The sequence below is a fragment of the Python bivittatus genome, unplaced genomic scaffold (assembly GCF_059951505.1).
Source record: "Python bivittatus isolate LINGU-HERP-01145 unplaced genomic scaffold, Pbiv_v1 ctg000700_np1212, whole genome shotgun sequence".
NCBI lineage: Eukaryota > Metazoa > Chordata > Lepidosauria > Squamata > Pythonidae > Python > Python bivittatus.
Window position 1 is genome coordinate 21,486,079 of NW_028277098.1, and position 576,716 is coordinate 22,062,794.

Here is a 576,716-nt window from a genome sequence, read left to right on the forward strand (position 1 = left end):
CAGAACACAAACAATTTAAACAGTAATTTATTGATGCAAACTGCACATTGTTCCTTAAGGTCATTCTCCTCCCACACCTGATTGGGCTTCAATCTTTGGAAATGTTTGTAATTAATTCGTAAAAAAAAAACTTAATTGTTTTTTTTAACGCAGTTTGACTGAGAAACCCTCATCTTTTCAGTTTTCAGATAACATTAAAAAAAAAAAAGCACTAATGAGGCATAGGGTTGGTTAACCCATAAGAAAAACTGACTTACACATCCGTCAAAATTGCACAACATTTTTCTAGTTCTATTATATATAATTGGAGAAGTTACATCTGCCATTTGGAATACATTTGACAATTCTTTGCCATTGTAAACATTTTATTTCTTTTTTAACACCACTATTTGAATAATAAATTACTTACACCACTAACCATTACCAGTGGAGATACTGCAAGAATATTTCATTTTTAAATTTGTTCATCATTTGTTTTAGACATCAGTAGTGCTACACTTACCACAACACTTTTCCTATATTTGATAAAAAAAAAAACACCACTGTCTGTTAGCAGATATCTGCTAGCAGAATGGTACTTTTTCCTCTGACTCTCCTACAGCTATTCTGTCTGACCTCAGACTCCACTTTGGAACTTAAAACTTTTTAAGTTCCAGAGGATTTTAAGGATGCAGCTTGGGTTATGGAGTGAGGAAAGTGAATCCACCCTCTTCCATTCCATTAGCAGAAACTGCTTCCGTTCATAGAAGTATAGTGTTGAATTGCCCCCTTACATACATACATACATACATACATACATACATACATAATTATATATATGCACACACACATGCACACACGCGCGCACATATATATACACACACACATATACACTCACTCAATTATCATCAAATAAACTCTCAGGGACTGCATGTAGTTGCTATGGGTATCTACACAGCCACAAACACACACCAGATACCTTGCCTCATCTTTAAATTTTTTAAACTTTAAAATATTGGAATCATTTTGTGAAAGGGCAAGCCTCTCTCCTATGGAAGCCCCTTTCCCATGATCCTCCTCCTACAGGAAACCAATCATGACATAAATTCATAAACCCAAATGTAACTAATGCAAAAGGGTTAGGAACCTTTAGCTGAATTCATTGTCGTTCACTAAAAAAAACCCCTCTAGTACTGTATAACTCTGAGATTTCCAGGAAAAATCTAAAATTCTTAGTCTTATCAAACAACTAAGTTTTCTATGAGTTTTAAATTTCAGAAGAACTATAGTTATTAAAAGATGCATATGGGTTAGAGGGAGATGCAGCGTAGACATTACTTTATTGTGATATATTTTATAAGCATTTAGGACAGACTGGCCTACAGTGTGTTAGAAATAAAGAGTTCCACTTTCAGTGCAGCTCAGCTGTTACAGACATCTGCATGGAGAATCATGAAATGCCAGAATGACTTCCATGATTACAGTCATAATTTCTCAGCAGCAATTTCCATGAGGATTTCAATGATGTACTACCATTATCCAAGCAAACGTATATAAGCAGCTTTCACAGAGCATGCCACTATCTTAATTTCTCTGGATATATTTAAACATTTGAACCTTCCAAAATAGTCTGGGTATAATCCCTATTGGTGTGACTATAGCCCTTTGGGCTCATAAAGGCTTGCCACTTTGCCAGTGAAGCTCTTCTGCACTGAAAGCAATTACCTGGAATGGGACCTCATGCAACCTGGACCCGAGCTTAGAAGTTATTTCAAGTTTTATATTCAGTGAAGAGCAAAGAGGGTTCCACTGGGCTTTAAGGCAATTCCTGCACACACACCTGAACAATTCATGCCTAATATTTATTGCACAGTAACATTCTTCAAATCTTGGTTAATACAATTAGCATGTATTCTAACAATGGGATTTCAAGACTGGACAGAGCCACTTTCGTTACATAATTTTTCCAGATTTTTTTTAAAGCTCTATATTATAGTACAGTATATACATATTAATATACTACTGTGGCTCCAAAAGGAACTATAATACTTTTATATAGTTATATGGCTACTTTTAAAAAATACATTTTAAAAATATTTTCAAATTAAGATTTTAAGCAATGAAATGTATTGTCAGTAAATTACAAGAATGTTCTTATCAAGTAAAGGAATTGTTCTCTGAACAAATAAACACATATTCAGTATCAGTTATGGCAACGTACAATGGCCATTCACCTAATATGGAACAAGTACCAGATACTATAGCTATGCTGCTTCTAATTGGTGAGGGTCTCATTTGAAAAAATGAGAATGATGCAGCAGCAGAGTTTGTGACATTCATACATACAAAGCTTCTAAATGAATTAAAATATTAAATTCTTCCTCTTGCAGAATTTATCAAGAATTATTATAAGACATTTACATCAGTACATTTTACAACATCAATTTCAGTGAATTAACTGTTTTCTATATAAAATATTATAAATCTACAAACGACAATGATTCAACGGTACTTCATTGGTTTTGAACAGGAATACTTATCTGAAACATCATCATCAAACCTTCTTCACAAAACAAATGCCCTCCAGATGTATTACCCTTTGACTCCATAATCTTCTACCCAACCTGGTGAGTGGCTATACTGTTTGGTGGGTTACAGAATGTAAACTCCAACACTTCTGGAGGACATCAGTTCGGGAAAGGCTACTGTAGAACACAATCTTATTTCCCTTTGATACTTGTGTCTGTGTGTGTGTGTGTATACATACACATACATATACACACACCCGCATTCATATAAAATTAGAAAAGATGAAATAGCTTGCAAAAACAGATATGATTTAACAAATGTCACGTGCTCTTGCAAGGAGAATGCATAGGACATTTCTGCAGCTGTTGAAAATAGTAAATTGTTCTGATTTAACTTCAGAGTTCAAGCTGAAAGCACTTCTAGTTCCAGGTTCTAGAAGCAACAAATTCCTTTCACGTTTTGCTCTGGGCTTTCCTTCTTTTCCAGAGATTGTTTTGCAAATTTAACTGTTATTTAACATCATTCTTCTGATACAGTATAAACTCTTTCAGTGCTTGATAATCATCCAAACAGTATTTAGAAGTCCTTTTTGCACAATCTTGGCAAAATAGTATGACATGGAAGACTCTGTTATGCTTTAATAGGATTTCCTGTTGGCTTTGGATCATAACTATATAAGAATGTAGCAACTATTACCAGAACAGCTCCAAGAAAAAAAACACTAAAGACAAAAGAAAGAGAATACATGTTTAGAATATATATGTTTTGTATGTTCGTAAAATAGGTATTATCCCATTTATTTATTTATCACATTCATTCATATAGCTGTCCATCTCACATAGTGATTCTGGGTGACGTACACAATAAAACAATCCAAATAGATAAAAACCAATTAAAATACAATCAGAATAAATTAAAAAGATAAAAACAAATTGGCAAAAAACCCAGAGTGCATTCAGTCAACCATCATGTAACCATCTAGCAGGCTCCACTCTATCATGGGCCCCCAGGCCAGTTGACAAAATCATGTTTTGAGGGCCTTCCAGAAGACCAGGAGGGTTGGAGCCAGCCTCACTTCAGGGGGAAGGATGTTCTACAAGGTGGGAGGCATGGTAGAAAAGGCTTTCCTCCTAGGTCCTGCCTGACAAAACTCCCTAGCTGAAGGGGACCCATAACATGCCTCTTCTGCCAGACCTTGTGGGATGGATAGATGTGACCAGGGAGAGGCAGTCCCTCAAATAACTTTGTCCCATGTCATGTAGAGCTTTAAAGGTCATAACCAGCACCTTGAATTGGACCCAAAGCAAACTGGCAACCAATTCAGCTCACGTGTGCAGTTCTTAGACTGCCCATAACTGTCTGTGCCACTGCATCTTCCACCAGCTGAAGCTTCCAGATACTCTTCAATGGCAGCCCCATGTAGAGTGCACTACAGTAATCCATTTGGGAGGTAACTAGGGCATGAGTGACTGAGAGTAGAGCCTCCTGATCTGGGAATGGATGCAACTGGTGCACAACATGAAGCTGTGCAAAGGCCCTCCTGGCCATGACTGCCACCTGCTCTTTGAGCAGGAGTCATGAATCCAGAAAGACCCCAGACCGGACACCGGGTTTATCTGGGGCAATGCAATTCCACCCAGCACCAAAGATGGTGAATACAGAAGGCCCTCAAATCTCAGCCACTCAGTCTTGCCAGGATTCAGCTGAAGCCTGTTGTTCCCCATCCAGATCCCCACAGCCTCCAGGCACCGAGAAAGGGAATCAACAATTAAAAAAACATTTATATTATTTTCCTGAAAAAAAAAAAAATTTAAGACAATTCCACAGAAGAGGAAGAGTAGAATTATAAACATAGAGAAAAACCTTATGCAATATTAAACTTTTTTACTTTGTCAATCTAGGGTTTCCAACTTCAACTGAAACCAGTCCTGGAAAATTTTGCTTCCCAAATTCTATGTGCCACGCCTTTGGGTCTGTCTATGTATATGCAATTGCCAGAATCCTAACTACTAATTAAAAATAATTGTCTGTAAAATAAGGTACCCTATCTATAATGTTGGTCTTCATCTGTATATATCAACCACTGTCTCTCAGACACAAGACACAAAACAAAGTATATACCCAAAGATGCTCTTTTCTTTCAGTGAAAACAAAGGAAAAAAGAAACAGGTGGAAATTATGTAAGGGGAAAGATAAAGGAGAAATGGATGGAAATGAGGAAAGGGAAAGAAGTAACTCAATAGACATATTCACCTCTATTAGAAGTAACTCAATAGAGAAGAAAGGGAGAGAGAAAATTCTGCATTATAACCCATTGCAAAAAGGGTTAAATTCACCAGGGAAACAGCACATCCCAGGCTAATTTAAAAGACATCCATAGTTACTGCTAATTCTTTTGTTTCCAACAGCTTCTTCTATTCTTATCAATGAATGTAAGGTACCCACTCAATGCACAAGTTGTTGTTTTGGGGAAAAACTCATGTTTTTATATATGGTATTTTACAATCAAATGTTCATTAACATTTTTTCCTCTTTTACAATTTTTTTAAAAGTACATTTCTAACTTTTCTACACTGAAGCCTGGCTACTTAAAGGATTTGCAAAGGAATAAGAATAAGAATGAAGAAGAACTAAAATATTTTCTCGAGTTATATAGATAGTGTCAGTCCAGTCTTTTTTTCTGAGATAAAATTGACCCAAAACAACTTTAATTTAGACTTTTGCTGTGAAGCACGTTCTGTGTAATGGCAGAAACCAAGGGGCAAATTAAAAAGAATATATTTTTATATTTGGTCTATCTTCTATATTTTATATAGAAGATCAGGCTGAAGAGAATGGCTGATACTGCTTGTAGATTCAAAACTCTGACAGCATTAGAACTAACTTCAAAATGCAAGTAATTTCATAGATAGTATTGGAGGAAAACATTTTCTTTTTGTTTCCCTTTGAATGCAAATGCACTGTAGATATTTTATTTATATATTCTGTTTTCAGGCTATGAAAGAAATATATTAATCATAATATCAATAATATTGATAAACATAAAAATTAATTTACATTCAGCCATAATTACATAAAAAGCTGCCTTATTCTGAAACAACTGATCTATTTAGCTTAATATTTTGTAGACCAAAAGCAGGCAACCCACACATTGTATGTTTCTTTCAAGACATTTCCAGACCACCATCCTACCCCCACATTGTACCATCAAAATCTGGTAAGCAAAACGCAGTTAATAAGTTGTGGATGAAAGTAGCAAGAAAAATATGTGTGTTAAACCTCCTTCCTTATATACAGTTATTCAGAGTAAATCCACCCCACTGAACTGAACTGGATGTATGTTTGAGTTGACATGTGCAGTATTGCTCCACAAAAGGTAGTTCCTCTATTACACTGTAAAATGTTTAGTTGATAAACTCATCAAAGCATTTAAATTCAGTTTAAATTATGTTTTATTTATACTTGCACAAGGCATTTGTGTTTTTAAAGACAAAGTTAAAAATACAACTTACCTAGTAGGGACAAAATCTTGAAGCCAAAAGTATGAGATTAATGTTGACAATATAATAGATAAAGATGTAGCAAATCCTTTTAAAATATTGTCTGCATATTTTATAACAGCTGCTATAACAAGGCCACCAAGCGCCTGACAAAACATTGAAAATTTGGTGGTCACTTTATGAATCTCAATGGTTAAACAGATGAAACTTGCTATGCACATTTTTCATATAGCAAAGAAATCCTGAAGAAAAAATGATTACGTTATTTCTAAGTGATATGCATCTATTATTCATCATTCTGCATGAGTCCTGAGAGTCATGATTTTTATAAGTATTGTATTATAGCTAGTCCTCGCTTAACAACTATAATTGAGATCAGTACCTCCACTGCTAAGTGAAGGGGTTGCTAAGTGGGAAATACATAACTGCGACTGTGCTTTCCAGCTGGAAAGAGATAAGACTACTCAGTTTCACACCTTTGGCTTTTGTTTGCCTCCTAACCCCACCCTTTGGAATGCTTACTGACCTGTATACATTGAGAGCAATGCAATTGTGCCGCAGCCTGGGGCTGGGAGCCACAGGCATGCTACGCAAACAGCTTACTCTCTTGAAATCCCTTTGTCTCCAATTTCTCTACTCTGGGGGGGAGGGGTCTGGCAAAGGAGAGACAGCCTATAGAAATTGCTTGCTTTTTTTCTCTCCCCCCCCCCCCCCCCCGCCACAGGGGAGAGATAGGAGAGAGAGCAATTTCAAGAGAGGAAGCTGTTTGCTCTTCTACACATCAAGGGCAATGCAATCACACTGGCAGCCCAGGACAGGGAGCTGCAGGTGCATTATGCAAACAACTTACAGTACTCTCTTGAAATCTCTTCCTCTTAATTGTAAGTCACAAATGGTTGTAATGGGCCATAAAATTATTTTTTCAGCATCGTGGTAACTTTTTCTAACGTACATAGGTTGTAAATATGTTCGTAAATGGGCCATAAACTTATTTTTTTCAGCACTGTCGTAACTTTGAACAGGCGCTGAACAAGTAAGGACTACCTATACATATGTTTAATATAAAAGAATTTCCCAACTTATCAGTATTTTTAATTAATTCAGATATTTAACTGATTCTGGCTGATTTATCAGCTAAGCACTTTTTACTAAAGTAATATATAATATTAAGATGTATTATATTGTATCACAAAATAAAAACCAGTTTTGCACGTTTTAAAGTCTCTATCAGACCTATAATTTTTATTCTCTTCTGCTTTTGCTTCCAAGTTGGAGCAGTAGCTAGCTACATATGGATAGATTAACACTCCTAATGTTAATTAAGAATTAACAAAATGTAAAATATGAGCTAAGTACTTGTCCATTGTCCCAGTAATCTACTTTTAGAGTCACTGGCCTGCATATTGGCAGCAGGTATACTTCTTAAGCATAGCAATTATATACTGTAAAATAGTACCTGAATACCTTTTTTTAAAAATCCAGAGGAAGTATTATATGTATTAAAGAAAAAAATTAAAATTGAAAACAGACCCCAGAATATCTCTGACAGCATCCAAATTTTATAGCTTCTCCTAAATACACAATGTGTGTGTATTTAGATAATCTACATACACTGTGCCAACATTATTTTTTGTATATGAGGAAACATTAGTTGGACATACCAGGAAGTACCTTTTTGGGCCCACAGAAAAGGTTTAATTCTGCCATTTCTGTCTAAAAGGCAGGGTTTGCAACTTCTTCCTATATGATGGAGGAAACCCCCTCCCTTCAGTGAGATGCAGTGATTACAGCTGAGTATGGTTCAACTCCTTTTTTTGAATAATTTGCATCTTGACCCTTGATTGATTTCTTTCTTTCTTCATTTTCTCCCCATCTTAAATAGGATTGGATTGCAGGGTTCATCTTATGCTGACCAGAAAAGTATTTCACAGTAAGTTCAACAACCATTCTGGTTACTGCAAATGGAGCCAACTGGAAAGGATAATACTATATGTGGGTCACTGTAACAGTTTATAAGTACTCTTTGTAACATGGTGTGGCCTATAGACAAATGTATTTATTTTATATTGTTTTATAAAGATAAATGAGTCCACCAGGTAGTTGCTCCACTAATGTTTATTAGTGGTACTCCTGGTGTTAAGGCTGTTGGTGGAGCTGCCCAGTTACCAAGTGATTGATGATAGCCAAAAGCATTCCATTCCTTGCCTAATTTTAAAATCCTGAAGTTTTACTTTCCTAATTAGGAACAGCCTGATTTCTCATTTTCTAATTGGCGGGTCTTATCTCTGTATGGTTTCTTCTCATTCCTTCCTTATCTGTGTTATGTGACCTCTCGCTTTTGTATAATGGCAAAGCACTAACTTCCTTTCTAAAATGATGTTAGTTTCCCTTTTTAAAAACTTCTTTCCAACCCTCCCTCTTCTTGGCTCTCAAAATGGAGCCAGCAGGAAAGCTAGCCACTGCCTCTTCCTAGAAGGCAGAGTGTAGAACTGAAGGGAGAAGCTTTCCTCCACTGACAGGAAATCTTAAGTCCTACTTCTAACTAGAAGAGACAAAGTTAAACCCTCTCCTATCAGCTCAATTTCTGGTTACCAAGAAAGAGAAGGTCATTTTTCAGATAACTGGCATCCATAATTTGTGCTGAGGGACAGTGGACTTACCTTGTAAGTATTTATATTAAAACAATTCATTAAAAATTAATGTGCCAGATTAACTGGGACAGCTTTTGATTCTTTCCAACCCAATGGAATATTGGAACTTTGTCTTTGGGATAACCTTCCAAAACCTGAACAGAACAAGTTCAATTTTGGTATGGTGGGAGAAACTGGCAAAAAAAAAAGACTCGGCTTAAAAATGGAGAAAAACATTCCAGAAAAAAATATCTCAGGTATCACAGGACAGGCAGTTGGACGGTTACTCAGAATGCTGTTGACTGCTCTATTCTAAGCCCCCACCTCTGGTCACATGACTCAGAGTGGAGCATGTGAGGCCTGCTCTCTGCTTCCCAATGCATACATACATACATATAAACCCAATCACGAGGAGAAAGACAAAACACAGAGAGACACACAATAGGTTACTTCATTACACTGAAGAAAACACAGACACATCCTACAGCCAGTGCTGGTAAAGGGGCTGGAGAGAACTTCAGAAACCATTCTCTGCATGCTCTCTTCTTTAAGACCCCTCTGCCTTGTCATGGGACCTAGAGTGGAACTGCTGTTAAGGGGTTGGAAAGAATTCCCAAAGCCATGCCCAGCATGCTTTCCCTACCTTGTTAAACAGATCAAAAGATTTTAAAGTATTAGTTGAACAAATCAATCATATGTCCCAGAGCATAACTCACAATGGTAATTTCAGTATTGGTATCTCGTAGGAACACAAGCCCAGTTGATAAAATGTAATACTGGATGCATTACCTGCAGAACTACAACTATCCAAGTAAGCTTGTTATAACCTTGAAAAAATCCATTCTTTGATACAAGTTCTCCATCATAAATGTACACGCCCATCAATCCAAATATACTACCAAAAAATCCTGAAAGACAAGACAGATATTGAGCCATGGTGAGTTGGAGAGAAAAGAAGAAATTTTGATTGTCCTTTTATGCTACCCATTAACAATTTGGATTATGTACTCCAATAATTCAGATGCAAGTGGAAACCTATCCTAGTATCTTTCTGTATTAGTTACTGTTGTGTGCTACATATAGGAAGAGATCTAAGAATGGTGATGACACCCTAGTTATTGATAGTAAAAGTTGATGACAGTTTCAATGCAGTACCTCACAAATGCTATTTGTTGCTACAATAAGTCAGTTGAAGGCATCTGTTACACATATAAAGGCCCTAAACATTTTGTATTAAGCATGTGTGAGAAAGAGACATGCTTTAGATTTTGAATACTTACTTATTCAAATATGTCAATGATTATTTCCTGGATTTTGAAGCTGTTTCTTTAAAGAAGTATTTCAAGTTTTAAAACTATGTTTTATATTTTATTGCAGTATTTTACAATTTTAAATGGTTCTCTTAATTACTTTGGAAGCAGTTTTAGGTACAATTTATAACAGCAAAAATGTGCATGAACTATTACTTGCAGTTGCATCTGTTAACCACTATGGGGCAGACAAAGGCTGCTTATAATTTTTAAATCAATACTGTAGAGTAGTAATATTAACTTCCACATTTTTAAGGTCTACAGAGAAGTCTTAATTTTGATTTCCCATCTACATGAAATGAAATTTTATAGGAACCAAATTAACACATTCTGATTAGTGAGTTAGCTTTTTTTCTGGAAGTTCTACCAGCCCATCTTACTATTACGGGTAGTCCTCGGTTAACGACCACTAGCGACCGTTCAAAGTTATGATGGTACTGAGTGAGGGTGGTTACCTGTCCTTGAAGTTCCAGCCGTCCCAGGACCCCCATGGTGCTTGGCAACGAGCTTGCACTTAGGACAGTTGCAGCATCCCATGGTCACATGATCACAATTTACAACCTTCCCTGCCAGCTTCCCACAAGCAAAGTCAATGGAGAAGCTGGCAGGAAAGGTCACAAGTTGCTTGGGTACGTCTCCCCCACCCATGCATCCTCCCCCAGCCCCTCTGCACTTGTGCTGTGCCTCGCCCACCATACGCACACCCTCACGCACCCTCCCGAGCCCTGCTAATCTTGCACTGCACTTCCTCTGCCACTTGTGTACCCTCCCCCAGCTGGCAGCAGCCACCCCAAGCCCTGCCACACTCGTGCTGCACCTCCCTCACCACTCACACACGTTCCCCAAGCCTTGCTGAGTTCACACCATGTCTCCCCCCCACCAGCACATCCCCTCACACCCTCTCCTAACTGGCAACAACCACTTACCTGCCTGTCAGCCTGCTTGCAAGCCTCCTGCAACTTCCTGCTGGCTTCCCCACTGACTTTGGTTGTTGGAAGGTGGCAGGAAGTTGCAAGAAGGTGCTTGCTTAATGACCCACAATCCTTGCTTAACAACAGCAACAGGACTGCAGGGATTGCCATCACTAAGTGATGTTTTCACATGATGTTGCGCTTTACAACTGCAACACTTAGTGATGGAAATTCTGGTCCCAATTGCCATCATAACTTGAGGACTACCTATCAACAAAGTTCTCTACTTTTCTGTGCTTTTTAAATAGTATCACTTTTTGCTGTTACTTTTTACTGTTTCTGTTTGTGGAATGATCCATATTAGAATTTTGAATTATGTATTAAAATACTGAATGCTGTCTGGTATACAGGTAGTCCCCAGGTTAAGAACACCCGGGTTACAGACAACTCATAGTTAAGAATGGAGCCTATTGTAGCAAAATTCAAGTTAAATAGACAATGATTCGATTTAAGTACACAATACTACTTATACAGTATTATACAACAATACTGTTCTGGCTTACATACAAATTCGACTTGAGGAGAGACCTTGGGAATGGAATACATTCTTAAACTGGGGACTACCTGTATTTTAGCCCACAGGCAATTAGCAAATTTAATAAAGATAGATACAATTAATGTAAGACTTTTAACCACAATTTAAAGACATTCAACTGCAATTTTAAATTCGCGTTACAACTTACAAGGAGTTATGAGAGGAACTTTTTTTTATAGACACTCTCATGATTGTAATATTTTTTATATAGGCACACAGTACATAAAATGAAGATGTAGTAATAGTACTTATTTTTGCTTTTTCTCTTTAAAAACAGCAATCTGTATTCCTATATCCAAATGAGAAAATATTCATTTGTTTTCATCTTTAAAAATAATTCTATGATTTTTTTTTTATCCTAGTCTTCGAGACACACAGGAAAATGTCTTTAAATTAAAGCATTCTTAAACAAAGCATTTGTAGAGACTCATAATATTTCCAATTTTTTGGTTCTTAAAAAGAAGGGTATAAGATATATAATTGCTACTGGGGTCTGCAATGTGGGCAAGTAATAAAACATGCATCATGACACAAAAACTGACTTATATAAGTGTATCAAATGGTAGGACACAAGTACGTAAAGGTGGGTTTTGCATCACAACATCACCACATGCTTGTAATTCTGATGTAATTTTGGTTTGTTGCAGATGCCTGTGATAATGGCTATAGAAAGATGGCGACATTTAGTTTAATTTAATCTGGTTCTCATGTAACACATGAGCTATAAGCTGTCTGAAGTGAGACATACAATATTTTTTCTTTGATAACAGAAACCCCACCATACCAAATTCATGAAATATACTCAAAGTTGTCATGTAGCAAGAACAAGACCACTTTTTTTAAAAAAGCACATTCTTTGTCTCACAGTACTAACTGCACTGTAATTTGGATCCTGGCCATTGCCTTTATCATCCATTAAATATTAGCAAAAATCAAACAGAAACTGACTCAAACAATAAATATTCTGAACAGGATGTAAGTGATAGAGTTCCTTTTAGCAAAGTTAATATCAAACAGAGCATAGCCTCTATAACAATTTTTCTACACTTAGCATGTTGAGGTACTCTAATTATAGTCTGATTCATATTTGAATCTCTCTTCTAGATTTTCCTTTAAGCAAGACTTACCTAGCTGAATATTTCTAATCCATACTGATTGTTTTGTTTCTTTCAAAATTTTTTCAAAATATACTCCAGCAAATCCACTAGAAAAGCAGGCTATAAGTACTGCTACCAAGCCCACAAGTTGTGATCCTGCTGAAAGTTCTTTAGCTGTTGTTGCCTGTGAATCTGATGGCCACTAAAAGAAATAAAGTATGTGTATTAAAATATATTCAAAATGCTGAATAAAATTAACAATGAAAGAAGTGCAAAAAATGCAGTAACACCAGAAACGTTTCTTATAATGGTCTGCTTTACCGCCAGTTCACATACAAATTTCACAGATACAGTCAATGGATGGATATTCATTCAAGCATATGATTAATCTATGAAAGCAGCTAGTCACTACATACTGAAAGAAACTGTACTGACAAAAGAAGATAGTTGAATTTTGAATACAAAACCAAGCTGAGGCAATACTCTTCTTAGGTCCACTCAAAATAGCATGCAATAGAATTTTAAGAACTACTAAGGTGTTTTCTAAACTTATTCAACTGGCAGTTATGATAAGTTTATATATCATTCACATACTTACTAAATAAACATTTTATTACTAGTTCTAAAGTAGTGCTAGGTAATGAGGAGGAGGAAATTCTCTTAACACTTCAAGTATAGGTGGTACAACATTAACAAACAGAATTAAATTTAACATGTAAAGTCCTACATCTTGGAAGAAAAAAAATGAAAGGCACAAGCACAGGATGGGGTAAACTGGCTTGGCAGTAGTACATGTGAAAAAGATCTGGGTGTTCAAGTTGAACATGAGCCAACAGCATGATGCAACTGCTAAAAAGCAAATGCTATTTGGGGGTTTGCTAACAGAAGCATTGAGTAGATCATGGAACATAACTGTCCTACTCTACATTTGGAATACTATGCTCAGTTCTGGGCACCACAGTCTAAAAGGGACATTGACAAACTGGAGTGATTTCAGAGGAAAGCTACCGAGATAGTAAAGGGACTAGAAACGTACTATCTATAAGTTTAGCCTGCAAAAGAGACACAATTGAAAGAAGATATGACAGCAGTCTTCAGATATCTGACTTTGTGATAATACCTCTTTACATTATTGGTGGTATGCTAAAGGGGAGCCAAATCCTATTTGAATGCAGCATAAAAGAGTTATGAGGCATCAACCAAGTTTCCATTAACAAAACAAATTAAGAGAGATTTTCCCTGTCAATATTCAGAAGTATATTCATAATAATATTCACCTGTACAAATGCAACACCAGCCATCAGAATCACTAACGAAAGCCACTGATATACACCTAATTTCTTACTGAGCATTGACACAGAAAATAAGGCAGTAGTGAGGATTTTCAGCTGATACGTGACCTAAAAAGATAAAAGGGGAAAAAAATTAAAGTAGCCGGTATTTGTTTCCCAAATTTTAACAATAAGACACTATCAAAAGTAAGTACCTGGTAAGTTGCTGCATCTAGATTTGACAAAGCAACATAGAGCAGGTTGTTCTGTAGAGTGTAAATCCCAGAAGGAATAGCAAGTTTAAGTGTCTCCATTGGCTTGTTAAGAATTTCATCATGTAACACTCTGTTCAGAGCTCGTAAACTGCACTCTGTGCAAAGAGAGAGAATAATACATTATTTACATATTTTTTTGGTTAGAAGGAAGCCTAACAGTTTTAATCACTTTGTAGCTAAACATTTTAATGCTTTTGTATGGAACATGCCATTTCTAAGAGAAAAATCACATAATTATGCAAGGCAAATGCTTTTGTTTAAGGAAAAATGTTGACATTCACATTGCATTCATTTTAAAAGCAGGCACTGAACATGGTCATGTTTTAAAGATGTGAAGGATCTAGATTCCCCTCCTTCTTGTTATACCAGTTTATTTTCTTAAATAATGAACATGGCAGACACAGCTAGACCAAATTCTAGTAAGCAGACTTGAGTCCCTATAGCTATACCCTACCTACACAGTATAACCTATACAGTATAGTAAGAATCCCCAGAAGACAGCTGATTATATCATTCATGGCACTGATGCATCAGTTTGAATTTCCCTTCCTGGTAACTCTCTCTCTGCCCCCATCCACCCCACACCCTAAAAACCCCATTTGATGAAGCTTGCTTTGTCTTCAAGCAGCTGGCATAAAGTAAAACCCCGTCAAGCTGTGAGGTCCTCCTGTAAGTATCCTCAAAGCTTAATGCTTCTGTTAAGTTTAGGTAGCTAACTTTCTGCAAGCCATAATTTCCGAATCCTCTCTGTATGCTTCTTTAATAAATATACTTATTTGGAAACTACATTTGATTTAATCCTGGGGAGGGGTCTTATTAACACCTTACAATACCTATAGACAATAAATGAGATACCTACTGCTGTCTTTGTAAACCAACAAAATGCAAGCCATAATTTTTAAAAGTTCAGCAATGACCACTGCAGTTGAAGACAAATAGCGAGGTCCTTCTTCTTTCAATGTCCGAGAGTAACGCATAGTCAAAACCAAACTAGTTGTCTGGAAGACTAATATACCCAAAGAAAGGTATTTTAAGTTGGTAGACATAGCTTGATTATCACCTTCCTGAAAAGGAAAGACAGAGACAGAGACAGAGAGATTAATTGTAAGGATTACTTTGTCACATGATATACTCCCTTGTGGGAGCAGAGTCTGCATATAACATGGGGGGAGGCTGAAGGGCCACAATTGGAAGGGCAGTAAGGCAATATGGCATTCTTACTGATGGGCATGGCTGTGACTTTCTTCTTTTTTTTCTTATAGCATGTGGGATTTAGAGGGCTGGGAATTTTTCTGTTTTATTTTTAAAAATAGTTATTAGGACTTACACTATTTTATAGATTAATTTATTTGATTTATTTGAATTACATTAATTTATTTGAATTACAGATAGTCCCCGGGTTAAGAACGCCCGGGTTACAGATGACCCATAGTTAAGAACAGAGCCTACTGTAGCAAAATTAGAGTTAAATACACAGTGACTTGAGTTAAATACACAATGATTCGAGTTCATTACTCAGTACTACTTATACAGTATTATACAATAATACTGTTCCGGCTTACATATAAATTTGACTTAAGAACAGACCTTGGGAACGGAACTTGCTCTTATACTGGGAATTACCTCTATATTACGTCTTTATACTTAATAAGAATCAGTTCTGGGATGTCTGGCACACTAACTAGGTTTCCTTCATTATCAGCCAGTTGGTTATTTCTTGGTAGACCTGTAGAATTAAGTGCTCTAAGAAATCAACTTCTAAAGGAAAGTTCTTTGTCTAACAAGACTAACAGCCAATTTAGACTAATGCTCTGATCTTGGATATTACACACACACACACATATAGGATATATAATTCTCGATATAATTTTTACATGAACCCACCACGTCTGTCATTTCTCAAAGGTAAAAAGGAGGTTTGTCATTTTGAAAATGGTTCCCAGGAAAGAAAGACAAGTATGAATATCGCTCTCTCGTGTATTGCTCATAACGTAAGAAAAATATTGTGTGAACAGAGTAGACTGACATTTTGTACAATCTACAAAACCTTGAGAACGCCCATATGATGGGAGACTGAAAAGTATCTGTCATATATTGAGATGATGTCACAGACTGAAATCATAGTACTGCTACTATCATTTTAGAATGGAAAATTCCACATTTATGTCTGTCTGCCTGTCTGTGTGCACAGTTACTGAGATATTTCAGGATTTAATGGTTTGAGTTATGCCATTCTTTACAGACTAATTTAACTGGCTATTGAATGCTTCCTCCTTGCCTTAAATGTCAGATCACTGAAATATGGGCTAGTCCAGTCCAAGTTCTTCAGGCAGACCCAATGGCTACATCTAACTTCAGCTTACTTTTCCTGTTCCCCACCCCCAATTTTTCAATATTCATTATCTTGTTGAAAAGTTCCAGAACATTCAATGTCTTCACAGTTTTGTGATGTTTCTGTTGGCCTTAATAAAAGTATTGCCTATCTGCGGGCTTTTTACATGATTTGTGCATTATCTGGGATTAAGTCACTGAAAAAGGTGCTGAAAAATATTTCATGTTGAAGTCAGGATTGAACTATGTTATTTTCATTTTGTTTATTTATTTATTTGTGAAGCTAACCTGCTAAAACTTTGACCAACTTTGTTGCAATGGGAAAAGGCCTCTGTTACTAGTTTCCGTGTGGAAATTATCTCTCTATAATTTAGCTCTAAAAACATTGACAATACATCCAAATTTATAGTATTACAAAGTTTAGATTATTATTATGATAACAAAATTAGCAAAATATCATAATGTTTCTGAGATTGCCTCACAAATTAGGAGAGCCACACAGTAAAATGATTTTCTAAAAGTTGCTATTAAAGTACTTGATTCAGGATGATTGACAGAAACTTGAAAATTTTCTCAGATTCTGACAAGTCCTAAGTTCTTAATTGTTTTTGCATCATCCTGCCAAACTTTCTCCTCAGAAACGTTTTGACTTGACAATGTCTGGATTCATGCACCATGTTAAATGGTTTATTTAACCATGGTGTATTGAACTTAATAACCCTAAACCAAATAAACACATTATGACATAATATGATGTACTTTTGCTCTCTAGGTGTCAGTGAAGAACTTTTCTTTCTTGATCTATAAAATGCCTGAACTAATGTAGATGTTTTGTAGGCTCCTGATTTATGATCTTTAAAGAAAAAGTGAGGGAGATAATTCAGACCTCTTTGGGAGTTTATTCATAAGCTAATCTCCCCATATTTATTAAGATTCCTCTATATCAGTGTTTCTCACCCTTGGCAACTTGGAGATGTGTGGCCTTCAACTCCCAGAATTCCCCAGCCAGCATGGGAGTTGAAGGCTACACATCTTCAAGTTCCCAAGGTTGAGAAACACTGCTCTATGTAGAGGGAAGCTTTTGCATATCGTTTTAAGAATCATAGCTTTAAAGTTACTGGGGCATTTTCCAACATGTGCCCTATTTCTAATATAATTCAAGAGCTATTGCTTGTCTTTCAGGGATGGAAACAGGCAACTGTTCAGAAGAGAATGCCAACCCTACCCATATTGTTTGTTCCTAAACTTCAAGGCCATTTGATTTTTGCCACACTCTAGCCCTGCCACTTGTAGAGGAAAATAAAAGCTGCTCACTCTGAAGGAGTTAGGGTGCTACTCGTCCTCTCGGCGCTATTTGCTTAGGAAAAGAAGTAAAGACCTATAATCCTTGCCTAAAATGTTGCCTCTCCCTCTGACCAATTAAGCCGGGAAAGCAAGCGGGAAGAAAAGTTCTGCTGGTGACAGGTGCTGAGGTTAAAAAAAAAAAAAAACCAGAAAGAGGAAAAATTCATCCTTCAGGGAAATTACAAGCAATATCACCTGTGCTCTCTGGATATTTGTTTACTCTTACTAAGTGTATCTTATGGCTGCTAAATAGCACAAAAACTAAACTAACCAGTTTCACGTCAGGAGAAAAGGAACAAACTTTTGAAGGTGGCTCTGGTGCTGAGTGAAACAACTGAAGATTAAAATGCATATGTTTGTTTTTCCCACACCCTTTCAGCACTAGGGTAAGTTATTACGGCTTCCAGTTTGGATCAGGCCCCAAGCACTAAGATCCAAATGGAAACTCCATAAATATAAAGTAAAAGATAGGTAGTCACATAGGTTCAGGAAAATACACATTTAAATAAAGAGGAACAAAAAGATGGCAACACATGGTCACACCCTCTCCCTGAATACCTCCCTAATTCAAACACATATTTTTTTGAGCCACTGTGTGAGCCCTGCAAAAGATGTAGCTTCTTTAAACAGCAGGCAACAATAGAGAGAGGTGCCTATGCAGATCTTAAACACGTTGCCCATACTGGTTCTGAATATACATACCTCTAATGCTGGCAGATCACTGTTCAAGCCTAAGCCAGTGGTATCCCACACCCTTCCATCTTGTTCCAAATATTGCTGCAAATCTACATGACCCTGCTGGAAAAAATCTTGAGATTCAAGAGTAGCAAGTCTATTGCATCTTACCATCTATCTCCAAGAAAGTAAGTTCCCTGGACTACTGTCTATGTTCAGTAATGGGCTGGATGAAAGGGAACAAACTAAGCCAAAAGTGTTGTTGCTCAGTAGGAAGCTGAGCTCTAGACTGATTCAGTCTGTTATGGATGGGGTTGCACTTCCCCTGAAAGAGAAAGTTCACAGTGCTCCCTGATCTCCATCTCTTTATGGATTCCCAGGTAATGTCAGAGTCAAGGAATGAATGCACTTGCTTCATCATGTTTAGTGCATCCCTGCAACCATTCTCAAGCCAGTGAGACCTGATAACAGTTATCCCCTTGCTTGGTTACAGGGCAACAATGACCAATCTGTGCAGGGCAAACTTTGAGAGATGTCCAGAACTTTCAGTTGCTGTAAAATGCTGTATTCAGACTGCTAATGGATGCATGCTATTAGGAACATACTGTTGATAGACCCATTGACACCCAATTTTTTAAAAGCACAATTTAAGGAGTCGTTCTGATCTTTAAAATCCTAAATTGCTGGGCCCTATCTCAATATGAACCAGTCCAAAAAGGACAGCAGGAGACACTCTCTTAAAGATGTAGGCACTTTCCAAACACCGTTTATTAGAGCATGAGAAAAGGCCCTTCCTTGTGCTAGCCTTAAGCTATGCAGTACTTTCCTCAGGAATTCTAATAAGGTTTTTTTTTTTTTCTGTTTTCAGAAAAGGAATCAAGACTTTCTTCTTTAGCCAGGGCTTTTTAGTCTCAATGGGCTGAGGGTGACTCTATTTTTATCGGATGTTAATTGTTTGTTTGTTCTATTTTTATTGTTTTAAACACAGTTTTATTGGGGCAGAACGGAGAAATATAAATTGCAATAAATAAGCCTAAACTAAAACCAAGTTCTTTTAAAACAATTCACAAAGGACCCTTTTACTTGATGAAAGGTTCTTAGTTAACCTGAATGAAGAGTCAAACAATTTTAATTAAATGTGCTTGAGAAAAGTCTAATTGTAGTTGTAACATTCTGAAAATCAGTATTTGGATTGGGCAGATTGAGAGCTATAGCATAAATTGTTATCAGTTAAGGAAAGGATACAACTATATAGCTTTTGATTGTATCTGTGATCAAAGTCTCACAGTTTTTGTATCCAGGAATAATTTAGAATCTACTGTCATCTTGTACTTTGAGAGATTTGATGAGAGGATTTCCATTTCTTTATTTTCTTTACTCTCTTTTAGAAAAGGGCAATTTCAGAGTGGGTGAAAACTTGCATTGACTCAGCCTAGATTAAACATCAGCTGAAAAAGTATGGGCTTGGTAGAATAATATTCAATATTATAAAGTTGAATTCTCAATATTCTAATGAGGTAAACTGTTCATCTGAATAAAACTAAACAAAATAGGAATGGGAATCATTTACAGGAAACTTGTTTGCATGTGCCATATTTTAAATTAACAAAGTACTAAAACGATAGCAAGCATATTCTTAGAGTGGATTAAGAATGTGGGAGAACACAGGAACTACAAAAATTACATAAGACATTGTGAATTTGGGGCATAAGGCAAATTTAACATGTTTTGGGGACTTTCCTATTATCTCAATTTAGATTTTTACCCAAATGTAAATAAATCCATACACACACACATATACATACATACATACATACTGTACTCTATATTTTTAGAATTCTGCATGTTTTTCATGTTTCCAGTGCGTTTTTAGTTTAATTTGGAGATAATTAAAATAAATAAAATATAAGTCAGTAAGAATTACATATTTAAGTTAATTATTTAATGTGTTAACTTCTTATGCCCTATTGGCTATAACATAGTCAACCTATCTGGTGCAACAAGATGAATGGTTGTTTACCCTGAATACAAGTTTTACAATTTTTGTCTCAAGTTATCAAATAGCTTCTCTGTTCATTGAAAATAAACCTTAACGAGTCTATCCACAAACTCCAAACCAAAGACATTTTTACATAGATTTAAATTCTGAACCTAAATCTATCTAATTAATATATATTCAAAGCAATACAGCTGATGCTACAGTAAGGTAGACATACAGGGGATAAACCCAAGATTAGTATTTGCAATGATGAAAGGCAACCTACAATACAATACAAAACCTACAACTGTTTGTGCTGTTTTTCCTGCCTGACTTACCGCATGTAGGCTATCAATTCTATCCTAAATGAATGCAAGCCAAGCTTGTAAAATGTATTGCATATCCAGTGCTAAGGTTTCTAATCCACCTTACTGTGCTGTTCCCATACCTCCTCTTCACACTTAGTTTTTAAAACTAAGATTTCTAAAAGCAACATATAACACAGCACTGAGATCTACTAATCAATGAAAAAGGGCAAAAAAGTCTGACAAATCTCAAACTCTTTTGGCATATTAAAGAGCACATCTCTGGATCCCAACCATTTTACATTTTACCAATATTCAGCATAACTATGAAACTTTTCTTAATAATAATAATAGTAATAATAATAATTGTAATGTTTTCTTAGTAAAATACAGACTATTAGAAAATGTTTTTTAAAATGCATATAGATACACCAACTTCAAAAACAATCTTCTCTTTCTGAATTGCCATGATTCCCAAACAGAAATGTTAAAGAGAACACCATTCATTCAATCTTGTCGTTCAGGTATATGGAGTGTATCACCTGGTACGCTGCTGCTGTACAATTTCAGAACAAAAAGAAAACCTCAAATTTTCTGTAGTAAAACTTGTCAAATCCAATTTTTCAAGCCCACAGTCCTCTTCAGTAAACATCGAACTTGAAGTTTATGAAAAATGTTCATTTTTCAGTAGAAGTAGTTGTTCCACAGTTAAGTAATTGTAAATGACAGATTTCACACAGCTCATATGGACAGAAAGTAATGTACAAAAAACCCCCATGCTTTCAGTGCAATGTAGTCTCTAGTACTGTATTAAAGCCAAATGACGTGTCAGCACTTATGCAACAATAATCTACATTTTCTACAGCAACAATAAATCACCCATTATTCCACCTGATACAATGATAACAGGGCTTTGACTCTGTTCCCTCTAGCTAAGCAACCTAAGATTGATGATCTTGAGCATGAGATCTCATTGCACAAAGCACTTAATATTAAATATTAAATACAGAACCAGTGTCATTTCAGTAGCCTCAAGTAGTTACTGGAACCTTAGCGTTCTAGCATAAATGACTCTTGTTCTAGCTCCCCACTCCTTTCCAATGCTTTAATGTCTCTAAAGACTTTCAAATATACTTTGCAACAAACATGGTACTTGACATCATTTCAGAAACACATTAAATATACTCTGCTCCGAACTTCCTATGAGAGGAAGAGCTGTATATGAATAAAAATAATCCAGTTGCGGAAAAAACAAAGCCTTGTGACACCTTAATCTGACTACATTTGTGTCAGATTGTGCTGTAAATGTTTTGAAGGGTTCACTAATAGAATTAATATACTTCAGTTTGTTGGAATGACAAGTATATACTGCTGCTTCCTTGTTATTGTGCTTGTCCAAAAGGTGGTGGAGGGTCACAGCACAGTACCTCTATGAGCATGAGAGGATAAGCTGTTGTGCACATAATGCCCCAGAACCATCCTTTATTCCATACAGATAGACACATCTGCATCCCAAGATGCTGTACAGTGTCACATTGTGTGATTCTGCTTCAATGTTCCTTTAGTTCTGCTTATTCAAATTCCTCTTTGTTGCAGTATTTTGGATGACATTCTCTACCTCAAGGACTTGCCAGAGAAATATAATGCAAATGTTACTAAAAATGTAGAGAAGCAGGCTATGAAACATAATTTTCTAATAATCTGCATCTTTGAAAAGAAACCATTAGATTCCTATCGCTCTTTCACAGATTTACAATCAGATTTTAGCTGTCAAATTAAATTTGAGATTCTTCTTAAAGCATACCCATAATTCTGTAAGAGGTTCAGTTCAGCCTCGGCAACCCAGATTATAAGAAAACAGAATACAGTAATCAGGAATGATCCTACCTGTCCTTTGAGGTCAGGGGAGGTTTGTGTCTTCATATCTCCCTCTTTGGCAAGAACCCAAAAGCCTCTGTAATAACGGCAACTATGTTATGAAACTCCTTGCCCTTGGAAATCTTATTTTTTGGTATATTTCTTTACTACCTCCTGGTCAGCACCTGGATTTGTTTTTCTTTTACTTTTTTAAAAAAATCTTCTTTGCATTAAAGATCAGCTAATAACAAGTTCTACTACTGAAAGATGTTCTTTCAATAATGATTCAGCAAAGAACAATGATATCTGAGTAGTGTTTTACCTTTCAAAATATTTGAAAAGACTGAAGCATTCCAATGAGGGCAACTTTGCCAGTTAACCAGGTTCACCATAAAGAATAGTGATACTGTTCAAAGATTTCCCAGTTGAGGCATATAACCACATGTGATTAAGCTATTTTCATAGCGTATTATGATTGAAAGGGTATCAAAAAGGACAATATTAATAATTTGTGCTAATAACTCCAAGTTCTTTAAATACAGTACATACTCAGTTTTCCTTGTGGTTCCCTACAAAAGTGAGTTCCTGTTTTATCTGTGTGATTAGGCCATGACAAGTCTCTTATCTGACAAGATCACATTTTTCTCCTGTATTTTTTCATGGGGAAGTAGGGAAAGCTCCAGTTTAAAAAATGTAGTTTTTCCTGAATAATTTTTTAAAAGTAAATGAATTGAAAAATATTTTAAATGGAAAAATAAAATATGTTGTAGGCTAGTACATCAAAAGATGTAATATCAGAGTATTCCTTCAAATAGTTATATGTACATCTCCTAGCACTATTAATCAAAAGGAGCTATTCTATCTTTCTTCACTGAAATATTTGTTTTTCTAATAAGAAAAAAATTAGATTTTTTTAGATTAAATAAAATTAATTTTTTTCTTATTAGAAAAAAAGATGTAGGAGAAAAATGACACAATTACAAATGAAAGATTATGTCCTCTAAATAAGGCGCAGGCAGTTATGGGCATCTCTAGGACTACACATGTAACACCTCTGCTGTGTGAGCTGCACTGGGTGCCAGTCTGCTTCCGGGTCCAATTCAAGGGTTATGACCTTTAAAGCCCTTAATGGCATGGGCCCAGGTTACCTGAGGAACCATCTCGTCTCCATTACATCGACTTGTCCCTCCTGTTCCAGCAGGAAGGGTATGTTACAGACCCCGTCGCCTAGAGAGTTTCAGCTGGTGGGGTCCAGGAGGAAAGCCTTTTCTGTGGTGACTCCTGCCCTCTGAAATATCTTGCCCCCTGAGGTGAGATTGGCCCCCACTCTGCTGGCCTTTCAAAAGGGCATTAAGACCTGGCTCTGGCAACTTGCATGGGGACCCAATGGGGGTTCGCAGCACTGGGGGTGGCTGGTAGCCTGAGGATGCTCTCTCCACTTTTTAGTTTGCATTGTAGTTTTAACTTTTTAGTTTAATTTTAGCTTTTTGTAGTTTTTACCTTTTTTTTAATGAGTTTATAGTTTTTTACCAGTAATGCCACCTAGAGACACTTGTATAGTGAGATGGGCAGCATATATAAATTTGAAAAATTAATTAATTAATTAATTCCCAAGCTTTTAGAAGAACAATTACACAATGAATGCCATGTCTGTTAGCATCCATCATAAGATGTCTGCCATAACAGGATCATATAAGGGAAGGGTAAAGGAATGAGAATCCAGGAATTATGGAAATTCTGGGATTCACTGAGTTTTGTATTATTAATGGTCAGATGATTAATAGTTATTAGGTACACACAGGATGTAGTATTTTTATACTGATTTAGACATTTCTGTACCAAACTTGTTTTGTATTATAATATATAAGGACTATTAGTGATGTTTAAACAAATACAACTGTGTATGCAGCATTTCTAAATATTTATAAATAAATATTTGTGATGTTTTTATGTTAAAATAACTTTTTATCTTTTTTATCTGCCTGTTTTTATTCACTTATTTTAATTGTTGTACCTCACCCAGAGTCCCTCTGTGTGAGATGGGCGACTATATAAATGTTGAATATCTTAATAAATAAATTCATTAATACTTTGATTATTGCACGTGTGCTATTCTCAGTTAGCAGAAAAGTTTTGGTAGTAGGCCCCTCTTAGTACAGTACACACAGTAACCTATAAGTTTGGTCCAAGATAGGAATTAATTCAAAGGACATATAGGAACTGTCAACAGTCATATATAATTTTAAAATATAAATATGCCTCTATACAGTATATTTGAATAAATAATAGTGTGGTAATTTTTAGGAACATTTGCTATTTATGTATGCGTTTGATGCTATTTTCGATACCTGGTATGACAATCTTTCTTTGCATTATTCTGTGTCTCTTGCTCCAAACTGTTCAATAATAACCAGTACTATTTCCTTTCTATTTCTTACTGCATGCTTTGATCATCATTCATTTATACAAGAAAGCCACTGGATTTTTATATATATACATAAGGCTAAGCTACCTTTTTATTTTTCTGTTCCTTTGCCAATACATTGAAAATCTTGCCTTTTATTCCCATTTTATTCTAAGATATCTATACCACAAAAACTGTTTTTGTATGTAAACAAGCAGATGAATGAATATGTATGGCAGGAGTGGATAGATGTATACATTTGGTCAGATGTTCCTTGTTTCATCATTGATCTATACTGCCTCGTATTTTTACACACATTGATTTACCATGCTCACTGCACTGTAACTCACCTTTTGGAATAGTTGTTCATTCTGCTGCTTGTCCCCCAAAGCTATTGTTTCTTAATCCCCGGCTCATGTCTGAGCCACTTCCTGACAATAGTATATGTTGACTCCCTAGTTCTGCAAGGTTTTCACGTTCAATTTCTATAGTTAGAGGTTAGGAGTTAAAACTCCCCTCCAGGCTTTGTGAAGCTTCATTCCTCAATTATTACCCACAATCCGCTCCAGTTAGTGAAGCAAGGCAATCAGCACTCTGTGCATGCTCCGAGAATAGACACTTTCTTTCATTATTTTATCACATAATCGACAGCAAACCTTTGCTACCAAAACCGAGTTCAAGATGAAGCAAGCTTTCCTTAAACCAGCAAATTCCATCCCAATCCCAAAGGAAAAGGAGCTCTAGCTGCCTTAATTCGAAGGAACGGCACTCCACATATGCTCAGGGACGTTCTTCCTCAGGAAGATTTCAGATACAGTGGTGTCAGCCTCGATTTTAAAAAGCAGCCTTTAGCTCTGACGAGGCGAGGGCGAGCACTAGCTTAGTCCTACCCTGCACCTCCCCACTTTTGCCCGCCATCGGATTGCCCTGCATCCCATCCCTCTCTCCGCTTCTTCAGTTTCTGGGTTACTTCAATCTCAGCTGCATCCTTCCGACCATATCCTCCCAGCCACCTCCTTCCTGTCCGCTCGCGCCTAGTTCCTAGCTGCGGACCTGCCCTCCTTGCTTAGTAATCCCCCTGTTTCCGCTTAGCCCTCCCGGGTCTTCTCTCCCGACTCTCACCTGCCGCGCTGGGAGCCTGGCACGCTTCCCTTCCGGGTGCTTCTTCTCCGGTGCCGCCCCGTCAATACTCCGGCTGCAGCCGCGGCTCCGCCCGCTCGGTTCCCGGCCCCGCGGCCCTTCTCACGCGTTGCCGCCTTCTAGGAGGCGCTGGAAAGGACGCTCCGGGGCGGGAGAGGCAACAGACGGAGCGTCCTCGAAGAGAAGAGGCCGAAGGGGCTGGAAGAAGGGGGAATGGCAGCATCCGAAGAGAAAAGACTGGCTCTATGATTGATGCAATCTCTCTTCCCACCCTGCTCTCTCTCTCCATTTGCCAATAGCTAAAACACATTCCAGTCCGTGGGAGCCTGTACTTCAGACAGCCTTTAAAGATGCCCACTAACTCCTAAAACCGTTCCAGCAGGGCCATTGTCAACTGACCTGTGCCTTTTGCAGCTGTCCGCAGAAGGGCAAATGAATGCATATAAAGAAAGAACTATTCACTATTTCCTGCTTTTTTTTCCTGAGGAAAAACTTGGAGACCTGAAGATTGGAAGCGAGAATCTGTGAATGGCAAATCTCTATCTAAGCAAAATTATCTGTTGTCACTGTAAAAAATTATTATGTTGTCAACTGTAACATATTTCTTTTTCTTATTGTACGTGTTCAGTTGGATTGTGGCTAGTGGCACAATCCTACAGGGATTAATTCAGAATTAAATTTCTAAAGCTGTAATTGTTGGACATGAATTAGTCTTGAAGTATCATCCTTCAAGTCATTCAACCATCCCCTAACCATGAAGTCAGCCTCTCTTACTCCACTTCAAAAAATTGTCAGTTTAATGTTTTGTATATAATTAGCCTAGGGAAATTTCAGAATTGTCATTGAAACCAAATTCTGTATGATGCTGTGGTTTTATTGTGGCTCTCACTTGGTAGCATATCAGTTTAGGAATTCTACAAGAAAATAGTTTAAGGTGCCACCTTTGTTGAGAAATTAGCATCTAAAAACACTGCAATCCAGGAAAAAGAGAAAGATCACCTACCTTTTGTCTCATGCAATTGTTTGAAACTGTGAACAAGAAAAACTAGTTTGACAAGTAAGACAATGCAAACCTGTTCTCAGACTTCATTTTGTTTTATAAGTAAGAACAACATTAGACAATAATCTACACAAGTGCTATTGGCATTATACTTTATTATTTCAAATGCCCAGAATATTATCAATCATGTAATGAAATTTTTTACATATGAAGAGTTGGTTTGCACAACCTTTGACCTATTAACCCACTTATAAATAGGAGGCAGGAGCATTAGTATGCTATAAAGGTGAGATGAGGAGGAGGAGAAGAGGGAGGAGGAGGGGGAGAGGGAGAAGGAGTAGGAGGGGGAGGGAGGGGGAGGAGAAGAAACAACAACAACAACTAAAGACATTCCTGGGGTAGCTGGCAGTTGTTTCTAAATACCACTTAGGATTTCAATATTAAACATCCACTGAACTTCTATGTCATTTAAGCTCAACCTGAACCTTCAAGACTGCACTTTTAAACTGCCATGGCAATTCCTGCTTATACAGTAAGAATTTTAGGAGCCGTTTAGCAGTTTACTGTTTCTTGATTATGTGTGGTGTGAATAACACTGATACTATATGACACTTTGTTATGGTTTTATAGTCTAACAGTCAATGCTTAGAGTGGGGAAAAAAAGAGTTAGATGGTTAGCCCAAACTTAATTATGGCCATCTGAAAAGGAATAGCATGACAAATCTGCCTGAAAAGATGAGGGATTGAATCCCATCCCATCCCACCTCACTTAGAGCATTCACAAATTGCTAGATCATGTGATATCCCTATAAAATATCCTTATACAAACACAAAGTGTGCTATATTATTGAAGAAAACTATATTACTGGGTTTATGTAAAAGGCAACACAGGTTATTTACTTTCGATCATCGTCATTAAGACAAGATGATGGTTATGGCCCACACAATTGAAACCATGCCTCCTTTTAACATGCATCACAACTTTGTGGTTGCACCTGCCATCTTGATTTTTTTTGACACCACCTCCCTGTGGACTGCTCTGTAAATAAATATATAATTTTATTGTTGCCTTGAATTTATATTAATTAATATGAATGAAAGAAAGAAAACAGTTGCAGAAGGTTCCTGCTATTTAAGTTCATGTATTTATTTAGAATGGAAAATAGTTGGTTTTTATTCCTATAGAATTATCATAGGCTTTCCCATAATTCTCCTTTTCATGATGAAGGAACTTCTGAATAGTGTTGCAAGAGTGTATCTTCTGAAGTCTCAGTATTCAGTTCTAATCTAGTTACACATGAATGTACTGAGAATAATAATTTCTGATTGGGTCAATACCATACTACATAATAGTAGGCGTTAATAAACTATCTCAATCCACACAATTTTAAATGTAGTTATTTCCAAATATATCAACAATCTTAAGTAAACTGTAGCCTTGGATCAAAGTTAGTTGATCAGTTAATTACATCTCATAAACAAAATGTCATTTTTGCAATGAAATAAAGTATTGTACACACATACAAAAAAAAATAACAATAAAGCATAATATAAAGGTAGTCGTTGTTTAATAACTGCCTCATTTAGTGACCATTCGCAGTTACACCTGATGAAAAAGTAACTTTGCAACCAGTCCTTGCATTTACAGCCTTCACAGGTCTGTAAAGCAAAGGAAAGTTGAAGTAAGATCATAAGCAGAGTTGTGGTTTCACTTAGTGACCACTTTGCTTAACAAACAAGTTGCCAGTCCCAATTGTGGTCATTAAATGAGGACTACCTATATATTAAAAGAAGGAGATAAAACCAGTAATTTACAACAAGGCATATTGTAGTGTTAAAAGTACTCGTGTATGTAGAGGTCAGGGACAGGAGAAATATATGGTTTATCAATCTAAAAATTTGACTCCAATGTTTTGAATAGAAAATCATATTATGTTGAGGAAAATAGGTAACCTCCTTGATACAATTTCAAAAGTTCATGTAATCCATTTAGATGTAATTGAAGAAGAGACAACGAAGGCGCTCAGAATACTGAAAAGCACCAAGACCAAGATGGGCTGCTTCCCAACAGCATTCTATAAAGGAAAAAAAAAGTAATATCACATTCTAGGACTGAAAAAAAGTACAACACTTCTCTGTTTTCTGTAAACCTTGTTGATTCTTATATTCCCCTCCACAGCCTAAACCCAGCCATCTCTAACTAAAACACCCACAAAAGGATGTACTGTTGGTCTAGCCCTAAGTACAGAATTTGGAATGATTCCTAGATATTGGAGTAGATATTAGGGGTGTGGATGTTTCAAAAATGATTCAAAAAGAGGTATTTTGGAATATGTGGGAGGGCAAGTAGAACACCTCTGTACAATAGCCACATCTTTTTTTCAGACTTCTGCATGAACCTGAAAATTGATGTGGCTGCTTTAATGAGTTGACTGTTCTAACATCAGAAGCAAGGTGGGAATGCAAGTGTGTTTGGAGCAATGGATAAACGGGTGAGGGATTGAGGAGGCTGGATTTCTCTTTCCTGTACCCATGTCTTTAATTATACTTCCTCCATTCTGATTTTATACATGAATAGGCTCACTGGACCCATTGAAAAATATCCATCCACTGTCCTAGTCTTCAAGCACATTTATTCAAAGTATGGTTATATATAGGAGAATGCCTTTACACCAAATACATGTACATTCTAATCTGTATCACTAATCCATTCTCAGGTATAAAATTCTAACAGAATTCAAAATATGACATTTTTAGTTTTAGTAATATGACAGTTTTAGTCATTTAGGGCTCATCCATACAGCCTCCTTGCTCTGGCTCTGAGATGGCTAACAAATGATGAGGACACATATCCACAATAGAGCTTCCATCTCGGTGCCATTCCTGAGGCAGCCTAAAGCTGGATCAAGCTGATCCAGCAGGAAAGTGGTGCATTCTATGGAAAAACAAAAAGGGCCTTTTAGGCAAACATTCTGGATCAAATGGAGGAGGAAGCTTCAGAGGATAAACAACCTGCTGGGCTCCACTTGGCCCACTGCAGGATTGCCCTCTTATTGCAGTCACAGGGCTCTGTGCATCCACAGCTATTTCTGCTTTGGCTCCTGGAGGGAGCAAAATCTTGTCTGACAATTATTAGTGAGGGTGGGGGCAATCAGGGGATTATCGATCTCCCAGAAGACCTTACATTAGATTGATATCCCTGCTAGAGAGGCTGCTGAGAGCAGATGGAAGCAGAGTCTACAAGGGGCCAAAAGAAAGAGAGTTGATTTAGCGTCTCATTCACAGCTCTAATTAGAAAGCAATACCTAATTAGTGCTCAATTAGAAAGGCCACACGAGCTGTGGGGGAGCAGGGAAAGGAAGCAGCAGCAGTAGTAGTGATTCAGCTTTTAAGAGTACCGACTCCTCAGGACTCCCAGTTCCTTTCTCTGTGCCTCCCACCCAGTTCCTCCCTCCCTCTTTGCTGAAGACCACTACCAATGCTCTTCAATGCAGCAGCAGATCATTCCTTCACTGAAGACATTAAGAAAGGACATCAACAGGGCTGCATGGACAAACCCTTAGTAAATAGAAGTAGGAAGTGCTTTGGGAATATGATACTTACAGAGTTATGAAACTGATGGCTCTGAAAACCCTGTGGATAAAACAGATACCGGTTGATTATGTCAGCAGCCCAGTCTCTTTGCATTCAAGGCAAGGCCTTATATGGCCTCGAGGATCTTGCCATAGGGAGATCTTACATTAGCAAACAAAGACTGAAACTCCTGGAACTCAGTATTTCTCTATTCTTGCTCTAATCAGAATTCCAAAATGTGACTTAGTTTCTTTGGGGAAAGAATGTGGCAACATTTCTACACCAGTGATAGGGCATTTACTTCCAGTTACTACTGAACTGCAACAATGCCATTTATTCAAGGCCATTGAAGTAAGTCTGCATAAGAATGGAGATCTGCACTGTAATCTATTATATGCGTATTGGGGAGTAAGCCCTCAGTTCAATGGGACCAACTCCTCTAAACAGCAAAACCTAAGTATACTTAACTGGGGAAGAAACCCTACTGAATTCAGTAGAACTTGCTTCTGAATAGACATTAGTTTCAGTTGTAAACGCAGCTTACCCTAAGATTATAAATTAGTTTTACAGCAAATACATCAATGCAAGAACTCTATGGTTGGTAATAACAGATACAAATATTTAGAAATTATGATATTTCAGCATGCACTGGGTCTGCTGGCTCATATACATTTTTATAGTATTAACATTTAGCCAATACAAAAATTAATCATTAATTGAGAAAGCCAAATTACCTTTGCCCACTGCTTAGTGCATGACTCACAAATAGCTTACTCAATAGCAATAGAATATAATCTGGTATACTTTATATATATATCGCAAATTTTTGTATGCACAGTACCTGTCTTTTTATTCTCATTGCAGTAGATTTCTTTTGTATTTTCTATATTTTTTTCTTTTTCTCTCTCTCTTATATGTATCTTGGATTTATGTAAATGTAGTTACTTGATATTGTTTGTTAAAATCTAATAAAAATATATTTTAAAAAAAATAGCTGCGTGGCACTGCCTGAACACATCCAGTGAAGGAGAACCCACCACATATTTATGGAACGCTGTGAATTCATGTGGTTCTACCACTGAATTCCTCTTACTCTTAGAAAATGTATTTAATTGAACTCTGGGTCCCTGTAACTTAAATCCACTATTCCATGTCCTGCACTCAGAACAATGAAAATAGGTACAGAGCTTTTTCAGGTATTTGAAGTGTCCTCTCATATCCTTCCTTAGCCTTCTTTTCTCAAATCTAAACATTCTCAGTTCAGTCCCTCCTTGTAGGACTTACTTTAATTTATTCTCTTAATTTTATTCTGTGATCAGAAGGCTGGATATTACAGTAAAATGTAAAATCCTTTTTAAAAAATTCTCCTTACTTGTCCACTGTATTTGCTCCCTCGTCTACTACCATATTGGCTGCTCCCACCATATTGGCTTCCTTGTCCGCCACCATATTGGCTTCCTTGTCCACCATATTGGTTGCTGCCAACATATGAGCTTCCTTGTCCACCAGTATATTGGCTTCCTTGTCCACCAGCATATTGGCTTCCTTGTCCACCACCATATTGGCTGCCTCGTCCACCACCATATTGGCTGCCTCGTCCACCACCATATTGGCTTCCTTGTCCACCAGCATATTGGCTTCCTTGTCCACCAGCATATTGGCTTCCTTGCCCACCACCATATTGGCTTCCTCGTCCACCATATTGGTTGCTGCCAACATATGAGCTTCCTTGTCCACCAGCATATTGGCTTCCTTGTCCACCAGCATATTGGCTTCCTTGTCTACCACCGTATTGGCTTCCTTGTCCACCATATTGGTTGCTGCCAACATATGAGCTTCCTTGTCCACCAGCATATTGGCTTCCTTGTCCACCAGCATATTGGCTTCCTTGTCCACCAGCATATTGGCTTCCTTGTCCACCAGCATATTGGCTTCCTTGTCCACCTCCATATTGGCTTCCTTGTCCACCACCATATTGGCTTCCTTGTCCACCACCATATTGGCTTCCTCGTCCACCAGGATATTGGCTTCCTTGTCCACCACTATATTGACTTCCTTGTCCACCAGCATATTGGCTTCCTTGTCCACCAGCATATTGGCTTCCTTGTCCACCAGCATATTGGCTGCCTCGTCCACCAGCATATTGGCTTCCTTGTCCACCACCATATTGGCTGCCTCGTCCACCACCATATTGGCTTCCTTGTCCACCACCATATTGGCTTCCTTGTCCACCACCATATTGGCTTCCTTGTCCACCACCATATTGGCTTCCTTGTCCACCACCATATTGGCTTCCTTGTCCACCACCATATTGGCTTCCTTGTCCACCACCATATTGGCTTCCTTGTCCACCACCATATTGGCTTCCTTGTCCACCACCATATTGGCTTCCTTGTCCACCATATTGGTTGCTGCCAACATATGAGCTTCCTTGTCCACCACCATATTGGGTTCCTTGTCCACCATGTTTGTTGCTGTCACCGTACAAGCTTCCTTTTCCACCACCATATTGGCCACTAGCTGAATGGGAACTCTGTAAAAAATAGAAGTCAGGTTTTTTTCATGATCATTCTTATTGTGGTCTCTCAAATCAATTTGTGTCAAATCTTCAATGCTATGGAAAAATATTCCTTACTTGTCCACCACCATATTGGCTGCTTTGTCCACCATAAGAGGAATCCTATTGAAGAAAAATACATCTGTATTTTTTAATCTGGTCAGAAGGAAAAATCCCTAAGAAAATTGTATTTACCAATATATCTTATGAACACCTTGTATATTTGAATGTGAACATCTCTAGTGTGTAAGTTACTGTGATGGGATCATCATCTCAAAAAATTTGAGCATCCTCAGTTTTATCTTTGTTCATATGTCTTCCTATAAGAAGATGAATATAATATAATTATACTCGCAGATCTATTTAAAGAAATATTTCTGACTCAGTGGCTAGAATGAGAATAGAGGAAGTACAAAGGCAGGATTAATCATATTTAATTTTGTTTTAAAGCACAATAGTTGCTTTCTCAAACAGAACAATGAATAAAACAGGATTATACCAAGGAAATAGAATTATGAAGGAACATACCATTGCAATAATAGCCAAATTATCCCTGTGCCAGTGGTGTGCTACCCATTGCTGAAGAAATTGTGTTTTTAAACAAGAATTGCTGCTGTTGCTGCTGCAGCAGCAGCAGCAGAAGCAGGAAAATATCTCTGCCTTGGGTTTCAAGGCATGAACTACTGCCATGTGTAAATTACCTGCCAGTAATACTTAGTTCATGGTTCTTGGTAGGCCATGGTTTGTTTAGTCACAATAGTTGGTTAATGCATTGCATTAAAACAGTGGTCTCCAAACTCTTCAGCTCATCAACCCCTTCATGAAGTTTAGGACTGTTATTCAACCCCTGAACATTTATTATATGAAAATGATTTGCTAAATACTACTTTAACTAATAGTACTATGAATAATAATAATAGTAATAGTAATAATACAGACAAAGGCCACAAAACAAAGTAATAGAAAATGAAGAAGCTAAAGTGCTCTGGGGCTTTAGAATTCAAAGAGGCAAGCACCTGCCACACAACACCCCAGACTTAACAATTGTTGATACGAAAGACAAAAAGGTCTGGATAGTGGGCATTGCTGTACCTGGAGACAGCAGAATAGAAAAGAAAGAACTGGAGAAAATCACAAAATATAAAGACCTGCAAATAGAAGTAGAATGACTATGGCAAAAGAAAGCAAAGATATGACCAATGGCTATAGGCGCCTTAGGTGCAATCCCAAAACATCTGGGGTGCCACCTGAACACCATTGGCACTGACAAAATCACCATCAGTCAATTGCAATAGGCAGGTTTACTTGGAACAGCTTATATCCTGCAACGATACCTTTAACACCATCAAACAACATCTGCCTATCCCAGATCCTTGGGAAGGACTTGATAGGTGGATAAAAATGCCAAATCCATCTAAACATCTGGCTGACTGTGCAACCAACCATAATAAAGACAACTCAAGGCTGTTCTCACTGGTGGCTGACCATCCAACCTTGGGTCACACTGTCTTGCCACTAGCAACCCCAGCTTCAGCGCCAGGGACTGATGTGGAACTCTACAGAGATCCTCCAAAATCAATTGACCCCAATCGACCTTCCATCATTTATCGACTACCTACTGACCCCTAGACATTTACTGACCCTCTTTTGACCCCCAGACATTTATCGACCCCTTGAATGGTCTGATCAACCCTTGGGGGTCAATATTGACCACTCTGGGGAACCCTGCATTAAAACAAGATCATGCTTTAGAAACTGTAATGTCCAGATTTACATATGATGCTAAAGTAAACCCAAAGAAACCCATTTCTGTTTCAATGTAATTTAAGGACAAATTTGTACAGAATAAGTACTTACAAAACGCCCATCTGGACAATAACATCCAATCTGTTAAGAAAACAGAAAAGAGATATGGTAATTCTTTAATAAAAGGTGTTCTGACTCATTCCTAGAATATCATTTTTAGTCAATAATTTGTTTGGCTGAAGATGAATCAAATCTTCTTTACGGATTAAGAATGATGAAATATATTCTTAAACATAGTTCTTATTTTTTCCAGAGATTATTTTGTTAACTTTGCTAATGTTTCAGTTTAACATTCTTCTTTTCTTTCTTCAATGTTTACTTCTTTTTTATGTTTATATTCAATTGCAACATGCTCACCTGGATATGGCCCAAGTATGATCTGTATAGTACCTAAGTACTGTAATCTAATTACTATTACTCATTATCAATTTATTATCAACTAGTATTGTCAATGTTGTGCAAAAAAATAGCTTGAGCCTGAATACCTCGAATTAATTATTGGATAGCTAGGCTATTTATAAAAATAGATAACCCAAATAAAATATCATAAGGAGCTCAGCAGGAAAGCTGCTGCTCCATCACCATCTTAGCTCTGCATCATGTATTGGATAGAGAAAAAATAGACTAAGAGGGTTGTGTTTCAGTGGTCCATTTTTAATCAGCTTCAAAAGACACCCTGTCTTACTTGCAAGCCTCAGAAAAACTAGCATATACTGTATACACAGCCCACGTTATCACACTTTGAGTAATACTGTGAGTATATTTAATTGTGAACTACTGATTGACTCTGCTGCAATAGTAATGTAGCACTGACCAAAAATTGACTCTAAGCTGCTTATCTCTCTTCCAAATAATTGGGCTGTTCCATCAGTCATTGAGCTGCTGTCCTCCATATATATCATGGACTCAATTCCCAGAATCCAAAGGGTGGGAATTTGGGGAATGGTTAGCAGCATCTATCGGGGTTAGGTATCAAGACAGGCAAGATGGTGATCATAGCAGCCCAATCAAAGCTTTGTCCATTTGTGTATGTGTGCGATGGTGATACACATACAAAAGGGGTAGGGCTTGGCTCATGTTCCTGCAACTATCATCTTCTCTGTTTTGACCTCCCCTTGCAGACACCACTGGAAACTATTGTCCCAAAACATCTGGAAGGCATCTGATTGGAAAAGACTGCTTCATTCCATTGCCTGTCTGATATTCAGTTCTGCCCTAACAATACCATGAGTAGTTAGGCATTCTCTTTGCTGATTCTAGAATATTGGGAGAGTCAGAGAATACACCTGTGATAATGATGTGATGCTATTGTATGCCATTCATTGCCCTCTTCCATGTGCAAGGGCTGTGCGGGTTGAAATGAGCAAACCCCAGTATGTCTTCTGTGCTGTAGGCCTTATATAAGTCTTCAGAACAGAAGAAACATCACAAAGACAGTTTGCAGCAATTTTTGCAGAGCTGCATGACACCGTCCGTCCTGAAATCAAGAAACATTGGGACCTTACCACCACTGTTGCTCCTTATGTACAATTAGAGGAGCAGTTTTGCCACTTTCCTCATACAGTTAGTGGTAGGGTTTTCCTTCAGGGTGAAAGCAAACACAGTGATGGGGATGCAGAGTTAGGGGGCTGCCTAGACATTATTTTCTTACTTGTCCACCAGTCTGGATGCCTCCTGAAGAAGCTGAGTTCTACAAAGGAAAAGAAATCATTTCTGCTGCTGATGTTCTTTATCAAGCAACAGTTTTATGTGTTAGATTTTGCTTTTGAAAATTACAAGAAAGTTACACCTCAACCCAGCCAAGGGAGATACTCGTACCTGTCGTCCTGGCTGACTGGTTCCAGAAGAAAAGGAGTTCTGTAAAATATGAGCAATCCAGTATTTCTCTTTCACATACTTTATTATAAAGTATAATAAAGATGCTCCTGTATGTTAATATCTTTTCCATCACCAGCACCTTGGAAGATATTATTATTTATGTATGTATTTGGTTTTATTGAATTTTTATACTATTTTTATTGTATTTTAACTAATATTTATTTGTTGTTTTTATTGTAAACCGCCCAGAGTCACTTCGTCGTGAGATGAGCAGTGTCCAAATTTGTCAGGACATGTGAAGGAGTGACTTCATCTCATATCTTTCTAGACAGAAGGGGATGTGTATATATAGCAGTGTCTTGGTGGGGAGGGGGGTCACACTGATGAAAATGTTTGATCAGCCCTTTTTCTACTTGCATCTGATAACTGCATGCATGCCCAAAAGGCAACACCATGACACTGTTTTTGTCATTCTGATGAAAGCTGCAGGATCTTGTGGACATTGCTAGATATCCTAGCATGCTAGATATTGCTAAGTTGATTCAACCCAGCTCCTAAACCAGATTCTAAAGTATGGTGGCCAAAAAAAAATCAACAATCAGACCATTATGTTTGGAGGGGAGCTCCATCCATCTTCCCCACTCTAGTACTGATTTTTTCTGATAGCACTCATTACAACAAAAGAGAAAGGAAAAAGATTTTCAACCAATTATATCATTTGGGATGAGTAGGGGAAGAGCTGTTCTAGTTACGTGATTTTCCAGGCTTTTTTTGGTTAAAAAACACTTTGGTTTTTAATATAATATTTTCTGTTTGTTAACCTGATAGAATAAATAATTTCAAAAATTACTAACATCTGAAATGAAATGCATTTCAGAGCATTTCACCATAAAATAAACCTGTGGCATATTTGCTTTACATTCCTATTTGCCAAATGTTTCTAAAATTCCTAATCAATCTCTCTTATTCTTCAAACAAACCAAAAAAGGATGAATATGAGATGATGAACACAGAAGCACAGGTCATCCTTGTACAAGCTAAAATTTCTCTGTATAAAAAATGTGAGTGGAAAAAATGTGTTTTTTTCCCAAGTTGTTCCATTAGGAAGATCCCATTAGTTGAATTCTCTACAAATGACGGGAATGAAGAGATGCCTTTAAGGATATGTATATCATGTTGGCATATGCCCGTTTGTCCACGTTTTAGTTTGAGTTCTCCCAGTGTTAGTATTGCTCATTGTCTAGTCTGAATTCCCTTTTGCTCTTCCTCTTTTTTCCAGCCCGCATAGTTCCAGAGATAAGCAGCAAATTAAATTATTTTAAATAATGATTGTTTAATTATAATGAGCAACTCTCTTGTTATAAAATGTCTGTATCATGATTTATTTGATCACTTAGGGGGATCCTTTCAGTAGTCCTGAGAGGGGGAAATTCATACCCTCAAAGCCTTGGCAGCAGGCTGTGCCCCACACTGGAAGTTGAAATTGGGAAGAGGTAAAATGAGGCGTGGCAGGGGTTGAACAGAAAACATGCCAAGAAGATCTATGGATCCACAAGAGGCAAATGTTCCTCAGCATTCCACAAGGGTTTCTTATTTTTAGTGTTGTTTAATATGCATATTACACTGACCAGATTTCAGGAAATGGTATCTAATTTTAATCATATCTAAATTGTTGTTAATTTGTGAGAACAACCACATTTAAAAACTGTTCATTTGTCTCTAGATATAATATTAATATTAACTAGTTTTTTCCATGGGTTTTAGCACTATAATGGTTCTGTACTTTAGATTGGTAATTTTAGTATTCTATTACTGTAAGTAATCATTTAATTGCCTTATTCAAATTGCATAATGCCTTACTATATTATTTTTTATGCCCAAAATTCTTAAACTTACCATTTTAGTTATAGTGCTCTATGATTTTATAGCTTGTTTTATTCTAGTCAATTTCTGTGCTGTATAAACTGCATTGATATTCAGCAAGTTAAATGTGACTCTTTTTTTCAAAGATCTGTTTTGCTGGTCAATGACCAAAATAAAATGACTAACTGTTAATTTAAACTGAATGATAAAAGGAAGGTGCAGATTTTCAGGATCAACAGCAGACTTCTGTACTCCAGTATGATCTTAGATTTATAGCTGTAATAAATTTCAAGGACTAAGGAAGAAAAGAGAAAGAAAGGGGTGGCATTTGAATTTTGAATATAAATATGGTGCTGGGGGAGAGACCAGTATTCCAAATGATAGCACAATCCCCTTTAATGGTAAAAATATTCCAGAAGTTTTTACCTTTCCATATTGGCTGCTGCTACCGTAAGATCCACCCTGTTACAAAAATAGTTATTACAAAATATAGTTTATTGTTGAAATCTCATATTGCTTGTTTAATGCATTAGTGTGGAAAAAGCAGTCTTGATCTGCTGGGTGAATGGAGTATGTCTGGAAGGGAGAGGGGAGGGCAAAGTAAACCTGCTCTATTAAGAAAGGTTTTGCTGGCAGCTGAGGCACCCAGAGGGGTATGTGTCAAAAGTCAAAATGGTGAGTACAACAGCATGGATGAAGCCCTGTCCTTTTTAGCCAGTTGTGCTTGCCATCTTTGCTTTTAATAAGTATTTTCTGAACGAGGAAGATCATATAGTGGTGATAGCAGCCACAAGAGCAGCCAACTAAAAAATTTTGGGGGTTATGTGTGTGTATGTGCACTGGTCTCTGGCTGGCAGAGAGGTCAGACCATCTGAGAATCCTTTGTCCGCCTAAAGAAAGCCCTATGATGAGTATGAGTAGAAAGTTACCCCTGCTGCTGTTGTGCCCATCGAGAGTGGCAAACATAAGCAACAAAACAGTGGATTTTAGGTATCAGGCTGGATGAGGCTTTTACCAATGTGAATTGCCACAGTTAATCTCCCTCCCATTTTCTTTCACAGAATTATAGAATTAAAAGGGCCCTTTTGGTCATCAAAGTATCTGAAAGAAATGGCTTTCTAGCCCCCGCTGGAACACATCCAAGTGAAGGAGAATACAGGGGTGTCAACAAGAAAACAACTTGCTCTGCCAATAATTCATTGCATCATTTCTCATCAAAAGAGAAATATCGAAGTAGTTAATAATTGGGACATACCAATACCCCTTAAGAAAATCAGTTCTATTTCAACAAAGATAAAAGAATCAACGCCAGTAAGACAGGGATCCTCGAGCATTGCAGTGGTCCCCTAAAATTTAAAATAGGATAGCCATTTTTCATTACTTTGATCACAAATTCAGGAATCTATTTTAATTAATGATGTTTTACAGTTTATCTTACTCCAATTAAGATTTTAGTGTAAGCTTCATTTTATATTTAGGAGCAAAACTAAACAGAAAAAAAGTTTTAATTTTCTTCCCTATGTATCTGCCTGTAATAACTTTATTAAATGTTACATATGTAGTATAAATAATGATAATTACCTGGCCTCCATATTGGCTGCTACTGCCACCTCCCTGTACAGAAAGTACTTATTAATTACAAAATATTTACCTTAATAAAGCACAAAGATACTTTCTTTACTCAGGAAGAGAAATAAGATAAACTTTTGAATTTTATTTTATTTTCAATATCCTAAATTGTACCCTAGAGAGCCACTGGCAAATATTACATACACATATAGACAAGTGTGCAAAGCAGAAACACTACAAAATAAACCCCATGTTTTTACCCAGCTGCTGTATTGGCTGCTGTCACCATTACGTCTTAATTATAAAATAATTACCTCAATAAAGTGCAAAGCTGCTTGCTATATTCAGAAGCAGAAATAATATCCATGGCAAACATTTTAGATACTTATGTTTATGTCTGTGTCTATAGACTAAAAACATTACAAAAACAGATATAGTATATCTCTATCTACATATACTATATATGTATATGTATATCTATCCCTATATTTATATCATTATAAACAGACAATGTTATAAAGTAATTTTTACCTGGCTGCCATACTGACTGCTGCTGCTGCTATACGGTCCTCCCTTTTAAAAAATGCTTATTAATTATAAAATAATCACCTTAAATAAAGCACAAAACTAGTTACATTCAGGAGTAGAAGTAACGTGAAGAAAAATTATCTTCTTTTCTATATTCTAAGTGTATTAGGGTTACAGTGACCATGTTTTCTTGGGGGAAAAAGGACAAACCTGAAAAAGGGGCAAATCTGAAAGAGGTTCATAAGGACAAAAAAAAAAAAAAAGTAGTGTTTCATGTTTATATAACTTTGCTTCACAAAGGAAAATTCAATAGCGAAACCAAGAAAATAAATAATTAAATTAAATTAATCTAAAGGACAGCCTTCTGAAATAAAGGGCCGTCCTTTATAATAAAGGACGTGTGGTCACTATAATTATTTATGTTATTTATTTAAGCAATTTATATGGCCGCCCAACTCACTCACAGTGACTCTGGGCGGCCTACAGAAATAAAAACCCCAAATACAAAACCCACTATGCCCCCCCGCCCCCTTGGCGCCAACATTTACACTAGTCCTTTGATGGATTAATTATTCTGCACACACGCACAGACACACCCATGCATGTGCTACATTATAATATAATTTTTACCTGACTGCTATATTGGCTGCCGCCACTCCCATAGGATCTCCCCTGCAAGGAAATACTTATTAATGATAAAATTAATAAAGCACAAAGTTTAATAAAGCACAAAGCTCCTTGCTGTATTCAGAAGCAGAAATAAGCCAAACTAGTCCGTTTTTTTATAGGCTATATACAGTATAGATATCCATGGCAAATATTTTATATGCTTATCTATATGTCTATATTGATAAACAAAAAAAATCACAAATATTCTATACTTCTACCTATATCATTATAGAAACACTACGGAATAAAGCAGTGTTTCTCAAACTCAGCAACCTTAAGATGTGTGGACTTCAACTCCCAGAGTTCCCCAGCCAGCATGGCTGACTGGGGAATTCTGGAAGTTGAAGTCCACATGCCTTAAAGTTTCTGAGGATGAGAAACAGCGGTATAAAGTAATTTTTACCTGGTTGCCATAATGGCTGCTGCTGCTGTTGCTATATGATCCTCCCTGTAAAAAAATGCTTGTCATAAAATAATTAAATTAACGAAGTACAAAACTACTGCCTATATTCAGGAGCCAAAGATCTTCATTTTATTTTGTATATAGGAAGCGTATTATAAATAACCATGGCAAATATTATAATATGCCCTAATTATAATTTTTACCTGACTGCTATATTGGCTGCCATCACTGCCACCATAGGATCCTCCCTGCAAGCACATACTTATTAATTACAAAATAATTACTTTAATAAAATGCAAGGCTACCTTCTTTAGGAGGAAAGATAGGGTGAACAAAAATATTTGATTTTATGTTCTATAATGCTGAGGATATTACAGATTACTATGACAAATACACTGCATTACACAATATTTTTTACCTGGCTGCTCTGTTGGCTGCTGCCCCCACCATATGATCCTTTCTCTTCAGAAAATATTTATTAATTATAACATATTTACCATAATAGAGCACAATGCTCCTTGCTATATTCAGAAGCAGAAATGAACCCCCAAAACTTTATATTCTGTAAGCTAAATATACATCCATATAGTATATTTATAGTATTTTTATTATATACTATATAATATACTATATATAGTGCATTTACTGCATGCTATATAATATACCATATACAGTATATTTACTGCATATTATATAATATATAATATAAATAGTATAATATAAATAGTAAATATACTACATACTATATACAGGTAGTCCTCAATTTACAACCATTTGTTTGATGACTGTTTGAAGTTAAGATGGTGCTGAAAAAAATGACTTATGACTGGTCCTCACACTTACAACTGTTGCAGCACTCCTGCAGTCATGTGATCAAAATTTAGGTGCTTGGCAACCAGCATGTATTTACAACAGTTGCAGCATCCCAGGTCATGTAATCACCCTTAGCAACCTTCCTAGGGCTTCTGACAAGCAAGGTCAATGGGGGAAGCTGGACTTGCTTGAAGACCACGCAATTTGATTAATGACCATGGCAAAAAAGGTTGTAAAATAAGTGCAACTCACTTAATGACCACATTGCTTAGTGAGGGAAGTTCTGGTTCCAATTGTGGTCGTAAGTCAAGGACTACCTGTATACATAGACATATTATTTTATGTCTATGGCGATATATATACATGTAGCCCTCGCTTACCAACTGTCTTGTTTAGCAACCATTCAAAGTTATGACGATTGAAAAAAAAAAAACACTTTGTGACCAATCCTTGCATTTATGGCCATCACAGCATCCTGCGGTATGAAGTTGCCATTCAGGCGCTTTGCAACTGGTGCACATTTACGACCATCACAGAGTCCTGCAGTTATGTGATCGCCATTTGCGAGCTCCACAACTGGCTTCCAACAAGCAGAATTAATAGAGAATGCAGTAGTGAAGTTGCAAGTCACAGTCATGTGATATCTTGCTTAGCAACCACGGTGATTCATACAATAATGGAAGTGGGTCATAAGTCTGTTTGTGACAGAGTTGCTGGTCCCAATTGCAAGGATTACCCCCCTCCATATATATAACATGTACATATAGTAGACTATATCTATCGTTATAAAAACATGATTTTATAAAGTATTTTTTACCTGGCTGCCATAACGGTCGCTGGTGCTGCTGCTGTATGATCCTCCCTGTCAGAAAATGCTTATTAATTATAAAATAATCTCCTTAACGAGGCACAAAACTACTGCCTGTATTCAGAAGCAGAAATGAGCCAAATCTTTTATTTTATTTTATATACAGCAAGTGTATCATAAATAACCATGGGAAATATTATGTATATACATTATGTTATTTTATAGTTTTTATATGGCTGTTACGTTGGTGGCCGCTGTCACCACCATCATATGATTCTGCTTGTAAAGAAACACTTGCTAATTACAAAATAGTCACCTGAATAAAGCACAACACTATTTTTTATATTCAGGAGTGGAAGTAAGTTGAAAAAACATATTTTATTTTATGTTCCATATGGTAACTGTACTATAGATAACCCTGGCAAATATTAGATACATACACTATGTTATACAACAGTTTTTAGCTGTCATATTGGTTCTCTGATCAATCCTTGTAGAAATATTATTAATTACAAAATAATTATCTTAATTAAGCATATAGCTCCTTGCTACATTCCAGAGCAGAAATAAGGTGAAAATGCTTATTTTCTTTTCCGTATGATTATATTAATAGTTATAAATAACTATAGCAAATATTCTGTAGAATATTAAGGAGCAGAAATAAGCTATTTATTTTATTTTATTTTATATTATTTTATTTTATTTTTACAAGTGTATGATAAATAACCATAGTAAATATTATGCACATACACTATATCATTATACAGGTGCCACCAGATGATCCTCCTCCCTGTAAGAAAATACTCATTAATTATAAATAATAAACTTAATAAAAATACTCATTAATTATAAATAATAACCTTAATAAAATTAAAAACTACTTGCTACATTCAGAAGTGGAACTATGCAGAAAAACTTATTTTCATTTAAATTTCTATATCTTAGATATACTGTTTATAACTATGGTAATTTTTACAGATATACTACATTATAAACAGATTTTGCTTAACTCTGATTGGCTGCTATTGTTATTTTTAAACACTCCATTCTGTACAGAAAAGTTTTCTCAGTTATGAGGAGTATTGATAAAATACAAAGCTATTTTCTATATTTCTGAACAGAAATCTGTCAAGTTATTTTTATTTAATCTTTATATCTCCATGTGTATTAATGCATACCATATATAGTCACTGATAAGCTGAGAATTTTAGGTGCCAAAATACACCCAAAACATTGGGTTCAGCTTATCCGTGGATGGGCTTATCCGTGAGTATATATGGTAATACCTTTTAAAAGGTTCCTGCATATAAACTCACAGATAAGCCCATCCGTGGATAATCCAACCACTGAATTTTTAACCAAAATAACATGAAAAATGTGGGTTGGCTTACCCACAGTGGCACATTTTTCATGGTATTTTGATTAAAAATTTTAGGGTCGGATTATCCACAGATGGGCTTATCCATGAGTATATACAGTATATTTTCTACATTGTATCCCTGTCCATATGGATAAATACCACAACGTCTACTTTAACAAACATATTAAGAAATGTTTATATCTATATGTGTATGTCAAGATTTCTTAAGGTTTTTTAATATTGTATATATAGATACATATATGTGTGCATGTGTTGTGAAACTCAATGCAGGTGCAATATATTTAAGAATAGAAATAAGCTGAAAGATTTTTACCTCTCCAAATTGGTTGTTGCTCCAATATTGCCCACTCTGAACAGAAAACGGTAAATTTATTGTTCGTTTCAATTGTAAAATTCAACAGTCATTATTGTTGAAATTCATTACTCCCTTACTATAGCTGCATTAAAACACTGTCTGTACTATATTAAGCTTATTTTTGTTACATATTATATTATGACATCCTTAACCCATTTTTTAAGATTATTTACATAGATTTTAAAATGTTTCCTTGACCTGCCCATTTGGTTTCTAACTGCATATGAACTATACTGTCCACTCTAATAGAAAGCAGTTATTTGAACAACCAAACATTTCTTGCTGAAACACCATCGTACTGGCCAACATTATAGATGCTTAATAATAGCAATATTCTATTGCTATTATAGACAAGATAGGTAGTGTTGCGTGAAGCAGAACCCTGTGGTCACCACTGAACAAACAAACGTATTATGACTTCTAAATTAAGGTGGCTTAGATCACTTTTTATTTTCCTCATTGTCTCTGGATCTGTTTCAGTCTTGATTTATGCTTGATACTGAGGGCCTGTGCATTCTTTCTCCAAAGATGTTTTCAATGGAGCCTTCTCTGTGATGCTTTCGCTATGTGGAAGGCCAATTCCAAGAGCAAAGCCAGAAGATTTTTGCTTAGCCAGGTGGCATGTTATACCCTGATGTTCTGCAAAGGTTCTCCCCCCACCCATAATTATTTTCTTTACCATTTATCTGAAACTGCTGGTTAAGGAAATCTAGGGGCTTGGAATGAGATTTTTTTGGTAATGGAGATGACATACCACCCGATAGCCCTGTCCATGCATTGCTTCTCATAATTATCCAACATGCGAGCCCTAGCATCCAGCCTCTCCGTTGCCTTTGCTTTGTTGGCAATGTAAGCGAAAAGTTTTCATGCTTACAACTGTATTATCTGCAGCAGGCAGGAACCTAGCTTTGTATGCGATCAGCCCCATAGAATCTATCCAGGCAACCATACTGTAAGTAACAAAACCTTCTATTTATTTCCAAAAGGGGTAAAACATGCAGCATGATGCTGCAAAGTAGCAGAATCCTGTGGTTGCCACTGAACAAACATATCGTGACTTTTAAATTAAAGTGGTTTAGGTAGCTTTTTATTTTACTCATTGTATTTATTCATTCAATTGCTCTACACGTGGAAAATAGTCATACTAACAGACAAGATAAAAATTTTGAAGCAAATCAAGGAACTGAATAAGCCTAATGCTTATTGTATTTATATTATCTAGAACCATAGAGGATGCGTTTTACCTGTCCATATGGGTTGCTACCATGTGATCCATCATATCCACCCTGTGGAAGAAAATCCAGTTATTATTTTAAAATACATCATTGCTGAAATATCATACTCACTTAATAGACCTTTATAGATTTTTCTCTATGTTAGTTTCCTTAGGCCAGAAAGAAACTTGGAATGGAGTTTTGTATTTTTATTTAAATTATAAACAAATGAAAATCTGCAGGATGCATTGAGAGATAGAAAACTGTTGGCCTTTTAAGACACCTTATCTTCTATACTGAAATGAGATAAATTAAGGCTGGAGATTCATAAACTTTGCCTTTACTAAGACTACTACACCTTGGCTAAATAAATCTATAGAACCACTAGGTGGAAGCAAAGAGTTTCTGTGTCTCTTTGCTGCCACCTATTGGTTGTCAAGATGGTTGCAGCACAGAAGTAGCTCTCCAGAAACTCACCTGCTAGCAATATGTCAAAGCATACACGTTCAGGACTGGCAGCCACCCTGAGCCCTTTTGTAATACTACAAAAAGATATTACAGAAAGAGAAAATTTCTGGAGGCTACAAAAGAAGTAAAATTATTTTAATCTTATTTTTGACATATCTATATTATCATGGTATATATCACATACTGTATATTATCTAATAACTCCATGGTGCCCTTCAAATATGTTGGACTTCATTTCCCATAACTTCCTGATACTTGTTTAAGGATTATGGACACTGAAGCCCAATACATCTGGACAGCTGGGATCCAAGTTGAGAAAAACTGCATTATGAAATAGTTCCTAGCTATCCACATTGATTGCTGCTGCCATAGGAGCCATTCTGTAGAGAAAACCATCATTACTTATAAAATGAATACTTTAATGTATCTATAGCAAACTACTTTCTATATTCAAAAGCACAACCAGGGGCATCCCCAGGGGGTAAAAAAAGTAAAGATGGCATTGGGACCACATGACTGAAGCCCCACCTCTTTTTTATATCCACCATATGGAGCTTTGATCACATGGTCATGACTGCCATCTTCGCCTTTTTGACATTCCCCCGGCAGATGTCCCTGAGCACAGCTGATACTCAAATTTATTTACTTGCTATATTTATATCTCACCTTTCAGTCAGAGCTCAAGGTGACTTGGCAGCATTCTCTCCTTCTGTTTTTCCCCACAACAGCAACCCAGTGTGTCTGGTTGCCTTGAGCAAGAGTGACTGGCCCAAAGTTATCCAGTCAGCTTCCGTGGCTGCAGGTGAGCTAGAACCTGGGTTACCTCAGTGCCAGTGCAACAGCTCAACCATTACAGTCCACTAACTGACTTATCTTTGTGGTTCAAAGGTTAAGTCATTAAAACTTTACTATAATATGTATATCCAGGAATCTAGGAATACTGTAACATCTGTTTGCTAAAAATACACAGATATGTCCATAAAGTCACGGCCCTAAGAGAATGTTTATCTTTTTTTACCATTCATATGATATTATCCCCGTTCATATTGGTTGAACTGTATTACATTTTTGTCAAGATTATATTAGCGAAGATCATATTTTTAGTTAATAAATATGCCTTTAGCAACATTTCATATTTAAAGCAAGTTAACTGAACATATGTCAACTTTATTTCCTATGTCTCAATAATTAATTAGGTATATATTATTTATTTATTAATCAATCCTATTTATATGGCTGCCCATATTACCAGCCAATCTGTATCTTCCCATCATCTGTAAATCCTCTTCAAAGAGTGCCTTCTTCTGCAGATAGGTTGATTCACAAAGAAGAGGATCTTTTTAGTCATGAGGACCCTACTCTGTGCTTCCCAAGATCGTTCAGCTTCCCAAGTAGACATCGCTACCCTTTTAGAATGAATATTTCTATTTGTTTTTATTTTGTTAATTGGTTCCTATATTTTGCAATAGTTTCAATACTGTTTTACTCTGTTTCTTTCAGTAGTTTTATTCATACTTCCATTCTTTGGCCTAGGATCCTTTTGATGAAGAGTAGTAAAGATATATTTTGAGGTAAATAATAAACAAATGGTTCCCTCTATTTAAAGTGTTTTTACCTGTCGGTATTGGCTGCTGCTGCCATATGACCCGCTGCTGCTATACCATCCTCTGCTGCCAAATGATCCACTCTGTTCACCCTATAGAGTTATGACTCGCTTTAGAAAAGTTTTACCATGTTGCTTTAATAGATGTGGAGTAAATGATTTTCCAGATTTAGAAAAGAAATAATCAGAACCTCTTATATCATCATCATCATCCTAGTAATAATATGCCCATATTGGTTGTCATTATCATGATACCTACTCAGTACAGAAAATGTATCCCTTCAGAAAAGTTGTTGCTTACTGAAATAGTATTTAATCTGGAGACAGGCATCTTTGGAGCACCTATCTTATGCCCATCTATTAAAGAGAATGTCCTTTTGCATTAAGTAAAGCTTTGCCTCTGCTAAATATGTATAGGATTGCAGTGGAAACCATATTTTTTCTATCTATGACCAAATTTAGCATCCTACTTTTTAAAATTCAATATAGAATATATATTTTATTTAGAAAGTTGCCATCAAATGATCCACACTGAACTCATTTTTAAATGTTTTACTTTAGGGCAAATGTAGCAATGCAGTTTTTTAATCTATTAAACATATACTACTATCATTAAACTTATACCACTATGGTAAATATTGAGTATGTATTATGTAATGTTTTTACCTGTCCGGATTGGCTGCTGCCACCATATGATCCAACTTGCCCACCCTGTAGAGAAAATAACAATTCCTTCAAAAAGATTTTGTTAAAATAATATACTACTTTAAGACATTTAGGATAACTTAATATTTGTTTGATAAAAATCTCTATTTTAAGATATCTTCATGATGGCTCTTTTTAAATCTAGGAACAGAGGTAGTTATGGAGTTCTTTTTATAATATTCTCTATACAATATATTAATATCTTATTTATTTATTTACTTAATTTATTAGCCGTCCATCTTCCTTTATCCAAGCGACTCTAGGCAGCGGGCGACAAGGTTAAAACACAATAAATACATTAAAAAGTATTAAAAAATATAATATATAATTTATATCTTGCTTACTTTCTTAGTCGAGTTTATTTCCTTCTCCAGTCTCAAAAGATTCTATAGATACACTGCAGGGATTCTAGTTTTGTTTCCCCAGAAACTCTTGAACTCTCCTGAGCCATAGGTTTTAAAGCAATAGCGGGAAGTGAAATTCTAACAAAGGTTTCCCACAGTAGTGAATAAAGAGCGACCCATAACCACTGCCTTCTATAGGGTGTCGTTAATACTTGTAGTTGCCATTTTGCAGAGGAAAGTCTAGTTTCATTACTTCCTGCTCAGTGGAGCTAGGGAGTTCAGTGATTAATCGCTCCTTAATTCATCATCTGTCTCCTTCCCTTTCTTTTATTACCAAAAGAGTGCTACTTTGCTATTAAAAGAAAAAAAGGTGGGGGGGGGAATAGGAATTATCCAGTACATTAACCTCTATCCATTTGGAAGATATATTTGACTAATTCAGACTAAAGTCACCTTATCATCACTACGAACAATAGTAAACACTTTTTAACTGAGCTCCTATTTAGTTATTGGATAGTAGTTAGGTTCTACAAAGAATCAGAATTTGTGTATCAATATTTTTTAAAAACTGCTGCACAGCATTTATTATCAGATTAGTTTTATCCAAGTCTGTTGGTGAAATGTCTACCAGGCTCTGTTGGCAGGCAGACTTTGGACTGCTGGAAATTAATCAGTGTGAGACTGAACTGAAACATGCTGTTTAAATAAAGATGTGCATGAAGCAGCCATTACTTGCCAATTATTCCTGTATGTATTGGGAGTAATTTCTTTTATCCTAGGCTGGCAATTCAATCTCCTTTTATTCAGAAGGAGCATCAAGTTTTCTCTTTCTTTTGCACAAAGCTCTCTCAATCTAGGTAGAGGTAAAATCTCCCTCAAGATGGACTCCATGTGGACAGATGTGTTGTTTTCTTGGCAACCATCCAAAAGTGCTTTTGTGGGATTTGAAAAAAACCCCAAAAAACTCCTAGTCTAGTTTTCAGCCCTGGGATTTGCTGTTTTGCATCCAACCTGTGACTTCTATCTGCCAACAATTAGGTGCCGATACTCCCCACTGTAGGGGTTATTTAATTTCTTAACATTCTGTCCCAATAAAATGGCAAGCAGATGAAAAGGGGTAGAACTTGAAAATTTCTATACAGTATGATATTTGGCTTGCTTTACACTTTTGTAATCTTTCTTACAAATTTCACGCTTTAAAAACTTTTTTTTTTAACTTTTAAAAATTTAAAATACAAAAACAGTTTAGCCATCGCCTTTTTTCTCATTATAGACGATGAAAAAATGAAACTTTACTTTTGTAAGTCTCACTTTGGATGTGAACGTGCCACATCAAGTTGGATTATTTTGGGAGTAACATGGTTGAGACTGGGTCATTTCCAAGTTTCTGAATCACCCCTCAGAACGGATTTGGGTGACTGTTTAGCTTCTACTACTGCTGGCTACCCCTTGTCAGAAATTGCTCAGATGAGAGTATCAAAAGATCCTGATCTATCTTCTCTGATTTACAATTAGGTAACAAAAAACGTTGAGAATACTAAGAATAAAAAAAAATATTAATAGAGTGTCTCATGCAAACAAACTCTGTATAAAATTGCCTCTTGTGAAAGGCTCCATGATTAGTCCCAAGTCATTTTCTAAAGAGCATGGCTGATTTTTATAGGTCTGTTAGGTAGTGGATTGGATGTCCATTGAAAATGTGTTGTTTGCTTGCGTGCAGGTACATTGGCTTGCATTGGGATCTTGTTAAAAGATAAAGCAAACAATTAACACCTAGTAGACAAAAGTGATCACATGACCGAAAACATTTTGTTATCAGTGACAATAATGCAACTGAGACAGTAAGGAGCAGCATGAAAATAAATAAGTTACCTGCGCACTAGGGCAAATACATTGTCTCTGTAAAAATACAAACAATTTGTTTCACCTTTGCTATAAGAATTCAGACACTGTGTAATGTTTTATTATAAAATGTCTATTCTTAAACGTTGACTTATGCTAAAAGAAAATTATATATCTGTTTATATATCTAAGACAGACAGAGGGAAATAGGACCTGATTTATTGCACAGCAATAATCCATCAACTGTTTTTCTCCAATGCTGGCTTGACTCAACTGAAAACTATAAAAAAGACAAGAAGCTATTCCTTCTATAGGAGGAAACCTCTGATTAAAACTACAACAGATCTAAAATGTGCTTTGACAGCCTGTAATTGGCAGGCTGCTTCAGCAATTAAATTTTATACAAAGGATCTGCAGTCTAATTTTTATGGCTTTCAGAGTCTCCTTCTAAGATCCTATTGTCGATATTCAGGAATGCATTTCTAGCATTGCAGATGTTCATGGTTTTATTAAAATAAAAGCTAGAAAAGATGTAGTTCACCTCTTCTCTATTTAATGTACTTTTTTGCTTTTAATACCCAACTCCATTCCCAAAAATGAACACATCAAAAGTTTTAGCCCCCATCCACAAAAATATTTTCCTACCCTAACTGTATTTATTGATAAAATTACTACAGTTGGGTCTCAAAATGTTAGAAAGTCCATGAGAAAAAAAAACAAATGCAATAGTTGGCAAGAATATTGTTATTTCCCTCAAAAGTGAGGAACCAAATAATGAGAATTTCAGATAAAACTTCTTTCACACTATTTCAAGTGTGTTAAAAAAATGATGTGGCTAATAAGAACTTTAGTGAGGAATTAGCATTGCACAGCTGTAACATTTTTTTTTCCAGAATAGCTAGAGAAAGCTTGAAGCTTGATTCCTATGTGTCAATACATTCAAAAAACCATTTAAATTTCCACATACAATGAAACCTTCTTTCAGGGACTAATTGCAGGGAGTGGGTGTCCATTATTCCTGATTGTTAAATTGGAAAGAATGTTATCTGCAGTAACATCATTACGTAAGTGATCCAAATTATGTCACTCGCGCCAGTCTTGTCATTTGGGTAAATCATTACCCAAATGACATAAAATGATGTAAATACAATGGTAGCCCAAATCTATTGTTCATCCAGTTCCCCTAAATTGAAGGGTGGCATCAAAAACAACTATAGCCACATGATTAAACCCCTTCCAATGCCAAATGTATCAAGTATTTGAGAGAGAGATTCTCTGCATTAAACTCTTAAGTTCACTCCTAGTGATATCAAATAAAAGACATTGTGTAGCTATTCTTTATTTCTTTAGGCAACAGAGGTTTTTCTTTTTTTTTCTTTTTTTCCTATTAAGGAAGGTATGGGAAAGCATGGGAGAATTACACTGGGAGGACAACATTGTCTGGAATCCCTATAAAATTCTATAAATGAGGTAGGAAAACATCACAATAAAAGGTTGCCCTGAGTGAGCCCATAGACAATTGAACAAATAGGCTGATCTTTTGAAAGAAGGAATAGAAACTGAAGCATAGAAATTCCTGTTCATGCTCAATTTATATAAGCAGATGAAAGGAAAATCCTTACCTGTGGATGATTGTTTCTGTCATCTGAAAAGGTTCTACCCTGTAAAAGGTCAATATAAATTACTTCACTACAAATAGGGAAATCTGAAAGAAAATAAACATAATCCCTACATCACAGAAAGGCCACCTTCTACTACAGAAATGTATATGATATACATTTACATACAAATTAGATCCTTTTCATTTCTTTTTAATGACAGGGCTGGGTGGCCCTGACAACACCATAATATCAGAATAATAGGGGAGAGGGAACAACCAACCTCTGTTGGTTCATACAAAACCCCTTTTTTTGGCTTCCCAGAATGTCTGCTGTATTTCAGTCTTTTTGGGGATGGGAAGTGTGATTGTTGCTGCTTTTATTAAACCATTACTTTCTCTCCCATAACATTTCACTGTCCAAGGGCAAAGAAGGAGCAGCAAAGTATATTCAGCAGCTGGACCTAGTGAACAACAGTAGTTGGAATTTCTGCTTCACTGGTGCTCCATTGCTTTTTTCCTTCCTTCCCAAGAACTTTTAATACTTTCCAAAGAGATTTGGACTGTAATCTCTTGTGTTAAGAAGTTTTAGCCACAGGTAAATAGGTACCATCTTAAGATAGGAAGAAGGTTCTCAAATGGGATAGAGTGTTCCAGTTTCCCATCCCACAGTTCACTAGATCTTCACCACAACAGCAGATAGGCACACATAAGACTCATCCTCTCATCTCTCTAACCATTGCATAAACATGCCCAATCTTTTTTTATTATTCCACACCCTTACAATCTTATCTTCATCTTATCCCCTACATATAGCAGAGGCAGCTAAACATCATCTTTAGCTATACAGGTAGTCCCTGACTTACAACCATTCATTTAATGACCATTTGAAGTTACGACGGCACTGAAAAAGTGACTTACAACCAGTCCTCGCATTTACAACCATTGCTGCATCCCCACAATCATGTGATCAAAGTTTGGGTGCTTGGCAACCAGCATGTATTTACAATGGTTGCAGGGTCCTGGGGTCATGTGATTGCCATTTGTGACCTTCCCAGGGGCTTCCAACAAGCAAAGTCAGTGGGGGGAGCTGGATTTGCTTAATGACCGCAGCAAAAAAGGTCATAAAAGTGGGCATGACTCATTTATGACCACATCACTTAGTGATGGGAGTTCCGATCCCAATTGTAGTCATATGTCGAAGACTACCTGTATCAGTTTTCCCTCTTCTCCCAAAACAATTTTGGCCATGGACACAATCTAGCATGATTCATTGAGGATATAGTTGCTGATACAGTTAAGGGGCACTATTTGCCCAGCTCCTATTGGCCACTCTAGGCTGGGCAAATAGTGTCCCTTAACTGTATCAGCAACTACACCCTCAATGAATCATGCTAGATTGTGTCCACGGCCAAAACTGTTTTGGGAGAAGAGAGAAAACTGATACAGGTAGTCTTCGACATACAACTACAATTGGGACCGGAACTCCAAATTGCTGGGAACCATTATCCATGGCCACTTTGGCCAGATTGCAGGAGAGACCAGACATCTGGCTTCTGCAGAGGCACAAACTCAAACACTGAGCAATGCTTTCTAAAGGGCTTCTCAAATCTAATGTGGGCTCCTTATAAACATGGGTTTAATGCTCTTTTAAAAGAGTGCTAGCCTTGCTTTTACACATCAGTTTAGTGCTCTTTTGAAAGACCTCTCTTTAAAGGTCTTAAATCCACCTTCTGCTGCATAGAATGTAGATTTAAGCTAGGAAACTGTTTTGCCAACTGCATTTTGCTGGTTTGTCACCACAGGGAACAGTATAGTTTTCCACAGCTTTTCCAAACAAGGGTTTCATATGACCATACTTTTCACATAAACATACTGCTTACTTTGGTTGGGCAGCACCATTTCTCTTACCCTATATATTGCTCTTTAATGGCCATTCACAGGCTACTTCTGGGCATTCCTGTCTACAAGGAGTGGCTGACTTGCTGCCTGCTTCCGTTCCCTTGCATCACTAAGCAAGGTCAGAGTTCACTGCCAGAGCTTCACCAGGATCCAGAAATAAATCTCCCTGGGAACTCAAACCTGTACTCCTGAGCTAGTAACAAATAATCAAGGACAAACTTGAATAAATTGCTTTTATTGAAGACACCAAAATAGCTCTAACAACAAAGATCAATTACAGCAGGGTCTAAAAATCAAATCATATTTGTAACAAAATCAGAGCTTAAATATTATGTCTCTTTCTCCCACACTTATGTGGTAACAGACTTCTTGCCATTCATTTCTCAGCCTTGGATGTGAAAAGCACATGCACTTTGCTTCTGCCCTTGTCAATTTCAGCCCTCACACCATTTCCCTCTCTGTTTTCCCCTTTCTTTCTTCCCTGGGATCTGGAGTTGCTAGCCATTTCTCTCTCCCTTTCTGTGCTGGATGGGCTAGTTTTCCTCCCTCTGCTTCCATCTGTTTATCATCTGGAGCAAAGTTCCCCCACCTTAAGATGTGTCTACCCCTCCTTCCTCTTGCCTAGGGATCTTCTTGGCAAACATTGGAGTAGTAGGGAAACTTCCAATCTCAATATCTTTGTCATAAACTCCCCCTCATCCAGAACTGTCCCCCAAAAACTTTGGGTGGTGTGTCTGTCTCCCTCTTGTTACTGATACAATTGCCTCCCTGCCTTCCCCAAGCCAGTCCCATTTTCAGAGAGGGTGGGGTAATAGAGCTGAGGTGCACAAGGAGCAAAGAGGACACTGTTGACTCAGGAAGGAATGGTAGAAGACTAGATGTATTTTCGGTGTAGATGGAAATTTCACACAAAAGATGGGACTCATCTATGTAAGTACTGCAAACAGTCCAATAAAATATATAGCTTCTTAGACAGTTGAACTGAAGACTGAAACCTAGTAGAAAATCAGATGTAGTATCCTAAGCAATGGAGTGGGCTTCCTGTTGATGATGGTCAGCAGGGCACTTGCAGGAAGTTGGTTCCTGAAGACGCGCAGAATATCTTGCAGTTTATGGTAAAAATGGAATGAGTGAGAGTCAGGAATTATCAAGCAGCAGGTGCAAGAAGTATCATAAACAGCCTGAAATGGAGACATGTGCATGGAGGCATGAATTAATTCAACCATAAGTAAACCTCAGACCAAGTTTTGAGTTAGTCATTTATGTAGCAAAGAAGGTGGTGTTCCAGTGTGACATTTGTCCTTTCCATCTCTCAGTCAGATTGTGGATGATGGACAGAAGATAGGTGGAACTTTACATTTAATTGTTGAAAAAGTGCCTTCCAAAAATGTTCTGTGAATTGAGGAGCCTCTGTCCAAAATAAGATGATCAGTCAATCTGTGGTTCTGGAAAACATAGTGAATAAACAGACAGGCACTCTCAGGAGTATATGGAAGGCCACAACAGGGGATGAAAAGAGCCATTTTAGAGAAAAGATCTAGTAGTACTAGAATGGCATCCAAGCAATCAACATGTGATAGGTGAGTAATAAAGTCCAAACAAACTGTATTTGTTGGTCCTTGTAGTAATGCGGAGAGTGCAGTACAATTGTAAGCTTTGATATCTGCTGTAATAGGAGGCCACCGAAAGCCAGGAAATAAGAAGTGAAATCCAGTTTGGTAAAAAAAATATATTTCCTGCAGCCCTTCTAAAAGTTTAGAAATGAGGGGAATTGGGTAATGATCTCTAACAGTTACATTGCTCAGGAGCCTACAATAATGGACTACGAGGAGGGATCCCCTTTGTAACAAAAAAGAGAGCAGCACCTGCAGGGAAGGAAGATGTTTCTGTCTGTAAGTTCTCATCCATTAGATAGGTGAAATTTGAACCACAGAAATAAGTTTTATATTATATTATAGATGTGAGGAGGCAGAGACTGTACTCCCCTTTCCCAAATACATCAGCATACTTGGTAGTTATGATAGGAAGAAGTTGAGGGGGACGGTCTTGAGGCACTGTGGGTGATGAGTCTTGCACCCCTGGAAGCCAAATGTAATGCTGTCTTGATCCCAATGAATGTGGGGCTTGTGAGCCTGAAGCCAATCCATTTCTAAGACAACTGGAAAATGTAATGGAGAAGCCAAATATAGTTGCTGTAATTTTTTTTAATGGTTCTGGATAATAAGAGAGGATCCATTTAGTCTAAGATGAGCCCAGAGCATAAAAGCCTGCTATTTATGGTTCTATCCTCTCAGAGAGGTTGACAAGCTGAGTGGGCAAAGGGTATTTGTGTGTAATTGAAGATTTTATGAATTTGCCTGTAGTGCCAAAATGCACAAAGGCCTGCAGTTATATTGCATAGCCAGTCTGAGTCTGAAGAATGACAGGAATGACTAGATGTTGATCCATAGCACCACATATCTGTGCTCCACTTCATTTCTGGATGTCCCTGGCCCCAAGACCTTTGAGGTCCAGTAAGACTCATTTCCCAAAAAACCAGATCTAGAGACTTTAGGGCAACTTTTTGTAAAGCTCCTCCTTTCCCCATAAGAACAATATTTTGTTGATGTTTTAGAAAGGAGAGTCGAGGATCTGTGAAGGGCACTTCCATCTGAGAAGGGTACTCCCACAGTATAAACATAGACTTATGTGCATGAGCACATCTTTTCTCAGGCAGTGTGAGTGCTGTAGAACCCAGCTGCAGGGGTTCAACATCCAAAGTGCCTGATGAGCTGACAGAGAGGAAGAGGATAGAACAAAAGAGAACAGTGGTGACCTATCCATTCTCTGCCACAGTTCCTCAAACCTTCCATCAATCCCCAAGCAGAGTTGGGTCAATCCAGACAAAGTCTCTGTAGTCCTCTCTTTCACCTGATAGCCCCTCTTTCAATTGGATCATTTAAGCCTCTTTTATTCCAACTGGCATTCTCAGCTGCTAACTGGAAATCAACATATTTTCACATGGAATGGTTTCCTTGTAAATTATGGACCTCATGTTAGTAGTCATGTATTTGACTGGACTGTTGAAATTAGCTCTCAGGAGTATCACAAAATTAGCATAGTTGCAGCTGAAGAGGGGTCCCCCATTTTGATTCTCCCTCCAATTATAAATTCTGAGATTAGTCTGTGGAAAAATATTCAGGTCTTAGAGAGGTGTATTAATCACACTGAACAAGGAAGGCAGAAAGTTTGCCAGGATTCTTGTTGTATGTGTCAGAGTCATTTTTGACTTGTTTTTACTGTTGCTAGATCCTGGACAGAGGCGCATGAGGGCCCAGCGGGAATAGTTCTGCCTGCTTAATCTGAGTCAACGCGTAGTTCTGATACAGGAATAAGGTGCTGGCAACTGATCCACCATCCGCAGATTTGCAAGAAGGTTGATAGCCATGGTTTTAATCCTGGAGTCTTAAAAGAATTTTCTTCTTCCATGGGAGTGGGAGTAGGAATAGCTTGTCTTGCTGTCAGAGCTTCACCTCATGCACATAAATAAATCTCTTTCTAGGAACTCAAACCTGCACTCTGGAGCTAGCAGCGAGGAATCAAGGACAAGGTCAGATAGATAAGTTGCTTTAATTGTAGATTCAAAGAAGGTCTGATAACAAAGAAGATCAGCTACTGCTGGACCTAGGAATCAAGCCATATTTATATCAAACCAGGGTTTAAATCCTACATCTCTTTCTCCCACCCTTATGTGATAACAAACCTTGTTGTGCACTTCTCAGCCGTGGGTGTGGAAAGCTGCCTAAATAGGGTTTTGATAATGGACCTGTCTGGTCTCAGGTTCCTTTCTTCTAGCATTGCTAGGCTCAGTCCTCATAGACGTGGAGCACCATAACATCTCAGCCTGTTGGTCAAGCTATTTAACTGGTAGCTATCATGCCATTCCAAGCACTTGCCTGTATTCATCCAACCCTGCTCACATTAGAGGAAGGGTTACTGGTCATTCTCCTACTAGCAGCAGGTAAGGCTTTGTGGGAGTGGGAACAAAGTTGGGGGAATCCATAATCACTTCCTTAACAGTTGCTGGTGTTGCCATTAAGGCAGAATAGAAGTCAGCAATGGGGCAAACTTTGGAGTCCTTGGGGTTCTCTGAGCTTGATTGTTTTCTTGCAAATGTTTCATTACCCAGCTAGGTAATGAAATGTTTGCAAGAAAACAACCAAGCTCAGAGAACCCCAAGGACTTCATAGTTCAACCCTGAGCTACACATATTCTCTTCTATTGGGGCAAACTTTTTTGTTGGCTCGAGGACTGATAAATAGCACTTTAACATGGCAGTCTGATTATGCCTTTAAGTACCCCAATTCTAGCAACTATTTCACAGCATGGACTTTAAACAGAATGAAGCTGAAATTCTTACCTGGCCATAGGTATTCATTCGTTCTGAATTAAAGGGTTCATTCTGAAATAAAGATATTAAAGATGTTTGTTTATTTTGTTGCAAGTTATGGGACAAGTTGGTATTTTGTTCCAGTGACTAGACTTCAAAATAACAAAGAGACTAAGAATTTGATTGCTCAAGAAATGGAAGAGTGATATTGCAATTCAGCTGAAATAAATATATTTAGCCAAAAGTTTGCTCTATTCTTCCTGCTACTGCAACAATTCAATTGCATAGGCAGATATATATTTTGATATATTCCTCATTTTCCCCAGCTGTAGCATGGACATGTCCAATAAGTGTTTTTTCTGTTATGCCGTCATTATATTGTCTTCATCTTATCCCCAGCTCATAGATGAGGCATCTTATAATTCCAAAATGCTTCTCAGATCTTACATAAACTCCTAAAAACATGAATTTAGCACTCTCTTGAAAAAGGGTTAGACCTGTTTCTTAAATGTGAATTTTATGCTCTTTTGAAAAAGTGCTAAACTTGTTTCTTTTATTTATTTATCAAATTTATATGGCCACCCATTTCACACAAGGTAACTCTGGGCGATGTACAACAAAACCAACTATTATAACCAAATATAAAAACTAGTTAAAACAATTAAATAATTAACATAAGTAAGAACAAGATCATGAGAGTGTTAATTAAGATGTTATACATGGTGCAATCAACGCACAGGCTTTCTGCTGCCAGGGGATCTCCAGGCTTGATGACAAAAAACAAATTTTGAGGGCTTTCCAAAAGGCCATAAGGGTTGGGGCTAACCTCACTTCAGGAGGGATGATGTTCCAGAAGGCGAGCACCACAGCAGAAAAGGCTTGTCTTCTGAGTCCCATCAGATGGAATTCCTTAGCAGATGGGACCCGCAACACGCCTCTCCTGCTGGCCCTCCTTGAAATCCACATTAAAAAAACAACTCTAATGCTCTCTTGAAACAGTATTAGTCCTGCACTGCATGGAAGATCTATATAAACCAGGAAAGAGATCCAGATTCTTCCAGCTGCATGTTGGTAGTTCAATCCCAGCTGGAAGTTTTCTGTTGCTTCTGCTGGCAAGGAATTTTGGATGGCCATATTTTTCACATTTTTACTACTTTGGTGGGAAGGGGCAGCACAATGTTGCTTTGGGTGATACTAGGTGCCATAATGGTGATTATTATGTATAAAATTATGTTATTATGTATGAGCCATTGCAATTGCAGGTGCTTCCTGGCTGCCCACCAGCTCCATCCAAGTGCTGTTGGCCACACTGTTGGCTTCTTCTGGATACTGCTGGATTCCTTAGACCAGTGTTTCTCAACCTTAGCAACTTTAAGATGTATGGAGTTCATTTCCCAGAATTCCCCAGCCAGCCATGCTGGCTGGGAAATTCTGGGAGTTGAAGCCCAGATATCTTAAAGTTGCCAAGGTTGAGAAACACTGCCTTAGACGCTCATGCACTTGCAGCACTAGTATAGGATGGAACTCACTTATTTTAATTATCATTTGCTTCCTCCTGCTCTTTCAGAAGAATGCTAGATCCATGCTGAAAAATAGCTACATTGACAGGTCACATATGCAGAGGAGGAATTGCATTGATCAGAAGCTTTGGTATGCTCCCTCCCACTTCACTCTGTAGCCCTCTTTCATACCTACAATCTGCCAGCTGGGCTATTTTTGGACCCAGGTTTATGGCTCTTTGCAAAGCACATTAGAGTCATGCTCAGAAATAGCTGTAAGGACAGCACTACTTGCTGGCCTTTTACTGTGGCAGAACAGAGCTGAGTAGTAAGGGCAGCACATTTTATGCTGGCCTTCCTTCCTGCCAGCTGAATAACTGGTAGATAGCATTAATGTGGGCAAGGCTGTCGGGAAAAGCCCTTTGATGCCATTTGCAGTGTATTCCTAATTTATTTATTCATTCATGTTTTTATAAAATGACCTCCTATATGTTCCTTAAAACATGGTGAGAGTTATAATAGCACACTTATATATTTAATACCGTATTTCTTAGATCTGAAAGTTCATGATATTTAGCGACTCACAAGGCACAAATAGTGTTGAACATTTGCAGAAAACTTCTATTTCAAGCAATGCCAAGTTTAAGTGACAGAAATAGTCAAGTCTTTTGAAGTCAGAACATTTTGAGACTATAAAGATTTATAAATCCTGAATATACAGGAGTGGTTATTTTGGTTGGAAAAATTATAATTCAGACTGTGCCTTATTTTTATTGTCTTCTTTCTGTTAATATCACAGGGCATGCATGGTTTCCCCATATAGAAAACAGTTGCAGGGTCTACTGGATTTTGGGCACTTCTGTGATGCCGGAAAGGAACCTGAAGTTCAGATCAAAAGTGAGAAAATAATTTTGGGCAGTGCTTACTTTTTCACTTCTGGTTGCTCTTATAAGAGCTTGAACCTGCAGAAAAGCAAAGGTACATGTTGTTCTTCCTTTCATTTAATGCCTTGGGAAAGTAAATAAATAAACTCATTAATGACAACTATACCAAGAGATGATCACTGGGAGCTCAAATACCAGTTATTGAGATACAGCAACAAATTGTGCAAATACAGTTTCTGTTGTGACATTATTAACTGAGCCTTCTTTGGAGGATAAAGCATGTGCCAACATAACTTTTATCCCAGCACGGAAGTCAGTCAGCAGGTTAAGATGCCCTCAAGGGGAGCTCCTCTTCTAGTAACTTCATGGTATTACCTATGCAGGTTTCTTTGCAATACTAAACATGTAGTTTACTATTATATTTTCTGGATTTTTTTTGACTTTCCAGTTTAGCTTACAACTCTGGCATTCCTCAGTGGTTTACCACTGAAGTACATACCAGACCTGATGCTACTTCGTTTCTGAGCCCAGACAAGAATCAATTAGATGCTATTAATTGAAAACATAGGTAGCAACCAGAACTGGGATATTTAATAAATGTGTTTGCTTATTGTCAGAAATAATAATGCCTTTTTCTCTTAAGGGATGACAAAGAGACCTTTAACCCTTCGTTTGCAAAGGGATACAATTGAAAGCAGAAGAAATTAAAAAACAAACCAACCTCACTTCAGCCACAGAGTGAGTCTGAGTTTATAGAGGTGAGAAGCACATACCTTTTTTTCCCGAATTTTATTGATGAAAGTGTTAAATATATCCTGTTGGAGAGGAAACACAAACCAAACACCAAATTAGGCTGATGTATGAATCCTCCCTGCCTTTATCTGTATAAATATGCTCTTAGAAGCATACAGTCAGGTCCAGAAATATTGGGACATCGACACAATTCTAACATTTTTGGCTCTATACACCACCACAATGGATTTGGAGTGAAACAAACACAATGTGCGTTAACTGCAGACTGTCAGCTTTAATTTGAGGGTATGTACATCCAACTCAGGTGAACGGTGTAGGAATTACAACAGTTTGCATATGTGCCTCCCACTTGGTAAGGGACCAAAAGTAATGGGACAGAATAATAATCATACATCAAACTTTCCCTTTTTAATACTTGGTTGCAAATCCGTTGCAGTCAATCACAGCCTGAAGTCTGGAATGCATAGACATCACCAGATGCTGGGTTTCATCCCTGGTGATGCTCTGCCAGGCCTCTACTGCAACTGTCTTCAGTTCCTGCTTGTTCTTGGGGAATTTTCCCTTCAGTTTTGTCTTCAGCAAGTGAAATGCATGCTCAATGGGATTCAGGGTGATTGACTTGGCCATTGCATAACATTCCACTTCTGTCCCTTCAAAAACTCTTTGGTTGCTTTTGCAGTATGCTTTGGATCATTGTCCATCTGTACTGTGAAGCGCTGTCCAATGAATTCTGCAGCATTTGGCTGAATGTGAGCAGATAATATTGCCCGAAACACTGCAGAATTCATCCTGCTGCTTTTGTCAGCAGTCACATCATCAATAAATACAAGAGAACCAGTTCCATTGGCAGCCATACATGCCCACGCCATGACACTACCACCACCATGCTTCACTGATGAGGTGGTATGCTTAGGATCATGAGCAGTTCCTTTCCTTCTCCATACTCTTCTCTTCCCATCACTCTAGTACAAGTTGATCTTGGTCTCATCTGTCCATAGGATGTTGTTCCAGAACTGTGAAGGCTTTTTTAGATGTCGTTTGGCAAACTCTAATCTGGCCTTCCTATTTTTGAGGCTCACCAATGGTTTACATCTTGTGGTGAACCCTCTGTATTCACTCTGGTGAAGTCTTCTTTTGATTGTTGACTTTGACACACATACACCTACCTCCTGGAGAGTGTTCTTGATCTGGCCAACTGTTGTGAAGGGTGTTTTCTTCACCAGGGAACGAATTCTTTGGTCATCCACCACAGTTGTTTTCCGTTGTCTCCCGGGTCTTTTGGTGTTGCTGAGCTCACTGGTGCGTTCCTTCTTTTTGAGAATGTTCCAAACAGTTGTTTTGGCCATGCCTAATGTTCTTGCTATCTCTCTGATGGGTTTGTTTTGTTTCTTCAGCCTAATGATGGCTTGCTTCACTGATAGTGACAGTTCTTTGGATCTCATCTTGAGAGTTGACAGCAACAGATTCCACATGCAAATAGCACACTTGAAATGAACTCTGGGCCTTTTATCTGCACATTGTAATTGGGGTACTGAGGGAATATCACACACCTGGCCATGGAACAGCTGAGAAGCCAATTGTCCCATTACTTTTGGTCCCTTAACAAGTGGGAGGCACATATGCAAACTGTTGTAATTCCTACACCGTTCACCTGAGTTGGATGTACATACCCTCAAATTAAAGCTGACAGTCTGCAGTTAACGCACATTGTGTTTGTTTCATTCCAAATCCATTGTGGTGGTGTATAGAGCCAAAGATGTTAGAATTGTGTCGATGTCCCAATATTTCTGGACCTGACTGTATTTGAAGAAAATCTCCCATATGGGTAGACAGTGTACTTACTGGAGCTGATGCAGCCCTTCTGCGTCTACAGTTTCTTGTGTTCTGTTAAAGTAAAAATATTATAAAAATGAAATGAAAACAACAATTTTATGTGTTTTAAATCATGCCTGTGCAACGTCAGATGGATCTATACAGCTGGGTTTCCCCACTTCTGCCGTGCAGTCCCAAAAAAGCAAAATGGAGACTTCTGAAGTTCCAATCACACACTGCACATAGTAGATGGAATATATTTCTTAATGGCTCATATACTTGCTGCAAATCCATTCATATTAATTTTAAAGAAATTATAGAAAGGTGAGGGGTTCAAATGCAACATGACATTGTGGAACAATGAGTCATCAGCAATTTGATAACAGTGAGCAATTATATGACAGTTTTGTGCTATAACAAGGCATTCCTGTTCAATTGACCACAAATGACTCTGTTGCTTTTTACTTCAATAACAGTGACTATTCCCCAAAACAGAACATCCTAACTTTCCCTTCAACTTGGCTTATTTTATCAGGAAGTGATACAGAAAAATGCTGGTAGAAGGTTCTTTTAAGCAGCACAGACTCTGTCAAAATAGGCCCTACTGTAGCATTCTGCAACTTGGTGAGTTCACAATGTCTTGTATTACAGTTCCTGGAATTTCAAACAGCAAACCAATAATCCATTCAGAATATTGTAATCTGATGAAGAATACTAGAAAATCCACACAGCCACAAGATGGCAGCAAAGAGGTACAGGAAACACTAACTCTAATAGGTATACACAGTTTTGCAGCCCTAATTTGATAGCCCTATAATTCAATCCATCTGGAAGTCTTGCCTACTCATTCATTACAAAAGCCTGAACACTCTGAGTAGTGGCATTCATAGGGTTAGAAAACCATGGGTTCAAAATAAGTAAAAGCTATTGCGGGAAAAGCCAAGACAGTTGAAGTGTTCTTTCCTGAGTTTTGGAAAAATCCTTCCTCAAAGAAATTTAAAAACACACAAAAAGGACACTATTTTAACAAAAAATCGTTAAATATTTTGTAATTGTTGGTTTTTCTTGAGAAAGGATTTTTCCCAAATGCATAGAAATAAATACAAACTCATAATGGAACGTAGAATTTTTTTTTCCCCTTGCAGGGCTTTCTTACGTTAGCCGAGTTTTGATCTGCTAAGGAGTAAATGTAAACTTCAGAGATCAGCAAGGGAAAGCACAATAAATTAATTCATATTTTAAATGATTAATTCTTTTGATGGAACACAATTACCCCATAGTTAGCACACAGTTTAAGGTTCAGACAAATGAGGTTAAAATGTAATTAATCTAGAACGAAGTTCCTGATCTCATCCAGGCTGTGCCAGAGTAGGAAAAAAACAGGGCTACACTCATTCTCATCACTATGAAAACTGTTTTATCACAGGGATAGGCAACTTCATTATGGCTAGTGACGGAAATTGCAGATTCATAACATCATGATGTTTAAATATAGTAAGCATTGACTGGTGTGGGTCTTCTGGGTTGTGTGGCCGTGTTCTGGAAGTTTTGTTTCCTCATGTTTCGCCAGCACCTGTGACCGGCATCTTCAGAGTGCAGGAGCACAGACAGGAGCTGGGCACAGAGAGAACTGCTCCTGTCTGTGCTCCTGCACTCTGAAGATGCCGGTCACAGGTGCTGGCGAAATGTTAGGAAACAAAACTTCCAGAACACGGCCACACAGCCCAGAAGACCCACACCAGCCATCGTATGCCGGCCGTGAAAGCCTTCGACAATACATAGTAAGCATTTCTGAGGGATATTGCATTACACCTTTGTTTTATTTGAGTACTGTAATAAGTAAAAAGTTAGCATTTCAAAGGCAAAATGCTACTTCTTTTGTATCCGTTGTCCTGTACTTACTTCACCACAGCCTTTGCTGTTGTAGCCTCCACTAGTGTGGGAGACCTGCCAAGGAAATAAAGGAATAGATACAATTATTTCTTATAATGAGACAGCCACTTAAATATTATAGGCTAAGGAGCCTGGAATTAAAGAACTATGCAAGTGTGTCTTATCCAAGATGATCAGCCGTATTGACCAAGAATAAAAGAAAAGAGTTACTCTGGGACTTAGGATATATATTTTAGAAAAGTTTGTACCTGTCTAGATAGATAGATAGATAGATAGATAGATAGATAGATAGATAGATAGATAGATAGATAGATAGATAGATAGAGGGTACTTTTTACATTCAGAACAGAAATAAACATTAGTGCTATTTTTTAAGAAATAGTTTAAATCCCTCCATATGTACCATGAAATATATTATCTATGCATTGCTCCCATAGAATCCGCCCCATCCACCCTGTACAGAAAATACATTATAAAACTATTAATATAATTTCACAAAGCTTTTTATATTCAGAAGTTGCAATAAATAGAAATCCTCATTTTTATTTCTATTATCTATTACTGTAGCACATTTTCTACACACATTATACAGTAACACCGTTTTACCTGTCCGTATTGGCTGCTGCTGCTGCCGTAGGATCCGCTCTGTGCACCCTGTGCAGAAAATACATTATAAAACAATTAATATAACTGCGCAAGGCTGCTTTTTATATTCCGAAATTGCAATAAACAGAAGCGCTCCTTTTATTATATTCAGAAGCTGCAGTAAATAGAAGGGCTCGTTTTTATCTATTACTACAGCATTTTTTCTACACACATTGTACCAGAACACACCCTTACCTGTCCATATTGGCTGCTGCTACTGCCATAGGATCCGCTCTGTATAGAAAATACATTATAAAACAATTAATATAACTGCACAAGACTGCTTTTTATATTCAGAAGCCGCAAAAAATAGAAACGCTCATTTCTAGTTCTATGCTTATATTTCAGAAGCTGCAAAACACTCATTTTTATCTACTATTCTAGCCCTTTTTCTACACACGTTATATGATAACACAGCCTTACCTGTCCGTATTGGCTGCTGCTCCCATAGGATCCGCTCTGTGTACCCTGTGCAGAAACCATACAAAATGAGAAATTAATATTAATATATCTATTCAAAATGCTAGCACTGCACCTCTCTATATCTTAAAATAAAAAAGGACTTAAAATACAATCATGTAAATCCCAAGCTATATTTTAATATAAAGTATAAATATAAAAATATGAATATATTTTCAATATAAAATCAATTTTATTTTAAATAAATCCCCTTCTTCCTGCTAGGGATCTAAGTTGTATCATCTGCTTCCCAAGGAGCCAACTTCTGAAGGCTGCTTCTGCCAGTAAGTTTGCCTGTGGCTTTTCTTGTGGCAGGGTCTGGTCCGTCCCCTTGGAAACTTGGCCAAGGAGTCTTTTCCCCTTCTAGGGTGGTCTGCTGCCCAGAAAGATACATTGGTGCTGCACCTTGTGCAGATGGTATTCCCCAAACAAGCTTTGAGAGGAACATCACAGGATTCCTCCTAGGACAGATACCTGAGGACTGGCAGGAACAAGATTATGATCAGTTGAATCTGTGGGGCTGATAGAGTAGGGAAACTTATGGTATTGTCCTCTGGGCAATACAGGAATATGGGCTTCAGCACGTCCTCATTTGTCTCTGGGAGTTTATTGGCTGCCCTCGTGTGTGCACCCCAAGGGCCTCACCTCTAGAATCTGTGATGTCCAGGGGAGGGGGTATCCAAAAAGTCAAGATGGTGGTCATCACTGTGCAAATGAAGACTTCACACTTTTCTATATAAAAAGACGCCGGGCTTCAAACTCCCATCTTGACCTTTTTCATCCCTCTGGTGGAGGCTCCTGCCCCTTATTAGTAGACACTGGTGTGTTTTCAAGACTCCCGTGAACAAATCTAAGCCTTTCAAACCAGCTTTGCATTTTCTAGCTGAGGACTTTCTTCTCTCCCCTCCTGGACTGTTTAGGCATTGGATTCAACATCTGGCCTCCCTTCCACAGCAATGACATAACTCCTGCTTTGGCTTGATCTATGTATAGAATTGCTCTGCTCATCTCTGGCTAAGCCACATGTTGCCATATTAGATATTAGAAATATACTCTATTTTAAAATATAGTTGTACCTGTCCATACTGGCTGCTGCTGCCATAGGATCCACTCTGTACAGGAAATGTTTAAAAATAGGACTTTTATTTTATTTTATGATAGTCAACATCCAAAAGGGAATTTACAACAAAATTACTTTAAAAATAATTGCATACAGATAGTGTGTGTGTGTGTGTGTGTGTGTGTGTGTGTGTGTGCATTAGAGCTAAGGATGCTTTGAGATGATTTGGAAGAGAAGTTTCAGACCTCTAGCAAACAGAGAACTTTTCTGCTATTCATTAAAGTAGGCCCTCATTTTTTTCCGTGTGAGTCTGAAAGAAGCTGTGTCTGCATTAAGAATCACCTTAGTTTTAATGAATCACTTGATGGAGGTGCAGAACACGTCTGAAGTATTTTAGAACCTTATATCCTTATCTATTATGTATTACTGAGGCATATACTGTATTAAATGTATTAGCAATACCAAAAGAGTTTTTACCTGCCCGTATTGGCTGCTGCTGCCATATGATCCACTCTGTAAAGAAATTATTTATTTGCGTGCTTATTGGTTGCTTACAATATTTTTATAGACTACCCAGCTCCCAAGAGATTTGGTAATTTAAAAATTATGAAAGAATTATCTTCAATGTACACAGATATATTTATATGTTTTCTATTATGTAGTGTGTGTGAGTGAGTGAGTGTGTGTATAAAATTATAATCACCCTAAATTATGGCTCTGTTAAACTATGTCCATATCTTGGGGATGCTCAGTCTGGAGAAAAAAAGACAGGCAGATAGCCTAAGATAGGCAGATAGCTATGTTCAGATACATACAAAGAACCTGGTTAAGAACTATTTTTCATAGCACAGAAATTAGGACCAGGAATAATGGTTATAAGCCACAGATATTTAGATTTCATTTAAATATAAAGAAAAATTTCCTGATGGTAAGATCTGTAAAACAGTGGCTTGGTCTACCTAGAGAGAGACTGTGGGTTCTCAGTCTCTAGAGGTTTTTGAGACAAGGCCAGACAGCTCCTTCTCAAGGATGGTTTAATTAGTTTTCCTGCACCTTGCAAAGGGTTGGATCTAGATTATTCTAGGTTCCAACTCCACAATTCTAAATTCTGTGATTTTCGTTTATTTATTTATTTATTTATTCATTCATTCATTCATTAATTCATTCATTCATTCATTCATTCATTCCATTTATATGGCTGCCAGTCTCAAACAGGTGACTCTGGGCAGCTAACATCAATTTAAAAAAAACAGCAAAAAACAACCAAAATAATGTTATTAATTATATTTTCTATAACAAAAGAATGTGTACCTGTCCATGTTGACTGCTGCTGCCATAGGATCCACTCTGACCACGCTGTACAGAAAGTAATTAAAAATTACCCAAGAATGATAATAAATATAATTGTAGAAAGCTGCTGTATCCTCTCTTTCTACAGTATTTTTATATTTACATCTCTTTCCTAATTATTGTATCTTTTTCCTTTCCTTACTAAGTCATACAATTGGTGAAAAAGTATTCATTCCCTTTGTATATCAGGAGGATCCACACAAAGCTCTAATACCATTCACAAAATCCAAAAAGGTGCATGTATTTTTTTCTCAGAAAATTTATAATTATATATATAATATCTACACCAAAAAATTTTTTTTACCTGTCCATATTGGCTGCTGCCGCTGTAGGATCCACTTGATACACCCTGTGTAGAAAACGTATGAAGTTATGTTAATATATGCAGTTAATTTTTTTCTTTAAGAAATTCATTAATCAAAACTACAACTTCAATACCCATGTATGTCATGTGTGCTCTATATATACCAGTGTTTTTTAACCTTAGCAACTTCAAGATATGTGGACTTCAATTCCCAGAATTCCCCAGCCAGCCATGCTGGCTGAGGAATTCTGGAAGTTGAAGTCCACATATCTTGAAGTTGCCAAGTTTGAGAAACACAGTGGTACCTCGGGATACGAACACCTCTACTAACGAACTTTTTGGGTTACGACCAGCTCCGGCCGCAAAAATTTACCTCAATGTGCGAACTCCGCCTTGGGGTACAGTCATTTTTCCGCCCTGACACATGGTCCATGGCCATTTTTCCGCCCCTGACATGTGGTCCGCGGCCGTTCTCCCGCTGCGCCGTGTGGCGCCCGGCCGTTCTCCCGCCGCACCGTGCGGCGCCCGGCCGTTCTCCCGCCCCTGATGCGTGGTCCGCGGACGCCAGAATGGATTAACGGTAATTACATTGAACCTTATGGGAAAATTTGCTTCGGGGTGCGACCAAATTTGGAGGGCGGAACGGATTAACCGGACTTACATTGAACCCTATGGGGAAATTTGCGTCAGGTTACGACCAACTCGGGATACGCCCAGAGTCACGGAACGCATTAAGTTCATATCCCGAGGTACCACTGTACTGATATATACAGAGGCTCATCATTTGTGTATAGTGCCAGTTAACAGCAGAGGGCAACATTGGCTAAGATTTGAAGTCCCTCAAAGGAAAATTATTAAAGACACAAGTGCCCTTATCCCACATAGCCTATTTTCATACTGAAACTATTTTACTATGAGCTGTCTAGAACATCCCAGCCATGGATAGAATGCTTCACATTTCTGTTGATATCTTTCTCCTGCCAGAGTTGTACAATTAGGGGCAAAAAAGAAACATGTTTACCTGGGGACAGTTGCTGCCGCTGAGTATTTTACCAGAAGTAGTGCTCTGGAAGGGAAAACACATGCTGAAATGTGATATAAATGCATTGTTTTTTGGTTTTGGATTATTTTTCATTGAGAACTGCAAAACCTTCCCAAGACAAAGATTAGTCTCCTAGTGACTAGATGGACACAGCTATGTCCTCAACATTATGGAAGTAATTTGCCATTTTTTTCTGGGAAGTTTTTCAGTTTAACTTTCAGTCCTGGGATTCTCTGGTGGTCTCCCATCCATGTATGAGTCAGCCTGAGCCTGCTCAAGTTACATATTTAAGTTTGTCATTCCTTATCTTTCTTCCTTGTTAGAATCCAGATTTCCAATCATTTCAAAATAAAATATAACTTTGTAAACTGATTCAGTGTACTTCGTTGATCAGCCCCTTCCACATACATTTAGTGAAAGCTTTAAATTAAGTTTGATTAGTTATATTAAGTGAAAAGATGGGCAATTCATTTTTAATTACTTCATAAAAGATTTCCACCATTATTTGAACATTAACATGTTCATTAACATGTTAACAACATTAACTAGAAGGTATCTAGTTTAACTTAATCTCTGAAGCAATATGTTAACGTATTGCAAAGAATATATTTCCTTAGTGACTTACAGTGTCAAATATCTGATGCGTAGTTATTCTGAGATGACCAAGTATTAGTTTAAAATAGCACGTCATAGCTGAGAATGCATAGAAGGCAAATAATAGAAAGTCTTCTTTGACTAACGCTACTGTATTTTATTAAAACAAAAAGTGACTTATCACACTATTACTTAACATTCCACAATGTTGTCAAATTAATCTAAGTGCCATTTAAACCAAGTTTGGAAAAAGGGACCTACCCCATCACAAGGATTTCTGTTCCCCTGAGAATGTGAACCACTCTGTAGTAAAGCAAAAAGAAGCAAAGTCATATAGCTATTTTTAAGGGCATATCTGAATTATTGGTATTGCTATATACTGATCACATAAGTCCTTCCCTTGTGAGTCAGCATCCTGGCCTCTGTGTGGCATGAACATGCTGGAGATTGTTACCAATTGCTAGAAAAATAATGGGTCCCTGTGCTCTGTAGGTGAAGTGGCACCTATCCCCTCGGGGTGCCTTCACTGCCCCTACAGTAAAGAGTACAACTGAAGACAAAGTTCAGTTTGTTGTTCCTCCAGTTGTCCTGGTTTAAGCAGGACAGTCAAGATTGTGGAATGTTGGAGAGTATGTAAAAGTGTTCTGTAGGATTAATTGGTCTCATTACGTGATGTTGCTAGCCTCCTCCTAATACCAAGTCCTGGAACTCAACAAATATCTCTTGCAAAGTGGTGAATTCTTGCAAAATCTTGCAAAAGGATTTTGAAATCAGGCTGAGAACCCATGGTATAGAGGATGCCCTGATGAATGTAATAACAAAAAAAGAACTTAAAAAAAAAACAGTTCAAGAAGCTGAACTTTTGCTGTTTTTAAGCAGTAGAAGAATCCTTCTAATAAACAGATAATTGCTCAAGCACTGTGGTAGCACATGAAGGAACAGAAAGTATTGAAAAATAATTCACAAATTTGTGGGGATGTTAGGAGAGGAGAAAAGTTCTGTGGCAGGCACTGATGACTTCCCAACCAGTATTCAATAGCTGCCAATGACCAGTGGTAACTGGGCCAAACATCACATTAAATTTAGCATACTCATGCTAAAAGAATTGTGTGTGTGTGTGTGTGTGTGTAATCTACAACAGAAGAGGCCATTTTTCTTGTTGAAAAGATGTCTATTCTGAGTACAAAATAGGCAGAAACTGCACAGGTAAACGAAACTTAGTTGTCTGAAAACAGGTAATGGTATATAAAGGAAAGCCTACTTCATCCATTGCTACTAACAAAAAGGCTGTTGTTTCAAGGCAGTTGGTCATGAGAGTACGTGCTAGACTTCCAAGAGGAAGGGGTGGGATACTTTGACTTGTTCCCATGCTTATGTAGGCCCAAACCAGTGGCTATGAATGTATGGAGCTGCCAAAGCTCTTTAGATTAAGTCACATTGTTGGGGAAAAGAAACAAGGAAACAGAATACTTATTTACTTGTTTACTTTCTATTTGCTGACAAGAGCAATAGAAAGTAAACCCTCTCTTCCTACAAAGGAACAACTTCAGTCAGTCGTTCGTTCAGTGCAAGCTGGGACTTCGTCAAATGGCCCATCTTTTTAAGCAAGAGTAATAATTGAATATTAAAAATAGCTCATCCTGATTATTTCCAAAGACAACTGTGATAAGCCATCCAGAAAGATGAGTAGTTTTTAACAGTATACTGTTATTGTTGGCCACACAGTCAGCCAGATGTTTAGACTGGATTTGGCATTTTTATCCACCTATTGAGTCCTTCCCTAGGACCTGGGATAGGCAGATGTTGTTGTTTGATGGTGTTAAAGGTATTGTCGCAGGATGTAAGCTGTTCCAAGTAAAGTTGCCTTTTGCAATTGACTGATGGTGATTTTGTCAATGCTGATGGTCTTCAAGTGGTACTCCAGTTGTTTTGGGATGATGATGATTATCATTATTCAGACAGAACAACAAACTAAAGAGCAGCTTTTAGATGCTCTGAAACAGATTAACTGAAAGACTGATTTTACCTGGTAACCATAACCTTGCTGGGATGAACCACTCTGCAAAGAAACAAGAAACAAACACTTTCCTTTAAATACACAAAATTCTTAGTAGAAATAAAACAAGACAGTATGTTCTCTCTGGTTGCCTCCTTATAATGGCAAGCCAAGTATGGAACAAAACATTATTTAATCTTAATCAGAAAGATCAAATATTCTGATTTATACCAGCAAGCATTTTTTTTTTAACAGGAAACCCTTACCTGGCTACTTCCAAAACTTTGCTGAGATGATGATCCACCCTGAAGGAGAAACAATGAGTGGAAACGTTGTAAATGTGGATCTGTATATGAGCACCAAGGTTTATATATATATTTTTAAATGGAGACCCATGTCTATGGTTTGGGCAAGAGGACTTAAAACAGAATTAATTTCATCTAACAAAAACACTTTATAGTGACAGGCCCCAGCTGAACTTAGCCAACTGAGGATAGACTGCCTTTTGTTAACACAGTAAGAAAAGGATTCAAAATTTTGGATTTTGTATCCAAAATATTCAAAATAGAAGTGCAAATCCTAAATGGGTTTGTTTAATTTCTTCCACTTGAACAAGGCAGTTATATCATAATATTCAAGCAGAGCATGATTGTTATCTGATTTGGTGATTTATCCCACCAAATAATTTTTACACTCTCAACTTTAAAGAACTTACTTCTTGATATTTCAAAAACACATTTTGCCATTTAAGTGACCTGCATTAAATAAATGTCTCTAACTCTTTCATGACTGCATTTGGATCACATGAAAAGCCAGACTGATGGCTTAGCTGCTAGTGTATGGTCACTGACTTCCAAGTTCTCCTTGTGAGCATGGCTTCTGAACACGAAGCTGTGGCTTCTCCCAGTCCAGAGTGAGGCACAGTAACAAACCAAATATTGTTTTAAATTTTCTGGAATTGCCCTGCACACAGGAGAGTTCCAATGGAGATGACCCAGAATGTTTCTGTGTAAATTATAAACCAGTCTTGTTGTTTTGTTCAAATTATGTACAACATAACAACCTAAAATGGCAGCTTGGAAAAAAGAACTTTGGGGGATATAGGAACTTTATTCCAAAATTTATATTATGCCATTACCTTTATTAGGATTTTGTGATTTTTCTTATGGTCCCAAAGGATACCTTTGCTTTTTCTGGGCTTAGGTTATTTATTGAACATGCATTAACTATATGGATTTAGCTGTCCACATATGGCTGACTGGGGCACTATTACAATGAAAATGTATGCATGTAGATGATTTATATCTACTTCAGAGCATCCAAAGGTTTTGAAACATATTTACTGTGGAACAGGTCCAAAGAAGGGGTGTTTCTGGCTGAGTTTTTTTTTTTATCGTGCAATCAGTCTTATCTCATTCATAAAGCTTTACATAAATCCAGATATTGCTGGCTTCTGCTGGAAATTTCCCATGTTTTCCTACTGGGTTTCTTTGTATTTTTTTTCTTACCACACAAAATCTATTCAGTAGGAACAGTACACCATTCCTTTGGACTATATTAAAGGCTAAAGGTACTGAAGTGTACTGAATGCAAGAGACCCTTTACAAGCTGCGTATAGTTTTCTAATCAGTTTAACCATCCATGATGTTTTATGGGAAAATCCTGTCAAACAAGAAATAGTTTTGGAGGAAGTAAAGACAAACTGGGGAACATAGAGTGGCAGTCTGCAGCCAGGGCTCTTCTTTTTTTCCTTAACATATTTTGTTGTATAATTTCATATGAGAAAAAATCCAAATCAACGCACTTCTCAAATATTAGTGTATATCAAACTAGAATTTTAGACCAGCCTGTAATGTGGCCTATGCAAATTTTCCCAGAGAATCCTCAAGCTCAGAAGAAAATATTGCCTTTACTTTGTGTTTGGCATTCTCCCTTGCCAAAAAAGAAAGAAAGAAAGAAAGAAAGAAAGAGAGAGAGAGAGAGAGAGAGAGAGAAAGACAGACAGACAGACAGACAGACAGACAAGGGAATGCCATGGCGGTGCTGATCAGTTAAAATGTTGGGAAGATTTGACCTCAAGCAGTTTCTCCAGCACACAGCAATGCCACCCCCTGTTCAGTAATGGACTGGCATTGCTTTTTGGTTGTTTAAGCACTGGATGTCAGTTTTCTCATTGTGACATCCTTTTAATTATATGAAAGAAAACCCAGTAGTGCAAAAATGAACAGCTGCTAAATCTATGCACAGCTTGTCACTGCTTTCTCAGGGCAAAAGAATTTGGCAATTAAGGAAATTAGAAGCACGTCTTCAGAGAGTTTTGAGCAGGAATGGGCAATCTGTGCCTTTCTGACATCAAAATACAGCAGCTCCAGCCAGCCAGGGGCAAAAGATGGTGACTTTTAGTTCACCAGTATCTGAAGAACCGCAATTTCCCCTCACTGATTTAGAGAAATAAAACTCACCGGTTTACATGGATTCCTGTCATGGGTATATCCCTGAGGAAAAAAATTAAATAAACAGCTTGTTGATTGAACAGCGTGCATCAATTAATTAAAATATTGCTATCTGCACATTACAGGTTAAGTTGAGAAAAAAATGCCTCAACTGAAGACAAGATGTAGCAGTCATAATCAGAATTAAGAGTTCTTCAGCCAACAGGTTGATTCATGACTCAGAATTGATTATACAACTTTCAGTTTGAATATGAAGAATTTCCCCACATTACAATAATAGCTGGCTCACATGTAACTCTAAACTATAGTTTAACATAATGAAAACGAGCCATAGTAAGTTTCTCTTTTCTTCTTCTAATGTGGCTGAGAAGAATTTGAAAACTTTGTTTCTATTTTTTAATTAATTGTTGCTTGTCATATCATTCAAACCTAACAATAGTGTATGTAGCTAACTATGATATGTTAAAACAGGCCATTTTTATTAGTCTAGCTTAATTTAAATAAAACATGAAAGAATTTGCTGTCCTCCTTGCAGCCATGTTGGAAGAGTAAGGCAAGAGCTCAAGATTTATTCTCTTTTTCATATTATAACACCATGGTTTAAGGTTATATGCAAACTTTCCCTCTGTCAAATTGAACTACAACTATTATATTAAAACATCATTTGCATAAAGTACGGTAGAAAGCTCTCTCTTCACAAGTAGAACTTAAGAAACACTTTAGCAAGTTGTATTTGTAAAAGATTCTAACCTGACCACAAGGACTACTGCCAGTTGATATAGTAGATCCGCTGCTGCCAAATGTAGTTGATGATCCACTGCCACTAACAGAAGTAGAGGGTCTACTGCCACCAACTATAATCGAAGTTCCACTGCTACCAACTGAAGTAGAAGGTCTACCACCATCAAATGTAACTGAAGTTCCAGTGCTACTAGCGGAAGTAGAGGGTCTACCACCATCAATTATAATCGAAGTTCCACTGCCACTAGCTGAAGAAGGTCTACCACCATCAAATGTAACCGAAGTTCCACTGCCACTAACAGAAGTAGAGGGTCTACCACCAACAACTATAATCGAAGATCCACTGCCACCAACTGAAGTAGAAGGTCTACCACCATCAAATGTAACTGAAGTTCCACCCTGATGGAAGAAAAAAGATAGCACAACTAAATCATTTTTTATATGAAATGGAACATTTTTCTTTAAAAAAAAGTTATCTACAAATCCTGGTGTGAAAAAGGCATTGTCACAGAATATACAAAGACAAAGGAGGAGAAAATTAGCTTTCCGATTGCTAAAAAAAAATTTAAATTTAAGACAACAAGAAATATTTTAGACAAATGCCATATCATAAAATTGTTGAGTTCAAGAAGCACTTTATATTATATGCTTTGGGGGGGGGGGGAGAAAGAGAGAGAGGGAGAGAGAGAGAGAATCCAAAATATAGTTGTTTCGAACAAAAATCTGAACTGAGATGGACACTGGCAGACTCCAGATATCATTATTATCTGCATTGCAATGGGATCTGCACTGGTAAATAATACCATTTCTGTTGAAATACCTCCCATGATGAATGTTTTCCATAACTTCAGGGGTCATTTAGACAATTAACTTCTGCATACTTATCTGTAGCTAAACAAGGGATCACAAACAAAATTGGTCCCATATACACGAATCCTCTTGTGGATCCTACTGCTGGTTTGCATTTGACAAGTTCTCTAAAGAAACCAATTTTTCTTAGCTTAGGAGTGAGTAAAGGATTTAAAATGTCCTTCTCTGCATTTATTCTTCCAAATGAAAATTTGACAGGTATAAATTGTGATTTTTAAACATGTGGGTAGAATCCTAGCAGCCATGCATACATACATGGCTGAAAGTCTGTGGTGGAAAAGATTGCTTCTGTGAAGAAATAATGCATGGGAGGGTTTCACAAAGAATTCCTTTCCACACCTATTTTGGCCCTCCCAGAAAAAGGAGTAATTTTTTATGGGAAGGAACTGCACCACAGGTTCCTCCCATGTGCTTTAAGTTTCTTTCAGAGATTTTCAGAAGTACATAGGGAGGAATAATCCTCCAGCTTTTCCCACATTGATATGTAACATCAGAAACAGCCCTAAAAAATTCTAGTGAAGCCAACAGGATTCACGTATGACAAAAGAAATTTTACCTGAGGAACAGAAGAACCACTGCTCTGAGATGAGGAAGACTGTATAGTCTGTCAAGAAAGTAGAAATATATTTTTGAATTATAGACCCCAAACTTGGGACTTTACTGTATAAATTATTATGGATGTATTGAACGTGGAGAGCAGCAAAAACTATCATTCCTCACTTCTGAAAACACAGTGCAACTCCAGATTTTCAGTCTTGGGGTCCCTATATATATATATTGCTTTCTGTTTATGAGCTACCTCTGAATCAGCATAATGGAAAGACGGATTTTGCATGGTCAATGTTTTGCGATGTGTTAAAAATGAGGCCAAATTTGCTGTTTCTCTTTCTGCATTTTTTCTTTTTCATACTTTTTTTATATTAAAGCAATGCATTTTTTTTAAAAGGTGCACAAAAGGTACACATTTCATAGTGTGTATCAAATGCCATATCGCTCCATAGGAGTAAAAACAGAGCTTCAGTCTTGAGAATATATTTACCAATTTACAGGCTTGGCTGTTGTAGGAAGAGGAGGTCTGTTTAAAAAAAAAAAAAAAGGAAACCATTATTTGGAAACGAAATGATGGAATAATTAGAAGCCAGAGAGTACCTCTAAAGCATATTACAGGTTATATGCATGTCTTTATATTTCATATTTTCATGGAATGCTTTTGGTATTATTTTATAGTTGCAGAAATCCAACATTTGAGTGTTGTTACAGAGATGCTCTGATGACAAGTCAATTCTTGAGTGACCTATCCAGTAGTTGCTGTTTAGCACATCTTCCCTGCTGTCTTGGCTTTTAGATGACAAGACCAGTCATCCTTGGTTTAGTATCCTTTGGCAAATGGCAGGATGCTAATGCTCAGTAATCTCCATATGCCTTGCTGCTGTCACCACCTTCGCCACCAGCTGTGATTCAGCAAGGAACAGCAAACAGTATTGCCTGTAATCATGTTTTCTTCATCTTCTAGAACAAGGAAAAGCAGCTGCTTGTCCCTGCTCACCCACATACTGATGTTATGCTAGAGAGAATACCCCCTGCTCATGGATCCAGACCACAGTCCCTGAGGAAAGAGGTCTTCTCTTTTTATTCAAAGCTGAGATTAAATGCTCATTGTCATTTGTTGCCCACTGTAGGATAGTGAAACATCAGCTTCACGTATGCCCAGATAAACCATCTAGTCAAGCCTAAAAGCAAGAATTAAGGTGGAAGATTGGAAAGTTAAGTCTAGCCCATAGTTACCTGGTGCACTTTTATTAGTGAGAGTAGACTTGAACCTGGTTTTAGTCCAACACTTTAACCCCGTGTTTCTCAACCTCAGCCACTTTAAGATGTGTGTACTTCAACTCCCAGAATGCATGCTGGTTGGGGAATTCTGGGAGTTGAAGTCCATACATCTTAAAGTGGCTGAAGTTGAGAAACACTGCTTTAACCATTATACTACACTGGCTCTCTAGTCACAGCTATTTAGACCTTTGATTCTAGACTTAGCTATCAAGCCTAGCAGCCAAGGACAGATTTATCCTCCCTTAATTTGCCTATTCATCCATCAAAAACTATCTAACAGGTAACTATCAAACTATATTGATTCAGTGATGTTAATGGTGAGACAGAGTTTACCTTATCACAAACTTGCATAGGTTGCCCACTCTAGGGAAAAATAATAGAAGCCATTTTAAAAACAAGAAGCATTTCAATAGCTATGTTACAAATAATATGTTAGAAGAATATGTTGGAAGAAAATCTGATGCCGCATACAATTATGTTTGCTTTTCCTGTTAAAATAACTTAATCTCTTGAACATAAATCTTAATTGGTTCTATTCTGCTAAGTGGAATTAGGAAGCTCATAATATAGAAGCAAGCTGATCATTATAGTGAAGTAAAAACAAAACCTCAGGAAATACAGAGAGAATACCAAAAACATTCTCTGAGAAAAATGAATGGGTATCAAGAAGAGTAATGCTTTTTAAAATATTAAAGTGTGAGCAAAATGTAGAACTAAGAGGGAACTGTAGATGCTCCAGGCCAGCTTTCCCTAACCTGGTATGAGCCTGAAGTACTAGGATTACAATTATTATAATTTCCAATGATCAGATTGATCAAGAATTTAGGCATTGTAATTTCTGTTCATCTAGAGCAGGCTAGGGAATTCTGAGAGTTGAAGTCCACCCATCTTAAAGTTGCTAAGGTTGAGGAACCCTGATCTAGAGGGTACTAGGTTGGGGAAAATTAAGAAAATTAAACTCTTAACTGAATCAAGGTTTCACTTCTTATCCTTAATTATCTGTCTTCAACATCTGGGAACTGGTGGCTAAATCAGATCTGCATATGGAAGAAGCCGGGACTAAATTCTTAGGATTTTCCACCAATTATTTTAGGATTGCCTGTCCTACTCTCAAAATTCTTAATTAAAGTGCTCCTCCAGTACAATTAACTGCAGCTGCTCTTCTTTCTGTAAGTTAAAATTAGTTAACACAGCTTCACATGCTAGGCAGATCCAAATCTGGATTAAAACTCCTAAATGTTTTCATAGAGTTAGAAAGAGCTATAGATTAGAAAGTCATCTCAAAGTTGCCCACCAAGTGTCCAGTATCAGATTCGGGATTCTGAACACTGGTGTTGCCCTAAACTATGTTTTGTGTTAATAATGGCTTAAACAAGTCATGGTAGCCTGAACCACATTCTGGAAGCCCAAGCCAAGCAACTTTATGTCTTAGGATGTGAATGTAGTTATTGTATAACATTCGTGGAAACAAAAAGGTCAAGATATGTTTTTGAACGTTGCAGGGTAGTGATCCAAGGCACATTAGCAAGGAACATAACCTTGATGAATTTATCAATTCCAGGGTTGAATGCAACTAAACAATAGTTACCTGGATTGTAATACGGATATCACTTTGAGGACTTGAACCCTGCAGAAGAAAGCAACAATTTTACAAAACATTAGTTGTAGAATACCCTACAACTCCTTTTACAGAGATTTACTCTACATTTAATCATCTCTTTGCAGCCCTCAGTTCCCATAGCTATCCATCAGCATATCTAAGGATTATGGGATCCTGGGGCACTGACAAACCACTGAACCACTGTTTATCCACAAAATTTTTCATTCTTCCTAAATGTAAACAGTATATTTTCCTAAATGCAGATATTAATTCTAGAATATTGCTTACTGATGCTGTTCCATTCTCACACATCCAAAAGGTGACTAGTAATTTTTAACTCTGACCTGCCCAGTTTACAACCCAATCAACCAAACACAGCCACCATATAGGGTGTGAGGTATCACTTAAGAAAAAGGTTTGCCATATGTTGTGATCTGTTGTGTTGTTATTTATCTCTATCCCAGCAGCCCATTTTTGCAGCTTTATCAAAAATTCCAGTAGTTTGGACAAACAATCGGTAGCTAATATTCATTTGGGGAATTACAGATCGTGAAGACCTGCATTCATATGTGCACAAAATTAAGGTCATGACAAAAACTGATCCAAATTTAGAGTCCACCAATTGATTGGTTTGCAACCAGTATTTGAACTGTGAGAACACCAGCCAATCAGAACTTCTCTCCACTTAGAATTTAGAACTTGTCAGGGGCTGAGTTTATTCCAAGAGTCAGTATCCAGGATATAATAGATCCTCTCTCTTCCTTCACAATGAGAAAATCAAAAAACCTCCTTTGCTTTGCCCGGTGCTATTGTGTAATCCCTGTGAAATATGTTATCTTGGTAATTACTGATAGGAGAGCAAGCCAGCAGAGATCCACTGTAAGGGTTTTCCAGAGTTTGTCTGAATAAAACAGCTGGGAAGGCAGAAGAGGATGGGGAATCATAGCAGGCAATCTGCCCGTGAGAAGGTAAATGTCCATAAACAAAAGATGATCCTAAATTTCATAGGTAATTGAAGTAAGGGAGAAAAAAGCATCTTCAAAGGGTGATTAAGAACTGTTTTTAGGTCATGCAGAGCATGTATAACAGCAGCACCAGAGAAAATCATTGTGTGGTAAGGCTCAAAGAAAACTTACTTGACAAAAACAATTCATGCAGTAACTATTTCTCAACTCAAAAAGAAAGAAACATTTCTTTTATTGGGTTGAAAATACTATTTATATTGTCATATGCTGAAATAATCTGTGAGGCAAAAAGTGTTCATTGCCTACCATTTGGGGGTGACATATCAAAGGGGCTTTGTTTTCAGTCATTTAACCACATGTTAATAATTAAATACAGATAAAGAAAATAAAAATCACCTTCCTTTTAAAGGGCAAGTGTGCACTCCAACCATCAAGAGGAACAGTTCATAACCAAGTTTAATCTGAGGTCTTGTGAATGAGATCAGTGGGAGTGGCAAAGCCTAATTAGGTTTCTCAGCAGATGGCACTGTTGCCATTAGAATGAGACAATTCCCGCTTTTTTTTCTGTGGTCTCCCACATCCCTTCAAAATCTCTTCCATAAGATCCCCTGTTACAGATGCTGAAGGTTAACAGGAGGTCACAAGGATGAAGGAGAAGAAGAGAAGTCCACACTCATGTCATCTCAGATTTCATTCAAAGTTACACGCTGGTATTGGTTCAGTACTGAAATTTCTAACTTGATATACCTGCTCTCCTTCAAAAACAAAACACAACCACTGCAGATGGAACCCTGCAAGATCATGGCTTGTTTTCATAGCACCAGCAAGTTATATTGTAGCCAGATAGCTTACTCCATACCCCTACAGTGATATGTGCAAGTCCCTCAATTCAGTATAGTAATTTGCCACAAAATCGAACAATGGAATCTAGATATCAATTGCTTCTTTGAAACACTGAAAGGTGTAACTGAGAAAAGAAATCATACCTGGCTCTGGATCTTGTCACTGTATTTAGTGCTCTGCAAAGGAACAGACATTAATTACTGTATTTCTTTGTAGATTAATCTTTGTGGTATGGAAATATATACTGTATGCATCTTACCCCAGTTATTTTAAGTTTACAATAATTTCTCTTCTACATATGAATCACCCTTTTCATATCTGGATATGAATTTATTTATTTATTAATTTAAAAAATTGTATAGCCGCCCATTTTATGCACCCATAATCCTAGATGACTTGCAAACAAGAATAAAAACAGTTAAAAGCATAAAAACCAGCACAAAAACTCCTGGCAACACCCCCTCCCAAACAACTACTGGGGCTCCAGTCTCATACTATCTCAGTGCCTGTGGAACAAGCCAGGTCTTCCAGGCTTTTCAGAAGATTAGGAGGAGAGGGGCCTGCCGGATCTTGGGGAAGGATGTTCCAAGGGGTGGGGGCTGCTACCGTAAAGGTGCCCTCACTAGGTCCCGCTAGATGGCAACATTTAAGGCAAGGGACCTGGAGTGTGTCCACCCTATCTGACCTGGTAGAATGGGCAGCCACTCTCAGGGAGAGGTGGTCCCACAAATAGATGCATTTGAATGTACAGTATACAGGTAGTCCCTGGATTAAGAACGCTTGGTTTAAGGATGACCATAGTTAAGAACAGAACTTATTGTAGCAAAATTCAAGTTAAATACATAGTGATTCAAGTTAAATACACAATGGTTCAAGTTAATGACACAATACTACTTATACAGCATTATACAATAATACTGTACTGGCTTACATACAAATTTGACTGAAGGACAGACCCTGGGAATGGAACTCGTTCTTAAACTGGGGACTACCTGTAATCTATGGACAGACTGTATAACACATATAACAATAATATGTGAAATCAAAACAACTGTACAAAATGCTCCAAGAATCACAAGACACACTGCCAGCATTTGTTCATAAAGATTGTATGACAGTGGCAAATTGGAGCAATTAGCATATAAGCCAGCTGGCTTTATGTAAATCTTAAAGTGTTTGTATCATCTGGATGATATTACTCACATGCTCTTGTTCCTCCTGAACATTTCACCATTATACCGAAGCTGGTGTTCTGAACAAGTGATTACAAACTAACCATGCAGAATATTAAATCCTGGCTTATTCCTCATTTTCACATCTGATAGAGAACTCCTGCATCAACAATTGATAGTATGTTTCAAATAAAGCAAAGAAAAAAAAATGTTTACCTGAATATGCTTGTAGGGGGAATTGGCAAGTTGCTATAAAAAAAATGAAAAAAAAAAATTTGAACTCTCTATACCACTCTAATAATGTGTCCATGTGTATTGGCAGCATGGAAGGTCAGCAATATATTTTAAATGGAGTACTAGCAACAAACTGACTTGCGCCCAATCAAGGAAACAGAAGCACTCTTACCGATGTATATGTTGTACGCTGTGAAGAAAGAAAGGAAAAAAAAAGAATAATTAAGAACAATACTTGCGAGAAAAGACTCTCTGTTCAACTAGCCAGCAAAAAGACCTTCACATGATCAGCAATTTCCAATTAGACATTCACTTTGCATTCTTTTACATTAATAAAAATTCAAATACCACACATTTGAAAAAGTTAAAGAATTAAAAAATAGGGCTTACTTCAGGTGGGAAGGGCTTTGTAGGAGGATAAACTACAACCTGTCAAAAATCAACATAGTTAAAAGTTAGATTCTGTTTAACTTAAAGGACAGAAGTCCTTTAGTATTTATTTGTTCACTATTATAAATTTGTTTAAAAATGGAATGAATGGGAAAATATATTTGGGAAAACCTGTCTTGTAAAACCTTTTAATTTTTTATACTAGAAAAAAGAAAACTAGGAAATGGCAGGGGGGTTCAGAGCTATTCTTCCCAAATAACTAAAACTGTATCTTGAAAATAAGAAGGAAAAGCATATAATTATTTCAATTTTTCTATAATGTAAGTATATTTTATTGTTAGGGTCATTTTACATAGAAACAGTGCCATGCTGCCTTATGAAAATCGATGGGTACCTTGTCACTGATTTCAATGAGAAAGAAGAATTGTAACTATAGTTATAGCTATGCCTATCAGATATTAGCGTCAATAGTGCCTGAATGAACATCAAATGTGCATCTGTATTCACCTTAGCTATGTGCCTAGGTACTACACAGAGCAGGGAAGACTAATTTGCATCTAGACTATGACAATAAAAATCTCAGAGAGCTAAGTATAATAGATTCAGATCAGTAGCATAGGGGAAACAGGCTTATAGCATAGACTTTTGCTTGACATCCCAGGGCTGAATTTGTGAAGGCTGTGAGTTCTTCACAAAACTGCACTTGTGTAGCATTGCCCCAAATCCCATCATATTAATGTACATAAATGGATACTATAGAGTTTACTAATACTATAATGAGTTTATGCATTGATTGGAGGCCTCAAGAAGTTTTGGATTTCATCTCCACTAGACCCAGATATAGTGGCCAACAACAAGGGATTGTGGGAGGGCACTGAGTTCCTAACTCTGGGTTAGACGTAGAAGCTGAGAGGGCACTCTCTTTTGACAAATTAGGACCAACACCCTGAAGTTCTGGAGAGCACCTGTCTAAAAGAGAGAAATAATCTGAACTAATGTTCTTTCTGTGCCAGATCTGAACTAAAAGTAGAGGAATAAGGAGCTTCTACTATATATTGTAACATCTTATGGGGGAGGGGGAAGGGAAAGGGGAGGGGGAGAGAATGGCTAGCATTTCACTGTTCCACTACTAATTGTCCCCATCCCTCCAATAAGGGGGCAGCCTTTACAAAATGGCCAAGGCAGACTGGAAACTGGTGGCAGGAAGAGATGCCCCCCAAAGCACACCCGAGTCAGTTGGAACAGTATAAGATGGAGCGAAGAACAACAGGCAAACCAGATTGCCTGCATAGCTTGCCCCAGTGGTTTTGATGTGGAGCAAGAGAACCTGGGTAGAAATTGCCACCCAGAAGGCTAAGGATGGGCTGAAGATGACATCATCTGTTCTTGTCCTCCTGAAATAGAAGGTGGGGATCAACCTCAGATAACTAATTTTGGGTGCCACAAAAGGGCAGCAAGTTATTGGCAATGATACCTATTTTCATGTTTTTTTGTTTGCTTTACTGATGGGGGCAGGGGGAGAGTTTTTTTCTGCTTCATTTGTCAGGGCTTAGGTTTGATGCAATTTGGTGTGGGGGGGTGGGGGGGTTTACTGATTCACCATAGGCAACCAAATGTCTTGGCCCATCTTTTCATGAGGCTAATATAATCAATCTACTCCTAGCTTTAGCTATACTTAGGCAGGATAATGATGCAGATTGAAGACCAGAAGAGAAGTTGGTTGCAAGGAATGTTTGCATTTTTAATAGAAGATCCTACATAAGGATATTTCAATGTTATTTCAATGTTTTAGTTCACAAGAAGAACCTACCTTCCCTTTATCTGAAATAGTTGAAACAGACTGTAAGAAAAACAAAACGCAAGTATTATATTTTGTTGATTGTTCCATCACCAGGGGTCATCAAGGAGCAGTTTACGCCTCCCCTTGGACAACTGTTCCATACAGGGGCACCTCCAGGAGTGAGGGGTATCAGAAAGTCAAGATGGTAGCCAAAACTGTACAGTCAATGCCCCACCTCTTTATAATTTCCCCCTGTAGAAACCCCTGGTTTCATATATGTAGGGGATACAGAGTTAACCTTGAAGAAGATACGCAGCAGTTGTTAGGAAAACATGAACGTAGCCCGGAAAAGCAGGAAGAGATGAGAAAGAATTTCAATATAGCCCTGCCTTGACTGTTTTTAATTTAAGAGGGAGGAAGGAAGGGAAACAGAAACACCGTCCGGCTTTCCAGATTCTGTTATTATAGTCTATATCAATAGAGTTCTAATATTTCTTGTAGTGTCTGTTTCCTGAACTAGTCTACCCTGAAAGGCTAGCAATATACCAGTCTAGGAAACCCCACCACCACATATTTTGGAAACCTTTAACACAGCAGTTGATTTCTAAACCCTTACCTGTCCATATGTGCTGCCGCTGCTGCTGCTAGTGTCTATGCCTCCCTGCAAATAGAATAAAGTCAAGTGTAAATAGAACTGGCAAGAATTTAGATTTGCATTTATTACAGGATGTTTTTGTTCATTAGTATTTAACTTAAATCTCAGCTTAAGGCTAGGATCCTATGGGTCTTTAGACGTTTTTGGACTACAATTCCCATAGTACTGATCTTTGGCTAAGCGTATTGGGATCAAGGAGAGTGGGAGTCCATTAACAACTAAAGAGCCACAGGTTTCCAATTTCTGAACCCTGAGTGAGACCTTTGGGAAATCCGTGGGAGAACTTATAATTATTTTCTACATTTAAGCAAATCTAAATGGAATGATGCTGAAAATACAGCATCAAGATTATGACAGGGTACTTCCCATTCAATATTTTTCACTCTTTAGGATTGGATCTGGACCTGACTGGTCCACGATGACATTTGGGGGGGTGGGGGAGTTGATTCATTTCTGACTCTGCCCCTGTTCATTGGAAACTGCAGCATAGCTACTATTTTTCTTTGAAGTGTTTCAGTTCTGCACCCCTTCTGGGTGGCCCATTTTCCAACTCTTATCTTGCCTTCTGGCTTTTAGACTCAGGTTAGCGATAACTTTCTCAAACTCACAGGGATTACAAACACATGAACTGTAAAAGTGGGTGCCAAGGGCTACTAGCAACTTCTTTTCTTTTGGGGAATGTAGGTGAGGGGATTTCTGTTACTCCAGGACCATCCTCCAGTTGGAGGTAGGAGGTAGGAGACTGGATGCTATTGGTCAACTGGAAGGAGCGTGAGCACCGATGGTATTCCCTGTATTTCAAGACCATCAGAAATTATTACAGATGTGCTTCAAATTTCTTTGTGAAAGATTTGGGAAAGGAAATATTGGTGTGCATGTGCTCACAGTGTGTACGTGTGTATGTTTAGTTTTATGGCTCTTATATTTATCTATTAATTGCAACACAAATAATTAAGCATATGTATAACTTTAAAATTATTAATTTCTCACTGTACATTTGGAAGAGGATTCTATTAAATTTAATGACTTATTTTCAGGAAAACAGGAGGAGAATTATAGTTTGAGTATCATTTGCTGATTAGACCTAGTGTTTTGGATTCCAAAGGATCTAAACATCTCACACTTTCTATTGACTTTCTTTAATCTATAATACCATATTACATTCATGAGGACCCACAACCTTTCAGATCAAATTTGGGTGGATATGGGGAGCTGTAGTGAAAGAGAAAGAAAAAACATATTTTGGCAGCAGAACCGCCTCACAGTTCTTAGGAACCAATATGAAGTTACTTGATCAAAATATAGATTATTGGTTCACTTCTGTGAAGTCTTTTGCATCTTGATATCTGTCTGATAGTTTCTAATTCCATCATAAGAAATGCAGATACAGTCCACACTGAAAAACACAGGACTGTTAAACAAAATAAATGCCATCAAACAACAGAAGAAGGCTTACATCACCACAGCCATACTTGCTGTAGACACTAGCAGTTCCACCCTGTATGAAAAATAGAGAATTAAATGAAGACAAATTACAAAGTAAAAATATTTTGTATCCAGGTTGAGGCTTTCAGTGTTTCCATATGACGCTTGTACTATGAAAATACCTGCTTTAGTCTCAGAATTGTATGCATCATCTTGGAATGCTGCCTTTATTTTTTAACTATATCCTATTTGCCACAACTTCTGTTGTCCTTTGTTTCTGAAGGGCTTATTTTTTTAAGGAGCAAACAGAAAAAGTGGCGCTATGCCTTGCCTGCTAGAACTGGGAGCCATCTTTCTGAAAACATTGTCTGTGGAAATCTTTTGAGAGATGGAGTTTCTGGAAACGCACTTGGTATAATCATTACTGTTTCTGGAACATTGGACAAGGCACCTTCCAAACTCTATCATGTCCATAGGTCAAAGACAGCATCTTCAATTACATTGAGAAGGTAGAGAATGGGAAGTCTGCTGAAGCTATGCAGGTTCTCAAGGGAGGATACGCTGCATCCCGCCTGTCTATTTTTTCCCAAAACAGCCACCTAAATTGGTCTGAGAGCGCAAGTGACTGGCCAAAGTCACCCGTTCAGCTTTCATGACTGAGGGCGGATTAGAATTTGGGCCTTCCTGTTGCTAGTTTAATAATTTAACCACTATTCCACACTGGCAGTGATGTTATCAAAACAGGTAAGGCTAGAAAATATTCATCTTTTTTTTTTCTTGGGAGTTGGGAGGTTGAACGGTTATTTTAGGACTTATTTGGTGGAAAGAAAATGTGTGACTTGGCAATATAATCTTGGGATTCAGGGGTCACAAAAAAGTGGCTAAGGAGTTTTATGAAGCTTATGAGCTGTGGGTGGCCCATCTTTGATCTAAATAGAGATGGGAGAAGTATATACTTACGCCAATGCATCCAACCTTTTTAATGCCCCCTCCTTGGAAGATTAGGCCTCCCTAGAAGAAAGCAGGAACAGGTTATTCCTTTGCCAATGGTTTCATTTACTATGTCAGAAGAAAGTACAAGGTGTAGCAGTAAGAGTTTTACTACTGTTCGTCTACTCTAAAGAAAAAAGGCTTCCCTGAGAATAACTCTTGTGTCCTTGGGAGCACTGTGTATAATTTGCAAAGAAACCAAAAGGTATTGATTTTGGTGTAGAAAGAGAATGAAACTGAGTTATTGCTTTGGTTAATCGCTTTGCTTTGCAGGTAAAGGAAAACCAGGAAGAGGATACAATTTCCTTTAATCTATCTTCCACTATCTTAGCACCCTAAAACTAGGGATTCACAAATGGGGAATTCTAGTGATCCATAGGAGCTTGAATGCCAAAGGGATGGCACTATCTGTTGGCAATATGATGGCAGCAAGGATTCATAGTAACCATGGTTTCCGTATCAGAGAGGGACTGACAGATAGATCATGGAGGGATCTATCAATCCATTGTGTGCACAAACATTTTATTGAATGAATCATATGCAGAGACAACATAATGTTTAAAAAGCCACCCTTTTCAGATGAGTCTATTGAACACAATGGCTTAATGTTCCTCCTTGTACCCCAGTTATGCTGATTTAGTACTGTGCCCCTGTAGTTCTCTCCATTAGGCAGCCAAGCCAATTTTCTTCAGGTCTGGCTCCAAGCAGTTCAAATCCAATGCTGGAACTCTACAAAGTATGAGTAATGATTCATTCCTGGACTGGTAATGATTCAGGAGACTGTTATATAAACAGTCAAAGTGTGGGTGGGTGGGAGGAACAATTTTTTCCCCCTTCATAGAATGGGGGAGTGAAGGTTTTTGTTAATATAAGAGTTACTGTAGCTCAATGGACAAGATGCTGACTGAATGACAATTTTGCACTCTCCTACAGTATTTGCTAACTAGAGGGAGCACAGATGGGTTCACAATTTCTGAAACTAACAGGAGTGAAGTTGGTTGAATGGTTAAATTCAAATTACTTTGGAGAAATTGGGAAATGCCCTCAGAATGGCTCTTTCATTGTTAACCTTTTTAAAAATTTATTTATTTCACTTTGTTTTTCAGAAAGTTTTTGGAAGCAGGTTGGGTTTTCCTCTTGATTCTATACACTGTATTGTTCTGCTTTTAAATCAATGTGCTATTTTTGTTTTATCAGTGTTTTAAAATACTTTATATCATACATTTTCTTGACAGTACATTAATTAAAAGCCTGTATAGAAATAGTTCAATAAATAGCATGAAAGTCATTGGATGATGCAGAACAGCCATATGTCTGGGTCTACTGAATTTCTCAAGGATATCCTGGGTAAAGAAAACAAAAAGACCACATCCTCTCCAGCAGCCAACACCCAGATAAGCAGGGATTAACACCAGACAAACAGGCAGGAAACAATACCCTAATCAAGGAACTACCAACGAGAAAGCCACACCCCCACCAACACTGGCAGGGCAAGCTACTGTCTATAAATAGGGAGCAAACCCCATACTCACTCACACTGATGATGTTACCTAGCTGGGTAATGAAACATCCACAAGCAAACAACCAAGCTCAGAGACCACCAAGGACTCCACAGTTCAACCCTGAGATACATATATTCTCTTCTATGGGAATTAAAGGATCATTAAGAAGTGTGATACAAGATACAAGAATACAATCACTGTATTCTTCTCAACAATGCTTCCTTATATTGAAGATATGGAATATTAGGGTTTTACCTAAATATTAATGGAATTACATATCTAACATTTTGGGGGAAGGAAAAGCTTACCTGTGATTGACTGCTACTACTCTGGGAGGAAAATGTTGAACTCTGCAAAGAATAAAATCAATAGTTTGTTCATAAAAAGCCAATGTATTGATAATATCGTTGTCTATATTTCCATGTCCTATCCTATCCTTTCCTATGAAGGTCAAACAATATTCAAGATGAGTAAGCTATATGATTTTTTTCATTCTCATAGAGCTCATCCTGAATATTGTTTCACTTGAAAACCAGAAATTTGTTTTTAATATTAATTTAGATATAGCCATTCTGGTTTTTAAAAGGAAGGTACAATAAGGTCATAGTGAGGCCCATGAAGGGTCCTTACCAATTTTCTCTTGTTATCTAGTAGCTTGCAATCCAAAAATATATTTTTAGCATGTCAAATGGCACAGAGGGTTGTGCAGAATAGCATTTTCTGGCTTGACACCCCCCAGTTGTTCTGGACTACAGCTCTGGGAATTGCCTGCCAATCCAAGTACCCCCCAATCTAACTGGGAACCATAAGGTTCCTAAATACACCAAGTTGGCCATTGTAAAAGCATGGTGGACTAGTTGGCCTCTCCACCAAGGCTTTTCTTACGTTCTTAAAGGATTAAATAAATTATCCAGTGAAAATATGCCAAGGTTTGGGGTGAGATATATTTAAAGAAAAAAATGCTTACCTGGGCACATTCACTGCTGCTTCCATAAGATCCAGTACCACCCTAAAGTAATAAAATATTATTAAAATTGTAGAGAATTTGATCAACATAATGTAAGTTCAGGTTCAGGTTCAATAAAGTATCAAGAGAGCATGAACAGGCAACTGCTTGGAAAATGTAGCCTAATTTCTCATCAAAGCAGCTCCAGGCATTTGAAAATGCAAATACAGTATATTTTTTTCCTTATTGCCCATCTTTTTTTTTTTTATGTTCTTTTGTGAATTAGAGGATTTCACTCTTTACCACGGGCTGTTATAGGCATTTTACAATACAGATTGCAAAGAAGTACAGAAACAGGAAATGAGTTTCATCCATACTTTTTGCTTCACCCTATACATCTGTTAAGGAGTCTTGACTCTCTTCTTGTGCCATGTTGAAAAAATGCAATATACTTAATGTATCTGGCAGAGGAGAGATAAACTGTTATATAGATAGGTTTGGAGCACCTTTTCATGCAATATTTGCACTGCTTCTGGATTGGCTCTGCACCTGTGTGAACCCGTGCCACTGCCTGTTTGGCAGCCAGACCTATTTATTTCTGGCTTAACTGTGATTCACTAGAAATCATACTGAAGACAATTTCCAATGGAAACTTTGATGTTCTACAGAGCTTTAAGATGGACTATTTTCCCACTGGCAATAATTTAGCTCAACTGGCCTTACAGTGGCTTCCCAATTCTCTCTCTCCCTTAGAGATTAAGCTGCAGAAAATAATTTCTCAGGTGTCTTAGATTAAGCAGAGGGATGGCCTCCTGGTGATGTGGCAGTCCATCTCTTTGCAAATGTTCAGAATGTTTGCAAACACAGCATGAACTAAGTCTGATGATAGGAACCAGGAAAGACTTTAATTGGATGCTGTTTTTTGCACTGTCCCGATGGTCAGCTGGAGAATGCACTTTTCACCTCCTATAATGTGCTGTGTATTTTGAGGCTGATGTGAAGAGGACAAGCACAAATCTCCTTGAGCCTGTTTCAGATTGAAAACAGTGATGATGCTGAAGAGTCCTGTGAGCTCAGATTTAAATGTATTTACCATCCAAATCAAAGATTCAATGAATAGAAGGTGATTGTATGAATAAGGGTTAACCTGAGAATTGTCCAAGAATTCTTACCTGGCCACAGTTTACTCTTACAATAATACCAGAAGACTGTAAAGACAAAATTAAAAAGATCATTTTTAAAATGAAAAGGTTTATGCCAAAATTTTATATGGAGCCCTATCATTTCTTGATTTTTAGTTCACTTTCTTGATTTTTTTCATTTGACTATGTATCTGGGTTGGAAACTCTTTGGGGAAAAAAATGGTTATGTGCAGAGAGTTGGCCAGAATGGGTATGCCTGGAAATATTATGATTGCATCGTTCTGTAAACAATATTACTCGTAATCATCTTTCACCAAATCACTTTGTATATGTGAATATATATATATATATATATATATATATATATATATATATATATAGTTTTTTTCATGTACCTAAATACAAGGGGACTTCAAGCATAGGCTCAGAATGATGTACAGTACAGTATATGAACTTAGGCAATAATTCAGCCAAAACTGAGCATGATTAATTTCAACTAAATTAATCATGTTTAAATTATGGGAGACTTAACATAAGTAAGTCATTGTAATGGGACTTAAAAGTGCTTAACCACCATATTTCAAAACAAATGCAGTTACTATATGCATAACATGTGAATTCTGAGTTATTTCCACAAACCTTCTTCCTACTTCTTGATGATACATTGGTTGGTTTGGCCACATCAACCACTTTGACATCATTTTCTGTTACATTGGAATCTCTAGGGAAAAGGATTTTGCTGGATATAACAACCCAGTATTTTTCCGGTTCTTGAAAAACAGTTGCTCTGCAAAGAGAATGCAATTGTCATTAGATCATATTTTGGATTATAACGATTTTCTGAACTATGTTTTGCTCAACAAAACATAACAATTTTCAGAATTATCAAATCATACAGTATCAATTATGCCATATAATAATAGTCACAAATATCTTAAAATCTTTCTTTCTAAAGTTATTTCCTATAAATAGTTATTCCAGTATCTTAAAATTATTACAGAATACTAATATTATTTTATAATAGATTATTCTAGAAAACACCTCTTTCTCTGATAATTTTTGCAAGCTATTCTTTCTTATAATCAAGATTTCCTCTTATGATGTCAGTGTTGGTAGACCTTAAAGCTATTGTTTTCTTTTAAGTGGCCAGACAGCATTTATATCTTTTCCACAACATATATTCTGTCTTTAAGATTTAGTTTCATCATATAGCAGTATAAGGTTTTGGTGCAGATTAACTGTAATGAAAAATGACATCTATGTATCTTTGCTCTGTTTGCCTTTTTTTACATCATTCTGGTAATACCACACTCCTTTCAAGCATTTCTCCAGTCCTCTTTCAGCTGAAGATTTCAAGTTAGCAGAACAGTTTTGCTCAGTGATGTAGGAAATGTATAGAAGCTTGAGGAGAGCACTTTAATAAAGCGATCAGGTTGATTCACTCCAATTCAGATCATTGTATCCACTAGCCAAATATTGTCTATGCTGATTGCATCTGGACCTCTAGATGTTGTTGTTATTAAAATTACTATGCTACCTGACTCCCAAAGACTCTTAGTCAAAAGCATTTCCCATTCCTGCTTCCTGAAGCAAGCTAGCCTGGACTAGGATCTCCAAATTTTACAAACGCAACATTTCTAAGTTATCCCTGTACTGGCAACACAGGGGCCACAAACACACAAAAAAAGAGAATATATGGTTTCTTAAAGCAACTAATAGCACATAAATAAGGGCTATGTAATATGCCACTAGAGACTCCTCTGCTGGTCATCTGGTGTCTGCCCCACCAAACTTTTTTTAACCGCACAAGGTTTCTACTGGAATGGCAGGGAATGTCTTACAAGGGAGGGGGATTGATATTGGTAAATAGGTGGCAAGCAGTTTGCGAACAGACAAGCTTCACATGGCAGCTGTTTTGTTATTATACCTAATTTAAAATTCCAAATGTGCCCCAGATAAAAATGAGTGACTACCTCTGACATGTATAATGAATAATCTCACCAGGGATGACTGCAGAAGGAGATCAAAAAAGTCAAAATAGCAGCCGGGACTGCATGATTGTGGCTGCCACTTTGGCTTATTTGATACACACACACACACACACACACACACACACACACACAACAGATGCCCCTGCATTTCTCTCTCAGAAACAAATGCTGTATGCTATTAAGGTAATGTAAATGCTTGGCTACAAGTATATATTAATTAGAGAATCATGTATATGTGTGGGTCTGTATTGGTGTGGGTGTGTGTATGCACGTGCACTTATGTCTCTATACACAAACACTTTACATACAGATGTAAATGCTGACACAGAATCCTTAGGGAACAGGAATTCTACATAGATATAAAGCTTTTTAAATATGCACTTACACAAACTGAACCTTCTTAGCCTCTGGTGAAATCCAAACAGATGTAACATTATATTTCTCATCCGAGTTCTTGTGAATTAAAGTTGAATTCTAAAAAAAAATTAAAGATAGAACTGATGTATTATTTAGATTGGTCTTTCTGAAATGGATGTACTACAGATATTTTGGACTACTAACACAATATGCAGCCAATATCCTAGTGGCTATAGTAGCTGGGGATGAGGGAACTGTAATCCAACACATTTAGAGTTATTGCAATTTGGTTTGTTCCTTTAAATCAAGGAATGCTGGAAACAGATGATATGATGATGACATAGGGAAGAGGGAAAAGAAGCATTCAAGACCACTGCAAAGTGTTTACATCCCAGTGTTGTGACTCAAACATAGTTTTCTGCCTCACTAGCTTTTATGAAAAATATTCATGTTCTGTTTTCTGTAATATTCTTCTGCATTTTAACAAAATAGACATTTCCTCAGTCAGAAGTGTCCATGCCATCTTAAAATAAAAGTCTTCATGCAGAACCTGTAGTTACATAGCAGATAATTCTAGGCTACATTCCAGATTCACTTGAGTTGTTGGCCTCCCTTTGTCAGAAAGAGCCAGCTGCTTAACTTTTTGGGACATTTCTGCTTATTTAAACTGATAACTTTTGAACACTCCACTTCAGGTAGAATCTCATGTAGAGTCCTTGGGGTTCTCTGAGCTTGGTTGTTTTCATGCAGACATTTTGTGTAATTCAGAATCTTGTGTAATTGCAATTCAGTAGAATTTGGAATCTTGTGTAAGTCAGAATCTTGTGTAAGTCAGCAGATTCTGTTAGTAGACACACTAATTCTGACAGAAACCCTCTATTAGGAGCCTAAGGCCCAGAGCCTGACATGGTGAAATAGCTAATCAATTATCTCATTACAAAGCTTTTTTTAATATATATATACACAAGCAGTACAAATTCTGATTTGCTAATAATGTAGCAAGAGTAAGTCTATCATATAGGATTCCTTCAACATTCTGCAGAATTCTCCCATGACCTAAGAGCCAAAGTTAGCATGCAATGTGAGAGAAAAATGGAGAAGGGAGGGAAAACCCTTTCTGAATTTCCCCAAGGCAAGAAGTTACCATTATTCTTTAAACATCTGTACTAGTGTACAAAATCATAATTTCTAGTCCTAAAAGAGATTCTGTCCTATCAGTATATAAAAATACTTTCATCATTCAGTGCTAATGGATGGCACAAATTTATTCTAGAAGGGACCAGTTCATTCAATCACATCACACAGATAAACTGAAGAAATAAAGACATACCAGTAAATTGTAACAGTCATAGTCCTGTGTATTTGGATCTATGATTAGAAATGAGCCAATGGGGATATTTCTTTCAATGTCTCGAGCTTGTAGCATGAACCATTTAAATCCAGCATCTGATGTTCCTTCTATATTCACTAAATAAGAAAAAGACCCCAAAATACTCATAAATGTTATACATTATGCATTCTGTTCCAGTAATGCTAAAGGTAATATGTTCCCTGAAAGTTTGGTTATGTTTATTTCTAGTTGCTATATTTTCAATAATAAGAGTGTATTATTTAGTTGTGGCTGTTAAATAATACTTCTTTTAAATATAGGGATAGCAGATTATCTGATGTTTGTTTTATGGTTTGGAAATTAGGAAGGCCATGCACAGCTAATTTACCTGTTTGCATTTCATTCATGAATAAAGGCTCATAATCATGACTCTAAAACAGTACTGTGCTATATGGAAGGGGGAACCGTTTAAAGCATAGGAGAATCAATTTATACTCTCCAGTTACAACAACCTGGTGTAGTGCCAGTTTGATGGAGTGGTTAAGGCACCAGGTTAGAAACCATGAGACTCTGAGTTCTAGTCTTGCTGTAGGCACAAAGCCAGCTGGGTGACCTGGGCCCAGTCATTCTCTCTCAGCCCTAGGAAGGAGGCAAGGGCAAACCGCTTCTGTAAAATTTTGCCAAGAAAACTGCAGGGACTAGTTTGGGCAGTTGCCAGGAGTCAACACTGACTCAAAGTCACACACCCCCCACCAAAAAAAATACAACAGTAGCAGAATGGACCCTTGCAATAAATTAGTGGAGGAGTTGAAGCCCATTTGGCCTTTTGTTTGCAGAAAACACGGGGGTCCAGGAAAGCCTCTTGCTAGAGGTAGTGAGTAAGGAGGCAATCTTTGATGTCTGCCATTCTGCTGGAAACTTTACTGTATTCATGGTGATCCAAAGGGTTTCCTCAAACCCTCTAGAGCTGCTTTTCGAAGGCACAGCAGGCTGGAGGACAAGGAAAATGCTTTTAAATCCTATTCTCTAGTCAACTGTTGTTAAATCCTAGGCATTTTGTATTTCTTCCATCAGGTTGATCTAATCAAATGTCATGTTAACCTATTCTATCTCCCACCCCCACCTCCCAAGGCTGGAAAAAGAAGGGTGAAGAATGCAGAAATCAAGAGATAAAATATATGCGATGTACCTTCGACTTCACTTCCTGGGTCATATTCCTCGGATGATACCAAAATGTGATAGGGTGATGCAGATTCCTCTGGTTCAACTAGGTCTGTTGCCATAGTTTCACAATCTATTGAAAAATTTGTAGATGGAAGGCTGAGGACTCCAGAGATTAAGACTCCGCTCAGCAGAAATGTGAAGAAGTGGAATCTCTCCATCTTAAGGGAAAGCAAAGGACATCAAAATAGGTGAATAGTATTCAGAGATAAAACTGTTGATATCATAGCAAATAACAGCAATGCTTGGCCCAAAGTATGAGATTACGCTACTCTGACAGTCTATTACAATATATGATTGTGGGTGTGTGGATGAGGGTGTGTCTTAGTCGGTGACAGTCCATCACCAACATTGTTTGGCTGAAACACTACACAGGATCACTTTGAGTACTTGGTTGCAAAACTACTGGGGAATACCAGGGTGATAGGCTACTCTGTAAGGTTAAAAAAAATATTCTGGAAAACATCAGTGGCAAAGCATTTCTGCATTGTTGCCAAGAAAATGATACGGATGTGTCCATACAGTCACCAGGAATCAAAGTTCACTTGGAGACTTTAATACACACATACACACACACAAGCTATAGTAAAGGGTTCACGAGTCAAGTGAAAGATTCTTAGTAAACTAAAAAAATAGCCAGCAAAGATAATGTTTAAATCAATGTATTTTTTAAAAAAATTCCAACAGTGTTGATATCAAGCAGTTCTTCAACTGAGGCCTATCACAAGAATGTTTCACCACAGCCTGGCTCACAAGCCCTTCTTCTCCTTCTGAGGAGTGTCTCAAACTCTCTCTGCATGTATCAGATATACAGTAGCACCTGTCCTACAAGTTGGTACCCACATAATGGTGTCAACAAAACACTCTGTTTCTGCATCTTTTTCAGTTAGCTCACCGATATATAGCATCTGGGTCATATGCCCATCCAGCTGAACTGGCTTGATTTAAGGAGGCATCTTTCCATTTGTCTTTTTAAAAATCTGCCTATTATGTGAATGATAATGAATAGGACGGACAGTTGATTTCTCTTCTATTTTCTAACCTGTATTCAAAATATTGTTGAGTGACACAAATGGAATGCCAGGGCCTCCGTGCACTTTTTAACTGCATGTGTGAAAATGATGTTAGATCCTTTGGGTGAAATCCAGTGCTGCAGGAATAGACTCTTACTTATGTGGTGGGTTTTTCCTGTCTTCTCTTCTCCTACTTCCTCCATTCTCCAAATCTAGAGCATACTAAAAAGCTGCATGAAGAGAAGGAATGGCTTCCTCCTTAGTTCTGCTACAAAGTATTTGAAATGTTGGATATGATCTATTGACTCAATGACACTCGCATCTTCACTTCAACAAAAAAGCTGGGGATTGGATCCAACTTGGTCTTTCCTCAGTGGAAACTCTCCTTCCATTAATAGAATTCATTCACATACAACAGGGATTCCTTGCTAGGGGGTGGGGAATTCCCCACAATTTTTCCCCCATCTTTTTTCCTGATCACAAAACTTAAAAGATGATTAAGAAGAGTCAGATGAAATTGACTCACAGCACCTTTGAAGGGAAGTATTACTAATCCATTACATCTTCAAGTCTTCATTTAATATGCTTTGAAGCATGGAAGGAAAAGGGAGGGACACTTGAAGTTCATATGAAAATACACTGCATAGAGATGACTGTAACAGAGCACAAGCTATGCAAGGCAGAAATCAGTGAAGAAAAAGGTGTCCTAGTTCTCATACAATCTAGATCAGTGTTTCTCAACCTTGGCAACTTTAAGATGTGTGGACTTCAATTCCCAGAATTCCCCAGCCAGCCATGAGAATTCTGGGAGTTGAAGTCCTCACATCTTAAAATTACCAAGGTTGAGAAACACTGATTCCCATGGTGATATTTATAATGTCTTAGCTTTCAGGAAAGAAACTTGGCCTTTTTCTTTTTTCTACAAAAATAAGGAAACTTTTTGTTATTGTCAACATTTTAAAAAATGCTGACACATATCATCATGGGTTTAACCCCCTCCCCAACACACACAAAAGGTCCTCCATTCTATATACTGCTTCAGTACTAGATGCAATTTTGCAAAAGTTCCTATGGAAACATCAATAGCATTTTAGAGCATTGTTGCACTCCGTAAATGCATTCAGTCATTACATCTCCATTAGACTTCTATTTTCTCCTCAATGAAGTCTGTCAATACACCAGACTACCTTCATGGCATAAAAAAAATGACACAGACCTATACTGGAAGTACTGTCTGCTAAAGCCCAGATTTTATTCTTCCAAAACACTTTCAATAGTGAGAAGCTTTTTGATGTGGAACGGGAGAAATGCACATACAGTTGGCTTCAATGAAATCAGAAAGCAGAACTTTTGTTCCCTTGATTTTAGTAATCCTGTGGAACCACCCCAAGTGTGAAATGTAATGGGTAATTTACTGTGACTTTCCATGGGTGTTGATGGAATTGTTGTTTTCTTGTGATATAAAAATGTATAATATTCTTATATTTGTTAGAATTTTAACATATAGACCATCCAACAAAGAACAATAATGGCCGTGCACATTTCAAAAGCAATTACAGATACAGACTGTCCCACCTTCTCAAAGGACGCAAGCCTCCTCTTCTTTGAACCAAAAAAGCATAACAAAGCAGGCCACCTTACTGCCTATATATAGGTTTTTGATCTGAAAGTGGAATACTCACTAGAATTCTTGGGCTGCAAGCTTAACTTTTGTGTTATTAAACATTACTAATCAGAGCCTGATAATACAGTAGCACCTTAAAATCTTGAAGATCAACCAATAGATTGCATCATGAATTGCAAAACACAACAGTCTTTGCCATCAGATGTGCATTCCATGCAGTGGTCTTATTAGTTGGGTGATGGGGAAAAGTTTTTGGATTAAATTTACACTGAAAGAAGAAATCTTGTTTGTGAGCCCATCAATACAGTAGAAACCAAAGAGACCTGGACACAAAGAGTTAACAAACCAATCAATCTATGTGAGACCAGATTCCTGTTTTACCTATTGTATCTGCAAGGGACCATGAGAAACCTATCCTTTGCTTCTGCCCCACCCCCACCCCCAGCATCATCACGGCTAAGTAGAAACACATGGCTTACATGTATAAGGTCCCAGAGTCAATCTCTGACCACTCCAAGAAAATCTGGAAAAACTGCACAAGCAGTGTCAAAAATAATGACTAAATAGATCAATGGATTGATTTAGTGTCAGTTCAAATTCTCAATTTTCTATCTCAAATTCAAAGCCCTTAGCACACAAGATCAATGGATTAATGAAAATTTGCAGAAGAGATTCCAATACTCTTTAGGTATGTGAACAGAAACCAAGGACACAACCAATCAGAGTGTCAGTAATTAGAAGCAGAGATTGTGAAAGTGCTGATGAAAGAATTAAATTATACCATGGGTAGAGCCCAGGAAAAGCTGCTTAGGCTTTGCCAACTGTACAATCAATACAAGGGAGTGAACAATCAGATGGCTGTAGAAATAAACAGTCATTCCTATCGGGAGTGGGAAGGTCAGAGACTGTTTCACCTGAAGTTGCCAGGAGAAATGGCAGTCACATGGGATTTCTGCCTGTGTTTTATTCAAGTATCAGTGCAGTAGGTGTGGTTGCTCGCTTTCCTGCAGAGATATTGACTTGGCCTGCCTCTAATTAAAATTTAAGTACAGCATGTGGGTGCTGATCTATTACATGTTGTGATAAACAATGATTTCATATGAGCTTGTCTCTGTGTTATTCAGACCTTTCTTTCTGACTCATAAGGTAAGTATTGTAATATGCTCCTCTCTTCTTTTCTAAAATGTAGCATGACACTAAAGTGACTTGAGAAATAAGAGTTTAAAAATTATTCCACACCTGAAAAATGTTACTTTCCTTCTTTCTGATCCAGAGAGAAAAGAGATGAAATAAGAACAATCCCAACCCCATTCAAAGAAGAAGCATCCTCCTCCTCCTCCTCCTCCTCCAAGATGTTTATATATACAAGTAAAATATGTGTGCTTTTACACAATGTGAAAGGAAGGTTATGTGTACCTTCTATGTAGAATTTATTTGGAAGTTGTAATTACCTCCCTGTTGAATATTCATATGGGAGTCAATCTGACTGCCAAGGCACTATGTGAGAAAGGAGCCTGTGGTAGGTCAGATTAGATGACCCTATTCTTCTGCATTGCAGAAAAGAAAAAAGAATGCATTGTTTCTCTTGACCTCCCCCAGTGTCCTAACCTACTTCTAAATGGGCATGAGATGACTAGATGCTGCTTAAATGTATCAAACCCAGCATGTTAAGATGGCATGCCCAATTTCCTCAGTAAAATCAGCATCCCAACTTCAGCTTCTGCGTGTTGAATTCTACACAAGAAGTGGCATTTGCAAATCTCTGCGTAGATCTGTAGGGACAGGAAACTTGGGAACGCCAGGGCATTAAGCAGGGACAAGCTCCACGAACTTGTTCTTGCACGTGGCATGATGGACTGGTTTAAGGAAGCAGTAATTGTCTGATCTGGCTAGATAACGCAAAACAATGGAAGGAAAAGTCAGTTAAGGAGAATATGCATTGACATAACTGTATGGAATCCTATATGGCAAGAACGTAAGACTATTATAGTCTAAATCAAAAACAGAACAACTATCTCTACAACATGTAGTTGTAGATATTCAAGATTTGAATGTTGTACAAACCAATACACTTATCAAAAGACTAATTGTAGGAAGTGAATGAAGATGGTTGCAGCAGGCCTTCAAAAGATTTTACATTGGAAGTGCCTACCACAGGCCACATATAACTTACACCAAAACAAAGAAAGGTTCTTGTGGCACCTTCCAGACTCAGACTGATAATTACAGAGCTTCAAAATCTTACTTTTTCTGAGAACTCCAGAGGAGAGTGGCTTCTTGTCCGTTTCTCCTCACAGCAGATCAAGTCAGTCTCTGTAAAAAAAAAAAAAAAAAAAGCCTAGAAATGAAAGCGTTGCCATGTTTTTCATTGATTTCAACTTTTCATCTCAGGGAAGTTTATCACCACACATGTATAGTTGCCCCAAACTATACCTCTTTATTTAATCTACATGGTTATTCCTCTTTTTTCTTTTCATTTGCTTCATTGCAGACAAGCACATACACACATAATTACACACACAAGAACACCTTTCATCTTTTTTTTTTTTTGCTATTTCTCCAGCAGCAACCCCCGCTGAAGTGTTTCCCCATCTCCATGCATCTAGATCGAACCACCCCACTGATGCCATCCAAGTGTGTTGTGACTCTATTCCCAATAGGCGTGCTGGTGGAAAATCTTGGAGAAATATGCCCCACACATCTGGAAGCCACTAAATTGATGATGGCTAAAAAGAAGGAAGAAAGGAAGACCATCAGGGAATTTAGATGCTGCAAGCAAAGAGAATGCAACAGTCTGATAATAAAAAAAAGCTGAGGTCTCTTTTGAACATCAGGGAAACCTGAATGGAGCATTAACAGCAATAAAGGTTACTGAAACATCTAGCCATCCAGAATATTCTCTCACCCATATATTCATCAAAATCTCTGCCTACAGTACTAAGACTAAAATAGCTAAATTAGCTAAGTTTGCTAAAGTTAACTGCAATGGCTGTCGCAACTAGGAACTCTGAATTCTCATTTATTTGCACATACAACAGGGATTGTGTAAAGGTTCTGTCTTATATGAGAAGTTTCACATAGCTACTGGCGATGGTTCACATAAACATAAGCAGATGAAATTATAAAGCCATTTCTAGATTGCAGAGAGGAGAATCTTAGGACAGTAAGTTCCTGTGAAAAGAAGAATTTATACAAAGTAGAATTTTTGCACAGAATTGCACAGTAGGCTTGCAAGCTACAATATTATTGAATTCTTGATTTAGGCCTGGAAAGAAAAATTTACCAATCAGAAATGTGAGACATTCATGTAGAAATACTTTTTCCCGTTAACTCATTAAGAGGATGGGGCTGGGGACAGAATACAGGCATTAATTCTGAACACTTGAAAGAAACAACCAATAGGAATGAAAAACGTGCCACGTGTTTACCTCTCATTTTAAAACTTTTAGAACTATGTATCCTCTTGCCCCTATCTTTTCTGCTATCAAACATCTATTCTAAACATGCACCCATTTGCAATTTAGCATGACCTTGCACAATACAAAATAATCAGTGCATCAGCTCTTCTAATTCAGGAGGCTCAGCTATGAATATTTTCACCTCTATGAAGAAACCCCCAAAATAACCATCTTCAGGAAAGAAGCCACTCAAATGTCACCATGATTTAATCCAAGATCCTTCACATTTTTTACATTGGTCCAAATGTAGAGTTTAGGCCTCAGAAAACTGTCCGATTCTCCATTCACTTTCAAATTTTCTGAACACTTTGCAAACCTTCTGGATTAAAATCACTGCAGACATCCAATAAGCAAAGTGCCATTTTGGGAAACTAAAGCCAACAAATGAAATTGGATCTCTTTCCCCTCTTATCCCATTGCTTCCACCCAACACACCTTGTTTCTGGAATCTCGATCAGCAGGCAGCAAGCCTTGTGGTCAGTGTGCAACCTGTGCAGCCCTGGAGTGCCACAGCCTGTGAAAAGAATGGCAAAAAAAGCAACAAAGGAGTGGGAGGATCCACCAATCACAACAAGGGTGGGGAAAGGCAGCCAGCCAACCAGTGTTGGCAACTCCTGGAAAATTAGGGTGGAACATCCTTCATCCCCATGTGGCAACAGCCACTCAAATTGTTTGTGAGTCATGGTTTTTCTGAACCTGAACCTCCTGAGTTGAAACTTATTGGATTTAAAATGAATGAAACAAAGGATTTGGGTTGCTTGTGGAAACCAATATAAAGCAAAGTATCTCAGATAGTTAACTATTGTATTGGGACATCAAATGGAAAAAATTATTTCAGACTTGCATCCATGTTGCACATTTATTTTATTTTATTTTACCTCATTTTATTTATTTTCAATTTATATGCTGCCCATCTCAACCTCATGACTCTGGGCAGCAAAAAACAGTTAAAAAACCATAACAGTAGCATAATAATAAATGGATAATTTAACTACAGCCAAGATAAAAACCACAAGCAACCATTAGTAGAACCATCTCACTGGCTCTCCCATATGTTCCAATACCCTATGCTGGGTGACACAGAACCCTTTACAAATGGCTAACAGGATTGGGACTAATCTAATCCCCCAGGCAGAGAAGGGGATGATGTTCAAAAGAGCAGGTACCATGGCAGAAAACACTCTTTTCCTGGGTCCTGCCAGATGGCACTCTTTAATAGACAGGACCTGTAGCGTACCCCTCCTGCCAGATCTGATGATGTTTTTGCTGCTAGAATAAAGAATATGGTTAATTTCTATTTCCCACATTTTTGTCCTATTAACATGAACATAAGACTTGTAATGATTTCATGAATCATAGTGCAAAGAGAGAAGAGAAGAGAAATTAAACAGAGAAGGCCCAGAGCAGCTAGAAAGTTATATTTAATACAATGTATAAATCTGGAGATTAGCTAGAGGTTTTTAGGCAATCATACCCTGAAAATGAATGTATTAAATATAGTGATTATATTTTGCATCACCCCAAAACAGCAACTCTGTAGCAAATAATTGTTGTTTTAACCATTGTTATATACTTTTTTACCATTTATTTTAAACCTAAATAAAAACCAAGCTGGAGTACAGCCCAGCAATCAGGTTAAAAAGGAGATTTTATATTCAATATAAAATCACATGATAAAGTAGCAACAAAACACTGTTTCAGTTCTAAATTATTATTTAAATTATTTTTACAATGCCCTCCTCCCAGGAAAGACATTTACCTGTTGCCAAGATTAGAATATAATTGTATGTTACAATTACATGTTTCACTGATCCCAAAGGAAAGTTAGACCTAATCCACACTGATCGATTATGTGCCATCAGACCAGTGTCAACTCGTTTTTTTTCCTAATTAGCTATGGAGGCCTTCATAAAAAAGAGGGAAACCTAATCTGTTCCATGTAATTCAGCACTGATGGTATGAGACGATGCTTTATCCTAACCATAAGCTGCTTGGGAGACGGTACAGCTACAGCAAGTGTGGTCACTTCTTAAGTACCTGAACTGGTACATCAGGAATAGAGCCAGATTCCTCGTTAATTAATTTATTGTTTTGTGGGTTTTTTGCTGCAAAAAGAAATGGGAAGAAGCATTTGTCTGTGTGTGCATGTGTGTATGCGTGCTTGATTTCAGATCCTATGGGCATAGACTTATTATTTAGTTAGTTATTCATCATAGTTATATATCCACCCATCTCAGTACATGACTCTGGATGGCTCACATACAGAATATACTTTTTAAAAATAGCAAAACAATACCACAATTTAACACAAGAAAAACAACATAAAACCACATAAAAACATATCACAAATTTCAAAATTCACATCCCGAATTATGAGGAACAGAAGTGCCCAATATGGTCTATGTCAGGCATCAAAATGTCTCAAGTCAGCCCTGTATAGCATTAATCCATAAAGGAATTTAGCTTCCCACTGTCAATGTAACAAATTTGATTGGATTCTATGTATTATTCAGTATTTTTAAAACATATATCAAGATATCATCTTTTGACATGGTTCGGCAAGTTGTGTTCCAGATATTGTGAACTAAATCAGAATTCCACTGGTCAGAGATTGGCAATAACTCCTGCAGAAAAACCCATTTTCAGAAACAAACAAGGGGTGAAAATAGAACATCGATGCATTTATCACACCAGTTCTCACAAAAAAGCAACTTGTGTTGCTAATACTGCATTCAACTTTCATTTTTTAAAAAAGATTAAAGATAAAAAACATTACATTCAGGACTGCCCCAAGATAGTTTCAGATACAGAAAGAATTGGACTGGATTATCAGATTTATCTTGATTCTAAGAAAATGTAACTCAGGCATCTAAGAAGAGGGGAACGGCCAAGAGTTTAGAAGACAGAGCTTGGAACAGCTGCTGCTGCTGCCCCAACATCTATCACCTGAGGCACTTGCCTCAGAGGTGGGCCAGCCCTGATGAAATTAGAAGTTTTGACATCACTGCCTGCATAAGACCTGGTGTATCACTGGGAGTATCACCAATTTAGGGAGTGATCTATAAAGGTGTTGGAGCTGTGCATTCCTGTGTGCTATGACATTGTGAACAAACTGGGTGAGGCGTAGGGCAGTTAAGTCTGGCTGTGTCAGCAGATCTTAAATACTTGAGTTATATTCCCATCAGTATGGTGACTGAAAACTATATTGGATATTATGGAATTGTCCTCAAGCACACTAAAACAACACTACCAATGAATGAGGGAGGATTCGGTTTTCCGAATCTAGAGTTATATCATCAAGCTTACCTACTGTCAAGTATTGAATACTGGAAGCCAACAACTGGTGTTAATTTTCCAATTTGGGCAACTTTGGGATATATATATGTAGCACCTTTGGTTGCATGGACAGTATTAGGATCTAAATGCACTAGAACTCTAGTATTTCTGGAAACAACTATGTCAGAAAGCTATGGAACGTAATGTGTAATAAAAAAAGATTTGACCCCTTTTCCCATGCTAAATTGACTTTATGGGGAAACCCAACATTACAAATTGGGAAAAAGATGGTGATATGGAAAAATTGGATGGAAGCATGGAAATTGACTTTGGACCAACTGATAGATGATGAAGATTAATTTTTAACATATGCTGTGTTAAGAGATAAAAACTGCAATATTTACAGTTACGACATTTGTTAGCAACATTGTTTGGACCAGCAACATTTTCAACTTCTGAGAAGCCTGAGCTATTAGGTATTATTATAGCAAGAGTGTCAATGGATCTTAAATTATGACTTATACAACAAAAAATAATATTTAGAATTTATTGGACTTCACAATGTTTCTATGGAAAAGGACTAAGACAGCATTTTGTTGGAGATGTAATAAGGATAATGCTTCTCTAAAACACATGTTTTTACAATGTCCTATGCTTACTAAGTTTTGGGAGAAAGTAGTGGACTATATAAATGTGACTGTGCAACAAAAGTTAAAATTTTCAGGGGATAACATTCTCTTGAACTATATACCTATTATATGGAATTTGGCAATTGGACAGTGTAAATGGATCCTCCGTGTCCTTCCTATAGCTAAAAGACTGATATTGCAGCATTGGAAAAATAAATGTATGGCCCCATTCACTCAATGGATCGAAGACCTGACTACACTTGCTACCTATGAATGGATTGCCTATAGACTTAGTCTTTGTATGGACAACTATAATGAAATATGGGACTCATTTATACAAAATACAATAGGTTAAAAAGAAAAAAGCATGATAGTTATATAAGTGGATTAGAAATAAATATATTTATACTTGCATAATATTCATATTAGATAAGCATACATAGAATTGAAACTGTTTACTGTTATGACATATTTTCTTTTTTTTCCTTTTTTCTGTTGTTTTTTTCACTTTTTTTAAAGCACTTGTTACGTGTTTCTTTTCCTTCCTTGACAATATATGTATTTCTATCACAATTATCCTTGTGTTTTGTTCTTTTTTTTCTTTTTCTGTTATTACTTTAAAAACTATAAAAATTAAATTTAAAAAACACACTAGCACAACACTAGTGAAATAAACTTTACGCTACATTCTACAGCCACAGTTTTGTCTATTTAAATGAAAGTAAAATTATATGCAACCATAGGCTTCTACCTAAAATCAATAGTTAGAAGTGCTTTACTATCATCAACGATTATGTAGTGTTTCTGAATGAGTGGATTATAATGCTATGTTAATCCCAAATTTACATTTCAACACATGACTCAGCTAACCCATGATTAAGAAGTCTATCATATTCCTTCCTGTATGTGAAAAAAAGGGGGTTCCTCCCTAAAGTGATCCTTCTGCAGGATTATTCAAAGGATCAAATATCCCCAAACAGTTCCCTCTTTCCTTTTCTTTGCAAATAGTTATCTGTGCAGGGACACATTCCAGGTTGATTAGATATCAAGGAAACTGATATGAAGAAGGAAATCTGGGAGTTCTATGAATTGGTCAGTTTGGGATCAATGAAGCTGTGAGTTTTTCTAGGAGTTACTCAATAGTCTGGTCAGATAAAAGAGATATAGCTCTGGATGTTAACAGTTATACAGCTAGATAATCCTTTCAGCATTTATGGGGTTGTTATATTCAGGCTGGACAGTCATGCAAAAAGAGCCTATTTTAGCCAATAAATCTGGTGATTAAATATATAAATAGGCTAATTCTGTTATTTGTTTCCCTGCTTTCCCTATTCTTCTGTACATAACAATTCTTTTTCTGATTCAAGGAATGTAATGGTCCTCTATTTCCTTGCAGTTTATTTGAATAAAATATCATAAACCTTATCCAAGAAGTTCCTGAGCCACAAAACCTACCTAAATTCACTTCTTTTTGAAAATCACTAGAGAATTATGGCATTTTGTAGTGCGTGTGTATTTGCAAACACATAGGCACAGCTTAAGCAGACAATGAGCAGCCAAATCTATGGCCCCACATCAGATATTCCAAGAAACACCATCCTTCCATAAATCCTGTGAGCCTGTGAAGCTCATATCAGCTAGCTACCCATGTAAGTCTCTTCGTCCCATTCAAAATGAGCTGTCTGTAACCCAAATGGAAGTTCTGTTATTTCTCTTCACATATAGACATTTAGAACTCTACTAGACATAGTTTTATGCGGATGATGAACAATAACTCCCCATCACAATAGGAAACAGCTGGATCTTATGTAATAGAAAATGATTAGGGATGCTGAAGATTGATTGGCTGGGTGCTTGATTCACTTCTCAAGCAGATTTGAACTCATATCTGGTAATGCCCTAAAATCACCCTAAGTAAACTTTAGGGGAGAAAGACCTGTTCTAGCTATTTTGCCAGTAACCTTCTTAACAAAAAGGTACTAGACCATTTTGGCTGAACTGTTAGGAGAATTTGTAGTTTTTCTTCTGGTACTCCTAGAATACTATGATAGTTTCCAAAAATATAGACAAAATAGATGATATAAATCTAACCATTTTTTCTTTTTTCCTACTCTTCTTGTGCTTTCTGCTGCTCTGTACAAGCAGTTAGCCTGGCTGGGGAATTCTGGGAGCTGAAATCCACATATTTTAAAATTGCCAAGGTTGAGAAAAACTGCTCTAGAGTGTGCCAAGGTGGAGAAGGTTGTACACTGTTCCTTTACCCCCAACCCATTTTCTTTCTTTTTGGGTTTGTGTGTGTACGTGGGTGTGAGTGTTCAACATTCCATTGTTACTTAATGTGTTCGTTGTTTTTAGAGATTGCCCTTCCCTGACCTTTTTCCCCCTCCTTTATATTTATATCTGCAAATGGTAACATTCCCCAATATTCAAATATTTTCATCTTGTTTTTCAGTGGTTCCATTTTGGTTCCAGTCATCTCAGCACTCACTGTTGAAAGAGCTCACTCTAAAAAGGAATTGATATCAAAACAAGCCCAGATCGATCTAAACTGAAGTGCTCCTAATACACTAAATGCTACTAAAGAAACAACAGTCAGTATGGTTAATCTAATTGCTAGATCAGATTAACCCTTTTGATTGCCCGTAAATAGAACCTGAATGTGTTCTCAGTAATATTTTCATTGTTAAGGAGTAGACCATCTAGAGGAGTAGATTCATTGTTCAATCGTTCATCTACAAGAGTAGCTTCGTTGTTAAGGAGTAGACCATAAGGAGTAATTATAATCTTTAATAAAATTTCATGTAAAAAAAGACAATCTATGGCACTTCAGTTATTGTAGACTTACCACTGCCAGCATCCAGAGCAAGTATGGCCAACTTGTAATTTAGCAAGCTCTGGAGTGACTTATCCTTTTTTCTAGAAAAATATTTTTTTTCTTACAGTACAATAAAGATGCAATAAAAGAATACTATAATATGGAAAATATAGATGGAAGATACTGGTTTCACACCTTATGCCAAATTGCAATGGGATTTGTTGATTTTTAACTTATTGTGCATAATGTGTAATTTGCACATGCGGGAAAAACGCTAGTAAGAAAAACAAAAGTTTATTGTTTAGGGTACATGAATCCCATTATAAAACAAAGAAAAAAAACAGGATTGCGTTCTTAAACAACTGATCCAATACATTTCAGACTGTAGGAGCAATGATGGTGCAAATGAATCCTTTTGAATTGGAGGTAATGACTTTAAGCTGCACTGATCTGAAGATAGATTGACAGCTACAGAGAAACTAAGTCTGAAACAGATATATTTCGCTTTTACTTAACGTAGGCAATAATGTCCTGCAGGAGAGAAGAATTATATCTAGTGTAGTGGTGAGTTCATTGGCCCTCAGAAATGTTGATTGCAGTTCGGAAAGTCTTGCACTGAACTAAGAAAGGAACATATTCACATTCACAGGTACCGCTGTTTAAACACTGTGCCATCAGCAATAAACTGAAGGATGTCTTTCAGACAGTCACTCACACACTGGTCACCCTTATGACTTGACTACTGCAGCACACTCTACATGAGACTGTCCTTGAAGACCATCCGGAAACTCCAGCTGATCCAGACTGCAGCGGCACATGCCTCAGTATCCCCCTGTAACACCTCTGCTTCAAAAGCTGCACCAGTTGCCAGATTGCTTCCAGGTGAGATTCAAGGTGCTGGTCACGACCTATAAAGTTCCTCAAGTATCCAGGCTTTATGGTATAAAACCTGGATACTTGAGGAACCACCTGTCTCCCATAGAATCTGCCTGGCCAATTTGATCCAGCAGGGTTGGCGCACTCTGGGCTCCTTTGATTAAATAATGTCATCTATTGGACTAGGTGGGTTTGTTTATTTTAGTTTCCCTCTGTTTTATTGCCACCCTTGCAATCTTCACTCTTCACTTTTCTCTGTTGTTGCATTTTTTTCTTCTTTTTAACTTTTTTATTTCCAACTGCTCAGGGTCATTGGGAGTCAGTCAGCATATAAATTTAATTCATCATCATCAACATCATCATCATCATCATCATCATCAATCATTTTTTTAAAAATGGATTTTGGTACACTACCTAAGGGGTGTCAGGAAAGAAACTGCCTGGTGTTCTTTGTTATCTGAACCGTGGCTTTCATAAAACATTTTCTCCAGTTTATTGGTGATGCATAAATATATTCTTCATTGTAGAGATCACAGTAGTGATTCTTGCTTCTTTGTATTTCATGGATTGTAAAATGAGATATAGCATTACATGCCATTTTCTCCACGTACCTCTCAGATGAAGATTTGGGTGTAACTAACACAAACACAAGAATATATAATTGAAGATATACCACAGCACTTAATTATTTATTAGGAATTTCTGATTTATTCATACAAAACCATTTACAGCCTGCCTAGTTTTAATCCTTAAAAGAGCCTCCAGGCAATTTGTAACCATAACAATGACAAAAACAACAGCAACAAAAAAACATTGTAAAGGAAATAAAGAGCTACACAAAGCAGAGCCATCATAACACAACTAAACAGAAGGAACCTGAATGAATTCAGAGCAGGAAAATAAGCTGCATTCTGTATTTAAAAAGACCAAAGGAGTTTAAAAGCACATCAGAATGGAGCTGCAAACAAAAAGACTGTGTCATCTGTATATCTGAAAATGAGAGGCAGAGCAAGGCTGCAAATGAGAAATGCCATAGCAGGCAAGTGTGCACGAGAGAAAGTGGTTCTGCAGGTGCCTTCATCACAGATCTGGTCTCCAAACGCTTTTATGGGCATCACGACCAATCGTGACTTTACAAAAGTTTTTAAAGGCAACGTTTTCAGTATGCAGAAATGTACCTGCCACTTTTACATAAGGATTATTCTAAAGGGTCTGTTTCTCATGAGAACCCAATATCATCCAAATATGTTTGATCCTTCTCGATACTGGAAATTCAGTCAGTTCCTACTAATGGCTTAGCTACTCTACCCAGTTGTCTGTTGTCAGAACGGACTGGCAACTGTTTTTGAAGGACAGAAATGGATGACCTTGCTGTCTATTAATCCCACATTCACCAGTGATCTCCAGGTGTTTTTCTGCTCCCCTTCTAAAATACATTTTGTGTTAGGTTCCCTTGAGCACTTGTGTTTGCCTTGGATAATGCATGGTTGCAGGCTAGGCCCAGCAATTCACTGGGCCTCTAATGGTGTATTATCAATATAATTTTCCTTCCATTACATTACAAACAATAACAAATATGCCCTAGATACTGAAAATTAGGAAAACTGAAACTTCCATTTTCATAAGAAAGTTGAAACTTTGAGAAGGTTGGAGTTTGACCATTCCATTAAAAATTGTCAATTTGTCAAAACAAATTTGTATCAATTCGTTTAAGATATATAAGAATTAATACCTTCTTAAACTCTTGAGGTGGTATGTATTATCACATTTATGTCCCCCCCATAGATTCATAGGTATTTTCAGCCATGTATCAATCTCCCCATTAATCTGAGTTACACAAGCTGAAATATTCAGATCTACCAAAAAGGATATTTTCCTAGGAATAATTATAACCAGAGATTTAATAGAATCTGGACAAATGACAGAACCCAATTTTTACATAATTCCATAGAAACTTGGTGATCAATGGGCAAATATTAGATTTTTTTCCCAATTTATTAAATATTCAGAATATTTACCAAATTGCTGTACAGTCTCCACAAATTTAGGTAGAGAACTTTGATAACCATTAAAAAGACCAAATATAGTAACAGTGTATTTAATTTCTGCCACCTGTGTTCCTTGAACAACATAAAATTGTCTGATAAGTCAAAGATTCCAACACCAAATTCAATGTAAGAGGAGAGAAGGGACATCTTTGACTACAAATGATGGCCCTTAGACTTTGCAATTTATTCAAGATACGTTTGTTTGTGTTTTAATTTATTTGCATAGATTTAAAAAATACCTGACTCCAGGTTGTTTTCTTTGGTCAGACCTGCTTTGCCTAGAAAAAAAGATAGTGCAGTAGATAAAGCTGTACATGCCACCACCTGAATTATGGTTTCAATGTTAATTCAGCTCAACAATTCTCTTTGCATGATGTAAGATATTTTAGGTTACAAATGAATATTTAAAATATGCCGGCTCATATGTGTGCCAGCCCAATCTGCCAGTTCTATTTCTCCTTTCAAATGTAACACTCATATAACATATTGCATTCTTTAGTACAACCTTTGACCACAGGAAAAGAACTGCTAAGCAGATGTGAATTGGCTTTATAAACTGATGTGAAACATATGGAATTATATTCACGTTGTAAAGGCAGAAAAAGTAAGTGTTGTTCATTGACATGGAATCACTATGTAATAAGCCAAACTCTTAAAGGTAATAACTGAGTCAACAAGGATGTGCTGGATTTATAAGCTTTGAAGAGCATCATATCATCCCTAGGTGATATAAGGCAAGTTTCAGGACATGACTAGTGAGGTGTTTCTTTACTTCTAATGGTAATAGTCTTGTACTTCAATAGCCATTGGCTTACTAAGATCTCCAAACCATTTACGGACATTGGTGTTTTAATCTCCATTTCTCACAACACCCTTGAGAAACCAGAAAATTGCTACTAGCTTCGGGTTATAAATGTGGCACAGAGGAACAAAAACAATCTGATGCAGCATGATTGAACATATGAGCATTTATTTCCTAGCCCAGCATCTTAAAGGAACCTTGCCCTCACCTAAATAACAAAAGGATTGGAAGCTATTTTGGATATAATGATAAGCGGAGAAACAGGAAGGAAGGATGAGCTCCGCTTCCTATTCTCTTCATTTGACCATTACACATAAATAACTTTTCATCTCACATTACAAAATCATCTTCCCCCATGGCATTGGCTTGGAGATCTTTCTTTTTAGATGTTATGGAGAATCATACAACATAGGAAACGCAAATCAATTGCACTTCCAATTGGCTTTCCTTATCATACTGCACAATGCTTTTAGCATGCCTTTCCTGCTACATATACCTCCTTCTGTCATATAATAAGCCATAGTTAAAGCATTGCAAACAGTAAAACCAAACCAAACAAACAAACAAAAACCTCTTGTTCTTCACCATCCTTGGAAAACCAGCTCTTCATTCCCCCCGCCCCCCAGCTTCCGAACTGATGGAATCTGTGGTCCAGCATGTTTCTTCTATGGTTTTGTTTTGTTTTTTAATTAGAAACCTCTATCTCCCAGCTCATGCGCCATTCACTCATCCCATCATGGAAGAAGCATTCCAATGGGACTTGGTTTGCTTGCAAGATTGCTACATGGTGTCCCCAGCTGGCTTCAGGAAGGGCAGTCTGCTCTCAATCACATACTTGTTCTTCACCACCTAACACAGAAATATGCACAAAAATTGAACTCTTTTTTATATGTAGCATTTCTAGATTTCAGGTACACCTTTGATTCCATATCCAGAGGAATTTTAGGGGGGAAAGTTCGAAATACATCTATTGACAAATGGCTCCTTCCTCTGTTTCAGAATCTATACTTTAACCATTTTTTGCAAGTAAGATGTTCTCCAACAGGGCTGCTCTCAGATAGAATGCAATATAGAGAGGGGTCTCTCAAGGATGCATCCTGGAACCTTCCTTGTTCAATTTGTATATTAATTCTATGGCCTTATCCCTTAACAACTTGGATTTTCATGCTTCTAAATTGGGAGGCCACAGGATACCTATGTTCTTATATGCAGATGATGCTGTCATTGTATCTCAAAGCCCAACTGGACTTGAAAAAGAAAGGTATTATCATCTACAGCAAGCAAAATAAGCTTACAGTTAACTACAATAAATAAAAAATTAGGGTTTGGGGGTAAAGAACTAAACCAAGAATCTGGATTATAGAGGGTGACAAAATTGAGCAGGTCCATATATTTAAATAGCTAGGAGTGGTTTTTGATACCAAGGATTCATGGAAAGCACATCCTAACTGCATCTGTCAGGCAGGACTACAGTGACTTCTTCAGTCATCAAGCAATTCTTTTTCACCATATGGGGGGAGTTGGTTCTTGCTGCCCTCAAGTTTTTAAAAACTAAAACATTAGCATAGATCTTATATGGAGCAAAGGTGGACATCTATGCCATGAAAAATACAATGGAAATGGTGCAGTTGAAATTCTTATGAGCAATCATAGCTGCCCCAAGATGTATATCTAATACTATCCTAAGTCTTCAGATGAGAATGCCTAAAACTGAGACATTGGCCTGGAACCTGATGACTAGCTATTGGCTAAAAATCTCATTTTCCCTACTGGCCTTTTACCTCTGTATGGGTAGAGGGATATAATTCAAGTTGGGGTAGTTTTATAGAACCCAAACTAGCTTCCTATATTCTTTCAGCTGAGTTCCTCCTTACAAAAGAACAAGGCCAGACATGTGCTCCTTGAGAGGATGAAGGATAATTGAGTATCAATTGGAGGTCAGTAGGATCCCATACAAGAGTAGAACTTGGATTCCAAGTGGTCTTCCCTAAGTTGAAGAAGGACATTTTTCGGGCACAGCAATATACTTTGCCATCTGCTTTCTTGCTGGGTAGATGCTCAACACCCCCCACTCTTACTGGAATGGACTTGTCCATGCAGTTCAAGTTTCATCACTCATGTACTGTTGTACTCTAATTTTTATAAAGATCAAAGGAACTCATTTATTCTCTCTATCTCGCAACAACATCCCAGGCAGACAGATTTTTGGTACATAAAGTTTCTACTTTCTGATGCTAATGACAACATCACTAATGTTGTGGCCAATTTTCCCATGGCAGCAGTCAAGACACATAATGTATCCCTGATGATCATATATTTAATTGTTTTTATAAACAATAAACAAACAGTGTTTTAAATACACAATGATTCAAGTTAATGACACAATACCACTTATACAGCATTATACAATAATACTGTTCTGGCTTACATACACATTCGACTTGAGGACAGACCTTGGGAACGGAACTCGTCCTTAAACTGGGGACTGCCTGTATAAGTGTGAATACAGGTGTGTATATAGCTACATTATATATAGCTAAATTCTGCTACATCATATGCAAAGTGCTCAACCAACTGCCTGAGAAGCCCAGTTAATTTTACGATTTGTTCTTTTTTATAGGTAAGTATTGAGTTTTATTTTGTACTGGTCTTTGACTGCAATAAAGATACGTGACTTGACTAAATAGCTCAGAATTTTCGTTATTACACATCGCAGGGCCTGGCCTGGCAAAAGGAAGTCAACTGAAGCTCCTCTACATTTGGTAACAGCGTCAAATCTCAACTTTCCTTTGAAATAACCCCATATTAGCTTATCAGCAGGAATGTTACTGCAAGACACCAAACATAAATGTGTTGTGTGGCACTGGGGATACTAGCAACATTTTTGATTCCTTTTTTATGAAAGTTCCAGGAAGTGCTTTTTCTTATTTCATGGGATACTGCAAGCTGGGGAGGGGGAGAGAAGCAGAGAATTCTGAAATCCGGCAAATAAGAAGCAGAGAGGGTCATGCTGATTGGCTTATATTCTCTGCGCTCATCTGTTGGCTAGCTGGGCTGAGCATTAATTAGATGTAAGTGTTCTCTGCAAGTGCCAGACTTACAAGAGTACAGAAAGGGTGCTTCACTTTGAGAAAGCTTCAAATGAAGCACCCTTTGAAATGGCGCCCCAAGTTGAAGCAACACTTACATTTCAAAAACCGAGTCAGAGGCGCCATACCACTTCAATCTGAATTTTAAAAGGGGTTTCTAGTCATGCCTTGCATATATAGAGAGGCTGTTTTTCTTAGAATAGAGCCAGAAGGATCAAATCAGCCTGCTTCAATATCCTGATGGGTCATAGCAACTTGATTTTTTGAGACGAGGCACTTCCTTAAATCAGAATCACTGTAATGATTCTGGTCAAACTGTCATATGAAGGTGAAGTAGCGCCACTCTGCACAGGCTTAATGACCGCTATCTCATGCAAACAATGAAGACAAAGTGGTGGAAAGGTGGGCTGGTTTTGGAGTAGAACATTATATTGAAATATCTCTGAGAGCTGAGTCATCAACCAGTTGTTTTGAAGCTGGGGAAGAAAAAGGTCAGACTTACACATTGCAATGAATGGGTGGTGATAGGACTTCTTCAATGGCTGGAACTGTGACTGACCAGGCTATTTATCAGGCCAGTTTGGTGCCTGGTCACATTGTCTTTCCCAAACTGATCAGGTCCTTTCCAATCTGTTCAAAACCTCTTGCTTGCCATCTTCACATGCCTGGTCCACCCACACTTAATTTGTGATATTTGCTATTGCCATCCATCGTACACTTATTGATGGCATGATTGGCTTGTAATTCTTATGGAAAACAGAATCTCCTAAAACAATAAGTCCTTTATGCATTATAAGAAAATATGCACCCAAAGAACCCTTCTTCACCACTAAGGAGGCAATCATTTAAAGAACCTAAATGGGCATAATAAATGCATTCACACTATTAATATCAGATGGAATTTGCCCCTTAAACTCTGCATATGTTGGGTAAATACTACAGGGAATAATGCTATAATGTTCAGCTCTGTTCCCATAGTTGGGCTGCTCCTTCTCTATTTAGTATAACATCTGAAGCATGGAACCTCCAATAATCATGGAGACTTCCCAAGTGATTTAGAACCTGATTATACTGCTCCAATTAAAGTGAGGAACTTCCGGATATAGGACGCTGTCCACTTCAGGTGTGGTGCCCAAAATGACAGCAGCAACAGTAGTGACAGAAAGACCAACACAACTTTGTGGGTAGAATTAATATGGAAGGTCTTCCCCTTTCAACCTGCTTTGTCTTTTCAGATGAGTAATGTGTGAATAAGTAATTGAGGATTGCTGCTGCTGACACACTCAAGACAAGACAAGTTTAATTGCTTTTTAAAATGAATGAACCAAAAGGACAATCACCATCAAGACTCAGATAGGTATATATTAATTATACACACACACACATAAACACACACAGAGACAGACTTATATGCTGACGTATATACAGAGGCATGTACACCACAAACGTACAAACATAGTAACATTCACGTATAATCTTATTTAGTCAAAATTTTAATTCTTGCAACCTCTTGATAGATTTGGAGGAAACTGAGTTAGAAGGTTGATGTTTTATTATTTCATTCAGAAGAGGAGTGTTCCTTAATATACTTAAGATATCATCTTGGTATACTTATTGTGACTAAAATGGTGCTTCCCATCTGTAGGGAAAGACGCTTTTCAAGGTCTGCTGCCAGCTTGGTATCCCATTCAGTGACCTTCTTAGATGTGTAATCATCACTGAATATTTTCTGATGCATAGTATCATGTCTATGTTCTCAGCTGCCAGCCTGGTTCCAATAAAAATTACCCCCTTCTAGAGCAAGACATATTGCTTTGCAGTGTAGCCAGAATTCTGTCTACCTGGATGCATGTGCAATTTAAAAGGGAGTTCATGAGATCAGTAGCTCATAATATTTCAAACAACTGTTATTTCTGCAAACTATATTATGCATCCCGAGATTGATACTCCGGCGTAAACAGAATAGAAAAAGACTAAGTGTCCAGCCTCTCTTGCAGTATCTATTTGTCCTCATCTGGTCTACCCTTCCAGAATTGGTGGTGGTTGTAGCTCTCTTTAGCAAAAAATGTTGGATTGGCCTGATCCACCATTGCCATAAAATCTAAACTGAATTAGACAGAACAGTCTCTGGTCTTTCTTCTCAGTCCAGCATCAAAGTTCCAATGATTAAAGATGAGCTGAAGCTTCATTTTGGGGAGAAGGGGAAAAGATGCACGGCCTTGGGAGAACTCTTTTTGTAAGCAGAAACAGCTGCATGCTGTGAAGGACTAAAAGTGAGCCAGACTCTCCAGTTTGAAAAATGGGTTGACTTTTCTTGACAGTGTTCATTTAACAAATGCAGGCTGCCCTCCATATTGGCTCCTCTTAGGAGGCCACAGTAAGAATCTCCCTTTCTAGGCCCTTCTGAACTTGGCACCAGCAGAAGATGACAGTGGTATCTGTCTGAAAACCATGCTCCACACAAAATGTGGCCTGCACAGACTCTTGTTTGGTAGGAGGGAAGAGATGGGAGTCTGCCAAAGAGACCTGGAGGAGAAATCTAAGCTGGGAAGCAGCAGCACGTACTTTGTTCCTTTGCAGAAATGTGGGAGGAGGCTTTTCCTGGCCAAAGGCCACTATCACCTCCTCCTCTAGCCACTTATCAGTAAACCTGAATATTTTTAGGTGTTTTATTTGTATGTTCAAACGTAAAAATGCCAATCTCCTGGAAGACCCACATTGGTTGTTCCATTATATCAATATTCCCATGTCTGACTACCGCACAGAAAAGAAATTGGCTGCATAAGCCGGGTGTCCAGTCTCTCTCACAGCCAAGGTGAAGTGATCAAGGGGGGCATTGCCAAGTGACTGAATGGTTCAGGGGCTGCCCCCCAGCAGACTTAAGCAGGCAAGATTGGTATCAGGAGAAGTGGGAAAATACAACTTTCGTGCCAGGACAACTAAAGCTGACTCTAGGCTGCCTCAGCATTGGGCTGTGAATAAGATGGAAGTGATACTATGAGATCATGCCCCTCACAAATGGTTAGTAAGGCATCATTGTGCCCCTGCAAGCTGGAAGTGGGGATGAGCTATTTCTGCAACTTCTAGTCTGAAATTATACATACCGCTATTTCTCACAGGCAAGTCCCATAAATTAGTGAGTCCCTGTAAGGATAAGATTCCTCTGGGTTGTGTTGAAATAAAAGTTGCTAACAGATGAAGCTTCTATTGTGCACTCGCCTGCCTCTTTCACAGAATGTTACAATGGCAGCAGATATTTCCACCGACCATTTGTCGCCTTCTCATGTTCATCACTGCATTTTCTGTTATTTTTTTTCCATAGATAATACACCAAAAAGAAAGATAAAATCACTTCAGTATCTTTTCCAGGCGGGTATCTCCACCTGAAAATAACTGGAAGCTTGGGTTATGCTCCAGCTTCTGTTAAGAGGCACAGTTCTTCTAAACAAACTCAAAGTGAGTCTCTTACAATAAAAATACTAAATAAATTTGATTTCCTCTAAACGCAGTTGGATTACAACTCCCAGAATTTCCAGCTATTTGGGAGTTGTATAGTCCAACCTATAGGAAGACATTAGCTTGGGAGTGGCTGGAATGCAGGTTCAACTATATATGAAGTGTATAACACATACACTATATATATGTTTAACATACGTTTTGTCACTATTAAATTATTTAAGGCAGATCGAAGTGTCTGCTTCCTATATAAACATTTCTGTGGCTTCGTATTAGCATATCAAATTGTTTCTATGCATGACAATAGTTATTTCAGTTAATAACAAGAAAGGTATTGACTTCCTGGAACGGCATCAGAAACTGTGAACTGTGCTGTTCTAGAAATGTCCTGCTAAGCTGGAGTGTGAGAGAGTTGTTCACCTGGGGTCAGACTTTTACATCTGTCCAAAAACTACTGTTGAAATACTGCATTTTTGTTTTGTTTTGTTTTAAAGGTAGGTTACCATTTCAATTATTTTTGTTACTGTAAATAAGACAGATTCATTAATTGATGTCAACGATTCTCCTTTATATCTTTTGGGACCAAAATTCCTGACTTCAGACAGTCTAATCTTCTATTATTATTCCTCTGGCTGTCACAATTGTGCTCTTTTTTCCTTTATGATCCCAAATTGCTTCTTCTTTCTTTGCATCTATTTTTCTAAAATAATTCAGGAGAAAGGAGAAATAATAATTTGGACATGATCTTAACTCCAATTGAATTAGTCTTATACAGTAGTGGTTAATTAGCCTTAAATTAACCTTATAGTGGAGTTGAAGGCATTAGGAAGCTGCATGAATGCTCTCTCCTAGAATATTTGTGGCAAATTCTCTCCTAGAATATTTGTGGTATGGAATAAATGACTGATTTGCATTTCTGAAATGAATTCCTGATTTTCCTGTTCAATAAACTCTATATGTGTGTGTGTTTAACACTAGTCTCTCATATTGGCACTTCAGCACAACTGTAAATGTGCAATATATCTGAGTTTTCCTACTGAAACTCCAGCTGTGTTCCTAATGATCAAATTTTCATAAGCAGCAACCTGAGAAACAAGGGTATTTGTGCGGATAGGTAAAAAAAAGTCAATATGGTGGCTGCAACCATGAGATCAAAGCCCTGCTTTGTTTTTATATCCACTGCAACATATGTAATAAAGGGGCAGGGCTTTGATTGTGGACATCCCTGCTGATAAAATCAATTTGCAAAGTAGTTCAGTAAACAGGAAAGATGCCTCATTTTATTTATTAAGTAATATATTGATTGGCATTTATATGCCACCCAGAATATGCTATTCTCTGGGTGGTTCTCAAAAAAATAAATTAAAAAAATACAATAATAGCATAAAAATGAAATCAGGTAAAACAGAGCAGGAAGGCAATGAAACAGATTAGAAACAAAATGGGAAGGAAATAACAATTAGTCAAGTTAAAACATTTTAAAAGCCCTTGTTTGGCACCAAAAATAACTTTAGAGTAGAAGGTCAACAGAAGACCCAGGAAGAAAATTCTAGGGGGTCACCACTAAAATAGCCCTTCACTCTATATATTGTTTCTATATATCCTCTGAAGAGATATGAAAAAAGATTTGAGATGATAGTAATTCAACATCCTATTATTACACAGCTACATCTATGACTCTGTAGTCTTAAGCGACTGCTAAGACTATTAATTCTGGCCCCACAGTACAGTGATAGTAATTCAGTGATTCCAGATACCAACTTTTACAAGCAGCTTTCAACTTGCTACCTTGTAATTGACTGCATAAGCATCAACTGTTGTGGTTTGGGTCATCTGTTAACTAGTCACAAAGAAACTAACATTTCAATTATCAGACAAGTCACACCTTAACAAGAGCCTGACACAGATGTGCTATTGATTGAGACATAACTTTAAAAAAATCCCTTCCAAGGCAATGGATTTCAAACAATGTTCTAAGCAGCATCCACAGGAAGGGTAAAAGGGGAGCAAATAATGAAAACATCATTACATTGGTGTGATACAAGCTCTGCCCCATTTACTGTATACATGCATTGTGAGGTTGCATACATGCATGAAAGGGTCAAAACTTGTGTTAATGATAGTGGTGAATCCTACAGACACCTATGGCTCTTCCACACAACTCTTGAACTTTTCAGAAGTTGATCAAGAACTCATCAGTGAGAAGACTGGTTGTGTTGGATAACTGATCCTCCGCACTGTTGCAATGCACCAAGGTTCCCCAAATTTCACAGGCTGAAAAGGAGTCATTATTTTATGCTTCTGGTTTACCCCAGATTTCATACAAGTTGAGCAAAAGGCATAGTCAGACAATTCAGAGTTAAAATCATCACAAGGTATTTGCAGTACTGTAATCAGTAGCACAAAGTCTGGTCATAGCACAAGTCAGCTAATTCCAGCAGCAGTGAGTTTAATGTTTTGGGCAGTAGCATCAGATCAGCATTTTCCTAAAATCGAACAAAGCATTGTATGAAGGCACGAATGAAGCTGTCCCAGAAGTCTTTTGAACACTACTACTCTCCTATGTTTTTCATAATAATAGCCAAGCAGTTGCCTATTCTCAGTCAGAGTTATTTGCACTGGAAATTCCTGACCATTGGTTCAAACTGATTGCTGAAGATGGGCTACTCAAAAGTGATAGCATACTGCTAAGTAGATGATTATTCCAAAATAGGTAGGTATTCCCAGGATATTTTCCCAAGCAATATGGTACTCCCTTGCCTCTTCGTATTTTGGCTTCTAATGGAACAGCTCTTGAAAAACAGGATGCGTCATTTTATCTCTCACCAGGGCCAGTCCTGCTATTAGGCAGAGCGAGGCAGCAGTTGAAAAGTTCAGCATTTGCTTCTTCCTTCTATACAAATGCAACCAGAAGTGCAAGCAAAGTTTATATCCAATTGTGTAGAATTCAGGCAGATTAAGAATCTACCTAGACTAGGAATTCAGTCTTTTAGTTTTAATCTGAGTCAACACTCATTTATTGAAGTTATGTTTTCTTCCTTCAGTGAACATGGTTTCTGATGTTGTTATAATATGGAAGCAGCCTTTCTATAAGTATTTGAAATGGGACCTATACATTAATGAAAAATAGAACAATTGTATTTTAATGTTATTCTACTTTCCAATAATTTTATTTCAAAAATTAGCCAAAATAACTATATGGAAATTCCCCATTTGGTTGAGCTATACTGTGAACATAAAGTGCTGCAGATTTCAAACAGCCAGGAGTGGGAGCTGTTGCCACCAGGCCTTCCTCATATGTTTCTCAGGGATATTAGATTTAAAAGCACAACACTGAAATACAATCTAGCAAGATTCTATACTCACATCATATTCTCCCATAACGGTATTATCTGACAGACTTAGACACCACTAGAGAAGGCCTTTTTTCAGACTGTAAAATAACATATCTGCAGGATCAACTGAATTCCTACCTCATATAAACTCTGTTTGCTTTAGGCTTAACAAATTGCATAAGCATAGTGCTGTTGCTTGTAAACAATGGCTTAAGGTTTAGCACATATGAACCTATGGTTGTGATAAATAAATCACAACCCATAATGAAGACAAGCCATAAATTTGGTTGATTATGAACCTAGCCACTGTATTTGATCTTCACTTCCCATATGGCCTGGTGGTTTAGAGCAGTGTTGTCCAAACTTGGCCACTTTAAGATGAGTGGACTTCAACTCCCAGAATTCCCCAGCCAACATGGCTGGCTGGGGAATTCTGGGAGTTGAAGCCCACTCATCTTAAAGTGGCCAAGTTTGGACAACACTGGTTTAGAGACTGCCAGCACTCTCCAAGAATGAGTAAAAGGCTAGGAATGCTCCAGCAAATTTGTCTGGTGCTCCTTTCCAACACATGTCCACTCCCTCCTATGCAGTCTCATAGAACAGTTGTAACCTTGTAATTATGCAAAGGAACATACTAGAGGTAATAAAATGTGATTAATTGTGTGGGCAGGCTCTGATTTTTTGCAGTACAAGCCAGATTTCCCAATGGACATCCACAAGGAATAAAACATTAAAAGGTGAGCCTAAAAGGCTCTATATTGGATAGTTTCCTTCCCCCTCTTTCTGGAACAGGGAAAAAACAGACTGGAGCCCCATTTCCAGACCAACAAGGCTATATTTTGGAGACTACACTAACCTTAATTCCTCTAAGAAAAAAACAACTAAAGAACCAACAGAAACCAGATCACAGGGCATGTTCATGAACATAGTCATGTTCATCAGAAAGTGGGTCATAAGCCAGATCTCTAACCCCAATAATTGCCACAAAGGAGATATGATTTGAGAAGGGTAAGGGTTACAGGCCAAATTCAGTGCAGATACTCACTGGATAAATTAGGATTTGCACCTCATTTTCATAGAGATGATATTAGTTCACCAGTATTTCATATTTCCCCAGGCTTTGCTGCTATTGATGATGTGATTTATTTTTTTATTTTTTTGTGATTGGGGTTATTTGTTTTAACCTTGGGCACCATGGACCATGTTGTAGTTGCTCTTTTAATCCTTGTAACCGCCCAGACTATTGTGAGATGGGCAGCCATATGCACCATTTCAATCAACAGATATTGATTCTATTGGCGTGCTTGCAATGATACTGTATTGGCCATCCAAATATTTAAAATGTTGAAATAAGTCAGCAGTTACTTTGCAATTTGCAGCGAAATATGATATGTATGTTAGAATGTGTGTTCTATACTTTTTTTAAAATTGGCCTGAGGTTGGGATGATTGAGAAACTAATAAATGGGAAAAAAGAGTCTGCAAACCTAAAGTACATCTACTACAACATATGACTGATGTAACATAAAGCACTGTAGAAAAGAATTTTAGTTTCCAGGAGAAAGCAGACACTTGGATACAATACAAATAGGACTGAGCTGGTGTGTGTATTTTAGAACTTAAAATGATACATGCCCAGGTCTAACTTTAATGGGGAAATGATGACAGAAAGCACATGGCAAACTCGTCCTTTCCTTGAAACTCGTCCATGTGCAGTTGGAATCACAAAGTTAACCATGAAAGAATCAGATGTGGGCGGAGAAGATACTTAGATAGTTCTCGATACAGAAACCTGGCTGGAGTGCCAAAGGCAGGGAGGGACAGAAGATCAAATTAGGTCATCTGTGTAGGTAGTGCTAGTAGTAAAGTGATACTTAAAAGCATGGAATATCTGTGTCACCAGAAATCTCTCTCTCTCTCTTTAATGTGCAAAATCTCTGTTCGAGTACCTGGCAGCTTCATCTCTTGACTTCTAGTTATACTTCTGTCATTCTTCCTTACCTGTACAAAATCTACATCGAGCTTGTTTGAATCAGCTTCTTTTCTTTTGCATAGTAAAACTTTCCCAAAGTTGTGCCCTCTATATATGCTGAATTTTTATTCTCACAAGCTCCCAGCCAGAATAACAATATTTGAAGTATTGATTGGATAGGAGATGATGCATCTAGCATTCAACACAGGTTGGAAAGGATGATGACTAGAGGTTTATTTGTTTGTTTGCTTGTTTCATAGTTTTAATGGTTTTAAAAAAGGAAAATAGAGAACAGTGATATGTTTCAATGTCTGTAGCTAAAAGTTTCCAGCAAAGAAGAATATGCAAGTTTTGCTGCAGTTTAAAGAGGTGAATCCAGGTAGTACTTGTTTAGCGACTGCCTCGTACAGTAACCATTCAAAGTTATGACAGTGATGAAAAAGTAACTTTGCAACCAATCCTTGTACTGTATTTACAACCTTCACAGGTCTGTAAAGCAAAGGAAAGCTGAAGTAAGATCATAAGCAGAGTCACGATTTCACTTCATTTCACTTCAATTAACAACCAAGTTGCTGGTCCCAATTCTGGTTGCTAAATGAGGATTACCTGTATTTCATCCAAGAGTCTCAAGGGTACACAGTTTGCTTTGTTTCACAGAATGGGAAATGCTATAGATGCAATGTTGCAGGTGGAGGTGGATGCTGTGGCCAGAGGACTCTGCACAACTTTGGATGATGTACCTGTTGCAGACTTATCTGGAGTGGGAGCCCCTGGCATCAGTAACTCATGCCCTTATCACTTATACTATTATAAGTGATTATAATATTATTATAATTATACTAAAGGGAGATGTGATGGCAAAAGTTTAGGAACCCATGACTTAAAACCTGCAGTTAGCTTAGAAGCCTCTATAGCAGTGTTTCTCAACCTTGGCAACTTTAAGATGTGTGGACTTCAACTCCCAGAATTCCCCAGCCAGCATGCTCTATAGCCTTATTATATAGTGTTATGGGCACTGTATTGATTTCCAATAGGTTTCCTGGTCCAATTCTAAGTGATGGCTGTAACCATTAAAACCCTTCCTGGCTTGACTCCATATTTCATTCCTCTGGGTAGAACCAGCCCATCTGGTAGATTTGAGCCAGATAGAGGGGATCATAATTTCCCGTGCATTAGATGAGAAATGTGGGGGCCTCAAGGCAGCGTTTGTTGAACAGCGTCCTCCAGAGATTTGGGTGCCTCTACTCTGATGTCTTTTAGGAACCCCTTTAAATGGAAAATTTCGACTGAGCATTTGAAACTGGATGATTTTATTAATTATTGGGATGGGCACCATGTTTTTTTACAGCTCAATATATTATTTTGCTGTTTTATGCTGATTTTGTTTTCTGCTGTTATTGTAAACTGCAGGGAGCTAATGCTAATTTAATAAATGCAATAAACTAAAACACATATTCCATGTTTGACTCATATATCTGCTTCCTCCTCCTGAGCATCGTCTGCTAGTACTGTAGTACTCAGAGGCCTATTTTGTACAGATGTTGTTTCTAGAAACCATGGATTTTTTAAGCAACCAAAATGGTACATTTTGTAATACTGCATAGGTTTGAACTTACCCAAAGCCTTTTAAATGGTTATGTGGATTCTGAATGTCTCAGTATCATTGTTACATTATGAGCATTTTTTGGCATGATTATTTGTGAAGGAAAGAGATGTAATTCATTTTCCCTGCTCAGCCACATTCCAAGGATATTCTCACATACTCTCTGCCATTTGCTTTTAAAAATTAGTATTAGTATTAACAATAATTAGTATTATTAGTATATTACTATAGTATATTAGGAAGACCCTACTATTATGAAGTTATGTGACACTCTGCCCAGTAATATACATCTTCACCTCCAATTCCTTGCTCTTCTGAACCCAATATCAAATATCAAACATGATCACAAATTATAATCTACTCAAGCTTCTGTATTTCACCCCTTTTGTTCTATTCTCCATCCAGGCATTTGCTGTACTCACATTATGTTATTTCAGATATTTTCTTATGGACTGCAGGGTACAGAATGTGAGTGATATACCTTTTTGATGATAGCTCAAACATGGATTTTGGCTAAGTTGGTTGGCAATTCTGGACATTTCAGCTCCAAAACATTTGGAGGCCCCGGGTTGGGGAGTAGTTGCCACACTGCCAGTCCTACTCCTGACATCAGGACTGTGCTGGTCACCGGATGTTCTTGTGTTAATGTAGTGAAATGTGGAGAAGAAAAAAACCTATACATGAGTAGTTTCCTTTGGCATCATTGTGAAATGATGGACAAAATTGTCAACGCTGTAAGAGCTTAACAGCTTTGCTGGAGTAGGTGAAGCTATTTATTATGACCCTAACCTTTTCCTGATTAATTACAGGTATTTCAGATACTATCAGACTACTGTATATGTGCAATTAGGATTTTTTACCCCAATATGCATCTTTTATATTTACCTAGAATGCATCATATTTGCATTATGATTGACCAAACAGTTTAAAGAGATCCTTCTTGTGGTGCTGTTCATAGTAGCTTTTGTTTTTAAATTTTCTTTATTTTAAAAAAATGTAAACTAAGAAAAATAAAACAATAAAGAGCAAAAAGAGCAAAGCAACATGTGTGTGTACTTTTTATACATACAAATATGTATTTAAAGTTTTATACAAGTTTCAGTAAAGGATGACCACCATATTTCATTGTAATCATCCATACTTTATCTACCTCTGTAAACAACTCATTCATAAGTCACAAGTAGCCTCTGGTCTTCAATCCATTAAATAACTGGGGCCATAAATTTATCTTTCCAATGTTGAAAGAATCTCTTAGCAATAAAAATGGTGGGGAGAAACCATTACCATCGTCTAGCTGTCAGTTTCCATGTAATAGATAAGGTAGTCCTCAACTTACGATCATTTGTTTAATGACCGTTTGAAGTTACGATGGCACTGAAAAAAGTGACTTATGACTGGTCCTCACACCTATGACTGTCAGTGTCCCTGCAGTCATATGATCAAAATTTGGGTGCTTGGCAATTGGCATGTATTTACGATGGTTGCAGCATCCCGGGTCATGTGATTGCCATTTGTGAACTTCCCAGGGGGCTTATGACAAACAAGTCAATGGGGGAAGCCAGAGTCACTTAACAACCGTGGCAAAAAAGGTCACAAAATTGGGCGCGACTCACTTAATGACTGCATCACTTAGTCCCAGTCCCAGTTGTGGTCGTAAGTCAAGAACTACCTACAGTATATGTGGATCAAAAGAATATGGTTGTCTGAAAATATTAAACCCTGTCTCAAATTCAAATTAATATGTGCAATAACTTCTTCCAAGAAAATAACCTTATGACATTGCAAAACATGTACTTTAATGAAGCATTATTGCATATCCAGCAACACAATGATTTACTTATTCCTTTTCTATACAATGGAATGGGGTCCAATAAGTCCAAAATAAATTGTAATCTAAGATCTATTGACTTTTTTATAGTGAAGTTAAAACAGTTCACTGTTGTTTAAATGAAATGGGGTCTCCAATTCCTTGTTCCATTCAGTCTTTAAACTTTGTATATCAAATTGATGTATTGATCACAAGTATTTATAAAAATTAATTCTGGGCTTTTTTGTCTCTCAAGATATAATTATCATGTGTTAATTATTATTCAGAAGTGCCACTAGTCCAAGTCAAGTTGTCGGTAAATGTTGTAGTTGTAAATACCGCCAGTTGGTGGCAACAGACAAGTGATATTTATCTTTTAACATAGGAAATGATGACAATTCATGCTTACCATTGAACTAAAGTAAAAAGTAAAGTAAAAATCATACAAACGTTCCATATAATAGGGGTTTTTTTGGTTAGTTTTTAATCAATTTTAAGGTCTATAGCATACATTTGGTGTGAGAAAAAAATGCCACAATGCAATTTTCCAGAAATAGTATACTGCAATTTTTAATCAACATAATATTGACAGAAGCTAAATCTATATTTTGAACCCAAAACAGCCCAATTAACTAACAGTGCTATGTATGAATATTCAAAGAGACCAGGAAGGAGAATTTAGATTAAGCGAAGCTGTCCAAAATTTGGTACTACTCAGAAAGAATGCGTAATAAGATCTGGGAAATAAAAGCCTCCATCTTTAACTGAAACCTGCACCGTTTTCATATATATATATATTCAGAACTGAGGAAACTCGGACACATTTATAAAACAGTTTTTCAGTGTTTTCCAAATAAATATGGGAATTCTGCACAAAATAGAAAGCATCCTGGAAATTAGATTCATTGTGAGGGTATTTATCACACCCCAAAATTTTAAAGATGCCCATCTACAACATCCAAGGAAACTTCTTTAGATATCTTATTCATATTTAATATATTTATTTGAGAAATATAACATGGGATAAGAATACCTAAGTTAATAAATTCAGTACATAAACTAATCTTTGCCTATTGGCATCAATTCTGATTTAGACCAGTTAACAGAGTATCCTGCAATTAATCAAGCGCATTAGACCTGAATCAGTGAATGAAGTTCCGAAACAAACACAGAATATCATCAACATATAATGTCAATGCATACTCTAATCAATTATACAGTACAACCCAAGGGTAATTATCTTGTTTGATAGCACAAGCTAAGAGTTCTAAACAAATACCAAAAATCAAAGAAAAAAGTAAATATCCTTGTCTTTATACAATAAAAAAGTACATGAAGCTGTCGCTTTAGATCTGGGACTGCATGCAAAATCTGGACCCATTTTATAGATCCTTCTGGAATCCAAATTTAGTTAAGGTAACATACATTTACCATCAATACATTTTATCAAAATCTTTTTCCATTCAACTGATACTGTAGAATTGCAGCTTTGTGTTTTCTGTCTTTGTTCAGATCAATTAAATCCACTGCCAGCCAAATATTATTTGAACTATGTCTAGTTTTGACAAACCCAACTGGATCATTCCTGTCCCAAGAAGAAAACAGTTGAAGTCTATTGACTGTAAGAGCAGTTAAAATGTTAATATCTACGATAATCAAGGAATAGGACAATAGCTCAAAACATATGATTTTTACCACGTTTTACTAAAACTGTGACATACGCTTCATGAATGAAGATAAAATACTGTTCTCAAAAATGTTGTTATATAGTTGACACAGTGTAGGAGCAAGTTTTATACCATTCCATAGGAAAGCCATGCAATTACCATTAGTCATACTCAAAATCATTTTTTAAATCTTATCTGTAGTCAAACGAGTAACTGTTCTTGTAAGGAATCTAAATGTGGAAGATCAGTTGTATCTAAAAATGCCTCTATATCTACATCAGCTAGATTTTCAGGTTCACTATAGAAGACTAGGTGAAATTTAAAACACTGAAAATGTTTATCATTTTTAGTTTATAGCACCCTGTATTGTTTGGTCTCATCTATACATTTGACCAGCTCCTGCTTACCCTAAAGCCAAGATTATTTATGAACAAGTTAAAAAGCACCCACATCTCATTTTTCAGTGCAACTGGGACTATTCCATTGGAACATATAAAATAACCACCGCTGATCCTAGTTCAGCTTTCCAGTTAGAGCGGAAGTTAAAGTGGCTGACTCAGCAGGAAATAAGCTACGCTCAGTGGGGTAAACACAGTGTCAGGAAAACCGAGAAAGCAAGTGTCAAACGGTGGGTTTAATTTATCAGGGCATGCAGGGTTTGTGAGGAGAAAACTTCAGACCACTGTAGAATAAATATTATTTTGATTGTTTTCCTTAACAGCGTTTTGGCTTGCACCGTTAACGTTTTTATTCAATAGCACCATGTCCCAGGAAAACAATATAGAAGGTAATTTTTCAGAGTAATTGTTCAGCAAAATACTTCAGTCTTCCCTCTACACAGAGATCGTTCTTATGGCTTGACTTGTATAATTTCTTCAGCTGCAGGCATGCTTCGTATTTTCAGATCCATAGCTATAACACAGAAATATAACCGTATCATCCAGCAGTTTATTAACCTTCACCCCCAAAATACATCTGAACAACAACTGAAAGCCTTTTCTTAATAACATTTTTTGTTAATGATTCAGGTCAAATGATTTACTCTGGACATCATTTTTGCATCAATGGGGTCCTCAGCTGCTAAATATCACAAGCAGACCAATGGGCCATGAACAATTTGCACATTACTCATAAATCATCCAGTGCGTTTAGATTTGATATCATACATCAAATGTGTGGGGAATTTGGACACTGTCATATTGGGTTAAACCATCTCTAACTGCTACCACTGTGACTGTCTCAGTTGTTGCCCCCATCTTTGCTATGAATCGCCTTAGTTTCCTCAGCAGTGACAAGCTAGGAGAGAAAGGAGAATGTGACTTGTTATGATTATGAGCCATGAACTGATATGTGGCTCAATACGATGTGGGCAGTGAAGATAATGTTATGTACAAAAACGTGCTATGGGATGTGCGAGGGTTCCTATGAGATCTGTATCTGCTGTTATTATAAACCTCAGTGGTTCCATTGGAAGGAAGAATAAACAAAAATAAAGGGAAGATATTGTGATTGATTTGAGAGCAGCATCCTAAGTCTAAGATTTTTACACACAGTGAAATAAATACTTTCTCAAAACTTCTATATGTGTTCCATTATTTTACCATATATTGCATTCATCCATTGTTGTAATTCTATTCTGGAATGCTGATGAGGTTTTGAGGCTGGATGGAGACTGGAGACTACATAATGACCAAGTATAGTTAAGTTACATGCTGTACTGTGTAATTTATTGTGAAAAGCATATGTTTTGCATTTTTCAAATTCACTTAACTGGAAATAACAGTGATGTTTGGTTTTTTGTCTCTCTCTGCCTCTATAAAAATGGCTGCACAGGGAGTCCTTGTTTAACGTCCACTTGTTCAGTCACTGTTCAAAGTTTCGACAGTGCTAAACAAGTGTACTTACAATGGGTGATCATGGTTTCAGCTATTGCAAGGTCCCCATGGCCACATGATCACGATTTGGGTACTCAGCAACTGGATTTCAATTATGATGTCACAGCATCTCACGATCACGTGATCACTATTTGTGACCCTCACTGCTGGCTTCCAATGAATAAAATCAATGGGGAAGCTGGCAGGGGGTCGCAAATGACAATCACATGACTGCAGGACACTATGACCACGTGAGATTCACTTAACAACGGCAACTGGGATTGCCAGAACTGCCACTGTAAGTCACTGCTTAGTGACGGAGTTCCAGGTCCCAATTACTGTTGGTAAGTGAGGACAACCTATAAAGCTATTGCTGATATTATTCATTATCATATAGCATCCAAAGAATAGACATTGCAAAAATAAATACAATCCACAACCCACAACCATTATCACCAGAACTTCCAACTGTGGCAGAAAATTATGGCTCTTCATCACAGAACAGTCCAGGACACTCTGAATCCATAAAGCTACTAGTGTAGATGAATTCTCATTTACAGATTATGCTTTATTTGGTTAAGCTTATAAAACATTAACAGTTGTGGTGGTTATTTAGACAGGCTGGCGCTGCCAACAGGGAAGCTAGATAAATATCCAGGAATCCATGTGATCTAATCAAGTTTTATCTAAGACCCAAGGAAACAGTGGAAGAGAGGGCAAGAACAAATTAGGTGCTTACACTTCGTGCAGAACCATAACTAGTTAACGCTTTTGCCAGCAAAATTTACCATAGATAATCATGAGACGTACAATCTATGACACTGTCCATTTTAAGAAAAATGCTGAGATCTATTCCCAGGCAGTAAGAACTTACATTTGCCACTCAGCACCTCTTGTTGTTGTAAGAAGATGCATCTTTAGCCTGAGTTAACGATAAAATAAAATTAGTAATTACTTTGCTAATGTCTGTGATTATTGCCATCACATTTCTGTTCTCCCCAGAGATAATCAGATAACTGCTTCTCCACAAATGACCACAGTAAACCAAATTGTTACACTCCAGAAGGGTTGTCTGAATTACAAAATTATGCCAGCTGAAAACCTGGTCTTGCCAATTCAAATTAAGAAAAACAGAGTGGATTTGGCTGTAGTATGTATCTAGATGATTTGGTATTCCCTTTTCTCCTGACTTTCTCTGCCACAAGACCAAAGAAAAATCAGTAACTTTTTTCTTTTATTATCAATTAATTGGATAGGAATGGCGCCCTTGTAATCAACAATGCCCTCTGTGTCCCTACAATATTGTGGGGCTTGGAAGCTAAGCCAATAAATAATAACAATTGTTTATTGGCTTAGCTTCCAAGCCCCACAAATAATTATAAATAATTAATTATTTACTGGCTTAGGTCTTGTTCCAGAGGAAAAGCTACAAAAGACTGTTTGCTATATATCATTTCAAGCTGTTTCTTCTTAGCGGGAATTCCCATCTCCAGCTTCCTGTGATTTCCTCCTGCAAGCCAAAATGCCACAGCACTGAGGTAGCTCTGCCTTCCTTCCTGTCACAGTGGCCAATTGGAATTTGGCGTGGTGGTGGACAAATGTGATGCAGGAAGTAGAAGAGAAGGTGCAAGGCGCCATTTGGCTGCTATTTTTTGTACCTTTCATTGACCAGCTAGTAGGAACCTTATCTGGCTTGATGGGACAACTGAGCATAGCAGTGAGAAGGACATTCAGCCAGTACTGAGAAATTGCTGCCAAGGGTCATAGGCACATGGCTGGGTGGAAGTGCCCTAAAATGATGATGAAGCATTCACATTTGATTACCAACTGTGAAAGATCAGCAGAGAAGACACCAGGGAATAATATAACATTATGTTTATGCCTGAAAGCACCCATAGAAATCTTCTGATAAATTCTTCCAGAGAGATTGTCTCAAGAACTGTTCACCAATTAGAAAGAAAAAGTAAAAAAAAAACAAGCTTTCCAACTTGGTAGTTTTAAGATGCTTGGCCCTGTAGAAAAAAATCAGTGAGCCAGTCATTACAAATAATTGCTACTATTTCAAATCAATTCATTTTTTTTTTTTTACTTTTTTGGAGTAGTTACAGCCTTGTCAAGAGAACTCAAGTAAGAAAATCATGGAAGAGCTAAGAGATATTAAGTACACAATGGCTCAAATTTATGATCAGATTTTTAATCTTTGCAATTTCTCTTTTAAAGGGATAATGTCACATTAAAGATTTATATGGGGGGAAAATGGTTTGTACATACTGGCTGCATCTTGACATCCCGTAAAATAGGCTTCCCCAGCCTACTTCATAGTTTAATGCATATGTACCCAGTTTTTAATTCCTAACATGAAATGGAATGTAAGATTTTCATATTTGCACGTTTCTGCAAGTTGTGTTCCAGTTCTTCAATCGAAAAATGTGTATAATATGTATAAATTAAAATAATGTATCCAGAAATATCGTAAGCATTTTTGGCTAAGAACTGTACATTAGAAGAAGAGTATATGACATGTGTATTTGAACTAATGAAAAACAGAGTTGAAGCTGAGCTTGGTAAAATGAGAGGTAATGGAAACTGAAATTGGTGGATTTCTCTATCCTGCTCTGAGATCACTTCAAAGAAGAGGTCAGCCGTGGAATATATGCCAAATTATAGGCAAGAAAAGCGTGACGAAAATGGGTGTCAGGATAAACAGAAGTTACCGTCAAGCTTTTCTATAACATAGATTGAAATATTGCCCCATGCCTTGCTTTCAAAATTGTTGTCATTCCAAGCTTTAAGGGTGATAATCTAGTTAATATAAAATGTTACATTACCAACTGAAAATATAGCTCTTAGATAAATCGAGCGAAAAGAAGCATACCGTATTACAGGCATTCTTGTTGTCCTGAAATTGTGAACCAGCCTAAAAATCAACAGAGAAGAAGAAAAAATGTTAAAATAACTCTTAACGATTTAACTGACTTTCAAAAGTATAAAAATCAGAAACTTGTGTGCAGGCAGGTTGGTCAGTTGTCACAGCAGAGTGTAAAGCAAATTTAGAAAAAATAATGGAGGGGCAAACCATCAAAATAAAAAGGAAGCGGGCAAAAGCTTAGTAGTTCACTGCTTCTGAGAGTTTCTCTTAGCATCATACATAAAAACCAATTAACTTATCCACTGGTAGAACTGCTTCCATCAGCAGAAAGAGATTTTCTATCTCTCTGCTTTGTAGACTTTTCAGATGAACTATTGAACAAAGAAAGTTGTCCTACTGTATGAGCAAATTCTGCTCATATGACTCTGGATTCCAACCTATGTATCTTTGGATGTTCTCTGATCACAATTCCTTAATTACTTGAATATCTATATAATAATCTAACTTGAAAGAAAGAGATATAAAAAGAGTCTCAGTTGGCTTTTGGGAGATCTGTATCATCACTCTAAAAACACACTCACACACATATACACAGGAAAAAGTTGCTATCTGCTTATAGTAAATGCTTTGTGATAGGCTGTGTGGGAAAAACCAAGGAAAAACAAATAATATACACAATTATTATATTTTTCTGAACTCCTCTCTTCTAAAATGACCAAACATTTCCTAATTTCCCAACTCAACTTTAATGACACAAATTCTGATCACGTTTTACAATTGTGGCATTTGTTATGAGCATTTCCTGATTTGCTCTCCTAGAAAGGACGTGTCTGAACTTAGTATTTCATATCATATAACTAGGAAGAAGCTGCTGAAGGAAAAGGATCTCTCTATCTGGTTGTAAGTGCTTGATGATGATGATGATGACGACGACGACTGGCCCTGGGGAGAAGCAAGGAAACAATCACAGTGTAGAATCGGTACCTTCTCTTTTCTTTCTGCATGAAGGAGAATTGCCCTTGCTGCTTCATACTTGGAAGACTGCATCTTCTCTTTACACGGTCTCCTTCAGTCTTTCAAATGGTGGTGAGACTGCAGTTCCTAGAATTCCTGTAAGAGGTTGTCCTTTTTCACAGTCTTTTGCTGAGTACCATTTCAGAATCTCTTGCATCCAACATTTGCTTTGAATTTTTTCTACTTCTATGATTTCATCAGAAAACTATTTTCTCTATAGATGTGTGGACCAAAGCAGTGTTTCCCAACCTGGGCAATTCTGAGATGTTTGGACATCAACTCCCAGAATTTCTCAGCCAGCATGGCCATTGTTAAGAATCCTAGGAGTTGAAGTTCATACAACTTGAAGCTCCTGAGGTTGAGAAATATCCCATCCAAAATGAAAAAAAATAGGCCAGGATTTCTTAAAAGGGTTAGGGGATTGTGTCCATGTATAAGCAGGGGGTGGTGGGCTGTGATTCTGTGTAAAGGAAGAGCAGCTGAATTCTTCCTACTCTGCATTTCTTTGCTGGAACCTCTCTCCCTATTCCCCAATGTTTTGCCCTAGCCGGGCTATGATGGGTCTATCAGAAGTAATACACTTGGAGGAAGTAGCAGAGAGAAAACTAGCTAATATAAGTCAAACAAAAAATTCCATACTTTCCCCACTTGTCAGTTTGCACCTGACTGCCATAAGCTATATTTCAGTCACTGTCATTTTAGACAGATAAAAATCCATAGCTTCTTTTGGAATAAAACTTTATGTATATTGAAAAAGTGCCTTACCTTACTGCAGAGATTGCTGTCGTTTGTAACCCCCTATTTAAAATAGAAGTTTATTTTATTAATGATAAAACTCGCCAAGTACAAATAATTACTACATTTGTGATAATTATCTTTCTATGGTTTGCTATCATCAGAAATAGCAAAAGACAACTTAAGTTGCTCTGGAAGAGTTTCATATTCTTCTCACCAAGTTGTTTTATTACTAGATAAACAGTTCTGCAGCCAAGTTTGTAACTATTGAATAAAAGTACATACCGGACCACAAGAGCTGCTTACACCTGTAGATGATGCCCCCTGATTTCAAAAACAAGAAACAAAAATGTATTGATCTTAGGCAGCACATAATTTTTCAAAATTTATTTATGAAATTTATATAGCTCACTCCTGGGCGGCTTACAAAGTTAAAACTCCAGAAAACGATACAAAATCAACCAAAAGATAACCACAAAAATCATCAAAAACAATAAAACCATTAAAACCATAAAAATATAATCAGCGGGAGAGCACCATTCATTTTCCTAGAAGTACAACCAGTTAGCAGGCTCTTCACCAATGTCAATCAGTTCTCCAGGCCAGATGCCAAGCCATATTTTCAAGGCTCTTCTGGAAGGTCAGTTTTACCTCCAGGGGGATGATGTTCCAAAGGGTGGGCACTGTGGCAGAAAAGGGTCTCCTCCTGAGTCCTGTCAGATGACATCCTAGTCTAAGGCTTTAGAACAAGTCTTTTATTTTGCAACGGACTGCTTTATTCATAAAACTTTATGGTGAATCTTGACATCCTTCATTTGTAAGTGTTATGTATTTTCATCTCATTTTGTAGATCTATAGAATTGGAAAGGGCCATTTAGGCCAAGATCAAGCTCCTGCTCAGGGCAGGAATCCAAATTAAAGTTTCTACAACAGATAGCAGTTTAGTCACTGTATTCAATGAAGGGAAGTCCTCGATCACTCTGGATAACTGGTTCCACTATCAAACAGCTCTTAGTGGTATGATGTTCTTTCTGGCATTCTGCCTTTCTATAATTTCAGTCGATTATTCCATATCCTGCATTCTGGTACAAGAAAAAACAGGACCTGACGTTCTATGTAATAGCCATTCAGGTATTTGAAGAGTGCAATCATACACCACCACCATCACCCCTGTTGTCTTTTCTCAGGACTAAATATACCCAACTCCTTCCATTTTTCTTCTTACAGTTTAGTTTTTATCCCCTGATAATCTTCATTGTCCTTCTCTGAATGTGTTCTAATTTCACTGAATCCTTCTTCAAGTGTGGTGCCCAGAACTGGATAAGGTTCTGAAGATGGGTCTGATCAATGCAGGACACAGTGAAATAGCAGCTGCCTTCTTTTTCTTCTTCTTCCTAGCATTTTTCAGCAGGTGCAGGGTCCACTTTTCAGACCAATGAACACCGTTTCACACGATTGAATGCAGCAACCAGGTCCAACTGGGTAATCTTCATGTCCATGTCAATTATACATTGTATATAGCTGTTGATCCATTGGTTGCAACAGGAATTGGCCAACCAGCTTGTTGCCCGAGTTTGATGTTGGTTGGTCCATGTTCAACTCAGTGCCACCTTTGCGGGAGGGCAGTTTCCAGCTGCTACAACAAGTGGACCTCACTGCCAAAATAGCAACTTTCTGTGATTTTGAAATTATATTTCTATTGAGTCAACCTAAAATTGCCTTTCCCTTATTTGCAGCCACATCATAGCGCTGAATCACATACAGTTTACAGTAAACTACTATTCTAAGATGTTTTTTTGCAAGCACTATTATCAAGCCAGATATCCCTGTGAATTTTTATTTCCTAAGTAAAGAACTGTGCACTTATTTCTGTTAAATTATATTTATCCCTTTCAGCCCATTCCTCCACCCTATCAAGATTATTTGAATTTAATACAGTGGAGGACCCTATCTCATCAGTTGTGCTGAATTAAGATTCAGCTGCCATCTCTACATGGATTAGGGAAGGGTGCCATCTTGTCATCTGCATAAAGCAGCAAAATATGGTGCACCACATCTTCAAGCATTCTGTCAAATGCAAAATATTCAGTAAGACTACTCATGGGATCAAATTAGGAATGCGCCGAACAGCCTTGCCCAACCCTACCAGCTCTGCTATTACTAACCCATTTTTGTTTTCAGAAACTAACCAACATTTGATATAGAACAGTAACATTATATATACCTGCGCGCCAAAGGAACTGCTACTCTGGGAGCCTGATGGCTGACCCTGCCATTAAAAAAAAAAAGTCATAGTGTTGTTATTAACCAAATAACGAGATCTATTCTGTTAAAAGCAGATTTAATTGAAAGTGGAGATGCCAGCCAGGGCATCATTGGTCATGGTGTAGCTCACACAGAAGGGTAAGGGAAGAACCCACCCCTGTTCCCACATAGTTTACCCCACGGTATAGGTATATCTCTTGTTCTAAGACATCAAAGTGAAGGAAGAAATTATTTTAAATTCTAGGATGGCTTATTGCATCACACATTCTTGAGACAGACTATATTTCTCCTTCCAAATTTTCTATGAAACTGAACTGTAATTACCTGTACAGTAATACGGATGCTTTCTGACGAACCAGTTTGTGGTTTTGAACCCTATGGCAAAATTGTAGAGGTAGGGCTAGTTATTTACTTATGCTCCAGAAATATACTTTTAGTATATAAAGAGTATCGAATACCAAACAACAAAGAAATAATCCAAATGATTAAAAGCAAGGTAATTACAACTGAATATAATACAAATCAACCAGGATTCTACTGATTGCATAAATTATGCAATGGTCCTGCTGATTGAGGATTATAGATAAAGCAATTATTCATCCCACAATGAATAATTGCTTTATCTATAAGGCACCACACTGGAGAGAGCCAATTGATACATACTTGCACCTACCATAGGAGTACCATGTGATATTCCATACTTTGTAGGTGCACTTTAGACATTGATCATCCCCATTATTATCGGGATAACATTTATGGCTTACGTTCATTCATCAATACCTAACCATTTAACGAGCACAAATGGCTTAACTGAAAGGCCAGAGTAGGGCAAGCTTTATAAAAAAAAGTTTAGATCAAGGATGGGCAACATGTGGCCCTCCAGAGTTTGCTGGACTACAGTTCCCATCTTCCCTCTTTATCGGCCATGCTACCTAGGATTCATAGGAGTTGTCCACACCTGGGATAGACCTTTGTGAGTGCTTCTGTAATTTTTAGATAATGATAATTTCCACAAACATTCAGCATCTCCTAATTTTTTTCCAGTTTAGTATGGACATTTAAAAACCAAGTAATTGTTTTAGAAAGTTAAAAATACTACTCATAGCTGCAAAAATGGTACTTGATGGGCTTTGCTGAAGTTAGATCCCATAGCACTAATGTAATACTTGAAAGAAGGCGGCATGTGGGGATGGAAAAGTTGTGTCAGTGCCATTAGGAAATGCAGCTCTAAAAGATCTAATCCCACATGACGGCTTCCTCAAATAGTAGTGAAGTGGCAAATAATTCTGTTAAGGGGAAATCAACAGTTGTAAACAAAGTATTATGAGAAAGGTTACATTAATAATGAAGTGAATATTCAGAAATGAGGGATATGCATGTTATTCTTTTTGTTAGAAAAAAAGTAGGAGGCTTTCCTATCCACGAATAGAGTTACTTTGTGGAAAAAAATGGGTTTATGGTTAAATCAACTTCTCCCAGACTAGCTCTGTCCTAATGTCCTGGGACTGCAACTCTCATAAAACTTGTTGCCTATAGTGACCAAGAAATACTAGGAAATGTGGAATGAACATATCTGGATAGTACCAAGTTAAGTCAACAGAATGAGAATTTTTTAATAATAATACTAATAACAATAATTGTTGGGATTGGGAAGGACACAATAGGTGGATAAAAATGCCAAATCCAGTCTAAACATCTGACTGACTGCAATCAATCATAATAATACTGTGAGATCAACCATAATAATACTGAATGTTAAAATCAGCAGGATGGCAGATGGAGCATTGCAATGCAACACCTGCCTCTTTTGTACATGTGTTGATATAACAAGCACATTCAAAAGGGTAGGGCTTGCATTGTGACACTTCATCCGCCATCTTGCCAGTTCTGAACCCCCTGTGGATATTTGCTGATTATGTCACCTGACTAAGGACATAGAACCGGCCTTTCTGTGCAATGGCTTCAGTTCTATGGAACTTTTTCCCTAAAAAAAGCTACCAGAGCTTGATGTTACAAATAATCAGACATAAACATTGCCATTCACCCAGAGATTTGATTTAGCACAGCCTTTCCCAAATTGCTGCCTTTGAAATGTGTTGGACTACAACTATCATTCATTCCAAGACAGCCTGGTGATTGGGCGTGACTGGGATTTTAGGAGATATATTTCCACATATCTGAAGGGCACCAATTGGGGAGTACAGATTTAGAGGTTCCTACAGAAAACAATTACCAGTCCTTTGATATTTGCTGAAATTGTGGCAAATCCTTCTATATTCATTGTGGAATGGTGAAAGTGTATGTACCTGTGTGCCAAAGGAGCTGCTATTCTGTGAACCTGATGACTGGCCCAGCTGCAAAGAAAAACATGTGTCAATCCAGCTGTTACTGAGATATCTTCTGGACTGATTTAAGGAAGCAATCGGTGCAGTCTTAAAGTGATGCTCTTGATAAGAAAAGGTAGCCCAAAATGTACAAAGCTGCCATTTGTTTCTCTGGCCACTCAAGGTGCTTCAGATGGACAGAACCTAACATTTTAACTGTTCACATGGTCCAGCTTCTTCATGGGGTAAAAAAAACAAGGTTACAAATGGAAAAGGACAGTGTCCAATTGCCTGTAGACACAATTCCTTAAGACAGACTTTCCTTAAGACAGTGTTTGCACAATAGCAGCCTTGTCTGCACTCTTAATCTGTCCAAATAGCAAATCACTCCTAACCAATATTTATTTTTGTAATTTCCTGCGATGGACATCACAGCCTTTCTGGATGACTAATCTCATTACTCAACCTCCTTTCTCATCAGAAAAGGCTTTTCAGTATTTACCTTCTACCTCACACTTCTAATTGAAACCCATTTTTAAAAATCTATTATTCAAGCAAGAAATTTAATTCTGAAGACTTCTCTCATTAGCTGTTCCCTTTCAGGTGCTTTGTCTTTCTGATTATGAAGATGGCAATTCTCAAAAGCTACCCTGAGAAGACCTTAATTTACTGTCTACTTGGCATGTGATTATGGGAGGCGAAGCAGAAATCAGTTCAGTGGTTACACAGACACACGACTGTAAACAGAAAAATAAATCACTTCAAACACAATGACACAGAGATGCTTACCTGGTTGCAAACCTGGATGCTATATGAAGATGAACTCTGGAAAAGAGAATTGCACCAATTACTTCATTGAGAAACAGAATATTAAAACAGCATTTGTCCTAAGACATGGAATGCACTTGAACACCAGCAGGCAACTAAAAGCGTTCAGTTAATCTGTGTCTCCCACTTTACAGTTTCATGGAACTGACCCAGGAAAGGCAAAGATGTGTCTGGGGGGTGGGGTGGGGTCTTACATAAAGTAAAAAAAAAAAAGAACATTAATATAAGTATCTAGACATAAATTAAAATAATGTAGGATGGAAAAGAACACTTACTTTATCACAAGCTGGGACACTCTGTCCATTCTGTGAAGAAAAACAAGAAACCAAGCAAGTGATCATTTACTTTTTTAGTGGGCCTGTTGCAACGTCACCTCCCCTCTTCCTCAGCCTGTCATCTAGAATAGCCATTGTCGATGCTGGTAGGAGATGACAAAACTTGGTCCAACTAATCTGGAGGGTCCCAGAATGGGGAAGGCCATTCTAGAGGCAGGGGCGCTGCTGGCATACAAACCACTCTTGTGCAGAATTCCACTTGTACCCACCCAACAATTCTTTAAATATTCCAGCCATGTACGTGTGCATCCGACTATTGTTTTGTTTTTTTACCTTGCAACTAGTGTTCCCCTTCATGCGATGCCCTTGTGTGGTGTACAATTTGCACACTGGATTGTGGCAGCCCTGTCCAGTAGATATGAGAAATGGGACTGTGTAGATGCCTACGCTTTACTTCAAGCAAGATGCTTCATGACACAGAGTGTCACTCAAAGGCCTTAGCTAAGAGTTCTATAGATGGAGGTAAATTTTGTGTAAGCAGTAAACACCTGCAGAAACCTATATTCTGGTGCTTGGGTGGCAGCTTCATTTCGTTTTAGAAATAAGGGAGGGCACACAAAGAAAAGGACTGCTTTGTGCAGCCCTGATAAGGAACTTTGGGTCTCTATTCAAGCCACAGCTTCCTCCTCAACATATTTGCCTCTCTTCTAAAGCACTGAGAACTATACAGATAGTCCTCTGTTAACCACCACTCATTCAGTGATCGAAGTTATGATGGTGCTAAACAAGGGGTACTTATGACCGGTCCTCGAATTTCTGGCCATCCCACCACCCCCCACAGTCACATGATCGCAATCCAGGTGCTTGGCAACTGGCTTGCACTTATGGTTGCAGTGTCCCGTGTCACATGATCACCATTTCCAACCTTCCCTGCTGGCTTCCCACAAGCAAAGTCAATGGGGAAGCTGGCATGGAAGGTTGCAAGTCATTCACATGACTATGGCTTTTTCCCCCAAGAAGCCTGGCTACGGTGCCCACAGCACCTCCCCACCCGCAGCAGCCACCTCTGAACACCCCCCCACCTGGCAGCAGCCACCCCAAGACCCTTGCATACCTCACAGTAGGCACCCCTGGCCCTGCTGCTCACTCTCATGCACCTGGCAGCAGCCACCCCCGGCTCTGCTGTGCTCACACCCTGGCCACTCATGCACCCTCCCCCACCCAGCAGTAGCCACTTGCCTGCCCACTGGCATGCGTACGAGCCACCTAAGACTTGTGGTTTCATGCCGGCTTCCCCACTGACTTTGCTTGTTGGAAGCCAGCAGGAAGTTGCGAGGAGGTCCTCGCTTAACAACCATGATCCTACCTTAATGATGGCAACAGGGAGTGCTGGGATTGCTGTCGCTAAGTAATGACATCGCGAGTTATGACATCACTTAGCAATGGAAATTCCAGTCCCAACTGCCATTGTAACCCGAGGACTACCTGTACTATATTGAACTTATCTAAGCGGTGCCATTTCCCACCAACCCTACTTGCTGTAGTCCTCTTAAGATACATGATCATGTTTGAATCAGGCTAAGCACGTCTGAATTATAGTTACCTGAATTGTGATATCGATGCTTTCTGAAGAACCACTCTGAGGCTTTTTGCCCTGTGGAGAGAGAATCACAGGGATTTAATTGCTTTTCTGTAAAAATGTACCAAAAGGGCATTTTTATGATATTCATTGTTAATTAATGTATTAAACAGCTTTGTAATATGGTAAGGGCTGATACATTTATTATGGCCTAAACCAGATTCTTGATACAAGCAGTGCCAACAGTTCTGGAAAGCACCAGATTGGGGAATGCCAGTGCTCTGTAGGTTTTACGGATTCGGTAGCTGAGGTGTTATCCTAAACTGATGAGCTTATATACCACTTCTCTTTTATTCATCACTTCAGGTTTATTACATGTTAGCTATCTTGTTTTATGTATCTTTACCTCATAGATTGTAATATTTTACATTTATACTTGCACAGGTAATTAACATACCATTATAGAAGTATATGTTGTATTTTTATTATAGAGACTGTTATGCTAGTATTTTATCTCACCCATTTGATTTTACTTTTGTGTGGTCTGTTTTCAAATTTTGCTAGTCATTGACCAAATTAACAGTATTTTATTTCATAAGCTTATACACTTGATCACAATTGTAAGAAGTGAGGGTGCAGAGAAATGAAAGGCAAAAAGTACTGTCTGCGATCACTATGTTAAATCATTATTCTTACTAATTACAAAGCATTCCTGAGAAAGATAGAAATATTCCAGTTTTAAAAAGGAATGAAAAAAGAATTCTTTTACCTGGGAGTAGATGACTCCACTGTATTTGGGACTTGCTATTTTCTAAAAAAAAAAAAAAAAAAAGGGAAAGGAAAAAAGAAACTAATTTAATTTAATTTATAGGAAAAGGATGAAATCCATATGGGAAATTTGATAAAGTAGAGCAGTGATTTTCAGCTATGATCCAGGGAACTCTTAGATTTCAATATGAGTTCCCTGAAAATAATTTCCATACCTATGCCAAAGCGATAATTATAATGCTATAATAGATTGCTTTTAGTACATACAAGTGAATGGGGGTGTCGAATAGGCAGTTTTGTCAACAAACTGCAAGGGTTATGTGAACTTAGAATATTTCCCCCAAAATTCTGCTGCAGTCTACAGAGATGTCTTAAGCAGATACAATAGGTTTGATGCTTATATGTTAATGACTTACTTGATGCTAGGAAATTTTCAAACTAGTCATTTAATTAAGAAATGGGAAACCCATTTCTAGGTATCGTCGGATTGCAACTCCCATCACTATTCAAAGTTTGTTGTATCACCTGGACTGATGAAAGTCACAATCCACCTGATAGGTCACAGATTCCCTCCTCCCAAGACAAAAACCTGTATTATGGGGATTGGTGAATTATTAAGATAAAATGAATGAAAAAGCAAATGCAGAGGAACAGTAGAGGAAGCCTGGAGTGAGCTGGTGGTGGATATGTCTAGGATTTGTCCATATTTTATGGGAAAATTTAAAAATAAAGTACTGAAGATGATATTGTATATATTGGTGAAAAAAAGTCATGCTATTGGAAAAGGGGAAAACAATTATTAACCTACAGAAGAGCTTCTCACAAAGAATATGGATATTAAAACGAAATGGGGAGGGATTGTCTAACTTTTAAAAAATATATTTATTCAATTTTTTATAATCCATAAAATTATAAATCATACTACAGCAGTTGTCAATCATATTTCATGAGATGATCTGAAATTAGCTAGTTTTGCAATTTTATATTTACTCATTGAGCAAAATTTGTCTCTCTGTGCATTTTTCTCCAGATAATGCATTCCAAAAAATGAATTGATTACCAAGAAAAGTTCTTTTTTGCACCCCCACTTATGTCTCATAATAAAGGAAACAGGATTTTTTTTACCATGCAATATTTGTTCTGCCAATGCAACATGACAGGTTTTAAGAAACAGCTGGTTATTACTGTTTTCCAATACTCTATTTTTCTGATAACATAATAATATATGATATTAAAATGGCTATTTTTCTAACAAAGAAACAATTGCTGACAGTAAGCAAAGCTTACATCTTATTTCTGAATCTAAGAATTTTGTAGGAATTGAAATCTAAATATTTTGTATGAAATGTCAAGATTATCAAATTTAACATCAAACATACTCTCCAATAGCTTAAGAACGTTATAGGTAAGTTTGGTTGGCATTAAATAGCTCCTAGGAACATAACCCCCAAATATTGCAGAATTATCTCCAAACTAAATAACTATACATATACAGTGTAAATTAATGGTGAAAAAGGAATTTTAACTCCAGAGTTAATGCAGGTAAAAAACAGACATTACAACCCATTAATGTGATGTCATTTCCATTGCCGCCTTCTTTTATTTCAAAGCTTGTGATATCACTGGTTCATCTTCAAAAACAGGTTGGCTTAGTCCAGCAAAACAGGCCCTGCGAAACTCTCTCTCATCTGTGTCTAATCTCAGTGCAGTTTGTCCTCCAGATGCCCTTTTCCTCAGTTGAGATGAAAGGGAACATCACTGGGAAAAAAGTATTTGCCAGAGGCAACAGACAGAAGATGTATTGGGCTCTATTGCCTCACACCCACTTCTTTGCTCTGAAAATTGCACTTGGAGCCTTGCAAACCCCAGTTTCAAGACGTCACCCAGCCTCCATCATTTCTAATTACTGTACTGTATTTCACTAGACTAGGGTCTGTCAGAATGATATGCACCAGTGTTTCTCAACCTTGGCAACTTTCAGATGCGTGAATTCCCCAGCAAGGCTGGCTGGGGAATTCTGGGAGTTGAAATCCACGCATCTGAAAGTTGCCAAGGTTGAGAAACACTGGTATATACAGTCCGCCTTCTCTTAAGCACAGAGCAGAGAGATACAGATGTTAAATTTTGCTATGACCCCAAATATGAGGTTTTACGTGATTAGGGTAGCAGGGTGGCAGAGAAGAAGGGTTTAGCTTACCTCAGGTGGGAAGGGCTGGCTATTGGGGTAGGTTATCACCTATAACAGAAAAGACAACAACGAACTTACTTTCCAGAACCACCCTACTGTAATGATTTCTGTCCCTTACAGTTTACAATGGGCAGGAAGCTGATTCGGATGTGACTGAAGCTTTTCTTGAGAAAGCAGAAGGTAGTCAGGTCCCTCCTGCAATGTTTTAACATCTTCTCCTAACTCAGGACTAAACCCTGGCAGGAAGTCCACTTCCCCAGAATTCTAGGACTGAAAAAAAATTTTTTTCCAGAATTTGCAGAATTCTAGGACTGGGACAAGGTTTGGGGGCAAGGTGAACAATTCAACAATTCAGGCATTTCCTTCAAAGGAAATGAAACGCACTATGTTTCAGATTCAGAATGTGGTTGTCCACTTAAAACAACTTCAGCTGGCTTTAGATCAGCCTTCCCCAACCTGAGCACTCTTCAAATGTGTGAAGCAAGTTCAATTCCCAGAATTCTTCAGTCAGGATGGTCCACAGGTTGGGTAAGGCAGCTTTAAAGAATTGCTGAGGCAACTTCCAGCTAGGCTCATCCATCATACTAACTCATAGTTCTATTCACCACTGTTTTTAAGCAGGCCACAATTGCTGAGTAAGCCTCAAAACTTATTAGGAGAATAATTATAGAACACTGCCTGTTTGGAAGATTTGTGCTTTTATTTTGGATCTTTTGCCTAAATCAATTGTCCTTGGAAAGAAAAAAAAATGGACAAAAGGAGATAAATCAGAATGCAGTGATTGAAGCCTAGGCATCCACTACAAATCAAGATGATGAAAAAAAGGACAAAACATGCCTGCAGTCAGACCCAACCGTAAAGAGGTGGGGTTTCTGTCACAATGTCACAACACACATTTTGTCACTTGCCTCCCTCAGACCTTTATAGACTGAACAATGACAAAAAAATCATGATATAGCCATAATGAACAACTCCATATTAAAGTTTATCAGGAAGCATTTTGAGATTTAAAGTTAAAACTGTGGGTATCACTGGATGTACTACATCCTAAAGTAATGTCAGTATGGTAATATGCTAATATCCACACAACCAAAGACATATAATATTTGTACTTGCTGAAGTTGATCAACTTTCCAATTTAACCGGAAAAAACATACATACCTTTCCTTTAGAATCTGTACGGGTGGAAACAGACTGTGAAAAATAGGATAGCCACATATATAAATTAGTTAAATTCCTTGATATAAAATGCTTTCAGTATTTTAGCAACATTCTTCTCCTCAGTTTGCTTCTTAGATAGGAATGCTAATTTTTTTGCTTATAAAACTGCTATTTTGCTTTAATTCTGCACAATGTTGAATATATAATTCTAACAGGTTAAACAGTCTTCCTCAACATGATGCCTTCTAGATAAAACTAGTCAGCCTTTCATGTATCTTTCTCTTAGGGTAAAATCACACAATCATTTGGAAACCGTTGAAGTCAATCTAAGCTATTTTGCACATAGGTCTTATAAACATGGCAATTCTACATTACTACTTGTATCTGTTACAAGTCTAATTCAACTATTAAAAAAGTTGATCTGGGATATATATTTAAAGGAGAGGTAATTCTTACCTGGCCATATGATGATTGATCACTAATGTCAGCCCCACTCTGCATTAAAAAGCAACAAAATTCTATTAATCTCAGTGAGAAAGAACAGGCCATTGCACCTCATTAGCTTGCACACAACATACCTTAAGATCAAATGAGTGGTGAAAGTAAGGGCACACATATAATTCCTGTCCCTAGCACTCTTGGTTTGTGAGCTTACCCCTTAGGACACATTTTAAAACATCTGAACCTGACTTTATCAGAGTCCCAAATTGAAGGGAAGTGCCTACATAGATTCAGCTGAAGTCATTTACCACCAACCTACAGATCTGAGTACTCAAGGGAAGCTTTGCAGAGGTGTTTGATCCTTGAGGTGTTGACTTTCATGCCTTGCTCCCACCATTTTCTACCCTTGAACACACAGACTAAACACATTTTTGCTATTTGGAAAATGGAGACAGGAACAACATTTATTCAGAAAGGCTAAAATTCACTATGAACCCTCAGTACTTTGGCCTCCTGAAGTTATTTTAGACAGCAAGATACAGTGGTGAAATAGGGGGAAAATGAAAGGGTTTTTTTAGTGAACTTTCAGCTAAAATGAAAAATGAGAAAGATGATAGAGTCTTGTGTGTTGATTGCTTGATAGTTAATAAACTGAGGTAGATGTTAGAAATATATTTCATATATGGGAAAATGCTGAACAGCTGTCTAATTCTTAAAAACTAAGTTCTGCCTTAGATATGGTACTGTGTACTTTATAACATGCCATTTTGGTTAAAAATTGACCTTCAGAATAGGTAGCTCAACTCTTAACAGCCAGTAACTGTTTTCTGTTGGGAAGTAAATATTAGCGGCTTATACCATGACAGAATCTTTATAACATAATGGTAGGTTGGATGCATTTGATCTGGCTATAGTAGGTTAATCTACTGAAGTTTTAATTGAGGAAATAATACTACTGTCTGGTGATTAATGCATTCCATATTTTGATTCAGGTGTGTTACTGCAGCAGGATGCAAAAACTAAATGAGGTTGGTAAATAAAATCTTCATTAAAGGTATCTCACAAAAATATTTACATGAAGAAATTAATGACATTATTTAAATGTATTAATGAAATACCTTATTATTTAATGTACTGATTGGTCATTAGTGGAAGAGCATATAATCAATAACTTAGAAACAGCATATAGTGGCCAATTTCTCATGTAACAGTAACAAACCATAGTGGCTGGAAGATTTACACAGCATGGTAAGCCAAAGCTAAAGACACCCACGTATAAACATGCAAGGTACCTAAGCTTCTATGTAATTTTGAGCAGGAAAAAAAGATACAATAATAGTACTTACATCTCTGCAACCATACTGATTATACACGCTTGCAACTTCACCCTAGGAATAAAAAGAAAATTGACTTAGATAGTAGAAAATTGGGGGAAAAACTTGGAAACTGAGAAGCCTCAGATCTTCTTTGAGGACCAGTATTTGTTTCTGCATGGTGACATTTCCATTTCATTAGTGGTCTGTCTTGAAACCACGTCCTTTGAAAGGCCCAATGTACATTGTACTGCATGATAAAAATAGGTTTCCAAGCTAGAGTCTTGCAAAAAAAAAAAACACAAAAAAATATGGAACTACCCAGGGTCTCATCTTTCAATGGGCGCAACAGTCCTGACTGGAGGTTTCCATTAATGTGTAGAACTCAACACATCGCACCATTCAGGGAAATATGTAGAGGTGTGTGTGTGAAAAAAATCAAGATGATGGTTCAGTTTCATGGTTGCTACCTCCATCTTGATTTTTTTGTAGTCCATTGAAGATACTCCAACATCATTTGCCCACCCCCCCACCAGCCTTACTGCTTGGATTGCAGTGCACTGATTCAGATTGCTGAAAATGTTCATCTTTATTCACTTAAAAAAATTGTATATCACTTTCCATTAAAAAATCTCAAAGCAGGGACCCTGTGTGATAGAAATTCCTCTTCACTGTTGCAAAATTCCTATCATGTGTTGATTTTGAAAAGTCATCTCTAATGGGGGATGGGAATAAATCATCTTGGGATTAAATTGATAAGATCTCTTTATGTAATTTTGCATTAATTTATATTATTTTGCATTAATAGAGAAACAATCCAAGTTGTTAATAAATTCTATATTTACTCTCAAATAAAGTTCTAAATAAAGACCACAGAATGGACATACCCCAACACAGCCACTGCCTTTGCTGCTTCCTTGTTTAACTACTACAACCTGGAAGGAAAAAAAAACACCTGTATTTTTATTTTATTTATTTAAAGAAGGTACATGGTTACCCAAACATTACAACTCTGTTATTTTGTCACAAAACAAAACAAAATAAACAATTTCAGCTAAAATCCAACACTATAATACGCAACCAGGCTATCATATTCATATCCCTCTCCAGAGGGGAAACTCCCAAAATCAGAGGAAAAAGCCATGTTTTTACTGCCTTTCTGATGGGACCAGCCATATCTTGGGGGTGGGGGTGGGGAGACCATTTCAGAGGGCAAGTGCTACAATGGAAAAAGGATGCTTCCTGAATTCCATTCATGGCACTGTTTCCTGAAAGGGACCCAAAATGGACCTACCATCTTGGAGTGTGTGGGACAGGCAGATATCATTAGGGAGAGGAGGTCCTGCAGATAACCTGGTCTTGTGTCATGTAGGGCTTTGTTGGTGATCACCAGCATCTTAAATTGTACCTAGAGGCTACAGAAAGCCAATGCATCTTGCAAAATAGTGGTGTTCCATAACATTAGCTACATTCTGGACTAATTGTAGCTTCCAAATGGTCTTCAAGGGCCGCCCCATCTAGAGTATGTTGCGGTGGCCCAGCTAGGAGAAGTGACAATGAACAAGGCCTCCTGATCCAGGAACAGGTGCAACTGGCGCACAAGACGCAAACGTGCAAAGGCCCTCCTGGCTACGGCTGCCACTTATATCAGTCATTTTATCATTTTTTTAAAAATAAAGTTATGGTCAGGAAAGGACTTTAGCCCACTCCTCAAGAGAAATGTGAATCATTCTGGGGCATGAGGGGCCTTCTGGCTCACACTCTTCTGTTCTGGGAAGCCCAAGAAATCCTGTGGTCTGAGGCAAAGAACAAAATGGTGTTCCCCAAATGGACAGCTGAATATTATTTCACCTCTGGCATTGTACTAGGGCCCTTTAGGATAGTCTGTGTAGCATACACTGTTCTCTACTCTAAGAGGGGAAATGCCATAGAGCTTGAAAGGAACTTCAGGGGATCATCTGCCATTTTATGCAATTGCTTCATGGCAAGGATAGCTCTGCTTGGTATCCTCTTTTCTGCTTGAATTTTCCCCATCCCTTTCACTTTTCAGGATTAGAATCATAGGTTTGGAAGGAACTTACAGGTCTTTTAGTCCAATTCCCTGACCAGTGCAGGAATCCTTCATACCATTTTGGACAATAGAGGTAAAGACTCCCAAATCTTTCTCCCAAGTACTATTACTAAGCCAGGTACCACCTAACTTGTATCTATGCATCTGGTTTTTCTTGCCGAAGTGAAGAACCTTACATTTCTCAACACTCAACAACATTTTTCTGGATAGGGCTGAATGTTCAAGTTTATCAAGATTCTTTGGAATCTGGAGCTTGTCTTCAGAGGTATTAACAGTCCCCCCAACTACAATCTGCAAATTTTATGAACATGCCTTCTATTCCCTCATGTAAATCATTTATGAAAATGTCCTGGGCCCAGGGCAGAACCCTGAGGTATCCCACTGATTAGTGTCATATTTCCCCCACATTATGAGTCAATCATAGTTTGAAACTATTACTGAACTCTGGATTGACTATAACCATGAGGAGCAGGGAGGTAGGATGAGATGGAGTTCCAGTAGGAAAATACCTGCCCTACAGTTCTAGAAAAACAGACGCATAACTATCTTTGCAGCATTTTCTATGGAACAGAAAATGGGCTTAGCTTATAAAGATCAGTACAACTCCATGGTGTTGTGGGGATACAGGGTGTGACATCACTCTCAGATTCCATCTTGCTTCTGGCTTGCATTTGATTATGTAAAGCAATTTAGCAATGATTCTGTCTCTCTTGAGAGCCCAGGCATTATAGGGATTTCTAGTGAAATTCTGAGGACTCGAGACTTTCCATTATACAGTATTACATGAAAAACCAAGCAATCACATTGCAGCAAGTGCTTCTTATATGAACAGATAATTCTGAAAGGGTGTGACTTGCAATGGAGGGAAAGAGAAACTTATGTTTAATATTTTCATCTCTCCCTTCCCTAAAGTTTTCCCATTTTTCTGATGCAGAACCTGGAATTCCAGGAAGAGTAAACACTTCTGGAAAGCACAAAGTCCCAGGGACAAAACATTAGCTGATTCTCCATTGCAAAATGGTCCTTTCCAAAGGTTCCTGGAAATGTAATAGCTGTTGTGATTAAAATATAATGTGTGAGCAAACCTTAAGAAGGAGAAGAAATTAAATACCACAACAAAAATTAAAACCACATTTACCTTTGATTGGCTGTCACTGCTTTGAGATGATCCTTGTGGACTCTGAAATAGAAAGAGAGAGTGAAAATGAGAGCAAGAGAGAGAGAGAGATTACAGTGAGAAATTTAAGTATGATTGATTGTGGTCTAAGAGTTTTAGAACCTCTGGCAAGTGATTTATTAGCTATACCGTTAAAGGAGTCAGCAGAAACAGAAAATGAAAATATGTGAAACACTAGAAATGTTTTTCTATGGCATTAGTGTAGGAAAATGACAGAAAAAGCAACTGGGTTGTAAATAAGGCTGGAAATTTTTATTCAAAGCAATAATCCTTGCAGATAAAAAAATACTGAATCAAATTGGTACTACCTGACTTGACAGCATTTCATCATGCTAAGTAATTTCAAAACTCATACTGACTTTATGGAGAACAGAAACATTTCAGGAAAAAATACTTACTTTGATACATGCTCCAGTACTTGATTGGGATACTGTTCCCTGATTCCAAAAAGGAAAAAAAAAGGTTATTAAAAATAATATTTCTGTAAATATCCCAACTGAAGAAAATAATCTGAAGGTTTTTGTTTGGAAAAGATAGCTAGTATTTATATTAATTTTATCATCCTAATCTAATTGAAATGTACCCCTTAGCATGCTACCCTTCATCACACAGTTTGTCTAGTCTAGTGTAATAAGTAATAGTGGAATGCTACAAGAGATAGCATCCACATGACTGAAGACATCTATTTTGTTTCTATACACCCCAAATGCCAACATTTTTGGCCCAGGTTTGGGGGGCTACAAAAGTGGTGCTGGGGTAGATGACATGTGCCTGTGGGCTACATTGTTTGCACTCCCGGTTTAGCTCTTCTACTTGGGGGTGGGGAACATCTGGAGACTTTCAGTGTTTCTGAACTATAATTCCCAGCATCCTACAGAGCCACAGGTTTCCCAATATCAGTAAGACTTTGCCTTTTCTTCAGATATTTTTAGTATTGAATTGGTCAGATCAGTTCTGTTCTCCTCACTCCTCTCATTACTACATTTATTCCAATCATCTACAACGGTGTTTCTCAATCTGAACATCTTTAAGATGCGTGGACTTCAACTCCCAGAATTCTCCAGCCTGCTGGCTGGAGAATTCTGGGAGTTGAAGTCCACGCATCTTAAAGATGTTCAGGTTGAGAAACACTGATCTACAATAAAGTCCTTTTGCTAAGCCAATTTCCAGGTCTTTCATTCTAGACCTATGTATTCTGTACTGTCTTTATTTATATTTTTGACTTCATCTTGGCACTTTCTCATTTATAAAGCTGATAGCAAGAGCCTTGCATGAGTTGGGAAGAATACCTGGTGAAAATTAAGTATTGCAAAAAAGAGCCACATCTATAATGTCATTCACTTTGCCTCTGGCTTGCCTGCAGCTGGAATGCAGACTCACAAAGTGCCATTTCCCTGGTCATATAATACAGACCTTGATAAAAGTTTTGTATCTCTATTTTAAAAGAACAAGGCAGATGTCTGCTGTTCTGTTTTTTTTTTAAAGTCCCACAACTTTGAGAAGATGTTTTGACTACTACTCCCATCAAGCCCAGACAATGTAGTCAAGAATGTGGAAGCCCAAAATATTTGGAGAACACCATACAACACCTGAACATGATGTTGGCTATACAGTATTTCTTGGTACAACTAAAAACAAGAGTTAATTGATAGTGTTCTATCAGAATTTTTTTTAGAAAAAAAGTTTCATACCTCACCACAGTTTATATTCAGAGTCAGAACTGACTGAAATGAAGAGCAAAAAGGGTTATTACTTTACATAATAGGAATCATATTACAAATTATTGTAGTGCAAGCTATTATCAAGCTAGGAAAGGATGCCCAATTCTGTAAGGATGGGGTTCTGTATCCTATACTTTCCTTATGATCCTGTTTTCTTCTTTTATACCTGAAGCATTTTATACTGCTGGCAACAACTAAAGAATCCTTGGGCATTTGTTTATACATTTAGACCCAATACAATCAAAGCCAGTAGCTAAAACCGCAATAATTACTTAATTGTCTATTATGAGAGAACTAGTACCTTTTACAATCCCTCAAAACTGCTTGCTGATTTATCTATGTTTTATAAAGCTGCCTAACTTGCATAATTGTGATGCTGGGCAGCGTACATCAAATAAAAGACACACACACCCCAACCTTATTACAAATAAAAAAAGCCCATATCAACAAAAGATGAAATCCATAAACTTACACAACCAACAATGTATAGCTGGAACTCTTTAATTGTATGCTCTGCCTCCCAGAAGATACCAACATCTATTGGCCTGGCCCAATGTCCATTGGAAAAGCCAAGTTTTTAAAGCTATCCTGAAACCTAACAAGGTCAGGGCAATCCAAATCTTGGGGTAGGGAGGAAATAGTTCCAAATGGCAGGTTCTGCAACAGAAAAGGCGCTCTTCCTAGGTCCCCTCAGATGACATTGCCTCAAGGAAGGGAATTGGAACGTGCCCATCCTTTGAAGGCATGTGAGAGAGGCAGAAATAACCTGAGACAGGTGGTCCTGTGCCATGTAGTGCTTTGTAGGCGATAACCAACATCTTGAGTTGCATCTTGAAACCTACTGGAAGCCAGTGCAGCTCTCAAAGTAGTGGTGCTACATGGCTGTACTGTTGTGTGCCTGTAACTATTCACACCCCTACATTCCAGACCGATTGCAGATCTGGATGGTCTTCAATGGAAGGCCCATGTAGAGTGCATAATAATAGTCCAGCTCGGAGGTGTCTAAGACATGAATAGTATAGATAGCCTATCAAGGCAAATCCATATACGTATGTGTGTGGTTTACTTCTATTTACTTCTATATTATTTATAATGCATTTATTTATTTTTATCCCATTTTTTAACCCAAGTTCAGATGCATATGTTGCTGTTACTTTTTGCAGTTCTTATCACATGGAGCCCAGACATACACAGCGCAATGATTTGTTGGCTGTCCTTTACAAGTTAATATAGACATATGTATAGATACTATGCTGTTTTTAGGCATCTCTATGACGACTTAAATAGCTATTACATAACTTCAGATACTTCTTAAGTGGAACATTCGAATTCACCACCAATGAAAGTTCTACATTCTAATTGCTTGTATCTAGAATTCTGAAGGCTTTTTAAAAAATCATAATAATATTTCTATTGTTGTCAGCATCAGCTTAGATTCCCACCTTTGATATGAACTGAAGAAAACAAGTGGCATGGCTATGTGACCTGATTACTGTTCCACTATGACAACATTAAGGGAAAACTTAGTACTGGCTTCATATTCCAAAGTGGTCACATCAAGATTGGATCCATTCATCACATTAAGTTATGATTTAACTGTAGTTTGTCAATTAAGCTACCACCAGCTGGATTCAGATTGTGTAAGCCATATACAATGATTTAAAAACCACAATGACTTTGTGTTACGCCACTGTGGAGATTGTTTGGTTTTGTCTTAGTCTATTGTAGGATACTGTTCCATAAGTCTTCCTATGCTGAGACTATCCTTCCTGAGGCTGGAAGTAATCATGCAGAAGAGCAAGCTGCTATAGTTACTTAATATGCACATGAGAAAGAATATTCTTCATTATTTTTTTAAATGTATTTCTGCTATTCAATTAATCTCCCTCTATTAAATTATATTAAGGTAAAGAGTCATCAATGTTTAATAGATACCTTTCTCCTACTTTTTCCTGTTGTATTTCTTTTTTCAGGATCTTGGGAACCAACAGGTGTATTGGATTCATATTCTCCTTCAGAGTCAGCAATAAGGGCACTGAGATCAATATCTTCGTCACTTTCACTGAATGTGTCAGAATCAGCTGTGATCTCAGAAACCACAGATGTTATGGAATCGTTGGCTAGTACTGAGCTATTCGTTACCATAAACTCATTAGTTTCTACATATCTGGGTGAAAGAGTTTTACTATGAACACCGACCCAGTAGTTATTGTAATCTTGAACAAAGGTTGCCCTGGGAAAGAGGAAAATAGAGATATTATTCATGACAGGACGGTTTTTCTCTAACAAGGTATGTCATATCTTAAACACAGGATCATTTGCATTACAGTTTTGGCTCATAGTCTGGATTAACTTGATCTTTAACAAGGAAAAACCAAGAGCAGGTTAAACAGACTAGTTATTTTTAGCTGGGAGGCAACTGTTACACTCAAACCATAATTCTCTTTTAGGCATATGTAGAAGCATGGAATTATCCCAGCTTTTTGATCTTATTCACCTGAATGTATTTACCCCATTTACTGATTCCCCTCCCTGCCAAAATTCCCCAGCAGGTGAAAAATATTTCTCACAGATCTACTGACCAAAAGCACCAACTTTAATTCATTTGATTTTTTTAAAAGAAGTCTCTTAATAAGCAGAAAAGTCACCACTTACACAAGCCTTATTTTTCTAGTGCCCTGAGGAGCAATCCAAGTAGTTGTAATCCTATGCTTTATAATAGGGTTGATGTGAATTACTGCTGAATTCTGAAAATAGAAAAGAGATGCAGTTAAGAATTGTTGGAAAAAATATATACATGCTTTGCTCATTAACAAAAAGGAACACTGTATAGATAAAAGCCAAATGCTGTATGATTGAGAACAAGTAATGTGGTGATATATGCTGTCTAATCCCTTTTCCTTAGCTTCTTCAACTAAGGGGAGCAGCTAAATAATCAAGAAATATATAATCATATGTTCAAACCAGGTTTCCCAGCTTGTTACTTCCAAAGACGCCAGGAATCAAAAGGTAAGAAATTCTGGGTTCAGATTATGCTTGTTAACAAAGTGACAAGTTAGGGAACCTAGTTTAGTTACCACACGGAACAAACCAGGCCTGATTTGTTAAGTCACTTCTGCTAGCAGAAGCAATTGGGTGCAGCTAGGTAGCAAGTACTCACATGCTGATCATTATTGATTAGGAATGAAGTTGGGACTGGTTCTTCTTCAGCAAAGGGGAAGAAATTATCTTCCAACTGTCTTAGCTACGTTTTATTGAGACTGCCCAATGTGTTTGGGTGCGTAGACTTTACTCAAGGACTCAAACTCTTTCTACTTTCAAAGGGTCTTTGTGATGTCTAACCCCATCCTTAGAGAGCTAGTTATGGTGGAGCGGTTAAGGCCTGGGCTAGAAACTGGGAGACTGTGAGTTCTAATCCTGCCTTAGGCATGAAGACAGCTGGGTGTCCTTGGGCCAGTCACACCCTCTCAGCCCTAGGAAGCAGGCAATGGCAAACCACTTCCGAAATCTTGCCATGAAAACTGCAGGGACTAGTCCAGGCAGCCACCAGGAGTCAACAATGCCTTGAACACACTGAAAAAAACAAAAACCTCCCCTCTCCCTGCTATCCTTAGGTATCTTTATTCAGATAATAATACTAAGAAGAGCTTTTGAACATTAGTTTTTCTATCTAATTGACAGCTTGCTAAAATGTCAATCCTGTCTAAATTGTTTATGGTTGTATAAGCATTTTAAAATACATGCATTTGATCAAAAGTCAACAATATTATTTGAAACAAATACAGTATCATAACTGAAATTAGGATCATGGAGAACCATTACCCCATCTAACTCAGTATTTTTTGTTTACATACATATAAAATTTTATACAATATTAAAAACTACAAAAATATAAAGAGAAAATTAGAAGAAAGAAAAAGATATGGAAAGATAAAAGGCAAAGTGAAAAACAGTAGTAGTCAAAGAGAGGAAAAAAGAGAAAGAAAAAGAAAAATATTTAAAGTAGTGACTTCCAGTCTTCTTTGCAGCAGTTACAAACATGGTTGTTGCTGTTTCTGCCCTACCAAATTATATATCATGGTTCCCTTCTTCCCATAAACAACCCTTTTTAATCAGTAAATCCCAAGATCACCTATTTATTTGTGTCCATTTTCAGCAAAAAATCCATAAAAGGTTTCCAGTCTTTTATAAAAGTAGTTATTGTTTCTTCCCTAATCAGTCAAGTCAATTTAGCCATTTCAGCAAGTTCTACCATCTTCACAGTCCACTCCTCCATTGTGAGTATTTCCGCATTTTTCCATCTTTGTGCATATAGTAGCCTTGTTGCAGTCACCATATATAAAACCAATTAATTCAGTATTCTTTGAACTATTTAGGGCTATCATATCTGAACTGCAGAAATCCAAATCACCACTGAGGGACTGCAGAGTGGTTGTCTGGATTTTTGCAGTCCAGATATGGTAGCTCTGAAAAACTTTCAGTTCTCAATTTTTCAGATAAGGGAATCAAAATAAAATGCTGACAAGGCACTTTGAAAACTATTTCTTCCCTGATTCCATCATTAATCAGCTTAAATTCAGAGCAATATTGGTTTATCAGCATATATGGATTAGCTCTCACACCCATCCTTATATTTCTGGAAAACTATTATAGAAGAGTTAGGTTTGGGCGGCTAGGAAGATGCACTTAATTTAAAAATTTTGCTAATCTACTTTTAATTTTTACATCTGGTTGTAAGGTTTGACATTTAGATTTCAGGCCTGAAATGCAATGTTTTATCCAGCTTTGACTGGGTTTTGTTTTTGCTGACTTCTCTAAATCTTACAACTTAAATAAATTTCCAAATTTGTAGAGTACTAATTATAATGTGCAAGATGCAACTATTGACTGCAGTCACATTTCAGTCTTGTATATTGTCACATTAATAGATATCAAATGCCAACACTGAATATCATTTCCTGAATATCTACATATTCAAAGAATATTTGGTAACAAAATTCACATAAGAACATTTGAGGGGTGAGTTTCGTTTATTTTTTTTCAATGTCCATGATTTTGGATTCCTTTCCAAGGTAAATGCAATATTTTCTATTGCGTTAAACAAGAGCTTGTAATGACAGGCTGATATACAGGTGGAGAATTATCTAGCACACTGCAGAGAACAACAGTGAAAGATGCATGGATGTATTCTGGTGTCAGATGCTGCACGCAGTGTTACATGCCCATCTTAAAAAAGGTATAACTTAAGTGTTACAAACCAGAAATAAATGGAGTGTCAGCCCTTTGAGAGAGGCAAAGTCAAGCAATAGGAGGAGTAGGAATTTCAGGAATGCTCTTTGTTGTAGGGTATTATAACAGAATCTGGAAAATCTGTCAGAGATTTTCTCTACTACATTGTAGACCAAACAAAATCAAAGCGGGATTCTTCTGAGTTTCTTTCTCATGCTTTCTTCTTTCTCAGGACGGAGCAATATTTCTTGAAACTTTTCTTTTAACATTTTGTTCATTTCTTCCCCACTCCCAGGGCTATGTCTACATTCCATCCCATGGAGGGACTTGGCTGAACAAATAACCAAAGGACAGCATAGTATAAATACATTCCCTGAACAAAAGAACACATACCGTCATATCGGCACATGGAAGACCTTGTGTGTTTGGATCCACAATACGAAATGTACCAACAGGAACATTTCCATCAAGTTCTCGGGCCTGCACCATAAATGCTTTAAATCCAGATGGTGTCGTTGCATCTAGTACCACTAGGGAAAACCAATAGATAAATAACTCATAGCATTAGGTTTTTTTTGGTTCGTTAGACTTAGAAAGAAAACCCCTGATGCATATTTTAATTACTTTTTACTTCCATTTTAAAAATGGAAGTAAAATCTGGGACACTCAGTGAGGGATTTTATTTCCTGAAGGTTAAGTGGTAGTCACACAGTGTACTCTTTGCTGGAATAAATAATCCATAGGGCAGTGCATCAAGACTGGTTTTAAACGCGTGTATTCAGATATAAAAGAATGTAAAAGCTGGCTGAAGATTTTCAGGTCAAGTATTGCTAGGATGAGAAAAGCTGCTACCACTTCTGCTCACCTATTTAGTGTCATCTAATTTTCCTCAGCATCAAGTTATCTAGTTCTAAGACAGCATGGTATATATTTTAAAAAAATAATCAAGAAAACTAATTGTGTAACTTGCAACTTCCACCATTATACAAATAAAGCACCTTTTAATAACCTCTCCTAAATTGCATTTAATTGATATTTTGCATTTGCTAATTCTGAGAACAAATAAGAAGACATGCAATCCAAAACACTCTATGCTGGTTTCTGAGACAGCCACAGCAGTCTGAAAACACATCCCTGAATGCATGGTGAGCAATGAGATATATCAGCATGCATTGCTCACATCGTTTCATTTTATTTATTTATTTGGTAATAAGAGCAATACATTTGTTTTAACGGAGAGCTTGCACACTCCTAAGGTACAGTGTTATACTTTGTATTTCATGCTTTTATGCAAATTCCAGCAAATTGTGATGCAGGAGCCAGTAACTAGCCTGACAGGACTGGCTCTCATAAAAATTGTACCATACATCCAGCTAAATCCTGCTAAATATCCTAATTTCTTACAGCTTCAAAACATTAATATTTTAATTTTTTTAAGGAACAAATTATATGGCAAATTTTAACTGCCATTGAAAAAGCTATTGACAGATAAACTTGTTCAGAGTCAGATGGATTTGATCATAACTTACCAATTAACTGTCAATTTCTGAGCTAGATTTTACCCTTGCCCCCTTTTGTTACCTTGTATTTCATTTCCAGGATCATATCTATCAAAGGAGACGGAGATGACATAAGGTGGGCTTGAGGTCTGTGGGGCATGTCCATGATCTGGTAACATGGAGTCACAATCTATCGAAATATCATTGTATGGATATCCAAAGATCTGGGCCACGAAGACAGCACAAAAAAAGATCCCACAGAAGGAATATGTCTCCATCTGAAGAAAGAGAGAGGAAAAAAGGTGGTTTGGGTGAGTGGGGAGTATTTATAGAAAAATGGCCAATTTGTTTTGCCACGGGTAAGAAAATAATTATTACTAAAAATACATAACTTTTCATGAGGATGATCACTTACAATATATTTTTAAAGTATATCTTGTTTGCCAATTTATTGTGGGAAGAAGGTCACAGCATTTGGAAGAAAAGAAGCAGGAACAGAAGTGCAAGTCAGCAGCTAAGCTCACACACTAAAATATAATCTGGCTTGATATTGATTTTTCATAAAATGTGAATCTAGCCATTGTAAACTATGGTTTATGGAAGAGGTAGGAGACACTGTTAAATCTGAGGGAGTCCTGCAATTTTCTTTATTCAATTGTTCAACCTCCAAAGAGATAAAGTGGAAATATGATATCCGTGGAGGTTGTGATAAAATGTTCAGCCTTTCCCCCTCCCTCAATTTTTTATTTTTGAGATTGTTACACTTGATCGGGGAAGAAGGTCTGTGGACCCACAAGAATAGGGCCGCTGTATCTGGACTCTAAAAATGTGGACAACTAGTAAATGTCAGCAAAGAGTTATTTAGTGCCATCTAATAATCTTCTGGATTTTTCCAACTCAGATATGGTGATTCTACACAGCTCACAGAGAGACATCTGGCTTCATCCATGGCAGATACAGTGCAAATGTTCTGAAGTGAAAACAAAAGTCAAGGCAGATTGCTGAGTTGGAAAACTGCTAGTTGGTAGGGAAGGAGATGAGTAACTACCAATTACTGCCCATTTCTTGTTGTTCACTGTATGTTGTTGCCTGGCCGCTATCCTATGTTATTTAGTGGTTTTTGCTTACTCTTTTCATTATGTTTTGAATTGTTAGCCACCCAGAGTCATGCATTTGAGATGGGTGGTCGTACAAATTTAATAAATAAATAAATAGGTAGAGAACAACCTTAAAGGAACAATTGTTCCAGAAGTGGGATAAAGTAACAAGGAGTGGTACCTTGGCTGGTTTCTACAACAAGAGAATGTGTTGCCTTTTCCTGAAAATTCTAACCAAAAGAGTTAACTCGAGTAATTAATCTGAATATAGGAAGAGATAAATATATCTCTTGAGGGAATGGCAGTTCCAAAAACCCGTTCCGTATACTCTTATATTTAGCCACTTCCAATCTAGTTTAAATATAACTTGTAATATAATACCCATTTTTACTTTTTTGACTATACCCTATGAATGTATGTATATATGTATCAATCCTCTGGTGTACATTTTTGTTTGTGAACTAGACATTTAGTTATATAAATATTTAGAGCCTGTAAATTCTATTTGCAACTCCAGCTTCCACTCTCACGGGGGTCAATGTCTCAAGCTTTTATGATGCTTTGTCCTTTCCATCCTTGCTATGGACAGTGGATTTTGAGCCTGCAACTGTTGAAAGAACATATCATACACAAACTAGCAGGACTGGTTTGGAATGAATTTAATTTTGGACAGAAAATGGTTGGTCATGAACATGAGGAATGTTTTGTTAGAGCATTTCATTACTCAAATATACATCTAGAATGCACTAGACATGCTCAGTTTTTTTTTTTAATCCATGCTATAAAATTTAGTAGATAAATATGTTGCAACTTGGCAGCCAAAAAAGATACACAATTGTTTCCCCTTTTTCTCTCTGAAGGAAAAACCAAACAAAAAGCAAAAATCTTGATCTTTCAAAGATTTGAGGTTGGGTGACATTAAACACTAATAGCAGAGGACTGGCTAAGATGCACATAAATTATTTTTGACTGCATGGAAATGGAGGTTAAGTTGTGCTAAACTGGAAGGACCTTGCAAATACTTTTGTTATATTGCAAGTCATATATATATCAAAGGTATTTTATGCCATCCTATATGAGAAGATAAATCAAAAATCAACAGCACTTCAGACTATGAGTAACAGCTTCATGAATCTCTACTATACTCAAGACATCTGCTTTATACCAAGTCAGACCACTGGTTTGTCTAGCTCAGCATGTCATCATTGAGAGTCAGTAGCCCTTCAGGGTATCAGTAGGAGTTTTGGCCAGTCATTGGTGAAATGCCATTATTTGAAGCAAGGTTCTTCTGCAGGCAAAGCATATGCTCACTATTACACAATTATCCTTATTAACTCTATCACAGACTGCAGGACTCTTTCTGACAGCTCTGAGCTCCTTCACGAGCCCTTCCTCCTATGCTCCACTTTGTTGCAACTCAAGTTGGATAATAAATAAATAAATAAAGAAGAGTCACCAACAGGGTGGCATCACAAGTAGCACTTTTATTTATTTAGGATTTCCCTCCACTTTCTTTCCTTATATAGATTATAACTGCTATCTTTGAGACTCCTTCATGTTCTGTTCAGAAGGTAATAGGAAGAGTTGGTCCCATCCTTCTACTATTAAACTACTTCAGCCTCATACAAATCCAGTTAGGACCACAGAGTTCATCACTTGCAGTACTTCCAAGTGAGCAGCTTAATGGTATTGCACAGTTCTGACAGGCTACCCTTAAATTTATCAGCACCAGTTGTTCCCACTGAATACAATAGGGCGACATCCCTGTGCCATTTGGACACATGGTAGACATGGGTTTATGGCAGGCAATTATTTGCATGCAACTAGATTGGGGTTGTTAATGGAATGTAAAGGGAACCCCTATACTGAAAATATAGCTCTACTGTTTTTGCACAAATCTCAAGAACCACCACTACAATGCTGCAGCGTCCAGTTTTTAGAAAGACAAGAACAGAATGATGGCAAGCAAAGTTAAGCAGGAACCAGAGGGGAGAGATGATTGCATCATTCTGAACCTCTATGCCAGTAAGAACCTCTCTGATTCACCACTACTAGTTACCTGACTTCCCTTTTGACATAACGTGTGGCAAAGTGTAAGCAATCATATACTCCTTGCAGTTGTCATTGCATATTGCCGATTTAAGAGAACTGCTAACATGGGGACAGCTAAGGAAGATTTAAGTCTGTCTGGTTCATGGGCTGGGGAAAAGATAAAAGCAGTGCCATGGGGACACAGCAGAAGTGTTGCCAGGATATATTTGTGCCACGATTAGGCACAAGTGGGGAAAAATGTTCAGCATGAATCTTCCTAAGCCAAGTCATCTAGTAGCCCATCTGCCTTTTTGCCCTGAACTGCCTTTGAAGAATAGCAATTGGAATTTCAGGACTAGAATGAAATGTATTTGGGGGACTATCACCTCTTATCCAGGGACAAATGGATTAGGACCCAACTCTCATTTTAATCACAATAACCCACTCATTTCATTTGGGCAAACCAGGTTGTACAATATTATGTAAGGAACCCCAAATCTAAAGCCAGATATAAATATTTGCCAAGCAGGAACTTGTGCAATTATTAGGAAAGATCAACCGAGCACCTGCCCTTTCCAGTTAAAGGGAAATTCTGCTTAACCTGAAGGACTATTCTGAAGAAATCATTCATGTTTGTCTTCCTTGCTCTTGTTTCCTGCTGACAAAATGCGATCACTGCAAACTTTTCACAACCCTCATTGATTTCATGACACAATATACCATTTTTGTGATGTGGTTAATTTTCTGCAGCTGCTAGTGTCCAGTACTCATAGAAAAGTCAATGTGATGCTCAGCATCTTGGCTCATTTCTTAAATTAATGGTTACAAAACATTCTTTAAAATACAAAATAGTTTTATCGCTTTAGAATTCAAAACTATCCTCTCTAATAAGCTAGTCTGGATCCCTAAATATTAAGATCCAATATTTAAGCCATACAGCCCCCTGCCAAGTTTTAAAACCTATAGTTAAAACAGAAGCCATTACATCCAACCCAAACTCCAACTCCTAGATTATTATTTTCAGAATCCCAACAACCTACCTTCGCAATCCCCAATTCTAGCCAGCTGTGGTACCTCTGCAGCCTGTATAGGACTCAGAGGGAGATGCAACAAATAATTATGAGGAACTGGAAGGCTCAGCCAGTCACATGGGCTTGGATGGAAAGCGACCAATCAGAGATACTGGAATCTCCGCCTTAGAAATTAGCACATGCCAGATAAAATGATCTATGGCTAGAGTCATTCTCTTTCCAATCTTTAAGCTACCTTTCTTCCTCTTGTGGTTTACGCAGTTTAAGATAGAAATCTGCTCGAACTGTGTTTGTTGAATTTCTAAGATTTAATCCAATCAGGTGTCACCTTGAGATGCTGTTTTGCAGCTTCATTGGTCACTTTTTCATGGGAATGGTATTTAGGAATAACTTTACACAAGCAGTCTCATACCTTTGTTTTGCATTGGGTCATTTTTTAAAAAAGCAACTTTGCTTGTTTTATAGTCTGGGTGATATGACATGTATAATGTGTGGGATGGGTGCATATGATTCAGTGTCTTTTTTTAAAAAAGTAAAATAAGATCTTTAGAGCATCTATTCTGCCTGACAATTTTACAAACAAACCAAAAAAAAAAACACTATAAAATTATGAAGCTGCTTTTTGCAATTTGTTACAATAGGCTCCACTGCGTGTTCTGCTTGCCTTAATGCAAGGACAACCCACTAGCTCTTTCTCAAGGACAGGAATGCACAGCATTGAACTCAACCTGCCACCAGCCCGCCTCTGCCCATCCTTTCATGTTCTGCGTCCAAAGTAATGTTTTCTGACTTTTGACAGCTTAAATGGCACTATACAGTCCACCTGTTGCTTTTCAGGTTAGCTACCGTGCACTGTGGCTAGAATGTCCCCTCCTTTTCTATCACTGGACTCTGCCTTCCATGACAGTTTCATCCTGGATTGCCTGCCTACTTCTGAAGGAACTATCTCATGAAGGATTGGTGAATCCTCACCTTTTTTTTTTTTTCTGTTTTCATTGGTGGGCCAGTGAAATGGTGAAGTTCTGTTTTTTTTTTTCATGTCACTGGCGGACCAATGAAAATCTAGATTTTTTTTTACATATTCACCAATGGACTGGTGAAAGGATGGATTGATCCTTCCTTCCTTCCTTGTCTTTTAACAGGTGAAATTGGTAAGAGTTCTACCAGTTTTTCCTTCTAGCCCAAGAGACAGGAAGAATACTAAAATGGTGTTGTTTGGACAAATAAGGTGTCAAGTGCCAAGGGGAGTCCATACAAAAGGTATTTCAGTGGAAATCACATAACTTCAAAGACCCACCCATAGAAATGAAAGCAATTGGTGCTTGTTTCCCCAATACAGGTGAGATGGGTAAAGAAGCTAAGGAATTCACTAATCAGGGGCCATGATAACCACAAGCTGGATAGAACACTTGGCCAGAATCATTTGCAAAGCTGAAGAATGGATTGAAATCTGGACAGCGCTATCTTAAACCAGGTTCATTTCCAGCCACTTTCTGCAGAGGAAACAAATAGCTTAAGGTTACTGTAGGGAAGAGCCCTAAATTTCAAAGGCACAATCCAATATACTGTACTATTTGAGTAGTAAAAAGATCCTGTGCAACATATGTGACTGTTGGGGATTGTTCACTGTTACTGTAATGTAAAAGCCTAGAGAACATTTAAGGGCACACAGCTCTGTTTCAGATTTGTCTTTGCCCTTTCTTTTTAATGCCCAGCATTAAAGTGGTTTTAATCCTACATGCTCTTCTCCTAAAGAGTTAGTTGTTGCTACCTCCATTACCTAACCTGGTTTTGTTTCTAGAGCCACGGTTTACTTTGTGAATTTGGATCTTTTTAGAACATATAAGACATGGAATAATAAATATGTTCTACCTAGGGAGTGCCAGGATTCTTTGCTCAAGGAAAAGTTGTAATAGCTCAATTTGTTGCGGCTTGATGCAACTAAAGACTAATCCAGTATTTCTGCTTCAAAATATTCATATGACTTCCAAAGTTGCATCAAGGAGCAGAGACAGCTTATTAACACATGCAGGTGTGAACTGTTGCTACCATGTGATTGTACGTTATAGCACCTGATAGCCACAGGAATCTCCCAAAATATATAAAGCTGAAGTGAATCTCTGGATTATTCTGGACAGATGGGATGGTGGGAGATTTAAAAAGAAATGGAGCTCAGCTTAGATCACTACAGGTAGTCCTCGCTTAACAAGCACAATTGAGATCTGCAACTCCATTGGCAAGCAATGTGGTAGTTAAGCAAGATACACATGACCATGATGGGCTTACAACCTCATTTCCATCACAGTTGTTAAGTGAATCACCCACAGTTGTTAAGCAAAACATCACATGACTGCAACTTGTGATTTTACTACCAGCTTCTCCAATGATTCTGCTTGTCAGAAGCTGGCTGTGAAGCACCCGAATCTCAATCATCTACCATGGGTACAATGCAATGGTTGTACGTATGAGGACTGGTCATAAAGTTACTTTTTCAGTGCCATTGTAACTTTGAAAGGTTGCTAAACAGGGCAGTCATTAAGCAAGAACTACCTGTAAAGTTAAAACTGCAAGCAGGTAGGTCAGGATTTGGGGGGGGCAGGCGGGGGGGGGCCGGCGGGGGGAGAAAATATGCCCCTCTATTTCCCTAATCAAACTCGCCCTCCAAAGTTGATTTTTGTCCTATGGTTGAAACCATAAAATAATTATGTATCCCTCCAGATGTTGCTGAACTACTTCTTTGTTTATCCATTGAAAGTCTGCCTGAAGCTGCTAAGGACTGCTTAGCAATATCTGGTTTCTCTGCTCTGCCCTTACAAGGGGATAAAATAAAGTGTGTACAAGCTTAGTAATCCAATGGACACATTTTGACTCAAGGCCTAAAAAGCATGGCAAATCCACCCATGGTCCGTCTTTGCCATTAATAGCCACCCTCATGCTTAAGGGCCACAATGTATACTCAGTCTTCGAAACTGTAATTCTGATTTGGTTCAAGCAATATTATTTTTTCTGGTAAATATTATTCTGGAAACTCTGCAGGTGCCACTTGCAAAAACTGCTTGTCAGTCTCACATGTATCTTGGGAGCCATATCTTTGAGCCCTATCATTGCTGCTGCACCAGGTCTGTTGGTCATGCTTCAGCAGGATGACTGTTTATTTTACCACATCCTGTTTAGCATTATCCCCACTTACATATTCTTTTACTGATATATTTATAGTAGAGCTTCAATCAAATCCATTTGCTCTTTCCACTAAATTAATCTTCTGGTCCTTCTGGGTGACTCTGAAATGGCAGACTTGTCACCTATTTCTAGTACCTTGGAGGATATCAAGCAAAGTGCTGATTCCTCTGTCCAGCAATTGCTTCCTGAGTAAGACTTTATAATTTACATCAACATGTTACTCAGTAATATCCATATGAAGACAACCAGAAACCAATGGAAAAACTCCAGAAGACTAGAGGGACAAAGCAAAGCAATGGAGAAAGATAGCACAAAGATAAACATGCCAAAACACAAATCAGTAGCAGAATGTTAACAATAGCCACTATGGGCCAAAGGTGAACACTTAATTTAGGAACTCAACAAAACAACTTGCCAATCAAAAAGTGTTTGGTTTGTGCAATGGAAAGCCTATGCTGAGCTAGCTCTTCTCTCCTTCACCACCACTGCCCCTAATTCCCAAGTCAGCTGTATAACTGTCGAGAGGCATTCTTCCAGCCACACATTTGAGAAAACAGTTTGCAACTGCATTTCTTTTTTCCCTTGAGATGCACTTCTTCCTACAAGTCTGGCATGTTGATCTCAGGAAGAAAGCAAGAAGCTGTCAAAACAAGACCATTTAAAGAAACAGACTGGAGTATCTGAAAATGTGAAACCCATTCTTCTAGGGCAGGATACCCATTTTGGATGCAGAAGATCACAGCTCAACCCCTACCATCTGCAGCTGAAAGTGACAGGTTGTAAATAAGGTGGCTGTTCCAGGCAGAGTATTACAACTTGAGTATAATTTCAAATGAAGAAACATTTCTCTAACTGACAACAAAGTCAAGATTTCTTTTCAAAACTCTCTAGATGCTGAATACTGCCAATAAAGGTTTTAGTTTTCATTCGCTCAAATGCAGTTTCTTCATCCCTTACCAGCTGTATTGTAATGGATGGTGATGGGGGTGTGGAAATATTTGCTGCTTAGACTGTTAGATCTCATTTTGTGATACTATCTGGTTTAGTAGATTATCTAACATCTTTAAACATTGTGGTCACAATCCTACATACAGTACAACTATTTATCTTAAAGTATCACTGAACTCTATGGAACTTCTGCGTAGGCATGTATAAGATTGGGTTGTTAAAAGAATCAACTCAAGGACTAACCACCCTTAAGCTTGGTGACCTCCAGATGGACGGGTTTCACCTTCTAGAATCCCCCTACCAGCATGGACATAGCGGAGAATTCTAGGAATTGAAGGACTCACGTGTGGAAGATGCCAGATTGGAAAGGTGACAGTAAAGTAAGTATTTATGCTAGCTGGGAATGTTTAAAGTCCAACTCATCTGGATGGTACAGATTAGTAAACATTTTTTAGTGACAGAATTTAATCCCTGATATTTGGCATAAAAAGAACTAAATATGGAGAGATGGGAAAATGTCTGCTAGAGTTCTTTAAGAGAGCCAGTTTGGTATACTGATTAAGGCACCAGGCTAAAAACTGGGAGGTGGTGAGGTCTGCCTTAGGCACAAATCAGCTGGGTGACTTTGGGCCAGTCACTCTCTCTCAACCCTATGAAGAAGGCAAGGGCAAGCCACTTGCGGAAACCTTGCCAAGAAAACTGCAGGAACTTGTCCAGGCAGTCACTAGGAGTCAACACTGACACACACAAGATCTTTAAGAACTTCCAGAAGGAGAATTCCTAGTTCTGTACTATACCAGTCAAAGGGCATAGCACAACCATTCCATCTTTGCCAACCTGAAGGATTTATTTTATAAGAAAAATATTACTAGAAGCCATTGCAAATATAGAAAGATTACAAATGGAAAATGACAAAGCCTGGTTGCCTTATAGCTGCCATGATGAAGTCAGCCATGAAAAGTTTCTGACCAGCTTCCCATCTAACAACTCTGGTGAAAAGGAAAAGCATCCATGGCCGCAAGATGAAATGTATTTATACAAAAATAAAACTAGTACATTCTGAGTCTTTTCTGCATTCGGGGGGAATATTAAAATATTAAAATTGCTGGTCAAAGGCAAAGCTGTATGTAATCCTCCATGAATAAACTGACCCAAAAACTGATTGTGTTGAAATGAACAGAAGCTCACGTTTCCATGTTTTTAGAAAAGGATGGAATTTGGGAATCAGGAGTATGAACTACATATGACATTGCCTTAATTGACAATAATGACCTTCCATTTTTGAAACTGTATGTCTCACCCTTTAAGTACCGTAGGTGTCCACCCTGGTGAGAAGCAGGTTGCTTGGGTTTTTCCCAAGGAGAAATCTCTGAGAGGTGAGATGACTTATTTACCAGACCTGCCAAATGAGAAGAGCTGGGTGTGTGTGGCTGCTGTACACAAAACCTATTATCTCTCCATCAGCTGTCATCCTCTGCTGCAATCATTCAGGTGATACCAACTCAGTTTCCAGGGGAATGACACAGGGCAAGCATATTGGGGCCCTCCTTTCTCTCTCTCTCTCTCTCTCTTTCTTATCTACATGCTCTGCTGTCTCCACATTGTTTCATTGCAAAAATGCAACAAATAAAAGAGGGCAGGGATTCTGTACCTGAGAAAGGGTGTGGAAGCTGGAGGTTGGGCACACCATTAGAAATACAGTGGTACCTCGGGTTATGAACGCCTTTGCTTACGAACTTTTCGGGTTACGACCAGCTCTGGCCGCAAAAATTTACCTCGGTTTGCGAACTCCGCCTTGGAGTACGAACCGGATCCGTGGCCATTTTCCACCGTGCCACGTGGTCCACGGCCATTTTCCACCGTGCCACGTGGTCTGCGGCCATTTTCCGCCCGTGCCACGTGGTCTGCGGCCATTTTTACGCCCGTGCCACGTGGTCTGCGGCCGTTTTTCCGCCCTTGACGCGTGGTCCACGGACGCCGGAACGGATTAATGGTAATTACATTGAACCTTATGGGAAAATTTGCTTCGGGTTGCGAACAAATCGGGTTGCGACCAGAGTCACGGAACGGATTAAATTCGTAACCCAAGGTACCACTGTATGTCATTCCTGGGGGCATATCAAAGGCATCAGCCAGGACTCATGGATCTTCTCAAGGCTGATTACCCAACTCTGGGGCATTAATGGATGAAATACCAAACCACCCAGCATCTTAAAAAAGCAGCTATATCCCTAAATGTGATGCAGTTGTTTTAATGGCTGTCTTGTACCATTTTTTAAATACTTCTTTGGTCATAGGCTGGGGGACTATATGTGCATGTGCGTGTGAGCATGTACATGTATCTATATCTCAAATACTGCTTCTACTGTGAGAAAGGTTGTCCAGTAATACTTTTTATACCTAATGGCTTCTGAAACCAACAGTTTCCCGTGTGACAGATTTAAGCACAATTTTGTAAGACTATGATTATAATTACTGTTTTGAAAGCTGCTTTTAACAAGTTTTGTTTTTTAGAGGGGAAAGGGCAGGAATATATATTTCTTGAATAAATAGGGACCTAAGAAGAGCCATACTGGAGAAGACCAAAGGCTGAACTAGCCCAGGATACTGTTTGACAAGAGGAACATGAGCACAATAGCAATTTCTTGCTCATTGTCATCAGGAACCAAACCTACTGGTGGCAGAGGAGAACTACTATGACTGGCAGTTATTGGTAGCCATTACCTCCCCTGAATTTCTTTAATGTTCTTCAAGGGACCATCACTGCATCTTATGGTATAAACAGCTGCTATTTAATTATACATCCTGTGAAGGACTTTTGGGGCACCTGCTGTGAACCTCATCTCATTTGGCTTCATTGGATGAACTCTTATGAGAAAAGGAGAAAACATAATTTCTCTGCATCATTCATAATTGTATTCACATCTATCATGTCCTTCCCTATTAAATATTTTATATTTAACACATAAGAGAGGAAAAGATTACCTTTTCCCTTCTAAGAAAACCTGAGCTTCTTCATAAGGTCATCAGAGATTTCTCAGTTAGAATGATACTCACCAAGAGCAGACATGTTTCTGTGAATTGCCCTTCCTCTTCACTGCCATATGTAACTATAAGAACCACCCCAGAACCTCCTCTTGTGGGGTTACACACAGCCATGTAAAAGCTTTACTCGCAAATGAATCAGTATATAAAATGTTCCTCTCAAAAGCAAGCATTTTGGAAATGAATTATTATAGTTTAGTCTTCCCAGAGGATGGCCTCAATATATGCTGGAGTGTAATTTTCCTTGTCCATAGCCAGGAAGTATTTTTCCCCAAGATGCTTTCTCATTGATTACTTTGGGAATAAGCATCCTCCAAGAGAAGAACCACTATGTCCTGGGTTCCCAGGTAAGATTTATCCCACCTCGCCCTCCTCTGGGAATCAGATAAGCTGGCAAGGAGTATACATAAGCAAGAAAGAACAGAAAGGGATTTGGAAGAAGTACTGCAGCCCAGGGGCATCTGTGAAGGGAGGGGAGTCAAAAAAAAAGTCAAAAGTGGTGGGCATGACTGTACAAAGGCCTGCTCTTTTTAATGGGCAGGACTTTAACTGTATGGTCACATCCAACATCTTGACTGTTTGAACTCTCCTGTAGATGCCCCCACTTCAGACCTTGGATGAGCACAGCACCTCTGCTATTCATTATAGCCTTTTTTTTAAAAGGTTTTTATATGAGCCTGAAAAAATAGTCTGGCTGATTTAAGGAGTCAATTCACTAAAATCAATGAAACTCTCAATGCAGCCTCATCTTTTTTTCTGTATAGAAACCTGAAAAAAAAGGCCTGTTTTAATGAATAACCAAGGGATACTGTGCTTACATATTGTCTGAAACGTTTCTTCTAAATTATTTTTGAAGTGTGCACAAGCTTAAATACCTATGAGGACAAGTGGCCTGCACAAGAAAGCCTGTGTTGGGAGCCTTCATTAGAATGAAACAAGGATGGTCTTAAATTCAAATGCTCAGAAGCAGGATCGATGGCTTATATCCAATCTGTATCCATTGGGGGGAGATGGGTGGTTGAAAAAAACAAACAAATAAAGAAATAAATAAATTTTCTTGATATAGACACCCTTCAACTTTCATAAACCCTACCTGCTCCAGCTCTAATAGTAGGTGTTATGCTGGGAGAAACAGGGTGGTTCTTCCAGCGTGTCTAATAATTGGGAGAAGGAAAGAGTAACTATTTGACCACCTGAGATTATTCCACAGCTGCTTAAGGAATGGAGAATGGCAGGAGGAGAGAGATTTCCTAAGTTGTGAGCAAGGCATGCTACATGCAAGGATCTCAGCTCACGCAGATCTGATTCATGTCCAACAAGTGGTGTCATTCTTAAGTTGCACGCATGTTAAGACGTGAGTGCAGAGAGGTGTGGTTTTTTTAAATAAAGAACATAAGCCAAAATGAATCATCTTACATTATACAAGTGTAGATGAAGCACAAAGCTGATAGGTTGCTATTCAGATGCATTTATTTTTACTATAATGAAAAAAGGGCCTCACTGCTGAATTTGTTAAGTTTCTATCTTGCCTTTTTTCCAGGAGAGCAGGGAGCTTACATGAGGATTACCCTTTATTTGATTCTCACAACAATCCTGTGAGGTAGGTTAGGCCAAAAATGAGTGACTGGCCCTAAGTCATCCAGTGAGTTTCTATGGTTAGGGTGGAGCTGAACCTCAAGTCATAGTCCACCACCTTAACCATACAACACTGGGCAGAAAACTGCATTGGAAAAAAATTGTTGTCCCCATTGTTGATCCTGCCTCCATTGCTTTTGGGTCCAGTCCCTGCAGTCACTTGACTTTCCTCCAGCAATGGATGACAAAGTTTAATCAAATTTTCAGCAGTTGAGGAGATCCTTGAATGGGAATTTATTACTTTAACACTGGTACTTTAAAGAGAACTTAAGTGTGTCCTATTCATGGGCTTAGGAAAGTATGAAGGCAACTTCATGGGGACGGGACAGAAAAGGAAGATGTTTGTGCTGTAATTAGGTACACATGGAGAAGGGCTCCAAATTTAAATTATATTCATCCCATCCTTTTTTTTTTTAATTATATGAATGTAGGTAGTCCTTGTTTAGCAACTGATTCATTTAATGACTGATGGTGATTAAAAAAAAACTTTGCAACTAGTCCTCGCATATATGACCTGTGCAGTTTCACTTAATGACTGTGTTGCCATCCCAATTGTGGTTACTAAATGAGGACTGCCTGTACATAATAAATTAGAGATTTGTAAATGTAATGTCTGTAATTTTACATAAGTAAGTGAAAGAACCTGGACTGAGTTATCGATCAGCAGAAGGCAATTGTAAATATCACAAGCATTCCTGCATCTGTCCAACTAATTACATGTGTTTAAAACAAATTTAAAACCTGCTTTTAGCTTGCATACAAAACAGTCTCACAAAGCAGCCTACAAGGTATAAACACCTAGAAATTAAACTTGAAATACGTTCACAACAACTAAAAGAAATGGCAAAGACAAAATACTCCCTTTTTAAAAAATCTGCCTACTTTACAAGCAAAGCAAAAGTAGCTGAAATACATGACAGATACGAATTAATAGGGAAACATCTATAGTGCCTGAGTGGGTTAGTCTGACACAATAGCCAAGGCAAATCCAGGATCACCCCCATCATTTTACACAGAAGCTGGGTTTGGAAGTGCTGCCTTGACGAAATAGTTCCTGCATTATCTATCCCAGTGCTGTAGGAGCCAGCTTCCAAAAACAGAAACAAAACAAAAAACAACCCTCCCCCCCAGCCATCCAGCGGTCTGCAAGGTGGTTTACTGAACTCAGTAGCATTACCTGCCCCTTCCCTTTCACAACTGCTTTGTTACGTTCTCTTAAAACTAGTTCATCTAGTTTGTCTCCTTTACCGTGATTACCCATAATGCTGTTCATAAGATTTGAATGCAAATAGATGCAATGTTTTTACAGCGACCAGTCTGCATACTTGCTGCATTAATGACAGGATCAAAATCATTAATAGGAGCCTACTCAAAGGAAACAGCAAGCTGTTTTATGCATTTATTGTGAGCCATTGTTCTCAGTCAAGATGGGGCCATGGTTAACTAATTGAATGACCTTCTGATTAGTCATCCAATTCATCGAGGGTTTCATTCACCATTGCTAGATTATTATAATGGAATTATTTAAATCAGCAGTGAGAAATCAGTAGCTTTCAGATGCTATTGGTCTAAGAGTCATATCTGTTCCTATCAGCATAGCCAATTATCTGGGATGGTAAATGGTGCTATCCAACATATGTGGAAATCATAAACTCACCTGTTGGTATTCTAAGCTTTGCTGTTCTTGATATAAAAAGAGGGCTAACTGAACTGTTACTCAAATGTTAGCGGTTCCAGAGAAGAATGGGGTGAGGTAGGGAGAAGACCACTTCCTTCCCAATTTGTGGGATTTTATAGTCATTGCCAGAGGATTTTATTTGTTGGCACAATAATACACCAATTGTTCCTTCTTCTCTTCTCGCAGTATTATTGGTAAGATCTGACATTAGCAAGAAGTGCTAAGCTTTAAGATCACAGCTCCTGCTTCACTGGATTACTGTTGAATAGTAATTATCTGTGTTAGCACATGAATGCTAGAAATTGCTAGTATTTCCTCTTCCTACAGGATATGATGTTGGAATAGAGCTATGCAAAGGAATCTGGAGCAAAGAGCAGAGGTATGAAACACTGACAATACCTGTAATAATTATTGTTTGGGCTCTTTAACCACCATGGATAGAAGGCAAAATATAAAGGGGATCCTATCCTCTTAGTGGAAGTGGAAAAGTGATAGACTAGGAATGCTTCTGCACTATTTAAAGGTTTATCTATACAGTGTTTTTTTTAATCCCGCCCAGAAACATGTATTGATTTTTTAAATATAGACATCCTGTATATGTGAAGCTATTTTATTTTACACATATGGTTTTATTTTTTCTACTTTAAAAAAATCTACTTGGAGGGTTTTTTAAGTAAAATACAATTTTTGGAAAAAGTGCAAAAGATAAAAGATGTAATGGCTACAGTGTCAGGCTGTGGATCTATCAGACTCAGCCTTGACTATCTGACTTTCAGAAGTTTGCTGGGGCAGGGTTTCTCAAGCTCTGCAACTTTAAGATGTGCAGACTTCAACTCCCAGAATTCCCCAGCCAGAATGCATTGTACACTGGGGGATATTTCCAAACTTCCTTGCTGAGATCCTGTAATTAAAGTTTCTAGGGACAGAGGGCTGAAACCTATGTTTGCAATCTCTGTTCTGTTGGGTTTAAACATTATACAGACCTTCAGTGCTTCAAACTTAGCAGCTCATACTTGGCATTGTCATATCGGTCTCCCCTTCCGTAGCAAGAGGCACCAAAATGCCTTTGGCTAACTTTGAGCCCCGAAGAGCTAACTTTTCCACTTCTCCCCTCAGCCTTTAGTGCAAGAAACTATGCAAAGAGAAGAAATGTAGCTTGTCATGGTGGAGATGGTCATTTTGTCAGATAAATGCATTCACAAGAGTAAACACTTATTGGGTAGGAAGTCTTTTGTTTCAGCAGAAACAAAAACAATGATATTTTATTGTATAAAATCAGTGCATTATAAAGGAAATAAGAACTTGCTATATAAAGAAGAAAAAAGGCATCATGCCACCACCCAACAAATATTTAAAGGGCAACTTTATTGACATTTCTGTAATTTAATGCTGGTAGTGCCCAATTTAAGAACAAGTTCCATTCCCAAGATCTGTCCTTAAGTTGAATTTATATGTAAGCTGGAACAGTATTATTGCATAATACTGTATTAGTAGTGTTATGCAATGAACTCGAACCATTGTGTATTTAACTCAAATCATTATGTATGATTTTGAATCATGAATTTTGCTACAGTAGGCTCCGTTCGTAACTGTGGGTTGTCCTTAAACCAGGTGTTCTTAACCCGGGGACTACCTGTAGTCAGTTTCATTTAAGGATGCTAACTAACTTGGGAAGAGTGAGAGCATATTGTCTCCTTTTCTGATCATAGCTGCTGAGTGGTGTGGGGAGAAATTACAATCTTCTCCTTTAACTTTTTTTTTTTTTTAAAAATATAAAATATTACACAGTGCTGGGGGTTAATTAGAGCCTAGTCGACAATGACTGTTTTGTGCAGGCTGACCAGCCAAGGAAGACAAGAATAATGTAGGCTGGGATGCTTTATGTTGCCTTGCCTGGCTGACCCAGGGAGGAAGAGGAGGAAGCTGAGAGGTTACTATGGACACAGTGGGCGTCAAGAGAGTTGGAATACAGAGGCAGTGGCTTCCAAGTTCTATCATGTTGCCCAGCCCAAAACAGAGAAACAGTCAGTTCTGCTCCAGGTCAAAGCCAACATCAGTACATTTTGGTCTGAATACATGATACAGCTTAATGGTTAAGATTAGTTAAGATCTAATTCTTTTGCCCATCTTTTTTATCTGTGGTTTAATTCATTTTCTTGAGTAACATGTTCTAAATGGTGGTTATGTCCTGTTTTCAGTTCTAGGAGTCACAGCCTCCTTCGTACTGTGGGTGACCAATATTGTGTGTGAATTGTATGGTTCAGTGGCAGGTGGCTGGTAAGTGTGTGGTGCTAATCTTACAAAACAAACAGCATGATTTCTCTAGGCTTCCTCTTCTAACACATCAGCTTCTGTTTAAGGGTTAGATTTTATTTCAGCAGCTGGCAAATTTGTAATAACTGTCAACCTTGTTAAAAAAAAGTTTCTTCTAAAGAAAAGGTTTTTTTCCATCATGGAAGCTCATAAACAATAGTTGAGAGCAGAAGAACAGACGAAAGCTGTACCAACAAGAGGAAAGAACCTATGGTAGTCAGACTGTGGAGTGTGGGAAGCTATTAGAGGGACAAAGAAGGAGAAGAGATGAAGAGAACAATAAAGGAGGGTGCTGTTGCAGATGAAAGATATGGACTTTAGAGGCAGAAGCAGCACGTGGAAAAAAGTTAAAAGATTTATTTATTTAAAACATTTCTATAGATGGAGATCAAATTTGTTAATGAGGGGAACAAGTATAGGCTGGACAGAAAGCCAGAATGTGGAAGGATGGGGAAGTAACTAAGCTTTATAACACATTTTGGTATTTGATATGTAATTAATTAATTACTTAATAATATCCCACTTTTTTAAAGAAATAGACGGAGAGCATAATGCTCCCTCCTCCTATTTTCCCCACAAGAACAATCCTGAGAGGTGGATTGGGCTGAGAGACAGTGACTGGTCCAAAGTCACCAAGCTGGTTTCTCTGCCTAAGGGAGGAATAAAACTAACTCTCGTTAGCCCTTGTGGTTTCAAAGGAAGCAAATCAAAACCAACCAACCAACCTATGATTTTAGAAGTTCTGCATCCCAGTTCACCATAAAAATAATAAGCAAGTCTTTTGTGAACTGGGATGCAGAATTTTCTGTCAAGACTTGGCACAAGTAATGTTGTTTAGCAACTGACACTAAGTATGTCCCAGCACTTCTGAAGAACTATCAGAGAATATGTTTGGTGTTTGGAACCTTCGAGAAAAAGCAGATAGCTCATAGATCTCAAAATGCAACTGTTCCCTGTTTTCTCATTTTGTAATATACCCCTAGAAGATTTTGTGAACAAAAATCTTCAGTCATCAAATTGGCAGCATATCTCGGTGATCATCAACAGATGCCTGGCGGGCCCACTAGTATAGCTTAAAGGTAATAATTCTCCTCCTCTTTTAACCAGTGTCTCTGGAACTAGCCATGATTTGCCTGAAATAACATCCTTTTGCTAAAACATGACAGTATTCGCAGTTTGAGATAAACCAATATCTTGACAATAACTTGGTTTAGGGACAGCATGACTCTAATACAGCAACAGCAAAATTATGGAAAATTGTATTACTGTGTGATTAATTTGAGAGTTATAATTAAATATGTATAATTCAATGGTTTCTTACTGATTAAACTTAATTAAATAGGAGTTTCTATTATTCATTTAAAAGCCAATAATAAGTCAGTGGGATTTATTACAAAGAAATCTTAATAGCACCAGAATTTGATGGCACTGAAAGAGTAATTGGATTATGTCTTCATTAGGGCAAGGGTTGGCCAGCATGATGAGATCCCTAAATGGTATGACTGACTACCTAGCAACATCTACATCTATATATCATGACTAAAATCTCAGAAGGGACAACTGTCACAAATCTCTGTGTTTGGAAATAAGAATAATTGGGGTCATCAGCAACATTTGTACAACTCCTAGATTCTATTGGGATTGAAGCAATATATCAGCTTCATTAAAAAAAATTGCACAAAATCAGGCTTGATTCCTGCTTGCAGTCTAGATGAGATATAGCAGACTAAAGCTGAATCCAAGTAAGTCTGAGGGTTTGTTGATTAGACATAGCTCTATTCAATTGGAGAGAACCTTCTAGCTCTGGATGGGGTTGCATTTCCTGAAAGAGCAGGTTTGCAGTCAGGGGTATTTATGGATTCTGTGCTATCCTCAAGTGCTCCAATGTGCATGGAAGCAAGGGACACATTTTTTCATCAACTCTTGATTTACCAACTTCATCCCGACCTAACTTACTCCAGACTACGTTACTTTATTTGGGGATACACTTGAAACAAATATGGAAATTGCAACAGGTCCAGAATACGTTGGTTAGACTTTTATTGGGTGTCCCCTGTCAGAGACATATGACGCTTGTCCTACCTCAGCTACAACAGCTACATCTCTTTACAGCTTGGTTCCTGCCTACCTGAAGGAACAACTTCCCTGTTATCTGCTGAGAGCTTCATTTATCTTCTCTGGATTTGTTATGAGTGCCACCAAGAAAGGAGTATCAGCTAGAAACGGGTATGGCCAGGGCCTTTTCAGTGGCAGCACTAAAACTGTGGAATTCCCCCTCACCTGTAGTGCAGACTTCAGACTTCATCCTTTTACATGTTTGTTTTCTCATGTTATTGATATTAATGCTGTTTGATGATCTGTTATAAACTGCTACAGATTTTTGTGTCTCACTTTTATAAGGCTCTTCTGGAGCTCACTCAGTTTGTTTACAGAAATAGTAAATTGTACTTTGGCCTCTCTAGGCAATGCAGAACTAGAATCTTCAATTTTCAAACTTAAAACTTGGATCTTTACAACCTGATTCTGAACATATGCTTTTAAAGCAACTCACTTATGTACATTAATTGCTATAGTGTTTCCAGCTTCTAGCTACAGGAGTTTTTAACATTCCAGAAGAGCTGTTTGGTTGTTTATATGGATGACATCCTATTCTTAGCTCCATCATCATCACTCACAGAAATTTCTAGATTGCCTTGCTCAGTGGAAACAGAGCATTGTGCTTTTAAATCAGAACAGAAATATCCATCCGCTTGCCTACCAAAACTTTGATGACTAATGCACTGAGCACATGAAACCAATTAAAAATAAGCCTGCTGTTGGTACAATGCAAAACACTGTTAGAAATCTTTGGTGTAGCTGGTTGCCTGGGTTGGACACCATGTCTTTTCAACCACACTACCCTTGTCTGGAATATTTATTCATTCAGTTTATACAGCTGTCTTTCACAAATACACAACTCTGGGTGGCTAACAACAATTGAAAACAAGTTAAAAACATAAACCAATAAATAATATAAACTGCAGCGGAGATAAAAGGCCAACCAACGTAACAATGAACACAGCCATAATACAGGCTCAATCACACACCCAGGGACCCAGGCTCAGTAACAAAACCAGGTTTTCAAGACCTTTCAAGTTCTGGGCAGCAGAATCAGGGGAATGATGTTCCAAAGGATGGGTGCCACAATAGAAAAGACTCTGTTCCTGGGACCCGCCAGAACTCTCTAACAAAGGGAACTTAGTCTCTCCTGTCAGACTTTGAGTTGGTGGTAAGATGACTTTTTTTTTTTTACTAAAGCTGATTGAGAATTCCTATTTAGTGAAGACACTTTAGCCTGTATTTTGAAGAAGTAATTTAGGGTCTTTTCCTACTTGCCTCTAGGCATGGCATAAATACAGTGTATGGCCCGCTGACATCTTTTGTCTGTTCCATCCCTGTGACGTTGCCTTCATCTTGAACCTAGCCTGTGAGTGGGGATTTAAGCCATCCTTAACTATACTGCTATTAAAGCAGTTTCCCTCCCCTTATTCAGGTATTTAAGGGCACCCTCCACATATCTAAAATCTTGCTAGGCTTTGTCTCCTATTGCCTTAGGAGAAGGGACTCTTAGGAACAGGAACAAAGATATTAGAACAGGAATCAGCAATGGGGTCAGAAAATTTCATGCTAGTATAGTTTTCTGCCAACTCAGGGATGGGTGAAATTGCAGAAAGTACATCTTAGCTAATGGAATTAGCGTGTAAGAGGAGCAGCAACCAAACTCTCCCCTCTTCACACAAAAGGAACAAAGAAAAAAGGATTGCCTGGTGGTGTTTGGAGCTTCACATGCTGGCAGGTTCCTAACTGAAGGGAACAGAGAAACTGATAGCCCTATTATACTTGATGTTTGTATCCACCTGGCATGAGCACTGCTCCACTGTATTCCTATACTGTCTTTCATAGGCAGCCAAGGTAATTTTCTTCTAGCTTAGTTGTGCCGTAGCTGAACTGGCAAAACTTCCATTTTGTGGTGCTGGCTTTTTTTTTTTCTTTTTCATCCACAGGAATTTTTGTTTCACCCTGCCTCCCATTGCCTGGACTTGGAAGAACAGAATAGTGATGGAATTTTTGTACACTTTTATGGAGTGCAGAAAATACTTTTTAGCTCATGGGGTTTCCTACCTGCTCCCAACCTTGTCAGGTTGCTGGGAGGGAAGGCAATTGCATAGCTGACTTCAAGACACTTTGGAGTGATTGCTGAATAGAAACTCACCAGTGGAAGGACCTGGATAATATTCTTATCAATTTTATCCCTCCTCACTTCCTCTTGGCCACCAAGGAGGAACAGCAAGGCCATCCAGCTAGCACTTTCCTTATTGAACCTCAAGCTCAGACACCAGGGGAAGAGGTGAGGTAGGATTCCTACCACTGGGGAAACAGAGTCACAGCCTCGCAAAACAAAATCTACCTCAACTATACTGAACCAGAAATAAGTCCATTAATATCTTCAGTACCACTGACATCAGAGCTGTTTTCAAGCTGTTGCAGAATCCTTACGTGGAAGTGCCCTGCAATCTCTGAACACAAGTATTTTTTTTTAAGTACAACTGGACAATGATGGGTAATATTTGTCACTGTTGCTGGTGGTCAGAAAATCTGTATTTTTTGCGTATAAGTAAGTCATAGTACTGGTATGTTGGGCAAGGCTGCTTATATAGCAGCCTCAGCTAACTGAAAAACAGTCTGACAACTTTCACTATGGGGCGTGGCCCTAGTTTTGCCTGACTTTCAAGTGTCTTTTAAAGTAGAGCCACAGGAACAATATTAAGGGAAAAGAATATGCAAGGTGTCTGATGTTATCTTTCTTAATCTATATCCATAGAGATGTTAGGAGCTAACCCTTAATAGTTTAGTCACTTTTCACCTAGGTCTCCATAAAAAATTCTTCAGGGGGCCAACACAATTTTTCTGAAAACTCGTGTACTTTACAGTAGGCCAAATACTGCTGTGTAGATTCAGGATCTGACTGCTGCACAGTTCCAAAAGTGCCAAGGTTTAGTTATTGATAGTTTCTGTCCTAAAATCTCTGCTTAATTGCATACTCAAGATCTCAGGCACCTGTCTGAGTTTGCAGCTGAAATATGTACTTGAAAGAATACAATAATTTAAAAAGCCAGTTTTTGAACCCTGGTTATAATAAGAGTTGACTTGCACACTGTACTAGGCTATGGTTTGTTTAACCATTGTTGACTGAATAAACCACAACTGGCTAAATTTGCAAGGAGTAAACTGAGGTTTGCACACCACACTGGCTGGATTTGCAGAATATGCTAAACCCAAACCCAGCAATTTACTTTACAGCTAATGAAGGGGTTTTCACAACTTTTTCATTTTTTAAAAAAAAATTTTTTTTAAAAATGGCAAAATTTCACATTTCACCTATCACTCAAGACTGTGACTTTTTAAATTTTATATTTTTAAATTAAAAATTTTAAATCAGACAGCACCATCTAGGAGTGTGCTTGCAACCCTTGGTTGTGGTAAGTTCCTAGTCAAGTTTGCCTTCCAGTACTCAAAGGATATGAGAACAGTGAATAAAAAATAGGCAAGAAACTGTTGGACTGTTCTGACATGCCTCTTGCAATGCCCAAGGCTCTCACCACCTAATCTCCAGAAAAATGCATGGTCTAAGTACCAAATATTTCTCCAAAATTAGGTGTAATATCCAACCAAAGACCTTCAAAACCAGCAATTATGACTTGCTATCAAAGCCAGCCAAACTAGTGTCAGAGTCCTGGTTATGAAAATAAACTAAAAGCATGTAACTAAATTTGCAAAGAATTTGCCTCCTGCTTCCTTACCTAGCTATAAGAAATTATTTACGTTTGGGCATTCCTGATAGATGTAATTTAGAACTCATTTTACAAATAAATAAAACATTCAGTAGTGAAACTAGCTGAACCAGGAGATGATGCACCTAAAAAAGGACAGGGATTTGATCACATGGTTGTGGCTGCCATCTGACTTTTCTGACTTGTGGACACCCCCAAAGAAAATAGCGTAAACCAGATATTGACACTTGACAGCTTGATGGCTAACTAATTCTGTGGCAAAGTGCAATTCAAACACAACATTCTGACTGGGTATCACATAACGCTGTAAGCCATTACATAGCTAGTTTTTGTCCTAGCCTGAATAAAAGCCACTGCAGTTTGTAAACCATGATTTATGGGTTAATATCTGAACTGGATCATTGTGGTTTATTCTACAAATCATGATTTAAAATCATGGCTTAGTATAAGTTGGAGCTAACATAAAGCTTAAATGGCTTTATGAAAGAGACAAGCCAGAAAGGAACTTTACTCTTTGTCAGGATCTTGGGGGAAAAACATAGTTAAAATCCAGTAAGCGGCAACACAGAATTCATAGGAAGTATGTCTCATCATCTAGCATAGACAACTTCCGTATTCAATAAACAATTCTGGAGTAGTAAATTACACTCACATAGCAAATATAATAAATGTCTAATATCTTTTTCTTAAATAGCGGATGTACAAACCAATTACTTTGAATAGAAGGTAGGAAAAAAGCTACCATGGGTTGAAGAGGCCCACAACAATGTCTCCTAAAATGGCATGAAATTTTTTATCCTGGAGAAGAGACAAATGTATTTATGCTGATCTTTACTAATTTAATTGAAGCCAGTTCATTCAAAAAAAGTTATTTAAAATGAACAAAGGATGCATTCCAGTTCTTTCATATAACACAGTGCAAATATATAACACATATAACATAGTTTATTTGTCTCACAAATAGCAAATAAATGAAACCAGTAAACTTTGAGATAGTTAAGAACATATATGATGCTTAAATTTCATTTCTTTGATGCTGAAATGATCTTAATTACCTAGTAGACATTTACTGGTTTATATGTCAGTAAGCAAAACCAAGGTATAGTATAGAGCATACTATATGAATTGACTTTCACAATTTACCATGAAATTTAATAATCAAAGGTGTAGAAGTGGTGCCACCTTGTGTCTCAAAGCTTGAATATTCATCTTCTAATTAATGATAAAAGGTCTCCTGGGATGCTTAGGAATCTGCCCTTCAGGTTTAAAGACAAGCCAACAACTTACAGAAAGAGTACTGTAGTTTTTCTCTGCTATATAATTAAATAGCATCATCAACAATTACATTCAAATGCTTATATGAAAGAAAGCCCAACTTCAATAAAACTATTACAAGTATAGGAATCCTGTTTCTTTTTCTGCATTATCTCATCATATTCTAAATAAAGCATTGGCATTTCAGATTTCCACTTTCCTTTCCCAGACATGACCATCAAATGGATCCTTAAGGGCAGAGGGGAAATGCAGTAATCTGCTATAGCTGGATTTGCTTGGTGGGGAAGATCCCCAAAGGTTTTTTTTTCCCCCCTTTACAAATAAGTAGCTCTTGTAGGAAGTGCATCTTAAAATGTGGGATATGAATGTGCCTTACCATATTTCCTTTGAATATCCCACCAAGCCTTAGATCCAATTCACAGCCCCTGCCCTCCTTCCTCAGATCGCTTCCTTTGCTAGCTGAACAAGCTGAGAAGTGTCTCCATAACAAACCTATTGCAAAGAAACTCCTTTGAATAAGAAGCGGAAAGTCAGTGAGAAGCTGACCCTGCAAACCAGTGCACCCTCCATAAAATAAAATCAACACAAGACAAGAGTTTTCTTCTTTTGTAAACTTCCACAATCCATCTGTTTGTCTGGTGTATATGTATATGTGTGTATGTATTTGTGTGTGTGTGTGTGTGCGCGTTCTATCTATCTATCTATCTATCTATCTATCTATCTATCTATCTATCCATCCATCCATCCATCCATCCATCCATCCATCCATCCATCCATCCGGTGTATATGCTTGTATGCATAACAACCCCTTTGTAATTTGAGGGCTGTAGGCAAGTGGGCAAAACCGTAACTGAACAGCTCTTCAAACTGAGAACCATTCCCTGTGATGTGATCTGCTACTAAGACACAAATAATTTAAAAAGCAATTTTGGGCTCCCAAGATGCATTATAAATACATCTATGACATGAAAAGACTGGTTTACTCTCCAGGCAAAACATACATCTCTTGATATACTCAAGCCCTGAGGTATACCTGGAACAGATCTTTCTACTTTTGGATCCAAAACTCTACATTGCAAGAGGTGCTTTTTTTTTTTTTTTAATGCAAAGGCTTTTAACTACATTTTGTATAATATATTTTAGAACAACAAAACTATTGCACAAGCTGTATTAATTATATCTAAATATTGTTTCATTCAAGGCCTTGGGTGTTAGGATTTAGGCTTTGAAGACTTTCGATAGCAGTTGAACAGCGGTTTTCCAATTGTCCTGTCCTGCCATAAAAACCTAGGATCTTTGACTGAAGTTAAAAAAACGACGTTGGGAAAAAAATATTTAAAAAAGCTAAATGGCAATGATGTGCAAAGGCTGGCTTTGATTGTATGGGAAACACCACAAAGCCTAAAATGAATATTGTGATTATTATGAACAGTACTTGGAAAAGTGTAAGACTGCACAAATTAACTAACAGCCCTTCAGGCACATTATTAACTTTCCTCTTAAACACTCTGGAGTTTTTAAAATACTTGGGCTGAAGTTTTTTCATGTTATTGTACATGTTAATTGTAGGTACCTTTGGGTTGGGTTTCACCAATTAGCTTGCTAAATTGTTGCCTTCGAGGGAAGTATAATAAGCTACACACATTTATCCTCTCTTTAATAGAAGTCTGTAAGGAGACTGAAATAGGAAACCCCTCCTCTAGACAAAGAATCCTTTTTTCTTTATACTTACACCTATGTGTGATCTTATTGCAAGAACTAACACATTCGCTGTGGTTCTTAGCCAGGATTCAAAGGACCAAGCGATGCATTTCACTAACCCACTGGGCTGATTCAAGTCCTGCATTCAACAAGCCCATCTTGATAGTCAAAGGGTTTTTGAGAGAAAGGCATCTGATGTAGAACAAGGAGAGGGGGCGGCAGCATTTCGGTTCCTGGAACATTATCTCACCTTGAGTTTAAAGTTAGAAACAAAGGAAAGGACACTAATTACAGATAAAGCTTGGGGTCACACATCACACTAATAATTGACTTTGATTTTGGCTTACCATGTTGTGTCCATACAGTATATCTTATTTTGCATTCATCAAATGATTGTGCTTGCTGTGTTTACCTGTGATCTCACCTTTCTTGGCAAATGACATTTTGGAGGTAGGAATGATATCTGGTGGTGAAGAGGGTGTGAAATCGATTTTTTTTTGCCTGAGACCCAGGTAACATAAAATGACAGGCCACGCCAATTTCTCTGTTTGGGTAGTCATGAGGCACTGAAGAATATACTTCTGCAAAAAGAAAGAGATGAGGCAGTGCTTCCATCCCTGAAAAAAAATAAACATTGAAAATTAGTAACTAAAGCAATAGGCTATCGTATTAGCAGTATGTTGGAGGGAAATCTCTGCTTAGCAGTGGAAGCAAATTTAAAGCTTTTGGCAAAAGCGGCCAGCAAAAGAAGGCCTGACACATTTTCCAACTCTTTAGGAATATAATTTATCCCTTTCATACTTTCTGAGCCCTCTCAGACTGTTTAAAACTGACCCACCAGGCATCCTTTCTGCTGCCAATTTCACTCCATCAACCATTCAGTGCACTCTCCACACAATCAATGGGAGAATGTCAAAACTGGCACCCAACCTATGTCCTACTTCTTTCCCTAAACATACTCTTGTGGGAAGTATTTGTAGCCTGGAAAACAATATGAACTTTTGCAACGAGGGGGAGATGCCAAACTTCCAAGATGGTATTCATCAGTTTTCATCAGCTGAAAAGCAGTTATGAGACACTCATCTTGGCATGACAATACCGCTGCTGGGAATGGGAGCAGCACAGGAGGTGATAGGTGGGATGAGGTAAGGGTTACCTCCAATGGGAAAGTAGCCCATCCTGAAGCACCATAAAGCTTTAGTGCTTCTACTTGAAAATTGGACCCAGAGAGATTCCTGTTATAGTGCAACTAAACCAGAAATAAAATAAATTGGCTCAGCTGACCAAGAGATGAAGGCATGGGATTCCATAAAGATCTGATTTGGGAGCAGCAAACATGTCACTCTAGAAACTCTAGAGTATATAAGGCATGGCATAATCCTGCAGAGGCATCCATTGAGGTAGTGGGGATGATGAAAGCAATGTCAGTACCTAAGCCCCATCCCTTCTGTACATATATGTCATGACATCACATGCACATATGAAAGCAGGGGATCTTGCATTTTGACAGTACAACTCTGCTTTGTTATCTGTATGAAAGCCTTCAATCTTGTAGACACCTTTGATTCTAAAACTGATTCGAAGACCAACAAGCACAATAGGAAACAGGTTAATAGATTTTTTTGATATCTTACCTTTCCATGCAGATGAAGTACCAGGACAGTTTTAACATGTACTTCTGGCCCTGTGGAATGATAATGAACTGAAGGCAAAATATATCCAGATGACTCTTCTGGGTTCTGCAAACTCTGCAGAGATTATGACAAATTTCCAGCACTCTGGAGATCAAGCTTCTCTATTTGAACCCAATTCTGTAAGCGGTTCTTCCCAAAACTCTCTTCAAAATCTGGGTTTATGTTAGGACATTATGATTTAACATATTTATAGATTACCTTTAAGGACAAAGTTCTCCCACAGAAATTAACATCATAAAATCCCATACAATCATACAACATCAAACACTGATCACTACAAAGATCAATGTCCATAGTTGTTCTGGCTGAACACAACATAGTGGTGGAGAGCGATCTTGCTGTTAATCCTTATAGTAATCTTGCTGCTGCAAGAGAGGATGACATTCCTATTCCTAAGTAGTGATTCCAGAATGTTGTGGTGCTGGCAATGATTGAGAGCAACTAGGATTTCTGAATGGTGGTGTCATCAAAGCTGGAGTGAGAAGGTTCAGACAAATAAGTGATAAATGAATCTGTGGAATAGTCAAAATTGCATTCCCCCTAACAAATTAAAAATAATAAAAACCATGCCCCCTCACTGACAACAGCAATAGTAAACCTGTACTGCTATAAACATTACCTTTCCTACCGAAGTTGATCTTCTGCGCAGAGAGCTGCTATGGTTTTTAAAGAAATCTTGAGAATGCTTTTTGTTTATAAAGGAAAGGTTTAGCATACTCTCACAAGAAAGCTGAACATGTGCCTTGAAAGAAGTCTAGTGCTGTTTCACAAGGGCGATAAACACATGTCAATATGGGTCTGGCATAAGACCTGATTTATGCTTTGCAAAGTGCCAGGCAGAAGCTAAGTGTCATGTCAGTTCAGCAGCATAATCAGAATGGCCATGTCGGACAGTGCCCATTACTGGAGAGGACAGCAGACATGCCATCAGAAGCAGTCAATAGGGGCCCAACTCCTGATTCTATCATCACTGCTATTGCTGCCAAAGTGCCAAAAATTGTATATACAACAAGATTTACACTGGGAGAAGATAGAAAACTTCACTTATACATTAGATCAACTAAACTGAAGATTAGAGGGCCTCTGCTATGGGCTGGGGATGAGTTGAAGACAGTGTCATCAAGACATGTCTTTGAAGAATGACTTGTGAGGCAACTTTGAATTGCAGTTAGGGGGACATGTGGGTGAGCCCTGAATCACAAACTAAACCACAGGACTTGGGCTCACCCAACACACCCAACTCAAATTCAGATAGCTAGTTTGTGGTTCAGTGTGTGATGCAAGTGTAGCCAGAGCCTCAGAATTTTCCTAAGTTTGGAAAGGATTGAAAATGTGTTGTTCCATTGCCTCCCTCTCATAATGAAATTATTGCCAGATGTAAGTTAATATATTAAGAAAACAATTAAGCTTGTATTTAACAGTACCTGCTTATGTACAGACTATTTATTTATTTTTTCAATTGTACAGCAGACCATGTAAGAAAATTAACCTCAAAGGTAGTATGTACATCCTAGTCATAGTAAAAATTGTATTAAAATTATAAATATGACAACTATGAAGGCAATTATTGTAATTTATTTTTGTAGAGAATATTTACTGTTTAAAATATTAATTTTAGTGGTTGCCCATCAGTGGCTGTATAGAAAATAAGTCTGTCCTTTTTGTGAGAACCCCTCAACTATCATATATTGCCCCCTTTATTTTCTTTCATGTGCTAAATATAATAAGTTCTTGCAATAATTCATACAACCTCTTCTCTATATTGTTAATAGTTTTTAATGAACTATGAACTTTTTCCAATTTCTCTACATCTTCTTGAAAAGATAGTGTCAGGAACTGGATGCAGTATCTCAGATGAGATCTGACTACTGTACTGCAGAATGAAGTGGAATTAATATTTTTCATGATTTGGGCACTATGGCTGTATTAATGCACCATAAAAATTATATTAGTCTTATTTGCAGCTACCTCACACTGCTAACTTATTTTCAGCTGCCAGCTGACTGCAATCCTTGTACCCAGTATTCATCTTACTGTATTTCTTTCTCCATGGCAGAATTATGCTTTGAACTAATCATTTTCCATTCACTATACACAGCAGGTTTAATGTTAGCCTTGCAGATTATGAATATAATTAGGAGCAATACCTCTTTGTTAAGCTTTACTGCACAATATCTAGAAATGCACTATATACATTTTGTATCCTTTATTTTTCTTTTTTCTTTTAAAAGGAACAAGAGCATGACAAAGAGAAGGTTTTCATTACCATTTCTCCACAATTTCCTTGCCAATCCGAACTAAAGAAATCCATACCTAATTACTTGCAAAGTCAGGATATGTATTCAAAGCCAAATGTAAATGTTACAATGGACTAGGAATGTATATTTAGATATAAATCCAAATGTGCATTTCAGTGAAAGCAATGGAATAGGGAAAGATGCAATTGAAATCAATCAATGCAATTGAATTGAATCAGCTGTGCATTTAGACACCCATTACACAATGGTTTGTAAAGTATCATGGTATATTCCACCTCATAGCCTATGTATGTGTAACAATTAAGCCAAAAGGGTAGGTTCATGAACATCTATCACCATCATATCTCCTTCTGTATGCTACATTTCAACAAATGTTTGTGGCTAACTACATACTGGACACCATTTTGAGTTTATGCATGGGTTGCACAGTGGTTACAAAATCTGGTTTGGGGAAACCAAAAATGGAGCCATTTCAGGTTCAAAAGATACAATAAGCATCAAACCAGAAAACTTTTTAGCAGCTTTCTGCACTGCATTATACACTACCCTACAGCAGGGAAGCCATTTTTACTCAGGACCATTACAATATTTGAAAACCAGAAACACAGATAGTAACTGGATATCTTGATGCCTGAAAAATATTCTTGCTTCTCTTTGCCACAGAACTAGCCCAGGAACTCCTTTTTTGGGGTCAGATCAGACCAAAAAAAAAAAAGGATGCTCTCAGACTGGCATTTCTTTTCCATAGTAAATTTGATGCCGTTTCTGGCGTTCTCCTGATCATTACCAGACACCTTGAATTTGAATTTACCTGCTCCTTTTTCCAATCAACCAGGACTATAATAATAATGTCCCATATGTTTATGAAGACTCTCAGTCATCCAGGTGGAATTGTCTGGAGGTTGAGTCATGGCAACTGGACTTCTTTTCTTTTTTGGTAGAGATGTTTCGCTACTTGTCCAAGCAGCTTCTTCAGTCTGAAAAAGTTGGTTAGGGGGACCCCATAAAGTCTTCCAGGGTGGCTGTGTTTCTTACTAGCATGATAGGCTCCTTGAGGGACAATAGGAGATGTGATTAGTAGAGTCTTTGAGATGTAGATGTCTAAGATGAAACCATCACCATCCTGTCGGCAGACAAAGGAAGATGCACAGTGGTCCTGAACTCCACAGACTACCACAATAAAATTAATTCACTCTTGGATGACCACCACACATATGTAAAACTGAAAAGAAACCCCACCAGCAGTTATAAGAAAAAGGTGATAGACTGCTTGAAACAATTGGAGGGCACCATCGATAGGACACCATTGATAGGGGCACCATCGATAGGGCAACCTATCACCATCTGTATCCTGGAGAAGCCATCCCCTGCCTCTATGGACTCCCTAAGATCCACAAAGAAGGAGCACCCCTCAGACCCATTATCAGCAGCATTAATTCAGCAACATATAATATTGCTAAACGCATTGCCACCATATTAGCACCTCTGGTTGGACACACTGACCACCACATTCATAACTCTGAAGAATTTGCTTCCAAAATAAGAGTCCTAAAACTGAATATAGATGAAACCATGGTATCCTTTGATGTCACCTCACTCTTTACCAGCATCCCCACCACCAATGCCCTAAGAGCGGTTAGGAAGAGACTAGAAGATGATAGCACCCTCGATAGGAAAAGCAATCTCAGCCCGGATCAGATCTGCTGCCTCCTGGACCTGTGTCTCAACACCACTTACTTCACTTACAGAGGTGATTTCTACAGGCAGAAACACGGCTGTACCATGGGTTCCCCCGTATCACCCATTGTTGCCAACCTATATGTGGAAGAAGTGGGAAAGAAAGCTCTCAGCTCATTCCAGGGAATAACACCAACCCACTGGTTCAGGTATGTGGATGACACCTAGGTTAAAATCAGAGTCCAGGAGGTACAGGCTTTCACAGACCATATAAACACCATAGACTCAAACATTAAGTTCACCAGGGAGGACACCAAGGACAACAGGCTGGCATTTCTAGACTGTGAGGTTTCAGTTGGGACCTTTGGTAAGTTAGAAACAGGGATTTACAGGAAACCCCCACACACAGACCAATGTGTTTGACTCCCACCATCCACTGCAACACAAACTAGGAGTCCTCAGGACATTACACCACAGGGCAGTAACCATCCCTACCATCATAGATGCAAAAAAGAAAGAAAACAGACACATGAGGACAGCCCTTAAGGCCTGTGGGTATCCAACTTGGGCCATTATTAAATCTACTTCTAGATCCCAAAAACAGCAGACAGAGCTGAGAACCAGAGTCAAAGGAAGAATCTTGTCATTCCTTAAATGGCTGGGGTGTCAGAGAAGATAAAACGGATTTTTGGAAAACATCCCATACCTGTGTTTTTCAAACCCACCAACACACTGAGACAGAGGCTTGTACACACTAAAGATCGAACACCAAAACATAAGAGCAATGTAGTATATGCAATTCAGTGCAGTGAGGAATGCTCAGAGCTCTACAATGGGGAAACCAAACAGCCTTTACACAAGAGGATGGCCCAGCACAGGAGGAATAACAACACAGGACCAGAATCAGCAGTTTATCTTCATCTAAAACAGCGGTCCTCAAACTTTTTAAACAGGGGGCCAGTTCACGGTCCCTCAGAATGTTGGGGGGCCGGACTATAGTTTGAAAAAAACATGAGGGTCCCTCCCATGGAGTATGAGGAGAGGAGGAGAGCCGCCGGACCTGGCATACCTGTCATGTAGAATAGTCTGGCTCTGCGATCTCCCTCCTCGTGCATCGCCTGCAGCTCCCGACACAGCCCCGACACTTCCGCTTCTGACAGACAGCGGCGGCGGCCAATCAGGCGGGCAGGCTGGATAAATGACCCTGGCGGGCCGTATCCGGTCCACGGGCCATAGTTTGAGAATCCCTGATCTAAAAGAAAAAGGACACTCATTTGAGGACAATAATGTTCACATTTTGGACAGAGAAGATAGGTGGTTTGAGAGAGGAGTGAAGGAATCCATTTATGCTGAAGTGGAAAATCCTTCCCTCAATAGAGGTGGAGGCCTCAGACACAACTTGTCCCACATTTTCCAGGCTGTCCTTTCAACAGTCCCCAAGAAAATTAAGAACAGTTCAAAAGTTCACCAGGAAGGCAACAATTAACTGGGGATGAGTGCGGGATTAGGAGTAGACATCTACATCTCAGAGATTCTACTAATCACATCTCCTATTGTCCCTCAAGGAGCCTATCATGCTAGTAAGAAACACAGCCACCCTGGAAGACTTTTATGGGGTCCCTCTAACCAACTTTTTCAGACTGAAGAAGCTGCTTGGACAAGTAGCGAAACGTCTCTACCAAAAGAGAAAAGAAGTCCAGTTGCCATGAGTCAACCTCCAGACAATAATGTCCCATATTTATCACCAGATAATTGCCTGTGAATGGTAGGGAGGGGGTTGTCTTCTATTGGCAAGAAGGAATCTGTTGAAAAAGGGGACGCGGTGGCGCAGCAGCTTAATGACGCTGAAAGTTGCCAGCCAGAAATGGTCAACACTTCAGCAGTTCGAGCCCAGCTCTGCGCAGCAGAGTGAGCTCCTACTTCCTCCCCAACTCCTGTCAACCCAGCAGCTCAAAAACTTACGTGAGTAGATAAATAGGTACTCTCACCCTGGTGGGAGGAAAAATGCTGGCGGCGCTTGCACGGGAGATGGGACCAAGTTGCTGGTAACGTGGAAGCTGCACACGCCCGAAAAAGGTGCGAAGCAATGGAAACCCCACCTCCTGCGCTCGCCAGCTGGGCTCTGCTCTAGGAAGGAGGCAATGCCAAACCCCTTCCGAAACACCTTGCCTTGAAAACTGCAGGGACTCGTCCAGGCAGTCGCCACAGAATCGGTAATGATTGAGTGTGGATAAAAAAAATAAATCTGTTGAAAGCAAACAAATGGGCCCAAGGTGCAAATGCAGACACTGCTGCTGAAAAGCATGAATGTCTTTGAAGATCAGCTTGGAAGAAGTTGTTGGCCTGTTGAATTTTAACTTCTTCTGTGATGCTTTATACACTGTAGTACTCTTCTGTTTTGCTTCCCCCTTACCTCTTCCCCTTGCCCCTTCCTTTCTCACAATAGCTACACTTTCTCCTTACTCTACTCCATCCTGTTTGTTTCCTTGCATTGGAAAGAAGGATGGCAATGTGTGTATTTGTATGTGAGTGGTTTCTGCATATAACAGAGCATAGCTTGTTTATTTATTCCATTTCTATTCTGCTGCAATTCAGAATTATTCTTGAATAGATGGTATACACAGATGTGGGATCATTTTAATTAGCAATTATTAATTCAATATAAATGCATTTTTATCCTGGCTTATCCTTTCATGGAGTGTGGTTTCTAGCATGCATACACACATACACACAGACTCACAAGCACATACAAGTGCTTCATATGCACATTTTTGCTGGGAAGACACACCCGTAGAATTAATTTCAGATCAGGTTGACAATCCTAAATTGACAAGGAGAGAAAGCAAGAGATTGCATAGGATTTTTGTGTGTTTATAATTATTTTCTGCTTAATCTTCTTTTGGGGAGAATGACTTATACAGAGGATTTCTTTCTTTCAGGTAAACACAGTACCCATAAAAACTGTATGAACCGCTGTGGATGATGAATACAACCGTAAACATTCTTATTTCCCAGAGTCTGGCTTACCACATCACATTAAGACTGCAATGTATGCACACATTCCTGGAAATTCTCTGTATAAACACCTGCAGCTGGGTAATAATTTATGAAGCCCCACCAAAACGTTGCAAAGTGTACAGTTCTGCAGAATTCATCAGATGCCTTTGTTTTTTGCATGGCCTCTCTCGCAAGAATCACCTCAAAGTTTGTAGGCATTTATGTCACTGTGGTTGACCCTAATAAAGGTGTTACCCAGTCGTGAATTTGGAATTATTTTTCCTCATGAACCAACACAGCTCCCTTTGCTTTGTTTCTAGGAAGGCTCTTCTATAGATGATTCCCCCACCCCGACCCCCTTCTGGGTGGTTCTAGCCTTTGTTGGTTTGGGTCCCATAGGAGTTACAGGAACTCTAAAAAGTGTGACTAGTATAATCGTTTGACTTGAAGAGCTCAGTGCCCAAGCAAGCAGAACATAAACAAAGAAAAAAAAAAAGGAAATATACATTCAACAGCCAAATGGTTGTGCAAATGACCTTGCACTCTTGAAATCAGCAGACCACTACCCGAGCTGTTCGTTGTTTCAAGGATCCCTTTTTGCTTTCAATTTTATTCCTATCCTTGCCCCAGTGCGCCCCAAGGTGAATAGGAGGGATTAGCTTCTCTTCGAAAATAGTACCCCTTTGTTCACCAACTATCGAGCTTGAGGCGGAGACGGTGTCCTTCCGCGGGCGGGCTGCCTCCTCACCCACCCTCTTTGCCGCGGAGGCAGAAGACGAACGCAGCGCTGATTCGACACGGCCAGAAGATTGCGCCGCTCGGAGGAGGAGGAGGAGGAGGGGCTGCTGCCGCCGACGTCGCCGAAGCAGCTCCTTTGTGTTTCCCACAATGCACCAGCTTCTCCTCCGCGGGAAAGCAAAATGGCGAAGGGTTGTTGTGCAGCCGGGCTGCCCGTGAGGCTGCCTCGGGCTTGAGCCCCTTGCTCGCCTCCCTTCTCCCCTCACCCGCGCGCGTTTGCCCTTTGGAGGGCGGCGAGAAGCCCGGCCGAAGGGCGGCTTCTCGGGCAGAGCGCATCGAGCGCACTGATTTCCCTGTATGAAGCGAGTGGCCCAACTGGAGAGACCGAATGAGGTGAGCGAGGAAGGGTCGAGCGGAGCAGGAGTCGGTCGAGGGAAGTCAGCGATGATGGCAGGGTCGGGGGCGAGAGGAAGGAAAGCCGGCTCCCTCCCGTTTCCCGGCTTTTTTGGACCTCCGCCTCCCGCCATCTATTGATTTTGAAGGGGGGAAAAAAAGAGGATTACAGCATTTCCGTTCTCACAGTCCGTTTATGTTGCGGGAAGGGGACCGAGAGGGTGCAACCGCCTGGACATTTTGCCCCACTAGCCGAGTTTTGTAGGCGGAGGGAGGTGTGGGGTGGGTGTGGGCATCTCCTATGATGCAACATGAACCGTATCTGTGGTTGGCTATATATAGAGGGGCTTCTGGTGTCCTGGGCAAGCCAAACAAAGGCGAGAATCTTTCGCTGGTGATTGTGTTATTGCGCATTAGGTAAATTGAGGAAGTTCTGCGTTGCCATCATTTCGGTCTGCAAATGGGACCCAAAATATCTTTTCGTTTTGTCCCCAGGGTCGATAAAAAGAGGTCGTTCCGAAAGAAGGGGTTTGTAAATTTGTTGCTGTAATAATGCCAGCATACTAGTTCTTATTATTTTATGCATTATTTTATTACCTTGTACTTTTAATTTTAGGGCCTAGGCATAATGATTTTTTAGCACTGTCCTATTAGGCAGTGTTGTGTATTTTTTAATTTCAGCTGGCTTCTCTTTCCCCTTTCTCCTGCTTTGTTTTACAACTACTATATGTACCCCTCTGTGTGTGTTTTCACAGCATGTTTAACCTGATTACTGAATTAACTTACTTTTTAGGTTTATACAATATATTGAACTATGACCTCTAAGATGAATTACATATCATTTTACACAAAATGATAACACATTTAACACAAAATGATAACACATGATAGCTACACAAAAAAATTGACCAAGGTTAAAATGAATCAAGTTTAGCACATCATGCAAAGACAGTTGCTTGCTTTGTAACTGATCTGGTTAAATGTGTTATGGGATCAGGGTTTATGAGTCAGAAGAAAAAATGTTTGGTAGTACTGATAAATGAAAAGGCAACTTTGATCATGTGCACTGGGGAGTGAACAACCTGAGGTTTCAGGGCCACCTGCAACCCCTGAGGCTTTCAGTACAGTCCCCAGCACTTTCTTGAAGTGTATCCAAAAATTCAGAATTCTTAATTTTTAACTACATGGGGAATAACCATATTAATTATATTTTTGAAATGTGAAATTGAATACCATTTTGGTTTTGTCCTGGCCACAGCACTTTGTAGTGTAGACCTCAGCACATCACAAAAAAATCATATGTGGCTTTTGATCCCTCCTCCAAAGCTGAACTTTTCTGATATAATGAGTTGCATATTTTCAACTTGCTGATATGTTAAAGGTAATACTAATTACCTTTCAAATTGTATTTGAATAGTGGTGTACTTCTAATGTCAACATTAACAACTACAATTATGTATTAAGAACCCAAGCCTGCATCATTATCCTTTTAGATAAATCTGTGATGCAGTCACATTTCCAAAGTACTATTATAAAGCTTATAAAAGGTGCAAAAAAGACACAACCTCTCCCCAGACCAACTACTCTGTGAAGGAAGATTACAATATTTGATTATTTTTAGCTTAGCAAAAGTTATTAGGAAAGGGCATGATTTACTTTGGGAGGGGGGTTATAATGTTAACTTTTCCATTTCCTGTTTTTTCTTGTTTCCTGGCAATGCTGTTATACCTTTTAAGTCTGTTCTTGCTCCTTTCAGTGTTTGTGGGGTATTAGCCAAGTGACATCTTTCATGTTAGGAAAGTGGAGTTCTCACCATTCAGAAGTATTTCTAGGCAATCAAAATAAGTCTTGTAATTCCAGTCAAGAAATGTGGATAGAAAGAACTGGAGTTCCACAAATGTAAGCAAACAAATTGCAATAAGCTTTTCCAGAATTTTAATCAACTGTTTGATTGAGACTGAGCTTACGAGGGATGGAAGAAATGGGAAAGAAAAATCTAGCTAAGTAACTGGGATATACTGGTGACATGCTGAAAGTGAATGAAATAATGTGTGGCAGCCAGGTATAACTTTGTCACAGATAACCATCACACTTAGCTAATAGAGACACTGGTTCTGCTGTGTGTGTGTGTTTGCTTGCTCATTAAGATGAGTATGCAGCCTTCAGACTTCTATTACATTGTAAATGAGTTCAAAATGTGATTGACTGGTTTGTAAGTTAGTGTGTTGTGCAAACCCAATAAAGTTCAGTGCTTTGTACGAATCCAGGCAATTAGATTAACTCAGTTAATCAAGAGTTAGCATATTGTGCAAATAGTGGTCTGTCCCTGATAATATTTGTAAAAATATATACAGTATTTAATTATTTCCTTAATAGCCTGTTTCTAGTCTTTGTCTAATTGTTTATGAATTGTTCTGTGGAATTTTAAAGAAAGTTTATGGAGTACATTTCCTGTGTTTCTTCTTTCTGTTGCAAAAGGAATAGAATATTGAATTTGGAAGTAACACTTTTGTTTGAATTCTTGCTTTCTGAACCTTCATCTATGGCAAAATTAAAAAGAATTGGGGCAGTGTTTATTTTTCTTCATATCTTTGCAAATGCCTTAGTTATGATGTATTGCTTCAGTGTTTGTACAAGGGCTCAGTGAACTAAGGGAACACTGTACTTGCATAGTGAGAGAAATGATTATGGGTTGAATACTGTGTTGTGCATGAAAAATGAAAACTACTGTGCTTGCTAATAACCAACTGCTAAATGACTTTTACATAATGTATATTATTACATGGACAGGTTTCAGATGATAGCCAAAAGTGCTTTTTCTTTTAATGTAGTAAGTTTAATGTAGCAAGGTTTTAATAGACTTTGAAGTATACTGAGACAATATCTGAGAGAACCAAGATGTAAGCACATCTTTAGCAGATTAGATAAACAATGTAGAAATAACAAGCCCTCAAATCATAGATTTAATTGTTAATATTTAGGCCTATGGGATTTTTCTTCAATGTATATTAAATTACAATAAATTTTCTGGTTAAAAAAATTACATACAGTACTGGCTTCATCTTCTTGTCTCAGATATGTCTGTAGATTAATTATAATCCCCACTCCCAGTTAAATTTATATTGATTTGAATGTTAGCCTTTAATGTTTTAGAAGTTGCTTATGTTCACTGTATATGTCTATATTTTAGAGACTCTACGGGGGTGGGTAATTCAGTGGTCCACAAGCGGTCTCCTTTGCACCGAAACCAAAAATCACCATCCTTGACCAAACTCTCCTCACGGGATGGACAAAAATCCAAAAAGCCAGTGTGCAAATTTGAAGAAGGTCAAGATGTCCTAGCTAGATGGTCAGATGGCTTATTTTATCTTGGAACTATCAAAAAGGTAATCCATTTTTAATAAACTTACTAGCTCACAAACTCTTATGACAAAACTGCAAATTGGTATTACAGCTGCAAATTTACTTTTATTTCAGATAAACAAACTTAAGCAGAGCTGCTTCATTATATTTGAAGACAGTTCCAAGTCCTGGGTTCTCTGGAAGGACATACAAACAGGCAAGAACCTTACATCATGATGATGATGATTTAATCTTTTCATGATTGATGTAAAACCTGGATCTACTATACATACTGTTTCCAAACTTCTTCCAGTTGAGGTGCTGAATACAGCAGGCACGAGGAAAGGGTTAACCATTCCTCAGCTGCCACTTACCTGAAGTGGTGATTTGCTAGAGAGGGAGGGGAGCCTGAAATGTAATTGCTCTGAGGAGAGATGAGAATTATAAGGGGAAGCAGCAGCTGAATACAAAAACTGTGTGGACAACATATGGCCCAAAGACAGATAAGAGGCTGGGTTTATAGAATCCATAGGTTTCTTTTTTATAACTCTTGATCTCAAATGCACCACAGTCAATACCAGCTGAATTCACACATTGTTCTAAGTCATGGTTTACAGACCAGAGTGGCTGAGTTCACGTATTATGCAAAACAAAACCCAAATCATATTATGTCAGGACTTACAACTAATCTAATCATTTTTGTATATAGCAATCAGCCTTCAAAATATAAAATGTATTCCTTCAATATGAAGCCATGCCTTTTTGTTGTCTTAGGAGCTACTGAAACTGGGGAAATGGTCTGTACAATATGTCAAGAGGAATATTCAGAAGCACCCAATGAAATGGTTATATGTGATAAGTGTGGTCAAGGTAATTTAAAAAAATTAGTGTGTAGAAACTTTTAAAATGTATTAGTATATTGTGTGTAATCTTAAGTGCAAAGGTATTTCTACTGATGTTTGTTACATTTATGCTACTCTCAATCCCTCATGTATTGTACTTTGTAGTATCACATTTAATTTAAAATATTTAAAAATTGGTTGTGGGTTTTAACATATGACAGAAAGACATACAAATACAGAACTCCCTTTATGTCTTCTTAAAGAGTAAAAATTTTTTTTAAAAAAAATTCAGGTTATCATCAGCTGTGTCACACACCAAATATCAGTTCTAATGTGATAGATTCAGATGATAAATGGCTCTGCCGGCAGTGTGTCTTTGCAACAACAACAAAAGTAAGTTGATTACTTAGGAAAGTAATTGCAGTTGAAAATTGATTTTTGTATGGCATTGGGTAGTAACATTTGCTGCTTTAATGCATTTTATTTCAGAGAGGTGGCGCACTTAAGAAAGGACCAAATGCTAAAGCACTGCAAGTTATGAAGCAAACATTGCCTTACAATGTAGCTGACCTTGAATGGGATGCTGGCCATAAAACAAATGCCCAACAGTGTTATTGCTACTGTGGAGGTCCTGGAGAGTAAGCAGTCGACATACTTATGAAAATATACTTTCACTCAATTTTTTCTAAGTTCTCTATTTGTTGAGACTATGCATGAGAGTCACATGTTATGTTTCATAAATATTCCATAAGAACAGCTTTATTGACCATATTCTAACATAGTATCAGGCTTTCAGAATACTTTCTACTCTTGAGTTTTTGATGTTTGTATTAAAGGGAATCAGCTAAACTCTAGTCTTGGACCATGTTTCAGTGAATAAAGTTAGAAGGTGATTGGCTTAAGACATTGTGCTAAAGCATAAACAGTGTTTGATTTTGGCTTAGCTTGTTGTATAAATTCTGCCTTTGTGTTATGTTTAAAAAACATGAAGTTTGCAAAATGCAGAAGTATCAATGAATGCACAGTGACCAAGATAAATCTCCAGGAGCAACTCTCATAAAATTGGTAGTAGTGTAATTTTCATTTTATTTTTCTTAAGGCAGCCAATTTAAGAAATGCTAACTGAGCATAACATGAAATATGATGACACTCCATTTTGCTCTAAGTTCATGGATCAGAAAGCTGCCAACATGGCAACTTTCATGTTTGTATTTTGGGAATTTTATTTTTATATGACATTGTCTACCATATATAAATAAATTACTTTAGCTCATTCTGAAATTCATAATAGCCATATTTAATGCTTTTCTGCTACAATGAGTATTTGCTGCATAACAATCCTTGTTTTTTCTTATCATTAATGAAGCTGGTATTTAAAGATGCTACAATGCTGCAAATGTAAGCAATGGTTCCATGAGGCTTGTGTGCAGTGCCTCCAAAAGCCAATGCTGTATGGTGACAGGTAAGATGTTTTTATTTTATCTTCTGTTGTGTGTTAGGTTTCCCCTTTGGTGGGATGGACTGTACTCAGTCCTGTAATCATACATTTATGCTCTCCATGATTGTAGCTGTGCTATTTACACCGATGTATTAATAAATATGTTACTGTTTTATTGCATTGTTAGGCTTGTCTTTGTATTTATAGTCTGCCCTGAGTTCAGTTTCATCATAGAAAGGATGGTTACAGATGTCCATAATTACCTTAACAAGTTCTAAATATATTAAAGAAATACAGATTAATGGTGGGGTAAAAACATTCAAAAGGCTGATAAGAACACGCGCCCACATTTTTAGCTATTGGTTTCAAAACTTTCTTTTATACATTACTCATTGATGTACTTTAATTGTGTAAGCATAATTTTGTTTTTTGTGGTCTTAAATATCTTGTAAAATGAATTGCTATCAGTACAGATTAGAAACAAACATGTTCACAGCACTGAATATGCCTTTTAAACTTTTTTAAAGGTTTTATACATTCATTTGTTCAGTTTGTAGTTCTGGACCAGAATACCTCAAACGTTTACCCTTGCAATGGTAAGTACAACTTAAGTGGATCTTGGGTAAAAATATTCAATATTTCATTGTACATCTCTGTAAAGATAGTTTTGTGCTTCCACTGTTTGAATGGACATTGGACAAGTGATTAGAATGTGGATATATTACTTTTATTGTCCTCTTCCTTTCTAGTTCCAGTTGAGAAAGTGAAAAACAAAATATCAAAGAAGCAGGATTTTTAACGAAATAGGCCTGCTGATTGCTGGCAGGCAATAGTTCCTGTCATCTAAATAGTTAATGTTTATACATGTAAAATGTTAAAACTTACTAATTGTTATTAAAACTTCTAAATTCTAGGGTAGATATAGCACATCTATGCCTTTACAACCTAAGTGTTATTCATAAAAAGAAATATTTTGATTCAGAACTTGAACTCATGACATACATTAATGAAAATTGGGATCGACTCCATCCTGGTGAAGTAAGTTTTTGAAATATTCATGCTGTTCATACGTTTCTGTAGTTCAGAAGATCAAAATATTAAACTGTATAGATATTTTAACAGTTCAACCTATTGTTTCTGAAATTATTTGTTTTGAGTGTTTTATTGTATATAAAAAAATCTAAGATTTGAAAGTTATGCATAATCCACATACTGTGTCTACTGTATATGGCAATACATAAAACACGGTCTTGTGACTGATAGAAGTTTGAATTTCAGAACAACTTTGTCTTTTTAAAGTAGAGTTTTCAATTAAAATTAAAAAAAAAAAAATTCTACAGGTGACCGGTAATGAAAGGAATCACTTTTTTTTTTTTGGCATACATATATGGAACTTCTGAATCTTCCTCCTTAGATTCTCGTTTGTAAGCCCTAAATTTTGACATTTGGAAAGATATGCTGGCAACTGCTTTTCTGAAGTTGCTGTGGATTAGGAATTTTTTTCTTTTGTAGCCTTGTCACATTTCATTCCATTGTTTATTCCCAATAGAAAGAGTCCTGCTGAATTTTTTCTCTTAATTATTCCTCAGCAAACTCTTGTATTAAAATGTTTGTTATCAGACACAGAATGCAGATTGCTTACATTTTACCAAAGGATATTTTGTTATTAAAACTACACCCATAAACACAAGTGATACTTAGCAGTTCGCACAGATACAGAATATAATTTTATTTCATACCTTATTCCTAGAATAATGAAGATAACTAAACTTCTGTTCCCCCTCTATTTGTTAATATGCTACAGTAAGTATTCTAGAATATAATTTTCGCCTGTTACATGAAGGAATTCTAGAATGCTACTGTATTTGATCTCTCTTTGAACTGTTAAGTATTAGTGCTTATGAGTGTTACCGCACATTTCAGTAGATTAAATCACTTCTTGATACTTTACAGCTGGCAGACACACCAAAATCTGAAAGATATGAATATGTTCTAGAGGCATTAAATGATTACAAGACCATGTAAGTTGATAAGGGTTTTATACAATTTTCTCTTTCATTTCCTTTAGTCCAATCAGATAATATTCTTTAAAGTTTTTTGAAGTGTTATCTAAAAACGTGTAGTTGCAACAGAATGTGTTATTGCAGAATTGTTAAAATGTTTAACTCAGAGTTTTATTTCTGAGGTAAAAGTTAAATGAACGTTTTTAGCTATGTTTTTCCCAATGTTGGCATTTGAACAGGCTATGAGTAGGGCCATACATTTGTTAATAAATGGATCTTGGTTTCTCTGTATATCTAAAGAAATGAATTTTGTCTTCATGTTTTGTATTTAATATCTTGAAATGCAGGTTTATGTCTGGGAAGGAAATAAAGAAGAAAAAACATTTGTTTGGTTTAAGAATTCGTGTTCCTCCTTGCCCACCAAATGCTGCTTTTAAGGCTGAGAAAGAGCCTGAGGGAACTTCACACGAGTTCAAAATTAAAGGCAGAAAATCATCTAAGCCTGTGCCTGATCACAGGTAAATAGACTAGAACTGAATAAAATGACAGAAGCTGGAAGTATTGTATGTACATTCCCAACAAAGACTAACTGGAAATAAGCAGAGTCCTAAAGGCTAGGGATTCAAGAGCGTATAGGTTTGCCCATGTTAAGCCAAGGTGGAGCTTGGGCAATCAGAATACATAGAAGAGATAATTCTAACAGCTATTATGCTTTTGTCCTTACATTCGGTTCCATAAAAAAACTCAATCCAAGTAGGTACTGTTAAGTAGTAATACAAAATATATATACTGATATATCTATCCAGATCAAGTTAGTATTTGGCAAATACAAGCTGTATGTGATCTTGTTAGTACAGAACTGGCCAAGAGTTAGATGAGTTGTCTGTTATTATTTGCAGCAAACTCAAAACCTGTCTTTTGTGTTTTGAGCAAAATGGCTTGCTGTGTTCAGATTGAAGCTTCATCAGGAAACGGAAGGAATATTATATTAATATTATATTAATTACATTATTTATTTACCAATCAATCAAATTTATATAACTGCCCATCTCACAAAAAGTGACTCTGGGCGGCATACAACAATTGAATAAAACCACAGATACATAAAAATCATTATAAAAATATAAAAAATCATTGTTAAAAAGGAAAATATATAAAAAAAGTTTAAAATTCTGTATATAAACCACACAGAGAGCAAAAATATCAACCACAGTGGAGCTGTCTCAGAATGTCTCTGGTTCCCTGGGACTCCCAGGCCTGGTGACATAACCAGGTCTTAAGGGATTTCCGAAACAATAGGGATGTAGCTAACCTGACTTCGGGGTGGGGGGAGAATGTTCCATAAGGCAGGCTCCACTACAGAGAAGGCCTGCCTCCTGGGACCCACATAAGTCCCCAGCAGAAGGTACCTGCAACATGCCTTTTCTGCCAGATTGAATGGGATGGGTTGATGTGATCAGGGAGAGATGGTCCCTCAGATAACCCGTTCCCATGCCATGAAGGTCTTTAAAGGTTAAAATCTGTCAGGCCTAGCCCAAGGAACTCCAGGAGACAATGCCAATTCAGTCCAGCTATGTTTATTAGCTACAACCTCTAGCAAGAATCTTCCCAGACTAAAACCCCAGTTCCCCAAGGTCCTCCAGCCACAACAGTGTGAATTCCTCAGAGAGGTGCCAGTCTCATCCTCTTGTTCCTCCCACGCAGTTCTGGTGAGCTAAGAAAATGTTTATCTCCCTGAGCTTGGCCTTCATAATTCCATTCCATCACAAAATCAGATCTTGAATTGGACTCAGAAGCAGACTGGCAGCCAGTGCAGCTTGCAGACCAGAGGTGTAATATGTGCTCTTCTAGGAGCACACGTTACTTCCCGTGCTGCTGCATTCTGCACCAGTTGAAGCTTCTGGATACTCTTCAGGGGCAGCCCCACGTAGAGTCATTGTGGTAGTCCAATCTGGAGGTGTCTAGGGCACAAGTGACTGTGAGCAGAGCCTCCTGATCCAGGAAGGGTCACAACTGGCACACAACGCAAAGGTGTGCAAAGGCCCTTCCAGCCATGACTGCCACCTGCTCTTCAAGCAGGAGTCATGAGTCTAGGAGGACCCCCAGATAGAGCACTGGGTCTGTCTGCTGCAGTGCCACCCCATCCAGCACCAAAGATAGATATATACTGCATAACTGGCTATAGGAGTATATTGCAGTAGAGTATACTGCATAGCTGGCTATAGGTTATCTTCTTTAAGGTCAGCGGCCTAGAAAAATAAACATATCTTCTTGCTAAAATCTTGAGCTAGGACAGATATGGTAGAGGAAAACTGATACCCTGTATTACTACAATAGAAAAGCCTATCCCAGGGAGAATGAATGGAAATGTCGTGTTTTCTAGTATGCAGGAATATTGTCTAATAAATTATTCTTAAATTTCAGACAGTTGTGATAATCCAATCAATTTTTTAAAAAAGACTTGCACAATTCTTGCAAATATGTGCACAGCACAAAAAGTTTGCCTTGTGGGATATGAAACTTTCAAGGACACAGTTGCAAATTATGTTTGTGTTCCACATATTCCCACATACGAAGTATGTACTGTTTTGTATTAGGCAAAAAGACCACCAGCTTAATAATATAAGAGGAAAACAGAATATTTCATCTCTGTTATCCACACTAAAATTTCTTTTCCTTAGATTATAGTAAGACAGCCTTCTATTATGATCAACATCCTTTTCAGCATTTCTGTGTTACTTTACTTGGGTGATAGTATCTGAATAATATATTGGGTCAAGACATGACACTGAATTGATAGCTCTTTTGGATTATCTGTAGTAGGATCTAGATAAGATTAATACAGTCCTGCTGGTTCTACTTAATCTCTTACCAGCCTTTGATAACCATTGATCATGGTATCTGTCTGAAACATTTCTGGATGTTCAGAGTCAGGGTTACTATGTTGTACTGGTTCTCCTCCTTCCTCTGGGGATGGTTCCAGTTGGTAGTGGTGATGGGAGAAGGTTGAGCATTAAAACTCTCCTTTCTGGGGTGCCATAGGGCTCTGTTTTCTCTCCCCTCCTATTTAACATCTAAATGAAACTTCCGAGGAAGTTTAACTGCCAGTATGGGGTTAGGTATCATCAGTATGTACAGTACCTAGCTGTACAGCTTGACCCTGGGCTGAACAGGAGATGTAGTTGGGGTGCCTAGAAGCTGTGAACATCTGGATGGAGAAAGACAGACTTAGGATCAATCCCAGCAAATAGAGTAGATGTGAACATGCAAAGCATCTGAGACTAGTGAGATTTCATCTTTCATTCTGAAGAGGGTTGTGATCTCCTGAGCTAAATTAGTTCATAATCTGAGGGTTCTTTTGGACTCCCAGTTTCTGCTCAGGCCTTTGTACCACTCCATCTTGTGCAACAATTATGACTGTTCCTGGAACACACATGTTGGTCACCTCTCAGTTGGATTATTGCAACTTGCTGTACTTGGGGCTGTCCTCGAAGACTACCCAGAAACTACAGCTGGTCCAGAATGCAATGACTCTTGTAGTTAAGAGTCTTTTGACATATCCAAGCAACACTACAACTGTAAGAACTGCTCTGTTTGCCACTTGGATTCTGGTACAATTCAAGGTGCTCATAGTTGCCTCTAAACCTTACCTTGCTTGAGACTTAAATATCTTTGGGACTCCCTTCTCTCAGCAGTTGTGCTTGTTCAATAAGATCTAATGAGAGCACCCTTAATCTTCGAAGGATTGTCATCATTAGGGAATACAAGGATGCGCCTTTTCTATTACTTTGTTCCTTCTTGTTTAGAATAGCACTGCAGCCAGTCAGATCAACACTGTTGGCATTTTAGGAAAGTCTCTAAGACCTGGCTGTTTGGTAAAGTCTTTGGAGATTATTGGTAGGGTAGGTCACTTCTTTGCAGTTGGTTGGTATGATTGGTATAATTCTGATTGTTTTTCCTCTCTGTGATGACAGATTGGAAGGTTTTGTGGTTATTATTGACTGATGAACTTTTATAATTATAATTTGTAATCTTCTTAGAGCCCCTTGGGAAGTTGAGTGGCATATTAGTTGCAGAAATGTAAATTGATAGTGGTTTTCCTTTCTGGTTCTAATGGGGTGTAGTTTTATTCATATAGTGCTTTTATATTTCACTTCTTAGAGCTCTAATTTTCATAAACATTCAAAATTCTAATACAATTGATAAAGGAAATTTCAGAAATTAAATTGTAAATAAATACAGACCAATATTATTTTTTAAAAATAAAACTCTTTTCTAGGGAAGTTACTAATGGTGTAGAAAGAAAAGGGAAGAAAAAGTCTGTATGTCGTCCTCCTGGCCCATATACTAGAAAAATGATTCAAAAAATGTCTGAGCCATCTATTTTGGTAAGTGGTGTTCAGGTTTACTTGTTAGTTTAATGAATAAAAATGAACAAGGTAAACTATCTTTTTAATGTTTACAGAAAGAATTGAATATTTACAGAATCTGAAAAAAAAATCTTATGTTTTTCCTTCCTTAGGAAAAGGAACCCGTTATAGTGCAAGAATCCCCTATTTTGGATTCTCCTAGCACTACTGGGTAAGTATGGGGAAATATTTATTTATTTATTTGTTCATTCACCTTTGCATTCAAACAATCAAAGCAGATATTACTATATATCTACTCTGCATATGTGATGAAATGTAAGGTGTTTGCACTCCCCTATGGTAAGTAATTTTTTCTTATAATGAAGTTAATCTGAACAATTTGGAGAGAGATCTGATGAAAGAGACAACAGAGTAAAAAAAGGAAAAGAGACAATCAGTGTGCAGAAAAGAGAAGAGACACTGATGCCCTTGTAAAAAAATAAACTCTCATTCTGTAAATAAGCATGGAGTTTTGTACTTTGGAGCAAAAACAGATGCATATTGTCTGCTTATGCTGTATTATCATTCTACAGGTAGTCCTTGTTTAGGAACTGCCTCATTTAATGACCATTTGCAGTTACGATGGTGGTGAAAAAGTACCTTTATGACCAGTCCTCACATTTATGACCTTTGCAGGTCTGTAAAGCAAAGGAAAGCTGAAGTAAGATCATAAGCACAGTCACGGTTTTGTTTAGTGATGACTTTGCTTAATGACCGTTTTGCTGATCCCAGTTGTCGCTAAATGAGGACTACTTGCATACAACTTTAACTCTTTAAAAACTGGCCCTCTAAATGAGAGATGGGATTGTAATATCCTGCTCCGTGCCTAATAAGACAGGAGATAACTTCAATTTAAGAACTTGTTTTCATTTTGAGGTTTTGGCAGTGGGATTTTAACTTGTATTTATCTCAAACTTAGACAAAAATTATGCCACTTCTGACTGATTAAATCTGGTTTTGCCATAATGTATACTCCTTTATCAATTTGATTGCTAGGTTACATGAAATTGTAATATTTGTTAATTTTTATTGCATAACAACACGACATCATTCAGAAGATCTGATGGAACTGCACAGTCATCCAATACCTCAGATGTGGAGTCCACAGGTGCTGCCAGTACAAAAGAAACTACCTCAAACAGTATTTCCAAGCATTACAGGTACAGCATTATTTCATGTATTACAAGCACACACCTATAATATACAGTGCATTTGGAAAGTATTCAGACCCCCTTCACTTTTTTCAATTTTGTTATGTTGCAGCCTGATACTACAATCGTTCAAATTCATTTTTTTTCTCATTAATCTACACTCAGTATCCCATAATGACAAAGTGAAAACAGAATTTTAGAAATGTCTGTAAATCTATTAAAAAGAAAAAACTGAAATATCACATTGGCATAAGTATTCAGACTCTTTGCAACAACACTTTAAATTTAGCTCAAGTGCCTCCCATTCTTCTTGATCATTGCTGAGCTGTTTCTACACCTTGATTGGAGTCCACCAGTAATCAAATTAAATTGATTGGACATGATTTGGAAAGGCGCACACCTCTCTATAGAAGGCCTCACAGCTGACAATGCCTACTGTACCAGAGCAAAAGCCATGAGGTCAAAGGAACTGCCTGCAGAGCCTACAGAGACAGGATTATTGCAAGGCACAGATCTGAGGAAGGCTACAAAAAAATTTCTGCTGCACTGAAGGTTCCCAAGAGCCTAGTGGCCTCCATAATTCTCAAATGGAAGAAGTTTGGCACAACCAGGACTCTTCCAAGAGCTGGTCACCTGGCCAAACTGAGTAACTGGGGGAGAAGAACCTCAGTAAGAGAAGTGACCAAGAACCCGATGGTCACTCTGACTGAGCTCCAGAGATCCTGTGTGGAGATGGGACAAAGTTCCAGAAGGACAATCATCACTGCAGCCCTCCACCGATTTACGTTTTATGGCAGAGTGGCTAGACGGAAGCCTCTCCTCAGTGCAAAACACATGAATGCCCTCTTGGAGTTTGCAAAAAAGCACCTGAAGGACTCTCAGACTGTGAGGAACAAGATTCTCTGGTCTGATGAAACCAAGACTGAACTGTTTGGCCTCAATTCTAAACATGTCTGGAGGAAACCAGGCACCGCTCATCACCTGCCCAATACCATCCTAACAGTGAAGCATGGTGGTGGTAGCATCATGCAGTGGGGGTGTTTTTCAGCAGCAGGGACTGGGAGACTGGTCAGGGGAGGGAAAGCTGAATGGAGCAAAGGATAGAGATATCCTCAATGAAAACTTGTTCCACAGCGCTCAGGACCTCAGACTGGGCTGAAGGTTCACCTTCCAACATGACAACGATCCTAAGCACACAGCCAAGACAACACAGGAATAGCTTAGGGACAACTCTGTGAATGTCCTAGAGTGGCCCAGCCAGAGCCCTGACTTGAACTGTATTGAACATCTCTGGAGAGACCTGAAAATGGCTGTCCACTGACGGTCCCCATCCAACCTGATTGAGCTTGAGAGGATTTGCAAATAAGAATGGCAGAAAATCCCCCAATCCAGGTGTGCAAAGCTTGTCGCGTCATACCGAAAAAGACTCGAGGCTGTAATTGCTGCTGAAGGTGCTTCAACAAAGTACTGAGTAAAGGGTCTGAATACTTACGCCAATGTGATATTTCAGTTTTTCCTTTTTAATAAATTTACAGACATTTCTAAAATTCTGTTTTCACTTTGTCATTATGGGGTACTGAGTGTAGATTAATGAGAAAAGAAATGAATTTGAACGATTGTAGTATCAGGCTGCAACATAACAAAATTGAAAAACGTGAAGGGGGTCTGAATACTTTCCGAATGCACTGTATGTATGAACTGATAGTGCTGTTTTAATTGAAAGATAATTGATACATTGAAGAAAGTATGTTTAATTTATACAATCTTGAGCTGTTAACATGAGGATGTTTCATTTCAAGTGTGGCTTTTACGTACTTGAATATTTTTTTACATTTCTGCAATGTTATGTTAACTTCTAATAAAAATAAATTTAGTTCTCTGTGTAGTGAGAGTGTACTTCTGAATGATATGTGTGCATGTTTAAGTAAATATAAACAAACTGCAATCATGAGGTTCTTTATGATAAAATTGCCAAATGTTTTTCATTAGCATGTCCTCCAAAAGTAGAACATGGAGTGGGCTATATCCACAACAGCAGATTTGGTTAATTAGCTGGAGCCTCCAGTTTTGAAAGCAGATTTAGACTCCCCTCCCTTTTACTTCCTTCCATAGAATTGCTGTAGTAGCAGTAAATTATGTCATCTTTTGCTGATAGAGAGTTCACAGGCAGTGGCATATATAAGATGCACTGAGAGAAGATCCACGTTCTTTGCAAGCTTACAAGAAACCTGGGGCTTTTTTCCTCTTTTACAAATGCTCGACAAATTTAGGAGCAAAAATTAGTTTAAAAATTGACAAGCTAAAGCAGTAAATTACACATTGGTACACTCTGGCTTTCACTAACATAGCTGAATGTGTCATGTCTTCAGTAATGTTGTTTGATGTTTGCTGTGCAGTAGAATTATCTTAATGCAAAGCAAGAATCAAGTTAGGTCCTATCAGCTGCAGTATAAATGTAAAACAAATGCTGCAGAAAAATTACTCAAGAGTATATTTACTGTTGTAAAAGATAAGCATACATAAAATGTCTATATGAAATGTAGTTCCCCAAATCCTGAGAGTTAAATTGTCTGCACCAATCCATGAATGAAATGTGGCCTCAAATCTTTTCACCAAAATCATGCTGCCAGTTTAAGTTGTGTCTCCATTTGATTCAGTGTTATTCAGCTTTTCTTCCTGTGCTATATCTGACAAAGAAGCCATTAAGAGTACAATAGATTTTGTTGTGGCATTATTATATTGTAAAATTCTAAATTAATATTTTGTGTGCTCTGCAGTTTGTCTGATTCCAGAAAAAGGACACGAACAGGAAGAACTTGGCCATCCACGATACCACACTTGAGGAGAAGAGGACGCCTTCCACGAAAAGCACTCCAGATTCAGAACCCAGAAATTGTAAAAGAAGATGAAGGCAAAGATGACTATCAATATGATGAACTTAATACAGAGATTCTGAATAATTTGGCAGATCAGGAGCTGCAGCTTAATCATCTCAAGAACTCTATTACCAGTTACTTTGGTGCTGCAGGTAGGATAGCTTGTGGTGAAAAGTATCGTGTTTTGGCACGTCGGGTTACACTTGATGGAGAAGTTCAGTATCTTATGGAATGGGAAGGGGCAACTGCTTCATGACTATAGTGCTGAATATTATTTGCTGCACTGCCCTTATCTATTTATAAGCAGAGTTTATACATTGGAGTGCAGAATGGAACTTAAATGGATATTTGTAAAAATGAAAAACCAAGTTAGCCTTAACACTTCTTGAACAGAACAAATTTTACCATAAGAGGCCTACCAACTAAAAAATAAGGCTGGATTCCTATGTGTTTAAGATGAGGATCTAGACTGTTGGGATGGGAATCTGGGATTTCATTTGCTTTAAAATGTTCACAAGTCAAAAAGCCTTGTCTCTAGAGTACATTCCATGGATATGTTTTTTGTGGGTTGGGACTATTTTCTGTAAGTAGGACAAATTTTGAGTAAGATACTTGACCTTTTCTTATCCAGAAGTTTGCAAAAGACTATTTCTACTTTGACAACCCTAGATTTTCATAAGGTGCAGTGTATATACTTCCTGCTGAGGACTGTAAAATATTGAAATCTTTCAAGCAAAGTGTAAAAAATATATATTGAGCTTGTAAATTGCTCTGTGACTAGACTTTGTTGTCTTTTTAATATATTCTTTGCATGTGTATATATACACATACGTGTGCATGTGTATATATGTGTGATTGTGACCTATGCAATATAAATTATGGGATTGGGCAGCTTTTGACTATATATCCCATAATTCTTTTATCAGGAATAGTTGCAGTATTTACACAGCAGCATTTCTTCTCAGGCTATATTGGGTGCTGTTGTTTGCCACATACTATAGAATATGTGTCAAATGAGTGCTGGGTGTTCTTGCAGTGAGTGCAGTCATTAATGTCATAATGCTTTTAGAAAATAATTCAGGCTGCAGTTCTACACATGGGAGCCCAGTGATTTGGAGTGCCTCTCAGGTTCACATTATCCCTCTCCTGTGCAAATTCCCACTCTTTTTGAACAATTTACATAGATTATATCAAACATAAAACCAAGGCTTATAGTTGCCTCTAAATTAGTTCTAAGTGGAGAGAGAGGGATTAAAAATACATGGTCTAGTTTTCTTGTTAAAAATACCTGGAAACAGTGCAGCTATACCAGGCCAGGTTTTTGAGATTGCAGTGCTCAAATCATTTACATTCAACTCAGAAGGATTTCTAAATAAACATGTATAGGATTGCATTGTACATTTCCTCAGTTGAAGCAGTCGGACTGTACACAGCCTTGCAGCATCAGTTTATGTTGGAAAAAAAAACCCCTAGCTGTTTGAGGCACAGACTTGAAAATTTGAGAATGAGCTCTGCTTAAGAGAAGAATTCTAATAATTTGTGACATGTTGATTGTAAAATTGTTTTCTTTCCAGTTAAAAAAAAAAATCAGCAGGACTCATTAAGGTTCCTCTTGTGTGTGATGATAAGTGTAGTTGGAACAAAAGGTTTAATTGCACAGGGTCAACGAACAGTATGTTGCCACTTGAAGTAACAATACTGATTTTATTACAAAATTACCTCTTCTGTTATTATAAATGAATCAAGTTTAAATGGATAACTTTATTTTACTTGTAAAATAATAAGGTTTTTTTTTTACTGGGGTTGGATGAATTTCCTTTACCTGAGTTTTTGTTGTTTTTTTTAACCAAAGAGTAAATATTTTTATTTTGAAGCTTCTCCATTTAATTAGCAAGTGTCTTACTATTAGACATGGGTTTGCCAACAAAATAAATTGTCACACAAAAGTTAAATTACAATTGGGGAAAAAGTTGTCCAATGAAATACTGCTCTGCTACTTATTTATGTGGTTTGAAAAACAAATACTGTTATGATTATCAAGGAAAACATATTTTTATCACCTTTTATATAGCCAAAGGAAGAATAGATAAAATGTGTTGCCCAGTGCTTGTGGTTTTTCAGAAAACCTAGTTTAACAAAAGTGAAAATTTAAATTTACTTCTGCTTGCCTTCACTAAAAATGTGGGTCTCTTCTTCCATTTATTCAATCTCAGCTATTAAGTTAAAGTTGCCTTGCCTATAGCTACAATATTTTCATAAGAACAGGTTACTTTTTAAATGTTGGTCTCTTGAAAGAATGCAAAATGTAGTTTTATTGTAACTCACAACCAGTTTTTAAATTTTCTTTTCTGCAATCTTTGTAATTCACATTGAACACCAGCAGTATTTGCAGTAGGGCTTCCATGCAAAGATCACTATTGGAATCTGGTAGAGGAGAGAATGTGATAAACTATCAATTTAATTGTGAATGTGTGTTTTCATTTTGTCATGGTGGTTGACATGTTTGTATTGCTGGAACTGTTTTCTAGAATTCAAAATCAACATTAAATGTGTGTATTTTTAAGAACCTGTTTCTATTTGCATTTGTTAAGCAAAAGCTCAGCTCTCATTTAATTTTTTTAAAGTAAATTCTATGGATTTTTTCAGTAAATGATGGTAGGGCTAATCTTGTATGCAATTTTTAAAATTTTATTTTATTTATATATCAAATTTGTCACCACCCATCTTGTTAAAAAGCAACTGTGTTTAGGATTGTACCTGCAATATATTTATTCACTCCCAAATTTATTGTATCAGTGCTACTTCTTTTTAGAAGTGATGAAATGACAGCCCAGTGCTAGATTTTTTTAGGCAGGCTAAAAAATTTTTGTAGGGCCAAAAATGCTTGAAAAAAATCTTAATCAGTAAGAGAGAACAGTTTACATTCATTTTAGATTGATAAAAGTTAGTGTGTGTGTCTAGTTATTCTTTAGAAGCATTTTAGCTTATTATTTAAACCTACCCTGCTAAGTCTCTGTAATGGTATTTGGGAATGACCTTGGGAGACATGGTGAAGAGAAGCAGCCAAGGGAATGGTCAGATAAAAGGCAACTTATCCTGCAGCAGGAATGTGGGCAGGGCAAGAGGCCCAGAAGAGACCCTCCCTAGTTTCTTGGGCTGTAAAGGAGATGGGGGGAGAGATATACTTTCAGACTTGCAAGATTCTATTAATGTAATCTTAGTGAAATAGAATTAGTTAATCTGGCCATGTTTCCTGTCTGGTCTACCTTGCAAGGCTGACAGTCTCATTAATTAGGCTTGAATTATATGAGAGCCTTCACAAATCCTCTTCAAGCCATGAGGCAGGGTTTACCCTTGAGGAAAACCCCTCTCCCATTCAGTTAAATATATTGACTTCAACTGAGAAAAAAAATAACCTTTATTAATAAAATGTCATGGATAAGATAATCTTTTTTTTAAAAAGCCTTTTTATTAATAAGGTAACATGCATGTAAAATGCAGATACATAAATACGCCAATTTCCTAATTATCTCTAGGAGCCCTTGAATTAGGTAGGACTGTTGGGCCCACCTTTTGGTATCCAGAATCGTAACTTATGGTTAAGCCCAAGTACAGGTAGTCCTCACTTACCGACCGCAATTGGGACAGGCAACTCTGTCACTAAGTGATACAGTCATAAAGTGAAATGTCACATGACCGTGCCTATTATGATAGCAGTTTTGGCTGTGGTTGTTAAGCACAATATCGCGTGACCATGACTTGCAACTTCCTGTTGGCTTTCCCATTGACTTTGCTTGTCTGAAGCTAGCTGTGAAGATTGCAAATAGCGATCGTGTGACCAAGGGATGCTGCAACCATCATAAATGCATGCTGGTTGCCAAGCACTCAAATTGTGATCACGTGACTGCAGGATGCAGCAATGGCTGCAAGTTCGAGGGGCAGTTTTTTTTCAGTGCCATCATAACTTCGAACAGTCACTGAGTAAACAGTCAGTGAGGACTATCTGTACTGTATTTGTTCATTGAAAATGTTGTTGACAGGAAGGGAATATGTTACAGTAATATCCCAGTGCCAGAAGGCAATAAGGCAGTAAGAGTTAAAGCACCCTCTGTGAAGGCTGCCTCTGCATTGGTGAATTGACTGTTCTTACAATGCTTAGTTAAGATAGTTGACTCCACTCAGGTTGCCACTCTAGAGGTAGACACCTGAGATTCCCCCTGCCAAAGCTATTGAGGTTGCTGTTCTGATAGATTGAGTTGTGATGTTAGTTGAGGATGTTGGTTACTGGCAAAGGAACTCAAACTCATTCCTTGACCCATTTAAGGTGTACTTGTTTCCCTGTGCATCCTGACATATAGGCTCCACTCCCATAGTATGCACTTAAGGTAAATTCTAAATGTTCTAGGCACATCTGATTTATACCAATGTGTTTCCTGGGATGAATGGGATTTGATGGCATTGTCTTGAGTCCTCTGTGAAAATTGGTATTGATCTTAAGTGTGGAGCAGGGGTAAAGTTTCAGAACCATTTTTCCTTGGTGGCGCACACATAAGGCATTTTTGACCAAGGTTCAAGCCACCAGGAAGGCCATCTTCCAAGTAAGGACGTTAGCAGGAATCTTCTGAGCAGGGCAGGAGAGGCATTAGCCAGTGTCTTTAGGTCCAATAATGTAGGTGCCTGTTATGCAGAGTCTACAGAGTATTTGTGGGACAAAACCAGCCAGGCATGGGACTGTCTAGGGACAAGTTTTACTCTGCTTTTTTGGCCTATGACAGTATTGTATATTTTAATAAGTTTAAAAATGTTGCTGTACCTTAAATAATAGCAAAAATACAAAGATCCAAGGTGCAGAGACCTTTGACTTTTTCCTTCTATTCTCTTCCATCATCATGTTCAATATTAGAGATCATTATCTTGTTCTTGTAGGAGAGAACAAAAGAGGAGAAGCATAGGTGGGAGAAAGACGAGAAGAGAGAAAAGGCTGTACAGAGATATCTTACCATACTTTCTTACCATTCACACACAGACTGGGGAGGATGGACCCATACCCCAAGCACATAAATGGGAGAATTACAGAAATAAAATACACAATTGATTTAGTATTCCTTTATTAGTTTTTTTTCCATTTCACAATCACTTTTGCCCATCAATAAAAATCTATATTTTGTTTGCAGAATTTTTATTCCTGAGCACTGTTAAATTGTATCATACAAAACATATGCCAAAGTAAACTTACATAATAACGCAATTAAGCAACATTTATGGATTTTTTGTTGAAACTATAATATAGCTAGGGACAGACAGCAAGTTGTAGCTAAATATTAGAGGTAGAAAGCTACTCACAGCTTTGTTTTGTACAAAATGTTATACAACACCTTTACCAGTGCTATAGATAAACAGCCATTTATTTTCTGAATTCCAATACCCTCATTGGACTAGCATGTTTGTTTCAACTGCAAGATTAATAATACGGAAATAAAACCCAATTCTCCTTACTTGCATATATGTTACTAGATATATAGAATGCTTGCATTTTGTTGCTTAAATAAGAATCAGTTTTAAGATTTATTTGCTGCTGGAAGTAGTAGTCTGTGAATGATAGTATGAAGTTTTCATGAAGATTACTATAGCATCAAGACACTTGTGTGTCAGTGCTCATGCTCACCTAAATTTAATTAATATGTAAACCTGTTATATGAATGAAAGATTAAACAGTGGACACATTCATTAAAACTGTACTAATTCTCATCAGTTGATATGCTTTTATGTTTACACAGAAAAAAATTATGAGAGTACCTCACGGCGTTCTAGAATGTTTCTCAATTCTCATTTAGTCCTCAACTATTTTAGTAAATGCTACATTGTTTCATTTTTAATGGTTGAATTAATGGATTGTTAGTTATCATTAGGAATTAAACAAAGATCTGTGGGTCATATTGACCCTATCAGTTCAAGTATTAACTATGTATATTATTTCGAAAGAAAAGTTGTATGGCCTGTTACTTGATATGAATTATACATTCAAGAATAATTTCGGTATCCAAATTGCTGGGATTACAGGTATGGAGTTTACTCCTTGCATTCAAATTAGCATTGGGGAGAACCGTTTCTTCCCCAAGCAGACCACCGATACACAAAACAATTTGGCGAGCAATAGTTTGACTTGCTTTTGAGTTAGATTTTTTAGGATCATTCTGTCAATTGGTACAATTTAATTCACAAAGTTAGAAATAATTCTGAAGTGTTTTTAAACAATACATCTCACTTTTGGCTTACAACAAGTGTTAGTAAGAAATAATGTTAGTAAAATCAGTTGGACTTCAGTTAAGCTGCAATGTTATTCAAAAATGCAATATTTCATTCCATCGAATGATGTTACTTGGTATTTGCCTTTGCATGTGTACACGTGCACATACGCGCACGCACACACACACACACATATATAAATAACCAGAATAGTGAAATCAAATATTCATTTCCATTCTGCTATACTCAGTCTGAAAGTTGATTAAAATGGCAGTGAATCTCTTTGTCATATTTGATACTAAAAACAGGAGTAGTCTATCCCCTGACTCCTTGGGCAAATTTCTACCAGAAATGGAAACAGAACACTTGTTAATCATTTCCCCATTATCTACAGTAATAATTGTAACTCTATGCATGGACCAATATTTCAGTTCTCACTGTGCTCAAAGAATTCAAGAGTACTGTATGTCTGACAGCATTATAAAGTGAGAACATTGTAATGATAAAGATAGCCATGTTTATGATTTCTCAGTGATTGATTTGTATAGCCAAATAAAAGATATAAGCTTCCAAAGTCAACAGATTAAACTGTAAACAGTGAATCCTGATGTCAAATGTGTACATTAAACCTGTGCTCACTTCAAAAATTATTTTAAAAAGTGCTTCACACCTCACATGAGCTCAATACCATTCTGTTCATTAAAGCAACCTATCTTTTTTCAGGCTTCCATGACTGTATGAAAAAAGTTGTGTCTCTTTAAAGAGTTGTATTAACTTTAATGAGCATGATTCTTAAAGCAGCACCATCTTACTTCAGGGCTGCTAGTAGCAGTCCTAATACACATTAATATCCCCATCAACTCAGCATAGGACTGTTATGTCCAGGCACTCCAGAGTTAAAATTCTACATAAATAATCCAGAGGAAAAGTTTGCTTTCAGTACATAATTAAGTATGGTATTTGAACAAATGTTTCTTTCAGGACTTAGATTATATAATTTCTCTTTTGAACCATTATTGTAAAGATTGATTCACTATATTGATTTCCTAATTTGGACAAAGGTAGCTGATACCACTGAACCAATAACAACTCTGCTTTATAGACTTAGTGACTTGGATTTTATTCCACTCATTGAATATTAATGTCTATGAACTGCTTGGGTTTGGAACCAATGCCTTTCAAATATTCATTAGTTTTGAAAATGTCTTAGTTCGAATAAATCACAAGAACCTTGACTTAAACAGACCAATAGTACTGCTTGTTTTCAGCATATTCTACTTAACTCTGGTCATTAAATCACATAAATACTGAAAACACATCTTTATGTTATGAACCAAATTATTTACTTTTTTTAAAAAGTTAGGCAAAAAGTATAAACATATAATTACAAATATTAAAAATCTGACATTGCTCCAGTATTCTGTGCAAGACAAATGGCCTCAGAGACGAATTATGCACCAAGTCAGAGAAAAGCCATTCTGTTCACAATTTTAAAAATCATATGTGAATGTTATTGTCCATTCCAAACAACTGAGAAGTAACAGCCATCTCTCTTTCTTAATCAATGTATTGCAGTTCCCCTATTTATTGCTCTAAATGAAACTCTTTTATTAAGTTCTAGTTTTCCTTTTATCTTCAAAAAGACTCTTCAGCATGTACACCTGAACAGCTGACACTATAACCATTACTGCCAGGTTGACCACAGACCAGAAGTTTACCCTGTCAAAATTGCTTTCTTGTATGTTTCTATCACGAGCTTCAAATGCTTTGAGCAGGTTCTGAATCTGAATGCTTTTGCCAAGCCTAGCCTTTACACTGTTGACAGATTCCTAGTAAAAAAAAAAAATCAATTTTAAAACAACATATTTTTAAAAAGAAAAAATCAGAACAAAGATAAATCTGCAAGTTATTATTAGTGTTGACACTGAGATTGTGCTCCATCCCTCTCCACAGGCCATCATTCCTAGCTCCAATGTTCTACTCAAGAAGTATTTTATTTGCATAGTCAGGCAGCTGAAATTAGGACTCTTCTGCTTTTCACATACTATATACTACTAAAATATTGGAAGAATTTTAAGAAAAAATGTTCTTTAAGTAGAATCAGAAATCATCCTCTTTCAGCCAGACTTGCTCAGGTAAAAATTCCTTTGATCTCAGTGTTCTCTAAGGTGAATGGAAGTTATTTAATCTTACAGCTTTCACAATATTCCCAATATTCCAGCCAGTTCCCATCTTTATATTCATAGGCATACTATTCTAGTGTTGCTATTCCAACTAGATATACCCTCTTTACCTCATTAAGTTTTCTTCCATCATAAAGAAAAATAGGAGTTTTCAGAACATTCTGAATTTGAACCATTTTGAATCCTAAATAAAAATACAGGTATAAATATCTGAAGTAAATTTTAAGGTAATCACTAGGGATATATGTGCTGTAGCTACTACCTTGCCCTATTTGCAACCATTCTTGATTCAGTGGAAAAGAGGAGAACAAACATTTTAAATACAGGCAGCCATACATTCCACAAAGGTTGGCTATATTACATACCAGAATATCTTCTAACTTCATATCCAGAAGCTCTGTTCCAGTTACATATTTTTTCCAATCTTGTTCTTCATCTCCCATTTTATCTAAGATCAGTTCAAAGAAAATCACCTTCTCTGATAGGGTGCTAAATGTGTTGTCAAAGCAGAACATGTAATCACCTTCCTCTGTCTCCACTCTGTTAATATAAGACATTGCAGTTTAATATATAGACAGTATATTACTTTCAAGTCCCTTAATAACAATACTCTGAAACTTTGAAACTATACAGCTAATGTTATGTCTCCCAAACTATGCGCTGCGGCACCCTGGGTTGCTGCAGCGAATTTGCAGGGATGCTGTGGAATATTTTAAATTGTTGAGGAAAACAGCAATACTTGACATCTGTTAGACACTACACAAATTCAAAAGAGACAATAGAAAGGAAAACAAAAGACCATAACATCTCCTCACCAGCAATCATCACCCAAATAAGCTGAAATTAACACCAAGATTATCACCAGACATACAATCAAGCAGTAAACAATACCCTAATCAAGGAACTGGGGGGGGGGACAAAACAAAACCCCCACCCCCACCAACACTGGCAGGGCATGCCACAGGATATAAACAGAGAGCAAACCCCATTCCATTCTAGCACTGAAGATGTTACCTAGTCGGGTAATGAAACGTTTGCAAGAAAACAGCCAAGCTCAGAGAACCCCAAGGACTCCACAGTCCACCCTGAGCTACACATATTCGCTTCTATTGGTACTGTACAAATTACTGGCCTAGTATTGCTGTGTTCTCCTCAAAAATATAAAATATCTCACAGTACCCTTGTGAATTCACCGTTTCTGTTAAGGTCATGGTTCCCAAACTCTGTGCCATGGCACAGGATGCCATGAAAGAATTACAGAGACACTAAAGACACTATGAAGCAAGAAAGTTTGAGAACCTCCGAGCTAACATATGTCAGATGCATAAAGACAGACTTCAAGTAACTCTCCCTTTCCACTGCAGTTCTCTGTACCTTTTTTCATATCTTTCAGAGAATCTTCCCATCTTCTACAAGATTTTTTGGAGTGTACAGTAAGAATCCCCTTACCCTTCCATGAATTTTCTTTCACAAAACTCAGGATCCAAGCCTTTACTAATAAGCTTTTAGTTGCATAGTTTAAAAAACAATTAGCCAAGTGAAGCTTTTATCATTTTTAAACTTACGTGTGGACACCATCTGATTTTCTCTGTTCAAAAACTATGGTTTCATGTTTTGGTGATACCAGGTGAAAATCCACATCTAAACCTGCTCCATCTAGAACCTGAGAACGCAACAAAGATCAAATAGAAATTACACCTGAGCTCATCAAATTAAGAAACTGAATGGCAGATTGAGTAGTTTTTAAACCTGCTTTAAAAAAGACAAAGTGATATGACTCTGTAAACTGGACATGGAAGCTATTGGGGATACCTAATTTATATAATAAGGGAGAACTGCAGATGTAGTTGGCAATAGTATATCAAAATATTTAATAGATAAACTTGGGCTAAGATTTTTGTAAAAGCAACAACATTTTTTACTCTAGCACTTACTCGTTATCCGTGTTATGAACAACAGTAGCAGCATTCATTGCTTCATCTTTACAAAAATAACTTATCTGTACACAGAGATGCTCATTCCACGGTTGGCAACTATGCCACCTATGGCATTTAGCACAACCTTTTTTCAGTGTTATTATAACCTCTCCTTCCCCCCCACAAGATAAGAATGAAAAGCAAATTTAAAAGAATATTAATATAGTAGAAGTTAACTTCTTAGTAACCTCGGACAGAATTAGTCTACAAATTCATTTGCTTTGTCATTAATAAATCATGCTTCATGAAATACAGAATAGAGTAACAACATACATAAACAATAAGCATGACAGGTGGTTCCATGCCACTGGAGTAGAAACATTGCTCATTTCCAACGCGGTTCAATACTCATTTAAACTATCTGTTCATCTCAGTTCATCTTAGGCTTATGTGGCTCTCACAATCTAAGTACATTCCAGAATTTTGTTATGTAGACTTGTCAGTTTGAACATCTAAAAACCAGCTTGATCAAGCTTTGTTCATTGATATTTCGCCAGTCTGTTTGCTCTGTAAAACAAACATGAACTGCCACATTCCCTCAAGCTAGAGTAGCCATCCCATGTACATGTAGGACTCAAATTCCCACTATTCCCAGCAAGCATGGCCAAGAAATGATGGGATCTGTAACCATCTGGAATGTACCAAGTTGGGGAAGGCTAGAGGGCCAGTGATGTGGATTCTTGATTCTTTAAAGTTTTGGTATTGAGAATAATGAAGGCAAATGGGTTCCAAGTATTTGATTTGCTACTTCTATATTAAAGCCAAAACAAAACAGAGAAGCTGGCAAAATGAGTATCTTCACATAATCCTATTTGTCTCTGCAGTATTAGTGCAAGGTTCTTGCCTTGCCAATCCCCAGTGTGAATCTGGGCACAGTGACCAGTATTGTATGTCATTGCTCTCTACAGCCGAAAATGAAAGTGTGCAGTAAAAATTGGAAACCACACATCTGAACCTTTTCCTGGACAGTGTCTTTGCTGGTGCATTCTTCCTCTTTGGTGGGAATATTTTCCTTTGCGGGTTGAGTCAAAAGTTTTCTCTCTTGGCTTCCTGGATGTGCCCACTGGCTCTTGGAACTCGGGCACTGAACTTGACACTGGGCACTGGGGCGCCTATGAACACACGAGCTGACCCCTCTTGCTGTCACGATTCCAAAGACTTCAGAAAGGCGACGATTCCCGATCTTCCACCTCCCTCCTCACCTGGTACTCGATCTCCAGCATGGCCTCCTTCTTCATAGTCTGGAAGAAGCACTCCTTCCGGCCGGCGGGTAGCGTGAAGGTGAAGTCGCTGTCTAGAGAAGGAACAAACCCCAAAGCTCTAGGCGGTGGTGGAGGCAGCAGCATCAGCAACGAGACGAAGACGAACAAACGCTGCCCAGTCGCCGTCCCCATCCTCGCCGCGTTCTCAACGCTGAGCAAGCGGGAAAGTCTGGAAATCGCGAGCCGTGCAACCACAACGCACGCGCCACCGCAAACGCTCGCTGGTCTCACGCGCTGGGATGTACGGGGTGGAGCGATGTACGGGCTGACGCTGGGGGGCGGGGGAGAAAGGATACCCACAATGCACAGCTCGTGGAGGCGGGTTGTGTTAAGAAAGAGACAGCCTTTTTAAAATGTGGGTCGACCTCTAAGGGTGAAAGGAGGTGCTTTAAGGGGTCTGAGTTTGCAAGGCACTGTGGGAAATGTAGTCAGCCGCGCGTTCAAATAAGAGCGGGGAGCAGAAAGAATGAACCCCACAGAACTACCATTCCCAAGGGTACAAGGAGGGGATATAGCGAACCAGTAGAGGACGACCGCTTCCTTTTAAGCGTCTTCTCTACTGTTCACGGAGTTTTTCTGCGTCCCGCGCGGTGAAAGCTAGTTGTTCCGAGGACCGCGATTTGAAACGCGAAAGCAAAGTGCTACGCTGACTACTTATAAAACATAGAGGGAGGGGGTAAGAGGGATTTTCATGGGATCGCCAATTCTAGCCTATCTAGGAGGGTTGCTGTTGTAACGTTATTCCCAACTGTCCGTCTGAGGGCGTTTGGGGCTCTTTTATATTTGGATCACTGTGGTGCGGCGCTCTCTGAGTTCACTGGGGACACAAAGAGCGCCCACTGTATAGAAGTGGGGGGAGGAGGAAAGCAGCATTGCTAAGCAACGGGAAGCTCTGGCCTGGAACCCGCGTCGCCGAGGCGGTTCAGGAGCTGCGGGAGAAAAGGTGGCGGTGGCCCTCAGGGGGAGCGTTTTGCGGACTCAGAGCACTGAGAGAAAATATGAAATCACATAGAGGTGAGGGACAAATATTAAGAGTCTCAACTGGTTGGTCGTGGCGGAGAACGAACTGAGTTTCAGGCGACGGAGAAGCGCTTCTGTGGAAAAGGCGCCATTCTGATATGATAGGAAGAATCGTTGGATCTGGCTCAGACTGTAATTGTGTACATTGAGCTAGAGCAGTGTTTCTTAAACTTTTTGCTCTCAGGACCTCACTTTGCTCTCACTTAAAAAAATTTTGGAGGACCCCAAAAGAGCTTTTGTTTGTATGGGTTATATTTATTAATGTTTACCATATTAAAAATTAAAATGGATGCACTCATAGAATATTTATTTATTGAATCATGTAAAAGTAATATTAAACCCATTAGATATTAACATAAATAAAACATTTTCTATGAAAAAAATCTATTTTTTAACAAAATAGTGAGAAGAGTGTCATTGTTTTAAATTTTTGCAAATATCTTCAATATGCGGCAAATAATTTGATTTCAGTGACCCGTGAGAGGGACTTGAGGGACTCTCAGGGATACTAGGGCCACACTTTAAGAAACACTGAGCTAGAGGAATTAGTGACAGCTTCAGGCTTTCTTATCTTTGGATGATATGATTGAACTCATTTTTGTCATTTGTTTTTTATAAAGCCCTAATTCTTTGTCTGCCAGAGCATCCTGGGCCTGGGCTCACCAAGTCAGTTAAAAACCACATCGCATGTTAAACTTGATTGATTCTAGTCTTAAAAAAAAACTTCATTGTTTAATATTTCATATGAACCTAGACTGTTGGTTAGGATTGGCTGTCTTGTGCAAATTCAGAAAATGGCTTAATTTAGTATAAGTTGTAAAAAATAAAGTTAAATAATGTTAACATTCACATCAGCTCAATGTATAAGAGGGTGACATCAAAAGTGTAAATACAGATTAAAATGAGTGGTGTCTACCACTCAGAAAACCAGTTAAAACTAGTGTAACTCTAAAAAACTTTAAAAGAAAAAAATGATTTCAGTTACAAAAAAGCTGTTCAATAAACCAGGTAATAGATAATATACTGAAATAATACCTATGTTGTCTTCATAAATAAAGAGATCTTAAATCTGTAAGTATCAAACTATGAGCCTGATTCTTCTAGAGTGCTATTTCATCCAGGCTGAAATTCTGTTCTAGTTTAGTGGTCTAATCAGGAACATCTTGTCTGGATTAAATCACAATTTAGCTTTCATCCAATTCATCACTGCCACTAGACACAGATTTAGTATATCAGCACCTTTCCTGGTAACAGATGGAAAAGGAGAAATAGCAGTGTGCATTAACTTCTCATTAACAACCCCAAGTGCCTTGATGATTTTCCTAATAAAGTTCTAGAGTGAACCCTGAGGAACACCATACATCAGTATCTAAGGAATACTAATGTATTAATATGAAGGAGTACAACATTATAAGCAGCACTATGTTGAAATCAACCTCCATGGATTCAGATTAATACAGTATAGGCCCTGTGTTGGTTGGATTTCTATTATCCATAGTATGTGAATTATGCACCCTTTGTCTATGTAGGACACTTTTTCCTACTTGTTATATTCATAATTGTTTTGCTTTATGGGTATCATTACACAACTTACAGTTTCCTTGTAAATTAAAAATGACCATGAATTGAAGTTTGTTTCCAAACCAGTAATTGCCTGCCAGTTATTAATGTTAAGAATGGTAGTATGAAAATGGCTGAATGTATTTGTGTAGCTAGCGTTAACATCTCATTTCTATTAGCTCTTGCTTTCTTGTAATAATGAGGTTTAAAAAGCCATTTTTCAAACAGGGTAGGAGATTATATTACTATTCTCCTCTTAGTTATTTATTTCAGACAAATGAATATAAATGGAACCTAATTTATGGGCTTCCAGTGACCACCATGAAGATGTGGAAGATTTGCTTGCTAACATTGTAGCAATAAGAAGTCACCTAAAGAAAACAGAAAGAACTTTAGAAGACTTGGGAGAACAGCTTTATAGGTATAACTATGTAGAACTAAATTTTATTTGCTGATAAACTTGATTTACACTGTGTTTATATCCTAACTTTGAGATCTTCTGTAAGAAGAATTGGTGAAAAAAGAATAAAAGGAATGTGTTTATTTTGTTTTTGTTTTTCCAGTAATAATTCACATAATTCTGACCTCAGCGTTCATGACAGTGAGCTTGAAATTTTAACACTGGAAGATCTTGTGGATCCTTCTGAATTACAGAACAGTACTGTGAGCAAAATGTCTTGGCATAACAGTGATTCTCCAAGGAAACCTAGGAACAAAGTAATTATTCAGGAATTTGCTCGTTTCTAGCAGTATGCCTATATAACTTACGGATTTGTTTGTCCCAAATCCTGATATTGTTGGTCATAAAAATTAATGAACAGTATTTGTGTTGATAAATATTACAAGTGCTATTTTTTTTTTTTTTTTGGTAGTCACTAGCTTTTGATAAGAGCATGGAAGAGGAAAATGAACTACTAAGGGACAAATTGAATGTAGTCCGGGAAAATAATGCTTCATTAATTTCCCAGAACCACAAACTAATGAATGAAATTGAAACTATGAAGTTTGAACTGAACCAGACAAGAGCACAAGTAGGTATCTTAAAAAGTACATTTGTTTTAATACATGCTGTATTGTTAATTATATCCTATAATATTCTTCTCCTTTACCTTGATGTGAAATATATAAAGTTCTTAAGTTAGCAGCACTTATGAATACTTAGCTGCAGTTTTTAATATTCCCTTGGTTCAGATTTGGAGGAGTCAATCCTTAAAATGGCATGTATTTTTACTATATTGAAACCATTGCTCCATATTATATAAAGAAAAAGGCTACCTGGTTTTGCGACAGACTGTAAACTTGAGAGATACCTATATTTTTTTCACACATTACATTTTAAGCATCTGCAGAAATCTTAGGCCACCAAAAAATTTTAGTCATGAAGCAGTCCAAACTTGGCAACATTTTTACAGCTTTGTTTTACGCTATAATTGTCAAAGTATATCTTTAAGTGAAAAAAGGCATATGTCCTTGATAGATATTTTTATTTCTACTATGTTATCTACCAACTTAAAGGATTATACTATATGCAGATTAAACATATTGGGAATTAGTAAAGAAATAATCTATTTCTATTGGGAATTATTGGAATTATTAGTCTACTGGGAATTAGCAAAGAAATAGACTGAAAAAGGAAGTTTGTAATTGAATGAGTGTGCGAATGATCATGTTCAGAAAGCAATAATGGATTCTTCCTTTCCCCCTTATTGTTGCAGGTATCTTTCCTGGAATCTGCTTTGGGTACACATTCAGTCAATATTCCAATGTTAGAAGAACAGATAGCAAGCTTGGAAGCAGACATTCAAGCTCAGGATAGTCTTCTAAAGTAATAATTTTTTAAATTAATTTTTCTACTTTGCAAGGTTGGTTCACTCAGTAGTTTCCAGTGGGAGCTTGGTTCTCATTCCATGTTGAGATGAAAGTTTGAACACTGTATCAAATTGGGATTTCCTTTCTGAAAATAAGATATGAACTGATCCATACTCATATTGAAATCAACATTGTCTTGATTGAATTTCTAATTCCTGGATATGATTTCATTGATTTCAATAGAATTTACTTCCCTCCAGTAAAAATAGGATCATGTTAAGGATGCATATTCAGTGAGTCTCAGTTCAAGTATGATGGAAAGCTATGATCTATATTATTTGAAGCTGTCTTGCTTCAAACTTGCACATTCCCCAGTTCTTTGTCTTGTGCTAAACAAGGACATGAGCATCTATTTCTGATTCTGTATTATTTGCAGTTTCTGGAGATATCTGAAGACAGGCTACTAATTTATGGTTTAGGAACACATAACATCTTAAACCACAGTTTAATCATGACTTATTTTTAATAACTACAGTCTAAATATACATTGACAGTTTAAACATCAGTGAATTGATATGGACTGGAACTGGACACTTTCAGGAAGAAGATTATACTATTTACTACTCAGAACATGAAAAACCATGTAAGTCTTTAAAATAAAAGAAGGAAGAGTGTTGTTTTCACAATCAGGAGGATATACATATTGAAAGCTGGATTGGAAGAAAATGAACATGGTTTTTAAATTGGAGGAAAAACATCAGTAACCTGTGCTTTGCTGATGAGGCTTCTCTGATAGATTTGGAAGCTCTAGTAATAAGGAGCACAGTGAACAAAATGGGACTAATATTAAATATAAAAAATACCAAACTAATGATAACAGATTCAACAACAGCCTTAGACTTGACAATGAAGATGTTGAGATTGTGGATACTTCTGCCTTTTAGGATCAACAGTAAAGGAACAAGCAGTCAAGAAATAAGCCATAGACTTGCACTAGGTAAAGCAGCCATAAAAACATTGGAAAAGATATTCAAATGCCATGATGTTTATATACCTACAAAGATCAGAATTGCACAGGGACTTCCGGTGGAGGACAATATGGCGGAAGGTCCTTCCGGCTGAAGTTCCTCTGAAGCTGGAGTGTTAAACATGGTTAATTTGGTGTCTCAGGAATTTTTTCTGAGACACAAAGCATTCTCTGGGCAAGGGGAAGCCATCAAATCGCGCCATGTGTCTTCTGGACAGCTATAGTTTATCGAACGCACGTGGATCGCAAATGAACGGTGAGCGTTCGGCTGGGAAGCGGGCGGATCAGCTTGTCGATGTCGTGTTTAAAGCCTCTGAAAGAGACATTACCACCCCACCGCTAAAATCACTTTTGCTGTAAGTTATTTAAAGAATTTAAAGAGGCTATCTGTCAGAGTCTGCACACTCATTCCCAAAGTTCAGTAAATCCGCTGGAGACTAAATAGTTCCATTAAAGATTTCTTCATTAGGAGAAGTGCACAGCAGCATAGATTGTTGAGTCTAATTCTACAAGCAAAACTGTTCCCTTTTTAAGCCCCAAGCTCCCCCCTTGCTCCTTTCTTTTCCCGCTTGAAATTCTTCGCGCCTTGCTCCGGTTCTCACAACACTTGGCCTTGGAGATGCCTGTGTAGAGATAAAGATAACAGCACCTGACCTCCTCTCCCCCCTTCAATGGCAGGTTCAAGCAAGCGGCCTGCAACTAACATTCTTTCTATTAACTCTTTACTAGGCATAATAAAACTAAATTAAAAGCAATCAAAGGTTATAGCTTGCGTAGATCCTGACACTATCTCCACTACAGAAGTATTTTTTCTCTTGGTTGGACTTTATTTTTTGGGACTTTTAAAGTGCATTGTATTGTATTTGAAGAATTGAAATAAGAGCATGCAATCTGGAAGTTTTAATGTTTTCAAAGAAGTTTTCTACACTTTTAGGAGATTATTTTTATCTATATTTTACTTTTGCTTTTAAAAAGGAAGAATTTTACATTTTTTTTTTTTTTTATGGAATTGAGAGAGATTTATTCTTAAATGCTGGGGGAAAGTTTTGGTTTGGTGATTTTCTCAAGTTATGATTGGCTGCAGATTCGACCCTCTTTTGTTTTGTTGCTAGTTTGTGAGAAAGCAAAATCTGCTGACTTTTCCAAGCTGTGATTGGTTGCTGATTTGCCCCCCCCCCCATCTTGCTGTTTGTTGTGGCTATCCAGTTACATTTGCATTTGGGAAATATCACTTTTGGCCACAAGAGGGAGTGAAAATATTAAATTGGAAACTATCGAAAGAAAGAGCTTTCCTTTTCTCCTTTCTTTAATTTTTAACTAAGGGTGGAAAGAAGAAGAAACAGAAATAATGGCCACCAGAAAGCATATAAGGCATGGATTTGGTGAACTTGATTGGATGAAAGGCATGTTTGAAAAATATACTTTAAAAATCACACAAACCATTATTCAAAGTGTTAACCAAATATTTGATTTAAGATTTGCTGATCTTGACAAAAAGCTTGACCAAAAATTGGACAAAATTGAAAAGGAATTGGAAGAAGGAAATAAAAAAGTTAATGACACAGTCAACTTGCTGGAAAGTGAGAGGGACAAAGAGTTGAATAAAGCTGTACTACTGGAATTGAGAAATAAAGAACTTTAAGGTCCAGGGAAATTTCTGAGATTAAAGAAGAAAATTTAATAAATATGATGGATGAAATAGAGAAAATTCTTTGTATAAATTCTAAGTATGCAACTGTATATGCTAAGCCAAGAGATGTGTTGGTCTTTCAAGTACAGTTTGGTTTTAAACCTAACACTGAAAACATGGTTATAACTATGCCTAAAGAAATATCAGTAAGGATTTCAAGGAAGGGAAAGGATTATGTTGTTCTGACAGATACTTTGAAAAAGAATAAAATCCTCTTTTGTTGGGAAAAATTAGAAGGGATAGGGTGAATCAAATTTTAAAATAAAAGAATAGAGTTAGAAGGCTTTATATCTTATTGATCTACTTATATGCAACTGTTTGAATGTTTTTGTATAAATGATGAATATGTTATTGTTAAAATGTATAAGATGTTGTTATAGATGAATCTGGAAGATGAACAAGCCAAGAAAGATGGAAGGTCCCACAAATACCTACAGCAGAAGAATGGATTATTAAACTAATGGACTTGGCTTAAATGGCAAAATTAATAGTATTAATAAGAGATAATATCATTTTTTAAATTCATCTCCTTATGGCAATCCTTTTTAGATTACATGCTTGCGGGGAAAAATGAAAGTATTGATTGTGGGTTTTAATAATTAGGTGGTTTGTGTTGATAGAAATAATGTGAATTTGGATTAATTAGTGGTAAGAGATTAACTTTCTCCTAATTTGTATTTATATCTGTATGGGAGATAGTCGGAAGTCGTTTTCCATTCTATTTTTCTATCTATCTACACTATTTTAGTTTTTGTCTTTTTTCTTTTAGTTCTATTTTCTATCTTTACTGTATTCTCTTTTTTTGTTTTTAATTGTACTCTTAATATAATATAATATAATAAAGTTCTTAATTAAAAAAAAAGATCAGAATTGCACAAACCATGGTGTTCCCTGTGAAGCTCGATGGAAGCAAAAGTTGGACTTTGAAGAAGGCTAGGAAGAGCATTGATGGCTTTGAACTTTGGTGTTGGAGAAGACTCCTGAGAATACTGTGGACAGCCAAGAAAACAAACCAATGGATCTTCGAACAAATCAACCCAGAGATTTCACTCAAGGCACAAATGACAAGGCTCAAATTATTTTACTTCAGACACATTATGCGAAGACCGAGCTCTCTGGAAAAGGCTCTAATGCAAGGAAGGATGAAAGAAAAGAAAACAAGATGACTATCAGCAAGGTGGACAGACTCAAGTTACATTGGCGATGAGTACACCATTAGGAGACCTGAAATAAAAAGTTAGGGTTAGATCATCATGGAGAAAATCTATGTGATCAAGGACTACCTGTAAATAATATTCTGATCTTTAGTATATTAATCTGGCCATTTATTTCAAATCTTTATACTGGAAATAGGATTGGAGTTGGGGAGGTGAGAGTGCTCTCTAGCTGTTAATATTCATTACCTAATATCTTTGCTATAAGTAAACTTACTATTTTTTACTTACATTTTTTATTTTAAAAAGCTGCATTCTCATTTGTCTTTAGAGATACAGAAGATAAATTAGAGAAAAGCCAGAAAATGCTAATGAAAAAAGAATATGATTTGAACAAATTAAAGGAGGATTATAAAAAAATGAAGTGTGATTTAATTGGATGGGCCAAACAAGGAAAAAGGTAACAAATTATATGCATTTTTTATTTTTAATTCTGAAACCTGACAATATAAATTTTCGCTACAGAGTAATTTTTAAGATGCTGAACAATATTTTTAAGTAGTATGTTTGTGTGCATATTGAATATATAAACAAATCAGCAGGTTGTACTGCTTTTTGAACCAATAAAAATTCCTTGATCTTAAGAGAAATTCATGCTGATAGCAGTGCTTTCTCAGGTATATTACATTTGTTAAACTTAGTTTTTTTATGTTTGATTTTGATAAGTGGGACATAATGGTTTTGTATACGTATATCAAGGCCCTGAGGAAATATATGTGGGTTGTGCTGTCCATCATAAGGAGGAATGAATGAAGAAAACAAGAATTTCCATGTTATTTGGAATTCTTAATGAATTATTTTTAAATCTATTACTATTTTCTTTGTTTCTTTGAGTTTTAAAAAAATATTACAGAATTATTACATTTTAATGCCTTCCTTTTCTTTCTAGACTGAAATGATAATAAGAGATAGGTTAGCCTTAGAAATATTTAAAGAACATCAAACATTATTAGGGAAATATATTATTTACTCTCTCTCAGCCCTAGAGTGGGAAGTCAAAAAACATCCATCTACTATCCTGCACTGGACCAGAATGGTAGATTATAGTCAGTAACCGTCAGTCCTGCAGTGGATTTAATAATGATGATCATGATGATGATAATAATAATAATAATAGCCAAATCCAGTCTAAGCATCTGGCTGACTGTGCAACCAACCATAAGAGATGATGATGATGATGATGATGATGATGATGATGATGATGATAAAGCTGCAAAAGGCAGCTTTATTTGGAACAGCTTACATCCTGTGACGATACCTTTAACACCATCAAACAACATCTGCCTATCCCAGGTCCTTGGGAAGGACTTGATAGGTGGATGAAAATGCCAGATCCAGTCTAAACATCTGGCTGACTTTGCGACCAACAATATAATAATAGGTTTAGATAAGTGGAATCTTTTGGGTTTTTTTATTATTAATAACTTTATTGAGGTGCTATGCAGTGTGAGTCCAAAGGAAATCCTGTACCTTATCTGTCTCATTTCCTTTCTCTTTCACCAAGCACAATTCTTGGAAAAAGATAGATAAAACAAAATATACGTGCACATTTATTAGATATTATTAAATAGTGTTATAATACATATTCATTTAGTAAAACATTTTAAATGGCTGTTTAACAAAAAAATAGCTCCTAAAGAACTTTACACAGTTCAGTAGATTTATATAATTAAGATTATAATGTAAAAGATATAGTAGACAAGGCAAAATTGAATAGGGGAAGAAAGAAAAATACTGGCTCAGTAATCTGCTTAAATTTACAATTATTACGACTGGCAGGATCATTGGGTATTTTGATGAAATGGCTGCTGCTAGGTAACAATTGGGGACGGCCAAAGACAGTGATCATTCTGCAGAAACATCGAAATAGCCCTGCTGTTTTTCTCTCTTTTGTTTATAGTTTCAGGATTGTGATATAAAGAAAGCCATGATGTAAAGCATGTAGAAATAGAGGATTCCCTATCCAAGCCTACCTTTTAATATTATAAGAACTGGTTTGAAGATGCAGAGTGCTAAACAAACAGTGGATTCTTTGTTTTCTGCATCTGACCATTCCATCTGCAAAGCTGTTATTGGCATGGAAATAAATGGTAGTCCCTCACTTGTGCAGTTTTCTAGTGTGTGGGGGGGGAGGAAATAATATTTGACATTTCCAGTTTGCATGCATTTCGGGTTTTGCTTTCAGAGTTGAATTTACTGGTTTGAAAATAGATTTCAATCCACTTATGCTGTTGCTCTGTTTTAGTGAATGAGCATATTCTATAAGTACTCAGGTTGAAGTTTACTGCTGTGCTCCAAGCCATATTCAGAATAGTTCTGCTTATGAAAGAATGTTTGACCAAAGCTAAATTTACTCTTAATTTCTCATGAAAAAAACATGTAATTTGAGTTCTTTGTCATTTTGAAGATCATCATGTAAGTGTCTGTAAAGCTTTTTAAAAATTGAGATACAGTTGCAAGTAATCCAACAGATATGTATTATTCTCTGTTGTTCAATTGTTGTATTAAATTTGTCTTTTTGTTGATGACCCATTATTTTGTTTTATCTGTTCAAACTGAGCTTTTTTCATTTAAAGAACTGAACAGCAAAGAAATGAAGCACTGTATAATGCTGAGGAGTTGACAAGAACATTTAAACAATACAAAGAGAAAATAACTAATAAACTGGAAAAGGTAAGAAAAGACTCCCAAGATATTAGTAATTTTAATAGAATTTTTAATATACCATGCAGCTGTGAACTCAAGTATTAGTGCTAAAACTAAAGTGTCTACTGTTCTCTAATATGCTTTTGCCTCTGCTGTAATTGCAACTTTGACCAACAAAAATCAGATTCATATCAGAAGCATAATTCCTTGCTGTTAAAGGCACAAGAGTAGAAATTTAAGTTTGGAGGGTAGAGAGAGAATATAATTCTAGTTTATAAGAATACATAAGGATACAGATTTACCCAGGAGAAAGCATACGTGTCCTAAATGAACTGATAATTGAATAGACATGCATATGATTCCTTTCTTATTTATTTATTTACTTGCTTCATTTGCATACCACCCATTCACCAAAGCTCTAGGCAGCTAAGTGATGATAAAATAACACCTACAAAGAAAGAAATAAAAAAAAAACCCTCAAATTATATATAAAAATCAAATTCAAAAATGTAAAAAACAGAAAATATAAAAGTCATGTACTTGTAAACCTCAGCTTTAATCACAGCTTACCCTCCTCCTGTACTAGATGGAACAGATAGGTCTTGACAGGAGGGCCAGTACTGACTGAATCTGTGCAAGGAGAGAGAGTGTGTGGGCGTGGGGGGTTGTCTATTGAAAATCTCCACTTTCAGGGTCCTATCAAATGGCAGTCACATAAAGATGGGACCCTATTCAATCTGGTTGGATGGGCAAATAAATATGAGAGGAGACAGTCCCTTAGATAACCAATTCTGGAGTCATGCAGGACCTTAAAGGTGACAACCAGTAGCTGGAATTGCACTTGGAAGTCAACTGGCAACCAGTACAGCTGCTGAAGCAGTGAGATTACCCAAGTGTACTGGGATTCACTCATCATTGCCCAGGCTGCCATGTTCTGTACCAGCTGTAGCTTTCAAATGTTCTTCAAGGGTAGACCCATGTACAGTGCATTATAGTAATCCAGTCAGAAGTAGCTAGGGCATGATTGACTGTGAGCAGGGCCTCCTGATGTAGGAATGGTTATAATCGGCATATCAGTTGTAACTGAGCAAAAGCCCTCCTAGCCACAGCTGCCATCTGTTAACCAAGTAGGAACTGTCAATTTAAGAGGACCCCCAAATTGTGAGCCATCTGTACCATGGGGGAGTATAACTCTGTTCAGAATCAAAGGTAGTATTTCTCTGGAGTCATTAGACCCACAAACTCAAAGCCACGCTGTCTTGGAGGCATTCAATCTGAGTCCAATTAGGATTAAGTGCTTTACAGATATAGTTCAATATACTTTTTATTCCCATGAGGTTTAAGAAAAAAAGCACCAAGGGGACCTGCTTTATTTTTTTTATTTAAGTAAAACTATAATAAGCCTATAATAATTCAAGGCCCCTGAAATTGCAACAAATTTAGACTGGGCCAAAACCGTTTATCCAAATACAAGGAGCGGGATAGCTTTCAGTTTATTAATCTCTGTGGCTCTTTTCTTTTGTTACTTTGTAATTACTACTTTAAACTCCAAAGCTTTGGAGTTTTAGAGCCAGTAAAAAAAAGCTAAGATATTTTTCACATGTGAATGCAGTGAGCAATATTTATCATCTTACCTCTTTTTTAGGCAACTATAGAGAGTGGTAATTTAAGTATGATGCTGACTTTCTGTTCTAGTGTGGTTGGTCCTATAGAACATGAACTAGATCTAGAAATATAATTTCTATATCTTCGTTTAGACAGATAGACTCACCTCAGATCTTTCTACAACTAAGTGATAGAAAGGTACAAATGGAAGCATTGGAACTAAACACTTTCATTTTTATGTTTCCTCCTACAGCAGTCAACCTTTTCCAAAGAATATTGTACTAGACTGTTTAACAGGATTTCTGCCTTACTTTATTATTCTGATGTCACATTGATTAATTCTGAATAACATTTTTCTTTTATTCAGGTCCAAGTTGAAGAACAAATTTTAGAAAAAAAGTTAATGAACTGTGTAAATGAAAAGGAGAAGTTGCTGACACAATGTAATGTCTATAAAACTGAGTTTGAAAACATGAAAGATCAGTTGAGGTAAGTGTCTGTCTATGTAAGACTTTGGTATATAGACAGACATAAAATTGCTTCGATGTTTGGATCATGAACTTCTCTGACATTTGATAATGGTAAATGAAAATATTTGTATGTCCAGCTCAAGCCATATAACGACTCAGTAACAATCTTTTTATGTGTTAATGTTTTATCCAGTATATAAGTGTATTAAGTATATTAAGAGTAAGTATATTAAGTATATTAAGGGTAAGTGGACTGCGGGTGAGTGGTATATTAAGAGCAAGTGGATTCTCCACATTCTTCTGTGTTACTGTTTTGTAGTCCACAGAAGAAATTTTAGATTTTGAAATTTAAATATTAGATTGTAAACAAATAGGTTGCGAGAGCCAGTTTGGTGTGGTAGTTAAGGCATCAGGCTAGAAACTGAGGGACTGTGAGTTCTAGCCCTGCTTTAGGCACAAAGCCAGCTGGGTGACCTTGGGCCAGTCACTCTATCTCAGTCTTAGGAAGCAGGAAATGGCAAGCCACTTCTGAAAAGTGCAGGGACTTGTCCAGCCAGTCACATAATCTACAATTGGTTTATTGTAAGGGTGGGCAAAGTTTGAGGGATTGTTATTTTTTTCTGGATTTCAAGAGTGAGAATTAAATCTTGCTCCATTTCTATTCTAAACTCCATTTTTTACCTCCTGAAAAATGTTACCAATAATAAAATTGCTCCCAAACAGGTATATGGAGCTATTTTTTCAGAGGCATGGGAGAGGGGTATAAGGGGACCTGATGGACTGCCTTTATCATTATAGACCTGATTTATTATTAAGATTAATGCGGGGGGGGGGGACTCTACTATGTGTATCTAGAACCACAGGGTGCTATTTTGTGATTCTTTGTGGGCATGCCTTCTGTGAAGTAACACCTATATTCTGAAATGTTCTCTCCCCTGAAATTTGTGAAGCACCCACTGTTACATCTTCTAGGCAACTGTTGGAGACTAGTCTCTTTAGCCACTAGTCTCTTTTTTGTATGAAAGCTAGATTAATGTTTTTCTACTGTTTTCCTTTTCTTTTCTCCACTCCTTTTTACTGTATATGTTTTTTATATTATTTTAATTCATTCTTTTTATAGTGTATTTTATGTTTTCTCAACCACTTTTGGATGCTTTCGTATAAAAAGTGATATAAAATATATTTATTCATTTTGAAAAGGGAAAAAACTCACACTGTTAAAATTCAGCACTATTTGAAATTGCTGGGGGAGTGCTGGGGATTGCCAACCCTTGATTTATTGTCCACGTCTTACGGTTTATAAATGGATGTTATGTGCAAAACTGAGTCTCTGTTTTTAGCTGCTAGGTTTATTTTCATAAAACTCTACAGGAAACTATATTGTTATTGTTCAAAGAAACCTGCTATAAAAGATAAATCCATTCAAATCTAGCCACCATTTCTTAACCTCTTTCTGGCAGTGGGCAACACTGCACAGTTTTCTCTGATGCTGCAAGTCCCAAAACATAAAACATTTAAAACCGATTAGCTTCTGAGAAGATATGGGCCATTAACTTTTATTTGTTTGTTTGTTTGGATGGACGGGCGGACAGACAGACAGACAGATAGATAGATAGTAATGGTCCACATACACAGGAAAAAAAATCCCTTCTCACCTCTATGGGTGGTATGTGTCTTCCTCAATCTCAGGTCCTCTACCAGAGGCCTGGGAGTTTGAGGGTTCTGCGTAGTATCTTAGCTGTTCCTAGCACTGCTGTTCCTGGGGTCTGTTGGAGCCACTCTCCCAGCTTAGGAGTCACAGCCCCAAGTGCTCTTATTACTGCTGGGACCACTTTGGCCTTTACTTTTCACATCCTCTCAGTTCCTCATTCAGGCCCTGGTACTTCTTCAACTTCTCATACTTCTTCTTCCTGATTTTGCTGTCACTTGGCACCACTACGTCTATCACCGCTGTCTTCTAGTTCTTGTCTACTACCATGATGTCTGGTTGATTGGCCAGTACCTGTCTGTCTGTCTGGATGTGGAAGTCCCACAAGATTTTAGGCCTGTTATTCTCCACAACCTTCTGTGGAATCTCCCATCTAGACTTGGGAGGGTCTAGCCCATACACTGTGCAGATATTCCTGTACGCAATGCCAGCTACTTGGTTGTGCTGTTCAGTGTATGCTGTTCCTGCCTGCATCTTACACCCTGCCGCTATGTGTTGGACTGTCTCTGAGGCCTCTCTGCACAATGTGCACCTTGGGTCCTGTCTAGGGTGGTAGACCCCTGCTTCTTTGGATCTGGTGCTTAGTGCCTGTTCTTAGTGCTATAATCAGTGCCTCAATGCTTTCTTTTAGCCCAGCTCTTTCCAGCCACTGGTAGGATTTCCCAGTGTCAGCCACCTCAGCTATCTGTCAAAGACCCATGCAGGGTCTTGTCTTGCCATGACACTTCCTCTGCTTGAACTTCTTCCCTTGTCTGCTGCTGCCTCAGGCATTCTCTCAGCAGTTCATCTTTGGGTGCCATCTTACTGATGTACTCCTGGATGCTCTGGGTTTTGTTCAGGACAGTGGCTTTGACTGAAGGTTGCCCTCTTTGCGGCTGGTGTACAGTCTCTGGGTGTTGGACTTGGGGTGAAAACTTCCATACATTGTGAGGAGCTTCTGGGTCTTCACATCAGCAGCCTCCATGTCCTCCTTTGGCCAGCTCAATATACCAGCAGGGTATCTGATGACTGGCAGGGCATATGCATTGATGGCATGGATCTTATTCTTCCCATTGAGCTGGCTCTTCAGGACCTGTCTTATCCTTTGGTGGTACTTGGATTTTCCTGTCTTCCTTGCCTCCTCCATTGTGGTTCCCATGTGACTATGGGATACCAAGGTACTTGTAGCTGGTCTGTATGTCTCCTATGTGGCCCACTAGTAGTTCCACCCCATTAACTACTTTCCCTATCTTTACTGCCATCCAGCCACACTTCTCCACTCTGAATGACATCCCAGTGTCTTCACTGTAGATCCGTGTCAGGTGGATCAGCGAGTTGATGTCTCGTTCACTCTTAGCATACAGCTTGATGTTATCCATGTAGAGGAGGTGGCTGATGGTAGTTCCACTCTTGAACTAGCATCTGCATCCAGTCCTTGAGATTATCTGGCTGAAGGGGTTCAAGCCTATGCAGATCAGCAACGGGGACAGCGCATCACCTTGGTATATGCCGCACTTGATGGCCACTTGTGCAAGCTGTCTTGAGTTGACTTTCAGTGTTGTCCTCCACAGTTCCATTGAGTTCTTGAGGAAGGTCCTTAGTGTCCTGTTGACTTTGTATAGTGCCAGGCATTTACAGATCCATGTGGGCATTTACAGATCCATGTGTGTGGCATTGAGTCGTAGGCTTTCCTGTCATCAATCCAGGCTGTGCTCAGATTGGTCTGTCTAGACCTTGAGTCTCGGGCAACTGCTCTATGAGCAACTGGTGTTTTGAGCCTCTGGTGTTGTTCCCAATGCCCTTCTGAGCTGTGCTCATGTACTAGCCCATATGGTCCTGTAGCTTGGTAGCTATGATGCCTGATAGGACTTTCCATGTTGTGGGGAGGCAGGTTATTGGCCAATAGTTGGACGGTGCTATTCCCTTGTGGGGGTCTTTTATGATCAGCACTGTCCTTCCTTGTGTTAGCCAGTGTAGGTGGGAGCTTGCTGCTAGTAGCTGGTTCATCTGTGCTGCTAGGCATTCATGCACTGCTGTTAGTTTCTTTAGCCAGTAGGTGTAGATCATGTCTGTCCAGGTCTTCATGTTCTTGAGCTGCTGTTGGATGTCTGCTACTGTGATGGTGTGGTTCCTGTTCTGGGAGATTGCTGTGGTCTGCTCTCAGGTCCTGCAGCCACTTTGCACTGGTGTTATGTGTCTTTCTCCCATTAAGTTCTTCCAGAACTGTTCAGTTTCTGCTGTTGGTCGCTTTGCTGTTACTGTGTTGTTGCGCTGCAATTGGGAGTACATCTTGGATGGTTCTCTGGAGAATAGGGCATTTATCTTGGCCTCTGCTCCTCTAGTGTGTCTCCTTAGCCTGATAGCCAGTGCTATGAACCTTTGTTTAGCAGTCTCTAGGGCTTCAGATGGAGGCAGCCCTTTGTATTTTTTCAGTACCTAAGTCTTATCCTTAATCTCCACACCATTCTGTAGTTCCACCAGCTGACTAACTTCTCTCCAAGTTGCCTTGATCTTAGCCTCTAGCCTCGTTTTCAAGGGGGGTATGTATTGCTGTTCTTGATCGTGTAGCCAAGCATCTCCAGAATGATAGTGGCTGTAGTGTATACCAGTTCTTTGGTTTGAGTTATGGTGGTAGTAGGGATTGTCGTGAGGGCTCTATTGGCATCTTGTAGCATACTATGTGATGGTACTTCTCCACTGAGCCTTGGTAATTGGTCTTGTGGGTTGACTGTAGCTAGTTTATTCGTGATCTTATTCCTCATATCAGCTGCTGTGCTCTGTAATGGAGGGGGCAGCAGTGACAGCTTCAGGTGTTGGCTGTGCATTCAGTTGTTCTTCCAGGTCTTCTTTAGTCCAGGAAGTGATGTATAGTTGGTCTATCTCAAGTTGTGAGAGCAGCTCCTTGAAATGTTTGATAACTAGCTGTTTCTTAATTAGTGTGGATGTAGGTCTTCTGTCCATCCATAGTTCCCTCATACGTTTCATATATCCCCTTTCATTAGGCCTACTGTTGTAGTAGCATTCCATCAATTCCAGGTTCTCTTATCTTGTCCATGTATGGTTTGTTCCAGTAGCCCACTTATTGTCAGATTGTCCTAGTTCCCAATATCTGGTGCGGACCTTGTTAATCCAGGCGACATATGAGCCAGCACGACTCTCTCATATCCAAGAGAGGACACTCTCATATCCGAGGTAGGCAGGTGAAGCGTTAAAGGGTCTTTGCCCAAGGATCCCTACTGGTAAGGAAGGTACCAGCTGGGATTTGAACCCTGGTCTCCCACGTCAAAGGACAGCACTCTAACCACCACACTATCCAGCTGCTCTCTCTATATATACCCATAAAATACACACACACACACACACATAGATATAGATATTAAAAATGGAGATTGGTATGTGCCAATTTATATAATAGATAAGTTGTATGTTTTTTTGCATCTGTAGGCTCCAAGTTGTCAAGTATAGATTATTGATACTTAATTTTAGTTATTAGTTTTCTGTGACTGAATTCAAAAGAAAATGTTAGGATGGAATGAAGATTTCATATTCAAAAGAGCGTATGTAAGTGCACAGCCTGATTTTTAGAATCCTCCTTCAAAATAAATTGAGAATCAAAAAATTATTGTCAAAGAAGTCATGTTGAGAATAACATAATCTTGAAGAACCTGTTTAATTTTGTTTTATATTTTAGACAATTAACTGAAGAGAACTGTATTGGAACACAAAACCTTAAAAGCATGGAAGCAAAAATGTCTGAAATAGAATTTCTGCTCAAACATTCTCAGCAAAAAAATCAGATGCTTGAAAATAAACTTCAAGAACAAAAAGCACTTCTTGAAGAAAAAAATGCCCTAATAAATGAAAATGAAGATTTAAAAGCACTAATTGCACAACAAAAAGATCACCTTAACTTGTATTGTCAAGAAATTCAAAGTTCAAAAATTGAACTGAAAACTTTAGAAAATGTTATTTCCCAGTTGACCCAAAGCTCATCAAAGAAGGTACAGTGATTTCTCTGATATTTTGGAAGGATTTATTAACTGTGTGCATGTATATGTGTTTTTGTCTATACCTTTGAGTCAGCATTGACTCCTAGCAACTGCCTGGACTAGTCTCTGCAGTTTTCTTGGCAAGATTTTCAGAAGTGGTTTGCTACTGCTTCCTTCCTAGGGCTGAGAGAGAGTGAGTGGCTCAAGGTCATCCAGCTTGTTTTGTTCCTAAGGCAGGACTAGTACTCATGTATTAACTCTAGAGTAGATAAAATGTAAGCTGTTCTCTGTATAAAGGAAAGAGTACTTCTATTCCTGTATAGAAAGGCCAGAAATTTGTGTAACCTTTATAATAGTTATTGTTTTACTTTATGGTGGGATTTACGCATTAACTACCCTGGACTGTAATAGAGGTGAGTAATACATGATTCCAGGTGTTATGGTAACCCAATTATTGTCTTAGCATATTGCATGAACCAGCTGTCACATTAAACTAGTGGTAAATATGTTGTATGAGCTCAGGGTTTATCATGTGGCAGCCTTTGAGATGCCATTTTGAGGATATCCCCAGTCTTAGATAAGATTTATGAGAAGAAATATGGGCTCTTGCTTAAGGAGGTAAGTTTTAAAAGCTCCTCTGAATGAACAGGATAGCTCCATTTATACATGCCTTACTTTGACTAGTACCCCGTCAATTGCTGAGTTGCTAATGAAATATTTAAAATAAACTTTAGATGATTTTTCTAGAATATTATGTCAATAGTATACCATGTAGGTAAAGCATTTACAAACAGGAACTGCTATGTCATTCTTGTTTTTTTCCCCTGATAATGTGCTCTTGGAAGCATAGTGGCTCCTGATAAAGGTAAATATTATAAAGTTTCAACTACAGTCCCTTTTTTGATATACAGTGGAGCAAAAAAGTATTTAGTCAGCCACCAATTGTGCAAGTTCTCCCACTTAAAAAGATGAGAGAGGCCTGTAATTTTCATCATAGGTATACCTCAACTATGAGAGACAAAATGGGGGGAAAAATCCAGAAAATCACATTGTCTGGTTTTTAAAGAATTTATTTGCAAATCATGGTGGAAAATAAGTATTTGGTCAATATCAAAAGTTCATCTCAATACTTTGTTATATATCCTTTGATGGGAATGACAGAGGTCAAACGTTTTCTGTAAGTCTTCACAAGGTTTTCACACACTGTTGCTGGTATTTTGGCCCATTCCTCCATGCAGATCTCCTCTAGAGCAGTGATGTTTTGGGGCTGTCGCTGGGCAACACGGACTTTCAACTCCCTCCAAAGGTTTTCCATGGGGTTTTGATCTGGAGACTGGCTAGGCCACTCCAGGACCTTGAAATGCTTCTTACGAAGCCACTCCTTCGTTGCCCGGGCGGTGTGTTTGGGATCATTGTCATGCTGAAAGACCCAGCCACGTTTCATCTTCAATGCCCTTGCTGATGGAAGGAGGTGTTCACTCAAAATCTCACGATACATGGCCCCATTCATTCTTTCCTTTACACGGATCAGTCGTCCTGGTCCCTTTGCAGAAAAACAGCCCCAAAGCATGATGTTTCCACCCCCATGCTTCACAGTAGGTATGGTGTTCTTTGGATGCAACTCAGCATTCTCTCTCCTCCAAACACAACGAGTTGAGTTTAGACCAAAACATTCTACTTTGGTTTCATCTGACCATATGACACTCTCCCAATCCTCTTCTGGATCATCCAAATGCTCTCTAGCAAACTTCAGACGGGCTCGGACATGTACTGGCTTAAGCAGGGGGACACATCTGGCACTGCAGGATTTGAGTCCCTGGCGGCGTAGTGTGTTACTGATGGTAGCCTTTGTTACTTTGGTCCCAGCTCTCTGCAGGTCATTCACTAGGTCCCCCCTTGTGGTTCTGGGATTTTTGCTCACCATTCCTGTGATCATTTTGACCCCACAGGGTGAGATCTTGCATGGAGCCCAAGATCGAGGGAGATTATCAGTGGTCTTGTATGTCTTCCATTTTCTAATTATTGCTCCCACAGTTGATTTCTTCACACCAAGCTGCTTGCCTATTGCAGATTCAGTCTTCCCAGCCTGGTGCAGGTCTACAATTTTGTTTCTGGTGTCCTTCGACAGCTCTTTAGTCTTGGCCATAGTGGAGTTTGGAGTGTGACTGTTTGAGGTTGTGGACAGGTGTCTTTTATACTGATAACAAGGTCAAATAGGTGCCATTACTACAGGTAACGAGTGGAGGATAGAGGAGCCTCTTAAAGAAGTAGTTACAGGTCTGTGAGAGCCAGACATCTTGCTTGTTCATAGGTGACCAAATACTTATTTTCCACCATGATTTGCAAATAAATTCTTTAAAAATCAGACAATGTGATTTTCTGGATTTTTTTTCTCATTTTGTCTCTCATAGTTGAGGTATACCTATGATGGAAATTACAGGCCTCTCTCATCTTTTTAAGTGGGAGAACTTGCACAATTGGTGGCTGACTAAATACTTTTTTGCCCCACTGTAAAAGAAGAACTAATAATGAGGAAAAGGAAATAAAAAATTGAAATGATGCAGAGGAGACAAAAAATATACAGCATATATTTCTTTTTCCTTTTTTTTACATTTATCTTACATATTCTTTGGAAATATCCTCACAATTTCCCAATATTTAAAATGGCTTACAGTGTTATGGGGATGGAATGAGAGGAAATCCTAGCTAATCTCTATCAGAATTACTTCTAGTTGCTTTTGATTTCTGTGGAAGAGCATACGATTAAATATTTTATTTGAAAAATTAGATTTTCTAGTTTGGGCCAAATGGTGTCCATGAACAATTTCTCAATCAATCAATAATCAATTATAACAAATTTTGTTTTATATTTGTGTCTGTTTTTGCCCATCTTTTTTAGGATAATCGTTGTAATGAAATATCCAGTAATTGTTCTGAAACAGATAGTCTCCTGAAAGAAGAGCTAAGGTATTATTTTAATTGTAAATTGTTAAGGATTAAGTAAATCGATTATGAGTTATAAAAAATAAACCAATTATCCTACACTTATTTCTCTTAGACAAAAAATTAACTTTCAAGAAGCAGGAATTCAGAAACTTCAGGCAGAATATATGGCCTGTAAGCTAGGTCAAGATTTCTCTGAAGACGATGAGGGACAAGAATTGCACGGCCTAGAAACTGAACCAGTAAAACTCAGTGGAAATCAGACAGGTATGTATAATGGTTATATGACCTCAGTAGTAAAGACACTGTATTTCTGCAACATGCAGTTTAATCAGAAAGTAATTTGACTATAGCAAAGGTCTTCAATTTTCAGGTCACACATCTTTTGCTCTGAGAAAAACACTAGGTCTAACATGACTACACACCTGAGTAAGGCTGAGATAATTTGGGACAGGTATGTAGGTGGTTGCCATGGAGGCCATGAATCCCTGAGCTGCACTGAAGTTAAAGATGTGGAGGTTGAAATCTCCCAGTATTCAGTCTAGGAGACCCCATCACCAGCTCAGCAATGAGTTGCTCTAGTTTATCCCTGCAGTTTACATCATGTTCAGGCAGTCACATCCAAATATCAAAAGAGCAGTACAACTGGTCACAGTCAAGGTGTCATGCACAATCATGATTACAATCCCCCCCAGCCCTAGCATCATACCTGCTGATAGACCCAAAATATGGGAAAACGTCTGACAAGGCTACATTGTCACCACCCACCCAACCAGACTTAAGTAAAACATGGATAAGGACTTACTCTGGATGGAGATGGGATTTACCAATAAAGCTTGAGACCAAGGCTACTATGTTAGGCCTTCAGGCTAGGATTGGCCAAATAGCACCAAGTTGATTCTGTAATGACATGACCAGTCCCTACCATAATACTTCCCTCTGCCTATTCCCATGGAAATCTAGCCCCCTGCCAGCATACCCCCAACCACTTCCCAGTTTTCTCCCACAAACTCCTTCCCAGGTGCCACCTTGCCACATCACAGCAATGCCAAATTACTCCAGCCACACCAAGACTGAAAGGAGATTGCTGTCTGTAAGCACTCCAGCAGACCCCCATTGACTACCTTCAACCTCCTGTTTCTTCCTGGCTAACAATAAGAACAGAATACCAAATCCCCCCTCCCCCCGGAGTTCAGGATACTTCTTTTACTACAGTTCCTTCCATTTTTAGACCAAGCCCTGATCCTACTTTAGTCCATACTGAAGCTGGAGGAACTCACAGATTAGCTGTCTTTGTTTCCTGGAATCATAGGGAAATGTAAGCTGGTCAGTTAAGCTAGCCAGAACTATACTGTCTGATACTTATTTTACATTAGATTTACTATTAAAACTACTGTTTGCTGTGGGCCTGTAGTTTGAGGGCATGGAAAGTGTGTGTTAAGCTGTGGTTTACTTAGCCATTATTTATTGAATAAACCACAATTGGTTGGGTGTACACAACATTCGGAGCTATAAACTATGGTTTATAAACAACAGTGGTTGAGTTTACACAATGTGTTATTATCAATCCACTTTGGAGTTCAGCTTGATATATGAACCAACTCTGTACAAAAGAATTCCTTACCATGCTCACAGAACTATTTAATCAAAAGAGAAAATGGCTATTAAATCAGTTTAAATATATATGTATATTTAAACATATCTAAAACAGGATTTGCCCCACTATTAGGCAAGGTAAAATGCTGGCTTCAAGTGGGTTTAGATTATGTAATTTAGCAAACATTTTAGTTCTATGTTACTATATTTTTTACTACCACGTAAGAGGAGATTCTGCACCAAAATATTATGACTAACATATGCATCTAAACTAGCAGTGCAGATCTAAAAATGGGCTGTAACATTAACAATACTTAGATAAAAATGCATGGCTTTATAATATTGTACCTTCTAAATTTTTATAAATGTCAAATTATTGTCTCATTTTTAAAGGGACAAAATGCCAACAATTGGAACTTATTAGTAAACAGTTTGAAAAAGAGAAGCAAATGTTAATTAGACATTTAGAAGAGCTACGTATTAAGCTGGAAAGATCAGAAGAAGAGAGTGCTGCTTTAAAAAGCAACATTGCCCAGAGAACTAATCAGTTTCAAACAATACAGGAAGAGCTATTAGAGAAAGCTGCAAAATCATGTCACATGGAACGAGAAGTAAGTGGAAACAAAGAAGTCTATTCTTGAGAGCTATCTAGTTTAATTTTATTTTTATATGGAGCCTAGGATGTTCCAAGAACATACATTAATTCATATATAATAATATATTCTGGCTAGAATTAGCTTGTTGGTTGTGCTGAGATTTCCTTCATTATGGTTTCTTTCACAGTGATAATTCACATTGGTTTAAGATTATTCTCACAGCTGAACCAATAAACAGTTAAGGCCTTTTTGGATTATTTGTCAGTGTCCAAAGTGTATAATAGCCATTGTGGCATACTTCCACAGGCCTAAATCTAATGCAACAGTATATTCTGTCATCATATAGAACAGTGGATACCTATTTACTTCTTGTCCCAGGCATGACTGATATACTGTATGCTGTTTATTTTAACAAAAAAGCAAATGAGAAGTGACATAAGATTACTACATAGGTAAATGGGGTAAACCGTGAATATGAATGAGTTTATGCTTTGCAATATATGTACATACAGTGGGGCAAAAAAGTATTTAGTCAGCCACCAATTGTGCAAGTTCTCCCACTTAAAAAGATGAGAGAGGCCTGTAATTTTCATCATAGGTATACCTCAACTATGAGAGACAAAATGGGGGGGAAAATCCAGAAAATCACATTGTCTGGTTTTTAAAGAATTTATTTGCAAATCATGGTGGAAAATAAGTATTTGGTCAATATCAAAAGTTCATCTCAATACTTTGTTATATATCCTTTGTTGGCAATGACAGAGGTCAAACGTTTTCTATAAGTCTTCACAAGGTTTTCACACACTGTTGCTGGTATTTTGGCCCATTCCTCCATGCAGATCTCCTCTAGAGCAGTGATGTTTTGGGGCTGTCGCTGGGCAACACGGACTTTCAACTCCCTCCAAAGGTTTTCCATGGGGTTTTGATCTGGAGACTGGCTAGGCCACTCCAGGACCTTGAAATGCTTCTTACGAAGCCACTCCTTCGTTGTCCGGGCGGTGTGTTTGGGATCATTGTCATGCTGAAAGACCCAGCCACGTTTCATCTTCAATGCCCTTGCTGATGGAAGGAGGTGTTCACTCAAAATTTCACGATACATGGCCCCATTCATTCTTTCCTTTACACGGATCAGTCGTCCTGGTCCCTTTGCAGAAAAACAGCCCCAAAGCATGATGTTTCCACCCCCATGCTTCACAGTAGGTATGGTGTTCTTTGGATGCAACTCAGCATTCTCTCTCCTCCAAACACAACGAGTTGAGTTTAGACCAAAACATTCTACTTTGGTTTCATCTGACCATATGACACTCTCCCAATCCTCTTCTGGATCATCCAAATGCTCTCTAGCAAACTTCAGACGGGGCCAGACATGTACTGGCTTAAGCAGGGGGACACGTCTGGCACTGCAGGATTTGAGTCCCTGGTGGCGTAGTGTGTTACTGATGGTAGCCTTTGTTATTTTGGTCCCAGCTCTCTGCAGGTCATTCACTAGGTCCTCCTGTGTGGTTCTGGGATTTTTGCTCACTGTTCTTGTGATCATTTTGACCCCACAGGGTGAGATCTTGCATGGAGCCCCAGATCAAGGGAGATTATCAGTGGTCTTGTATGTCTTCCATTTTCTAATTATTGCTCCCACAGTTGATTTCTTCACACCAAGCTGCTTGCCTATTGCAGATTCAGTCTTCCCAGCCTAGTGCAGGTCTACAATTTTGTTTCTGGTGTCCTTCGACAGCTCTTTAGTCTTGGCCATAGTGGAGTTTGGAGTGTGACTGTTTGAGGTTGTGGACAGGTGTCTTTTATACTGATAACAAGGTCAAATAGGTGCCATTACTACAGGTAACAAGTGGAGGACAGAGGAGCCTCTTAAAGAAGTAGTTACAGGTCTGTGAGAGCCAGACATCTTGCTTGTTTGTAGGTGACCAAATACTTATTTTCCACCATGATTTGCAAATAAATTCTTTAAAAATCAGACAATGTGATTTTCTGGATTTTTTTTCGCATTTTGTCTCTCATAGTTGAGGTATACCTATGATGAAAATTACAGGCCTCTCTCATCTTTTTAAGTGGGAGAACCTGCACAATTGGTGGCTGACTAAATACTTTTTTGCCCCACTGTATGTAATTCTTAAATACAGCTGATGTTGTTTGCCCTCACTGATGCCCTAAACCCTGAAAAATATATATACCGACATTGACATCCATTTTCAGGATGTGGAAGTTACATCCTGTAACTTGTTCATTTTGTTTACATATTCTTTGTAGATAGCAAGAAAATCCTCTCAGCTTTCCATCCTTGAAAAACAGTTGGAAGAAAAAACTTTTGCTTATGTAACTGCAGTTGCAAGAAATACTGAATTGGAACAGGAATTAATGGTAACAGCCCTTTCCTCTGTTTTCAGTATTTTGAAGTAGGAGATACATTAATCTGATGTTAAACAAATTGTGCTAATATGCTTTTTTATTCAGAACATATTTTAATGTAATTTTTAAAATGCAAATTATTTTTTATTAATTTCTGTATGGAAGTGTGTATATGATTTATTATATATATATGCTAATTTTCTAGCTGCACTTGTACAGTGAGATAGTAGCTACCAAGACATCTATATATTTTTTTCCCACTAGCTGTCAAATTGTAAAAAAACAAAAATATGGTTGTTTTTCTAGGCAATGAAGTCTCAGCTTCAAAGCATGGAAAGAAACATCAGTGAAGAACAAGAGCACTTCTCTGTATTGTTAGAAAAAGCAAAGTTAATTAACCATGAGCAACATAAGGAAATGGAAAAACAAATTGATTTAGTAAGACTCAAAATTGTGTAATATGAATTACTGAAGTTAAACTTTCTTCAGTTCCCAAATATTTTGGTGACTCTTGCACTTAGAAAAGGTATATCTCTGCCATGTTCTGTCTGGGCTTCATGACTATATGTAAACAGCTAACAGCACAGCCATCTGAAAAGTATATATTAAAATATTTGCATAGGAGCTACAGTGGGGCAAAAAAGTATTTAGTCAGCCACCAATTGTGCAAGTTCTCCCACTTAAAAAGATGAGAGAGGCCTGTAATTTCCATCATAGGTATACCTCAACTATGAGAGACAAAATGAGAAAAAAAATCCAGAAAATCACATTGTCTGATTTTTAAAGAATTTATTTGCAAATCATGGTGGAAAATAAGTAATTGGTCACCTATGAACAAGCAAGATGTCTGGCTCTCACAGACCTGTAACTACTTCTTTAAGAGGCTCCTCTATCCTCCACTCGTTACCTGTAGTAATGGCACCTATTTGACCTTGTTATCAGTATAAAAGACACCTGTCCACAACCTCAAACAGTCACACTCCAAACTCCACTATGGCCAAGACTAAAGAGCTGTCGAAGGACACCAGAAACAAAATTGTAGACCTGCACCAGGCTGGGAAGACTGAATCTGCAATAGGCAAGCAGCTTGGTGTGAAGAAATCAACTGTGGGAGCAATAATTAGAAAATGGAAGACATACAAGACCACTGATAATCTCCCTCGATCTTGGGCTCCATGCAAGATCTCACCCTGTGGGGTCAAAATGATCACAGGAATGGTGAGCAAAAATCCCAGAACCACAAGGGGGGACCTAGTGAATGACCTGCAGAGAGCTGGGACCAAAGTAACAAAGGCTACCATCAGTAACACACTACGCCGCCAGGGACTCAAATCCTGCAGTGCCAGATGTGTCCCCCTGCTTAAGCCAGTACATGTCCGGGCCCGTCTGAAGTTTGCTAGAGAGCATTTGGATGATCCAGAAGAGGATTGGGAGAGTGTCATATGGTCAGATGAAACCAAAGTAGAATGTTTTGGTCTAAACTCAACTCGTTGTGTTTGGAGGAGAGAGAATGCTGAGTTGCATCCAAAGAACACCATACCTACTGTGAAGCATGGGGGTGGAAACATCATGCTTTGGGGCTGTTTTTCTGCAAAGGGACCAGGACGACTGATCCGTGTAAAGGAAAGAATGAATGGGGCCATGTATCGTGAGATTTTGAGTGAACACCTCCTTCCATCAGCAAGGGCATTGAAGATGAAACGTAGCTGGGTCTTTCAGCATGACAATGATCCCAAACACACCGCCCGGACAACGAAGGAGTGGCTTCGTAAGAAGCATTTCAAGGTCCTGGAGTGGCCTAGCCAGTCTCCAGATCAAAACCCCATGGAAAACCTTTGGAGGGAGTTGAAAGTCCGTGTTGCCCAGCAACAGCCCCAAAACATCACTGCTCTAGAGGAGATCTGCATGGAGGAATGGGCCAAAATACCAGCAACAGTGTGTGAAAACCTTGTGAAGACTTATAGAAAACGTTTGACCTCTGTCATTGCCAACAAAGGATATATAACAAAGTATTGAGATGAACTTTTGATATTGACCAAATACTTATTTTCCACCATGATTTGCAAATAAATTCTTTAAAAACCAGACAATGTGATTTTCTGGATTTTCCCCCCCATTTTGTCTCTCATAGTTGAGGTATACCTATGATGAAAATTACAGGCCTCTCTCATCTTTTTAAGTGGGAGAACTTGCACAATTGGTGGCTGACTAAATACTTTTTTGCCCCACTGTATTTCATGCAATAAGTTCTTTGTGGAGGCAGTACTGCATGGCTTTATCTATTTTTACCTTGCTGCTGCAGACCTCGAGAAATGAATAGGCTAGTATTCCAATTGATAGAATATCATACTGTAGAGTGTTCCCCTCCCCCCCACAAGTGCCTTGCCACAAGGAGCAATTTCCATGCTATTCTCTTTTCAGCAGGCAAACAACAGCTGGCTTCCAAGGAACACATGCTATCTATTAATGATATAAAAAGACTAGAAAGTGTTTGTTCATTCTTCTGGGTTACATTGTTCCCACAGTTCACATGAGAAAGTAGTTGGATGTTACATAAATGTACAATCCGCCTCTGGCACAGGGTAACTTGAGCAGTTGTTGCCACCCAGCAACTACTGTTACCTGCTTTCCTCTTCCTTTTCAATTCTTGCATGTCTCTTAGGTCTCCAAAGTCAGGAAAAATAATTGGAGTAACAATTCTAAGACTTGTTCCGTACATAGATAAAGAGCAACAATACAGTTCATATCTTCATGTATTACTGGCTTTTTAATGCTGCTGTTCCTGTATAATATTCCCTTATATAAGAAATAGCAGTGTTTGGAACGTATAGCTGCAGGCTTTGAAATATCAAAACTTGTGGTCAGTACATCACTACAGTGTTCTTTCCAACTGGGGAAAAACACTGCTGCCACACAAGGTTGGTGATGAAAGGGGGTTGGAGTTCAACAGTGAGTGAGATAATTGTAACCATATTTTTGCAGATTTCTCAAAGTTCATTTAAAACCCACAGTAGTCCAGAAACTATAGCAAATGCTCTGCTTTTTCAGTTCTCAGTCTGTGTATCTCTGGCTATTTCTTTCCCCAGTCTTAATCCTGCTCTATTGCTGTCTATTTATTTGTTTCTGTTAAAATATGATAATCTATCTTCCAGATCACTATAAAATATTGGGGAGGGGGCATTCTTGTAATATTGATGAATAGGGGAGGTATATGTAGATTATTGCATAAGTCAATTAAAAAAATATTTCTTATATAGCTTCAGTCTCAACTAGAAACTAAAAACCAGCAATTTCTGGAACAAGAGAAAACAGTGTCCGTTTTCCAGCAGGATATTTTATATAAACAGCATCAGCTTGAATCATTGGATCAACTACTATTAGAAAGCAAAGAGGTAGCATTTTTTGAACAACAATGGTTCTTGGGATTGGGTTCGACTGCTTGAAAATTATTGCTTACAAATTGTTTCCCGATTTTAGCATCTTAAAAGCAATTTTGATGGGGACAGTGTGAGTCACTGTTAATACTAAGAAGCTTTACATTAACCAAGTCCCAGATGCAACCCTCAGTACCCCTAATTAAAGATTCTAAAACAGCAGTATCACAAAAGACCACATTTCTAGGTTTGAAATAGTCACTTGTTCAATATACAGTGGTACCTCGGGTTACGAACGCCTGTTAATGAACTTTTCGGGTTACGACCAGCTCCGGCTGCAAAAATTTACCTCGGTTTGTGAACTCTGCCTCGGGGTACGAGCAGGATACGCGGCCATTTTCCCTTCCGTGACACGGTCTGCGGCCATTTTTCCGCTCCTGACACGTGGTCCGCGGCCATTTTTCCACCCCTGACATGTGGTCTGCGGCCATTTTTCTGCCCCTGACACGTGGTCTGCGGCCATTTTTCCTCCCCGACACGTGGTCCGCGGCCATTTTTCCGCCCCTGACACGTGGTCCGCGGCCATTTTTCCGCCCCTGACATGTGGTCCGTGGCCATTTTTCCGCCCCTGACACGTGGTCTGCGGCCATTTTCCACCCCTGACACATGGTCGTAGGGAGGGGGACTCTCCCTCCAAGCAATAGCCGCCTCCCTGTCCTCCACGCCGGAACGGATTAACGGTAATTACATTGAACCTTATGGGGAAATTTGATTCGGGTTGCGACCAATTCGGGTTGCGGCCAGAGTCATGGAACGAATTAAGTTCATAAACCGAGGTTCCACTGTACTGATCTAAGCTTTCATGGCAGGTATTTGTTGGGCAGTGTTGAGCTTCAGGGTTTAGTGACTGTGGCCTAGACAGATTTCCTGATATTTTGCCAGCAATTGTGGCTGTTCAGCATTCCAGAAACAACCAATCAGAAGCTGGCATGAATGAAGGACCAATCAGGATCTAACACCACCAAAATGACCAATCAGGATCGGGCAGAAACATACACCAGCTCTCACCAACCTGCATCAGTCAGATACCAGCTCGTCTAAAGATCAATCAGAAGTCAGGTTTGTGCTGGTCTATGACTGTAATAAAGATTTGATTGACTGAAGTCAGGTCACCTGGCTATAAACTTAGGAGCCCAGTCAGGCCCTGCTCAGTTGCCTGTAGTCTGCATAGCAGACTACCTTGTCACTGAAGATGCCAGCCACAGTTGCCAGTGAAACATCAAGAAATCTGTTGTCTAGACCATAGTCACAACCCTGAAGCTCAACACTGCCCAACAGTCACTTGTTCATTGTTGGATCAGCTAAATATATTGTTCATATTTTATTTTATGAATTTGCACATTTCTATGTTTTGGCAAATGGTAGTACTTAGCCAACCTTGACTGGGCTCAGAAGCTAAATGAGATTAGGCCGGGTTAAGATTTGGATAGAAGACCATCAGGAAATGCCAATGTGTAGGCTACTTTGGGATGTTAAAATGCATCCTGGAAGGAGATCATGGCAAATTATGTCCACATAGTGACAAAGAAAACTGCAAAATTGTGTCCTTGTGGCTGAGCTCAACTTATGTGCATATTATCATTTTACATCTTTTTGAAGTATCTTGATATGGCTAGATTTATGATTTCTTACTATCTTCTATCCCATTGCCACTATCAACCAATCTGAGATGCTTTGGTCAAGCAAGCAGTATTTTATAAGATGAGACAGAGCCTTTTCCATTGCTTGAATCTTTCTTGAATTCATGAGCTGTTGGAACTCCCATATCCTACTGGCATAGCTGTTTGGTTGGTGCTGGAGACACAGAGTTAAGAAATAGGAATGTGAAATTAAATAGCAAGATGCCTAAAGGATGAAAACCTGAAAACAGACGCCCTGGAAAAGATAATAATACAATTGTGCAAAATGGGAGGGAAGTCTAGAAAATGAATTTAATCCAAATGCCTTAAGACAGCATTCTATAGAAAAGCAGGCAACAGTCAAATTGCTTGAGAATTTGTCACCCATTATCAGAAATACAATAGAAAAGCCCCAGTTGTTTTTTAATAATATCAAATATTCTGTTGATTCTGAATAAAAACAGGAAATGGAAAAAGAAAAAATAAAAAAAGATGAAGCTTTAAGGAAATTACAAGACCAACTTACTGATCAAACAGTCAAGGTTTGTACAGTTTTGTGGCTTCTCAGAGCTTGCGATAGCTTTCTGTTCTACTGTATTGTTTAAACTTTTTCCTTATCTTTCATTTTCTTTCAAAATGAAAAGTAGCAGAATAGTGGATGAATCCCCTGTAGTGATTTCACTTTTGGCCTAAAGTAATGGGCAACCTGTTTTAGTCTTTAAAGAAAACATCTATGAATCCATTATTTCCTTTAAATTGTTAACATTTGTCAAATAATTCTACCATTATATGAATGTATTATTACAACTACTACTACTGTTTAAATGGCTTAATCATTGAACATAGCAGTTAACTTTTCAGGAATACAAAGGCTTCCAGAGCACCTTAGAGATAAATAAAAAACCTACCCTATCATCAGAGCTTACAAAATAGGCAAGATAAAGGAAAAAAGAAAAGGAGGAAAAAGCAAGTAGTCATCAAGTTAGTGTGATTCAAATAATCATCTGAGATGAAAACCATTCAGGGATAGCAAGAGCCAAATGTAGTTTGTTTTTCAGTGTAGCTAATAGGCTAGCCTTATCTCTAGCAGCTAGTCTTTTTCCATTGTTATATGTTTTCTTCTGTTTAATTAGGTCAAACAATTACAGACAGCATTAGAAATCTGTAAGCAAGATATAGCTTTATATTTAGATCATCTAGAAGAAAATAAAGTGCTGTTTGAAAAGCAATTGGAGAAGAAGTCTGAAGAGGTAAACTTGCTCTTTTTTATCTTGTTTCCCATGTAGTCTTAGTATCTTTCTATGTTAGTTTTGAGTATACAGAAAAAATAGGATTCTACTAGACAATAGAAAAATGTAATTTCATTTTGTTAACTATATTATTGGAAAGAAATGTGAGAGAAGAGGAACTTCATTGATTTCATAATACAACAGGACTTCAGCAGTGGCTAAAGATAGAAAGCATGATATTTGATAATGTGGAAGTGACTCTGAAAATCAGGATTCATTCCTAATTATTTTAAGCTAAAGCATGTTTTTGTATATAGCCCATACTGTAGATTTTTATTTCCATTAATAAAAGACTTTAATGAACCACAACTTGATAGTACCATATAAATTTATTGAGAGAGCAGTTCTGCTAAAGGTGAAATAGTAGCAAGCTGAGAAAACTAATTGCCTCGTCATAGTCTCATCATATTAGTCTTTTTCCAGGTCCAGAGGTTGCAGAAAGAAATAAAGCATAAGAATGACAATCTTCAGTCAACTAGTGAACAAAATCTTGTTCTACAGCAAAGTCTTCAGCAGCAGCAGCAAATGTTACATCAGGAAACGGTTAGGAATAGTGAATTAGAGGACAGCCAAATGAAGCTCCAAAAGCAGGTACATTCGTTATAATAAATATTTTAAAAATACATAAAAAGCATTTATATATTTCATATTCTGTGTTTTCTGTTACCAAGCATATTTGGAACAAAACAATTTCATCTTATTGTGAGTCATTAGCTAGAATTCAGAGAGTTCTTGTAGGTATGCCAGAGTGTATAGCTATAAGCTGGGAAATTTGACTATTTTACCCTCAGAATATATCTTGAAAGAAATTTGGTCTGTGGCTGGGGTTCCCAATATGGTTCTGGCAAATTCTAAGCCTCCAGCACTTTTTCATAGAAAATAAAAATAGCAGGTGATTTTAAGCCAATTATTGTTTGGAAGTGTATCTGCCTACCACAGAAGAAAAACAAAAATAAAGTTGGGCAAGGGAAGAATCTTTATTATTTTGCCTTTTGGTAGATTTCTGTTCTGTTGCTGGTCATTACTAAAACACTTTCCAAATACAGTTGTGCAAAATATTATGAGGTTGAAATGTCTGAACTCTGACATTACTGGAAATCATCCAGTGTTGAAAAGGCCTGGTCTAATTTTACAGAAATATTACAGCCCTGAAACAGACATTTTGATTGCAAAATGAAGGTTAGAATGGATAGTTTCAAGGTCAGAACAAAACATTTTAGGGCTGGGACTTTTTGATATTGAAACATTTTGAGCATCTCTATCTCCAAAATTCAAGTTGCCCATTGGTCCAAAAAATTGGGAACTCAGTTCTACTGTGTAAGAATATTACTGTTTGAAGAACACAGTTTCAAAGTAGTGATGGCTATTGACAAATAGATTGAGAATCCAAAGCATTTCTGTGGACAAAAATATGGGTGCTTTTACAAATATAGGAATGTAATTCAGGCCTATAAATATCTAGTATGCTACAGTTAGATAAGTGAATCTTATAGGCGAGGATCATACAAATAGAACTGCTTTTCTTGGTTTCTGAAAAATGATAAATGTTATATGTGTGTAGTGTCCTGTTTCTGTAGCTATAGCAAAACATTATAATTGATTAATCAGATATAAGAACCTATGGTTTTAATTAAGCATATTGCTTAATAAATTCCAGCACTCCATTGGTCTTTATGAGGTCTGATTTGCTTTGGATTGTGATTATTACATGCAAATTAGTTTAACTTATTCTAATGGCATTCAACTTGTTGGAAATTGGCTTAGACTAGAAATGCTAATTCACAGTCCCCAAAACATAATTCCACAGCAATCTTTTTATTTTTTTATTGCTTTTAAAATAATAACAGAAAAAGAAAAAAGAAAAGGAACAAAACACAAAAATAATTATAATGCAAATACATACAGTACATTCTCAAATAAAAAAACACATAAAAAGTGTGTTAAAAAAGTGAAAAAATACAAAGAAAAAGGAAAAAAGAAACAAGTTAACAGTTATAATTTTATATATACTTATCTAATGTAAATATTCAAGTACATATATATTTATTCCTAATACACTTACATAACTATCATTCTTTTTTGTATAAATGAGGTCCTTATCTCATTGTATTTGCCCATACAAAGTCTATGTCTATAGGCAATCTGCTCATAGGTGGCAAGTGTAATCAGGTCTTCAATCCATTGAGTGAATGGGGCCACACATTTATCTTTCGAATACTGCAATATCAGTCTTTTGGCCATAGTAAGGGCACAGAGAATCCATTTATGTTGTCCAGTTGTTGAATTCCATGTAATTCAAGAGAATATTATCCTCTGAAAGTTTTAGCTTTTGCTGCATAGTTGTGTTTATGTAGTCCACTATTTTCTCCCAAAACTTAGTAAGTATTTGTTGTTGTTTAGTCGTTAAGTCGTGTCCGACTCTTCGTGACCCCATGAACCATATTGTGCCAGGCCTTCCGGTCCTTCACTGCCTCCCTGAGTTTGCTCAGTTTCATGCTCAACATTGTCCATGGGGTTTTCTTGGCAAGGATACTGGAGTGGGTTGCCATTTCCTTCTCCAGTGGATCACATTTTGTCAGAACTCTCCGTCATGACCTGTCCGTCTTGGGTGGCCCTGCACGGTATAGCTCATGGCTTCACTGAGTTACGCAAGCCCCTTCGCCATGACAAGGCAGTGATCCATGAAGGGGTTAGTAAGTATAGGACATTGTAAAAACATGTGTTTTAAAGAAGGTTTACAACTAAAAACTAAAACTTTAAAACTAAAAAACCTACTATTAATTTTGATAGATATTTGTTATCAATAAATCAATTTGATGTGCAGATGCTAAGAAATGAGTGGAATAAAGAATTAGAGATTCCTATATTGCTTAGACAATGGGAGAGTGTCTTAACTTCTATAGCAAGAGTGCCAATGGACCTTAAACTATGACTATACAACAACAAATAATATTTAGAATTTATTGGACTCCATGTTTGTATAGAAAAGGACTGTCTAAGACAGCATTTTGTTGGAGATGTAATAAGGATAATGCTTCTTTAACAAAGCAATATTTTAAAATGCAATAGAAGTTCTCTAGAATAGCTCGTTTCTAGTGTAATTTTTAAAAAATTGTTTTATGAGATCACCATTTTAATGGCAGAATTAAATGTGCAAAGTCTATATATCTGAACTCCAAATTATATTTAAAGCAGAAATATTTATATTTGAATTGTGTTTCTTAAAAACTATTTCAAAAGTGAGAAACCTTATCCGTTAGGAGAGAAGTAATGAAAAGCCTTTCATAAAGATTATTCATGCTGTATTAATTTCTTTAGTATTGTAAACTTAACATTATAAAGTTTTGAGATACCCCAAAACTGTATATATTTATGCTTAATATGAATAAACATGAAAACAATGGATTTCGGTATGAATCCTACTGAACTCATAGTAGAGACTTTTGAGTGTTGGAATGCACCCTGAACATTCCTTTAAGGGCCACTTCAACTCAGTGGATCATCTGACTTTGCGAGCATAAATTGTAATCGTGCATTGGGACTAATCTGCATGACATATTAAGAGCACATTCCTAATTTTGTTTACACAAATTGTATTGGGATATGCTACCAAAAAAGTTTGTTTAGAATTGCATTGTGAATCTCTCTCTTTTTAAAAAAAAAAAAACAGGTATCAAAACTAGAGCAAGAACTTCAAAAGCAGAAGGATATGTTGGAAGAAGAATTGAGAAGAACAAATGAAAGGCTTCATTTAGCCATTGAAGAAAACAATGTGAAACGACAAAAAGTAGCAGAACTTACTGCTACAATCAGGCACAGTCCTAACTTTTTAAGTTTAAAAATAATGCAATTCTTTTCTTGAATGTATTGTCTTTGGGGGGGGGGACAAAGTTTTTCAAAACAAAACTTTTATAGTACAACTCTATGCATATCAGGTTAAGAAGTTCTATAGATTTCAGTGGAATTTATTCCCAGATTAGTATATGAGTGCAGTTTCAAATTTATTTATGAATTTATTTATTTATATTGTTCCTTTTCTCATGACTGTAAATGGCTTATACTTAAAGTTCAGATTTATCTTGTTCTGAGGTGTATTTCTAATTTTTTTAATTATTTAGGATCAAACTGTAAGACCTGTAAACATGCTATAATTTTAGTTATTCATTGAGGCATGGTATATTTGCTTCTTCAGGCATATTAAAAAAGAGATGGATCAGTGTAAAGATGAGTTAATAGACATGGAGAAAGAACTAGTGCACTTAAAGCGAGATGGTCATACTAAAGCAATGCAACTGAGCCAACTGGAAATTACTTTACAGCAGAGGATCTCAGAATTTAATAAAAAGACACACCAAGGTAAGCTCTTATGTTTATTATGTTTTCTTAGTGATACCTTTATGAAGGTACATTGAAATGAATGGGAGAAATTTCTAGAAAATTTTCTTGACAATGGAATAATAAAATTAAATAAGAATACCTTGCACAGGTATGTAGACTTTAAACAACTATAATTTACATATGACTAGAATATATGAGAGAAGCCTATTTGGTATTTTTTAAGCTAGCATTCTTGTATTTCCCTGAAAATGCCTTGTTCAGTTTCTGTCAGTATATAGCTTCTCTACTGAAATCAGTGGCTATTATTGATGAAGTTTTTAGAGTGAGGTGAACCATAACCATTTAATGATTTCTCCCTAAATAATAAAATATGAATTGATTTAAACATGATTTTATTCAGTGGCACATAACTTTCTATTAATCACAACATTGACTCTTGATGCTTCTTTTCATTATTAAGTTGTATGGAATATGGGAAGGTGATCTTGAGTAAGACTGAAAGAGAGAATAGGGATTTAATCTTTTATTTTGCTATGATTCCAAATTAGACTATGTATTTACACAAACATGCAACACCTCTGATTTGCCTGGAAGGACCATGCCTATTTATTCCAATAGTTTTCCTTCAGAGGCAAATAGCCAAGAGGGCAAAGCCTTAAAGGATCCTATCTTTGCATATTTCCAGTGCAAATCTGGGCTCAACGATAGTTGTTATTTAGTCAAATAAAAAATAATAAATCAGATAAAAATGCCATGTCCTACCTGTTTTTACTATATATTAAAATAGTTTATTTGAATCCCTTAATCTTCAACTTTAGTCCAAATCTGGGGCTCATCAATTCCAGCACTGGATATCATATAGGAATGGGTGCATTGTCCCTTGCTCAGGAACAAGAAAAACTCTGTATCCCAGTCTCTTCAGTAATTGACTTTTAATTAGAAGTTTCCTGATGGAAAAGTAGTGTGGATCATGCATATGACTGTATTCTAGTTCATTTTGACATCAGCAAGAGACATGACAGAAAAAGAGGAGATTAAATATAGATTATTCTGTAGCATGCTGTCTTGAGAGCGAGCTCCTAAATTTTATATAGTGAGCTTAAGGAACAGTATGCCAGTACAGTGGTACCTCTAGTTACAAACTTAATCCGTTCCGTGACTCTGGTTGCAACTCGAGTTGGTCTCAAGTCGAGGTAAAGTTTCCCATAAGGTTCAGTGTAAATACGGTTAATCTGTTCCGCCCTCCGAATTTGGTTGCACCACGAGGCAAATTTCCCCCATAAGGTTCAATGTAAATACGGCTAAACAGTTCTGAAACATATGCATTTTATTTTTAAACCTCAAAAATCTTCCAAACGCCACAAAACACACCACAAGCCTCACCGAACATCTCCTTGCTACCGCGATCTCGCCCACAGGAAGCCGCAACCGCGTGGAAGCAGGGAAAATGGCCGCGGATCCAGTTCGTAAGTAGAGGCGGAGTTCGCAAGTAGAGGTAAATTTTTGGGGCCGGAGCTGGTCGTATCTTGAAAAATTCGTAAGGAGGGGCGTTTGTAACTAGAGGTACCACTGTACTATGTATATATCTCCTGGTTGATGGGATACCAGCAGCAGAACACTGGCTTCCAGGATAGTTTCTAGATTAGAGATCCTAAATTGCATAGGATAGTGTAAACAAGCTTGAGGCAAAACTTGGCTTCGGTTATGGCATAATGGCCAAATGCATCAATACTGACCAATACCATCCTTACTGTTAGCCAGAAATTCTGCATGTGGCATAGACATAACTAAGGCTGTTAATCTAATTTACTCTTTCTGTATCCTTCTAAAATACTTTTGTGAATACCCTGATAGATGAAGGCCATGGTGAGCAGCAGAAAGTATTTATGGGCCCATCTGGTAATGACCATGATATATAGAAGATTTTGACTTAGAATGTAAGAAGAGTAAATGATAAAGAGCCTAAATTAACAGATGACATGAAAGAGGGAAACATACATGAACAGATGAGTGGAAATTATACAAGAGAATACAGAAAAAGTGACTGAGCCATTTAGGGACCCAGAAACGAATGAGAATGGTAATATTTGGTGGGGATCTGCTTAGAAATATTTCAGAAATGTGATTTAAGCACATGGCTATTCATATGTATCCATTAATATAAATCGTGATTCATTTGATTCTTTATGATGAAAGCCTAAGCGTTTGTTAAGGATACAAGGGTGATCAGAGATTCTAAATGTGGGATAGACCATTTTGGATAGCGCCAAGGGCGGATCTTTTGAAAAAAATGGACATGGAAGTAATGGGAAAAGAGGAATAAAGGAGAAGGAAAGTAGAATAATTGCAGGAAGTAGGAGTCCTGTATTATAAGATAAAGTAATTTCTCCACAGAATGAATGGGAAGAAAAAAGGATGTGAAGTTGCTTGGAACGGAGTGAAAATAATTGTGTTACAGAGTACCACAGAAGTATATAAGAAATTACACTAACAGGAAGTGTGAAAAAGGATTGTGTATGAAGTGGTAAAGGCTGTGGATGAGAAAAATGCATATAAGAGTATACAAAAATTGATGAAAACAGGATACTGTCTAATGTGTATAGAAAGAAAATGATAGTTCCAAAGACTGTAGGTTAAGAGTGCAATGAATGTTTAAGATTAAAAGAGTCAGAGAAGCACAGAGTAATTTTAATGAAAAAAAAGTTGCTTTGGAAGTAGGTGAAGAGAGCTAAACAGTGACTTTCTCACAGAATGAATTGAATTACTGTATAAATAAATGTGATGAAATGTTTTGAGATGAAACTGAAGTGGTAAAATGCTGGAAGTCTTATTTTAGAGATTGGTATGGGAATGATAGGGATACAGCAAAGAGTAGAACTGAAATTAATGCTATAAATTGTAGTAGGCCAAGGAAAATGGTGAATAGGAAGTCATACATGCTGTGAGAATGTTGAAAAATATAAGGTTACAAGTGTAACTGGAGAAATATTAAAATATGAATCCAGCTTGCTTGTGGAATAGCCGTAAGACTAAACATGTGTGAAGACTGCATTTTTGCCTGCATTGCCTGACCCTTTCCTGTTGCCAGTGTGATTGCATTGCTCTTGGTGTGTAGAAGAGCAAACAGTTTACTCTTGTAATCTCTTTCTCTCCAATCTCTCCTCTCTGCAAAGGGGGTGGGGAGAAAAAAAGCAAGTGATTTCCATAGGCAATCTCTCTTTTGCCTGACCCTCCGCCCCCAGAGTGGAGAGATTGGAGAGGAAGAGATTTCAAGAGAGTAAACTGTTTGTTCTTCTACACATCAAAAGCAGTGCCATCGTGCTGGCAGTGAGGAAGGGTCAGGCAAAGGAGAGATTGCCTACAGAAATTGTTTGCTTTTTCCTCCCCTCCCCCCCATCGCAGAGTGGACAGATTGGAGAGAAAGGGATTTCAAGAGAGTAAGCTCTTTGTGTAGGGCACTTATGGCTCCCAGGCTGTGCTGTGATCACATTGGATTTGATGTGTACAAGACAGTAAGCAGGCACTCAAGCATTCCAAAGGGCTGGGGAGTGGTTAGGAGGCAAACAAGCCGAAGGTGTGAAACTGAATAGTCTTGTTTCTTTCCAGCAAGAAAGCACAGTTGCAGCCATGTGATTTCCCACTTAATGACTGCTTCACTTAGTGGTGGAGTTGCCAGTCCCAATTAGGGTCGTTAAGTGAGGACTACCTGTATATGAAGGAAAAGTGAAAAGGAGAGGAAGGGGAAGACTGGGAAGGTTGTGATTGGATGGAGTTGATGAGATGCTGAACAAGAGAGGTCAGAAATTTAAAGAACAAATAGCGATATATAAAGCTATGTATGGGCATGATGGAAACAAAGATGGTTTGCTAGGATAGAAAGGTATGGGAAGGTATAGTAAATGGTGTTGCTGGAGTTTAGTTTTGGCTATGTTTCCTTTTCTTCTTCTTATCTCATGCCTTTGATTTCTGTGATTATTAGCTCTTAATTCTTTTTCTGTGCTCTACAAAACATTGCTTAGCCAAAACAGAATAACATGATGGGTATGTATGCATGTATGTAACACTAGGAAGAGGATATATCTTCGGTGGATAGCTAAGTGCGTTCAGTTTGAGGCACTATGAATGAATACAATTAGTGGACTTTTGTAAGGGACAGCATGAGAACTACTAAATAGAAACTAAGTCCAAAGAAGAAAAAGGTACTTAGCTTGGATTTGATGGCTTTCAGTGAATTCTTTCCCTTATATCATTAAAGACCAAATTTACATTTTAGGATTGCTGTTAGATTTGATCCTGCTTTGGATATCTAAGTGGAATCTGTGGTACATGCATATTTGTGCACAGGGACATCCTTGAAGACTATATGGGGACTTTTCAGTGCCAACTTGAATACATCATATACATGTGCGCACACATGTACAACATACATGTACATGTGTGCACGCACACACACATATCTTAACTGGCTTCCAGTTTGTTTCTAAGTAGAATTAAACTTTTGATTTTAACCATGAAACTCTACTTCATAGAGAAAATGGAAATACAGTATTTTCAATGGTTATAGTGTGGTCATAGAATATTCATTCCAGAGTCCCTTTATTGGTATCTAGTCTATTAGATTTAGGAATAGGCAAACAGTTCAGTTACTCCTAGGTAATGTACTTTACTTTTTTTTAAAAAAGTATTTTATGGTGATTGTTGATATTTAACTTGTTGTGTTGTCTTTATCTTGGAATAGCCTGAAGGACAGGATAAAAACGTAAAGTTGTATCATGTGTAGAAATGCATACATTTTATGGCTAAACATTCTTGATTTCTTTTTTCTCTATTTGCACAAAAGTGAAAGAATTAGAAGATAAGCTACTTGTAAGTGAGACCCAGCAAAAAGATTCCATACAGAAAATAGAAACTCTAGAAACTGACCTGAAAAATGCCACTGGGGAGTTAAAAACTACTTTGAGACAACTACAAGACCTTCGGGATACATTACAGAATGCACAGATATCTCTAGAGGAAAAGTATACTACTATCCATGATTTAACAGATGAATTAAGGTGTGTTAATGTGCATTACAAACTGGATCAGTGTAACAAACTAGTAGTTTCAGCAGGTGGCAGCACCTATTCAAGCTTGTCTGGGCTTAAAAGCTTAGCATGGCTGGATCTTGTTGGCATTTGGATGGGAGATCTCAAGAGAATTCCAGGGCTATATGCTGAGATGCACAACAAACATCCAGGAAGAAGGCAGTGGCAAACCATTTTTGTATTTCTGCCAAAAAAATCTGCATGGATACTTTACCGCAGCTGCCAGAATTTGATCTCAAATCAAGGGAGTTTTTACCTTTCACCATTACAAATTAATAAATTAAAATTCTTACCTTTTCAAAATGTATTGCTGGCATTTTGTTAATTGAAATTTACCTGAATTTACTTTTATTTATTAACAATGAAATGTGAATGCAGTTAATTGTGTTTTAAATTACTTTGTTGCCCTAAAATCACTGCATCGCTAAATTTTAAAGCAAAATAGCTTAGCTGTCCTCCAAGCTATTTCCAAATATAGAGAAATGCAAAGCTAGATGTTACATTAGGCCAACACAAATACAGTTGTATCTTCCCTCTCATGAAAGGCAATAATATAAAAACTAAAAATAGGATACAGTATCTCAGCTAATCATGTTTTGGTTTATTTCAGCGCAAGGAGAGCAACAAACAAAAGCCTGTGAGATGTGTAACTTTGTTGTTGTTTAGTCGTTAAGTTGTGTCCGACTCTTCATGACCCCATGAACCATATTGCGCCAGGCCTTCCTGTCCTTCACTGCCTCCCTGAGTTTGCTCAGTTTCATGCTCATTGCTTCAGTGATGCTATCTAACCATCTCATCCTCTGCCGTCCTCTTCTCCTTTTGCCTTCAATCTTTCCCAGCATCAGGGTCTTCTCCAAAGAGATCTCTCTTCGCATTAGGTGGCCAAAATATCTGAGCTTGAGCTTCATTATCGATCCTTCCAATGAGCAATCAGGGTTGATTTCCTTTAAGATTGACTGGTTTGACCTCCTAGCAGTCCAAGGGACTCCTAAGAGTCTTCTCCAGCACCACAGTTCAAAGGCATCAATTCTTCGGCGCTCGGCCTTCTTTATGGTCCAGCTCTCACAGCCATACATTACTACTGGAAAAACCATAGCTTTGACTATGCGGATCTTTGTCGGCAAGGTGACGTCTCTGCTTTTTAATATGCTATCTAGGCTTGCCATAGCTTTCCTCCCAAGGAGCAAGCGTCTTTTAATTTCATGGCTGCAGTCTCCGTCTGCGGTGATCTTGGAGCCCAAATAAATGAAGTCTGTTACTGCTTCCATTTCTACCCCTTCTATTTGCCAGGAATTGATGGGTCCAGATGCCATGATCTTAGTTTTTTTAATGTTGAGTTTCAAGCCAGCTTTTGCACTCTCCTCTTTCACCCTCATCAAGAGGCTCTTTAGTTCTTCTTCACTTTCTGCCATTAGGGTGGTATCGTCCGCATATCTGAGGTTGTTGATGATTCTCCCTGCAATCTTAATTCCGGCTTGTGATTCTTCCAGCCTGGCATTTCTCATGATGTACTCTGCATATAGGTTAAATAAGCAGGGTGACAGTATACAGCCTTGTCGTACACCTTTCCCTATTTTGAACCAATCGGTTGTTCCATGACCGGTTCTAACTGTTGCTTCTTGGCCCGCATACAGATTTCTCAGGAGACAGGTAAGGTGGTCTGGTATTCCCATCTTTTTAAGAATTTGCCACAGTTTGTTGTGATCCACACAATCAAAGGCTTTTGCATAGTCAATGAAGCAGAAGTAGATATTTTTCTGGAACTCTCGTGCTTTCTCCATGATCCAGCGAATGTTGGCGATTTGATCTCTAGTTCCTCTGCCTCTTCGAAACCCAGCTTGTACATCCGGTAGTTCTCGGTTCATGTATTGCTGAAGCCTAGCTTGTAGGATTTTGAGCATAACCTTGCTAGCATGTGAAATGAGTGCAATTGTGCGATAGTTTGAGCATTCTTTGGCGTTGCCCTTCTTTGGAATTGGAACGTAAACTGACCTTTTCCAATCCCGTGGCCACTGTTGCGTTTTCCAAACTTGCTGGCATATTGAGTGCAGCACTTTAACACCATCATCTTTTAGTATTTTAAATAACTCAGCTGGAATACTGTCATCTCCACTAGCTTTGTTGTTAGCAATGCTTCCTAAGGCCCACTTGACTTCACTCTCTAGGATGTCTGGCTCAAGGTCAGTGATCACACCAGCGTGGACATCAGGGACATTAAGATCTTTCTTGTATAGTTCTTCTGTGTATTCTTGACACCTCTTCTTAATCTCTTCTGCTTCTGTTAGGTCCCTGCCTTTTTTGTCCTTTATCATGCCCATCTTTGCACTAAACGTTCCTTTCATATCTCCAATTTTCTTGTAGAGATCTCTAGTCTTCCCCATTCTATTGTTTTCCTCAATTTCTTTGCATTGTTCATTTAAGAAGGCCTTCTTATCTCTCCTTGCTATTCTCTGGAAATCTGCATTCAGTTGCTTATATCTTTCCCTTTCACCCTTGCTTTTCGCATTCCTTCTTTCCACAGCTATTTGTAAAGCCTCATCAGACAGCCATTTTGCTTTCTTGCATTTCTTTTTCTTTGGGATGGTTTTAGTTGCTGCCTCCTGTACAATGTTACGGACCTCTGTCCATAGTTCTTCAGGCACTCTGTCTACCAAATCTAATCCTCTAAATCTATTCATCACCTTCACTGTGTACTCACAAGGAATATGATCTAAGTCATACCTGAGTGGTCTAGTGGTTTTCCCTACATTCTTCAATTTAAGCCTAAATTTTGCAGTAAGAAGCTCATGATCTGAGCCACAGTCAGCTCCTGGTCTTGTTTTTGCTGTCTGTATAGAGCTTCTCCATCTTTGGCTGCAAAGTATATAATCAATCTGGTTTCGGTATTGACCATCTGGTGATGTCCATGTGTAGAGTCGTCTCTTGTGTTGTTGGAAAAGAGTGTTTGCTATGACTAGCTTGTTCTCTTGACAGAACTCTATTAGCCTTTGCCCTGCTTCATTTTGTACTCCAAGGCCAAATTTGCCTGTTATTCCGATTACTCCTTGACTTCCTACTTTAGCATTCCAATCCCCTATGATGAAAAGGACATCTTTTTGGTGCTAGTTCTAGAAGGTGTTGTAGGTCTTCATAGAAGCGATCAACTTCAGCTTCTTCAGCATCAGTGGTTGGGGCATAGACTTGGATGACTGTGATATTGAATGGTTTGCCTTGGATACGCACTGAGATCATTCTGTCGTTTTTGAGGTTGTACCCCATTACTGCCTTTCCCACTCTCTTATTCACTATGAGTGCAACTCCATTTCTTCTAAGGGTTTCTTGCCCACAGTAGTAGATATAATGGTCACCCGAATTAAATTCACCCATTCCCGTCCATTTCAGTTCGCTGATTCCCAAGATGTCGACGTTCAATCTTGTCATCTCATGTTTGACCACATCCAGCTTGCCTTGGTTCATAGATCTTACATTCCAGGTACCTATACAATATTGTTCTTTACAGCATCGGACCTTCTTTTCGCTTCCAGATACATCCACAGCTGAACGTCCTTTCGGCTTTGGCCCAGCCGCTTCACTCTTTCTGGAGCTACTTGGAAATGCCCTCCGCTCTTCCCCAGTAGCATATTGGACACCTTCCGACCTGAGGGGCTCATCTTCCGGCATCATATCTTTTAGCCTTTTAACATTGTCCATGGGGTTTTCTTGGCAAGGATACTGGAGTGGGTTGCCATTTCCTTCTCCAGTGGACCACATTTTGTCAGAACTCTCTGTCATGACCTGTCCGTCTTGGGTGGCCCTGCACGGTATAGCTCATGGCTTCACTGAGTTACGCAAGCCCCTTCGCCACGACAAGGCAGTGATCCATGAAGGGGTGTGTAACTTTGCTGAGTCACAAACGCAAAACAAAAGCAAAAATATGTGCTTAATTTTCATTATGTAGAAATAATTCATTTAATTTAGAATGGCTTAATGCTAAATATGGGAGTCCATAAACTCAGTCCATAAGTCTGTGTATGTAGAACTAACTTCATCAAAGTGAGTAGGAATTACTTTGGAGTGAACATGTATAGAATCAGAACACTAGACTCATATCTGATACCTCCTAGCATTTTATTAGTATTAAATAAATATTACATTGTGGAAAATATGCATATGCAAACTTAAATGCATATTTAAAATTCAGTCTGTTTTCTAGCATCTTTAGGAGAAAAAGTCATATTTGTTTTTACCGATCTCTCAGTTAAAATGATGATGAGGCAAAAGCTAAACCCATAATTCATTTGTCAAGAGCTATGCTACAGCTTCTGCCTACAATTTTTGGCTGTGTTTTTTCCTCACCTTTTGTAATACAAATTAAATGAGTTATTTCGAAATAAACATAGAATCAGAAGAATTAGGGGGTGAGGATAATCAGAATTTAACTTCCCTGACAAAGAAAATATTTCTCATTTTTAAATGAAAATTGCAGAGAATGCAAGGATGAACTTGAAGAGAAAAAAGAAGAACTTCTTGACACGGAAAAGGTGCTGAATGAAAGAAATTGGGATTTGAAACAAAGAGCAGCTCAGGTTAGAACATTATCAGAATAATCTGTAAATTTGATATGCTTTCAAGAGTTATTGCGGCCTTATTAATAAAGATATTTGGGTTGCATATTTTCATTAATGCTCCAAATTTTTACTTGTAATATGTGCTTTTGTTTTGATAGTTTGTCTTTTCCCTTTTTTAAAAGGTTACACAGTTGGATATGTCAATTCGTGAGTACAAGGGAGAAATGGAACAACAAATAATTATATTACAAGGTAGCTTGGAAAAAACACAGTTGCAGATAAAGGATTATAAGAAACAGGTACTGTTATTGTTCAAAATGCTCTTTAAAATAGTTGTCACCAGTTGCTCACTTTCAACAAATAAAATGTGTACTGTAAAAGGAGTTTAAACTCCTCAAATAGTTCTTCTCTTTATAACTTACTTGTCTTCACTATTTTGTTATTAGATTGAGAGTTTGGCAAGCCAGGCACAGTGTTCCAAAGAGGAGCTTCAAGAAAAAGAGTATAATATGCTTCAACAAGATCAAGAGATAAATCATCTTAAAAAAGAGAATGAACAAAAGCAGCAAAGAATAACAGATATTGAGAAAGTAAGTTTCTCTTATCTATTCTCTGCCTTTTTGTCAGTACTCCATGTTTGTTATCAGGCCAGTCATTTATTTAATCAATAATATATGATAAGGGAATAACATTGCCTTTTCACAGAAGGGACTATTGTCTATTTCTGAAGTATGTTCCACTGAACTCATTGAAGTTTACTTTGAGTTAAATAGACATAAGATTGTATGTTTCTTTTCATAGTGAAATGCAATTTGTTTGCTTTTCCATGAGAACATGCCAGTATTTTTGTGTTTAATTTTCTGATATTGCTGATTTTTTTCTTTTTCTTTAGACAAGCTTGTATACACATCTGGCAACAAAAAATACTGCTCCGTATGGTTGATAATTTTAACACACTCTAGAACTCTGTTTTTCAGACAATAGATCTGATTTTATGGTAACAAATAGAAGTATTAAAAATGAACAGGAAGACAAAGATTCTTAGTTTTGTTAAAAACACTTCTCTTTTTAGAAGTTGAAAGATCAAGAAAGGTGTATTGCAGAACAGTACAAAGAAATACTTGATTTGGGGCAACAGTTGAGACTGGAACGTGAAGCAGTGAAACAAATTCATGTGGATCTATTAGAGAGTCGCCGCCAACAGGCTCAAGCTCAGAGAGATGTGGATAGGATCTCTCTTGAACTGGAAGAAGTGAACCATATCTCACATGAAAAAGTAACCAATTTTACAAGATTACTTTTATGAGAAATCAACTGGCCCAATGCAAGACTCTTTCTAGGATCAGTTTAATATGTGTTTTGCAATCTGTTGGTAGTATTTCAGAGCAGGGTTTCAAACGGAGAAAGACTAAAGATTAAATCTAACCAATAATGCTAGATCAGTTTGAAAATGATATAAAAGAAGTATTTCAGATCTCAGGTGAATACAAGAAAAATAAAAGATCCTGCTGGTTTAAAGAATCAACTTTTAATGTGACCCTTAAAGTAGCTACACCTTTTCTCAAGCTTGTGGAGAAAACCTGAAAAAAAACCTGGTGGTTTTAATGAATAGCAGAGAAGTGGTGTGCTCATGTGAGTTCCAAAGAATTTCTTCTGAATTACTTTCAAAGCATGCATCTTGCCTGACCCTGATGAATTTTTTTGCCTGGCTCTGCAATTTCTGCCCTTTTGTAATTATTACATAGTACAGTAGGCTTTGGGATAGGTTCTTTTTTACATATTTCCCTTCCCTTCCCTTCCCTTCCCTTCCCTAAGGGGCTGAGACTTGAATGTGTCCTCATTTTCATGAAAACTTCACTCCAGTGTGTTCCTCCTTGTGAATCTCTTTCCACTTTTATAAATCATGATCGTCTTAAGATGATCAACAGCAGTGGGTCTAAGAAATATTTTGATGTCTAAAAAAAAGAAAAACACAGTTGTGAGCATTTTGTTCAGATATCCTATGCTATTTCTCGTAAAATATCTATTTATGAGGCCTGGATATTTAGAGAAATCTAAGTCATTATAGTTAATTGAAACAGGATCTGCCCAGGAAGATGACAGGCCATTATTGTTATTCTCCATAGGTCTTTCCAATACCCAAGTTGGGCACTCTGCGCCACTTTTTAGCAGACAAGCAGTCTGTGTTCCTGGATTTGTATGCCAACTTTCTATATAGTTGTTGATAATGTAGCTAGTTGCTCTATCATGTTGTTTCTCTAACTCCTTTTTTGCTACCCCTAGAAATTGCATCACCAAATTTTGGTGACAAAATAACAAGAAACAACAGTATTTCCCTCTGAAATATATAAGATCCCAAAAGACCTCACCCCTTTCAAAACCTATAGAAATTCCAGGTCCACCACTTTTGTGATATCACTACCTTTCCCTCTGTGGCTGTTGGCCAAACAAAAAATATAGTTTAAAAAAGAAGGTCCATGTCATTTGTACAAAAAGTCTCAAAAATAGCCTTAGAAATATTTTCTTGATTTTAGAAAATTAGTAGTGATTTTCTGTTATAAACAAACTTGAGATACTTTGGTATTGCTTCAAACACTCTTGTTTTTAATAATAGTGATAATTTTAATATATTTATTTTTTAAACACTTTTAATAAGATAATGTGGCAAGATCTGTTGATTTTTTTTTTTTTTTGGTGGCATAATTTTATTTCAGGAAACCCATGCAAATAATTTGGCAGAACAATTGGGGGCAGCTCAGGTGCGAGAAACCCAGTTAGAAGCAAGGACGCAAGCTGAGATTAAGAGGCTCACTGCAGAAATACATTTGCTAAAACAGTCTTTTTTATCAGAGGTGAGAACAAAATTGCTCTTTCCCATTTCTTTTGGATTATGTATGAGAGAATGAGAATCTCTCTTTGTATGGCTCTAAGAACTGTCCCTAACTTTTCCTTTTACTTTCTCAAATAATTTCTGTTGTACCAAGTGTGTATGAAATAATTTTAAAGCATTCAGTCTCTTTTCATGTAAGTTATGAATTTAGCATTGGTAAACTATTTAAGCACCATGGATATGCATAATAACAATAGTACTATCCCATGGCATACCTTAGACCATGGAATAACTTGCTGCTATGGTTGAGGATCACACTCTCTTTGTTAAGGTTTAGGAGGGGATAAAAACCCAAGTTATTACAATTTCTCAGAATGGTTTAATAGTTTATATTTCATCTTACAGTTGCAAGAAAAAGTATGTGAACCTTTTGGAATTTCATGGTGTTCTGCATTAATTTGTCATAAAATGTGATCTGACCGTCATCTAAGTCAAGAGTATTGACAAATATAATGTGCCTAAAATAATAACACAAAAAGAATTCTGATCCTTCATGTCTTTATTGAGAACAGCTATAAAAACCTCATAATGCTAGTGGAAAAAGTATGTGAACCCTTGAGTTGACCTCAAAAAAGCTAATTGGAGTCAGGTGTTAGCATACCTGGAGTCGTGTTAAGAAAATGAGTTTGGAGGTGTGGACTAGAGCTACGTTGACTGATAAAAAACACTCAAACTTTTTGAGTTTGCTCCACACAAGAAGAATATGCTTATGTGAGCAATGCCTCGCCAAAAAGAGCTTTCAGAGGATCTATAATCAAGAATTGTTGATTTACATAAAGCTGGAAAGGGTTACAAAGTGATTTCAAAGATCTTAGAAATTCACCAGTCTACAGTTAGGCAAACAATCTACAAATGGAGACACTTTGGGATTGTGGCTACTCTACCAAGAAGTGGGCGCCCAGTCAAAATGACCCCAAGAGCACAACGAAGACTCATCAATGAGGTAAAGAAACAACCCGAAGTGACAGCCAAAGATTTGAAGGCATCATTGGAACTGGCTAACATCTGTGTTCATGAGTCTACAGTATGTAAAACATTGAACAAGCAGGGTGTCTATGGCAGGACACCACGAAGGAAGCCACTGCTTACTTCAAAGAACATTGCTGCATGCCTGAAGTTTGCGAAAGAGCACATTGACGCTCCACAGCAGTATTGGCAAAACGTTTTGTGGACTGATGAAACAAAGATTGAACTATTTGGAAAGAACACATAGCACTACATCTGGCGTAAAAAGGGCACTGCATATCATCATGAAAACATCATTCCAACCATAAAGTATGGTGGAGGAAGCATCATGATTTGGGCCTGCTTTGCTGCATCAGGGCCTGGCCAGCTTGCGGTCATTGAGGGGAAGATGAATTTCCAAGTGTATCAAAAAATTCTTCAGGATAATGTGAGAATGTCTGTACGTCAGCTGAAACTCTATAGAAGTTGGGTGATGCAACAAGACAATGACCTAAAACACCGGAGCAAGTCCACAACAGAATGGCTTCAGAAAAACAAAATCCGCCTTTTGGAGTGGCCAAGTCAGAGCCCAGACCTCACCCCAATAGAGATGCTATGGAATGACTTGAAGAGAGCCATACACATGAGACATCCAAAGAATATGACAGAGCTAAAGCAGTTCTGCCAGGAAGAATGGGCTAAAATCCCTCCTGAACGATGTGCAGGTCTGAGCCACAACTACAGGAAGCGCCTGGTTGAGGTTATTGCTGCTTGGGGGGGGGGGGGTGTCAACCAGTTATTGATTCCAAGGGTTCACTTACTTTTTCCACTAGCATTTTGAATGTTGAATGTGTTCAATAAAGACATGAAGGATCAGAATTGTTTTTGTGTTATTATTTTAGGGACATTATATTTGTCAATACTCTTGACTTAGATGATGGTCAGATCCCATTTTATGACAAATTAATGCAGAACACCATGAAATTCCAAAAGGTTCACATACTTTTTCTTGCAACTGTATATGGATGTTTGCTAGCTACTTAAAACTATAAAATGGGAGTGGACAGGACATCTATTTTTTAAATTAAATTTGTTTGTTGGAATAATAAAGCCAATACAATGGGGATGTCCATTATCAAGAAGATCTTAGCAACTGTGAATTTAACAGTAGTTAAAGTTATTAGTGCTGTTTTTGAACTGTTAGTTTTTTTATTTATTTATGATTTTAAAAAACTGAAGTAGTGAAATACAAACAACTACACCACCAATAATACAAAATACAGTAGTGGTGATATGATTAAAATTATAGTATAGTGATTAAAGAAATTAAACCTAAGATAGGAAAAACATGTACAAAAAATTCATATATCTATTTAGTATCAGTAGTGAATTAATTATTTCCTTAAGCTTGAAATGTAGAACCATATTGCTCCATCTTCTCATTTTTAGAATATAAAGACTTTTCAAAAATAGATAACAGATTCATATCCTGAATCTATTCCTTAATAGGAGAAGGACAATGTCCTTTCTATTTATGTAAGATTATCCTCTGCTGAATGCCAGGCATGGTAGAGCTAAACCTCTTCATAAAATAAAAATTCCATACTGAACTGCTAGTTGAACTGATAAACTAAGGTTTGTGTTATTTTTGAAATATTAAGTTGAGAAATTGTATTTGAAATACATTTGTATCTTCAGAAACTTTCTCATGAAGAAGAACAGACAAAATGGAAGCAGTCATTCTCTAAATCTCATCATGTTAATGGGCAACTACAGCAGATCAAGCTAGAACTGGATGATGCTCAGGACACTGTTTATAATCTGCAACAACAGCTTCAGTCCAGAGATGATATGATTCAAGCAGCAAATGAAAAGTTGCTTCTTAAAGTGAGTTAAGAACAAAATATTTGCATGGGATATAGGGTTGTCATCTCAATTCATTTTACAGGTACTGTGTAGTACATGTCTATAACATTGAAATCTGTATTCTGGATGGTACTCATTCATAGCTACTGTGAAAACCTTGGATAAAGATAGGGGGTGGAATAAAAAAAAAATAATGTATTGTCGAAGGCAATAAATGTATTGTCGAAGGAATAATAAATAAATAAATAATAAGTTTGCAAAATTGTAAGTTATCGTTGAAGAAGAGGGTTGATACTGTTAATCCTTACAAAGTGTGCTTTGGATGGATATGTTGGGGTGCCAAACTAAGCTAAGAACATAATAGAAATGATAGAGTTACTTTGTGTGAGATGGGCGGCTATAGAAATATGACAGAGGGAGGGAGGGAGGGAGGCTGCCTTTATGGTGTTAGGGAATTTAATGGCAAAGGACAAGTTGCAAGTGCAATATGTGGCTTGCCTCCTTCAGCTTGCTATTTTTACATAAACATCACATACATACATACATACATACATACATACATACATACATACATACATACATACATATGGATTTTGAACCACAAAGGAATTACCTTCTCTCAAATTAAGGGAGAATTGTCATTAAATATTTGCTGAGCCCAATTCCTCTCTTCTGTGTTCTGAGAGCCAATGTCTCTTCATAATGTAAAATTACAGAGTCAGAAATAATTAGACTGGGTTGATATGGTTCATCACAAGCCAGTTCTTTCAGTCTCAGAGAGTTGGCCAGCATGTCCAACCCCTTACTCAGTGTAGGAATCCAAATTAATGCATCCTCAATAGATAGCTGCTTAGGCTCTTCTTGAAGACATCCAGTAAAGATCTACTGAGTAATTGGTTCCAGTATCAAATTGCTCTCCCTGTTTAAAGAACACTTTTTAGAGTACAGTATGGTGCTGAGAATTGTACACAGCACTTGAAGTGGAGTCTGAGTAAGGCAGAATAAAGTCAAACTCTTACTTCCTGTGATTTGAAAACAATAGTTTTGTTGATGCAGCCTAAAACCTAATTTACCCTTTTTTGCAGCAATTTCATTCTGCTGACTCAGGTTTAGTTTGCAATTAACTACTATTCAAAGATCTTTTCTTATGAATACTGTGACCAAACCAGATGCCTCGATCCTATATAAGTGTATTTGATTTTTCTTTCTTATATAATAACTTGCAATTGTTTTGAATTTTCTTTCTTCTAGGATATTAGCTCTCTAACGCAGTTCTTTGTTAATTGCAGATTTGATGAAACTGCAGATACCATCCAAGTTATTAGTAAAAGTACTGAAGAGCAGAGGGCTCAAAACTTAACTTTTCAGTATCCCACTTGATAACTTCTCCAGTGTGATGAGGGACTTTTGATGAGCACTCTTTGAGTATGGTTTTTGAGCTAGCTATGTATCCACCTAATTATCATGCCATTCAAACAACATTTAACTAGCTTGCTAGTAATAGTGTTACAGGATACACTGAAATACACTTTGCTAAAATCAAGATATATTAAATTTATAGCATTTCCACAATCTATTTAAAAAGTTGTTTAAAAGAATGAGATAAAATTACTTTGCAAGACTTGTTCTTGAAAATCCATGCTGATTTCTATTAATTATCACATTATTTTCAAGGTGATAGAGTGATCTCTTTCTGACCTACTTTAGAATCTTCTCAGTTATTAATGATCTTAATTCATTCTGTTCCCTTTTTTTGAACATGGGATCAACATTTGCTTTTTTCTTGTCCTCTTACTTTTCACTAATTCTCCAGGATTCTTGAATACATTGGTTTCAGCCAAACCATCTGCTAATTCCTTAAGATGCAATTCATATAGCCCTAGATATTTAAACTTATTCAAATAGATGTTCCCTAAGTAGGTCTATATCAATCTCAAGTTTCAATCCTACCTTTTTCTCCAGCTCTTCACACTTTTCTGGTGGAATACATACATTCTTATTGGAAATTCTAAACCCCCTTTTCCAAGTTGTTCCATTGTGTTCTTTATTGCTTAACTCACAAATTAAAATCTTGAGTTCAGTGACATCTTTTCCCATTATTTAATAATAACTACTTTCTCTTCCTCCTGCTTCACACAATAGTAGCCTTCAACAGAACAAAATATAATACATTGATCTGTAAAAGATAATCTGCAAACTGTTAGCAGGTAGCCAGTAATGGCCAATACCTTAAGTATATTAGGGAAGAATGATTTTATTCCATGTGAAGGGTTAATCTTAATTATAACAAGAGGCAAAGAAGAAAAGCTGCATAACAACTAAAGAATACTTTTTAGGATCTATCATCAGGACCTACAGCATCCCAATCTAAAGCTTTTAAGATCATATATTGGTTATGTTTGTTCTTTTTCTGAGTGTATTCTCTAAAGAAGCCTTTCTCAACTGGAATCCTAGAGTTATGCAAGAGGTCACTAGGGATTCTTCAAGATAATGTGATTGAAAAAAATAAACATTGTTTTATGAACTTTGTGTGCTGCATAATGCTAGCACTTGCAGTTGTAGGAATTTTTACCTGTCACAATTCAGCTGCTGGCCTGAATTATATTAGATAGTTTTTGTATTTTCTGCTATTTTTATTCAAGGGTTTTCTGAGACTTGAAAATTATTTCAGAGGTTCTTACAGGGTAAAAAGCTTGAGAAAGGCTGCTCTAAATGCTTCCTATATAGTAAGGGCTAACCCTGTTAGCAGTTCCTAATTTATTTGTTGGCTTTTAATCTCAGGCTGTCACAAGTACTGTAAATACTTCTACTTCATCATCATCATTGCCAGGTCCTATCACTATTTTTCTGTCTGATTGACTCAACAATACTTAGAGACTGCATAGATTACTGAAGGCAAACAAGGTCAGGGAGCAGACTTTGAATGCCAAACTCTCTAGTTAAGACAGGTACCTTTCAATATGTTGAGGGTGCAAGGGTAAGATAGATCAAAATAGTTTTAAAATCCTATTTGGAAAATGTGTAAAGTAACACAACTCTTGTGTGTTGCTAGAAAAATAATCTGTTGAAATAAAGGCAGCAGGGACTACTCCCTCAAAAAGAAATAAAAAGGTAAAAAAAAATATTAAATAGCATTGGTAGACATTATGCAGTGTCAAGATCAACACTTAAATAAAGATAGGGATCAGCTTTCTTTCACACTAGCTCCTTCTGTTATTCAAATAATATTGTTTCAGAAATAGATCATTGCTTGGTAACCTGTAAAAATAACATTGGAGATGCTTTGCTTAATAAGAATAATCAAGCCACGTATGCTACTCTGGATGTTTTTTATTAATCATAAGTAGCTCTCATTAAGAAAAACACTGGTGATCCCTGATCACCTAATTTCTGTTAAAGCTTTAAATTTGTTTTGCATTATAGGAATCTGAGCTTACAAGATTACAAACAAGAATTGCAGTTCATGAAAAAACAGCAGGCATCAAGCAATTAACAGGACATTATTGGTTTGATGATCAAGGACTTGACTTTGCCAAGCATTCTACTCACAGAAAACTATGTCGTTCTACAAGCACCAATGATCTAAATATTAAGGACAATGAAAACTTACTCAGTCAAAAACTTGTGACAGTTACACTAGACTCTTCAGTAAGTTCTGGAATGTCAAAATATATATCTCATGCTTCACCAAAGAGTTTGAGTGAGTCTTCCTTTGATCCTCTGACACACAATGTAGATGAAGAGGTGACTTGTGACAGTAATGACTTTCAAACACTCAGTGGCATGCTAAAATATATCAACAAAGAGATAAAGAATTCTGAAAATTCTTCACTATAATTTTTATCTGCTGCAAAGAAAAATCAAGTATGTATTTCTATATGATATAATATTTATTAGGTAAATGGAGTATAATATATCCCAAGTCATTGAAATAACTTTTCACGCATTGTTATCTTTCTTTGGTGTAAACACAGAGTAACTACTAAGATACAGAAATTACTGAAATATTATTGCTGTCATCTTAGATCATCAATTTACTTCACCAAAAAGTCCAGTGCAGTATACAAAAATAAAATACTGAGTTAAAAAAAAATCTAAAATGGAGCTGTCATATTTCTAGAATATTTAGCATACTGATGTCCTTAATGTTTTATTTACTGTGTTCAGTCACATCCAAATTAAAGATGTAAGAAGATCACTATATGCATATTTTCTCAGAATTAAATTCTCTAATGTTTTGGGGAGCTTTTTCCAAGGAAATGTGCAAAGGATTACAGTTTAAATATGAAAAGATGTATATTTTAGCAGCTCAAATATTGGTCTCAGTTCTGTCAAAGCATTCTTCAAATCATTTTACTAGTTGTAGGGCTAGTTTAAGCTGATTGTGATTGAAAATAATGCCTTATTGCAACTATTTAAAATTAATTACATGTTAATCTGTTTACTTGGATGTGTTTCTGATTTGTTCAGGAAATGAATTGGCTTGGGGTTATATACCTGACAAAATACATACATGACAGGGATGATAGTTAACCAATGAAAATGTTTAACTTCTTTGATTTTTATGGCTGGTCTGCAAGGAATTTCATATGCTCCGTGCATCATGTGATAGGAGGACTGCAGATTTTTCCCTTTCCAGCAGTAGCCTGGTACAGGGTTTTTCAAACTGTTTTCCTGGAACCTTAGGGTTCTTTGAAAACTTAACGGGGTTCAGTGAGAGATTAAGAGGGGAAAAGTTCATTAAACCTAGCCAATTTTCTCTCAATTAGTGCTTGGCTTTTTGATCAGGGGATTACTACACACACACACACACACACACTGTGTGTGTGTGTGTGTGTTTAACTAACAGATTCCGCAGACTAAAAAGTTTGAAAACCCCTAGCCAAGTGCATCTTGTTGCAGCCTCAGGAAACTGGAAAACTTCATCTGGTACTCTGGAGTCTGGCCTGTATTTTTAAGCAACTTGATGCTTTTGTTCAGAATAATATCACTATATGGCAGTGGTCTCAAACTCATGGTTTGTGAGCTTCATGTGGCCCTTCAAGTCATTTTCTGCAACCTGCAATGGTGGTTAAATAAGAGTGGACCAAAGTTGTGGAAGGCATATTGCATATACAGAGAAGTGGTCTTATGGATGTCAGTCAGGCATTCTGGGTCCCTCCTTGAGCTGAGAAGACAGTGTGACTCTGCACTTGTACAGAGTGGGCTGGGGTCTGGTCCTTCTTGCCGTGGCTTTGGGGTTGGGTGGTTTGGTTCTTGGGAGGGAATGGATTGTTTTAGGGCGATCTGGAAGGCAACTACACTCCTAGCCTTGTACTGTGGCACCATCACAGCCATGACTGCAGCCTATTGGCCTTCCACCTGGTTGCATGGGGCATTAGCAGAGGGAGTGAGTAGATTATGCACTTGCCAAAATTGAATATATTTGATGAGTGCAACTTTCTGGAGGTTAGAGACCATGGAGATGGTAGGTGAAGGATGGGACCTCTGTGGTTCTATTTTGCAGTGGACTTTTTTATTTATAAAGTTATATTTGGTGATATACTATGATGCTCTTCATATTTGACTCACTGGAGATGTTTCTATCAGTGAGGGATTTGGTATTGTAGCCCTCAGGCTGGTCCTCATGTGGCTCTCATGGCAATTTGAGTTTGAAATCCCTTATATATGGTCCTGTAGATTCCTATACAGATAGACTTATTGTTTATGATGTAATTCATGGCTAGAGGAAGACAGTAATTCCATAAGATCACATATGTGAAAATATTGGATTTCATTTAAACTAATTAGTAAATTGTGAGCTTCTGAGCTCTTTTGATTTTAGAGATAATACTTTTAAATATGTATGAGCAACATCTTCTAAAATCTCAGAAACTAGAAGTGTTCCTGAAGTAAAATTTCCATCCAAGAAGATTGTATATCACACAGTGCTTTCTTTAACAAGAACTTGAGGTCTGAGTGAACTTCATTATAACAAAGACTTTAACTAGAAAATATGTTTATATTAGGAAGAAAGTTTCTGAAGAAATAGTGTGCTGGCATGCAGTTGACCACAGGTGGATTTATTGACATAGCTTTGTGTTCATGAGGACATTTTAGAGAAACCATGAATACAGTTATTTATAGTGATTCATAATTTTGTCTTACTTTTTCAGTATTTTTATTATTTGTTAAAGAAACCAGTATAGTAATAAAGTTCTTTTCTTATGTTTACTGTTAAAGAGAAATCCAGTCTTTTTTTAACAAAACTTTTCATTATACTTTAAAATTTTAGCTAAACACATTATTAATAACCAAAACAGATCATATTGCTTTTCCCCTACATTATAACAAAATGCTACTTTTAATGATAAATGGGACTGTATACTGTATATAGAATGCATGTATTCTGAATGGGGGTTTATAGTCATGTGCATTTGCACATTAAACTTGCACACCATTAACTCATACACTATTGCATGACCACTGTCAAAAGAATGATGCGCCCCCCCCCAGGACTGAAGAGTAACCATTCATATCTATGGGGGAAAATAAACAAGCATGCTTAGCTGTTTTAGTGGGCCACTAAGTCTGTCCCAGTTCATCCAGTCATTATGAAACAACTTGGCCTTTCCTGCATGTATCTGTCTTAGATTCTATCTCTTGATGATGCAAGAATTTGATGCAATGGAGAGAGCCTGGAGAATAATAATGTATGTGGCTCCCATAATTCAAAGAAAATAAAAATGGCATGAATGCCTGTTCAGAAGATTGCAAAGATGAGGTGTTTGTATCTGACAACACTCCACGATTTTTCATGAATAGAATGGCCATTTTGTGAGAACACTTTTGATGTGCTTTCAAAATTCTAAACATGCTCCCCATATCAAAATTTAGGGACTCCTGGAATAATATGTAATTACCATGTGAGATATGATGTCCTGCTTTGTCTGCTATATGTGCAACAACTGCAGCCATAAGGAACCTAAGAGCCAGTGTGGTGTAGTGGTCACGGTGTTGGACTAGAACCATGGAGATCTGGGTTCAAATCTATCCCCAGACACAGTAGCTTAGTACATTAACTTTGAGCCAGCCACTCTTTCCCAGTCCAGCCTATCTCACATATTGTTTTGGGGATTAAATGAGGGAATGTACTTTGACCTGAAGAAAAGGCATGAAATAAACATAGTATTAATTGTGATTATGATGAAATCAAGGCTTTCTGCATCTCTTAGAAAAAAGTTGTACATGATGCAGCGGTATATCTTACAGCTGCAGCTAAGAAAGCTGTTTCCAGTTCTCTTTCCAAAAAGCCTTTTTTCTTCTTTGATGAACAAGTTGCACTTGAAACATGAGGGAAAACTTCAAAACTGGACTTGGTGCATTGAAAGAATACCAGAAACTCTAGTACATTTGCTAGAATTCTTGCCTATCCATGAGAAAGTTAGCTATATTATAGTTCTGAAAATCCTATTTTCTTAATGACTTAACTCTAGATTATTTATATAAGAAACTGCACCAAGTCAGTAAAGAAAATAACATTCAATTGCATTATTATTAATCAAGAGTTGTAACAAAACCATTTTCCTGAAATACTAGGATGTTATGCCACCCTAATTTTATTCTCAGATTCTGTCAAGAAACTGTCAGAAACGTAGACTACCCTACAACAGCATAGTTCATGGAGTTGAATTTAAGCTGCACTTCTGCTAAAATTTACCTGAGACTTCAAAAAAATGTTACCTCTGAGTAGACAGGGATATGATTATCTGGTGCTGATCCCTGCTTCTCTGAATGTGGGCTGCTGGAGAGGATGTACTGTACATTTTTTGCTGGTGTGTAAGTTTGAATGGTGTTAAGGCAATCGGGCAGAAAATAATATTCTAATCAAGGAACCACCAAGGAGGAAACCACACCCCTATCAAAACTGGCAGGGCAAGCTACTGCATATAAACAAGCAGCAAACCCCACACTCACTCGCACTGATGATGTTATCTATTTGGGTAATGAAACATCTGCAAGCGAACAACTAAGCTCAGAGAGCATCAAGAACTCAAAAATTACTATTGTCGAGAAAGACGCTTGGACGCGAGCAATATAACGTCACTGCGCATGCGTAATGTTCCTACCCGGTAGAGCGCACGTCCTTTATCCCATCTGGGAAATTCACCGGCTAAGCGTTACAACAAGACAATGAAGAGGGTGGAATAGAAAATGAGCGTTCCCGAGGAAGACACGCCACGCCTAAGAAAAGACTTGGGCTGAGGTACTGTCTACCTGTCAGAAACGGGGAACACCCTCTTTTCTGTTTTAAACCGGAAGCGGAACTAGGGTGGGCCGCGAGGAAGCGCTTCCTGTGGAAGTGGCGTGCGCGCCGCCTGGGTTGGTCGACCGTCGCAAGTTCTTTCCTTGTTCCCGGCACTCCGTTGCGCGTCTCGTGAAGAAGGAAAAGGAAGCGGCTGCCGGCTCTGCGTAATAGAGGGGTTCGTGCTGTCCCTTCCCCGAGGCGGCAGGGCCAGGAAGGTGTTTTTTTGGGTTCCGGCAGCGGCGGTGGCTGCAGCAGAAGAGCCCGGAGGGATGTGGCGGAGGCAGCGCTGGTGGCTGTCGTTGTTGTGACTCCGGCACTTGAGAAGGAGTGTGGCGGCGCCTTCCGCCTAGGCTCAAGGAATCCTTTCTGGCCGCATAGCGCGGCGCGGAGGGCGACCCTCCTGCATCGTTGCGGCCATTGCGCCCGCCCGGTCTCCTGTGGCTTTACGTTTCCTTTTCTGGCTTCATTTCGCTCGCCTTCCGAGTCTTCTTAAGTCGGTGTTTATTTACCGAGTGCACCCGATCGATCCAGAATGGCTTCTTCTTCCGGCAATGATGACGATTTGACCATCCCGCGGGCGGCGATCAATAAGATGATCAAGGAGACGCTGCCGAACGTGCGGGTGGCTAATGATGCCCGGGAGCTGGTTGTGAACTGCTGCACCGAGTTCATCCACCTCATTTCCTCCGAGGCTAACGAGATCTGCAACAAGTCTGAGAAGAAAACCATCTCTCCCGAGCACGTTATCCAAGGCAAGAACCTTCGCCTGGCCTGCTTGATCACACACCCTGAAACTCCTTCGGTTCTTCCCATTCGATCTCTAAGGATATTTTAGTTCTCCTTTATTATGGTCTTAGACTCTGTTAAGCTACAGTTTTTAATACACTGAAAGTACTCCCTTCCTCCCCCCACCCCTTTTCCAGTTAACCTGGCACTTGAGTTCAAAATACACTGTATACTTGCCTGAGATATTTCTCTGCACTCCAGTGTTTGCCTCTACTGCCTGTTAAAGCTAGCTCGTTGCACATTCCATCCCTTCAGGCAACTTGGTAACAGTAGAAGTCAGACAGGCAGAAGCTGTTTATCTGGAAATTTGCTTACATCTTAATTGACGTATCTTAACACATTTGCTTGAAAGAAGCACTTTGCTGATGTCAGCTTAGTTCTAAAAAAGCATATTTAAAAACTAAAATGCCTATGTAAGATTCTGTAGCAGAAGTAAATTTTATAAATTGAAAAGGGAGGCACTATTGATTTTTATGCAAGGCTGTAATATTTCTTTTATAGCTTTGGGAATGATATGAAAGAAAAAAAATTGGCTACATAATGCTGAGCAAATCTTTATGTTGAAAAACAGGAATGTTTTCTATTTGAGAAGAAGGCTAGTTATCATTGTTTGCTTCTTGTAACTTTCTAAAAACAATTTTGTTCTCTTATTTGTTTGCCTTTTTATGAAGTTGAAGGATCTTAGTCAAGGAATGTTAATCATGGTTCTTGCTTGCTCCTCATAAGATCAATCACAGCTATTGATACACTATTAATTTTTAATTGTGTTATTAACTTTTCTGGAAAAAAAAGAGAATTATTATGGTGGCTTCTACAATGTATTTAGTGAACAGAAGAGCAACAGTGAAAGTAACCAAGTCCTGGTTTCATTCAGCTGGTGTTTGATAATACTGCTTTCAGAATCAAGACATGTTTGCTGCTTTAAAAATAGAAAATGAAAAAGCTATAAAAATGAGAGTAGTTCCTCTGTGCTACATCAACAGACCAGCATTTTCTTCCTCAGAGAGATCAGCTTAATAGTGTGGAAGGCATGCAAGAAGACAGGGCCCCTCCCACAGTTGATTCTTGACTTACTGTATATACTTGTTCTACATCAAGTTATTCTAATATGGCATCAAAACCCTAACATGGGTAGATGACAGCTACCCTCAAGGATGGTTTAGTTGATTTTCCTGCACATTGCAAAGGGTTGGATTAGATGATTCTTGTGGTTTCTTCCAATTCCATAATTCTATGGGATGCATGTTGAAAGTTGTGTGTGAAATATCTTCTCCCTTGCATAATTCACTTTGCTTACAGTTGTCAAGAAGCACAAAGAAATGCAAGACAGAAATTTTGACTGTTAGCATAACTTAGAAAGTTTCTTCCGCTTTGAGAGAAGTCAGGCTAGGACCTCCCCAGTATATAACTTTCTGTGACTGGTGCATATTCCCCAAAATGGAGAATTTGATAAGACATGCACATTTCAGGATCCTTTCTTTGGTGTCACAGAATGATGGGTGTATCTTGGTTATGCTCAGGCATGAAACAAATTGTGAATATTCAATTTCTATCAGAGTTCACGGATTTGCAAATAATTACCCAAGGTTGAAACTAACGTCACATTCAATATGTGCATGCCCAAAACTTAACAGATTTTGCTGGCCTGACTAGCAAGAGAGCAGAATTTTATTCTGATTCATCTGAACATTTTCTACTTGTTCTTTTGCAGTAAGTAATAACCCCTTTGTCCAGTTAATAGTGTGTTATGGTATCTCTATACACAGGCTTTTCTCTATCTCAGATCTAACTTTGTATAGGCCAAGGCCAATGTTAAGCTGGCTGTGTCTCTTTTCTGTTCCCCCCTCCTATATTTAGCTAAAGAATATTTGGTTTTATGAGCATTTGTGATTCAAGGACCCAAGACTACTCCCTGTTGTATTAGACTAAGCCCAAACCCAGGCTTTTATGGTATAGTGGGGAGTTCCATTCTTTTGGCTGTGAGGTACAAGGAAAATAGTATGCCAGGAAATGGTTACCTATAGAGGGGTAGCAAATAAATGATGCAAATAAGTATCTTAAGTAGTTGTTTTGCTGGATTAATCAGTGCTGCTATAAGTTAGCCTTCTGGCTACCAGTAATCCAGTTGACTGAGTAACTTCACACATTTGCAATTTTTTTGTGAGTCACTGAACTTTCAGTTTTTATTTTTAGTTATCTACTGCATTTAGTTTAAAATGATAGCTAGGCATGACATTGCAAGTATGGAAGTTAGTGATATTTTTCCATTCAGCTGCCTGCTGCTGGATGTTGAGTTTTTTTTAGTAGTTTTGCCAAAAGGTAGTCTCTAGCCTAATCAGCCAATTAGTGTATATTTATCATTTCTTAAATCTCTGGAAAACTGAAGTCATGCAAAACTAAGGGAAGTAATTGTGTTTTTTTTTTCCTTTTCCATTAAATTCTACACAGTGTTATATTGTGTTTCAAGTATTTAATGTAAATTTCATGGTACTAAAGGAACAAGTGATTCAACCATTAGCAAGTCATGAACTTTAAATGTTTCTGCATCATTTAAGAAAATATTTATTCAGGACTTACAGAGTAGTTTCGCTCTTTGATCATCTCTGTATCTGGTTTTTGTCAGCAGTGCTGCAGCATCAGAGCAAATCTCTTGAGTAAGCCAAACATTATTCATTTATTACTAGATCTGAAAAGATTATTGTGTGTGAGAAGAGAAATCTTGCTGATATTTAGAACAATTCTAAGATTCTGTATTATTTTTAAAAATCACAAAAATGGGTTGGGAGATTTCACAGAATTAAGTAATCCTTTAATTAAAATATTTCCATTTGTGGAAGTATAGCACATCAAGATTTCTCACTAAGCTCAGTTATGCTAGTTCACATCAAAGAGATGTTTTACTTTGTTAAAGAACATATTAATTACCCCAGAATACCTGATGGTGCAGTATTGAATCTTGACAAATGTGGATTTAACTTGTTGATCAAATGTTACCAAATAAGCGTCAGAACACCTAATATTGCATTAGTATTGAATCTACACATATGTAGATCTAATGAAATACAATGATTGGATGCTCTCAGATAAGCATTTGATTTAATATATATTTTACTAAAATATACAGAAATATACAAAGTGCATACACAAGTAGTTGTATTCCTATTACATTACAGCCTTGGAAATTATATTTTAAAAAATTATGTGAAATAACAATAATGCTTCAGCTGTGTGACATTTAGTTTACCGGAGATTTAAGAGTAGTATAAGAAATGGAGACAGTTGTTTACATTACAGATTAACTTTAGGTGAGATATTTATGATGGGTTGTATTCTGTTGGGGTGCCTTTTTCTTAGTGGAGGTTGGCTCCTTCCTTCTTATTCAGGTGAAATCCTCCATTTATACCAGAAAGGTTTCTACCAATGAAGGGGCTTCACCCCTATGTTCTTTTGTTGTTTCTTAAAAAGACTAGCTTGAGGAAGAATTTTCAATTTACCAACATAATGGGTTTTGCTTTATGACTGATAAATACTGTGTGACCAATATATACTAATCATTTTATATGCAGTAGCAGACTGTTAGTTATGCTAAGTTGCTGTCTTTTTATCTAAAAAGATTTGATTTTAATCAGCCATGATTTTTTTTTTAATTCCTAGCATTAGAAAGTTTGGGATTTGGCTCCTATATCAGTGAGGTAAAAGAAGTCTTACAAGAATGCAAAACTGTAGCATTAAAAAGAAGAAAGGCTAATTCCCGTTTGGAAAACAGTGGCATTCCTGAAGAAGAACTCCTAAGGCAGCAACAAGAGTTATTTGCAAAAGTAAGTGAGGAAAAAATTATGAATACTGTGCATGTAACACTTTTTACTAATTAATTGAAGTAATTAATTACATAAACATCCTGCTTTTCCTCCAGGAGATCAAGGTGGTATACATAGCACTCCCTTCTCCAGTTTTTCCCTGCAACAATCCTGTGACGTAGGTTAGGCTAAAAGAGAGAGTTATTGGCCCAGAGTCACTCAGTGAACTTCAATGGCTGAGGGTGGACTAGAACCTGGATCTCCTCCAATCTTAGTCCACCTCCTTCAGTGCACAGAATACTGGGTCTCATTTTGTCTTTATTTCTGCAAATAAATGTTAACATCAATGAAGATTGATCAGCCTGCCCCAAGCTTGGTAGGTTCCATATGTTTTGTAATTTGAGCTCTATGAATACCAGCCAGATTGGCCAAATTTTGCAACTTGCCATTGCAAAACACCTGGGTTTTTTTGTTTTTGTTTTTCTGGAATCCTAGGTTATATCTTGAAAATTACTTAGGTGTCTTCTGGATAAGATCTGTTTAGTATATAGTAGATGAAAATGGGTATGTTTAAATAGAAATTTAGTAGAATTTGGACTTTCAGTCCAAACAAAAATACATATTTTCATTACAAGTACTCAAAGTAAGACTATTGCATAGCTGAATTTTTGAGATATTGAAGGAAATGTGCTGGCTTGTAATTTAATAAAATGAAACATATCTCTTGTTCTGTCATATTTTTCCACCTTGTTACAATACCATACAGGTAGTCCTAGAGTTACAATGGCAATTGGAACCAGAATTTCTGTTGCTAAGCGATGTGGTCATAAAGCTCAATGTCACGTGACTGCATTGCTTAGTGATGGCAATCCCGACACTTTCTGTTGCCATTGCTAACTGAATCCCACTGGTTGTTAGCTGAGGACTCACCCCAATCCAAGCCATTCCAGACTTGGTTCCTCCCAGCCCCAAGCCTTAGTTCTTCCAAGGTAAGGGACTGTCTCCGCTTCAACACCCCCCAACCACCTTTTACCCCCCCATCTCTGCCCTTTTGGCCACTTTCCACCCTGCCTTGTGGGGTGGCAAGTAGCCCCAGAACTGTGTGGCTCTAGGGTTGCTATGCTGCAGCTCAGGGGCTTCTTGACGCGCCATGGCTCTGGGGCTGCAAGAAGCTCCTGAGCCGCAGCTTGAAGCTGCAGCCACTCCAGGACACCCCAGCCTGTTCTTGCTGTGCAGCACAAAGCTGCAGCCACCCCTGGAAGACCCAGCCCAGCAGCACAGTGCAAAGCCCCAGCTGCCCTCGCTGCCCTGGACTCTGAGGCCTCTTCCACTCTGAGCTCCGCCACCCCAGCTGACCTTCACCATCTTCTTGCTCCCGCTGCTGGTCTCGTGAGGAAACCACAAGCAACCTCGGGAAGAAGGCCTCGCCTACCCAGCAGCTGCCTCACGAAGGGCCAGGCTGCACGTGCTTGGTCAGCAGCAGGAGCTAGAAGATAGCAAAGATCAGCTGTGGGTGGTGGAGTGCAGGGTGGCAAGGGCTGTGGAGTGCAGGGGGCCAAAGGGGCAGAGATGGGGGAGATAGGTGGGGGGGGGTTGAAGAGCCCCTGCAGTTGTAAGTGTCGGCAGGCTGCCAAGTGCCTGAATTTTGTTCACTTGATCGCGGGCTGCTGCAACAGCTGTAACTTCAGGGACCAGGTGTAAGTACCATTCATTCAGTGCCACTGTAACTTCAAACGATCACTGAAGAAATGGTCGTAACTCAAGGACTACCTATTCTCAAAGCAGTCTAGGAATAATTGTGCACTATTAGCTTAGCCTTAGTTTTTAAGTGCAGTCTCAAGTATTTCTTGCTTACATAACTCAGTTTTTTTCCTCTTCATCTCTCTCTCTATATAAAGTTGCTAATCAAGGATAAGCCATGCCAAAGTGAATACTAATTCACAAAAGTTTATGCCATCTTAAACATGTTGGTTATTAAGATGCAACCATATTCTCTGTTATTATCTATAGAGGGTGGATAGGCAGCTTTTTGGAGATGGACCAATGCATTCAGTTGCAGGTTTTAACACTGAGAATTTCACTCAGGAAATGTCCAAGACCTGGGAAAAGGTGGGGCCAAAAGGGGAAGTTGGGCCAGGGGAAGAAAATAAAAAATAATAGAAATCACAATTTAATATATTTCATAAATAAAAGTATGTATGTATGTGCTGAACAACTAGATGCTTTTAAGAAGTTCATAAGAAAAGCATGAAACCCTGAATAGTTAGAGCTTTCATTATATTCTTCTTCCATCATATTTTTTCCTTAAGATATCAGAAAGGCCTATATATATTTAAAATAAACATAGTCCAAATGTGGTGTTTCAAAAGATGTGAAAAATTCAGTTTAAAAGGTAAACAGATCTGTTTTAAAATGCAGGTAGTCCTTGGTTAACTACTGCCTCGTTCAGCGCCTGTTTGAACTTACAATGGCGCTAAAGAAGTAGATTTACGACCCATCCTCATACTTACAGCCATCGCAGCATCCCCGGAGTCACGTGATCGCCATTTGCAACCTTCACAGCCAGCTTCTGACAAGCAAAGTCAATAGTGAAGCCGGCAGTAAGTTGCAAGTCACAGTCATGTGATGTCACGCTTAATGACTGTGGCGGAACTGACATCGTAAGTTGGGTGCAGTCACATTGTGTTTCACTTACCAACAGAGTTGCTGGTCCCAATTGTAGTCATTAAGTGAGGACTACCTGTATGTTGAAGTTTAATGTGAGTTAATTTTTTTTATAGTAATTTTATTAAAAGTTACAATTAAAAAGATAAAAACTAATAAAAACTAAAAAAAAAGAAAAAAATAGTGCAGAAAAGGAAAAAATAGAAAGAAAAATAGAAAAGAAAGAAAAAATAATATAGTAAAGAAAAAGAAAAGAAATATATAAAGAAATGACTTCATCACAAGTATAAACAATTTTAATAATGTATACCTTCTCTTAAAATACAACAAATGATCTTTTCTTTCCATATCCCATCTCTTATCCATAAACAAATCCTTAAAGCCTTGTTTCAGTCCTGATCAGCAAAAGTCCATTAAGGTTACCAGAGATAACAACATATCTATTTTATTGATCAAATAAATCAACTTTATATTCCTTCCTTTTACTTTTTAACAATCTTGATCTTTAATCCCTTCAAATAATGTCCTACAACTTGATTTCTTTTCATTTTTTCTTTGTCCCTTCTCACAAAATACTTCAAAGCTTTAACAAGCCTCTTTTGTAAATCCAAATTGGAAAATTATCCAGGCCACTCTCTTCATTTGTTATTTATATATACCTTTTAATTATTAAGACATCAACTCGTTTCTTTTGTATGTCCGGTGTAACATCTTTTTCCATATCATTCTTGTAGCCTGTCATTTTTAAATCCACTTTCAGATCAATCTCAATCTTGTCAGGTAAAACTTATTCCTCTTTCATAACGTCTTTGAAACATAGTCCGTCTATACAGTCACTCTTAAAATTAACTTCTGGATCCATTGTTCAAAAATATCCTTCAGTAGGTCCAATGTTAAAATATTTTGCTTCATTCTGTATTAGTAAGTCAAACTTAAGAGTTCTTTTCCTTTAATTGTAATCTTTAGTTCCTTCTGGTTCCCCCTAGTGTCCAACCTTCAAAGTCTCATCCTATCTTATTTTTTTTAAAAAGAGAATTCAAAACAAGCATTTCCTCATGGGAAGGATTCTTATAATTAATTCTAAAATCTTATTTCAAATCCATCTGGACCCTTAATCCATTTGTAACTTTCCAAAATCAAAATTCTAATCACCCTTTTGCTGTTTATTCCAAACAAAAAAGAAATGTTTAAGTCCTTAAACTTGTATTTAAAACTTCTTTTGCTAAGGATTAAAGGAAATTCACCCAGTGTTTTCAAACATGTTGATCCAAAGGTTCCTAATAGCTGAAAAGCAGTTAACAAGCAATTTCCAAAAATAATTAGAAAAGGAAGTATTCAAACCCAGTGCCCTTTTGAAGGTGCCAACTGTGGTTTAAGCAAGATGGCTATTATCTCACCTCCCAGAGCTGTAAACCCTTTGGAGACTGCTGTCTTGTGGTCTCCTCATGAAGAGGAATTGTATGGAGCACTTGTGGACTATCTCAAGTCCTCTTCTTGTCTGGAGAGGAATTACGAAGCACCAGTCTACTCGTCAGCTCTTCATTCTGCTTCATTAAGTTTAATGAAGTTTAACTGTATTCATAAGTCTTACATTAATATCATAAATATTTTTCATTCTTTATTTCAGTATTGTAACCTGATATAATCCTTATAGCCCCTCACATTACCACCAATTTTTACTGGAAATGAGGAAGTTTTAGTGGCTGGACTAAAGCCCCAGACAAAGCCATACACGTAGTCCTTGGGGTACAATGACAATTGGGACTAGGATTGTCATCACTAAGTGATGTGGTTGTAAAGTGCAATGTCATGTGACGCTTAGCAATGGCAATCCCAGCAGCCTGGTTGCTGTCATAACCCCAGGACTGTGTGGGTCGTTAAGCAGGAAGAGGTGGGAATCCCAGGCAAGGGGCTGCAGGCGCACTACACAAACAGCTTACAAAACTCTTGAAATCTCTTTCTCTCCAATCTCTCTGCTCTGTGAGGGAGTTAGGGAGAAAAAAAGCAATTTCTCTAGGCAATCTCTTCTTTGCCTGACCCTTTCCCACTGTCAGCAGGTTCACATTGCTCTTGATGTGGAGAAGAGCAAACAGCTTACTCTCTTGAAATCTTTCTCTCCAATCTCTGCTGTGATCATGTGATGGAGGGACACTGCAAAGGTGGTAAATGGGCTGTAAAGTTATTTTTTCAGCACCATCATAACTTTGAACATTCACTGAGCAAATGGTCAGTAAGCAAAGACTACCTGTACTATAGATTAAGTGTGGGAACGAGCCATAGTCTAAGAATTACAACACTGTTTGGAACGAGTATTTTTTTTTCCTTGCTTCTATTAACACTGAGCATTTCTGTTGTTCCTAATGTTCTGTTTCTATGGGAAAGCTTTGCTTTTAAGCAGCCTCACAATATCTCTTTATATCTTTCTATAAGTTGTTTAAAGATCTCTTCTGAAACCTCTCCTTCATTCTCTTTTCAGGATCTCATCAACTCCATTTCTCCATCTAAACATGACTTTCCTGGTCTTTCCCTTATTGTTGATACATTCTCTCTTCCTTCACATATTTGTTTTGCAACTCAGTCCTTATTTATTCTCTTCACATGACCAACCAAACTTCTTTCATAGTGCTCATTCACTTTTGTATTTAGTCCACATTCATTCAGCCCCCATTCATTCTGGTTCATATTATTTTACCACACGCATTTCTTTTGTATCCTACTTGCACTGAAGTAAAATTCAGCTTGCTTTTATGTTTCTGTTGATTTATAGTTCTCACTTCCACATAACAAGCTAGACCAAAAAAAGCTCTTATATGTGTCCCTTGACATATTTATTCAGTCATTCAGTCATTTATCAAATTTGTCACTGCCCATCTCATGAAATAACTCTGGGTGGTTTACAATAAGATAAAAATTCATTAAAATGCAACATAAAAAGAATCCTAAAAGTAAATACATTCCAAGAAGATAGAAAATTGGCAAGTAATTCCAGGGAGCATCATCAGGGGGCTAACCACCCCCAGGTGCGGGTACAGCCCATAACACCACATGCACACAAATACTAATTCCTCATAACTTACCACATTAGCATCTGCACATCTTAACATTTCTCCATTTCCCCATCTTTAGTGAACAAAGAAAGTGCCTTTTTAGCTCTATTTATCCACTTCCAAAACAATCTTTTTATTTCCATCCAAATTTTTCTGTCTCTCTTTATTTGGCTTATATCATGCTCCAATAATAATAGAGTCTGCCTCTTTTAATCTTTACCATCCCTTGCTCTTTCTGGCTATATTCTTTGGAACTATCTTTTTCTCTAAATGTATAACACAGTATCTTTCTGTCATTTTCAACTTTTGCAGAAGTTATTCTATTAAACGCATTTTCCCCTCATCCACAGCCTCTTTCAATGCAACAGCATGCATCCTTTTTTATACTTCCCATTCTTTGTACAATTCTGTAGCACTCTGTAACAAAATTCTTTGCTTATGTTCATATTTCATTCATTCTAATGGGCAATTATTCTATTGTATAAGATTTCTCCATTCAGAACTCATACTATCTTCTTCTGCACTCATTTTATTTTCAAGTCTTATTTCTTTAATTTCATTTTCTTCCAGGTCCATTTTTTCTTAGATCCACTCTTGATGCTATTGAAAAACGGTCTTTCCTGCATTCAGATCACCTTTGTATACTTCACTAATTCTCTCAGTCTCATCATACATAATTAATTGTGCCCTTAGATTTGCATTAATTCCTTTGCCATGTGAGTAAGCTTATGCTTAAACCATGTATTTGAAACAAGCAACCATTTTCTAAGCAGGTACTCATCAAGCAGTCATAAGTGTCATTCATCTTGGATTGGCAAATGGTCAGATCACTTCATCTGTATTTTCTTATCTCATTCCCATCCTTCCATTCATATCATCTAGTAGAATAATTGTTGCCCTGGATTGCATTCATTTAGAAAGTTGCACAATTTCCCTGCAAACTCATATCTGGTTCTTCCATTATTTCCTTCCAATGGAGTATAACATGCAGCTGTTCTCAGCCTCTAGATTCCTGCTTTCATACACATCCATGACAACCTAAATAACACCAAGTTGTACTTTCTGACATACATTTAGCCTATATATTCATAGTTAAATCTACACCTTCATTTCCTTACATATATTCAACTCTGCTCCACAAAATCAGACCATATTTAGATTTATTACATTCTTCTCCTTTCTCTTAATTTCTTTGACACCCAAAATATCTGTTTCCTTCTTTTACTTCATGTGTTAATTCATGCTGTTTGTCATTTTATATTCTAAGTCACAATCGTCTGTATATCATGGTCATTGCCAGAGGGGCCTATAGATACTGACTTACGTCCATCATGAGTTTGGCCTATCAAGGCCTTCACAGAGCTTTTAGTACAGTAGAGAAGGAATACACCACCATCTTTAATTATACCTACGGCCCATGGAACGTTCCCTGCTGACACTAATGGCAGTACTAATCAGTTTTCGTACATTTTGGCCAGCATGCCAACAGTGCAACAAAAGTCTAGTTCTTCCCCAGGTTTGTTCACAGTATTCTGTGAAAGCTAGGGTCCCTACTCTAGAGACTATTTTATAATCCAACATAGTTTCCGACAGCTCAGCAACTTGGAGGTATGTGCAGTGTACTGACACACTCAGGGTGTGTTAATGTCATCTACAGGTAAACCTTGCTTAGCAGCTACCTCAGGCAGCGACTGTTCAAAGTTACAACAGTGATGAAAAAGTAACTTTGTGACCAGTGCCCACATTTACAATCTTTGCAGTGTCTGCTTCTCAGTCATTGCTTGCCATTACAGTCAGTCAGTGCTCATCCTGTGCCTGACCCAATTTTTTTTCCTTTTTCTCCCTTTGCAGAGTGGAGAGATTCCCTAAAGAAGCGATCTCTTCCTGAGCTGCTTTTCTCTGCAGAATGACTCTAAAAAGTGCTAACTGCAAGTTAACAAGCTCAGCTCTGTGACCTTAATTAGCAGCTGGCAGCTACTGCCAGTAACTGACAAGAGTTTAATCACTTTCACACCTTTGGCTTTTGTTTGCCCCCTAAGCGGCTCTGGGCTTGGACCTGCTGTGAGCATGCTAGGCAGAAAGTCAGCACTAGTGCATTTCTTTCAATGTGTATTCTCCATTGTGTGCCTGCTAACTCTCTTGTAATCCCATCCTCTCCAATGAATATAAATACAAACATTAATTCCTTTCTTGTTAATTATCCCAGTGCCAGGGTGAGCATCCCAAAGGGTGGGGGAGTAGGGAAAAGAGGAAGCTGAAGTAAAATTGTAAGCACAGTCATGGTCATGTGATTTTCCACTTAGTGACCATGTCACTTAGCGACCAAGTGTCTGGTCCCATTTGTCGTTGCTAAATGAGGACTACCTCTTAACTAAGTATATCTTGCCTACTCTTTTGTTTTCATTATTTAAAAGAATATCACTGGAAGCAGATGGGAAAAACCCTGAAAATAGCAAATGTACACCCAAGTGGGTTCATTTTGGGTCCCATCAATTAAGCAATGTCATATAGCAAGACCCAGGAAGCATGTTTTCTTGGTTGCAATGCCTCCCCTCTGGAATGATATCCCTCCAGAGATCCAGGGGACTCCTACCCTGATGATGCTCAGGAAGCTATTGAAGACCTGGTTATTCTCCCAGGCCTTGCAGTAGGTTGATGGTAGAACCCCTGATGGATAGGTTTCTGTTTATATGCCTATCTTCAGGCCACATATGAATCTTTTTTATATATATTGTTCTACTTTTTCTTTACTGTAAGCTGCCCAGAGTCACCAGGAGTTGGGCAGCCTCCAAACTGCGATAGGTAGGTAGGTAGATAAGCAAGCAAGCAAGTTTGGTATCCCAAAGTTACTGTTTTAGAGGAAAAGCTTCTGTAGCTGCCTGGCTAAAAGCTATGTAATCTCTGCTCACATGCTCATAGGCATGTATTTATATATATGTACTGCAATTCACTCCGAACTTCTGGTTTTACCTTCCTAGGCTAGACAACAGCAGGCAGAGCTAGCTCAGCAGGAATGGCTACAAATGCAGCAAGCTGCTCAACAAGCACAACTTGCTGCCGCCTCAGCCAGTGCAACCAACCAGGCAGGATCTTCTCAAGATGAAGATGATGAAGATGACATCTGAAATGTTCTAGGCTGAGCTTTCAGTCCTCACAAAGAAATAGTTGTCCTGCACAACAAAACCAGTGAAATGAATGCTTGCCTGTAACTTTGTCTTCATCTTGGACCAGCCATTGGTATTTTAGGGATGTCTGCTGTTGTGTGCTGTACATGTCAAAACTGTCTTTTTGAACTTTTGAGGACTTAAGGTTCAGTATCATATCAACTTTGGATTTTTAATGGTGTTTATGGAAATTTTAGACAGCCGTGCGTCATTTATTTGATCAACAGTGTTACAATAACGTTTATAAAATATAGCAGAATTTATACAGAAACTCTAAATTCACACTTGCATTTCTCTTCCCTTTTAACCATAGAATCTTGTGTAAACATTTTTAATTTGTGTTTTTGAAATAGAGCAGGCATTTAATCTGCTTTGGGGAGAAAAAGCAAAGGGTTCAGTGTACTTTGGATTGAATTCTTTGTCTTTTAAATAAGGAAAGAGATACATGGCAATAAATAACATGTGCTTAATATCACCAATCTGAGAAATAATGCATTTTTGCCAAACTAGGAAAATGTATGTTTAATAGCAGTTGTACAGATACATGATTTTTTTTTTGTATGGGGTAAAAAAAATAAATAAAAATAAAACCCAGAACTTTATTATGATATTGATTCAGTGTTCTGAACAAAACAGGTATTTCATTTCAAATGTTCCCCAGTTTGGAGAATTAAAATGGTTCTTGTTTAAAAGCTGTTTAATTTTAACCGTAGATGGGATTACACACATTGCCTAAGCATGTTCATACACATGCTGTTTGAAGGAAAAGTAAGGTTTGGAAGAACAGATTTGTTTTTAATTCTGTTTGATGAGGAATGTTTAAATAGGACTATGAAAGCAAACATTGGAATTAATGTGCATGCTCACCGTCAAAGGAATCTTTAATTCTGATTACTTAAGTGTCGTCAGCACAACGTTAACAGTTTTTCAGGCTAGTGTAGCAGTAGAGAAGCTTTACCTTGACAAACTGACTGCTCCTACATTCAAGTAGGGGACTAAATAACAGCAATTTAGTTGCAAAGTTTAGTTTGGTGGCTTGAACCTCTAGACTGACCAACAAAACCTGAACGAGAAAAATCTTTTAGGGTGAGATTTTTTAAAAGAGTAGTACTTACATAGCTATTTGTGTTGGAATAAAGAATGCTTTACAGTTTGACAATATACTTGAAAAATGCATATTTTTCTGGTACTCTTTTGTAGAAGAAAGATGCAATCTCACATCTTGCATATTAATACATCAAACATTAGAGTGATAAGATTTTGATGGCTATAGAAATGTGCAATGATTGAAACTGAAAGGCAAAACCATCCTATCTGTAAGCAGAAGACTAAATTAGACATCAAATTAAAGTCCTGATTGCAATTTAAATTTTAAGGGGCTTCATGTGAATTAACTTGCATCATTATTTATACACTGGTTACTGAGAAAAATGTTTGAATGTTAAGCTGAAAAAAAAAAGATGGATTCAGCTTGTTAAGTATTGGGACAAGATCTTATTAAAGATCTAATTGTCATGAAGGTTGATGTACCAAAGGTAGAAACACTAGGCTAATGAAACTATGTTAAGGTGCAGTGTTGGCTTTTCTAATCTGTACTATAACACCCTTACTCTTCCTGTTTTAAATGAAACTTTTTTTTAAGCAAGAACATTTTCTTTTCTGATGCAGAATTCAGGTTAATATTTTACTGCATCTGGCATGTATCATAAGTTTGAATCCCTGCAACTTTTCCTTTGGACATTCTTGTGCTTTTTCATATGCTGTATTCCTCAAGCAATAAAATTCAAATGTGTTTTTATATTTAATGCTTGAATGTTCAACTTTTTATTTGTAATGTCATGGAGAAGCTTAATATTGTTCAAATTTGGACCACTTACGCACATTTCTTACAGCCAAGATGAAGTAACCGAAGAGATGCTCATAAGAGGTCTTTTATTAGGGCCAGTTCTTCAGAGTTTATGGAATTTTCTCTTAATCACTCTTCCCCAAAATATATTCTACCTAGTTGCACCACTTGCATTTTTGTTCATCAGTTTAGGTCTCCAATGAAGAACCTCATTGCTTTAATTTTGGGAGTTTGTGAAAACATTACACACACACACAGACACAATATATTATTTCAGTATTTTAAAAACTGAACTTTCTAGAAGTTACTTGATGTGATCCAATAAATTCACATACTGATACTTCCTCAGCAAGAGCTTCCTATTTTGTGTAATAAAGGACATTCTTTTACAATGGAGGCACTGGAGAAGGTATTTCCCAATGTCTAGGTGATTGTCAGCAATACAGGGATAATTCTTAACACTGAATCTTAACACTGGTGCGTCTTTGAAGATGAAGCTTAGTGCCTCAGGCAAGGATTCTGGGGCTAGATTATAGCCAGGTTTTGAGGATAATTCTACAGGATACTTTTCATAGGGAGAGAGATCCACATAGGATGGAATTGATGGTAGCATATTTTGCTGGTAATGACTGATTCACGCTAAAAAGAGTCAATTGTTTTGCAATCATTGGAAACCTCAAAATAGGTTGAGCAATGACATGCAAAATTGTAGGTTGTGCTGTGGCAAACAAGCCTGACAGCCTATTCATCAAGCACAAGCTATAGCTGTAGCTTAATGGTAAAGTGGTGGAGCAAAGAGGGGGAGGGGAATCACCTATATTTTATTTTATTGATCGGAAACTCTTAAGAGTTCCTATAGCAGCAGATGTTTTAGACATGGAAAGTCCCAGATATAGCCCAAGCATCATCACTGGCTCAAAGATCTTGATCTGGCAGAACCTGAAGACTTCTACCTGAAGCAGGATGGAGAACCTGACCTACTTCCAGAAGCCTCAGCCAGTACAGCCAATGATGATGGACTGCTGGGAGTTAGTTTAGCAATGCCTGCAGGGCCACATGTTCCCCATCTTTGAAGACCTAAACATTTGGAGCATTATTGCCACTAGGAGTAGATTGTGCTAGACTGTAATCCGAACAAGGCTGTTTCTCTTTTATAGCTTCAGAAGGTGCAGAAAAGACAGTAATGCATAAGCTGTTGGCCCACTAGGTAGACCAGACCAGAAAATCACAGGAAGAATAATACTATACAGTCCTGGCCAAAAGTTTTGAGAATGACACAAAGATTAATTCCCACAAAGTCTGCTGCTCCAGTGTTGGAAGATGGCAATGTACATATACTCCAGGATGTTATGAAGAGCGATCAGATCAATTGCAATTAATTAGGAAGTCCCTCTTTGCCATGAAAATGAACTTAATCCCCAAAAAACATTTCCACTGCATTTCAGCCCTGCCATAACAGGAGCAGCTGACATCATGTCAGTGATGCCCTCGTTAACACAGGTGTCAGTGTTGACTAGGACAAGGCTGGAGACCACTCTGTCATGCTGATTGAGTTAGAATAACAGACTGGAAGCTTTAAAAGGAGGGTGGTGCTTGAAATCATTGTTCTTCCTCTGTTCACCATGGTTACCTGCAAGGAAACATGTGCAGTCATCATTGCTTTGCACAAAAAGGGATTCACAGGCAAGGATATTGCTGCTACTAAGATTGCACCTACATCAACCATTTATCGGATCATCAAGAACTTCAAGGAGAGAGGTTCAATTGTTGTGAAGAAGGCTTCAGGGTGCCCAAGGAAGTCCAGCAAGTGCCAGGACTGTCTCCTAAAGGTGATTCAGCTGCGGGATCAGGGCACCACCAGTGTAGAGCTCGCTCAGGAATGGCAGCAGGCAGGTGTGAGTGCATCTGCATGCACAGTGAGGCAAAGACTTTTGGAGGGTGGCCTGATGTCAAGAAGGGCAGCAAAGAAGCCACTTCTCTCCAGGAAAAACATCAGGGACAGACTGACATTCTGCAAAAGGTACAAGAATTGGACTGCTGAGGACTGGGGTAAAGTCATTTCTCTGATAAATCCCCTTTCCAATTGTTTGGGGCATCCAGAACAAACCTTGTCCGTAGAAGAAAAGGTGGGCACTACCATTGGTCCTGTGTCACGCCAACAGTAAAGCATCCTGAGACCATTCATGTGTGGGGTTGCTTCTCAGCCAAGGGAGCGGGCTCACTCACAATTTTGCCTAGGAACACAGCCATGAATAAAGAATGGTACAAAAACATCCTCCAAGAACCCCTTCTCCCAAACATCCAAGAACAGTTTGGTGACGAACAATGCCTTTTCCAGCATGATGGAGCACCTTGCCATAAGGCAAAAGTGATAACTAAGTGGCTTGGGGACCAAAACATCGAGATTTTGGGTCCATGGGCAGGAAACTCCCCAGACCTTAATCCCATTGAGAACTTGTGGTCAATCCTCAAGAGGCAGGTGAACAAAGAAAAGCCCACGAATTCTGACAAACTCCAAGCATTGACTATGCAAGAATGGGCTGCCATCAGTCAGGATGTGGCCCAGAAGTTGATTGACAGCATGCCAGGCCGAACTGCAGAGGTCTTGAAAAAGAAGGGTCAGCACTGCAAATATTGACTCTTTGCATAAACTTAATGTAATTTCAATAAAAGCCTTTGACACTTACACAATGCTTGTCCTTATACTTTAGTATACCATCGTAACATCTGCACGAAGATCTTCCAACACTGGAGCAGCAGACCTTGTGAGAATTAATCTTTGTGTCATTCTCAAAACTTTTGGCCAGGACTGTACTTTATTGAGTTAGGCTGTAATAACAGACTCTGGCAAGTCTGATTGTGCTTTACATCCCCTCCTTTGGATACCCCAGTGAATCAGGGAGGTGTTTGCCTGAGCCACTTTCGGATATTATCTTGCTTCCCAGGACTAAAAGAATGTTTCAGCCCTCTTTACCGAAGTATCAGTTCTTGCATATTTCTATCAAGGCCATCTCCATTACTCTCTACATAAATAGAGAGGTTGTGTACAACAGTTTTTAGAACAGCAAGATTAATCTTTTCCTCTGCTTGTTTTACGTGGATGGTTTCTCAGCATAAAATAACAGTAATATTCTCTGAGTGAGGATGAGAAAATTGCATCTTCTATGTAAAAAATAGTGGTATCAGCAAATTCATGGAAACTATATAATTTGCAAAATTATCCTCTCCCACAAAAAGATCAAAACAAACAATCAAAATCAAACATTCTCGGCAACAAAGAAATGCGGAATGACTGTTCAGAACACAAGAAAACTGAAGGACAGAAGGAGGAAGAATGAATTTGAGTACAGCTGGCTGTTGCTTGTCACTCATCCTGAACTGGGTTATTTCACATGGTAGCATTTTATACTGTTTAAACTATTCATGTTTGAAAGATATTTGTGGGAATACATTTGGCATGAAAGGAGATGAGTTACAAGAAAGACCTTAAGCTGCAAAATGAGTTAACAACACGCTTCTGAAGCACATCTAGCTACAACAACATGTGGAGCGAATTGCACCAACATTTTTAGCATTCTCTTTGTGGCAGGTTCATCCAGTTATTCTGCAGATTGACTGTTATTACTCAAGGCACAGATCTTCATAATCATGTATGATTTGAGATTATGTCATAGCTTTACCCAGTAAATCTTGTGGCTAGTTATTTGGTAAGATGGAAGGGTGCTGAGGATTATTGTTTAATTATTTAATTACCATTTATATCCCATATTTTCTGAAAGATGCTCAATAACAGCACACATAACCCTCCATTTTATTCTACCAACCTATCAGATACTCTAATAAAAAGTAACAGGCTGGTATCATCCAGTCAGCATCATAGTTGATTGAACATTTGAACCTGAGTATTCCAGTTCCACCCAGCATTCTAAATATAGGGTCACACAGGGTCATTTGCTCAATATTGTCATATTGTGGTTGGATTTGTCCTATCATCTGAACCCAGACCATTGTCAAGATTGTAATTATGGTGGAGAGCCTGAACCACAATCTATATTGATAGTCTGTTCCTGGCTACCTTGGCTCTGTATATCATCTGGATTAATGGTTACCTTACAACTGTAAGCAGCTGTCAGCCAGAAAATGAGGCAGCGGTATTTCCATTGTTTTCATTTCTTTTTAAACCTCCCCTCCCCAAAAGGGGGTTGCAGAAAGGATTATACTTTTTTTCTCTAGTACATTGTAACTCTGATCTCCATCATGAGCCTATATTATATATCAGAGAGAGAGAGAGAGATGAAGTCCACCCTTTTCACGTAAAAAGTAATCCAGTTGCAGCTGCCATCTTGACTTTTTACCACCACCAGCCCGTGGATGCCCCTGATAAGAAAAAAGAAACACAGCTAAAAGTAATTTACATCAACACTATTCAATTAATCTGTCCATGCTTATCTACATGTGCAAACCTTCCTTGTTTCCATTATATCCATATACAGCTTCATACATTGCCTTTGGTTCTTTAAACTTCTCACTTGTGGGCAATGTTAAGCTCTGTTCAGGGGCCAGATCAGCCCTTCCCAGGACTCTTTAGATCCTTAACTGTTCTTTGACTATAGCAATGCTCACATGCATGTGTCTTCCTCTATCTCAATTTTTAAACATTTTAAACATTTCTTTCACCCTTCAAATTCAGAAATATTCCCAGGATACCTGGAATACTGAATTCCAACTGAGTCTCATTTATTTATTTATTTTACAAAATTAGGCAGCAATGGAGGATGGAGAATCAGAATACAAAACTTAGTAACAGCTGCTGACGCTGCTCATTTTACAAGATGTCCATATTACAATGACTGCTACCTGATCAAGAGAGTTCCAAAACCCTGTCTGGAGCTATAAACAAACACAGAAATACAGGAACGCATAAGTTACCCAACATAATATTCCATAGAATAAGGATCTGTACAACTGCTAACCATGAATCATCTTTTGGTCACTTCTACCCTTGAAATTTCAGAATCCTTTGGAACAGTCATACAGAGTACATGCAGAAGCTTCTCACTGGTGTTTTATTAGCAAATTTGTTATGGAATAGATTTTTTATAATTGCCATAAAGACTAGTTCATTCACTGAAGACTTTTGACCGTATCACTTTGAGATTTTTTTTAAGGATGAAGGTTCCATTCAATTATTTCTAAAATAAATAATTATTCTCCATAACACTCCAAACACTATTTGGGTGTTGTTGGACTGTTGTTTTTTTTAAATTCTTCATGTTCTTTTCCTTTGTGTAAACTGTAAGACCATTTCAGCCTCAAATCAAAATTTAACAAATTGTAATAACATAGTAAAGGACAATAAACATTCTCCAGATGTAATCCAAAATATTTGTGTTAAACTTTGGGTTGATTAAACTGCATGCAAAATCAATGCAGCATATTTTGTGGTACTGAGGAAGTGTAGTGGCTGGACCACTTCAATTATTACAGTCTCACGGTTTGTAATAAACAAGAAGCTGCTCATTCTCTTTGCACTAATATAATTTACTGTATAGTGAAAACCTGAGTTGACAAATGCAGTATTTTCACATTTTCTTTATTCTGCCAGATTGCTGAGCACAACTAACAGCACATATTCAAAATATCCTGATTCAATTTTTTACCCTGACTTGTTCTGATTTAAATAATTTGTTTGGAGCCATAATAAAGCATTAAAAAAAAAGGTTTCTCTCACTTGCTTCTATAGATCTTCTTAAAAATACCATGCAAAGCAATGCTTAGAGGAACATTTTGACTTACTTGTATGCTTTCTATGTGAGACCCTATGCTTCCATTGTACTTTTACTTTCAGAGATCTTAGATGCTGAATAAAATTGGAGCCTGATCACTGTAACCATGTCTTTTCAGGAATAGCAGCAGTTGCTGCATAAAGGAGACATATTATTAATGACATGAAGGTTTCTTTGTTAGCTGTGGCACAGAAGGGAGGTCACCAGACCTGCAGCAGCCAAGAAGACTGGAGGTTCAAGTCACAGCTATCAAAAAAACCGCTTTCTGTATTTTACCTGTGACACTGATATTACAGCATCAATGATCTTTCAAGCGACTGAAAACACTAAAAATAATTCAGCTGGTTTCAAATCCAATTCTCTCATGCAATTGGATGTTTTTTCTGTTGTACAGTATACGTGTAATTGGTCTGCTTTTTTTTTTTTTTTACAAGAAATGCTCCACCTTTTACCACTAGGTGGCTGTCAAGCTTAATGCAATAATTTACTACATCTACCTTTGAAATATGGAATCATAATATACTGTGTTTTGGAATGTTTAATCATAAAATAATTTCATCTTAATCTTTATTATCATTGATTAACGGCAAAGCCGTAATATCATGGTAGGTAATTACTATTCAAAGACTATTCTAAAATGTTAGGTGCATTAAGCCAGGCAATAATTCTAATGAATTAATGGAGCAATTCTATACCGTATGTTGGATCAAGATGCACACTGTTGCTATGGTAGTGGAATTCATGCCCATTCAGCCTATCATGGGAGAATGAAATTGCATACAAAGAAAACGTAACTTCAAAATGTATTCAGATTTTTTTTCTTTCTGAAACTAAGAAATGGGTGAAATGTTCTGGAAGAGAAAATCTAGTAAGTAATGGACAAATCACCTATACTTGCCTGACCTGCCAAAGTCAGTAGCAGCCAACCCTTCCCATGACTCTTTAAGGAAGTCCTCCATCCCAGTGTTCATCAGATGCTTGGGCCTGGCCCCCAAGCTTATGCTTGGTAGCTAGGGATTCCTTTTCCACATCCTACCATCAGGATGGGGTTAGCATGGGGAGAAAGGGAGTTTGATGACACCACCTTTTACTGATTTGGATTAGAAGTGGGCTTGCCTGTGAGCGAGAAGAGGTGGGACATTTGCTGCTGGCAAGACAGCTGAACAGCCAGTTGTGAGTGAGAGACAGTTAATTCTAATAGGATGATGAGGGGAGGGGAATTAGTCTTGCAGTGATGAGCTTGGCTTATCAGATAAAGCAGAAGTCACATAGGTTGGCAGGCAGTCTTGGCCAAAAGAGTCAACTGCTCCTCTTGATTATGTCGGGGGGGGGGGGCAAGGCTTTTCCTCCTTTCTTTGTTTAGAGTCGTCCAAGTAACTGAACAGGGGCTTATCTGCTAAAATAGGAACAGAATGCACTGAACCATAAACTAATCATGGTGGCTAGTTTTGTGTGAACCACTGGGCACATATCAGACAGTAAATGCCCCTTCATGTACCTGACTGTTATCTGCTGTTGTGATGCAGACATCGGGACGTTCTCTCTGGCGGCTATAACATGAAGGTGAGAGGTGAAGAGTTTAATAAAACTCTGCATTTCAAAGAGAATATTGTACATTTGACTGTATATCCATTTGGCATGTGTTTGGGCTATTTCAACAAAGTTGAATAATATATGAAGTTTTGAGAGTTGTACTGTAGTCCAATATAGAGAAATGGCACTACATTGGGAAAGCTTGGCCTAGCATCAGAAATTGCAACACATGCATTTCAGATTAAGTAATGACCATATTCAAGCCAATAAACAAGGCACTTCCAGTTTCCTGAATTTCAATTATATTTTATCAGCAGGAAGCATCTAGGAACTGTGTGATCAGGAATCTAAGTTTCTCTTTTTATGAGTCATGACTAATCAAGTTTCTATAGGAAGATGAAATGCCATTTTCATTCTGCCCTACCCCCTTCCAGGTAAAACATTCCTTACCCTTTCAAACCCCTTTGATTATTTGTTGTGGTTTATAAAGGAGGAAGGGAAACAAGGGGTATTCTTCTATTTTTCTACCAAGTATGGGGAAGGGATGGGTTTGTGGAGCACTTGTACTATTTCCTTTTCACTGCTTGTACAGCAAATTGGAACCATCAACATCATATGAAACATAAGCATTGTTCCATTATAAACATGAAGTTGCCAAATAATGTCAGCTTACAAAAGAACTAATCAGTATGTATCCTGGTGATAACTGGCCCTTGAAAATTTTGAACAGCGAATTGTTTAGGCTCAGATGAAAACAGATCAAGCAGAAAAGTTAGGCAAACAATGAGTAAGACAGCACTCACAGAAGAAATCAACACCAAGCACAGAGGTACCTGGAGATAACACATGATGTTCTTTCTCTTCAGCAGTAGGAAGAGAGAAATTGTGTGAGCAAAAACCCTTATTTAAGAATGCTTTGAAGAACAGAGAGAGACAGCAAGGAATTAACAATTAAATAAAGAATGAAATTAATGAAATCACCCTGGAGTCTTCTGTTCTGTTTCTTTAACCCATTCAGAGACATGTTTTGGTCCTGAACCTGTTGCAGGAAGTCACACTACAGCTTGTCATACTCTCTGTACCTAACATACTGCCTTCTAGGGAATTTAACTTTTCCCAGTGCATATTTCCTTTAATTGGTCAGCAGAGTGTTGTTTTTCTTAGTAAATCTTCCTCCCAAGTTACCATGTTCTTATTTCACATTCCTTAGTTTATGAGATTTACTCCAACTCAGTATGCAGAAATGCAAATATTTTAAAGGCAAAAACATTCCTCATGGACTCATTTTTTTTCACCATTAGAACTTTTTCATTCTCACTGCGTATTTATTTATTCTCTTGAAACACATAATTTCTCCTGCTTGTTACTGAGTCAGCATTACTTCTATGAGCATATACAGGGCTTCTTACACAGCCACGTTTCTTGCCCTCCAGTACCCTTACAATTTAAAACAGATTATTATTAGTAGTAGATTCTTATCCCACCTTTACATTTGGTCAACTCAAGGTGGCATCCATATGTAATGCTCCCACCTCCTATTTGCCCCACAACAACAGTCTTGTGAGGTGGGCTGGGCTGAGAGACAGTGACTGGGCCAAAGTCACCCAGCTGGCTTTCATGCTTAAGGGAGGACTAGAACGCATAGGCTCCTGGTTTTTAGACTAGCACCTTGGCCACTACACCAATTGGCTTTCAACAGATAATGAAGAAAGAGAGGGAAAGGAAGAAAAATGAAAACAGTGCAGGGAGGACAGATGAATGCAGGTAAACACAGTCACTAAAAACAGTTTAGCTGCACCCTGGGAATATTAAATCCAGTGCTACGTTAGAAAGGTATGTCTGTCCAAAAAAGGCTCCCAGGGCAATTCTAAGTTAACATCTTCAAACATCAGTCACAGCAAAATAAACAAGGCAAAGAAATCAAAAATTGGTATTGGAACAACACATTTAAAACCACCTAAAAGCCATGAATTTAAAAACCATGGTGTTAATATCCTGCCATTCTTTGGAAGCAAGCTCTGCAACCAGGCCACAAAAAAGTCCTGCTTAGTAATGGAACATAATTAAAAGAACTCCCATAGCATGGCGAAATTAAAAGCCAGTTCACATGGGAGGATGCTGAGGTTTTCATATACTTCATCAAGAATAATGGAGATGAAAAAAATGAAGGTTAGATCTCTAGAGACTGAAGTTCAAATGGCAAGATGTCCAGCTCAATGTTTCGGTTGTAAATACTTCACTAACCATACCACGTCAAGTTTGGGCCTACAAATGGACTAGGGATAGAAAATGCTGGAGGAGGGCAGCAGCAGTCTCTTCTCCATTCCACCAAAGTTCTCAGCCAATTTTCCTTGCTCTCCTCACGCTCTGCCTGTTTCCAGGCATTCAGTATATAATTCTCCAGGATCAAAATAAGATTTAATTGCCAGTCCAATTGACTCCTCTAGATGAAATCGTACATCATCCTCTCCTTTGGCAAAACCCCTTTGGCCTTCACCAATGTGTCCATCAGCACTCATCCAAAGAGATTCAAACTACTGTGTCTTACATTAAGGCCTTTTCATCAACAAATTAGCCCTTCAATATACCTTCATTCAAACCAGTAAAGTTACCTTTAAGGCCTCCACAGAAAAAAATGATGACAACAAAGACTGGAATTCACAAGAACTTTCTTCAGAATTACTGCTGCTCCATACCAGAAGAATCTGGTCATGTCTCATGCCCTGCCTTACCTGACATTGTTTTTCAAATATTATTTTAATTTAAAAAATTAAATGGAACACTTGTATGTTTCAAAGCAAAGTTTAAGCCTTCAGCCTTGTCTCTGTTTTCCAGCATGCCTTGGGGCTACATTTATATAGCACACTAAGCCAGATCATTTTAAAAACAAATGTATCATAAACATTTGGAATCACACTTTGTACCCAAGGGTTCTGACCCTGAAATCCTGTTAAAGATAAAAAACTATACCATTCCAAGCATAATTGGTATAGTCTTCATTTTTCTTTCAGTCACCTGACACTAGATAAATCATTTACCTGTCATTTGCACCAGCTAGGATATAAAATGCACAAAATTAAATAAACTAGTTATGGTCATTTCAGGTTACATGACAAAGTCAGCTAGTTTAGTCTTGCTGCAAATGTGAAACAGTTATTTCTCGAGTCAACCCTACCTCTCTTTTATACTGACAATATACTTGAAATGGTACACGTGCTTTATTCAATTTGTCCTTTCGTTTATAACATTTAATCACCAAATACTATAACTAAATGGAAATACCCAATCTTTAAACTGTAACGTTTCTTTCCAGAAGATTTCTTTTTCATTTTTTCCCAAATGTTTATCATAGGCAGGAGGCAAATGCTTGCTTCCCCAATAAGTATTAAGACATTTATCCTCCCTCTGACTGCTGTACTTCTGTCAACATAAAGGAAAAACAGTCACATTACAATGACAGGGCATTAAAAGAAGACTACTTTCCTTATTTAAAGTTAAATATTTCAAAGTCAATGGGAGTTATTCATAGAAAAGATATAGTGGATATCACAACAGGTATCAGCCCCTCCTTCTGCTAAGTAATTGTCCTTATTTTTCCAACTATATATTCTCCTCTCTCCATTCACAGATTTATGCAGAAACCTTATTCCCCTTTCATGATCACTTCCTTTTATATTCTGAATGCACACATATCTGCTCTGGATCCCACCAAATTAGATTATGGTACTTATTTTTATTTACACAGAATATTACACCACTGTTTTTAACTTCTTTCCACTTTTGCTCAGATGTTCGAAATGGACCCAGTTGCATGAATTCAGTGATAATACTGCATTGAGTCAGTGGCTTCATTAGACCAAGAGAAGAAGGTCTGGATATGCCATAGTAAAAATTATATCAACTTGTGAGGAACAGTATCTTATACATGGATTATTCAGACGTGCACAAAGCATTAGCGGCGAGGGGACCGACCTTCCACTGAATAAGCCTTCCTACAATATTCAGTGCTTGATACGCTCCCAGTATGCAAAAAAAAAAAAAAGCATAACGCTTTTCCAAAGTGAAATTTCAGCCAATTTAGATAGGAACCTGTTTATCTTGCCTAAAGCACTTAGGACACTTTTACATGTACTAGGGGTTAATTGAGATAGGCTATAATTTCTATACTTCAAGCATCAATTAGCAGGCAATTATTTATCTTGTTATTTTGTTCCAGCAGCTATAAAACATTCCTGGCCCTCAGATAAGCAGTTTTGCCTGATTTTTGTAAAATGTATATTGGACTGAATTCCTGTTCTTTTTTCTTTTAATTTCTATCTAAAAATATTAATACGGACATTCTGAAATTTGGCCAAGAGGACAAAATATTGGCTGTCTGCCTTCTTCTCTTTTCTTGTGTAAAAAAAAGGCAAAAAAAAGGAAGTAAGAAATTTGAAGAGGTGAGAATGGGCTTAACCACTCAAGGATGCAGATGTGTGAAACGCCTTTTTTTAAAATGCATCCCTCAGTATTAAAATAAAACCAAAAGGCCTCCAAAACCTGCTAACTAGAAAAGGAAGACAAGCGATATGGGGCCATTTAGGCCAACTCTCTGCAGAACTTTAAGCATCCTTGATGCATAGCTCTTGGTCTGCATCTAATGAAAAGGAGACCACGATTTCCCTGGCCAACTGGTCGTACTGTCGAACACGCGACCCTCGATTTCTTGCTTGCATGGAATCAGGAACCTGGAAGCACCGTTTGCAAATCGTTTGGCGCTTGCTTTTCTGAAGCGGAAGGGAGCGTCCAGAAAGGTGGCACCTCACCTGTAGCAATCCAGACGCTTCTGACCCCTCCCCTCCCGCCCCGCTCCCTGCGGAGGATCTTCCCTCTTCTTTCTGCAGTTCGTGTGGCACAAGGCGGCGGAGACAGGAAACGCGCCAGCGGCCTCCAGCGCGCGAGCAGAGAGGAAATCAGCTCTCGGCTCGCGCGTAATCCCCAGGCCTTCCTAAGGAGCGGCTGCGGTGGCCAAGCCAGCCCCTCTCCCAGCCTCCTCCGCGGCTGCCCGCTCGCACGCCCTCCCTCCCCCTCCTTTTCCTTATTCCCATCCTCAAGCGAGGCGGAGTTGGAGCTTCGGTCGCCGCTGCTACCGTCGCCACCTTCTCTCCGGCGCCAAGTGGGGGGACGCTTCCACCGCTCGGGGGCTTCCCGGGAGGACAACGACGGTGTGTGGCGGGGTGCTTGCTGTCGCCACCGCCGTTCCTGCCGGCGCCGAAGCCGCGGGAGGAGTGACCCGAAGAGCCACAAAGGAGCGCCGACGGCGAAGCCTGCGCTGCCAGCGGAGTCGCCATGAGCTGGGGCACGGAGCTCTGGGTGAGTCCCCCCGTTTTCTCTTCATTGTGCCTGGGGTTCACGGTCGCCCCTCTGCGGAGAGGGAGCGGGAGAGCTCGGTCGGGTCCTTTGTGGGGAAGCGCAGCCTCTCGCCCCGCAACGTCCGTGTCGCGGCGGGAGGGGAGAGGGAGGTCGCGCCTGGGCTGCTTTGTTGGGCGAAGTAGTGGAAGCGCCTTGGGGGGAAAAGGATGACTTGGGGAACGTGGGGGTCGGCCTGTTTCCCACGTTGGGGGAGGAGGGGGCGGGGCTCTAAAGATAAATTACACCCCCCCTTTTTTTTCCTTTTCAGTACTAGAATTATACGATAGGATTTATCTTAATTCATAGGCTTGATTTCTTTCCGTGTTGCTTTCTTGCGATGGGTGAAGGACGTTCGTTTCATTGCAGGACCGATGGGTCTTTTGGAAAGGGAGACCACAGCATCAGTGCTCTCTCTCCTTAGGGGAGACGGGGGGGGGGGCTTGAGCTGGATTGCCTGGTCGTGCAGTTTTGCTTTTCCTCCTTAAACAAAGAAAAGGGGCTTGGACAATACAGGGCAAGAAGGGACACATGAATTCCTGTTTGGTGAGGCAAATTGGGCAGAATGGTTTTTATGTGATGGTTTCGTCTTAAGGAAGAAACTGAAGGTGGAAAGTCTTGCAGGTTTGTCGGGCAACCTTTGGGGTGAGTCAGCTGTGCCTGGGATCTGTTTTGGTAGCGGTAGACAAGGTTGGGCTTTCTACCGAAGGTGTAGAGAAGAAGGAAGGTATGTTAAGTAGGCAGCCAAAATGAGCTGTTTGTTTAGGGGCTGCAGTCCTGCAGATGAGCAGTGAGGATTGCTAGCTAACCAGCAATCAAATCTTCGTTTGGATTTAGTTGAGCTCCAGAGCTAAAATGAGAAGAATTCTTCATGGCAACCTTATTGTCAATGCAGGCTAGGCATATGAGATCTAAGTCACTCAGAACCCCATATATTAACATTATAAAATACTGCACCATGGTTTCTTCTATCAAGTGTCCGAGTAATCGAAAAGTAGGCAACTAGCCCATTCTGCTGTTTCTGTGCACTTTTTTTTTTTTTACATGCTGTATGTTATTCACCCTTGCTAATAGAAACCATGATGGGAAGCCAATGTACGCAGAGCACCATGGAGCCAACAACATGACATGGGGCCATAGGTATCACATTCCACTTGGGCACTCTGCATAGAATTGTTCTCTCTATCGATTATGAATGGAAAGTAATAGGCACTGTGTATGAAGGACAACTTTGATGTCTAGTGATTAACTTTAGTGGTTGTATTTGTTAATCAGAGCTGTTCAGTGAGCAAGTCCTGTCATTTAATGGCTCTGCTTATTTTATCTTAATAAATTGTGGCCAGTTGCATCCATTTCTGGATCAGGAAGTGCTCTGCCTGGTCAGCCGTGCCTTCTTCACCTCACACTCGGGCTCCTGCAGTTCACTGTTCATCAGACTGCTGTTGAAACCCTTTTGGAAACCTCAGCTGGTACAGCATGCAGCTGCTCATATAATTATGAGCACATCAACATTTTTCTGTGTTAACGCTGTTGCTTCAGGGGCTGCACTGGGTGCCAGTTAGCTTCCAGGTACAATTCAGCATGTTGGTTGTCACCTTTAAAGACCTTCATTGCTCAGGGCCTGGATATCTACAAAGCCACCTTTTCTGGATTGAATCTGCCTGTCCAGTGAGATTGGGAAGAGGGCTTGCTGGGGTCCCTTTTCTGAGGAAAAGCCATTTACAGGGACCCTGGTTAAGCTGCTTAGAGACTATGGGAATTTAACAGCATAGATTGATTGATTAATAGGAACTTTGACATGGGAGTACATTTGTTTTCATGTGCACAAATATTAACTGATTCCTTAAAAAAAAGTAAGCTAGTGATGATGGCACATAGTTCAGAAACATTGACCAAATTATGTACAGCAGCTTTGATATGATACTGTATTTTTCTTTTGTAGTTTGGTGATTTCTCTAATACTATGATATTGTATCTGATTATTTATTTATTACATTTATATCTCAGCTTTCATTCAGGAGGTCAAGTCTACATATATTGTGTTGTATTCACTCCTCCTATTTTGTGCGTATGACATAGGTTGGCCTGAGAGAGACTAGCTAGGCCAAAGTCACCCATTGAGTTTCCATGACTGAGGATAATCTAGAATCTGGGCCTCCCTGCTCCTAGTCCAACATTTTAAACCACTACACCACACTGACTCTCCTGTCGAGTTGTATTTTAATCTGTCAATTTTAAAGCATACTTTCATTTATATGTATTACTAAATTAACATTTAGTAGTGTGACTTGTAAAGCTATTCTGACATACACAACATTAATTGGAATTGAAAATATGTCAGGAAATGTGGCAAAATGCTTTTTTTTAATGATTGTAAATTAAAGCGTCTATCAAATTAAATTTCTTTAATTAGAATCTTTAATCACTTCAATGAGTTTATCATCTGTGTTTAAAAAAAAAACTTGTTGCTGCTGGAGTTACTGCTTTTCTCTGGGAATGACCTGCCCTTCCTTTAGACATTGACTGTATTTTTAGATGCTGAAATAACTAATGTGTACAAATTTTTGTTTTGGATCAATAGTGATAGTAGTAGAACAGAAAAATACTGAGTCTAAAATACTGGCTTTTATAAAACTAATGTTTTTGTTGAAAGATAACCATGGGATCACTTATCTGATGTAAACCAAAATGTAAATTAAACTTTAACACTAGATACAGTTATTTGTGCAGCTACTTGATTGAGTTAAGCACTTGGATCTAGTGCAGCATTATAGTTATCAAGTCATTTAAATAAAGGACAGAAGTGGTTTGCAAAAGTAACTTAATTATTTAGATTACATCAGTGGAAGGGATACATTTTAGTTTCTATCTATATTCTATCTATATATCTACTATATCTCTTGTAAATATTTTGTAGATAAATACTGATGATATTACAACATATGTGTGAAAATGTATGTGTTGGCCAACATAGTCATACATGGAGAGGGACAAAGTGTTTGTGCCTTAAAACAGTACACGAGCATAAGAATAGCATGTGTGTATACAGGATAGCTTTTTGATAAATCTACAGGTAGTCCTCATTTAGTGACCACAATTGGGACCAGCAACTTGTTCATTAAGTGAAGTTGTTGCTAAGTGAAACTGCAACTGTGCTTATGATCTTACTTCAGCTTTCCTTTGCTTTACAGACCTGTGAAGGTTGTAAATGCAAGGACTAGTCGCAAAGTTACTTTTTCATCACTGTTGTAACTGCAAACAGTCACTAAAGAAGCCAGTCGCTAAATGAGGACTACCTGTACATGTTCTGACAATAGAGATAACACATTTTGCAGTTATATTTTGGAAAGCTATAAAATGTTCTTTCAAGTGTTTTGCTAGTGGAGGCAAAGTAACTTCATGGTCTCTTTTGAGATATGTGTGCTTCAGTAGTATTAGAAACAAGTCAAACAGTTTATAGGGAGGCCCTGAAAAGGTTTATTCTCTGCAGTGTTGTTACCTCTTCTCTTCTCTTCTCTTCTCTTCTCTTCTCTTCTCTTCTCTTCCCTTCCCTTCCCTTCCCTTCCCTTCCCTTCCCTTCCCTTCCCTTCCCTTCCCTTCCCTTCCCTTCCCTTTCTGGACCCTTTCTTCTTGAATATATTTTTCAAAGAATTATGCACATTTCAAAGAATGATGCACATTTATTACTGTATTTGCACTGAAAGCTTTATTTTGTAATTACAATAGAATTTTAAGACAGGGAGGTTCAGCCTATCCTTATTAATTCAGTGCCCATACTTGAAGCAATATGCTAGTACTTACCTTGTGTTTTGGAAACATGATTAACAAATCTATTTCATGGATGCAAACCACCCCGTATTTTATCTTATTAATAAAAACATGTTTTTATCCAAGGACAGAAAATGATCTCTCTTTCTCTTTTATGAAAGCAGCTTGCATCTGCATTGGCCATATTACATAGTAATTCTCCATGTTGGTAGCAGTTGCTAGAAACAGAGAAGAAATACTTATCCATGTGACAATGTTCTTATGACTAAGTTCTCATTGTGCTAAGGCATTTGTTTTGTGTTTTGTTTTACTTTGTCTTATCATGATTTGTGAATGCATTTGTTGTGGTTGAGTTACCTCTTTTATAGATAAATAAAAAAGCTATAACCACAGCTTAATATGATATGAGAATCCAGCCTTCATGTATTTGTCAAACTTCTAGTGGTGTCACTATAATATTTCTTGCCAGACACCATTTTTTTCCATCCTAAATGGCTTAATATTTGAGAAGTTCTTTTAGCCTGCTTTCAGAAATGGAGAGACTATGTACAAAAATGTATGTAAAATTCAAGATTTCATCAGAATGATGAAACATGGATTGTAATTTTGTGACACAAGCTCTCTCCTTATGTATATCTATGTGATGTTGCAGTAGATGAACAAAGGGGGCAGGGCTTGCATTGCAGTGCATGTTTTGTAATTTCTCTTTCTGTGGACCCCCATGACCGTGTAGAATTGCAGTCAGTGATTAAACTGTCTGAATCAACTAACAGTGCTCATAAGATTATGCCTGTAATGTCCTACATCTTCAAAGATGAGTTTATAGTTTCAGATGATAGTCCTCTTCATAGCTGCTTGAATATATAAATACAGATTCTCTCTGAGAGCCATCTGAAATGCTCCTGAAGAAACTAAGCAACTTATTTATATCTTCAAAGCATACTTTAAAGTCCTCTAGCCTTCTAGTTTTTCTAATGGTGTACAGGTAGTCCTTGCTTAACTACCATTCATTCAGCAACCATTCAAATTTACCATGGTGCTGAATGAATGCTAGTTATGGCCAGTCCCCAAAGTTATGGCCGTTGTAGCACCCCTGTGGTCACATGATCAAAATGTGGGTGCTTGGCAGCTTGCCTGCATTTACAACTGCAGTGTGTGCTTCACCTCCCCCCACTCACCTATCTTCCTCCCATCTCTGCCCTTTTGGCTGCCCTGCACTCCTCCACCTACCCCTGCCACTCCCATCCCCCCAGCTGACCTTCGCTGTCGTCTTCCTTCCACTGCTGATGAGATGCACCCAGCTGAGGCAGCTGATGGCCCTTTGCGAGGCCTCACAAGGCCTCCCCGAAATCTCATGAAGGGCCAGCAGTTGCCTCAGCCAGGCATCCCTCATCATCTGGAGGAAGAAGACAGTGAAGATCAACTGGGGGTGGTGGGGGATAGGTGGCAGAGTGCAGGGCAGCCAAAAGGACAGAGTTGGGGAGATAAGGAAGGTGGGGGGAGTTGAAGTGGAGACAAGCACGGCAGGGCAAGAGAAGTGTGAGGTCCTCGCCTAACAAGTGTGCGGTCCTGTCCTAATGATTGCAACTGGGACTACTGGAACTGGTGTCTCCAAGCAGTAAGGTCATGTGATGTTTCACCTAATGACCACTTTGCTTAGCGACAGAAATTCCAGTCCCAATTAGATTCGTTAAGTGAGCACTGCCTGTGTTTGTAAAAGCAAAATACGGCAAATGTAACCATATTACAGGTAGTCCTCATTTAGTGACAGTTTGCAGTTACAGTGGTGATAAAAAACTAACTTTGTAACCAATCCTCGCATTTACAACCTTCACAGGTCTGTAAAGCAAAAGAAAGCTGAAGTAAGATCATAAGCACAGTTGCAATTTCACTTAGCGACTGCTTCACTTAAGGACTGACTTGCCAGTCCCAGTTGTGGTTGCTAAATGAGGACTACCTGTAATTTCTTTAGGCATGGTCTGTCACACTTAGACTAGTGAACTCTAATGGAATGTGGTTGTGGTAGATCAATTTCAGAGCCACATATTGCAAAATGTTACATAGATATATTTGATGCAGAGGTTTTTCTCTAAAGAGTTTGAATGTGATTTCTTTTTAAGAAGTTTTTAAAACTGGGCACTTACTTCAGTGTTGCAGATAAGAACAAATAGCTCAGAAAAATGTTACCAACCTGCCTGTATATATTGCTGGGCAGCTTGAGTGACAGGTTTGGCAAGTTACTTACCTTGAAGGAATTGTTATTCTCTCTCCAAGTGAGTTAGCGATGGCTAGCTGTAAGCTTTCCTTACTCTAGAATAGTAAAGTCTGTCCAACCATGAACATAAGGTTAAAAAAAATCTTAGCAGGCCGATTGTTTTTTCAACTCCGTACAACTTAAGGTAACAGTGTTAATATCTGCCCAGAAATTGTTTGATTGCATTGCTATCTGATGTCCTAGTCTTGTTTCTAGGGAAAATGAATCATTAGTCTTGAGAGGGTTTTTTCCCCTCTATTAGTTAAATTTTCCAGATTGGCAACAATAATCCAGTATTTGTAACTAAGTTATTTAAATCTGCTGAAGTAAACACTGTGCCAATATCTTTTATGAAATTATTTAGGACAATCGTTCCTCAAACTGCTGTGAAATGGGAGACATGCTTTAAAAACAACAACACCTGAGCCTGTTTTCATTTAAAACTAACTGATGTGATTTATTGAGAGAAAGGGGGATAACATTTCCAACAATCAGATTTTTTTCATGTCCAAATAACCTGAACATGATGGAGATGAAAAAATAAGGAAGATAAATTCCAGAAATAGAAGTGAATCATTTTCAGATGTTTATGCTTTTAGACAATTAATTGCTTCTCAGACAATAGTTCAGAAATGGTGTTCCATTTCTGCATTTGAAAGTTAAACTAATACAAAAGCTAAGGTTGGCATACCTTGAAACTAACTGATACCATAATGTGTTTGCAGCTTTTTCATCAGATGATGCATGAAGTTGTTGTTGTTGTTGTTCAGTCATTAAGTCATGTCCGACTCTTTGTGACCCCATGAACCATATCACACCACACCTTCCTGTCCTTCTCTGCCTCCTGGAGTTTGCTCAATTTCATGTTCATTGCTTCAGTGATGCTATCTAACCATCTCATCCTCTGCTGTCCCCTTCTCCTTTTGCCTTCCATCTTCCCCAGCATCAGGCTCTTTTCCAAAGAGTCCTCTCTTCGCATTAGGTGGCCAAAGTATCTGAGCTTGAGCTTGATGCATGAAGAGTTGAATGATATTTCTGTATAGATGGACTGAGATATAAGAGTAGAAAACCAAACTTGAGAGTTTGAGAAGGACTTAAAACATATCCTGCTTATGTTTGGTAGAATTTTAGATGATTTTCAGAATCAATTAAATGTGAAAAATTAAGACAATGATACAGCAGAGAACACTAGAGCAGTAATACAAACATTTAAAGGACAATTTGAAAATTACAACAATAGAATGATATATTAAAGGCTGTCCTAAAAAGGAAGGACTTCAATTTTTGGGAGGCTATTAATGAGGAAAAATTATGGACTACCTCAGAAGGTCATTACAAAGCCTGTGTGGACTTCATCCCAACTAGATGGATATGAGGAGCTGAGAAGAGGCCCTGACAGAAAGTCAGATTTATACAGGAGGAGGAGGAAACCTTCAAATATCTTGTTCATGCAGAGCTTTAAAGATCAACATCAGCACTCTGAATTGTGCTGAAAACCTAAGAGATAATGCATTCATTTCAGTTACTTGCTGCTTCTGTGCAGCTCCTGTTAATGAATGAGCTGCAGCATTCTGGACCAGTTGTAGTTTTTGAATACTTTTAAAAGGCAATCCTGTGTAAAGTGCATTGCAATAATCCAGACATGATGAAATTTAGGCATTTTTCACCTGGCCTGATACACTTTCTCTAGAGTAAAGGCCACTTTCAGCAAAAAAAAAAACAAGCCCTCCAAGCTACATAACTGCTTTCAAGGAGAGTACTACAATCCAGGTTGTATCACAATTAGCCTTCTGTCTTCTTGGAATGAGATATAAGAAAGGAGTAACAGAGTTAGGTTACTTCTTGGAATGAGATATAAGAAAGGAGTAACAGAGTTAGGTGTCATGCACATGTTAGTGACCTAACCTCCCAACTGCAGATATCCCTTCCTAGCAGAATCATGTGTATGCTAAATAGCATAGGGATGCTTAGAGTCCTATATATCTCAACAAGCATCCCCTAGCATCATCTTCTAAGATTGACCACTACAAAATGTATCTTCAAGGCACATTCTTTAAACCATTGTAGAAGGATACTATGACTGATGAAACTGAAAGTCCCCAGAGCCAATAGGGAACTCTTGCCCCTATCCAGTTCCTGACATAATCCATCAAAGTGGCCAAGGCTATGTTAACCCAATAAGGGCTAGAATAAAATTGAGATTGATTTAGAAAATCCACCAGCATATCTGTTGTATAGGATTATACTGTAAATAGTAGAAGAGCATTGTTGGCAGATGAAGGTATCATAGTGAGCTCTGGATTGAGAAATACTATCTATAAGTGCTGCCAGTTTTCCTAATTTTATTTATTTATTAGACATATTTCTATCCTATTGCAGCTCTCAGTGGCTTACATAAAATATAAAAAATATTTTTTAAAAAACAGCATTATATATTGTGTTTATAAAGAAAGGATAGTGTCATACATTCCTAGTGTTTTCTATCTAGGTTTAAGGGATCAGACTATTAAGTAAAAATATAATTGACTGTTATAATAGCTCTGGGAATCAGTAAAGTATGAGGATTTCAATCCCTTAATTTAATTAAAATAAATATTTTGGAGAACTTCACTGAAAGGATCTGTATGAGCTGAGACAGTTATGTTCTGGAAGAAGAAAGTTCCATTGTAGTTTTTAGAGTGACTTGCTATTAGTGAGTTAATTGGTATGTATGTAGTAAGGCTATACTTGATTCTAATTCAATGGTATCTTGGCAAAAAGTTTCTGTACTCAGCCTTTTGGATAATTTTCAGTTCTTCCAGCTGTATAATAGCTGGAAAAGAGGAGGAAATAATAGAAACTGAAGGGTTTCATCAAATATTGATTTTCTGACTGAATTGCCAAATACAGTTGGTTCACTAATGCATAAAATCTTGACTCATATTTGTAGTTTTGTTCTGATCCAGAATATGTGTGAGTTGTTTGCATCATTTTTGTATAATATCTGCTAAACCTGAAAACTCTGTTGAATAGTTCTGGTCCTTAAAATAATGCTACCTTTAAAAAAAATGTAAAGACCCTCATTTTCCATGTAGCTATTTCATAACTCTAAAACAATACTTTTTTTTTCTTTTTGTGCAGAGAAATTAAACTTAAGTAATTATTTCTTTTACAAACATATTCCGAACAATCTACCTACAGTAAGTGTCAACCATTTAAACTGCTACCCATTTCATTAAATTGGTTTACTTGAATACACAGTGTTTGCGCCTTAGTGTTTAAGCATATCAGTTATTTGCTGAACAGGGAGGTGCTGTTAAAATCAATGCAGTATAGGTTGGTATAAAGCAAATTTGCTTAATAGATGTTTCATTCTAGCTTCTAACATGATTTTGAGCATTGCAGGATAAATTGTTGCTAACTGAAGGCCCTCTTAATAACTTAAAATACAGTTAATTTAGAAATCAGTACAGTATTTACAGAATCAGTTATTGCATACATAAATAAGAGCTTACAGGCCAATTCCTAATGTTATTATGTTGAACAGTAGTTTTCCCGGTTCCAGTGGTTGATACAATGCTGTCCTGATCCAATGTTCAATTATTAGTGCATCAGTAGCTACAGAAATGAAAGCTAAGATGGACAGGTACCACAGTATCCTTGGAAACTTTGCCTACCATCTCAATATTGCACTCTAATGACATTTCCATGCACTTATCAATGTATGACATTTTCTGGATGGCCTTATGATTTTTCCCTAGCAAAATCACACAGCTGGAACAATGCAGTAGAATTTATCTCCTATAGAGATCACAGTGCTGTTTTCTGTACTATCTTGCTGTGCAGAAGAGGCCAACATAGAGATTCCAGAAGTGCTACAATGCAAACAAAACCTCTCCATAACTAAATCCAAATTATTATTTTGTTGTATAGGTAGTCCTCGACTTAGGATCATTCGTTCAGTGAGCGTTCAAAGTTACGACAGCACTGAATGAAAGGACTTACAACCAGTCCCCAAAGATACGGCCGTTGCAGCACCCCTGCGGTTACATGATCAAAATTTGGGTGCTTGGCAGCCCACCCACACTTATGAGCGCAGAGGCACTTCACCTCCCCCCACCTGCCTATCTCCCATCCCTATCTATGTCCTTTTGGCCCGCTGCTGATGAAGCATGCCCTGCTTGGCCCTTTGTGAGGTAAGTGCTGGTCATTGAGGCTTTCTTCCCCAGGTTCCGCACAGCGGTTTCCTCGCAAGACCTGGGGAAGATAGCCTCACATGGCCAGCAGCTGCCTTGTGAAGGGCCAGGGCAAACACACCTTGTCAACAGGAGGAGCAAGAAGATGGCGAAGGTCAGCAAAGTGCAGGGTGGTAAGAGCGGCTGGAATTGGGCTGGGGCAGCTGCGGTTTTGTGCTGCCTTGCTGGGCTGGGGCTGGGCTGCATGCTGCGCTGAGGCTCAGGGGCTGCTTATTGCAGCCCCAGAGCTGCAGCATGCCGAGAAGCCCCTTTGTGCCATGCTGCTGGGCCATGCTGAAGCCAGAGTCTTAACTTTAGAAAGAACTGTTTGGTAGAAGGAAGTTGTGTGATGAGTCCTTTGGTAGGTTTTTAGTATTTAAGCCCAGGATAGAAAGATTATTGATGCTTTTGAAGTTTGGTGTTGGAGAAGACTTGAGAATGCCATGGATAGCCAAGAAAAACAAATGGATCATTGAACAAATCATCCCAGAGTTCTCACTTGAAGAACAAATGACCAGGCTCAAATGACCATCAGATCAAATTTTTAATATGGACACAGACCAGCATACAAATGATAATACTTTGAACACAGTATGCAAAGACCTAGGTCTCTACAAAAGACTCCAATACAGGGAAAGTAGGAAGGAGAGAAGAGGACAACCAGCAGTAAGGTGGATGGGGCGATGGGTGCACCATTCGAAGAACTGAAAGACCAGGCTAGGGACAGATCCTCCTGGATAAAAATCTATTTATGTGGTTCCTAAAAATTGATACCAACTTGATGGCACATAATCAGTTAATATTAGTTTGGCCCTAAATAAGCGCACTGATGACAGTAATGACAGGATGGTCTTGCTGAGATGGATAGCCATGTTGGGAGCCAAGCTTCCAGGCAAAGCATCCAGTTAACTCCCTGAAAGGACAGCCTTGGAAGGCTTGTACATAGTCTTAGAGGATTGCCTTGAAGGCTAGTGGTTCTCGAAAGAGACTTTGGAGACATGACTGATATTGAACTCTGGGTAGGTCTTACTCAGTAGCCTAGGAATGACATCTGAGGACAGATTGGAATGGAGGCTCAGTTGCAGCTGTTAGCTATCTTGGATGTTGGAGCTGAATTGCCAAGCCTGGAAAATAATTTGGACAGTGACTGGTGTGATTTTCACCTAGAATTACTGGGTGCAAGCAGGACATTGAAGATCTCTCACTATACAAGAGATAGTGTGCTAAGTAGGGGAAATCAGAAGGCCCTCCTGTTTGAGAGTATGGGTAGGGGACTCCAGCCTGCAAAATGAAAGCTGTAGGAGGAGAAACTCTTGCAGTGTGGAGGAAGCCATATTTACTTTACATTTGGTTTCATGCCTGTGTAGGGAATAAAGGAAGTTGAGATTGTGAGGCGGGGGGTGATGTTTGGAATGTGATTGTGGGGTTTATATCCTGGCTTGAGTGGCCTGTCCAATTAGTGGGATAATTGGCAGATCATACATGGTGCTTGTGGTATTGATAGTGGATAGGCTCTTGTGTGGTTGAGTGGATTAGAAGATTGTAGTTTTGATTAGGGTTATGTGGATGGAATATGACTATAAGCTGGGGGTGAAAGCAGGATAGGTTGAGGGTGATTAAGTGGGAACACCATGGTTGCTGTTCCAGGGCAAAGGTGATCAAAACAATGCCACCAATCTGAACTTCTGGCCTAGCTGCCCCATTCCTGGCTCCTGGTGGTCAGGTAGCTGAAGACTTTGGGGTCAGATTGCTTCTTGTAAATGCCAGATTTGTGATCACATTTGGTTGTTGATGAGCAGGTAGATCTGGAATGCATTACTGAAATCTGATTGGGAAGGGGGCAGTGATCACTGGTAGTCCCAGTTTATGAATAAGTTCTGTTCCCAAGGTCTGTCCTTAAGTCAAATTTGTACATAAACTGGAACAGTATTATTGTATAATAATGTGTAAGTAGTATTGTGTAACAAACTGGAACCATTGTGTATTTAACTCAAATTTTGCTACAATAGGCTCCGTTTTTAACTATGGGTCATCCTTAAACCGGGCGTTCTTAAATTGGGGACTACCTGTATGTCTTTTCTGAGATCTCGCCTTCTAGGTCCAAGGGGGAAAGTTGTCACTCATCTTATGTGATACCTTATTTGTGACTAGGGATCCTACTTTTGTGATGACATAGTATGAATGTCTACATGTTGTGGGTACCAAACAGTACCTACCACTCATTCAGATCTATCTCCAGGCTCCTTGATCTTGTCTCTGGTCTGCTGCTGAAGTCCCTTTACCCTTTGACGAAGTCAGTGTATATGCCGTTGGATCAGAGTTGTGAACAATTCATGGAGTTTATAGCTTCCATTGTAGTAATGGACTTGTCCCAGATAATCACTGCCCCAATATATGTAGATGGACACTCTTCAAACTTTGTGTTTTAGAGCACTTATTCTGTTAACTGGATATGGAGGACATTACAACTGGCCTGTGGGCATGGTTAGATAATTTCCTATTCCAACTAATATTGATACCACCTGGGACATCAGCAGGGCTAAGGGGCCCATTAGGAGGGTCCAGCTCACAACCTGAAGGATCCAGAGGGTTTCAGTTCTGTCAAATGCCTGATTGATCTCTGCCATCTGGAGACAATCTGGGCTCTTGATGAGATTGTTGCCAAACAGCCTCTCTCTGCATCAATCCTGAGGTTCCTTGGTTTTCTAAGGAGCTCCTGATGACGAAACAGAAGCAATGCCTGAAGCCTCAGTGGAGGAAGACTAGAAATGAATCTAATTGAGCATGGATATGAACTCATGTTTGAGCATAAACTGTGGTGATAAAAGAAGTGTTATTATTTCTCCTCCCTGATTGCATCAGCAGCTGTCAGCCAGCAATGTTGTTTAGGGTGAACTCCCTTTTAAGGTCTTCCACCTGGCTGCTGTGACCATTTTGCACAATATGTTGCCAGTAAAGTTGCTCAGGTTTTCCAAGGACTTGACAGTTCATGGACAAAGTCCATGGTGGTAACTAGGACAGTGTCTTGCCATGATATCAGGGACCTCTTTTGGCCTGTGAACTCTGAAGGATTGGATAGGTAACTTTCTAGCATGATCCCTGCCATTGTTGGCTTGGTCTGGGCCCTTTTTGGCTCCTTCAGGAGGCAGGTGGAGTGTGATGAGCTGGATCTGTGACATTGTCAGTGCCTTGTTTTTGGAGGGGCTTATGCCCACAGCCATGAAAGAGGCTATGATACACCTCCTCTCTGGATCTAGCTTTGTTTGATAACTATTGCCATTAGAGGAAGTGGACCTCTTTCAGTCCTGTTCCTATCCTAAACATGGAATCAGGACAGCATTAGTTGCTCAAGTTAATGACCTTTGTCAGATGGGGGTAGTGCACCCTTCCTGGTCCTTTTGGACCTCCCAAGAGCTTTTGATATCATCTGCCACTGGTGTGGTGGTGGGAAGGTCAGAGGGACTGCTTTATAGTACTGTAGTTCCAGTTGTTCCTCAATGGACAGTTCCAGTTAGGGGCAGGGGAGAGATCAGCCCAATCGCCACTGCTGTGTAGGATGCCACATACGTGACAGCAATTCTGTGGACCCTGCATTCATTAACAATAGGTTCCCAAGTGCAGTTCAGAGTGCTGGTTTTAATCTATAAAGCACTATATGGCTTGGCCCCTGGGAGAAGCAAGCTTCAGGACAGCATCTTCCAACCTGATTTAACCCATCTGATGGCTTGGCCTTACTCGAAGCATGACTGACCTTGGATGTTCAATGTTTTCACTAGGAAATACTTAATCCATCTCAGATTTTATATGGGGTTTAAATTAATGTTACTTTCTCAACATTGATTGCTATAGCAATGTTACCACTTGATTTATTATTACTCATTCTAATTAAACTTTTGTTGTAATATTTACTGTTCTTAACATTTTTGTGTATTACTTCATATTTCATATGAGAATCAATGTTCTGTGGTAGACCTTGAACTGAGAAGAGCTTGATGCATGTGTGTTCATCCATGAAGTTTATTAAATGACCTTGGTCTAGTAACTGTTTCCCAGTCAAACCTAATTTATAGAATAATTTTTAGGATAAATGAGACAATCCTGGTGATGCTACTTAGAGCTATACAAATGTGGTTGATGCTCTCAGAGTTTCTAATAATTTTGTGGGTATGAATTTGTTTGGTTTACATATAGGTATGGATTTGTTTAGTGTGCATATAGAAACCACAACCCAGTGTTTTTCAGTAGACATGTTGGCGTCAGTGAGCAGAGAACTGTGAGACAATTATAGTTTCATCTATGTACTATAGATGCAATGGAAGAGTCCTCTTATTTGTATAGAATATTTCCCAAATGACTGAAAAAGGAAAGTAGTTATATTTTATGCTTTAAATCGTGCTATTTAATGCATCCTTGAGCAGAACTTATTTGTGTTATTGCACTGACCAGATAAATTACGTTAACTGCATCAATAGCATTAAACATAAGCAGTTCAAGCTATAGTAGTTGTTGAGTATAATTGGTGGTAGCTAATGTCATCATAGTTGATTAAATATTAAATAGAGTGTCTGGTTTCAACATTATGTATGCTGGCGTAGTTCCACCTGAGAAATAGATCTACTGTTTGAAATACATGATCAATACAAATTTGTGTGACATGGATTAAAGTGCTACTTCTTGAACTAGTCCTTCTCAAGTATGCTGACAATTCCTAAAACAGGCTGGCTGCCAAAAAGATATTTGAGAACTCCCTCTGTGAATTTGGAAGGATTTTGAAGTCTTTAGCATAAAATAGAACTACAGAGCAGCATATTCATGAACATTAGATATTTGGATATGCAATATATGAGTTCTTGAATGTTCAGTGCCAAAATTGGATATGGGAAAGTATTAAAAACAGAGGGAAAGCTTTTTAAATTGGAAGGATGCTTCCAGGCTCTATAGAATAGAGCAGTAAAATATTTTCATGTCTAAGCAGAGATCAGGACTTCCAGTTGGGTAAAAGAACCTGAGCAGTTATTGGCTGAGACTGATTAAAATGCAACTTTCAGCAATTTTTGTCATACTGTATATGTTTTATATGGTGGTGAGAATAACTGTACAAATATGTGAGCTATAATTGTTAACAAGGCTAAAACAAGGTTTCCCTTTGTAGCCACACATTACTTCACCTTCCACTATTACTTTTATTGGGTCTTATTTTGTAAAATTAAATTGTATTCACCTTCTAACATAAAATGGCTGAAATGGCAAATTGAAACTGCCTGCCTGCATTTAGCATATTGAACAGATAGCTATTAAATGTCTTGAATGTTATGATTATAATTGCAATTTTAAAATTCCCTTTCTCTGAAGCATACATTTCAGCTAAATGGAGCTCAAAGGTGATAACAATAAATGCTTTAATCTTTGGCTAGGAGGCTTCTTGCTGCTCAGAGCAAACAATATCTATCTCCAGACTATTTAAAATGGAGATGTACTGTTGTTTAGTTTTCCATTTAATCTGTTTGGATAGAAGAGCATAACTTGATCTTTATTTTGGTGGCAAATCAATAAGAAAAATTTCCATTGTTGGGATCACCTCTTGATGACTACACATGTGTTTTGGCAACAATGCAGAACTGTCTTCTCTCAGACTATTTTTTTTTTTTCAATTTCCCAGTCTAATTTGTCCCATGGATTTTCCTGTTTTTTTCCCTTGCAAGTACTAATCAGATCTGATTTAATTTATTAACTATAACTGTATTTACAAAGTACTGGAAAGAATAACAAACTGCAATCTTTGGCATAGCTGTGATTTTTTCCTTTTCTTTCCCCTTTTGTTTATTTCTGCTTAAGATCTCTTTTTAAAGGATTCAGCAGTAAGAGAAAGTATTTCTCTTTTGCATGCTTATCAGCGAAGACCTGGATTTTCACCCAGGTCTTTGGCAAGGGAGAGCGAGATCCGTCACTTCATCATGCTTGCCTTCTTTTAACTTTACCTTTTATTGATTTTATTGTAATTTCCTTATTTGATTGTTGTGAGCTGCCTGGAGTCATTGAGAGTCAGGAGGGGTACAAGTTTAATAAATTATTATTATTTGTCAACCAGCTTTGCAACAAGTTTGACTGTTGTTGGCTTGGAAGTACAGATAATAACTATAACTATTTTATTATTATTTTTTATTATTTTAGCATTGTTCTTTCATTCCCCTCCTTCATTGGAACGTTTACTGTTTTGGCTATGCTTCCCTCTTTTACTATGTTTCTAGTATTCATAGTTATTTTTTGGGACATGTTTATGTGCAACATGGAATGTTAGGGGGTTGGGGATCCCTTCTAAACATTTGCAACAAATATTGCCTATATTTAAAAAAAGGGAACTGAGACCTAAATTCCTTTTTAGGAGGAGATTCACATTTTTCCAATAGATAACATTTCAATGGAGGAGTCATATGTAAATGGTAGGAATGTGCAGCACTTAGAATCCAAAACAGAATAAGTACTTTGGAGAGAACATGGCCATTCATGCAAACCCTGTCCATGTCTCCTTAAAGAAGCTACAACTTTTCCTGGACTTCCATGGTAATATGATCTCAGGAAAACACATTTTTGAGGTAAGGATGTGCCAAAAAGTTATGGCAAGACACTTCAGAGCAGGCGTGGGCATACAGGTACTCCTTGTTTAGCAATTGCTTTGGACAGTGACTGTTTGCAGTTATGATAGTGGTGAAAAAGTAACTTTGTGACCAATGCCCGCATTTATGACCTTGCAAAGAAAAGCTGAAGTAAAATTGTGATGTTTCCCTTAGCAACCACTTCGCTTAACAACCAAGTTGCCAGTCCCAATTGCAGTAGCTAAACAAGAACTACCTGTACTATCAACAACTCCTTACCTCCAGTACATAGTTTCCTGAGGTTATGTAGCTATTGTGCAAGTTCAGGAAAAGTTGCAGCTTCTTTAAGGAGGTACCAGCAAGTACCTGGTGCATGTTCCCTCCAAAGCATCTTTTCTCCTTCATCTCCAAAGTGGTTCATATTCCTAACAAGTTGTAGTTTTGTCCTTGGGATATTGCATGGGATGTTACAGAATTTTATAAGTTGAAGAAGATATATCAGATGAAGAAAGTCATTTTACTATTAAATTAGATTAATTAATTAATCTAATTAAAATTAATTAAATTAGAAGACTATGCTTAGCATTAATAAGTTAATATTGTTCAACTTCAGACAAAGTTCACAATTATTTTCAACTGAATCAGTGGACCATGTAATTAATTTGATGGTGTATTATGTTTTATTTTTTGATCACTACCCGAAGTTCTGTTGGTAGATGGACAGCTCAATAAATTTGTTAAATAAATAAAATAAATAAATAATACCTGGAGGAGAGTAAAATAATAATTTTGAATGTTGGGCATGTTGGGCTTCAGGGTTTAGTGACCATGGTCTAGAGCAGGGTTCCTCAACCTCAGCAACTTTAAGATGGGTGGACTTCAACTCCCAGAAGTCCACCCATCTTAAAGTTGCTGAAGTTGAGGAACCCTGGTCTAGAGGACAGATTTCCTGATGTTTCATCGGCAATTGTGGCTGGCATCTTCAGAAGCAAAGTGGCCTGCTATGTAGACCACAGGCAATTGAGCAGGGACTCACTGGGTTCCTGTCTTTACAGCCAGATGTCCTGACTTCTGATTGACTTCTGAATCTTTTTCTAGATAATAACAGTCATTCCACCTAAGTTAAATTCTCAGATTTGTATTACTGAGTAAGATTATCAGTGAATTTAATCTGGTGGATTTTATGTAGCCTTTTAATTTTTTTCCAGTGTGAATGCATATTTTTGTTTTGTTCATAGGTCTTGTTTTCTTCTAGTTTATTTTGTGGTATCTCATTCCTTGTTATTTATTTTTATAATGTGTAATGTAGATGCTATAAGTACTTCAGATCATTCTATTGTGAAGCTTTATTTGATCATTTAAATACAACTTTCAAACAGATTCTGAATATATCTCTGTTAAACTACCAAGTATGTATTAATAGAAAATGATAGTAGTTTTTTATTTCATCAGTTCATCAATCAGTTCAATTACACAATTTCTTTTCTATGGGATACAGCAAAAACATTTATCTGAGGTCTTTATGCTGCTTACAGAAAGAAGCAACAGGTATTAAATTGTTATGCCTTTATGCCAGCTAGTCATCTTCTGTGTGATACAGGTCTCTTTTCTCTGTTATAAGCACCTTGTGAAACCTTTTATTGAGGAAAACGTAAGAAATCCAATAAATTATTCACTTTTAGATTTAAATAAATTAAGTAAAGCAGTACTGGTTCTCTTAGCATAAACAAAAACATTTTAGATCCAATAAACAAAAGTGTTTTTTTTTTTTAATCTGAACGTTATAGTCCCAATTCTTTATCAAGAGATGACATAATTGAATTTTTCATTGATTGTAAGATTGGGATCAGGTTACAACTTCAAGAAAAAGTAAATATAATTCAATATACGATGCTGAACAAGACTGTGGGTCCTGATAGATTTAAAGTTGACCGATAAAAAATGTATATATTTTAAAATGTTCTATTTAATGGGAAGCATATGATAATGCCTTCCTAATAGATCTTTACCTTACTTTGAATAAGGCTAAATATTGCAATTTTCCTAAGCAGATAAATATCATATTATGCATTCCAATTATAGACCAATTTCCTTAATAAATTCAGCCCGTCCATCAGAAGGCTAATAATTTTAGATTTCTAAATGATGTAATAGAGTTAAGTCGATATAGTTCAGAGCTAGCTTATTATTTGCTTAGATGCTGAGAAGGTTTTAATATGACTTCCTGGACATTTCTGAAGTGGGGTTTGATTTATAATGGGTTCTAACAAAAATTTAAATCTTGAGTAAACGTGATTTATTCAGCCCTTAGATCATACGTGATTATCAAAAATATTTTTATTTTTTTAATTTACTTTATAGTACGTGTTAAGGATGGTTTCTTTTCTTTTAAATACAGTATGTTCTTAGTATCTTTTGTTTTTGTTATTAGAAATTCTGAAAATATTAATGTTCTAGTAGGTGTGATTAAAAATAAGATGTTTCTATATCTAAATAATGTCTTATGTTTCATAAATATATCAAAATCACTGTCCTAATTTTTTCCCTAATATTTGAGCTTTCTCTCTTTTCTAATTTATTCATAATTGGACTAAATCAGACTTGGGTCTTAATTATAACATTTTAGGGCTTGGAGTTTTAGGTTGTGTTTTGATTCTTTTGTGTATCATGGTATAATGGTTCTTAAAAAGCTTTTTCAGATGATAAATTTAAATCTTCAATTTTGGCAATAACGTAACAAATTCTAGACAGCTTATATAGAACTTCTTGGTGGAAAGACAAATGTAAATAAGATGACTTTGAAGGGTGATATTGTAAGAGGCCTACCTATTGTTATTATTTCCCCTTTCAGAAATTGCAACATTAGCTAACTTGGTTTGGGCTTGTTCTATTGCCATGCTTTGGCCTGAAATTCATAGGATATCAATGTGACTTTAAATGAGCAGTGTTTGTCCAGGCTACATGTATTCTTCTTGCTATATCCCCCATACTGGAGTTTATCAAAGCAAAAATTATGACCCACTTATGCACAAGAACTGGACAAAATAATTATTATACAAAATTAGAGCACTTGCACAGATTTGCAGTGATGAGCTGCTGATAAGTGCTGCACATCAACCTCTGAATTAACTTTTTTATTTCTCACAGAGGGACAAGAAAAGGGATATTTCACAATTTTGACCACATTTTCTAGGATTTTTTTTCCAGGCTATCTTTCCAATCTATCTGTCTTACTGGCCATCTGTCTTTCTTTCCTATTATGTATGATTTATTTATATTGTTGATAGTTAATTCTGATCATGTGGTTTGTTATGTTTGTATAAAATTACAATATGGATTTGATATTAGTATTTTTCTACATATTACCATGTTATTACTATTTATTTATTTATTTATTTATTGTATTTATATGGCCACCCACCTCACACAAAGTGACTTTATTATTGTTAATATTAGTTTAATAGAGAAGCCAGTTCTACTGCTCTGCTTTCAGAATTAGTCTTAACTCTTTTGATCTTGCTATCCATTTTACACACGGAAAGATTCTTCCAATTTAATTAAGTAAATTACATGAAAATACATTTTCTACAAAAGAGTGCATTTGGGGTTTTGTCTGAGTTCAGAAAATCTAAAAAAAATCCCCTTTTGTTGATCAATATCTTTTCTAAAGAGAGAAAAACGAATTGTGAGCTCCTACTACAGCAGAACTGGAGAAAGATTATTGTTATTATTTCATATCCAATGTGCATTCAACTTGAAAAGAGAATGAAAAAATGCATAAGAAAATTTTAAAATTAAGTAAAAATAATAATTTACATAATCGTAGTCCTCCAAATGCTGCCATAGCTCACTAATCAGCGATCCCCTTATTTCCCGTACACGGAGGTGATTGATCACTGGACTCACCACAACCGATACACAATCCTAGCATACATTCTGAATCACTTCACATACGAGAGGCAGTGCCACAATTTAGTTCTTACAGTTTATCTAACAACCTTGCTATTGCCAAAAACTCAGCATCGCTAGAGTCAGGGTTTCGAGTACCATGCTTCTGTGTTTTCTTAAAGTGTCTGGTGGGATTATGTTGGAAGTAGGATGCTAGCTTAATACAGTAGTACTGTTCTTTTGATAGTATTTTTTTTAAAGGCATATTTAATGAATCTTTTAAAAAATTGAGTGTATTTATGTGCAATTATTTATGTTTGTTTTTAGTGTATGGGAAATAGGTCATTTATTGAATCTGAGGGGTTTTTTTTCCTTTGGTATAATGGATATTTCTCTCTTCTCCCTCTCCCATCTTACAGGACCAGTTTGATAATTTAGACAAGCACACACAGTGGGGCATTGATTTCCTGGAAAAATATGCAAAGTTTGTAAAAGAAAGGATAGAGATTGAACAGAATTATGCAAAGCAACTGAGGTAAGTTATTTGTAAAAAACAATGCCCAGACATTGTAATCTTAGAAGAATAAATATATTTTAGCTATGAAGTGAAAACCAGTTTTTCTGTTCTTTTCAAATTAGTTACTACTTACTACAAATATCTAACTTGATTCCTTCCACTTTAATTCCTTCCACTTTGGCACAAGTAAAGACATGTTTTTAGTTCAGTACATATATGCAAACAAAAGCTTGTGTAACAAGTGGCATAACATACTATGTAAAGCGATCAGAGTGGAAATGGGTTCTCTTAATCCAAATGCACCTAAAACAGTAGCTCTTCAACTGTTGATGACTGCTGTTTGTTCTTTTTGAAACACCGTGTATTTTTGCAGTATTTTTTTCCACAGTGAAGGTGTACGGTTGAAGAGTTCTGAATTGCAGTTGCTCAATTTCTGTTTTTTGTTGCTGCTTTTCATGGCTTTTCAGTATGTGGTGGAAAAAGAAACCTCCAGCTTCTCAGAATTTCCTCTGTTATTTTCAGTGGATTGTATATTTCTGGCCTTGTACACTATTGTACATTATTCTATTAAGGGGAATTTGTTACAGTTTTCTACTATGACAGGAAGCTGAATATACTGAGGGTTATAAACCTGTTCATTCGAATTTAGGAACAGAAGTAAGAGTCAATAATGACTGTACTTTACTTTGTTTTAATGTTCACTCTTTTCCTAGCCAAAGAGTATTGTTAAGGGGTATTGTTGCTTTTATATAATAGTAGGAGTCATAATAGAGACCTGAGAACTTAAGCTGGTTGTTGAAACGTTTAGATATTTAATCTGGACAGCACAATATAAGAGCAAAGTCTTTGTTAATACTGATACATTTCCTTCCAGATTCAAGTTTTTTGCATTGATCTTTGAAGCTACTGTTGTTGTGAGCAGTGAATTTTCCCCTAATTATGAGTTTCAGAACAGCCTCTAGTTCTGTTTCCTTTTTTAGATAGCAAACTTTGTTAAGGTCCATTTCAATTTTTTTTTTTTTTTTTGTATTCTCACCCAGCATCCTTTGTATTTCTGCCATATTCTCGTAGTTCCTACTGTTTAGAGAATTACCTTTTAGTTTTTATTTTTCTATGTTTGTTATAATGATAAGTATATCAATTAATACATTTAAAACATTTTCCCCATGTAGAATTGATATTGTACATTCTGTGTTGGGCTATTCACATGTCACAAATCATAGTAAGTGACAAATGTGCCACTCAAATATATGTTCCTCTTGCTTATTCCATTATCTATTAAAATTAAGGATGCTGACTGTTAAAATTGAACTTTCAACTAATTAGGTAGTTATTCTGAGATGTGTAATAGTGGCTTAATTTTCATTTCAGTGTTTTAATTAATAGCTAGCAGGGAAAAAACAACAAAACTTAATACATGTTTGGTTCTAGGTTTTACGACTTCAGTTGCTCTTATGTTGGGTGATAGCTACATTTTATTCTGTACACTTATGGTTGCAAACAGGATCTGACATATTATTTTTTGAGTGATTATCTAATCTTACATAGTAATGGTTAGCGTTAAGTTATGAGCTGTTTATCATAATGAAGAGTTTGTCCTGTTTTATTTCAATCTAAAGCTACTTATTCTAAAAGTAATCTCTTTTCAATTATGTACATTTATTTTCTTCCCTATTGTAATTCAAGTTGTAAATATAGCAAGATTAAGCTGTGTCATAGACATGCATTTCTACATTACTGAAGGATGCATTAAAAAAAAGCCTTGCTTTTTCCAAATGAAGAATTAAAGTTTAATCTTGCTAATTTTCAGTAGGGCACAGCTTTGTTGCAATCTAATATAGGAGTGTCTCTAGAAGAAATTACTTGATTTTGAAGATGAAGAAAGCTATTTAAATAATCCTGTTGAATTGGAAACTATATAATTTGTGCATAGCCAAATGAAGTTTTAGTTACCTAAATTACTATATTTAGAAACTTTGGCAATGTGTCTAGATACTTTACTAGCATGGATTCTAAATTGAAAGCAAATGTGAGCTCTTGTTTCTCAAGTATGTTTTTCTTTAATTGAAACTGAAAACATAAGAGGTTGATTGTGATCCAAATGTAGATGTGGCAGACCTTCATTCAGCAGTTGTACAGATGAACTCATATTCTAAGGAGATTTGTGCTGAAAAACCTCATTCCATTGTTAATTGTTCCCAGAATAAAATTATTTTTCCTTAAAACTTGAAAATTATCAACAATGGTAGTAAGTGCTTTTCTCTGAGTGTTCCAGAGAAAGCAACTTTTTAAAATGGTGTTTGTCTTCAGTTACTTTGTACTACTAGAGGTGTTGCAAAATGTTTCAATTTGAGCCATGTTGAATGCAAAACAATTTAAAACCATTTAAAACATTTTCAGAAATCTTTTGAGTTTGAAACAAAGCTGTTATGAGTGCAAAAGCATTTCCAAAATGCAAAGTTTCATGCTCAAAATGGCATAAAACGAAATGTTTTGTACTCCTATCTGCTTATGGACTATTTTACTTACTTATGCAAAGTGATTAAAATGTAACATAATAATGAAAGTGTGCTGAACTAGGCAGAAAACCAGCACTAAGAGTAATCTTCATTTGCAAAAGTTACAGCAGGGGTTCCTAGACCTTTTGCCATCACACCTCCCTTTAGTGTAATCTTAATATACACACCTACCCTAAAAATCCAAACACCAAACTGAACACAAATGAACATTTTTTAAATGTATTTCTGTTTGTAATTCTGGTCAGCGACCATAATAAAAATTCTATTCTATTCTATTCTATTCTATTCTATTCTATTCTATTCTATTCTATTCTATTCTATGAACAATGAAAACAATACAATAAAACTTTGGGAAAGGTGGATTTATTGTAACAATAAACTTATACACCTCCACTGAACCATCTGTACCTCCCCAAGGAAGGTACACCTCATAGTTTGGGAAACCCTGAGTTACAGTATTCTACTATCCTCCCTGGAACAGTGTTGCCAAAAGCAACACTAGGGAAAAGTTGATGAGAAATGAATGAGATCATGTAGGTACCCTGTAAAATATGGGTGAAATGAACTGAGAGATTCCTCCATTAAAGACTCATGTGAAAGAAGTCCATGAATTCCATATTGCCCTAAGAATATTTTGGCATGTGTTTAATATTATATAAGACTCTCCTAGGCATTACCAAAGCCGTCATATACCAAAGTGTGCTTATCCATCTATTTCTTAAAGGCATAGATGGAAAATCCTAGTATAACAGATTAAATGTTCGTCAACTTTTTCCCATGGCCTTTTACAGTATGTAGAATGTGCTCAACATCTGTTAACTATTTATATCAGGCATAGTTGCCCTTTGTGAGAAGTTTCTTACTGTCATCAGCTATTCTTAATTTTGAATAAGTCATTAATCTCCCTCTTCCAACTTCCCTGGTTTCTTTTGCTACTGATTAGGTGTGAGTATTATAGTGTTTAGGTGCAGGGTAATTTTCTTATATCTAAAAACTAGAGCAGGGTTAAATTTAAATTTAGACCGAGGAAGCATGATTTATTTCATGTTCTTAATGTATCACTTGAGGAAATGAAATAGATTTCCTGCTGCAAAATGTGAAATATGTACCATTATTCCTTTTTGGGGATATTTATGAGCAATTTGCTAACTTGAGGCCACTGGAATCCTTGGAATTTCTGCTCTATTCTTTCAGTGTTAGTCTTCTGCTTCTGCTCCTCTTCACCATCTTCTGCAGGATGGCTTGTTTTGGCTGAAAAAAGCCATGTCTTTACTACTCTAGAAAAAGACAGGTAAAAAGGCTGCTGAATTTATAATTATAAGCAATTTGTCAATTTGTACATAGAAAATCCTGTCTTTTCTTCTGTCTTTATTTTAGCCTTGGTGACCTTGCACAGAAAGAAAACACAATAGATTGATTTTGATCCAGTGCAGGTAGTCATCAGGTAACAACAGCAATTGGAACTGGAATTTTGGTTGCTAAGCAATGCAGTCATAAAGCATGATGTCATTTGACTGCATCGCTTAGTGACAGCGATTGGAGCAGTCCCCATTGTTGTCATTAAGTGAGGACCACGTGGGTCATTAACCGAGGACCTCACATGACTGCAGTGTGGAAAGAAGCAAGAATTCAAAAGCAATTGCTTATGCCGCTGAAACCGCATCCCAGGCAAGCAGGCCAGCAGGCAAGAGCTATAGGTGGGCAAGTGCCACAGGCAGGCGCTATGGAGTAAGAGATCTCCATACTGCCTAGAGGCTCCTTAGGAGAAAAAGCGGCGGGAGTGACTTGCAACCTCCTGCTGGTTTCCCCATTGAATTTGCTTATGGAAAGCCAGCGGGGAAGGTTACAAATGGTGATCATGTGACTGTGGGACGCTGCAATCGTCATAATTGTGAGCTGCTTGCCAAGCACCTGAATCACAATCGTGTGACTGTGGGGATACTGCAACGGTCACAACTTTGTAACTTCAAATGGTTGCTGAATGAGTGATCACTCTGCAAGGACAGCCTATAGTTACTCAACAGTGGAATAATTTTCATTCTTTCTGCATATAAAAAAAAATGAAATTCTGACATCAGTGTTAATATCAAGGCTGCTGTTTAGCCAGTCTAACAAGAAACAGTTATTAAAAACTACAGTACATGTGATGTTCTTTGCAGGTGGTTTCATTTTCATACAGCAACTCTGCAAGTTGTAAATGGGGAAAATAAGGAGTTTCTTTTAAGTTGTTTTGCTGTCTCAGATGTGTTAGAAGTTGTATCTAAGGTTTGTAATTTTGACAGGTTTACTGTCAAGAAAATCAGCATTGCAGTATGATGTATTATCATGTTCAGTGCTGTAGTCATTTGACATTCATATAACACCTTGAAGCTGATTGTCTGAAAATAAGGTTTAGTGTTATCAGAATGCTACTATAAATCCAAAGAAATTGCTAAAGTTCTGAATTTGTGCAATTAATGTGCTAAATAAGAGCAAATATTTCTGTGGAGTCCAAAGACAGGGTAATTAAAGAAGGATCTTTCTGTGCTGAAGTGGATTCTTGACTCCAGTTTGCACATTGATATATGCTGCATTCTGTCTTGAACCAGGATGTCCAAAGTTTAGCAGTAGCTGGGAATTATTTTCTATGGCTAAAGAAGTAACCAATCCTGGAGATTTTTGATCTGGTCAAAATGACATAGAATCACAGGGTTGGAAGGGACCTTGAAGGTCTTCTAGCCAATCCCCTGGCCAGTGCAGGAATCCTCATATCATTCTGGACAAATGGCTGCCTAGTCTTTCAGACCTCCAGTGATGGACCACCCACAACTTTGGGAGGCAAGCTGTTCTATTACTTAATAGCTCTCACAGTTAGAAAATTCTTCCTTAGCTCAAATTTGGATCTCTCGCTGTAAACCTTCCTCTTTCTGTGACAGCCCTTCACATAACAGAAGACTGCTATTATGTCTCCCCTCAGCCTTCCCTTTTTTAAGCTAAACATACCAAGTTTCTTTAACCGCTCTTCGTAGGATTTAGCCTCCAAGCCCCTTACCATCTTTGTTGTTCGTCTCTACACTTTTTCCAGTTGCTCAGCATCCTTTTTGTATTGTGACGACTAGAACTGGACACAGTATTCTAGATTAACTGGATAACAGGATAATTAACACATATGTAAATTGTAAATTGCTATGTAATTTGTAAACTGTAAATTGCTATGCATGGGCTTGCCTTTCAAAAGCATTTGGAAGTTCAGATGGTCTTTAATGCTGCAATTCAGTTATTCAGCAGCAAGGTTGTAGGAAGCGTGGTACAAAGAAGATCACGTTGTCACATTGAGATTAACCATATGGTTTAAGATTTTTGAGAAAATGTGCTCTCATTTTCACAGTCATGAAAGGCACATTTGGTGGAAAAGTGAAAAAAAGCATTTTTATCTGTTTTTAATTTATTTGTCTTTATGTTTTAGATTTGAATAAATATCTTACAGAAAAGTAGGTTAATAAATATAATTAAAAATAATAAATATTTAAATACTTGCATCATGTTCTTTAGCCTAACAATAGTGAATATATGTAAATAGTTATTTTACACAATTGTGTGATTTGTTTATTTTAAAGAACTTAAATTATTTATTTATTTTATTCATTTATTCAGTTTATATAGCCACACATCTCAGACCAGTGACTCTGGGCGGCTAACAACAATAAAAACAGTTAACATTTAAAGCAATACAAAAAATTAAATATAATATAAATGCAGCCAAGAGATCTTTAAAAAAGTCAGTATCAACACAACCATGAAACAGGGCCCTTCACACAATATTTACATACAATAATGTATATAAATATAAATAAACTAATGCTGGGCAAGTAATCGTCTTATTTTTCTGGCCAAGACTGATTCTTAGGCATACCTTGCCCTTTTTTAAAGCTCATCTCTCTTTCTTAACAGAAATCTGGTGAAGAAATATTGTCCTAAACGTTCATCCAAAGATGAAGAGCCCAGGTAAAATGAATATGAAATATATATGGATTTTGGTCTAATCCCAATATCAGTGTTGGTGGGATTTAAGTGTTTAAACCAAGTACATTTCTTGTGGAAGATAATTGTATAAAATAAGTATTATTTTATAATATATGATTATTATTTTATAATATATATATAATATAAAGATATCTGGATTAATTAATGTGGCACATTTGATCCAACCCTTCACATCTGTAGCAGACATGCTCAGTGGATCATTCATAGATGCACATGACTGATATGTTCCATTTTCAGGATGAAGCAAATCATTTCTGCATCAAGCTTAGTTTTCTGAGTCTAGTTTCTTAAGCCTCATAATATAAGTTCATTCCTAAAATCAGTCTTTTTATTTCACATCTTAGCAAATGCTTCTATTCTGCAGGGCCTTTGGGTACTATTCTTTTATTCTTTTCTCCCTCCTGAAATTTGCTTCCATAAATTCCTGCTGATCTTTTAAGTTTCTGCAATGAGAAGTGGTTTTGGCATCTCTGTTTTGCATCTGTCACTGAGGTTCATTTTTTTTAAGGTCTGTACATCATGCTAGATTATGATACATTTCTTTCCCTGTTCTTTTGGGGAAGAAAAGCAGTTATACACCAACATTAATAATGAAATATATATTTTTTGTTTATTTTCTGTATTCTGTCAGGTTTACCTCATGTATAGCCTTTTATAATATTCTTAATGAATTAAATGACTACGCAGGACAGCGTGAAGTAGTAGCAGAAGAACTGGGACATAGGGTATATGGAGAACTGATGAGATATTCCCACGAACTCAAAACAGAAAGGAAACTGGTAAAGGATTGAGGGGGGGCGGTTTCCAAGTTACTGTTTCGCTGAGCTATCTGTGGATGTCAGGGGGATTTAATTATTTGTTTTATCCAAAAACTGAGCAATAATTGTTAGTTATCTCTTCTCCTGGCCAGCTTCTATGCGTAGAATAGTAGAATTATTCTGTTGCAAAAATGCAGCAAAAATATATCTGCCTCTAAGATTCTAAAATATAGTCCATTTAAATGCATTTTGTTTGCTGATTTGTATTTTATTAAAATGTTTGTGTAATCCAATATATGTATAGTCAGCAGGCCCACTGTATTCAGTGGAGTTGATTCCTTGAAACAAGCTTCTGGTCACAGCCTTAATTGTTTTGTAAATCCTCAGCAAGCTTTTTCTAGGTTTAAATATTGTTTAGTGCTTAGTATATTTGAGCACTTTTAGAAATACTACATTTTTAAAATTATGATGGTGCTGTTGCATGTCTAATGCAGCTTGTTTTTTTAGCTATGGGGAATGTAACAATAAAACCTGATGTCAGTGCTCTGCAATCCATCCAATTATATAATTCATATAATTGCATAAGTTATAATTCCTTCCATTGCATCTGTATAAAAGGTAGTATATTTTCCACCTTTGGAAGAAAAAACAATGGGTAAATACGTATTAATAATGTTGTTAAAATAATGATGCTTCTGTCATGATTTACATTCTTGTTTGGCATTCTTTTTTGCCTTTTTATATGTATCATTTTGTGATATTAAGCTGAACAGTTTAACAGCAAGATGGGGTTTATAAAACCTCTTGTTTATTATCTTCCAGCACCTTCAAGAGGGCCGAAAAGCACAACAGTATCTTGACATGTGTTGGAAGCAGATGGATAATGTGAGTTTTCTTTTATTCCTTTTCTGGTTTCCTTAGAGTTGCACAGTTTTATGGATGACTGATGCCAGAGTGAAGAAATAATGAGTTAACTTGGTTATCACTGAGCCATCACAGTGCTTTCATTGTTCAACAGCCAAGATAGATTATTATGTTTGTTAGATCATTACAGTGCTAATTTCTCAGTAACTAGTATCTGCAGGAATATGACTTTGAAAGATTTACAGACTATATTTCAGCTGTATTAAAATGTATTGAAATACTGCCTAGCCTTGTGGTTCTTAAGTAGGAATTTATTTTGGTAGGCCAGAGGCTTACTTTTATTGAAATCTTGGGAATCATATCCTCCCCTGTTAATTTATACTCTTTTGAATTACCTTAGATTATTTTTTATGAATTAGCCTCAAAGTATTGTACAGTATAGTAGTGTAATTAAAGGAAGTTGATGGGGTTACATAATGTTAAATAGAGAACTATTTTAGGCAAAAAAAAAAGACATTTTAAATTAGTAGAACTTAAGTATAACTAAGGCTGCAGTCCTGTATGTTTGCTTCCCTGGAAATAAGAGTAATTGAATTTAGTGGGATTACTTCAGAGTAGTATGCATTGGATTGCAAGAAATGCGAAATATCCAACTATTGTTGAAGTCTCAAAAATGCAATAGAGGAGTTGTCAGTTTCTCTGGCCTATATCTTCATAGGCCAAGTTATATGATCCAAATTTCCTTTTCATTCCATTCCATCAAATCATTTTTACTGGGCTGACCCATGTCTTTCTGGAAGACTATATTCTGTAGGGGCCAAGTAATGATAACGGTAACCCTAATATTTATACAGTGCTGATCTCTAGTATACAAAGTGTTCCATAAAAATTCTATTAATAATCTTTACAGTTGATATGCTATATCTCAGAGGTAGGGGTCATTTCTATGCTGTATATGAGCTTTCCAGAATGTAAACACCACTAGGCTGTTCAGACTAGTTGTTTATCTATTCTTAATCAGTGTGTTTGTGTGTATAAATAAAATACTGTTCTTAGCCTCATACTATTAGTTGTAATAATATGGTTTATGTCATGTACTGAGAGTGAGATATTTTTTTCAGAGAAATGGAGAGACCAAATACTTTCATATATGGGACCAGCCATGATACTGTTCACTTAGAGGAGGGGGCTTATTCAGGGTTAAATGATTGTTCCTAACTATATTTGCACATTAAAGGGATCCTTAATGAATAAAACTTCCCAAAATAGTGGGGCATGCAATAGAGAAGAGTTAGCTTTGCTAATCTTTATGTTCTTTTATTACTAGCATTGGATGAATACACAGTTGTGGGGATAGAGGAAGTGGGGAGTTTTCAAATCTAGGAATTGAACAAGTACAAAATGAAATGGCCACTGGTAAAAGGGAATGTGTGTAGAATAACATCTGCAGAATAGTTTTCTTTTCATCTTAAAATAGTTTGGATCTGAGTTGTGACTGTGAGAATAGTACAAGCACTGTGGTAATTTGAATTGATTTGTAACTATGTCATTGCATTGTAGAGCAAAAAGAAATTTGAAAGAGAGTGCAAAGAAGCAGAAAAGGCACAGCAGTGTTATGAGAGACTGGACAATGATACCAATGCTACTAAAGCAGATGTTGAAAAAGTAAGATATTGTTATTGGAAAATAATAGTTCATATGGCTATATTTGGAAATGTTATTTTCTGAAAAAGCACAATATTTTGATAATCTAATGTTGATATCAGTGTGTTGAATTAGCAGAATTTCAGTCATCACATATTTTGATTTTTCAAATTATGGGTTGAAAGTTTAGGAGTAAATTCTGTGTTTAAACTCCAGCCTAGTAGTGTGTAAAAATTTCATTTTGAAATGTTCTGAATGCCGAATTTCATGAAATGTCCCATTTTGTTGGTAAAACTGCTGTGAATGCTTGAAACAGCCCAATTCACCTTTGAAAGAGCAGTTTCCACACATGTGGCAGGACCTTCTGTGTCGTGTCATACACAAAACATTTTGAAATGCAATTTCAGCTCTAGCCACTCTTGGCATAACAGAACATTTTCTCATTGATCAAGCTACAGACTGTTCTTATAAATCCAAAGCAGTAAATTGTGGCTTGGGCAAATATTTCAGATGAAGATTGAAAGCCACAATTCAGTCTTCTGCGCATTTATCTAAACCAGTTTGCTGATTCAGATTTCACAGCAAGCCAATGCTTAATCATTCCCCTGAAGCTTCCTTACGTAACTATTTTTTTCATCTTTACATTTAAGAGAGAGATTTATTTTAAATACAAAAGAAGTATGGATAACACTCAGTATAAAGGCTTTAATATATTAAATAAAAAATAATGTTAAGAGACTATATCCAGTCTACAGAATACAATATCTACTTGTATTCTCTTCTACATAATATTGTTGTTATGATTATGATAAGAAATGGTATAACATTTTTAATAACAGATCTTATGCATTCTCTACTTTTATCTAAGTTTCAATAACCTCTCATGAGATGATAAAGTTTGTTTTTTATATATTGATGCGTCATGTTCCTAATTAGAGTTACAGTTAGTGATTTTAATACCATTTGTTGCAGAGCTTTATTCTCAAATAAAAACTAATTGTTTTGCCTTATAAAAACTCATCGCTATAGGCATCAGCTTCTGTTGTAGGAATATGCTTTTCTGCTTGTGTTAGTGGGATTTCTCCCATTCTTTGTATCTATCTGTGCCTTATGTATTATCGTTGTGTCTGTTTCCTCTTAAAACTAGTAGATTTGTACAATGTTGTTTCCTTGGTAAGTCAGCATAAGCTTCTGCAGAGGGACAGAGAAGATCAGATAACAAAACATACATCATGGCACTAACTCCGCTCTTTTGGTATTCGTATTACAACGTTGCACGTAAGCACGTAAGGAGCAAAGCTTGTGTCGAGGCACCAGAACATACATTTATGTCATTTTGATGACATTTAGGCTTGCTGCAAATGTCCCGAAAGGTAGCCTCACCTTCTGTTTAATCTCCTTTGTAAATGCATTAGTTGAAAGTAGCCCAGAGATAGTGCCGTAATTTGTGCTGGAATTTGTGCCGAAAAAGACTACCAGTTAAAATCAAAAGCTTTTTTCTAAAGGTTGACTTGCTAGTTGAGAAGTAGTTTCTATAATTTACAAATGTTAATGAAAGGATATGTTGGACGCTAAGACATCAGTGGGAATGAAAGATGATGAGCATGCTGCTAAGTAAGAATTTCTTTTAAAAATGATTTAAAATTTTTATTGATCTGTCTCCTTTTTTTTAGGCAAAGCAGCAGTTAAACCTGCGTACACATATGGCTGATGAAAATAAAAACGAATATGCTGCACAGTTGCAGAATTTCAATGGTGAACAGCACAAGCATTTCTATATTGTCATTCCTCAAATATATAAGGTAAGTTTTTCATCTAAATGAATTTGGTTATTGAAGAGTGTGAAGGTAATTTCTGTAAGTACCTTAACATTTTCAAATGAGAACTTGAGGTAACTGGGTTCTCTCTCTCTAAAATACGTACACACACAGACATATATAATGTTCCTTCTATCAAGCACTCCCTTCTAGATTCTGTCTTGTTATTTAAACATAATATATCATTCTAAAAGTGAAGAATGCCCACCTATTTGTTATTTCTGGGATCTGAAAATGTTTTAGAAACCAGCAGAAGACTAACTAGTTAATTATAGCATAAACCTTTATGGACCCAGAGTGTATTCTGTAATAAATGTGTTAGTCTTTAAGTTATTCTTTCTTCTTTTTATTACAGCAGTCTTAGGTTGCATGTGGAATACAAATTATGACTTTAATTATTGATAACTATAGATAATACTTGCCAACTCTAATTGATTTTAGAAGGACATTAGTTGTGTACTTATGTTCATTTCAGAAATGTAAATATCTTTTTAAGAAATGAACAAAGTTTAGGGAATAGTGAACTAATGACTCACAGATAATACATATTTAGTTCAAATTATCTAATACTTGGTTAAAAGGCTGCAAATTGTAAAATTGATAATTATAAGGAAGACAATGTTCTAGTGTCTTTGGAATATTACTATAAAGATGTTCAGGCTATTCTTTATTACTTAGCACCTTCAAGAAATGGATGAACGACGAACCATCAAACTTAGTGAATGTTATAAAGGATTTGCAGATTCTGAGCGGAAAGTTATTCCAATAATCTCAAAATGTTTAGAAGGAATGATTGCTGCAGCCAAATCAGTTGATGAACGCAGAGTAAGTTAAATTTGTTTTGCATAATTGAATGCAAGTACTAAGCTGTGGAAGGAAATCTAACTTTGTAGATCACAATCACATTCTATTACTAGACTAGAGCCTATGTTGGTCAAGCTTATGCTGCTTAGGTCCCACAAAGCAAAATACAGTCAGCTATATATGTTGCTTTCCATAAAATTAATAGTTTGCTTCTCCCTTTTCCTGGCATTTGTGTTGATCTAAGAAGCAGCAAAAAGTGGAGGTTGATCAAGTTACAGCCAGTCCTCGTTTAGCGACTACCTCAGTTAGCAATAGTTCGTAAATATGACAGTAGCAAACAATAGTAAAAACATCATTTTCTGACCAGTGCATGCACTTATGCCCAAATTGGTGCACTGGACAGCAGTGTACAGAGTGAGAATACCACTGGCGTTGCTGCATAAGAGAGCTTTATCTAAATGAGACGGCAGCAAGCAGCAATCTTTGCAGCGTCTCTCTCTTTCTCAGTCATGTAGTTGGCTTAGTCACCATTTTGCCAGAATGAATTACAGTCGCTAAACGAGGACAAACTGTCCTGTTTGCAGTCCACCTAGCAGATATGGCAGCCAAACTCATTGATGGGGTATCAGGTTTGCACATCTGATACAGATAATTATGGAAAGATACTATGCTTAATTGATATTTTTACCTCTCTAAGCACTGCAGGCTATTTAATATTGCATGTTTGAAAAGGAAACAAGTCTAATATTTTTACATATCCCAAAAGGGAAATGTTAGATCTAGATGACATTCAATGCATAATTTTAAACTTCCAGAACTTAATTTAAATATATGCTTATATTTCTTTAAGAATTTTGTTATCAGTTGGGCCTACTGTAACTGAACCTAACACCGCTCAAACATTGCAAGATACATTTATTCAGTTTATGTTTACATTATTTTTTTTTGCCTTTGTGTATGTAAATGTACTGTACATTACATGTATATTTCTGTAGCTTAGCCTCATGACTAATGTGTGTATGTGCACTGTATCAAAATTAGAGTAGGCTGATATTGAAGAGAAACAAACATCTTATAGTAAACCAGTTAAGAGAATAGTTGCAGTATTTGGCATGCCTGATTCTGTGTTCTGTGTTTCATATAGAGCAGAGATGGCTTCAAATGTAATAAGGTGCTAAGAAGCTGCTTCCTGCTTCTACTTAAATCCGTCTTATTCCAAAGGGGATTTCTTGTGTTCAGTACATGTTTGATTGATTGATTGATTGATTGATTGATTGATTGATTTATCATTTCTATAGCCGCCCATGTCACACAAGGTGACTCTGGGTGGCATACAACAATTAAAAAGAATAAATGCATAAAAACAATTACAAATAAAAAACTGTAATATTTATTTATTTGTCATATTTGTATAGTATATTTATATACTTGATGAAAGTGAAACTGTCTGTATCTTGGGAATTGATGCATTACCTGGGTGGACTATATGTAACAGTTCCAGTTTTGATATAACAATAATGGAATAGGAAGTACAGGATATCTGCAGTTTTTGTTTTCTCTATAATAATGCTTACATTCAAAACAAAACAGACACCCTGAAAAATAATGTTGTAAACTAATTTATATTAATTTCTGGTAGTGTAATGGGCAGAAGGAATAACCTGAGAGACAGGAGGAAGAGCTTTAGCCTAGACAATAGTCTGTTAAACAAAATCTGAGTCCAAACCAGAAATGAGTTTTGAGAAAGAATCTCAAAATTGACCCTCCCTAGTTCTCTGGAACATAAAGGCAGGGAGGGGAGAAATGCTTTCAGACTTGCAAGATTCTGTTGCTGTAACTTTTACAATAAAAGTAGTATTGGTATTTATGATTTTGGTTACCTGGTCTGGACTACCTTGGAGGGCTGACACGTACTCTTTAATTGTTGCATTAGTTAAATGTGATATTTAAGCCATTAATTACATATATCTTGTATTTCTCCTATAAAGGATTCTCAAATAGTAATAGACTCCTTTAAGTCTGGCTTTGAACCTCCCGGAGACTTTCCATTTGAAGATTACAGTCAACACATTTACAGGACTGTTTCTGATGGAACGATCAGTACACCAAAACAGGAAGGGATGAAAATTGATGCAAAAACCACTGTGGGCAAGGCTAAGGGCAAACTCTGGCTTTTTGGAAAGAAACCAAAGGTAAAGAAATTGAAATGTATCACATGATTGCACACTCAAGGTTGTAATTCAGTGATTAAATGTTGCCTTTTGCAACAGAATAATCAGATTTATTCTTGTTGGCAGCTTGTAGGGGCAAAATTGTCCATTTTAGAAACTGGATTCTGGTATGCTCCAGAGGATAACTTTGCTATTATGAACATTTTTGTCTCTCATCCCTACATAATCCAACTGTGGGATTCCAGCAAGCCAAAAGCATATACTGTGACTGATCAGAGCAGTAATGCTGAAATTGCTTTGGAATTGTAAGACTGTCGTGATATATACCAGACAGTGACTTGGCCAGAAACTCCTGCAATCAATCTGAACAGTTGTAGCAGCTTCTGCAGTTGTTGCTGGACTCTTAAGCCATGCAATATCTTGCCATCCATGTGGCACTGTATTTGTTGAGATAGAGGTGCTCTTGTGGACTGGAGGGAGATTAACAAGCACAATCAGTTTAAGGTTTTTAACTTACATGATAAATGTAGTACAATTGGTGGTATAGTTTATTTAAGCTTTTGTGTGTCCTGGTGAAGCTTTATTTAGTATAGTTTTGTGTTTAATAGATAAAACTTGGGAAAAAGTGAATACTATTGAGAAGTGGGTGACCTGAAGGTCAAATGGAAATTAGCATTAATTCCTTTGGAAGCATGAAAAACTAGCAATATTATGTCTGAGTTGACCCTATAAAAATAGATATTGTTAGCATTGGGACCAGCAAAGAGCATAAACGATGTTTTATTTTTATTTTTTTCACTGAATTATGGTGGATTGTACGAGAAACTTGTACAAAAAATTTTAATAGATAAAAGAATGCATTTGTAATTTCCAATTGCATGGTGTATCTCTATTAATATTCAAAGCCATTTTTTAAGTTCTGATTTCATGTATCATTAAAATGGGTATCCTAGATTTGGGATAAAAATAAGGCTTTTAATTTTATTTTCTCATAGCGAGAGACAAATGTAATACACCACAGATATAAATAAAATGTCAATGCCTGTTGTATCTATTTTCTTTCACATCTGTAGTTTTATCAGTGTGTTTTTGAGTTAGTTCAGAAGGGGCAGCTTTTCATGGTGGTTTTGAAATTCTTGTGAGCTCAACTTGGTGTCTTTATCATTCTGATAGCCAAAAACAAAAGTTTTGTGATGTCTTAAACATTAACATTTTTATTATAAGTTATTTTTATTATGATATAAGTTTTATGGTGATACATTTTGTTGCTGATCATTATAATGATGAAAACATAAAACGTTATGGGCTTGGATCCAGACCCAGGGTGCTGAAATGGAAGAATTTTTTCCATTCCCCAAAATGAATGAATCGTTCAATGGAAGCTGCCATAAACTGAAAGATTATTTTCATCTGTTCTGTCTCTACCTCCAGTTCCACCTTTCATATTATTTTTTAAAATCCTCCACTCTTCTGAAGCAGATTTTTGAGAGGAAAGTTACTGTGGGTTTCAGAAAGAGGGGCATTTGGTTGAAATCTCCCCTTCTATCCAGTTGTGGGAGCATTCAGTTTGCAGAATTCTGTTCCTTTGTTACTCTGGATCCAATCCATTATTTATTTCTTATTGAAAGGAAAAGACAGAATTTTCACCACTTTGAATGTTTGCCTTATCTCTTCCTTTCTTTCTATATCAGCCACAGTCCCCACCCCTTACCCCTACTAGTTTATACACGTCCAGTACTTCTAATGGTTCCCAGTATCCCATATTCTCCATTGAACAAATGCATTATTGCATGAATGAAATAAAAACAGGGAAGCCCAGAATGTCTTCTTTCAGAAGCCTCAAAAGAGGGGTAAGTTTTATGAGTTGCAGGTGCATGATGGCGCTATGGTGTGCTTCTGTGTGGCTTTTGTAGTACCCTCCACCATCATAATTTTTCTACTAGCAATGGTACAATCAACAATCATTTTGCTTAATTCCATGTTGTGTAATAGCTATGCTTAGCGTCACAAGTAATGTTAATGTTAAAAATAGCTGTCTCCGATGGTATTACAAAGAAGATGCTGAGTGCATGTTCTCATTGTTTCCTGAGTGTACTTAATATGTAATGTATTAGGAACCAGAAATTACTGGTAAGGAAAGAGAAGTGAGATAATTGTAAGGAACTGGTTGATTATTATTTTGTTTGCTGATTTTTCTAACAAAGGAGTATAGATTTTCTGAGGCATTTTAAAAAGTCATGCTGACAAGCTACCCATACATATCTCGGATGTTTATAATAATTGTGAGGAAAGGCAGGTATTTATTTTATAATTCTTTTATTCCAGCCTTCTCCCAAGAAGCTCTGCATGACACATCTGATTACTTATTTTCCCCTGGCCCACCCTCAAAACAATCTGATGAGGAAGAGTAGGCAAAGACACAGTATCTGTTCCAAGAACTTTGTTCTTTTAATTGATTCTAATAAAAGTATTATTCAGGTATAGAGTTTGCATTTGTTAATCTTGCATCTCAGTAGAGATCAGTTTTTTATGACTTTCTTCATATGTGAATAGGGGATCCAGTATCTCACTCTGAGCTTCCCAAGACATGTAGTCTAGTCAAAAAGTTGTGTTCTATCAAGTGCCTCTCCTCAAATATTTGTTATTTTATGAATTATAAAGTGATCAGGCACAAGTCCAAATTATAGGGTACATTTTCCTTTATATTGACGTCCATGTTACTACCCTTTAGTGTTAATTTTAGTTTAGCCTTGGCTACCCATGAACTGACACTGGCTCATGGTTAGATTATACATTTCTAAATAAATATTTTGTGAATTTTGTATAATTAATGTAAAACTCATTTTAAGTCACCTTGAGTATTAGCAAGCTTTATAGTTTTTCAAATTATTGATTTCAGTGGGATATCTTAAAACATTAGCTTCTGGGAAATGTATTTTCATTTTTAAAAAATCTGCCTCCAGTTTAATAGTTTACACACAAACACAGATCTTTCTTTTTTCATTTTAATGTGTAATATTTTAAATGCAGTGTTCTTCACTCTAGTGATTAATTTACTGTTATTTCCTGAAGGACATTTTTGTTTAGTCATTTATAGATTATTATTAAGAGAGAATATGCTTACTAATTTATAATGACAGATTCTGCAAATGTAGTTTGTTCTAGGGAAGAAATGATCTCCAACCAACATTTATTATTTCATGACACATGGATTAGTATTAGATTGTTTGGCTCTGAAATGCATTGTTTCATATATGTGGGAGTCTAATACTGAGTCTTGATAACCAGAAATTGAATGGATTTTCATCTGTGTGTTTGTGTGTATTCATACGTACACAAAATTCCTGACAATTATAGATATATACACACATCCACACACACATACATCCACATACATGGATACACACACATACATACATATGAACAAACTGGAAACAAAATCGATTATAACCTTATGATATATGCCTATTATAGTTGGGCATGTTGGTCTTGAGAAAAGCAGTTCAGAGTCCAAAGATATAAGCAGTTCTAGTTAATTATTAGATAAGTTATCATTGTAGTGAGTGGTTTGGGTCCCTTTTTCCACCTTTGGCTATAGATTTCTTATAATTTCCTTGTCTCAGATTAGAGCACTATGATATAGTTGCTTTCCCTTTTAGCATCTGGCTTTTAATCTATGATTTTTGCTCTATATCCTAAAATATTTCAAATTTTGCACCCAAAAATCCTGATCCTTCATTTAGAACAAATTGTATAGTTAGACTTAATTAAAAATATATATTTGGGTCATAGGTTTGTTATTCTTTCACACTTAAATTTTCAGATAGTTTAGATTTTATGAGGAGAGAAAAAGCAAATTTGGTAAGGATCCTTGTCTCTTGTTGGAATTAAAGAAGCTAGAAGTGATAAAATCTTTTTTAGGCTTCCTTTATATCTCTGAAACTTAGCTAGATTCTGCATTCATATTACATCTAATTCTTATATAGCATATTTGCAGTCATAGGAATGTACACAGCCCATATCCAGCATTCTGAGAGAAAATGCTGATTCTTAACATAATAATTACTGCAGTAACAGAATCCAATCTTTAATAAGTTTGTAGACCATTAAAAACCATAGTTTGTAGTATCTCTTTTCTCCTAACTGTTAATCATGCTGGCTGTGTTATGAAGATTTATGAATAACTCCTTACTTGGAAAAGTGATAGCTGCCAAAATTTAATTATCCTATCAGAGTTCTCCAGATATAACATTAGTCTTGTACATCTTGAAAGGGACAATCGCACCTTCTTTATTTAGTAGCTTGATTTACCAGTATCTTGCACAGAATTCTCAACTGTGGATTTTATGCAAGAACTACAGGAAAGGATGTTTCTTTGAAAGAAAAAAAAAAACAGTGAAGAGAACTGAGATTTCTCACCTCTAACCTTCCATCCTTGGCATATAGGGGCTAGTGAAAGAAACCGCTAGTAAGAATCTCTTGATTATGCTCAGTAGCCTTTAAAAGATCTTATAAATAAATATATTTTGCAGTATTGACAATTGTATTAAATTGTTTTGATCTGTAAGGACATTGGCTTTCATCATGATCCCACTAACTATGGGTTACACAGAGCTCTATGCTTGTGAGGGCTAGAATCTAATCTCCTCTGGTCATTGGGAAATGATCTGTACATCTGTTAGAGTTTTCGTGCTGTATTAAAAAAAGGGACTATATACAATTCCATATCATGGCTCAACAGAGGTTTGTTCTTGCCAAATAAGCACACTGCTTCTTCTTGTTAATTTATAGCCAACATTCTGACTTGAAGTAGCTTTTCCCATATTGGGCAAAATGGCTAAATTTTTCAAAACCCAACAGTTCATTGTATCATCAGCCTTTGATTATCATTTTTAAAAATGGAAATTAATCAAGAAGTGGTATAACTATTATGAGGAACAGGATAATTCAAATACTCTTTTTTTTCTTGAATAAAAAGATATAGATTTAAACTGCTGTCAGCTTTAGCCATCCAGTGACAGCTGAACGTATCAAAAACAGAGGAAAACACTAACATAATTACATGTGTTGTTGATGTTGCCCCTTTTAATAATAAATACAGCAGTATTAACTTAATGCAAGGGTAGTGCATTTGTTATCTATTCATTTGGTAAAAAGTCCAAATGTTTATTCTGAGGAACTTTTCACGATTGTTCAAGGTGCAAATATTGGTTCAGTATTTTGCCCTGCAGTAAGCTGATGTGTTTGAGACTTGAAATCTTGTACCTATACATCATGATCATACAGCCATAAGCCACTCAAATTATATCTTTTTAGACAAAGGGAATGCTTTATTTCACTAAAGATTCTACCTTTTTTTCTGGAAACCTGGTAAGAATTGCAAATATTACTCAAATAATAATGGATGTATCCACCAATATATGCGGTCAGACCAGATGTTTGAACACTCTTCTAAGCCATTGAATATAGCATAAGTTGAAAGACTGTAAATCATACTGATGACTGTAGAATGGTAGGAGGCTTATTATCCACAGCAGTTCTTTTTTACTTGTTTGATAGAGCCCACATGCATAAGTCAATTTGCTTTAAAATAATTTGTGTTCTTGTAAAATGATTTCTGTACTTTCCTAAATCATGGAAATCACATTTTAGCTAATTTTGCCAAGTTATATTTTTTAATTATCAGTTTAATAATTTTAAGGATAACTTTTAAGATACAGAATAATCCTAATCATGTTTTGAGTTCTTAGGAATTAGTGTATCACAACAGTGTTTATTATTGTAGGCCATCTACATTGTCATAATATGTGATACATACCTGCAGATGTCTATTTGCCCATTCATAAGTATGCCTTTGAAAGAATACCAATTCCAAGATTGATTGATTTATATTTCAAATTTAAATACTGCCCATCTCACGAGGAAGTGACTCTGGGCGGTTCACAATAAAACAACAAATAAATATTAATTAAAATACAATAAAAACAATATAAAAATACAGTAAAACCAAACACATACACAAATAATAATATCTTCCAAGATGCTGGTGATCGATAAGATGTTAACATATCGGATTATTTAAGATTAGTTGCTGTTTTTACTCTCTTAGAGTTGGTTAAGATATATCTAAAAACACTCACTGAATTTTCATCCTTCCTTAACCTCCTTTAATAGCAGGCCTGCAACTATAATATATTCCAAACTGTCTTAAAAATGCCCCAAGATAAAGGAATACTTTAAAAACCTATACACAGATTTTCAGAAGGTATCAAATAGATTTACTTACTTACTTACTTTATTTTTAATATTGTGTAAGGCAAGAGAAAAACAAAAAAATAATATCTCAGAACACTATCTCAATATTCAATCATACATTACATATAACATAAAATGTATCAAAAGAAGAATTTTTGTTAGCACAACTTACATAATGATTCATCCGTCTGAGAGGTCACTATTCGGATTTTATCAGTTTTTCCATAAAAGCAATTGACCATACTATACTTAGCATGCCAATTCTTCAATCATAGGTTATCTAGAAATCTTCCCCTTTTGAGCAATTACTAATCTTGCAGCCAGGAATAAGAATTAGAATACAATAAACTACTTTTTGTTTAGTTTAGAGTTATCTCCCTCAGAAATATGTAATAATTCCAACTCTGAAAGACATTCTGTTTTTCTGTTCAGTTGTTATAGCTTCTTTGAATATTGTCTTTCATTAAGGCATTGTCTTTTTACAAGTCCACCATATATGAAAAATTCTGATTGCAGCCCCTCCAACATATTGATGAATAAGTATGAAATATTTGTGCTAATCTAGTTGGAGTTAAATGCCAATGTTGTTATATATTCTTGTATGGAAGCTGATAGAAAAATACCTGATTTCCAAAGTGTTTTTCTCTTCCATTTGTTTTCCTAAATCAGTACTCCAAGCTTATTTTAAACTTAGAGAAGGGGTCAGTGTATCACATAGTTAATTTTGCTTTTGACCTCGGATTTGTTAACTGCATTGTGCAAAGTTTAGGTCAATATATTGCAAAATCCCATAGCATGGCATTATAAAGTATTTTTTAGTATATTTAATTCTTTCATGTTGATACATTGGCAACCACAAAAGGGGGAAATGACATCACATTAATGACATGAATTATGTAGCATATGTCATTTGTGTCATGATGCCAGGGTGTGACTGACATAAATTACACCATTAATTTAATGGGCAACATGACACCATGATGCATGTGACATCTATTGGGACCACAACCAGATACTTCTATTCTAATATATGGTTGTTAATTAAGAACAGATTGGCTTTTAACATTTTTTTCTACTGTGTTTCAGCAAAGGGAAAAAAAAAATTTTTTTTTTTAAAGAAAGAATATCCCAGGATCCCTTTCTCCACTAATAATAAAGTCTTTTGGAGAAAAACCCTCCAGTTCAGTTGCCACAACATTTTTATAATTTCATTTAAGTGCTTTTGTTTTTTTAAAACAGTAGTGGGAATCCTATGAATGCATGGCTTAATTTATTTAAGTTTCATATTCTTATGTCCACTTGAATGACCTGGTTTCCACTATTTTCCCATAAAGATAAATCTAGCTAAGAAGGACTGGGAGAAGTGCATGAGACTCAGAATTTAGGAGCTTTATTTAAATGTTGCCATTTTGTTCTCAGTTAAATTAGATTTTGACTGTAAACAAAGATCATTGCCATTGTCAAATGCTTCTGCACTGTATAATGTTCCTCTGTGCTTTTTTTTTTTTTAACAGTGTAGAAATAGATAATATTTATTTAAAATTGCAAGTTTATAGTGTACTTCTAAACTGTTAGACTGTTGCTTCTGTTTTAAACCATAGGTGCCTGTAACCTTCATGTATACATATTGAAGTACTTTAGATGATGCCTAACATGATCATAAAAGTATGACACTTCATAATAAGGAATGCAGTACTATGTATGTTTGGTAGCAAAGCCCAGTGAATTCAGTGGGAATTGCTTCTGAGTAATCATTCCAGCTAATCTGAATATATGCCAGAGAAGCTGGAATGGGGTGGATATTTTATATTTAGAAATCTTCCTAAATACTGGTTGGTAGTATGCAAATAATTTCCTGTTTCTTTCTGTTTTCAACTAAACTGGTCAGTGGTCGATGAAGACGGTAAGGCCTGTGTGCTGATCTGTCTGCTGTAGTTCGTAACAACAGCATGATAATAGCTTATCCATTTCATAGTTGCTTTGAGTCAGTTAGTCAGATTGTACATACTTTTGTTTGTCCCTTTGTCTCATAATCCATTTGTGCTTGGTGTAAACAAAACAAATTCCTGCTATTTTATAGATTGTATAGTTAAAGTAGGATGTGTTTATACATTGCCTTTATAAAATGAGAATAATTTTACCTAGAGCTACTTGAGCTCCATTTTCTACACAAAATGTATAAAATTGGGTCCACAGGAAAAATCAGTCTTGTGTGTCATAGAGTTGTTCTGTTTGAATTATTGAATATTTGCAATTATTTGGGGATGAACTCCATTTTCTGCATCCAGTTCCACAATACTGTAAGCAGGGGCCCTTACAGCCCTGGTGCATCCTTCAATGGTGCTCTGAAGATTTTGGAGATAATAGATGAAGCATACAACAGGATTTAGGGAAGAGAAAAATTAGCTTTGCATAAGAGGTCTTCTACTTACATTACATTGGATTTCATCCATTATTTAGAAGTGATGTAAAGCTGGTTCATTGGTGATAAAATAATCCATCATCCTTTTCATTAACATAACATTAGAAAATCTTTGCCAAAGTTGACTTAATCAGAAAAAAATGTCCTTAACATATTTTTCAGCGCAGTTTCATATACTAGTCATATTGTATTCAGGATTGGTAAAAAAAAAAACATACTAAATCTATTACTACCAATTTTGAGTTAATGTTCTATTTACATCATTTGCAAGTTTTAAAAAATGAATTTAAAACAATATCTAAATATATCAAGATAATTCTAAACATTTAATGTTATTATGGAAGTAGTGAAAAATGAAACTTCATTTTTGAGTTTAATTTACTAATATTTAAAGAAATATTAGAGAGTATCACTCTAATAGTAAAACAGTATTAAAACTTAATAATATGCACAATCATAATACTGCATAATGTTTTAGTTTATTTTGTGAATCAGCAGGGAATTCTACCATTTAATATAAAAGAGTTGCTGATAAAAGTGCCTCATAGACTTGGAAAAAAGGAAGGGAGGGTGTGAATATGATTTCGGCTATCTTTGCAACTGATAAAGTATGAAACATAATTTCCATAAATGAATGTTACTGTAAGATCCACAGCCTCCTGCTGCTTTGGTCAAAATGAGGAAACCAACATCCTGCTGCAAATTCTGCCCCCTTTGGACATGTGTACAACATCACAATGTACGCACAAAAGTGGCAGGGCTTGCAACATGATGCTTCTGTCAGACTGCTTTGTCTGACATATCCCTGCATATGCTCCTGACAGTTACTGTATATTAATTCTTTGACAGAAAATTACACAGAATTCAGTAGAAATGATACTGAAAAGGCTAGAAACAAATTTTGCTTATTGTACTGAAGGCAGCTACCTTTATCTGAAATTAGTTTGAAAGGCAGCATTCTTGTAGAAATTTCTGAGTTATTCAGGTCCTAATCCCATTCAATTTCTTAGAAATTTGGGTATCCCTAGCTCTTATGGGATACTCTTTGCACATGATAAATGCTTCCTGTGTTACATTTAAGAATAAAAACATTATATAAGAGTAAAAAATTCCCATCAAAAACTGCTTTTAAGTGGCAAAGAACACCAGTAACATCAGTTAAATTGTAATAATTGAATATAAGATGATATGAAATTGTTATGTTTTAACATTATTATATATCGGAACTTCACTAGACACTCTGTTCTGAAAAAATGCATACAGCAAAACTATTGATCTGGAAAAATTAGTATGAAATTATGTAGGAAGATGGACTTAATAAGCCTGATTGTTTAGCTTCTCTAAGCAGATGGTAAACCATAAAAACACAGACTTGTAAATTCCTGTTTGGATTGTAATTAATCAGTGAGTACTATAGTTAATTTATTAAATTGTTAATCACATGTGTTCAAGTAGGTGGATTTGTGAATCTTTTCTTTGAAACAGATTGTTTATAGCTTGGGATTTTCTAATTATATTCCCAGCCAACTAGTGCTGAATGTGATAGAAATTGCTTGTATTCTCTTCAATATATTAGGACGATTTGGAAAGTAATTTTTTATAGGTAAAAAACCAAGTTTTCTATTTAAATTCAGTCTGAGTTACTGCCAAGTAACTTGATTTAGGGGTATATTGCAACCAATCAAACTTTCCAGAAAATAGAGCAAAATATATCATGATGAAATTAATTTGTTCTCATGTTCTTCAGCTAAACAAATAGAGGCTAAAAGGAAGTGGCTATGGTTTGCAGATTTGGGGTGGTGCTGTTCTTGGTTTTCTGTCAGAGAACTTATTTTGATCTAAACTCTGGCATGAGAGCTTCCCTGTGAGAGAAGTTTCCAACATGTTTCAGTGAGGCATGAGGTTGCCCACTTCCAAGCTCACTGATAGCTCTTCTTCATAAGAAATCTCTTTTGTGCTAAAGAAGGACCTTCACCACTGGTGAATGGGTTTGTGAAGACCTATTATCAGGCCAAGAATTACACAACCAAAATAGGAGTGTCCTTAATGTATGCTGTTGTGGCATTCACTCTTGTGCTCACCGGCTTTACCAATATTAGTTTTATTTACAAATAAAATAATTAAGGGAAAACTTGTTGGCACAAATTTCCCCTACACTATAATCACAGTTAAAAAAGTTCTCAACACATACAAGTATTCTTATATTAAACTAACATTTCAAATCTGGGTAAAACATCTAACTACTTATGGTTGACATTGGCACAAATTTACTGCTTAACAACAATTAAAGGTGAAATATAGCTTTGCTTTGGGAAAGGAGTATGCATTCCTGAGATTGGCTCCCAACTTGCTGTTTGTAGTTATCAGGGTGCTAGGTTTATGTATTTTCAGAGAAATCTTTTTAGAAAATGGCAAAACATTTATATGATCTCAAGAGAAACCAAAGTATGCATTCTGTCTATATTAGCCTTTTTGGATGGTACTGCGAGAAATAGTTTAATGAAACCATATCATTTCTGGATTTATTTATTTTTTTGTACTTCAAATAATTTCCAAAATTGAAAGAAAATGCATTACGATCCTTTTATTGGATCAATTTCCTTTTCTATAACTTAAGCTTATTATCTTTTCTTCTGTTGTTTGTAATAAGGAAGAATATTGTTATACTCTGTTCTAAGCACATTGAGACAGAACATAGTAATCCACTGCATCCATTTGCAAATTGTTTGATTGTCACTTTGAAATAGCAGGTCACAATAGGTCATCAGGGTATCAAATTCAATATTATATATGTATTTTTCTAGAGCCATAGTTTGCAGCATTGTTGAAGTAGATAAACAGTTTCATTCTACTGTATTATTCAGCAAAGAAGTACTATTGGATTTGTCTAAACTATCAGTAGAAGTATCAGTGGGAGAGCTGCCATTTCTAAGTTGTGTTTTCTTTGGTTTTAGGGTCCTTCCCAAGAAGATTTCAGTCACCTGCCACCAGAACAAAGGCGGAAAAAACTGCAGCAGCGGATTGATGAACTTAACAGAGAATTACAGAAAGAGACAGATCAAAAGTATTTATGTTATTCTGACTCTTGATGCTAATTTTATTTTTCTCTACCTACAATTTGAAACTCATTCACTTCTAGCATCAGTTTAATTTGATTTATCATAAACCCTCCTAAGTATTTAGAATTTTGGTTCTTCATTGTGATCTGTGAGATTCACATTTATAGAGTTTGAATGATATCAGTCCACCTTATGTAGCACTAAGGCTCAACTTTTATTTCTAGAAAGATAATGTGAGAAATGGGAGTTTATTGTTTGGGTAGAATGCAAAGAAAGGGTTAACTGATAACTAGCATCTAAGGCTTAGATGCTTAGATTCTAAGCATTTAGGGGAATGTGGCAAGAAAGAAGATAACAGTGGAGAGAGGGAATTGACAATTATAGAGTATAAAAATAGGGAAAGAAAAAAATAATTAGTATATAGAAAATCAAAGAAAAACATGGATAATCTTTGTGGTAATGGTAATAAGTGTCAATGTACCTCTGAACAGGAACAGTTTACAGCCTGTACTATCTGTTGATACAGTGTTATTGTTTGACAGAATTTTAATTGTTCATAATCCAACAATCATCTGAGTAAATGAGAGACAAACTATAATAATCTCATCCATGTGTAAAATAATGTCATTCCAGAAAAGAACTGGTAAGAGAGGAGGTAACCTCTATATAAAATAAAATCTTATTACAATAAAATTCTATGTTTATCATCTTGGGATGATGACTGCAAGATTTTAAAATATATTTACTTGCCCCAAAGCAAACTCAGAAAAAAAAAATGATTCCACTTCTGACCAAATAAACCTAGGCATACCCATATGTACAAATCACAAAAACTGAAGGTAACTGTGGGTCTTCAAATGATCATCTATGAATTCAGAATTTTACTCCATTTTTGTGCTTTGGATTCTGTTAGGATTGGACACATCTTTTGATTTTGAATATTGTTAGAACTGAGGTTAGCAGGTGCCATATGCCACACCAAAGGGCATTTGTGATACGCAAAGGGGACAGGTTCCTGCCAAGATCTGTGAAGCAATAGAAAGTTCCAACCCATTTGTGTGAATTCACAGATTAATAAATTGAAGTATCACAATAACAAATAAGTAGCTAGTTCAGTTATTTTGGCTTTGGTATGCAATCAGTTCTCTTTCTCCACAAATAATGATAAATGGAGGCAGGCTGTTGAGCATAATTTTTTTTCCCTTGTAACTCCTAATGATGAACTCCTAACAATTGCATTTTTCTATAGAGATGCCCTCATCAAAATGAAAGATGTGTATGAGAAAAATCCACAAATGGGTGATCCAGGTAGTCTTCAGCCAAAATTAATGGAAACTATGAACAACATGGACCGTCTCCGAATGGAAATCCACAAGAATGAGGTTAAAATCTGTTCATTGGATAGTGTTTCAGACAAGGATTAGTACAACTTTTCACCGTCTCTTAAGCAAGGCATTCTCCAAGTTCCAAAGAGGCATTCAAATGAAAGTAGGCAAAGCAGTCTTTGCTGCAGCATTGCAGCAGCCTCCATTTCTTAGCCAGCTAGGTGTAATGTTTTAATCCAATTAAATGCAGCAACAATAATTGGTGATAATTGTGTGGATGGTTTTGCCTGCAGGATACCTAAAAATATTCAAGGCCTATACTAAATCAAGGAGTTTGTAAGTTTTCTTACATAATAGAACATTTGGAAGTACTTTGGTTAGAAAAATATTTTGGTGGACTCAGTTTTATTATATTATTAATATAAGTCTGCCCCAATTGTAAAATAACACACTTTGGGGAGTATATTAGGTCAGCTTAATTCTTAAATGAAATTGGAAGTTTGGGAAGCAGACAAGGACAGTCGCAAAGTATAGTTTGACTAGTTTCAAATGGTGATGAATTTAACTGTGTTGGATATTAGTTCATAAGTTGGATATTAGTTGGATAGAGTTCATAAGTGGTGGTTTCATGATAGCTGAACACAGAACTGATTCTGGACTAAACATTTATTTCCCTCGACCATACATGCATGTTTGTGTATCCGCAACACAAGTCAAACGCTCCTTCTCAATTCTCTATCTCCCTTTAGTATTTTTTTAATGTACCTTGGCATTCTTTTCCCTATCACCCCCAAGTTACATTTGTCTGTTTTCTCCTGGATAGAAAGAAATATTTCCAAATTTTTATCTGCCTATGAGTATTCCTGTAAGGCCCATATGGAACCAAATGCATAACTAGATCCCTAAAGATTATGTCGGAGGCTGTCAATTTTCATTGCAGTATGCCAGTCTCCTTTTAAAAAAAAACCTTAAAAACAACCTAAAGCTTCTTAAGAAGTACAGCCTAGAGGTTCCAGAAGTATCCTGGGTGCACGTTGAAGACCCCACAGTTATGGTCTCTGTTCTTTAGGTGAGATGGTGACCCTTCCCTTTGACAAAGTGACTATGGTTGCTTGGCCCTGTCTGCTTTATAAAAGGGAGAACCTTTTGCTAAGATAACTTGAACAGGAGAGCATGATTTTTATTTTTCATGCTGGCACAAGTAACCAGTTTCTCTCTCTCTTCAGGCATGGCTTTCTGAAGTTGAAGGTAAAGTAGCAACAAGAGGAGACCGAAGGCACAGCAGTGACATCAACCATCTTGTAACCCAAGGAAGAGAGAGGTCACTATATTAAACTTTTTTTAATCTGAAGTGCCAGAAGATGGCAAAGTAGATTTCTAAAACAAGTAATCTAGCAACTGTAACTGATATGGCTAAAATATAGAGCAGTGCAAATCCTCTGAAAGAGGTGCTTTGCAACAGCAGGAACGTGTACAGAACATCTCTCTTCTGACTGTCTATGCATCCCCACTAAGACATACTTAGAAGACATAGCTGATTTAATTATTGGAAGAGAGGTGCACCATATATGTTCCTGTGGATTGCAAAGTGCCTTCTTGCATTGTTCTACCAGAAGTGCACCTTCTCTGTAGCAGCACCTGCCCTCTGGAATGAGGTTCCCTTGAGATCTGGATGGCCCCCACTCTGCTGTTGTTGAGAAGAGCCATGAAGATCTGGCTTGTCACCCAGGCCTTTGGCAAAGGAGAATGAGACCCCTATCACTTTACTAAAATATACAAAAGGGGTTGTTAAAGCTGAAAATATATGCGATACGTAAAGCTGTTGTCTTTGGTCATGTTTTGGGTAACTTTCAACCATAGTTGGGACATTTTATCTTTTCACAAGATCTTTTTTGTCTCATCATCTGGGAGAAACTTTGCATTAAATCTTCATGCTACAAGAAGTTTTATTTATGTATCCCCAGTTTTGTTGAACTTTCTGATTGGGGAAGGAAGTACCTGCCACTTCCAATGTTTAGTAGCTTCCCCAACCCTGATTTTTTCTTTTAATATCTTTTCTGTTACATGTTGATACATATCTGGAGATATTAACCTTGAATATTGCTTTGATAATACAATTACATTTTTAGTTGATTGATTTCCTTCATATATTAAAAATTACTGTAATATTTTAAGAAAGAGATATATGCATGTGTCTCGATAGACAGAAAGAATGATTATTTAGAAAGCAATGTTAAATATATGTATCGCAAATCATAACAAGTGTTCACGAAACTAGAAGAATGAAAGGCTCCACTTGTGAAAATGCCTTCAGCATTATACTTCAAATGCTTTTAGCCAACTTCATATAGTTCTCCTTTTCCCAACCCTCTCACCCTCCCCCCCCCACAAAAAAAGCTCTACCATTCTTCAGTTTGATTTGCTTGACTACTGCTAATGAATAAATACGCTTCTCTTCATTATATTGCAGCTGATGGGTATCAAGTTTGAAACTGTGAGCTAAGGATTGCTTATTCAGGCAAAGCACATTGAAAAAGTAAAACACACTCCTACACATTCCACCCTTTTTAAAGCAGGCAATGGAAAAAATAAGCTTTTTAGGAAAGCAAATTGTTTGCTTTTCTATTTTAAGTAAAGCAGGGATTAAAGATTATGGACTCTTTCACTTTGAAAGTTTAAACAAGAATGTGTATGGTTATTTTTGTCTACTATTGTAACCATGTGTGGTGGAGGGAGGCAAAAGAAGAAGTAACAGGAGAGGCATGATTTTATTCCAGTAGACGGAGTGCACTTAAAGTACCATTACTAATGTTCTATATTTTGATATGCTGAACAAGTGCTTTTGCTTTTAAAGGCCAGTTTATTTTCTGTCTGCAGTAAAGTTCAGCCCCTGCCTGTATTTGTCAGTAACATTTAACAAGTGTATGATGGGTTTGTCAAGCATTGTTTACTTCAACAAAGGTACATGATTTGCAATGAAATCTGAAAATGTTCTGAGATTCTTTTTAATTTATGAGAAATCTATGAGACTTTTGGTTAGAGAAATTACAAAGATGTTTTGTGTTATCTATTATATTGTAGTCCTGAAGGGAGCTATACTGATGATGCAAACCAAGAAGTTCGAAGCCCACCCCAGCAGCATGGCCCTCATAATGAATTTGATGATGAGTTTGAAGATGATGATCCTTTGCCGGCTATAGGACATTGTAAAGCTATCTATCCTTTTGATGGTAAGGTTAATTTTATATACTTAAGTCTGTATATAGGATAAATGTGAATGAATAAAACATTTTTTCTTAGCTCCAGAAACATTTTCCTGTAGTTAATGGAAACAAAATACTCATCAGGACGTTTTGTGTTTTCATTGTTCAACAAAAGAAGATGTGTAGTGTTGGAATGTTTACACTATAAGAACAATGGGAACTCAAAGCAAGGCCTTTGATTTGCCACAAAAGTAGGGTTAGTCTCTGCTGAATCCTCCACCTACCCAAGCTACAGAAATACTGGCTTCTTTGGTTATTGGCTGGAGGCTTCTTCTTAATGCATAGTATATTTGGTAAGGTTGTGTTTTTCAACCTACTTGAAAAGCTCAGTGAACATTTTTTTTTGCATTTGGCAACTGGAAAGCTCAACATCATAGCATTACTAGCTGTAATAATATGCATAATGCATACTTAGTCATTTGACAATCCATCTAAGAAAGCATTGCCCAAGATAAATGCTACAGTACAACCCATGACCTTAAACCTCTCCATATCAAAGACAATAGTAAACATATCAGTCAGGCAGATAGGAGTCTTTTCTTAATGTGCAGACAGTTTTCTTAATCCAGCCAGTTATAGGACATTGGAATGCTCAGTCCAATATAGAACACTCAAAACATTTACTCCAGGCTTGGTGTATGTGCACAATCCTCTGTTCATGTGTATACACACACAAACCAAACCACACACAAACACATACACATAACATTGTGTGTGTGTCTTTATGTATAGTTTTTTTTATCATTTCTAAATATAATTGTATATAAATTATTATAATAGCCATCTGGTTTAAGTTCTGGGAAATCATGCCATAAGTCGTTTTTGTTTAATGGCAATAGTACTTCTGCATTATAACAAAATAAATATGTTAGATTAGAAAAGCAGCCATTGGCATGTGTTCAGCTTTGCAACAAGAGACCAGTTTTTTGTCTGTTGGCTTACATTTGAAACATATGTTCCACTGCAGAGAACTGATCCCCACTTCCCCGAATGAAAAATGAGTGCTGAGAAAGAAACCAGCTTTAAATCCTGCAAGGGGAAAAAAAAGAACTAGACATTTTCTTTTTGTTTCCTCCCAGGTCACAATGAAGGTACCCTTGCAATGAAAGAAGGAGAGGTTTTGTATATTATAGAGGAAGATAAAGGGGATGGATGGACAAGAGCTCGGAGGCAGAATGGAGAAGAAGGATACGTGCCAACTTCCTACATAGATGTAACTCTAGAAAAAAACAGTAAAGGTGCAGTAACCTATATATAATCTCCAGTCCATCACCTTATCCATGAACATTCCTTAATGAATACTGAAGCACATAATTGGATGGAAAAGTATAAAACCATTTAGGAGTCTTTGCAATATGTGATTTACCACAGGAGCCCAAACTAAGATCTCAGTTTTGAAACTGGAAAACGTCTGCATATAACTTATATTGTTCTGTGGCTGTGATCAGTGCCATCTTTGTTTAATTTCTCCATGTGCTTTTAACTTCTGGGCTTTGAAGTGTTCTTTTTCAGTACACAGTCAGGTCATATTTTATTGGTTTTCATAGTTTTAATGTTATTCTTGTAAAGTTTATTTCTTCCTTTTAAAAGAACATTATTATTTTAGAATGAATTGTTTCATTGCTTTAGGGTATACCATTTCTGGGCAATCCATTTTTATCCTACACCAGAGCTCGTTCCAGTGTCCAAGTAATAGCTAAACTTAATTAAACGAAAATGAAGGTCAGCTTTAACTTTTATTTTCTGAACAACAGCTCTTCTTCTCATTGCCCTGTGCTAATTTATGCACTGGACACATTTTGTAAGAACAGCCTGCAGTCTAATGCAATGTAAGGTTATGCAGAAATAAAAGAAAACTTTCAGTTACAAGGGTGCGTGCCATTACCTCCATGTAGTGGAACCTAGGGAGTTGCAATGTAGGCTTACAAACATTCCTGTTCTGCAAGTATTTTTTGCAGCTTTTCCTTTCTAAATTAGATCTTAGATTCCTAGAAATAAATGCAGCGAGTTGCAAGAGGTATAGCAGCCCTTCAGCTTGATGATCTACTCCTTTTTGCTCTTTCTCGTATTGGGGATTTTGTATATGTTTTATGTATATACAATTGAAGAGTCCCCGCCTCTCATGCCAACACTTGACATACTTCTCTTGTTAATTGTCTCTTCAAAAAGCACAGAAAAGTTACAACTGCTTCCTACAGATCTCTTATACTTGGTTCCATTCATTCCAATAGAAAGTGCACAAAGGAATAAATGCAGATCAGTTCCTTTTGTTAAAATGAACGGGTAAGGTCTTTGTATGTGGAAACGTTTTCATGCCCAGAACAGAACATTTTATCAGGATGTTAATCTGTGGTATCATATGATTGGAATCGGAATGCTCTAACTTATATTACTTGTGCTTATGCTTGTACATTTTCACTGGGATGCTAGGGAACATTTGGAAGTTAAATTGCACTAATTTGCTACTGAATGAACTTCTATCCAGAAAGTATGAAGTGGGGAACCCTTGCAAAGGATCTGAGCCATTATCTAGTATAACCATAATAATTTGAGGTGGATTTTTTTTTTTTAAATGACTATGCTTCTCTTTTTTGAATGGCCCCTGGTAATTCTGTTCTGTTCTTTTTTTCCTCTCGGATTGCAGGTTCCTGAAGCGGGTTTCTGAGAAAATGGGCGAGATGTTGAAGGAGGTTACATGCAGCTGCTTTTTGGGGGAGGGTGTTAGGCCCAGCAAGATGGGGGGAAAGCCAGTTGCATGAAAGCATGTAGGCATATGTTTCTCACTAACAATGTTAGCATTTCTCTGTGTGTTCAAAATTGTGGTAAGCTAAAACTCCATTCCAACAGAACCAAACAACCCAATCTGAAAACATACCCTTTCCATAGTTTGAAGTTCTGAAACACTATAGCTGTTTACCACTTGCATTTTATATTGGCTGTTTCAGTTGCTTCCTTTCCATATATCCATTTTAAATCAGCATTCAGTCAAACTCATGTCATTGACAGTCTCTGCCTGTGCCACCTCCATGCTCGCCCTAAACCTTTTCCTGCATGTCTAGATACGCGTCAGGCATGTCTGCCTAATGTTTTGTACTTCCGTAGCTCTTCTCCCTCTCCTGCATTTGTAGCAACCTCCAGCACTAAAGTTTTTTATTTCCCTACCCATTTCTGTCGCTGTAATTTTTTTTTTTCCTTCATTGTGACCATTCCAGTTCTTTGGAGTTACACAGGCTGTGAACTTAGCATTCATTCTGCTTTGGGGAATGGAATACATCTCAGCACTAGGCCATTCCAGCCTATCAGCACCTCAATACTTTTTCATGAGCACTGAAATCCTGGGATAATAAGAGCACAGATTTGCCGCTATAAGACAACCAACTCTTTTCAGAAATCAAGTGCTTGTCATTCAGATGCTGCCTTAAACTCTTGAGTGCCTAAATCGTTGATTGCCAACACTACCACTTCAGTATCCCGCTAAGGGCTATTGGGTCTCAGCTCTGTATGACCTCCTGAATCTTTCTACAGTTCTGCAGCTGTTGGTAGCCAATGGTAGATGTTTTCTAGATCTCTACCAGTCTATAACACAAGGTGCATTGTGAATGTGACACATTGAAAACAAAGTACATGAATCAATTTTGTTTTATGTCTAATGAATGTTTTTAATAGGATTTTTATGGAGCCTTTTTTTAATTGTCTATTTTTTTGAGTTGGGGATGGGGGAAGACACCAGTTTTTAATGAACTGCAGTGTTCGTCTGTTTCCAAGTATGCTTCATTGTAAGGACCAGTTAAAAATTGGAGTGATACTTTGTAATGACCTATGTGCACTTTTATTTGTAAACATTGCGATTTGGACATGTTTATACATGTAAATATAGTTGTCTGCAGCACCCCATCATTGCTCATGTTAATTGTCTGCCATTTGTGAATTATGTTAATGAAAACATCAAATCTAAACAAAATAGGGTAATCTTAGTATATGGGAAGGGAAGTGGGAGGGACAAAGAAACAGTTAAATTAAGCTTCATAAAACCAGCTTTTTGCTGTTTGTGGTAATATTTAAAATCCTGCTTTTTCTAAGGGTGGGAATCAAAGCAATATTTGGACACAGCAATGCTGGATTCCTTTAGAACTTTTTTCAGTGTTACTAGCAGTTGTACTATCAGTAAAACTAAATCTGTGTGACTCTTGTGTGGAGATTTCTTCCTTTTACTATTACGTGTGCCACTATTACACAGATGATATAGTGTATTTACATTGAAGGTGATAAAACACTAAAGGTTAGAGTTTTGGGATATTGTAAACAGGGTTATTTATAATAATGCGACCGTATGCCATTACTGACCCAACTACATTGAATAGTTCTTTGTTTAGTGCTGGCTTTTTATTTTAAAATTAAAAATTAAATACAACAATTAGGTTCTCACTCGTTCAGCCAGGAACCCTATGGATTTTGCTAACAGCCAGTTGGAGCTGCTTTTAACACTTCTAGTAAAGGACTAATTGTTCTTTTGTGCTACTGTTTTTCTAGGGCAGGATTTGTTTCCTCAGGAGGATATTTACTTTCTGTGGTATAAAGCATCCTTTATGAGGGTAGTTAAATGTAAGGGGAAGAAAAAATCTTTGTACTTGCACAGTTGGCTAAAATTATTATTTTGAAATGTTGAGAATTAATTGTCTGAGTCATAACTTTTCAGTAATTTTTAATCTTTTGTGCACGTGTTGATTTTTTAAATGTTTAAATGCTTTGTTAAATAATAGTGGTTCTCTTCAAAATATTTTCATGGAATTAAACAATCTTTTCATGGCCCTGATAATTTTCTTGTCTTCTGTTGCAGGCAGATAATAGATGGCGTTTGTTTTGCTTAAATTGTCATAAATATGCTCAGTTGGTGAAGGGGAGCAAAAGTTGTACCAGAAGGATAAATCTCCATGTTTTTCTCACTGTTAGTGCCCCAATCCAGAATTATTCCTTGGGATTACTTAATTTCTTTACAAGGTTTGTCACTTGGACTTTCAATTCACTTTATACTCTAGCTAATTGGGCAAAGATGCAGAGAGATCCAGACTGGGATTACATTAAAGTTTATTAATTACAAGAACCTTTAGAAACAACAGAACTTTTGGCATGTTTAAGTAACCATGTAACAAAGCATTGTATTCTTACGTTTGGTATGTGTAAACAAATTTGGAGTATACAACTTGCACAATGCAAATGCCGGCCACAGAAAAGTTGGGGAAGAGGATGAATCAAAACTCTTCATTGTGGCTTCTGATGGAACTGCACATATGCAAACAGGAGCTTTTGGAAGTATTCCAAAATTCCTAGAGAATTGTTTTTTTTCTGACCTACATAGTTGTAGCATAGTGGGTCTCAAATTTCAGACTACTGTGAAATGGAAATTATTCTTCCCATTTTCTTATTCTTTTTTCTCTTTTTTTTCTCTCGCTTCATAATCCCAGTTGGATCTTTTGTGTTCTACTTATAATTTTAAGTTTTCAAAAAGTGAACATTGTCCTAAGATTTGGGTATTTATTTGAATTCTGAAACTGTAGATTAAGATACCCCTTGCTGATTAAAAGGTCTCTGTTTGCAATTGATAAGGAAAGTATTCGGCCATAGATCGGAAAGCAGTCCTAAAAGGTCTACTATTGTTCTGCCTTACTAGCTTATTAAAATAAAAGCTTCACATTTTCCAGTTGACCGGTCAGGCCACGGTGGATTTAAATGCCCTTTATTAAGTTTGCTTGTTTCCTCTGTCTTCAAATTCATGTCATGCTCACCATGACTTCCAGAGTACGAAGAGGAAGATAGATGTGTTTCTCTTCCTTAGTCATTGTTGAGTATTTGATTGGGAGGGGGGGAAAAACATGATGTATCCTTGTGCTCTCAGTGTACAACCTTAAATGGGAAAGTCAGTAAATTGAGATAGGTTGCTACTTATGTGTTACCAGTTAAAAACAGCAAGTTTCTGCATAGTTAGAATTTAAAAAATCAGATGTTCTATTTCCAGCATGAAATGTATATCCTAAAAAAGCTAATTTAGCTCTCAGTGAACAATAAGATACATGTTTGGTAGCACAGTACTAGGTGAAATTTATACAGGTGTCATAGCCACTTAACCGATTATTGCTTGTGAAAACTCCAGCAGTGAAATCACTCTCATTCTGTAATTCCTACACTAATTGTTGCTTCTAAGAAGCAGGTGGGGTGGGGAAGAGAATTATTTTTAAAAATCTGCAATGGTGGAAGACATGAACATATTAATTTTAAAGCTTTTTGATTTTTTTTTAAATCCACATAAAGTAGTATGGATAGAATCAGTCACTAGAAAACACACCATGCTGCTGACTGTGAAGACATTTGGATTTGAGTCTGTTACATCAAGAGGTACCTGATGACTTTTAAAGTAACTCCATAGAAAACATGATCTACATCCACTACAGATAAGAGCCATCAAGAAGTTTCAATTTTGCAAGTCCGGAATACAAAATTTTGTTGAGGTTGTTGGCAACAATCCTGGACAATGGAAAGCACCAGAAAGACTCAAGTTGTAATGTTAACATAGTAAGTGAGTGAGTGGAATATAAAATAGATCTTTGACCATGTATCCTGGGGACTCTGAAAATGTTGTCCAACAGACTTAGTTGTCTAGGGAAGACTCTGGCCTTCCTGTCATCAGCAAATACATAGTCATTGCTGCCAGCTATCTTACACAGCTAGAAACACCCAGTTATAGGAAAGCTTTCTCCCTTGCCTGATACCATGCTCTCTCTTCTGCAGTTTGGGATGGCAAATACAAAAAAAAGAAGCATTGGCTGAAAAGCTCTGGGCCTGTGATTCTGGAGAGAGGGATACCACGGAACAGCTACTTCTTTGTTGTTCCTTTTATAGAAACATACAAAGCAGATTTATCCTCCTCCTGATCAGCAGATATCCTGATTGCTCAGATTCGGCTTATGCCTAGACGCTACTTATAGATGAACTGCCATTTTATTACAACACACATGGGTAGGTTTTGCACAGCATCTTGTAAGATTCATTGGACCTTGACAGCCCAAGTTCCTGCTACATAGATGCATATAATTTTAGTTACCACATTTATAGATTGCTATATACATAGATTTGCCATGCTTTTTAACCTAATGCTTTTAAGGTTCACAATTGTAGTGTTTAATGTACTATTGTTTTAACTATTTTTAATCACAATTGTTTTTACAATAAGCCACGCTGAGCTGTTATTGGAGTGGGCAAACTTACAATGTTTTAAGTAAATGAGGAGGTAAATTTTAGTAATGATATTCCAAGCAATATTTGGCAGCAGCTTCAGCCAATAAAGAGGAGTACAGAATCCTGCTACTATATCTTAACAGCATGAATATGGACATTGATACAGTTAACATCTTGAATCCCCAAATAAGTTACCATTTTGTGTTTCACTGACATACTAAAATAAGACATAAAATGTTTCACATATATGCTTTAATCCACAGCTATATTTACAATTTTCCATATCTATTTAAGGGATATCATACAACTGATATCTCCTGAAGAGCTATTTCTTTAACTTCTATTCATATTTACATCACAGACTGTTAATAACATTATTGGATATAAGTCCTAAAATGATCATCACTTTTTTTTATAGTGGACAGGAGGGGGTCCATGAAAGGTAACAACCATAACAAATAAATAATCCTTTATAAATCACAAATCATTATTAGGCAATTCATAAATAAATGTACATAAATACAGTTTACAAATTCCAAATTCTGCTTGATGTCAAAGAAAGTGTCTTACAAAAACATTTTGGCAGTATAACCACCGGTCTTCCACACCCCATCTGGGGTATATTTGTCCATTCAGAATAAGAGTGTTAATGATCCGTGAAGCATTGCCCTGATTCTCAGTTGGGTATGGATGCTATATGATTTTTGATTGGCCTGGAACCTGGGTTTTTTTAGGGGGGGTGTAGTTTTTTAAAAAAGGATCACCCTAGCAGCATAAAAGGGAGTGGCCAGGTAGCAGCTATCCCTGAGGAAGTATGTTGTTCAGGAATTATTTTTTGGCTGCCTTTGCTCTTGGGAAAATAAGGAATAAGCAACATTTGCCACAGCTTTCTTTTTTTTAAAAAAATGCTTTCTTGGATAATTATATACCAAATTTTCTTTAGCTGAGAGTCCATCAGACATTTCTATGTTCAGTCTGCTTTGTAAGAGAGGGCTCTAATTTTCGTGAAAGTGCAGTTAAAATTTGATTGAATTTCTCATATCTTTCATTTTGGTTGACCTGTGCTCCTTTGCTGCCCCAGAGCAATCTCATCTGAAATTCTGTTTTGAAGATCTCATTCATTGCATCATCTGGCTGAAAACCTGGTGAAGAAAATGGGAACATACAAACGTTACTATAAAATAGAGTTTTCAGTACCAAATACTGCATGTGTTTAAGCCAACTACATGTCATCTTTGACTGCACCAGATGATTTGGTGATGCTATAGGTACTCTCTGGAGGAAACATGGCAATATAATGGGTGTAGTATTTGATCCAAATTATCCCCCAGTTTCAGATTGGTTTTTTTTTTCTTTTCCACACTGAATAAATATATTTGAAATTCACATGCAGAGAATGCATACAGCAAATAATGGCTATAGAGCCTCACTGGGTCAGATGCTGATTTGTCTAGTGTTACATCTCCACCTCCAAGGAGACAAAATGAATAACCAAACTAGGCCCTGGCCTTACTCTTTTAAAAAGTAAATGTTGCAGCACATTTTATCATCTTAGGAAAAGCTTTTCTCCAAAAGTAGCTAACAATATGTTCTGAACTTGCTAAATGACAAAAGTTTCAATAATAACAAAAATCCAATCTCTATAGCTGCTTTTTTTTCCTTTTTGCATACATATGGTTGGGTGGATGTGACAGAGAAAGGCATCTTTTATATTAATCAAAATGTTATTGCAGACAAATTATAAACATTCAAATCAATTTCAAAAACCAGTAAATTAAACACAACTATATGTGGTCCAAATTTCTCATTAGGACTCCTGGAAATAAAATATTTGTTGAAACATAAAAAGTGACGTTCTTCAGGTCATTCTTTTCTTAGATTTCATGTTTTTCTGTTTTCTAAGTGAGTCACGGCAAGTCCCTAGAAAGGCCACATATTTTTTCATACGCAATGTTACAAGTTAGTCCAGTCCCAGCTCTTCCTGTTTACAGTTCAGAGAATGAAAATGGACATGGGTCAACTCAGGTAAAGCTGTTGCGTTCTATAAATTACAAGATGCATAAACATCTGTCAGGCACACAAATAATAGTGGAGACAACCTTATTTTATAGGACTGCATTTACACACACCTGGGCTTGATTCTGCCTGCATCTCTTTTTATGAGCTTAAACCCTAAAAGCCTTACAGCTATATCAATTGGTTAGATAGCATCACTGAAGCAATGAGCATGAAACTGAGCAAACTCAGGGAGGCAGTGAAGGACAGGAAGGCCTGGCGCGATATGGTTCATGGGGTCACGAAGAGTCAGACACGCCTTAACAACAACCACCTTTCTTCCTACCTGCAAGTATCCTTTCTGCATTTGCGCTGTATTGGTCAGCATTCTGTGCTATCAAACGAGCAGTTGCCAAATGTTTCAGCATGATTTCACAGCTTTGGTCGGTGTTTTCCCACATGTCCATTCCCTCAAAGACCACAGCCTGGCGCTCTAGCAGGGTAACCAGAGGCACCAGCAGTGGCACAGTGACAATGTTTTGCGACACACAAGTGTTTTCTGAAATGAGGAAATAAAAAGCACTTAAGGTTAGCATATGATAAACTGATCTATTGGAATAGAGCCTGCAACTGCAGATACTAAGCAAAGATTCCCTTATGTTTTTCATGGCAATCCAGTATTGGCCAAGCAGTCTACATCTGGGTCTAGTTCTGGTCTATAAAACCCTAGCTGGCTTCAGGTCAAAAATTCTCAGTGTCTCTTCGGTCATCAGAGAACCTCTTCTGAGTGTTCCTACAAAATGAAGTGTAGTTGCTGGAAATAAGGAAGCGAATCATCTCAGTTTCAGTATCCACTTAAGGAATTGCCTATTAATATATCATTGTTTTAAGTGCTTGCATTATATATGTACTTTTATTGCATTTATACCTGAAATTTCTTGTGAGAGTACCTTCAAACACACACAATATTAATTCATTCCTGTGCTTAATGTACTCAAGTGGTTTTTTCCCCTGCTTTTAAAATTTTAAATAATTTTGAAGAAAACATTTGATTATTTGGTGGATTAGAAATACAGTGGTACCTCGGGTTATGAACGCCTCTACTAACGAACATTTCGGGTTACGACCAGCTTCGGCAGGAAAAATTTACCTCGGGTTACAAACTCGCCTCGACTTACGAACCAGATCCGCGGCCATTTTCCCTGCTGCCACGTGGTCGCGGCTTCCTGTGGGTGAGGTCACGGTAGCAAGGAGACGTTCGGTGAGGCTTGTGGTGTGTTTTGTGGTGTTTTGCGAAGGTTTTTGGTGTGTGTGTTAGCATGGCTCCAAAGAAAATGCAGAGCAGGCTTGGCAGGAGTAAGGCTCTGAAGAGAAAATTGCCTCGGGTTGCGACCAAACTCGGGCAGAGGGTGGAACGGATTAACCGGATTTACATTGAACCCTATGGGGAAATTTGCCTCGGGTTGCGACCAAATTCGGAGGGCGGAATGGATTAACCGGATTTACATTGAACCTTATGGGAAACTTTACCTCGACTTGAGACCAACTCGAGTTGCAACCAGAGTCACGGAACGGATTAAGTTCGTATCCCGAGGTACCACTGTATAAATACCATACATACACTATACATACACATCCATATACCCCAATAAGCAGTATGAATCGACAGCTGATGCAGATATAGTTCCCTTTGTTAATTCAACTTTCCATAAAAACCCCTTAAGTTATTTTGGCAAGAACAGAAAGGTAAAATGATCACTGATCACTTCTCACTGGAGCTCCAGGGAAATTTATCCAATCAATTCTTATGACAAAACAGGAGACCTAGGACAATTACTTGGGATTTTTAATAAAAAATCCTGAGAAAGTCCAGCTGTGGTCTTTTTCCTAGGGCTTGCACATGAGCAATTGCACATGTATTCTTTGGTTACACATTATCTCTATTCTTCCCCACACAAGAGAAATTAAACACAAGCAAAGCAGGATGTGATTAAGTCAAACAGATTATGCCCATTACTGTCTCTGATAGTATATGACTTTTTTACACACACTCCATTAAGGAAATAATGTGCCCTGAAAACTCAACTGGAGTCTCTTGGCAACAACAAAAAATGTTATATAACTACCTGCATTTGGTATCCACACACTCACCTCTTCCTTCATGTAAGACTTTGCTGAAAGGTTTCAACTGTTTCTCATACATGATGGCCGTTTGTGTGTAGCAGTGCCTCAAACTGGTCCATGTTTGCTCCAACCGTGCGACCTACAGAGGACAAAAAAGGGAAGCTCTCAAGTGTGCTTACCTGCTGTAAGTTACAATACTATCTCACTGAATGTGGCTCAATGGAGGACTGTTTCCATAAATACCAAGGCATGGCAATGATAAGGGGGAGGGGGTGTGCCACGATTTCTTAGGACCCCACCACTTTGGACTTTCAGTCTAGGATGGTTGGTGCACTTGAGAGTTTCGAAGAGAAATTTAGCCCATGGTTTCAGATCAGCTTTTCCCAGGCAGTTGTTCTACATCCCAGTAAAGGAGTGTGAAAGATCTCATGCTGACTCCTTTAAGTCAGCAGTTCATTTCAGTAAACACTGAGCTACCAGCTGGGGGGTAGAGAACAGGGAGATCCACAGAAGCAGATCTAATGGACCTTGGCAACAGATGATTTTGTTTTGCTGTATACTGTTGGGCCTTTCGAGAAATATTCATTACCCTGAATATGCTAGTATAAGATTTCCATTTTACCTGAGGCATTTCCAGAGCTTTCATTATAGCTGAGAAGGCATAAAGATCCCCCATAGAGTCTTTTAGTTCAACTGCAACCTGGATAATCCTGTTTAATGTTGCAACTCGCTCTTCTAAATTTCCTGTGCAGCCAAGAATATCCACTGCAATTCCTATTGCCATAGTAGTATGTCTAGAGAAAACAAAACAGTTGTAGTCAGGACAACCATAAGTTGTTACACTCCATGTGAATTCAAGCAAAAAAGGATCTGACATCTTGGCATCACTATATTCCCATTATTTACTTTGATAAGAAGAACAAAAACAAATTGGCACAGAGAATTGCACACCTGCCAATTGTAGGATTCTTGGGTGTCAAAAAAAATAAAGGAGTATTTTAAATTGATTAATTGCATTGGCCTATTTTATTTACAGATTTATGAAAAACAGTATTCTTCCTCTGCTTCAGGTATCAGAGCACACAAACAAGGCATCTCTGCGCTTTTGTAAACTATTATATTAAAATAACGAACTTGATCTAAATTCAGTTCTGTTTAAAGATAGAATCATTTTTGAGTTGAGCTCAGGTCCTGCTGACTTCATGATCATGTCCTTGTAGTTTTCTGGGCAACAATGTGGAAGTGATTTACCATTCTCTTCTTCCGAGATGCATTTTCAACTTCCTAGCTGGCAGCCCTTAATTTTCTTCTGATCTCCTATCTGAGTACTAACCAAATCTCACTCTGCTTAGCTTTTTTGAGATCAGCCAAGATTGGGTAGGTGCTGCCATCTAGCTGGACACTTCACTCTATGTGGACCCACAGAAATCAATGGAACTTAAAGTCCTAATTGCTTTAGTTCCAATAAAAATTCCACAGATCTATTGCAGCTATGTCTAACAGTGGATCTAAGCTAATTTTAACATTTTCCTGTGCAATTATCCAGAATATATTTTAGTAAGATTTGAATAAATGAATTTAACCAATTAAATGCTGCAATGCATCAATAGTGCCAGGGAAATTGGAGAGATCAGACCTCAAGGTGAAGTTCGGCATCAGTTCAACCTCTTCCTGGCCATTCCAAAAGCATCCACAACCCTTCCCTTTCCTCACATTAGTGCTTCCACATTGGGAGAAAGAACAAGGGGGGGGGAGGGAATTTTGTGGTTGATATGTACTGTATAGGAAAGGAGAGGCTTTAGATCCAAAGGATCCAAAATCCTTCTGGCCTTCCACCATGTTTAGGTAAATATGAGAACAGTCCTGAAACTGGACTACAATTGTTCCCTCCCACTGTGGGCAGTGAGAGGATTTGTTTTCTTTTTTACTCTTAGACTAAGTGAAGGAGAGAGGTAAACCACCCCTCTGCCATTACTCCCATTCTGTTGGTTGCCTGCTGGCATATAATGGCTTCTTTAGAGTATCTCAGAAAACAGCACTGGATTTTCACAATATGTGATGATTATCATGGTACACTCATATCAACCTGGTGCTGTCCTCCACATTGTATAGCTAGTGCCTTTCTGATGGCCTGGGAAAGATTCAGTGTGTTGCTATCTTGGCATCTATGAAAGTCCTAAGCCAACCATGTATGGAACCCACCCTACATTCCTACTGAACAAGGTCCCCTGATATGCAGACTTCTGTTGTTCCAGGATGAGGAACAACCTTGATGGACACAGCCTTCATCCTAGGGAAGACCTTGTCTTTTAAGCAAGCTCTAGCAAAAACATCTAGAATGTTCAGATACTTAGGTAAGTAATGAACACTTCATTTGACAAGAGTCTCTGCACTGCTGTTCTAAACATGGAGAGGCAGTAATGCATCTGTCCAAGTTTAAAAAATTAAAAAATTTTCAGTTCAACTAGAGGAGAGGAAAGAAATTGCCTGCTTCCATGATGAACTAGCAAAGCTATTTGAAGATGCCTGTCCCAATAATCTATGGGTGGGTCCTCTTATGGCTCAGCAAGCAAAGGGCAACTATTTGCCAATAAGGCTATTCATACAAGGGATTTATCTCAGATTGGGAGTAGGAAACCTTGGCAACTTGGCTAAAATTTCCAAACTACAGCATACACTTTTTTTTTTTCAGAGACTGGGTAAGGTTGGAATCCTTGGGCTTTTCAAAACCAGCAGTTTATGACTTGATCTGCATGATTGTTTATGTAAGAGATCTGTGCAACACAAGCCATTAGATCCTCAAATCTTGTCACACAACCTTTCCCATTTTTACTACTTAACAAGCGTAAAATTTTAAAATGTGCCTTCGAGTGAACGTTGATTCCTGACAACTGCCTGGCCTGCAGTTTTCTTGGCAAGATTTCAGAAGTGGTTTGCCATTGCCTGCTTCCTAGGGCTGAGAGAGAAAGAGACTGGCCCAAAGTCACCCAGCTGGCTTCATGCCTAAGGCAGGACTAGAAGTCACAGTCCCCGTTTCTAGCCTGGCGCCTTAACCACTGCACCAAACTGGCTCTCTTAACAAGTGTATTTATAATGTTTTTCGAAGGAAAGCACTGCTTTTATTTGATCAGGACACAATTTGAAATTCTTACTTAAATACAGGCATCATCAGGCCCTTCATTCCCAAACCTCCAAAGCACTGAAGGGATGCACGGGCAGTTTCTGTGTCCAGCCCTGGTTACTCGGGATCACGTCCAGGCTGCTGGGCATAACGAACCTGCTCTGACTGGATTCAGAAACATGGGAAGCCATCCTGTGCCAGGTCTACCCAATCCAGCACTGCCCGCTTTGACTCTGCAGGGTTGGTGACTGTGGGCCTGAGAGAAAGATCCCTTCCTGGAGAAGCCGCAAAGCCTTCCCGCAGCAGCTCGGCATTGCCGAGAGAAACACAAAGGCAGCACTCACCTTTCAATTAGATCGAGGCGCAGTTGGTGTCCGTAGGGCAAGGTAATCAGCTCCAGGCCTGATTTCACTCCCATGATCCTCCTTGTCTCTTCGGAGACCTCGAGTATCCTAGCAACCTGACAAAGGCAAATGTGCAAACAAAAGAAGGCAGAGTGGAATCAAGGCAGCCCAAACATTAACCCGCCTTGAGGGGAAGGGATCCCAGGCGCTCGCGTGGCTTGGCAAGCCCAGGAAGCCATCTCTCCGAGGGGACACCCCATTGTCCACAGAAAACCTCCAGTGCCATTCCCAAAGGGAATCACTATAGCTGCATCTCTGGTTTTATGCCCTCCGCTGGAGGACTTTTCTTGCCATTTAAAGGCTTCCTTTGCTGCTTTCTGTACAATGAGGTGTTTTTAAAAAGGATGGGGCCTGGCGAGACCAGCTTTTTTCCTAGTCAGCTGACAAACCCAAACGCTTTGCTTCCTGGCTCCTGCCTCCCACTCACCCCCGGCAGTCCACCACTCATTGACAGTAACACCAGCTCGACTCCAGTTCTTACCAATGAAACACCGAAACTTTTAGAAAAGCACATGAACGTTGAACAGAAAAGAGGACAAACGAAGACAACGCATGTATTTCAAGCAGCGTTTCCTTAACAGACAGAAAGGGCATCGTTATCATTCAGTTTGAATTCGTTTCTGTGGGCCAGGGGTGTGTGTGCGTGTGTGTGTGAAAAAGTCAAAGCCCCTCTCTTTTTAATGTTTGTTAACATTACGTGCACATACTGTCATCCCTACAAGGTAGATCACACTACATCTGTGTGAACTAGGGAGAGGCTTGTTTAGACATCTTCTCAAATTAGTTTCTTGGCCCAGGCTCAAGCCCTACTTATCTGACCACTGCCTTGGTAGCAACTCCTCCTCCTGTCTTCAAAGCCACCCCCTCTTCCCTCTGCACGTACGAAGGGGCAGGGCTTCGATCACAGTCATGAGCATCATCTTGACACTTCTAATGTGGGCTGGGATTTATCAACCCAGCACTAGTGGGCATAAATGCACCTTCTAGCCTTTTTTGCTTGCTCCTGCCAGAAGCTGATGATCCAGCTCACCTGTCCATCATGTCTTTTCTGCCCAATGACCTATTGATCCCAGACAGCTGCCTCCTTTTCTCCCCCCACACAAGCTGATAGGTAAAGAGACAGCTTTGCCTTCCATCACTTGGGGGTGAACTTGCCACCCCACCCCTCAAATAAACATTCTGTGATCACTGGTATGCTTAACTAGGTCAATGCTATGGGAAGGGGGAAGAATAGTTTGCTGTAGAAATCCCAAAACATTGTTAAATAGCCTAGTGAATTAATTCCCAGGGGGGTTAAATTTAGTTCCAAACAGACCAAGTCATGCACAAGGGAAACTAATTCCAGGCAATCTCAGTTGTGACATGGGAACATCTACACCCAATCAATTAACCCTTTTCCCTTACCCTAGTCTTCCAAGAAAAAGTGTTGGAGAGAAAGAGTACCAGATAAAGCAAGCCTCACCATTACAAAAGTCACTGCTAAGACTTGAGACCACAGAACATACACCCAAATACTGATGGGCTGCAGGGGCCAAGCCATGTCTACTGTTGCCTGCCTGGACAACAAGAAAGAGGAATGATGTCCCGAAGCCTTGCCAGTACTCTCTTGATGGAAAAACTTAGTAGGCACTTCCTGCAAAAAGGGGATAGTGCCTGTTTTCCCCAAAGGCTGGGGTTTTGACCCAATTGGTGTGCTTGTGTGTTGCTAGAATCACCAGTTCTAATTAGGTTAGTGGCTGACCAAGTTAAGTATATTGTAGAAACAAGGACTCTTGCATGGGGCACATTTCATGCCCACATTTTTAATGGGTGTTATGTATCCATACTGGGATGAGTATGGTGGATGTGAGAGACTGAGAATGGGTCAGCTCTATGCACATGCATGCATGAACACCTAATGTACTCTTAAGCCATAAAAATTTGCCTGTATCTACCATAGCCTTAAACAAAAATATAGTTTGTTAACTAAGTTTTGATTATCTGGTTTAAGCTGAAGTTTTGTTTGAAATACGTTGGTACAACAGAAATTTACAAAATTTGTTTTTTCAGGACAACTATATGACAAGTTCATAGAGAGATGTCAGGCATTTGGGAGAGGAGAGCAGGGAATGATAGGCAGAAGTGGGCTGTGGGTAAGCACAGCAACCAAACCCAGAGCTTCTTGATCTGCAGGTACTCTTATCACCAAGAGAATGCATCCTACTCAGCATAACCCAATGAGCCAGGCAAGGCAAGGAAGGGGGAGAGATTCTTGCTCTGCTGGTTCGCCAATGTTTTAGCCTGAGTGTGTTCCCTGCAGCTCTCCTGAGAAAAGCAAAGAATGATAGGAAATGTGTAGAAAGTAAGGAAGATGAACTTGATGGTGATATGCCAAGGCAACAAGGGCTAAAGCATTTTAAGTTGAGAATATTCACATAACATTTGGAAGTGGCTCAGACAGAAACCTTCCTAATTCACTGAACTATAAGGAGGAGGAAGAGGAAGAGGAGGAGGAGGAGACGACAATACAGGTAGTCCCCAGTTTAAGAACAAGTTCCATTCCCAAGGTCTGTCCTTAAGTCAAATTTGTAGATAAGCCGGAACAGTATTATTGTATAATACTGTATAAGTAGTATTGTGTAATTAACTCAAACCATTGTGTATTTAACTCAAATCATTGTGTATTTAACTTGAATTTTGCTACAATAGGCTCCATTCTTAACTATGGATCATCCATAAACCGGGTGTTCTTAACCTGGGGAATACCTGTGTAGCACAATCAGGCTTGCAAGATTCTGTTACTATGATGATGCTATCCATTCAATTGTGTTTGATTCTCGGCAATTCTATGGACCAGCTCTCTCCACATTTTTGAATCTTGTACAGCTTCTTTCAATTGTTTTGTGCTCTGGTTGGCGTCAGCTTTGACGGTGTCCAGCCACCGTGTTTTCTGGTGGCCTCATTTCCTTCTACCACTGATCACTCCAAGCATAACTGCCTTTTCCAGTGAGTCTGATTGCATAACATGGCTGAAATAGGTAAGGCGGAATTTTGTGATTTTGCCTTCCAGTGAAATATCTGGTTTTATACACTCCAGAACTTGCTTGTTTGTCATCTCTGCTTTCCAAGGAATTCACAGGAGCCTTTTCTAACACCACAGCTCAAATGGGTGTATTTTCCTCCTGTCTAGTTTTCATGGTCCAACTTTTGCAACCGTAGGCAGTTATGGGAAACACAATGGTGTGGACTAATCTGCATTTAGTTGTCAGGCTGATGTCCTTGCTTTTCCATATTCCATATTCAATTCATGCTCATCATTGCTGTACAGCCCAGTGCAATTCAACACTTTATTTCTGGACTGCATTCACTGCATCTGCATTCACAGATCAAGCTGAGATTCTAGGAAAGTGAATTCTTGCACACATGTTATCTTTTCACCGTCAATTACTATTTTGACATTTCCATTCCTCACAGTGGTCATGAGCTTGGTCTTTTTGATGTTCAAGAAGAGGCCAAATTTTTCACTTTCTTCTTTAATCCTTTTGATCAGATGTTTCAGGCCTTCTTTGGTTTCTGAGAGAATTGTGTCATCAGCATATTGAAGATCATTAATGTTACTTCCTCCAGTCTCTACTCTGAATGTTGATTCTTCAGGTTACAGCTTCCTCGTGATCACTTTGGTATACAAGTTCAATAAGAAAGATGAAAGAATGCAACCTTGCTGCACTCCTTTCTCTATCTTGAACCAATCAGTGTCTCCTTATGGGGTTTGCACAGTGGCTTCCTGATTTGTATGCAGTGACTGCACCAACTTGACCAGATGTGTTGGCACCTCCAGGTCTTCTAGGGCTCTCCACAGCTTCCATGATCAACACAATTGAAGGCTTTCTTATAGTCAATAAAGCAGATGCAGATGTTCTTTTGATATTCTTGAGATTTTTCCATGATCCAGCATAGATTTGCAATATGGTCATGACTGCCATGAACCCTTCTGAAGCCAGCCTGAACATCTGGACAATTCCCTTTCGATGGTCGGTGCCAGACATTGTTGTATGATCTTAAGGAGAACCTTGCTAACATGAGGAATGAGGGCAATTATGTGGTAATTGGAGCTGTCCTTGGAGTTGCCCCTTTTGGGTAATGGAATGAACACTGATCATTTCCAATCCTGTAGCCATGCGTCTGTTTCCCAAACTTTCAGGCACAAGGCTGTGATGGTTGTAGGTGGTACAGGCCTCAGCAATTCTGTGGAGATGGTATCAACACCTGGGGCCTTGTTGTTTGGCAGTTGCCTCATTGCCCATGTGACTTCTTCCTGAAGGATGGCTGGTTCTATTTCTGCTTCCCTTTCCTCATCATCCTGAAGAGGCTGGGCCTCTTTGGTGCTGCATACAGCTCTTCTGTATGTTCTCACCATCTGTTCTTGACACCTTGTTAGTCAGACAGTTCTTTCCCTTGCTTGTTTTTGATGCTTTTATGAGCAGTAAATGGTGTTCGAATCCTTTTGACTTCTGCAAATTGCATTCCTGATGTGGCCCTTCATGCAGTCCTCTTCTAGCTGTTTACAACACTGATCCCAATAAACTTTCTTTGCTGCTCTTTGGAAATCCGCATTCAATCTCCTTGCTTCCTCCCGTTTGCCTGCTGCTTTGGCTGCTTTTCTTCGTTTAGTTATTCTGATGGTTTCATCCGAGAGCCACTTTCTCTGGCTTCTTGTATGGTATGTATTCAACTAATGTTTCAATGATGGTCGATTTAATTTCCTGCGACAGTTCGTCGGGCATCTTCTCAGCAGTGTCCTGCAGTACAAACCTATTTTTTACCTCAATTGCATACATGGAAGGGATTTTGTTGATGTCAAACTTCTTTGGTGGTGCTGTCTTTTTGATGTTGCATAATTTGGCTCTGATCTTAGCCACCAACAATTCATGATCTGAACTGCCATCGGCACCCAGATATGTCTTGACATTGAGGACTGAACTGGTCCATCAATGGCTTCATAGGAGCATAAATTGATATCATATATATGATATGCTATATCATAGATATCATATATTATCATAAATAAGCTATCATAGATATATCATAGATATATGACAGATATCATAGATTGATAGGAGCATAGACAGAGCATAGATAACAGCATAGATTGGCTGTTATTATAGCCAATCTCAATAAAAGTAGTTGTAGACATCCTGTGCAGTTGATTTCATGAACTGGTCTACCAAGTGCAGCTGACAAAATCCTGTCTTTGAGATGGGGAAAAAGAGCAAAAACTTAGAACACTCTGGACAATGAAACACCATTTCCCTCGTCTAAAGGCACACTGTGTCAATCATTACAAAATGCTAAATTTAGAGCATGGGATGGAGGGAAAGATACCTTGTTGGGAACAAATGCTTTTAAAATTGTTATATTTAGTTTCTGGCATCAACCTGCTTGGAGGCTGGGAAATGCCTTGTGACTGATAGCTGTAGAAAGAGAGAGGATTCCCCAGGTGCTCAATGTCTGCTTCAGCTCTCCTGATAAATGCCTACACATTTCTGATGCTGCTTTGCAGGTACATGAATTGAATTGTTAGAGGGAGAATTTTTTTCCCAAGTACACTGTGAAAAAGTGAAATGTATGAGAAAAGCGGTAATTACAAGGTGTACTTCCAGATGGATGGGCATCAGAGCTACAAATCAAAGAACATTTTGCAGTGATCTCAACTGTTGCTCCTTAAACTTTTTGTTTCTTTGTGTCCGTGGGGAAAAAAAGAGAGAAGTAGCAATAGTGGAAAAAGAAGGGTTATAAGAGGAAAATGTCATCTAGAGCCCTGTAAAATTCAATTAATGAGGCAGAGTAATTCCAGACTAAAAGTCTCATCTCACATTTGCCCCAAACCAAGTTCTGTGCCAAGAGCAGCTTGTATGCAAGTTCCAGCCCATGATTATCTTATCAGGTCTGCTCTCTTGAGCCACCAACTCTTACAATCTTGTCACTGACCACCTGCTGGCTTCAACTAATCTTCCCCAATCAGTTTTTGGCTTCTTGATCTGAAGTCTTCATTGCCTGCATCTCTAACTTGTTTCATTTATTCAACTGGACTTGTATAGTTATGCGACATTTGAGACTTAAAATAAAAATCTATTACGAATTAATTTTTCATAAGTTTTCTTTTTCTTCTTCTTGTCCCTCAACCTTCTGCTGCTCCCCACTGGTACTTATCAGCTCCAACCCTTTCTCTGCTTATCTTTCCCAATTTATAATTCTCCGATTGTCCTCAGCTAGTCTCTTGACTGCCTTCGACCCCTTCATCTGAATTATACATAATCCAACAATCCAATGCACTATCTTCCTGTTCAAAAATGTCACTCTCTATTATGAAGCATATTCCAGGCCTGTGTGGAATTTTTACACTAAGATACATGTAAATGCATGTAAATGAGGGGATGGCTAAATGACATCACCAACTTGAAGATTCATTTAGAGGGCTTAAAATGCTTGTATCAATCTTGTTGCAGAGGCATGCATGTGTCACTGCTGTCAAAGAAACCTAGCAAACTATTCCAGGGCATAGATAAAACAAGCCCTCTTTTCCTTAGCTATGCTCCCTGGAGATGATAACAATTGCAATTCAATGCTTTTGGAGGGCACCAGTTTGAGAAAGCTGTTCTAAAGGAGCATGTTCCAGTAGTCTTACAAAATTAGGTAGGTCTGGATGGCATCAGTACTTAAATGGGGTACCACTGGGGTGCTTCATTTGTACTGACACTTTCATCACGGAAAGGAGGGATACAAATAGAACAAACAACCAATTGGATGGTTACACAAATTAATTCTATGCCAGAGGAAAAGCAGGAGTCAGAGAAAGCTTATAACAGATCAGATGGAAAGGTTAATTATTCAAGAGAAGAGTATCCATTAACTTTTGTCAGAGTTCACTTAAGAGAAAACAGCAAAACACATTTACTGCACTGCTGAATGCAAGACCAAAGCAGGAATACACATCAACAGATTAAGGTACAATAAATCAGATAACTCCTGCTCAGGGTCAAGCAGACTCATTTCTCCATGACAAAGTAAAATACTGGTTTTAATACTGGCAAAGAATTAAGCACACTGAAACACGTTGAACCTTTGAAAAGCCAGTGCTTTTTAAGCTAGCTTTTTGGATTTCGGTAGTCTGCTGTCACCCAGACTTTCTATATCTTGCCACATGTTTCTACTCCAACTAAAATAAAGGTGGTTGTATTCAGACTGTAATTCTGGATTGGTTTCCAACTTCCCCTCTGCAAACTTAAAGGCCTTTTCTATTCTCAAAGGAAAGGAATCGGGCTCTTATAGAAGCAAGACAGTGATTTTCACTGGTTTAGATCCTTTGGTTTATAGGTCTACCACTGTCTATGGGCTATTCTTGAGAAATGTCAACAGCAGATTTCAGAACTATAGAGAGCTGGAAAGGTGAACCCCACAACAGTTTTCTGCTCACCAAAGTAGGTGGCTGACGCTGTCTCATTCCATAACATTCTGGATCCAAGCCAAAATAACATGCAAATCAGATTCAGTTTAAATAGGAATGTGGCATACAGATATATGATTGATTTCTCACTCATTATACTAATCTCCTCATGCAAGGTACATGGGACTTCACAGATGACAAGTGTTTTCAGTAGTGGCTCCTACTCTACAAGCCCTTAGAAAAGTAGTAAAAGCAGTGCTGTTCCAGTGGGCATTTGGCCCTTAGTTTAGTTCAATTTAATGGTGCCTAGGATGTTTCAGACTGTTCACTGATAATATTTTAATATTTATATTGGGACTTTATATTGTACTTTTGCTGTTGAATGGTTTATGCCTATCTGGATTGGGGAGGTCTATAAATACTGCAAAATGAAATAAAACATTTCAGTAAGTGTGACATTCATCACAAAAGACAAGTTGTTGAAAAAGGCGATGTATGCGCTTTTCTTTGCAAGGTCTATATTTCTCTAAAATTTGTATAAGGATTAGAAGCCATCAATGTATATTGGAGATCCTGGGCAAGATTGCCACCGAGAGACCCACTACCTATAAATGCCTTTGGAGGAAAGAAAGGCATTTAGGCATTCCACCCACAATCCTAATGACAGTCATATATTGCAGTATTAGCCTAATAGGCAGCATCAACCTCATTAGGGACCTAAGCCTCCCTTGGCTGCAGGTGGGTTTCACTAAATGTCATTAGTAATATTATTCCCGCCTTCCTTAATAATGGGTCCAGTAGGCTATTGTGTTTAACTGATCTCATCGAGAGCCCCCCTCCTGAGACCATGGCAAACATGATGTCAGGAAACAGACAGTTCCTCTCTACTCAATTTAAGTGGCCCATATATATAGATTGAATTCTCCAAATGGAGTGCTCTAAGTGATGAGGAGAAGAACTCAGAAGGTCTTTTCAAGCCTGAGTGCACAGGACCACAGCTGATGCCGACATGATTTAGACAATCCAGACAGACTGCTGCTTTTAATACGTTTCTAATACTTTTAGGGAAAGGAGGTTGAAAGAGTGCTATTAAGCCAATGACATCAAGAGGCGTGATCTTGCCATGAAACTGGGCAAAAGTAATGCCATTTGACATTCAGGAGACTATCTGGTAGGGATTCAAAGGAACAAATAATTTGCACAGAAAGGTAGTGTGGGAGACGCACCATAGCAACAAAGACTACTTTTAATTCCCTGCTCCCTTGACTCAATTATTCTAGATACTTTAGGGTAACCTTTCCCAGCCTCCCAGTTGGGTTGGATTACAGTTTCCAAAATTTCCAGTCAGCCTATCCAACTCTCATTGGTTGCATGGAATTCTGAGAGTTGTGGCTAAACAGGTTTGGAGGGCACCAGGTTAGAGAAGGCTGACTTAGCATGTTTCCAAGCAGCCCATTATTTGGGGAATCAGTCTGGATATCCGGGTAGGCATCATGTTGCCATATATTATGAGAACTGAAGTCTAGCACATTTGAAGAACATCAGAGTGGGAAGGACTAGAATCAGCATATCTATGAGGCTTGGTCTAGGCATCTGAAAAAACATTTCCAAATTTGATCCTGGAAATGCCTGGGTCAGCAGTTATTCCCAAATTATGTCCTAGGAAATATCAAGAAGAGATAGCAATCAAACCACAAATCTGAATAGATTTTTAGTTTCCTGCCAAGGATAAAAATTGCTTTTGGTTTGTTGACCTTTCTGTAACTTTCCTATTAATATCGAAGATGAAGAACAAAGATTCCCACAAAAATGTGGTGGCTAAAAAAAGAGTGACTGGGTTCTTACTCCATAGCATGTCCTTTTAGGAAGATACAAGTAGTCCCCAGTTCAAGAATGAGTTCTGTTCCCAAGTTCTGTTCTTAAGCTGAATTTGTATATAAGCTGGAACAGTATTATTGTATAATACTGTATAAGCAGTATTATGTAATGAAATCGAACCATTGTGTATTTAACTGAAATAATTGTGAATTTAACTTGAATTTTAATACAAAAGGCTCCATTCTTAACTATGGATCATCTGTAACCCAGGCGTTCTTAACCCAGGGACGACCTGTATTCTAAACCCAAGGCAGGAAACCCCAAATTTTTCATTCCTCCAAATTTTCATTCCTCCAAAGGCAACCAGTTCCATATATTTCAAAAGCAGGTCCACTAGAGGGCACACTTAGCATTCCAGTGGACCTCTGGAGTTCTTAACTGGCTTTGAACTAACTGCATTCTGGACAAGTTATATCAAGAAACCCCTGGTCAATTAGGTGTTATCAAATTAAGGAAAGATTAGAATTCAGACAAGAATTCTATCCCTCCTGTCAAAGAGTTCTCTTTTATCCTTATGTTCTTTCCTATTGATAGACTGCCTACTTGGCTGATTTGCAAGAGTTTCTTCTTTCTTTACAACTTGTGACTTTTTTTTTTAAATAAAAATAATAGTTTGGGTAAGAGTATCAGCAGCCATCAAATCCAAGCTCTTGTTTTGGATAGGAAGTCTATGATCTGGTTCCCCATCATGCTAAATCTGTTTATTGAATAAATCACAGTTGTTTGGGTTCAGACACAGTACTGTAAACCGCAAAAAATAGTTTCAAACCACTATAGGGGAATTCATACATCTTAAGCCAAAACCAAACAAAACATTTTATGGCTTATTGAGGTATGGGAAGGTTAGTTTCATTAGCCTTCTTGGATAATGCCCAGAATTTTCAACTATTCATCTCATCCCTTTTGTTGAGGAGAGAACTGTTTCTCAAATAACTACCAATATATTTGGGGGTAAATAGTGTACCAGACTTAGTATCCTTGAGCCAACTTTGTCTTTGGGCTTTGTCTTTGCAGTTTAAATCAGCTGCAACAGAACTAATTATCGGCTAAACCCTTAAGAGATAGGTCCAGCTTCAGCACACTGCTGCCCTCTGATGATCATTCAGGATCATCCTTCAGTTTGTAATCTGACCAGCTCTACAACATGCAGCTTCTGCATATAGACTTGGTCCTTCATTCAGCATGCAAAAGCACACACTGGTTGGGACACCACATTCTCAGAATGTCCCTCCCTAGAGATGTTTGCCTGAAGCTCCTATTTCCATCATTTATTCTATAAATAATAAAAACTATTCATCTGGGCCTTTTCTTGCTGATTTTTGTTGTTGTTGTTGTTGTTGGATCTGTTGTTATTTTGTTAGTGCTATTTGTGTATGTTTGGCATTTATTTTATATGACTGTGTGAGTCACACATTGTGCTAAAGTTATTAATACATAAGTAAATATATATTTAGAGCTTGTGATATTCAAAGGCCAGAATATGTTTGCTTCTAGCTGTGCATGAAACAGAACACCAGATCAGCCACGGGTCTGATCTAGTACGGCTGTTTAAAAAAAAAAGTTCATTTTACACACACACACCACGTTTAAATTAAAAACAGATGTTTTACCTTACAGTCCATCTTGACTATATGCTGGGCAATGACCTTTGCATCGTTATTCACGAACAGTTCTTTCACTTTCTTTAACATTGCAGTCTCCAAGGGCTTGTTTTCCAGGGGAAGGAGTTTTGACTCAAAATGGTTTGGCCTGAAAGCAGAGACCATCTCAATGACAGGTGTGACAAAGATGGGGCACTCTTTGCTCATCTCCAACTGAGCTGTTTGTGGATCGACAGAACTCAGCAAAGACTCATTGTCATCCAGGATCAAGGATGAATGTGTCCCATTGTCCTTAGTTGTCAGATGCTCTACAAAGCTGTTCTTCTGACATAAAGGCTGCATTGTTGCCCTGCCCTCTGTGGGAATAGCTGCATTCAGTTCACAATAGAGGGCTTCCAAGCCTTGTATTGGCCTCAGAAATGGCAATTTACTGGGCTTCGGTGGAGGCCTGGAATGGAGTTGGCTGTCAGACCCCCTGAGCACATCACTAATTTGCAACTCTGAGGCAAATCTCCGGAACACTAGGGGGCTCAGAGTAGGTTCACTGCCAGTTCTAAAAGCCGGAGTCTTCGGACAAGGACTAGTTTCAGTTTCAGTTCCTTGGGAGGGATGTCTTGAACCTGGAAATTAAAGGGTTGGAGAAAAGAAGTGTGACACTGCTATCTGAGGTATCAAATTGAAGGTGACCAAAGCTTGATCAGAAAGACAAAGAGGGAGGATTTCTAAGACCCCCTGCCAAAATGCCATGTTATTTGTCCAGAGGGGGACCAGAGCTTCTCCCATCTCTACCATTCTGGCTGATTTCAGAATATGATGCTATTCTTTAACAAGGTCATTTCATTGAAATGAATGGATTTCACATAACAACTGAAGACAGCGGCTGCACTTTGCAGGGGTATTAAAAAAAAAAAAAAAGGAGGGGGAGGAACTCTAGGGGAGAGGAATCCAAACATATCAATAAGGACATAGCAACTGTAGTGAAAGGGGGAATGGAGAGGAAGATCCTGCCATTTTACTTACAATCTGGATTTTAAATAACTTGAACAAATTGGAGAGAAGGTGTGGACTGGGACTTGGAACTCTGCACGGGCCAGTTATTGGAGGGAGGGGGAAGAGGGGAAGAAACAGGATTCTGTTGAGCTTTGGGATATCAGCTGTGTGTACTGCCTTCTTGCATAGGAGCGCCACGTCTATAATGTGTTCTCCTACAGACCTTTTCATATGTGAACATAGTGAGCATGCCAGCCTCATGAGCCTTCTACTTTTTTTTTTTTTTCTGGCCTGTCATTATTTCCAAGGGGAAAATGTTTCAGATCACTTGAATCTGAATGCTACATACTTAAGATGCATAGTTGAGAGACAGTTGAGTGACAAATTCCACCCATCTATATACTCTCCCTGCAGACATCCCAGTTATACAAAGCAGCTGCAGTGGGAAATCACTCTGTGGTAAATGAGATATTACCGGCTGTACAGTCAGCAGTGGAAAATCTCCAGGCCTTGGAAAAGAAGCTGATCTGTAATTGACTCTGATGGGCCAAAGCAGAAATAAGGACTTCGTGACTCACTAAGATGGAAAGAACATTTTCTAGAAAAGGGAAGCTGAGTATACGAGGATTTATGACTGGAATGAATTCCAGAGCCTGGCCCTATATCACCCAGAAAGCCAATGGCCTTTAGAACATAGGACAACACCTATAGTGTTATTAAAGCTCAGGCTTTGCCATCTGGTCCACAAGCAAAGGTCCCCCTGACGTTAAAGTGACTTTGCAATGTCACATGGAGTGAGGTGGGAGAGAATGGCAAAGCTTCTCATCCCTTAAAGTAATATGAGGCAAATTCAGCCACTTCTCCTCCAGTTCTCCTCTGTTCCTCAAAAATGTCTGGGAGAATGAATGAGGAAATGGGGGAACCTTCAAACAAGGGAAGAGGTACCTTTCTCTGTCCCACCTCAATCTTTAAAAAGCAGTACCTATACTACCAGTAATGTTTAGGAGAAAATATACCTTATTTTAACACGACAGATTTATATTTAGATGATAACAATTTTGCACCACACTGAAATTCTCCAGTAGACTTTGCAAAATAAGAATAGATTGGTCTGATTTCTCCCATGCTGCATAATTTATTCTACAATTAGTCTGTTTTGCACCACTTACTCTGTTTTTGCAAGCTTGGGAATTATCAACAGACATTTTAGAGAATCTTGAATCTCTCAGCTACCTCAGAGACTGGAAGAGGATTGGTCAAAAACCATTTTTGAAGTGCAAAATGCTTGCTTGAGAAGAAAGAAACCAGAAGATAAAGAAGGAATGGGAATTGGGAATGAAGTTATTGCTTAATTTAAGTACTGAAGTCCACAATTCCTCTTGCTTTCTCAATTTATCATATTTTGGCCGAAGGGTACTCCTCATGGTGATTCTCTGGATATGTTGGGATACATCTGTGAGACAGCTGTTTTTTGCTACAACAAGCTAACATGGTTATCCTTCTCTGGAGGAAGAGGTGGAGATTGAGTGAAAGACTCGGTTGCCATAGATTTTATTCATTCCTTTTAATGTTCTGGTTTCCTTTTTTCAAAGAAACCAAAACCATACAATCTGAGGCTTCTAGTCCAATACAGTTGGAGGTCACAGTTAAGAGACAGCTTCCTAAAATTCTTGTTGTTCTTTTTTGAATTTTTAGAATTCCTAATACTCAGATTTTGTTGCCTATGTCTACGTGAATCTATATAGCTCTTTATGTTTATTCTCTTTACTTTTATTCTTAAAGCAATACATGTAGTAGCATTGCAGTACATGCAACAACAGTAATAACAGCTAGGAGATAACAAGATCCCCATCCTTGCCATTTATTTAAGGTGAAGAGTCCTTCAAGTTGAGTTTGACTTTTGGTGTTTCTTGCCAGTTTACCACTGCCTTCTTCCACAATGTTTTTTCAACTTCTCAAGCTATCCTGCAGCCCTGGAAGATCCAGGTAGTTTTCTATCCAAGTACTAACCAGAGCCAATCCTGCTTAGCTTCCCAAAACAGCCAAGGTTGGCTAATTGCTGTTATCCATTGAAACATTATTTATTTCACCCTTTTTAAAATGCCTCATTAACTCACTAATCTTTGCAATAGTTAGGATGTTTGCCTCAAATGATATTTGGGGAATAGTGCAATCCTAAGCAAGTTTACCTAAAAGATGAGACTGCAGTCTTAACCAACTTTAGTTTATCTAGATTGCACCATTCCTGAGACACAAATAAGACACAGATAGGTAAGGATTCAGTCCCTATTTATCACAAAATTAAGAAAAGGGAGGCAATCTGGCCAAGACTGAGCTTCTGTTAGGATAAGGCATGGATGAAGAAATCCCTAAAGATGCTTTATTAATTTATAGACAGAAGATAAATAAGAGCAACCTACGGCCCCAATTCTATTTACCTTCATAGCATCGGCCAAACATACCTATTGGCAGATAGCTTTCTGACTGATGAGCCTTCAAGGGGAATCGCTTCTCTGGCATGTGATCCAAGCATGCAGGCTGGCTACCACTTTTTTCTTTGTTCCTGAAAGAAGAAAGCAATTGGCATGATGCAGTTCAACCCTATGGGGACTCCACCGTCACACCTCCACACCTGATCTATTTCCTCCAATGGTCCACTTAGCTTATTGGGTTAGAGGGAAATGCAAAGTTCCAACAGAGAGACATATTGCTTTTCAGGGGCCTGCAGCAACCTGCCGTTCAAAGCATGCACAAATTACTCTGGTGAGAGCATGGCATGTGCGGGAAGTGGAAGTTCCTCTCAAGGCAAATAAGGTCAAATGTAAAAAGAGTTCTTACAGCTTCAAAATTTAGAAAAACTAACAGCATTCTGGAAATCCCTGATCTAAAGTAAATGTTGGTCTTCCAAATGTTGGTTTTTGTCTAGACGAGTGTTTCTCAACCTTGGCAACTTGAAGATGTGTGGACTTCAACTCCCAGAATTCCCCAGGCTGGGGAATTCTGGGAGTTGAAGTCCAGACATCTTCAAGTTGCTAAGGTTGAGAAACACTGGTCTACACTGACAAAGACAAGATAAATCTGTCTTTAATATTTTATTTTTTTATCGAACCAAAATAGCATAACAGTTTTAAAAAAGCAAGCCTATTAAATTTCACTACTTTCTAAGGCTTCTGTTAGAGCTGTCTTCCCTATTCCGGTATTTATCAAATGTCACACAACATACAACAAACTAATCAACCACCTCTGAGCCTAATCTGTGTGGTGAACCCATGCTATTGGCTAGTTTCTGTGTCTCAGAATATTGGGTTAATTGAATAAAGCATTGTTAAGTTAGCTAGGGATCAGCAAGTGTTTGAATGAACCCTACTGTAGTATCACTCTCAAGCTGCAGAAGTTGGGTCAGAATTATGAGTTGGGCTGGTGAGATCAACGCCCCTTCCCAAATAGTGACCACTTGCTTATTCTCGGATTAGCCTACTTCACAGGCTTTACTAAAGAAAATGAGTAGCCACCCACAAAGACTTCCTTGAGCTCTAGAGGGAGCAAAGAATGAGAGATTAGCAATGCCAGTTGGCTAATCTGCTTGCCAGATTATTTAAGGTAACATAACCAAACAACAACAAAATACAGGAAATCTGTGGACTGGGTTTCTGGACATGTTTAAAAAGTTTAAAATGGCTACAGAAGGGAGACACTGGCTTATAAATACAGAGGTAGATTAGGAAGTGCTCACCCTTTTGCACAAATTGCATACAAATCCTCTTTCTTGACAAGGTGCTAATTTGCTTGGTCTGTGTGTGTCTGTGTGTGTGCATGTGTAAGCACTTTAATGGAGAGAAACCAAAACAGTCCCTTGTCTTTTCCTGCCACTTAAGCTAATGCAACTTTGGGATACATTTGGAAGGCACAATGCAGGGAGGAAAAGATTAAAGGGCTTCTCCCAACCATTGGCTCTTCACAGCTTTCTTCCAGCTTTCAGAAAGATGATGCCCACTGGTCCAACTGCAGATCTTCTGCAACAGGTATGAACTACTGAAGGAAAAGTGAGTGATTTTGCAAACAAATCCATAAGGCTAAATAAATGCACCCCAGCTGTTCCACAGGAAAAGGACATGCATTATAACCAACACACAATAACACCCTGTTGTGAAACAAAGTGGTAGTACCTTAAAAGATTTCCTTTGGCTAAACTGGACTCTCGGACCTGTCGATTGCACATATTAAGGCTCAGCCTTTGTGGGGTTTCTACTTGTCCTTCTGGAATGCTATCTTCTCTTGGCAGGACTGGAGAAATCCCATATTTCTCCTCCAGGCATCTCAGAGGAACAGTTCTGTTTATGGGCTGAAATATAATTGCTCCACTCTGCTTTGATATGGGCTTGCGATTTCCTACATAGCATCGCACCAGGCCAGGGATGGTGTCAAAGCCTTCGTCTTCAAAGTGAAATTGCACCCGGCAGTGAGCTTCGCTGAGCCGCAAGGTAGTTTTATTGATCTTGAAATGCTGAGAGATGTTTTTCCACTGACAAGTAAGGACAAAATTGCCAGGGCTGGAGAGAGAATCTCTAATCAAAAAGTCGCCATCTCTCTGAATGAGGCTTTCAGACACCTTTAAGAGAAAAGACATGTCTGTTGTAACAAAAGGAAATTATCCACTACTGGGCCCCTGGGCAGTTACTTTATTTTACCATTGGCTGGCATATTTTTAGTAAAGATCCACATACAACCATCTTCATGGCACAGGACTACGTTATTTGGGGGACCACCTATCTCCAATTCTAACTGCCTCTCCCATGAGATCCAACAGGGTGGGCGTGCATCGGGTTCCCTTTATGAAACAGCGTCATCCAAGGGGACCCAGGATGTGCACCTTCTCTTTTGCAATGCCTGCCCTATAGAACAGCATACCCTCCAAGATCCAGATGGCCCTGATCCTGTTGGCTTTCCATAATGCTTTAAAAAGTTGGCATTTTTTCTTCCCCGAGTTGTGTGGTAAATAGTTTGGGTTGATGAATAAGTTGGATTTAGCCTCCATTTGTGCTGTTTCATGCTGTGCTTTTGCAATCTGTATGCTTATCGCTTGTCTTTTTCATTTTTAATCCTATGTTAGCCACCCAGAGTCACACTTTGCAAGTTGGACTGCCACATAAGTTGCTTAAATAAAAAATAAATAATATTTCAATAATGGAGTGCTAATGTTCCAGAATGATTCATATTTGTTTGACAAATATTCAGCAAAAACAGCTAAGTCATATTTTTATTATTTTCTTTCTGGAGCTGATCTTACCCAGTCCCTCAGCTTTTTGGTATTATGGTCCTGCCAAACTTGAACTCATATGTTCTTTCTTTTCTGGCTTTATTTGCATTTCCTCTGCTTCATGCAGACATTCTTAGCTGTTGTGTTTGAAGCTTGTAAAAAGATTAAGACTAACTCTCACAAGACCAAATTCAGATTGCTTTATAAATATAAGTAGTTCTAAATTCCCCTGCCCAGGGAGAATCATAATTCTGTTTCTGTTACTTCTGAAATCAAGGCCAAGGTTACTTGGCTAGAATGCAAGAATTTCTTGCAGGAACAATCCCCCACTAGCAGGAATCTCCTGATTTCCTTTCCTTTCCTTTCCTTTCCTTTCCTTTCCTTTCCTTTCCTTTCCTTTCCTTTCCTTTCCTTTCCTTTCCTTTCCTTTCCTTTCCTTTCCATTCCATTCCATTCCATTCCATTCCATTCCATACAGGGCAAGTAAAGTGGACAAATTGTTGTAAGAGTCCGTTCCTTGAATAAAAGGTATGGATTGCTCTCTTTCACAGCAGTCAGCTGGGTAATACTTGGTGATATGCTATACACATGACTCTGTAGTTCTCAGAGAGCATTCCATGAGGTTCAATAACCACCTAGATCATTTTGTTTTCAACTGAGATTTCCTGTTGTGTTTTCAATCTCACTCACCTATGTATGGCGGCTATTGCCTGAGAGACTTTACCCTGCAATAAAATGGTTAATCTCTGAGGCTGCATAAGCGCTTTTAACCCTCTGACTGCTATAAAACCAGCATTAATATTCTTCTAGAATTATTCAGGGTACACATATTAATCTATAAACATGCCAATGTTAATAAAATGCAAAGCTTTGACAATGTTAAGCAACCTGGTGCCTTCCAGATAGTTTGGAAATATAATTCCTATAATTCTGGCCAGGGCTGATAGGTGGTATAGTCCATAACATTTTGAGGACAATGGGTTAGTGATGGCTGGTATAGTTTGACAGTACTTACAGTGACCTTTGATAGGTCCCCCAAGTTCCCATCGCGATGCACATCAGGGTCAAACTAGCCCTGATGTTAATTACTCAAACACAATTAACATAGTACATATATTTTAAAACTACAAATTGCAGCTACAGAAGGACAAAGGCAGCTGCCAGGCCACAGGGACTTACAGAAGTGGGTCCAAACCCTCCCTTAATCAAAACTCTCCCTGTGAAACAATCTGTGTTGCGGGCAACCTCAGTCAGTCCAACGTCTAAAGCATATTCCAGAAGACGATGCTCATCAGGACCACAGCAGGGTGAAAGCATTAAATGCTCCCTCCTTCATCCTGGGGTCCCTGGGCTACTTTAGACCACCTACAACTGCTTGTCCGAAATTTTAAAACGTAACATTAACATCACAGATTTTGCCCTGACTGCTACCAATGGACAATCTTTTATTTTGGAAGCTCCAAAAACAGTACTGGGTTGGATCTAGCTGAGTCAAAGCAGATTCACTAAATCAATGGAATTTAAACTAAGAGTAGGTTAGTAGGATTCTAGCCTGTTGTGAACTCTATTCTTTCACTGGTTTCAGTAAAGAAACCAATTCTTTCAGCGGTTTCTTTACCTGTATCTAACACACTTACTTGCAGCTATAAAATACTATTTTAATTGTCTTTCCTTTTTTATCAGACAACCTTTAATTATCAAATATTGAATGGCTGCCAGGTTCTGAATGATTCCCAGATTGATTCAGGAGTACTTATAACTGAGAAGATCTGCATTTTTATTATTAGCTCATGCTGTTTCAGTTGCCTTGGATTAAAACAGTAACAGCTCTTCTCGCTGAGGTATTGAAATGCATATACAGTAGATGTCATGATAAAAACCAGGTTGAGAACTGAGATATGGTTTATTGCTTTTAACTATCTTAACCAAATCCAAATCCTTAGGCATTTGTGTTATTATTTTCAGTCTGAATTTAGTTATTTCCGTAACCGTGTGTATAATGTACTATCAGAAAAGCAAACTGCAATCAGAATAAAATGATGCAAGTTAAATATATGTGGCCTATTTTGATATAATGCTATTCAGTATTTATTAACGTTTTCAAATAATTTGGAAGTCTTTTCTCCAGAAAAAGGTTGGCAGAGAGCAAAAAAAAAAAAGGACTCCCCCATTTATTTATTTATTACTTCAATTTATATGGCCCTCCATCTCAAATTCACAACAAATGCACAGGGGCTAGGAACTTCCTTGTTTCTTTTAAGGGAAGTGGGGATTTTCAGAATAAATTAGCATAACATATGCAAAGCCAGGCAACAAATTCTGTGCTTATGTGACAGTTTCATCAAAACTCTGAACACTCACCATCAGGGAACAGATCATTACAACCTACTCCAGGGCATGTCAAAAGAACCAGGTTTTTGTGGCTTTATGAAAGCCCAAGAGAGTCAGGGCCATGCAGGCCTCAGGAAGCACTCTGGTCCACAGGGCAGGCACAGCCACCAAGAAGGTGCATCTCCTAAACCCCACAAGATACAATGCTTTACAGCTGGGACCTGGAGCAGCCCAACTGGTCCAGATCTTACTGGTCAGGCAGAAACAACAGGAGAAAGACAGTCCCATAGGTAACCATGTCCTAAGACTTGGCTCAACCCAATTATGCTTCACTTTTCCACCAACTACAGCCTTTGTTCCACCTGCAAAAATCTTAAGAGTGATTTCTGTTGTTTTCTCCTTAAAAGCTCCCCCATGGAGTGGGTCAAGGGTTGGCAGGATTTGGCACTGCAAATAAGTAGGAAGGGACAGAAAGGAGCCTCCAGGGTTGCCTGAAAAGGAAACCAAAGGGGACACACCTGTCGTGGAATCCGCCCATGGTACCACGCGTGGCTGCGCAAATCATCACTGCTCATCTGCAGTTCTTCTTCCAGCTCCTTCTTCAGTTTTTCTGGGGAACTCTCCATCACCTGCTTCTCCTTTAAAAACTGTAAAACAGAACAAGAAGGAAGGCTTGATTATGTCAAATTAGGTCTCAAACAAGCAAAAGAAAAGAAAAACCTATCTTGCCAGAAATTTTCATTTTGCCTCACATGTCAGGAGGCCTGCAATAGCCAGCAGAAGTCACCTGCTGCATTTTGCCAGCCCCTGATCTTTAAGCAGCATTTGCTAAAACTACTGCTGGGTGAGCAACTTAGGTAATGATTACTTGCAAAGGGGTGGATCACCCATGTTCCACCTGGATGTTTTGGGATAATCATGAGTGTTCTGTTGAGTTATTTATGTCCCTTCCTGCTCAGAATACAGAAAGTAAAAGAGGAAATGCATTTAGGGGAAAGGGCTGTGCTAATGCAGAAAGTCCAAGTTCAAACTTGTTGACGTAGGGAGGGTGCATTTAAGCTGAGTTCAACATACACATTTTGGTTATGGAATTAATTCATTTTGCAGCTTTGCAGAACCCATCCTAAACCAATAAGCTGGGTTCCCACATTAGACTCAGCCTTCCCAAACACCCCAAGGGGTAACCAAGCATCACATATTATGCAAATGCACCTGTCAAGTCTTAGGTGACCTGGTCAAGCTTGTGTGAACGCAACAGCAAAGGCTGGTCTAAGGAGGAGGGAAGTGGTGGTGGGGGCACCATATATGCTTTGTTAAGTGCAAAGTCTCAGTATTTCTCTGGCCTAGCCAGTATTGTTAAGTTCACTGCACTGGTTATGTGGTTACAGTACTGGACTAGGAGAGAGGAGACCAAAATTCAAATCTGACGAGTGATTATGGGACAATCACTTTCTCTCAGCCCAACCTACCTTACTGGGTTCTTGGGGAGGGGGAGAATGGGAGGAAAGAGTGGTAGGTGCATTGTCCGGTGCTCTACAAGGCTATCTCGTAGTATGAAATGAACTGTCAAAGGCCATTCACTGGGCTCACAGACAAGCCAACAGAGCAAGGATGGGCAAAACAGTGCATGCAACACCCCTAGAGGATGCTTTCAAAATCTCCAAATTAAATGTTATTTTCAAAAATTAAAAGGTAACCAACGTTTCACAAAGTTACTCAATCCTACAAGATTGTAGTGTTCCCACATTAGACCATGCATGATTTTAGACAAGGGTATATGCAATTTCCACGTAAAACTGTGTGGGTACCTGGAATAGGGGAAATGGCTGAAACCTCCCAAGATTTGGTGACCTTGTACGATTCTGGCCATTTAAATAAATAAATTGGTGGTACTAAAAAGTGTTAAAAACGCCGTTCTAAGGGTAGAATTAGGTATAGTTTCATTGGATGCCAGAGCATGGTTTCTCCTTCTTACCTTCTGGCTAAAGTTACTTCTGTTTCCTATAGGTTTAGCCTCATTAGTATTTAGGGATCATTTCAAATCATTGTGGCAAAAACAAGCCTTAGATAGAATTCAATTGCTGGGCTTCTTTATGGGAAGTCTGTGCTTATTAGGATTTGATAATGCGAGAACCGCCCTTAAACAATGTATCTGGGATATAGATCTACAAACAAATTTAAGTAAGGTGCTACACCCCAATATTTGTCATTTTCTACCACAAGGGTTTGTTCCAGCTTCTTATTTATCATCTATTACAATTTTGAAATTTCGTAAAGCTTTCACCTTAGCCAGACTGGACGCAATGCTCTCAGCAGTCCTTTTTGGATGTTTTAAGGGCATTCCTATGTACCTCCGATTATGTCCACGTGGAGATGGCTCAATAGAAACACTAAGTTCCCCATATAAGGACTGTAGACAGATATATACAGTATATATCCAATACTGAAGAGATTTCCTGGTAGGGAGTATGATTTCTATTTAATGTTACTCCTTTTGGACAAGGACCCAAAAATATCCTCCCAAGTTGCCCAGTTTTATGCCACCATCTGCACAATAAGCTCCACTATTATTTAGATTTAAAACATAATTTTTAATTTTAATTCATAACATAGTATTTTACTTTGATATATTTTAGCATTTTTATTTTAATTTTTAGATTAAATACTATTGTTTGTTTTATACATATACATAAATGTAAGATGGTTACTATTGTATATTTTGATTGTATCTGGCCTTAGGGCTGTAATAAACCTGTGTGTGTGTGTAAATAAATAAATAGAAATATATATTTGAGAGGTTGGAAAGCCCAAAATGGGAATCAAACCATGCCATACACAATTAATTCATCCTTTTTTTTGCAAACCAAAACGTTTGTCAAGCTCAGTAATTGTTTTAAAATGGATGGCAACCGGAAGTGATAGCACCTGATCAGAAAAAGGTGTGTGTGTGTGTGTGTGTGTGTGTGTGTGTGTGTGTGATGTTGGATACATCAATTAAGCCCTTGGTCATTCCATGAGATCTGTAATCAATGCATTTGAAACTCTGTGTTCAAGTAGGACTTGAACATCAGCTTCTGGGCTAGCAATAAAAGAACTGTGCACAGTAGAGCACAATTGCTTTATCACTTCACTACTTTTTATCTCTATTTCCAGCACATCAGTACAGTAACTGTGTTACATAATCCTATTTTGCTTCCATATGTCTGTCTGAAGGGACTCTCACTGACATATTCTCAGAAGCTCTCTTGACCTCATGTCCATAATCTCTTAGCAGAAAGATTCTTATTCTTATATCTTTTTTTAAGGATAAGCTACAGCCTATTGCAGAAACACTCGCTAGCAGCAAGGCTGACCTAATCTATCCACCCCAGGTAAAATGACTTTTGATGAAGCAGCAGCAGATGATCAGTGCAGCATGAAATTCCTGGCTACAGTGGGAGCAACCCCATCTTTGCTAATATCCCAGCGTCCTTTGCTACTGAGTTGTGGATTTCTTAAAACTGTAGAAAAATAAAATTAATAATCCAGTAATAACTAAGCTTCCCCACATCCTCTTTCTGTCCTGTTTTACCTCTCTGTGCATCCATATAGGTGGAGATGAACAATAAAAGGAGTGCAAGAGAAATGAAGTGCTAGAGGCCATCTTCCTACAGGTAACCAAAAGGGAGGATGTAAATTAATCCTATCTTTCCTCTTTCAACAATACCATTGACCAGGAGAGGGTGGTTTAAACTTCAAATAATCCTGAAGTGGTTTGATATTAAAGCAGAATAGGTAGTGACAGGGATTTCATAATTACACTAGATGCTAATCCCATCCTTGACACAGTTGTGAGAACCCAGATAATTAGGTTGAATTAAACCAGGGCTGCAATCTGTATTCTCCAGATGATTTGACTGAAAGTTCCATGAGCATTGCCCCAGTGGTATGGGAATTGTAGTCCAAAGTTTCTGGAGGACTCCAAGCTCCTCCATTAAACCATCTATGAATTAAATTAATCCTGTTTTAATTTAATCCCTCTTCTTTAATTTAGTTAAATTGCTTTCTTAGATAACTCACAGGTATTGCAATGGCATTTTAATTAAACCCAGATGTCTCTCCTGCAATTGCAGATTTTGCCTATGATTTTACTCCTTTCAGGACATCTATTTATTCTATTCATGTTATTTGCGTTTTGAAACTGCCTGAGAACACTGAAAGAGCAGCATGTTTTTCATAAAATCTCCAAAGCATTATAAATTGCTGAATCCCAGGAATCATGAAAAAAATCTTCAAAACAAAAAGGTATCTGAAGCCACTGCTGCACTGTGGTTGAAATGGAATTCTGCATTTTTAGGAAGGCAATACATATCTGAAACGGAAACAGGTTTTTCACTCCTGAGTTAAGGAATGTCTTGCCAGGAGTGGATCATCTATAACCCGTAGACAGTATGTATTCTCCCAACCCCTTTTTCCCACCAAGGAGTCATCAGTTTCCCATTAGAAAGTAGAAAAGACCTGTTTAACCTTTCAGATAGGCTTATTATATCCCCAAAAGTAAAAGCATCCCCTCCACAAATCTCCAGAAAATCCTAAAATCCATCATTCCTGCAAGGTCACTATGTCATTGCCTCATCCACTGAAGCTCTTGGCTACAAAAAAACCCAAAACACCAAAAAACTTTCCCAAAGGAGTACTTTCCAACCACTGAGAAGTTGCCCACCACTATAGTAAGGTTGAATTCTGATGTGAACAGGAAACACTGGTTCGGGAAGCCATGTATCAATATTGAATGTTGAGAGTGCTGGTACTCTGAACCGCATCCATGTCCCAGAAACAAAGTTCCTTTTCCCTGCTGAAGGTCTTTGCCCAGCTGGAAATACAGTCTACGATGGCCCAGCTCTCATCAAGATGTCCCCAACCGTCCACTCTCCTATCTGCAGCTAATGCTCACATCTATGAAAAAAGTGGAGAAACTGAGGACACCTGGAATCTGGGGGCCTCCTCATCATCATCATCTCATCGATCCCATAAGCTTTAAAATATTTTGACTCTCCAGAAAAGAGTATAAAACACAAGAAGTTCTACTGTTCAGCCTCTGTTGATTGAAACTATCAATGAAAAAGCCAACAAAAAAACCCTACGTTCTCAAGCATTTGTAGCAGCCTGCTGGTTTCTAAATAAATCTCTGCTTACAACTCCTGAGAAAGAAGCAGAACTAAGTGGCATTAAGTTGGAAACACCATGAATGTACACAGCAAGTTACCATGCAACAATAACCACCGAAACATTTTTTCCCATGACTGCAGGCTTTTTTTTTTTTTAGTAACTTGGATGAATTCCCAGGCTTCTAGTGATGTGAATGAATCTTTATAGTACTTGAAAGACTAAAGGACAAAAGTTCTTATTCTCTAATCTAGCCTTTCTGTGAATAGTCTGAAATCCTGGGAGCTTCTACTTTCCTGGATTCTTCTTATACTATACAGTACTTGGATGCGTGTCATTTTTAATGAACTTCCAACAACTGTCTTTTTTTATGTAGTTAAACTATTGAGAATTAGCATTTAACAAACTGGTTTTTTATTCAAGCATCCCTTAACGTAGGATCAAATGTTATCATTAATTTTAATAAACTTATTTTGATCCTGAAACTAGGAGGAAGAGATAGGAGGAGCAACTGAGCTTAGGGGTATCTGGGCTGCATGTGGCCCACCAAGTCATTTTCTGTGGAGTGTAAATGTTGCATAGTGGCACGGACACCCAGGCTGGGCCACAGGAAGCACTCTAGGAAGAATAATGGCCTGACAGCCTCAATTCAACCAGCCTGGAGGGCGTTCCAGGGACTCTTCCAGACAGGGACAGCAGAGAGGTGAGACTTGACCAGGGAGACGGCCAGGAGGCTGAGGCAGGGCAAGGAGGAGGACTGGGTTTAGCCACCTTTCCACAAAGGTCTGGCCTTACTGAGCAAGATGTGGAAAAGATAGTGAAGAAGTAAGCAAGGTCTTTCTGCTAGGCAAAAGGAAAGGAAAGGAAAGGAAAGGAAAGGAAAGGAAAGGAAAGGAAAGGAAAGGAAAGGAAAGGAAAGGAAAGGAAAGGAAAGGAAAGGAAAGGAAAGGAAAGGAAAGGAAAGGAAAGATCCATCTGCTCCACAAGGAGAGAGAAGAACAAAAGCAGGTCAGCCACACTAAGTAGAGCAGACCAGGAAATCCACTGCACAGGAAAACTAACTGATCATAACATAACATAACATAACATAACATAACATAACATAACATAACATAACATAACATAACATAACATAACATAACATAAAACAGAATCTTATAAGTCTGATTGCGCTGTGCCTCCTCCATCTTCAGTTAATTAGGAGGTTTCTGCCTGAGCCACTTCCAAATGTCATCTCATTCCTCTGGATTTAGAAAACGTTTCATCCCCTTTTACTTAGGTAATAATTCTTGCGTATTTCCATCACGGTCATCTTCCATACAATCTACACTGGATTTGAGCAGGTTTCCTAACTGATTTAATTTCATCCTAGATATGATCTTTGAATGCGCCATCAGAAGACTTTGAAGGACCAGATTGGGAACAGATCCTCCTGGAGAAAATCTAACTATGGGATTGACACCAACCTGATGACACATAATTATCAAAGTAGCCTGTGAAATGGCTGTTGAACAGCTGTTTTGCAATTAATTTTGTTTTGCAATAAGGCTTTTAAAATTATTAGTTATTATTTTATATAATATTTAATGGCAACAACATTTTCTTCACTTTTCACTCACTACAGACTTTTGTTATTTTGAAATGGCTTCAGGGCTGGGTTGTTTGGGCTAATGAACTACAGGTATCCTCGCTTAATGACCACAATTGGAACCAGCAACTCCATTGCTAAGTGATGCGGTTGGTTGTTAAGCAAGACATCATGTGACCATAACTTGTGATTTCACTGCTGGCTTCTCCATTGACTCTGCTTGTTGGCAGCCAGTTGTGAAGCCTTCAAATGGCAATCACATGACCATGGGACACTGTGATGGTTGTAAATGCCCACCGGTTGCAAAGCACCCAAATCTTGATCAAGTGACCACAGGGACGCTGCGATGGTTGTAAGTGCAAGGACAGGTTATAAAGTTACTTTTTCAGCACTGTTGTAACTTCAAACAGTCGCTAAACAGGGCAGTTGTTAAGTGAGGACTACTTGTAGTCCTCATGTAGCAAAAGACCTCACAATGATTTGAGTTTCAGACCTCTGGTTTATGAGTGAGAAAAGGCAATTAAACAGCTGTTCTCTCTCTCTCTCTTTCTCTCTCTCTCTCTCTCACACACACACACACACACACACATATACACACACACACACCTCTTTCCATTTCTGTTCTGCACTTTCCCACATTTCAAAAGGACAGATATGTTTTGCCTCAAGTTAAATCATACGGCAGATGACTTCCAGACAACCAACTTTTCCATCACCCAAACTGTCTGATTCAAAATGAAAATGAAATAGGACTTGAGTAGGCTGCTTATTCATGGACACCATAATGCTACTGAAATCAGGCCATGTTTACTTCTTTGTGACTTGATGGTGCTTCACTAAGAGCCAGTCAGAGCTTGTCTATCCTGGTCAGCTAGCCTGTAAGAAGGGTATCATCCACCACTTCAATTCTGCACCAAAACAAAAAACCATTACCTCCATTTTTTTAAAAAAGGCATTTTAGATGGTCATTAAGGTGCCAAGCTACCAACCACCCTATTCTGTCTATTCAGGCCCCATGGTCCCTTTACTCAGTCCTGGTTGCTTGGTGCCATGTGATGATACCAGGAGTTGGAAGGCATGACAAGCCATGTGTTCTCTACAATCTCTAGCAAGACTGCCCAGTGCAATTCTGCAACACTACACACTGCCTAAGAACAGATTTTCCCCATCTGCAACCAACTCCACAATTGCCAGAGCAAAGAGCCGAGACAAAATGGCAAGATCCCAGGGAAGGTGGGATCAATTCACTTTAATGTTGCAACTGCGTCCCATTCTGGATTTTGCTGAGTGGGTCAATAATCCTTTGCAGACCTGAAACACGAAGAAATTTGAGCCCAGGCTGGTCCCTTGGGGACCAATCTCTGTCATTTGCAGGGAATTGTAGTCATGATGACCCAATAGAATGAAGAACATTAAACGATTCATTTCAAATGCTTCAGCAAACTGGGTTATCTGAAATGTGTTCTGTATGTGTGTGTGTGTGTGTGTGTGTGTGTGTGTGTTTTACTGTTCTTTCAGAAGAGGATTGACACTATGCTTAGAAAACAAATGAGACAAATTTCTTATCCACCTTGGGGTAAATAGGATGGGAGGCTGGATATTACATTTATATTCCTCTTTGTTTTAATTCTCTTTCCTTCCTCCAATATTATTGAGTTTTTCTTAGTTTCCCTAATAGGTACAGTATGTTTTATGCCATCTGTTCCTTAACATTATAGACAGCGATGTTACTTTAAAACAATTTTCTACCTATTTGTAAAATGACCTTATAAACTCTGACTTCTAAATAACACAGATGCCTCTAAAATAACATTATTGTTATTTATGTTTTAAATATATTTTAAAACAGCAGCATCAGTAGGATTAAGTCTGCCTCTCTCTCCTCATTACAAGGATTTAGTGGCTATCTGAGCTTCCTGTTCACAAAATACTATTTGCTCAAAACATTCCTAACAAATGTCAGTGTGCCTTCCCACTTTCTCTAATAAAATGGAAAGATGAAACTGTGATGAGATTTTGAGTAGAGGGTACGACTTCAGCTCTTTGCCAAAATACATTTAAATTAACCTCAGAAACTCAAATCAAAAACTTTTTGTTTATACAAGAAAACTGTCAGTGGACAGTTTGGTGGCCTTTGGTCAAGACTGAACAAGATCATGGACAGTAGTAGGAACCCCCGTCAGCAAGCTCTTAGGCAAAACTTTTGTCCTGGATATCATCAGTCAGGGAAGATCCTCAATTCTATATTTAGCTGCCAGTGCCAATCCAGCAGGATGGAGCCAGGCATGCATTGAACATAACTGGGCCTTGTTGGGTAGAAAAATTAAATTTGATTTTTCCTCTCATGAGAAACTGACACTTTGAACTAATTCTTATTTTAAAAAGGCTGGAAAACATGGGTTCCATGTTCTGGAAAACATGGGTTCATAATGGAGTAATTACCCTCAATCAATGATTAAATGATATTTTTAAAACCTTTGAGATTCTGCAAAAGGAGTATAACTTATCAAAAAAAGGATGAATGGTAATAGTGTTCAGTTAAGATACTTCAGATACTTGATACCTGCACTGTTTGGCCCTGATGCCTCTTTGGCCTCTCAAATACCAGAGATGTTAAGTTTGTTAGAGAAAACCTTTACTGAAACTAAACTGACCATTTATTAAAAATTGTCCAAAAAATCTAAATGATTTCAAAAATTGGACAATAACAAGGAATTTGGACAAGAAAATTTTAATAACTATATTACCCAATCAGCAGCTCTAGATTTTAAAGAATGTTAGGTATTTTTCTTATGACTTGAATACTCAATTAGTATAGCAAAAAATTCTCTTTATGGACCTGTCAAGGATTTTTTTAAAAATGTGGGCCCTCAACAGTTCTGTGCTGGAGATGTAATAAATCTGAAGGAACTTTTATACATATGTTTTGGGCATGTCCTAACCAATTTATTACTGGTTAGATTAAATTGCTACGCTGAACCAAGTTCTTCAAAGGCAGTTAAGAGTTAAAGATTTAACGGTTTGCTAAATTATGCCTCCCAAATTTGGAATCTTTCAATCTATGAAGAACTTTGAATATATTGTGCTTGGACTGTAACTAAAAAAAAATAAAAAATCTGATGATGTAGACATGGAAGAATGTCTGTATTCCAGACTAAATGCTAGCTTATTAAGAGCTGTCAACTCTCACACTTAGTTATGTTAGTATTATTCTCAGTCCAATCATTAAAAAAAAAAAAAAGTAGTTACAAGATAAGCCTGAAGCAATTACTAGTGTGAGGAAGGCATCAAGTGTGCAGAGATACTCTAATTTAGCTTCGGATTGTATACTATTGTATACAATAATATAAGTTCTAGGTTCATTGTTACAAAATTGAATCACAATGTGGAAAAATAGAAGGAAATTATTTAATTTCAGTAGAGTGATATCTATCTCCATCTTTTATGCACTTTTCTATATATCTTTAAAATATAATTTAGGTATAGATTATAATTTAAGTATTTAGGGTTTTGCTTTCTTATCTTGACATCCTAGTTTAGTTTAAGATTTTCTTTTTCATTTTCAAGTTTCTTTGGTTATTTTTTCTCTTTGTTCTTTGCTTTTGTTTTTAGGTAGTTTATTATAGGTTTTTATTTTATTTCTCTTCAGAATAGAGAAACTTTCTTTTTTAAAATATATAGGTCTTTTATTCAGTAGTAATATAGTCACATCGTTACACTGATATTTAGTTTATATATAATGTCACAAATAATAGTGTTTTGAAAAAGAAATGTTAACTGTAATGTTTTTTTTAAGTTTAAATAAAATTAAATTAATGGACTAGATAGGAAACATTGGAGAGTCCATCAACAGCAGAAAGGGCAGTATTGGAATTGGCAAAGATAACCATGGGTGGAAACTTGAAGCTGCTAGAGCTGGAATCAAGTAGGCAACCTTTTTCCCTTTCTCTTTTAGCACTGGTTGGAATCAGGCAGAGGAGGCCCTGAGAAGGCTCTGAAAAATTAGTAGGCATTAATGACGCAACAGAAATCTGAGGACCCTCTGCGAGCAGTGGAAAATTCAGTCAAGTTCTCAAAGAGACAAAGGGAGCTGTCAGACAGCTTTTGGGTCATGATAGAAGCTTGGAGGAAGACAAGGGGGTACAGCAGCTTGATCCCAAAGAGAAGCTGCAAATGAGAAGAACAATTGCACTAAGCCTATTTGTAAAGTCCAAAAGTGTTTAATAGACATCTGCTGTATGACCCTTACAAAATCAAAAAAGAAAAAGGTTATACCCATTTGACACTAGTACTTTATGCAGTGACCACAGGGAGGGTTGAAGGCCAAGGCTGGATGGAGTGAGACAACAGGGAATCCTGGTGAACGGCCCTAAGGAGTTTTGAAAAAGTGTTAAGAGAAATGAATGAAAATAAGATACCAATAAACCCAACTTTAAAAATTGGGGAAAAGATGGTGATATGGCAAAATTGGATGGAAGTGGGGATATTGACTTTGGACCAACAGATAGATGATGAAGATGAATTTTTAATGTACTGTGTCTTAAGAGAGAAATGTCATCTATCAGATGTAACCCAATGGCAATATTTACAGTTACAACATTTGTTAGCAACATTCTGCATTTTCAGCTTCTGAGAGACCTGAGATATTAGAACAACTTGTTAAATCCTTTAAAACTAAAAAACCTACTATTAGTTTGACTATTTGTTATCAATACATCAATTTGATATGCAGTTGTTAAGGGATGAGTGGAATAATTAGGGGTTCCTGTAATGCCTAGACAATGGGAGAGTATCTTAACTTCTATAGCAAGAGCGTCAGTGGACCTTAAGCTACGACTTATACAACAAAAAATAATATTTAGAATTTATTGGACTCTATGTCTGTATAGAAAAGGATTGTCAAAAACAGCATTTTGTTGGAGATGTAATAAGGACAATGCTTCTTTAAAGCATATGTTTTCACAATGTCCTATGCTTACTAAGTTCTGAGAGAAAGTAGACGACTATATAAATGTGATTGTGCAACAAAAGCTAAAATTTTCAGAGGATAATATTCTTTTGAACTATATACCTAGTACATAGAATTTGACATCTGGACAGTGTATATGGATTCTCCTTACTATGGCCAAAGCACTGATATTGCAGCATTGGAAAGATAAAACCCATTTATTCAATGGATTGAAGACATGATTGCACTTGCCACTTATGAGCGGATTGCCCACAGACATAGACTTTGCATAGACAAGTATAATGAAATATGGGACTCTTTATACAAAATACAGTAGGTTAAAAAAACATGATAGTCATATACAGTAATACCTCGGTTCACAAACGCTTCTGTTCGCGAACAATTCGGTTTGCGAACAGCAGTGTTTGCAAAATTTTGCTTCCGTTCGCAAACTCCGCATCGGGTGACGAACACGACCCGTGGCCATCTTCCCTGCTCTGACACATGGTCGTGGCTTCCTCTAGGCGAGATCGCGGTTGCAGACACTCGCTGTGAAGCTTTTTGGTGTTACCTCAAGCAAGGTTAGTGTTCTCTCTCTTCATACTGTACTGTACTGTACTTTGTTTCATATTTTTGTGGTTAAAAAAAAATATGTATGGTTCAGAACAGATTAACCTTATTTACATTGAACCTTATGGGGAAATTTGATTCGGTTCGCAACCAATTCGGTTCACGACCAGAATTGTGGAACAAATTAAGTTCGTGAACCGAGGTACCACTGTATATGTACTTGAATAATATTTGTATTAGATAAGCATATATAGAATTGAAATTGTTTGTGGTTATAATAGGAAGTCAGTATAGAAAGGCCTGGCATATGAAGTGAGGAAGGATCCTCCAGTAAATTGTCACTTGCTTTCCCTGTGCACATAATGTCAAAGCCTTCCTTTGGTCCCACGTCTGGCTATAGTTCAAGGTTCCATATTCCAACTTGGCTGGTTTAGTCTCATTTATCAATGGTGAAAATACATCTGCGAGGGAGGGACACACATGTGAAGTTACTCAGAACAGGTTACCTGTTCAAAACATCTAATTATTTTCTCATTCCCAAATCTTTGCTTTCATGATTAAATGCTTAGAGCAGCCCTACTGTCATATTTGTGGAAATGACTGCATTCACTGAGGATCATAAATCCAGGTAATTTATTACTGTTTGCAACAAAACTATAAACCTACTTCAGATGTCATCTCATTAGGTTCCCAAGCAGAACTAATTACTCTTCTGCAAGAGTTATGATTAAGACCAAGCACATCTTTATGCGCATTTTCAAACTAAAATTGCATCTAATAAATGACAGTATATTTTGACTGGGGCTCAGATTTTGTGCCTCTGGAAAACAGACTGGAGCAATTCCACAGTACTTGGGATGATTAGCAAGACACGCTCTCTTTCTTCCCCTGGTTGCTGCTGGCAATCCCATAAATTCTTACCAAAGATTGATGACTCACCCTATAATCAGCAAGCTCTTCTAATTTCATTCTGTTCATCATAGCTCACAACTCTCTTTTAGTTGTCTTAATTTTACAGATGCTAATATATTAGTCCTGATTGGAGTCACGACCTGGGCCCACAATCTTTCAGGCATATATTCCAATTTTGGATAGCCAAAGTTAGTTGCTGTCCCATTCTATATTCAGAGAAGTTTAAAATATAATTTCCATGACTTTTATTAAACAGGAAGGAACAGAGACCTTGAAACCATTGCAGTGAATATACCAAGCCTATTTTAAACAGTTGGAAACCTTCTAAATAAAAACTTACATCTGAACAAGGCCAGCTGGGTTTCTTTATAAAATGCTGCCCCTTCTCCTGTTCCCTTAGATAACATGTAGACTGAACCAATGGAAAGTTACTATGACAACACACAGCATCATTTTAAGTATTATAGACTCGCAGCAAGATAAACAGCACAGTCAAGAACTGTATTTTTAATTCCGCTTTGATAGCCCCAAAATTCACATGGATGTTTTGATTCTAGTCAAATTCAAATAACAGCATTTACACTCTTAATCCCAGTCTAAACACCCTTTATTAAACTGCTGTCTCTGCATTAGGAGCAACCTTTCCAATTATTCTGACATTGTTTCTCAGATAATTTCTGGGCTTCTCTATGAGGGTTTGCAGAAACCTTTCCCACCCTGCACTTTCTCCCTGTGTTAGACTCAAAGACAATTTGGTTGGGAATTCTGAGAACTGTAACCCCAGCATGTGTGGAAGACCCTGGATTGTGGAAGATGGTTTACATCCACTTGACAGGGAGCATCTTACAAGCTTTTTCAAGTGGTGCAATTAGACAATTTTAGATCGCTAAATTAGGTCTTATGGGACTGGAACATTCCCTTTATGCCTATTAAGTACTACTTCAGTTATGAAGCATGAAACATTTTTCCGGTCTTCCTTTTTTCCTTGCTAATGCTGATTAAAAACAATACAGCTTGTACAAATTTCATTTTTTATCACCATCATGACTACATGAATAAAATGGAATTTGCTTCTGCTGCTTAATTGCTAACTACACTTAAGGGGCATTGAGTACAAAATGGATAAAATTACCCTCTATAACTGCATATATTCATGATCAAGTATCTCTGACTGTAAAATGTCTTTTAAAAGAAGACGCTGCTGTTAGCAGAGTCATTTCCAAAGGCTTGGCATACTCAGGCCAGCCCAGATCCTTTTACCTGTTATTGCCACAACCTGTCACTGACTGTATGGTTGCAGAACAGCATGACTCAGGATGTCAGCCCTAAGGGCCAGCCTTAGTTGCTTTGGTGGTTACTAGTTATGACTGTTACATCTTTTTCAACTACCAGAAGCAAGACAGTCAGGGCACATTAATGGGAAACACAGGCAAAAACATGTTATTGTGTTCCTGTCCTGCATATGGACTTCCCCAGAGCATCTGAGTACAGTTCTAGGAACAGAACATTGACAGACTGTTGGTCAGATCCAGTACAATGACAGGGTTGTATCTGAAGCAGATGACAATTAAAGCTTCACATTCAGAAAATGACTTTATATTCTTATTAATAAAGTGCTCTTGGATTTGTTACCGAAAGATTTCGCAGAGCAATAACAAGTTTTTTGTTTAGACCATCTTCTTTTAAATATATTTGTTGATCTTTAAGATAGAAACTCAACAGAAAGTACCTTAAAAAATTAAAGCAAAGTTCTGATGATGATGATGATGATGATGATGATGATGATGATGATTTTAATCATTGTATACATATCATCTTCAATAACCCCTAAAGAAGAATAGATATTTCAAACAATCTGATAACTGATCTGTAAATAAACCCTCTCACTCTGTTTCTTCAGCTTTTCCTTTTCTTTGCAACTCCAGCTCAGAAGGCAACCTAAGTATCAAATAGAGATGCTTGAGAAACTCAGTCTTTGTGAAATTCTCCATGTTTGACTTGATCTGCAGCTCCTTGAGTAAACATATGCAAAAAAACATTTTCCAAATATTTTGAAGTAGTTTTTAGTTTAAAACCTATAGCAAAATATATGTAAAAGTATGTTTTCAAGTGCAAAGTATTTTTAAAAAGCAGGTCTTTGGAAATATATCCAAAAATCATAAGTCATTTCTTGCATATTATAAGAATGTTGACTTCTACTTATCTCTAGATATTCTAAAGTAATGGTTTCATCACTACTAACACATTTTGTTTAACATTATAGATCACCTACCTTGACCCCAACAATGGAGTTATGATGATAAAAGCAGCAGAGAGATGCCATGAATGTCTGAAAAGCACTGCAGTCCTTAGGCATTTTTTTTTTCCTTTTGTCGCATGGACCAAAACCTCCCATGGAGAACAAAATGGATGGTCCCTCCCAGCTACATCCAAGAGCTCTTACTAAGCTCTTGTGCTGAGTTGCTGTCCACTGGGGCTTCTACACTCCCCACTTCATCCTTTCATTCCAGGCTGAAAGCTGATCCTGTCATCTGTGCACGTCCCGCTTCCATCAGGCATGGGATCAGTGACATCAGGGGACTATTCAGCCTGCCAATGAAACTCTAAACTCTTGGAAAACATTGCTTTCTCTCTTTTTTTTCTATTTTGGAGTCTCCCAGATTATGACATAAATCATTCAACAAAAAACAGCACCTTCTCCTTAGCAGCAGAATCTTTGGTCCCAGGAAGGTTTTCCTAGTCCAGCTGTTCCTCTGCAGATACACACCTAAATGTCCATGATTAGATCAGTAATACTGCTAGGTACACAAGCGATAAGGGGAAGGAACAGTCATCTGGGGGTTGCATGTCTCTGTTACTCTTCATAATCGAACAGGTTACTAAATCCTGCAAGCAGGTAACCAAGGGGGCGAGGGAAACACAATACTGTTTGTTTTAAATTAGAAAGCTGCTCACAAACCTCCCTGTAACAATAACAGAGAGAAGCAGTAATATCACAGAGGGCCCCTTTAGCGTCATTGTAATAGATGCAGCCTTCTGCTCTTTTAATTAGAAGATCAGCCACTGATTTTCCAGGCCCAACTAGTGCAGTCTTCTGGAAAGCAACACTTATAGATGCTTGCACTGCAACTTGTGGTCTTGACTCTACTACCCAAAAAATCTACAGGCTTTTTGCCCTGTGTTTTGAGGGTTGCAGGGTTCAGACATTGAAGGGAAAATATGTCCCTTTGAAATCCAAGATTAACATGAACTTCGTGATTGTCCAAGAAACAACTGTCAAGTTGGGCATGTCCACTGCAGTTGCTTGTAGAGAAAAGTTCTAAACAAAGCTACAACAGGAGTTTGTTTTCAACCTCTTCCTTTCATAATAGGCTGTCCTTTAATAACAAGATGTCCTTCACGCTGGCTGCAGTATGCCAAAAGCAGAGAACGGAAATCCTGTAGAAAGGGATTTGCGGAGCAAATGGCTCTAGAACAGAACAACAACCAGCACCAGAGTTAAGGGTGTGCCTGCCAATCTCAAAGAAAACTCCTTTCAAATCTGTAATATAATCAGATTTTAGTTCAACATAACCCATCCCCTAACCCTAACGTCACACTGCCTAATAATTTACCTTTAATTAAGGCCAGTGTTGAAGAAATACTACTAGGAAAATCTTTAGATTTAGGACATGACATCTGTATTGCAAAGCTACCTTTGCCATGACAAAAAAGAAAGAAATTTAGATTTTTCTGCTTACAAGTCACTGCAAGCTTGAATGCTCTCTTATATCAAGTCTTTGCCAATAGAAAGCTAGCAGTCACAAACAGTTCCATCATAGTTATTTTCACTGCTTAGGCACACATTTTCTTGGACTTTCTTTTTCCTCAAGGCTGAAGCATGTATTTTTAATGTGAAAGTTCCATAATACGGACAATGATTAAAAAGCATTTTTTATTCACTATTATAGTTACCGGAATTTTTGACCACAAGATATTTATTATGAGATAATCACTTAAATAGCCTTCACAATGTGGCCAGCCATTTATAGTCATGAGAACATCATCCCATGGTTAATTTTAGATAGAGTTAGAAATCTCTTGTGAAATAAATGAATTATAACTTGTCCATGAAGCTGCTTGACAGAAATATGTTTATATGAATAGCTCCTTTCTTAATAGCCTTGTCCTATAGTTTTTGCCAGACTATAAAAGTTTCTGCTCTCTCTGCTATTCCGATGGAGAAGTGTACCTCTAATACAAAACTTGAAAATGGAGCCACAATATGCAAGAGTTATTTGGCTTAATTACTATTTTAGTTGGGTAAAAGTTTATAATAATGCAATTGTTTATTTTGTTAGCTGCCTTGGGTATTTTCAAAATGAAAATATGAGTTATAAAAGTAACAAACCAGTAACCCAAACTTTCTAGTTCCACAGACAGACATTTGGGAAGGAACATTGAGATATGGATGGCGCCCTCTCTCCTGGGGTTCCACAAAGCCCTTAAACCTGGGTTTGGTCCCAGCCCTGGGGTTAATGTGTTGAGAGAAGGTTGTCATGCTTGGTTTTAAAGGTTGTTTGTAGTCCGGGCTGTCTTGTTTCATTTTGTTTATGTATTTTAATTGTTTTAATTATTATAGTTTGTAAGCCACCCAGAGTCCACTGGAGTGGACAGCTATATTTAATTAAATAAATAATAACAACAACATTATTCTTTAACGGCAATGTCACATTACAGCAATTGTTTAATTTCACTTATCCTTATAATAAACTGTAGTCTATATGGCCCCAATGATGTTGCCCTTTGAGAAAGCCATAAAGACCTAGCTTATTTAATAGGGCATGAGACAGGGCAATTTGTGGCCTCACCAGTGGCTGTGTTTGTGTTGCTATTTTTCAATATGGGATGATTATGATTTGCTTAATGCTGGTTATGTTTAGCCTGTTTTAAATTATCATTTGATCTTTGTACCCCACCTAAAGTTGCTTTGGTGATTAAGGCAGTTAATAAATTGATTAGATAAATAATATAAACTCCTAGAATTCTCAGCAATGAACGTGCTGGCTGGAGAACATTGGAGCTGAAGTCCGTATCTCTGGGGAATACTCAGGCAGGAAAAGGCTAGTGAACTAAAGAAGCATCTTCTCATATGCAATTTATTTTCAGAGGCCCAAATGAAGGTAGGGAGATGGGGACATAGGAAAGGATCTTCTAAGTGATGATGCCTTATCCCTGAAATGCCCTTCCTGAAGTCATCTGCGCTGGTGCCCTTCCACTTCCTTTACCGTACTAGGTACTCCTCTCAAGTATTTTTAAATCATGGCTTGCAGAGAGAATGTTAACGTTCCTTGTTAGAACAGTTATTCTTGGACATTTTACATCTCCCTCTTTTCTGTGCAGATTACTCTTGTTGGATTTTATTGGTTTTTTCCTTCTTTTTATATAATCCACCCAGAAAACATTACTGAGTGGATTAAAAATGTAGTAAATACAGTGGTACCTTGAGTTACGAATGCCTCTGCTTACGAATTTTTCATGTTACGACCAGCTCCGGCCCCAAAAATTTACCTCGTGTTGCGAACCACCTTGAGTTACAAACCGGATCCGCGGCCATTTTCCCTCCCGTGACACGCGGTCCAAGGCCATTTTCCGCCCCTGACACGTGGTCCACGGCCATTTTTCCGCCCCTGACACGTGGTCCGCGGCCGTTTTTTCGCCCCTGACACGTGGTCCACGGCCATTTTTCCGCCCCTGACTCTCCCTCCAAGCAATAGCCGCCTCCCTCTCCTCCACGCCAGAACAGATTAACAGTAATTACATTGAACCTTATGGGAAAATTTGCCTCGTGTTGCGACCAATTCGAGTTGCAACCAGAGTCACGGAACGGATTAAATTCGTAACTCGAGGTACCACTGTATTAAATATAAATATTATATTTTCCCTCTAAACCGATTATCCAAATTTACAGAGAATGGATTGGCCCCTTTAGCAATTAAAATCCATGGAAGATATCTATAAGCAACCCTATAAGCACAGGCTAAAAAAAAAGCATTGTTAACATCCTAAGTAAAACCACCACACAACTGCCATGTATTCCATAAATCAGATGCAGACAATTTGCAAACCTCTAATTTCAAAAAGCTTTTTTAACCATGTTTCCTAACTAGAGAGACCTTATAGTGTCTCTCAGCCATTATGGTGGCTGTTTAAAGCCTGTCTTCATGACTGATACTGTATATTGGCACACGGATGATTGGAAGGCCCATAAGATGCCCTCGGTCACTAACAAGGAAATAGCTTAAGGGATCAAACCTTTGGGGAGTCCACTGAACAAAGAACGAGAGACCAGAGGGGGAGGGAAGAAGCAAAATTAGAGTGCAAGAGAAAAGGGGGAGCAGAAGAGTGACCCACAATTCTTTGGCTGTGGCCATCCCCGCTGTGGCCATGTGGTCACCAGTTGATGACTCCACAGGAATGGGATTCTCAACAGACAAAAGGTTCCCCAAACTAGCTGTAAAGATATAACTGAGCAGTTTGTTTGACAACTGCTTTGCTGTACCTGGATTCAGGCTAGATGAATGAGAAGTCCGTTCTGTAATAGACTTGCCATTGCAAGTTGTAATCGTTTGTGACAATGCTGCACAGGGCCTTTGATACCCCCAAATCAGGTTCTTTGTCTCCAGAGACTTTCAAAACCTTCCCAAGTACAGATGGAATTACTACTAATATAGTTGGTTACCTTGGAAATCAGGACCTGCTCACGTATTTAGGAAATAGGTGGCTTTTTTCAGATTAGACTGCCATATCTGGGTGATATGAATCAGTATGTTTTGATAAAGCTCTTTCTTCTACCGGTGCTGTTTGTAATTAAACAGTCCCCTTCTGCAAATCATTCTACATTCAGTTTCCTTTGTTATACAATTGGAGCCCATTTGTAAAATCCACATGGTGAGAAATTGCACTCTGGCTCCCCCATATGGATAAGACCTATATGCTGAAAATATATTCTTTTGAGAAGGGGGAAGGTTGTGGTATAGTTGTTTTATTGTGCTCCTTTCAAAAAGCAGAGGTATTTGATGAAAGTAATAACAATAATGGCTGGTCTCAAGACACAGATATATGGGGGGGGGGTGTGGGGGGGTGTATAGATACACACTCATGTAAACGATGCCTCCATTTTACAAGCAGGGACACACATTCCAATGAAGAAATGTATTGCCTTAAAGAGGCAATGCATTTTCCTCAGGCTAGTATTTTGTCCTAGTTGCTCTATGTGGCTCCCTATTTTGACATAAAAATGTCTTTTTATTATTATTGGGGGGCGGGGGGAATGCCAACTTTTACTACTTCCCAGCAAGCCTTGGGCACCAAATGTCAGTTTTTTATAATACCAATAAACTCTTCAATTGAAACGTCCTCAGTCATTTTGGACTGGTGGGGAGAAACTAGCCCCAAAGCTATTTCGTTTCCTCAAAATTTATTATCTTCCCTCAGCGCCTGTAAAGAGAAACTACTTGTGTCAAATACCTTGCTTCTTGCCTGCTTCTTCTGAAACCCGCTCTACAGGTTTATTTTATTTATTTATTTATCAAATTTGTATGCCGCCCAACTCCCAACAACTTTGTTTCTTTGTCCCCGTCAATAATTTCCCTATTTACTAAGTTCCATGCCAGACCTCAACATGCTAACATGTAGCATTACTGTTCCCAAAATATGTGAGATTTTAATTACATTCAAATACTTTCCCTTCTCACACAGAAACTGGACAGCAATCATTCTAATTTTAATTCTTTAAGTTATTATACTGGACCACTTTAGCTCAATGAAGTAGTGTCAATCATTTCACAATGCAAATACAATATAAAGTAATATAGATGATATACCTTCTGGAAAAACTCTTTTAATTCTGTACCATCTGCAGTTTTGTAGGGTTTCACCTACTCTTCTGAGGAAAACATAATTAGTTGCAAAATTTCTAGCTTTAAACCAACACAAACCTATTCTAAAATTTAGAAACTATTCTATACATAATTTCTTGGCAATAAGGTCCAGGAGTTTTGAATAATTAGTTCCAAATATACATTTGTAAGATAACAGCATCAGGTAAGGATCATTATATAGAAACTATCTCCAAATCTGAAGACTTTTTTTAAAAAAATACATCTTATAGTTTGCAAGCAGGTTAATGGTACATCCATTCTAGTATTGTATTTTCTCCTTGGTATTGCAGGAAATACCACTTTGATTTATTACACTAGAGGGCAGTATATTACTACAAGGAACATGCTTTGGAAAATACAAGTTTCTAATTAAATTTAACATAAATTAAATGCCTGTAATTTAAAAACTGTAAAATATGAACATCTACAAAATAATTTACTACGTGTTATAGCCTGGAAAGTAAAACTGAAGTGAGCAATTAATAATTTTTTTAAAATCCTGGTTTCTATCCGAATCCAATGCTGCTGCTGGGAAAACTACAGATGAGAGACGTCCGGCTCAACTTCTGATGCTGAACATTGGAACTTCCCTTGCTTGTCTAACACTTGTATAACCCTGAGCATTACTCTTTCACTTTCAGCCAGTAGGACGTCACATTCAGGAAGAAGTACCAGAAATCTAACAGTCAGCACTAGCAAGTTGCAACAAGTATAGTATTATATTACCTGCCTGAGGCTAGGATTAACTGATAGTTAAGTCATCGGAATGACTGGGTCCAAGGTACATATTCAGAAGAAATTCTGCAATGGCAAACTAATGCCTTCCTGTAACTTAACTCCCTCTCTCCATGTCCTGTACTCTCAGCTGACAAAATATAGGTTGTAGTCTTCTTTGTGTAATACTCCTTCATATTTCCCTCAGTCACCTTTTCTCAAAAGTCATTCTTTCCTTTTAGGGCAAATTTTCAGTTGTCACCTCCATTCCTTTCTTCGCATTTCGTTCATTTTCTTCCCTTGGTCTGCCAAGTGGACAACACTGAGATACATTTTAAAATGTTCGAGAATGTTACATGGGTTGAACCAATACATATAAAGCCTTCTTCCTACATGAACCCATAACCTGGATAAACAAATGAACAAATACATGTTTGCTGATGCAAGGGAAAATATTTGTAAGAATTCTTAAGGCATAATTGAAGTGTTTTAATTTTGTAGTCGGTGATAATATCCTAAGAACATAAGAAGAGCTGTGAAGGACTGAACCAGCAACTAGTCTCTAGTGGTGCCAAACACATGTCTGTGGGATATGTACAAGCAGAACATGAGCACAAATGTATCTTCCATACATGGAATGTATGGAATGTATCTTCCATACATTTGTCCCAATTCTCTTTAAAATCCTTTTAAGTTATAGGCCGTTACCACATCTTGCTATAGTGAACTTCACATCAGTTCAATCAGCTGAAAGATTTCAGGGAGCCTGTATAAGCTGAATGAAGTAGCTACGATTTCCAACAAAGCACTCAACATGGATGACTGTAATTTGACAAGAGGGGATGCGGTGGCGCAGCGGCTTAATGACGCTGAAAGTTGTTGGCCAGAAATGGTCAACGCTTCAGCGGTTCAAGTCCAGCCTTCGCGTTAGCAGGGTGAGCTCCTGTTTCCTCCCCAGTTCCTGTCAACCCAACAATTCGAAAACTCACGTGAGTAGATAAATGGGTACTCTCACTCCGGTGGGAGGAAAAATGCTGGCGGCGCCTTGCAAAAAGGAGTCGGGAGCAGTTGCTGGTAAGCGCGAAAAACTGCGCGCGCCCAAAAAGGGCGCGAAGCAACGGAAACCCCGCCTCCTGCGCATGCCAGCTGGGCTCTGCTCTAGGAAGGAGGCTCTGGCAAACCACTTCCAAAACAATTGCCTTGAAAACTGCAAGGACTCGTCCAAGCAGTCACTGCAGAGTCGGTAACGACTGAGTGCAGATTAAAAAAAAAAATAAAAAAATTTTTTGACAAGAGTTCATTCACTTTATTCCACTTTCTGGAAGATTACATCACCACAATCTACCCATTATTCATGTCAAAGAAAAAAATGAGAATGTTGCTTCTGACCATAAACATCCTAGAAAACCACTGACAGTTTGGTAACTGTTCCCCTAAGATGATCTCCTTAATTCATCAAAGCACTACTCAAAAAATTGCCCTTCCATCAGTATTGAATGAAAAGATGTTCACTTAAAGATGAAATTAGTTCCCCTTGTTCCTTCTTTAAAATCCAGAATAGGAACTAGTTCTCTTCTGTTTAAAATCCGGTTTCAGTACTGTTAGGTTATCAAGGAGGGAGACAACTAAAAAACAGGTCAACAAATTTTGCTACAAATACTCTGAAACTATCTTCTTTCATACTCATAGCTGATATTATATGGTCTCCTCACTTCACTCAAGGAAGTGAGGCTACTCACATATATTCTTAGGCAAAGCACAAAAATCCTATAGCAGATCTCTCTTTTTTTGCCTCATTTGTCATTAAAAAAAAATGAAATAAAATTTTTAATTCACTGCAGATGATGCTGATGATGATGATTTACATCTAAGGACAAAATTCCTTTCATAGATTCTCTTGAACAGCCAGCTCAGAGCAGCTTAGCCTGTTCTCACTTGGGAAATAAAAGCCAATTTTAAAAAGAGCTCTTTAACTGTGACCAGCCTTGCTGATGGAACAAAAGAGCAGCTTTAGTCCTATGGCTTCTTCTCAGAACATTTGTCTGTTCATGGGACCAGCACTGTATAATGAGCAGCTCTCTTTTTTAAAACCACAGAATGACCTAATGCATCAATACTTTAAATGTTATAAAAAGCATTTGCATGCAGCTATCACAAGAGCTATTGCCTATAGAGGCTCCGGCCCCTATTGATGTTACAAATGAGGAGGCTAAAAATATCCATAGTTCTTGTGTGTTTCTGAGCAACCTTGGTAGGAAATAAAATGAATTCTTTCTGCTTTTGCTTTTCAAGGAAACATCTCTAGGCAAATCTCTTAATTGACATCCAAACTGCAACTAATCGTTTTCTTCACAGACATACAAAAGTATTTGTCCAACAAAGGGAAAGAAGAAATGTTGAAAGGTAAAATGAGACAACTCAACTTATTACAAATGCACTGTGCAAAAGCAGATTATGAATAGGATTTAAAATGGCTGGCATGGCCCATCTCTAAAACATAGGCACAACATACTGTAAACTGCAACTATTTTCTTAGAACTGTCCAAACAGTCTTTCATTTAGATATGATTGACAGGGCTATGCTGAATCCCATAGGGTACATAGAAAGACGTGACCATTGCTCATTTGGCAAACTGCTGGTCTCATTTTGGGATGCAAAGAAAATGTTGTCGTTCTTCTGCGGTGGATAAAAGAACTTGGAACTAAGGATGATGTACTTTGCCCTAATTGGCAAAACAATATCAACTTGCAAAAATGATAATTTGCATGCCAGGGTAAGGTGGGTAAATGGTTTCATTCACTCTTTGACCCAGGCAGGGCCAGTAACTGGGAAATGCCATGTGAAAACAAGAACAAAAAGAATTTCAAGCCTCAGTTCATTGCAAGAGCAAAATTCAGGATATTAAACAACAGGCATATTATATTGCACATGCCCATGGAGTTTGCCAAAGAAGGAGTTCTGAATCGTTCTTCTGGCAAAGGGTTATGTGGAATTGGCTAGATTCTACACAATTAGGTCTAAAAGTTACCGGATAGAGAAAAATGAACTCAAAAGAAGAGTTGCCACTTGGGGTACCAAATCATATTCTTCATCACATCTAGCTCCAAATGTAGATGCTTTGGGAGCCTTTTGCTCAGATGCAAAATATAATTCTCACAAATAAATTAGCTAAAACTGTGTGGCTTGATAGGTCCAGGAGAAATTACAGGACTACCTATTGTCAAGTTCCTGCCTTAATCTTGTAATGTAATGTGTTAAAGGTAGAGAAGCTCAGAAGCCTGTGGCCTTCCAGATGCTGTTAGACTCCAACTAGCAGCATGAACAATAGTTAGGAATGAAAACTATAGTCCAACAACATAGAGAGGACCACAGGTGCTCCATCCCCTGGCTTCTTCTGACTGTTGTTTCAAGAGTTTCAAGCAGAAGTCTTGCCCAGCCATACTAGAAGATGCCAAGAAATGTACAAATTTGTGAATTCTCTTACTTGGTTCCTTACTTGTTGCAAGGCATTTAAGAATGGAAAAAACTCTTGGAAAAACTGAATGATATTCATACCAATCTTTCTCAGTCTGGATCCTCCAGATATGTTATACCTGCAATTTCCAAAATTCCTGGCTTACATGACCATGGAAAGTCAGCTGGGAGGCTCAGATCCAACACATCCAGAGTATTTCAGATTGGGATTGCATAAACTGCATAAATTAGTCTTCCCCAAACTAGAAAATCTGCAATATAAAGCTATATTGCCAATGTTTTGCAATTATAATGAAGACTGTGACTGGCTGATATAAGACTTAAATAACTGTTGCTCAAGTAGGACCATTTTTTAATTCTATTAGAAAAATTAGAAAAATGTAGAACCAAAATAGAAACCTGCAAATAATGTACTACTGCAGCATCCACACTATAGCAGACCTTGCATGTGGATAGTTTTCCACTGGTCTGTCCCAAGATAGTCCATTTTTTTAAAGAGAAGTATTCCATGATTGGCCAAAAACAGGAGAAATCCCTAAACCCCATAAACTGCACTTAAGAAGGCTTCAAAAATTACATTTCCTAATTTGGATTTAGCCTGTCAGGTTGAAATTGGAAAACCTCTGAAGTACAATCAAATAAATAGTTTATTCAGATGTCTGTGAAATCAAGTGATTGACATACACAACTATAAACCCTTGCATATCCTCACCAGCCCTAATATTTGACTGGGGCGTAATTCATTCCTGCTAGGCTTCTACCTGTTGGAAACTCTACAAGCATTTTTGAAACCCAGGCAACCTGGAAAACAAGCAATGCCTTCTCTGCATATATGGAACCAGATTCCCCATTTAGCCTGGAATGGTAATCTGGCTATAGCACATCTCTAGGCTACCTTATACTGCCATGTTGATCTATTCATGATTACTTGGAAGTTCCAAGGTGTGACCTATTCATGATTACTTGGAAATTCTACTGATTTCAAAGGTTACTCCCAGGATACCTTGCACAGAATTGCAATTTAAGGATTATTTTTATGGCTTCCTGCTTATCAAAGTCATTTCCTTCTGAAATAGGCATGTGTCAAAGATTATCTGAAATGAAGAACTGAAATCACGAATGGACAACCTTTAGGGCAATTAACTTTCTGAGTTCAAGGAAAACAAGCAGGATTTATCACTTAGTATACTCATACAATGGAAAAAGAAAACCTAAAGTAGATCAGTTAGTTGCTCAGTAAATAACATCACCCTTGGGAGCTTCCAGGGCTGTTGCTTGACAGCTTTTAGATATAATTACATTAATATACGCACTTCCTTGACTACAGTACTTTTAATAAAAACAACTGACTTAATTGATGGGGATAATTTACCCAATTATGAAACCAAAATGAAAATATGGTTACATTCACATGGAAAAAATGAACCAGCCTAGTTGATCTTGCTTGCTTTAGTGCATTGTTTGAATCCAGACTTCCTGCTTGCTTTGGCTAAATAGGCCAGATTTGTACACCAAGAACAATTCTGGATTATTCCAGCTTCTAAAGAGAGCAACAAACCAGGAATCTCAAGTTTGGGCAGGCTAAACAAAGCATTTTTGGTTTCTTTAATTGTTTGCCTAGAAATAAGATGCAAGCAGGAATGGGTACTCTTACTCCCATTAGCATACTGCTTGTTCACAACAAACCAGGATTTACATATTTTCCAGATTCAAGATTCACCAATTGCTCCAGTTTTCTTGGCTTTCTTTCCAACACTGGTCACCATTTGAGAATCTGGAATGAATGTCTCCTGCGGATAGGCATTCTGTTCCTATTAATGCAGCTTGGGGCAAAGCAAGAGAGTGAAGATCAAATTACAAATTTCCTTTCATCTACTTTGATACAACAGACTGACTGCTGGAATACAACCAGGAGAAAATGAAAAAGCCCTTAGCGACAGTGATGATTAATTACCAAGGTTGCAATCTGACCTTGCTTTCTCCAAGCTTGATTCAAGTAATCTAATTAGCTATCCCCCCCTTTTTTAAAAAGAAAAAAAAAAGTCAAGCTACCATAATACTGTGACTTAATGAACCAAAGAAGGAATACATTATTGCAATTACTACCACTTACTAATAAGATAGTGGTTTTAGCATTCTTTTTAAAATCTGAACATGGAATTAATTAAGTCATATTTCATACCTTCACATACTCCAAAGCTGGATCCATAGCATTCTGGTCTCTGCAAAGAAGTAGCAGTATGTTAGTGAGTACAATCATTTTGTGCCATTTAAAACAAAATCAATTTGATCTTGTTACTCCTCTTTTACTGTCCCTTTTGCAGGAGAGTGATTTAAATCAGGGAAAACAGTGTAGAAAGACAGATTTACTCCTGGCTTTTTTCTATCATCAGAAACCCAGTGCAACTGCTGTCTTACTCTTCAATCTCGAACAGCTATTCATCTAATTTGACTTCCAATTTGCATCTAGAACAAGTTGCTGACTGAATTCACACTTCATATTAAGCCATAATGTGGTTTCTGTGCAACCCTCACCATAATGGCTTGTAAACCATGGTTTATGCTTTAGCATTATTATTGCCTATTGAATAAATATTATTAAATAAATCACTTTTATTACAAGATCCAACCCCAGTCTTGTGTCATGGCAATATAATTAATCAGAATATGGATATTATTTAGCACTGGATCTTTTCCAGCCATTCAGCACACATGTAATGAGCTATCAACCCAGCAAAAATTAGTATTATAAAAAATAAACTCACCAATGGACTACCTATCCATAGCAGAGGCACAAATCCAGCTTAAAAAATGCTGGTAATTTATAATGATAATAAAGTAATTATAACAATGGATGTACAGAAAACAGAAAATAATAAGATTGGCAACAATTTAGATTGCAATCATTTATACACACCTGAGAATTCAATGGAATGTATTTCCACTGAAATGTAAAAAGAGTTCCATTAATCTTGAAAATATCCATTGTGACTGAAAATCTACTCCTTCCCCTGAAATGCCTACTTTTCCATATACTCAATCTGAATTTTCAGAATGTCAGCAAAAACTGAAAATCAGAGTTCAAAGTAAGTGAAATCCTTCCAATAGATTTCTGAATCTAACTTGTAAAACCTTGGGTTAGCCCTTCTATATGACATTATAATGATAATAATGCATAGATTTTATTTCCTGCAGTCTATGAAACTTTAAGGTCATGGGAAGCTTTGTCAAAAACAGAGAGATATGGATTGCATCACTTATTTGCAGAGATGAAAATAACATACCTTAGAGTAGCACAAGTTTTGCCACAGATCTATACAAGTAGTCCTTGTTTAATTACCCTAATTGGGACCATAACCCCGTTGTTAGGTGAAGCAGTCATTAAGTGAAAAATCACATGACCATACCAACTTACGATGGCAATTCTAGGTGTCCCAGTTGCAGGTGCTAAGCGAATCACCCACAGTCATTGAGCAAGACATCATGTGACCATGACTTGAGACCTCCTCTGGCTTCCACATTGACTTTGCTCATTGGAAGCCAGCTGGGAAGATCACAAATGTCAATCACATGACCACAGGATGCTGTGACCATTGTAAATGCACAACAGTTGCCAAGCACCCAAATCATGATCACGTGATCGTAGGGACACTGCGATGTTCATAAGTCCAAGGACCAGTTGTAAGTCACTTTTTTCAGCACCGTAGTAACTTTGAACAGTTGCTAAATGAATGGTCATTAAGGAAGGACTACCAGTACTTGATGAGCAGCAAAATCCTCCTTGACCCTTGGTCAGATGATACAGATGACCGACCAGGCCCAGAAGTCAGGGCACAGATTACCAGACTTCTCTGAGATGAACTTTATTGCATCCATTATCCTGTCCAGCAACTTTCCCTGTTGTCTGCATACAAAACTGGCACTTTGATTAAGATGCCAGAATAAAATGCTGAAAATGAGCACTACATTACGAACACCCCCCTTACACCTGTAAGCCTGTAAGCCTGCACACACCTCTCTGTTGTTGAGCTTGTAGCGGGTGTCAAAGACTGCCTGTCAGAACAGCCCCCTTCCTGCTTCACTGAGCAACCCCCAGAACAGTGACAACTGCCCCCCTTCCTATGCCATACCTCCCAACCTGGAACCTGATCCCCAAGTTTCCAGGGCAAGAAAAGGGGGCAACCCACTTGCCAGCACCTCTCAGCCAGCCTGAAGACCCTTTATGCCCGTCAGCTGTTTCTCAGGGTATTTTTTAAAACACAAGTTTAGCACTTTTCTGAAAGACAACTAAATCTATTTTCAGACTGGCTATTTACCATTCTTTAGAAAGAGTGATGAAAATAGCTAACAACTAAGAGATGGGGGAGCTCTCTCCCATTGCCTCACAACCACTGGCACCCATTCTTCTTTTCAGGCTATTTTAATCAGCGGGTTTAGTGCTTTTCTAAAACAACAGCCAACAAGTGTAGGTGGGAGGGGCACTCCCTTAAATGCAGAGAGAGAGCTGGCTCTCTCCCACTTTGTGGTGCAGTTCATCCCCCTGCTGCCACCACTGATCAGCAGCAGTTTAGTTTGACCCAGGTTTCTGAAGCAAAGGGTGTCTCAGAGACCTGGCTGTACAGGTACGTGTGTGTGGGGTTCTCACTGTCCAAAGCAGAATGGCCCTGGGAGAGAGTAACCAGGGACTGTTAAGAAGGAAGGCATACCAACCCCTGGCTAAAGTGATCAATGGGTACCTAACTGATCCCTCCCTCAAGGGGCCACCTGACAGCAACACTGAGCAAATCACGGGCAAAATGTATCAAGCTGCATCCACAGCAAAACTCACCCAGCTTGTTGCCTGCTTCAGAGAGAAAACATTACTGAAACACAGAACAGTTAAGGACGACTGCCTCAGGTCTGGGTTGGGCATGAGATGAAGGCAACATCCTGAGGGCCTGGCAGAAAAAAGAGGGTACTGGGGCATTTTTATGCCATAGTTAGGTACAAATGGAGAAAGGCCTATAGAGCAGGCTAATGAACCTGTTTGTTTGTTTGTTTGTTCATTATAAATACATCAACCTCAGGGGCAAATAAGAGTGGAATACAGTAGATAAAAATGCAAGGCAGAAATGAACAGAAGATCAATCAGAATCAAGTGAAAGAATACCGGGTGATTTGGAACAGACTCAAGCATTTTAAGTTCCAAAACAGCTTATAGTAACAGCATCTCAAGCCCAGCACTCTTTCTTTCTAAATTAGTTGGTTGAAACAAAAAAACATTGAGGTTAAACAGGAATGGAATGTTGTACGGCAGAACGGAATCTCAGTCCTGGCTGTGAAAACTAATTTCTGGGTTGAGCACCGGTTTAAAGGGCTGTGCTGGGACAACAAGGTAAACTGTCAATCAGAAAGGGATGGGTGCATATTGCTCAATTGCTTTTATTTTTTAATGGCTAGTATTTTCAATGTATTCTGATCTAAGACCATATTAATTTTTTATTTATTTTTTTTGCTATTTGTTGATATGTTCCTGCTTGGCTCCTCCTGTTAGTAGGAGGAGCTAAACAAACTCAAAGAAAGCAATCTGTGGTTTGCTTGATTTATGTGTAAACCAGGAATTCTGCTTTATTTTTTCTCGTAATAAGTTAGTCTCATAACCCTCCTTTTTTTAAAATATAACTCTGACTTTTTAGGAGAAAACCAAGCAAATGCCTGGTTCACATCACAGACCCCTACTCTATATATATTCAGTTGAGTCTGAAAGTTATACTCCTATTTGCTTGGATGCTTAAACACTCTCCACATAAATGCCAGGTAAGAGCTGTACTGTTAAGAGTTCTGACAAACCAATGTTCTGAACTTGGAACTAGTAGGTAGACCTCTCAGCTATATTCAAACAATAACGATACCCAGAAAACTCCCACAAACATCTGCTCTAAAAGATTGTAATCTTCCTACAGAGCATTATTGAATACTATAAACATTTTATTCATCCATTAAATATTTAAAAGGTACAAAATACCATATTTATAATATTCGCAGTATATATCTTGAATGTTAGGATGCCTTATTGGATTTTGAAGGAGGAAAACCGCTTGCGTCACCAAGTAGACATATGGTATCTTCCTCCATCATTCTTCCCAAACCTGAGTGAAAACAAATTATTTCTATCCATCCCTACCCACATCTAAAAATGATCAGAAGACACCTTTTAAATGCATTTTATTAATTGAAATAAATGAATAAGAGAAGAGTTGAATCATTAAATAGTAAAAGCTGCTTTCATTTTCTAAGTTAATTATATAATACTGAATTCTGTGATAATATGCCTTTTGAAAGATACAGCGTACAAAGATAAATGAATTGAATTTTAATGGAAAAATACAGAATTACTAGTTTTAGAAGAAAATAACAAATCAGCAGAAATGTTATTAAAAAGTTCTGGTGGGGAGGTGATACTATGCTATATTATACAGGGGTTCAAATTACTCTCCAGGTTTAGAACTGAATTGATTAGAAGTTGATTTTCTATTAAATTACTCTTAATAAAACATCACAAGATAATTTCAGGATAGTTGGAGGGGTTCCAGACTTGAACAATACCTTGTAAACCAACTTTATTATAAATTAATTAGGCAAAAATTCACATGCTATAATAAAAATGGGGAAAAAATCAGATACAAACTTTTTTTTCTTTTCACCAAAATCCTCTAACTACAGTAGTGTCCCCCCCCTCCCCCAATACTCTGAACCACAACCCTCACAATTCCTTGCCACTAGCCATGCTGACTGGAGCAGATGGCAGCTGAAGCCTAAAAAGATCAGAAGAGCACCCGGTTCCTTCTCCTACCCCTACCCTAAGTGACTAACAAACATACAGCATAAACGATAATAAATTTGTTAGTCTTTAATTGTTACAAGAGTCTTTGTTTTTCTTTGTGTGCCTCCCTGCCCTCTCCACTGAGAATAACACCAGGTATCTGATGAAAAGGGATAGTCCTTATGAGCTTGTGCTGAATGCATTTGTTAGTCTTTAATACATATTGTTTTTGTTAACTGATTAACCTGGCTGTTCCACTGGAAAAAGCTTTTGGTGGTGCTGAATGACAACCACCATCACCCCACCCCACCCCCGGCAGCTTCAAACAGGATATTTATTAAGTTAATCTTGTGCTAGCAATTCAATATCCAACTTCAGGAGATATGACTTTGGAACTAATCAGACCAGGAACCTCCTAACCTCTGTCTATTGTTGGAAATAAGATTCTTTTGAACTTTGTGAACTCCCTGACTCTACAAACCTGGGGTCTAATTCATATGTTCACCAGATATGGCAAAATCACCACTATCTTCAGCAATTAATGCAGATAACACTTGGGTCACATACCAGCACTGTTGGGCAGAAAGAAAGAGAACAAAAGATGCAACCCTTAATTAAGCAGGATAGAAAACAATGGCTTAAACTGGATTTGAAACAGGGCAGTCACTATATCTACACTCATCAAACCAGAGTTAAGGTTGCTCAGCACAAGGAGACAAACTGTATCTCTCTATAAAAATCTTCTAACAGGAGGGGTTCAGCTTGGTAAATTAAACAGTTGCACTGTCTATTTGGAATCTTAACCAGCACAGTTCATATAATAATCATTACCCATTTTAATTGCATCTCCAAGTTCCAAGTAGAGAACAAGCTTTATTTAAATAAAAAATAGAACTCATCTCTAGTCACTGGCTGAGTCTTCCCCAGTCTAGCACATTCCAGTTGCAAGCAGCAGACAATGAATCTGGAAATGTGTTCCAAACACATCTGGAGGACCACACACAACCTACACACTTGCATTGGACATCAGAGGGCAAGTACCTAAAGATGGAGCTTATGTCATAAATGCCACCATGCATGTGTTGTCATTATTTTTGATGCAATCTCCATTTGCTGCAGACACCCACATCAACACCTATCAGAAAAATATAATTTCAGGTATTCCAGTTTCCTTTTTTCATTGACACATGTATTTTTATGAACTTGGGAACAGGTGATCTGAAAACCTCACAAAACGTATAATGCAAGTTCCCAACCTTGTTGAGCTGATGTGCACATTATGGAATTTTGAAATCAAGTTGCAGGTTCTCTCACACAATGGTTGTAGGTTTGCCGATTTCCGTAATCACCGCCAGCATGACTAGTCAGAAAACATCAATTACCATCTTCTTCTCACACAGGATATTTCCTGCTACCTGTATTTATCTTTATCCTTTTTCTGGGCAAGTGGACACACTTCCAGACAAAACACAGGACTGAACCTACCCATAATTCTAAATGTCTAAGAAAGGTCATAAAGCCTATTTGTGGCTCATCTGCATTCTTGGAAATAAAGAAGCTGGCTGTTTACTTTGCAGCATGCAGCCTTTCTGTTGAAAATCAAAAGAATTTGTTTTAAAATTCAAAAGACGGCAGGGAGTCTGAGTGGTATCAAAAGAGGTGCCTGCGCCACACTAGGAATCCTGCTTGTAATTAAAGTACTGTCTAGTTATTGCCTTGAACATTTTTTGTTTCTTTTGGTAAAGACGGATTTTAAAGAATTACATAAATATTAAAGCTTTTGCAATTTCACACTGTCATTTCCATGTCTGCCCCCATCCACCCCTTATCTCCTTCTTCCTTTACAAGATTTCTGGTTACGGGTCCTCTTCTGTAGATGAAAATACTACGCCTCTCAAGATTATCAGTTACAGTTCTCTCAATTATTTTTCTGCTCATATGCACACACATATATGCAAACACACATAACCAATAAAGAGAACTGCTATTGTTGCTCTCTTTCCATCAGTTCTAATTAACGTTTATGGGGCCACCAGCAATAAACCAACAGGATTATAACTCCCGCTCAAACACAGCTGCACAGGAGTCCTCTTACATCAGTTGTAGCTGAAAGCTTGTCTCACCACCTTAATCAGCTGCTTTTCATCTGGTGTTATAAAGTTCCTAGTTTCAAGATGTTTACCTTTCTGCAGAACCCAAAGTCATTCCTCTTTTTCTCGTTTCTAGTGCTGTTTGCTTACAGGAGCTTTCCTGTAACCACCAAGGGATGGTTTCTACTGATACATGATGAAAATCAACTAACTGAGCGGTGTCATAAGCACTGAGTCTGCAGGGTTGTTTGGCTTCCCAGTGATCAGATAAGCCCAATTCCCATGTCAACAAAGGACCATTTGATGTAGCTCATTAGCATTGGAAAGAAGAAGTGGTTTCATCCTTCAGAAGATAAGAGGACTAATGTAACAAAAAGCAACATCCCATGTAAAAGAAGTATGAACCTCTGAACACACTCTGGTTCCTACCATAGGCGCTAAAATAGAAACATATTCACACTAGGGATAAAATGAGCCAATTGTAAATGTAATTATCTTTAGTGTACTAATATATTCAGAAGTACCAATTTATAAGTGACATTTTACTGTCTAATCACCCAGCTTCATTTGTAGAAATTTATGGAGGGTTTTTATTTTTAATCCACTCAAGATTTTCCCATCATCCAGTCTATCTTTTTCTCTACACCAGAAAAAATCCATTATAGAGGGAAGATGGAATGGCAGCACAGGGACTTTTTTGGTAAATTTATCTGGGCTACAAAAGGTAGGCTGTAAAAATGCAGAAGATCACTAGATGACAGATCATTGGATAAGCCCTGTAAGTATTCTGAGATTCACACATTTCAATGTTACTTTTAATAAGGGTTGCTGGTGGAAGAAGCAACAAGGTAGTTACTCTTGGCTTAATGTATACATTGACAGGTGTTGTATTGGACCCAAAGAGCAAGATATATAATAGGCAACATCAGGATTTCAAATAGTGGCATGCTATGGCCAGATTACAAACTAAGATCCCTTCAGTCTCTGTCTGAATAGCTTTGGCTATTGGGTGGTTAAAGCATTCAATTCAATTAAGTCAATCAAATCAATCACTTCTACCCTCTACTAGGGAGAGGAGTTATGGCAAGCAGTGGGTTGGGGACCATGGTAAGAGACAGACTACATCTTGTGCAGCACCCTGTCAGTCTTGGCAAGGATAAATATCTCAGAAATCAAGCTACTTCTTCATACCAACCCCCCCCCCACCCAAAAAACCTGTTTATTATATTTTGGCTATTATATTTTGCCAAATAAAATATTAAATGTGAAAAAATAAACAGGGCCACTAGATAGCAGGAAAGCGATTCAGACAGCTCTTAACTCTTTGATGCCATCTTGTGATTGTATAGAAATTTGCAACCTGAATGTGGTGGCCTTAATGGTATATACAAATTGTTTAACTTGCTTGCATTATATACAAATATAATAATGCAAAAATATATTTGCATTATATACAAATATAATATAAGCAAGTTACATAATACTCAGCTTCAGGTTTGCATACATTCCCATAGTTAAACTAATATAATGTTTCATGTACTAGCTTATAAATTAAAGAGGGATCAAGATGTATGTGTGTGTCAGAATCTAAGTCTTCAGTATAAAGCAAGTTATCAAAACAGACCTTGCCTCAAGCATTATGTTGAGAGCTCAGCTAAGTTATTAACTGCTTATGCTGTATTTTTTTTTAACAGATACACATTTATGGAAGAGCACTGTGAAACCTGAACATTCAATCTAGTATTTGAAATATTCATTGGTCCAATAAACCAATATCTTAGCACTTGCAGAATGGATACTGCAGTTTGCCATTTTGGTGTAGAATTCTGGGAATTGTAGTTCAATTGGGAAAGGCTAAAAATAGGATAAAGAAGAGAACTGACTGAGGAACCTACTGCACACTAATTTGGAAGCATCACACACTCAGTTCAGTGGAATTTATTATTAAGTATGTGTACATAAGTAATCCTACATTTAGTTTAACTTAGCTAACTATTTTATGGAAGAGAATGATTACGTCAATACAGCAATATATTAAGGGCACAATTTAGTCAAGGTTGATTTCAGAAGGTTTCAAAATGTTCAGCTCTGCCTGAATCATGAACAGTTACAAGATTTTTCATAACTAAGTATCTTAATATTAATAAGACAAGTCCCATCTTTAATCTTGACTTACCTATTAAACATATTGTGGCTTCCACTTTGCTACAATAATCCCAACACTACTATAAGCATTGCATTTCACATTTGATATTTAATATCCTTCAAAATGCAGCTAAATTATTTATGGATAAGAGCAATTTCCCATAGATGTCCACTTCTCTCAACTGCCTGGAGCTTCACAGCTGGACTCCAATGAATCACCAAGTCCTCCTTCAAATGAGATTTAAATACACATATCTCATGTACTTAGAATGCATTGTTTGGCATTTAAGTACTTGCAGATTAATTCATTTAAATCTATTAATCCCATTTGAAAAGTACATATATTTATACCCAAGTTCAGAGCCATCTTTGGGCATCAGCCATCAGCACTGGTGCCTTGAGACTTGCATGCATACAGGTAAAGCAGGTGTGAAAGGCTTCCAGTCTAAGATCCCTAAATCCATATTTGAAAGCTTAAATACATCATGATGCAGGCCGGGACATACTCTCAGGCCAGTTCTCCTGCAGTATTATTGTCCATGTGAACACAAGGGCACATGGGAAGTCAAAGGCACTTATGTCTGCAGTGTTTTAAAAATGGAGGAACCAAAGATTTATCAGAGCTTTATCAGGGCTACTTCTTCAGTTGTTGTTGTTAAAATGATTAAGAGTAAGAACAAGACTCTGAACACTATGGGGACAGAAAGTGGCATGACGCCAAGCAGATTTTACACCAGAGACACTGAACCTCCAGCTCACCAGAGAAACATTTCCACCTGCTCCCTGTCATTCTTCATTTGAAGCAAAAAGGTGGGGTCCATCAAAACCCAGGGGAATCACCCAGAGCTGTCCTTCCAGAGAAGTCATGTGCTAAGCCCTTTGTCCTACCCAACTGGTCTGACCTGAATCTTATGCAGAGTCTTCCTCAAGTTGAACTCATCTCCTGGTAACTACCTGGATGATTCCATGTTGTTTAGTCTGCAAAAATACGACAGTGCTTACTGCTACTTTCTTCCAGGAAGTTTTTCCAACTTCACACTTTTGCCTGTAGCTCTGAGATTTCCTAGTAAACTCTCAACCAAGTACTACTCAAGTCTGTCCCTGCTTAGCTTGTCTGAAAATCAGCTTTTGAGCATATTGCAATAGTGAGGCAGCCATTAAAACTTTAGCAAATGTCTTCTCAAACGTTATCATCAACATCACAGTGCTGGTTCCTCTCAAGGCCCTGATATATAACTAAGCTCCTGCTTTTTCTGTATAAAGCCTGTGGGTCAGGAATTTAGGATGGGCATATGGCATGATGCTTGAAGGACTTTGGATTAGTTTTTAATTATATCTGCACATTAAGATGACCTGGAGAAGCAATCCTGCAGTGTGTCTAGATGCAGATACTTTGGGCCTATACTAAACAGTTCTACTTGGAATTGATTCACAGGCAAAGAGATCAGCTCAAAAATGGATTTGTCATGCATTAAGAACTAATTACCAAACTATTAGTGAACGTTGAACTGAATTTTTTCAGAGTTTTTGGCATTTTTGAGACATTTTCCAAATTATTAAGGAAGAGACATTAGGATTCAACCCAAATTTAAACCTGAAAAGGTCAAAAGGGTATCTGCTCTATCCACCCCACAAGAATGTTGGTATGTGACTCTGCATGGGCAACACCACATCAGTACATGCTGCGGGCATAAAAGCCATCTGCCTCTTTCAGAGAAAATAATCCAATTTTTGTTCTCAAATGACGGTGAGGGATTTCAAACACTAAAAGGCAAGGAAGAAAATGATTCATAATATCTGCATCTGAGCAGTGTTAGGACCATTGTTTAAAGCAATAAAAATTGTTCTTATTATTTCAGTTCTCACTCCCTCTCACTTTTTCTAATGGATATGACAGAGGATGGAACTCACCATGCAGTCATGATCTTATCTGCTTTGTTGATGTCCAAAGCCTATAACCGCAGCTAGTCTTGAATCAGATCTACTACTTGCTTTGGCAGAAAATGGAGTTTTGCAATCCATTTAGGCTTAGTTTCTTTGGATGTCGTACTCTGCTTGGAAGGTTATCTTCTGAACTGACTGGCACAAGAAGGATGGATAAAGGAGCTTAACTGAGTTAGCATTACAGGGGTCTTTATATTGTGCAAGCTACTAAATGGAGGAAGGTGGGGGGAATGGAGGAGGAAAAGACAAAGGTCAGATCCTTCAGGGTGTGCAGAGATGACTAGTACCATTGCTCAAGAGAAGAGAGGTGGGGAAACCCTCAGGGAACTGAAGGCACAAAAAGCTGTTTCAATGGTCAAGGATCCCCCAAAAAGTCTTGCTCTGGGGATTTTGAGATGTTTATGTTTAATTAAATTACCTATACTTTTGCTCAGAATTAAATCTCATTAAGATCAGAGCCAGTTTGGTGCAGTAGTTAAGTCATCAAGCTAGAAACCAGGAGACTGTGAGTTCTAGTCCCACCTTAGGCATGAAGCCAGCTGGGTGACCTTGGGCCAGTCACTTTCTCTCAGCCCTAGGAAGGAGGCAATGGCAACCTACTTCTGAAATCTTGCCAGGAAAACTGCAGGGACTAGCCCAGGCAGTCGCCAGGAGTCAACAATGTGACTTGGAGGCACCAAACAAACAAATAAAAGATCAAGTAAACCAATCTGTGTATTTGATATGAGCTCTGCCTCACTACTTTTGGGGACATAAGTCACCCCAAAGAAGATGAGTCTCGATTGCTTTTCTCTCCTGCGGCTGGTCACTATCTATGGACTTGAAGGCAGGGGTATCATAGACAGTCATCCTTAACAAATGAAGAGCAAAGGGCAGGAGACAGGTAAGGAGATATGCATCTTCCCAAGCAAGAGGCTGTGGGGAGTAGGGGTGGAAAGAGAGAGGAGGAGGAGAGAAAAACCTTTCCCTGAGGTTTCTGAGCAGTTGGATTATTTGGCTGCTTTCAACAAGCTGACCTAGTCATATCTGACATTATGTAAATCCCAGTGTATATCCCAGAGCAAAGGCAGGATTTTCTTGCATGTGGTAGACTTCTGAATGTGTTACATCCATCACATTTATATCCCAATCCTGCCTTTCCTCTAAGAGTTCAAAGCAGCCCAAATTGGAGGAAAGAGAGATGCCTCTCTTTAATTTATATCCACATTTCTCTAAGGGAAATTGGGTTGGGGTAAAATTACTGATCCAAAGCCATCCTATGAGCTCACAGCTAAATGAGGATTGGAATCCAGGTCTTCCCAATTCCAAAACAACAGTCTATATTGACAAAGAATATTTGCCAGGATGCTGTTAGGAAGTAGGCTGCATCTGTGTGCTACCCATCTTACCTGTATTGAACATGAAAAGCAAATACATGTTGTACTTGAAGCTCTTGGCTTCATCTGAGCTACATGTGCTCAGTTCACCCCCAAATCAGGAGGGGGGTAGGAAGACAAAGGATTCAGTCCCCATTCCACTCTATTCCTGAACAGGACTAGCATGCAGGTGGTAGAACTCTTGAAGGTCACTTGTAACCAATTTGTGCTCCGTCTTAATTCCACTCCTATCCATACCAATTTGGATACTGTCATTGTAAAAAGCTGAGATGGGCAGAGTTGATACACTGTCCAGTCCTCACATGTTTCCAGTTGTACACCTCGATTATGTGAACAAGCTAAGTTCACCTAAGCTAGTGTTGTCCAAACTTGGCCACTTTAAGATGAGTGGACTTCAACTCCCAGAATTCTGGGAGTTGAAGTCCACTCATCTTAAAGTGGCTAAGTTTGGACAACACTGACCTAAGCTGAGGGTGATCACGCCTACCGCTTAGCTGGACGAATAAGCTAAGGCTCATGTACGTTGGAGCAGCTAATGCTTTTCTGCAAGAGGGAATAGTCTCTGCAATTAGTTTTTCTTTTAAAAAAAACACAATAACAATCATGGTGAATGTGAACTTTTGGTCCTTTTAGCCTTTTTAGCATTAGCCATCATCTGGATTGCCTGACTGGGCAGAGACTTAGGACCCAGAACCGGTCCTTGGTGTTTGGCTTTTCCCCACAGTCTCTGTCATTCAGAATGCCAGAGGGCTCTATATTGTCCTCCATGCTACTCATCACGTACCTGAAACTATTTCCTAAATCTACATTTATTTGGTGTCTATTCAGATTGCATTTTCAATTTTAAAATTGCCGATGCACTGTAATGGATATTCTTTGGTAGGTTGGTGTATTTAAAAAAAAAAAAGACAAAAATAAATGATATCAAGTTATGTAAAACTTCCACACACAGTATATTTATTCTGCGACATGCCACCGTCAGCTATCCTACATGTGCAGACATTTGGACCTATTTCTTCATATAAAGAATCATAAAACTTTCCAGAGCATAACCTCAACAGGCTAATAGCAGCACTAGATGCTACTTTTTGAAATACCTAATAATGAATAATGATCTGACCGAGTATCATGAGATAAGAAAGGAATGTTCAAATAATAAAAAGGTACTAAAATCAGTACATTCATGCTGCCTAAAGGGTTTTATACATTCCAGAGATCCACTTGCATTCTTATTCTTCATTCCTCTCTCCCTTTTCACATTCTTGTAATGCTAGTTAATAACTTATGGCGGGGGTGGGGGGGGACATCCACTTTTCAATTTAAGGTCACAATGTTAAAGAAATCCACAAAGATTGAAACTTGCCAGGACTTTTGTTCTTGAATCATCCCATGTACTAAACAGCGCAGTTTTACAGTACTGTAAGGGCGATGAACTCAAACAGGGCCAAACTTCTTCAACAGCGCACAGGTAGAAACAACACTCAAGTTACAGCTCACAAACACGGCGGCTATTTCTTTTGCCAAGGAAGAGAAGACGTATCATTATCATCTCCTCCATCGTCATTAAAAAAGAGCATCATTTGCATAAAATGTGCACTTGCTAATTTATACATATAGACAGGGCAGCCCTATCATTCAGTGGAATGAAGTAGCTCCTTAGGGCAGCAGATAGGACCAGGTGAGTTTGTGGGGTGAAGCTCACACCGGTTGCTGGAACAGCTTACTGTCCAAACTGGCTCTATGCATCCTCCTGAGTGGGCTGAAAGTGAAGAAATAGGAGGGATTTGTGGTGTCACTCTGAGGACACCCTCAGAACTATGCTGAGGATGAGTAGCAGCACCGTCCTCATGGGATGGGACCTGTACAGAGCAAGAGCAAGAGATTGTCAAATCCATCCCTTTCTCATCTCCAGTGAAACACTGTGATCAGCGGCTTCTGTGTTTCCTCAATCCAGTGTCCAAGGGCTCTTGGGGTACACATTTAGGGCTCCTGCCCTCCCTTCTTAAGGGTTCTACATCCTCAAAACAGAGTGTAACAACCTTTCAGAGCTTCAGTAAGAAGGTATGATTTGAGGTGATTCAACAGCTTCAACACATTGAATCAAGTATTTCAACTGATTTGATGTTCCAAATGACATGCCTTTCAACTTTCCTCTAAGTTTCAGTGGACATTTGCACATGCACAGGTGGATTTTCATTGAAGCCTGTCGCTGATTCGATAATTTAAATCACAATTTTGAATGGAATGGAATATTCATACTGAATTTAAACATTCAAACAGGGTTTGGATTGATTTGCACACCCCCAAGGACTAGTGTCTCTGAAGGACCATGGCCAGGAACATAGATGATCTTGGAGCACTGTTAACCTTGGGCCTCTGGGCCTCAATCCCAAACACCAGTTCTCAAAAGCTTCAAATGCCCTACTGATGCCAATAAAAACTTTTTCCAAGCTTAACTGCCATACAATTTGGGGAGGAATCAGAGATGGGGAATTTCCTTTGTGCTACAACAGCTCCTCTTTGCATAATGGTAGTTAAACCCAGGGGGAAAAAAATCTACAGCTAACTAAGGAAAATCTTCCCCACAGTAAGTTTAGTTATCCAGCACAGGAAAAAAATATCAATAGTGATTGGGGAGCAAATGCTTAACCTAACCCTTCCTCTAGACCACTTTTCTGAAGTCCCTAAAGCCTTCTTCCCAAATTATGCCAACAAAATGTGTGTGAGCAGGTTATGTTTTGTTTAAGAACTAAAAAGCAAAAGTGGGCACTTGAACCCTTCAGTAGCTTTAATACACATTTCACTTTTTAAAAGCCTCCCAACTGAGGGTATCTTGCTCAAGGGTCCCAGAAACCCAAAACCAATACTGAGCTTGAAGCCTGCAGAGACATCACAGACAAAGTCTACTGGCAGTGGTTAATTCTGCTGAATGAAGAATGATGGAATGGCGGAATCATTCAGTATTAAGGCTGGGCAAAGAATTTGAAACTGGTGGTTCATAATGCATTTTAGCATAAATTAATCAGCTGGCTCCTTGGCAAGGCTTGTAGGGCTGCTTCAAAAGCTGTCCCCCACAGACTCCATATGCATTATTTGCACAATTCATATGCACATGTACGCACAGACAACCAAGAATAGACATCAAAACAGCCACACAAGCCTTGCAGTAGACTCAGTTACGTTAAAACTTCAAAGAGATGCATTTTGTTAATTCTAATACACTGTGTACAGCCCCATTATGTATCCCCCCACTCCCACTCATTGTTTTCTGCAACTCCAACTGGGCTTGGGCAAGTGCCAATATTCTCTAGAATATCATGGAGTTTTGGGGAAAATATGCCTGGTATTAGCCTCAACCATCACATGCAAATGGAAACAAGTTCATATATTCACAGTAACCCTCCATGAATAAAGCCTCTATTAGGCGTTATACTTCTTCTACCGGTTTTCAGAGCCAAATTATATCACTTGGAAAGGAAATAACACTTCACTTATCAAAACAGGCCTTTCTTCTCCTATATGTTGCAATATATTTTTAAAAGCGTTGCCACAAAACGGTAGAACTATTGTTTGAACAGTCTCAAGTCATCTGCTTCCCACACCCTTTTTCTTCTTCTAAAACAACATTAATCACGGGTAGCCTGCATGGAAATGGGATTATCATGAGCCAGCCTGTGAGCTGATTATACGTAGCTTATTTTTAAATGTTTCCAAGAATGGGGGATTCCACAGTGTCCTTTTGATGACTCAGTCACTGTTGGGCAGTAGTGAAGTTCACAGTATATTGTGTAACCGTTTGTTTTACATTAAATTAATGAGTTTATGTTTTTAAGGTTCTGAAAAAAGTTGGATGTAGAGTTCCATGCTGAATAATATAAATACCAAAATGGGCAAATCAAAATATTTTGCACTAAGACTGGTTAATTACTGAGACAAAGAAATCAATGGTTGCTAAACAAAAGGCAGATGGTACGGATAGAAAAGTTAAGTGGTACACTGAAGAGAGAAGCTAGTAGCAGCACAGATTAGGTCAGATTGCTTCCTGTTGGCATTCACTTTTCTCTGGGATGGGATTTTGTGTGTGCGTGTGTGTGTGTGTGTGTGTGAGAGAGAGAGAGAGAGAGGCATGAAAGAGGTTCAGTTGTTGGGGTCACCATACATCTGTTCTTCTATGTACTCTGGGGACCAATTTATTTATAGTAATCTCATCTGGGCCTGTAAATCCTACCACCATTACTGGTTCTTACTGCTGTTAGGATGTTAATGTCTGTGATGATTATGGTACTTGTCCTTTCCTCCTGCCTATAGGCTGCTCATCCACCAGAATGCCAGGAGGAATTAAGGAACTCTGAGACTTTAGATTCATAGAGCAGGCATGGCATGATCAACTGATTCTACTCCTTCCTTGGAACAGAAAATCCAAAGATAGGGCACTCCCTGACAAATGGGTGTCTAGAGATTTCTTGAAGTTCACCAGTGAGAAAGAGCCTACCACATTCCAAGTAATTATTTCCATGGTCAAAATTGGTCTTACCATTAAGCTTAAATCAATGTTCAATCATGAGCTATTCTTTAACTTAAACCAATTAAATTTAAGTGGCAAGAGAGAACTACTCTTTGCGACAAGCTTCTAGATATTTCTCTGTGCGTCTCCCATATGCACAGCTTGTATTTTCTCCAGGCTAAACAAACCCTATTCCTTCAACCTTTTCTCATGGGATTTGTTTTCAATGCTCATTAAACCTATCCCAATTTATCTATATTCCTCTTATAGTGCAGCATCTCAAAGTGCAGATTATAGTCTAAATCATTACTTCACAGGATTCAGAAACTCAGATCCTACAGATGCAACTAAAATTGCATCAGACTTTTTTGGCAGTTGCATGACATGCTGACTCATGTTCAGCCTGAGATAGAATTCTTTTCACAGATATGATTGCCAAGCTAGGTACCCTCCCCCCAACCATTTAATATTTGTGCATTTGATTTGATTTTTCTTTTTAAATTAGCCAATTTCATTTTGTTAACTTCAGCCCAGATTTCTGCTCATATGTTCCACGAGGGACTTAAACACAGCCAGTATCATCACTTCCCAAGCTCACAGTGTGCTCACAATGGCTTGCCATTTTTTTCTATCCAGCCACTGAGAACTCTTCGTGAATCTACCAGCCCTCCTTCCAGATGCCTAATGAAGAAGCTCCAATATTAACACTACTACCAGTGCCCTACCCTCTTTCACCTACCTAATTTGATTTTGCAGCCAATTAAAGAAAAGAAAGAAAGATGGCACCCTTGAGTCGGAGTTGCAAAGCCTTTGCTCTGCTCTTGGGACACAAACATAGTTTAGGAGATGTGCATGAGAGACAGTAAGGAGCCAGAGTTTCTGCCAGTGGAAAAACAGGCTATCCCAAGCTCCACAGAACCACAAAGTTGGACACTGAAAAACAGAAAACAAGAGATTCCTCTTGAGCCATAGCTGAGCCAGAAGGAAATGGGCTCGGATGATCAGTGGTGACGACGGTGTGGCCCAGATTGAGAAGTGGCACCAACTTCTGATGAAAGTGTGAAAGTACCTATAACTTACAATTTGATCTCCATTTTTTATTCACCATAATGGACTTCCACCTGAGCAAGTTGCAAGGCTCTAGTAAAGCATAGTCTTTGCTAGGGTGGTATGCAAATATCCAACCTTTCATCTCAATTAAGGTTCAGGCATTGTATCAGCCCAACCACAAGTACACATGCACATATACACATGCACACACACAATTGTGGCATTCTATTTCCTGCCTAGGCATATTGTTCAGCTGCTCCAAACAGCTCTACCATCCCTTGCAGTTGTTTTGTAGCAGCTGTACTCCTTGTGTTTTCAATGTCAGGGGTTGCCAAGGCTTATCTGCCAGCACCATTGCACAGGGGAGGGGAAAGGAAAGGCCACACCAGTGGGAAAGCGTGGTGGATCAGGCCTTCCAAATAGTAATATACATGCTCCATTTGCAAATCCTCAGGCAAATTCTTTTATGCACTTCATTCCCCCGGAAGAGAGGGAACAAAACTCTGGGTCTGCAGCAAGATAGAACTTCCAGTGTGCCAAACAGAGGCCAAACCAGACTAAGATGTGATTTAAGAACCAGTTACATGTTGCTTTTGTTTGTATGGTGAAATACAAAAACAGATGTTAACCCACTAAGGTAAAAAAAAAGTGGGAATTATTTCCCAGACTGACCACAAAACAGAAGAGAGAGCAGATGGGCAGTATAGAGAAAAGGGCAAGTGGGCAATTCAGAAGTAGCACAATGTCAGCCCTTTGAGGTAATCCAGATAGGAAATCAAAACCATGGGTACTAACGCTATCTTTATTGTAGGGTTACAATAACATAGTCTTGCAAGTTTGAAAACACTTCCCCCCTCCCTTGCCTTTACTATCCAGAAAACTAGGGAAGGTCCCTTCTGAGATGCTTTCTCCACCCCTATTCTTGCTGTGGGCTGAGATGTCTCTTATCAGACTGTTGTCTAGGCTGCAGCTCTTCCTTCTGTCTCCCAAGGTTTTTCTCACAGCCCATGACACACAATGAACTATGATCCAGCCTTCCTCAAACTGGCATCCTCCAGAAATGTTGGACTACAACTTCCATTATACCCCAGTAGTAGGATTACAGCACTGCCCTGCACTGCTCTGCCTGGGAAAGATGAAAGGCTATGGCCAACTTATCTAGAGGACATCAGGGTGAGGAAGGCTGATGAAAGAGGTCCACTCATATGTGCCTATTTGTAGGGGGCATTTCATGGCATCTGTATTTGCCCAGAATGAAAAAGAAAATAAAAAGTTTGAAGAAAAGGAAAATATTTTCTTATTCAAATATTAGATTGAATAAATATAATAATATTTAAAATAAAATAATAATAAAATAAATAATATTATTCTTATTCAAATATAGTCCTTTGGAGAGGACGATTGATTCCCTTTTCCTGCTTTCTGTTCCCCTCTGAGTTTATTTATTTATTTATTGCCATCGTTGTTCGTCTTGTGCTGTATTTGTGTTTTTGTATTGTTCTTTGTTTTTAAACGTTTTAACAATTTCAAATCTCCCAGAATCACTGGGAATAGGGTGGCATATAAATGTAATAAGTTATCATTATTATTATATTTGTGGGTTATCATTATTATAAATATTGCTATTTGAGAATCCACAAATATAATAACAGCTCAGATATAAGATTTTTGAATCTGAACAGACTTTGAATGCATTACTATATTTTATTTTCATTCTGTAACTATGCTGCTATAGATGTATCTATACCTAGAAGACATGAGATATGATTGACAGAAGATATGATTGAGGTATCTATCTACGGGGTGGGGGAGAGAGATTCTTCTGAAGCATTACTAGAAATGCCAATAAAATAGAGTAGTGTTCACAGTAGGTTTAAACTTAACATGATTTACCTGTGGAGACGGTTGTCACTCTTCCTGTTTTTCTGGGGATACTCCTCAATGACACCTTGAATCAAAGGTCCTGGAGACTGATGTGTTTTGGTGTATGGCAACATTCCCATGTGGTTGAGGACATCACCAGACCCAAGCAGAAGGGTTCCCTTTTTTTTTCTCGGAAGGGTGCCATGGATAGAAACATCTTGATGGGTACTGGAATGAAGTTCATCAGCCAAAGAGGGTTTGCTGCTCAACAGATCCATAGAAGAGACCAAGGAAAACTCATGGCTCATCTGCATATCCCGTGGAAGACTTGCAAACTTCCCAGCTGCTATCATTCTTAAGTCTAGAAAACAAAAGTGGAGCATGGTAGACATTAGAAAACATGGAAGCCACTTCGTTCAATAAAGGTAAAATAAATCAGATTGATAGATCCATTTTGGATTGCTCATTTAGCTTAAGTTAAAATAGAGGTGGGCACGTTTTTTTGGAGAGGGATCTGCTGGGCTTCCCAGAAGGCTTTGGAGGCTACAAGAATGTATAAGTGGCCAGCAATGAATAGGGGCCCAGACACTTACACCAATCCAATTGCTCTCACTTGCCCCAGTCTTCACTCTCTGCTGGACTGAAATTACTACAATAAATAGTTAAAGGCTTTAACTGCCTTGTTCCTTCTGGGACTTTGCTTAAGAAATATTTCCCCTGAACTACTATAAGCAGCCAAAATACAGCAATCTTGATTAGTATCGCTAGTGGGATGGGCAAGGTAATCTATTAGCAGCTGAGAAACAGCTGATCTTGCCTGCAAGAGCCACTGGGGCGGGGGGGGGGGGGGGGTTTGATAAGTATTTCCCTTTCATCAGTCAATCCAGATCTTAAGACATGCTAAAGCAGTGTTTCTCAACCTTGGCACTTTAAGATATGTGGACTTCAACTCCCAGAATTCCCCAGCCAGCATGGCTGGCTGGCAAATTCTGGGAGTTGAAGTCCACATATCTTAAAGTTGCCAAGGTTGAGAAACACTGTTCTAAAGAATTGTTTTAGGCATTCATAGACTGAAGAAAGGCTACCAGAAAAATAGTCACTTAATGAGATTGCTCACCCGGATTGCCACCACATTTACCATCTCACTTTCAGTCAGCCCTGGCATATTCAGCCATTATTTAGATGTAGGGGATGTAGAAAGAAAGGGAGACTTCATAACCAGTTGTTGACAACCTGTCAGCTTTTCCTCAATCTCATGCATTTATTATGATTATTGCTTGCCCAATAAAGCAAATGGACAAGATATAACCACTGAACCCAAATCACTTTTGATATACAGCATGGGACCAGCTCTGATCATCAACTGCAACGTTACACTAGTTCCAACCAATGATATAGCATTTTACATGCTGTTTTGCCAGAAGAGCAGCAGCTTTTAGACTGGTCAAGATGCATGACAAAACCCAGGATCAGAAACTCAAAAACACGCATGCAGAAGCATTTCAGGAAGGTAGGATATTTTTACCCACAACATCTCTCTTTCTAATTGTTGTTTAACCCCACAAGTTCTAGAACAGGTCAAACATCAGCCAAGAGTCATTAACTTCAACAAAGGTGTCAAAGAAGACTGATATTATACAGACAATCCTCAACGTAAGAGATTAGCGGTATAAACTTGGCAAAGAGTGCTTCTTGAAAAAAATATTCTTTACGTAGCAGAAATATAACTATGATCCATGTATTTCAGAAAGATCTATTGAAACAGAAACAGATAACTGGAAGTCTTGTTCGTGGAATAAAGTCTCCTTTGAGTTAAGGACATGTCCTTGCAGTTTTCTTGGCAGCTGTATGGAAATGCTTTGCCAAAGCCTGCTTCAAGGATATTTGTCAACTTCCCAGTCTAGCCCACAGCCTGGCATTTCCTGGCAGTCTCCCATCTACCTACTAACCAGGCCTGACCCTGCTTAGCTTCCAATCCCAAATAAGATTAGCCAGGGGCTGCTACCTGCTGAAAAATGAAGTTCAGCTCAGGGCACATCGAAATATCATCATCCTAGATATAGTGTATCAAAATATTTTTTTACACCTTGGATCCTGAGTAACAATAAGTGGAGCTCTATTCGTGGATTAGGAGAGTTTTTCTCTTCAAAAAGGGCAAAGCAAACTTACATTACTGGAATGGCTTTTTATAATAGATGCAAATCGAATGCACCTTAAATAAGATTATAAGAAAGAGATCAGTCATAATAACTCAAACGGAAATTAAATAGTCACAGCAAGGACTTACTACAGAATTTCCCCACTAACTGAACTTGCTATCTTTTCATTGTGGCACATCACCCATGGAACACTTTTCCCAGAGAGGTTCCCCATACATACTTTCCAAGGTTATCATTGTTAAGTACTTTATTATTTTAATTTTGTAATCTGTCCAGAGGACTGTGTTGTTTGGAAGTTATATAAGTGTTAATAATGAAATAAATGAACAGAGATAGCAGGGAGTCATGCAAAAGAATAATATCCTCACTTCCAAAATGCCTTTCTCTTCCTGTTAAAAAGAAACAAGGACATTTCGAACATTTATTCCAGAAGCCAATTTATGGATTATCTATTTCCTCTACAAGTCCCCACATCTTAGTGAATTATCTGTATATGTTATAAACAGACTCCCAGATGCAAAGTGTGAGCTGAGTGATTAACACGGCAAACGTCTACCTACCATCCCACCCTGGAATCAAATTTTAGAGAAGTCTGTATAGGATTGCAGTCCTAAAACAACTTGACAAAAAATGATCTGTGCCTTTGGAAAGAGACACTGAGATGCTACTATTAAGGGCTCTTCTTGCTAAAGAAAAGGAAAGAAGGGCACTAGTTTTTTTCTTCAAACAAAGGACCACACGTAATCTTGGTGCTGTGCTGGTAGTTGTCTGCTAAACATAGGGGGCTTTAAGTGAATTCCAATCCCCATGCATTCATCGTTTCTGCCACATTTAAAAATTAAAGGCAACTTTTGCAGTTGTTCTGGCAACCGCATCCAAGTTTGGGGAACCACATGTGATTCTGTAGCAATTTAAGATCCTGCCTTAAAGGATGTCCTTTGCAAACATCATTCTAAGAGCAAACTAATATCTGAAGAAAAAGATGCTGATTGCCACTTTAGTCATACCTCCAACAAGCATATACTGTCAGCAGTTATTGCTTTTGCTAAGTCTAAGAGGTTGTAGAAGTTAGTGATTTTGCAGCTGTCAAACCCTGAAATGCAAGGAAGGCACAATCTTCAGAAAGAAGTACTGCTAAACAGCCATATGAGGTAGGAAATATTATTTTCTTCTTCTCCTGGCAAGGTGAGCTCAGTCAAACAACTTCAGAGGATGGATCGAGATGCGGGAGAGTTTTCTTACAAAGAGATATGGAAATGAGCTTCTGGATGCTGACACGCAATCAAGTACAAAGTTGCTAGCTCTGCGAACCAGATCGCTTCAGGCTATTTTCCTCAGCAGAGTGGATTATCTGTCAGTTCCTTACATGACAAAAATTATAATGAGGTCTATTAGGGTTGCCAGTTTTGAATCAGCCCCTAAAGTTCTGCTTTTATCAGCAGCTGGATCAGCCAACATTATTAAAGAGCAATGTTTAACTACTATTGTTTTCTACACACCAAAGTTGTTTTTAAAGAAGCAAAAGAAAATCAGGCAGAGTTTTCCTATTTTGTTTCATCTCCAGTTAACAATGTGGCAATGAATTCAGAAATGGCTTGCAATATCCATTTGTGAGGAATCAAAATTGCTGAACTTTCTTTCTATTTTATAATCCTTCTCTTCAAGACAACTGGTCTTTCTTACAGTTGGCCAATGAGCCTCCTACATCATGCTCTTCAAGTAGTCCTGCCTCCTTGCAACCAGAAGAATCAAAGCTTCTTCAAAAAACAAGGGCTCTCTCTATGCCATCATTTAAATTGGATTTTATATGTTATATTTATTTCATTTATATCCTCCATTCTTCAAGAAGCTCAAGGCAGAGCACCTGTTTCCCCTACTTTATCCTACTATCATAACAACCCTGTGAAGTATGTTAAATTGAAAGTAGGTAAGTCCATGATCAACCAGAAACCTTCATGGTCAGTTGGGGATCTGAACTCTAATTTCTCCTATTTTACTCCAATATTCTGATCACTGTATCAAACTGGTTCTCAAAGGTGGGATGCAATCATTCCATAACAAATGAAATCCTGAATCAAATTAGCTCATTCATTCCAATTGCTATTCATATTGAAGCAAATACTGTAAGTAATAGAATAATGCAAATGGGGTTAATTTTTACTATCCCAATCACAGCCATTTGTCACTTATGCAATGTAGTGGAGCAATTAAATGAATTGACAACTTTTATGACTTTTTTATTTGTAAAGTAATTTACAAAAGTTGAAATCATTATTTTCCCAGAATGACCCAAATATCTTCAGAGCTCAATTTTAGGGGAAGCCATGATAAACGAGCATCAGACCAAAGTAAATGAAAGAGCAGATATTCCCATGTCTGTTTGATCATACAATGTAACCAAAAAAGCATCTGGAAATTTTTGTTTCAGCTAAATAAAAGTCTTTCATCAGTTCTGATACAATAATAGTACTATTTTCTTTAGAAGGTTATGGATTAAGCATAAGCCATGGAATCAAATGAAAGTAATTAAGTTCATTAACAAATGTTTTTATTAATGAATGTGATGATTTTGGAGAAATCTATAGATTGACTCATGGCAGACATCAAAGCTAAGGATGTAGAGGCCTTAAACCAAATCTGACAAGTGGACAAGTGGACATGGTGGACATTACATTGCCAATCTGTAATGGCAACCATTACATTCAGTTAGGTCCAATGGGCTCTATGAAATCATTCCTTTCATACTATGAATCACGGAATACTATGAAATCACATTCTGAATTTTTCCAAAATCTGATCTGGAAACAATGGCAATACTGCAGTTCAGTTACTATGGTTGGTAGAAGTTTGCAATGTTCAGCCCTCATTCATTCAAATGAGATAACCATTTCCTGTTATCTTTGGCCATTATTTAGGCAATAGAGACATTTGGGGATAGAGATCATTCCACTGGTTATAGAAGACTATGAGCAAGGTTGCTTAAAGCAAATTAGAATGTCATCATAACCTGATGAAGGCTTACCACTATTATTATCTTAGGAATCTTTATTTTAACAACTAGTCTCAGATTGTCCAGAAGGTCCGTAACATAGAACTTCTCTGCTATTCTTAATTCAAACTTTCTAAGGAAGGCATACCCATCTTCATAGGGCCACACAGTTGGTCGAGGGTTTGGCAATGCAACACCATTTAGACTCCCAAAAGGTGCCCAAGGACTTCAAAAGAGATCTACCACACTAAGATATTGCAACATCTCATACAGCAATAGCAACATCTTCTAAAAAGTTGGCGACCTTGTGAGAAATGAACGCTTGCTGATTTTTCATTTTGGCAGGGTGCCTGAGCCATCAAATGAGATTATCTGAGTGAACATTCTTGAAAAACTCAAGGCCCAGTGAAGCTGCTGGGCACGTCCAGAAATGCAGCATTGTTGAAATTAAGTAAGACTAAACAAAGCTGAGCTAATCAAAACCTGGGGCCTCTGTGCAAGTTGTCCTGATCTTTCTCTTAAAAAAGAAAAAGCATATAAAGATATTGTGAGCAAGGTTAAAGAATGGAGAAGGAGAAGACAAGAGTTATACAGGTCAAGAAAGTCAGCATTTGTCCATATAGTCAAACTCACCTCAGTGGTACCTAACAGGACATAAATCTAAATTAATAAATACAATTTTTGCTTGGTCAGTCGGCATTGAAAATACCTACTGGGCCTGACTGAATGTAATGGCTGCAAAGTCTTGTCAGACTTGGTTTAAGGCCTGTTCGGCACACATTTTCTTCTGACCCAAATCTGCCTTTCGCTGCTGTGTTATGTGTTTAATAATAATAATGGAATCCAGATCAAACAAAAGTGGGATTCTGCTCTGAGACACTTCAAAGGACTATAGAACTATTTAAAATGCATCTCTGGAAACAAGCTATCTTCTCTTATTAGCAGGGGATGCCTAAAACCCTAACAACAACAGATGCCAGGACCAACAAAAACATTCTTTTCATCTGCTTGTTTTGTATCCTTTCTTTTAATGTATCATAATACAGTTACCTCTGGGACAGTCATTAATCCTAAGGAAAGTTTTATTAAACTTCAAAATACACATATACACGCACTGAATTATCATATGACAGAATGAGTCTGTAGCTAGAAAGCAGCATTTACTCTATGTTGGAAGATCTGGTGTCACAGTCTCCCGGTTTCTAGCCCAGCACCTTAGCCACTACACCAAACTGGCTCTCTACAGGTATTATAAATACATCTATTTTAAAGCCTCACTAATTTCATGTGAATTTCCTAATAAAATTATTTAGGATCATACCCTTTAATGAAAAGGTAAATGCTTTTTACTTCTTGAATGGCCTGACAATAAATGATACTGGAACGCTACAATGCCTCATATTCAAAGGCGAAAAATGTGCAGGACTGCGCATGTCTCACTTCTCTTTATATAAAACCTGGCTTTTCCAGAGATCATACTGTGAAGGGGAGTCTTATGATCCTAGAAAAAGATGCAGCCACTTTAAAGAGTACTGTAGCTGAAACTGTGTGCTCAGAAGCACCTTTTTTTATCTCAGATCCAAAGTGCTGCACCACTCGTAAAGTTAGAGGTTTCCCAGGTCATTCCAACAAAATTTAAACTCGGTTCATATATTTTCTGCTTAAACAATAATACTTGGAAAGATATTTTCCTGCCAGGTTAATTATAAAAAAAACATAATAATAGCCTGCAGAGAAGAATGAAATCCATGATTTACTGCTTTTGATACTATTGACCTGAAAATTGGTTTCGCTTGAAGAAAAGGAACTGCACTTCCATTTTCCTTGAAAAGAACATCATCCATTAACATATCCAAATTATCTGCAGAAAGGCTGATTAATCTTTCAACATGAGGGGTCAAGCCCAGAGTATGATGTGGAAAAAAGAGCGTTAAGCAGGTGTATTCCTGCCTAGTCCGGCCCTGTGTTCTCACAGTAGTCAACCAGAGAAGACTCAAAACTGAGCATGATAGTACATCTCCCTCCCACATACTGCCTCTGTAACATACAGCTATCATGATTAGCAACTGTTGATAGCAATATTCTCTATGAATCTGTCTAATGACCTATTAAAGCCAGCTAACTTGTCAGCTATTGTCCCATCCTATCTTAGTGAAGTCCACAATTGTTCAAATGAAGAAGTGGTTTCTTTTGTCTGTGCTGAACCGATCACCTTTAAGCTTCACTGGATGACTTTGGGATCAACCTACTTTTTATGTGATTTTATATATTTCTATCACATCCTCTTAATTGTCTTCCTTCTAAACTTAAAAGCCCCAGATATTATTTGTTCCCCCTAGGAAGCTGCTATAGCCCCTTGATGAGTTCACATGGCTGAACGATTTGATAAACTGTAGCTACCATAGCCAAAATACTCTTCATCTGTCAGGGCTCTAATTTGTTGAGAATTTAGCCATCACAGGTTTAGCCCAACAGTTCTGAAATTCTGGTCAGAATAATCTGAAGTACACTGTTTATAATTGGACTTACTTCAACTAAAGGGGCAATCCAGGGGTAGGCAAAAATCTTGGAATGCTGAATACATTTGGAATGATGAGAACCTGTCATAGCTCCTCTCAAAAAATGGTTAGCACAGTTTTGGCTCTGCCAATTATAAAATACTTATTGTTCATAAGATAAACAGGTAAGAGTTGCTTCCTGCCACTCAAACTCAAGCACTCCAGAGATGTTAAGTCTTATCCCAGCTTATCTTGGTCTTTTGAGGGGGGTCACACAGGGTGAAAAACAGGGATATAGCCATCTGCCCTTTAGATTTCCCACAAATGTACAGTGGTACCTCGGTTCACGAACTTAATTCGTTCCGCGACTCTGGTCGCAAACCAAATTGGTCGTGAACCGAATCAAATTTTCCCATAAGGTTCAATGTAAATACGGTTAATCCGTTCTGACCCCTCCAAATTTGGTCGCCAACCGATTTTTGATCGCGTCCCGAATCAAATTTCCCCATAAGGTTCAATGTAATTACGGTTAATCCGTTCTGAACCATATGTGTTTGTTTTTTTTAAACCGCAAAAATATGAAACAAAATACAGTACGAAGAGAGAGAACACTAACCTTGCTCGACGCGACTTCTGGCGTGGAGGACAGGAAGGCGGGTGGGGAGGTGGTTACTGGTTGGAGGGAGAGTCCCCCTCCCTACAGGAAGCCGCGACCACGTGTCACAGGAGGGAAAATGGCCGCGGATCCTGTTCGTAACCCGATCCGGCGTTCGCAAACGGAGGCAAAATTTTGCAAACGGAGCTGTTCATGAACCAAATTGCTTGTGAACAGAAGCGTTCATGAACCAAGGTACCACTGTATTTCAAGAGCATTCTTGGAAATGAAGGAGATGCACAAGGCTGGGGCTTTGCCATCCAGCAGTCCAGCCTCCTGTTTAATTATTTTGTACATTACAAGAATCTTTCTTTAAAAAATCAGCAGGTAAAGGAATTTGACAGGTATCACATTGCATACCTGACATCATTTAATTGACCAACGAAAAAAATTCAAAAGCCACATTCAATTAACTGAAGGATTTTCAAAATAGTGTACATGCTTTCCAATTTCCAAGAACTGTTCATAGGCAAAATAGTTGTAAATCCAGCAGGGGAAATTATTGAGAAAAACATGTGGTTGGGAGTTAGGTCACGTTGGCACCAGACTGCAGTCTTACCTGAAATGTGAGAATAGCCTCCAGACATTCTATTAGATCCTACCCTATATAGCCAGTAGGACTCTACCAAAGCTTGCTGAGAGAAGAAAAAGAAAATCGGCTCTTACCTGTGGTATAAAGTGATATGTCCCAGATACAGACAGAATGAGTGGGATCTAGGCCAGTAAAGCTTTTGCCAAAATTCTATAACCTTTAAGGCTTTGTTATTTCACTTCTAAGTAAATAAAGTTAGAATAGCCATCTTAACAAAAGTTCCTAAAAGATTTGTTTTTTATATAATGTAGTGATAATACAAGGAAAATATCCTTCGAGGCCACCTCAACTCCAGATGAATTCATGTCCATGTTATCCTCTTGGCAACATACAGCAGTACTTCATCCTTCCACAGTTCTAAATAATAAATTTATAAATCATAAACAATAACAGTGCAGCCTGTGGTCTCCTTCTGCATCCCTAGACAGACTTCTTTCTTTTCTTCTGCATGGTGAGTCCATCCATTGTTCTCAAACCATTCAGTTACCCTGATTTCTGAGAGTTGTCATGGATACGCTATGTGAACTTTTCCAGCCAACTAACTTTCAGTAAACCTAAATACCTTTTGAAAGAATGGACTTTCAGAGGGGGACGGACAAGAGAGAAAGAAAAATAATGAATCCAACTAAAAGTGGCTTATTGGTGTACTCAGACCATGTTTTTATTAACTCATCCAATTAAATCAGGAAAAGAATGTTGTCAGGAACACTGGAATGTTTGGGGGGTACAATCAAGGCAAAAGGATTTAAGTGTCCGAATTACAGTAATAGTTAAATGTCTCCTATTGGAATATGTGCTACTTAAACATGCTCAAATTTGATCTGGATTGGGTTCAGGATTTTTTCCTGCCCATTCTCCTTACACATATCCTATTTGCCCCAATAATGAAGGTGAGGTTGACAGATCATGTTCACTATGGCATCCAAGGCAGTTTTCAATCTTGCTTTAAAATCATGATAATTCCAAGTCTCCTTATCTTCAAAGTATTGTTTTAGCATCAACAGTTCACAATGGCTCCCTAAACCCTTTCTGTTGTCTGGCAGCTTAAGATTTGCATCAGTTCTTCATAAAAGAAGAGAGAGAGAAAGAGAGAGAGTTCAGGGTGAATCATAGCCAGAGAAGTGGGTTCTTCTCCTCTTTCTTCCTACCCTCTAGAACAAACACAACCTGCTATTCATTCTTTGACCAAACAAATAAAGAGAACAAAGTGATTGGCAGAGCCACAAGACACCCCACTTCTCCTTCCTCTTTACCAACTTTCCAAACCAAGTGATTTAGAGGACTATCTCTCTCCCAAAGACCTATCTTTGAGAGAGCCTGATTCAAAATAATAGCGAGGCTACATAGACCATTTTATTGAAACAAAGAAGCAATCTGGGCACAATATGATAAAGGGGTGACAAGAACAGAAATTAATTAGTACCAAGTATAGAAATTAGAGAAGTTTAAGGGTTTATTTTTTTAAGCTTGTCCGTCATAGAGGAATGCTTTGTATATTCAGATTTCAGTGCCAGTTGGGTCTACAAAGGAAAAAAAATCAGCTAGGAGACTTAATAGGAAAATTCCATCACATCCCAGCTACCATAGTAACTTTTTTTTTTGGTACATTTTTTAAAGGCACTCTTACACATACAACAGTTGGCAATTAATTAAGCAAATATCTCCTTTATTAACCTCTCCCAAATGGAAGGATAATTTTGGTCACGTTAATCACTATTAAAGTTGCAAAAACACAGACATGAAGTCCAGCTTGTGCGAACAAGCTTCCTGGATAAGTGGTGCATGGGATACACTGGAAATGCAGAATCTTGGGTGTTTGGGGGAGGGGAATGAGAGAAAAGGCACAGTGAAAGTACTGAGCATGAACATCAATGCCATGCTGTTTCTACCATGCCATACATTGCTATGAAGCTTTATGGGGTACCAAAAAATAAATAAATAAATAAAAACCCACCCCAGAACAACTCCCAAGGACATTATAATCTAAAATCTGACACAGGAAAAACAAAGAAAGGCAGGAAAAACTGATTGTTGCAGTGACTTAAGAGTTTCTATTGTAGGTAGAGCACAATATTAGGGATCGCACCAGTGAATCATACAGTACGCATTATAAATCCTGAAACCAAATTTAAAACACCATTTCATCAAACCCGTTTTGGCTTGTTACAAATACCTAGCCAATTATCCCAACAGTAAAGTATGCAATATGTGAGTACAGTCAGGAAAAAAATGTCAGTTATTAAAATGACTCATATCAGCCCTGTGCCGTTATATCACATTCCTAGTATATTTTTAAAAACTCAGAATATCTTTAAATGAGTTGTTCTACCAACAACCAAAAATGTATCTTTCTCTTCATATATCAAACGACCAGCTCACTCCAGCACAAGAGTCTTTTCTCATTATTAGTCATCATAGTTCACCTACCATCCCACATCAATCTTTGTGGTAATCACTTTGGGAAAAGTATGCACAATTTCTATGCACACAGCCCTTAATATATACTCTCCATTTTTGCTCCAAAAACGTCCAACCAAAGGCAGGAGAACATCTTTTCAGCATTCAAACCTTTCAGTAACTGAACTGGAAGCTTTAGGGTTTGATCCTGTAGTTTTCTGGATATTTCACCCAATAGTCTTAGTGGGACATTGGGGCAGGCATGCATAGGCAGGCATCAGCTGAACTAGCTTTTTATTTTGTTGTTTCTTTGACTCCTGAAGGAGTCCCTGCAATTTTGCAGGCAACATTTTCAGAAGTGGTTCTCCCTTGCCTGCTTCCTAGGACTGAGAGAGGCTGTCGCCCAAAGACACCCAATTGGCTTCTGTGCCGAAGGCAGGACTAGAACTCAGGTCCAGCGCCTTAACCACTAGACCAAACTGACTCCCAAACTAGCATTAAAGATGATGTACACAGACTGCGTTGCATAAATAGGTAGATAAATTGCTCTCACTCTCAAAGTTCTCCCCAAAACCGCGAACGATTTCAGAACAATCAGAAGGGAAAAAAACATCCCGGACTTTGAAGTTAGAACCCCGCGCTGCATTTGAGCCGACTTACTTCTGTGTAAAAAAATAAATAAACAAAAAATGCACGACTTCAACCTCCTCTCCTCTCGTCTCTCGTTCCTGCTGCAACTTACTCCCGGGGGTACCGGTCAATCCATCCACCAATCCGCAAAAGAAAGCACGCGCAACTTCGCGACCTGCCCGCCAGCACCCAGCCTACGCCTGGCAGCTGCCCCCAGCACCACAGCCAGGACTGCTCCCCCGGTTAACCTGTCTGAGTTTCCGCTGCGCGCTTCATCCCCGGCATTTGCAAAGCCAGAAGGCGCCGCCGCTCTTACCTTGCCTGGAGGAGAGGGAGGGGGCTGGGGGGAGGGAGGGAGGAGCGCCGCGAGGGGGCTCGCGCACCGCTGCCAGCCAAGGAGAGCCGCTCGCTCGCGGACCATCGGGCGCGGCTCGTCCCGGGGCTTTTGGCAACTGGCCACGGTCGCTCGCTCGAGCGGCTCGGCCAGGACAGAAGCGTCGCCCGCGGCTTGGGGCTCCTGACGCCCTGACTCGGGCCGCGCTCCGGCGAACGAAGCAATCGCTCACCGTCGGACGACGCTGGTGCTGCCCGCTGCCAACTCGGGCAGCTGCAGACACCGCGGAGGGCGGAGAACAAGGCGGGCACCGACCCTCCCAGAGTGATTTAGGGCTTCTCCGCTTCCGCCCCTGCGCTGGGCTAATTCGGGCGGTAGCCCCCTGTGTAAGGTTATTTACATACCGTGACCTCCTGTTGCCCTGGCCTAGGGCTCTTTGGAAAAGCATTTTCTGCAGTCCTCCACATCGGGTAACTCGTAAAATAAATAAAATAATTTTCTTTCCTCCCCACAAACAAACAAACAAACAGACGAGAGAGAGAGAGAGAGAGAGAGAGAGAGAGATTTTTTACTGCTTCCTAAATACAGCCTCTGATAGGAGCCAGCTCTAATTATTCAACTAAGCAGTTGGGAGTGCCAGGGTGTCAGTGGGTCCCCTTTCCCTCCCTTGACTGGCATCCAATGCCCACAGAAGAATGTGTCACAACATATTCTCTGTGCCAGCCAAGAACTCATTGCAAGCCAGCCAATAAGCATACTTAATTGAAACTGCAGCCAACAGAAGAAACAGTCCTCCCTTGTGTGTATCCTTCTACCCTGGAAAAGGGCAATTGACACCACCCATCACATTTGGAAAATTGGTCGGTTAATGCAATCCACAGCATGGGTTCCCACGGCTCATTGTGCTGCCATGCTCCAAAGTTCGGCTGGCTTCACTGTTTGTCGGGGAGAAGTTGCCCCTCTGATCGCAGATTTGGAGACCGGACAAAAAGTCACCATGTTTTCGACCATTCTCATTAATGGTGTTTGTTTTGTCTAAACCAGTGTTGTCCAAACTTGGTCACTTTAAGATGAGTGGACTTCAACTCCCAGAATTCTGGCTGGCTGGGGAATTCTGGGAGTTGAAGTCCACTCATCTTAAAGTGGCCAAGTTTGGACAACACTGGTCTAAACCATGACCTATGGTTAGCATTAACAATGGTTACTGAAACAACCTATAAGCCAGGTTAAAACTGGATTTTATGTCATTTTGAATTATGACTTAGGCTGACAGGTAGGTCTCGATTAGTGCAGTTAAGAATCCCATGAAATAGTCGCGTTATTCAGATTTGCACTATTTGAAGTGATACTTCTATAGAAAACACGGTAATTGGTTCCAGCTCAGTGACAGGCAATGAAAAATTTTAAACAATGTTTATATGTATATTAATGAAATATTACAGTAAAGGATGTTTATGATTAACAAAGTCACAGAGTAGTTATGGAAGGCAAAGTAACAACAACAAAAATTCTGTCATAGATTCAGGCATTCCCACATCTCTTTAGCCTTGCTGTGACCACATTCATGTTGTTCAATTACATCACATTTGTGCTCTACCGTAATAACGAGCCTCTTCTTTTTTAAACTTGTACTGTATTCCTTTTCTCCATTTTGCACACACGAAGATGAGCAGTGTCTAAAACCCCAACTGCAACTGCACATGTACAAGCCTCAATTGCACATGCAATAGCCTCACATTAACTGAATTATGGGCCGCAGTAAACGCGACCTGGTATCAATTTATAATTCACACTAAATCAAATATTGCATTATTCGACCTTGCACTAACTGTGAGCTACCTGTACATAAAAAGACTTGAGCTCATGATCTGTCTCCTTTTTTTCTCTAGCAGACTATAAATGGGAGATCAAAGCTTTTCATTCCATTTTAACTAATTATAATTACTCATTACTGCACTCCCATGTGCCTCCTGAGCCACCGCATGTGATTAGGCTTAGCATGATGTCTGCACTGTGGTTCAGGCATATCATGCTTTGTGCTCTTCCATTGAAGCTTGGAAAGAGAGCTAGCCAATGGCTGGCTCCCTCTTCTGCATTCTGGAGCAGCTACAAAGCAGAACTGCTCATACAGCTGCATCTCCAGAGCCTTGTTCTGTTTTATATGCTCATTAATGTGTTCTTACAACACACTACGGCATGATTTGTTAATTGTGGGTTAGTGAATCAGCCACAGTTGGTTAGGTGGATACAATATCCTACCCTGCTTGATGGCAACATCTTGGCTGAACTTGGATGAGAGATACAGGAAATCCCTGGATTGTAGGCTACACTAGGAAGTAAACAAAAAGCAAAAAATATAAGCTCCAGAAGACAATGGCAAACCACTTCTGTATTGTTGCCAGGAACATCACATGGATGTGACACCAGGATCTGAGTGTTACTTAAGGGAGTCTTGATCAATGATCATAACAATCACCATATTATAAGTCACTACGTTGTATGAACCCAGCCTTGCATGTAAGTTTATGACTAGTTAAAAAGGAGCTGGAGAGGAAATATGTTTTTTATTACCTTGTGTATGGTGACTAGGGGTTTTTTGTTGTTGTTCATCAAAAAAAGGAAGGAAATCATAGTTGGAGAACCATTACAATTGTGATTGGGATATCAATCAGGGAGGAAAGGGACTTGCAGGCCATTGCCAAAATCTGGATAATTATAGATAAGCTTAACAATAGGTTAGGGGAAGGTTGGGGAACTTGTGATGCTCCAGAATTTTCCTGGAAAAATCCAGAGGTGTGGGCCACTGGAAGTTGTGATTCAGCAACATCTATAGGTCACTGGTTCTCCAATCGGTGTTGAAGCCATAGCTCCTCCATTCGTGAGTCAGTGAAACAAGTCAACTTCATAGTTTTCCACTTCTGCTGATTTCCTAAGCTATTGTTAAAAAGTTGCATTTGTACCCAATGATACATCACAGTTAAAAGGAAAAACAAACAAACAAGCTTTTCCAGTTTATTCCTCCCAGGGTTGATAAAGAAAAAGAAGACATCAGAAACATCCATGGCTAACACATACTGCTAAATTATAACTTCAAGAATTAGATACAACAAACCAGAATTTGGAAGCAAATATTTTGGATTTCTTAAGTGCTGGAAGAAGAGAGGGGGAATCACATAAACCATACAGATTTTGCTATTTTATAAATCTGTGTGAGTACACATCATATAGTATTTAAAGCTCCCATAAGGAAAAAAAGTCAGAAGTAAAAAATAACAGGCAGCCTCAATCAGAAAAAAAAAAAGTTACAAACTGTTTTAGGTATTATTGTATGTGAGACTTGAGAGGGTTTAAGAATCTTTTACACATTCATTCATCAGTCAAACAAAGTAGAATATTATTTACCTAAATTCACACAGGAAAATGTGTACACAATATGGGGGATGCTCTATAAATATATGATGCAAAATAAGATAATAGATAAGGCATCTATCTATTTCTGATAAGGCATCCACCACACAATTTTTTGGTAAGTGTAAAATGCTAAGGGTTCTCTTCTATCAGTCCATAGAAAATTAAGCCAGCATAGATTTTGCTGACCTCATTGCCAACCCCAATTCTGTGGAGTCCTTGGGATTCTGAATATGCGAGCTACACGTATTCACTTCTATTATTCCCAATTCTGTTCTGGCTTGCAGCTGAAGGACAGTATCCTTATTTCCCATGCAAGGAAGCCTGCATTTCCTCCCCATCCATCTCTATCACCACCCACCCACACCCTTTTTCAATATCACCAGGCACCAGGAAAACAATCTGCTAATCACAGCACTACTGTGACTGCCTGTGGTTTTGACAGATGGATAAACCCACAAGTTTAGCTATCAGAACTCCCCCCCCCCCTTTACCTACCACTTTCCCAACCTGGGAATCAGCCGTCTGGTGTGATGGGTGGGTAGTGTAAACCAGCTCTTTTCTGCTTCATTGTTCAATCATCCTGCCTGTCAGCTATTGTTCAGGCTACTTTTGAACATGAGTTTACAGCTTTTCTAGAACGGCAGTAAAACCTGCATTCAAAAGTAGCCCAAACAACAGCTGACAGGGATTGAGTGTGTGTGTTGCCGTGAAGGGACAGAGAGGGAGCTAGCTCTTTTTCTCCTACTTCTCACATACACACACTCTCCTACTCTTCAGCTGTTATTTGACCTGGGCTGATCCAGGTTTCTGAGCCAGGAATCAGCTTAGAGCCCTGACGTATACAGGAAAAAGCTTCCTTCCAAAGAACTAGACTTTCTCATCACCCACAGCAGAGTAATGTGAAGAACAGTGCTCAGGGTGTCCAGAAGAGATGGGACATACCTGCACCAGCCTAAAGTGGTCCACAGATACTCGGTTGATACTATTTCCCAAGGGGTCACTTGACAGTGCTGTCCCAAAATGGTCAGTGAAATATGTCAGTTTATACCATGGTAAATCTGCCATGATTTATTGAGAAGGGAGAGTACATTATCATAATACCAGACCAGCTAAGGATGAGAGAAGCAAAAAGGAGGCTGATACTGAAGTAGTACAGGTTAAACAAGGCTGGTGAGGAATCAAACTGCTAGAGGCCTGCAGAAGAGAAAACTGGTGAGATGAGTCCTCATATTCAAAATGGGGAAGAGGAAGGGCCTGAGAAGCTACAGACTAGTTAGTTCAATGTCTATACTGGATAAGGTGCTAGAACTTTGAAAAGAAGGGTACCTTTATCAAGAACTAACACATTTATCAAGAACAAGTCATTTTAGATTGACTTATGACAGAATAACTAGTTTGGTAGACCAAGGAAATGCTCTGGATATAGTATATCTTGATCAAAGTAAAGAATTTGGCAAGATCTCGCATTATACTCTTGTGGAAAACATGGAGAGTTTGTGTCTCTGTCTCCCTCCTCTGCCTGATTTAGTTTAAATCTTAACTAGTTGCTTTGTTCTTTGTATCTCACCTCTTCCTGAGAATCCATTACACTGGTGATGTGGATTATGGTCTAGGAATCCAATTTTTTCTTGCAAACACCATCTTCTTAGCCAGTTGTCCATTTTCAGAATCCTGCTTTCCTTTCTTGTTCCTTGACCATCAACAGAGAAGATGGATGAAAACTACTTTTCCTCCAGAATCCTCACCTTCATGTCAAGAGCTTTATCTGGAAGAATTTCTGACTCACAATGCTTTAACAATTACATCGCTTAATTTTTTTTTTCTACATTAGATTGTTCTAATGAAGACAGTTTGTTGGAAAATGCAGGGTGACCTTTTGGTTGGATTCACACGATATGCTAACCCAAAATCTAACAAATCCCATTGAGACTTAGCAGGATGAATGAACCAAGTTTAAGTGCACAAGAGAATGTGGCCTAATTCTCCTTATTGGACTAAGCTTTATTGTGATTGATTTAGACTCAACATGTTGTATGAACCCAGCCATCATGTATGAAAGGATGGCAAGTCCAGTTAAAAAATACAGGGTTAGAGTTAGGGCATACATGCTGAGTTGGCACAAGATATGCTAGCATAAATTTTCTCTGTTACATGTCCAAGTTCTACTCTGCCTTGTTTACGAGGTCAGTGTTGCTCTAATACTTTATTGCAGGGCATGTTAAGGTGCAGTGATTAATGGATTTCCCTGCTGGCAGCAGAAACATTTACTAGTTGCACTCCCTAATGTGGGTGTGGGCTGGAATTTAGGAAGAGGTGAGTTTTAGCAATTGGTAGACTGGTAGTTTTAGTGATCTGTTCTAGTCTAATCTGTAGATTGGGTTGGGGCACTCCTCCTGATTTACCCTTCTTCATGTGATGGATTATCTGCAAAGCCTAAACTACATGTATCAAATATTACAGGTGATCCATTGGATGGAATGGGGCTGAAAGGCAGACCACTGGACAGTGTGCTCGTGTTGCAAACAGTCCAGCATGCTGCATGAATTGTCAGCAGCCAAAGTCCCCTGCTGAGTGGCCTTCCAGTCAGGGAGGATTTTTTTTTTCTACATGTGTAAATACATGTAGAAAGAAATGCCCAGCAGACAGTCAAGTCACTCTGGGTGGTGAAGACTGCCTAATGAAAATGGCCAACAGGAGCTAGGCTGAATCCTCACTGAGCTGCTGCTGATGTACCTCCTGCTGAATCATCAGCTCAGTCACTATTGAAGCATAGATTAATAAGAAGGCTGGCTTGTGTGTCAGGAGAAGATGGAGAACACTACTTCACCCACACTGAATCAGAAAAAGACAAAGTTAGTTGGCCCTGGCTTTGGGCTAGGGATGAGAGGAAGGCTATAGTGTGAATGCATGACCTTAAACGTTGTTAAATCCTTACTTAGGTCTCCACCAAAATGCAGAGGTATCTGCAGGGGAAATCAAATGATGAGAGCAGTATTGTAGCAGTATGATAAAAGCTCCACCCCTTTTGTACATGTGTTATAACACTGCATTCATGTGCAAAAGGGACAGAGCTTGCAGCACAACAGCACCACAATGCTTTTGTCATTCTGCGGTCCCCTCTGGCCCCAAGTGAGCCATACTTTTCTGCTCTCTCTCTCTCTAATGATCAAGTAGCCTTAATGTAGCCTTAATGTTTCAACAATAAAAGGAGCAGGAATATGGTCATAGCAACAAAAGCATCTATAGGCACAATCTTCTCCATTCATTAAATATCTCCTTGCATCTTTGATCCAATGGAAAGAAATGTTGTACAAGTGAATACTAGGTTGGAATCAATCTTCCCAAACTTGGTCCCTTTCAGAGGACAACTCCTCCCAGAATCGTCCTATTATAATCCAAATCCCCAGCCAATTCCAACATATCTGGAGGGCACCAGACTCAGGGAGCTTGGTTTGATGCTTAGCTCATATATGTGCCTTATATACACTGTAGAAAGCATAAGATGCACCAGTTTCTTAATCTCTCTGCCATGGAATTAATCCTGGCCAAGAGTGAGTAGATGAGCCAGCCCTATGATACAGCCATTGTCTTTTGTTTTTGGGATTTAATTAAAAGCCTATCGGTAATTCCATCTTTTACTGGTTGGCTATTTACAAATGCTTCATCATCTTAAAGGACCTGAATTTCCAGACTCATTCCTTTCCCTTTAAGGTTATACCCTCTTATGACCAACTTTTCTAAACTCCTACATGCTAGCAGTTGCCTCAGAGGAGTTCCTGTTTTGCCTCAAGCATCAATATTTTGCAGCTGTGTTGTCTTCTGTAATCCCAAACAACGCCCCATTACTTTTTTTTTTTTTGGTCTGAGTTCATAAACCAGTAGCCCAAGGGCTTCACTACCAACACGTGGATAATTATTCTGTTTTAGTCTAAGAAGCATCTTTCTAAGTATTTCTTGGTCAGCGATATGAATTTTTAAGTTTTGTTAGAAGATTTGATGGCTTAAGAAAAACCACTGACAGAATCATTTTTAAAAATTTCTCCCCAAAACTGTTCCTTTCTATATTAACAACAATTGTTGTTAATGCAACAATTCTTTTTGTCTCTAGTTACAACTGAACCTCAGCAATTCACACAACATCCAGTTATTATGAAGAACAAACAAACAGGCTGCTACGTGTTTCTGGATTGCTCACATTTGATTCTTCCTGCCCATGAGACTGGGCAAGCAAACCAGGAAGCCTGTTCTCCTTCCTTTGTTCTTTCTCTCATAACAATTCATAAAGTAGGATTTGATCTTGGCTTCTGATTTTGGTTGGTTTGGACAGGAACAAGCCAGGAATCTCAGCTCACAGTTAAAGACCCATAAATGGAGGCCTTCTGGTTTATTTAGTAAATCCCTTTGATAGGAGGAATCAAGCAGAAATGGTCACTCAACTCTGATAAGTCAGAAGTACTTTTTAAAAAAATTGCATTATATGTCCCAACAGAATCAGTGTAGATCAATTGCTTGTACTCTTGAGCGTCAGTAGCCATCTGCAGAGAGTGTCAAGGGGAGGCAAGGGACACATGTAAATCATGGCACAAATGACATGACTTATGTAATTTGCATCAGTTATGTCATGCATGATATCCACAAACTGTAATGATATCACAATTCATATGATGTCATCATAGCTTATAATGGACTTTTAGGCAAGTGTCTCCCTGTATAATTTATGAGTTCCACTAGATTAACTGTTGACAATCACAATCATGTAGTCAAGCAGAAATCTTAAAAATTAAGGAATTCTTGAGCAACCCGCTTTTAACCACACACTATCCTTTGTGCCCATGCATTCTATTCTAATGCTATCCCTTCCCTTCTACTTTCTCAACATGCCAAGATTAACCCAAGAAGTGTTCCATGATGAACCATAATTTAATTGGGAAAGTGTTAAAAGATTCAAAACAAACCAAGATAGTAAACTATAGTTAGTTTCCTGTTGTATCCAAAATGGGAAACTATCTTAAGACAAGCCTGCTCAAAATATCCTCAAGAAATGAAAGGGCCGTATAAGGCCGGGTCATGCAGAAATATGCAAGATAGGGCATATTTAATCTAATTAAGCAGAGATTTGTCTAACCAAAGAGCGCCATTATCTATTTCTGGTATCCATTATATTTCAGAATAACATAGCCAGTTTCTGTGATTATGTATTAGAGAATTGCTAGCATAGAATAAGAATAGATCCAGGAGAAGAAAAGCAGTTATGTTTATATAACCAAAGAGCTCTGTTCTTTTTATCAAGACCCTGCTAGGAACAACTCCATGAAATACATCACAATAATTCTTTTCGGATACAAGAAATATTGCAGTAGAGATTAACCAGCAGCTCCTACCACACTGGACTATGTCCAATGTTCCTAATTATCTCAGGAAAGTTACATAGTAGCTCAGCATTTGGTAAAATCCCTGTGTCAACAACAAAGAAGTTGAGATGAAGGGCTATTTCTGGGTCCTGTTCTAAAAATTATACAGGTAATTATCCTGGTCCATTCAGAAAGAAAAAAAATCTACTGCAAATCTATATTCAAAGGGCCTTTTGGATCATCCCTCTCTATTATGTATATAAGATGATATCACACTGTCCCTGCCCCATCCCTAAAGCAACCTCCACATACTTCAAGTTCGGATCAATGGATTCCAGATGTATTTGAAGCTGCAAGGCAGCTCAAGTCCTCTCATGGCTGATGTGAAAAGTTCTTCCACTTAGAATATGAAGGGTGGGAGCAAGGCATGGCCGGTGCATCACATCTGGTTCTAAGATATCAGGCCATGAACAATTGTCATCCTGTTGGTGGTACTTTGCAGCCAGGAGACTAAGAGCTACAGGAGTATATTCAGCAGATATACATACAGTTGGAACTGATGTTGTAGTTTCCCAAAACTGCTTCTCAGGGATTTAATTCAATTTTTGCCTAAGGTTCAATAAAAACTAGAAACACCAATTTCATGGTAAGCCCAGATCACTGCTCACTGATTCATGTGCGGATATTCCTATAGAATGAGAACTAGTTTGGTGTAGTAGATAAAGGCACCAGGCTAAAAACTGGGAGACCGTGAGTTCTAGTCCTGCCTTAGGGACAAAGCCAGCTGTGTGACCTTGAGCCAGTCACTCTCTCTGAGCCCTAGGAAGGAAGCAAGGGCAAACCACTCCTGAAAATCTTGCCAAGAAAAATACAGGGACTAGTCCAAGCGGTCTCCAGGAGTCAACACTGCCTCAAAGGCACCAAAACAAAAACAAAAACAAAACCCATCCTACCCTAGAGAATATTGCTATTTTTTCTCCCAGGTTTCCTTCCCAACTCAGTAACACAGTGCTTCCCAAACTTTTTCCTTCATTACCCAAAACTGCTTATTAGAAGGAGGGTGCGGTACGTGCAAACAAAGAAAGGCTGGGGTGGATGGAAGAGACTACCTGAGTGATTTATGACCTCCCTTGCCAGCTTCCGCATTAACTTGGCTTGTGAGAAGCTGGCAGGGAAGGTTTCAAATGGTGATCACATAACCACAGGTCGCTGCAACTGGTCATAAGTGCGAGCTGGTTGCCAAGTGCCTGAATTTTGTTCACGTGACCGCAGGGGTGCTGTAACAGCTGGAACTTCGAGGACCAATCGTAAGTCCCTTTCTTCAACACCATCGTAATTTTGAACGGTTGCTGAATGAATGGTCGTAACTCGAGGACTACCTGTATTATAAAAACAATATAACTGAATGATCTTTATGTCATTTCAACAAATTACCATTAGTAATTTCATCGATTTTCATCTTAATAGGAATAGTTTGGGAGATTTTTGAATATATTTTAGTACACATGGCAATCTTTAAGTCAATTTAAATGTCCCCGTTGTGATGGGTAATGGATTTGTGTGTCATAACCCAAAGAAAAATCACTTTTACCCAATTCTGGGTAATTTACCCAGGTTTGGGAAGCACTGCAGTAACGTATGAACTGGGCCTCAGTTTCTGAGTAGCACTAGGCAGAATACACTTGCAAGGGTGTGTATGTATCTATTTTGTAGTACTAATGATAAGAAGGAAACAATTTATATAAAATGCTTAAAGCTAAAACAGGTTCCATTAACATTGACTCTAGACAACACACAGTATTTTGAGCATCTGACCTTCAGAAAGAGTCACAGACAGTGCAAAGTTATGCATGGTTTTTCAGTTCCAAGATGAGCTTAGTGGAGTTCACTCTCAGGTAATTGCCAAGAGAAATGTAACTTCAGACCCAGAAAATAGCAGTTTAGTTTTATTGTTTTTATATTATTCGTGTTTATCTCACTTTTTCAACCCAGACAAAGAGTTGATCTGAGCTGTTTGGAAAAGCTTTCAAGCTTAAAAGAATTAAGGCACATTTGCAACAAGCTATAAACAGCAGCAAAGACAAACCACAAAGACCCAAAGCTAATAATGGGTAAATGGAATTAAGGAAATCCCTCTACTTACTTACCTACCTCAACATCCTCAGAACAAAAGCCTTCTTGTTTATTTTCTGCCAGGGAAAGTTACTTTCTTGCTAGCATCACGATGAATGTGCTCTAGTTCCAATTTCCCTGATTGCAAAATTATTTTTCTGCTCCCTTTTCTTTGAAATGATGAGGCTCAATGAACTGTAGATTATTTTACTTGAAGACTTTACTTCTATGTCCTCCTGAAACTCATCATTGAAGTTAGAGCAGCTGACAAGCAAGGACAATCTCTGGAAGCGAACAAGTCTCTGACAGCTGATTCTTGCAGGATGATTATTACAAATACTGTCACTCCGGTGGCAGATAAAAATCAATAGATAGAGTGCCCTGAAGTCAGCTCAGGTATCAGCCCCTCCTTCTTTTGTCTTCTTCAGATCTTATACTAAATACTTTGGCTGCTCTCTTATGTTTTGCCAGTAATACAGATTGGGATCAAACGCTTTATCTGGACTTTCCCATCAAGCAATCTATTAAAAATGAAAGCAAATGAGAGGGCTTTCCTCTCTTTCCCTCCCTCTCTCTCTCTCTCAAAAAAGTCTAGACCTAAATTTGGAATGTGGATAGAAATTCTGTCCAAGTGGCTCATCTACAAAGGAGAGAAGAAGCTTCAATGTAGACGCTTTGTTTCTTGTTAAGAAACAAATGGACAAATCATCTCTATTCTTTGACAAGGGATACTGTATTTTTGGAAGGAGAGATATTTGAGCACTTTACTGAGTGCCCAGACAGATAGCTTTTGCACCTCCCAGTTAGGATCCTGCAAAAAATGGGAACATTTCCACATCCCTATTCCCAACCCTTCTAGTTCCAATATAAATATACCTGGATATTTTGGTTATCTAAGGATATTTCCTGTCTTCCCCTCTTTGCAACTCTCCTCCTATGTATAGTAGTCAAAGCAAGATCAGCAACTGTGAAATCGACCAGAGTTAATTAGCAATAGATCATCTAAAATGATCTGTTCCAGGCCATTTGGTTTTTGTTTATTGTTTCCATGGCTTGTCAGTTTCAGAAGAGGAACTGCCTTGAAGCAGAAGGAACAGAAACAATGGGGATATCTTAAAATTTCAGAAAATCACAGGTCCTAGGACACAACATTGTTTGATCACCAGGGAACTTGTCTTTATCAACATCAGGACTGTCTCTTCATCTAGTAATTCCCTAATTCACCTAGTTGAAGACCATCATGTAGATAGTGCAGGTGTGCAGAAGTGTGAGAAATGAGTTCTATATAGACCTAAGAATGCATATTGTTTGATGCACACAATTCTGTCAGATCTCACTTAATGAGGGGAAAGGATAGCATGAATTAGAGATCCATGTTTGCAGATCTAGGCATGAAGTATGAAGAGTGTGGTTCTTATAATATCTAGTATTATAAGATACTAGATCTAGCCTTTCAACCCATTCCTTCCATTACAGTCTGTGTGTGAATTAGCATCCAGAGCTTAATTTTCATACTTATGCATGCTTGACACTTCCCTGATATTTACAGAAATGTCTGAAGTTTGGCTGGCCTTGATAACTTTATTTCCTTAACTGTCCCTCCAAGAAAAAGTTTGGACTTCATTCTCGGTGTTATGAAGACACTCAGGAATAGCAAGAAGGACTTCCCGCTAATTCTGAACAGCAGAATGCTCTAATGCCAAATAAAGGTTCAACCTGTCCCTAAGTCCACTGCATAAGCACAAATGTTTTTGACACTCATGAGATGGAGGGAAGAATTGGAAAGAGATCTTCAGAAAGCTGCTTGGAATTGCTAGAGCTATTATGCTTGCACAGGACAGAAATTAAACAGACAGACAAACAAATGGGAAGGGATGGAGAGACATAAACCTGACTTTGCTCCTATTCTTACCCTAATGATCTGTTACTAGAGGGTCACAGGATTTCTCAGAAATTAATAAGAGTCCTCCAAGGACTATTAACTTAGTCCATAAGCACCATATTAAAAGTTTGGAATAAATACAGGAAAAGGATCAGTCCAGACCTATTCTTTCTTGCTTTGTTACTAAATATTTATTTTCACGAACAGGAAAGGGCAAAGAAATTAGCTCATTGGAAAGACAACAAATCTTACAGACTGCGAGATTTGATTATCAATAAGAAAACAATAAAATCTGTTGAGACTTTTTCGTTGAAATGGCCAGAACCACCCAACTGGTTTCAATACCTTCAAATAAATTGTAGTGTACGGGTAGTTCTTGGATTACGATGGCAATTGGGACCAGAACTACTGTCACTAAGTGATGCTGTCACTAAGTGACGCAGTCATAAAATGCAATGTCATGTGACCGTGCTATGGCAATGGCAATTCTGGCAGTCCCGATTACCATCATTAAGCAAGGACTGCACGGGTTATTAAGCAAGGACCTCACATGACCATGAGTTCCGACTTCCTGCCAGCTTCTCCATTGACTTCCCTTGTGGGAAGCTGGCATAGAACATCAGAAATCATGATTACATGACTACAGCGACACTGCAATGGCTGGAACTCTGAGGAGCAGTCATAAGTATTACTCATTCAGTGATGTTGTAACTTTGAATGGTCGCTGAATGAATGGTCATAACCCAAGGACTACCTGTACAAAAACAAGGGAAACAGAGATGGAATTGAATTTATAACACAAAAAGTGGAGCATTTGCTGGGACTTATTTACATATAGTTAGGGAAATATAAGTCAGAAATTGAACAGGTAAAAGACTGCATGGTTAAATGGATGCAGAATCTAGATACGGTAGCTGATATGCAGTAATGGGAATTCCAATGGAAAAAGGTTAAATTTACATCAAACATTATATGTAGAGAAAATTGGAATAAGATGTTTGGTCGCTGGTACATTACCTAAGTACTGATTGCTAAAATGGATAGCTCATTTTCCAAAAATTGTTGGAAATGTAACAATCAGGTCAGACTATATTTCTGTATTTGTTGACAATGTTGTAAAGGTCAGCAATTTTGGAAAATTATTTATACTAGAATGAAACAGATTCTAAAAGTTGGATTTCCTTTCCAATCTGCTATTTTCTTATTTATTATTGCTAAATCTTGTATTCCCATAAAGTATAGCAAATAAGCATTACACATGGAAACTGCTGCAAGGATACCCTATGCTTCCTACCGGAAAGATATATGATTCCCCCAGAGGAAGAATGATTAATCCAATTGTGGGAATATGCCTCGATTTCCAAAAATCTGACACAGAATTTAACTCAACTTAGAAACCAGTTCTAGACTACTATATATTTCTATGTACGGGCTTGTACCATACATGACATTTGGATTTCTCTTAACATAATGTCTTAATAGTCTATCTCTTTGGGTTCCGTTAAAATAAATCTTCAGTAGCTTGGATAACTACTAATCTTATTTTATGGTTTTGACTGTGCTGCTATAATAGTGGAGAGAGAGAGAGTCTCTCTCTTGTTCTCTCTTTTTTGGATGTTAACAGTGACTTGCAGCTTTTAGAACAATATAATATATTCAGTTACTTAAACCCAATTAGTGAACTATTGGACATTTTAACCTCATTCTACGAAACTTGCAAATTCTGTTTGTGACCACTAGCACAGTTCAATTACATCTGAATTTCCATGGGGAAAAGGCCAAATGTTGCTATAGCCAGGCCTTTCTGCCTGCCCTCCAAAATGTGATTCCAGACTTCTGGGACACAGTTTCCTTGAAGACTATAGCAATGTTGATAAACAGCTGAACTCTGAGCTCTCTGGTGCTGATAAAGAGTTCAACTGTTTGCTCTGAGGGCCAATCAGCTACTCATCAACAGCAAAAGCTTTTTATGCTAGACTCCATGAGAATCATCTCAAAGCACGAAAAGTACCAAACGGTCATCAAAGCTTCTCATCTAATCCCCAGCAGAAATGTCACCCTGGGAGGCACAAACCAAGGCAATGGGAAATAACAGAAGATAAAACAGGGTATTATCGTTAGCAAAACAAAAGCACGCAAAAAGGTGCCAGCGATGCACAGAGACGAAAAGCCAACATAAATATTCAAACATCTCATCAACAATTGCCAGCTCCAGAACACCAACACTGAGTGCCAAGGTCACCCTCCCCCAAGAATGTTCCTATGAAAACAGCTGGATAATGTGATGTGTCTACAGTGGCAGCATTCAAGAGCAATCCAAGGCCTAACTTTCAATAATAAGGGTTATAGGGGTATAGTTTTAAGGAAACTGCTTGTCAAATTGTTAATATCCCTGTCCCTATACCTTTCATAACCCCTTTCTATGCAAGCATTCCTATGCACTCCTTTCTTGCCCACCTGAAGTCATTCTGTTTATCAGTTTAGGTAAGTAAATACTGACTTATTATTGAAGTTTGTTTGCCACTACAATTATTTTTCTACTTATGATATATACTCTTCTTGTCCTGGGATCAGGAATTAATGATTCTGAACAGTTCATTTTTCAATTCTGTATCCCAACCAGGTATTAATAATGTTAGAAGAGCTACAGTTCTCAGTAATCCCTTTTAGGAACTGTTTCTGTGCACAGCATAATTTAAAACTACGGCACCTCTAAAAACCACATTCCCAGGTGTCAGGCAGCTACAAACATACAGATTAGTTAATGCACTACAGAATTGTGGTGATCCTTTGACACAAAGATCAAAACAGCTGGGTACACCAGACCAAAGGCCCATCTAGCCCAGCTCCCACTGTCCTATTGCTCAATTAGTTGTCTATGGGAAACTCATAAACAGGACCTTATCTTGCTGTTTTCCCCAGCACTGGTCGACAGAGGCATTACTACCTCCTGTTCTAGGACACTGCAGGGCCAGCAAACAAAACCAAGGTTAAGCAACAGAGGCTGCAACAAATCACTCCAAAGACAGAAAGAACACAAACCAGTGTTAGAGATAGCTACAAAGACAGCACAGCCACCAGGACAATCGAGAAACAGGGCCCCAAGCATGAAAACTGAACTGGGGAAGCAGGATTCATCATTAGGGTAGCTGAGCTGTTAGCAGAGATTGTGGCAGCAAAGTGAAGGCTATTATGCGTCTGTCTTCATATTGTAGGAAATCCCAATTGTTAATCCTTTCAAACTAACTGGCAAGAAAAGGCTACTTGTGATCAAGAACTCATTCAAATAGACCTCTCCTGCAATCTGGCACTCCTACACTTACCTACCATCTGATACTGAACTTTTTGGTACCTGCATTCCCCAGGACTCAAGATGGTTCTTTTCTTCAGGTTGGGGTCAGATGCCAACAATGCCTTCTTCACTGATTTAGGTGTCCCTGGCATAGCTCCTTCCGCAGGCCTTGAGTTATTGGGTTCCCGGAGTTCCACTTCAAGGGGCTTAGCATACCAATCCTGGAGGTAATATATAGGTAGTATATGGTTATTAATAATAACTGAAGTGGTTATTGATAATACCCAGGAAAAGAATACACATAATGATGATGGGGAGTGGGATGATTTCTAGTAATAAACAGTTTTAACATATCTGTATACTACTCAAACACTCATTGTGTTTATCTGCTTGTCTGTTTGTACCCTCAAGTTAGCCCAAATGATCCATTATACCACAACAATTTTTGAATCAAGGTACCTAAAATCAGCTAACTTAAAAAATGCGTAAATAATCCAGGACCCATTACTTCTGTGGAACTGAAATCTCCACAATGTTCAGAACAGTTTTATTCACAAAGTTGTGGCTGTTGCAGTGTCCCCGCAGTCACGTGATCGTGATTTCTGATGCTCCCTGCCAGCATCCCACAAGCAAAGTCAGTGGGGAAGCTGGCAGGAAGTTGAAGTCGCTCCTGCTCCCACTCCTTTCTTGCCCGTCTGAAGTCATTCTGTTTTATCAGTTTAGGTGAGTAAATACTGACTTATTATTGGAGTTTGTTTGCCACTACAATTATTTTTCTATTTATGATATATATTCTCCTTAGATGATCCTGGGACTGTCCAGCATTGGGGTAAAAAAAATATATGGTCAGCCTAAATGTAATGTTCATTCTGGTCACATCAGACTGTACTACCTTTCTGTCAAAGGATGATCCAACAGGCTACAGGGTTGTCTAGTCTTTGCTTAAAACCATGGGTATGGATGCCTGGGGGAAAAAAATAGTCCATAGGAAGGGGGTATAGCTCAGTGGGGTCTTCATGTTCATTGTCAGTTTTAAAAAGATCAGGTAGTTGATAATAGGAGAGAACTCTGCTTAAGGTTTTGGAGGATAAGTGCCAATTACCATAGAAAAAATTCTGACCCAAAGAAAGTTCCCTTTGTTCCTATAGTTGCAAATAGATGACTAAGACAGTGCTACTCAGGAAATGTAATATACAAACAAGTCTAAAAATGCATTAGTCTAAACCACAAAATAAATAATGCAAAATAATAGATCACGGAATGTATACATCAGAATCATATTGTCTTAAGTACAGTACTCATATTGCTATGAGTGAGGAAAAAGAAATTCATTCCAACCTTCCTTGTAAAATAACCAAGTGCCACCTAATGATGATTTATATAATCATGTCTCACCTTAGGAATCATACCATTTTGCTTCCTACCGATTCGACTTAAGGACAGACCTTGGGAAAGGAACTCGTTCTTAAACTGGCGACTACCTGTATCACGGAGTTGGCAACCTCATGCTCTTTGGATGTTTAGGATTTCCATCTCCATTAGCCAGCAGAACTAATGACAAGGGGAAATGCTGGCTGGAATTGCGGAGCTGGAAGGAACCTCAAGGATCATCTAGTCCAACTCTCTGAAGCATGCAGAAAAATCATTTGAACCATCTTTGAGAGGTGGCCATCTAGCCTCATTTTAAAAATCTCCATAGGTAGACTGTTCCCCTGAGGTACAGGTCTTACTGTCAGAAAGTATTTCCTTATATTTAAACAAAATCTTGGTAGCTACAGCTTATGCCCATTATTTCTGGTCCTATTTCTGTGATAACAGAAAATAGCTCCTAGTCATCTTCCCTATTATATTCTTGTATGTACGTGAAGACAGATAATCATGTGCCCCCTCTGTCTTTTCTAGACTGAACATCCCAAGTTTCTTCAGCCTATCCACATAGAGCTGTTGTCCTCAAGTCCTTGTATTATCTTTCTCACCCTTCTCCAGTTCTGTTCCAATCAGTCAATATCCTTCTGGAAATGTGATGCTCAGAATCACATACAGTATTCCAGGTATGGTCTCAGCAGTGCAGATTAGAGGGGAATAAGGACTTCACTCATCTTTGATATAACATGCTCCTTCTAAAACCAGAACTGTGTCAGCCCTTCTAGCAGTTGACTCACACTTCTGGCTGATATACCATTTGTTGTTAGTGACCACACCCAAGTCCTTTTCCAATGTAGTGTTTCCAAGCCATGAAACTACTATCTTTTATGTTAGTTTTTCCTCCCGAAAAGTATTTTTCCTCCCGAAAAGTAATACCTTACATTTCTCCCTGCTGAAGAACATCCTGTTCCTCTTAGCTCAGACTTCCAACCTGTCCAGATTAGATTAGAAACACTTCCAATTTTGTGTCATGTGCAAACGAATTCGATAAACAGCCCATCAATCTCATTAACCAGGTGATTAATAACAATGTTGAATAATACTGACTTTAGAGAGACCCCTGCAAGACCCCACTAGCTGCTGCTCCCAACTCAGTGTGTGACCATTAGTGCTGACTCTCTAAATGCAGCTAGCCAAGCAATTGTGGATTCACCTTACTATAGTGCTATCTAAGCAGCTTCTACAGCTTGTCAATGAGAACATCACATGGAACCTTTCCAAAAGCTTTGTTGAAATTAAGGCAGATTATATCTGCAGCATTCCCCTTGTTCACTAAAGTTGGTACCTTGTCAGTGAAGATGAGGCTTGTCTTAAATGATCTATTTTGAAAAGCAATGCTGACTCTTAGCAATCATGGCATTATCTTCAGATGTTTACTAACAGCCTGCTTTATTATCTGCTGTAACATTTTTTTCCAGTATTGATGTTAGGCTCACTGGGCAAGAATTTAGGGGATTCACTTTTTTCTTTTCTTGAAGGGGGGAACATATTTGTGTTTCCCCAGTCCTCTAGCATCTCCTCAGTTTTCTCCTCAGAGGTAACAGCTCTTGAGCCAGTTCCTGCAGTATTCTAGGGTATATTTCATCAGAGCCTGAGGACTTGAATTAGAGGGTTAGTTAGGGGATCTTTTACCACACTTAATTTACCTGTACCGTCCTCTGATGTATTTGTTCCCAAATCATCATGTCATTTGGATGCAAAGACAGAGACAAAAGAGGAGTTAAGTTCTTCTGCTTTCTTCTAGTCACCTGTCAAGAGTTCTCCAGCTGGAGTAAGTAGTGAGCCCACCACCTCTTTACTCTGCCTCTTGCTGTCAACATATCTGAAGAAACCCATCTTGCTGGATTTTGCTTCTCTTGCTAGCCTTAGCCCATTTTTTGGCCTTGCCTTCCTGATCTGAATTTTTGTAGACTTCTTGGCTGTTCCTTCCTTTTATTCTCAATAAGCATGTTTCTTTAGTCTAAGCTTCATTGTAGGCTGCCTATTCAACAACAGTGGCTTCTTTAGATGTCTCTTAATTTTCTTCCATGTTGATGTGATCTGAAACTGCACTATTCTTAATTTTTTTTGTCAAGAAGTCCCAGTCAGCTACAACACTTTTAACTTTAAGATTTTCTTCCCAGGGCATATTGCTATTTCTCTTAGTTTATTAAAATCAGCCTGTCTTTCTAAAATCCATGGTTTATACTTAACTATGTTTTACTAAGCTTTTTGTTAAAAATCGGGCCTCTGTGATGTCATCACATAGTTGTTTCTCCATTGTACTTCTGTATGTCAAACCTGTATGGGGGGAGGGGGCTTGTGCTATGGTGGCAAGATCTAACAGATTATGGTGGGAGAAGAAAATAAATGATATTATGGAAGATAAACCTCTCTTTAATGTAATAAATGGTTAGCCGGAGAGCTCTGAAAATCTCCCTGCCCATTAATCAAATACTTCATAAAATAATATCTAAATCTATAATGGTATTCATATAATTTGATATAGGCTATGTAGCATTATTGCAATGTGTAACTTTAAAGCATATTCAATCATCTCTTAAACCTCTTTACTATACATGGATTATAGATTAAAAATAGGATTTCAGCACCTGAAGACTTAGTGGAAAAGAGACTATGGAAGAATCATCTTTGTTTATTTAGACAAACATATATGTATTTCCACTTTTGAAGGATGAATGGCCCCTTACAGATCTACATCTATTTTGAAACTTAATGTATGGAAAAAAGGGTAATTCTGATGAGAAATGAAATTACACCTGAAATGGTTTAGTGTTCTTGGGAAAAAACAAAAATCCATTTGTAACAGATATAAGGAAAACAGAGAGAGAGAAAGAGAGACAGAGACAGAGAGAGACAGAGAGAATATGTTGTGTCTTCAAAGAACAGAATGAGATGGTCATAAAATAAGAAAATAAAATAAAATCTGGGACTGCCTTAAAGGTCTGCAGGACACATAAAAGACAGATCTGTCTGTTTACATTTTTGGGAACTAAGTTTACACATCCCACTCTTCCTTAAATGAAATATGATGGCTTAAAGATTTCCAGTTCTGGTAGTTGTCAAGGGCAACCAGAGGAATACTTTGATACTGATAGACTATTTGGCAGAATACTACTACTACTACTACTACTACTACTACTACTACTACTACTATAGAAGACTTTGAAATTAGGTTCCAGCCTGCACCCTGTGAAGCAAAGTGAGAATCAAATCCATCAGAGATTGATGAAAAACTTGCAGTGATGACATGGATTCTAAATGTCAGCAGAAAAAGAAAGAAAGAAAGAAAGAAAGAAAGAAAGAAAGAAAGAAAGAAAGAAAGAAAGAAAGAAAGAAAGAAAGAAAGAAAGGAAGGAAGGAAGGAAGGAAGGAAGGAAGGAAGGAAGGAAGGAAGGAAGGAAGGAAGGAAGAAAGAAAGAAAGAAAGAAAGAAAGAAAGAAAGAAAGAAAGAAAGAAAGAAAGAATTATTGCCAAGCACTGACCATGTATTTGATTGCCTGAAGCATGCATGGATTGAATTCAAGTCCATGGAGCCTACTTTGTATTTTGTGTCTTTCCCCAGTCTTCAGGTCTACTCTCTGGAGACCCATGCAAAATAGTAGGTTGGCGGAGGATGGCAGGGAAGGATATAAGACCGCAAGAGTAGATACAATATAGTTTTAGAACCAATTGTTTACATCATCCTTCCTCAAATTGGTGTCCTCCAGATTTTTTGACCAAAGGCCATGCTAGCTGAGACGCCGTGGGAGCTGAATTCCAATACTGTATGTCTGGAGGGCACCAGGCTGGAGGTTATTGGCCTACCCTCACTTATGCAGATGCATACGTACATTTACTTCTAATCTACTTCATAGTAGCGATTCCAGCAGTATAATCTAGGAGTGGGGAAAGGAACTTTTAATTGCCTGTATTGTTAAATTGCAAGGAGTCCAAAATTTCAACTGAACTACTGCAAATCAATTGGAGATCTAGCAGTAAGCAGAAGGTCACCTATCTCAGCTTCTGCTCACCCAGGTCAAAAGAAACAGTTTTTCAAAGTTACAATTTTATCACATTACTGCTACTTTTTCTCTTCTGAATACTATTTAGAGGGTTTTTTAAAAGTTAATTAAGAATAAACCTTGCTAAACTTGCTTTGACTTTCTGCTTTTGCAAATTAATACATTTTAAAAGAAAACAGTGAAATGCACAAGAAGAGTCCGTGTGCCTAGAACAAAGATTTCTTCAAAGAAAAAGGCAGTCTCCTTCTAGACACAGCATTTTATCCAAGGAGGCACAAAATAAAAAGACTCCATAATAGACTGGAGACCAGATCACACCCACTAGGTCCCACTGTTAAATTATCTGTAGTCACATTTAGCTTAGAGTATAGATCTATTTACAAACAAGATTCTCAGACAGTATGAGTATGTGGGCCTACTCCCTCACTCCCCATGCCATAAAAGAAGGAATAAACGTGGTTCTGTGTTTCAGTTCTACCATTCAGCTCTGTCTACTGTATATCTTGTCAAGGCTGAGAGCCGAGAGTGCATTTCTCTCTCTCATTGATTCTATTATTTACACCAAGATGTAAACCAGTCTTACTTAATTTGGTGCTCTCCATATCAGTTAGGGCAAAACATGTCAGCAATTTCATCCCTGGAAGTAGCTCCAACACGCATCTGGAGCACATCTGGTTGGAGAAGGCCACATCCAAATCATATACTTTTCAACTTCCTTGTTTGCTGGCATCCATTTGTCACGTAGCACACATTGACATAAATATAAAAGAAAATGTCCTAGTATTGTAAATATGTAGGTTATTCATACTGTGAAGTGCAACATGACCCAAACTAGATTCACGGGCAATGACTCAATTCACATATTACAGTAAACTATGATTTGCTTAACCATAGTTTATTACATAAATCAGAATTAGTTTTCATTCAAAATTCTAAGCTATAGATCATGGCTTACTAACTACGCATGCCGGTTTCATACCACAGATTAAGCTAAACCAAACAAATCCTTTTGTGAACTAGATCACAGTGTAGATGTAATCATCCCAATCTCTACACAACATTTCTCAACATATGCATGAAAACTGTGTCCAAAAAGTTATTTCAGGCAATATTTCCTTCTAAAAGTTAGAATGCGATTGACATCTTTCCATTTGAAAAAATGCCATCATATAGCTGTGTGCAGACTCAGCGGAGCTAGAATACTAAGATTTATTTCGCGGAAAAAAACAAAGTTAACTGTGTTGGATATTAAAATAATCCAAAATTCATACTACCTTTATTTAAATCAGCTCAAAGTCACAAAATAGTGGGCAAACCTAACTTGCAAAAGTTTGTGACTTTTATATTGGTCTAATACAGTAAAGGCTTTTCCCTACAATGGATCTTAAAATGTCTTTACCACATGGAATAAGGTCTGAAATTAGTACAACCTTCAAGAATAATTCTTATATAAAATCTGTGAAAAAACAATTACATACATAAATATTGTCTGCAGGCAGTACCACCTGAGATAAGGCTTTTAGCTGCAGAGGCCACACATTTTTTCAGATTTCACTTCTCCCCAAGACTTTGTTTTGATTATATGTTTTATTTTTCAAAGTTCTCCTCTACATTCCTGAGCTCTTGTGTTTGCTGATCCTAAACTGGGACTGAAGTTACAGAAGCATATTTCTTGGGTATCTTTCTTGCACAATAAGTCACTTTCTGTGTTTTGTTTTCTCATTTCCATGTACTGCTCTTTTCAGTACATCCATTTCAACCAGTTAAAGTCCAGAAAAGCTTATGACAGAATAAATCTCAGTCTTTAAGAATGCTCTGTTCTTCTTGCTTCAGGAGACTAACTTAGCTGCTGTTTGGAAATCCTTTCAGAATTTAGGATTTGGACTGATTTGAATTCATCATCTATGATAACTACAGAGTGAAACATTTTAAGATGATTTCAACCCCTGAAATATTTTTCTACAGAAGGGAAGCCAAGTTTAAAATGATACATTTTCTATTAAATATATGAATCTTAGCAAAGATAAGGCTAGATCAGTGTTGTCCAAACTTGGCCACTTTAAGATGAGTGGAATGAGTGAAGTCCACTCATCTTAAAGCGGCCAAGTTTGGACAACACTGGGCTAGATAATCTTAGACTGGCAATAAAGGGGTCGGGGAGAGACACACAAATTGTTCCCCTCTCTGAAAGGTCCCTGATATGCAAACTAGCAAAGCAAATTTAGAAATGGTGACTACAATTTAAAAAGAAATACAGCACATCTTCCCCTCTTGTAGAAGATGGTAACCTATTGACTTGGCCGCCTGTTCAACCTGTCGTTCAGGCATGGTAACTATTGGGGCAACTTCCAGACTCCCATTTCCATTTCTTAAAGGTTTTATCTTTTAACAGGATGGAGATTAGCCAGCCTTTCTGGCCACTTTGCAACTGCACTTTAACCAGATTATTCTTTGGACACAATGCCTTCAATAGTGGATTATTCTCTGTAAAATATAGCACACGGCCTTCCTATGGACATGCCTCTTTGGAAATTTATCTCAGTTATGGTAAATCTGCTGCATTTGAGAGGTCTTCTCAAGGCCTCAGTACAATGCAAAACATGTTGGAAAACACTTTTTGGATTGCTTAATGTGCTTGTGGGCTACAAAATACCATACAATACACTGTCTCCTTGCTGGAAGTGATAAAAGAAGTGAGAAACCAATTTGAAGCAATAGGTTATTAACATAAAAGGCTGCTATAGTTCCTGGGTTGGTTCAAGCAGAGAGACAACCAACTGGCAATTCACAGGATGGTTCTCATCCCAAATATATTTGATCTAGCAATGGTGGTCTAGCAGATCAAATCTAAGAACGGTTTTAAAAATTATCCACAATTTAAAAGAAAAGGAAATAACATGTTTCCAAACAACAAAAAATAGAAATGGTCTAAATCCTAAAGTACTGAACCTGTGACTGCTAGATGTATTTATTCATTCATTCATTCAATTTATATACCTGCCCATCTCATATACATGACTCTGGGTGGCTTACAAAATTAAAACATAAACAATACCAAAAAAAAAAAAGTAAAATAACTGTGCAAGCATTAAAACATTAAAACAATTAAAAAACCATACAATACAGTCAACGGGAGAGTACAATCACTTCAGCAACAGTACAGCCATTTTATAGGCTTTGCACTACTACTATCTGATCCCCAGGCCAGTTAGATATTGACTCCTACTAGCCCAGTCAACATGGCCAAGGGTAATGGGAACTGTAGTTCAGCAATAGAGAATACCAGATATTCTGCATTTAAATGTTACATCTTTGCTTAAGATTTGAAATGTTATGTTTGCACATTATGCCCAAAAATGCATACCATTACTGCTAGATGATACCATCTTTATTACAGAAGCTGGTTACACCATAACAGCTAATGAATATGGGCTTTTTAATTTTAATTTATTTTATTGAGTCCAAAAAACCAAAAAGAAAAATAAATCATGGAAGGAAGGAAGGAAGGAAGGAAGGAAGGAAGGAAGGAAGGAAGGAAGGAAGGAAGGAAGGAAGGAAGGAAGGAAGGAAGGAAGGAAGGAAGGAAGACAGGTTTTCTAATGTTCTATAATTATAATTATAATTGTAATGTTCTATATAGGTATTTTAATGAATGGTAGCCATATTACATTATAATCCTCCATGGCTAATCCACCTTTATAAGTGATTCATTCATAAATTATATTTACTGTGCAGAGTATTGAGTACCTAGGGTCATATGTTTATCTTTCCAGTCCCAAAGAATGACTCTTTTAGCTATAAGTAGAGCATAGAGAATCCAGTTTCTTTGTCCAGATGTCAACTTCCATGCAATAGGAACATAGCTCAAAAAATGCAAACATCTGAAAATATTAAACTTTGTCTCAAGTCAAGTTAATATATGTGATAACTTCCTCCCCAAATGGAACAAATATAGGAGATTGTATACACATATGTTCCAGGGAAGCATGAATTTCATTGAATTTCCAATAACATGACAATTTACTCAAGCCTTTTCTTTATAAACATGATTGGGTCCAATTAAGCCCAAATCTATTAAGAGTGTTGGGTTCTGATGTTAACACCTCTTCCCATGGTCTAGGCAAAATAAGAATCTCTAATTTTTTATGCCACTCAACCATTAATGTTTGCACACCACGTTGATTGATCATCAACCAATTTTGTAAAGAATAATTGTAGGGGGAGGGAAGGAGGAATTGAGTCATAGGATATTTATTTATTTGATTTATTGATTGACGTATATAGCTTCCCATCTCATAAATGGTGACTTTGGGTGGAGAACATAGGATTAAAACACCACCACCACCAATAATAATACAATAAAAGCACACTGGTGCCCAAGGACAATTTAACTCACTCATAAACAGCGATCACACTAAAAACAAACAAACAAAAAACATTGACAGGCTCTCCCAACCTCCAGAGGGAACATCCAGATCTTCAAAGATTTACAAAATGCCAGCAGGGTTGGGACCAAGCGTATCTCAGGGGGGACAGTATTCTGCATGGCAGACATTACAATAGAAAAGGCACACTTCTGGATCCTGCCAGATGACAATGTTTAATTGTCCCAGAACATGGCCATTCTATTTGACTTAATGAAATTGGCACAATTGAAGAAGGGCAGTCTGGCAAATAACTTGGCCCCATGCCATGAAGGGCTTTATAGATGGTAACCACATCTTGAATTGTACCTGAAAGCCTATTGGGAACAGTGCAGCTTGCAGAGCAGTGGAGAAACATAGGCATACTAAGGTGCACCCATAACTACCTGCTCTGCTGCATTCGAGACAGCTTCCAAGCAGTAGTCCATTTATGAGATGACCAAGGCATGAGTGACTGTGAGTACCACCCCCCAGTCCAGGAAAGGAGGTAATTGGCACATGACCTGAATCTGTGGAAAGGCCCTCCTGGCCATGGCTGCCACCTGATGCATTGTCTGGGGCAATGCAAGCCCATTGAGAACTAAAGATGGGAAATCCCCTGATCCAGGGGCTCCTAAAATCCAAAGTCATTCAGTCTTGCTAGGGTTAAGCTGAAGCCTGTTCTTCCCTATCCAGACACCGACAGCCTTTAGGCACCGAGAAAAAGGCTCAGCTGCATCACTTGGTCAGCCTGGAGTAGAGCTATATAACTGAGTATCATCAGAGTATTAATGACGCTTGACCCTGTACCTGTGGATGACCTCATTCAGCAGTTTCATATTAAACAGAAGCAGGGAGAGAACTGGGAGACTCCACAAAAAAGGGGTCTTCAGCCAGATCTCTCCCCCACATCAATACCGACTGGAACTGGTCCTGAAGGGAGAGGAGAACTTCCACAATACTGTGCCCCCTGCTCCCAACCCCCATGATTGATGTTAGCCACTGATCAAGGAGTGCAAGGATGGAGGCACCATCCTCCTCCAGCTCTCATCAGAGGTCATCCACAAGTGCAGCCAATGCTGTCACAGTCCTATACCTGGGCCAAAACCCAGCTGGAAGAGGTCCAGATAATCACTGTCTTCTGTGGCTTTCTGAAGCTGCAGTGTGCCCAAGGTTGGAGATGGGCCAAAAGTTGTCCAAAATGGTTGTGCCCAGCAACAGCATCTTGAGGGGCTGTAGAGCATCAGTGAGGGTACAGAGCATCAGTTGAGAAGGTAGGGCATCAATGAATCACCCCCTCTCTCAAGGATGAATTCACCACCACCTGGATCCAGCCACAAATCATCTCCCAGGAAGCCTTAATTATCCAGGAGGGACATGGATTTAGTGTACAGGCAGCCCAGTTCATACTCTGAGAAACCTGTCCACTTCCTCAGGACTAAAGGGATCAAGCTCAGCCTGAAATTTTATAATTCCTTGTACTATGCCACAGGTCCAAATCCAAATGTCAGTATGTGTTATAATTGTAAATATTATCACTGAGCTGTATTAGGCAAATAATATTTCTTCTTTAAAGTGGAAAATGATTTTAAAAAATAATCATTTTCATTTGCTATTTGATCCAAAATATAAATCCCAACTTCCACCCAAAGTTTCTGTATAACAGGTTTTTATTAATTCTGAGCCAATGAATATGTGAAAAAATATTCTTTTGGCATCTTTTGACTTCCAGATGACTGTTGGGTGATAATAGATATTCAGATATTCAGAGCTATACACAGAGTTTGAATCACTGCAGCTAGATAACAACTTCTTAATTTGTGATACTATATAATACATTTTGTACCTTGTTTTCTTTCTAGTTCTTGAAGGAGTAAGATATTAGACATAGTATGTCCAGTGGTTCAGATTTTCAACTCCCATTTCCTTATGTTCAGTTTGTTTCAGATGGAGTGAATTCTATTACAGGTAAAATGAAAATGAAGAAGGCTTAGTAAATATTCATTTAAAATATTCATTAAGATGCTTATTTGGCTTTGAAACTAAGCAATACGATTAAAAAATGGAGTTTTTCCATGTATCTGCATTTCTAGGATTCTGCTGAAACAAAGTATCTCCATAAAACATACAAATGAGTGCACCAAGAATATATTGGCATTTATTTCTTTGAAGGTCACAGAATAAATGGAGGTCTGTGGATAATGAACAATTAAAATATAAAGGATTACTAGAAGGTTGGTTAATAATCCAGGTATGACAACTCATATATCATCATTATCATCTTTATTATGGTCACAGGCCATAGACAACTCACATATAGGAATATATCTTAAAATAAATTACAAGCTGTTTTAAATCATGCTATTTTTGGAACCATATATAATAAAACTAACTTTAGTTGTTTTTACTCCAATTTCCATCATCTACAGCTATTAACAATGCTTTTACCAGAGCCAACCTCTCTCTGACTTAAGTGGAGGCAATCTAGTAAGTTCTAAACATTGAAGCTGAACATTCCATGTTCCATGCAATAGATATATACTCATTGATCCTTGCATTCTGTGGAGTAAATTCCATATAAATCAAGATGAACACCATTTAAACCCTGTATCATGAAGATTAATGTATAAAATGTCTAGACTAAGAACAGGAAAGAAAAAGTAATGACATCATGGAGTTTTACATGTTTTGTTACACAAAAACCCTAAACAGGAGTGTGTAAGTGTGTACGTGTGTGTTCATATTTCAGTAGAGTAATAAAACAGCATCTAAAGCTAAAAGAAAATTCAATTATCTCAAACATCTGGAGAAATCCATTGTTTCCAGAGTGACACAATACCAGTCAGCTAAGAAATAGCAGCTAATTCCTACCTTCATAAGCCCTCAAGCAAAGGTTCTGGTCTATTTAACTATTAAAACACTTCTGTGTTTTATCTTCCAGTTTGCTGTCTGTAGACTCCAGCTTTTCATCTTCAACAGTTCTATGATGAAATCCTTTATGTGAAAAAAGGAAGGTGAATTTCACAGGAACATGTTTCAACTTAATGCCCCACAAAGTTGACTGCCTGTCTGTTTGATGAATGGAGCTATCAAGGGAAAAAAGTTATTAAATCAAGAGCCATTATTGATGCTACATTATCTTTACAATCTTTCATATTTAATCAATTTAGATTATCCAACTACACTTTCAAACTCAACAGGATGCCCTTGGAACAACCTCTTATGGCATCTTGCAACTAAGTTCATGCAATTGGAGGACTCTTTTTCTTCATTTAAGCTTGTCTTTATTCTCATGGAACTATCAATTTGCTTTCTGTATAAACTTCTAGGGATACAAACTCTTATTCTTTTTAAAGTGCCATTTGTTTACATAACATGATATGTATGTATGTGTGTGTGTGAATACATACATATACATACATACATACATACATACATACATACATGTGTATGAAGAGAGAGAGAGAGAGACTGTTGCCAAAAAAACCACATGGACATGTCCATAAAGTCGCCAACAGTTGAGCTTTATGGTTATGTTCATGTGGTTTTCTTGGCAATGGTATGAAAGTGACTTGCCATTGTCTTCTTCTGGGATTTCTCACTCTAGCCTATACCCTGGGAGCCTCTGGACATCTTCCATCCAAGTACTATCTGGAGCTGAACATGATTACCCTCCAAATCCAGACAAGGTCAACCAAATAATGCCACTTGTTGAGGCATACATAGGCACACATGTAAGTATAACATATCCTTGACACTCATGGATATTACATGAAGGGTTACATCAATATTAGATCTAACCATTCTAACAGACTTTGGCTGAAATATGGCCTGGAGGGTCTCCCAGTTCTGCAAAACAAGCTTTGAGAGAGTGCCATTGAAATGGAAACAAAGAACAAAAGGGATCATTCTTCCCTCTTCCACTGACAGAAACTCTTGTACTGCCAGAAAAGATTAACTGGATGCAACTCTCCTTGGAAAGGGGCTAAAAATTCTGCCTAAAGTTGAATTCAACTCCAGGGGTCTATGTGGACACATCCATGTTCTTTTCTTGGCAAGGGGCGAATTGGATACAAGGTCTCTTGCAAGAGTTCTACTGTACAGGCCAAACATTACTTCTGGTAAATCAAATCTATTTCAGAACATTTAATCAGGTATCAATAATTTCGTGCTAGAAATATTTGTTACCGCTGCTAACCTGGAGAGGATCAACCTTGGAACATAAGGCACTGCAGTTGCAAAAATATTCTAAAATGCAACTGTGCTCGTAAACACATGACAAATGGTATTGTACCTGCAGTGTTTCTAATGTGAGCATGAGGCACACACTCTTCCTGTGCAAGAGAACTAGGAAGCATCAGAATGGCCACATGTTCTTTGTGACCAAGAGTACCACATGTGCAGCCTTTGACTGTTGCTGCCGAGTATGTTTATCTTTTTATTCCAATTTTTTATTGGTAAACATGGATAGAGCTGAACAATTCCTTTCTTCTTTCAGATGTAAACTGCCCAGAGTCACTCCGCAGTGAAATGGGCGGTGACAAATTTGAAATATAAATAAATAAATAAATAAATAAATAAATAAATAAATATGATGTAGATTTCTTTAAAAAAAGGAAATACATTGTTTCATGACCACCAGATCCTTAACTGAAACAGAGATGGTGCCCTTGGATATTATCAGCAAACTTGATCTTAATTCTTTCTAGTCACTTTCAAAATACTTAGAGAAAACTGCCCTGCTTAATCTTCCATGCCAATAACAAGATGTACCTTCCCTGTAAAAGAATCTTATAAAGGAAACTGCTACTACTTTAGCTGTGCAGCGCATTATATTCAGCAATGCCTGGAAATTGCAGTGACCCAAAAGAGTAATCATAAAAGCAGTGAAAGAAAATAGCATACAGAGGATGGACTGGAGCATGCATCAAATGTTTGCTGAGAAAAGCTGATAGGATATGACATCCATGTAAATCTAGTCTCATGCCTGCCCATTTGAGCAAAATTCAGCCAAAATCATCCCTTAAGATTATAATCCTTTGACTGCCTATTTGAGGAAGCACCTCTAAACATTTGTGAGGCTTACCTGTGTGTAAAAATACAAAGGAGCAAAATTTGCCATTGAAAATAATTTGTTTGTGGTTTGTTTATTTATTTATTTAAGCGATTTATATGGCCGCCCAACTCCCTCACGGTAACTCCGGGTGGCTTACAGGAATAAAAATCCCAAATACAAAACTCACTACACCCCCTCACGCCCCTGGTGACAACAACATTTACACTAGCCATTTGATGGGCTCCGTATTGACCTGGGATCCCCAGGCCCACTGGAAAAACCATGGCTCCAGGGCCTTGCGGGAGAGCATCAAGGTGGGGGCCAGTGTTATCTCTGCAGGGATGGTGTTCCACAGGGAGGAAGCCACCACAGAGAAAGCCCTTCTTCTCGGTCCACTAGATGGACCTCCTTAATATGGAGGACCCGTAACATACAGTGCCTCCCTGATCTGGTGGGTTGGGCAGATGAAGCTGGGAAAAGGCAATCCTTCAAATAACCTGGCCCCAAGCCATGCAGGGCTTTAAAGATGATAACCAACACCTTGAGCTGGATCCAGAAGCAAATTGGCAGCCAATGCAGCTCCCGCAAGAGTGGTGACATGTGTGCAAATCTAGACTTGCACCAAACTATGGGAGCCACTGCATTCTGAACCAACTGAAACTTCCGGATATTTTTCAAGGGCAGCCCCATGAAGAGCACATTACAGTAGCCAAGATAGGAGGTGACTACAGCGTGGGTGACTATGGGTGGGGCCCATTGGTCCAAGAAGGGTGTAACAGGCACACAACCTGCGGTTGTGCAAAGGCCCTCCTCCTTGAGCAGGAGTCACAAGTCCAGGAGAACCCCCAGATTACGCACCGTGTCCATAATATAGATTATATATATATATATATATATATATATATATATATATATATATAATAGATAAATTGCTCTCATTTTCAGCATGTGCTGGTTATTTATAACTATCAGAAGAAATATTTTACAGATATTGGGATGTGGCCAAAAACAGCAGCACTGGCATTTGCCAAAATACTGATCTGTGTTCTTCTTGCCCCACCAGCAATGGCAAATACCCTGGAGCAAATGTGGAAAAAAATGCATAATAATAATGCCTACATTTTCCAAAAGCAGCAACAAACTTGGAAAAAGTTGCTTTGTTTGAAAGTATGTCTAGCTATCCACATGCACACACGCACGCGCGCACACACACACCCAACCTGTAAGCAGCAGGAATGATAGAATCTGGAAAGAGCACCAAGGTCAATGGGGGGCATTCTGATATATTGGCATTTTGTGACTGATTCAGAATTCCAAGGCAGCTGTTCTGAGAATGTGTAAACTTCACCACCCATGGACATTTTGTCACCGCACCCATGACATGCTTTCAACATTGCAAATGTGTCCAACAGCCCCCCAAAGTGAGAGAAGCACTGGCCTAAGGAGAAGCCTTAAATGGTTAAAAAAAGAAATGATCCTTATTTTAATAGCTTGAATGAAACAAATCAAGTGAGATCAAAAAAGACTGTGCAACAAATCTTGCAGTTAGCAATGAAATAGTGGTAGTGGTTCACGTATTTATATGACTTTCTCACAGGTCTCCAGAGAGCCTCATCTCAAAGATGTAGCTATAATAACATCTGTTTATGTTTTTCCTAGGACATTCATCATAGAATCATAGAATTATAGAGTTGGAAGGGATCATAAAGATCTTTTGGTCCAACCCTCTGCAGTGTGAAAGGAAACCAATTAAACTGTCCCTGAGAGGTAGCTATTCAATCTCTTTCTTAAAGACCTCCAGATGCGGAGAATCCACAAGATCCATAGGTAGACTATTACGCTGTTGTTCCTGATCTCACCATCCGAACGTTTTTCCCTTTTCTTTTTATCTGCATGAGATGTGCAGATCTCATTGCCTCTGTTTTCAAATGTCAGAAATCCTTGCTGTCCTCATGTAGGTTAAACTGCACCATCCAAATTCAAGGGAAAGTTCTCAGCAAGCTTATGGAATTGCAAGGTCTGCAGAAATACTAACGAACATTTAAAGGTTTTTTTTTTTATCCCACTGAAGTATGAAACTCCAAAACCCATTATGCAAAAACAGATCCAATTCTAGATAAACACAAATGTGAGAGCTTTGAAAGAAGGAATGCACAAAAACAGTTCCAACACATGCATTTATTCCTAATGTACACTTGATCCCTGATAATCTGTGAAGTTTCTGTAAACCCTGAAAAATAGTTGTAAAATCACTGCTATATGGTATGATTTGAATTAATGTGGTAAAATAATTGGAATGATTCTTCTCATCCAAAATTGGTGTCTTACCTCTACCCTATTACACTAGCCATCAGAAAAAGTGACTGAACTGAGACAACCATTTGGAGATAATAAGATACCTCATAATTTTCTACTTGTGTCTCCTTAAGACAACTTTAGTTCTTAAAACAAAAAATCTTGGTTAGCCTCTAATTAAATGCAAGAATATACATGCACAGTAATTATTCATGGCCTGCTTTTGGTCATGCTGGTTGGGAATGATGACAGCTATATTCCAACTCATGTGGAGGGTATATGTCTGAACTTCTCAATCTTCAAAGCAGAACAAGTAACACACACAGCAGATGGCAGATGGAATGATACATAAATAGCGTAGAAACTAGGTAGAGCTATCTGTTGGGAATGCCATCGCTGCCTACTGATGGGATTTCAAGGAGGAGGAGAATTCTCCCCTATGTTAATGTATTTTTATCTAGATAGGAAATGGATCTGATAAAGTATGTCAAATGCAACAAAAGTGAAGAATTAAGCATTATTCCCCAATGGAAAGTTTGGGTTGAGTCATATTGCTTGCTTGATTAATACATAAATAATGCTAATAAAAATAATTACAATGGCTAGATTCACCCTGTTGCAGCAAGCCAAGCCCAAACAAAGCCCATTATAGTGTTGTGTGATGTCTGAATTCTATTTTGCGCACGTGGGTAGAAGTGTGCACATTTGCATGAATACTTCCATACTAGCAAAACCTGCCAAAACACATTCCTTTTCTAGTTTTTTGCTTCTTTGCTAATGCCTTCATTAATACCACTTGTGACTTATCAAGCTAATGCAGCCTGCCAGTAATGCATAGAACCACATGACCTATTTTTGCTTCTTGCCAGGCAGACACATTTTCAAAGCTCCACAGGGTACTAGACTGGTGGGACACAAGTGGTGCTGCCCTGCTGTCTGGAAATGAAGGGGACTCTTCTTCAGAAACACTTGCTGAAGTGTATGGAAATCACAGTCTAGTGCAGTGTTTCTCAACCTTGGCCACTTTAAGATGTGAGGACTTCAACTCCCAGAATTCCCCAGCCAGTCTCAGGACCCCTTTACATTCTTAAAAATGTTTGAGGACCCCAGGAGCTTTGGTTTATGTGGGTTATATCTATCAATATTTACTGTATTAGAAATTAAAATCGAGAATTTTTAAAACATTTATTTATTTGACTTCGTGACCCCCTGAAAGGACCCCAAACCACACTTTGAGAATCACTGGTCTAGGTGCTTATATATTCTCCCACCGAGTCATAGGCAAAATTGGCAAAACACTGGGATGTTACGAGGTCTACAGAAGAGCAGTTAATTTAACATTAGAACTGAGTTTTTTAGAATATATTCTCTCTCTATACCTGTACCATGGAAAGTCGGAAGTTACTCTTGTTTTCTTGTGTTTCTTCCCCCCCCTTTTTTCTTTTCTTTTTTCTTTTCTCCTCCCCCCCTCCCTTTTCTTGATTTTTCTGTATTTTAACTTTTGTGGAAAACTTAATAAAAAAAAAAAGAACTGGGTTTTTTATTGGCATGGAAAGTTGCATCAGTGAAAAAAATGAGATTTGTTTCCAACCAGAACAGAAACAATGAGGCAGCTTCTGACTCTGCCAGGTATAACTAAGCTAGTGCCATCTAGTGACTAAACTGTATAATGATACTATCCACCTGGAGATGCTACCTAGGCTTCTTCTGCTGCTGTACATGAACAAATGTCATTCCATGAGCAAAATTAGGCATTTGCTGTACTGTCTGATTAAGGATTTCTCTCTTTGGTCTGTGGCTCAGGCAAAAGGCTTTCTGCTTACTACGTATAAACCCCCAAAGAATTATGGCTTCTCAGCAACAAAAACGCTTGTCCTAACCTGCTTACATGCTAAATATTTTACACACATGGTTGCTCACAGGCTGATGTCATATGGTTATCAGTGTGTCAGAAAGAGAGCCACGGAACGTGATTGCAAACCACATTGCTGAGGTTTTGCATTTTCAACAGACATGAGGGATGGGGAGACCTCAAGGAAAGCATGACATAATGCAGACTCAGGACAACTTCAAGTGGATGGATGCTTTATTACTGGAAAAGTCAAACAAGCCTTTGAGTAAGAAAAATGATTCCTGATTGCAAAGTTTTGAAAACTAGTATGGTTTTTGTCTTGAAATCATTATATTCACCAACATAATTTTTATGTCAATTACCATCTCTGGATTCTAAGAGAAACAAACAAACAAAGATCCTACAAATTAAATTATCCAGAATAAATCCTTCAGAATAAATAACAAAATGTCTACTAATGTAATGGCTAGAGAACATTTGAAAGAGAAACCCTGTATATTGGAAGGATCATAGCTAAATTGCCATAGAGCTTTGTATACAAACCTTTGCTATCTATTGCTTATTGCAAATGACTGGGGCGATTCAGAATGAAGATGGGGGTGTATTTATCTCACAATATTCCAATGAAGTCCAATATTCCAATAAAGTTTCATTGCACTCCAATGACATGGGGAGCCTGAAATTCATATTGATCTACTGCAAATATCTCAGAGACAAAGCTTTCTTCTGCCCACCTCATGTGAGCATGTGATGAGATCTAAGATACTAGCATAGCTTTAGGTATGTTGATAAGAGACTTAATTTTCAAATTTTGGCATGATGTTCAGGGATTGGAAAACTAGAGAACAGTCACGTTGTATGATTAGGGTTGGCTACTGGCACCTTATGATGAATCTGGCCTAGCCCAAAACTGTAAAGGAAAAAAACTGAATCATAGAAATGCTCAGGATTCAACTCTTATTAATCATTGTTCATATGGCAACACCAGATCCAGACAGCAAAATCATCCTAGTTAAATCAGCAATTTGTTCCTGACAAAGCCAACTGTACTCATTCTACAGCTCAGGAGAAGGAAAACGCTGAGACTGCACACGAGTTGAGAAAATTTCCTATAACTCAGATTTCCATCATCTCTCTCCAAGGTGAATGAAGAGCAAAAGATGTACAGAGGAGAGGAGAAGTGAGAGATTTTGAGGAGGCTGAGAAAGAAACAGGAGAAACTTAAGACTTAACCAACAGATGGGAGAGGAGTTTGTTCGCAGCTGCTTATCTCATAAACTTCAGCCCAGGCTGAAAAAGCCCAGAAAGAAAAGATTCAAAATGTTCAAGAGACTCTGCCTTAATGAACTCACTAATAAAAGAGGTCTGGAGGTTCCTATTGCAGTTTCCAAGATTCTGTACCTTACCCCTAAATCTTGCATTAAAATTCCCAGTTGAAGTCTGAGTGACTCTTACCTCTTTGACTGTTCCTGTGGAAAAGAGCACAACAGAAGGATCCTTCTGTGGTGTGCATCAATTTGTCCCATCCTACAATGTCTTCCTCTGAAAAGTGGGGAAGGATGATCAAAAAAAGGAACAACACCCACCATTTTGCAAAAAACCCTCAGGATTCCCTCCACAGGTACTGTTTCTTGATCTCTTTGTGTTGGCAGTCATATGAACGTGAATAAGAATATGTGGAAGGTGAATCTGGCAGCTGGACTAAGAGAATTATTGCAAGAAATATGTGATGGTGGGCACCAAACCCTTTGTCAGCATTGCACAAGTCTCACTGAAGAAAGCTTGCCTAGGTCCCCTGAGCTGGATCTGCAGAAAAATACTCTAAGAGCAAGCCTATAAGAAAGGTTTTTTAAAACTGATTTTACAGAATCAGGCACCTTTTTGGAAGAGCAGAATAAATACTTTAAAATCCATAGACTCTTAAGTGTAGAATTTTGAAAGCAAAATGAGCTGGGAAATCCAAAGGAACATCTCTAACTCAGCTTGCAATTCTTATTCCTATAAAGGTAAAGAGATAGTCAAGTCAAAACTGACTCCTGGTAATTACATGGAAAAATCCATGGAGATTTCTTGGCAAGAAAATGGAAGTGATTTGCCACTGATGGCTTCTGGGATGTAGTTGATAGCCCTGGGATTTCCTTTTGGCCTCCCATCCAAATAGTAACCAGGTCCAATCCTTAGCTTTCAAACCCAGACAATGTTTGCCAAGCGCAGCACCTAAAAACTCACTCTTCTGGTTCTTTGGTTAAAAGATCCTGTTCTCCCGCGTTACCTTAAACCTTTTCAAAAGCACAATCTTGCTATGGGGGAATAATGAAGCCCTAAGGCTCCCAAATGATCATCTCTACCAACAGCGAAACACAAGGTTGTCATAAAAATTCCCAGTCAGTCAGCCTTCTGACATCCTTGCCCTAAAGCATTTCATTAAAATAAATTAAAAAATTAAATTATGATGCAGTAAAAGCCTCCCAGGGCTTGTTCCTCTCTTATCCCTTTTGCTTCATCCTAGTTCAGTGTTGTCCAAACTTGGCCACTTTAAGATGAGTGGACTTCAACTCCCAGAATTCTGGCTGGCTGGGGAATTCTGGGAGTTGAAGTCCACTCATCTTAAAGTGGCCAAGTTTGGACAACACTGTCCTAGTTCAAAAAGTTAAGCCTTCCAGGTATGTTGTAAAGCATATCTTCATCCCAGTCAATAAAACATTTGGGCCTTGATCCAGCCAAACACTTTAGGACATGCTTAAAGTTCATCAAGCATTTATGGGATTTGTTGCTGACTCTGTGATTTGGAAAGAAGCAGGTGAAAATGCACAGATTGGTAAAATGTAAGATGCTGAATTCCACTAGGTTGCAAAAATCTGGACATAAAAAATACTAATCAAATCAAATTCTTTATTACAGATCAGTGACCTTGACTTACTAAATAAAACGTACAGAATACAATCTATGGAATAGAAGATCGAAAATAAAATAATTGTTGTGGGAGACAAAGCATGGCAAGACACAGAAGGGGAATGGGCAAGGGTACAAAGTAAAAGGAACTGTCATGCATATGGAGGGGACCAGGAGTTCTTTTGTGGGGGGGTTGTTTTGTTTTTTGCAGGAGCATTTTTTTTGGGGGGGGGGGATAAAGTTAGACTTTTTAGATGTGCATTAAAATACGTATTTCCTGCTCCAGAATAGAGCAGTTACAGTTAGAAGACCTTAACTGGTTGCAGATAATCTACCCTTGGCTTAGCATCCATGTAGATAAAGCCAGAGCTTTGAGAACTGTTTTATCAGCAGTGGTGCCTATGGCTGAAGAGGCAGGTATTAAACTTAAGAGATGGGTTGTCTCTTCAGCACTAGGAATGGCTGTAAATAAACAGGAATAGGTACACCATAGTGCCATGGCTGCCTATACTGTAATGTTAAAAAGACTGAACGTATTCAGTGGTGAGGTAGAATGATTTTGTTAGGCTGTCTTCCACATGGTGATGTGAATTGGTTAGAAGTGAGTGTCATTAAATAGTGACTAAAACTTACCCCTTAGAAAGTGTTTGAAGTGGCCAGTCTAATGCCTGACACACACGTTGCAATGTGGGCCTACTGCAGTTTGTTTAAAAACACGCTGCACTTTTAACCCTGGGACAAAGAGAAAAGCCAAAGGAATCACAGGATTCAGGCAAAAAAGAGCAGAGCTGAACAAGTAACGAATAAACAATAGCTATCTAATCGTCTTGAGCCAGCTGCATTTGCTCAGCTATAAACACTAAAGAAAACCCAAAGGCAAGTTTAACAAATAACAAGAACGGTCCCATTTGGCCTCACAAAGCACCAGCCTCTGCATCTTTAACTAGTTTACTTCAGGGTTTGACAGAGCATTATTTTCTGTATGTGCAGCTTAACTATGCTCAAGGCAGGCTTTCTTGGGATAAACATTTTCTCTCGAACTAAACAAACTGGGCTAGATGTTGAGTTCAACTCTTGGGGGTGGTTTGATTCCACTGCCCTTTAAAGGCAAAGCTTTGAACGACGTTCATCAGTGACAACTAGCGCCAACCCGGGTGTGGAGGAGCAGAAGCAGCCAACAGTAGGCGGAGCCAAAGAATTCCCATGGGAGGAGCCTGAGCCAACCAGATTTCATTGTCTCCCTGGCTGCCTTTCTTGCACTTAGGGACACTTAAGCTACATCACATTTCTTGAGTGGGGAACTCAGCCCAACTGGGATTTCTCAGCCTAAGCATGCTTCCTGACCAGCTCAGAAGGGGACTGTAGCAGAAGGGGCCGCTTAACCCATGATTCCTCGTAGACAAAATCATTATTAGCAGCACTAGGCAGGACACAAAGAGGCCTTTTCAGTAGGGTCTCCCTGGTTATAAAACACTGTCCCAAAGAGATTCCACTAGTGCCTGTTTTACGGGCTTCTTTGTACTGGATGACCATTTTCAAGTTTTTTAGTCTGCTTTAGATCTTTGACAGTAATCATTCATTCTGTTTAGTTTTGTTTCTACTTAGGTACCGGTATCTGTTTAATTTTATATTAAATCAATCTGTAGGTTCTATGCTGATTCCACTGATATTATTTTGAATCTGCTTTTATTTGATTTTCTCTTTGATTTTAAAGTTCTATATACTGTCCAGACCTCTGGCCAGTAAGGTGGCCTAACAGAGTCAAAAATGAGTAGCAGATGTGTTGATCAAGATGGCAATGTAGTTGGATGGGTGTTGGCACCCACTGGCACCTGCTGCAACACAGTTATTTCAGTCACCCCTTGACTGCTGCTATGAGTCTTTTATGGTTTTGATATTAGAATATATTTGTTGTTAATTGATTGGGATGCTCAAGGTTCATAAAAAAGAAAGCTCAGATTTTTCTGAAGTTAGGAGAAGAAATTTAAATTGGGGAAACACATTCCCAGATATATGTTAACGTTTTAGACAAATGCATGGTAGACCTTGATTATAGAACTCCTGCATCATGTCTGCTTTGACCTTAAGTTCATATGATGATTTTAACTGTTATTTTATAATGCTATACTACTGTACTTTAATTGGTTGTCTTCAAGGGTGAAGATCTTTTCTTTTATATCTATGTTGAAGAAGAGGTGGGTAGTGAGAGCAATACTCCAGCAAACCAGGAAAAGCTTCAAATTGCTCAAGGCACACTAAATATGTTCTTGGTAATCCAACATCAAAACCCATTTTATTCCTTTATTTCCACCCTTTCTATCCATACCTCCCTTCCTCCAGGCAACTTTCAAGCAGCAACCACTGACCTACGTCTGCTGTTTCAGATGAAAGTCCTGGAGGAGACAGTTTAAAAAGGATACATTCATTACAAATACGGAGCCCTGCTTAGGGCTACTACCTTGTATTATGCACAGCATTCAGACTGTTTTGATGGGTGCTTCCTTCCACGTGCGCTTGCCACGTTACAAATGAAGTTAGGCAAGTAGGTACAAGTGAAGATGCTTTCTCCATGGTGATTCCCTACTTTGGGAATAATAATAATAATAATAATAATAATAATAATAATAATAATAAAAATAAAAAACAATAAAAAACTTTCCAGGGGTGCAGGTCTAAGGCCCATATTGATGCCTTTTTTGGTGCTGGTTCAGACATTCTTCTTCTCCCAGATTCTAATCTAAGTGTCCACATTACAGTGGGATAGTGGCTTTTATGTGCGTTTTATTGTACCTATCCTGTGCAACTTATCTATGTATTTTTCACTTGTTATTGTTCTCAAGAACTTTGCAACTCACTCTTCAATCATTTGGAGACTAGAACAAATGCATGCATGCGTATCTCATCTGGCCCTTGTCTCACCCCCTGTCAGGTGCAGCTGGTGAATCTCAGTTGCTGAGATGACGCTGTTGTTGAGACCTTGGGAGGTTCTGCCAGTGCAGTGGGTGCTCACTTAAGGACCAAGAGGAGACACAAAGGCACTGGTGGGATTCAGAGGCACAGCAGGTCCATAACCCTTTCTACTCACACACTGGTTTTGGCACTTCAGTCTGATGAAAATGAATCAAATTACTGTTACTTCTAGAATGAGAAAGTGTGGTTTTAATGTTGGCTTACTAATCAGGATTTGGAACTGGTTTCACCTCGGTTTCAGACCCTGGTTAGCAAGCCAACATGATAACACTGGGAGCTTCCTGTGAAAGTGGCTTACTTCAATCAGGAGCAAAGAGTTAAAGGCAGTGTAGGAGGCAAAGTGTGTTGGAGGAGCCTGCAGAACAGACCCAATATTCATTCCCCAAACTTATGAAACATGGTTTATAAGTGTTAAACAAGGGGGAAAAAAGTGTATCTATCCCAAAATGGGATTTATGTATCTATCCCAAAATGGGATTCTAACTGGATTTTAGATTTTTGTTGAGTGCCTCATTGTACGCTCCAAAGTTGTGATATCACCAGGAGGACTGAGCATTTGCTGCCAGCTGGATTTGCCCAATGGTAGGCAATGCATTTCCTTCTGGTGTGTCCTAATGGATGATAAATTTCTTAGAAAAACAATGCAAACAATGCCTTGGAAATATTTGGCAAAAGCCAGCGGATATTAGAATATGCAATGACAAATGTTTTAGATTCTAAATAAAGCATCCTGTGAATTGGCAGAAGCCAGCCTCTGAAATTTCAACAGCAATGAGATAATCAAGGCCCTTGGAACAGAATTAGCCACATGAAGAATTCAATGGCACCCAAAGGGTTGGTTCATAATTAAAATCTGCATCTCTACTTAGTTTCAGGGGGGAACATTTTCTGAGTAGATATTGTGTTCTGTTTCATACTGAGCAACTGGTTTTTTTGCTAAACCATGGTTTGTTTTACCACAGTCTTCTGTATAAACTCCAGTTGGCATCACATTAAGCTATGAACCATGGTTTATTTACAAACCACACAGCTAAGCCAAACCCAAACAGACCATATTAGTACTCAGCACAATGTGAGAAGCCAGCCTATAATATACTGTATCTCACCAGGCCTATTTCAAATACTTTCTGTCTCTCATCAAGGCAAAGTAGCAGCTGAAGCACTGTTGAAGATATGAACCAGAGATTATGATCCACCGGTACCTGGATGTTGCCGTTCAGGCAATGATGGTGAGTTTTAGATTTCTCTCTGCCACAGATGCCCCAATGCACACCCCCAGATGAAGCACGAACCTGACTCAACCCTGTACAATCATACGCAATACAATAATACGGAGTCCAAGAAGTATTTTAGTTTCAGACCAGAGTTACTTTGCTACACAGAACTGAAATTCAGAGTTTGGGCCCGTGGCATCTTAAGAGCACCAAGGAGCCCACCACACAATCAGAGCGACCATTCTGATGTTGCACAGAATGCCCAGGGAGAATGGAGACAGTGTGAGACAATTCTCAATTACAGAAGAACATAGGAAGATGCTGCTGGAATCACAGCAGCACAGCCTTCCTCTCCTTGGGCCAGAAATGGAAGTAAAAGCAAGGTCACTGGTTTCCAGCCAATAAGAGGTTGGAAATGTATTTGCTTAAAAATGATTGGCTACCACAGCACAAAACAAAGTTTTCCCAAGGCAACTTCCAACACTTGAATGGCAATTAAAAAAAAAAATTTAAATGGTGTTTAAAATATATCTAACATATAACAATAAAGCAGACAGAAGGAATACATTAGTAAAATAAGTTATCTTGAAATATAGTAGTTAAAATATGAACCTATCAAATGAAATCTTTATTACGGACATAGACCAGCATAAGGAGGGTGGGATACAGTCAATCAGAAAGCCCAGAAGATACATCAGAGTCTTAAAAAAATTATGAAAAGTTAAAAGATATAAAACAGAAAGTATATATAAACAACAGGAGTCTAAAAGAATCTAAAAGGAGCAGTAGGAGCATTAGATGGGTGTAGGGGAGCAGATAAGAAGCTATAAATATATGAAAAGCTTGGGAAAACAACAATATCTTTGCGTGGTACTGGACAGACAAGAAAGTAGACATCTAGTGAGCCTCACTAGAAAGAATATTCCACATCAGCCATTTGTACTCAATTGTTACAACCTCCTTGTTCCTTCTTTCTTAGAGTGACTCAACTCAAGGTTACTAATTTTCCAATGTCATTAGCAGAAAGAAAACAGTAATCTTCCTGTGGAATTGCTGAAGAGAGGGAGGCTGGTTTTCCCTCTCCTTCCCAACAATTTTACTCAATGGGAAACCAACAATCTGCAAATAAATTGCTCAGGGGAGCAGAAACTTGGCTGTTTTTTTTTCTTCTTTCCTCCTATTTACTATGGGAGAGTGCCTGTGTGAGAGAGAGGCGGCGGGGGTCAGAGAGGAAAAATGTTATTTTGGTCAATCACAATCATGAGAGAACAATCATGTATGAGAGTGGGAGTGGTACTAATACTGCCCCTTAACACTTAGCCCAGAAACCAAGGCCGAAACTATTGTCCTGTAATATTTTGTGGTTGTGGTTTCCATTGGCTATACTAGTGGGAGAAGCATGATGAGAACCATAGTCCAACGCTTCAAATCACATCTTTATTACGGTCATAGACCAGCATCAGTCTAGCACTTCTGTTCTAAAGAGAGTCAGTTTGAGAAAACTATTCTATTCAGCTTTACATTCAAATTCAAATTCCATTTGTTCATGGTCATTGATCGGTCTGTAGTAATAGAGACATGGAAAACAATAAAACCACTTACAAAGCTCTACAATATTTTTAAAGAGTAACATATGTATATTATGGCAGTTTTTGTTCATTTTTACCATGCCATAATCTAAAGGAACTCTTTTTTGCTACAAGAGGGTCTCAGGAAAAAAAAATGGGGGGGGTATTTACTTATCAAATTTCTAGGGCACCCAATTCCAAAATGACTCTAGATAGCATCACAAGATTGAAAAGCAAGAAGAAGAAAAAATATGTAAGGAAAGAATACAATTACTCCAATCAATCAGATTTTAAAACATTAAATAACATGATCTTTTCCATCACAAAAGATCCTGAATTGAAATTTACATTGTAAATCCCTTTGGGCAGTGATCTGTGTTTTAAGCTGCTATACATCAGTAAAGTCTTCTTGGAGCTGAGCTTGATTGCTGGCAATTTTATGGGCACGTCCATGTAGTTTCTTGGCAGCAACACAGAAGTGATTTGTCACTGCCTTTTTCTAAGATGCCACTTTCAATTTCCCAATCTAATCCACACCTGTGGAATTTCCAGTTAGTCTCCCATCCAAGCACTAAATGGGCGCAACTTTGCTTAGCTTTTTGAGATTGGCCAAGGTCAGTTAGGACTGTTAATATAAATGTAATGCCAGTAAATCAAAGTTTGGCCCAAAGCTGAATTGATTCTGGGCAAGTAGTCTGGGAACTGATGTGCATTTCTCACTTTGGAGATGGTCTGCAGGAGCGGTAAAAAATGATTTCCCTTAACTTCTTAACTACGCAGCAATTTTCAAATATTGCTCCTGCAGCTGCTTTGGTTGCAGCTGCTGTCCCAGCGTATAATAACCAACATTCTCAACATTTCTTTTCAATTTGTTCAAAGTGCCCAGAGGTTCCCATGAGAGTATATATATCATACTTTAACCATTGACAATTACATTTTCCCCACAATAGGGCGTGCAATTGTTTAATTGCCTTTTTCAGAGCTGTCTTTCTGAAGCAAAGGGTCTTATCTCAGTGGAATAACCCTTGTGTCATCAAGAAAGAGGAGGCGGCGGGGTGGGTGGGGGTCTGGCTCAGATCTCTGCAGGTACAAACCAGCAAACTACTGTTCAGAGTGAAAGAACTCTGCCAGTTTGCATCAGCCGAGATGCTAAAAGTTCACATCTTTGCAGATCTCTCTCTCTCTCTCTCTCTCTCTTTTTGAGAGGGGTGCTCAGTTCTTTGCTCATAGACTTCACAACAGTTCAGCTTCTAGCAGTGATTTCCATGTGAATGCGTCCCTCAGCTTTATCTGAATAGACTCCTCTGTTTAACCAGTTGCTTCTCCAAGAGCAAAGACTGTCACAGACATTATGCATACTCTTCAGTCTGAAATGAGACAACAGGGTTTTTTTCTTCTCTTTGACAATGGACCAGATCAGTCTGAAGGAGTACTTTAGCCTGCTTACAAGAAGCAGATAACTCACTGAACAGCCCATCAATAAGCCCTTCATGCTTTGTAACCCTCAAACTTACTTTGGGCTTCATTTGTTGGAATCATGGCTCAGAGCTGCTATAATCAGGTGCATCCGCTACGTTCATGACAAATGGTTCAAAGGCTCTCTGTATGTGGAGTCAAACAACACAAAACAGCCAAGTCAGGGGGATCTGGGGGGGAGGGTGTCCAAAAAGTCAAGACGGCGGCCAGAAACACCATCAAAGCCCCACCCTTTTTCTTTTAGCACACTGCGTTTGCGAGATGCATGGATAAAAGGGGCGGGACTTCGATCCCCCAGGCGTAACCGTCATCCTGACTTTTTTCACCTCCATTCATCTCCTGCGCATGACCCCTCCCAGCTCTGCAATTGTCAGAAAGAAACTTCTAGGGTCATTTGCTTGAGCGGAACATTCTCTCAGTAAGCCTGAGAGTTGCAGTTGGAGTCTGCAGCTTCCAGCCAAAGTTTTGTTTGTCAAGGTTAAAGGGAAACACCAAGCAACCCTCCCATGTCTGGACTATGTTTCAATAATGATACACTCACACCTGCCCAGCAATTAAGCCCTGCTTGGATCAGCAAATCCACGTCCAAATTAAAATTAAAGGTGTAATCATAGAAAGAGCTACTTGTCTCAGTGAGGGGTTGTGCTCCCTTTACCTTGGTCATGTACAAGCACGGCTAGTTGCTCCACAGAAAGGAGGCTTCCCAACTCTGTCATTAAAGAAGTAAAGTAAGAATCCCGGGTGCTTTTCTTTGCCAAGGTACCTGCAAGAAGCCAAAGGGTTGTGCGTTATAAGAAGATGCATGTTGGCAGCATGCTAGATGTTGTCCACCACAGGTTGCTGTAATGCAGTGTTGTCCAAACTTGGCCACTTTAAGATGAGTGGGCTTCAACTTCCAGAATTCCCCAGCCAGCTGGGAGTTGAAGTCCACTCATCTTAAAGTGGCCAAGTTTGGACAACACTGCTGTAATGTTTAAAAAATTTTTTTTGATGCTTACTAGTTGCCCCAACAATGGGAAGCTTTCAAAGGATTGATGTGTTGATTTGCAATAATTTCCTAACATACACAACGTACACATTGAGGAGGGAAGGAAGAGAGAGCAGCAATCCTCACTCCAGATTTTCTTTCAGCGCGCATAACTGGCAAATAAGTGTGATTTGTCACTACCTCAGGACCATCATCTAACTATGAGGGTTCAAAAGTAAACTCTTTTAGACAGAACGTTTTGAGAGATAACTGACTCAGACATGATTTGTTTGAGTCAAGATTTGTTGATTAAGACAGAATGATTTGGCTCACATATAACACTAAGCCATAATGAGGGGGTTCACAAAACACACGAAGCTTACAGCTCAGATTTCTATGCCATTCAGTTCGTTGGGCTTCTGCACAGCACTGTCACCCTCCTGGATATATAGCTTATAATTCTAGCTCATGTGTCATCAAGGTGGACAGAAGTTCTGGTCCAGAGAATGTATCAGACACATGTCAAAAAGGAGAGGGGCTCTGATTACACAGTTGCCGGTGCCATCTTGACTTTTCACACATAGTCTCACACAAACACACACAAAAGTCCCTGTTCAGTAGGGAGTGCATTCTGAATCCCACGTTCTCTAAAGTGACTTGGATTCAAGGCATTAAAGGCTTTCAAGATAATTACTAGCACACTGTGAAACAAATTGGCAGCCAGTCTAATGTTTTTAATACCTGAGTAATTAAGTTATAAAATGACTCTGGAGACTGCAGGCAGACTGCCACCTTTTGAAATGCTTCAGTTTGAACAAGCTGAAGTTTCTAGACTACCTTATGCAGCATGTATGGATGGACTCGGGTCTAGAGCTAACCAATGCCATCAGGTGTACCTGTTTAAGACCCTTTTCTTCTAAAAGCAAAGGCAGCTGAGAAATTAGCCAAAGTTGCCAAAACAGCCTCTGGCTTCTGACTGAACTCTCCTGACTGCTTCTTAGGGAGCATCTAACCCATTCAGAGGAAGGATATACTGTATCATATCCCTTAGATTTATGACATCATATTATAGTTCTTCTTGCAAAAACCATTTGTCTCCTGCTGATATCTCTTCTCTTTGCTTTCTCTATCATGTTATAATTATATTGTTTGATGCAGTTTTGCATTTCATTTTGTTGCAACCTGCAAATGCTATAATACCCCAAAGAAATACATTAAATAATGGCCTCCGCATCCCTGTGGCATGATAGTTGTTGAAATTCCCTCTTCCAGGAAACTGGATGACCATGAGATGGTGGCAGAACCTCTCTCGGATGCCTTCTAGGGGTCATCTGGATTCCTGGAGCCCAGATATAACAGCCCCACATTAAGCTCTTAAGCATCATGCCTTCCTCCTTTCTGCCTGGCATCCGCATCCTCCGCTTGAAAAAGAAAGAAGCATAATTAAACATGAGACAATATTATGGGTGCAGTCATGGTTTACTTTAACCATTATTTGCTGAATATGCCACAAGGGCTGGATTTACACGTTTAAGCTATATATCATGGTTTGAGAATTGTAAAGACAAGCTTTACATAGTATACTAAATCAGAATTAAACCATTCAGATCTAAGTATAATATGGGGGCCTATTATTTATCACGGTTAGTTCATTTCTTACCCATTTTAGAAACGGAGCTTACCAGGGATGTGGATATAAAACTAATTACCATGTTTAATTCAAAGAAGGAGGGGAGGAGGAAAGCAAATGAAAAAATTCAAATAAGAAGAAAAAAAAGAGGAAACTGGGATTTTTACATCTAAAACAAGGTATAAAGCTACACTTGCAAACATATACCATTCTCTTTGGATTTGGTCCAAATACGATAATACTTGGAACATGCCCCCTGAAATCAATGAGTTTTAAGTTAATTGGTTCCCCATAATAATTAGAGGAACGATGTCATGAATCATCCATATTTTTCTCATCTTGTTTACATACCATAAGCTCATTCAATAACATCTGCAGTCTAAAGCTGTTCTTCAATAAATTATTTCAACAGCCAGGAATGTAATTCAAAGGCTATTGAAGCTTAAGAGGACCTCCTATTGCCTGCAGGGGACATTGGACTCAATTACAGATGATAAAGTATAGCAAAAAAAATTTTTAAATCCTCCTTCTCCTCACAGTGAACCAAGTGGGAAATCACAAAGCAAGGTGGAGGAAAAGCTTTCTAGTCGATACAGCTTCTTTTCAGTTTCCTAAAGCATATTTGAAATTAATCCAGAAAAGGGGATTTTCAGAATGTCTTCAGGTTTCCTTGGAACATAGGGAGCTGCTTTATATCAGATGAGAGTCATGGTTTATCTAGCCCAGTGTTTTTCAAACTTGGCAACTTTAAGATGTGTGGACCCCAACCACACATGTTAAAGTTGCCAAGTTTGAAAAACACTGAACTGGCCAGTGCTGCCCACTCTGGCTGGCAGTGGAAATCTGTAGAGAATGTGTAAGGTTATGTGTGAATGACCTTGGGAGACACAGGAGGGTGGGAAGATGCTGCCTAGGGAACGATCAGATAAGAGGGGGCATCGCCCGCAGCTGCATAATGGACAGAGAAAGACCTTTGAAAGGAACCTTCCTAACTTATCAGGCTGTAAAAGAGACAGCGGGAGATTTGTACTTTCAGACTTGCAAGATTCTGTTAATGTAGCCTTACAATAAAGTAGAATTAGCTCAACTGGTCATGGTTCTGTCTGGTCTACCTGGGAAGGCTGACAGAATGTGACCACGTATGTTTGAAAATGTATATACCCAACAGGTACACATGGAAGAAGCCAATATTTCAGAATATATTTGGTGACAAAGGCAAGTTACTTCTTTGTGATTCTCATGCTCCTACCTCATTAGAATCTCAAGCAGTTTCCAAGTGATCTCTGCTATTTTTTTCAACTAGATGCAAAACACAGCACCCTCGTTTCAGAGCAAAACTTCTACAGAACATCAGATCCTATCATCTGTATCACATCCACCCTTAATAGTTTCTGCCATTTTCTCTCAACCAGTTGTTATCACATCTTTGCAAGACTAATATTTAATAACTTGGTTGCTTGAATCACATTCAGTTAAATATATTTAAGAAAGCTGCAGGAATCTGATATGGGTCTTCACATAAGGCAACTGGCTTTCAGGTAAAACAGAAGGTTTTAATGTTTAGTGTGCAATGTTAATTTTCTCTCTCTCAATTCAACACGTGCATAACTTATATGTCATGGATTGTCCACACTGTCCTCAGGCTGGCTGAATTATTTGACATGTCCAGCAAGCTACTGATTTCTGCATAGAACTGCAAAAGTATAGAAATCTCCAAAACAGATTTTTGGAGTGCAAAGGTTCAGACAATCAAAAGTCACCCAAATGCATTTAACTGAGCCTTGTAAAGGCTTGGGTAATAAACGAACTGACCATTCAGAAAGTCTCTAAAATCACCAACCTGCTCCCGATTGTTGATCCCATAGCAAATAGAGCAGTGACGGCGAACCTTTTGGGCTTGGTGTGTCAAAAAGTCAGAAAATGCCTAATTTGATTCTGTTGGTGTGTCACTACCACCGCCCCCGAACAAAAGAGAAACAATTTTTTACATATTCATTTATTTAAAAAAAATACAGTCCAATCATGTGGGGTGCTATGTATTATATAAACGTCAAATAATTACAAAAATGAAATACGAGTAAAACAAACTCAGTTTCTTTGGTAATTCAAACATGGAGAATAGTTGTTGGGTGTTGGTGAACGCCGGTGTGTTCCCCAAAACGTTGTGATGTCACCTTTGACATGCATGTCATAGGTCCGCCATCTCTGAAATAGAGTGAGCTTTCTAACCCTGCAGGGATACAACTAGCACCAATCTTTTATTTATTATTTAAATCTAATGCAAACAGAAAGGCAAGATCAAACTGGGACCATGAATAGATAGGGAACGAATGAAAGAGAGTTTTTATATGTTTGTGTCTTTCTTGTCCTCATGGCACATCATTTTTGCACATTTTCATAGGAAAAGCAGTTCAAAATCATTTTAAAGAACTAATCTTTTGTTCAGAGATGAATCTGTAGAGCAGTGTTAATTAATAGGCTGGGCTACTTAGGGTAGAGACAGTTTGGTGTAGTGGTTAAGGCACCAGGCTAGAAACCCATGAGTTCTAGTCCCACCTTAGGCATGAAGCCAGCTGGGTGACCTGGGGCCAGTCACTTTCTCTCAGCCCTAGGAAGGAGGCAAGGGCAACCCACTTCTGAAAAACCTTGCCAAGAAAACTGCAGGGACTACTCCAGGCAGTCGCCAGGAGTCAACACTGAACTTGAAGGCGTGCACACATGCGCGCGCGCACACACACACACACACACTATTTAGGAGCTTCTTAGTGTAAGCTTTCCCTCCCTAGATGACTAAAATTAAGGTAGATTGTCCTAGTCTAATAAAACATTCAGGGAAATAGCTAAGTTCAATTGGAAATGTCTCTTGTCAACGCTAAAGTGATATTTGAAGCTAACGATTCTTGAGATTAGTCTCTTCCCTTATGCAAACTCAAACAATAACACCATTATTAGATCTTTCATATTTTAACCTTCTTTTTGAAGGTACTAAACTAAGACAACTTTGGTCAATTGCTTACTCCTTGCTTACTTTCAGCCAACAGTTAAATAGAGGCTCTGAGGACCCACGAATTTGTACATGGACACTCAAGTGCCAAATTATTATAGTTCAGGTAGCATCAATCCAGTTTCATAAAAGAGATATGCACGGTAAGTTATCTAAGAACCACACCAACCATGCAATTTAGTAGTGGCTTCCCAGATCATGAGATGGCTCTACCATGTTCTGTGGTTGGAACATGTCCCATTATAGGACAAAAGGGGACCATTTCTGCAGGGAATATATCATGCCTTACTTTCCTTGAGTTTATGTTGTACTTCAGCCCCCCCTTGTGGATTAATTAGTGTTATGATGAAACTCATTCATTAGTGTTATGATGAAACTCATTCAAAAAAGAGCAACTGTGTGGTAAAAGGGAGCATATTGCCTTAAAGGAGGATGAAACTGTTAGAGAAACGATTGAAATATTTCTCTAAGAAATAATGAAATCTCTTTCTCCTGGCTTCAGTATGGAAGAAATAATATTCAGTGGAGATGTGTGGAAGATCAGTCTGAAATTTCATCTCTGGCATCTCCAGTTAAAAATCTCTGCCTGAGATTGTGGAAAAACAGTGACAGCCCACATTACTTTAGCTGGACTGACTACAGATAAGAAAGCACTTAGCATCTCACATTCAAGAGGTCAGATGCATAAAGCAAGGTGCACACATGTTTCCTTGGCTTGGATCCTTAAAATAAATGTACTAAGATTAATTTATACACACACACATACTCCTGTAAATGATGTACATGTTGTGTCTACAATTTTAAAAGTGGTTTTAAAGTCATGCCACTGTCTAAGCAATGAAGCATACATTACTTGTACAAGATGTACAATATAGATGTTGCTAATATAGGGCTAACTGATTTGGATTACAACAGTGTTGTCCAAACTTGGCCACTTTAAGATGAGTGGACTTCAACTCCCAGAATTCCCCAGCCAGCATGCTTAAAGTGGCCTAATTTGGACAACACTGGATTACAACAACCCAAACAATCTCTGAGTGGCAGCAAAGACACCATTTCTTGCCATCTAATGGTTGTCTGGATTTGTGCAACCCAGATCTGGTAGCCCTTCCGATTAACACTTTCTATCTTCTTCCAATCATATCACAAAGACAGACTTCTGTGTGTACAGTTGATCTAGTTCCACACTACCTCTACCCACTGTCATTCTTTTACAAAAGGTTTATCTAAACCTGTTCAAACGTTAAGGACATAAGTTAGTGATGCATACATCTACATTTCCCTCTAATTTGTTCAGTTTTGCTAATACAGGAGTAATTTCCTTTATACACAGCGATGTAAGTGAATACTTTGATTCCTAAGCAAGAACAAGACATGGTTCATTAAAATTATTGCTTTGCACCTAAGTAACACAGTGCATAGAAGTACAAAGAATATAATTACAAAGTAAATATATTGCTGATTTAACACATCTGAAAATATTCCATTCTGTTTTCAAATTCACAATAGTGAAATAAGGTAAGTTCTCCCAAAGCAACATTTTAAATCCCTCAATTCTGTAAAACACAAAAATAGACAAACTAGCTTAGGAGGTTTCTCCTGAAAGCAATAATTAACCAATTCATCTCCATTTTATAACTGCACACTACTGTATTGTATTAATAGATAAGAATCCATGATTTTTCTTACCATTCAGATTAACTATCAAGTTGTACTAATACATCTTTGGAACTGAAAGATTCTCTTACTGAAAAACATAACTTGAAAGTCTTTTCAACCAAAAATCAGACCTGCTCATATCTCAACATGTTTTGAATCATATTGTGAGGCCTTTATCCTCTATTTCATTCCAAGCAAATGCAAACTTTTATATTTTAATGTAAATATTTACAACCTCCTGCTGCCTTTGCCAGTAGGCTATAATAATTCAAACTTAGTCTTGTATATTTGACTGTTCACATACAATATACCAGAAATTATTGCAAGCAATAGACTAGATCCAAATATCTAAGATATAAGCCATATTAACCAAGCATGTTTAACACACTTCTTTATATATCTCACTAATTTCAATGGGATTTACTTTCAAGAACACATAGTTTTACAATCTAATCCCATCAGTGTTTCCTGGAAATAAACCGCAATGGGCTTAATAAGAAGCTATTGAGTACAGAACTAAAGCTTTAGACTCATTGATTTCAGTGAAAGAAAGCCAAGCAAATGCTTAATTCTCCCATCTGAAATCAGTGAGATTGAAAACTATGCAGTGACTAATTTAATCACACCCATGCATTGATGATATTTATAGTTTGGAATCTCAGATTCATTTTAAATGTCACTTATCGATGCAAAAAACGATTTCAGTAGAAAACTGTTTTTTCTGGATAGTTTTCCCTAAAATATGTTAGAACAAAGTACCCTTACTAACATAACTCAAAATTGAATTTTCTACAGAAATAGTTAAAGGGGGGGGGGGAGGAGAAAGAAACCGAATCATTTAATTTAGCATTCTTCATTAATTACATCCTAAAGAACACATTGATTTTTCACAGACATAACTATTAAAAAATCAACAACAGGATAACTGTGAGAACCCCAACTTTTTTGAGAATAAAGGCTGCACTAGATCTCTGAGTGGCAGTCTCAAATCTACATGTCAAAAAATTGAATGGGCTAGGAGAAACAATTTAATGTTTATATACTGAAAAATACATTCAGATTATTATTCCCAGCACACCTAGCATTTTCCTCTTCTGGTATATTAAACTTTACAGCTTAGCAGCAATTTGTGGAATTTGTTCTGGGGCAGCACCCCATGGTTTGTCGTGGGGAGATGCATCTGCCCCTAAGACCTCAGGTTGTAGACCTCTATATTAAGCCCAAACCTGCTAAAAATAAATGTCTCAGTAAACTGCATGTGTAAAATGAATGAGATTACATGATAAAATGCTATTACATGAATGTATTGGCAATGTATCTCATTGCTTGATGTATACTGCTTAGAGTCTTATATTGATGTAGTGTACAAATTTTATAAACAATAACTTTATTCATAATAATAATTAATAATGATAAATATAGGTACAGGGAGCCATTCTAGTTGAACAACCATATTATATAGTGTCAGTCAATTGGCATGCCACAGAATGCCAACAAATGGGGATGTCAACAAAGATGAATATAATTTTTACCACTCAGATTGGCAATACTATCTCATAAAAGCCCTGTTCAGGTATTCAGGAAATTGAAGCTGATGATCTGGTGAAACTTGACTCTTACTAAGATCACTCAAACGTTGATTTCCTGGAGGCTTTCAACATTCAGCCTGACTGTCTGTGGGAAGAATATTTTCACATGTATCTACAACTTTCATATGTGTTATTTTCCATACAAATCAGGACTCCAGGAAGCCAATGTAGGTATAGTCTATGAAGGAAGGGGTGCTTCTTATGGACAGCTGTGCTAAATGTGAGACCACTGGCAGGGAGCTGATGTCATCTAAGTGATGTATGGAGGGTGTGGCTTAATCAGAGCTGGTAAACATTCCAGTTGTCTAAATGTTTGAATGGGCTTAATATTTTTCAAACTGGAATAATCTCTTGTTCAAAGGTACGCCACTGAAAATCCTAGTAACCAAATGTACTAACAATCTCATTTGATGCTAATGACAGAAAAGATACAGTGTGTGATCTGGTAGATTTACAGTATATTCCACCTTTCCTCCAGGTGCTTATAGCAAGTTGTAAAGCATTCCTATCTACAATTTTATCCTCACAAAACCCTGTGAACTAGGGTGGGCTGAGGGTGACTGACCCTAAATCACCCAGGGTAAGGATGGCCTTGAATCTGGATCTTCCTGGACCATTCTCTTGAATGGTGATCATCACATTCAGGCAATACTCCGTTTTGACTGGGACTGCCAATATTCACAATTTACAGCTTATTCACTGTCACATATCTCCTCTAATAAACACTGCACTCGACAATATCCTTTTGTCATTTAACCAATGCCCATGGACTTTTAACATTTTAAAATAACAACAACAATCGAAGGAACAATGGGCCACTTTATTCCAGTGTAATGTTAGAATGTAGAAATATGACCTTCTGTTAGCTCATGAAAACAAAAATGGTCCTTTCATTTCACAAAAAGAAGCCCTTGTTGCGTTGCCATCTACATAGAGAGGCTTTGAATATGTTTCTGAACTGCCCCATATTGTTGCTTCCACAGGACGACGAGTTGCAGTTAATTCTATCTTCTGGAGGAGAATTAAGAAAAGGTTGACACTGCTCAGAATTCAACATAAATGCTATTGTTCCAGACTGGGGAAAACGGGGAGAGAATGCTCAGTAACTGAGGGATACAGTACGGAAACTGATTGGAAAAAATACATCTTCTTCTTTTTTTTAATATCAGAGATACTTTGCCGGATAATAGGAATAATACCACTATATAAAATAACTATGTACGTATTTTCACATGCTTGGTATACTTTGCATGAGGCCACCAGAACAAGGCTGCAGATATATAGAAGACCACTGGATAGCCATAAAGGGTTAGAGCTTTCTGTACCCCCCTGATCATGTGGTCATCTGGATTTCTGCAGCCCAGATTTTGTATCCCCAACTATGCAGAAATATTTACCACTTAATAATTTAAACAAGATTTATACAACTTAATGCCCCAGGAGTATATGCATCCCCCCAAACCTTGGGCATGACTCACAGAACCTCCCCAAACTTGCCAGTGAATTCAAATGTTTAATAAATGGAAGAGATTAAGAAATGCAAGGGAAATCATTACACACACACACACACACACACATATACATACATAAAATTAATTTAATTGTAATTGCAAGTAATTTAAATCCAATTGAGTTTTTGTTCTGACCATCCCTACTTTTCAAAGTCTGCCCCATGGCCGGCCACTCAACTGCCAAGCATAGCCTTGAGGTTGGGAAGTTTGGGAGATTACTAATAAATCAGAATGTATTCAAATGGAAAAGTCCAGTGTGCACTCTAAATATCTAATGAATGCGACATTAATCAAAAAAAGTCACCTTAACCAAAATAGAAAAGTAATTATGAACTATTTATAATAATCCAAGCTGCCCGCTTAACTGCTATAAAAGCAAACTGTCCTCATTTTCATTTCCCCTTTCTTACAACTACTCAGTTAATTATCTAGCACTTTCAATAAATTATTTTGAGTAAAACAATTTCCAAAATAAATTGTAAGGTTATTCCCAGTTTTCTTCCATTCTGCCTGGCTCTGCACCAAATTCTTAATTTAACCACAGCAAAAAATTTTCAGATCTTCTTGCTGAATTTTGGAAAAAATGTGCTTTGCTGTTAAACTGAAACAGTTTTAAAAGTAATCATTATTTGGGTTTTATTTGGAAACACAGTTAACATAAAAATCATAATTAGTCTGCCAGCACTGGAAGAAGGAACCAACGGAAATATGCAGAGGGGTTCCCTGTTTATTATGTAAGCAAAGTGAAGTTTCCATTTCTTCAGGATTTCAATAGACACAAAATAATGATCAAGACCAAATAAGATAACATAGGATGGCACAGACATACTATGAACATGCAAGATCTACATTGTTCTTTACTAGATTCTGGAGATCCAACCAGCAAAGCCCAGATGTAAAACTGTGATGCAACCAAGCAGACATATTCCATTAATTCACTCTCTCTGAACACAAGCTCAGCCCAGGAATTTGTGATCAGAACCAGAAGCAAGCTCGCAAATTATTCCCAGCCAAATTCAGATCTGTTTTTCCTAGGGCATTCTGTTTTCAGCAGCCTACTCTAGAGAAGAAAACAAAGGTTTTTTTAAAAAATTGCTATAGTCAAACGACTAGAAACCAGTAATCCTTCAAAATCAACTAGTCAACCCTGATTTACTTTCTGCAATTCTGAGCATATGAAATTTATTCATAAATGCCTTACTTCCTTGGAGTTCTCTCTTCTTTGCGACTTCTTTATACGAATGTTATTTGGGCACTGTAGCTAATAATAGGTTACTTCTACGCTCCCCTCTTTTCTTAGGTATGCTCAAATTGCTCAGACATCTGTTTCTGTTAGAAATAATAGTATTATCTTCTGCTAGATAAATGAGGGTGGATGCTTGTGTTTCTATGTGTGTTTACTTATGTTTTTTTCAAACAAATCTATTGTATTATCATCTGGGAAACCAAGCCTGGCAAATTTCAAGGAACAGATTAAGGAGTTTTTGTGCAAGAGCAGCCTTCATGGTTTGCAGTTTAAAAAATGGTTATCTCCCTATTTGTTGAATTTTCATTATTTAAATTGTTATGTAAATAGCACATAGAACATATTATATGGGGGGGGGGAGAGAGAGAGAAAGAGAGAAAGACCATACATAAGATAGTGTAGCCATGGGAAAGACGCAAAACGGAAATGACAAACAATGGGCCTTTTCCCACTGCTGAATTAGTCGTATCTACCTACCCTTTAGTTAGCAGAACATTATACCAGCATGAAAGTTGCTGTCCCCATTGTATCCTGTCTCTGTTGCTGGTTTCAAGTCACTGCTAGATAATGGGCTATGTACAGTATGCCTTAAGGCCCCCCTTTGGATGGTGTCAGAATAAGACCAAACAGGGCGATGGTTGTATTGTCGAAGGCTTTCACGGCCAGCATCCAATGGCTGGTGTGAGTCTTCCGGGCTATGTGGCTGTGTTCTGGAAGTTTTGTTTCCTAACGTTTCGCCAGCATCTGTGACCGGCATCTTGCAGGAGTGCAGGAGCACAGTCAGGAGCAGTTCTCTCTGTGCCCACCACTCTCTGGGCACAGAGAGAACTGCTCCCGACTGTGCTCCTGCACTCTGAAGATGCCGGTCACAGATGCTGGCGAAACGTTAGGAAACAAAACTTCCAGAACACGGCCACACAGCCCAGAAGACCCACACCAGCCAGGGCGATGGTTATTAGGAGGAAAACAAGTATCTTTTGTTGCTCACTTACTTATTACTACTTCTCTTAAGCAGCACAGGGGACTGAGACTCAAAAGCAGGGATTTGGGACTATGAAAGATAGGTCAAACAACTAAGCCATATTGGTTGAGTATCTTGAATATTGATGCCAATACATTTGGAGGGCACATGGTTAGGGAAAACAGGGCTGGACTTGCTTGGAAAAGAGATTTGAATAAACATCTCTGAGTGATTATTTTTATGAATTTGTCTTTCACAAGAAACTGTCTCCTTACTCTTTCTTCCAAAGGAGTAAGCAATACATGCATTATTTAAATGTAGTAATCTATAGCAAAAGCCAAGCAATTTGCATAGAAAAATAAAATCTTGCATCAATTTGAAAATCTCAGTATTTATCTGGGCTGTGTATTGAACATGTTTATTGACTTATCAATGGGGTTTTAATCAATGAAGGTAAATTTCAATCAGTGGGACTGAGAATAAGTTTCAGTTGCTTCATCACCAGTTGCTTCATAAACAGCAAATGCCAATTTTTACCACATTGTAAATTTCTGTTACTCAAAATTGCTCCAGTATAAAAAAAAATCTAAGAGTATATTCAATAATATTAATGTAAAAAAATTAATTTATCTATGTGGATGCTAGGAATTGACACTGACTTGTTGGCACATAATCAACCAACAAATCTTAAACACTTAAATACTGATATTTAATAGCTATTACACCTACATTTACTAACTGGAGATTTGTTTACTAACTCCTTTTATTATTTCATGCATTAAAAAGACAAGTAAACAGCTGTTCCTATAATTTTCTGCAATGACTCCATTTCACTGGGGTTTAGGCAATGAGAAACAGGAATATTAAATTATCTTCTCCTGTATGTCTTTTCTTACTTTACCTTTTATTTTGATTGATTGATTGATTGATTGATTGATTGATTGATGCCTTCAAGTCAGTGTTGACTCCTGGCGACTGCCTAGACTAGTCCCAGCAGTTTTCTTGGCCAGATTTCAGAAGTGGTTTGCCACTGCCTGCTTTCTAGGACTGAGAGATGGACTGGCCCAAGGTCATCCAGCTGGCTTTGGGCCTAAGGTGGGACTAGTCACTGTCTCACTGTCTCCTGGTTTCTAGCCCAGTGCCTTAATCACTACCCCAAACTCGCTGAAACCTTTTAACATAAATGAATTGTGTCGAGTCCTTAGGAAACAAAGCATGCTTTCTGCAGTAGCTTCTATTAAACTTTTAAGTTCTTACAGGAGGAATTGCCTTTTCTTCAGGAAGCTCAGAATTAGGTCTTAATTGTTGTTATAGTGGATGAGGCTTCTGAGTGAGGAGAATTCGCATGCGTAAGTAGTCTTAGAAGTGGTGTTGGTGTTCCCCAGCGAAGTGGAGGCTGGAAAAACAAAGCTAAGAATGCATTTCATGTAAGTTGGGCGGATTAGAAGAAAAGACAGGGACAGAGTGGGTGAGCCAGACAAAGAGCAAGCATTGAAATAAATGCTGGCAAACACAGATAGGAAGAATATATTAGGTTATAAGTTCATCTCACAAAGTGCTATATGGATCCCAGAAGGGTTGTTGTATGCTCTACTTCACAGAGGAGTTTGTATTTGATGGGCTGTTAGGGAAAAATGTCTATCTGAAGGCCTCTCTTGTTCAAGTTTGAAAGATGAGGAATCATAATAAGGGAGAGGAAGGTCTGGAGGTCCTCCAAAAGTTAACACCACTTTGAAAGTAGACTGAGGAGGCTCAGGTCATGATTTTCCTCAATAATGCTATACTATATGTAGTATATTTCTGCCTAAATTATATTAATTCTTCTTAAGTTTGCATCTTATCAAAATAGCACATGCATATTTTATGCAAGTCTGTGTCTCTCTTTTTTGTCCTCATTCTTCTTTTGGAGGAAACGATATGTTAGGAACCACCCTAAACACTTAGGGTTTTTTGTTTGAATAGGTGGCGTTTTTATCATTCCTATCTTTGCATGGGAATTTCTTACTGACTGCTGCCCCTCAAGCTTCCACCATCAAAATTTATTCCAGGGGGCTGAGGAACCCACAGGAAGAGCTTTTGGATCCATGGAGAATCAGCAGTCCTCTATGGGGGGTGGGGAGGGGAGGTGTGTGTGTGTGGGGTGAAGGCTGTAGGATCTTTCATTCCCAAACAGGGGAGGGAGGAGAAGGACCAACAATTGATTATTGTTGCTAATGATGTTAAACAGACCTGCCTTCTGGCACCCATGGGCTTCAGCCTACCCAGTGGAAAGTTGTGGGGATAGTGGTTGGTAATTGCTTAGAATTATTGTAGGTGGTTATCACATCACACATTGTCTTTGAAATATCTCTAGATTCTACAGCAACTTCCTATGTGATAATTATTTAAGGAAAATAACTCTAAAGATTCTCTGGACACACGGACCTAATTTAAAAGTACTTTGGATCAAGAGATAATATATTAAGAGTAATTTTTTTTTTAAGGCATAAAGTTATTTAGGTTTCATTGCCTTGTTTACTTTCATGAAAACTTTCTAAAGTACCTTCATTCTCATTACTGCAGTGATAGATAACCATTTGGTAACAAGCAAAACTTTATTTCCTTGGTCAGAAAATAGATTTCTTGGAGAGTGATTTTGAGAAGCAATGAGTTTGCCTCTTAATTTTAACAATGAAGTGACTAGTTAGCATATTTTACTATTGCAGCTCTACAGTTTCCGTATCTTTTATTTCTAGCGTGGCAACTGGTGGGAATTAGCCAACACCTCTTAAGGAACAGATTTGGCTTCACAGTTTCTGGTCACTCTAACGATGTATAATCAAACACTCAATCTGCTCTTGGGTGATGGTCAACTATTTTTCCATGATCAGAATAATATTCATCCCTCTATTCTACTCAGTTAAGGCCCACTGAATTCTGTAGGTTTTTCTATTAGATAAGCAGACACAGAGCCCTTAAAAGCATCTGCCATCATTTTGACCCATCCTTCTTTTTCAGCAAGCCTCCTGTATCTTTCTGTTTTTAATTTCCTGATATACAATTTGCTCCTCCAAATCCACTGCCTTAACTTCACACAAGTTACTTGAAGTTTTTAAAACATTCACTAGCTTGTCCTTCAAGACTAGAAATTCCTAGAACATCAAGCAACACTCTCTCTCAGACACATTTTTCTTCAAATCAAAGTCAACTCAAACTTGCTTTTTCACAAGCCTTAAGCATTATGTTTCTGCCATAGACCCAAATATAAGGTTACCAGACCTCTGGCAAAAGGAGGACATGTCCTCCTGTTTGTCCTCATGTCCTCTGTCCAGGAGGCATAGCCTTAAAATCAAATACTGTCCAGCTTTTTAAGTATCTACAAGCTATCTCTTCCTGAGTAGCTTTTCTCCAGGCACAGTGCTTCCCTGAAAAGTGCTAACTGCTAAGCTAACAAGCTCAGTTCTGTGACCTTAATTAGTTGATAAGTACCCTCTGGTGGGCATGGCTGCTGCCTGAAATTGACAAGACCTTAATCAGTTACATGCTGAAGGCTTTTGCCTCCTAACCTCTCTAGCATATTCCTGCAATTGAAAAACCAGTCTTTCTGATGCTGGAAAAAGTAATTTCATATATGTGTAGGTCTAAGAACATGTTTTGCAGTTTTTCACTGTAATTTTTGTTGTGGATGGCAAAAAAGTTAAACAGTGAGTGGGTCCTCCTTTTCCCCCCATTTGTTCTCCTTTCCAATTATCCCTGTCCTCCTTTGCTTGTTCAGGTATCTGGTAACTCTATCCAAATAAAACTTATACCCATACAACAGCTTTTGCAGAAATGTGTCCTATTTCCCATAACTCTCCTTCTTCTATCATTTCCCCCCAGTCTAACTTTAGATTGTGTAGACATTTGAGGCACTCATCCTCTTTCTGTATTATTCTAAAACTAGGAATAGCCAACAAAATGTTGTTTTCCAAGATGAAGGGCAAGATGGCATTGCCCCTCACCACCAGAACTCCACAAAGAAAAGTTGACTGTACTTAATCTATCCATACTGTATGATGGACATCTCTTTCAACATCTGAACAGACTAGCTGAGGGGGCACAGAACAGGCTACATGCCAGCTACATGGTTTAGTTAGCTTTGTACTTTAACACAGTGTTTCTCAACCTCAGCAACTTTAAGATGTGTGGACTTCATCTCCCAAAATTCCCTAGCCAGCATGCTAGGGAAACACTGCGTTAACAGATGGGAATGGGAATGGACAGGTAGGCAGTTGCCCCAAGTGTCCATACTTTCCCCATCATCTCCCAACTGAGATCGTGCCTTGCTCTGACTGCAGATTGGGCTGGCCCCCCAAATCATCCAAACATTGATGGCAGTATATAGAGCAATGGATGCATGCACAAGTAAATAAGCTCTTGTCAGGTGCTCAAGACTCACAGATGTCTTACTTCCATAACCAACCATATTTCCTTCATGGAAGTAGAATTTGCCCAGACAACTCCATTTACTCCTTTGAAATAAATGCTGCAATTGAGTCCTGTCAGATTTATGCAGCCCTCCGTCAAGATGCCATTGAGGGGAGAAAGTAGCTGAGCCGGTTTGATCACAGATTCTTCCCTTTGCCCCTGTTTCACATCGCTGATCCAAATGACTCCTTTTTGCTCGCCGCACTGCACCACTGTTTCCATCACAGTCCCTGTTTAGTATGAGCAAACTGTTCACAGAGCGCATGGATGAAGGAGGGGAAGAGAGAACCTGCCTTGGAAAAGAAGGTAAGAGTTCTACTCTGTTTCCAGCTGCTGTCTTCTTCTTCACTGATATTTTTGCAGCTTTGCTCTCACCTATTTGCCTTCAAAGTGCTTATGGGATGGCAGGGGGAACTTTCTTCTAGCACGTATTATGCATGTGTGTTGCAAAAGAGGCAGGGGACACTTTCTGCTTGGTTTGCCGTATCCCGCAAAACACTGCCTTCCACTCCCTGCAATCGTCCATCTTGTGTTTCTGCCTCCACATGCTGACAAGATATATTGATCAAAGTGGCAGGAGAAAGAGGTGGGAGTAAGTAACCAGCTAACAGTAATTTTCAGAAAGATTTGCAGAACATTTCAGGGGAAACCTGAACTCTTGAGACCAGATTCCTAGAGATGTATGGTTCATTCACAAGCCATGTATCCAATTCTAACATCCTACAAGCTCCCAGGGGCTTTTAATGCTCCTCAGCTCCTCCTTCACACTTATAAAAGGGATGATGACTGCAAGTGGATCTCTGGGGAGATGTATCCATCTTTATGAAGGTCTATTAAGATTCCTTGCATTGGGGAAAACAACAACAACAGCAACAACAACTATATTCAGTGGTAGAGCAAACAGACTTTGCATGTGATGGCTTCAGTTTCAATTCATGGCATTTCCCATTTAAAAGCAGAATTAAGAAGATCCTCCCTGTGACCTTGCAGACCGATTGCCACTTACAGTAGGCACTACTGAGTTACAAGGGTTTTTTTCTTTGCCAACGCCAAAGTCCCCCAACCAACCCTTTATTTATTGCCACTCTCCTCTCTCCTCTCTGCCCCTTTGTGTTTGGTACCCAGTTGCTTGTGTGAGAAGGCAGGGAGAAGTGAGGGCCTCAAACGAACCATGTTTGCTAGGGGAGAGCGCTGTGCACCATGGGGCAGCCTTGGGGGGGCGGCAGGAGGGAGGATGGGCAGAAGGCACACTCGCACCAGAGTGGAGAGGGACGGCAGGAGGGAGGAAAGACTGCAGGCAAGAGGCACGTTCGCTCCAGAGTGAAGAGAAACGGCAGGGGCGGCTGTCGGGTCAAGTGGGGATTGGAATGTGTATTGCGCTGATTGAGTGGAATGTCTGCGGTTTTGCGGTTAATTAGCGGCGCTCCGGGGCGGTAAAAAAGGTGAGATTGTGAGCCAAGCCCTCGCAGGAGGGGGAGGACAGATAGGGGGTATAAAAACCTGTCAGACCTTGCTTCGGGGTTCCTCCATTGCTGCGGGAGGGACCCACCTTTGCAAACGTGCCCAATAAAAACTTCTGTCTACTGGACAACCGAACCCGTGTCTGTCGTTTTCTGACACTTGCTTTTTCCAGTAGAATAGATCGCTCTCACAATGCAAGACCATTGAAAATTAGGCTAAGGGCTGCAAATAGCCCTAAATCTGTAGGCTATCCACCCCTGACCAAGATGGACCTATAGCTTGAGGGATGACCTGTACAGAGGCTTGGTTTACACATTACACCAAGTCAAATTTGGTTGGCTTGCTTTGTGTTTAGCTTGTTGTAGAGAAGCCAACCATTGTGGATTGTAAATAATGATTTATGGCTTAGCTTGCTGTATGAGTTCAGCCAACTGAGGTTTATTAAATAAATCTTGACTTAGCATGATGTGTGAACTGTGTTATTCATGCTTTTAAGAACACACACACACACATAATTCAAACTCTTCTTTAAAGAAAGACAGGCTTGCCATAGGGCCTTACATTTTTGATCTACAGTTGCATGCATAGAAAAGAAACGGGGTTGCATCATGATGCTGTAATGCTGCTTTCGTCAGACTGAAACACACACACCCTGTTCCCTCCTTCCTGGCAGACACTACTGCCCTGAAGATTTGCAGGACCTTTGCATGAAAATATCAGCTATGCAATTTTCATCAGGACTGTGACACTGGATCAAAGCTCCACAAACCTGCTTCTCTTAAAAATGCAAGCAGCGATGTCAACCAAGTACATTTTAAAATATGCAGTATCCGAATAGTGTACCCCATAGTTTAGCACTAACCCTATTAGATAGTTTCATGTGTTTCTGAGTGTGTATATTGGCAGCATGCCAGGAGCAGAAGCAACTCATCAACCTGCACCTTCACAGCACATCCCAGAACAAAATTCTTGGAACTGGGTTATCAAAAGTGAAATTCTGCCATGTGCAACTGTAGTATAAAAGAATGTTGACTGAGTGCCACTGAACTCAATGAGAATTACAGTATTCTAGTCTAGCAAATGTGTAGGAATTAAGACAGCAGCCACAATAAACAATGGAATTAGAATTATTTAAGTACATTTCTTTCAATAGGACTACAGACAGCAGTTTTAGCTCAGCTCAGCCAAACAAAATGCTTTGCAAGCAATCAATTTTTATTTACTTGTGAAAGTGATACAAAACTTTAAACACTTCCAGTAATTAAATGATCTGCCTACAACAGCAGCAAAAAAAAAGGAAGATGGTATCGGATTTAGGCTTATATTCCAAGTGTTTATACCACAACCCTTTAATCACATTCAGTTCTACCTGCAGTACGATATAAAGTAAGCTTTTGAAAGACCTTTCAAATGAGGTTGCTTTAAATATTTGAATAACTAAGTGCTATTAACTTCTTTTTCAGGAACAAGACAAACTGGCATTGTCTATGTGTCAAAATACAAGAAGCATGCAAGTGAGTACAACCTGATTAAATTTATGAGTTGTGTTACAACTTCAGTTTTTCTTTTGTAGAAATGTGTCTTTGAAGCATTTGGATGTATGTGTCCTGGGCTGCAACCCTATGCACACTTCTCTGAGGATAAGCATGACTGAATTCAGTGGGACCTATTTCTGAATAGACAAGCAAGGATCTCATGTAAGGACCAAACTTACAAACTGAGAAACTTGGAATGGAAGTTAACTGCTAATAATGCTTTTGTTGTGAATGAGGATGATTCATGGGGAAGTTCTACGACAGTGCAGGGATACGACAAAAGTTCCTATGTTAACATCTTGTTTCCAACTGCAGGTATCTTTGGATGCTCTCAAGCAGGTCATGGTGAAAGCAGAAACCTGGTTTGCACAACATACAGTCCACATGTGATCCCCAACACCCAACCTGCATCAGTCCCATACCCTGACATTGTGCTCCTAAAATTTGGCAGGATAATTTGGAGACATTTTTCAAGTGTGTGTGTGTGTGTATTTTAGGAGAGGAGTTAATGTTGAGGATGATAGCAGTTTGCCTCCCAGAAGTCTGCTCACATTCACATCCTTTTAAGCCCCCCAAATGGGCTGAGTTTGTCCATATTTTGGATATTTTAGAGCGTTCCAAAATGTTAGTACTGTAGTTTATTTCCCAGTGGCCTCCTGCTCCCATTGCTTTTAAAAATGAAAAAAAAAATGTTTACACCCCTTTTGGTGATCTCACTCACTTCACTGGATGACCTACTACAGTCAGTTGCAGCTCTCAACTCCTTAGAAATAGGCCAGCCCATGTTAAGAGATTGGATGGTGAAATCCAAATCTAGATCATAGATTAAAGGGTGGTTAATGTGGAATTTTTTAACCAAGTTTTTATTTATGGTTTGTGGTGGCTTTATTGACCTGATAAAAAGGCTCTGTGTTTCATCTAAACCTGGTAATGGAATTGACCTTAATATTAACTTCTTCCAGTGTTTGGCCATGGAGATGGCAAAGGAAGGAATGGCCGCAAAACAAAACAATTCCAATGTCTTCACATTCTTGTCTATTTTATTTGCCACTACCCTTCCTCACTCTAACGTAGGCATACAGGAATGAAGGAGAAACCCAACTAAGCTACTGTAGGTCCCCCCCTACAAATACATTCAAATGTACAAATGTACAAATGTACAAATACATCCAAATACATTCAAAAATACATTCAAATACATCCAAATACATTCAAAATGCTCTATTTTGAATACTGTAAGAGGAGGAAGGGAGAATAGAAAAATGTATGAATGTGGGAAGATAAAAATAAAGTAGGTTGAGAACATTCAAATATAACTTTAATATGAATACACAAAGTACAATTTAGCAGCATGAAATAAGGATTATTACTATCTTAAAATCATCATATGTGCTTTTCTGGGAGAAAAAGATGAATACTTTGTTGTTTATAGAAAATCCAGATGCAAAAACAAATGGCCATTGATCACACATACAGACATTACCTCACTGACTGGATGACAATATTAGATTTTGCTACAGCAGTGGCTCTGCGTCCCAGCAATATGAGATGAGTTTGCAGGATTAATTTAATTTGCATTTAGCCATAGTATCCACCCTCCTAAACATGCACACACACGTGCACATACACATATACATAATGTTAATATAATGGTGACAAAATTTGTATGGCTGGATGATTAAAAAAACATGATTAAACAGTCAATTAAAAAAATCCCCCCCCATAGATCAGTAAGACCAATGCTAGAATGAGCATGAATTCCTGTAAACTGCCACTTTCTGTTGCTTAATGCAACCCAATCATTGCTACTTTAAAATTCTGGCCTGTTCTGCTGTCTTCCATAAGGAGTACTGTACTGTAAGGAAGTGTTGCTCTGAAAGGGCCTGTAGACTAAATATCTGGTTTCAATTAAAATAGGAAGTTCTTTCTGCAGCTAAATGGTCACTCCAACCTTACACTTATCTCTACTGAAAAAATGCACTGATGAAAAATTGTGAGGCCTGGCTTATGGTTGCCTGACTAGGCCAGACAGCTTGAGACCAGGTCTAGATCATTTCAATGCCTGTTCTAGGAAATCCGGCATCCGTTCTGACAGAATATCAGTAATTATGGGCAATTCTTCTGAAAAGACAGTAGGGTTGGAGGACGTTCATGCAGATGCTAAGAAATGTGCAGGTGAGCCAAACAAAAGAGAAAAGCTCTATTGAGATAGATAGGTTAGAACGTGAGCTGAGTAACTGGACTATATATATCTGAATTATGATAGAATAGATCTACTGCTCCTTAAATGTTTAGTTTGTAAGCAATTTTATTCTGCCTACAGCAGCGCCATCTCCTGGTCAGAGGTAAAGAAAAAAAGATTTATTTTTGGAATTTTACAGTCCATATTAATTTTTTAAAAATATAATTTTATTGAAGACATTTTTAACAAGATAAAAACAATACGAATATTAAAAAAGAAGAAAACAAAGAAAATAAGGAAGAATAGTGAATAAGGAAGAAAGGAAATAGAAATAGAAAAGAAAAAGGAAGAGAAAAATTATAAAGCAGCAGCTTCTGATCTTTTTGACAATGTTTATAAATGTGTTTATATTTTACCCTCTCTGCATTATTTTTTTTTTAAGGACTATTTTCCCCACACACATGATGAGACTGAAAAGAGGGTGACTGGTTCAGGAGCCATCTGTATAATCTGTGCTGGGATATATTTATAAGCATCTTGGGCTGGAAGACTGGCATTAGTTAGCGAAGCACCCCCAAAACCCACATGAAAGCTGTCTCTCTGGTGTAAAGCTTTTCTTTAGATCAGAGAAACATGAAGGTTCTTTACTCAGTGTTGGCTGGAGGTCTTCTTCGTGTGACTCAGAGAAAATTGCATCATGTAATGCATGAGAATAGGAAATGCAACTAAAGGTCCTAGCCAACTTCAACAGACTTAAATAAATTGCATGCTTCTCCTTAAAAGGATTAGCCTTGAGCTGAGTAACTGGACTATATAAATCTGAATTATGCTTCTCTCCAGCAAGAGTAAACTTTTGTATTGAGTGTTGACTGTTCTAGAATATGGATGAAGTACTGCTGGCATCTGACTGTGGAATCTGCAAAAATCCAAATGAAGTAACATAAAAATAACATTTGGATATGCTCAACTATTATCACAAGAAATATAATTTGTTAGAACGTACCTAAATATTCATAGCTAAGTGTTCTAACCAGTTTTTAAATAATTGGGTACTGTACTATGGATCAGATCCATAGTATTCTTTGATACAGAAACCTCACTCCTAAAGTTAGTTGTGTAACATTTGTTACACATAAGTTACTAATGCCTAAAAGAAAGGCATAAAGAGCAAATATGATGGTATGTCTATATGATAAACTGGATCACATGAAAACCACAATTAAACTGCCATCTTGTTTTCATAGTGTTAACTAGATGCCTGAGAGATGTTTTCAGGCAAGATAAAAGAATAATGGCACCTTTGATATAGTCATGTGATCATTTAGTATCTTTTTGGGATTGTGTATTACTATACTGTATAATAGAAGATTTATGGGAAAACCTTTAAATATTAAGGATGTTAATGTACCTGTAATGTTGAGTTATAGACCAAAGCTTTGGAATTTGACTGTTTATCAGGAATTGTGGTTGTATCGAGCATGGATGGTGGCAAAAATAATTATATTAAGAAATTGGAAAAGTGATATTATTCCAGATGTCAAGGATGATCGTCGGAAATGTGTGATGTATCTGTTTTGGAAAAGACAATATTTTTTACCAATCAAAGGATGCAGCAGTAGGTGCTATTATGGCAGAGATTCTGTGATAACTTACAATAATATCTTGCACTGTTTATGTTATAGTAGTGAATTCATTGGTAAACCAGTGACTATTGATAAGTATAAAATATAAAATAGATTTTTTTCTTTTCCTTCCTAGTTTGTATTTTTAGTTTGTGTTTATTTTTAATTTTTTAAAAGTTTATTTTTTTAAGATTAAAGAACAATAATAATAAAAAGAATAATGGCACCCTGTTTTTCTGTTTCCAAACAAATTATACTTAGAGGTATACTAAAAATGAAAATAATGAAATGAAATGAAGGTAACATTCAGCTACTGGAACCAGGTGTCACTGATAGCCATATCTTCCATGTCATTAAAGACTTCAGCTTCTACCAGAATTGAACAGCCAGTAGAGACATCAGTGCTGAAGATTCTGGAAGCTAAAGTTCACACATCTGGAAAGTGCCCAGATTGTATAAACCAACTCCATTGTAGATATGAGTACCCTGGATCCGGTATTGACAACTGTTAGGTGGCCCAAATCTTGAACACAGTTTTCCATTCAACGCTTTCAGTATAAGACCATCTTGAGCATTATAGTATACCTAATGAGTCTAAGTAGGGCTACCAGATCCAGATAGCCACTAGATGCCATCAAAGAGGTACAGAAAATCTAAATCTTTGCTAGTACCTGGTGATAATTTGAATTTTGCAATCCAAATCTGGTAGCCTTAAGTCATTTGCCCCCTACCCCCCCCAAAGACTGATTCATGTTTATAAAATGGTAACTTCCTGGTTTTATCTTGGTATAACCAGGAAGCAAGTGTTCACATTAGAAGGAAATATCTCTTATTCATCAGGATGCAGTTCAGGTAAGCAGGTAACTTTATAATATTTATTACAGGTAGTCCTTATTTAGTGACTGCCTCTTTTAGCAACTTTTGCAGTTATGTCGGTGATGAACAACTTTACAACCAATCCTTGCATTTACGACCTTTGCAAGTCTATAAAGCAAAGGAAAGCTGAGGTGAGATCATAAGCACAGGTGCAGTTTCACTTATGGATCACTTTGCTTAATGACCAAGTTGCTGGTCCCAATTGGGTTCGCTAAACAAGGACTACCTGTACTGTCTGTGGTACAGACGTGGCTGAAATGTTCACCACAGTCTTACAACCTCCTTTTTTTCTGGATTTTGATCACCTTTCCCTATAACACTCTATGGAAGCAAAAGTTGGACTTTGAAGAAGCAGGATGGGAAGAATATTGATGCCGTTGAACTTTGGTGTTGGAGAAGACTCCTGAGAATATCATGGACAGCCAAGAAAGCAAACCAATCCATCATTGAACAAATCAACCCAGAGTTCTCACTTGGGGCACAAATGACCAGGCTCAAATGATCCTACTTCAGACACATTATGTGAAGACCCAGCTCTCTGGAAAAGGCTCTGATGCTGGGAAAGGTGGTAGGAAAGAGAAGAGACAACCAGCACCAAGGTGGAGGGACTCGGTTACAGTGGCGATGAACGCATGATGAGTGCCTTGTTGGAAGAGCTGAAGGACCAGGCTAGGGATAGATCATCATGGAGAAAATCTATCTGTGTGGTCGCTAGGAATCAAAAATGACTTGATGGCACATAATATTTGAAGAATCACTGGTAATTCAAAAGCTTGCAACTATCTGTAAACCTTCATTTGGCCTAATAAAGGCACTGCCTGTTGGAGCTTTTTATCTCTGAATGCAGTGGCGCTTACTCCCAGCCAAACGTGCACAGGATTTAAAGAGGGACGCGGCACCCTGCTTTACAGAACACGCTAAGCCATAATTGTTTGCTTTTGCCTTGGCGTGCTGTGCGAATGCAACCTCTAAATTTCAGTCCCCTGAACTATGGAAATGAGCGCCATTTCTTTAAAAGATCGCAAGAAGACCCGCAAAACGCCATTCTAATTAAAGATGCTGTAAAATGAGAGAAAGAGTTTGAGAGGAGCTAAATGCGGGGAGGGATAAGCAAGAGTCTCCTCTCAGCAGCTTTTACCGGAAGCGAGCCGGAAGTCTTTAAAGAGCAGCGTTCATAATTCTAAAGCCGAATCTTCGAAAGCTCTCTCCTCACAGAACATGGCGAAAGTCGATCTCCGAGTCGTATAGCAAATGTGCCAAGAATCCAACAGGTGGCTCCGTGGCGCAATGGATAGCGCATTGGACTTCTAGAGGGTGAAGACATTCAAAGGTTCCGGGTTCGAGTCCCGGCGGAGTCGGAAACCCTAATTTTGCAATCTTCCTTTTACTTTTAAAAGCGCTTCCTCGATTATCCGAACTCAGACTCAATATCTGCCGAGTCGCCGAAAAGCGGCGATTTTAATTGCTGCAAAACTCAACATGGAATCTCCCCTCGGTTTGCAAGGTCGCTCTTTCCCTCAGCACGCGCCGCCTGGTGACTCGGCAGGGAGGCGCTCGGGTCTCAGGGGCGGGGAGACGTTGGAGGGGCGGGTCTAACCGCGAAGCACGACAGTGATTGATGGACCATCTTTCCCGGGGCCTCTGACGGTGAAATCTAGAGCCGTGTTTCTCACCCTCAGCCACTTTAAGACGCATGGACTTCAACTCCCAGAATTCCTCAGCCCGGGAATTCTGGGAGTTGAAGTCCATGCATCTTAAAGTGGCTGAGGGTGAGAAACACTAATATATTGCAAAATGAAACAAAGCATCCAAACTCCTGAATGTGCTCCTTCCTTCTCGTCCTAGATTTGCTTGATGTCATGCTATGCAGATAAATTGCCCTTGAATTCCCAGAATTCCTAGCTGGCCTGGCCACAGACTGGGAAGGCATTATGGGAGTTGAAGTCTGGACAGCACGAGGTCAGGGAAGACTGCCCTGGAATTACTCAAGCAGAGATAACACGGCCTCATCCACAGTCCAGGCACTCACGGGGGGCAACAATGCGGGCAGCAGTAATAGCATTCCCTTCCTGAATGTTCACAGTAATGCCAAGCTCCAGCATGAGTGAAACAATTTATTCTGCTCTCACTCTGAAATATGCATTACAATCAGTCCTATGCCTGAGCTGTTTAGCCACCAAGCATTCATCAAATAATTCACACCAATCATTCAACGTGTTTACAAAATTTGACAATTCATGCGATGTTATTTGGCAGTAAGCCTGACACAGTATTTAATGTTTGATTGACAAGCAATGGCATTTGTTTCACAATAGTTGATGACTGACGTGCAATGGTATTATGACGATAGTTTAGAATCCGCGTCCTGGGTAAGGAAGTACTTCAGCCATATTGCTGGATAGTAGCTGGCCCCGCAGGTTGCCACAGATGTCCATTCATAAATGATTATCAGGCAACGCAGCGCGTACTTATTACTGCACCTGGTGCATGAAGCAAATGAATGAATAAGCCCGAGTCTATTCACCTGAAGGCACCTCAGAGGGACACACTGCAAGCCAAGTACCTTAGTTTTCTAAGGTGGCCTCTGTGCGGTCAGATGGATTATCAAAGATGATGGTACAAAGTTATGCCTCATTTTGCCATATGCTAGCATCCTATTTTTGCTAACTGAAGTACTTTAAAAATAACACTGGGGGGGGGGAGGAGCATTTTTTTCTGATATGGAATAATAATAATTTTTTATTTATTAAATTGATATGCCGTCCAACTCCCAGCAACTCTGGGTGGTTTACAAGCGTTAGAAGTATTTAAAAACAAAGAACAAGGCAAAAAAACACAAAAGCAGCACAAGACAAAAGAGCGATGGCAAAGAAAACAAATCCAGAGGGGAACGAAAAGGAGGAAAGGGGCATCAGTTGTCCTCTCCAAAAGCCTGGGCGAAGAGCCAGGACTTTATGGCCCTTTGAAATACCAGTGGGGAGGGGGTGTTCGAATTTCGGGGGGAACCTCATTCCAGAGGGCAGGCACTGCTACAGAGAAGCTGCACTTTCGGGGTCCCGATAGGTGGCATTAATTAATTGATGGAACCCGGAGCACACCAACCCCGGCAGATCAAACCAGCCAGGGAAATACCATGGGAGACAGGCAGTCCCTCAGAGAACCAGGCCCTATGCCACATAGGGCTTTATAGGTAGCAACCAGCACCTTGAATCGCACCAGGAAGCAAACTGGCAATCAGTGCAGCTCGCAAAGCAGAGGTGTTACATGGGCATACCACAGCATGCCCATCGCTGCCTGCACTGTTGCATTCGGGATCAGCTGAAGCTTCCAGGTAGTCTTCAAGGGCAGGATGTTCCACAGATGACGCCTATGTAACACTCTTCAGCATGATAAACTAGATGTATCAACGTGCTTCTGTGATTTCTGACCTAGGTTTATTTTTTGCCCAACACCCAGGGGCTTTTGCACAATATCCATACTATTTCCAAAAGCACCTGAATCGCTGCCCTTGTTGCCATTTGTGAGTGGCAGAATGTGCCTCCAATTGAGAAAAGTATGATGGCGCTTGGAATGCACCCAGCCATCAAGGATACATCATCCCAGCTTCAGTGTTCATCACTGAATCAACTCTGGGAAACAAACTCGTTCTGCAGTAGAAAAAATTGGATCCATCCTTCCCCAAGTTATTCCCCCTCAACAAGCTACAGCACAATGAACAGCTTCAGTCAGCATGGGGTTTATGTAGACAAAACAAAACTGTTTAGTATCTAGAGGGGAAAGCAGCCAGTGGGTGCGTATTTGTCTTTCTCAGGTTAGAAAAAGATACCAACCACTGGCACAGAAAAGGGCAGCCAAGTATTGATATAGTGCTATACCTCCATCATGTACATGAAAATAAAGATTCTTGCTGATCAGACCAATGGCCTGCCTAATCCTGATTGTGTTTCCTACAGTGGCCAACCAGATTGTCTCAGGGCGCCCAAAATCAGGACAAACAGCAACTCCCTTCTTCCAGTTCTTTCCAGCAAATGGTATTCAGACAGCTGCTGTCTCTGAACCTGAAGGTACCCCTACAAGCAGCTCTGTTAGATAAAATCCAACTTTCTTGTTTGAAAAGACCAGGTGGCACATAAGGCAACCTGAATTCAACTGACATTTTTTAAGCATTAATGGTACTTTCTGCAAAATGTGGCTTAATGTCATAGACAATATAAAGACACCAATGCTAACCCAATTTAGGGTTAACATTGACGTACTTTTTTCTTTGGCATTAAGCCACATTTTGCAGAATTCACCTACTTTAGGAAATGCACACATTATGCAAATCATATTTAAAGCCTAGTTTGAAAGAGGCATTGTTGTAGCAGCTGATTTTTCTCTAGCTGTATTTACATTAGTCTTTCCCAATATGGTAACCATCCAGATGTAACGAATTATGTTACTTCCACTATGTCTGTTACACCTGGAGGACAGCAGACTAGGGAAGGCTAGTTGGTTATAACCTTTTATATTCTCGTTTTTAAATAAACCAGTAAATGTATAAAAAACAATAATATTTAGCACAATTACTAGTGTTGCTAAGGTGTAATTTTCTTTCCTGAATGTGCATTGATGATTTAGGGAACAGAGAGATTCCTGAACTGAGCTGGGCTATTTTCATGGATTGCATAAAGCCAAATTCACTTAGAAGTAATCTCCACTGCATCTAATCAAATTCATTCCCTAAAAAGGTATTTTAGACAGCAATTTAATAGGTTTGCTGTTCCCAATTTAATTCTTTCTGAGCCTTCAAATCAATGTTGACTCCTGGCAACTGCCTTGACTAAGTCCCTGCGATTTTCTTGGCCAGGTTTTTTTGGAAGTGGTTTGCCCTTGCCTCCTTCCTAGAGCTGAGAGAGACTGACTGGCCCAAGGTCACCCAGCTGGCTTCCTGCCTCAGGCGGAACTAGAACTCACCGTCTCCTAGTTTCTGGCCTGGTGCCTTGACCACTACTCCAAACTGGCTCTCTAAATGTAAATGTAGATATAATCAAATATGCAAAGGATCAATCTTGGAATAAAGTTTGGCACTCCCAACCATCATCTTCATAGCCACTTTCATATCTGCTTACTCTGTGAATGCACTAGGCCAGAATGCTATTTGCTTAGTTTTAGTTTACCATGCTGTGGAACACAGACATTATCACTTGCTAGCTAGGGTCCATGCTTAATGCTACATGAGAACCCAACCCCATGTCTGGGACTTGTTCAAAGAACCCTCTCTCTATGTACTCTGGAGTTAAAACAAAAGCAAGACTGGTATGTGCATGGACACGGACACACACACACACACACATTCAGAATAGAGAACAGAGGCTATTTTCCTTAAGCTCATGGAAAGGATAACTTTTTCAGTTAAAAGGTCTTCTGGAAGTATAGAATGCGGCTCTCAAAATAGTAACGAACAGCATTCCCATTTTCTATATCAGCCATTCCTTTCTGAACTAAAGAGTCTTACATAAACTGAAAGCTTATTTAATCCCTTATTATTTTTATCCCTTACTAAACATATAGTTGCACACCTCTAAAAGGATATTCTCTCTAACATTTAGACATACATGGGCGCTTCTAGAATGTATATTTGTTCATTTTCTTAACAGTAAGATGTTTCCAGCCCACACCATCGTTTAGAAAACTATTTTTTAAAAAACACTAATAAACTGTATATATTAAAGTCTATGAATTCTTTAAAAAGTATTTTAATAGATATACAAAGAGAATATACTTCTACAGCAGCCATATTTCAAACATAATTTTATATGATTTTTTAAGTTACACTAATTGCCATTTTACTTTATATTGACACTTTGATTTTAAACTGGATTACTTTTTTCTTCTAAAATTGAACATAATCCTCTCTGCTGCATATTTAAATGTAACTTTCATTTTCAGTTCCAAAACATTATTGGAAAAAGCCCTATACCTCTCCTTGTCTTCTTGCTGTTAATGTGATTAATCTTAGCTGACCATTTGTGCAAAATTTTAACTCATAAATTCACCATTAAAAATTAAGTTCAAGCATTTTGCTGTCAACATCTATTTCTGAAATTTCTTCTTCTTTCGATTTTTCTTTCCTGCTGCAAGGGCCGCTTTCTCAGCAATTATGTCTTGGTACTTCCTTTTATTGTATCTGAACAAGAGAAACAATCTTTGTGAAGAATGAATGCAACAACACACAGAATCCCAAAAAAATCATAATGTATACAATTATTGTTTAAAAGATTAATCACATTTAATTCCATAGCAGCACTATGAAATTTAATAATGGCAATTAAATATAGCTACCAAATGATAGTGAATCTAAAAACCAGAAGCAGGGAACAAACATTAGGACACCTCTTGGTTTATGCCATTCATGTATGTTTCTTGGCTGACCACTGTCAGAAACAAGATACTAAATCAGAAAGGCACTCAGTACAATCTAAGAAGGTCACTGTTACTAATTATTAACACAAGTTATCTACATAACTAGAGAATTTAGAGAGAATGTTTTGGGGCATCTGCTGAAATACTACTGAGAATATAATTTTTTCTCAATCTCAGAGGAGGCAAGACCATCATTTCCTTTTAACTTAAGAAACATTTGCCAACAGCTCTTATCATCATCATCATCATCTACATTAAGAGACTGCCAGATCCCTAAGGATTCTTAGCTGTTTTCTGATAAGGTATATAAGAAACAATATAGAAAAAATATCAAATTAAAGGCCCACAACTAATAAAAACTTAAAATAAAATTAACTAATCAAGATGGAATGAAGGCCCCAATGCCCTCCAGAAGACATATTTTGAGTAGCTTTTGGAAGACAGTTAGGAGGAGAACCAACTGGATGTTCACCAGGAGGCTGTTCCAGAGAAATGGTGCAGCTGCTGAAAAGCAGTGCCTGTACAGGTCTCAGCTATGCATTCACATCAAAACTTAGTCACTGCCCCTCCTATCTTGAACAACGTTCATCCAGAAATTAGATCAGCTCCCACACTCCTGAGTGTCTGGAAAACTTTTAAACTGAGCTTTTGGGGATTTAACATTTGATCCTCCTAGCAAAGGGAACATGTATATGTGAGTTGGCATCAACAGTATATGGGATATTTTGGATGTTAAAAAAAATGTTCCTGTTTTCAATCCAATTATTGTATCAGGCGTATGCCCCACTCAGAGTCCTTTATGACTGGAGTGGGTTATTAAACCCAGCAAATAAATACATAAAATAAAGGAAATACAAAATTGTCTTCCCGTTTCCTATATAAATGCCATAAAACAGGAGTACATTCAAACAGGAAGGCCTGGGATCCTTAACACTTCCTACATACCATATGAACAATGAGAAAAGGATTTGTTTTCTTTTCTTGCATATATGAGTGCAGTTCTATTCTGTTTTTTTTTAAATAAAGAAATTCAAAACAGCATATATAGTAACTATCAGGCAATAAGAAAAACAATCCAGAAATCACAAAAGGCAGCATCATATGATAAGAACAAAAACACTTCAATTTTAAGGGAAATCAAGGGGGTCACAACACACCTAAAATTGGGAAGAAAGGCAGCCGACCACAGTGCTCTAGGAAGGCATTTCTTAATCTGAGTATTGCAATGGGGGAAAAAAAAATCTTGTAACCCAATCATGCTTTTAAAGGCATTGCAACATATAGCAGAGCCTTTAGTATGGGATGGAGGTACTCATTCAGCCATACCTAATAGCAATGCAACACATTATTTTACAGCACCAAAATGACTACATTAAATGTTCAAGTGAAATTGTAAATACCGTCTAAATTCAGAATCTGCTAAAAGTTCATCCACAATTGTTTTCTTCCTCTCTTTCTTGGGAATACGAGCATGATAGAAATCTACTGGAGAATCCACGATAGTTCCAACCTGAAAAAGAAAATGCAAGATGAATTTATTTTTATTTAAAGAGGGAAAAACAGGTGGAAAATTAATCCAAGGATCCTATCTATTAATACTGAATTAATTTGGAGCGCTTATCCTTGTCTTTTAGTGTATAGAACCTTAAAATGGCCTGATTCACCTAAAAGAGTTTCAGCAATGTTGCAGAAGAACAAAAACTAACTTGAAAACAAAAGTGGGTTGGGGAATCAAAACACAGTTTAGTGAGGAAATCCAGAGGCCAGGGATTCCTCATTTACTGCTGAGAGGGAAAAAAAGACAAGAAAAAATAGGAACTGACATATACTGTTCTAAAAGGAAACATGATTAGCCATTATCTTTAGCAGGAACACTCCATACTACCATGCTATATATTATGGTATCAAAAAGAATTCCTAAATACACACAACATGGCAAAGAACTTAACATTCCCAGAAACTGTCAAAATAGAAATGAATGCAGAACAATGAGAGTTCTAAGTAGCATTAGCCAAAGTGATGATACATAAATCTAGCATACCTTTAGACTTGTTTACAAATTGATGTAAAAATAATAATGTGCCTAAAACCTGCAGGGGAAGAAGATGAGACCACTGGGATCCATTCGACCTTCCTCATGAGGTCCCCTGACCTGCCTCTTACAGTATTTTGGAGGGTCTCCCAACTCTCCAGAACATATTTTTAGCAGGTACAAATGGAAAACTGATTAATTAAAATCAATGCCCTTATTTCCCTGCAGTGTTAGTGCTTCTCCACCAAATATAGGACAAGATGCAATCCATGTGCCGCATTAAAAAAGTGAAACACGCACACAAGAAATTACTGAAGCGGCAGAGACTGTGCAGCGAGTAATACTAGAGTTGGGCATCAGAAGTACAAAGCTGTGCATCAGAGCTAGTAAGCAGATGCACAATTAATGAAAACTAAACCATGATCAATTTTCCAAGAGGGCTTTCATAGCAAAAGTAAAACACCAGCAAAACTCACTAGTTAATGAACGTAAATGAAAACAAATTATGTTTTCAAGTATATATGACTTCATAAGGAAAAAAAAAGTTATTTTTAGGTAGTTAGTTTTTAACTGCCACAATTATTACTACTAATTCAAGGAGTAGTTAAAATGGTAGTAATTAGTGAAACACTTTAATTCTGTGGATTGCAAGCCACATTATCAGATGCAGTTGGCTGGGTTTCACAGGAATGTCTTAAAATAAATGTGTTTATCTTTAGCAAGCCCGATGTCTCTTTTTGTGTGTGGATGCAACAAACTAACACATCTGCCCTGTCTTGTAACTATAAAGAAGATTCAACGGAGTGGTGAACAGATTGCCTCCTATATGCAAAGCATCCCACAAGGTCAACGTCCTTACCTGAAAGTATTTGGGGAGACCTTCCCTATCATTCTTTTTATAAAATCTTTTAGGATCTATGACTGCTCTCATCTTCAGAGCCTTAAGGTCGTTTTTCAATTCCTCAGTCATTTCTGGAGCTTTCATACCAAACCAACCATCACCTGTTGTTTTTGCTCGCTCTACCTATTTTGGAAAAAGTTACAGACCATTATTTCAAAACTTTTCAGGATTATTCAACTTTTATGCCATAAAACCAGTGAATTGAGAGCAAGTTTTGTGATCCAGCATTAAAGGTAGCAATATCCCACCCACCCCCTAAAAAGTAACCCTTACAGATTTATATCAGGATAATTTTCAAAGTATTTAAAGTATTTTCACCATTTTTAAATGTACTTTAAGGAACTGTACTGATTTGAACAGTCTAATAGATTAATTTACCTTAGTCAATGGGAAAGCTAGCACGAAGTCAGAAGTTGCAGCCTCCTAAGGTCCTCGCTTAACCTGCGGTGATGTGCTTAATGACAGTAACTGGGGATTGCTGGAACTGCAGTCGCTAAGCAGCATAGTCACGTGATACTGCACTTTACAACTGCATCGCTTAGTGACAGAAATTCCAGTCCCAATTGCCATCATTAAGCAAGGACTACCTATATGCAGCCATATGAGTGGCATTTATTGAAACCTTTTATTTTTAAATATAAATAAATAAATAAAACATTATTTTTCTCTTAAGTGTTGAAATGCACTTTTGAAAAGTAACATATCATCTCTACTACATTGCACTTTCATTCCAAAAGGCCACAAAACTCAGGGCACCATATATGGCGTCATCCCAATTTATACTCATTACTATCCATGAGGCAAGTAAAGTGAGTAACAAACCAGTAGATACATGTGGATATAGACACCTGCAGAGAACTTTTTAAAGACAGACTTTAAATATGGCACTATCAATACTGCAGTGGCATTTCACTTACCCTACGTTGCTTCTTTAACTGACGGTCTGATTCTCTTAAAGGTGGAACACATTCTTTTTGCTCAAAATCGGGGGTGATAATACTCTTCTGCAAAAGCTGCCAAGAGATATTTCATTAAGCTACTGCCACAGCTACACAGTACAATGCAGACACTCAATAGGTCTACTGAGGCCTTTGGAAAACATGAAGTTTCAATAAAATGTGCAATGCCCAAGTAGTTCTGGAAAAGTTGCTTGCAAGCTGAGATTTCTGAGACACACTATTAGGGGACACTTAGATGGGTGCCCAGCAAACCCAGATTATGAAAAGCACTGGGGGTATAGCCACTCATGTACTGACATGCCAATAAAGCAGCAGCACAGAATGAACCTGATGAGGAGGGTGCCGCTAAGTACAGACAACGAATCAGATTCCTAAAACCGCTGCAAAAATTATTAGAAGATATAGATTAGAGAAGATGCTTAAGTAATGATGTCACCATTTTGAGGTGGAGGGTGAATAAGGAAGTTGGGACTACTAATAATTTAACCATGGCCTGGCACCTGAGTACCTCCAGCACTGCCTCCTCTAGCTAGAATTGACCCATCTTAAGCATATGTTAGTAGTGCCCTATTTCCAGGAAGCAAGGGGGGGCCAAGGCCTGTAGCTGTTGTTTCTCCACCCCTTAGAGCAGTGTTTCTCAACTTTGGTAACTTTAAGATGTGTGGACTTCAACTCCCATGCTGGCTAGGGAATTCTGGGAGTTGAAGTCAACATATCTTAAAGTTCCCACGGATGAGAAACACTGCCTTAGAGGCAAGGCTGGTGCCATTATTAAGTGTCTTCCAGAAACTCGTGAAATCAGAATTATTCTGAAGAGCTCTGCGTTTAAACCATGACATCATCAGGTTTTGTTATGCAATTTTAACATAATTAATATTATTTAATATTAATAAATATTAAATGATATTTAACTTAATATTAAATTTAATTTGCTGGGAACAACATTTTGTTGTATTTTATAACTGATGTGAACCATCAAGAGTCACAAGATATAAATTAAAAAAATAAAGTATATAAATTAAATAAATATAAATTAAATAAATTTTAAAAATCATATAAATGCACTGAATTGTGGCCAAAAGGAAAACTTCAGATCTTACAAAGTGTTTGCTTTTTAAATAATTCATGTATTTACAATGGTGCTATAATGGCATTTAGGATTTAATATTAATTTTTTTTTTTTTTTAACCTGCGCTCAGTCGTTACCGACTCTGCAGTGACTGCTTGGACGAGTCCTTGCAGTTTTCAAGGCAATTGTTTCGGAAGTGGTTTGCCAGAGCCTCCTTCCTAGAGCAGAGCCCAGCTGGTGAACACAGGAGGCGGGGTTTCCGTTGCTTCGTGCCCTTTTTGGGCGCGCGGGGTTTTTCGCGCTTACCGGCAACTGCTCCTGACTCCTTTTTTGCAAGGCGGCACCAGCATTTTTCTTCCCACCGGAGTGAGAGTACCCATTTATCTACTCACGTGAGTTTTCGAACTGTTGGGTTTACAGGAACTGGGGAGGAAACAGGAGCTCACCCTGCTAACGCGAAGGCTGGACTCGAACCGCTGAAGCGTCGACCATTTCTGGCCGGCAACTTTCAGCATCATTAAGCTGCTGCGCCACTGCGTCCCCCTTTAATATTAATCCTAGTTTCTAATTTAATTGCAATATTTTGGTAATTTACCTCATCTGTTTTTTTCTCTTTCAGTGGTAGAACTTCATGGGACCCAGGGTTCTGCTTTCCTGAGTCAAAATTAATATATAAACCTCCAAATTGTTTAACGCTTAGGCCAGGATCAATGCTGCTTGAAAATGATACTCTAGAAGAGAAAGAACTGATTACCTAAAAATACTGATACATAATCCAATTAACACACATTTGTTATCATCTATCATAAGCATCTATCTAATTATAGATTTTTTTTTAATTAAACATTAACACATTTCAAAAGCAAGGTACTTATGTTCATATATCCACTAACTCCTTAGCATGGGAATTAAGCATGCAAACCACCTTTTAACCATTTTCTATCCAGTGACTATTACATACCAAGCCAAACCAAAGCCAAACAAATCACATTACAGCTGGGTTCCCATGTCACAATGTAACAGATTATAGTTTGTTTGGGTTTGGTTTAGTATGTTGCTGGAATCCTGCCCATGTGGTTTGTAAGCAGAGTTTAGATTTAGCATGTGTTATGAAGCCAGCTAACTGAACCTTATTAGAAATGTGATTAAATGACCCTTCGCTTAGTACAATATATGAACTGTCACAAGTTTTATGAAGCATATAAAGTCCCTTCAAAGAACTTACAGTCCCTTGGTTGCATTTAATTCATCTTCATCCTCATCCATGAACTCCTCTTCACTTTCTTCCACCTCTGATGAGTCTTCACTTTGTTTTTCCTCCAAATAATAATCTTTGGAAGAATCTAAGCCAGGAGTTTTATCAATGACAAACAGCTCTTCACTGTTTGACCTGTCTTCTCCCAAGGTGCTTTCACTACTTCCTTCAACATATCCAGTAGCTATTTCACGGTTTTTCAGTTTTTCTAAGTCATTGTTTTCAGATTCATTACTTGTAAGAAGAGACACAGAGAGATTTTTCTTATCTTCCCTGGTTCTGGTTACACATGAAGAGGGTTCAGCAACTGCCTCTTTCAGGCTTCCATCACTGTCTATGCTTGAAATAGAAGGCCTGCAGTCATTTCTGTTAACAGTCTGTGATGAGATAATTTTGTTTGTGGGGCTACCTACTTCAGAAAAGGCATCTCTATCTATTATTTCTTCTCTTTTATGTAAATAGCTCTGTCTAACAATTGGGGGTTTTAACCTCTTGTTTTTATTTGCTGTTGCTTTTCTTGAGGACTCATTAGATTGCTCAAGGTTTCTTGGATCACATGGAGATATACTTGAACTCTTTGAAGGCAACTGGTTTTCAGTTACCTTTCTGGGTTTTTCTAAAGATTGATCACATACTTCCTCTGGATGCTCAACTATTTCATTTATATCCACTACTTTTTGTTTTGAAACAGATTCCCTTATAAACTTGTCATTTTGCACTTCTGTGGAATGCTCCAATTCATAATCACTGTCCTTTAACATCTCCTGTTTAGACAATTTTTTATTAGATTCCCTTGTTACTTCTTCAGCACTGCTTGAGAAAATGTGTTCTGGATCATTGCAGGCAACAGATTCAGAAAGACACTTTGTTTTACTGGGGCTAAGGTGCTCTTTTATCCAGTCTGAAGAAACAGAAGGTGCTTCTTCAGTATTTAAATCAGAAATGGTGGGTTCCTCCGAATCAGAGATTACTATTATCTGGGATGTAAATACACACTCAGGTGCTTGTGCATTCTCTCCTAAAGCATCACTTTTCCTTTCAGTCTGGGATGTTGCTTCTGCTTGCAATTTCCGTCGCATACTCCTGGTCACTCGTTTAAATGGGCCAGAAGGTTCTAAGGAAATACCTGAGCACCATGATTCAGTATCAGAAACCTCTTCAGTTTGAACCTCACACACTGGTGATACATTAATCTTGGTCTGTCGACGCCTAGACTTTCTTCCAGTTCTTGGGGTCCTTGTTCCTGATACAGCAGAAGAACATGATTCTGTTTCAGAAACATCATCATCTTGACAATTACTACTTTCATTCACAAAAGCTTTCTTGCTTTGCCTGTTTTTAGCTGAAGTCTCTAGGGCACAAGGAATTACAATTTGCCGCCTTCTTGTTATTCGTATAAATGATGGTGTTTGAAGACCAGACATAGAAGAACAGGTTGATTCTGCTTCTGAAACATCTCCATCAGCTTGCAGTTCTGCTGCTGAATCTGCTAGGCACTCAATTTTACCCTTACTCAAGACTACGCGTGGTTCTAAAGGCTCTTCTGCATCCAATTTTGTTTCAGAAGCTTTCATTTCTGCAGGATGAGATTCAGAAATGACTTTTGTATGGGAAATCATTCTTGTTCTGCTTCTAGTTGTCCTCACAGATGGACTGTCTTCCATTGCAGTCTGCTGTAAGAATGAAAAGAATGTCAGGTAACAAGCAAAAAAAAGAAAGAAAATAAATATATAAATAAAGTAAATTCTTGCTCCATGAGAAACTCACAAATTCTGAAGCATTAATTAACTATTGTAGTCAAGAAACAATGTTATGCCTGTTATCATAAAGTTGATTTTCTGTGTCAGCTTGTTTATAAATCCATGTATATTATGAGTAGTACTAGTTTCTGTCAGCCTTGCATTCTAGATTTTATACTGCTGGACCTAAAACATTAAGATAAGCTTAAATTTTTTTCACTAATAACTATTTTCCTTACTTCACAGCTATAATGAAACATGTCTGGTGCCCAGGGCAGCTTGTGGGGCATGGTCTAGCAGGAGCTGCCCCAGACAAGGGAAAGCAAATTTGGTTTCCTACCCAAATTTCCAAACATAACCTAAGCATTTCATTTGTTACTCAGCCTCTTCTGTAAAGATTATCTTGCCAAAACAGCACAGAGAGAATACTCCCCCCACAAACGCTCGCAGCACAGGGCTGATTAATTCAAACCACAACCATTTGTAAAAGAAAAAAAAAAGTTACTTGGCTCAGAAAACCAGAACTTACGTTTGCAAGAAAGAAAAACTAAGGAAAGGTAAAATAAGAAACATGTTACTTGAACGTTACATCCCAAGCCAACTGCCCCCCCAAAAAACTTAAGAAGGGAACTTTTACTAATCTGATTTTTGCAATGAGAAAAATGCCCAATTATAAGTATCTCTACCTAGTTCTCAAATGAATGGATAAATAACCAACTCTGCTATCGGCTCTGATAAACTGATTCATCACAGAAGCACAGGTAGGTGAGATGTGAGGCAGATAACTGTTGCACTGATGAGCACATGCAGTATGATACAAAAACATTGGAGAAGCCCTGTGCCCTCTGAATTTTACCAGTGTTATTTCTAAGAAAGGGAACCTGTGAATAAAACAAGAGGGAGAGAGAAAGCAGATGATCAATCAGTCATCTTATTTCAAAAATCACAATAGAATCAGTTAATTGAAAAACAGAGGAAATATTACAAAGCTATAAACAAATTTTGTGGCTGAGGGGGAAAGGCAGGCAGAAAGCGACAAAGGGAAAAACCTTTCATGCTTCTCAGTGGAACAGTATTACATAAACATTATTAAAATGATGGAAGAAAATTATTCTGAATTTCTTTCAGTGTGATTCAAGATTCCCATAGAGACATCAGTTCTCAGACTTTGGAAGGATGATTTCCGGATAAAATTAAAAATAGAAAAATATTTAGGTTGATAGCAATATTGCAGAGTAGTCCAATGTATTGCTCCATATATCTCACCGCTAGTCCACGATGCAGACAAGATCACACTTCCACCACTATTATATTCCAAAAGGAATAAAGGAACTTAACTCAAAGCTTGAGGTCTCTACGATTTCCACCACGTCAGATAACGGCGGCGACGGTGCTATCACCCCACCTTTTTGCCCAAACCAGAAACGAGAGCGTCTCGTTACGCTGAGCCTGACAAGAATTCACCATCACAACCCGACCCGGCGCGTTCCGAGGTTGCCCTGCCCTCCTCCTCCCACAGCCAACGTAAATGTTCAAAGTGAGAAACCATCAGCACTGCGTCCCCTGTCAATGCAGAGAGACACAGTAGACTCGCCTTCGTCCCCGAAAAGACTCCCAAGCTTGAAGCCTTCAGCCCTAGTCCGGCTCTAAAGCCACGCGACCCAACCCCAGCGCACAGACGCGGCGCGCGCCCCCGAACAGTGAGAACGTTCGGGAGTGGAATGGCTGAGAGCATTCGAAGTTCCACGCGCGTGCGCGGGTCGAACTCGACGGAGATGTGCTGGGGGGGCCGCCGGCTCCGCGCGCCTCCCTCTGCTCCCCTCACCTCTGCAGCCGCAAGGAGAGCTTGGCTCCCTGCCTTCGACGCACTCAGCCGCGTTACCCGTCTGGTGACCACCATTTTTCCGGCATGTGCAGAAGGAAGCAATTGTTCTGGTTCACTTCCAGGTGGCTTCGCGCCTCCGAAAGGGCTCCGCCCGAAAACTTCCTGCCCAGCCTCCGCCCATTTCTCGGAGGTTGGCGGATGAAAGCTACTCAAGAAGGCGGAAACGAGGCTGGGAGAGAAGAGAGCAGTTTTCTGCAGCCTGCTCCTCCTCAGTCCCAGTCAGCACAGCTGGGGATGATTGGACTGCAATTAAGCGTTATTAGGAGCTAAAAGAATGCGGGCAAGCTCCACAATGCTTAACCTTTGCTTCGGGTTATTCTTCAGAAGAGCCCTCACCTCAGCCCAAGGCTAGCGTTTTATATGCAGAAAGCAGCAATGACCTGGACTACAATCCCCATCGCCCTCACCAGTTCTGGATGATGGGGGATGCATCCAGATTCATTCAGAGGGAAATAGGGTTGGGAAAGCTCCTTGAGTCACAGGCAACTCTTTCATTTCCACAATAAAATGGAAACGGAGGTGGCTATCACTCTCTATATAAATATAGCCACTTTTACCTAAATCTGAATATGGAAGGCAAATATGTTTAGCCTTAGATGATTATGTTTTAAGGTATTTGCTTAGTTAAAAAAGAAAATCAGTGTTAGATCAACGCTGCCATTAAAAAAAAACTCACAAATTTGGATTTTTATTTCCTTGCAGGTGCATCAGCTCAAGAACACCATATACATACTTTCATTAGAGTTCTGAAATAATAATCCTAGTTTCTGCGTGTCAAGAAGTGGTTCTAGAGTTTTTGCTAATATTTTTTTCAGAATGTTTATAGTATTTATCAAATTTGTCATAATGTTTAAAGGAAAATATTACTTCAAAAAGAAATCCCTTTTGCACTGCTCGACAAAAATTAACAAAGGAGTTTTAGAAACTACCAGCTATGCCCTCAGTGTAAAATGGAAATTTCATAGCCATTATGAAGTTAATTTAAAATTCAACCATATAGTTATTTCATCTATTCCATGAGCTGGAAACAGAAGCTGTTGCTTGAAAAATTAGGACTGGAAAAAGATCCCTTAGACCTCAACCCTATCAGGAACATGTTTGCTTTCACTATTACAGTGGAGTGTATTCTCTTGAGGTAACAAAATGGGTACTTTAAAACAGATTATGAAGATAGTAATAATGAACTGTATTTTATGTGAAATTTTCAGCCAGCAGACTTTGTGGAAAACTAGTGGATAAAAAATCGCCCCATGTTTCCCCCAAAATCTATAAAGATTCAAACAGTTGTCACAATTTTTTCTGTATCAAGCTCAAGATTTCTTTTAATCCATAATAACTGCAAACTAATAAAAAGTTCATTCACTACAGAAATTTAAGAACTGAGAAACTACAGAAAACACCTGCTCAATGTACTTCATATTCCAACCCAAATCTTATAAAAAAACCCACTTCTTTTGTATATTCTATAACTATTTTTATCTGTATCTTTATTTATTTAAAGCAGCACATCAAAATTCAATCCAGAATGTTGTCAGATAAATTTTATTTCAGTTGATGTATTCATTTTTTAAGGACTCCTCCCAAGTAACCTGATACATGGCCTCATTGCATTAATTATCACTAACGCTCCAATGATATCAATAGAATCTAATTCAAGGTAAAAGCTGAAATTTGAATTAAGCATGTTTTTTCCATGCTTAATATATTGTGGAATTCAAACACCATCACATATTAAACCCTCTTATGCAAAATTGTTTTAATATAAAGCATAAGAAGTTTACCCACTGGAATGAATCCAAGTATGTGAATATGTTATGATGGACATTATAAAACATTTAGTAAAGCTGCCTATAACATTATTTTCATTTATAAATTAAAAGTTTAGACTCCAGGTAAAGTTTGCATCTCTTACATAACTTTCATTTGTGCATTAATAACACACAAATACACATTCAAATGGCAAAAAATATACATTGTTGACTACAGAAGTCTCAATAAGCCAGCCTCTTTAGAGATAATCTAAATTAAAATATTCTTTTAACTGCAGCAGTTTTTAAAAAAAATTAAATTAAGTACTTAAGAGTACTGAATGCACTAAATTTCTTTTGAAGAAACCACAAACTTCGAAAAGTAACTTAACTGCATCTCCGGTTATTTTTAAGAATTCCTAAAAACGTCCGATAAGCTACACTCAGTGCAATGCTGAAATTTATATATAGTAATACATCTTTTTATGACTTTCAAAATATAAGTATGTTTTAACTTCAGCAAAACAAATTTTTAAAAACTTAATTCTACCCTTCAATAGGGCCATCTAATTCGATGTTAAATAAAAATCTGGAAATATGCCAAGAAGAAAATGATAGTGAACGAACATAATAAAATTGTGAATAGCTACGGCAAACTCTGATAGTGATCTTTGAGGGACAGTGAACTGAATATAAATTCATGACTCTATTAAATATTTCACATACACTTAATTTTTACTGCTGGTTAAATCAACTGCTTATTCCACCAAGATGTGGTACATTTAATCCTCTATCAGCTCAGCAGCCATAAAGTATAACAAGTCAATTATGTCTTACAAATAAAAATATTTCAATCAAAATATAGCTAGCTAGATTTTAAATTTATATTAGTCATTAAAATATTCCAAAGATTACATATAATATCTCCAAATTAGCATTTTAACAAAAAACAATATTCTACATGTGAGCCAATGGATCTCAACACAGATCACCATACAGTATGTGAAAATAAATGAAATGGAAAGAATGGGGTCAGAGTACCACCCCACTATGTAATCTGGATCTTAATGTTAACCTGTCAATAAAAAAACTACTACTAGGTTCAATATCTAGTAGAAACAGGGTCTCTCAGAAGTAGCCAATTGTCAAGATCAGTCTTAAGATGATGGGATCCTTTTAGCTTGCAAGATGTAGCCTTTGGATTTGATAATTCCTCTGCTTTTAACAATGACTGAATATCGCAGAAGCCAGAGGGGAGTCCATTCATGCCCCTGGCAATCTGGGAGACTTTCCTGAAGAGTTTCCTGGAAACTTGTTTCGCAAAGCAATTCTAAGAGTTGAACAGATCATAGAGTAGTATTTTAGTATATGTGCTACCAGTATTACCCTATAAAGCAAGAAGTATATCCCCACACTCATCATAAAACACTGGCCTACCTATTATTTTAAGTGTTTAAAATTATATCATTTTCCCCACCCCCAACTTGCGGCAGAGTTCTTAGTAACAGAGCTGATACTTTCAAAATGTTACAACCTCACCTGAGATTTCTGAGATTGGAGTCCTGTAACAACATAATCAGATCACAGGAGGCACTGCTGGGGCTTTCCAAGTTGTAAACTTGGAAAATCCTCTTTTACACCGTGCATAATAGATACCATCTCATGTAATATGTTATGTTTCATCTAATGGACTAGTATTTCCCCATCCTCCCACCCAACATAATGGGAACAAAAGAGTTTTCAAAGAGGTTTTCCAGGCTGCATTTATATCCAACCAACCCACATTCAGAAGGGCTTTAGAAAAGTTGGAGTCCTCAGGCTGATTAATAGAATTTTTCTTGTTTAATCTAACAAGGTAGTCCGGGGATTCTTAAGCTGACTTTACCTTTTGGGTCGTTATGAGTTAACAGCTGAATATCAAATTCTTTTGCAAATAAAGTCAGATCTGGTGGCATTACACAACAGGACGCAAGATTCACTTGGTTACTACTTGGTTTCACCTAAAAAAAAATTTAAGGATTCAGTATTCCTAGTAATGCTATGGTATCTTTATTACTTGGTATATATAAAAATTGTGTTTTTAATGAAAGATGAATTCATAATGAACAGCTTCTTTCTTACCTGTGCCCACATGAAGAGCTGTTCTAGCAATGTTTTATCTAGATCAGAAGTCCCTATGGCAACAATCTTTTTGTTCTGAACTAAGTTTTCAAGCTCTGTCCAGTAAGGTTGTAAATATTCTAAAGAAAGATTAATTCCATCTTCAGTTGGAGGAGGAGCAATGATCACAGAATCTAATTGGTCAACACCAAGGGCTGAACATGCTAAAAATAAATAGAACAAAAAGTTGGACAAGGAACAATTTTATAAAGATTTTTAAAAAGCAGAAACTACTTATCTGTAATTCATTTATTCAGCCCCTTATATTTATTTTATTTCACGTTCTATGCAATGCATCTTGAAAATGTAAAACACAAAAATAAAAACTATAAATTAAAACAACATAACATGGAATTTGCTAAAAAAATATGAGGAACAGGAAAACATAACTAAGAAATACATGCATCTAGCATTCTGGTGGTATGCAGAATTTGTTAATTCAGGAATGGAGTATTCTACAGAATTCTGGAATGTTCCATTCATACCATCCCCACTCATGGGGGTTCAGCATGGTCTGGAGGATGAACAGAATGATCTGGAGATCTTGAGAATACTTCATTTACAAATCAACAACATTTGCACATTCCTTCAGCATTCATACAGGCATGGCCTATGGGATGCCTTTGACAGATGTAACAGGTATGTCACAAAATTCAAAGTAAAGTGTCTCAGACTGCAGATGCCACCACAGAGAAGGCCTGTGAATCTACAGATTTTCAGAACAGTGAAGATCAAGCAAAACCATTTTAACTTACAATGAAGTATCTATGCAAAGAGGAGAGAAATATACTGAAAGGCAGGAAAAACTAGAGTTCATAAATAGGCTCTGAAAATTCAACTGTAAAACAAAAAGATACTTTAAAAGTTAACTGAGGTACATGGCACCCAGTATTTTCCCTTATATACTTCTCCCCTTCCTACAGCCACGCTTTCTCCTCAGTAGCCCAAGGTAACTTTCAGCATGCTATAAGAAAAATAAAAGCCTAATTATTGTCAAGGGGCACAGGAGGCTTCTAACTTGCTTTGCAAGTTAAGAGCACAAGAGTTTCAAAGTCTCTGTTTCCTTTAGTGACACAAGCTTGCATGTAGTTCTCCAGAACAAAAGGACTATCTTTGTTCTTTGCCAGCTGTAGTTCAAGGGCAGAGATGAAAGGACATGAAAGTCTTTTTTTAAAAAAATATATTTGGGATAAATCTCTCACCTGTTTTACAGTTACAAAAGCTTTTTTTAAAAAAAGATTTACAAGATATAATTGGGCAGTCACTCAAATTTAGAACTTACTCATATTCACTGCTTCTCTGATTGATGAGGAGTTTGATCTTGTGACAAAGAGCTTTGCTGAAAATGAAAAGGCTACAGTTAACAAGGCAGGCAGGCAAAATGAAAGATTATGTTTTTCTGGCTATTTAAAAATAAATGCTCAAGATGAACTGAGGGATATTTTTCAGTGGCATACACAATCTTTGCAAAAAAAAAAGTTCCTTTGTAAAAAAAAAAAAAAGAGTTCCTTTCCTAAAAAGTAAAAAAAAGTTCTCTTCAATGAAAGGCAGGGAAAAATCTGAATCCAGCCCAGCAAAATATTGTACACAGTACTGAGATAAACAGGTGATCAGTCTCACTGGCAGAATAAGCAAAAATCAGACAAGCCACATTAGGTAATATCTTAATTTAACCACTATGATTTTCGAATTAGAGTGTATGGCTGGCAGGATATGGCATCCTAAACCTACTGTTCCATCTGTTTTGTAATCCACAAGTAAGCAAACTAATGATTAGTGTTGTGTGCAAACCAGATCAACATATGATCCTATGCGGTTACTCCACCACACCTCCAATTCTTGTGGGTCTTCCATAAGATACATTCATAATGCCACTTTGGCTTTCCAGTGATCCAGTTTTCCAGTTTATGATATCAGATTATACATCCATGTATGCTGTTCTAGGAGGAAGCTTTAGGGAGGATTAATTCAGCTATGATATGAAGTGTTGCACATTTCAAGTTGTCTATTACTCCATAGAAAGAACTGTAGAAACAAGATTTGTTAATTAAGTAAAAGTGGTTAACATCTACATACTACATAATTGTGACACCTCTTCTCCTGAATTGATGCAGACAGTCTGCCCAACCTGGTTCCTAATACGGTAGATTTCAATTCCCATTGTTACAGCAGACAGGGTAATCATCCATACCTAGAGAACACTAAATTGGAGGAATCTCGAATTCCTCCAGATTCAGCAACATTCAGCCATTCCTCAGCATAATGTCCAAGAGATTACATTAAGGATGAAACAGTAACTAAACCTGAAATCTCTTAGACCATAACACTAACAAAAATTACTAAGGGTATTAATTTTGGGAAAAAGACTACTAAAGTTGCTACTGGGGGGCAAGAATGGGGCTTTATTTTGAAAGGAAAAACGAATGTGTAGATTCCATGATGCAACATTTTAAGTTTCCTTATCTTTTTAAAAAAACCTCCCTAGATAAATGCAGTTCTATGTGTCATGTATGCTAGCTAGTAACAGTGAAAAGATAAACATAATTAACCACTAAGGAAATAAAAACAAACCACTTACATTTCCGGTATATACTTTTTGAACACTTTTAGAAAGAACATTACACAGAATGTTTTAGTATCATGACAGAAAATCCTTTTAAAAAGATAAATAAGTTACTTAAAGTATGTTGAGAAAAGCCCAGACTTTTTTTAGTCCTCCACCCTCTCTCTAAAATACTGCAGCAATTATAAACACCATCTGCTGAAAAAGCCACTAATCAGAGACACAGTATGGATTGCTTCTCCCTCTCCTTGAAGCTGTTTTTGTGTACACATAACATTCAGTAGAACTGGGTACTGCTTTGGATTCAAAGGCATGCCTTCGAACACAAAAGAAGGTTCCTACAGCCCCTCTATAACTTCCTAAATCTTTTGAACAGGCTTTTTCCCAGGACTGTGCTGCAGAAGCAGCCAAGCAATCTTTGGAAAACACAGCGCTGCTTTAAGGAGTTGCTGACAGCTACTGTGTGAGCACCCTGGCCTTTGAATCTGAAGTGCTGCACAGCCCTAGCATTCACAGCAAAGAAATATTTGTGCTATAAGATCTGAAGCAAAAAGCAGTTTATCATTAAGCTTTTCAAAAACAATCATTCCCTAATGCCACTACTTATCCAAATTTAATTCTAAAACAAATAGGGACAGACAACCTAGAATCTCCAGGTGTTGTTGACTTTAATTGCTATTAGCCCTGGAAAGTGTAATCAATGACAATGAACTGTGGAAAGGTTTCCTGTACCTGGAACAGAGAGCTACCTTCTTTTTGGGTACTGAAATAAGGCACATTCCTTGCTATATATGTTTTTAAACAGGTTTTTAGGTAATGTTTCCATTATTACGAAGCTGGTTAATAGGAATGTTAGGAGATTTCAAAGCAATTTAATATGACATGTTCATTCAGATCCATCTGGTAATCAAGTAGCTTAATTATTATTTCTGTGAATGTAAAGCCACAGAAATATTTGCCAGTGGGCTTCTGAAACATCTGATGAGTTCAACAACAGCACTAGACAACATTCTGCTTTTCCTCAACCTGTGTTATATCTAGATTAGAACATAGCCACGGAGAAGTACTTTTTGTTTTCACTTATGATGGCCATCAGATATTTTCATGATAGGTAAATTCACAGAATCATCAGTGAAAGCTTGATTTAAGATTCTCTCATCAGCGCAGATTTAAAAAGCCTTGTTTTTTACTAGCAGATCAGGCAGCAAATAGACTATTATTTTCTCAACTTTGTCAACAGGTCCCAAACAGCTGCAGCTACAACACATGATGTAGTTTCTTAGATATAAATACACATTTGATATTTTAAAAAATTATACTAATACAGGATTCTAAGATTGCTGCACTATTCTACGGTGGTGCATCATTCCCCAGAAATGTCATCTTCTCCTTTGAGAACTTATGTCTTGCGGAAGGATATCATCTAAGTTTAGTAGCTTCCAAGTACAGTTAAACACAGTTGTTAGTGTTATGAGACTGAACCGGTGTGAGCCCTGAGACCATGTTCATTGTACTGACATAACTGTGAAGTATCAGAAATATATTTTTAATTCATCACCATTTAGTATCACATTCAAGCAGTAAACTATGGTTAAGCTTATTTCCGACACTTACCTGAATTTGAATTTAGCTACATACTGCAGTAAATTATAAGGAAGCAGAAACCTTTGGGCTTTATAGAGCCAAGAATTAGAATTGCAGAGTCATAGAGCTGAAAGGGTTCATGCAACCATTGCTCAATGCAGGAGTATAAATTAAAGCATCCTTTACAAATGTTGATCAAGTTTCTGCTTAAACATATCTAATGGAGAGAAGCCAACCACCTCCAAAGATAATTGGTTCCGCTGTCAAACTGCATTTACCATTAGGATATTTTTTCTAACCTTCTTTGTACCTGTTTCAGTTTGTCCAAATTCTTCTTAAAGTGTGGGCTCAGAACTGCTACTTCTCAGAGTTTGGAAACAATATTCTATTGCCACAGTCTAGAATTGCATTTGCCCTTTTGATTATCATTTTGTGTATTCAGCTTTTGATCCATTATAATTCTAAGTAACTTTTCACATATATTGTTACCAACCTGGACATACCCCATCCTATACCTATGCATTTGATTTCTGTTTCCTATGTATATGTCTCTGTTAAAATTTATTCTGTTGTTTTGAGTCTACTAACAGGACCTATCAAAATCATTTTCAGTTCTGATAACTTGCACAAGCTCATTTTGTACCCTTAACTTTGATTTAATGTTATATGGAAATGCAACTAGTATGTAGGCATATTACTACTCATGATAACTAAATCAAATACAATTTCCATTCACCAAATGAACATCCATTTCAATCAAGTTTTGATGCACAGTACCCAAGGACTTTACAAGTAAAGCTAGGTCTGATTATTCATATTTCTGCAACATTAAGCACAAAACTGATTTTTACCTGAAACTTTCAATTCTTCTCTTTCTTCAGGATTAATCTTTTCTACTGCTTGTGTGAGAGTACAGTCAAGAATGCCTGGAATTTCCTGAAATAAACATTTGATAATCATGAGCAGCTTTCTTCTGGGGGCAGCTAAACATTCTTGATACATTATCAGCTGCAAAAAGCATAATGGCACTGTAAAATATATTTTCATTCTATTTTCAGTTTTTAAAAAATAAAGTGGATATCCAAGGCAAAAGTTATGACTCCTCTTGGTCATAACCAATGCTCCTATCTGAACCTGGCATTATTGGCCAGGAAGAGCAAGACTGAAAGCCAGCGACTTGCACATAATTTACAGAATGAATTTATGTTCATTCTCAACTCTGAAGACAGGCTTGCAGTACTGTAAATGGGCAGCAATTTCCCCTTTTGAATAACTTGCATTCAGCTTCATAGTACTGTCTACAGATCTGTATTGCTTTTTTTTAACAAACACAAAGAAAACTTGAACATCCTTAAAAAACATAAGTTGTCGTTTTTTAAAATGGGGATGGGGTAGGATACCAACAGACTGGCAAAACACCCACAGGAACTAAAATATCCCACACACACACACCCTGCAATAATCTACAACCTCCCCAATAAGTAAGATTTTAATCTCTCGAAGTCATCAAATCTCATGAGATTTTGATATTTTTGCAGAATCTTTGGTATATTTGTAAAACTGCCAGAATCTGGTAGGATTTAATGACTTAAAACTTTGGCCTGTTTGGGTAGAAGGGAAAAAAGATCCAGACTGAACAATAGCACTCAAAACGTGAAACAGTATTAATCCCTGCTCCACACAGACTTGATGTTCTGCATTTTACTTTCAATGATTTAAAAGATAGAGATAATAGGCACTAAAATAATTCTGAGACAACCAGGAACATGCACCTGATATCTTCTGTTTCACTTACTTCAGGGTGTATACTGCTGATAGCTACAGTAAACACAGATCTACTTTCATGCATGATCCTACCATGCAATGGATGACGTGCCTTATGTAAATCTCAATTGACCTGAACTGAAAACAATTCAAAATTGATTTGAGTTACACCTCAACCTGAGATAGAACTTAAATTTAAAAAAAAGCAAACTATTTGTTTCCTGGTGAATGAAATGTTATTTATTTAACTAATGAATTTTTGTAATTTGTTTTGTTCTTATTAGTTGTTATATCTCTGCTGGATTTGTCAGAGGCTTATTTGTAAGTGAAATCTACAACCCTTCAATCTTTTTTAGATGATTTTACTGCTTTATTTAGTGGCACTTAATTTTTTAAAGTTTCATTTTTATATTATTCTGATTTGCTAGTCTTAACATTTTCTTTTCCTAATATTATTTTCAGTTACCCTTTTATTTAATTTAATCTTACCTATCTGGCCTAAAGATCTTTTATTTGCTTCATAATTTGCTTTGTGCTGGTTAATGCCTGTAAAAATGATTAATGATGATTAAAGAAATATGAAAAGATCACTTACCTGCATCAGATCAGAGCTGATTTTTGAACTCCATTCATTTAAAGTTTTCTGAATGCAATCCCTCAGCTGTAAAGAACATTCTGGCATTAGCAACATTTGGTTTATGTTATGCAACATAAGAAATAAATTAAACAGAAAACACTGTAAAAATAACTTTCCAGTATTTATCTATTCCCTTCTGCCCACCTTTTGTCATTCCCATATATGTAAGTCTATCCACTATGGATGTCATAACTTATATAGCACAACCAACATGATGGCAAACAGAAGAATGGTACAATTCTAAAATGTTCTTCCTAGGCTTTATTAATAAAGTGGGTGTACTCTCTTTAGTGCCCAGATGGGGTCAGCACTTAGCAAATTCTGACTAATCTTAAAACAGGTATTGTACCTGCTTAGGACTTGGATGGGGAATCAGTTGGGAATACCAGAGCTCTTGGCTTAACAAGGGAATCTACCCTTGGGGAAGGCAACGGCAAGCCACTTAGGTACTGTTGCCAAAAAAATGGCATGGATACATCTATGAAATTACAAGAGATTACAAGCTTTACTTTACTGAAAGTAAACTGTCCGTTTGGGGAACTACATTCTGAATCAAAGATAGCATGCTGCCTTCTATAGGACTCTTCCATTGTTGCCCTCAAGAAGTGTTACCAATCTTAAGCCCTTCCTTGTGAACTTCCTGGACACATCTGGTTAGCTATGGGTGTCACAGAACACTGGACTAAATGGGCCATCAGCCTGATCCACTACTGCTCTTCTTACATTCCTAAACTCTCTATCAAGTTCATGAAGTTTGGTGTACAGAAAAAAACACCCAAATTATCAACTAGGGAACTGAAATTATTTGATCTCTCCTTCACTGTAATACTGGAAAAACTGTAGAAGCCAAAAGTTCACTGTGTAAATCATGACTAACCACAACTTCCTATGAAGTATGCATTCGTGCTTAAAAATATAAGAAATACCTTAACCTCATCAGCCACAGCCAACTAGTTTGTTTACCCTTCTAGATCCTACCAAACTAACCCCCCCCCCCAAACTGTTGAGTATCTCAAGATAAGTTGAAGCTTATTTATTAAAGGTAAATATATTAACTCTCCTCTCTGCTGAGAGACACAGGACAGCTTTTGGCACAAGCCAGAATGAATTGTGATCTCTCTTTTTAAAAGGGGGGGGGGAACCTGTCACCTCATCCTGTTACTATTATTTGTTGTAAAGGGACAGTTTACAGATGTTATAAATACATACAATGTAAATCCTAAAGCTTTAAATTGGTAAACTGACAATGGGAAGAGCAAATTTTAAAGAGCACATTTGCCTATTTATTATTTATTGATGGTACTTTTGGCTGTATAAGTTCCTGTAATAGGAAGCAAGTAAATAGTACTTAAAGCCACAGCAGTTTTAATATATTGCTTTTTCTTCCTGTCTTTCCGACTCTGTGCCCTGTATTTTATGGCCTTGAAACGGAGTGCTTGTTGATGGTTAACGCAATGGGTATGGGAAACTTCCACCTTTAGTTTTGGATGGGGTTGCATTTCTCCATTTGAGACTGGTGCACAACTTGGGGGTCTCCCTGGACTTTCAGTTCCTGCTCAGAGCAGCTGGCAGCTGTAACCAGGAAGGCCTTTGTACAGATCCTCGTGGTGCAACAGTTGTGCTCATTTCTGAACTGGGAGGCCTTCTTCATGGACACGCATGTCTTGGTCATCTTGTAGGTGGACTATTCCAATGCACTCCACATGGGGCTGCCCTTAAAGACCACTCAGAAACTGCAGTTGGTCCAGAATATGGTGGCATGGACAGTAATGGGCATGGGCACCCATGTAACCCCTCTGCTTTGCAAGCCATATTGGCTGTCAGTAAGCTTCTGGGTGCAATTCAAGGTTCTGTTTATTATTTAGAAAACCCTTGATGGCACAGGCCCTGGTTATTTGAGATATCATCTGTCTCCCATGTTTTCAGCCTGTCTTATCTGTTCAAACAGAGTGTCATGCTCCAGGTCCCATCCATTAAACAATGTCATCTCATGCTTTCTCTGTTGCAGTTCTTGACCTCTGAAAAAGCATCTCCCCAGAGATCTGAATAGCCCTTACCCTGTTCTTCTTCAAGTGAGCCTTGAAGACCTGGTTCTTCCTCAAGGCCTTGGGCTTGGATGAATGGAGGACTCCTTTGGGAAGGTGTGTGTGTGAGGCTGGTTGGGGGCTGTTCCTCCTTTGTTTTTATTGTTGTTTGCTGCCCAGACTCATCTACAAATATTATAAATAAATAAATAACACCTCTGCTTTCTTGAAAACCTCTGGCTTATGTCTCACATGTCCCCCCTTGTTTTAATTGGCTCTAATGATATTTATTTATTTATTTACCTATCAATCAAACCTATATAGCTGCCCACCTCACAAATGTGACTCCATTCTGCACTGGCTTACAAAGTCTCCAAACAGTAACAAGTGCATCAATACCCACAGAATTCAATGTGTTATTGGATAGTTATCCTAACTGTTGAAAATACTGCCAGCTTGGATTGGTGATTTTCAAAGTGTAGAATCTGGGAGAATCTCCCACTCATACAGTCATCTACTAAGAAGCTTCAGCATGTTAAAACAATTCCAGGATAACACTCAGCTTTTGAAGTGAGTTGGACAAAGCACCTAGCATTCATGATTAGCTTGCATGAACTTAAAGAACACACCCAAAACAGCACATACCCAATGGCTGCACACTGCAGGTCAAGATTAGAGGCGTGGGAGGTCTCAAAGAACCCCAGGATAATGTCTAAGGAACTAAAGGCTTCTCTTGCATTAGCAAATGTCAGTGTTCATGAGACAACCATCAGGAGAACACTGAATAACAACAATGGTGTGCATGGCAGGGTTGCAAGGAGAAAGCCACTGCTCTCCAAAAAGAACATTGCTGCCTGTCTACAGCTTGCAAAAGACCATGTGAATAACCCAGACGGCTATTGAGAAAATGTTCTGTGGTCCAAAATAGAACTTTTTGGCTTGAATGAAAAGTGTTATGCTTGGCAAAAGGCAAACACTGCATTCCAGCATAAGAACCTTATCCCATCTGTGAAACATGGTGGTGGCGGTATCATGGTTTGGGGCTGCTTTGCTGCCTCTGGACCAGGCCACTTTGCCATCACTGATGAAACTATGAACTGAAGTTCAAGAGAAACTGGGTCATGCAGCAAGACAATGACCCAAAACACACAAAGTGTACAACCAAAGAATGGTTAAAGCAGAATAAGGTTAATGTTTTGGAATGGCCAAATCAAAGTCCTGACCTTAATCCTACAGAAATGTTGTGAAAGGACCTGAGGCGGGCAGTTCATGCAAGGATACCCGCCAACATCCCTGAGTTGATGTTCTACAAGGAGGAATGGGCTAAAATTTCTCCAAGCTGATGTGCAGGACTGATCAACAGTTATCGGAAACATTTAGTTGCAGTTATTGCTGCCCAAGGGGAGCATGCCAGTCACTGAAAGCAAAGGTTCACATACTTTTGCCACACACAAATAAGTAGCTTTGGATCATTTTCCTCAATAAATCAACTAACTAGTATGTTTTTGACTCATTTGTTTAATTGGGTTCTCTTTATCTAGTTTTAGGACTTGTGTGGAAAACAGACCGTGTTTAAGGTCATATCTATGCAGAAATATTGAAAATTCAAAAGGGTTCACAAACTTTTAAGCATCACTGCATGCATGCATGCATGCATGCATGCGTATATGTATGTATGTATGTGTGTGTATGTATGTGTGTGTGTGTGTGTGTATCTCTCTCTCTCTCTCTCTCTCTCTCAACTAAAATTTTGAAATAAGAACCTTAAAATTTCCTTGATTAGTAAACCAAACTTTAATGAATGAGTTTTAAATACCTGGGCAAAAGGAAGTCTTGTTGTAAATATATGATACTTGAGTATATTTGATCAAATAATTTTGATACAATTTTATTTGCAGTCTTTGTTCTGCAATTGTAAAATGCCATATTTAGATGGTTAAAAAAAAACAAACCCAAGTGTCTCAAGTGTTAGCATCTTACAGTAGGTCATACCTCCACATATGACCTGAGGCCATAATGTGATTTCCTGCTTTAATTACACCAGGATTCCATTCTGCAATTACAACCAGGGTGAGGCAAAGATATTTTGCAGTTATGTGCTGCAACAAAACTACTACACAGTTCAAGCTGTTCACATTTTATATGAAGCTAGAAGTACATTACATCATTTGTTTTAATGAAAAATAAAACTGATTCCTAACAGAAAAGTTTATCTTTGCAGGTGTTATTTTGAGTAAACAATCTAAACCACTGTCTTAAAGAAAAGGCAGAGAACTTGTGTTTCTTCAAATATTATTGATGTGTACCTCTTAGCAGCCAAAGACAGTATAGTCAATAGGGAATGGTGCTAGTTGTCGTCTTTGGCAATATTTGTAGAGCCCCAGATTAAGGCAGACTTTCCTAACTTCAATATAACCACTGATCAAACTTTCAACTGTTCATATTCCTGGCTTGCAATATGAAATTTTAAATCAACAATTTGGCCCCTGCATGATCCATAACACACCACCATTTCCATGGCTGAATGAAAACATCCTCTTAGCTTCTCTTCCTGAAGCTGTCTCCCTTTACCTGAAATACCTTGAAGCCATCATTGTAATCCTGTTTCATGGATAGGAAGCACTGCCCAAGTTTCACTAGAACTTTGACCTCATAGCTATGGAACACGTTGACTATTTTGCCAGTGTATACAAGCACCACCTAACTACTATTCATATTGATTTGTTTCTAGAACATACCACAAATTCAGTGAAACAATGAGATCACCACAACTAATATTAAGGATTTATCAGGTTGTAACATGTACTTCTTAAAGTATCCAAAACAAAAAACAAAAAAACAAAAACCCACACACCATTTGTAGATGGTGTAGTAGGTAGTTACCTATGACAGGACAAGCCAAAAAGAGGAAACAACTGAATGGTACTATAATTTCCAATTAGAATAATTCAAATGTTTCCTCATGCAGCAATACTTACACCCCACCATGAATAATGGGTTGGTTGCACTTGAGAAGCTGTCCATCCTATAATAACTACCAGCAACATGCTACAACCCTCCCTCCACTCCAGTCCTGCAGCAGTGCCAGATGTCAAGCCTCGGTATTTCATCTATCAATAGTACTGCAAGATTTAATAATTTATTTACAACCTGATACCTCTGAGAACATCTGTCACAGGTATTAACGATGCCATGCTGGAGCAAAAAAGCTTTGCAGGGAGGCTGTGATATGGACTAACCCTGCTATGTTTTAACAAGAGGTTCAGTTCTATCTCTTGTGACCTGAACAGAGACAAACTATTTTTAATGACACCCCATGCAATCGGCTGTACAACCATACAATGGATGACTACTGTTAAGAAGACTATTACTACTATTACTGTTATTGTTTTTTTCTGACCTCACTGTTTATCATCCCTCCATCTCTATAAACACTCATGTCTATGTACACACAAGTACACACATACAGAGTCCTGTAATTAGTGTAACACTTTATGAACCTGAAGTGGACTCTGTTCCTCAAATATTTATGTCATAATAAATGTGTTAATCTTTGTGGTACCACATGCGTTTTACTTTGACCTATTTGGAACCAATTATTCTGAGAGATACTGCAGTCAGACCTTTGGAAAAGTTATGTGCATCTACTATACAACAACATCACCATAAATATATACATTATAATTTCTATATATTTTATTCATCACTTGAATGTTGACTAAAAAAATGTGTTCATATCACAGCTTTACAGTCTTTCTGGTTTTACAGCAGTTTTGCAGCTGTTCCTTATCTTTGAACTCTGTCTCACTGTTCTTACAGGCTCAAGACTTATTGTGTTATAGTTAAGTCCACAGTTTCTTATGTTTTGATTCTTGGTAGGGAAAGGCCAAAACAAAGATACTGTATTGCAAGGCAGTATGTTATACATATATATGATTTGCTAGAACAGGCTTAAGAGCTGTTAGCTAGAACAGGCTAGATTTGCTAGAACAGGCTTAAGAGCTTAAGGTTAGCTCGGTCCTCAGTAAATGTGAGGAATAAACCTACATTCTGGGACTCCAAACAATCTTTATTACAGGAGGGCAGTAAAGTCAGTCACCAAACGAGGTTTGACTTCGCCGCAGATCCATCCGCCCTCGCGCAAGCCGTGCCAAAGCCAGAATGCAGACGAATGCCATTCCGCGCGCCCAGCGCCCACCTTCGCCCCTCGAAGGCGGGTTACGTCTCGTCGGAAAGGCATCAATGGATGCCCTCTAGTCGCCGTCTCCCACCCCCCGGACCTCTTCTTTAAGCTCACCTCCTCGCTGGGGGTGGCCGGACATTTCTTCCGCAAGCGGCCCCAGTTGAGCAGGTTGCCCGTTTGCAGGTTGAGGGTGCGCGCCTGCCCCAGCAAGACCGCCGCCCTGCCGCTCTCCGTCCCCATGTCAACGTCCAGGTTGCCCCTCTCTTCCGGCGAGGTGGTGCGTCGCCGGGCTTGGCTCGGTAAGGGCGAGGAGGGTATAAGCGAGTCGCCTCCTCAGAGGGCTGGGGAGCGATGACTAAGCAAATAAAAGTGCTCCGTCACCCTCCCCGTCACATGGCTTGGGGACAATAGGGGCAGGTGGCCGGTCAGGGCTAGGGAAGGAGCGGAGGCGGCCGCAGCGAGAGCGCCGTCGCGGCGGCGGAGGCGAGACCCGCCCGCGCTGCCGGGAAGATCCTCCGGCGCGGAGCGCGTCACTTAATCCCTCCCAAGAGAAACCGCAGCTCTGCCGCCGAGCACAACGTCTTGCAGTCGGCGCATGCCTCAACATCACGAGCATGTGCTGTGATCGCGGCCGCTCGCGCCGCCCTCCGGGAGACGGAGAGGGTTTCGAGGAGCGCCCTCTGCCCGTTGCCGAGGACGTCCACGTGTTCTACCGGTTCACACACACGTACGCACTTAGGTCTGCGCCACGCGAGGATGTCTTGCGTTGGGCCGTTCTGCGCTCGTTTTTATCATGAATATTCTATTTGGTCCCCCTACCTTTAATCATTACTTTCACTACCATTAATCTTCTGTTTGGTCCCCCTACAGTTCCTCTCCAGTATCTAATCCTAGAAGAGAAACGACACCGCAAGACTTTTGGCACCCTTTGAATGTTCTTCCAGAGCCCCATTTCGCTGCTTCGATGTGCTATTTGCCTGCATGGTTTACCTTATATAATGTATTATATTTATATACCTTATAAATATTATATATATGCATGTATGTATGTATGTATAATATTTACCTTATATAATGGTATTATACAGTTATATACATACTTATATAAGCTCTTATAATGAATTTGCATGTGAGAATCTGAATTTATTCATGTCTTAGCAAGTACTTGTGCTGTTAATCTCATCAAGAACCTCGAGGAATCTGCTTTAGCTAACCCTACATCCAGCCCACGTACGGATGGGAGTTTTACTTTGCAGGAAATACGGTACATGGTACAACCCAGCCATGCACTTGCACACCAGTCCCAAGCCTGGATAAATGGGAAGGGTTGAGGTAAGACCTGGCGACCTACCTTGTAAAAACGTCGCCAAAAAAAAATTATGGAAAGGCTCTCAAATGAATCATCTATGGTGCCCAATGGTAGGACCCCCAGGTCAGAAGGTACCCAACAAGCTACTGGGAAAGAGCAAGGACCTGCAGTGAGTAGTCAAGGCATTAATGGGGCAAATCCAGCAGAAATCCCAGCTGCTGATCCCCGCAGCATTTTCAGCTTCTGAGATACTTCAGATATTAGAACAACTTACTAAATCTTTAAAACTGAAAAACTTACTATTAGTTGTTATAGATGTTTGGTATCAATAAATCAATTTGATATGCAAATGAGTGGAATAAAGAATTAGAGATTCCTATATTGTCTAGACAATGGGAGAGTGTTTTAACTTCTACAGCAAGAGTGTCAATGGACCTCAAATTACAACAAAAAATAATATTTAGAATTTATTGGACTCTATTACGTTTGTATAGAAAAGGATTGTCAAAAACAGCATTTTGTTGGGGATGTAACAAGAATAATGCTTCTTTAAAATGCATGTTTCTACAATGTCCTATACTTACCAAGTTTTGGGAGAAAGTAGTGGGGTATATAAATATGACTGTGTGACAAAAACTAAAATTTTCAGAGAATAGTATTCTTTTGAACTACATACCTAGCACATGGAACTTGACAACCGGACAAGTTGAATAGATTCTCTGTGCCCTTACTATGGCCAAAAGACTGATATTAGCATTGGAAAGATAAATGTATGGCCCCATTTATTCAATGGATTGAAGACCTGATTGCACTTGCTATTTACAAGTGGATTGCCTTTAGATGTAGACTTTGTATGGACAAATATGACTCATTTATACAAATACAGTAGGTTAAATAAACAAACATGATAGTCATATAAATGTATTAGAAATACATATGTACTTGAATAATTTTTGCATTAGATAAGTATACAGTATATAGAATTGTAATTGCTTACTGTTACAATGACATATTAACATTTGTTTTTCTTTGTTATATTTCTTTCACTTTTTTGTTAAAGCACTTTCTATGTGTTTTTTCCTTCTTCTCAATAATAAATAAATAAATAGGAATCCCAGCTATTAATGCAGCCATTGGTGAAAGCAAGGGTCTGCGCTGCACAAAGTCACATTGGATAGCAATGGGGAATGTCCAAGGAACGAGTCAGGGTAAACTGGATATCATTGACCTCCTTGGCATCAGTGAGCTACACTGGATAGACAATGGCTATTTCCAGTCTGAGGAATTCATTCTCTATTACTCAGGACATAACACCAGGAAGATGAATGGAGTAGCATTTATCATAAGCAAGAAACTCGCCCAAGCAATGGAAAGCTTCTCAATGGTTAAAGATCACATTATGACCATTCAAATCTATGTCAAGCCCCTCAAAATCACAGTTGTCCAAGTCTACGCCCCAATGACTGATGCAACGGAGCTTGAAATAGAGGATTTCTATTCCAGCATCAAAAAAACTCTGAAGCAAATGCCCGAAAAAGACATCATTTACATATTGGGTGATTTTAATGCAAAAGTTGGCAGTCAAGCAGAAACAGGTATCGTTGACAGCTTTGGACTTGGGAACAGGAATGATACAGGCAATTGTTTGGTTCAATTTTGCCATGAAAATCGTTTTTGAATCAAGAATGCTTGGTTCAAACAGCACAAGCGTTGCTTATACACTTGGACCTCACCAAATAAACTGTCCTGAAATCAGATTGACAATGTCTATGCAGCCATCGATGGTCCAGTTCAGTCCTCGCTATTAAGACATATCCGGGTGCCAATGGCAGTTCAGATCATGAATTGTGGGTGGCTAAGATTAGAGCCAAATTATGCAACATCAAAAAGACAGCACCACCAAAGAAGTTTGACATCACCAAAATCCCTTCCACATACCTAACTGAGGTGAAAAATTGGTTTGAACTGCTGGACACTGCTGAGAAGATGCCCGACAAACTGTGACAAGAAATTCAATTGACTATCATTGAAATAGTAGTTGAAGGCAGAGAAAAAGCGCAAGTGGCTCTCAGATGAAACCATCAGAATAGCTGAGTGAAGAAAAGCAACTAAAGCAGCAGGCAAACAGGAGGAAGCAACATGTCAGCCCTCCCAGGTAAACCAGACAGGAAACACAACTAGATGAGCTAATTCTACTTTATTGTAAGGCTACAATAACAGAATCTTGCAAGTCTGAAAGTACAAATCTATTTACTCCCTGACTAGTTAGGATGGGTCCTTCTTTCCCTTTTTCTGGCCATTATTCTGTTGCGGACCTTCTCTTTTATCTGACTGTTCCCTAGGTGGCATCCCCCGCCCCCCCCCCCCGCAATCTTCCAAGGTCACCCTCACATTCCATCACACAAGCAGATTTCCAAAGAGCAGCAAGGAAAGACAATGAAGTTTACTGGGACCAGCGTTGCAAGTAGGTAGAAGAGGACTGCATGAAGGGCCACATCACGAATACATTTGCGCAAGTCAAAAGGATTTGAACACCATTTACTGCTCATAAAAGCATCATCAAAAACAAGTAAGGGAAAGAACTGTCTGACCAACAAGGTGTTAAGAACAGATGGCGAGAATATACAGAAGAGCTGTATGCAGCACCAAAGAGGCCCAGCCTCTTCAGGATGATGAGGAAAGGGAAGTAGAAGTAGAACCAGCCATCCTTCAGGAAGAAGTCACGTGGGCAATGAGGCAACTGCCAAACAACAAGGCCCCAAGTGTTGATACCATCCCCGCAGAATTGCTGAGACCTGTACCACCCACAACCATCACAGCCTTGTGCCAGAAAGTTTGGGAAATGGACACATGGCCACAGGACTGGAAACAATCAGTGTTCTTTCCATTGCCAAAAAAGGGTGACTCCAAGGATTGCTCCAATTATCACACAATTGCTCTCATCCCTCACGCAAGCAAGATTCTCCTTAAGATCATACAACTATGTCTGGTGCCAACCATCAAAAGGGAATTTACCAGATGTTCAAGCTGGCTTCAGAAGGGGTTGTGGCACTCATGACCATATTGCAAATCTACGCTGGATCATGGAAAAATCTGAAGAATATCAAAAGAACATCTACATCAGCTTTATTGACAACAAGAAAGGCTTTGATTGTGTCGATCATGATAAGCTGTGGAGAGCTCTAGAAGACCTAGGGGTGCCAACACATCTGGTCAAGTTGGTACAGTTGCAATACCCAAATCAGGAAGCCACTGTGCGAACATCATGTGGAGACACTGATTGATTCAAGATAGAGAAAGGAGTGTGGCAAGGTTGCATTCTTTCACCTTTCTTATTCAACCTGTATGCCGAAGTGATCATGAGGAAGCTGGAACTTGAAGAATCAAAAACTGGAGTAAAAATTGGAAGAAGGAACATCAACAATCTTCAATATGCTGACGACACAACTGTCGCCTCAGAAACCAAAGAAGGCCTGAAACATCTGATCAAAAGGATTAAAGAAGAAAGTGAGAAATTTGGCCTCTTCCTGAACATCAAAAAGACCAAGCTCATGACCGCTACAAGGAATGGAAATGTTATAATAACTACTGACAATGAAGAGATCAAATGCGTGCAATAATTCCCTTTCCTAAGATTGCAGATTGATCAAAGCAGTGAATGCAGTCCAGAAATAAAGTGTCGAATTGCACTGGGTCACACAGCAATGATAAGCATGAAGCGAGTATGGAAAAGCAAGGACATCAGCCTGGCAACTAAATGCAGTTAGTCCGCACTATCATATTTCCCATAGTTTCCTATGGTTGAGAAAGTTGGACCATGAAAAAACTAGACAAGAAGAGAGTTTGAGCTGTGGTGTTGGAGAAGGCTCCTGCACATTCTTTGGTCAGCAAAGGTGACAACAAGCAAATACTGGAGCGTATAAAACCAGACATATTGCTGGAGGGTAAAATCACAACATTCCACCTTACTTATTTCGGCCAAGTCATGTGATCAGACTCATTGGAAAAGGCAGTTATGCTCAGAATGGTTGGCAGTAAAAGGAAACGAGGCCACCATGGTGGCTAGATACCATCAAAGCCAACACCAGCCAGAGCATAAAACAACTAAAAGAAGCCGTACAAGATCGGAAAACGTGGAGAGAGCTGGTCCATAAAATTGCCGAGAATCGGACACAATTGAATGGATAGCATCATCATCATTACCAATATTGGAAAGATGTGAAAAGACCCAAGTCCCTGTTTGTCAGCCTTGTTCCTATTTAGATTGCACAGCTATCTTAGATTCAGATAACCCCTGTATCTCATGAACTTTCAAAACTGTTTCCCAATTTTGTTTACTATAATGATCACTTCATTTCTGAGTGTTTCCATTTCCCAGCCTTTTAGGAAAAGGAGTTCTGAATAATTACAGAGTTATAGACAAATTTAAGTCATTATTATTATATTTTTAGAGGCAATGGAATTTGCATTGCTGTGTAACTTGGAATATATCAGCCAGGCTGACATGATGCAGTTAATTCCTCAACTATGCATTTGCGAAAGAAGTGCTAGTTCTCAGCAGTCCTGAAATTTGCTTCAGAATGGAAAGCACTAATCTGAGATGGGTTGCCAGTTCCAACTCTGAATAGTGTCCTGACCTTTTTCCAACAGATTCTGCTGGGTGAAATGGATTAACTAATTGAACTCTTTCTCACCCTTAAAAGTACTTTCCATTTCAACTCTGTATGAGTTTCTGTTCCAATTGTCAAAACTATACTCTTGTTTTAATTTGTTAAAAAATGTGATTTAAGTATTAGAACTTTAGGCGATACTGTTTAAATCTATTATATTGTATGTGAATTCAAGTCCACAAATACAGGATAAGCAGTGAAAACACCTTCCCTGGCATTTTCCCCACCTCTTTATTGTTATTTTTTTCTCAAACAACCAAGCTTTTTTTATAACTCAGAAACACATGTCTCACAAGATATATACCAATTAATCCAAGGCCAAACTACTGCCTGATTGTCTAATCATTAACCCTCTGCTATATCATTTGTATAACTGGCACAGAAAGACCCAAGATTGTAATTTCTTCCTATACTCTCTTACTTTCTACTCAGAAATAATTACCATGGAGTCCAGCAGGGTATATTCTGAACTAGGTTAATATAAGATTGCAGTTTTGGGTTCTGTAAGAAAAGTTATTATTTAACATAATAAACAGATACAGCTGCAAGAATGGGAGCAATTATATAACAGCCTGTATGAAATTAAAATCAAATGTGAATCACTTATATCTGATATTTGGAATACGTAATCCCCCTTTTGTGTGTATTTGATGCAAATAATGCATTCTGAAGTTTGGAATTTGCTGCTGCAGGCTTTTAATTATCACTGCCCATTGGTTTCCAATAATGGTTAACAAAATCTTGGCTGCTTCCCAGAGTGCTGCAGTAAAAATGGAGTGAATATATTAACAAGAACACAACAAGGTGAGAGAATCACACCTCATTCTAATTATATAACAACTGTTTGTTATTTAATATTAGGATTTCATCTAAAAATGAAGCAACATAAAAGAGTTACCTGGTGAACACGGAATACAGTTTTCTGTAGTATTAAAGCAAAATGGCCCAGGAGACACCATTTTTAAATCAATTTTTCCCCCAGCGGTATAAAGTTACAGGGGAATTGCAGTGATATGATGATGTAATCAGAGGGGGCAGAGATAGAATATTTGGCCTGTTTTTTCTCTCTCTCATTTTGTGGTTGGCTTTTATAAATATGGATAGGTATATCAAGCCAATCAGAAGTGAGAACAACTGAGGCGGGGTGGGAGCAAAATCAAGGTTTGGAAGTCACATGCATGTCACTGATTTTCCACTCCTGCATTGAAAGTTTTATATTGGCGCATTAATATGTGTGATCAATTGCACTGTTAAAGGCATATGGTCACCCCTGCCCCCTGATGGTGTAAGTGATTTTACGACCTGAGATGTCAAACAGAATTTTGCTTTATTCATCTTTAGAATTTCTAACCTGATTATTTATGTTTGTTCCAAAGAGGTTAATGATATAAATAACAATAGAAAATCACCACAGTCATTATAATATGAATATTGCAACAAACATCATCAAAACAGCAAGAAGTCAAGAACAAAACATACCATCATTGGCTGGGAAAGGCCATATCTGATTCCATTAAAAAACAAAGGGAATAGGATGGACATTACATGGCATCTGAAAATATTAAGGCTGGAGTTTCAGACTTTTGGGTGCTGTCACCAAGATGAGAGGCAGTTTGGTATAGTGGTTAAGGCACCAGGCTAGAAACAAAAAGACTGAGTACTAGTCCAGGTGGGGGTGAACTAGGCACAAAGCCAGCTGTTTGATATGCGTACTTAAAATTCACAAAGGATGCATTTTGGGCTCTTATAAGAAGGTCCTTTGCTTGACTGATTCAGTGAGTAGATGACTGAAAGTGGATGCCTAGGTACTTAAAGGTTATGACTTGTTCTACAGGTCTCCCATTAATCTTTCAGCTAAATGGAGACTTGAAATGCTTTCTGGAGAATATTAAGCCTTTTGTTTTAGAGTAATGGATCTCAAGGTGTTCCCTATGGCAATAGGAAGATAATGCTTCAAGGCGTCAACATAGGCCCAGCTGGATTATAAATAGAAGAGCTGCATCATCGGCACAGAGAAGAATGGGAACAGGGTGATGGGCATGTGATGAAGAATGAAATTCTGGTTTAGCAAAGATTTGACCATCTCATTAATATATAAATTAATAATAGGGCTGCAATGCAGCCTTGTTTTACACCTTTTAGGTTAGGGATAGGTTCAGTTAGATCTGCTTTACAGTCTAGAAAAACTTGTATGGTGGTATCTGAATACAATGATACTATCAATTTAAAAAGGCAACAATCAACTGATGTTGTAGTTAATTTTCTCCAGAGTCTCTCACATATATAGAGTTAAAGGCAGCCTTTAGGTTATGAAAGTGGCATAAGGGCTGCCTTTGGGAAAGCTATAGTATTTCTTGGCTAGATGATGCAATATCGGTCATTGGTCCATGGTTGAATGACCAAGTCTAAACCTTGCCTGCTCTGGGGCCAGGATGTTCTCGAAAGGCATCCAATCAAAGAGTTTATGATATAAAAACCTGGTATATACAGTAATTACAGATAAGGGAATGATAGGGCGGTATTTTGTGGGATCAGACTGGATGGAATTAAGCCGCTCTTTTGAAATCTGGAAAGAATTATTTATGGCAATGGAGAAGGGGGCTAGCACAGATACCTACCAGGTGGGACTGGATTTTAACAATTCTGGCAAAACTGCATCTTTGCTGGGAGTTTTGCTAAACCGAATATTTATTTATTTGTCATATTAGTATATTACCCACTCTTGGCATAACTGAAGGTGATGTTCTCCAAAAATTAAAAAAAAAAAGTCACAGGAATGAAGTAAAAGACTCTGCTTATCAAAAACTGTATTTTTATTTCTAATGTTTGCTTCAAGACTGAAAGCTCTTTACTAACCCAAAACACTCTAATTTCTTTTAAAAACTGCTTAGATGCTCAGCCTTGTTTACTGAAGATGATAACGCTAGCTCTCACTGCCTCAGTCTCAGTTACTAATGTCTGGTTTTGTTTAAAGTTTGAGAAACAGAAAATATATAGCGGATGGAGGAAAGCAGAAAAGTCCATATGTGGGTGCTGATTTAAGATGATGGATGTTATGGCTGTAAGCCATACCAAACTCTTGCTATGAGTAAAGGATAACTAACACTGAAAGAGAATTAATGTTTAACAGTTACTATTTCATAGAGTGAGCATGCTGCTTTTTAGAGTGAAAACCTTTCAGAGCAAAAACCCTCCCAACATAAAAATCCAAAATATATAATCAAATCCTAAAAATAGCATTTGCTACCTAATAATGTATTACTTAAATTGCACATAAACTCTAACAAATGAAATAAAATGAAAACATAGGTCAAAGCACATAATGCTAAAACTAATCAAATGCAGATAAGAATATATACAAATGTAACATCTTCCTGAATATTAGCAAATTAGCAAGGATGCTATGCACTTTCAGGGAAGGGCATTCCAAAAATGCCCACAGAAAAATTTCTATCCCTGACTCACAAAATCTCCTTAACTCTGTATCAGAGAGGATGGCCACCTCAGATGCTAATCTTGAGGTTTGAGCAGGTTGGGTGTGGGTAGGCTACTCTCCAGATAACTTAGTTCCAAACCATTTAGGTGCTAAAACCTAATACGGTTAAGTCTCCTTTAAGTCAGGCTTGACACCTAGTGATGTTATGGATGTGCCTATGTAAAAAAAATTTCTGCAACAGTATGCAAGTGGTTCACCATTCTTTTCCACTAGGATGTATCTTTGACTTTCCAAACTAGCCTATAGCACTGGTGTTCCCAGGCAGTCTCTGAGTACTAACCAACTCTACTTAACCTCTGAGGTTAAGTGCTGCCATCAGCTGAGATTAAAGTCAGCTAGATGCTACCACCAGCTCAGGCTAAAAGCTAATAGCAAATCCTTAAACTTATCCAGTAAATAGATGTAATATGGTTTAACACCTGGCTCCTACAAGTATGTTGGCTACTGTATCCTGGTCACAGTGTTTAACTAGGCATGGGAGCTCTCCAAAGGACACAACTAAAAGGAGAGGTGCTTCACTTGTGTTAACATGTTTTGTGCAGCACTTCTTTGGAATATTTTTCACAAGTCCATTGATTATTGTAACATGCTTTACATGGGGCTGCCCTTAAAGATGGTCCAGAATTGTAGCAGGGTCATACAGCCCCATCCATTCTTCATCTTAAGGTATCCACCAAAGCATTTAGGGAGCTGAAAGCAAAGGGAGGGAGGGAGGGAGGAAGATTTTTTTTTTAAAAAAAAACAACCTTTTAGTGTTCCTATATTTGGGGTTTTAGGGTGGACAGTGTTGAACAAAAATTATTGTTATATTCTGGTATTTTATGCCTTAAAGTTAATTAAAAATGTTTATTACCAAAAAAAAGTATGGATATTGTACACCATTTTAGTAAACATTTTTACATTATTCCATTGTTGGAATAAGTTTAATATGCTTCTACAGGTTCTAAGATTTCTATGGATACTTGTAAAAAATGCCCTCTCACATACTATTTGGACTTATTTAAATATCTTATATTTGCCATTCCTCAAAAGATTTCTAAGTTGGTGGAGGTTAATATTTTAACTGCTTATTTTCGATCAATAATAACATAAACAGATGATGGCAAATAAAATTCCTTTGAGTCTATGGTGTAGAATGTTGTTAAAGTGAATGATACTCCAAGGGGAGGCGGGTGCACGCACGCATGCGTGGGTATCATGTTGATACCTCTTAAGTATTTTAATTAGATTGATAAGACATTGAAAAAATTCTTAGGAGATGGTCAGACCTCTAGGTTTTCTTTTTTTAAAATTATGATTGGCAAATGAGGATGGAGTTTTTGACTTTCCTGATTTCCAATTACTTGTATTCTAACCTCTATTTTATTGTGGAATCTAAAAGATTTATCTTAAAAACCTTTATGGGCACAATTAGAAAGTTACTATCTCATTCCTGTAATATCATAGTGGGAACTTGGAATCTGTTTTAGTTATATCTCAAGTGTTTTTCTTGCAAATTAACAGCTGCAACTCATATTTTGAATTATTTGGGAGAAGTTGTTCAAATCTGACCCTAACTATCATGAGAAATTGACAGTATGAAACAATCCAACCCTGAAGATTGCTGATAAATCTCTTTTTTCTACAGTTTATGGGTTTAAAGAAATATCAATACTTTGGATCAGTTTATTGCCAGTTTGTCTTTTAAAACAACTGACTTTTGCAAAAACAATTTCATACATTATTAATATTGGGAAATGCTTTGGAAGTTCTGGAATCTACAGTTTTTTTCCCTATCTATAATTGAAAAGCTGTACTAAGGTATTTTTATTTGGAACTCTGAATTTATACTGTTCTACACTATTTTGGTTTAATATTAGGTTACAAATGGGACGTTGAGAAAAGAAATAAGGATTAAAGATGCAAATGTAATGTTATATTATATCCCCCAAATATGGAACCTGTCAAAGAAACCTGGACACTACAGTACTGTATATATGTAGCATCTAAGAAAACTGTTTACTCTGATGGAAAGATTCTAGTGTATCAAATTTTATCTTTTTACACAATTTAAAGGCTGCCCAACTCTACACAATTCTGGGCAGCTTTCAACTTCAAAATCAAGAAACAATAAAATAAAGGCATGGAAGGAAACAATCCACACCAAGCAAAAAGATTTCATGGGGGCTCGACACCCACCCTACCCCATGGCCTGGTTTTCAATAAATTTTGGAACATCATCAGGATGGGAGTCGTATGGACTTCTGGGTAGATGCTGTTTTAGAGGGCAGACAACACAATAGAGAAGGCATACATGTAGTCCTTATTTAGTGACTGCCTTGTTTAGCGACTGTTCACAGTTACAACAGTGATGAAAAAGTAACTTTATGATCAATCCTTGCATTTACAACCATTGCAGGTCTGTAAAGCAAAGGAACGCTGAAGTAAGATCAAAAGCATATTCACGGTTTCACTTAGCAACCACTTTGCTTAATGACTGAGTTGTTGGTCCCAACTATGGTTGCTAAATAAGGACTACCTGTACCCTGTAGGCTGCAATACATAACATTGTTTAATCAAAGGGATTTGGAGCACACCCATTCTGCCTTACAGGATGGGCAGCTATTATTGGAAATACACAGTCCCTCAAATAGCTAAGCCCCAAGCCATGAAGGGCTGGGTGGTAACCAGCACCTTGAATTGCACCTGGAAGCCAACTGGAAACCATTGCAGCTCCTGGAACAGTACTACCTGTGCTGCTGCATTCTGGACAAGCTGTAGATTCTGTGTGGTCTTCAAAGGCAGACCCAGGTAGAAGGCATGAGCTGCCACTGCAGTAGCCAATCTTGAGGTGATCAAGGCATGAGAGACCAACTGAAGGACCTCTCAATCCAAGAACAGATGCAACTGGTACACTAGTTTCCAAGACTAGGAGAATCCTGAGAGTTGGGGTGCCCAAATATCCACAGCCACTTGGTCTTGTCAGGATTGAGCCTGAGTCTGTTCCACCCCATCCAGGCCTGAACAGCCTCCAGGCACTGGGACAGCCTCACTTGGCTGACTCCTGGACCAAGATATATAATGGGGTATCATGCATACTGATGACACTGGACCTGGAACTAATGGATGACCTCACCCAGTGCTTTCAAGTAGGTATGAAACAGAAGAGGTGATGGCATCAAGCCCTGAAGCACCCTACAAAGGAGAGACATGGGCAGAACCTCTCCCCTCGTCAACACCAACTAGAACCAAGCACAAAAGAAGAGCCACCATAAGACAGGACCTCTCACCCCAAACTTGCAGCCAGTCCAGAAAGATACCACGATCGAAGGTATCAAAAGCCACTGAGAGATCAAAGAGCACAGGGATGGACACACCATCTCCATCCTGGGTCTAGCAAAGGGCATCAACAAGTGCAACCAAAGCTATCTCCATTCTATACCCTGGCCTGAAACCTGACTAAAGCGGATCTAGATAATCGTATAATTTTATAATATTTGCAAGTGAAGAGATGCAGTGAATTGCATTGTACATTTTCTAAACAAATAAGCAAATAGTGTTACAGGCAGTCCTCAGTTTAAGAACGAGTTCCATTCCCAAGGTCTGTCCATAAGTTGAATTTGTATGTAAGCCAGAACAGTATTATTGTGTAATACTGTATAAATAATATTGTGTACTTAATTTGAATCACTGTGTATTTAACTCAAATTTTGCTACAATAGGCTCCATTCTTAACTATGCATCATCCTTAAGCTGGGCGTTTTTAACCCAGGAATTCCCTGTATTAGCTGTGGAGGGAAGGAATGCATACTTGCATTTCCATCACAGAAGTATTTTACATCATCTGCATACTGTAATGATCTTAACTGGGGCCAAATAAGGTAAATTCATCCAGTATTGTAGGGGCCAAAGTTAACATGGAGAGAGAATAAAGGTGTGCTGGGCAAAGAGGTGCTGTACGTGTGGCCTGGGATTTTGTAAGATGCAGGTGAGATGGGAGTATATTTGCAATTGTGGTAAATATGTGAGCTT

General features: G+C 38.1%; 11 protein-coding genes, 1 long non-coding RNA gene, 1 other non-coding gene and 1 pseudogene across 34 annotated transcripts; 6 read left to right on the forward strand and 8 right to left on the reverse strand.

The window, feature by feature from the left end:
* Nucleotides 1-1,822: 1,822 nt before the first annotated feature.
* SLC35A3 (solute carrier family 35 member A3) lies at nucleotides 1,823-26,199 on the reverse strand. 6 transcript variants are annotated; one of them, XM_007420257.3, is made up of 9 exons: nucleotides 26,114-26,164; nucleotides 22,618-22,684; nucleotides 14,957-15,161; nucleotides 14,038-14,192; nucleotides 13,829-13,951; nucleotides 12,582-12,753; nucleotides 9,428-9,546; nucleotides 6,021-6,154; nucleotides 1,823-3,229 (listed from the first exon to the last, which is right to left on the reverse strand). In XM_007420257.3, the coding sequence occupies exons 2-9, from the start codon at nucleotides 22,651-22,653 to the stop codon at nucleotides 3,139-3,141; spliced, it is 1,035 nt and encodes a 344-aa protein (XP_007420319.1). In that variant the 5' UTR covers nucleotides 22,654-22,684; nucleotides 26,114-26,164; the 3' UTR covers nucleotides 1,823-3,138. The 6 variants fall into 6 exon arrangements, with proteins under 6 accessions (XP_007420319.1, XP_025020017.1, XP_007420321.1 ...); XM_025164249.2 differs by lacking the exon at nucleotides 26,114-26,164 and adding an exon at nucleotides 25,342-26,106; XM_007420259.4 differs by lacking the exon at nucleotides 22,618-22,684 and having other exon boundaries at nucleotides 26,114-26,199.
* Nucleotides 26,200-29,107: 2,908 nt separating this feature from the next.
* Nucleotides 29,108-98,207, reverse strand: LOC148214141 (uncharacterized). The gene is made up of 46 exons (XM_088153337.1): nucleotides 98,015-98,207; nucleotides 96,826-96,962; nucleotides 95,524-95,612; nucleotides 93,787-93,934; nucleotides 93,178-93,213; nucleotides 92,027-92,068; nucleotides 91,368-91,409; nucleotides 89,528-89,578; nucleotides 88,599-88,640; nucleotides 87,104-87,148; nucleotides 86,518-86,547; nucleotides 84,708-84,746; nucleotides 84,490-84,507; nucleotides 84,300-84,332; nucleotides 83,055-83,087; nucleotides 81,092-81,130; nucleotides 79,837-79,866; nucleotides 78,713-78,748; nucleotides 78,216-78,277; nucleotides 76,813-77,041; nucleotides 76,072-76,104; nucleotides 73,876-73,914; nucleotides 73,640-73,672; nucleotides 71,875-71,916; nucleotides 70,999-71,043; nucleotides 69,978-70,022; nucleotides 69,635-69,679; nucleotides 68,801-68,836; nucleotides 68,340-68,375; nucleotides 67,218-67,272; nucleotides 67,086-67,122; nucleotides 67,000-67,036; nucleotides 66,766-66,813; nucleotides 66,169-66,213; nucleotides 64,297-64,338; nucleotides 62,475-62,516; nucleotides 59,349-59,390; nucleotides 42,121-42,165; nucleotides 41,918-41,962; nucleotides 39,175-39,210; nucleotides 36,886-36,924; nucleotides 36,719-36,757; nucleotides 35,119-35,148; nucleotides 32,077-33,237; nucleotides 30,735-30,764; nucleotides 29,108-29,206 (listed from the first exon to the last, which is right to left on the reverse strand). Exons 1-46 carry the CDS (start codon nucleotides 98,205-98,207, stop codon nucleotides 29,108-29,110), a joined length of 3,600 nt encoding a protein of 1,199 aa, XP_088009463.1.
* A 32,111-nt stretch (nucleotides 98,208-130,318) lies between these two features.
* LOC103054457 (uncharacterized) lies at nucleotides 130,319-187,524 on the reverse strand. Its single transcript, XM_025164269.2, has 25 exons — nucleotides 187,287-187,524; nucleotides 162,929-163,124; nucleotides 161,741-161,877; nucleotides 158,774-158,865; nucleotides 158,054-158,351; nucleotides 156,089-156,121; nucleotides 154,796-154,834; nucleotides 154,359-154,400; nucleotides 152,037-152,084; nucleotides 151,183-151,224; nucleotides 149,852-149,890; nucleotides 149,396-149,428; nucleotides 148,244-148,282; nucleotides 146,048-146,089; nucleotides 145,303-145,353; nucleotides 143,700-143,729; nucleotides 143,386-143,421; nucleotides 142,579-142,626; nucleotides 140,597-140,647; nucleotides 140,232-140,276; nucleotides 138,293-138,331; nucleotides 138,038-138,070; nucleotides 136,265-136,306; nucleotides 134,264-134,311; nucleotides 130,319-132,427 (listed from the first exon to the last, which is right to left on the reverse strand). Exons 1-24 carry the CDS (start codon nucleotides 187,287-187,289, stop codon nucleotides 134,273-134,275), a joined length of 1,497 nt encoding a protein of 498 aa, XP_025020037.1. The 5' UTR covers nucleotides 187,290-187,524; the 3' UTR covers nucleotides 130,319-132,427; nucleotides 134,264-134,272.
* A 6,144-nt stretch (nucleotides 187,525-193,668) lies between these two features.
* LOC148214142 (uncharacterized) lies at nucleotides 193,669-195,277 on the forward strand (annotated as a pseudogene).
* A 2,864-nt stretch (nucleotides 195,278-198,141) lies between these two features.
* On the forward strand, nucleotides 198,142-219,533 carry MTF2 (metal response element binding transcription factor 2). 6 transcript variants are annotated; one of them, XM_088154357.1, is made up of 17 exons: nucleotides 198,142-198,368; nucleotides 198,864-198,896; nucleotides 200,125-200,267; nucleotides 201,559-201,754; nucleotides 201,846-201,927; nucleotides 202,485-202,580; nucleotides 202,845-202,945; nucleotides 203,042-203,190; nucleotides 203,919-204,014; nucleotides 204,518-204,586; nucleotides 204,905-205,028; nucleotides 205,944-206,011; nucleotides 206,341-206,511; nucleotides 210,273-210,381; nucleotides 210,516-210,574; nucleotides 211,458-211,562; nucleotides 214,331-219,533. In XM_088154357.1, the coding sequence occupies exons 3-17, from the start codon at nucleotides 200,158-200,160 to the stop codon at nucleotides 214,683-214,685; spliced, it is 1,890 nt and encodes a 629-aa protein (XP_088010483.1). In that variant the 5' UTR covers nucleotides 198,142-198,368; nucleotides 198,864-198,896; nucleotides 200,125-200,157; the 3' UTR covers nucleotides 214,686-219,533. The 6 variants fall into 6 exon arrangements, with proteins under 6 accessions (XP_088010483.1, XP_025020059.1, XP_025020049.1 ...); XM_025164291.2 differs by lacking the exon at nucleotides 200,125-200,267; XM_025164281.2 differs by lacking the exon at nucleotides 198,864-198,896.
* On the reverse strand, nucleotides 219,521-226,350 carry TMED5 (transmembrane p24 trafficking protein 5). The gene is made up of 4 exons (XM_007420275.4): nucleotides 226,037-226,350; nucleotides 224,424-224,521; nucleotides 223,224-223,398; nucleotides 219,521-222,504 (listed from the first exon to the last, which is right to left on the reverse strand). The coding sequence occupies exons 1-4, from the start codon at nucleotides 226,226-226,228 to the stop codon at nucleotides 222,286-222,288; spliced, it is 684 nt and encodes a 227-aa protein (XP_007420337.1). The 5' UTR covers nucleotides 226,229-226,350; the 3' UTR covers nucleotides 219,521-222,285.
* Nucleotides 226,351-226,638: 288 nt separating this feature from the next.
* On the forward strand, nucleotides 226,639-284,536 carry CCDC18 (coiled-coil domain containing 18). 3 transcript variants are annotated; one of them, XM_088154182.1, is made up of 28 exons: nucleotides 226,639-227,110; nucleotides 228,937-229,097; nucleotides 229,240-229,393; nucleotides 229,549-229,707; nucleotides 230,392-230,501; nucleotides 234,688-234,816; nucleotides 236,993-237,089; nucleotides 239,035-239,156; nucleotides 244,516-244,825; nucleotides 247,713-247,780; nucleotides 247,872-248,023; nucleotides 249,746-249,963; nucleotides 252,208-252,318; nucleotides 252,613-252,744; nucleotides 255,564-255,698; nucleotides 257,824-257,901; nucleotides 258,493-258,609; nucleotides 259,072-259,239; nucleotides 262,319-262,461; nucleotides 262,841-263,004; nucleotides 267,827-268,040; nucleotides 272,536-272,635; nucleotides 272,800-272,916; nucleotides 273,064-273,207; nucleotides 273,690-273,893; nucleotides 275,332-275,469; nucleotides 278,151-278,339; nucleotides 281,742-284,536. In XM_088154182.1, exons 2-28 carry the CDS (start codon nucleotides 228,964-228,966, stop codon nucleotides 282,153-282,155), a joined length of 4,221 nt encoding a protein of 1,406 aa, XP_088010308.1. In that variant the 5' UTR covers nucleotides 226,639-227,110; nucleotides 228,937-228,963; the 3' UTR covers nucleotides 282,156-284,536. The 3 variants fall into 3 exon arrangements, with proteins under 3 accessions (XP_088010308.1, XP_088010309.1, XP_088010310.1); XM_088154183.1 differs by lacking the exon at nucleotides 255,564-255,698; XM_088154184.1 differs by lacking the exons at nucleotides 255,564-255,698; nucleotides 257,824-257,901.
* LOC148214143 (uncharacterized) lies at nucleotides 274,248-286,617 on the reverse strand. The gene is made up of 3 exons (XR_015798540.1): nucleotides 286,427-286,617; nucleotides 281,929-282,104; nucleotides 274,248-274,572 (listed from the first exon to the last, which is right to left on the reverse strand). It is a non-coding gene; the product is annotated as an uncharacterized LOC148214143 (long non-coding RNA).
* A 59-nt stretch (nucleotides 286,618-286,676) lies between these two features.
* DR1 (down-regulator of transcription 1) lies at nucleotides 286,677-301,565 on the forward strand. The gene is made up of 3 exons (XM_007422847.4): nucleotides 286,677-287,357; nucleotides 291,046-291,209; nucleotides 299,878-301,565. The coding sequence occupies exons 1-3, from the start codon at nucleotides 287,138-287,140 to the stop codon at nucleotides 300,022-300,024; spliced, it is 531 nt and encodes a 176-aa protein (XP_007422909.1). The 5' UTR covers nucleotides 286,677-287,137; the 3' UTR covers nucleotides 300,025-301,565.
* Nucleotides 301,566-314,285: 12,720 nt separating this feature from the next.
* FNBP1L (formin binding protein 1 like) lies at nucleotides 314,286-371,590 on the forward strand. 2 transcript variants are annotated; one of them, XM_007422846.3, is made up of 15 exons: nucleotides 314,289-314,580; nucleotides 335,753-335,868; nucleotides 342,300-342,353; nucleotides 343,024-343,171; nucleotides 343,973-344,035; nucleotides 345,575-345,679; nucleotides 347,332-347,460; nucleotides 348,154-348,300; nucleotides 350,268-350,471; nucleotides 362,082-362,191; nucleotides 363,436-363,568; nucleotides 364,738-364,832; nucleotides 366,593-366,741; nucleotides 367,854-368,012; nucleotides 369,419-371,590. In XM_007422846.3, the coding sequence occupies exons 1-15, from the start codon at nucleotides 314,557-314,559 to the stop codon at nucleotides 369,424-369,426; spliced, it is 1,644 nt and encodes a 547-aa protein (XP_007422908.1). In that variant the 5' UTR covers nucleotides 314,289-314,556; the 3' UTR covers nucleotides 369,427-371,590. The 2 variants fall into 2 exon arrangements, with proteins under 2 accessions (XP_007422907.1, XP_007422908.1); XM_007422845.3 differs by having other exon boundaries at nucleotides 314,286-314,580; nucleotides 367,854-371,590.
* A 2,649-nt stretch (nucleotides 371,591-374,239) lies between these two features.
* On the reverse strand, nucleotides 374,240-476,695 carry BCAR3 (BCAR3 adaptor protein, NSP family member). Of its 7 annotated transcripts, none has more exons than XM_025163125.2 (12): nucleotides 476,539-476,695; nucleotides 448,207-448,537; nucleotides 428,585-428,624; nucleotides 401,647-401,775; nucleotides 397,707-398,149; nucleotides 396,003-396,103; nucleotides 392,560-393,170; nucleotides 381,589-381,704; nucleotides 378,746-378,917; nucleotides 378,151-378,262; nucleotides 376,346-376,558; nucleotides 374,240-375,146 (listed from the first exon to the last, which is right to left on the reverse strand). In XM_025163125.2, exons 2-12 carry the CDS (start codon nucleotides 448,527-448,529, stop codon nucleotides 374,959-374,961), a joined length of 2,448 nt encoding a protein of 815 aa, XP_025018893.1. In that variant the 5' UTR covers nucleotides 448,530-448,537; nucleotides 476,539-476,695; the 3' UTR covers nucleotides 374,240-374,958. The 7 variants fall into 7 exon arrangements, with proteins under 7 accessions (XP_025018893.1, XP_025018895.1, XP_025018894.1 ...); XM_025163127.2 differs by lacking the exon at nucleotides 476,539-476,695 and adding an exon at nucleotides 460,835-460,987; XM_025163126.2 differs by lacking the exon at nucleotides 476,539-476,695 and adding an exon at nucleotides 460,413-460,724.
* Nucleotides 476,696-531,595: 54,900 nt separating this feature from the next.
* On the forward strand, nucleotides 531,596-531,680 carry TRNAR-UCU (transfer RNA arginine (anticodon UCU)). Its single transcript is given in 2 exon segments — nucleotides 531,596-531,632; nucleotides 531,645-531,680. It is a non-coding gene; the product is annotated as a tRNA-Arg (tRNA).
* Nucleotides 531,681-536,058: 4,378 nt separating this feature from the next.
* On the reverse strand, nucleotides 536,059-546,643 carry DNTTIP2 (deoxynucleotidyltransferase terminal interacting protein 2). 3 transcript variants are annotated; one of them, XM_015891530.3, is made up of 7 exons: nucleotides 546,508-546,619; nucleotides 542,914-544,613; nucleotides 542,284-542,419; nucleotides 540,578-540,673; nucleotides 539,619-539,783; nucleotides 538,128-538,237; nucleotides 536,059-536,491 (listed from the first exon to the last, which is right to left on the reverse strand). In XM_015891530.3, exons 1-7 carry the CDS (start codon nucleotides 546,580-546,582, stop codon nucleotides 536,398-536,400), a joined length of 2,376 nt encoding a protein of 791 aa, XP_015747016.1. In that variant the 5' UTR covers nucleotides 546,583-546,619; the 3' UTR covers nucleotides 536,059-536,397. The 3 variants fall into 3 exon arrangements, with proteins under 3 accessions (XP_015747016.1, XP_007422904.1, XP_025018891.1); XM_007422842.4 differs by having other exon boundaries at nucleotides 536,060-536,491; nucleotides 542,914-544,616; nucleotides 546,508-546,643; XM_025163123.2 differs by lacking the exon at nucleotides 546,508-546,619 and adding an exon at nucleotides 545,369-545,506 and having other exon boundaries at nucleotides 536,060-536,491; nucleotides 542,914-544,616.
* A 1,450-nt stretch (nucleotides 546,644-548,093) lies between these two features.
* On the reverse strand, nucleotides 548,094-563,833 carry GCLM (glutamate-cysteine ligase modifier subunit). The gene is made up of 7 exons (XM_088153560.1): nucleotides 563,345-563,833; nucleotides 556,982-557,047; nucleotides 555,474-555,558; nucleotides 551,758-551,814; nucleotides 550,437-550,639; nucleotides 550,201-550,315; nucleotides 548,094-549,645 (listed from the first exon to the last, which is right to left on the reverse strand). The coding sequence occupies exons 1-7, from the start codon at nucleotides 563,468-563,470 to the stop codon at nucleotides 549,473-549,475; spliced, it is 825 nt and encodes a 274-aa protein (XP_088009686.1). The 5' UTR covers nucleotides 563,471-563,833; the 3' UTR covers nucleotides 548,094-549,472.
* Between the last annotated feature and the right edge of the window lie 12,883 nt (nucleotides 563,834-576,716).

Coding starts and splice junctions, on each gene's coding strand:
- GCLM (XM_088153560.1), bottom strand. CDS start 563,470: ATGGGGACGGAGAGCGGCAGGGCGGCGGTCTTGCTGGGGCAGGCGCGC. Junction 557,048..563,344: donor CGGCCACCCCCAGCGAGGAG/GTGAGCTTAAAG, acceptor TGTTCTTTACAG/CTGAGGGATTGCATTCAGAA. Junction 551,815..555,473: donor AGAAGAATTGAAAGTTTCAG/GTAAAAATCAGT, acceptor TTTCATTTTCAG/CAAAGCTCTTTGTCACAAGA.
- DNTTIP2 (XM_007422842.4), bottom strand. CDS start 546,582: ATGGTGGTCACCAGACGGGTAACGCGGCTGAGTGCGTCGAAGGCAGGG. Junction 542,420..542,913: donor TTAAATGCAACCAAGGGACT/GTAAGTTCTTTG, acceptor TTTCTCTTCTAG/AGTATCATTTTCAAGCAGCA. Junction 539,784..540,577: donor AGTTAAAGAAGCAACGTAGG/GTAAGTGAAATG, acceptor TTTCCAAAATAG/GTAGAGCGAGCAAAAACAAC.
- TMED5 (XM_007420275.4), bottom strand. CDS start 226,228: ATGGGGACGGCGACTGGGCAGCGTTTGTTCGTCTTCGTCTCGTTGCTG. Junction 224,522..226,036: donor TGCTGGAGATCGAGTACCAG/GTGAGGAGGGAG, acceptor TTGCGTTCTCAG/GTTCTAGATGGAGCAGGTTT. Junction 222,505..223,223: donor TGAAGTTAGAAGATATTCTG/GTATGTAATATA, acceptor TTTTTTTACTAG/GAATCTGTCAACAGTGTAAA.
- CCDC18 (XM_088154182.1), top strand. CDS start 228,964: ATGGAACCTAATTTATGGGCTTCCAGTGACCACCATGAAGATGTGGAA. Junction 229,098..229,239: donor TTGGGAGAACAGCTTTATAG/GTATAACTATGT, acceptor TTGTTTTTCCAG/TAATAATTCACATAATTCTG. Junction 272,636..272,799: donor TGAAACAAAGAGCAGCTCAG/GTTAGAACATTA, acceptor CTTTTTTAAAAG/GTTACACAGTTGGATATGTC.
- FNBP1L (XM_007422845.3), top strand. CDS start 314,557: ATGAGCTGGGGCACGGAGCTCTGG. Junction 335,869..342,299: donor AATTATGCAAAGCAACTGAG/GTAAGTTATTTG, acceptor CTTTCTTAACAG/AAATCTGGTGAAGAAATATT. Junction 344,036..345,574: donor GTTGGAAGCAGATGGATAAT/GTGAGTTTTCTT, acceptor ATTGCATTGTAG/AGCAAAAAGAAATTTGAAAG.
- BCAR3 (XM_025163125.2), bottom strand. CDS start 448,529: ATGATAGCAGCTGGGAAGTTTGCAAGTCTTCCACGGGATATGCAGATG. Junction 428,625..448,206: donor AGTGACAACCGTCTCCACAG/GTAAATCATGTT, acceptor ACTTCTTTGCAG/AGACCAGAATGCTATGGATC. Junction 398,150..401,646: donor ATGGGCGGATTCCACGACAG/GTGTGTCCCCTT, acceptor TTTCTCTTAAAG/GTGTCTGAAAGCCTCATTCA.
- MTF2 (XM_025164281.2), top strand. CDS start 198,333: ATGAAGCGAGTGGCCCAACTGGAGAGACCGAATGAG. Junction 200,268..201,558: donor AGAACTGGAGTTCCACAAAT/GTAAGCAAACAA, acceptor TCTATATTTTAG/AGACTCTACGGGGGTGGGTA. Junction 204,587..204,904: donor AAACGTTTACCCTTGCAATG/GTAAGTACAACT, acceptor TCTAAATTCTAG/GGTAGATATAGCACATCTAT.
- LOC103054457 (XM_025164269.2), bottom strand. Junction 140,648..142,578: donor GCAGCTCCTTTGGCACACAG/GTACATACACTT, acceptor ATTTTGCCATAG/GGTTCAAAACCACAAACTGG. Junction 134,312..136,264: donor ACAAGAATGCCTGTAATACG/GTATGCTTCTTT, acceptor TCGTTAACTCAG/GCTAAAGATGCATCTTCTTA.
- LOC148214141 (XM_088153337.1), bottom strand. CDS start 98,207: ATGGAGAGATTCCACTTCTTCACATTTCTGCTGAGCGGAGTCTTAATC. Junction 84,747..86,517: donor CTATTTCAGATAAAGGGAAG/GTAGGTTCTTCT, acceptor GATTTTTGACAG/GTTGTAGTTTATCCTCCTAC. Junction 77,042..78,215: donor CCTCAGGTAAAATTTCTTTT/GTCATACGTGAA, acceptor AGCTAGTGGCAG/TGGAACTTCGATTATAATTG.
- DR1 (XM_007422847.4), top strand. CDS start 287,138: ATGGCTTCTTCTTCCGGCAATGATGACGATTTGACCATCCCGCGGGCG. Junction 287,358..291,045: donor TCCCGAGCACGTTATCCAAG/GCAAGAACCTTC, acceptor TTTAATTCCTAG/CATTAGAAAGTTTGGGATTT. Junction 291,210..299,877: donor AACAAGAGTTATTTGCAAAA/GTAAGTGAGGAA, acceptor TTACCTTCCTAG/GCTAGACAACAGCAGGCAGA.
- SLC35A3 (XM_088153345.1), bottom strand. CDS start 18,621: ATGGTAAGATGCAATAGACTTGCTACTCTTGAATCTCAAGATTTTTTC. Junction 12,754..13,828: donor CTGGTGTTGCATTTGTACAG/GTGAATATTATT, acceptor TATTTCTTTTAG/TGGCCATCAGATTCACAGGC. Junction 3,230..6,020: donor CAAGATTTTGTCCCTACTAG/GTAAGTTGTATT, acceptor TTTTGTCTTTAG/TGTTTTTTTTCTTGGAGCTG.